Source organism: Macrosteles quadrilineatus, unplaced genomic scaffold (genome assembly GCF_028750875.1).
Source record: "Macrosteles quadrilineatus isolate MER2022 unplaced genomic scaffold, UCM_ALF_1.0 Scaffold_5__1_contigs__length_97177068, whole genome shotgun sequence".
NCBI lineage: Eukaryota > Metazoa > Arthropoda > Insecta > Hemiptera > Cicadellidae > Macrosteles > Macrosteles quadrilineatus.
In genome coordinates this window covers 79627069-80097259 of record NW_026542598.1, presented here as the reverse complement: position 1 = coordinate 80097259, position 470191 = coordinate 79627069, and the positions used below count along the sequence as shown (strand labels likewise).

Below are 470191 nucleotides of genomic sequence, written 5' to 3'. Positions count from 1 at the left end.
TTTAAATTAGCTATTTATCTTTATCTGGTTGATGGTTGATAAATTTGTATTTAAATTTAATTTACCAAAATACCTAACAATTTTATTCATATTAAAAATATGTCGAGTGGGTGGGGGGGAGGGGTAAAATATTCATATTATGCATACCGTTGATATTGTTATTTATATCTTTAAACCAACCCCCATGTTTTCCGGGTTATGAGTGATTCACGTCCTAAGACCTCTGACGATTCTGACGTTGGGGTATCGTCAATCGTCATTAGATTATTCGCGTATTGAAATGCTATTGATGAAATATGTCTAATCTGCCGAAAAACTACGGTAGGCCCGTCGTAGGCCTACGCTTTATACAGAAATTTAATTAGCTTAAAAAAATGTACTCAACACATACACATAAATCTGTAATTTTTTATCGACAATTGCCATATCCTTAGAGACATGATGATTGTATGATTATTTTAAGTTTCATTTGGCCCGTACAAAATGACGCAATTTTGACTTTTCATGCCAAATGCTACTTTCGCTCGCATTTACGATTAGTTTTTTTTTTTTTTTACCTTTTAACACATAACATTACGTATACTTAATGAAACGTACGGTTTAAAAGTGTTTCACGTTTACAATAATCTTAAATGTGATTGGTTAGATCTACTCAAAGAAACATATGAATTAGGTTGTAAATTACATCACCTCAACACGTTTTACATGTTTTTACTTCTTAAACTTTATTCCCCTAACAATATTAGGAAATGTAAATATATAAATCACTATTCCTTTTTTGTGTTTGCAGATTCGCGGTGCACGTCTGATTTAATGAAAAATAATTCATACATAACGATATTACAGTTTTATTTCTATCCCTAATAAAGTTTCTATTCCTCAGTAGCTACTGTACATATGCCTGTAGGTTCTACAAACGTAATAAGAATATGGTCAAGTTTGGTATCATTTTACTTATTTATTCATGGACTTTTTGCTCGTACAGATAAACATGTAAAATTCCGCCCCGCGCAAAAAAGTTAATAAGTGCATTGGGGGTGTGACTAGGTGACTTATTATGGAAACAGCTGCTCAAGAAGTGAGCGAGCAAGGGACGGTCCCGGCCCGGTCGCAGGTAGTCAAGGGTCTAGACGCCAAGTTAGTGTATACAGAGAATAATAACTCATATTATGGAATCGGAATATTAGAAACCTACATAAGAGGAAGAATGTATTAATGAACGAATAATATGTACTAAGATGGCCAGTTAATATGGTTTTAAAAAGGATTCATGTTTTTTGTCCTACTACTATCCATAAATCCCACATGAGAAAAATACAAGTCACACCCCCATAAACCATATACTTCAAATGTTTGTCATTACGAGAAACCTTGCGCAAAACTATCCATTATGCCATAAATTGCCCTTTAAGGTCGCAATTCCTTTCTAAAGGGAACACTTATATACCTAATGTTAAAAATACCTCAGCTGTACTTATTTGTTTGTTAATATTTTAATTTATTACCTAATTAAATTTAGGTGTTATTATTTGTTTGTATTACTGTATTATGTTTTGCTAATTTCTGTTTAACTTAACCAACCAATATTTTTATTAATACTTATGAAGTCAAACGGGGTTAAGCCCGTGTGTAACAGCTAGTTGTGTTAATATAGATTGTGTGGTTCATAATCATATACTCAAATCATAAAAAAGTAGAAGTACCTATTTGAAAATATTTGCATGAAAACAAATCAAATAACTATAACATAATGATAGGGTCTTCTACGTACGCACTGTGGCGTCAGAGGATGCGATAGCAGAAAGATTTCGCTTTTTAGTAAAAGCACAGAAAACATTCTACGCAAAAGTTTCCCAATCTCATCCATGTTTATTATAGGTAGCTACGGTTTTTGCCACTCGAGTGTTCTACCGTTGACTTTAAATCCTTAACGGTTCTACCATAAGCTTCACCGCTATTAGGTACTAGGCTTCACCGCAACATGTATATCCCTATTCGCATGCCCTCTCCTTAATGTTTAATCCTCCTAGGCTAGACTCTTAAGAAACCTCGACATTTTGATCACTTCAGATAAGAATCTTCATCACCCCCAGAGAAACGCTACAAACATGTTTTGGTAATATTCCCATGCTTCCCACGTCATTTAAAAATGTGCAATTTGAACTAAATTGCTATATACTGTATATATAAAAATAAAGGGCGATGTAGAGCGCTGATAATTGGATACAATTTATATAATAGCAACTGCCGGTTTTGTTTAGTAGATTTGTACATTTTGTGTATTTTATTTATATTTGTTTCTATCACATACTAGAAGAGATTGTAATTAAAAACGTAGTACAGTTATTTTATTACGTATTGCTAAAATGCCGTAATGCCGTATTGCTGTACCGTAAAATACTGTACTCTTCACCTTCAGCACCCCCTCGTCCTGAAACCACCCCCTCCCCTCCACCGATAACTGATCACACAAACCAAAGGTGATGATGACTCTCCTACTAGTTGGTATTATAGTACCTTTTACAATAAGGTTTCTATACACCTAGAAACTATCTTGTAAGATTTATTAATTGGTAAGATTGTCGCTAGATGTACAGAAAAAACTTACTGTACATGCTTGTTGGTACTAGTGTATTGTCTTAAAACCCATATTTAGTATTATTTTTAGTAATACTTCTTATGCTACAAAGTGTCAATTTATTACAGTAAAACAAATATAATCAACAACAATATTTTAAGAGTCCTTGGAGGCTAGCGGCCATCTTGGATAGTTTTAAACAGCTGCTGTAGAGTTAATGATCCAAAAATAGTTTTTCAAACACCAAAGTTATCATTTAAATATCCTCAATACTATGACATTAAAAATTGTCTTGTTTGTTTTGAATTGATTTTCAAGGGAGATCATGGAAGCAAACGGCCATATTAGATTTTCCCGCAATAAGAGCAATGTTAAATGCGTTATTTTTAAATAGCCACTGAAGAGTTATTTACCACCTCAAAATATGTTTTCAAATACCAAAGTGATTGTAATTTAAATATACAGCACCCTGTTAAATGGAAAATTTCCTAAATTGTTTTATGAATCAGAACGTCTAGGCTCCAAGGACTACTAGGCCAATGAAATGTAATGCCTGCAGTACACTATCGCCGAATGTAGGCGAACTAAGACGAACGCGATAGTGTACACGGTGTGCTCGTGTACATTTGGGGTAGTTCGCATCGCCAACATTCGTGTTCGGGTGCACTCGCTTTTTTGGCGGTTTCCCGTCGCGAATCAAAGGAGACGAACTAGGACGAATGCCGAGCGCAGACGGGCACGAACATAGCCAGTACACACTCGCTGTCATTCGTAGTCACGGACGCTCTCTTTATACAGTATTTACTGCAGCGGTTGTGTAGTTAGAGTTACTTTTAGTTCTTATTAATTGATTATTTACTACTAGATCTTATATGGATAAATTGTACAAAGTATGGAGTGTTCTAATGAGGAAACACTGTTATTTTTGGAACTATACCATAGTGAGCCTGTTCTGTGGCCGTGGGATAATTTTATTGCATATATACATATATAAAGTATCGCTTAAGAAAACAAACATTTTAATAAAAAAAAATTAAGCATCAATTTTACATTACTAAGCCACAGAGAAGTAAGAAACATAGGATACATTCAAGTGGTGTCTAACTCTAACAACGGAACGGATATCATAGAATTTCCTCTATAATTTTCTAGATTAGTCTTCGACGTTAGTTGTTTGGGGTTTGGTGCGAATATTTTGCCACGAATACGCAATATTGGGCTTAACACAGTTCGGCCGAAGTTAGCCGATAGTGTACTTGGTTAGTTCGGGATGGTTTGGGCTTCACATTCGTCAACATTCGCGGTCGCAATCTGACGCGAACATTCGGCGAAACATTCGAGCGAATGTTCGGCGATAGTGTACTGGTAGCTTAAAAGTGGAGCGTTTCGACTGTCTTATCTTCCGAGTGTAGCCGCGATGTCAAACTGTAAGTTGACTCGTCCCTATCATTGTTTGAAGCACGTCCAAGTATGCCGGTGTCAGAATTGGTGCTGTTGTCCGTTCAACGGTGAACCTCCGCCGCAACAGTGAAGCACACAACACACAGTCTTGACGGGACAGGCAGGACGACACATCTCCAATGTCCCCACAGATCAGCAGTAATCGCATATGTAACAATAATGACAAGTATTAAATACCCCCGCCGCAGCAAACCTGCCGACTAAGCGAATTTCCATTTGTCTGAATTGATTTTCAGTTAAATGTATTTTAATAACATTAGGTTTAACGAGTACCTAGGTTTGCTGCTACAAGGAAACTAATAAAGTGTGTTTTTGAGTAAAATATTGATAGCTTAGTACAAAATAAATAAATTTGCCAAGATTGATCAAAATATATCCATAAACAAGCAAACTACAACATTTGACAATATTCTCCATAAGAATAACATGGGAATTTTAAATTTAAAATTTTTTTAATTTTCTCCGTTACTAATAATCGAACAAAAATACTTTTGCATACTAAATTATTTGTTTTTTTAAGCTCTTTAAAAAGGTCTAAAGAGAAATCGGGAAATTTTGTGTTTTAAGGGTCAAAAGTGAGAAAAACCAATTTTTACCCCATAAAACCCCCCGTAAAGCCCCGTTCCCATGGTGCGATCGTGCTGGTTTGCGAACTCATTCAAGTTTATCCCGCTTTACACCTTTAAATCAAATTTCATCAAAATCGGACAAAAATTACTCAAGTTATCGCGTTCACGGACGTATATATATATATATATATCTTCTAATATATAAAATTCTCGTGTCACAGTGTTTGTCTGCAAACTCCTCCGGAACGACTTCACCGATCGTTATGAAATTTGGTGTGTAAATTCTGTAGGTATGCGAATCGGACGTAAACTATTTCCCGTTTCGAAATTCTTAAAAGGGCTCCGCCCCAGTGGCTCTGGAGTTTCCCATGTTAACCTTATGAGAAATGGAATTAATGAATCTTAACAGCTGTTTCAATTAAACAAGTTGGTTCTGTTCTATGATGTTCAATAACATTAAAGTTACAGGATTACCAACAGGGTGCAGCACTATTATTTCTTTTACATTTATGACAACAGCTAATTTGCAACCAAAAGGTGAGTGAGCGTAGCGAACGAACTTCAACCTGGAGGCGAGTTAGCGTAGCGAACGAGCTAACCTGAAGGCAAGTGAGCGCAGCGAACGAGCTCCAACCTAAAGGTGAGTGAGCGTAGCGAACGAGCTCCAACCCAAAGGTGAGTGAGCGTAGCGAACGAACTTCAACCAGGACGTGATTGAGCGATGCGAACGAGATCATCTTGAAAATTAAACGTAACGGTACTTTCTTTCCATCGGTCTGTCTTAGGGGAAACCTATAACTTAGGCGATACGAAGTTCGCCGGGTCAGCTAGTATATATATATATAAGTCTATATATATATATACATATATAAAAATTTGAACGAATGGTGTTTTTGGCCTCTGGGGACATCAAAATGAAAAAGTAAATCGGTCCCGGGTCTAGGTCTTACCGTGCCACCTACGGTAATAGCTACTTCCCTATAGGGAAATTCGCTAAAACAAATTATGTTATTGGTAAAATGTTATAAATGTTTTTCCTGCAAATGAAAATGTATTAATATCAAGTGCATTTCACTATTCTTCAGCTAGATTGCGGCTGCCGGCCGTTACCCTCATGGCAAGTGCTACTGTACTAAAAAGTTAATTGATATCATTAATAAGCTCAACAATATCCCTAGGCATTTTTTAACATTCCAGTAATCAATACAGTAACAAAAAATGTAGTTATTGAAGCACAAGTTCAGACAAAATACATACTGTAATAAGTTAGCCCTTAATTTTATTTTATGTGTCCATGTTCTGACGTTTAGTTTACTTTTTATTTTTAAAGCCGTAAGATGTTTTATTTCATAACAAGAGTAGAAAGTTATTAATTAAATATTTAAGATCACGTCTGAAGTGGAAGATTAATCGAGCACTTTAAATGGCAACATGAATAGATTAGCGATCACATAATTAAAACTTTAATTCTGTGGTCGCTGGTATGGACCCACTTTCATTGTGTTTTTAACATGTCAAACTCATCAAATGTTTCAGGCCATAACTTCAATTTAAAGTTATTATTTACTTTAGCAGTAGTAAACAATGTAATTATGAATTTTTGCAGGTAATAACTATGTAACGAAAACAGGTAATTTAACAGTATTGTAATGAAAATATTTTATTCTTATAGGAATACGTATAATAAATCTATAAAAAATCCAAATGTACTCGTTGGTATGGATTTATAATTGGTTCGGTTACAAATACTTGGTAATGAAATATTGCACTCATGAATAAAGCACATAGGCCTATACAACAACGCAGATCTCAATCGTCAAAGTAAGTTAATAGATTACCTAGTCTAGCAAACATCATACCGTACTATATAAGATTTAAATGTGGAAGTTTGTGTGTTTTTTTTTTTTAAGTTCAATCACGCAAGGACTGGTCAGATTGGGCTGAAATTTGGCATGATAATTGATCACATTCTATGGGGTAAAAATTGGTTTTTCTCATTTTTGACACTCGATATATAACTATTTCCCAATTTCTCCCTAACCCTTTTTGGATTATTAAACAAATAATTTCGTATTTTGAAGTGTAGATTTCCCATGTTAATCTTATTGAGAATAAGGAAACTGTTGTAGAGACTTGTTGTGAGACGACAATAGATAAAATCGGCTAAGAAATGGTGGAGGAGTTCAACCGACAACATTTCATGTAGCGTATTAATTATATAGATACTCCAATTTGACAGGTATTTTAGTAGGTATTAAGGGGACTTGTAAATTGAATAATTTACACTTTGGAGTCAAAAGTTAGCTTTCACTTTGGATGTTGCGGGTTATGTCTAATTGCACTTGGTTAATCTTTTTCATGTTTTGTTGAGGCGTGTGCTCCCGCTATCTCCGCGTCCCGCCACCTCCGAACCCAAATCTGTTCCTTATCCTCTGAATTCTTGAGTGACCCTTGTAATCCCCTGTCACCCTACTGTATTTCATTTTATTTTTAAATGCTGAATTTGTGTCACAAACGCTGAATGTTTACAGCTGTTACGTTAAGCAAATGGAGTTATAGCAAAAGCTTTAGTCTAGAAGGTTAGCGTCGGCTGCTAGACTTTTTTAAAATTAAAACGTAATTTCTAGAAAACTGAAACCCTAAACTAAAATTATGCCTTCGACATATCCTAGTTCTCAAAATTATCTTTCTTTCGACACAAAAATCGTGTGGTTGATTCAGTATCGTGAAATAAAAAAACCCTGTTACGTTTTAATATATACAAGCTATTGGCCCGTCATTCGTACGGGAATCGAGTAGTCAGTTAAAATTGTGTTTAATTCAGAACAGTTCGTTATGCATTTTAAATTCGATAATTTGAAACCCCTGAAACAGTTCTCGGGAGCAGAGCATTCGATTTGTATATACATCAATGGTCTTACTTATCTCTGTGGTCTACTCATATCAACTAATCTTACTTGTTTCCTATAACCAATGACAAAATCATAGACTAAATCAAATAACCTCATAGTTCTATAGAATATTTTACCATACAAATATTTTTCAAACAAAGAAATTATACTAACTGGATATTTTACTATCAATTCTTAAACAAAATAGTCAATATTGATTTTGAATTGAGTTTTGAAGATAAAAATTAGTACAGTTATTTTTAATGCGTATTTCAAAAAAATTCTTTCAAAATCCCTAACATGGGTACCCTTAAAACGGTCCCAGGGCTAAGCTAAGTTATCATGACATTATATAAATATAAAAACATCATTTCGCACCGTATTGTCATTGATTTGTGTTTCCGACATCCCTGCAAAACACGTTTGTGGCGTCCGCAGGCGTGCCAACCCACATCTATTACAAACCGAAACTTTTCCTGACGCAAATTCCTATAAACCATATAGATTTTGCCTTATAGCTTTGTAATTCACTGGGCTGCAGCAATCATATTTACCCTGAGTATTCTACACATTGTATATTACCATTAGAATACCTCAAAGTTGATGTGATGGGCTCAGGAAAAAGATTGTGCACTTTTCCTGATGCGAGTTCCTATCAACCATATACATTTTGCCATATAACTTCGTAATTTATTGGACTGCCGCAATCATACTCATACTGATTATTCTATACATTGTATATTAGCATTAGAATACCTCAAAGTTGATGTGATGGGCTTAGGAAAAAGATTGTGCACTTTTCCTGATGCGAGTTCCTATCAACCATATACATTTTGCCATATAACTTCGTAATTCACTGGACTGCCGCAATCATACTCATACTGATTATTCTAAACATTGTATATTACCATTAGAATACATCAAAGTTGATGTGATGGGCTTAGGAAAAAGATTGTGCACTTTTCCTGACGCAAATTCCTATCAACCATATAGATTTTGCCTTATAGCTTCGTAATTCACTGGACTGCCGCAATCATATTTACCCTGAGAATTCTACACGTTGTATATTACCATTAGAATACCTCAAAGTTGATGTGATGGGCTCAGGAAAAAGATTGTGCACTTTTCCTGATGCGAGTTCCTATCAACCATGTACATTTTGCCATATAACTTCGTAATTTATAGGACTGCCGCAATCATACTCATACTGATTATTCTAAACATTGTATATTACCATTAGAATACCTCAAAATTGTTGTGATGGGCTTAGGAAAAAAATTGTGCACTTTTCCTGACGCAAATTCCTAACAACCATATAGATTTTGCCTTACAGCTTCGTAATTCACTGGACTGCCTCAATCATATTTATACTGATTATTCTAAACATTGTATATTACCATTAGAATACCTCAAAATTGATGTGATGTTCTTAGGAAAAAGATTGTGCACTTTTCCTGACGCAAATTCCTATCAACCATATAGATTTTGCCTTATAGCTTCGTAATTCACTGGACTGCCGCAATCATATTTACCCTGAGAATTCTACACATTGTATATTACCATTAGAATACCTCAAAGTTGATGTGATGGGCTCAGGAAAAAGATTGTGCACTTTTCCTGATGCGAGTTCCTATCAACCATATACATTATGCCATATAACTTCGTAATTTATTGGACTGCCGCAATCATACTCATACTGATTATTCTAAACATTGTATATTACCATTAGAATACCTCAAAGTTGACGTGATGGGCTTAGGAAAAAGATTGTGCACTTTTCCTGACGCAAATTCCTATCAACCATATAGATTTTGCCTTATAGCTTCGTAATTCACTGGACTGCCGCAATCATACTCATACTGATTATTCTATACATTGTATATTAGCATTAGAATACATCAAAGTTGATGTGATGGGCTTAGGAAAAAGATTGTGCACTTTTCCTGATGCGAGTTCCTATCAACCATATACATTTTGCCATATAACTTCGTAATTTACTGGACTGCCGCAATCATACTCATACTGATTATTCTATACATTGTATATTAGCATTAGAATACCTCAAAGTTGATGTGATGGGCTTAGGAAAAAGATTGTGCACTTTTCCTGATGCGAGTTCCTATCAACCATATAGATTTTGCCTTATAGCTTCGTAATTCACTGGACTGCCGCAATCATACTCATACTGATGATTCTAAACATTGTATATAACCATTAGAATACATCAAAGTTGATGTGATGGGCTTAGGAAAAAGATTGTGCACTTTTCCTGATGCGAGTTCCTATCAACCATATACATTTTGCCATATAACTTCGTAATTCACTGGACTGCCGCAATCATACTCATACTGATTATTCTAAACATTGTATATTACCATTAGAATACCTCAAAGGTGATGTGAGGGCTTAGGAAAAAGATTGTGCACTTTTCCTGACGCAAATTCTTATCAACCATATAGATTTTGCCTTATAGCTTCGTAATTCACTGGACTGCCTCAATCATATTTATACTGAGTATTCTACATATTGTATATTACCGCTAGAATACATCAAAGTTGATGTGATGGGCTTAGGAAAATGATTGTGCACTTTTCCTGATCCGAGTTACTATCAACCATATACATTTTGCCATATAGCTTCGTAATTCACTGGACTGCCTCAATCATATGTATACTGAGTATTCTACACATTGTATATTACCATTAGAATACATCAAAGTTGATGTGATGGACTAAGGAAAAAGATTGTGCACTTTTTCCTGATGCGAGTTCCTATCAACCATATAGATTTTGCCTTATAGCTTCGTAATTCACTGGACTGCCGCAATCATACTCATACTGATTATTCTATACATTGTATATTAGCATTAGAATACCTCAAAGTTGATGTGATGGGCTTAGGAAAAAGATTGTGCACTTTTCCTGATGCGAGTTCCTATCAACCATATACATTTTGCCATATAACTTCGTAATTCACTGGACTGCCGCAATCATACTCATACTGATGATTCTAAACATTGTATATAACCATTAGAATACATCAAAGTTGATGTGATGGGCTTAGGAAAAAGATTGTGCACTTTTCCTGATGCGAGTTCCTATCAACCATATACATTTTGCCATATAACTTCGTAATTCACTGGACTGCCGCAATCATACTCATACTGATTATTCTAAACATTGTATATTACCATTAGAATACCTCAAAGGTGATGTGAGGGCTTAGGAAAAAGATTGTGCACTTTTCCTGACGCAAATTCTTATCAACCATATAGATTTTGCCTTATAGCTTCGTAATTCACTGGACTGCCTCAATCATATTTATACTGAGTATTCTACATATTGTATATTACCGCTAGAATACATCAAAGTTGATGTGATGGGCTTAGGAAAATGATTGTGCACTTTTCCTGATCCGAGTTACTATCAACCATATACATTTTGCCATATAGCTTCGTAATTCACTGGACTGCCTCAATCATATGTATACTGAGTATTCTACACATTGTATATTACCATTAGAATACATCAAAGTTGATGTGATGGACTAAGGAAAAAGATTGTGCACTTTTTCCTGATGCGAGTTCCTATCAACCTTATAGATTTTGCCATATAACTTCGTAATTCACTGGACTGCCTCAATCATATGTATACTGAGTATTCTACACATTGTATATTACCATTAGAATACATCAAAGTTGATGTGATGGACTAAGGAAAATGATTGTGCACTTTTTCCTGATGCGAGTTCCTATCAACCATATAGATTTTGCCTTATAGCTTCGTAATTCACTGGACTGCCGCAATCATACTCATACTGATTATTCTAAACATTGTATATTACCATTAGAATACCTCAAAGTTGATGTGATGGGCTTAGGAAAAAGATTGTGCACTTTTCCTGACGCAAATTCTTATCAACCATATAGATTTTGCCTTATAGCTTCGTAATTCACTGGACTGCCTCAATCATATTTATACTGAGTATTCTACACATTGTATATTACCATTAGAATACATCAAAGTTGATGTGATGGACTAAGGAAAAAGATTGTGCACTTTTTCCTGATGCGAGTTCCTATCAACCATATAGATTTTGCCTTATAGCTTCGTAATTCACTGGACTGCCTCAATCATATTTATACTGAGTATTCTACACATTGTACATTACCATTAGAATAACTCAAAGTTGATGTGATGGGCTTAGGAAAAAGATTGTGCACTTTTTCCTGATACGAGTTACTATCAACCATATAGATTTTGCCTTATGGCTTCGTAATTCACTGGACTGCCTCAATCATATTTATACTGAGTATTCTACACATTGTGTATTACCATTAGAATAGCTCAAAGTTGATGTGATGGGCTTGGGAAAAAGATTATGCACTTTTTATGTTCGGAGTTTTAATTGTTCGCGTTATGTTAAGCCTTAGCTACGTATAATGTACAGTATGGTCTCAAATATGCCTTTTAAAATACGTCAAATAATTAGTTTTAACTTGTATACACGTTTTATCAATGTATTATTGACATTATATAAATATAAAAACATCATTTCGCATCGTATTGTCATTGATTTGTGTTTCCGACATCCCTGCAAAACACGTTTGTGGCGTCCGCAGGCGTACCAACCCACATCTATTACAAACCGAAAAAGCGCCGATGAAAAGAGCCGCTAACTTCACGACGGTTGCCGCTTGCCGCGCTCCTCTGTGTCTGGCCCCTGGCTGTCTGCTATTCCAGCTGGAGCTGACCTTCAGTTTGAAGTCGTGTGTTTTCTTTTTGAGGTTAAGAATAATATAGACAAGAGTTATCTATAAGAAATACATGAGTATCGTTAGCCGGAGTTTGTTTAGTCTTCTTAGTAAGATGTAAGATCCCGTGAAGGGGCCGAAGTATAAGGCAAGGCTATGTAATTTGTTAAGGTTAAAATTAGGCTACGGTTTAGTTTAGAATTTCTTCCTATAAAAATATGGGGTTTTCAAATCAGTCCCTCTATTATTCATTGTCTACACCTGGGCCTAAACATTTTAGCTTGGATTAGGCAGGCCTAAGTCTTACGTCTTAACTTTAAATCTTTCGGATAATCGAATTGTCATTCCCTTTCCCTGAGTGTGTTTGTTAATAGGACTAAGTTAGTGCTCATGAGTGTTAAAACCTTGGTAAGTTCTGGTAGGGGCTGTTAATTTTGTGCAGGCTTAACTTAGGCCTAGTTAGAGTGTAAATTACTAAGTTACCGGTTGTGTATTACAGTGTGCTGTTGTTCAATGTAGGTTCTGAGCTAGCCTATGTGTGGATTCTTCACAATTTGTAGTTGATGTTGGTGTCGTCAGCGAACATTATGCAAGTTTCTTCTGGTGTTAGAATAGGCCTAATTTGGGAAGCCATTGATATATATCAAGAAGTAGAGGGGTCCGAGTAGGCTACAGATCCTTGAGGGATTTCTCGTTTAGTTAGTTGAGTGGGTGATCTAGTTTTGGTTTGTAATTTTATTAACTTAATCTGATAAATTATTTCGACCTGTTGCCTATCTTTGAAATAGTCTTTAATCCAATTTAGGTGTTTTCCTTTAGGCCTATATTAATTTGGTATAGTTTGCCAAACAGTATATCTCTATTTAAGCTGTCGATGGCTTTCTGGAGGTCTAAGAAGAGTCCTCATGCTGGTTGTTTATTTTCCCACAGGGTGGTAATCGCTTCGTGGAGTTCATATAAGTTAGTGCAGAGTTGATAGATTTGTTTTTTCTGAATCCGTGTTCATGAGGGAATGAGTTAGTATTTTTAGGTTGGTTAGGTGCTCCATGATTTGTGTATAGATTATTTTTTCAATGTATTTAGAAATGTTAAAAATGTTGGTTAAATTTAATAGAATTTAATTTATGTAATTCATGAGTTAATATTTACAATATATTCAAATCATTTTACAATTCTTGCATTTTATATCCGTATTTAACGATAGGCCTACTAGGCACTCATTGAACAAATCCAGCTGTCAAGTCTTTTATTCTTTACTAATTAATAGTGGTTTATACAGGGTGCGGCAAAAGTACAGGTGCGATAGGTCATCCGAGAGCGAGGTTGTCGCATCACAGTATTAAGAACCTCTTTGACAAATGTTAAAAACAATTTGTTACACCACAGTCTTGCACACATTTGGCAAATAAAAAAAAAACAATTTACTGAGTGTCAAGACAAATTGATGACAATTGTGTAAAAGATAGGTAGGTATTGAAGCAAAAATGCAGAGGGCAGCTCAAAAGCAATTTTATGTATTAAATGTCTTATTTTACTGTAATTGTTTTTGAATTTAACTTAGTTCATCAATGTAATTAGAGGAACTATACAAAATACCTTCATTTATTTATTTTTCAATTCAACAATTAGGCTATCGAGATAAGAAATTGAAGTCGACTAAGATTTAAACGCAGTGCAAATGAAAGTCATCTTTTTCAATTAGGCCTACACTTTATTTGTATCATCAATGTTTACAAAAAAAAATAAGAAAGTTGCTTTTGGGCTGTAATGCAGGGTTCTGCTGTACTAGAAACCTGTGCATCAGATCACGGTCCCCACCCCGAAAAATGTAAGTCTTTTTATTTCTTGTGAAGGCCAGCAGATGTTTGCAAATATTTTACATAATATCATTTATTTTTATATACTGATGTGAGACATCCCATCGATCTATATGGTCGCCAATTTGAACACAGTTGAATGAGCCATTTATAAAGTTCTATAGTGTCAAATAAGTTAGTATATTTCATCACTAGGGCCTAAAGTGACTCTTTTTGACCCGACCGAGGGTTGAAAAGACACTTTTATGGAACTATATTTTTGACACCACTTATTTCAACATTATACGAACAAACTATGTTACAAAACTAAAATAGTTTTAATTTAAAGATAGCTTTTCAAAACTACCCCTAACTGTTTTGCAATTTCACTTGTTTTAAGAAACAAGCAGCTGTTTAGGCCTAGTGATTAAGTAATTCAATAGTTTTTTTGTTCTATTACGATTGTGTTAGTGTACACTATACTATCGCTAAGTCAAACTATTTGAACCATAAAGCTGGGTTTTCCTGGGTTTTAAAGAATGAAAGTCAACCTTTCCTACTCAGTCTACATCGAGACTGTGTTTCTTTAAATTAAGTTAAACTTACAACTAACTTATCCAGTCCCTGTTGTAAAGAGAAAGTTAGGCCTATAGTTTTTAAAGTGATTAAGTTGCTCCTAATACAACTAACGTCTCACAGACACAACTACCTTAAAACCCTGTGTTGCATACCCTGTTTGTTGAAAAAATTACCTTGTATAAATTAAAAATTAAATTCATCACTAACTTAAGTTGTGTACTGTGTTCTTTGTGTCTACCACAGTTGTTCAAAAATGTTGCGGCCTACCCAACCCAACCCATTCCATCCATCCACAATCAAATTTCAAGCTAAAGCTTGCGTTTATATAGGACAGACTAAGTTAACTTGGTTAGTAATTACTGCGGAATGAGTAACAATAGTTACTAACTTGGTGTCTCGCATAATTTATTAATAATAGGGCCTATATTATAAATATTAATAATTAATAAATATTTAAACTAGCCTATAGACAAATAATTGTTTTTTTAATACCAAGTTAGCAATCCTTGGCCTAACTAAATTGGTTTTCTAGAAATACTTACTTGAATACTTGTACCTATTCTTAATCCTTGACTGACAATGTCAGATAGATTGCGTCATGTCTTTAAAAATTAATTATTTTTACAATGAAAATAAATGATTGATCAATCTTATGATTTGCCAAAAACGCAATTAGGCTTCACCACGTTTGACTTCAAAAGTATTAATTAAACGTAAACAGGTACAGTTTCTTAACTAGGCTATGCTAATATCAATTGAAACTATCGATTCGATTAGCAAACCTTAATGCGGTTTTTTCACAATCAGCAAGTTTGGTTTCTTAGGTTAGGTTATGATAGTTTTATTTTATAATAGATAGGCCTATATTTAAAAATATCGATTATTAATCAATATTTACAATTCGATAGTTTCAATCGATATTAGCATAGCTCAGTTAAGAAACTGTACCCAATAAAACTATTGATTGATTGGCTAAGTCAAGGCCCCACTAGAAAAAACCTTGGCTAAGTGTTAAAACCTAAATATAATATTTATTATATTATACATCATTTATGAAATAATGTATAGTTTTTAGGAAGGTTTCTCGTAATAACGAATATTTTAAGTAGGCCTAATGGTTTATGGGGTTGTGACGTAGTTTTCTCAAAAGTTCATGGGTACTTGGGATTTATACAATAATTTATAGAGATTCCTAAACTCAACATATACAATAACAAGAACATAACCTCAATTATTAACTACATGACACATGAGTTGCATGCAGTGCGGCCGAGCGGCAGACTATAGAACTAGAACTAGTCAGACAACAGGTCCAACTCCTATGGTGTCTAAATGGGAGGCCTTCTTTTAGGCAACCTTTCACCTAGGTACCATTTCACTTAAATCACATATCAAGTTGGTACCGACAACTCAACTCGGTCAGCTAGGTCCCGGCCCCTCCCTTCTGGGGGAAGGGCGTGGCTTCGCCGTGGTCACGTGTTTCGCGGTGCGGTCGCTTACCCTCTACACTTCTGAAAATTCCCGCGACTTCTTTGAATTACCTCTACTCCACCCAAATTTCAGCCTTCCTTCGTCTCGTTTCTTGTTCTGTTCTGCGTTTCTTCTTCTTCTTCTCTTCTAGATCTGCTGCTGCTGCTCTAGCTCGAGTTTGAGGTTGGATTTTGATTTTGGAGAATTTATTGTTTGTCAATTTCAATTGTCATACAAATTTGTATTTTAGGTGTGTATTTTCAATTTAGGCCTAAGTTACAACTACTACAGTTTAAAGAACCATTTTTGTCATCACAAAATGGGTGGAATGAGGTGGATATTGGGGACTGGGAGGACTGGAGTGATAGTGATAGTGATTCAGGAGTTGAGATTTTGGATTTTGGTGAGTTTTTTGAATTTTAAACCCATATGGAAGTGTATCATAATTGCTACCATGTTTCCTCTTTGGTCCCGTAATTTTAAATTGTTTGACCTCACTGATTGTAACTATATTCCTATCCTTTGTTCGTCTGATTCTATTTTCCTCAATGTCCATTGTTCAAGTGTACCCAAATTAGGACTAAATACGAGGGCTACTCTTCCTTTCATGTTGAAGTGCCAGAACCACAATAATGATAGTCACAATAAGTGCCCATAGTCTGTGGGGACTTTAACATTGAAATGGCCAAGATGGAGGAACAAATCTCAATTAATTTCACGAACCTACTACGATCACTTGACCTAAAATGTAGTAATAAATTCCCTACAAGAAACGATGCCTGTTTAGATAATATAAACTTATTAGTCAATTTTTCTCAAGATTTTTACAAAGTTTCAATTTTGCAAGGCGCTTTGGCCGATCATGATCCACTGCTTTTTAAATACCATAGACCTGCCTGCAAAAGCTCACAAAATGTAGGCCTATCTATTGAGCAGCCTAGTGTTCTTGTTAGGAAACAAAATAAACAAAATCTCAATCTTTTCCGTGAGGTACTGCAGAGCGAGTCATGGGAAGACATTACAGAAAATGAGAGTAGCCCAGTAACATTGTTTGATAGTTTTTTTGATAGGTTTGTTAACCTCTGGTACTATTGTTCTCCACCTGTTAAGAAAAAGCTTAGATCAGATAATAAGACTAATCTAGTGAAAAATAAAATCACCTATTATAGTGATAGTTTTTAAAAAAAGTAAGGAAAATTGATTCTGTAAAGGCTCAGGCAGCTTATAATATCTACAATAGCTTAAAAAAACAGTACAGGAAGGATTTAAACCTTGCTAAAAAATTAGCCTGTGCAAAATACATTAACAATTCAAAGAACAAATGCAAGGCCGCCTGGGACATAATAACACAGGAAAATACAACCACACGCACATCTCATGTTACTCTTGACCCTAACAAATTAAACACATACCTACTTTACAGATTCAGTTGAGGAACTGGCCAATCAAGTGGGCCAGACTCAAGACACACCAAGAGAACTACTGGAATCTACACAAAAATTGGGCGTCTCTAAATTTGAATGGATACCTATTACACCAAATGAGGTAACAAAAACAGTCTCAAAATTTTCAAATAATTCTAAATCTATGGATCACTTTTGGCTTTCAAACTACATAGGCCTAATCAAGAATATTATACACTACATATCTACACCCCTCTCCACCGTATTTAATAGTTGTCTCCGTAATGGCTATTTTCTTGACCAACTTAAAGTCTCAAAAGTAACTCCAATTTATAAAAAGGGTGACAAGAATCTATGTCAAAACTATCGCCCAATCTCGATAGTACCAATCTTATCTAAGGTTTTCGAAGCTCTCATGTTAAAACAGTTAAATAACTTTTTTGACTCTAATAACTTGATGACTGATTCTCAATTTGGGTTTAGAGCTGGCAGATCAACTATGATGGCAGTCTCTCACATTTCCAATTATATTATTAATGCTTTTGAAAATAAAAATACTGTTTCCATGCTACTTTTTGATTTAACAAAAGCTTTCGACTGCATCCCGTTTGACATCTTGCTGGCTAAACTCAAATTCTATGGACTTAGCAAAAACACAATAGAAATGCTTGAATCATATCTGACTAATAGGAAGCAATATGTTAGTGTGGAGGGTAAACACTCAACATTGACCACAATTAAAGCAGGAGTTCCACAGGGCTCGGTCCTAGGCCCTTTCCTTTTTATAATCGCAGTAAATGATCTTCCATGTAACACTCCTGTCGAATGTGTAATTTACGCAGAACAATTTAAAAAAATTACAATAGCGCTTTCGTTCTAATAGGAGTGTTTTAAACTGGTTTTCTGCAAATAAACTGATCTGTAATCAATCCAAGACCCAGAAAATTGATTTCTCACTCTCTATTAAACAATCAGACCACTCAGTAAAAATTCTTGGCTTCCACCTCAATAGTAAATTAAACTGGAAAACTCACATCACAAATTTGAGCAAAAAACTATCGAGAGTTTCATGTTTATTCTGGAAACTCAAGCCTTTTGTCGATATTGAATATCTCAAACTAGCCTATTTTGGGCTGTTTCAATCAATATGGAATCCAACTTTGGGGCCATTCCCCCCTTGTCCATGAGCTTCTACTAATACAAAAAGAAGTTATTTGCACAATGTTAGGGGCTGACCCTGCGGAGCACTGCAAACCACTTCATTTGAGTTTTTAGCATTTTATAACATAGCCTATACGTATTTGATACTCTCAGCAGCTGGAGTAGTGTGATTTTTTCTTTGATTATTGTGGCTTCACGTGACAGGTGGAGGTGGATGGCTATAACTTACAAGGTTACATGGTACACATTAAATTCATAATGATTTGCCTATTTCGGTAGACTGGCTTTTTCGTAGGCCTAAGCTTCATTGCTCTTTACAATTTCAAGAGATCTATTGTTCAAGGCGTCAATGGGCAACTAACCTAAGTTTATCGCCATTCTACCGCATTATAACCCACCCTACAGGGCCCGGATTTTGTAGGTAGCAAATGCGCAACAAACCTACCGCTAGGGCAACGGCCATCAAAACATTTTTATGTGTGATAATAAACCTTGTAGGTTAGTCTACAGTAACGTAGCCAGTATTTCAAAATAGGGGGGGTCGACCGACCGGGGAGTCCAGGTAAAGGGGGGGTCGACCGACCGGGGAGTCCAGGTAAAGGGGGGGGTCCGGGAAATTTTTTAAAAATTTAGACCCTAACGGTCTTTTTTAGCTCTCTTGGCATTGAAAATAATCAACCCCAAAGTCAATACAGTACAATTATATAATTCTACATTTAATTTAACAAAAAATATTATATTTAAGACCAGAAGGGGGGGGGGTCCGGACCCCCAGGACCCCCCCCCTGGCTACGTCACTGGTCTAAACTTAGTTGATACTACTAACAAAATAACTTAGCTATCTTAAAGACATCAAGTAATTAAGTAGGCCCATTTTATTGGTCGTTTAATAATCACTGATCACTATAGACTTCGTCTGAGACACATTAACTCACGGTATATAGGCTACTTGATCAATAGCGATATAGGCCTATTATCACAGTCACATTTTTATGCATAGCTTATCAAATAAATAGGCTCTATCACAGACGTTAAAATAAATAATAAGTATAGTTGTGCAGTTAAATAGATCAGGGGTAATAGTACTTGTTGTAATATGTAGTTATACTTCACCAAATCCATTTCAATGCATCAAGCAAAAGAGCTGTAACCCCATGATTAGCCTGGGCTAGTCTAATAATATTTTAAGACATTTTTATTTTATGATATTAAAAACATTAGGCTACACTAAGCTAATGAAATCTTCCCATAAACTTAGCCTACTCGGCTTTTAATTTTTGCATCGATTTTGACTGCCCTACCCGTCAATGAGGTTAAGGGTATAAGTTAGGCCTAACCTATACAAAATCCTGCCTTAATCTGAATGGGAAAACATTATTATTTGCAGATGATACAACGATGCTGTCCAGAATCTTTAGTATTATTACAGTTGTTCGGCATTTGGATCATTGCCGGCCAATCTTAAAGGATCTTAAGCTACGTTTCCATTCCTGCAAATTTGTGCCGGCACAAATCTCCAAATTTGTAGGAATGGAAACATCCTGGCTCAAGTCACGGCGCAAATCTCTCATCAATTGATTAAATGCACCTTCCAATGCTCTTTTAGCCAAAAAACTTCTTATCCTCTATCTAGGTAGTTTTCTTCTAAGTTCATTGTATGCACCAGCCATAAATAAAAAATCAGAGGCTGTTATGTCATCCATGGTGATTTGTAGAACACAATATAATCAAAATCATCCACCGAACCTCACCACATCACAATAAAAGAGAACACTGCCTTGTCTGCCAGTTGAAGTGGCGGGACTTGTGCCTGGAATGGAAACGGCATGACAAACTACGTGCGACATGTGCCTCAACTTGTGCCTGCGACTTGTAGGAATGGAAATGTAGCTTAAGGGTACTCACGGCGTAGTGCTTGATATCCTGACCCTAGAAAAGATTACGTGCAGGCAGTGGTGGATCTAGAACAGTCACAAGGGGGGGGGACCAGGGTGTCTGAGAGGTTCGGGGGTACCCCCTCCCTCCCCAAAAATTTGTTTAAACTAAGTCTTCAAAAATGGCAGTTTTATACCATTTCTTTGTCCTAAGTTAGTGTGACAAATTATTTTACGCAATTTGTATGCACTACTGTATTACATGCAGTCAAAAATATATGACATACCTATATTTCCAAACTGCGACTGCCCCCCCCCCTCTGGATCCGCCACTGGGGTGCAGGAGTACTATACCAGAAGAGCACAAAATATAGACTTTTCCTGCTGTCGTCTCAAACTTACCTAGAATAGCTATCCTCGTTCTACTATTAACTGCAACTCATTTGCAGGAGATGGATGCACCCTCCTTCAGAAGGCGCTGAAAGGAATACTAATTATAGGCCGCTGTACTCCGTAAAAGAACTTAAGGAAGAGCACCTAGTGAGATAAGTGTGTGTCTGCCATATCATCCGTTAAACAGCCAGGTTTTTGAAGGTATAGTTTATTGTAAATATTATATATAGACAGGGGCGGCGGAAGCAAATTTTTGTTAGGGGGTCAGAATTCTATGATGGAGGTCCACATCTGGGGGGCAAGGGGGGTCCGGGGGTCCTCCCCCGGGAAAATGTTGAAAAATAAAAGCCTTAAAACGTGTTTTTAGGCTACCTGAAGAACATTTTTCTTCAAGCAGTAACAAAGAAAATTTACAATTTAACAAAGACGCTAATATGTTCATTGTAAAAACATTATAATAAATAATACACATACATCTCAAACAAACATAAAATGAAGTACTGGTGCCCAGATTTTACTAAAGATGTCAGCAATGAGTTGCTGCAGACGACAGAGAAGAGTAAACAAGCTCTAGACCCTCGGGATTTATGTGTTTGCGTAATTTCGGCAGGCTCTGCCCCTCCCCCTCAAAACTGAATTAATAATAAGTTAAATTAAAATTGGCTGCTTGATTATAGTTAATCACAAAAGTAAGAAGATAGGGTATAACCAAGTAAATGTGTCCACTGGGGATAAATAATGGTTTACACAAAAAACATTACAAACATTGTATTGGCACAACATAAAATTACTAAGAAATACAAAACCTTTTTCATGAATTATTGCTAAAATAAGTAAAATCCCACACGAGAATCTCAAGATATTAGCCTACTACAAGTTTACTAGATTTTTAAACTTCTGCTGATGAAACTTCAGTAGGCCCTAACTTGAACTTCAGTCTTTGAAATTCCCGAAAACTGCACAGCGACTTTCAACTCTATTGACAAACATTCTTGCAATGTGCTTATCATCAATAGATTTAGCAATGTCCCTATGGACGGATAAGATGGCAAGATGGTTCAATCTCTTCTGCGTCATCGTGGAACTTTTGTCTTTGTACTTATCTTCAGTAACTGTTTTTAGGCCTACTTATACTTTTCTTCTTGGGCCGAAAAAATAAACGTATACAGTACGGAATGCTTTATATCTTTAAATTTTTTATATGAACCCCTGACCCTTGACCCCCCTGACTCTTCCTAAAATTTCAGGGGGGTCAACTGACCCCCCTGACCCCCTGGTTCCGCCGCCACTGTATATAGAGTTATTTATTAAATCACTTAATAATTTACTAGCTTCTGTGCCCGTGCTTCGCAACGGGAAGATGAACTATACCGCCTAATCCAAACAGTTGTTAAGTAGTCCGAATTTATGAACAAAAGCCACCAAATGTTGGCCTACTGTATAAAAACAATTATGACCAACATTGTAATTGCCCTACTGTTTACGTTAAAATATATCAATAACATAATATTCATTTTCATATTTGAGTTGTTTTGTCTCAAGATCAATGAACCAACTATAAAAGGTATAAAATAACCTCAGTACTGCCAGATTGATCCTGTTTAGTCCTTATGGATTACGGGTTTTAAGGACTTAAGTCCTCATCATGAGATCTTTTACAAGAACATTTAACACTGTAACTTCGAAAGGGTCATCAAGAGTTTAAATGCGAAACACGGACATATACTATTTACAGTCATAGACGTTTTATGAATAAAACGAGTAGGCTTACTGACAAAAACTTACAATGTCCAACCCCAACCTCGTGCGCACAGTTGCAGATGAGGGTCATGACTGCGATGCGGAAGATGGTTGGGCGGTGGACTTTGTACAGCTCGGCTCCTTGTTCATCAGCTGTTCTTGTTTTTTTATTAGAGTATCATACAGAGCGTTAGACTGTAAACTGATTTTGTCGCTTAATAATGTGTTAGCTTGAATTTTGATTGTTTTATAAATTTCAAATTCTTCTATAGCATCCATTCCTGTATATTGCTTTAAAATTCAAAATAAACTACGCCATGGCTCGGTCCCCAGGTACTTATTTCAATTCAGGAAATTAAAGCCTTTACAACTATTATTCAACAAAAACTTCTTTGCACTAACTTGATCAGGGAAATATAGGCCTAGACAAAATATAAAAGGTTTAATTTACCTGTTGCTGATCCTGTTAAAACTGTTAACAGGGGCAGGCCAAGACCATAAAGCACTTCATCCAAAAATAAAATTATTGCGCACCCCATACAGTTGTTTTCTTGAAGTTACAAGTTCAGGCGTCCGATAAAAGCCTGTAGCTTCCCAATTAGATCCTCCTCAGGAAGATATCTATTTCTTGCCACATTAACAAGAGTTATTCTTCTAGCAAGAAGAATAACTCTTGGTAATGTGGCAAGAGGTTAACATGTGTCTTTAACAAGCAATGAAAGCCCCTCAAAGATCGAGTTTGTGTCGCACGTTTGTAGGCGGAATAAACCAGTTAAAAACTTTTAGTTAAGGGTACCTATGGTAATTTATTGTAAAATAAGACCTTTTTATTTGAAACTACCAACTACACCAACCCGCATAATTTGGTACCCTTGAGTATTTTAAAATTGTGACTTTCTTTACCAAGATTAAAATGTTTGTTTCAGGAAGAAAGATGTAGCCCCAGCTCTGGACAAAAATATTATGGAGAAGGTTGGCCGCTGTACAGGGCAGCTATAGTTATTATTATATGTTGCCTTTTATTGTTATGTACTGTTTTTATACTTTACCAATAAACCTTATATTTAATCTAGAGCAGTTAATTTTGTTAAAATTCTTACCAGTAAACTTCTCTGTAATTTGTAAAGAAAACATGTAAAAATGATTATATAGTTTATTTTGATCTTCTAACTATTTTGACAGTTTTATAGATAAAATATTCTTCTTTTTAGATATATTTTTTGATTGTGATGAAATGAGGGAATAAAATACATAAAATACTTTATTAATAATTGATGTAAAAAGGAAAGATATTAAAACATTAACACTTCAAACTGTGAACATATTAGGACAACATAATAATCTAATCAAGCAGCTGATATTAAAAGACACATTAAAAAGATATTTGATTATACTGTATAGCACTAAGCAAAGCAGTACTATATAAAATCCTCAACATTCCCCCTTAATCAAACATCTTTTTTTTATTTAATCTGAGTCTTTAAGTCCCAAGTCTGTCACAAAGTTATTAAATTTTTCACGTGACAATGATTTGGTTAAAATATCAGCCGTCATATTTTCAGTTGGCAAATACTTAATTTAAATGCACTTCTTAACCATATTCTTGACCTTTAGCAACAAGACGTGCTTTGAACTTCTCACGATCACCATCTACATTTTTATTAGTTTTATAAACCCACTTGCGTTTAACCACATTTTCATTCTTCGGACGATCAACTAACTCCCAAACATTGTTCTTAATTAGAGAATTATACTCTTTGTCCATGTTATTCATCCATTCTTCTTTGAAATTGTTTTCAATTGCCTTATTGAAAGTTTGTGGTTCTGCGAAAACATCAACAGCTTGATATGAAACAAAGTCGTTCATCCATAATGGTTTTCTGCGATCACGTTCAGGTCTTTTATCTCCAATCAAAGAATTTCCTTCTTCCAAAACTTGCTGTTCTAGATAAGTATTTTCATTTACTGAAACTCCCTGTTCACTTTCACTGTTAGAATGAACAAGATTTTCTTCGTTGTCAACACATGTTATATCATTGTTTGGTTCTTCCACAAGTTCAGTTGTGCTACTGTTTATAACAGTGTATTCAACTTGTTGACTTTCATTTTTCAGGTCATCTTTCACATCAGAGGAATGACATTGGTCTTCTACAAAAAGTACATCACATGCTTTTATAATAGAATAAGGTTTCTTAGGATCAATTAGTCTGTAGCCTTTGGAATGTTCACAATACCCAACCATAATACAAGGCTTTGCTTTTGTGTCAAGTTTCTTTCCGTAACATTTGGGAATATGAACATAAGCTTTACAGCCAAAAACCCGTAAGTGACTTAGATCAACCTTTGAACCAGTCCAAACTTCCTCTGGTGTTGCATTCTTTAAAGCTGCTGTAGGACTACGATTCTTCAAATAGATAGCTGTGTTTATAGCTTCTCCCCAATATCGTTTTCCTAAACCTGAATCTTGAAGTAAACATCTTGTCTTTTCAACTAGTGTTTGGTTAACACGTTCACTTACACCATTTTGCTCTGGAGTGTGGGGTATAGTGGTCTCATGAATAATGCCATTTAAACGTAGAAAATCTGCAAATTGTTTGTTAACATACTCACTCTTGCCATTATCAGTTCTCAAGCGCTTAATTTTAAAGCCAGTTTGATTTTCAACTTCCATTTTGAAGTCTTTGAACTTACTTAAAACTTCATTTTTGTGTTTAAGTAAATAGCCAAAAGTTTTTCTCGAGAGATCATCGGTGAATGTTAAAAGATAAAGAGATCCACCCCAACTTTTAACTGACATAGGTCCACATAAGTCTGAATGAATTAGCTCAAGTAATGAAGTAGCTCTGATACTTTGACCTTTTGGAAAAGATTTTCTTGTTGTCTTACCTTCAATACATGCGGTACAAGTATTCTCCTTTTCTGATTTTGAATAATTTACTCCATTAACTAAACCATTTCTTAGTAAATCCATTCCTTTATGACTTAGATGACCTAATCTACGGTGCCACGTACCTTTGGTAGCAACTGTAAGAGCAGCTGATGAAATATCTTCTTCGAATTCAGAGTGACCATTCAACTTTGTTGGCTCAATTAAGTTTAGTTTATATACACCACCGTCATTCACAGCAGAAATGTCACTATTTCCCTCTATTCGACAGTCATTTTCTGAATAAATTCTGCACGAATCTTTGTCAAAAACTACTATTTTACCTTTTTCTGTAATTTTATTTACAGACAACAAATTAGTAGCAAGTTCTGGTATGTATAAAACATCCTTAACAGTAACTTTATTAGAATTTTCTATATAAAGTTCAATATCACCAACACATTTACTTGTAAGTTTTGCATTATTGGCCACTAGTACTTCCTTCTTTTCAAACTTACAATTTTTCACCATTTGATTACTCATATGAGTTGTACAACCTGAATCAATTACCCAATCATTATGATCAACTTTGGATTCATAAGATTTTATATTTTCAGTATGGAAAACGGTTGTAAGCAACACATTGTCATTTTCTTTGTGTTTCCCAACATAATTTGCCTTAGATTTGTGCTGAGAATTATTGCCAAGATTAGGACAGTTAGGCTTAATATGTCCAGGTTGGTTACAATGATGACAAATAATTTTCTTCTGTGGTCTAAACTTACCTTTTGAATCTTTCAACTTCTCAATTTTCTTGGCATAAGAATGTTTAATTGCCAAAGCTGATTCACTTCCAGTTGAAGTATTTTCAGACCTCCTAAAATCCTCTTGTAAGAGACGAGTCTTAACAAACTCACTTGAGACAGTTGTTTGAGTAACTTCAATACCCATAATAAGCGGTTCATATTCTGAAGGTAAACCACCCAGAAGTAGCATTGCAACTTCTTCATCACCAACAATGTGATTTATGTCAGCTAACTGTTGAACTAAGGACAAAGTTCCATTTACATAGTCTGCCATTGTGCTAAAATCTTCCAATTTAGTTCTAAGTAAACGTCTTAAAAGACTAAGTCTTCTAACCAAACTTTTGTTTTCAAAAGCATTCTGGAGATTATTCCAAGCTTCTTTAGCAGTGTTAGCATTCCTAACATAAGGATAACAAGTAGGCAAAACATTTAAACAAATTTTTGCAAGAGCCTTTTGATCTCTGTTTTTATCTTTAATTTCAGTATCATCAGATACACAATCCCAAAGTCCATCAATTATTAATGCCATTTTCATTGAAAACTTCCAATTGTTATAATTTGAAACACCCTCTAGACGTTCAACATTACTATTTCCTCCCATTATAATATTTGTCATACTAGACAATCCTGTATTACTTGAGGTAGGTGTAATAGTATGAGTTGTATTATTGTTTTCTTGTGTAGTTTCCATTTTAGGTCAAACAACATAAAAATTCATTTCAAGAAATTGGGTAACAAAATATTTTTCATAAGCCTAGAAATCTTACCAAACACAATCAGTCCAGAATTCTTCATTTTAATGTAGTTTTATACATATTCAAAATGAATTATATCAAACACGTTTTCTGGGCCCGTAACCTGATGAAATGAGGGAATAAAATACATAAAATACTTTATTAATAATTGATGTAAAAAGGAAAGATATTAAAACATTAACACTTCAAACTGTGAACATATTAGGACAACATAATAATCTAATCAAGCAGCTGATATTAAAAGACACATTAAAAAGATATTTGATTATTTTATTATAAAAAGATATTGATTATTTGATTATACTGTATAGCACTAAGCAAAGCAGTACTATATAAAATCCTCAACAGATTGTTCTTGTTCGTACAGGTCTCAGATAACTATACATAAAGATAAAATGATATTTATATTTATATTATATATGCGAGTGCCAATCTTAAGAAGCAAAGTTAATATATAGCTAGTAAAATAAAATAATGTTGGTGTTTAATGACTAATGAGTGTACTGTAAAAATGAAATAAGTAATTCAAAAGTTGAAACAAAAACTCTATTTAGCCAACCCAATAAAATCACTCAAGAATTTTCCTCTGAATAAATGTTTGAACTTCATAGTCTAGAGGTGTTAGGTTAATGTCTAGAGGTGTTAGGTTAATGAGACATAAGACTGCTTAAGGGTGTTGCTCAACGTGTAATGAACAAAATTAAATTAAGAAAAACAACAAAAGTAAAGAAAAAGAAAACTTTGAAAAGGCAAAGATCAACAATAATAAGATAAATAAATTTACAACGTTATAATTTACAAGAAAAGAAAATCAATTAAAAATTTAAAAGAATGAGTTACTGACAAACTATATGACTTGTTTGTTTTACAAAACTTTAGTTATATATTTTATTCTTTTTACATACTGTTTATTGTCCCAGAAGCACACGCACCGATACACACACTCCGAAACTCTCGATCTTCTTGGTCCAGTGGCCCGTGGTGAACTCCTCGATTTGTTTCTTCTGGTCCTCCAGCTCCGAGACTCCTCACCCCTCCATTTTCTTCATTAACCCTTCTCATTGGCTGATTGGGTGTTTGACTTATAGGTTAACGATGTTTCTTGGAAGTTAGCCCTACCGGTACCCTATCGCCTAGCTCACGTCAGCAGGGAAAGGAATTTGTAAATCGATACTCATGCTACTGTTCAACTCTCTTCACACCAACTGGTCGTCTATAGTCCTCGCCACCCTAAGTTGAGGCAGCCAAAGGCCGCACTAGGTATATGCCGTGCAGCCTTGGGCTGCCTCAACTTAGGGTGGCGAGGACTAAGTGTAATGTAAACAGAGTATCTGCTTAGATGAGCACCGTGGGTACAGGGTTAATCCCCTTTCTTACAATGTAAATCTATGTTGTAAACTTCTTGACATACGAGAACTACTTTAGGGACAATTTATACTAGGCGTATGCTCATTCTTCCCGTATTGGGGGCCTAAGACATTGAAAAAGGCTGTGCTGGTAAAAGCGACCAGAATACACACTAAGACCGAAGACCCTAGTTGTTGCCGCACATAAAAATTATACTGGATATATATAGCAGGTATGGAGACAAAAATCATGGATGCTCAAACAGTGTCTTGCACAGCAGATCATTTTGAGAATGCCAGAGGTCTTGGCACAGATGTGCTGAATGTCTGGCCCAAAGACCAAACCCACATGGCGAGTCAAATCTGGGTAATAGTCAATATCCAGAGAATTTTGTTAATGCCAACAATTTTTAACTTATTCTTGGTGGAATCAACCATTATCTTTGGTCAAGTCTTAGCTAAGACATCATTAAGAGACTGAGACGGTGGTGTCATCCTGTAATTCAGCTACTAGGAGGTCAGGAGTTGTGGATATTTATAGGCATGTACTGTGGATGTGATACTTCGTGGTTTGAATTAACGCCCTTACTGCGACTATCCGCATAATACTATCCTGATAATTAGACCAATTTTTTTATACCAAGGAAAAATGTGGTTCGGATTCTACTATAAACTGTAGGTCCCTATAGTTATCCATTAGCCCAAAGTATGGGCTATTAATTGACAGCTGTGTCTAAGGAATATGTCGGCCTTAGTCACTAACAAGGATACAAAATCGTGCCACTCATCCATCCTACACTCATCTCCATGCATACTGGTACTTGGCTTAAAATACCTGCTTTGTATGGTTGCCATTTCAAATTAAAGTATTAAGCCTAAGGCAAAATGACTCATAATCATAGAGGGAAGCAACTTTCCTCAAACAGATTTATATCGTCAGCGAACTAAGGGATCTTGATAACTCTCTTGATGTCTTTAAAGAATATGTACAACTAAAAATATCTGTAAATTTCTTTTGATGTTTTCATGATAAATATGCAATGCAATACAACAAAGTAACTTTTGAACATTAAAAATAGCTGTTAACAACAAATTTTTCGATAAAACTCTTTACAAAAATCTGAAGGGCAGGTCCAGAATTGATGGCCTCTCAAGTCCGTAAATTGCATCTGTGATGTTGTTTAGTAAGTTCAACGCTAAATGATTATCAGTTAACTTAACTTATCCAATCAATAGTGTTAACAATACTCAATGTTAATACTTATGAAGTCAAACGGAACGGGGTGAAGCCCGTGGATATAACAGCTAGCTGTCTAGTTGATATAAAACACGTTTTTGAAAATAATTCGATTGATGCTTTAAATGCAAATGTTAGGCATTTATTTTATGAGTTATTTAATTTTTCATACAACAGATCTATGGAACATAACAATAAATTATTCTCTTTAGCGCTCCTTTGGCGAAGCACGGGTATGGCGACTAAATATAGTACGCTCTATTTCGCAACGGGTACACAAGTTCAGAATACATTTAATTGTTTGATGTAATAATTAAGTCAATAGCCCAAAAGTAAACACATCCGATTTATTGTGCATCCTATGTTCAATTGTGTTTTGGATTTTGTCACATAACCTGAAAACCAGTTAAACGGTTACATGGAAATTGTGGGAAATTTCGCTCTACAAGTGCCTGCTGCATCCCTGCATTTATCCCACTGAGCTAGATTTATCCAACAGTGTTGTCATATTGAGGGAGTAACACTAAATTCAGGGGCGTAATCTCGCTGAATAAAATTAAAAGTCTGCAGCAACACCTATTTCAAATTTTAAAGACAGCTTTGTCTGGAGCTCCGTTTTTATATATTCTACTACTGTATTTAACTTATGGATTTTATTTTGTACCTTTCATATGTGTTATATTTAGCTAATAATCTTAACATATAAAAGTAAAAGCCCTCACTCAATGATTCATTACTAATCCAACTTCCAGACTAGCTAGAACGTTGAAATTTGGTGTACTGATTATTCAGGCATTAAATAGGAAAACTAAGTAGTTTTTATCCTGATCTGACTTTTGGGTTCCACCTAAGTGGTTCTGGAGTTTTCTTAACCTTATAAGTATCTATATTATTAAAAGACTTTGTTGGATTTTGTGTGCAGCAAATTGACCCATAAGTTTGAATGTTTATAGGCATATTGGGTATCTATATATTAAATATAGATACCCAATATATTTAATAGGCAAACACGAATTTTGTGACGAATCCGTTTTGAAGCTGCTATGCATCCGATCACCACGTAGATAAATGCTTTCCATTGACCTACCTTTATATTGATTGGCATATCACTGACAAATGATCACTATAATGTATCTCAAAACATATATAAGACCTAGAATAATAAAATTTTGCATTGGGACGACAATCCATATATATGGTGTAGATGTACAAATTTGGGGGTTTTGCAAAGTTCTAAATTCAAGGGTGGTTTAGGGGATTAAATCTATTTCAGAAGAAATTCGAGTATGCAAGATATTATATTTTGGTCTGTAACTTATAAGTTACAATGCTTGGATCTTAAATCTTATGGAAGATCGGTAGTGTAGAATTAAACTATCCACAACTTTTGTATTTCAAGAGTGTTTTTCTATCTCAAACTTATTTCGAGTAAAATAGGTTTACATTCAAAACTGTGAAAATTTGCTTGTTCCGCCACCTAAAAACTAGTCAGTGTCCGTACGTTTAATCATATGATTACCAATCTTTTATTTTATTAAATAGCATTATTTATTATATAATAATAATGCATAAATCAATAAAAGCTGTTAAAAACCTATCAAGTGTACTATCGCAAGTATAGCTACCGACATTATTACATTTTAGGAGCTTGCTCCCGTAAACATTTGAAATATTCTATTCTAAAGCTTCAATTCAGTATAGGTTGTTATCATTAACCGGAACTGCTACACAATTTGTTGTAAAACGGTGATAGTTTTCGTTAAACGTTAATAATAGAGTCAATCTTCTTATATTTGAAAATAAATTTAACCGATTTTCATGGTTGAGGTCTCAAATTGAAGGTGTGCACAGATTTCACTCTAAGCAATCGGCATATATATTGATCTACTGTATTACTCGTCCAAAAAACATATATTTCACTTTTTCGAATTCTTACTTCAATTTAAGATGCATTTCACCAGTTATAATTATACAATCCTACATATTTTGGTCTAAGAACCTTCAGTGAAATGCCGGCTTTCATTTAAGCTATTAATTAGTTATCCAAATCGGACGGACTACAAGCAATTGCAATGTGAACAACCAACATATAAATTATTTTTTTATAAGGGTTTTCTATGATTAAAAATCAATAGGTCCACTATTGTTTATGTTTTTTTCATGTTTTTGACGCAAAATAGTAAGTTAATTAAAGGTTTTAATTTGAGCTATTTATCGTTTGAATCAGTTAAGATCAAGATACTCAATACAAATTTATAAATTTGATTATTGCTCGAATATGATTTTCATTTCAACGTTGTAGAGTAGCATGGGCCCTCTAGTAATTATTAAATGTACAGAAGGGACAACAAAATTCAAGAATAATATCAAATCAAGAGCATGCCGAGTCAGTAACGGGGAACATCATATATACAGTATATCACTAAATAAAATAATGTTTTTGTGTTACTTTTAATCCTACTTTAGACTATCTGAAATACTTTTCAATAAAGTTAGAGAAAACTAACTGTACCATTGGAAAATTTGGCTTGGAGTATGATTATGAATGAAAGGAGATATGAATACTTTAGTATTTTTGGTAAAAACATCATTCAGTTGTTCCAGAGAGGGTAGTTCCGTTCCGTAGCGAAGTCAGTGACAACTTCAGCAGGCTTATAGTAAAGAATAAAAGACGAAAAAGTATGTCAGGCGATGCAAACGGCAACAGCTAGTTAATTAATAAAATCTGACCCGTTAATACTGTAGATTTAGTTACAAGAGAAAGTAGCCTAGCAGTGACCCAGGGGCATGGAGAGAAACAGGTTAGCAAGATGATGGACTTAATATCGTATTTTGTTATTTACAGTATTTCACCTATGAAAAGTTCTAACTAGATATTTTATACATATAATTTCCTTCGGCATTTATACTGCCTACTTTGTAGCCGTAAATATCGGAATTACCCACATTACCCTTGTATGGGAATGTTTATTGCTCCAGACTTTTGGGTTGGCAGCACTGTTCACCCCATAACAACTACTCCCTCCCCCAGAAACCTTGCAGCCAATGAGAGCAGTCGATGCCCCCACCACAAGAGCAAGAGGGCGTTCATTACCTCACCAAATTGAAAAGTAACCAACCTGACCGATTTCAATATCGGGCAGGTAGGTCCCTTCACCAGTTTGAAAGGTTACCTACTTGAAGGGATCCCGTCTAAATCAGAGGATCACACACTGCCTGTAAGGTCAAGTGATCTGGAGTGGACTACTAGATCTGGAATTTTACCTCCTGTCCTGAGTCTGACCTTGAGTTGAGTGTGGTTGAAGTTCTTTCTTTCTTCCAGTCAGTGGCAGTTAAAGTAACTGCTGCCACTGCTGCCTCCCCTGCCTCCTGCCTGCCCAACCCACGCCTGCCTCTGAGTTGACCCTGACCTGACCCAAACTAACTAACTAGAGTCAATTGAGTTTGTTTGTTTATTGAGTACGACACGACGGCCGTAAAGAAAGAAGTAACAAGAACGACTTACACTGAGATTTTCATTCTACACACCACACAAATAAATACAAATACAGAAACGAAACACGACTGGACTCGGACTGACCCAATTTCATGAATCAGGATTACAACAAGGTAACAATGATAGGTACAAAAAGAAACCTATTATTCTTATTTTAGATTTCATGATAAAGTTAGATCTAGTTAAGTTAACAATTAATATTTATGAAGCTCAAAAGCGTCAATTAACTACGCGCCTATTCATTAACGTACTTTTAATCATGATTACTTTTAGGTTAGGTTGCAATACTGTAGCACCTAAGAAGACATAGGCCTAATGGTTGGAGTTGTTATCTTTTGCATTCTAACAGGGCCGGATTTAGCATTTTTGCGCCCCTAGGCCCAAAACAATTTTCCGCCCCCTAGTCTGGTCACAGTTAGGCCTACTTTCCTTCAAATATATAAATATTCAAATATTTCGACTGGGACGGTGGCGTCGTCCTGTAATCCAGCTACTAGGAGGTCACGAATTGTGGATATTTAAAGGCATGCACTGTGGATGCGATCAGGGACATATTTCCGAATAGGCGGACTAGGCACCCGCCTAGGGCGGCAAATTTTAGGGGCGGCAAAATTTTGAGGGTAAACAAATAAAAAAACGAAATTTTAATCTAAAAAAAATTTTAGCAAATAATTTTGGGAACGGCAAAATAGCCATTTCAAATATTTTGATTAAGTATACAACTATTTCAGAACGCATCCAAGTTAAACAAACGTCAATAGTTTATTACACAGCTGTGTAGAGTTGTCCGTGCTGCCTGCCCTAATATAAAGAAGGAATAAATGGAAGAGTAATGTAATACAGTTAGGCCTACATTAATCAATAAAAGTAAAAAATAATTTTTTGTCATCACATGGACAGTAATTGGTTGTATACATTTACAAACTTATGACATGAGTTTCCAAGTCTACTCATTTCCTTAGTTCTCTTTCCAAAATAATGTATACTTATAATTAGGAATTAATATAAAAAACCAAAAATAAAAATAAACTTGTATCATGATTCATTTAGGTTCCATTAATTTTAGTTTTAATATTATAAAGTTGTTCCTCAACTTAAATTATTGGTCTGGCAGACACGCTCGCCGCGGGAGCGGGTCGCCGTGCCGGCCGCTATGTCTAGTGACAAACGTAGAAAACACTCCCTTCTGTTTACTTCATACACCACTACGCAGTGGCAGCACTAAAGCTGAAAGATTCTTTTGCTAGGTTAAAATCAAGAAGGAAAGTGTGAACTAAATACTTACCACTGTACCAAACTTAACTAATTTAAAATAGTATATTATTCTTTCAGTAAAAGTACGTAATTTTTCTTTGCGATTCATGTGTTTTTTGTAAGAAAAAAATTGTTTAAGAAAACATATTTCTTTCATTTCAAATCAAAGCCAATAGCAAGTCTCTCAAGTGGATCTGACTAATAGTGTTTAATGAAAAGCGTTATAAGAACCATTGTATACAGACGATTTTGTGTGCCGTTTAAAGCCGCAAAATGGGATTGTAAAAATACTGATTAGATAAAAAAAAATGGTGCATTCCGTGTAGGCCTATCCAAGTCAGAATGTTTTGCAAAAAAACCGCAAAAAAAACTTCCGTTAAAAGGGGTCGAAATAGTATATTTCGTACCTAGGGCCGAAAATGAGGTTTCGCCGGCTCGAGATAGTTTTTAGGTTCGAGACGAAGTCAACCTAAAACGATCGAGAGCTGCAAAACCATTTCGGTCCGTGGTACGAACGCCATTTTCCACCACACTATACCTTAATAGCACTATTCACCACAATAATGATGCACACTGATAGTCAACACAACTAGAACTTTAAGGTTATGTGAAGAAATAATTTGAGGAATCAGCAAAAATTAAAATAAATAGTTGCTAGGCAACGGTGAAAATAAAACAATTCTTCATAATGTAGTTGTTTTTCTAAACCACGTTAGCTAATCAATAAAAGGTTACATTACCTGCAGACTGCCTTGTGGGTTTTGTTAATCCAGTAGGATTACGTACGTTTCGGCAAATATATTGCCATCATCAGATCCCAGAACTTGAAGGTTAAAATCTTGATTTTTCGACACACATGGTCACGTCAAAGTTTAAAATAGAACACATACACAAAACGAACATTAAATACATGTAGGCCTACTATTAAAAAACCGAACAGGATGTAATATGATGCACGCATCTCTCTTGCCGAGTCTCGACTGGTAGTCGTCAGGTCCTGTGAACTGGACTCTGACCCCAAGGCATCCTGTATCATAAGTGTCGGTCTCTGTCCAGTTGTATTAAAGTTTCAAATAATAAATTTGATTCAAGTGTACTTTTATCATTGAGTACGTCCTGAGGGCGGGTTTTTGTGGCCTTATAAATTTCGTAATTTTCCAGAGTTGTCATAGTTGTTCCTTTACAGCAGATATGTAACGCTTTTAAATTGTTACCTAAATCAGTGTAATTATGATTTTCGTTCACAAGATGTTCTGCGAAATTTGACTTTTGTGACTTAGTAGCTCTGGGAAGATGTTCTTTAAACCTTTTTCCAAAGGATCGCCCTGTTTGACCTATGTAAATTTTATCGCAGTCATTACATGAAACTTGATAAATTCCGGTTTTCTCTTGTAATTCCTTAACATTTTTTCTAGTGTTTAACATTTTCCCTAATTTATTGCTTGTCCTAAATGCTAATACTTTGCCATGTTTTTTTATTTCATGTTTGAGAGACATAGGAAATGAGCTGCCGTATTCGACTGGGACATAATCGGAATTTTTCCTGTTAGCAATGTTTGTTTTTGACATATTATTAAGTTGTTTTTTTATTAAATTGTCGATAATGGCAGGGCTGTACCCATTGGCTATTGCGATGTGTTTTAGTATGTTTTTCTCTTCCTGATAAGCTTCTGGTTTTAACGGCACTTTTAACAAGCGATTCACGAAGCTATTGTAAGCTGCCATTTTGTGTGATAAGGGATGATGAGACGTTGCATGAATCGTTGTATCTGTAGTCGTGGGCTTTCTATAAATTTTAAACAAGAACTTGCCATTATCTTTTTTCAGGGTGATGTCGAGAAAATTTAGTTCATTATTTGTTTCTAATTCTGTGGTAAACTTTAATTTAGGATGAGCGTTGTTTGTGTAGTTATTGAATAGAGCCAACTGTCTTTGGCTTCCATGATATAAAAGGATTATGTCGTCGACATATCTAGCGAAAGATCGAGCCAAAGACAGTTGGCTCTATTCAATAACTACACAAACAACGCTCATCCTAAATTAAAGTTTACCACAGAATTAGAAACAAATAATGAACTAAATTTTCTCGACATCACCCTGAAAAAAGATAATGGCAAGTTCTTGTTTAAAATTTATAGAAAGCCCACGACTACAGATACAACGATTCATGCAACGTCTCATCATCCCTTATCACACAAAATGGCAGCTTACAATAGCTTCGTGAATCGCTTGTTAAAAGTGCCGTTAAAACCAGAAGCTTATCAGGAAGAGAAAAACATACTAAAACACATCGCAATAGCCAATGGGTACAGCCCTGCCATTATCGACAATTTAATAAAAAAACAACTTAATAATATGTCAAAAACAAACATTGCTAACAGGAAAAATTCCGATTATGTCCCAGTCGAATACGGCAGCTCATTTCCTATGTCTCTCAAACATGAAATAAAAAAACATGGCAAAGTATTAGCATTTAGGACAAGCAATAAATTAGGGAAAATGTTAAACACTAGAAAAAATGTTAAGGAATTACAAGAGAAAACCGGAATTTATCAAGTTTCATGTAATGACTGCGATAAAATTTACATAGGTCAAACAGGGCGATCCTTTGGAAAAAGGTTTAAAGAACATCTTCCCAGAGCTACTAAGTCACAAAAGTCAAATTTCGCAGAACATCTTGTGAACGAAAATCATAATTACACTGATTTAGGTAACAATTTAAAAGCGTTACATATCTGCTGTAAAGGAACAACTATGACAACTCTGGAAAATTACGAAATTTATAAGGCCACAAAAACCCGCCCTCAGGACGTACTCAATGATAAAAGTACACTTGAATCAAATTTATTATTTGAAACTTTAATACAACTGGACAGAGACCGACACTTATGATACAGGATGCCTTGGGGTCAGAGTCCAGTTCACAGGACCTGACGACTACCAGTCGAGACTCGGCAAGAGAGATGCGTGCATCATATTACATCCTGTTCGGTTTTTTAATAGTAGGCCTACATGTATTTAATGTTCGTTTTGTGTATGTGTTCTATTTTAAACTTTGACGTGACCATGTGTGTCGAAAAATCAAGATTTTAACCTTCAAGTTCTGGGATCTGATGATGGCAATATATTTGCCGAAACGTACGTAATCCTACTGGATTAACAAAACCCACAAGGCAGTCTGCAGGTAATGTAACCTTTTATTGATTAAAACAATTCTATTGCAATGCTATGGATACTGATTGTGTATTTAATGCATTCATGTTTAAAAAAGTAAGCGATCAGCTGATTTTGCGGCCCTAGGGATGTAAGAACCTACTCGGTCCCCAAATGACGATGACAGCTGGCATGGCCAGCAAAACGTAACTTTCAGCCACCAATTAACGCATGTAAAACAGCTAAAAACATCATAGTGTGGTGAAAAGTTATTAAATTTGTTGATGCAGCATGCAATATTACCGATTATTTTTCCACAAAACCAGCTGACAGGGCATGTATTGGCCATTGGGGTGATATTAGTGAGGTCGTGGAGTGCGTTGAAAAGCGGGAGGGGCGGCGGCAAACTTTGTTGCCTAGAGGCGGCAGATACTTAAATACGTCCCTGGATGCGATACTCCCTGGTGTGGATTAACGTCCGCACGAGAGAGTACTACGACTATCCGCAGTACTATCCTGATAATTAGACCAATTCGTATATACCAAGGCAAAAATGTGGTTCGGATTCCACTATAAACTGTAGGTCCCTTAGTTGCCATTAGCTGTATGGGCTATTAATTAACAGCTGTGTCTAAGGAATGTCAGCCTTAGTCACTAACAAGACTACAAGATCGCGCCACTCATCCTACACTCATCTCCATTCATACTTGGCTTAAAATACCTACTTTGTATGGTCGCCATTTCATAAGAAAGTATTAAAGTATTCAAACCTTTATTTAAAGCTATATCACGACCATAGGCTTAAGTTAATTGCTTGAATACCACTCTTCGTCGGAATCGTTGCATTGCAAGTTTTTTTAAAGAATTGACTTGTTTAGCATTAACAAAATGCCGTCTTAAACACTTTTAGCAAATTTATGCCTTTACTAAATGCTCACGTTTGTGGCCGTGGCCGCCGTGGGACTGAAACAAAACAATTCAACTCACCGAGCATTCATGAAAAAAAAAACATGGCCATTGATTCCAATTCAGGGTCAAAAACATGAACTCCATACAGTACGTGATACCATAGATTAAACGCCTTTAGTAGATTTGTCATCGTTTTGGATTAGCCTAGCTGAAAACAATTCTTTTTATTTAAGGAGAACGTTTTATCTAGGCCTATAGTTAAACCTAGTTTATCCAAAATAAAACAATCTAATCAATAAAAATAGGTCGTCTCCTGTTTATATCAAAAGAAATTAAAACCCACATCATAGAACTACCGGTAACCCTAAAATAATAGAAATAAAATTACGTGATAATTAACGTCAAGTGTCACCAACATAAACTAGACATTGACAAATTTTGAATTAACAATGTCATAAGAAGTCGACTTGAGTGAGTTATATTTAATCTATGGTTGTACTGCATCTAGGCTTTGACTATTCAATGATCTAGGTAATATTTCCAAAGCAAAACAGTGCAATATTCCGGCCAACCATACCGATCCTTAGGTCTGAGGAGAAAATTACAGCATTGAAGGTGCTTTGGAGGGTATTAAATTTTTCTAAAATCTAATGCAAACTGAAATTAATATTTTTTCATAAATTTTAAAGGTAAATTCATTGTTGTTTTGATATTCAACACAACGTATTATATATTTTTATTAGTTAATAACTTTTGTTTTGTGAAGTGAGGGTGGTAACAATGTCTACCACGCATGCGCCCCTAATCACTCTGATCAGTAGTGCCGAGTCCGAGCTAGAATAGTGGCAGTGCAGTGGCAATACGATGCGTACCGCTAGGGCGCTCGTCAACGTCAACATCCCTACAGCCTACTCCCACATAACCGGTGTTCGCTACTAATTTTGTAACGAAATTGATGCGTAGTTCTGAAAAATAAGTTTAAGTTTCCTAACAATTATTTCTTCTTATGAACCTCAGAATCACAACGCTTAAACAGGCAGTTTTTTGTTATCAACTAAGACTATTTATTTTCATTTTTAGATATGAAAAAATCCTCTCGGTCGTGCGCCCTCTGGGACCTTGCGCCCATGGATTTAAAAAATAACATTATGTAAATATTTTAGGGTATTGAGCTATGACAAGAGGCTGTGAAGGGAGTCACAACCTCAAACCTATAAAGTTCTAGATTACGTAATTAAGTGAGATTAAATGGACTAGCCTATTTACAAGCAAATATAATTGAAAAATTCATTAAAAGATACGTAGAAATGTGTAATTTGCAAATTTATGCAAAAATTTCTGGGAGGGGCCTAGGACCCCCCCTTTTTTGATGGGGGGTATTCCAGACCCCCCGGTAGGTCCGGCGCCACTGTCGCCCAGTGGAAATCCCTTAAAATTTGCTCTGCTTAAAATGCACCTAACAATAACCTTAAATATAGGATAACGAAAATAAAAATAAAGCTGTTACAAAAGAAGGCCATTTGGTAAGTGTCTGATCAATTTTCAAAGTTATTAATAAAAAATACTGTGCAAGGTGGCCCCTGTTGGGCCCCTATATGGGAAATTCGCTAAAAATCAAAACAAATGTAAGAAATTACAATCACATGTTTTATTTACAGCGTGTGGTGAATGTAGAGAAAAATTAAATTTGTCGTAGTTGATGTGAGCTACCAACAGATTGCTCTGATCTAAATAAATAATTTATTTTGAATACACAATGCTTTTTACCAATTCAAACTTCTGAAATGACTTATTATGAGCTATAGCAACTGTTATGACCCATATACTTTGTCAGCAACAAAAAATAAGGTAGAAAATAGAATTTTAGACACGCATTCTGTGACAGAACTATGTTTTCAATAAAAAAAATGGCGACAGCTGGTCCATATAGATGGGATGTCTACTTCAGTATCCAATAGTCAATTTCGAGTGGTCGAGTTTCGACCACTGGACGACCACTAGTATCCATAAACAAGCAAACCAAGCCCTACAAAATTGTTTTTGTATCTATAAGAATAACTTGGGAATTTTAAATTTAAACTTTTTTTAATTATCTCCGAAACCGTTAGGCGTACAACAACGCTCCAATATAAAAAATTATTTATTTTTTCAAGCTTTACAAAATGGTTTGGAAAGAAATTGTGAAATTTTGTGGTTTTAGGGGGGAAATGGGAATAACCAACTTTAACCCAATGAAACCCCCCATATACCCCTGTTCCCATAGTCCGATCATGCTGGTTCGCAAACTTGTTCGAATAAACGTAAATTTATACGTTTGTACCAAATATCATCAAAATCGGATAATTTTGCTCGAGTTATCGCGCTATTGCCATGATACCAACGGTAATAGCTTATTCCCTATATGGGGAATTCGCTAAAAAAAAAAACGAAAAAAGCAAACCATCGACAGAACTGATTTTGCTTCTTCTATATTTTGTATTGGTTTTTCATCATATCCTTGTGGTGATACTTAATGTTTAAAGCCTGTTTCTTAATCATATGTTTAATTTTGTATGTTAATTAATGTTTTCAAGTTTTTGTAAACAACATTTATTGTATCTTCTATCAAACACAAACGAAAGAGCTTGCTGATCAGTATACAGTTTGAATGAGGAATGATTTCCATTTTCTTTGGGCTTCAACGATTGCAGCGGCTTCCTTTTCAACTGCCGGATACAATTTCTCAGATTTATTTAAAGTCCTGGAGAAAAAAGCTATCAGTCTATTATTTTGACTTTAGGTTGCTGCCAGAGCTACATCTGAAGCGTCCGTTTCCACCACCAGCGGTTCTTGTCCATCTCTTGGAGTAATAAGTGCATTGGCTATGTCTAGCTTCAGATTTTCAAAGTCTCTAACCGCTTCATGTGACAATGGAAATGACCTAACTTGAGTCAGATTCCTTATCCTGTCTGAAAATCGATGGATCCATTTAGAATAATGGGCAAAAAATCCCAAAACTCGCTTTAATGCAATCTGACCTTTTGGTACTGGAAGGATGACCACTTTGGTTTCAACAAATCAATCAATTTATTAAATATTTGATCATCTATTGTTCTCAGTTGAACATGGTTTCTGAGTAATGTGAATTTGTAGTAGTCCTAATTGGGTTTGTTTTTAAATCGGGAATAGCCTGATTATCCACCATATCAGCAAAGTTATCACTTAAAACATTTGAAACAATATCAGGTTCACAATCTTCCCACTGTTAAAAGACCAGTAGCGTATAACTAATTTTTTCGTGCCCCTCTCCAAACTTAGTTTTTGAACCCCCTCATGGGATATTATTAGACCGCCGATACAACATAATCAAACGCCCTCCCCCCAGAGTTATTTTTGGACCACCGATACAATGAGTAAGTGGTATTTTTTTTTCCTTTTATAAGTATAGGCCTAGATACCTAGATAGATTTTACAAAACAAATTATTTTACCTAACCCGCCATGTTAAACTTCCCTATCCCAAGCGTGATGTATACAGCTTCCTTACTTCTCGAGTGATGTAAAGTTGAAAAAAACTCACTCGGTGATGTAATGAAACCCATTTAAATAACATTGAGTGGATAACTTAAAAAAATATACCTCTATGGAGCCAACGACGTTCAACGCTAGAAATCAGCTGCGTGTTTGAATTTTATTGTTATGCTTTGAAGAATTTTCCTAACCTAGCTTTTGTTTGTAAATGAACGTTACTGTTAGAAGATGAGTGAAATTGATAATGAAGCATATTGCTCGTAACCTCCTGAATATTGTCGGGTCAGGTAAAATCTTGTACGTTACACGTTACGCAAGAGCGTGTTTACATCACTTCGGTGAATTATGCAACTCGCCTTCGCTCGTTGCACAACATTCACCTGCGTGATGTAAAAACGCTCTTACTACACTTGTAATGTAAATAGCTATTACATCATACTACACAGAAACAGATACTTATCCATCCGTTTTGATAGGCTGAAAAATTGCCCTTTACTATGTCGAAACACGGAAAAGTAACATTATGTACTTTTACTATGCACTTAGTCAGCTGATGAAATTAACAGCTATCCCTACCTGCAACGGCCTGTTTTATTTTCTGAAACATAAAAATATTATAATTTATGTCCTAAATAAATTGTGTTGTGTTTAAAATTTACTAATTATTATGTGTATTATGATGTAAAGTATCGTACTTTACTCGCCCGGTAAGCTTTAATGTACCGACTACGCCTCCAGCAGGAACTGTTGTGCTCGCACGGTAAAACACCACTTACCGGGCTAGTAACATAATATACTACTATTACATTTAGGCCTACTGTATTTCCCACAAAATTATGACAAGAATTTTTTACTGTTGCAGACTTTCTAATAGATGATCTACAACATCGAGACACTCAGTTTATGAACTGTATACAACCTACTGAAATGTTAGCCATGACTTTGAGGTAAGCTTTAATTTCCTATCTGTAAAATATTTAAATAGGCTATATTTTTTTAGAGTTATTTTCATTTATAGTAGCCTACATTGTGCAGTGATGGGAGTAAAGTGAAATTCCACTTCTAATGAAGTAAATTCCACCTACTTCAGAATCAAAATGGGAAAAAATCAATACAACTTTAGAACAGTAAATGCTTTATCGGAGTCTGTTACAAATTGAATTTCATTCAAGCCAAGCACAAATTGTATATCCCTTCGAGTGTCCATAGTTTAGGCCTTAATGTCCGCCTATTTTTGGCGCATTTGCAAGGTTTTATTAAAACGGATCTGAGAAGCTTAAAACAATGTTAATTATACTGTTCTATATACCATTTTGTTTGGAAAATCATTGGCTTCAATATTATACATAAAACATAAGGAACATTTGTTTCAAAAAAATTTTTTAGGTAAAAAAAAATATTTTGGAAAATTAAAAAAAAAAATTAGTTCGCGCTCAATGAAATTGTATAAATTATAGGCCTATAAATATTTGAAAATAGCCACTTTGTTCTAAATTTTATGAGGATTACAAATATATAATAATATAAGGAAGTAGATTTGCAAATAAATAAGTTATGGGCAAAAAACAGATTTCAGTACATAGCGTTTAGCTAAGAATGCATAGCCTAACCATAGCTAGGAATCTGGCTGATAATTTACATCAATATCACTACCTACTTCTTCAGGATCATCAACCAGCCCTTCAAAATCACTTAAATCTTCTTATAATGCACCACGTATATCACTACTTTTGATTTTTAACACTAAAACAATGATAAACGTAATAAAACACATCAGTCATCGGTCCGAGGGTAACCTAGCTGCTTACAAATACGCACGTCAGCTGTCTGCTACAATTACGATCGGCTCGGAGAACATAAAGCGCTTAGAGACAGACCTCTGGAGAAAGTGTAGAATATAACGAAAAGAACGATACCTAACTCGATCCAGTTCAATCCGATTCAGTCAGTCATAGAGCCTTCGCCGTAAACGATGTTCGTGCGTCGAAAAATCGATGCGTGACACTACACAAAGTGTGTCGCGCGTCGATTTTTCGACGAGTGAAGCTCGGAGGGATATACAAAATAGGAAAAACAAAATAATCTATTCCAAAGTTTCCTGAAATCTTTATAGTGTGGGTCTTAATTATAGATTCAAGAAAGCTATACATTTTGAGTGACAAAACTATGTGGCTATTAAGAGTTTTACTTAAACAATGGAATTGTATTGAGGTATGGTTCTTATTTCTGGTATGATTATTATGACTATCTACTATCTTTATCACTACTCTCCAACAATTGTTTCAAATATTAATCTAAAGAAAATATTAAGTTTTGTGATTTATCTTAGTTTAGCAAAAGTTTATTACTATGAAACCAATTTTGTGCATTATTTAATGTTTCATCAGCCAATTTTACAAGCTCTTTATAGTTTTCACTCGTAGATAAAAAGGAAGAATCTTTGTGTACAGGATGATTTTACAATAAACATCAGAGGGTAGATTATTTATATAACAAATAAAGACAATAAGGAGGCCAAGGACTGTACCTTGTGGCACTCCCCATTCAACTTTAACTTCATCTGACCATCTTCCTCTTTTACAAACTGCTTGTTTCCGATGTTGTATTTAGCTTTTTAAAAAAGATAATGGGAACTTTTTCACCTAGACTTGATCAGATCTAGCCGCGCGCACAGAAACTATATCACAATGGTAACCTACATCTGTTCTTTGTTAAAAATTTCATGATTTAAATTAAATCTGTAAGGGAGAAAAACTGTTGCAAGAAGGTCTGAAGGCTTAAATTTAAGAAAGTTTTTAAAATGTAATAGCCTACATTTTGTACATATTTGATTACATTAATTTTAATTACATTTGTAAATCAGATTTTGGATTAGTATGATGATCTCGATCCAGTATACATTTTTGTAATGTTTTTAACTCATTGTTTATTTAACCTAAATAAAAAAATTAACCTAAATATTTACAATAAATTTACTTGTCTAATAAAATATGGTTGTTTTCAGAAATTGCAATACACTATCTCAGACCTGATGAAAAGGAACTTCAATTTGGCGCAGAGAAGCTAATTTAGACCATCTCAAATATAATAGATACCTAAAAAGGCTAGTAAGTTTCTATTACACTTATAAAACAAATGGAAGCCAACAATTCACTCTGTAAAATTACTTGTTAAATCATAATTCACATTTATGTCTTTAAGTGTAATAATATTTAAAACCAACACAATTACCGATTTTTTACTTAACAGTTAATACGATAAGAAATCTCATTTAAGACAAGCAAAAATAGTTTCTAAATTATGTTATAAAATCTCATATCGATAACAAATTTTAAGGACGAGACTATTCAAAGTTTAATTATACACCTTAACAAAAAACTAAATAAATATCATACAATAGGCCTGCATATCATTTAGTTATAATCTTGATTATAGTTAGTTAGTTGCTTGTTTCATAAGTTTCAAAAAGTCAGAAAGTGTAAAATAAAAAATGTCAAAGGTCATTACAAATCTTTCTTTTAAGTGTCTAATATGTAGAAAAATATTTTCAACTCAATGGAAAATGAAAAATCATATATATGTACATACAGGTGAGCGTCCCTTTAAATGTTTGACATGAGAGAAAACATTTATTCACCTACATAAAGTAAAGTGTCATTTGTTGACAAAAGATAAGTGTCCTTATAAGTGCACCATATGTGGTAAATCCTTCACAACCCAAAACTATATGATGAAACATACATTGGTTCACACCGGAGAAGGACCTCATAAGTGCACCATATGTGGAAAATCCTTCACAACCAATAGCAGTAAAAAGGTTCATGCATTGGATCACACCGGAGAAGTACCTTATAAGTGCACCATATGTGGAAAATCCTGCAAAACCAGTAGCATTATGAAGACACATACATTAACTCACACCGCAGAGCGATCTTTTAAGTGTAGTATTTGTGGAAAATCCTTCACAACCAGTAGCATTTTGAAGAGACATACATTGGCTCACGTCGGAGAGCGATCTTATAAGTGTACAATTTGTGGAAAAGCCTTCACAACCAAATGCTATATGAAAATTCATACATTGATTCATACGGGAGAGAGACCTCATAAGTGCTCTATATGTGGAAAATCCTTCACAACCAAAAACTATATGAGAAGACATACATTGCTTCACACGGCGGAGCGACGTCACAAGTGCACTATATGTAGAAAATCCTTCACAACCGATACTATTATGAAGCAACACACATTGATTCATACTAGAGAGGGATCTTATAAGTGCTCTATATGTGGTAAATGCTTCATAACCAAAAACCATATAAGGAAACATACATTGGTTCACACAGAAGAGGGACCTCATAAGTGCACTATATGTGGAAAATCCTTCCCAACCAAATACTATATGATCAAACATGCATTGGTGCACACGGAAGAGCAACCTCATAAGTGCACTATATGTGGAAAATCCTTCCCAACCAAATACTATATGATCAAACATGCATTGGTGCACACGGAAGAGCGACCTTATAAGTGCACTAAATGTGGAAAATCATTCACAACCAAATACTATATGATCAAACATGCATTGGTGCACACGTAAGAGCGACCTTATAAGTGCACTAAATGTGGAAAATCATTCACAACCAATGCTATAATGAAGCAACACACATTGGTTCACACCAAAGAGCGACCTTATAAGTGCAATATATGCGGAAAATCCTTCAAAACAAAAAATATAATGAAGGTTCATACATTTGTTCACAGCAAAGAGCGACCTCATAAGTGCACTATATGTGGAAAATCTTTCAAAACCAATGTCTATTTGAAGTCACATATGTTTGTTCACACGGAAGAGCGACCTCATCAGTGCACTATATGTGAAAAATCCTTCACAACCAATGCTATAATGAAGCAACACACATTGGTTCACACCAAAGAACGGCCTTATAAGTGCAATATATGTGGAAAATCCTTCACAACCAATGCTATAATGAAGCAACACACATTGGTTCACACCAAAGAACGGCCTTATAAGTGCAATATATGTGGAAAATCCTTCAAAACCAAAAAAATAAGGAAGGCTCATACATTAGTTCACAGCGGAGAGCGACCTCACAAGTGCACTATATGTGGAAAATCCTTCAAAACCGATATCTATTTGAAGTCACATATGTTAGTTCATACAAGAGAACGTCTGTAAATGCACTACATACGGGAATCATTTTTGCATACCATAGCTATATAAAGACATATTCATTAGTTCACACAGGGGAGGGACCACATATGTGTACTTCTGCTTGTAGTTGTGGAAAATCCTGCACAACCAATACTAAAATAAAGAAATATTCATCGGTTCACACAGGATAGAGAGCTCTTAAGAGTATTGGTGTCTAGGAAAAATTCCATAATCGTCACTTTCGTTTTTATTACTATGAAACCAATTTTGTGCATTATTTAATGTTTCATCAGCCAATTTTACAAGCTCTTTATAGTTTTCACTCGTAGATAAAAAGGAAGAATCTTTGTGTACAGGATGATTTTACAATAAACATCAGAGGGTAGATTATTTATATAACAAATAAAGACAAGAAGGAGGCCAAGGACTGTACCTAGTGGCACTCCCCATTAAACTTTAACTTCATCTGACCATCTTCCTCTTTTACAAACTGCTTGTTTCTTATGTTGTATTTAGCTTTTTTAAAAAAGATAATGGGAACTTTTTCACCTAGACTTGATCAGATCTAGCCGAACGCACAGACACTTTGGCACAATTGTAACCTACATCTGTTCTTTGTTAAAAATTTCATGATGTACTTTTGCTAGAAGGTCTAAAGGCTTAAGGCTTGAAAAGTTGTTAAAATGCAATACATTTTGTACATATTTGATTCAGTGGCGGATCCAGAAGGGGAGCGAAGGGGACAACCGCCCCCCCCCCCCTCGAGCATACATATATGTATATATTTTACTGCATGAAATACAATAGTTCATACTGTACACATTGCGTAAAATAATTCGTCACACTAACTTTGGAAAAAGAAATGGTATAAAACTGCCATTTTGGAGACTTAGTTTACACAAATTTTTCAGGGGGATACACCCGACCCTCAGACCCCCCGGTTCGCCCCTCTCCTTTGTGACTGTTCTACATCTGCTACTGATTTGATTACATAAATTTTAATTGAATTTATAAATCATATTTTCGAAAATTATAATGTTATTGATCCAATATACATTTTTGTAATGTTTTGAACTCACAAAAATTAACCTAAATATTTTCAATAAATGTACATATCTAATAAAATATGGGTGTTTTCAGAAATGGCAATAAACTTTCTCAGAAGTGTGAAAAGGAACGTCAATTCGGCGCAGAGAAGCTAATCTAGACCATCTCAAATATAATAGGTTACTAAAAAAACAGCTAGAAAGGCTAGTAAGTTTCTATTACACTTAAAAACAAATAGAAGTCAGCAATTCACTCTGTAAAATTATATGTTAAATCATAATTAACATTTATGTCTTTAAGTCTAATAATATTTAAAACCAACACAATGACAGATTATTTTACTGAACAGTTAATAAGATAAGAAATCTTATTTAAGACAAGCAAAAAATTTTCTAAATTATGTCATATCTCATATCAATAACAAATTTCGAGGAAGAGTCTATTCAAAGTTTAGTTATATACACCTTGACGTAACAGAAGAAATATCATACAATAGGCCTACATAGTATTTAGCTACAATCTTGATTATAGTTAGTTGCTTGTTTGATAAGTTACACAGAGTCTGAAAGTGCAAAGTAAAAAATGTCAAAGGTCATTAAAAATCATTCTTTTAAGTGCCTAATATGTAAAAAAATGTTTTCAAATAAATTGACATTGAAAAATCATATATATGTACATACAGGTGAACGTCCCTTCAAATGTTTTACATGTGAGGAAACATTTATTAACCGATATGAAGTAAAGTGTCATTTGTTGACCCATAATAAGTGTCCTTATAAGTGCACCATATGTGGTAAATCCTTCACAACCAAAAACTATATGATGAAACATACATTGGCTCACACCGGAGAGGGACCTCATAAGTGCACCATATGTGAAAAATCCTTCACAACCAGTAGCAATTTAAAGAAACATACATTGACTCACACCACAGAGCGATCTTATCAGTGCACTATATGTGAAAAATCCTTCACAACCAATTATAATATGAAAATTCATACATTGATTCACACGGGAAAGAGACCTTATAAGTGCACTATTTGTGGAAAATCCTTCAAAACCAAAATCAGTATGAGGAAACATACATTGGTTCACACGGAAGAGCGACCTCATAAGTGTACTACATGTGGAAAATCCTTCAAAACCAGTACTATAATGAAGAAACACACATTGGTGCACATCAAAGAGCGACCTTATAATTGCAATATCTGTGGAAAATCCTTCAAAACCAAAAATATAATGAAAGGTCATACATTGGCTCACACCACAGAGCGATCTTATAAGTGCACTATTTGTGGAAAATCCTTCACAACCAATTACTATATGAAAATTCATACGTTGATTCACACGGGAAAGAGACCTCATAAGTGCACTATATGTGGAAATTCCTTCAAAACCAATGATGTAATGAAGAAACACACGTTGGTTCATTCCGAAGAGCGACCTTATAAGTGCACTATATGTGGAAAATCCTTCACAACCAATAATGTAATGAAGAAACACACGTTGGTTCATACCGAAGAGCGACCTTATAAGTGCACTATATGTGGAAAATCCTTCAAAACCAAAATCAGTATGAGGCAACATACATTAGTTCACACGGAAGAGCGACCTCATAAGTGTACTATATGTGGAAAATCCTTCAAAACCAGTACTATAATGAAGGGACACACATTGGTTCACATGGAAGAGCGACCTTATAAGTGCACTATATGTGGAAAATCCTTCAAAACCAGAACAATAATGAAGGGACACACATTGATTCACATGAAAGAGCGACCTTATAAGTGCACTATATGTGGAAAATCCTTCAAAACAAGTACTATAATGAAGGGACACACATTGGTTCACATGGAAGAGCGACCTTATAAGTGCACTATATGTGGAAAATCCTTCAAAACCAAAAACCATTTGAAGACACATATGTTAGTTCATACCAGAGAACATCTGTAAGTGCACTATATGTGGTAAATCCTTCACAACCAAAAACTATATGAAAAGACATACATTGGTTCACAGCAGAGAGCGACCTCATAAGTGCACTATATGTGGAAAATCCTTCAAAACCAAAAACTATTTGAAGACACATACGTCATACCAGAGAACATCTGTAAATGCATTACATATGGGAATTATTTTTGCATACCAAAGCTATATGAAGACACATTCATTAGTTCAAACAGGGAAGGGACCTCATATGTGTACTTCTGCTTGTGGTTGTGGAAAATACTTTACAACCAATACTTCACACAGGATAGAGACCTCTTAAGAGTATTGGTGTCTAGGGAAAATTCCATCATCATCACTCTTGTCCTCATGTAATAATGAGGTGGTGCACAAAAGCATAGCAGCAATAATCATTTAAAGTGATGCATTGCTAAGATACAAATCTTCATTGTTCATTCCATGTTTTTATAAAACGGTTAGTTGTATATAGAACTGATTATTTTTTAGGATAATTATTTTATAATGTTTTAATATATGAAAACTGACAACTTTGATATAATATTAAAGAACTTTCCAGAGATTTTATCTTAAGTGTGTATTGATCTAAAAAGCCAGTTTTGTTAAGTTTTTGTAAATTTTTCCATTTCAATGTAAATTGTAAGAAATACATTATGTTTGGGCGTTAAAAATTATTCATACATGTAAACCCACTACATTGATTATGTGTGTCAGATAAACAATCTGATATATTAGTTTAAGTTTTTTTTTTTATTTGTTAGTTAAATATGTCTTGTGAAAATTAAAAATTAACTGCTTTTGTGTTTGATGTCATTCAGGTAATAGAAATAAAACCTATAAGTGATATTTGTCTCAACCCCAGACCATTTACCTAATTTTCTTTCATAGAAAATGTATGCTTAGCTCAACAAAGGCAGAAAATAATACAAAGAAGGACCTGTTATTTAAAAGACAGAGTTAACAAGATTACTTACGAGGGTCGTTTTTTTTTTAAGTATGGGCCGTTTTTGTTTTGTGTATAGCTCCTTAGTTCGCAAATGACACCATTTGCAGCCCTATAGCTGATGTTTATGCTTCAATGTGTGTTTAAAAAATGTTAAAATTATTGAATTGTACGAGATAAGGACAGTTATCACATGAAACATATCCGACGAAGCTCATCGCCAGACGACTGATGGTTATGGCCCTTATACAATGAGGGAGGGTAAAGTGCGGATATTGGTTACAAGGGAAAGATTGCTGGTTCATGCTGAAAGGATTGCTTCTTGGTTCATTAGTCAATTCAGTTACCGTTTGCCACCAAAGTTGATTGATATACATATTACATACCAAATTTAATGTCAGCTGTAACTCATTTTTGGAAGACATGGGTTTTGGCCCCCATAATCATTTGTCAGAGGGGTCATACTATCAATCTCACACAAAACAAAACCCACACAAAGACAAATTACATGAAATGATGAAAATCAGGTTTAGATTTATTACCTAACAGTGGTCAGAAGAGAACACAGGTGATGTTCTTCATCATTTTTTCATTGCTCGATGTAAGATTTTGGCCTATTAAAATCCCTGCAAACCATAAAGGGTATATGGAAGTAAACCGTAAACCATATAGTTCCTTCCATGTTATATTGTACTACATATAACACCTTAGTTAATAACTCATTGAAATGAAATGAAATATTCTTTAATGTCTTTTGTATTTTTACAATCTATCAAAAATGTCATGAAATAGCTAAAATTATAGATTACGTTAGGTTAACAGGTTAAATTATAGGTTAATGGAAACAATACTTAAAGCTAACTAAACAAAATGAGAAATACTTATTTTAGGCCTAAATATCCTTTATCACTACTCTCCAACAATTGTTTTGAATTTTAATCTAAAGAAAATATTAAATTTTGTGATTTATCTTAGTTTAGCAAAAATTCATTACTATGAAACCAATTTTGTGCATTATTTAATGTTTAATCAGCCAATTTTACAAGCTCTTTATAGTTTTCACTCGTAGATAAAAAGGAAGAATCTTTGTGTGCAGGATGATTTTACAATAAACATCAGAGGGTAGATTATTTATATAACAAATAAAGACAAGAAGGAGGCCAAGGACTGAACCTTGTTGCACTCCCCATTCAACTTTAACTTCATCTGACCATCTTCCTTTTATACAAACTGCTTGTTTCTGATTTTGTATGTATTTTTTTAAAAAAGATAATGGATAATCCGGGTAGGGGTGAATGAGTCACGCTTAGTAGCAAGACACAAATGTTTTCAAAAAAGAAATGGTATAAAACTGCAATTTTGGAGACTTAGTTTACACAAATTTTTCAGGGGTATACTCCCGACCCTCAAGACCCCCCGGTTTGCCCCCCCCCCTTGTGACAGTTCTAGATCCGCCACTGATTTGATTACATAAATTTTAATTGCATTTATAAATCATACTAGTGGCTTGTAGGGACATGTCCCTAAAAAGCTCAAATGTAAAACAACATATTGCAATTCCGGTATTTAAACAAACTCAGAATAACATTATCTATGTGTCAGAATAGGCATCCCTACACCATATCTTTTGTGTAAAAACCAGTTTGTTGCTCTTCTTTGTTTGCTTTTGTTGATGTCATTTTCAATAAATAATTTGAATCACTCCAGTGGTTTAACATGAAAAGGCAGCAGACATATCATTGTTTGTGAATAAATACTGGTTTACTAAGGTAGCTTTGGTCTTGTGGATAGTGAGGATAAATAAAAGCTTCCCTGTTTGGAATTTTAAAAATTAATTGGAGGTTCGCCATCAGATCAATTGAAGAGGCCTGCAATTTCATCTGCAGTAGGCTTATTAAAAGAACGACGATCCATATTTATCCTGTCTACAAACCTAAGTTCTAATTCACTGTCACCTTGTACAACCATTTCTTCCGAAGCTCTTTTGTAAATTTGTGCAAATGAATTTTCTAATAGAATTTCAGCTAGTTTTGACAATATTTCAGGTTTTAAGTCACTATTTTCTCGACTCCTTTGACGAATTTCTGTTGCTGTTGATGTGTCAATAATGTACAATTGGCCATACACGGGGTCTTCATCATGTTGAGGCAGCAAATCTGAAATTGAACGATAAATCTGTCCTTGAATTTTGAAACAGTATTGTCCTTTTCCTGGAATATCTTTCTTACTGGCTGAAGAAAAAGCAAAAGCCATCGCACTGTTGTATTGTCGAATGAATTTATACAGTTGTGGGCTCTATTTCTCTCGTCTACCATGGGTCTCCTTAAAAGGGGTTGTATTGTAACATATCTTGATTAAGTTCGTCATTATCTACTCTTGCTCTTCTACGCGCACTGTCATTCCTATGAACAGTTACCCGCCTTTGTGGTCTACCCCTGGCGTTCATATTAATTACAGTACTTATAATGAAAAGAATATATATCTAGCAGCCTACATACCAAAACATCTTGAATCCCTGGTGATTTTATAAGAGTATGATCGAATATGATTACTCTACGTTGTATATTCACTGCACTAAAAAAATATTTACTTACGAAGGAATGCAAATACACCATTTTAGAACCAATAACATTTATAGGTTTATAGGTTATTTTAGTTGTATATATTAACACAACCTTATCCTTAAAATGTGTAGAAATATAAAGAAAACAACATCATTTAAAATAAACTTGAACATATGATTTAAAAATAAAAACAAAACGGTAGTTAGATTTAATTTCGACTCTTTGATTATTTATACAGAATATTTATTCTATGTCGTTTATTCCTTTAACACGACAATAACGTAAAAGCATGAAAAAATGAAACTTGAGTATATGATTTAAATATAAACAAAGAATGCAGACGTTTTTCCGGTTAATCTTCAAGATTTCAGTTTTATTTTAGTATACATTTCATAGTTGACAGGCTAAAAGTAAACCAAATGCGTGTATTGATCACTGTTTTCAAGATATAGCACGATCATCTGTATTGAAGTAAACAGAAATCAGCAGTAAATGACTTCTAATGCTATTCTTATGGAGAACATTTTTTGTTATATCTAATTTTGTATCAATATTTGGGGAATTTCACTATTTTTCCCGCCGTAACGGGGTCGAGACCTTTAATTTGAGCCCTCTCCCGTCCTTCTACGACTTCCCAGTCGTCCACAATTTTGACGCAAAGAATCGGCTTACGTAATTAATATATAGGCCTACATAGATTTTGGATTATTATGATGTTCTCAAACCAGTATACATTTTTGTAATGTTTTGAACTCACTGTTTAACCTAAATATTTACAATAAATGTACATATCTAATAAAATAATAAAATATGGGTGTTTTCAGAAATGGCAATACACTTTCTCAGACGTGATGTAAAGGAACTTCAATTCGGCGCAGAGAAGCTAATTTAGAACATCTCAAATATAATTGGTTACTTATGAAACCGCTAAAAAGGCTAGTAAGATTTTACTACACTTAAAAAAAACAAATGGAAGCCAGCAATTCACTGTGTAAAATTACATGTTGGATCATAATTAACATTTATGTCTTTAAGTGTAATAATATTTAAAACCAACACAATGACAGATTATTTTACTTAAAATTTAATAAGATAAGAAATCTCATTTAAGACAAGCAAAAAATGTCTAAATTATGTCATAAAATCTCATATCAATAACAAAGTTTGAGGACGAGGCTATTCAAAGTTTAATTATATACACCTTGACATAAAAATAAATACGGTATCATACAACACCACACAGGAGTTATAATCCTGATTATAGTTAGTTAGGTGCTTGTTGGATAAGTTTCACAAAGTCAGAAAGGTCAAAGTAAAAAATGTCGCAGGTCATTAAAAATATTTCTTTTAAGTGTCCAATATGTAGAAAAATATTTTCAACTCAATGGAACATGAAAAATCATATATATGTACATACAGGTGAACGTCCCTTTAAATGTTTAACATGTGAGGAAACATTTATAAGCCTATATAAAGTAAAGTGTCATTTATTGACACATGATAATTGTCCTTATAAGTGTACAATATGTGGAAAATCCTTCTTAACCAGTAGCATTATGAAGACACATACACTGGCTCACACTGGAGAACGATCTCATAAGTGTACTATTTGTGGAAAATCCTTCACAACCAATTGCGACATGAAAAGGCATACATTGATTCACACAGGAAACAGACCTCATAAGTGCACTATATGTGGAAAATCCTTCACAACCAATACTATAATGAAGCAACATACATTGGTTCACACGGAAGAGCGACCTTATAAGTGCACTATATGTGGAAAATCCTTTACAAACAAATACTATATGAGACAACATATATTGGTTCACACGGAAGAGCGACCTTATAAGTGCACTGTATGTGGAAACTCATTCAAAACCAAAAAATATATACGAAAACATACATTGGTTCACACGGAAGAGCGACCTTCTTATAAGTGCACTATATGTGGAAAATCCTTTACAAACAAATACTATATGAGACAACATATATTGGTTCACACGGAAGAGCGACCTTATAAGTGCACTGTATGTGGAAACTCATTCAAAACCAAAAATATAATGAAGGCTCATACATTGGTTCACAGCAGAGAGCGACCTCATAAGTGCAATATATGTGGAAAATCCTTCAAAACTAAAAATATAATGATAGCTCATACAGGGGTTCACAGCGGAGAGCGACCTCATAAATGTACTATATGTGGAAAATCATTCAAAACAAAAAATATGATGAAGGTTCATACATTGGTTCACAGCGGAGAGCGACCTCATAAATGCACTATATGTGGAAAATCCTTCAAAACCAATAACTATTTGAAGTCACACACGTTAGTTCATACAAGAGTCTATAAATGACATTGCCATGAATATTAATGTTGTAGATCCCACAAAGAGGATTTTTTTATTGGCAAAATACAACATTCTTGATTGTTAAAGGCATGCATTGCTAAGATACAAATCTTCATTGTTCATTTCATGTTTTTATAAAACGGTTAGTTGTATATAAAACTGATTATTTTAGGATAATTATTCTATAATGGTTTAATATATGAAAACTGACAACTTTAATATAATGTTAAAGAACTTTCCTGAGATTTTATCTTAAGTGTGTGTTGATCCAAAAAGCCAGTTATTTTAAGTTTTTGTACATTTTTCCATTTCAATTTAAGTTTAAGAAATACATTATTTTTGGGCGATAAAAATTATTCATACATGTAAACCCACTACATTGATTATGTGTGTCGGATAAACAATCTGATATATTAGTTTTTTTTTTTTTTTTATTTGTTAGTTAAATATGTCTTGTGAAAATTAACTGCTTTTGTGTTAGATGTCATTCAGGTACTAGAAATAAAACGGTGTATATATTTTACCGCATGAAATACAGTAGTGCATACACATTATGTAAAATAATTTTTCCCACTAACTTTTGAAAAAGAACTGTAATTGTATAAAACTGCCATTTGGGAGACTTAGTTTACACAAATTTTTCAGGGGGATACACCTGACCCTCAGACCCCCTGGTTTGCCCCTCCCCCTTGTGACTGTTCTACATCTGCTACTGATTTGATTACATAAATTTTAATTGAATTTATAAATCATATTTTGGATTATTATGATGTTATCGATCCAGAATACATTTTTGATATGTTTTGAACTCACAAAAATTAACCTAAATATTTACAATAAATTTACATATCTAATAAAATATGGGTGTTTTCAGAAATGGCAATAAACTTTCTCAGATGTTTGAAAAGGAACTTCAATTCGGCGCAGAGAAGCTAATTTAGACCATCTCAAATATAATAGGTTACTTAAAAAACAGCTAAAAAGGCTAGTAAGTTTCTATTAAACTACACTTAAAAACAAATAGAAGTCAGCAATTCACTCTGTAAAATTATATATTAAATCATAATTAACATTTATGTCTTTTAAGTCTAATAATATTCAAAACCAACACAATGACAGATTATTTTACTGGACAGTTAATAGGATAAGAAATCTTATTTAAGACAAGCAAAAAATTTCTAAATTATGTCATATCTCATATCAATAACAAATTTCGAGGAAGAGTCTATTCAAAGTTTAGTTATATACACCTTGACGTAACAGAAGAAATAGCATACATTAGGCCTATATAGTATTTAGCTACAATCTTATTTAGTTTATAGAATTGTATTATTATCTAGATTATAGTTAGTTGCTTGTTTGATAAGTTACACAGAGTCAGAAAGTGCAAAGTAAAAAATGTCAAAGGTCATTGAAAATCATTCTTTTAAGTGTCTAATATGTAAAAAAATGTTTTCAAATAAATTGACATTGAAAAATCATATATATGTACATACAGGTGAACGTCCCTTCAAATGTTTGACATGTGAGGAAACATTTATTAACCGATATGAAGTAAAGTGTCATTTGTTGACCCATAATAAGTGTCCTTATAAGTGCACCATATGTGGTAAATCCTTCACAACCAAACACTATATGATGAAACATACATTGGCTCACACCGGAGAGGGACCTCATAAGTGCACCATATGTGAAAAATCCTTCACAACCAGTAGCAATTTGAAGAAACATACATTGACGCACACCACAGAGCATTCTTATCAGTGCACTATATGTGGAAAATTCTTCAGAACCAATTACAATATGAAAATTCATACATTGATTCACACGGAAAAGAGACCTCATACATGCTCTATATGTAGAAAATCGTTCAAAACCAAATTCAGTATGAGGAAACATACATTGATTCACACGGAAGAGCGACCTCATAAGTGTACTACATGTGGAAAGTCCTTCAAAACCAATGATGTAATGAAGAAACACACATTGGTGCACATCAAAGAGCGACCTTATTATTGCAATTTATGTGGAAAATCCTTCAAAACCAAAAATTTAATGAAAGGTCATACATTGGCTCACATCACAGTGCGATCTTATAAGTGCACTATATGTGGAAAATCCTTCACAACCAATTACTATTTGAAAATTCATACATTGATTCACACGGGAAAGAGACCTCACAAGTGCACTATATGTGGAAAATCCTTCACAACCAATTACTATATGAAAATTCATACATCGGTTCACACGGAAGAGCGACCTCATAAGTGCACTATATGTGGAGAATCCTTCACAACCAATGATGTAATGAAGAAACACACGTTGGTTCATACCGAAAAGCGACCTTATAAGTGCACTATATGTAGAAAATCCTTCAAAACCAAAATCAGTATGAGGCAACATACATTGGTTCACACGGAAGAGCGACCTCATAAGTGCACTATATGTGGAAAGTCCTTCAAAACCAATGATGTAATGAAGAAACACACATTGGTGCACATCAAAGAGCGACCTTATTATTGCAATTTATGTGGAAAATCCTTCAAAACCAAAAATGTAATGAAAGGTCATACATTGGCTCACATCACAGTGCGATCTTATAAGTGCACTATATGTGGAAAATCCTTCACAACCAATTACTATTTGAAAATTCATACGTTGATTCACACGGGAAAGAGACCTCACAAGTGCACTATATGTGGAAAATCCTTCACAACCAATTACTATATGAAAATTCATACATCGGTTCACACGGAAGAGCGACCTCATAAGTGCACTATATGTGGAAAATCCTTCACAACCAATGATGTAATGAAGAAACACACGTTGGTTCATACCGAAAAGCGACCTTATAAGTGCACTATATGTAGAAAATCCTTCAAAACCAAAATCAGTATGAGGCAACATACATTGGTTCACACGGAAGAGCGACCTCATAAGTGCACTATATGTGGAAAATCCTTCAAAACCAGTACTATAATGAAGGGACACACATTGGTTCACATGGAAGAGCGACCTTATAAGTGCACTATATGTGGAAAATCATTCAAAACCAAATACTATTTGAAGACACATATGTTAGTTCATACCAGAGAACATCTGTAAGTGGTAAATATGTGGTAAATCCTTTACAACCAAAAACTATATGAAAAGACATACATTGGTTCACAGCAGAGAGCGACCTCATAAGTGCGCTATATGTGGAAAATCCTTCAAAACCAAAACCTACTTGAAGACACATAAGTTACTTCATACCAGAGAACATCTGTAAATGCATTACATACGGGAATTATTTTTGCATACCAAAGCTATATGAAGACACATTCATTAGTTCAAACAGGGAAGGGACCTCATATGTGTACTTCTGCTTGTGGTTGTGGAAAATACTTCATAACCAATACTTCACATAGGATAGAGACCTCTTAAGAGTATTGGTGTCTAGGGAAAATTCCATTATCATCACTCTCGTCCTCATGAACCACATGCTCACGATGAAGGAAGAATGCATCCTGTGTCCTGTGCGAAAGGAATTTCCGCATTGCTCTTGCCATTCAGAATCAATCCCTTACAACCAATATTAAAAATTAAGAAATATACATCAGTTCACAAAGGATAGAGAGCTCTTAAAAATATTGGTGTCCAGGGAAAATTCCTCCATCATCACTCTTGTCCTCATATAATAATGAGGTGGTGCACAAAAGCGTAGCAGCAATAATCATTTAAAGTCATGCATTGCTAAGATACAAATCTTCATTGTTCATTCCATGTTTTTATAAAATGGTTAGTTGTATATAGAACTGTTTATTTTTTAGGATAATTATTCTGAACCTAATGTTTTAATATATGAAAACTGACAACTTTGATATCATGTTAAAGAACTTTCCAGAGATTTTATCTTAGTGTGTATTGATCTAAAAAGCCAGTTATGTTAAGTTTTTGTAAATTTTTCCATTTCAATGTAATTTCAAGAAATACATTATTTTTGGGTGTTAAAAATTATTAAACCCACTACGTTGATTATGTGTGTCATATAAACAATCTGATATGTTAGTTTAAGTTTTTTTATTTGTTAAATATGACTTGTGAAAATGAAAAATAAACTGCTTTTGTGTTTTATGTAATTCAGGTACTAGAAATAAAACCTAAACTGTAAGTAATAATTTCTTTGTCTCAACCCCACACCATTCACCTAATTTTCTTCGTATGCTTAGATCAACAAAGTCAGGAAATAATACAAAGGACCTGTTATTCAAAGACAGAGTTGAGACCACTTACGAAGGTTGTTTTTTTAAGTAAAGGCCGTTTTTGTGTATAGCTCCGTAGTTAGCAAATGACACCATTTGCAGCCCTATGGATGACATTTATGCTTCGCTGTGTGTTTTAAAAAATGTTTGAATTGTACGAGATAAGGACATTTATCACATGAAACATATCCGACAACGCTCATCGCCAGACGTGATAGTTATGGCCCTTATACAATGAGGGAGGGTTAAGTGTGGATATTGGTAACGAGGGAAAGATTGCTGGTTCATGCTGAAAGGATTGCTTCTTGGCTCATTAGTCAGTTTAGTTACCGTTTGCCACCAAAGTTGATTGATATACATATTATACCAAATTTTATGCCAGCTCTAACTCGTTTTTGTTTAGGAAGACATGGGTTTCAACCCCATAATCTGGAGGTCATGCTATCCATCACACACAAAACAAAACCCACACAAAGACAAATTACATGAAATAATGAAAACCAGGTTTAGATTTATTACCTAACATTGGTCAGAAGAGAACACAGGTGATGTTCTTCATCATTTTGTCGTTGCTGGATGTAAGATTTTGGCCTATTAAAATCCCTGCAAACCATAAAGGGTATATATGGAAGTAAACCGTAAACCATATAGTTCCTTCCATGTTATATTGTATTATAACACCTTAGTTATATATAACTCATTGAAATGAAATGAAATATTCTTTAATTCCTTTTAAATTTTTACAATCTATCAAAAATGTCATGAAACAGCTAAAATTATAGATTAGGGTAGGTTAACAGGTTAAATTATAGGTTAATGGAAACAATACTTAAAGCTAACTAAACAAAATGAGACATTTAGGCCTAAATATTACAACTGATTGATCTGCTTTTTAAAAACATCTTCCAAACTATAAAACGGGTTATTGATTAGCCAACAAATTGTTTCCTGAAATCTTTATAGTGTGGGACTTAATTATAGATTCAAGAAAGCTATACATTTTGAGTGACAAAACTATGTAGCTATTAAGAGTTTTACATAAACAATGGAATTGTATTGAGGTATGGTTCTTATTTCTGGTATGATTATTATGACTATCTACTATCTTTATCACTACTCTCCAACAATTGTTTTGAATATTAATCTAAAGAAAATATTAAATTTTGTGATTTATCTTAGTTTAGCAAAAGTTTATTACTATGAAACCAATTTTGTGCATTATTTAATGTTTCATCAGCCAATTTTACAAGCTCTTTATAGTTTTCACTCGTAGATAAAAAGGAAGAATCTTTGTGTACAGAATGATTTTACAATAAACATCAGAGGGTAGATTATTTATATAACAAATAAAGACAAGAAGGAGGCCAAGGACTGTACCTTTTGGCACTCTCCATTCAACTTTAACATCATCTGACCATCTTCCTATTTTACAAACTGCTTGTTTCCGATGTTGTATTTAGCTTTTTAAAAAAGATAATGGGAACTTTTTCCCTTGACTTGATCAGATCTAGCCGCACGCACAGAAACAATATCACAACGGTAACCTACATCTGTTCTTTGTTAAAAATTTCATGATTTAAATAAAATCTGTAAGGGAGAAAACTGTTGCAAGAAGGTCTGAAGGCTTAAATTTAAGAAAGTTTTAAAAATGTAATACATTTTGTACATATTTGATTACATCAATTTTAATTACATTTGTAAATCAGATTTTGTATTAGTATGATGATCTCGATCCAGTATACATTTTTGTAATGTTTTGAACTCATTGTTTATTTAACCTAAATAAAAAAATTAACATAAATATTTACAATAAATGTACTTGTCTAATAAAATATGGTTGTTTTCAGAAATTGCAATACACTATCTCAAACCTGATGAAAAGGAACTTCAATTTGGCGCAGAGAAGCTAATTTAGACCATCTCAAATATAATAGATACCTAAAAAGGCTAGTAAGTTTCTATTACACTTATAAAACAAATGGAAGCCAACAATTCACTCTGTAAAATTACTTGTTAAATCATAATTCACATTTATGTCTTTAAGTGTAATAATATTTAAAACCAACACAATTACCGATTTGTTACTTAACAGTTAATACGATAAGAAATCTCATTTAAGACAAGCAAAAATAGTTTCTAAATTATGTTATAAAATCTCATATCGATAACAAATTTTAAGGACGAGACTATTCAAAGTTTAATAATACACCTTAACAAAAAACTAAATAAATATCATACAATAGGCCTGCATATCATTTAGTTATAATCTTGATTATAGTTAGTCAGTTGCTTGTTTCATAAGTTTCAAAAAGTCAGAAAGTGTAAAGTCAAAAATGTCAAAGGTCATAACAAATCTTTCTTTTAAGTGTCTAATATGTAGAAAAATATTTTCAACTCAATGGAAAATGAAAAATCATATATATTTACATACAGGTGAGCGTCCCTTTAAATGTTTGACATGTGAGAAAACATTTATTCACCTACATAAAGTAAAGTGTCATTTGTTGACAAAAGATAAGTGTCCTTATAAGTGCACTATATGTGGTAAATCCTTCACAACCCAAAACTATATGATGAAACATACATTGGTTCACACCGGAGAAGGACCTCATAAGTGCACCATATGTGGAAAATCCTTCACAACCAGTAGCAGTAAGAAGATTCATGCATTGGATCACACCGGAGAAGTACCTTATAAGTGCACCATATGTGGAAAATCCTTCAAAACCAGTAGCATTATGAAGACACATACATTGGTTCACACCGCAGAGCGATCTTTTAAGTGTAGTATTTGTGGAAAATCCTTCACAACCAGTAGCATTTTGAAGAGACATACATTGGCTCACGTCGGAGAGCGATCTTATAAGTGTACAATTTGTGGAAAAGCCTTCACAACCAAATGCTATATGAAAATTCATACATTGATTCATACGGGAGAGAGACCTCATAAGTGCTCTATATGTGGAAAATCCTTCACAACCAAAAACTATATGATGAAACATACATTGGTTCACACGGCGGAGCGACGTCATAAGTGCACTATATGTGGTAAATCCTTCACAACCCAAAACTATATGATGAAACATACATTGGTTCACACCGGAGAAGGACCTCATAAGTGCACTATATGTGGAAAATCCTTCACAACTGATACTATTATGAAGCAACACACATTGATTCATACTAGAGAGGGATCTTATAAGTGCTCTATATGTGGTAAATGCTTCATAACCAAAAACCATATAAGGAAACATACATTGGTTCACACAGAAGAGGGACCTCATAAGTGCACTATATGTGGAAAATCCTTCACAACCAAATACTATATGATCAAACATGCATTGGTTCACACGGAAGAGCGACCTCATAAGTGCACTATATGTGGAAAATCCTTCACAACCAAATACTATATGATCAAACATGCATTGGTGCACACGGAAGAGCGACCTTATAAGTGCACTAAATGTGGAAAATCATTCACAACCAATGCTATAATGAAGCAACACACATTGGTTCACACCAAAGAGCGACCTTATAAGTGCAATATATGCGGAAAATCCTTCAAAACAAAAAATATAATGAAGGTTCATTCATTAGTTCACACGGAAGAGCGACCTCATCAGTGCACTGTATGTGGAAAATCTTTCAAAACCAATGTCCATTTGAAGTCACATATGTTTGTGCACACGGAAGAGCGACCTCATCAGTGCACTATATGTGAAAAATCCTTCACAACCAATGCTATAATGAAGCAACACACATTGGTTCACACCAAAGAACGGCCTTATAAGTGCAATATATGTGGAAAATCCTTCAAAACCAAAAAAATAATGAAGGCTCATACATTAGTTCACAGCGGAGAGCGACCTCATAAGTGCACCATATGTGGAAAATCCTTCAAAACCGATATCTATTTGAAGTCACATATGTTAGTTCATACAAGAGAACGTCTGTAAATGCACTACATAAGGGCAGGTTAAATAAAGAATTTGTCATTTGTCATTTACATACCGGAATCATTTTTGCATACCAAAACTATATGAAGACACATTCATTAGTTCACACAGGGGAGGGACCTCAATGTGTACTTTTGCTTGTGGTTGTAGGAAATCCTTCACAACCAATACTAAAATAAAGAAATATTCATCGATTGACACAGGATAGTGACCTCTTAAGAGTATTAGTGTCCAGGGGAAATTCCATCATCATCACTCTTGTCTTCATGTACCACAATGCTCACGATGAAGGAAGAATACCTCCTGTGTCCTGTGCAATAGGAATTTCCACATAGCTCTTGCCATTCAGAATCAATCCTTTACAACCGATACTAAAATAAAGAAATATTCATCGGTTCACACAAGATAGAGAGCTCTTAAGAGTATTGGTGTCTAGGGAAAATTCCATCATCATCACTCTCGTCTTCATGTTCCACAATGCTCACGATGAAGGAAGAATGCACCCTGTGTCCTGTGCAATAGGAATTTCCACATAGCTCTTGCCATTCATAATCAATCCTTTACAAACAATATTAGATATAAAGAAATATTCATTGGTTAACACAGGATAGTGACCTCTTAAGAGTATTGGTTTCACCAAAACATTTACAATATTAGTAAGATTGTCAGATTAGAATTTTTTGTTGTTCTTTTATTCTTTTATGGGTCAGAACATCCAGCTCCAAGGACTCTTAATGTATCTTTGCAAAACAAGTTATCCTTCTAAAAGTATTCTAGGAATTATTGTAAAAAATTACATTGCTTGACAGTTACAAGGATATATTTAGTTGGTGAAGTAACTAAAATTGGGATTACAATTTTTACAATAATGAGGTTGTGGTACACGAAAGCATAGCAGCAATAATCATTTAAAGTAATGCATTGCTAAGATACAAATCTTCATTGTTCATTCCATGTTTTTATAAAACGCTTAGTTGTATATAGGACTGATTATTTTTTAGGATAATTATTCTATAATGTTTTAATATACGACAACTGACAACTTATATATAATGTTAGAGATTTTTCCAGAGATTTTATCTTAAGTGTGTATTGATCTAAAAAGCCAGTTATGTTAAGTTTTTGTAAATTTTTCCATTTCAATGTAATTTTAAGAAATACATTATTTTTGGTGTTAAAACTATTCATACGCGTAAACCCACTACGTTGATTATGTGTGTCAAATAAACAATCTGATTATTATGTTAGTTTAGGTTTTTTTATTTGTTAGTTAAATATATGTCTTGTTAAAATTAAAAATTAACTGCTTTTGTGTTTGATGTCATTCAGGTACTAGAAATAAAACCTAAACTATAAGTGATGATGTCTTTGCCTCAACCCCAGACCATTTACCTAATTTTCTTTCTTAGAAAATGTATGCTTAGCTCAACTAAGGCAGAAAATAAAACAAAGAAGGACCTGTTATTTAAAAGACAGAGTTAACAAGATTACTTACGAGGGTGGTTTTTTTTTTTTTTAAGTAAACACCGTTTTTGTTTTTTGTATAGCTCCTTAGTTCGCAAATTACACCGTTTGCAGCCCTATAGCTGACGTTTATGCTTCACTGTGTGTTTAAAAAATGTTCAAATTATTGAATTGTACGAGATAAGGACATTAATCACATGAAACATATCCGACAACGCTCATCGCCAGACGACTGATGGTTATGGCCCTTATACAATGAGGGAGAGTAAAGTGCGGATATTGGTAAAGAGGGAAAGATTGCTGGTTCATGCTGAAAGGATTGCTTCTTGGCTCATTAGTCAGTTCAGTTACCGTTTGCCACCAAAGTTGATTGATATACATATTATACCAAATATTATGCCAGCTCTAACTCGTTTTTGTCTAGGAAGACATGGGTTTTGGCCCCCATAATCATTTGTCAGAGGGGTCATACTATCAATCTCACACAAAACAAAACCCACTCAAAGATATGATACAATACACGAAATAATGAAAACCAGGTTTGGATTTATTACCGAATAGCGGTCAGAAAAGAACACAGTAGAACCCCTCATATCCGGCCACCACGGGACCAAGCCCCTGGCCGGATAACGATTTGGCCGGATAAACCAACCTACTATGAAAATGACAATTCATACCTAATAATAATAGGTAATTAATATATGCAATCAAAAGTATCATTTAATTCTGTTCTGGGATCATTTTTAGAAAAATAAACATGTCTGTAAAAAGGAAATAAAATATTTGTAGGTTAAAGTCATTACTGTAAGTAATGAATGTACAAATATTATGATTCCAGGTGACAAAACATATTAAATGGAGGTAAAAATGACATTAAATTGTACTTAAAGATCATTAGGACTTAAATTGTACTTGCATTTCTACTCAACATTCTTAACCATTTTGTGAAATACAAAAATTAATGTACTCATACTGTACTCTACTAAACCCACTTTGGAAATAATCAGCCAACTGATCAGAGGTTAGGCCTACTAGCTCAACTGAGTATAGTGACTCAGCAAATAAATGTATAAACAAACAGATAAATAATGAGAACAATTTATTTTATCACTTGAGCAGTCACAAAGACTAGTGCTTGTATCTAAACGTCTGTAAGGTGTGAGAAAAAAATTTTGATATTGGCTTCCTGGAAGGGGCCGGATAAACAGAGGACCAATAAAACCAAGGCCGGATGGTTTAAAAAATCTTCCAAACTATAAAACGGGTTATTGAACAGCCAAAAATAGAATTGTTTCTTGAAATTCTTTATAGTGTGGGATTTAATTATGGATTCAAGAAAGCTATACATTTTAAGTGACAAAACTAAGTGGCTCTTCAGAGTTTTACTTAAACGATGGAATTCTATTGAGGTATTGTTCTTATTTCTGGTATTACAATTATTATGAATATCTACTACAGTCGAACCTCGTTAGTACGAACATCGTAAAATGAATTCCTCAATAAGACATCTTTTCTTTAATCCCCCTTGAAACTTTCATATAGGTCAATGCTAAAAACACCTCTATACAACATAGTAATTAAGTTAAAAACCTCCATAAGAGAATTTGTTTGTGACATGGGCTAGGACTGATCAACCTCTATACAAAGAATATTCTTAGCACAAAACCTCTACAAGACAAACATGACCTCTATAAGACAAATTTCTCATAATCTTAACCTCCATAGTACGTAGTTTTCAAAACAAACAGAAGCTTGTCTCAACATGAAACCCTCCTCCTTCCTCAGTCATTGTTTGCCACGTGCCTTTGAACTGTCCAGTGACCTTCCGGCTGGGTTTTCCCTTGTTTTAGAGTTGTGGGTGTCTTAAGTGTACAGTAATGGCAGGGAAAAAGTCAAAAATGGCACTATCAGTAGAGTTTAAGCATACAGTTTTGAAGCATGTGGAAGAAAACCCGTTGAAGAAGAAAATCACCATCGCTAAGGAGTTTAACATCCCTCCAACAACGTTCTTCATACTGTACCGTGCTGTATTTTGACTTCAGATTTATTTTTAATCTCTTATACAGTACATGGCTTTCCACAGTTTTGTTTGTTTTGATACTTAAGTGATTTTTACATAATCAAATATTTTTTAAATTGCAACAACCATGTTTTTCTTCCCTAATCCTACAGTGAAAAAACTTAAGTTCTGTAGGTCTAACAGTAACAATGATTCAAATTTTAGAGGTTTGCCATAGACAACTTAGTTTTATAGAGGTTATCTTGGAGCGAGGAGAAACCTCTATAAGAAGAATAACAGCAGTATTAAACCTCTATAAAACAACCCTCTTTATTAAGAATACCTCGATAGTATGAATTTTTTCCGTACCCCTTGAAATTTGTCTTATAGAGGTTCAACTGTACCCTTATCACTGCTCTCCAACAATTATTTTGAATTTTAATCTAAAGAAAATATTACATTTTGTGATTTTAGTTTAGCAAAAGTTCATTACTATGAAACCAAATTTGTGCATTATTTAGTGTTTCATCAGCCAATTTTTCAAGCTCTATAGTTTTCACTCGTAGATAAAAAAAAGAATCTTCGCGTACAGGATAATTTTACAATAAACATCAGAGGGTAGATTAACGTACCAATATATCAGATAAAGATAAGAAGGGGGCCAAGGACTGTACCTTGTGGCACTCCCCATTAAACTTTAACTTCATCTGACCATACAAACTTTCTTTTATACAAACTGCTTGTTTCCGATTTTGTATGTAGCTTTTTAAAAAAGATAATGGATAATCCGGGTACCCCCCTCCCTCTCCCGAAACCTTTACACCTAGACTCGATCAGATCTAGCCGCGCGCACAGAAACTATACCACAACGGTAACCTACATCTGTGATTGATTGATTGATTGATTCTGCAGGGGCTGACCTTGTCCTTATTGCACGTCAGCCACTGATGGGCTTTTTGCGCTCCCCACATGGTACTTCAGAGTCCTTCAAACCTGAGTTGCTTAATGAACTCCAGCATCCTGTCTATGAGCTCCTCCTGAGGAAGGTGTCTGCCCCTTGTCATTGCACCAAGAGTACTATCCCTTACCTCATTCAGAGCTGTGCAGTCGTAGAGTAGGTGATCAGCAGTCTCCTCTGATTGCCCACATTTCCTACACGCAGTGTCACCATTGTGGATCCTCAAGCGATGCAGGTGCAATTTCAGGAAGCCATGTCCAGTGACCATTCCTGTGATCTGTCTGAGTTGCCTCCTGTTTAAACGTAGAGCATTGGAGGCTACCGTCTGGGAAGGGGAGAAGAGGGTGAGCTTACTTACCCTATGGTGCTGAAGCCTAACCCATCTTTTCCTGTGTTCCTCCTGAGCCCATGCCATGACTGAGTGACATGCATGCCCACGAGAGATTCCACAGAAAGGCTGTGGTCCCACGAAGTCTGAGGCTGACGCGACATTTGCTAGTCTGTCAGCCACCTCATTCCCTTCTATCCCTGAGTGCCCAGGAACCCAACAGAGTGTTACCTTATTGAGCCTGCCCAGGTCGCATACCGCAGAAAGGCAGTCCCAGACCACCTTAGAATTGAATTCATAGGAGTCAAGCGCTTTGAGCGCAGCCTGGCTGTCTGTAAAAATGGAAATGTTGATGTCCCTGAAGCCTAGCCTAAGGTTTTCCCTGGCACATACCATTATTGCAGTCATTTCGGCCTGGAACACAGTTGGGTGAGTGCCCATAGGAAGACAAATGTCCACCCCGTTCTCCACTCCATGAATTTCAGCCCCAGTCCCACTTCTTACCTTTGAACCATCAGTATACCATTCAAGGTCGCCCTGTGGAAGAGGATTCCCACGGGACATCCACTCATCCCTGGATGGAAGAAGGACAGTGAATGGTCTGGCGAAAAAGAATTGAGTCGGCATGTGGTCCGAGGGCATGTCCATTAGCTCCCCTCTCACCTGCTGAGTGACCCGAGAGTGACCTCAGGATCCTCCAACATCCAACCAAAGGTTTTCACACTGGAGTCTGTAGGCAGTCCTCCTCGCAGTGACCTTGACATGCAGGTCATTCGGAGTGAGGTTGAGAAGGCAGTCCAGCGAGGCTCCCGGACAGCTGCTCATTGCGCCCGTGATGATGAGACAGGCGAGTCTTTGGACAGCAGCCAGATCTCTCACCGCCAACACAGAGTCCATCTTGGGCCACCACACAAGTGAGCCGTATGTCATGGCGGGCCTTACCATGGAGATAAATAGCCAGTGCATGAGCACCGGCTTGAGCCCCCAGGTTCCTCCCACCATCCGTCTGCAGGCCATGAGTGACCACTTACCTCGATCAATGACCTTTTGAAGTTGTGGCCCCCATTGCAGCTTTCGGTCCAATACCACACCCAGGTACTTTACCTGATTCTGCATTTCAAGCACTGTGTCTTACAGTCTCAGAGGTCCTATGCTATTTAGATCGCGCCTCCTCGTGAATGGGATAACCGCCATTTTGGAGGGGTTGATAGAAAGGCGTACCTCTGTGCACCATTGTCCAACTGGCATCAAGGCTGTGTTCACGAAGTCGGAGACCGTGTTGTTGAATTTACCCATAACCATAATCACAATGTCATCAGCGTATCCTTGAACGAATACACCACTGTCACTGAGAGATGTAACCTACATCTGTTCTTTGGTAAAAATTTCATGATTTAAATTAAATCTGTAAGGGAGAAAATCTATTGCTAGAAGGTCTAAAGGCTTAAAGTTAAGAAAGTTTTTAAAATGCAATACACTGTGTACATATTTGATTACATCAATTTTAATTACATTTGTAAATCAGATTTTGGATTATTATGATGTTCTCAATCCAGTATACATTTTTGTAATGTTTTGAACTCAATGTTTAACCTAAATATTTACAATAATGTACATGTCTAATAAAATTTGGGTGTTTTCAGAAATTGCAATACACTATCTCAGACCTGATGAAAAGGAACTTCAATTCGGCGCAGTGAAGCTAATTTAGACCATCTCAAATATAATAGATACCTAAAAAGGCTAGTAAGTTTCTATTACACTTATAAAACAAATGGAAACCAGCAATTCACTCTGTAAAATTACTTGTTAAATCATAATTAACATTTATGTCTTTAAGTGTAATAATATTTAAAACCAACACAATCACCGATTTTTTACTTAACAGTTAATACGATAAGAAATCTCATTTATGACAAGCAAAAATATTTTCTAAATTATGTTATAAAATATCTCATATCGATAACAAATTTTAAGGACGAGACTATTCAAAGTTTACGCCTTAACATAAAAATAAATAAATATCATACAATAGGCCTGCATATCATTTAGTTATAATCTTGATTATAGTTAGTTAGTTGCTTGTTTCATAAGATTCACAAAGTCAAAAAGTGTAAAGTAAAATATGTCAAAGGTCATTAAAAATCTTTCTTTTAAGTGTCTAATATGTAGGAAAATAATTTCAACTCAATGGAACATGAAAAATCATATATATGTACATACAGGTGAGCGTCCCTTTAAATGTTTGACATGTGAGAAAACTTTTATTAACCTACATAAAGTAAAGTGTCATTTGTTGACACATTATAAGTGTTCTTATAAGTGCACCATATGTGGTAAATCCTTCACAACCGATAATATAATGAAGCAACACACATTGGTTCATACTAGAGAGGGATCTTATAAGTGCACCATATGTGGTAAATGCTTCACAAGCAAATACTCTTTAAGGAATCATACATTGATTCACACAGAAGAGCGACCTCATAAGTGCACTACATGTGGAAAATCCTTCACAACCAAATACTATATGATCAAACATACATTAGTTCACACGGAAGAGCGACCTCATAAGTGCACTATATGTGGAAAATCCTTCACAACCAAATACTATATGATCAAACATACATCAGTTCACACGGAAGAGCGACATCAGTGCACTATTTGTGGAAAATCATTCACAACCAATGCTATAATGAAGCAACACACATTGGTTCACACCAAAGAGCGACCTTATAAGTGCAATATATGTGGAAAATCCTTCAAAACCAAAAATATAATGAAGGGTCATACATTAGTTCACAGCGAAGAGCGACCTCATAATTGCACTGTATGTGGAAAATCCTTCAAAAAAAATGTCTATTTGAAGTCACATATGTTAGTTCACACGAAAGAGCGACCTCATAAGTGCACTATATGTAAAAAATCCTTCAAAACCAAACCCAATTTGAAGATACATACGTTACTTCATACCAGAGAACACCTGTAAATGCATTACATACAGGAATTATATTTGCACTAGGTGAAACCCGTCGAAATCGACGGTTACTTTCAAGGCTTACGTTAATTCATCTAACTGCGATAAATTGGGTGAAATATACATATTTTGAGCATTTAACATTGTTTAAAGAGTAATAAGTGTAAAAAAAATAATGATATTAATTGCGTTAGTTGCCAAATTTGGTTGATCATTCAATGAATGAAATATTCCCCATACCGTACGTCATCGGAGTTATTATTAGTATGTTATCTGGTATCTCTTCCTTTGGAAGAACCTTTAAATAGTATTAAAATCGTATTGGTGGATCTTTTGTAGTTAAACACTTCTGTGATTTCATCAGTGTAATATTATTTTATTTGAAAAGAAAATATTTTTTGGGAAGACATATTCTATTTTCAAAGGGAGGTATGTCCGTTACAGTGTGAGTTTGATTTTCCTTTGTGACGTCGCGTCAGTTCATATCGTACTTCAGTGCCAATGAATGAACCCTCTAGCATAGTTTTGAGAAATTGATTGTGGGGTTACTGTTAAGGCTGGAATTCCTTGACATGGGGGATGTCAGTTAGTTGTCTCAGCCTTATCAATAACATAAAGTTGTCAATAAAATCTCTCTACGGAATGTTAGGTGTAGTGGAATACTTGAAGTGAAGTTGGATTTTATTTTTGAACTGTTAGGGGCCTCCTAGTTTATACGGCCTTGCGGCTTCATTGGCAACAAATAATCCAAATGACATAGCAATGGGACATTTCCAAAAAACAAAAATACTGTAAATTGGCTGTTACGTAAATATTGACGTTTACAAGCATTGTTAATCAACGTATCTTATAAAGGATTATGTGATCTAGTTTAAAAGGAATATGACCTTTCTGTCATGACAGTGGCTGCTTAAATTGTATTTTCTCTTTGTACCATATTTTACAGCCAAAATGTAGTGTTATTTTCAATAATGTTACCATCCCATACGCCCAGCCGTTCTCTCAAATTAGTGGGGACAAAGTTTCCAATTAAATATTTAGATTTCTAATCTTATGGGAGAAACTCCAACTTTGATGGCCTGTGGGGCAAAGCCCGAGGATTTTAATTGCAGGAATTGGTGAAAGGGGGCGTCTACACAAAAAATACTTTATTTTGACTCGTCGTTTGTACAAATCCGTCCATTATTAACGGAGGAGTAGTGTTTTGTAGAAATCGCCTTCACGTATTATATATAAGGATACCAAAGCTATATGAAGACACATTCATTAGTTCAAACAGGGAAGGGACCTCATATGTGTACTTCTGCTTGTGGTTGTGGAAAATACTTCACAACCAATACTTCACACAGGATAGAGAGTATTGGTGTCTAGGGAAAATTCCATCATCATCACTCTCGTCCTCATGTACCACATGCTCACGATGAAGGAAGAATGCAGCCTGTGTCCTGTGCAAAAGGAATTCCCGCATTGCTCTTGCCATTCAGAATCAGTTGTAACAATCCGATTGTGGGCCACCATTGGAGGTTGGACTGATCACCCAACCAATTACTTTCAACATTGTATTTTAGAATAGCGCTCATACAATGGCCATAATAACCCTCGGTCGATTGTAAGAATATTCAACGCCAAGAAGTCATGGAAAAAAAATCATGTTTGAGGCTAACAGACGGCCTAGGTTCCAATTGGATTCGGATGGAGTGAGTGGCTGGCGCAGTGAACGCCCGGCTAGAATTAGGTCCTTTCCATTTCTGATTATCGAAGATAGAACATCTTAAAGAAGCCCTGGGTACTGTATATTTGCATATTTGTTTGAGATTGATCAGGTAGACTTACTAAATACAGTAGGGTATTGGTGTTACGGCATCAGACATGAAAATCGGGTTAGGTAAAGTTTAACTCTCTGCCTTACTACCATAGCAACCACGAGAAGAGTTTTTCTCTCCGTTGTAAACTCTTATGAGAGATCTCCGAACAGAGTGGCGCCCCTAAACCGAGCTAGTACCAACAGACCCGGTTGCTATAGAAGTAAAAAGGTTAAAAGGAAGATATTTGTTAGTGAACCCGACCCATCTCCCTGAGCAAAGCCCTTAAGAGTATTGGTTTCACCAAAACATTTACAATATTAGTAAGATTGTGAGATTATAAATTTAACAAGTTGGTCTTCTAAAAGTATTCTAGGAATTATTGTAAAAAATTGCATTGCTTGACATTTTCATGGATTTATTTAGTTGGTGAAGTAACTAAAATTGGGATTACAATTTTTACAATAATGAGGTGGTGGTGCACGAAAGCATAGCAGCAATAATAATTTAAAGTGATGCATTGCTCAGATACAAATCTTCATTGTTCATTCAATGTTTTTATAAAATGCTTAGTTGTATATAGGACTGATTATTTTTCGGGATAATTATTCTATAATGTTTTAATATATGACAACTGACAACTTAAATATAATGTTAGAGAACTTTCCAGAGATTTTATCTTAAGTGTGTATTGATCTAAAAAGCCAGTTATGTAAATTTTTTTGAAAATTTTTCCATTTCAATGTAAATTTTAAGAAATACATTATTTTTGGTGTTAAAACTATTCATACGCGTAAACCCACTACGCTGATTATGTGTGTCAAATAAACAATCTGATTATTATGTTAGTTTAAGTTTTTTTTTATTTGTTAATTAAATATATGTCTTGTTAAAATTAAAAATTAACTGCTTCTGTGTTTGATGTCATTCAGGTACTAGAAATAAAACCCAAACTATAAGTGATGATGTCTTTGTCTCAACCCCAGACCATTTACCTAATTTTCTTTCTAGAAAATGTATGCTTAGGCAAACAAATACAATAAAGGCAATAAAAGACAAAGGCAGAAAATAATACAAAGAAGGACCTGTTATTTAAAAGACAGAGTTAACAAGATTACTTACGAAGGTCATTTTTTTTTTAAGTAAACGCCATTTTTGTTTTGTGTATAGCTCCTTAGTTTGAAAATGACACCATTTGCCGCCCTATAGCTGACGTTTATGCTTCACTGTGTGTTTAAAAAATGTTTAAATTATTGAATTGTACGAGATAAGGACATTTATCACATGAAACATATCCGGCAACGCTCATCGCCAGACGTGATGGTTATGGCCCTTATACAATGAGGGAGGGTAAAGTGCGGATATTGTTTACAAGGGAAAGATTGCTGGTTCATGCTGAAAGGATTGCTTCTTGGCTCATTAGTCAGTTCAGTTACCGTTTGCCACCAAAGTTGATTGATATACATATTATACCAAATTTTATGCCAGCTCTAACTCGTTTTTGTTTAGGAAGACATGGGTTTCGGCCCCATAATCTGGGGGTCATGCTATCCATCACACACAAAACAAAACCCACTCAAAGACAAATTACATGAAATAATGAAAACCAGGTTTAGATTTATTACCTAACAGTGGTCAGAAGAGAACACAGGTGATGTTCTTCATCATTTTGTCGTTGCTGGATGTAAGATTTTGGCCTATTAAAATCCCTGCAAACCATAAGGTTCCTTCCATGTGATATTGTACTATAACACCTTAGTTATTAACTCATTGAAATTAAATGAAATATTCCTCAATGTCTTTTGTATTTTTACAATCTATCAAAAATGTCATGAAATAGCTAAAATTATAGATTACGTTAGGTTAACAGGTTAAATTATAGGTTACTGGAAACAATACTTAAAGCTAACTAAACAAAATGAGAAATACTTATTTTAGGCCTAAATATCCTTTATCACTACTCTCCAACAATTGTTTTGAATATTAATCTAAAGAAAATATTAAATTTTGTGATTTATCTTAGTTTAGCATTCATTACTATGGAACCAATTTTGTGCATTATTTAATGTTTCATCAGCCAATTTTACAAGCTCTTTATAGTTTTCACTCGTAGATAAAAAGGAAGAATCTTTGTGTACGGAATGATTTTACAATAAACATCAGAGGGTAGATTATTTATATAACAAATGAAGACAAGAAGGAGGCCAAGGACTGTACCTTGTGGCACTCCCCATTCAACTTTAACTTCATCTGACCATCTTCCTTTTATACAAACTGCTTGTTTCTGATTATGTATGTAGTTTTTTAAAAAAGATAATGGATAATCCGGGTAGGGGTGAGTGAGTCACGCTTAGTAGCAAGACACAAATGTTTTCAAAAAAGAAATGGTATAAAACTACAATTTTGGAGATTTAGTTTACACAAATTTTTCAGGGGTATACTCCCGACCCCCAAGACCCCCCGGTTTGCCCCCCTTGTGACTGTTCTAGATCCGCCACTGATTTGATTACATAAATTTTAATTGCATTTATAAATCATACTAGTGGCTTGTAGGGACATGTCCCTAAAAAACTCAAATGTAAAACAACATATTGCAATTCCGGTATTTAAACAAACTCAGAATAACATTATCTATGTGTCAGAATAGGCATCCCTACACCATATCTTTTGTGTAAAAACCATTTTGTTGCTCTTCTTTGTTTGCTTTTGTTGATGTCATTTTCAATAAATAATTTGAATCACTCCAGTGGTTTAACATGAAAAGGCAGCAGACATATCATTGTTTGTGAATAAATACTGGTTTACTAAGGTAGCTTTGGTCTTGTGGATGGTGAGGATAAATAAAAGATTCCCTGTTTGGAATTTTAAAAATTAATTGGAGGTTCGCCTTCAGATCAATTGAAGACGCCTGCAATTTCATCTGCAGTAGTCTTATTAAAAGAACGACGATCCATATTTATCCTGTCTACAAACCTAAGTTCTAATTCACTGTCACCTTGTACAACCATTTCTTCCGAAGCTCTTTTGTAAATTTGTGCAAATGGATTTTCTAATAGAATTTCAGCTAGTTTTGACAATATTTCAGGTTTTAAGTCACTATTTTCTCGACGCCTTTGACGAATTTCTGTTGCTGTTGATGTGTCAATAATGTACAATTGGCCATACACGGGGTCTTCATCATGTTGAGGCAGCAAATCTGAAATTGAACGATAAATCTGTCCTTGAATTTTGAAACAGTATTGTCCTTTTCCTGGAATATCTTTCTTACTGGCTGAAGAAAAAGCAAAAGCCATCGCACTGTTGTATTATCGAATGAATTTATACAGTTGTGGGCTCTATTTCTCTCGTCTACCATGGGTCTCCTTAAAAGGGGTTGTATTGTAACATATCTTGATTAAGTTCGTCATTATCTACTCTTGCTCTTCTACGCGCACTGTCATTCCTATGAACAGTTACCCGCCTTTGTGGTCTACCCCTGGCGTTCATATTAATTACAGTACTTATAATGAAAAGAATATATATCTAGCAGCCTACATACCAAAACATCTTGAATCCCTGGTGATTTTATAAGAGTATGATCGAATATGATTACTCTACGTTGTATATTCACTGCACTAAAAAAATATTTACTTACGAAGGAATGCAAATACACCATTTTAGATCCAATAACATTTATAGGTTTATAGGTTATTTTAGTTGTATATATTAACACAACCTTATCCTTAAAATGTGTAGAAATATAAAGAAAACAACATCATTTAAAATAAACTTGAACATATGATTTAAAAATAAAAACAAAACGGAAGTTAAATTTAATTTCGACTCTTTGATTATTTATACAGAATATTTATTCTATGTCGTTTATTCCTTTAACACGACAATAATGTAAAAGCATGAAAAAATGAAACTTGAGTATATGATTTAAATATAAACAAAGAATGCAAACGTTTTTCCGGTTAATCTTCAAGATTTCAGTTTTATTTTAGTATACATTTCATAGTTGACAAGCTAAAAGTAAACCAAATGCGTGTATTGATCACTGTTTTCAAGATATAGCACGATCATCTGTATTGAAGTAAACAGAAATCAGCAGTAAATGACTTCTAATGCTATTCTTATGGAGAACATTTTTCGTTATATCTAGATTTGTATCAAGATTTGGGGAATTTCACTATTTTTCCCGCCGTAACGGGGTCGAGACCTTTAATTTGAGCCCTCTCCCGTCCTTCTACGACTCCCAGTCGTCCACAATTTTGACGTAAAGAATCGGCTTACGTAATTAATATATACATAGATTTTGGATTATTATGATGTTCTCAAACCAGTATACATGTTTGTAATGTTTTGAACTCACTGTTTAACCTAAATATTTACAATAAATGTACATATCTAATAAAATATGGGTGTTTTCAGAAATGGCAATACACTTTCTCAGACGTGATGTAAAGGAACTTCAATTCGGCGCAGAGAAGCTAATTTAGAACATCTCAAATATAATTGGTTACTTATGAAACCGCTAAAAAGGCTAGTAAGTTTTTACTACACTTAAAAAAAACAAATGGAAGCCAGCAATTCACTGTGTAAAATTACATGTTGGATCATAATTAACATTTATGTCTTTAAGTGTAATAATATTTAAAACCAACACAATGACAGATTATTTTACTTAAAATTTAATAAGATAAGAAATCTCATTTAAGACAAGCAAAAAAATGTCTAAATTATGTCATAAAATCTCATATAATTAACAAAGTTTGAGGAAGAGACTATTCAAAGTTTAATTATATACACCTTGACATAAAAATAAATACGGTATCATACAACACCACACAGGAGTTATAATCCTGATTATAGTTAGTTAGGTGCTTGTTGGACAAGTTTCACAAAGTCAGAAAGGTCAAAGTAAAAAATGTCGCAGGTCATTAAAAATATTTCTTTTAAGTGTCCAATATGTAGAAAAATATTTTCAACTCAATGGAACATGAAAAATCATATATATGTACATACAGGTGAGCGTCCCTTTAAATGTTTGACATGTGAGAAAACATTTATTCACCTATATAGAGCAAAGTGTCATTTGTTGACACATAATACGTGTCCTTATAAGTGCACTATATGCGGAAAATCCTTCAAAACAAAACACTGTATGAGGCAACATACATTTGTTCACACGGAAGAGCGACCTTATAAGTGCACTATATGTGGCAAATCCTTCAAAACCAAACACTATATGAACATACATACATTGGTTCACATGGAAGAGCGACCTTATAAGTGCACTATATGTGGAAAATCCTTCACAACTAACAACAGTATGAAAATACATACATTGATTCACACGGAAGAGCGACCTTATAAGTGCACTATATGTGGAAAATCCTTCAAAACCAAAATCTGTATGAGGCAACATACATTGTTTCACACGGAAGAGCAACCTTATACGTGCACTATATGTGGAAAATCCTTCAAAACGAAACACGGTATGAGGCAACATACATTGGTTCACACGGAAGAGCGACCTTATAAGTGCACTATATGTGGCAAATCCTTCAAAACCAAACACTATATGAACATACATACATTGGTTCACATGGAAGAGCGACCTTATAAGTGCACTATATGTGGAAAATCGTTCACAACTAACAACAGTATGAAAATACATACATTGATTCACACGGGAAAGAGACCTCATAAGTGCACTATATGTGGAAAATCCTTCACAACTAACTACAATATGAAAATTCATACATTGATTCACACCGGAGAGCGACCTTATAAGTGCACTATATGTGGAAAATCCTTAAAAACTGAAAAAATTATGAGAAAACATGCATTGGTTCACATGGAAGAGGGACCTTATAAGTGCACAACATGTGGAAAATCCTTCACAACCAATACTATAATGAAGGAACACACATTGTTACACACTGAAGAGCGACCTTATAAGTGCAATATATGTGGAAAATCCTTCACAACTAAAAATATAATGAAGGCTCATACATTGGTTCACAGCGGAGAGCGACCTCATAAGTGCACTATATGTGGAAAATCCTTCACAACCAAATACTATATGATCAAACATACATTGGTTCACACGGAAGAGCGACCTCATAAGTGCACTATATGTGGTAAATCCTTCACAACTAGAGGCAGTATGAAGGCACATACATTGGTTCACACTGAAGAGCGGCCTTGTAAGTGCAATATATGTGGAAAATCCTTCACAACCAAATACTATATGATCAAACATACATTGGTTCACAGCGGAGAGTGACCTCATAAGTGCAATATATGTGGAAAATCCTTCAAAACCAATAACTATTTGAAGTACATACGTTAGTTCACACAAGAGAACGTCTATAAATGCACTACGTACGGAAATTATTTTTGACTATTAAAGCTATATGAAGACACATTCTTTAGTTCACACAGTAGAGGGACCTCATGTGTACTTCTGATTGTAGTTGTGGCTTCACAACCAATACTAATTTCATATATGACTAATTTCATATATGTGTATGACCATTGATTAATCTTTATATTTGTGCTATAACTTATTTGTGAAGATTAAATGTCACATGTTTTTAATGATGAGTAAATAAATAGTTATTGAAATGTTGAAATTGAAAATGTTGCTGAAATTGACTTTGACTTTGATAATTGACAATTTAATATTGGTGCCGAAACTAAAAAAAAAGAACCATGTCTTACAGAAAATTTAATAGAGAAGTTAAACCTCCAAAAAGGTATACCCCTTACCCCTGATCAGAATGAAAATCATGATACTGACAAATTATCAAAGAATGTTTCTGAGAATGGAAACAATGACACTCAAGGAATAGCATTGAGACAAACCAGCATCACTTCTATTAGTTCAAGGAAGACAAAAAGTAAGTCTACAACATCAAGCAACAGGAGACAAATGGAAATAGATCTTGAAAAGTTGGAAGAAATACAAAAACTGGAATGAGAAATTGAAGAAAAGGAGCTGGAAAGACAAAAACTGATGGAGGAGAAGGATATGGAGCGACAACGGTTGGAGAAGGAAATGGAGCGACAAAGGCTGGAGAAGGAAATGGAGCGACAACGTCTGGAGAAGGAAATGGAGCGACAAAGGCTGGAGAAGGAAATGGAGCGACAACGGCTGAGAGACAAGAGGGAGCTAGAGCGACGTAAACAAATGCTGGAAATAAGGGCTTCTATGAAATCACTATCGGCAAATGGTAGTCAAGTCTGCGGATCTGAGGTAAGCATAAGTCAAAGCTTAATATCTCAGAGAGAGGAGAGAGAATCTGAGAGTAAAGTCGTAAAGTGGCTGAATGATAATGAACCGACAGTTCATCAGTGTTCATCAACCGCTATGACCACGGCTGCACAATTACTAGCAGATTCAGTCAAAAAAGCTATTCAACCAACCTCTTTTTGCCGCCAACAACTACCAAACTTTAGTGGTAGACCAGATGAGTGGCCTATGTTCTTTTCTGCATTTGAAAATACCGTAAAATTGTATTCTGATGATGACAATCTAGCTAGACTTAGAAACTGTCTTGAAGGCGAAGCCTTTAAAATGGTGAAACCTCTTTATGTTTCCAGTAAAAACTTGCATGCCATAATTAAAACGTTACAGATGCGTTTCGGTAAGCCCGAGTTTATCATTGAGTCTATGATGAACCAAACTAGAATGCTAGCCCCTGTAACTGAAGACGATATTGTTGGCCTCATCGAGTTTTCTACAACCATTCTTAACTTTACCTCTACAGCTGAGTCCCTTCATATGGAGTACTACATGACAAACCCTCAACTACTCAGTGAACTGTTAGGAAAATTGCCTTATCAAATGAAGTACCATTGGGCTCAGCATGTGAGCAGTACCTATGTGTTTAACTAGACCTAGCCTAAGTGATTTTTCAGATTGGTTAGAGAGACAATGTTCTATCATGAGTATCTATTTTCATCCAAACAAGGACGTCCCGACTAGAAAGAAAAATGACTTCAAACCTGTGTTGACCAACTCTTCAAAAGCAGCAGTTTCCGCTGTTGGCCCACTTACCTGCGAGTTCTGTGGTGGTAAGCACGAAAATGACAAATGCTCTATACTTCGGAAAGCTGATATTTCCGAAAGGTGGAAAATGGTAGGTGAGAAAAAGCTATGCTTTTCATGTTTCAAACGACATCAACTTAAATTTTGTAAATCTAAAAGAGCTTGTAGTATAAACGGTTGTAAGCTGTACCATCACCGTCTCTTACAAAACTCCAATCTTGAAAGACCTCCAATGAAAAGAAATGAGGGAGAGTTAAAAACTAGAGATGAAGTAATCGGTAATCGTTTTGAAGATAACATATCAAACTGAGTTTTGCTTCGTGTTTATCCTGTCACATTGTACGGTCCCAAGTCCCAGGTAGATACTTATGCCCTTTTAGACGACGGCTCGACTGTATCACTTCTGGATTCATCAATTGCCGATGAACTTGGTATCAAGGGTGAGATTGTTCCTTCGACAACATGTTGATCTAACAACACAAGACACGTTGAATCTCAATCAAAGAGAATAGATTTAAAAATAAAAGGATTTTACGAGGATGAAATATTTACATTGAAAGGGGTTAGAACTCAGTCCACTTTATAGTTACCACACCAACAAACAGACAGAGTCAAAATGAGGAAGAACTGGCCACACCTAGACTCGATCAACCAACCTCTTCCATTAGCGGGTGTCAGGCCCACTCTCTTGATAGGCCAAGACAACTGTAATCTTATTCTAATCCGTAAGATTATTGAAGGTCCTACTAACGCCCCAGTACTGTCATGGTGCCTTCTTGGTTGGACTCTACATGGGAAGTGTGCACAATTCAGAAATCGTGTGGATGAGAATTTTACCCTACTCTCATATGAAGAATCTTCACTTCATGACATGGTAAAGAAATCCTTTGAATTAGAGAAATATGGAGAAACTAGATCAAACAACCTGAAATTGTCCATAGAAGAAGAACGTGGAGTATCAATTCTTGAGGATTCCATAAAGAAAACAGGAGATCATTACGAAGTTGGTCTTTTATGGAAAGATGACGAATTTAATTTTCCTCCAAGTTATGACAATGCTCTGAGAAGATTAAATAATCTTGAAAAGAAAATGGAAAGAGATCTGGAATTTAAAGAAGCTTACACCACCAAGATTGGCGAATATATCGAAAAAGAATATATTACAAAACTCAGCCCTGAAAAAGCTGCTATCATAATAGGTCGAACATTCTATCTACCCCACTTTGGAGTATCGAACCCGAACAAACCTAACAAAATAAGATTGGTTTTCGATGCTGCTGCTAAATCTCACGGAGTTTCGTTCAATGATGCACTACTCAGCGGCCCTGACTATTTGAATCCATTGCCGTCTGTGCTGTTGAAATTCCGGTTAGGAAAATTTGCTATCGTGGGAGATATAAAGGAGATGTTTCACCAAGTAAATATGAGAGATGAGGATGTTGACTCACAAAGATTTCTGTGGCGAAAAGACAAAACCAAACCCCCAGATACCTACATAATGAAAGCGATGACCAAACCCCCAGATACCTACATAATGAAAGCGATGACCTTCGGAGCAACATGTTCACCAAGCTCTGCACTGTTTGTTGTAAACCACAATGCAAGATAGTTTCAATCTTTGTATCCTGAAGCTAGTAATTCCATACTGACTAAAGAATAATGGACGACCTGCTGAATTCGACTGACACAGAAGAGGAAGCTAAACGACGTGTTCAAGAAATAATTGAGATACATAGAGCTGGAGGATTCCAAATTTGTAACTGGATGTCTAATTCAAAACAAGTACTTTCGAAAATTCCTGAAAACCTGAAAGCCAGCCAAGCCAAACATTTGATGCCCGATACTCGACTTCCTACAGAACGAGTACTTGGATTATGGTGGGACGCTGAATCCGACTGCTTTGTGTTCCATCGCAATGTCGAAAAACTTGAATTTCTTGAATCTGAGTATCCGACAAAACGAGAGATTCTTAAAGCAGCTATGTCAATCTTCGATCCTCTAGGTCTGATTGCCCCTACCACAGTAAAAGGGAGACTACTGGTTCAGGATATATGGAGAACAAAACTAGGTTGGGATAATGTTGTGACACCTGAACTTAGTCTGAAGTGGAAAGCCTGGATGGACGAAGACAAACGAACTATTCCACCTGAAATTAACGACTTGGCAATAATCGTAGACGAAGACAATGCACGTAACACCTGGCCCCTTGGAAGAATATCTGCCCTATACCCCAGTCGAGATGGACAAGTAAGAGTTGTTGACATCACAACACCAAAAGGCACTTTTCGGCGTCCGATGACAAAAATTGCCATTCTAACTGAGGAGGGGAAAGATGTTAATGACTAATTTCATATATATTTATGACCATTGATTAATCTTTATATTTATGCTATAACATATTTGTGAAGATTAAATGTCACATGTTTTTAATAATGTTAAATGATAAGTAAATAAATAGTTATTGAAATGTTGTACTGAAATTGACTATTCTTTTATTTGACTTTGATAATTGACAATTTAATAAATACTAAAATATTTAAAGAAATATTCATCGGTTCACACAGAATAGTGACCTCTTAAGAGTATTGGTGTCAAGGGAAAATTCCATCATCATCACTCTCGTCCTCGTACCACAATGCTCACAATGAAGGAAGAATGCACCCTGTGTCCTGTGTAATAGGAATTTCCGCATACCTCTTGCCGTTCAGAATCAACCCTTTACAACCAATATTAAAAATGAAGAAATATTCATCGGTTCACACAGGATAGAGTGCTCTGAAGAGTATTGGTTTCTAGGAAAAATTCCATCACCATCACTCTCTTCTTCATGTACCACAATGCTGACGATGAAGGAAGAATGCATCCTGTGTCCTGTGCAATAGGAATTTCCACATAGCTTTTGCCGTTCAGAATCAATCCTTTACAACCAATATTAAAAATGAAGAAGAAGTATTCATGTGTTCACATGCGAGAGCTATCTCCTAAAAAGCAACAGCAATATGAAGTTGAATATGTGTGAAATTTCTTGGCCTACATTGGTTTATGACCGAGTACGATATTAGAATAATCTATATTTTAAAACCATTGATGCAATATACTTAAGAGTCCTTGGAGGCTAGTGGCCATCTTGGCAGTGGCGTATTGTCATAGTTGGGGCCTGGGGCGGCTTGGATGAGAGGGCCTTTTTTACATACATATATACATATATATATATAAGTAAAAAAATAAATACCATAGTACCCTGTTTAAAATAATTTTTAACAATGTAGGTACCATGGTGTTAATTGAAAAGTAACCCTAAACAGTGATTAGAACTAAAAAGAAATATATATGCTTTTAATGTATTTTGTATCACCCATTAAATTAGCTTACTTCAACTATTTTAAAAGTATAGTATGTGTTTGTAGGCCTAACCTATTTTTTTATTTGAGAAACATTTAATGCTAAATGAAATTTTCCTTTAAGCTTTTAACATTTTTTTGTTTTTATGAGTTGGAGATATGTAATGAGCACGAGCATATTCCTGTATTTATGTATTGTACTTAAATAAATAAAGTTATAAGAAATGAAATGAGCACAACAAGAAGTAACACAAATCGGGTTTTTTGCTGTCACTTATTTTAATTTTTTTATTTAGGAGATAGGCCTACTATTTTTGTATAAAATATATAATTTTATTATCTTTCTATTATACATTATATTTTGTACTATAATTGGTCCAAACTACTTCTGCGATCGGGACAAAAATGAACGATATTGTCCTCGGTGAAGACGAAATCGTGTTTGCGGGGTCGTAATCTCCGTCTCCCGCGGTCGCGTGGGTTATCTCCGAGACCGAGGAGAAATCGTTCTTATGTTTACGATGGAATAGTGAACATCTTTCGCAGACGTAGGGATATATTATACCATAGATAAAAGGAGTATTTCTACATGCCAAAGTTGTTAACATCTCCCGCTAACGTGCGGACAACATTATCGTACCCCGCGATCACGGCAAAATCGTGAACACGGAACATCTTTTGCGGTTGCGAGACGTTATTATCGTCATCCGCGGATCGCGATCGCTGGGTGGCGTGATTTTCGATCGCGCCATTTTTGAAGACGCTTGCGGCAGATTATTATAATTGGGAGAACAGATTATTATATTCTAACAGCAAAATTTATTTTCCAAGACAAAATACGTTTTTTGAGACCCAAGTGAGGCCCCTTCCTAGGCCAATGAGAGGCCTTCGGCAATCGCCGCACCGTGTCCGCCGTTGGGGGAATACGGCCCTGATTTGGGGGCCTATGTTGGTGTGGGGCCTGGGGCGGACCGCCCCCCCGTTGGTACGCTACTGCATCTTGGATAATTTCAAACAGATGCTGAAGAGTTATTTATCATCCAAAGATATTTGTTCAGACACCAAAGTGATTACAATTTAAATATCTAGTTTACTATAAGATTAGAAATATTCTTTGTAGTTTTAAAATTTTCTCCAAGGGAGTCCATGGAAGCTAACGGCCATCTCGGATTTGCCCACCATAAGAGCAATGTTAATTTAGTTAATTTCTAACAGCCGCTGAAGAGTTATTTACCATCCAAAAAATATTTTTTTAAACACCAGAATGATTGTAATTTAATAGTATACTAGCAGAGTACCCGTCCTTCGTATGGGGTTGGCATCAAGTATTAAATGCTTATTGCAGTTATACTCAAGCTTTGCGTTTGCAATGGAGGAGGACGCAGTTTGATAAAATTTGCTTCTTTAAATTTACGGTATACTAGATTATTACACATCTACAATAGCTTTGACTATTTAATACAACTAGACATTCCATCCGTTAAAGTTGTCGCCAGCTTTTTAATCAAATTTGTCTTAGTTGATGTGTGTGAGCCACCTACAGATTGCGCTGATATAAATTACTTATTTCTGCAGATTACACGATGATTTTTACCAAGTCAAACGAATCGAATGACTTATTATGAGCTATAGCAACTGTTAAGACCTAGCAACTATGTCAGTAACAAAAAATAAGGTACAAAATAGAGTTTTAGACACTAGAGCAATCTGTGACTGGCTCACACAACTACATTCGTTTTTAGTAAAAAAAACTGGCGACAGCTGATCCATATAGGCTAGATGGGACGTCTTCTTCTGTATCCAATAGTCAATGACCATAGCCATAATGTTCTACCAATTCTCCTAAACTATAGAGCAAAAATAAATTATTTAAAATTCTTAAAATATCACAAACCATTCATGAAATTAAAAACATAAACATAACTGTTAACAATCCTACTTTGATAGTTCTCATAGCGTATCCCAGTTTTTTGTTGCTGCTTAGTTCAAATTAGCTGTTTTCATAAATGCTACAAAAATAATAGTGCTACACCCTGTTGGTAAATCTTATAACTTTTTAATGCTTTTGCATATCATAGAACCAACTTTTTTAGTTGAAACAGCTGTCTAAATTCTTTAATTCCCATTAAATATGAATACCCATTAGGTTAACATGGGGAACTACAGAGCCGATGGGGTGGAGCCCTTGAAGATTTTTGAGATAAGAATATGTCTATATATTAATCGGGAATGTGAGCTCATCATCATGCCAAATTTCAGCCCAATCCGTCCAGTAGTTAATGCGTGATTGAACTTTAAACAAACAAACAAACTTTCACATGAGATTAGACATCTTCTTTGTAGTTCTTTTATGAGTAAGAACATATAGGCTCCAAGGACTCTTAATGTATCTTTCCAAAACAAGTTGGTCTCCTAAGAGTATTGTAGGAATTATTGTAAAAAATGGCATTGCATGACAGTTACATGGATTTATTTAGTTGGTGAAGTAACTAAAATTGGGATTACAATTTTTACAATGAGGTGGTGCACGAAAGCTTAGCAGCAATAATAATTTAAAGTGATGCATTGCTCAGATACAAATCTTCATTGTTCATTCAATGTTTTTATAAAACGCTTAGTTGTATATAGGACTGATTTTTTTTAAGGATAATTATTCTATAATGTTTTAATATATGACAACTGACAACTTAAATATAATGTTAGAGAACTTTCCAGAGATTTACTTAAGTGTGTATTGATCTAAAAAGCCAGTTATGTTAAGTTTTTGTAAATTATTCCATTTCAATGTAAATTTTAAGAAATACGTTTTTTTTTTGTTAAAACTATTCATACGCGTAAACCCACTACGTTGATTATGTGTGTCAAATAAACAATCTGATTATTATGTTAGTTTAAGTTTTTTTTATTTGTTAATTAAATATATGTCTTGTTAAAATTTAAAATTAACTGCTTTTGTGTTTGATGTCATTCAGGTACTAGAAATAAAACCTAAACTATAAGTGATAATGTCTTTGTATCAACCCCAGACCATTTACCTAATTTTTTTCCATAGAAAATGTATGCTTAGCTCAACAAAGGCAGAAAATAATACAAAGAAGGACCTGTTATTTAAAAGACAGAGTTAACAAGATTACATACAAGGCTCGTTTTTTTTTTTTAAGTAAACGCTGATTTTGTTTTGTGTTATAGCTCCTTAGTTCGCAAATGACACCATTTGCAGCCCTATAGCTGACGTTTATGCTTCACTGTGTGTTTAAAAAATGTTTAAATTATTGAATTGTACGAGATAAGGACATTTATCACATTAAACATATCCGACGACGCTCATCGCCAGACAACTGATGGTTATGGCCCTTATACAATGGGGGAGGGTAAGTGCGGATATTGGTTACAAGGGAAAGATTGCTGGTTCATGCTGAAAGGATTGCTTCTTGGCTCATTAGTCAGTTTAGTTACCGTTTGCCACCAAAGTTGATTGATATACATATTATACCAAATGTTATGCCAGCTGTAACTCGTTTTTGTTTAGGAAGACATGGGTTTCGGCCCCATAATCTGGGGGTCATGCTATCCATCACACACAAAACAAAACCCACAAAAAGACAAATTACATGAAATAATGAAAACCAGGTTTAGATTTATTACCTAACATTGGTCAGAAGAGAACACAGGTGATGTTCTTCATCATTTTGTCGTTGCTGGATGTAAGATTTTGGCCTATTAAAATCCCTGCAAACCATATAGTTCCTTCCATGTTATATTGTACTATAACACCTTAGTTAATAACTCATTGAAATTAAATGAAATATTCCTCAATGTCTTTTGTATTTTTACAATCTATCAAAAATGTCATGAAATAGCTAAAATTATAGATTACGTTAGGTTAACAGGTTAAATTATAGGTTAATGGAAACAATACTTAGCTAACTAAACAAAATGAGAAATACTTATTTTAGGCCTAAATATCCTTTATCACTACTCTCCAACAATTGTTTTGAATATTAATCTAAAGAAAATATTAAATTTTGTGATTTATCTTAGTTTAGCGTTCATTACTATGAAACCAATTTTGTGCATTATTTAATGTTTCATCAGCCAATTTTACAAGCTCTTTATAGTTTTCACTCGTAGATAAAAAGGAAGAATCTTTGTGTACAGAATGATTTTACAATAAACATCAGAGGGTAGATTATTTATATAACAAATAAAGACAAGAAGGAGGCCAAGGACTGTACCTTGTGGCACTCCCCATTCAACTTTAACTTCATCTGACCATCTTCCTTTTATACAAACTGCTTGTTTCTGATTATGTATGTAGTTTTTTAAAAAAGATAATGGATAATCCGGGTAGGGGTGAGTGAGTCACGCTTAGTAGCAAGACACAAATGTTTTCAAAAAAGAAATGGTATAAAACTGCAATTTTGGAGATTTAGTTTACACAAATTTTTCAGGGGTATACTCCCGACCCCCAAGACCCCCCGGTTTGCCCCCCTTGTGACTGTTCTAGATCCGCCACTGATTTGATTACATAAATTTTAATTGCATTTATAAATCATATTTTGGATTATAATGATGTTCTCAAACCAGTATACATTTTTGTAATGTTTTGAACTCACTGTTTAACCTAAATATTTACAATAAAAAATGTACATATCTAATAAAATATGGGTGTTTTCAGAAATGGCAATACACTTTCTCAGACGTGATGTAAAGGAACTTCAATTCGGCGCAGAGAAGCTAATTTAGAACATCTCAAATATAATAGGTTACTTAAGAAACCGCTAAAAAGGCTAGTAAGTTTTTACCACACTTAAAAAACAAAAGTAAGGAGAATACAAAGCAATAATAATATTTGCAAAAAGGAATGATTTAAGTATGAAAAAATAGCGAAAACCGGTAAAAAGTTGAAAGAAATTTACCAAATTTTGAAAGTAGGGAGTTTTTTGAACCCGAAAGAGTGCGATTTTCGGAAAACAGATGCGAGGGTTTTGTAGAAAATTTAATTCCTGTTCCTGGATATACTTTCAAATCTTTTCTAGCTCTTACTGTTTTCGAGCTAAATCCGTTTGAAAAAAACGTGTTTTATCGTTTTCAGAGGTCCGCCATTTTGGATTTTTGGGGGGGTTAAAATTTGAAAATGGGACTTTTGAAAATTTCACCATTAGCTTATGATCCCTTACTACAATACTACCAAATTACAAGTCTCTAGCACATTTCTAAACGATTCATATGACCATACCAAAGTCATTATATTTCAATCTTATTCTCCATAAGAATAACACGGGGCTCGTAAAAGTGGCAAAAAACCTTCAAATTTTGAGATTAAAATTAAGTTTTGGGGGTCAAGGAGTAAAGTTACGAAAAAACATGTAGTGAGTAAAATTTAAAGTAAAGTAAGGAGAATACAAAGCAATAACAATTTTTGAAAAAAGAAATTATTTAAGTATGAAAACATAGCGAAAACCGGTAAAAATTTGAAAGAAATTTACAAAATTTTGAAAGTAGGGCGTTTTTTGAAACTGAAGGAGTGCGATTTTCGGAAAACGTCAAAGAGGGTTTTGTAGAAAATTTAATTCCTGTTCCTGGATATACTTTCAAATCTTTTCTAGCTCTTACCGTTTTCGAGCTACATCCGGTTGAAACAAAGTGTTTTTTTTCGTTTTCAGAGGTCCGCCATTTTGGATTTTTGAGGGGGTTAAAATTTGAAAATGGGACTTTTGCAAATTCCACTGGTAATATAAGATCTCATACTACAATACTACGCAAATTTGAAGTCTCTAGCACGTTTCTAAGCGGTTCATATGAGAGTACCAAATTCGGTATTTTTCAATGTTTTTTCCCATAAGAATAACACGGGGGGGGGAAATTCGAAATTTCGGGGGGGTTAAAATTTGAAAATGGGACTTTTCGGATTTTTCCCGGGGGTTTGGGCACTAGACCTACGACCACCGAAAATTTCAAGTCTCTAGCTCATCTAGAAGTGGTCTAGAATTTGTATCCCTTAGTTACATATGTGGGATTATAGTATTTAGATATAACAAATAAAGACAAGAAGGAGGCCAAGGACTGTACCTTGTGGCACTCCCCATTCAACTTTAACTTCATCTGACCATCTTCCTTTTATACAAACTGCTTGTTTCTGATTATGTATGTAGTTTTTTAAAAAAGATAATGGATAATCCGGGTAGGGGTGAGTGAGTCACGCTTAGTAGCAAGACACAAATGTTTTCAAAAAAGAAATGGTATAAAACTGCAATTTTGGAGATTTAGTTTACACAAATTTTTCAGGGGTATACTCCCGACCCTCAAGACCCCCCCGGTTTGCCCCCCTTATGACTGTTCTAGATCCGCCACTGATTTGATTACATAAATTTTAATTGCATTTATAAATCATATTTTGGATTATAATGATGTTCTCAAACCAGTATACATTTTTGTAATGTTTTGAACTCACTGTTTAACCTAAATATTTACAATAAAAAATGTACATATCTAATAAAATATGGGTGTTTTCAGAAATGGCAATACACTTTCTCAGACGTGATGTAAAGGAACTTCAATTCGGCGCAGAGAAGCTAATTTAGAACATCTCAAATATAATAGGTTACTTATGAAACCGCTAAAAAGGCTAGTAAGTTTTTACCACACTTAAAAAACAAATGGAAGCCAGCATATCACTGTGTAAAATTACCTGTTGGATCATAATTAACATTTATGTCTTTAAGTGTAATAATATTTAAAACCAACACAATGACAGATTATTTTACGTAAAAGTTAATAAGATAAGAAATCTCATTTAAGACAAGCAAAAAAAATGTCTAAATTATGTCATAAAATCTCATATAATTAACAAAGTTTGAGGAAGAGACTATTCAAAGTTTAATTATATACACCTTGACATAAAAATAAATACGGTATCATACAACACCACACAGGAGTTATAATCCTGATTATAGTTAGTTAGGTGCTTGTTGGATAAGTTTCACAAAGTCAGAAAGGTCAAAGTAAAAAATGTCGCAGGTCATTAAAAATATTTCTTTTAAGTGTCCAATATGTAGAAAAATATTTTCAACTCAATGGAACATGAAAAATCATATATATGTACATACAGGTGAACGTCCCTTTAAATGTTTAACATGTGAGGAAACATTTATAAGCCTATATAAAGTAAAGTGTCATTTATTGACACATAAAAATTGTCCTTATAAGTGTACAATATGTGGAAAATCCTTCTTAACCAGTAGCATTATGAAGACACATACACTGGCTCACACTGGAGAACGATCTCATAAGTGTACTATTTGTGGAAAATCCTTCACAACCAATTGCGATATGAAAAGGCATACATTGATTCACACAGGAAACAGACCTCATAAGTGCACTATATGTGGAAAATCCTTCACAACCAATACTATAATGAAGCGACATACATTGGTTCACACGGAAGAGCGACCTTATAAGTGCACTATATGTGGAAAATCATTTACAAACAAATACTATATGAGACAACATATATCGGTTCACACGGAAGAGCGACCTTATAAGTGCACTGTATGTGGAAACTCCTTCAAAACCAAAATCTGTATGAGGCAACATACATTGGTTCACACAGAAGAGCGACCTTATAAGTGCACTACTTGTGGAAAATCCTTCACAACCAATCCTATAATGAAGCGACATACATTGGTTCACACGGAAGAGCGACCTTATAAGTGCACTATATGTGGAAAATCATTTAAAAACGAAAACTATATGAGGCAGCATACATTTATTCACACTGGAGAGCGACCTTATAAGTGCACTGTATGTGGAAAATCCTTCACAACCAAAAAATATATACGAAAACATACATTGGTTCACAGCGGAGAGCGACCTCATAAGTGCAATATATGTGGAAAATCCTTCACAACCAATACTATAATGAAGGAACACACATTGGTTCACTTCGAAGAGCGACCTTACAAGTGTAATATATGTGAAAAATCCTTCAAAACCAAAAATAAAATGAAAGAACACACATTGGTTCACAGCGGAGAGCGACCTCATAAGTGCAATATATGTGGAAAATCCTTCACAACCAATACTATAATGAAGGAACACACATTGGTTCACTTCGAAGAGCGACCTTACAAGTGTAATATATGTGAAAAATCCTTCAAAACCAAAAATAAAATGAAAGAACACACATTGGTTCACAGCGGAGAGCGACCTCATAAGTGCACTGTATGTGGAAAATCCTTCACAACCAAAAAATATATACGAAAACATACATTGGTTCACAGCGGAGAGCGACCTCATAAGTGCAATATATGTGGAAAATCCTTCACAACCAATACTATAATGAAGGAACACACATTGGTTCACTTCGAAGAGCGACCTTACAAGTGTAATATATGTGAAAAATCCTTCAAAACCAAAAATAAAATGAAAGAACACACATTGGTTCACAGCGGAGAGCGACCTCATAAGTGCACTTTATGTGGAAAATCCTTCAAAACCAAAAATATAATGAATGCTCATACATTGGTTCACAGCAGAGAGCGACCTCATAAGTGCAATATATGTGGAAAATCCTTCAAAACTAAAAATATAATGATAGCTCATACAGGGGTTCACAGCGGAGAGCGACCTCATAAATGTACTATATGTGGAAAATCATTCAAAACTAAAAATATAATGAAGGTTCATACATTGGTTCACAGCGGAGAGCGGCCTCATAAGTGCAATATATGTGGAAAATCCTTCAAAACTAAAAATATAATGATAGCTCATACAGTGGTTCACAGCGGAGAGCGACCTTATAAATGCACTATATGTGGAAAATCATTCAAAACCAAAAATATAATGAAGGTTCATACATTGGTTCACAGCGGAGAGCGACCTCATAAATGCAATATATGTGGAAAATCCTTCAAAACAAATAACTATTTGAAGTCACACACGTTAGTTCATACAAGAGTCTATAAATGACATTGCCATGAATATTAATGTTGTAGATCCCACAAAGAGGAATTTTTTATTGGCAAAATACAACATTCTTGATTGTTAAAGGCATGCATTGCCAAGATACAAATCTTCATTGTTCATTTCATGTTTTTATAAAACGGTTAGTTGTATATAAAACTGATTATTTTAGGATAATTATTCTATAATGGTTTAATATATGAAAACTGACAACTTTAATATAATGTTAAAGAACTTTCCTGAGATTTTATCTTAAGTGTGTGTTGATCCAAAAATCCAGTTATTTTAAGATTTTGTACATTTTTCCATTTCAATGTAAGTTTAAGAAATACATTATTTTTGGGCATTAAAAATTATTCATACATGTAAACCCACTACATTGATTATGTGTGTCAGATAAACAATCTGATATATTAGTTTAAGTTTTTTTTATTTGTTAGTTAAATATGTCTTGTGAAAATTAACTGCTTTTGTGTTAGATGTCATTCAGGTACTAGAAATAAAACGGTGTATATATTTTACCGCATGAAATACAGTAGTGCATACACATTATGTAAAATAATTTGTCCCATTAACTTTGGAAAAAGAAATGGTATAAAACTGCCATTTTGGAGACTTAGTTTACACAAATTTTTCAGGGGGATACACCTGACCCTCAGACCCCCTGGTTTGCCCCTCCCCCTTGTGACTGTTCTACATCTGCTACTGATTTGATTACATAAATTTTAATTGAATTTATAAATCATATTTTGGATTATTATGATGTTATCGATCCAGAATACATTTTTGATATGTTTTGAACTCACAAAAATTAACCTAAATATTTACAATAAATGTACATATCTAATAAAATATGGGTGTTTTCAGAAATGGCAATAAACTTTCTCAGATGTTTGAAAAGGAACTTCAATTCGGCGCAGAGAAGCTAATTTAGACCATCTCAAATATAATAGGTTACTTAAAAAACAGCTAAAAAGGCTAGTAAGTTTCTATTACACTACACTTAAAAACAAATGGAAGTCAGCAATTCACTCTGTAAAATTATATATTAAATCATAATTAACATTTATGTCTTTTAAGTCTAATAATATTTAAAACCAACACAATGACAGATTATTTTACTGAACAGTTAATAGGATAAGAAATCTTATTTAAGACAAGCAAAAAAATTTCTAAATTATGTCATATCTCGTATCAATAACAAATTTCGAGGAAGAGTCTAGTCTATTCAAAGTTTAGTTATATACACCTTGACGTAACAGAAGAAATATCATACATTAGGCCTACATAGTATTTAGCTACAATCTTGATTATAGTTAGTTGCTTGTTTGATAAGTTACACAGAGTCAGAAAGTGCAAAGTAAAAAATGTCAAAGGTCATTGAAAATCATTCTTTTAAGTGTCTAATATGTAAAAAAATGTTTTCAAATAAATTTACATTGAAAAATCATATATATGTACATACAGGTGAACGTCCCTTCAAATGTTTGACATGTGAGGAAACATTTATTAACCGATATGAAGTAAAGTGTCATTTGTTGACCCATAATAAGTGTCTTTATAAGTGCACCATATGTAGCAAATCCTTCACAACCAAACACTATATGATGAAACATACATTGGCTCACACCGGAGAGGGACCTCATAAGTGCACCATATGTGAAAAATCCTTCACAACCAGTAGCAATTTGAAGAAACATACATTGACTCACACCACAGAGCAATCTTATCAGTGCACTATATGTGGAAAATTCTCCACAACCAATTACAATATGAAAATTCATACATTGATTCACACAGAAAAGAGACCTCATACGTGCTCTATATGTGGAAAATCCTTCAAAACCAAAATCAGTATGAGGAAACATACATTGATTCACATGGAAGAGCGACCTCATAAGTGTACTACATGTGGAAAATCCTTCAAAACCATTGATGTTATGAAGAAACACACGTTGGTGCACATCAAAGAGCGACCTTATTATTGCAATTTATGTGGAAAATCCTTCAAAACCAAAAATATAATGAAAGGTCATACATTGGCTCACATCACAGAACGATCTTATAACTGCACTATATGTGGAAAATCCTTCACAACCAATTACTATATGAAAATTCATACATTGATTCACACGGGAAAGAGACCTCACAAGTGCACTATATGTGGAAATTCCTTCAAAACCGAAAACACAATGAGGCAACATACATTGGTTCACATGGAAGAGCGACCTCATAAGTGCACTATATGTGGAAAATCCTTCACAACCAATGATGTAATGAAGAAACACATGTTGGTTCATACCGAAGAGCGACCTTATAAATGCACTATATGTGGAAAATGCTTCAAAACCAAAATCAGTATGAGGCAACATACATTGGTTCACACGGAAGAGCGACCTCATAAGTGCACTATATGTGGAAAATCCTTCAAAACCAGTACTATAATGAAGGTACACACATTGGTTCACATGGAAGAGCGACCTTATAAGTGCACTATATGTGGAAAATCATTCAAAACCAAATACTATTTGAAGACACATATGTTAGTTCATACCAGAGAACATCTGTAAGTGCACTATATGTGGTAAATCCTTTACAACCAAAAACTATATGAAAAGACATACATTGGTTCACAGCAGAGAGCGACCTCATAAGTGCACTATATGTAAAAAATTCTTCAAAACCAAAACCTATTTGAAGACACATACGTTACTTCATACCACAGAGAACATCTGTAAATGCATTACATACGGGAATTATTTTTGCATACCAAAGCTATATGAAGACACATTCATTAGTTCAAACAGGGAAGGGACCTCATATGTGTACTTCTGCTTGTGGTTGTGGAAAATACTTCACAACCAATACTTCACACAGGATAGAGACCTCTTAAGAGTATTGGTGTCTAGGGAAAATTCCATCATCATCACTCTCGTCCTCATGTACCACATGCTCACGATGAAGGAAGAATACATCCTGTGTCCTGTGCAAAAGGAATTTCCGCATTGCTCTTGCCATTCAGAATCAATCCCTTACAACCAATATTAAAAATGAAAAAATATACATCGGTTCACACAGGATAGAGTGCTCTTAAGAATATTGATGTCCAGGGAAACTTCCTTCATCATCACTCTTGTCCTCATGTAATAATGAGGTGGTGCACAAAAGCGTAGCAGCAATAATCATTTAAAGTCATGCATTGCTAAGATACAAATCTTCATTGTTCATTCCATGTTTTTATAAAAACGGTTAGTTGTATATAGAACTGTTTATTTGTTAGGATAATTATTCTGAACCTAATGTTTTAATATATGAAAACTGACAACTTTGATATAATGTTAAAGAACTTTCCAGAGATTTTATCTTAGTGTGTATTGATCTAAAAAGCCAGTTATGTTAAGTTTTTGTAAATTTTTCCATTTCAATGTAATTTTAAGAAATACATTATTTTTGGGTGTTAAAAATTATTAAACCCACTACGTTGATTATGTGTGTCATATAAACAATCTGATATGTTAGTTTAAGTTTTTTTTATTTGTTAAATATGTCTTGTGAAAATGAAAAATTAACTGCTTTTGTGTTTTATGTAATTCAGGTACTAGAAATAAAACCTAAACTGTAAGTAATAATTTCTTTGTCTCAACCCCACACCATTCACCTAATTTTCTTCCATAGAAAATGTATGCTTAGATCAACAAAGTCAGGAAATAATACAAAGAAGGACCTGTTATTCAAAGACAGAGTTGAGACCACTTACAAGGGTTGTTTTTTTAAGTAAAGGCCGTTTTTGTGTATAGCTCCGTAGTTAGCAAATGACACCATTTGCAGCCCTATGGATGACATTTATGCTTCGCTGTGTGTTTTAAAAAATGTTTGAATTATTGAATTGTACGAGATAAGGACATTTATCACATTAAACATATCCGACGACGCTTATCGCCAGACGACTGATGGTTATGGCCCTTATACAATGAGGGAGGGTAAAGTGCGGATATTGTTTACAAGGGAAAGATTGCTGGTTCATGCTGAAAGGATTGCTTCTTGGCTCATTAGTAGTTCAGTTACCGTTTGCCACCAAAGTTGATTGATATAATACATATTATACAAAATTTTATGTCAGCTCTACCTTGGTTTGTATAGGAAGACATGGGTTTCAGCCCCCATAATCATTTGTCAGAGAGGTCATGCTATCCATCTCACACAAAACAAAACCCACACAGAGATACAATACCATACACAAAATAATGAAAATAAGGTTTAGATTTATTACTGAACAGCGGTCAGCAGAGAACATTCAACAACGACCGGTGACAGGGCACTACCGGTTCAGGTGGTGCTCTTCATCATTGAGTCGTTGCTGGATGTTAGATTTTGGCCTATTATCATCCCTGTAAAACCATAAAGGGTGTGTGTAGTTTCTTCCATGCTGTATTGTGTTGTAATACATTAGTTATAACCATGTTGAAATCAAATGAAATATTCTTTATTGTCTTTTGAATTTTTACAAATTATCAACAAAATCATGAAACAGCTAAAATTATAGCTTTGTCAGTTAATGAACACAATACTTATAGTCCTTCGTACGAGGTTAGTGTACAGTATAAGTATAAATTGCTTATGTGGACTGCGTTTGCAATGGGGGAGGACACGGTTTTGATACGATTTGGTTATTTATTTACCATAGCCAGCTCAAAATATCACGAATTATTTATTAAATTAAAAACATAAACTATCCTACTTTGACAGTTCTCATTCATATATAAATCCCAAAATCCCCATGAACTTTTGAGAAAACTACAAGTCACACCCCCATAAACCATGTTCGTCATGACGAGAAACCTTGCTCAAAACTATCCATTGTTTCATAAATTGCCCTTTAAGGTTGTAATTCCTTTCTAAAGTGAACTTTCCATAAACCCAATTTTAAAAATGCCTCAGCTGTACTTATTTGTTTGTTATTCTTTCAAGTTAATAATTACCTTAATAAATCAGGTGTGATTATTTGTTTGTATTACTGTATTGTGTTTTGTTTATTTCAGCTTAACTTAGTCAATAAATAGTTTTATTAGCTTAATGCTTATGAAGTCAAGCAGGAGCCCGTGGGTATCAGCTAGTTGTGTATAACAGCTTTTACACTCATCTCCATTCATACTTTGCTTAAAATACCTACTATGTATGGTCGCCATGTCATTGAACAGTATTAACAGTATAACAGTATTTGTTGCTGCATAAATTAGCTGTTGTCGCTCAGACGATGTCGCTCTTGTCATGCTTCTCTCAAAACTTGTGTAATTATGGTTTTCATTTCTTAGATGGTTGGCAAATATTGATTTCAAATCAGATTTTTTACTGGACGGGATGTGTTCTTTATATCTTATATGAAATGAACGGCTTTGTCCTCAATCACACATTAGAAGGAAATGGCGAAAAACAATGTCACAGTTTCATTTAGAGCAAACAACAAACTGAGCTCAATGTTGAATGAAAATAATAATAAACAAACAACCAGGAAGGAGGACAACACTGGGGTTTACAAGCTTCAGTGCGACGACTGAAAAATATTACATAGGCCAAACATCTCGTTCATTTCATATAAGATATAAAGAACACATCCCGTCCAGTAAAAAATCTGATTCAAAATCAACATTCGCCAACCATCTAATAAATGAAAACCATAATTACACAAGTTTTGAGAAGAATTTAAAAATACTACATCTCTGTCCAAGAAAAGGAAGCTTGTTAAACAGCATAGAAGAGTTTGAAATCTATAAAGCCATCAAGTCAGAACCCCAAAAAGTTTTAAATGAACAAACATCATTTAAATCGAACATAATATACGACGCAGCGATTCGAATCTACAATAATGAGAGGCAAAAATACCATCGGCATTGTTCTGATAACGGGAGGGGGCAGCAAGGTCAGCCACAACCCCAGTCATGACAAAACGTTTGCCCGTGCCGCGTCGTGTGTGGAACTAGTTTCAGATTTTTATGTTAAATCGTATTCGTCCGTCAATGTCTTGTATTTTATTTATTTAAATGTCAGTGTTTTGTGTGTTTGTAAAACTCGACGACCTCGCAAGAGTGACAAGAGCCTGATGATGAGGTTATAACCTCGAAACCGGTAACTCATTACTACAAATTAGGATCACAGACGGAAACAGGTAATCTTATACCATTTTACTGTTCGATTAGTTGATGTTATAGATAAATTAAGATAGGCTACTTAATAATAAGATGTTTACTATTAAATTAAAACGGAATGAAGATAATTAACCATTCTCACTAATTTATATATCTGGCCAGGGGGTAAAATTCCGGGGTAAAAATCCGGGGGTAAAATTCCGGGGGTTAAAATCCGGGCCGTACATTTTGAGCTGACCACATGAAGGGGGTTGAAGTCCGGGGGTAAAATTCCGGCCCGTACGCTCTAGGTTTTTATAATTTGATGTGTTCTGATTAAATTCACAACCGTGAAAATATGCGTTTAATTCCGCGTTTAATCCATCAAACTGATATCGCGAAACTCAGAAGTTCACGGCCGGAATTTTACGGTTTGTGATGTCACATTCTACCAGGGGGTAAAATTCCAGGGGGATAAAAATCCGCTACCCCTTTTTGGTATGAAATTTCACCCGATGTAAATAAACTTATTGACTTTCTGTTGTTGTTATCGGTGTAAGTAAGTTAACTTGTTCAAGAAAAGGGCCGCCTGCCATTCTCTTACATACTCTGCGGTGTTTAGGTTAGGTTAGTTTGGATGAGTTTAGGCAATTATAAGGACAAACAAATTGTCATTTACAAATTTTGACCTTTTTATAAATTGTCATGGATGTTATCTTGTTTTTACTATCATAAACTAAACTATGCTAAGCTGAACAAAACCACAGAAAACATATTACTATAACCCAGAATGCCAACCGCGTGGTAAAAAGCATTAAGTGTTTTGAGAGAGCTTTGCCTGTCAATCGTAGGCAGCAAAAAGCATTAAGTGTTTTGAGAGAGCTTTGACTGTCAATGGTAGGCAGCGCCATCAGCGTTGCCATGCACTTCTGGGTTATAGTAGTATGTTTTCTGTGACAAAACTAACCTAACCTAACCGCAGCAGAACTGTGTAAAACATTCTTCTTAAAACACATATCTATGGCTTAAAATGTTCATATTCATTCATAAAATTGATATTATATCACGTGAAAATGATATCTGATACAAAGTTAAATGTACATCAAAGTAATATTTCCCCCTGGTAAAATATCTTTGCAGAACTGTATCCACCAATAATTTTAATTCACGAAAGAATATCCTTTTTCAGAGGCTACATGCAGAAGATATTAGTTTTAGAATGTTATCGAACCAAGAGGAAAATTGTTTCATTTGCAACTGTGTTGTTGTGGGCAAAAGTATAAATTTAAGTGAAGAGACTACTGTATACAGTAATACATCTTTTCCATCAATGCTTACACACTATCTTGGAGATGCATTCATGGTGGTTGTCTTAGAAGATGATAAAATCTGCCTTCGCTGCACTAAACTTATCAACCAAACAGACAAACTTGAACAAGATTTATTGAAAGTACAGAGCATCGTAAGAAGGTTTCTAAATGAGAAATATGACCTTAATGAAGAGTTAGATCATTTCTCCCATGGTAAAGGTAGGTGAATTAATTAAATTGTAGTCCCTTGAGAGTTGGTTGGTTAGTGAAACTGTAGTCCAGAGCAAGCAAAATTTACTAAAAAGCTAGACTTTTCGGAGATGTTAAAAACTAAAATAGACTAAAAAATAAGCACAAAAAACCAATTTAAAAAAATGAAAATTAACATGGGCCTTGTGGGTTGCCATGCTGGTGACAAAATAATAACAAAAGATAAACAGAAAATCAAAACAAATTAAGAAATTCCAATCAAATGTTTTATTTACAGCTTGGGGTAAAAATACATAAGTCTAAAAAATACATGACATATTTTTGGTTGAGTTTTCGACTATTGGACGACCTCTATAGTTTTCAATAAAATCTTAGGAGATGAAGTTTAAAATTATACACAGCAACAAACAACCTAGAGAGATCAACCTTGATTTGTTTTTTGTGTTTGCATGTGTGTAACTTATATGAGATAATGTTTGTTTTTTGAATGCGTTGCAAGTAACACTGTATCTGGTAGTCCTGCGTTGTACAAGATTAATAACTGTTCAATAAAATGCAAAAATATCACTGTACACACTATTCTCAAATAAATATTTTATGTGAATATGTTTTTAATGTACTAACACTTATTATAGTTATTCTCTTAAAGCTACAGCTATAAATTACTGTAAAAATGTTTTTCTACCTTAAGGTTGTGTTTAAGAGCTACTACAAATAAATATTGTTTGTACTTGTAGCACTATAGTCCATTAACAACAACAAACCAAATCACATCATTTGTCCGAGTTTGCTAAAAATTACAAAACATTAGGAAAATCATTTGTTTTGAAATCATTCGGTTTGATAAATAACTAATAATATTTAGATAAATTAACTGTCCAAGTTTATAAAAAATATCAGTTGTCCGCGGTTGGCTTGAATAATTATAATAATTGGTTAAAGCCACTCACCAAGCTTTCATTTGTCCGAAGTTTTAATTGATTTTTAAAAATTTGAAATATCATTTTTCAGAGTTTTCAACTGTACGAGTATCATTAGCACCAAAAGTGACACCCCCGCCGAGACGCTAGTACAGTCCACGCAAGAAGTAATCAGACCGACACCGCACTCACCGTCGAACGGACGGTGGCGCCAAAGCGGCATTTCTTCAAGTTCAGAAAATACTTCAAGCAACTTTAGTTTCTCCCTTTATTATCGGGTTAGGTTTAAGGTTACATTCCATCTTCCGCCCGGCTACCTGGATACCTGGGGTAGCGTATTCGACGGCGTGCGTGGTGTCGGCTTCATAACTTCTTGCACAGACTGTAACATTTTTTTAAAATAATAAACCTCGGACACATGAAAGCTCGGACAGTTGCTTTAACCAAGTATTATTATTATTTAAACCAACCTCGGACAACTGATATTTTAATGTGCACACTGTACTAGCGCCTCGGCGACGGTGTCTCTTTTAGCGCTGATGTTGCTCGTACAGTTGAAAGTTCGTACAAATGATATATCAACATTTTTTAAAATAATAAACCTCGGACACATGAAAGCTCGGACAGTTGCTTTAACCAATTATTATTATTATTTAAACCAACCTCGGACAACTGATATTTTAATAAACTCGGACAAATGAAAACTCGGACAGTTGATTTATCTAAATATTATAAGTTACTTATCAATCCTCGGACAACTGATTTTCCTAATATATTGTAATTTTTAACAAACTCTGACAAATGAACCTCATAGTCCATGAGCCAATTGATATTTTGGTACCACCTGGGGTGGCAAGTGCTATCAATGTTTTCTTGTATAGTTTTATGTGTAGATTAAGAATATATGTGATAGCAATGCATAAGTAGTAGCTTTATGTACAAAAAAATAGGTTTTATATAACGAAATTGAATTTTTTCTAAACAAATTTAATTATGTCTCATGTCTCATATATTTGTAAGAAGGTATCAGTCAAAAAAGTTTATGTAAAAAAGTAGGTTTTTATAAAAAAAATTGAATTTTTTCTCAAAAAAATTGAATTTTGTTTCATATTCAAATATGCTTTGTTTTAGATATTGGACAATAGAACAACATTTACATGAAACATTTTTTCACTGGAACGCTTTTTAAAAATCTATTTGCCACAAACATGTTGTTCAAACAAAAGTTATGATATTTTCAAATTTAAAAAAATGATTTCTTTAAGAAAAAGCTTCTACATAGATAATGCTATAATGTAAGTTTATTATCTACATACAAAACTTAATAAAAAAAACATACAAGAAAAACTTTGATAGCACGTGCCGCCACTTTGACTGGGACCATTTTACAAATTTATCAGAAAATTTAAATTTTTTGAAAAAAAATTCATTTTTAAAATATAAAAACCAATTTTTTTACGTAAAGCTACTACTTATGCATTACTATCACACATAATCTTGATCTACACATAAAACTATACGAGAAAAACATTGATAGCACGTGCCACCTTGACTGGTACCTTCCTACAAATATATGAAACAAAATTAAATTTTTTTTATAAAAACCTACTTTTTTTACATAAAGCTACTACTTATGTATTGCTATCACATATATTCTTGATCTACACATAAAACTATACAAGAAAAACATTGATAGCACGTGCCACCTTTACTGGTACCTTCTTACAAATGAGACAAAATTCATTTTTTTTTGAAAAAATTCAATTTTATTATATAAAACCTATTATTTTACATAAAGCTACTACATATGCTTTGCTATCACATATATTCTTAATCTACACATAAAACTATACAAGAAAAACATTGATAGCACGTGCCACCTTGACTAGTAGTACCTTCCTACAAATATATGAAACAAATTTAAATTTTTTGAGAGAAAATTCAATTTTTTTTTATAAAAACCTACTTTTTTACATAAAGCTACTACTTATACATTGCTATTACATATATTCTTGATCTACACATAAAACTATACAAGAAAAACATCGTCTGCATTTGCCACCCCAGGCGGTACCAATTAAGGTAATTTTTAGGTTTGGCTCATGGACTATCACCCCAACAAACTGAAGAAGAAAAGAGCAGAAAAATGAAAAGACCACATTACTTACCCGAAGGATAAAAGAACTGTTTAGCCTCAAAAGCATGACCCATTATTTTATTCATGAGTAGCAAATGAAAATTTTCGCTTCACTACTGTGAAATGACCTGTTTTGTTATATGTTTATCACCTGCGAAAATTCATCATTACATTGTTTACTAGGGAAAAAGAACATTTGCTATGCAAAAGTAATGTTTACTATCTTTTTTTGATTTTGCCAAAGTAAACAGACAATGATTTGTTAATGTTTTGTTAACTGTTTCAATTTGCAATAACAAAAACTGTACAATCAATATTAACTTTAAATTGAAGGTATAACATAACAAATTCTATGAGTTTTGAAATGTTCCTAACTGTAACAAATAAATATACAATGTCTGTTTTAGTTAAGAAAATAATTATCTATGTGTGTAGCGAAAAGTAACGTTTAAAACATGAGTGAAAGTGGGTCTATATACATATTCTCGACCATATTTAAAGTGCCCGATAAATCTTGCACTCATGGTGCGCAACATATTATGGTCTTAAATATGTATTGTTTCACTCTCTGTTATGAAATATAATATTGTAAATTGTGTAACCAACTTGTTTCTACATTTCTTTAACGTTAATGGTCTTTACAGATACCCAAGAATCATATGCTAACATCTACAATGAAGATAGTTTAATAGTAAGTAGTAGTGCTTACAATCTTTGACTATGAATACAACTTCAGTATCAAATAGTCATAATGTTACAATATAATACACATGTACAAAGATTTTAAAGACAAATAAGTATTCTGTAGTTTACTTTTTAGCAGTTTATCTCCCAACATTTTGTGTGGGGAAAGCCTTCCTTTCGGTTGGGGAAGGGGAGATTTGATACCCTTAAAATCCCTGTTACAAAATACCTGTTTGCCCTATCTGGGAAATTTTCCTGTCTTCTTTCTGTCAGCTTTTACTCTGAGATATCTATACTATTAGTGGAGTCAAAAACCAGTTCATTGGTGCAGCATTTTTAAAAGCATGAAAATCTAACTACAAGGCATGTTTTTTAAGTAAGTACCGTTTTTTAAATCTATTTGAAATCCTGTGCCAGAAATTCGGCAACAATCAGTCGTGTTTACATCCGGTTTCGAGAATTCAAAATGGTGCCGCCAATTGAGACTGCCGCTGACTGTGAAGAACGTGCTGTAATTATATTTTACAAGTGCTAAAGGTATGAAAGCCATTGTAATTCATTGAAAGATTAGTGAAGTGTATGGCGAGAACATTATGAGTAAAGGAAACTCATCTTATAACCATGAGATCGTAAACCGTCTGTTCTCTCTCACTTTTTCATCGACTTTACTCTTAAAAATTCAGTAATGACAGAGAGCCACCTAGTGCGTTGCTCATCATGAACGTTGACGGCCCCGCGTGTTTAAATGCTCTTACGCAATTTTGTATCATCACGTCGCGCATAATGTTCTTGCCATGCACTTCACTAATCTATCAATGAATTTCAATGGTTTTACACCATTAGCACTTAAAAATCTAATTACAGCGCGACTCTGAAATCTAGTTTCAGAGTCGGCGGCAGTCTCAATTGGCGGCACCATTTTGAATGCTCGAAACCGGATGTAAACACGACGGATTGTTGCAGAGCTTCTGGCGCAGGCTTTCCAATAGATGCACATACACAGCACAAATGTCCAAAATGCCAATTACAGTGCTGGAACAGAGAAATATAAAAACAGTACTTACTAAAAAAAAAAAAAAAAAAAAAAACATGACTCGTATAAATAATAACTGGCCACTATCAAATGTTAATTATTACAGAAATTTAAAATCACATTTTATAGATTTAGGTCTTCTAAATTTTAATTATGTTTGTTTCAGAACCCTCCTAAAATTAATATCAAGTATGCTCACAACAAAATTTACAAACCTGAACATATTAATCAAAATGAATCATTGAATTTGTATGATACCTCTGAAGTTAAAATAAAGACTGAAACGTTATCAAACTGTGAACAGTGTCCAACCAGCAGTGATACCCAAAATGTGGGAAGTTGTGAAAAAAATATTTATAACCTTCCACAGGTATTACCCAAATTTATCAATAATTTAGACAGTAAACATGAAGTTGTGGCATCTAGTCAAAATGTATTTGATATGAAGGATCAGGAATTTCAACACTCCAGTTTTAAAGAAGTAAAGACAGAAAATCTCTCAACAGAGCAAAGGGAAAACAGTATTCAAACATCGTTTTCTTCTCATATAACACCCACGGCTTCTTTCGAGGGAACAAAACTTCAAATTCGCTCTAATTGTCAAATAGTTGAAAATAAACCAGTAATTGACTCCTCTCTTAATTCTTCTGTTTTTGTTGAGGGTTTGATAGATTCCTTCAGGAACAACGATGTATGTAATATTGAGACTTTAACCAATGCTTCTGAAAAAATATCTCAAGCTGATTTGCCAAGTATTACAGTAGAAAAGAGACTGCTAGGAAGAAACAAAGTTAAAACTTTACCTCTCAAAAGAAAAAATCATGAACTTAAGCAAGAAAAAAGCAAAATTAATAAATTGCGACCGATTTTACCCAAACTCTCTGTCATAAATGATATCAAACCTTCCTTCTACATAATTCAACAGCCAGATATAACAGTTAGTAATAAAATATTTCATGAACTTCCAAACTTTACAGCTATTAAACCTGAGAATTCTGATCTCACAAGCTTTTCTCAAGTTCAGTTGTCAAACAATGAAGAACAACTAGGTTTTGATCAAAATTATTGTGTAGCAAACGAAAAGTACAATGAATTTGAAATCCTCTCTTCAGATAATATCCCTTTTGATTGGGACACAGATTTAATCACCTTTAAAACATCAAAACCCAAGAAAGAGCACTCGGAAGTAACACATCATTGTCGTTTCTGTCCGAAATCGTTTAAAAGAAATAAAACTCTGAAAGATCATGAAGCCGTTCACACAGAATATTATGGCCACTACAAAATTTGTGGCCAAGGGTTTTCAACGCAGCCAAAATTAGAACAGCATAAGAAAATGCATAAAAAAGAGGCATTTGTTTGTGAAATCTGTGGTAAAAAATACCACTCAAGAGGTACATTCTGGATACATAGAAAGTGGCATGAAAATCCATTTCCATACAAGTGTGACGACTGTGGTAAACCTTTCAAGCACTCGTCTAATTTGTCAGTTCATCGCAGAAAACATAGGGGAGATAGACCTTACAAATGTACTTATTGTCCCCGCACATTTGATGTTCCTCAAACTCTCAAACGCCACATTATTCTTCACACCAAACAGTATCCCTATAAATGTGCTGGTTGTAACCTCGGGTTTGCGTCCCGAGACAAGTACACTCAGCATTTGGCAAAAAAACATGAAATACACTTAGAAAAAACCGTTATTGATCCTAAAGACTATAAAGTAGCTGTATATAATACTGAGAAAGAAAATACTGGTAATGTAGCGGAGTCTGAGAAAACTATTGATTGTGGTGATCATGCAATCCAAGTGGACAGTTCCAATTCCATTACACTCCTAGATCCTATTGACTGTCAAATGGAGGTATCTACATCAGAGCTGAGTAATGATATATTTTCCACTAGTTGGTTCACATGAGGGGATTGCATTGTTAATGTTTACATGAAATGATAATTATAAATATTTGTTTAGGTCTCATAGAGAGAAAGGAAGCTTGTCATAGCTAAAAAAGGTGTATCATGTGTTAATGCCCGAGATACTTACTCCTGTTTATAATTGACAAAGCTCCAAATTATTCATTGGTACCGGTAGCAAATTAATGTAGAGGCTATATTAAAATGTAGGTATTAAGTTACATATGAAATCCAAGATAGAAAAATGATTGATGTATGGCTAAAACATTCAGAAGTTAAAAATGTTTTGAAACTATTTACACAGTTTTGTATTTGAATTTACTTTTTTAGGAATCCAGAGACTTGATTTGTTCATTAAAGAAATGTTCAGTATGATACAAAAAAAATTTAGTTGTATTCATAAGAAAGTAATTTTATATCAATTGTGTTATACCATTGAGTATACACGTATAAGAGGGGTCAGATAATGCTTGTTACCAATTTTGCTTAAGTAGTTTGGGCCCCTGACGCTTGGGCCGCGGTAGGCGGTCGGTAATGCATTGTGCCTATGGGAACATTTCAATCATTTAGTATTAAAAACATATTATAAAACAACAAAACTTCGATCTAACAAACAAATTTCACCAACAAAAACGACATTTTACAACCTTACAAACGCAATATTAAACAAACGAAGTAGCGTAGTTCGGGCTGCTGACACTAATCTACACTGCTGTTCAGGTAACGGTAGCCCAGATTGAGTGACTAATATAGTACGTGTATACTCAATGATTATACTGACTCAACCACCCACCACATTGTGACATAATGATAGTGTTTACTATTCTGTTTTTCCTTTTATATAAGTAATATTGTATTAAGTATGTTTTATAGTATTTTTTTTTTAAATATACATGAAACTTTTTCCAAATATGTCTTACTGTTCTACTTATTCCAATTTTAAAACCTGCAAATTTCTAGAGTTAGCGTAGCGAACGAGCTAACCTGAAGGCAAGTGAGCGCAGCGAACGAGCTCCAACCTAAAGGTGAGTGAGCGTAGCGAACGAGCTTCAACCTTAAGTTGAGTGAGCGTAGCGAACGAGCTTCAACCTTAAGTTGAGTGAGCGTAGCGAACAAACTTCAACCAGGACGTGATTGAGCTATGCGAACGAGATAATCTTGAAAATTAAGAAGTTAAACAGCTAGTTTTATTATAAAATTTAAAGATTTATTTAACTTAACAACTTGATTTTAGTTGTTTAAGCCTATACGGAACTGAATCTGCACCCAAACGGTGTTTAGTCAAAAAATACAACTTCAAACATTTTATTTTCATTCCAATAGGTATTTTTAAATCAGAAATTAAAATGTATATTTGATAAAATGATTCTGACGAAAATTGGACTTATGGGTCTAGAATGAGGTAATTTTGTCACATGTTGGTACAAACATAGAGACTGAACCCATTGACACACAAGCCTGACATACATGCAAATGTGCATTATAATACAGTACATATTTTCTAGCCCCTGAGCTGGTTCTATAACTAAATTGTAATATTACCTTCGTCAGCCAGCTCCTGTATACAAATATGACGGCCGTTTCACCATCACTGTGCCATCATCGCACATATGTTCAGCAAAAAGGCGTTGCTATAACACAAAAACATTTTCACATGAAACACACACATAGTCAAAACGGGTTAAAAAAAAAACAGGCCTGTTGAGGAACGTACATTTCCGCACTCGAGCAAGTAGCTGACTTAGCTACGTCCTCAACAGGCCTGATTTTTAAAACCCCGTTTTGACCATGTGTGTTTTTCGTGTGAAAATGTTTTTGTGTTATAACAACGCCCTTTGAGTGAACATAATATATCTGATGATGGCACAGTGATGCTGAAACGGCCGTTAACATTTCTTACAATACAGAAGCAGGTAAAGGAAAAAGGTAATATTTCAATATAAATTTAGAAAATGTGCAATTAAATTATATCCTACTTAAAAATATGATCGTAATTTAATCCAAAATATCAACATTTGTAATCAAATCAACATTTTGAATCATGATTGATTCGTAGCAAACGGATTGATGTTTAACTTAATAATAACAACTTACGTCAATCATGGGTGCCTGGACAAGTCAGTGCCGCCGCAGTCCCGAGCCCGTTCAGCCGTGCGCACGGTGATAGTATTTTAAATGTTTTCGTATTCGTCAATGTCGTGTTTTGTGTTTTTATGTTTACGTGGTCTGACTATGTTTCACAATGTAAATTATTTGACGCGGTTGCTACACCAACAATGCAACCAAGTACGTAACAATCTAGTGAAAAAGCGGAGCAGAAGATGACCTAAAGGTCGAAACGTGCGTCCTCCATAAACATACTGGATTGATTGACGTAAGTTGTTATTATTAAACATTTTGAAGTCAAATTAAAAATACTTAGAAACAATTTTGTTTATTTTTCTGATAGTAACAACGATTTACTTTTTACAATTTTTCCAAGTTAATACGTTGTTTTTTTGGAATGGTGTTTTTGTATTTTTATTTTTGCAAATCACCTTCCACATAGGCTGGCCCGCACCAATCACTGTGCTAAAAGCGACAGTGACGGCATTCACAGCAACTTGGGGAGCTACTGAGCTCATCCCTACAGTTATCTTAACCATAATTAATTAGGCCTACAGCAGCTAAAGAATTTTAAAACTACTTTTTGAGATAGTAGGTAAATTATCAGAAATGTATAATTAAAAATAAATTTTTATTGTTAGTAAAACACATACAATAATTTATTTAGTGGAATAAGCAAGTGTTTTTGCTTTAAAGTCATTAGTTTAAAAATAATAATAAAATAAACATTATTAACACATTTACACACAACAGCTTTAACAGACAATACAGACGGGCTGGGAAATAAATAGTGAGGGCTGAGTAAATTTGCATCAAAAAGTGAATGATGTTACAAATTTCTTGTAAATTTGTTTACATTTATTATAGTAAAAAAATTTAATGTTGATACTTCCATAAGGCTCTTAATGGTTGTACATTTTGTGCAAGTTAAAAAAAACAAAATGAATGATGTCGTCCTCACTATTAATTCCCTATGGCCCTGATTAAAGGTACAAGAATGCGAGGGTGAATACAAATCACAACAATAAATGGCAAGTTTTAGTTAATCGACATGAAAAACCGTATTGTAAAAAAATCCAGATCTATATTTTGATAACATACCTTCATACAATGGCAGGTCAAATCTATACCGTATAGCCATGTTACAAAAGACAAACAAGAATGTGCTAATTAACAACTTATTAAAATATTACCATACAGTTTTGGGTAGTTACACAACTAACTTAAGTACAAAACTTAGTAAAATTAGTTAAAACAGATTAAAATTCCGCATTTGAACAAGTTTGTTTGTAGGAGGTATTAATTAATTAATTAATTATGTCCATAACACATCGATAACACTTACAATAAAATAATAAAACATTCTAACATGCGAGTTGTACACAAATAGTAGAGTGATAAAAAGAGATTCTTATAATGTAACAATTTGCAATAGCAAAGTTTGTGTAGCTTAGATACAAATATTTAATATGATAAAAAAATATTAACCTTAAATATTAAAACTGAACAATATAGAAATCTGCATTTAAAATATAACTTTTACATCAAAAATATACAATGGCACTTGTAAACATTTAAGGTAACACAGCAAAGGCACTACGTTATTAAATCAGGCAATATTACCCATAATGAAAGAACACGTTTACAGTATCAAAGACAATACTAACTTTTTACCCCTAAGGACATTTAGTGCTTGATATCTCAAAGTTACTTAAGGAAGGAAATGTTTAAAAATAGATCGTATCAATTAAAGGGGTGTCTGAGATGAGGAAAAGGCTCCTAAAAACAGATATTCACGTCATTAGACAATGGTGTTAAATTAATCCAACCACAATTAATTTTTTAGATGGCTGTACAAAATAACAAAGCGACGGTGGGGAAAAGATTCTTGTGAACGAAACTGAAGCGCATTCCGCTCGCCACTCAAATTGACCCAATCTATTCTCATACTCTTAACAAATTTTCCAATTTTAAAATTAAAATTATAGCGGAAACTCTTATTATTAAAATTGCCGCATAGAATTGCAGTATTTAGTAATAGACTGTCAATATCAAATCCTTTTTCATTAGGAAAATATGTTTTTAGACTTTAGATTGATCAAATGTCTTCAGATTGAACCAAACCACAGAATTGTATAAACTTAATCAAAAGTAGGTTTATATTTTTATAAGTTAGATTGTGATTTGTTATTTTTAACTACAGTAGGCCTACTTGAAAATCCACCTATATTTTATACAACAGATAATGTAATTCCTATCATAAAAATACACATCACTGATATAATATTGTGCGAATGTAAGCATTAAGACACTGTTTACATTATTAGATAACAATAAATCATTATAAAATATGGAATTACCTGTGGCAGGTTAGGTTAGTCATTAGTAAATGAGAAACCCAATACATTAAGACTGCAGACGGTTTATAGCTACTGACTTGACTTACTAAGAAAAAATCATTAGTCTTCTTAGATATTCTAAGCAGCTGCTTAATTGACAACATATATATCTGCGTAAAATGTAAAATTGTTACTTAAAAACTTTAAATACTAAGCTGCCTCAGTAGAAATTACGTTATTTTTTTTGTTCCGAAGAGCTGCCAAATTTACTTACATTAAAAATAAGCTATATTAGAGTCCAACAAAACAAACGATTGGTAGTAAAAGGTATTAACAGTTGCTGTGCCTAACATTACATATAAGAGCTGCCTTGGTAAATTATCGATTGACAAGAGTGTAAAAACTATGTTAGTGACAAATATTCTGATGAGCTGCCAGAGTAGAGTTAACTAACAGAATGCAATTTGACTTTTATGTGAAGAGCTGATGGTAGGCTGTAACGGTAGAGTTAACGTTGGTATCGTCCGAGGTAGGTGTTACAGTTAGGGCAAGAGTGGATGACGTTCATGCACGAATCAATGCAGCAGGGAATCAAACAACATCCACAGATAAATCTGGAAAAATGAATCAATATACAATTATTATGTGTTTTGCTTTTGCTTTTTAGTGGTTTAAACAATTGAATATCTTTACTACAGAAACATTCAGTGGTAGCAACAGTCGATTACAAACTGAATACATTGTTATTGAGTTTTTGTTATGATAGGATATAATCTGAAGTTATTGAACTTGTGCCATCACAAAGTGTATATACAAACACACATCATTTTTGTTTCTCCTGAAAAATAAATTGTCGCATATGTGTTATTCTTGGAAACAATTTATACACATATGTAACAATTGGAATTTGTAGAAACATATGATGTTGCATAATATGTTAAATATTTGACATTGTGTATCCTTCATCGGGGATTGTTCAGACTAAAATGAAACATTTATTTTTCCAAATACTAACCCAAAAAGAGCGATGAGTGTTCCTGAAATGTAAGCAATCAAGCCAGGCTCAGTCTTAGTTTTAGTGGTGATCTCTGAGTAGCAATGTGGACAGATCATGTGAGTCGGCTGACTACCGACTGGCACTACCGTCGTCATGATTACAGGGCCTTGCGCTTGCGTCTCCATGAATCCACGGTGCTTCACTGGAACAATACAGATCATTGTAAAAGTGTAATTGTAATACATTTGACCCTCAACAGTTCAATACTTGATTAACACATTCAATAATCTACACGATGGATTATGCGATATCTGTAGAATGTTTGGTTTGCCAACGACATCAAGTCCATACTTAAATCTTAGGTCCAGGATGATGAATTCTGAAACTTAATGTGAGAATGTATATTATACAACAACATTTGTTAAGCCTAAGCGATATTTAAATCAAGACTAAAAGAAAATTATCTGTAAATATCCCAAAAGCTTCATAGGTACAAGCACAATAGTGACCAAGTCCGAATTTAAAATTAAATTATTAAGACTAAAATAGAGATGGACATTCCAAGGCAGTGAGCTACTTATATGACTGATCAAGCTCAGATCAGGGTAATAAGCATCAAATTTGCAAATTGAGGATCTAAAAAAAATTACATGGCTTACATTTACAAAACTGTAGCGGCATGGACAACCTCTCAATGAAATTAAACCCCACCGAGCAAGGCTTGATCCCCTGATACTAACATTTTAACTTTTGTACAAGTATGTAACACAAGATATGTAATACAATTCAAATGACTGTATACAAAAACAACTTCCTCAACACATACCAGGCTGGGACGGGGTGAAAGGGCTGGACGGAGGTACACCCCCGACTGCCTGTGAGTAACTGGGTGGTGCTGCCGGTGGGGGCCCATGGTAGGCGGGGATAGTTCCTGCACTTTTTCCAGCCATTGTTTTCCTTTTTATCTGTGAAAGAGCTACCAACTTTAATTACAGCTCAAGGTGGCTCATCAGGTTTTAAAAAAATTATATCTTTCCACCTTAAAGAACAAATGTAGGTAGCCTAAGCTAACTATAGTATGATGGTAAGCTACTAATCCACATCTTTAAATCAAAGGTTTTTAAACTTTTACTTCACTTTTTGCATCAGGTTTATTCTAAGGAATCTATCTATGCCCTAGCCAATATCAAAATGGCTTTTCTTTCTTCTTTGTGTTGAATCACAGAATAAATTGAACTGGCCTAATTATAACATATTAGTTCTGTATCATAAATGAAAATGAAATGAAAATCGGTTTATTTTCCAGACTATTGAATATTACAGTGTATATTTACATGAGTTATGGAAAATATAGGCACCTCTCTAGGTAGAATCTTTGGTGAGGTTGCCATCACTTTATTGTACAAATTTAAAATTAAAGTTCATCCAGTGCAAAACTAAATTTTTAACACAAAGGATATAAATTTCAAATACAGTAATAAAATAACAAATAAGCACACTTGCGAGCGTCAGAAATAAAACAATAATACTAAACCTTATACAAAAATTAGAGAGATCATTTAACAAGATCTTTTATATAATCTATATAAAATCCAATGAATGTTTGTTTGTATGTATGTATGTATGTTTGTATTTATGTTTGTTTGTTTGTCCTTTATGGACTCCGAAACCGCTTGACAGATTGTAATGAAACTTTCAGGCATTATTAAGCATTGTTCAAGGATGGTTTGTGTGAAGTTTGGTGTAAATCCGTCAAAAGGGCTCCGTCCCAGTGGCTCTGGAGTTTCTCATGTTAACCTTATGAGTACTAATTTTTTAATGGAATTAAAGAATCATAACAGCTGGTTCAACTAAACAATTTGATTCTGTGGTGTTCAATAGCATTAAAAAGTTAATAGGTTTACCAGCAGGGTGCAGCACTATTATTTTTTTAATTTATGACAACAGCTAATTTGCAACCATAGGGTGAGTGAGCATAGCGAACGAACTTCAACTGGAGGCGAGTTAGCGTATCTAAATGCCAAAAACGGTGAGAGCCCTGAGGGCTTAGGTCACATGTTGGCCTGACTTGAAGTAATGTGACAAACAATTCCAGGTCTGTGTCCAACAGAGTAGAGGGGGTTTTTTAGTGAGAAGTCTGTGATAGTTTCAGGAGTCTCACACTACAGGCTGGCTACCTGTGTGCGTAAAAGCATTTTCCCTCCTCTCCCTTAAAAAAAATCTATATTGTGTCTTGATTTTTTCTGACCAGTCAATTCATTTGCAACCTCCCACTCCAGTTTTGAATTGCCATTACATTTGCTAAACAAATTGCAATAGTAATTCTTTTTTGTTTTTTTAATTTCAATATTAATTTTATTTTTGAACAAAATATAATAGGTTAATAGCTTCCTATCAGTAGATTGTTTTAATGTTTTCTTATAAATAATCTCTTTTCTTTTGATCTTACTACACAGTGATGAATTTATCCATGGTTTTAAAAACTTATATTTACATTTCTTAAGTCTTACTTCTTTGCATAAGTTAATGCAATGATTTAAAATGTCAATAAAAATATAAAATTCAATTGAAGCATTGTTCTGACTAAGAACGAGTGACCAGCCAACCGTGACTAACCTCTCATTTAGCTTATGAGTAAGTTGATAAGCGTGCCGAGGTCAATCAAGTCAAAGGTCAAATATAGTGAGACATTATTTATTCCACTGACTCGCTATTTATTCTGGAGTTATCCATGGCTTTTCAGAGGGAGCTTTACCACTTGTTTGTGTTTAATGGGCATAATGGATCTCAAAAGTAAATCTGGCTATAACTTGAACTTGCCTTAAATCACTTACAAATTTAGACAGGGACGATTGAAAATAAAAAAATTGGAGGTTGCATGTGCATATGATCGCAGTAAACTTCTGATAATCCCTCGCGGCCGTGTAGACATCGTACTCGTTTCCTGCAACTGTGGCAAAATTCTGACTATTTTCCACGGTCGTGTAGACATAATTATCGTCTTCCATGATTGCGGCAATATGAACATATCCCACGGTCGTGAGGAGATTATCATCGTCTACCGCGAATGAGTCAAAATTCTGATCTTTTCCCGCAATTGTGTAGACATTATCATTGTCTTGCGCTATCGCGGTCAAAATCTGATCACCCCTTGCGGCTGTGAAGACATCATTACAACAGGGTTCCCACAAAAATATCTTAAGTTAATTCCCTGACTTTCCCTGGCCGTTTTCTGTTAATTTACCTGACCATGGTGTATTTTAGGTATTGTCAGTTTTCTAATATTTGGATATAAGTTAAGTATTCATTGCTTTTAAAACATATTTTTTTTTTTTATTTAATACAGCCTCCACCATCCTCATAGCTGCCCTTACAACTCCTTCTTTCAAATTTCCCACATAGGGAATTTAAGCCATTACTGCAGGTCTCATGATAGGACCTAGACCCGGGACCGATTTGCTTTTTTGTTTTGGCGAATTTGTGTATTTCACACTAAGCTATTGAGATTTCAATAATAAACACGGTACTTTCCTATTAAGAGGAAAACATTCATTATTATCAATGATTTTTTTCGATACATAAAAATTTTACTTTTTGATCCAATATTGATATTAACGGATTAAAACATAACAGATGATAACTACGATAACTTATTGTTCAGTATCAACATGAACAATAAAAAATATTGAAATAAAACTGTTCTAAACTATCCTTACATAACTAACCAAACTTGCTGTAGCCTAAACTTACTATTTCAAAATCCCGTTTGATATTACCCTAATGTCTTTTCTGTTATCAAACAGAATTTTGAACTAGGCCTAGTACAGCAAGTTTGGTTAGTTATGTTAGGTTAGTTTAGAACAGTTTTATTTCTTAATCCTACATATTATTTTTGCCTAAGTTAAACAAGAATAGGTTTGTAAATTTGTTTGCAGAAGGAATATCGATCGTACAGGAAATAAAAATATCGGTAGGCCTATATTGAATAAAATCATCGATAATAATGAATGTTTCCTTTAACAGGAAAGTACCATAAACACTCCTTGGTACTTTCCTGTTAAAGGGAACATTCATTATTATCGATGGTTTAATTCTCGATATATCGATATTAACAAATTGAAACATATCAGCTGACAACTACGATAAATATTGTTCAGTATCAACAAACAATAATAAAATAAAACTCTTCTAAAAAATAACCTAACAGAACTAACCAAACTTGCTGTAACATTTGAAAATTCCGTGTTTAACTTGCCTTTTCTGTTATCAAACGGAGTTTTTAAATGGTACAGCAAGTTTGGTTGGTTATGTTAGGTTAGCTTAGAACAGTTTCATTTCTTAATCCATATAATAGACTGTTTTAGCCTAAACAAGATCAGTTAGTTAGTTGTTGTCAATTTGTAATGGATCGGAAAACAAAAATATCGATATATCGAAAAAATCATCGATAATAATGAATGTTCCCTTTAACAGGAAAGTACCCACTCCTTACTACATTCCCTGTAGCAGCAACCTAAAAGTCGTTTACTTATTAAATTTATGTTATTAATGTTATTAAAGTTAATTAATGTTGATATAATGTTAATTAATGTTATTTGAATAAGAAATAAATCTGGTAAATTTTAAGGGAATATTTTAGTAAAAATCCAGCCAGGTGAGCTAAATGGAAATTCACTTAGACTGCAGGATTGCATTGGCAGGGGTATTTATTAATAGGCTACAATAGGCCTACTATATGAAAAATTAAACTACTTACACCTCAAAATAAAACCGAAAATTGGTAATAAAATTACATAACTATAGATTTTCAGAAATTTAGTAATCTTTTCAGCAACTATCTCATTTAAACATAGGTAACTTATCATCCAGGAAATTAACGGGATCTTTAAAAGTTTTTAGGACATTTCTCTGACTTAACATTATTTTAAAGGTTTTCCCCTGACTTAAGGCCTTTTTTAAAAACTTTCCTTGACCCTATACCTGTTTCCCTGACTTTCCAGGACTGTGGGCACCCTTCATTATATCGTCCCCCGCGGTCGTTTGGACTTAGTAATTGCCTCCCGCGATTGTCGCAAAATGGTATCATCTCCCGCAATCATGTGGAGATCATCGTCTTCATCGAATGAGGCAAAATTCTAATCTTTTCCCATGGTCATGTGGGCATTATCATCGACTTGCGCGATTGCGGGATGATTCTGATGCGGCCGTGAATAAATCATTATCATCAAATTATAAATCAATGTATCGGGGTCCTGTGGACATTGCAATCGTCTCCCACGATTGCGGCAAAATGTTCCGCAGTTGTGTGGAGATCGAGATAATCTTCGTCTTCCAAGATCGCAGCAATATTCGGATCATCCCTCGCGGCCATGTGTGTGTAGACATATTATCTTCTCCCACGGTCATGGAAACGTCACTGTTGTCATGCGGGATCATGGTAAATTAAAAATTCAAGGTAGAAATACAAAATTCACGCATAATCCCCGGCTCAAAAAAAATCACGCATAATTACCTCATTTCTTGTTTTTCCAGTCAATAGACACCCTGTTTTATATATTGCAAAGGGACGCTACTATTAGTTGTGCCTAGGGCGCTAGCAGTGTCAAATACCCCCGCCGCAGCAAACCTGCAGACTAAGCGAATTTCCATTTGCCTGATTGGATTTACACTAAAATGTCTACTTAAAAATTTAACATTTATTTCCTATTTAAATAGAATTAGTTTGACAGGTACTTAGGTTTGCTGCATCAGGGAGGGTAAAACTGCTTTTTTTATGTTAATAGTTAGTAAGAAATAAAAACATTTTCCAAATTTGATCAAAATATGTTTATAAACAAGCAAACTACAACAGTTTACTTGTTCTCCATAAGAATAACATGGGAATTTAAAATTTACATTTTTTTGGAATTTTCTCCATAACCATTAGGCGCATAGTAACACTTTAATATACTAAATTATTTGTTTTTTTAAGCTTTACAAAATGGTTTGGAAAGAAATTGCTAAATTTTATGTTTTTTGGGTCAAAAATGGGAAACACCTATTTTCACCCCATAAAACCCCCCGTAAACCCCCGTTCCCATACCCCCGTTCCGATCATGCTGGTTCGCGAACTCGTTCAAGTTTATCCCGCCTTACACCTTCAAACCAAATTTTATCAAAATCGGACAAAAATTACTCAAGTTATCGTGCGGATGGACACATATATATATATAGATATATAAAAATTTTAACGAATGGTGTTTTTGGCCTCTGGGGACATCAAAATGAAAAAGTAAATAGGTCCCGGGTCTAGGTCTTACCATGAGACCTACGGTATAGCTACTTCCCTATAGGGAAATTCGCTAAAACGGGCCTGAATTTAGATACCTGATTCTGACTTTTCCACCACACTACACAGTGAGGCTAAGCTGCTTATTTCTGTAGCCTACTCTTTATAGACAAAATGGACCGGCAAGTCAGCTGAAGTACAGAAAACGGACGTTGTGTGAATCTTAGAATCTTAGAGAGGCATTATGATAGGCCTAGCAAATATTTTAGAATGATAAGTCAACAGAAATTAGTTGCTAGTCTATAAGTTAATTTGAATTATACTACTGTATTTTGTGTTCCTTTTTTTTAAATCCAGTACTGTAGTTTTAGATAGTTGCTAGTCTATAAGTTAATTTGAATTATACTACTGTATTTTGTGTTCCTTTTTTTAAATCCAGTACTGTAGTTTAGATAATATTTGTATATTACCCTAACTTACATATAGGCTAGCGTACCGGTAAATATCATTTAACTTATATTATAATTTAAATATTTAAAAAAACGAAAAACAAAACGTAGGCACATTGATGCATTTTTAACTTGGTCTTGGTGGTTAATTAAACGTGGTTAACACCAATAGATGAGCAGCAAAGTATAAATATAAAAAGGAACTTATGACATTGTTCAGCCAGTACGTCTTAAACAGTGTTGTACACATAAAGAAAAACTTAAATGATTTTAGCTCAAGGGGTGACCTTCATAGTTGCAATACTCGTAACCGTAGCCAACTTGACCTCCCATCCCATCGGCTCAGTAAGACTGCAAACAGTTTCCCCACTATGGTCATAAAGCTGTATAATAGTCTGTGTTGAGATCAGAGGCCTGCCAGTGAAAGCGTTCGTAGTGCACATCGCACATGTCTAGGGAGTTGAAGACTAGGCTCCTTTACTCCATCAGGGAATTTTTTGAAACCCCTGACTCAGTTTGGACATCATGATCCACCGCCTTGTATATAGTGTATATAGACAAAGTTTTAAAGTTTTAATTTTTTCATTTAACACAATCTATCCAGCTATGGCTGGGCAACGATGAAGAACCGGTAAAGGTAAAGGTAACCACCACAATTTCAAAGATTTATAACTTACGCCAGCTACACTTTACTTTACATCCTACACTCATTCGAATGAAAATATCGATCGATATTTCGTGATTATTCGATTGTTTCATTCGATATATCATTTGGTTAGTTCGGTAAGGTTAACCTAACCAAACGATATGTCGAATTAAACAATTGAGTAATCGATATTTTCATTCGAATGAGTGTAGGACGTAAAGTTAAGTGCAGCCCTTACGCCAACTAATGGCCTAAATAAATATAGGCCTAAATGTCTCACTTTGAACAAGTGGGTGAGGTCAGTCTGTATGGTATTTTTCCTGGAATCCTATGTCACTATATGTTGTTATACTACCTTATGGTTAAAATATCATTTTTAAAGTTACAGTACATTTGATAGCATAAAGGCAGAAGTCAAAATAATGTTTACCTTTATTCAAGGACGAATCTCTGGGTAGCCTAGAATTAGGACGCTTTAAATTCCCTCCTCAGGGACCTCAAAGATGAAACCGAATTCAACACTTTTAAGGACTTAAATAGATAAATAAAAACGTTTTATGTTCTAAGATATTTCCTGCAATAACATACAGAAATGCAAAAGAAAATATTAAATATTACTGCGACCGTAAGAGCATAGGAGATGTAGCTGCCATGTAGATGTAATGTAAACTAGGTTAAATTTTTGACATTACGAGAATTTGGTTGGACATAAATAGCGTTGGTTGTTTACTTCAAAGCTACCAACCGAACTAATTTGACCAACCAAAAAACACTCCCAGGTACATGGATCTTGGATCTATAACATTACCATTGATTATCTCCCTGCTTGTGTGATGTACAACAGATTGTGGGGGACAGCTCACTTACTCTACAGATCATAGACTATACGAGCTTTTTAAATAATATTGAAGGTTCACTTGCACTACAGGCTCGTATACTATACGAGCCTATCGAAAATAAAAAATAAATGAAGAGGGTTCACTTACTCTACGAATCATTGTGCCTATGAGCCTCGTGTATTATATTTAAAAATACAGTAGGAAGGTTCGCTTACTCTACAGATCATAGTGACTATGAGCCAAGCTTACGAATTATTTGATAATTTAGGAATCGGCTCGTATAGTATACGAGCCAAAATAATGAATAATATAAATTATAGGAATAGGCTCGTATACTATACGAGCCTGCAGAAAAATATTAGATGGCTCACTTACTCTACAGTTCATTGGCACTATGATCCGTAGAGTAAGTGAACCCTCTTCAAAATATTAGATGGCTCACTTACTCTACGGCTCATTTGGCTACTCGTTGCGCGGTTTGCGTTCGTGAAACTTTAGGCGCTATGCCCGGATTCGACTGCTGCGACTGCCTACATAAGTGTATTGCATCACCTCAATTATTTATTAAAACGAAATAAATATGTATGCACAAGTAAATTTATTACATTTTTGGACTGAATACTTTAAAAATGGAGGGAGCATGACTTTTATCATAGACTAACCAACCAACACAAGTAGACTTCTCATCCCATTGTAAATTTTGAAGCACGTTTTTCGTGTCTAGTTCATGTAAGTGACACAAAGGCGCTAGTGCCGACGAAACTTTGTTTCTATTATTTTAGGGTTAATTTCTTGATTTGTGCTTTACTGTTTGGTTATATAACTAGGGGACAAGTTATTGTTTATGATTAGATCGTATTATTTGGTTAAACGAGGTTTTAAATGGCTGTAATAACGGGAAACAAATTGTAAACAAAACACGACCTCTACAGAAAAACGGACAGAACTAACAATAAAATTGGCTTCAGCTGTTCCATAAGGATGGGAAATCTACTAAGGGAGTATGTTTTATCTATGCTTTTATGTTTAATTAAATTAAACGTTATAGAATAAAACATATTTTGACTAATATCAGGTTATATAATACACACTTGTATGATCCAGATACAGAGCTACAGACAAAACCTGTGGTCCGATTTAGATTAAATTTCGTATCTGGATTTATCCACGAGTCACTAATTTTTTTAAGCACGGGTTGAGAAATAATGGCAAAAATTTATAAAAACAGTTCACCAGTTTAGAATATTTCTCAGTTACTGTGAGTTGCAAAAACGTGTATACAGAAGCATTTGTGTACACAGAAAATATAGAGGACTATATGTATACAGAAGATATATTAAAATACAATACGCACACAACTATCAACGTTTACATATGTAAAATTAATGAATTTGTTGTATTGAGTATTTTTAACATTATGACGAAGCCTTAACAAAACATATTTTTTTTTAAGGAGTTCTAGGGTGTTGAACTATATTGTATTTATCTTTTGTGGAAGATTCTGTCCACGATTTATGATTGCTAACAATTTCATACAAAGATTTAAGTCTCTGTACGTGAAGACTAAAAACACGAAACAAACTTTAAAGTGATAGAAAAGATTTGATCAGGATCTGGCGTTTGATACCTTTTGGGAATAAATATAGCCTCTACTTCAAAGGTATACATGGTGAGGTAGCCTCTGGAAGTCCATCTTCAGGTTAACAAAAAAGTCAATAGGTCATCTAACCAATTTGGTTAGATGACCTATTGACGTTTTCTGAAGATGGACTTATTTTCAAGTCCGAAACTATAGTAGTGTGATACTGAAGAAGGATCACTTGACGAAGCCAGGTAACTTAAACCATTTAGCTTAAAGTTATACAAGTTGGTTTCACACCAACATTTCATGCACATATGAAATCTATATAATTAATACGCGAACACGAAGTTTGTCGGTTGAATCCTCCACCATTTCTTAACCGATTTTATCCACTGACGTCTCATTGGAAAGAGCGTGTTGCGTAGATTTGCAAACTGGCCTAAATTTTTTGAAAAAGTCCCTTGGCCTCTGCCACAGTGGCTTTTTAAGTTCCCATGTTATCCTTTCGAAGAACATAATATTGTTTACATCAGCTGTTTAATTTAATTGTGTTCTTTGTTTTTCAATTCAACGAAACGCATTGGTTACATTAACTGATTTTGTGGAAATTAAATATCTATCTATATATTAATTACGAAAGCCGATTCTTTGCGTCAAAATTGTGGGCGACTGGGTAGTCGTAGAACGACGGGAGAGGGTTCAAATTAAAGGTCTCGATCCCGGAAAAATAGTGAAATTCCCCAAATTTTAACACAAAATTAGATAAAACCTTTGACTTAGTCAATAATATAACGTAAAATGTTCTCCATAAGAATAGCATTAGAAGCCATTTGTCTGTTGATTTTTGTTTACCTCAATACAGCTGATCGTGATTCATCTAAGCCAGTAAGCAATATTACATTTGGATTTAACTCATTTGCCAGTAAATTCTGCAATGTACTCTATACTATATAAAACCAGGGATGACGTTACCTACAATTGAGACTTTTGTCGTTATGTCTTAGAATGTTGAAATTAATTTTACTGTGCAATTTGCAAATTTGTGTATTTGTATGTAAATTAGCCAAGCGCATGAAATTTAGTAGAATCGTGGGAGATGGTTAAAATCAAAGTAAATGGAAGTAGAATGGCTGAAACATTTAAGATTTGGTTTCTTTAAACATATGTTCACGAAGTTTACAAAATTATTTTACTTTGATTACATTTCTTGGGGTAGCGGATTTCTACCCCCGGATATTTACCCCCATGAAAAAACGCCTACGTCATTTTGACGTCACGAGGGGCGGGGCTTATACACGTTCGAGAAACAGTCCGCGACTGGAAATCTACCCCCGGACATCTACCCCCGGACATCTACCCCCAGACATCTACCCCCGGACATCTACCCCCAGAAATCTACCCCCATTGGTCAGCTCTACCGCGTATCGGCCAATATTCATTGTGTTGTATAATTGATTATATAAATTGCTTTACCTTCTTATATCCAGTAGTAAACATGCGATATGTCGATGTCTGTTTTAACATTATCCATATTTATAATTCAATAAGTTGTAACAGTCCTTTTCAACCCGACCTACTTCACTGATTTTTACGATTGAGGTGTCTTTTAAAAGCTTAAGATCAAGTCAGCACAAAATGGTAATTAAAAGGATATTTCGATTATGGCTTCAAAATGTTGACCCCTAAGCCTTTGATTTATTCCTAGAAGGTGCTTCCAATGGTTGACCAACTTTTACACTATACAGTAACAGTTTAAAAGTGAAATGTGAGGAGTACTCATCAGATAAATTTTTAAGTCAGAGGTTGTGAAAACATGAATGATCGTCTGCAACTGTAAACAGGAGATGAAAAAGTTATGAAAATAATATAATATTGCGCACTTTTCACATGGTCAAGTGTTACATCGTACTGAACCATTGTTTTTACACACATTTCTTAAAGGATAAAGTGAATAAACTGTGGTGACCTTCCGGTTTATTCAATGTAGGCCTAGTAGGAATAATTGTTTAGTAAAACAAAACTCAGTTGTAAACTGTTAAATTGAGAAAGAGGATCAATAAAAGTCAGGTGTATAATGGTAAATTTTTCATATCATCTAGTAAAAAAAAATAGTTTCTAAGATTTAAATGCGTACTAAGAAAGGATTTAAAGTATTTTCTCTTAAATACCTAAAATAAGACAATTCAGTTGTAAACTGTTAAATTGAGAAAGAGGATCAATAAAAAGTCAGGTGTATAATGGTAAATTTTTCATATCACCTAGTAGTAAAAAAAATTAGTTTTTTAAGATTTTAGATGCATACTAAGAAAGGATTTTAAAGTATTTTCTCTTAAATACCTAAAATAAGACAATTATTCAAATTCAAAATAATGGCCACATTCAATTTTTTAAGCATAGCCTAACATCTTTTAATCGCCTAAATACCCCCATTGCAGCACATTCGCATATTCAGAGCATGTATAAAGTCTTATTGGAAAATCCTGCCTTAAAACAAAACTTGTCAACTTATGTCCATAAATAAGTGTTCAAAAGATTCATTCATAAGAATACCAAATAGGAAGTGAATAAGCAGGTTTCCTGTTAGTAAAATGTTAAAATGAGGCATTTTAAGGTAGTATACAGAACAGAATTAGGTTAAACCCGTCGACACTGACGGTTACTTTCAAGGCTTATGCTAATTCATTTTATAACTGCGATAAATAGATTGAAGTAATACAAATTTTGAGCATTTAGCTCTTTAGCTTTTTTGATGAGTAATAAGTGTAAAAGCAATAATGACTATTGCGTTAGTTACAAAATATGGTTGATCATTCAATGAATAAAATATTTCCCATACCGTACGTCATAACAGTTATTATTAAAATGTTAACCGGTTTCTCTTCTTTTGGAAGAACCTTTAAATAGTATTAAAATCGTATTGGTCAATCTTTTGTGATAAACACTTCCGATCCGCGCTCATGCATGCGCTGTTAGCTGTTACTGTATGTGAAAGTTTGTCAACCATTTAAATCACTGTCTGGAAATGAATCAAATGCTTAATGGTCACACTTTTGAAGCCCTTTATCAACATATGGTTTTAAATACCATTTTGCGTTGAGCTGAATCTTAAGATTTAAAATTATACCTCAATCATAAATATCAGTGAAGTAGTTCGGGTGAAAAAGGGCTGTTACAGCTTATTTTATTAGGAAGATAGATAATGTTAAACAAGGCAATGACATATCACATGCTTAATACTAGATATTAGAGGGTAATGATTAACCGAAGAGACGTTGATTTACATAAAACAATTAATAAAATCAATTACAACAATGAATATTGGCCGATACGTGGCAGAGCTGACCACTGGGGGTAGATTTCCGGGGGTAGATGTCCGGGGGTAGATGTCCGGGGGTAGATGTCTGGGGGTAGATGTCCGGGGGTAGATTTCCAGTCGCGGGCTGTTTCTCGACCATGTATAAGCCCCGCCCCTCGTGACGTCAAAATGACGTAGGCGTTTTTTCATGGGGGTAAATATCCGGGGGTAGAAATCCGGCGACCCCATTTCTTCACATTAGTAGGTTATTGTTGTGCTGAAGGAATGTTTAACATGAAATAGCCCCATTGACTAAATAATCAACGATGCAAGATTAGTTAGAAAACTTCTGTTTTGTTTTTATTTCAAAACATATGTTGAAAATTTATTCAAAACTTTTGTTTTAAATTTCATAACATTTAATTTGACACGTAATTGTAGTGTTTAATCTATGATTTTATCGAGTGGAATAACCTTAAGGGGATCCAGGCTTCAGAAAATACATTTTTTAAATTTTTTATGTTTATCATTTTTTTAAGATATTTATTATATCAAATGGGCCTAAAAACTGTTATTTTATTTGTTGTAGCCACTCTATGTACCACAGTACCATTTTATGTATTTTTATGTATCATAACGTAACACATTTTTATTTTTGATATAACTCATAAAATAGTTGATCAATTTTGTTCAACTAGGTGTCTTTTTGTAGCTATGTACACTTACTGAAATCCTGGGTATTACTTTGTTTGTAGGATAATTAGTTTTTATTTTATAAAGGTTGAAAAACAAAAAAAAATTCTTATACTATATTTCAAATAAAATTTTTTTTATTATTTTAACTATTTGACTTATATTAATAATTATACCCAAAAGTTTGTAAATACTATAAAGAACATCTGGTAAAAATTTCAACATGATAGGACAAAAATTGGCTGAGATATATCAAATTTTCTGTTACAAAACACTAAAAACCACAACTTTCGGGGAATCGCGATCGAAGTCCTAGAAAATACTAAGACGCGCGCATGTAGTATCTGGGGAAAATATATTTTTTGTTATGAAAAACGTGTAGGATACCTATAAAACTTATATTTTCTTGTACATAAATAACCAAATAACAATAAAATACTATAAAAAAAAGAAGTGAATTTTGGCAATTTTTTCACTTTCTGAAGCCTGGATCCCCTTAACAGTTACTCTAGAGAATAACCTGGGAATAAAATTTGAAATAGGTTTGTACAGGCAATACATATATTCCTTTCATTAATTACTATAACAAATTCCAATGGGCGGAAAAATAAAATTGTTTGGAGTAGATTTTAACCAGGTACCTATCTACTGTCTGTTGCTCCAAGGAAAAAAGGTTAAAATAATATAGCCCAACATGCATTGTATATATATACAATCTATATAGATAGTAAAGATAGAATATATAACAGTAAACCCTGGAGGTAGTTTCCGATTCTTTATGTTTCACTAACCAAAAATATGTACCTATATCAATGCTGATGAATTTGTTTTCTTGATTGGTTTCATTAACATGATAATGGAACCCTAACCAATGGCAAGTAATCAGTCGATGATTCGCTTTTTTAACTGTAGGCTAAATAAATAATATAAACGGTAAAATGTTTTCAAACAAAATTTACATCCATTGAATGAAAAATAATATACTATTAACATGACTATAGCTGATATGGCTTAGCTGTCGGCTATCTGTACATTGCATCATAACATCAGACAGCGCTGTGTTATTAACTTAAAAATTATAACGGATTAACAAATAAATACTTTACTATGGTCTTAACAAACTATGAACCCATTGAACGTTTAAATTGGCCTATTTTAAAGAGTGTATAAAATCAACCACAGCTTTAGGAGGAATACCACCACATAAGCTGACACAGAGAGTAGTTTATATTTTATGTTGATCAGAAACGAAACTATAATCAACTATAACTTATAGGGCAGCCTTTACACTAATTCAGTTGTGCCTTTACAAAAGGAGTAGAGCTATAATATTAGAAATAATAACTGGGCCAGGGTACTAATATGAGTACATGTAGTATTGTAGCACTGTATCGATTCTGACACATAGATAATTTTATTCTGAGTTTGTTTAAATATTACAATAGTTTGTTTTACATTTGAGCTTTTTAGGGACTTATGTCCCTACAAGCCACTAGTTTATCAATATAAAGCCCAAAGTACACATGAACTTTTGTGAAAACTACAAGTCATACCCCCATAAACCATATACTTAAAATGTTCGTCATGACGAGAAAACTAGCGCAAAACTATCCATTATTTCATAAACTGCCCTTAAAGGTCGTAATTGCTTTCCAAGGAAACATAGGAAAGTCATAGAACGCCACCAAGTAGCAGAAATCGAGATTTTTTAAAAATATTATCGTTATCATCCTATATAAAAGAAGAACACCTACAATACGAAGATTCCCACAAACAATGAACAAGGATGTTATCGGAAGTGCTACTATTTTGTAGGAAACACGGACTTAACTTTATGATGATTTGCAAAGGAAACCCCTCTAAGGCTGAATTAAACTGGTACGGCAAGGACATTATATATGTTTTCATAAAAGTCAAGTGATTTTAAAATAATATGACTACATCCAAGAAACCTTATTAAAACTTGCATTGAAGGATTCGCATTATTCACATTCAAGGGAAACAAAAACCCATCTGAACAACAGTAGGCCTTACAATTCTGCATATTTTCAGGTAAATATAACTTACGTTGTAACAGTAACTAGCCAAATTAATGCCAATTGAGGCAAATAAAATTGTGACAGAGAGGTTATGCAGAAAATCAGGCAGTTCTTAAGTACCTATTGTAAACAAAATTGTATCTCTATAAAAAAATTACTGAAATTTGTACTGGTGACAATGGGTAGTACCATGCTGACTACGTTATCATTGACGAAGATCAACATGGACTACCTATGTGGCTATAAGTGGGAAATATTTGTAGAATACACTATAAAAACCAGATCAGCTTTTGAAAAATGGTAAAATATTTACAAGAAATGTTTAGGCTATTATATGGAAATGTTAGGTACGTTCCATCTATGAGTTTAGTCTTTTAAACTCATCGGAAATTATTACTTTTATTCGTTTTTAAATAAGTTAATAATTGTTTTTAAATAACTACTTTACTTCTTTGCAATTGCTTGATTTAGAGCAACATGTACACTAGTCGTTAATTATACTAGCACATTTTTGACGTGAGATAATAGCACGTTTGAAAAACAATGCTAATGACATCAATACACACAGTAGGAATTTATTCGATAAGAAAACTCCTTAAACGATCTATTTTTAGCCTTTAAATACTACCCTGTGTACGCCACTATCTGCCCTGTATTTTGCTCATTTTCTTTACGCTGCCTCTACCCTAATCACTAATTCAACTGAACAAAGGAAAAATATGTGTGTTATAACATTTTGGATCTATGGTATTGCGTTTTAAACCATAATAAAAGCTAAAATACAATTTAAAAGTGTTACTGAGAGAAAGTCACGTGACCCTGTAATTTTTCTACCTTTTTTCTATCCCACCAACACATCTTACGCTAGTTCTAGCCCGTAACAGTTGAACACAATATTTCAGGCAAGTCCTAGATCGTACTAAGAAATAATGTACAGACAAAACTCTATTTTTATTTATATAGAAGATGTCTCGTGTTCACATAATCTCTCAGTGAACTGATAATTTGTCACTTAGTAATGCTATCATACTTCATTTAAATATTGATATCAGTAAACCAAACTATGAACATCGGTTTTTATATGTAATTGTTTTGGCAGAGCTTTGCTACTGCTAAAAAAAGAAGTTTCCCTACTTCTATTTATTTCAAACTAATTAATAAAACAAATAATAAATAAACATGCCTTTATTTATCAAGCCGTTCTCTCAAATTAGTTGAGACAAAGTTTGACATTAAACATTTCGAATCCTCCATGTTAAACTTGGTGTGTAATAATATCAAATGTTAATAAAAATATCTTATGGTACTCCTTATATACTGTATAATACGTGAAGGTGATTTCTACGAAACACCACTCCTCCGTTAATAATGGATGGATTTTTAAAAACGATGTGTCAAAATGAATCGACATCATTCAGTTAGTCTATATAACTTTAAGTACTCGGACTACTTTTACCATCGGCACAGAAAACATACTACTATCTGATTGGACCGTTAATACCCTCTAGCATTGCGAAACGGCACACGGAAGATTTCTCAGGTGCCGTTTGACGTCACTAACTGCTGACGTCACTTTGAGGGAACACCAATACCGCAACGATACGGATTGGGCCATCGGCCTCGGTGGTGCAGTGGATAGCGTTGCGGTCTAATAATCCGAATGTGCCGGGTTCGAATCCCGCCGACGGCACTAACTTTTTATCAACAATTTTTTCATATCAGCAAGTTTGGTTGGTTTGGTTAGGTTATGACAGTTTAATTTTATAATTAAAGAATTATAAAATTGAATTTTAGGCAATTATAATTTTATTTTATGAACAAAACTATTTTTTAGATTAGTAAACCTTTATTCGATTTTTCCATTATCAGCACGTTTGGTTAGGTTATGACAGTTTAATTTAATAATAGAAAATTATAAAATTGTCTGTTTCTTCAGACGCAGCAGTTAGTGACGTCAGCAGTTAGTGACGTCAAACGGCACCTGAGAAATCTTCCGTGTGCCCCACCGCTAACATTGAACCAAAGTATGCCCAACTTTATGTATACGACTTAAACACAGCTGTTACTTACAGAATGGGCCACAATCCGTGAAATGCGAACAACTGCAGATGCTTGATCTAAGTGAATCTATATATTAATAGGCAAGCAGAAATCTATATATAAAGCCAAAAGTACCCATGAACTTTTGAGAAAACTACAAGTCACACCCCCATAAACCATAAACATAAAATGTTCGTCATGACGAGAAAAACCTTGCGCAAAACTATCCATTATTTCATAAATCACCCTTTAAGATCGTAATTTCTTTCCAAAGGGAACTTTCCTTATACATAATGTTAAAAAAAACCTCAGCTGTCCTTATTTGTATGTTATTCTTTCAATGTATTTCCTTATTAAAATCAGGTGTAATTATTTGTTTGTATTTCTGTATTCTGTTTTGTTTATTCAAGTTTAACTTAACCAATCAATAATTTTATTAATACTTATGAATTAAAACGGGGTGGGTGAAGCCCGTGGGTAACAGCTAGTATGCTTTAAAACCTTTTATCTCAGCTTATGTGCATCGCAGGGAAAATCTACGCATACTGTTAGAAAGATAGTTTCCTGTGGATGTGCAGAATGCCTTTATAAATTAAAATACAAAAATAAGCACAAAATTATAAGTGCTTCGCTCAATAATATAAATGGGGTATTTGCATTTTTGTGACGCTTAACATCACGCACACTGCGCCTCTGCGATGAAATCAAGCAGTAGTGAGTATACAGACACAGCAAAAAACCGCCAACCGGGCGCTCGAAGGCTTGTACAATAGGAAACAATGCCATTGTTTGCGCTTCCGTTGGTAACGCAAATATTTAGAGCTCGATATACTAGGAGCAGCACACTACTATAGCAGGGTTTATTGAAATCGTATTGGTGGATCTTTTGCAGTTAAACACTTTACCTGCTCTGGTTTAAAAAAAAAATGCTAAATTTTTATAATTTTTTAGTAGTGATTTCTATATGTCCGCTATTTTACCAGTGTAAAGCAGATTAATCTATGATTTTATATAAGAAAAAATATCTGTTTGTTGAGAAGGCACGTTGTAACTTCAAAGGGATGTATATCCGTTTTTGATTTTTCCTTCGTCTTGTCGCGTCAGTTCATATCGTACATATGTACTTCTGTGCAAATGAATAACCCTCTATCATAGTTTTGAGAAATTGGTTGTGGGGTTACTGTTAAAGCTAAAATTCATTGACATGGGGGATGTCAGTTAGTTGTCTCAGCCTTATACATAGGCTACATAAAGTTGTCAATTAATCTCTCTACGTAATGTTAGGGGCTTACTCGTTTATATGGTCATGTGGCTTCTTTTGCAACAAATGATGCAAATAAAATAGCAATGTGGCATTTCCAAAAAGCAAAATAAATACTGTAAATTGTTTGTTACGTAAATATTAATTTGTCTGTATACGTAACAAGCCAAATTAATGCCAATCTATCTATCAAATATGACAATATGTATAATTTTACACTACTTTTTAATGAAACAGTATGTATTTCTTGTAATTTCAAGAAATACATAATGGTAATTTGTAGGAAATGTTATTCTCTTTCAGAATATCACGCTCCACTTTGGTCGATTTCCTCGCCATTTCAAAGTTATTTGCAAAAACGTTAAGCAACCTCCAAATGTATAGTAGTGAGAAAATACTGAATTAAAGATGTTGTTCTTAAGCTTTGTACAATTAAATCTACAGTTCTACTGAACCGATTTTATTAATTAATAGGTCATTGGATAACCTAATTTGTGAATACACTGTATTTGCGCGAGCGTTTCAGGGCAGGAATTGGACTAGCCTACTGCGCATGCGCAAACCGTAAAATTGAGCTGATCTCAAATGAACGACTCTCACACAATTGAAGCAAAAGAGTTGTTTACTGTTGTTCTGTCATCGACATCTGTTTGCCCGGTTGCCCCAGCGATTGAAGAACTGTCTAGGCTGTGTGGTAAAAGGCACTTACAAAATAAGTTACCAAGCGGTGTAACTTTCATATTAGAAACCCTTGGGTGAGTTGTATAAAGGCCTAATCTTTAGGTTAAAGGTTGACACATTTAAACCTATAGCCTGTAAACCATTAACTGTTTGGAAAAAAGTCTATGCCGTAGACTAAATATGGTCCTTAAGCCAATTAAATGTGTAGGCTAACTAACTAACATTAAAATAACTTGGCTAGGCTTTGCATTACCCTGGCGTAGGGCAAGGCTAGGTTCCGCTATCGATAGATAGGCCTACACTATAGTACCCTACTAGGTTACTATATTATATTGGGTCTCTCATTCTTTGGCAGTTTCCTGTTAAAGGGAACATTCACTATTATCGATGATTACTTTTCGATATAAGCTTATCAATATTTTTGTTTTAACTTACTTCACAATCCGTAACTTATTCCTTCTGTTATCTTCAAACGCATTTAAATTATCTACTAATTAAGAAGTAGGCCGGACCTTGTTTAGGTTAACATTTATTGCCTATTTTATTGGATTATAAAATCAAACTAAGCTAAACTAGAAACTATAACATAACTAACCAAACTTGCTGTATAGGCTATGTTACCGTTTCAAAATTCCGTTTAATAACAGAAAAGGCATGGGGAATGGCTGTTCAACGGACAGAAAAATAACATTTCGATATTTGAAATTAAATTATATATAATAATGAATGTTCCCTTTAACAGGAAAGTAGGCTACCCATTCTTTACATTATACCTAGCCTTTATAAAGGCTACTCATACACACATATAGGCTCTAACTTAATAACTTAGAATGCTGTAACCTTTTGAAAGAGGCATTTCCTCGTGCTGTTGTAATAGTCAGAATATTAAAACATCGTTTGTTTAATTTAAATGGCGGTTTGTTTGAAATTATTTAGAGTAACATGGCCATGAGAAACATGCTATTTGAAACTCCAACGACAGAAAAATAAACGTTAAGTTTAAAAACTATTAAATTGTAGGCTAGTTATTTGTAGCGCCCAAAACCTGTTGTGCCGTTACCTACTTTTAGGAATAAACAATCTGCCCTCTACCACAGAAAACGTACTACTATAACCCAGAATGCCAACCGCATGGTAAAAAGCATTAAGTGTTTAGAGAAAGCTTTGCCAGTCAATCGTAGGCAGCGCCACCAACGCTGGTGGCGCTGCCTACGATTGACAGGCAAAGCTCTCTCAAAACACTTAATGCTTTTTACCATGCGGTTGGCATTCTGGGTTATAGTAGTATGTTTTCTGTGCCTCTACTTAGTGATGTAAAAATCACTATAGGCCTACAGGTTGTTATGGTCTTTATTATTATAAAGATCAAAATAACTAGGCCTACAATTCTTTCTTTAGTTGGGGTAATTTTGATGTAACAATACATTCACAGTCTTCATTTTATGCTAGAATGTTCTACTATAAACAATGTAGGCTATTAGGAACTGCAGTAAAGTCCTTTAGAGAACCTGCAATATCAGTACCTTCAATATATATTGGGTGAAATATCAGTTTGTTATACAAATCGTACTTTATATTATTCCCTGCGATATAAATTCCGATTTTTGTTTTGAGTATTAAAGGTATCGTGATATAAATATTTAAAGCCATAGAGTCTTTTCAAATAGACTTTCACACTGTGCTGTGGTAGTTAAACAAGGTTAGTTCAGTTTGGTTTAGTTTATGTTAATAAAAACCAGGTAACACCTAAATAAATACAAATTGTTCCAATAGCATCATCATTGGGTTGGGTTAGTGTTTTCTATCAAAACTTATTGTCAAAAGCGCCAAATTATACCTAGTCGTGTCTTTTCATGAGTAACTTAGCTTATAGAAAAAAGCTAAAAATTTTGTTAATGATACCTTGTTTGTTTATAAACAATAGGCCTACCACTTTCAAAAGAACCTGCACAGAACCATGGCTGTCTCGCGCACGTAGAGGTGAAGGGTGATGGTGGGGAAGGGCCTGGAGCAGTGGTGGGGATAAGTCGTTGGGGCGAGGTGTCTTTCCCCCCACTCTGACTCTCCTGCATGCACGACTCAAACAGGTGCGTGGTTTTTTTCTATGTGGTAGGCCTATAAGCTAACATAACCTAAACGCCGCAATGGTCTGTAAAAGATTGGCGGGTGGTCCTCTTTTTAAAAAGACCCATAGCCTAACAGATTAATAAGCAGGCCTATTTCTTAATCAATTTATTTTATATAAATTTGAAGCTATTGTCAGTAGGCCTATTAATTTATAGAAATTGAAAATTTGATAGGATAGAATAATACATTAAGGTTTCTCTGCAGAACTTTACCCCATAACATTGCTGTTGCAGTGCAATGTAATTTTCAGAATCAGTCTTCTTCACTTTGTATTTAGGCTAAGTAAAATTGATTTTCCTTGCTGCATATTAGGGAACATTATTACCATGTTTAATAGCCATGATAAGGTACAGTAGACTCCCTCTTATTCGGACACCTTTTAACCTGACATCGGTTAAACCAGACAACACTCGGTGGAAATTACATCTCTTTAACCGGGCAATTTTTATCAGCACATCGGTTTAACCGGACTAGGTCGGCAGGAAGTGGGAGGTAAGCGTTACTGAAACGACTGTTCTTGTGTTAAGGATATGAGAACAGTGATTACTAGTCTAAATAAAATGCTCTACTACATTTTAGTCAAATACTGTATATACAGTATGCATTTAAACGGTCAGTTTTTATGAGTTTGTGGGACATCAGTTAACCAGAAAATCCATTATCCGCACTGACCTCGCCCATGTAGCACAGATGGTTGGGCCAACGTTGGTAAATTGTGGAGCCACACAGTTGGCCAACGGTAGAAATGTCACCTCTTTAAACTGTTTTCCAGCCAACCATTGTCCAACCGTTTTATTTCACACAAAATAATAAAGATTTAGTACGAAAAGCATAATTATTAGTTGAGTAAATTGATTAAATAGTTCATAAAAACAAATTTTGAAAAAAACTAGAACAAAATTTTTTTGGCCCAGACGGGTCTCGAACCCGGGTCCTTCGACTTATGAGCCTCTTACTTTACCACTGAGCTATCTGTGATTGCTGATATAGAGAGTTTTCAAGTGGTGAAAGAGTAGCCGACAGTTGCAATGGTCGCAATACTTCAAACATTTTTGATACTACACAGTATAATATGATTCTGTTAATCTGTTAAGGCATCATAAGAAGTTTTTTTTTTGGAGTTAGAGAGGATACTGGTATTTGAATGATTAATTAATTACCGTTAGATTGTTAATGCTATTATAATTGCCTGTTATATGATTAATTACTCTGTCCCCTTAAATTGTTGCAAATAAGTTAAAGAATATTAATTTAAAAAATATTTGCATTATTAAAATTATTAAAATTCATTGTTGTTGCGCCGGAACTGTAATATATAAAATATCTGGTTTTACAATACCTTTATCAGTTCCAAAAACTTTTGGAAACTTTTGGAACTGATAAAGGTATTGTAAAACCAGATATTTTATTATAATTATGTTGTGAAAGCTAGACCCAGAGAATGAAAGTCGTGTAAACTCAACTATGGACCATTGTTGGTCCAACAAAAGTATCTTTTGTTGGTCCAACGGAGTGAAAAACTGTTGGACAACGGTTGGCTTGATGTATGATACCCAGCAATGCATATTAATGTATTTCATTAACAATGAACCAATGTTGGTCCACAGTTGTAAATATTGGTTGGCCCAACTACGAGATATACAGTTGGACAACGGTTGGTTGGTTGTGGAAGCTCCAACCAACCATCGACCAACTGTCCCACAGTTGGCCAACGTTGGCCCAACCATCTGTGCTACATGGGCGGTCCCGAGAGTCTGGATAAGAGGGAGTCCATTGTACTGTATATTTTACTATGTTATAGTTACACGAATAAAAAAATAACAGCCAAAACTTCATGCATTAACCCCATAGTACCACATACAATATGTTTACTGGTGTGAACTACGCTGTAGGCTTCACATTGAATGTGTTGCCCAAGTTTATTAAATTAAACCTAAAACACAGTTTTTTTGTTACAGAGTCATTGATTGAGGTGCTGGTGAACTGATTGAAGACTTAAACATGTTTTGTTATTAGTGTGAGGTGTAATAGTACGGACTGTTGTGATAAATTACCACTGTTTATGATTTACTTTATATGTTTTTAAAATAAATGTTCTACATAAACTATTAAAATTGAATGATCATTTAATGCCACTATTTCCAGCTGTAATAATTTTTTTATACTTCTTTTATTTTTTACTTTGTTTCTAAACATAAGTTCTGATGTAATCAATATTTGCATAATATGAAGGCCCCACTAGAAAAAACAGGCCATGCTGCAGCACGGGCAGCGCAACACTACGTCACAGTGGTGGATAGTTGTACTAAAATCTTACAAACAGCCAGCTTGTTTATTTACCTAAAACGTATGGGGATGGTGATGGCAATGAATTTATCAATGAAATCCATCCACTAGTGTGACGTCATGAATCCTGCAGCATGGCCTTTATGCACTTTAATATAAAATAGTAAACACAACAGCTTTTTATATACCATTGTTATTATTTATTGGTGTTTTTGTATTGCAATCGTTAAGTTGCATGCGTCGTTGCAGATGCATTGGTCTGTTTAAATGTATAAAGGAACTAAAATAAAATCTGAAAATTCCAGACTAACATAAAGATTATTCAAACAAAGGAGGTTGAAATGTAAAAGTATGTAAAAAATTCCTAAAACTCTTATTTTAAATTTGGTAAGTTTAATTTGATACCAAATATCAAGTGTTGACCTTATTTCCTATATTTTCTCTGGATGGTATTTCAATTTATTTTATAATTGCAATGATTCTGCTCCTCAAATTCCAGGGCATGGACTGCAATCAATATCTGCCAACATCAAATTCAAGAAAATCTAAAAATTTGTTAACTCACTTGTATATACCGTATAACATTTAAATACAACATGAAAAATAATAGGATTTCCTGGAATTTTCCAAAATGTTTGAGATCATTCTCAACATCCCAGGCAATTTCCTTGAATATACTCAGATCACTCAACAAAAATATTCTAAGAAAATTTTTATATAGCCTAGAAATCTGGAGAACATTCTCAGAATATTCTGGAAAAGTAATCTGGAATATTAATGGTATATTCTGAACATATTAAGTTTAAATTATTAATTTTGCCAAGTACCACAAAATAACTTGAAAAATACAAAAAACTATGATTTTAGGGTAACAAATGGGAAAACTCAATTTTTAGTCCATTCCCATAGTCAGTATTAAAGTACCGAATATGCACTTAAAATGGACGATAGGGATGCAACGGATGATGGGGTGACAGAGACGACTGACTCAAGTCGTCAATCAATCGTCATTCTTCGCGGAGGTAGCTAACAGCAGAACGAGCAGAACCACTAGCAGAACTGAAACTGAACTGAACTAGTAAGTTATGACTCATGAGTCGACTCGTTGAAGACCAAATACAACTGAGTTGGTTCTTTCTGGCGCATGCGCAGTAGGCTAGTCCAATTCCTGCCCTGAAACGCTCGCTGTATTTGCAAATAATTATGAAAGTACTGTTGAGGTTGCAAGCAAGATAGTTTGGATATAAATCGATGATAAAGAACTCAATTTTTTGAACAATTTGTGTTGGTCGTGATTTAGCTGTGTGCTTTAATGAAATGGGAGTGGTATTTCAATGAAGGTTCTTAGGTCAAAACAAATAGAATAACGTAGTTAGAATTAATTAAATATATTTAAAACTAAATTCCATATCCAAGATATAATGCAATTTATACTTTATGATTGAGCGATACAGTATCTTGAACTTAATTGATTAAAACTATCAATATCTCAAGTGAAAGCTTTTGAAGTATTTTAAGACATACCTTATTATATTATATTATATTATATTATATTAAGGTATAAAATAACTTAAATAAAAATAGAGTTACGTATCATTGATTGCAGATAGGTAATTATCGTTGATTCGTGATTCAGCAGTGTGCTTTAGGTAGTCCGATCTCAATAAACAATACAGTAGCTCAAATAAATCTGCGGTACGTCCTTAGTTGGCCAAAATTATGAAAATCGGTCGGGTAGAAGAGCTAACCCGACTCGGAAAAGAAAAACCAATTATTTTTATAGATGGTAATAATTGGTTTACCAGTATCTATAATCTAATCATACGAAACATGTGTTAATAATTCAACAGCTTATTGTTATCTAATTAATTTTTCTTTGATTAAATTTTCTACATTCTAAACATTCTAATGTTATGTGCTTAAACTGTACCATCTATATAATTAATACGCTACATGAAACTTTGTCGGTTGAACTCCTCCGCCATTTCTTAACCGATTTTATCCATTGACGTCTCATTGAAAAGATCGTGTCGCGTAGATTTGCAAACTGGCCTTACATTTTTTTAAAAGACCCTTGGGCTCTGCCCCAGTGGCTTTGAAAGTTCCCATGTTATCCTTATGAAGAACATAATTGTTTACATTTTGATCAGCTGTATAATTTAATTGCTGTTATTTATTTTTCAATTCAATGAAACGCATTGAGTTCATTTATTTACTATTTGAGTCTGTGTAAACATAACCCATAAGACGGATCGTGTTAGTATGGTTGTATGTTGTTGTATTAATAGTCAAAGGTTGTATCTTAAATTTGTGTATTTATCGTTGTTTTTTTGTGTGTCGCTATGAAGGATCGGGTTAGCATGATTGTAACTAAAACTTTTGCATTTATCGTTGTTTTGTGTAGCTATAATTTGTTTATTTGTTGTTTTTTATCTTTTAAATGCCACCGACGCGACGACAACGAAACATAGACAGGAGGCGTAATCGTGATAACGACCGCAGCTACAGAACAGTGGCGCGTAAAAGGCTTAACTCATCACAGTCAGCACCTGACCCTGGACAATCTCAACTATTAGGTTACAAATGCGCCCCAAAACGACTTTTCGTTCTCAATTGATCCCCTATCAATGACCTGTGTTGCCTGTACAGCGAGGCATTTTGAGAAGGAGAAAACCGGCCGTAATGCTTTAGGTTTATCAATAACAAAGATAAACATGGACAACCTTATATGGCTATTTACACAGAAAATATTAGTATGTTTTCTGTGCTATAAGTCAAGAAATGATTGTCGAAAACATTAAAAAGCAACTCCAGGGTATGAAATATGATGCAATATTTACAGGAAACGTTGATAAATGTTATATAAATCGTGAATAGCTTTTTTGTTACACGTTGATAATCTTTGAGTTGACTCTTTTAAACTCATTTTAAATATGACTGTTATTCGTTTTGAAATAACTCCTGTATTACTTTGCAATTGCTCGAATTCGAGCAACATGTGCACTAGTTAATATTAGTGAGTAAAGTGGTGTATGGATTTCATAACCATTATTTTACTAGAGACCGTTGTGTTTAACCATAACGGGCACTGTTGCTAGTAGATCTATAAAGCAGTTCCTTTGCTTCCTTCATTAGATATAAAATATGGACTAACAAGATTGGGTAACATTTAATTGCGAAGCATTCGTTTTGGCTTGAAACTGTCAGATATTGTATTTGCGAAGGTTCATATGTATTCCTATACAGTAATAGTTTTCCCAGCATATCTGGAAAAGTGCACACTAAATATGGAAACCAACTCCTGTTCTGAATTTAAGAAATTTCTACTAAGATTCCCGTACGTAGAATGGGCACCAGCTACCTAATTCCAAATCAACTAATTATTATTTATTATTTAATTATCGTCTTCAAATTAAGTGATGGTTGCTCTTAAAATAATAAATTTAACATAAGCAAATCCATATATCTATACTTATTTAATACGCAAGCAGGTTTTTTGTGACAATTACTCCTCAGAAACTACTGAACCGATTGACATGTTTTTGGTGTCATTGGAAAGACCGTAACGTGAAGTTGTGCAGGAAACTTTCTTTTAGGGAAATAATTAGAGAGTGAGGCCCTGGAGCCCTTTAAAGTTTCGTATTTCTCCATAAGATTAACATGGTAATAAACACAAAAAACCACCATGCTCATGTAGGGTGTGTTTTGTTGACATTGTTATGCAACTCCAACTGTTGTCAGAAATTAAAAGTGAGAAAAAGAAAATATGTGAATTGAAAACAGTCAATAAGTTTGCTAATTTAACAGTTTACTACAAACATTTACTGACTTTGTTGAAATGAAATATCTAGAGTCGATTTGCAAACTATGTAAACATAGGAAAGTAGTAAAACACCACCAAGGAGTAGAAATAGAAATAATGTTTTTTTTTCGTTTATAATCGTTATTATAGACAACCTAATGCGGCTATGAGTAAGTCTATTTGTAGAAAACTCTAAAAAACAAGATCATCTTTTGAAAAATGATAAGATATTTACAAGAAATGTTGATTATATCGACCTGTTATGTACATATTGAGTATTTCCATAATCTTTGAGTCGAATCTTTTAAAGTCATCAGAAATTATGAATGTTATTCGTTTTAAAATAACGCCTGTAATACTTAGCAATTGCTCGAATTCGAGCAAGAGGGACACTAGTACTTATTTAATACGCAAGCAGGATTTTTGTGACAATTACTCCTCCGAAACTACTGAACCGATTGACATGTTTTTGGTCTCATTGGAAAGAGCGTAACGTGAAGTTGTGCAGGAGACTTTCATTTTAGGGGAATAATACCTTTTTATTGTTATCTTGCAAATACTGTCATGACATCCACTTAACCCATAAGGCCCATGTTAAATTTCTAAAAGTTTAAATTCACATAGGGAAAACCCCCGTGGTCCGATTTGTTCCATTTCAGATTTATACCTTCCCGTGGTTGGGTACTATGACTGTGCTAAATTTCATGCAGATCGCTTCAGCCGTTCATGAGGAGTATTTGTAAAACTAAAGCAGGAGTGTAGTATAAGAGCTTCGCTCCGTTCAAAAAGGTAAACAAAAGTTGTAACATGTGTTTACAAATAAATCATCTAAACTAGCACATTGCAAAATAGAGAACAAAAGGGAAGAACAATCGGATTGATACCGTTGAGCATTATTTGCTACAAAATGTATAACCAATAAGGATTATGCACCATTGGCTTTTGATGTTACAAGTAGACATTTTTCATTTACGTGAACCAGACGTACAATTTACTTTGAATACTGCACATAGGGATTCCAAATTATGCGAACCAAATATATCATTAACTTTGGATACAGCAATTAGACATTACATTAACGTGAACCAGATGCATTATTGACTTTAGATACTGGAAGTATAGATATCCCATTTACAAGAAACAGAGACATTGACTTTGATACTACAAGTAGACATCCGATTTACGTGAACCAAATGTATCATTAACTTTGGATAGGTACTGCAAGTAGACATTCCATTAACTTGAACCAGACGTGCCATTGACTTTAGATACTGCAAGTAGACATGTAATTTATGAGAACCAGATGAACCATCGACTTTAAATACTGCAAGTAGACATTTCATTTTCGTGAACCAAATGTGCCATTGACATTAGATACTTCAAGTAGACATTTAATTTATTAGAACCGGATAGACCATTGACTTCGGATACTGTAAGAAGACATCCCCTTTACATATAACACATTTGGGTTCTGCAAGTAGACATTCCATTATTTATGTGAATCATACGTACCATTGACTTAGGATTCGTTAAGGAGACATCTCATTACGTGAACCAAATGTACCATTGACTTTGGATACTGCAAGTAGACATTCCATTATTTATGTGAATCATACGTACCATTGACTTAGGATTCGTTAAGGAGACATCTCATTACGTGAACCAAATGTACCATTGACTTTGGATACTGCAAGTAGACATTCCATTTACTTGAACCAAAATGTGTCATTTGCATTGGATACATCAATAGACATTTAATTTATAAAAACAGAAAGACCATTGGATTTAGATAGGTAGGTACTGCAAGTATACATCTCATTAACGTGAACCAATTGTACCATTGACTTGGGATACTGCAAGTAGACTAGACATCCCGTTTACGTGATATAAATGCACCATTGACACTGGATACTGCAAAGAGACATCTCATTTACGTTAACCAAAAGGAGCATTGACTTTGGATACTGTAAGTATACTTCCCATTTACGTATAACAAATGTAGCATTACCTTTGGGTTCTGCAAGTAGACATTCCATTGTTTATGTGAACCAAACGTACCACTGAATAAGAGGATTCAACCAGGAGATGTCTCAATTACGTGAACTAGATTTAGCATTGACTTTGGATACAGCAAGTAGACATTCCATTTACATATAACAGACGTAGCATTGACTTAAAAAATTATTAATATACTTGCTCCGCTCAATATTGCAAGCATACAACTGCATTGCACACCTAGTATATATAGATGATGATGATGATGATATTTTGTTCTGCATCATCTGATGTTTTGCAATATAACGATCAATTACGAAATCTTTGGAAAATCTGAATACTACAATAACTCTTAAAATAATTTCTTATCGAATTATCTTATATCTATTGTACGTGTTGGTACAATAGATATAATTGTACTGAGATATAATTACCAGGATTACTATATATTTAGCTAAGTAAATTCCCTCACCTCATCACATCAGTAAGCCTCTCTATGAGTGATTTTGATCTTTTTAAACCATGGATCTTTCATATAACGTAACACACTAAAGAAATTTACACAGTTAGTTCTTGAGGGTGTAAAACTCTCTAGCCTCTACTCCTCTGTAGAGGTAAAAGAAACTTACGAAAACCTTGACCAAACAAAATTTACTTCAAAGGGGGGAATGTAACTAGGGTAGAGTACTCACTAGGTGGAGGACCTCTAGGATCGTGGAATAAGTGAACACCAGTTCCAGTATAATAATTATGATTTAATAAAAATAACTAAATGTGCACACATAAAATAAGTACATAAAATGAAGATAATTGTTATACAGTGATATTATTATTATTCAGAATAGAAAAATTACAAATAAAATTGAAATAATATAAATGACTATTTAGAGCCTATTTTGTTTTTATACTCTGTTTCTTGTATAAGGATATTTAAAGAAAATTTCCCTTAACACTTAAATTGTATTATAAAATTCTTTATACAAAATGATAAGAAATAAAATATTTCCCTTGAGACTTAAATGTTATTAGTTATATGAATCGTAAACACTTAAAACATTCTAAGCTAAATTAAACCCAATATTTACATACAAGTTAGTTCATCCCTCTGATAATATATATTAACTAAACATACATTTAAAATACGTGCTAACGTGGTTAACACCCTAATTTTCAATTATTTACTCATATTTGAAATTGCCTCTATTATTATATACACGTCTATATTAATAGTCTAACTAACAGGTTTATTTATTTGGATTCGTTTTGAATCCTGTTTTATTCAAACTTCAAAATTGCTCTTGTTTAGGTTGACCCCTTTTAGTTTAATTGAGGGATGAAGTTTATATGAATTTTAAAGTAACTCTACTTCGTCTGCCCTATTTTTATATATTTACTTTATCTTTCTTATAGTTTATTTATTTCATTTATATATAGATTTTGTTATATCTTATGGAGTTTCTCCTTAACATTTAAGTTGTGCACGCTACCAATTGAGTGAAGATATTTGGACATACCACAAGACGAGGCAGTTGGGCAACGATTGGAAGGTTCCCCGGGGCGTTCCTTTGGTCACAGAAAACGTACTACTATGACCTACTACTACGTACCTATAACCCTATGGTTATAGTAGTACGTTTTCTGTGCTTTGGTGCGGGCGTAGACTCCGGGGTTGTTCGCTCGAGACTCAAGGGTTGATCCAAGCGTAGTCCTTCCTCTCGTCGTCGGTCGCTCGTCCTATGGGCCGTCCTCTTCGGGTTGCTTTGGTCCTTGGTAGCGTGGTAGTGTAGTGGTGCCTTTGGTCTTGAAGAATAGCCGTGGTTGTGTCCTCGTGATCTTGAGTCTGGTCGGGATCTTAATAGGTGCTTCAAACTACCCTGTTAAGTCACTGTCCCTACTCGATCCGGGACTCCCGACGGTTTCTTCTTTGAAGTGCTACTTCTTGAGACCTCTCCAAGACTGATTAACACTTTTCTTCCCCAAGACCTCCTTTCCCCTCCTGGATTATCGGTTCTTCCCCCCGATGTCTTCGGGAAACGCCTACCCTCCAATCATCGGTGGAATATCTTCGATCATCGTCCTCATTGGCTTCTCCCCTCATGACCAGCCTCCAGATGGCGTGGTGCTGACCGTAAGTAAAATTATTTCTTTATGCATGTAAAATTTCTCGGAATCGATGGGAACAATATTGTTTCTCGTCGATTGTTCCCATCGGTTACAATTTCTTCTACGATGCATTCCAGATCGAAATTCAATCTATGCCTGGCTTGTTCTCAGCCAGGTCTTTGCCCATGAGAACGTGACTTGAACTTGAGATCTTGCGATCATCTTTACTTTTCATTCCTATGAGGGGTCAGCGAACGTTTTGTATTGTTCATGAGTATGTAAAGAAAATGATTTAATAATTTAAATTTTTAATTTCCATATGTTTATAAGGGCATTTAACAACCGCGCAATTAATAAGTAGGTACTGTAAACCATATTACTGTAAAAGGCCGGTCTTTGTCACAAAAACATACTTCTTTGTATAAGGATTGTTATGTAAATGCAGTTGTCATCGTAATTTACAATTATTGATCTGTCTAAGTGTTATTTTTTCAATAAATGTAAATATCTTGTTTGGTAAACAAAGGACGTAATTGAATCTGTAAGTTAAGACAAGTATGCGAAAACTACAGTTTTCCATTAGCTCAAGCCTAAATTATATTGTATGTAATGTAGCTTGTTATATTTCGTTATTTTTGTCACGTAAAAACATTTAAATTCTGTATGATGTATAAACATAAAAAAATTTAACAACAAATTCATTTGAAAGTAAAGTTTAGACATTGGTACGGTCGACATTGGTACATTATCATTGGCGAAAATGCACATGCACATTAACATTAATGCGGCTATGTTCAGTTCAGTTCAAAAATCTTTATTCACATAAAAAACATTTTTTTATACAAATATTCAACCATGTGTTGTAAAACACGTGTGGTTGAAAAACTTAACACTGTCTTGAGTAGGTTCATTTTATTTTAACTGTCTTTTTTCTGTTTAACTTTAAATTCACTGTCACTGATACCTTATATCTAATTAGATTTTTCTCAAACACTTATGGTTCATCCCTTCACTGGCTATTCACTCTTACATACTATTTTATATTTACAAATCGTTTAACGGTATATGCTACATTCGATAATTAATTATTTCACTTTGTTTGATTGAGTTATTCTTTATCAATTCCTTTAATTTATTTTTATATAATTCAATTTTCAAATCCTGCATATTTTTGAGTACTCTAAAATTAAAGTTAAAACATTTTACTACTTTATGGTAACACTGTAACCTGCTTGTGTCTTTCATAACAGGTGGTATCATAAGCATACCCTCAGTATAGTTTCTCGTACTCCTATTAATAACAACTGTTTGAAATAAACTAGTAAACTTTTTATCCTACTAATATTATAAATGAGAAAGTTTGGATGTATGGATGTATGGATGGATGTATGGATGTATGTTTGTGACAAGTGAACGCGAAAAATACTGGTCGGATTGGGCTGAAATTTGGCATGATGATAGCTCACATTCCCGATTAACATATAGGCATATTCTTAGTTCAAAAATCCTTTCGGGCTCCGCCCCAGTGGCTCTGGAGTTTCCCATGTTAACCTTATGAGAAATGGAATTATTGAATCTTAACAGCTGTTTCAATTAAACAAGTTGGTTCTGTTCTATGATGTTCAATGGCATTAAAGTTACAAGGATTACCAACAGGGTGCAGCACTATTATTTCTTTTACATTTATGACAACAGCTAATTTGCAACCAAAAGGTGAGTGAGAGTAGCGAACGAAATTCAACCTGGAGGCGAGTTAGCGTAGCGAACGAGCTAACCTGAAGGCAAGTGAGTGCAGCGAACGAGCTCCAACCTAAAGGTGAGTGAGCGTAGCGAACAAACTTCAACCAGGACGTGATTGAGCCATGCGAACGAGATAATCTTGAAAATTAAGAAGTTAAACGGGACAGAGCCCGCGGGTTACAGCTATTTGAATATAAATATATCTTCTCTAGCTGCATTACGTCCAAGTACTGAAACAGTGGTGCAGCTGAGTCAAATTTCTTTACACCACAAATAGTTTTTAATGTAAGCTTTTGCATTATTACAATTGGTTTAAGTATTGTTGAAAACGTCCCTCCCCAATGAATTAAACCATACTTAAGAGTAGATTCAAACCAGGATAAATAGCGTTCTAAGAAGTTTAGGAGTAATAAACTGTCTCAAATGAAAGAAATTATAGTTAATTTTTCTACGTTTTTTACATAGTTGATTAACATGTGTATGCCATTTTAAATCTGAATCTATATGAAGGCCAAGATACTTGACCGAATCAACAAAATTTATTTTTGTACAGCAACAATCACGAAAACAAGTAACTAAATGACAACGTAGATCGATCTCTTCTTTCAACGACTCTGTCAAATGAGGTTTGTAAGTAAATATCATTGCATTAGATTTAGAAGTATTGACGATTAATTTGTTTCTTATCACCCAATTTGATATTACGTCCAAATCATTATTAATTTTCATCCTCAGTAAATCATAATTGTTAGCACTGCATACTAAAGATGTATCATCAGCAAAAGCATATATCTTCGATTTTAAATCCATTGATAACATGTCATTAATATAAATTGTGAATAAAATTGGTCCAAGCACTCCCCCTTAAGGGACGCCAAGCCTTTGAGAACATACATCTGAGTAAACGTTTTTTATTTTAACCATCCGTTTTCTTTCATTTAAAAAAGTCTCAAACCACTTAAAACTATTTCCCTGAATTCCATATAACTTTAGTTTATGTAATAATATGTCTTGATTAACTAAGTGAAATGCCTTAGTAAAGTCAAGATAAACTCCTATTGTTGGTTTACGCTCATCAACATGATTAACTATCTCGCTTATATGTCTTTCAACTGCTAGGTCAGTATTTTTACCTTTCATGAACCCAAATTGATTATTTGAAAATAAATTGTTATCTGAAAAATATTTAACTAATTGGCTTTTCACACAAGTTTCTAACAGCTTAGCAAAGGTATTTAAAAGTGATCGGTCGGTAATTATTCATTTGCAATGGATCAGCTGCCTTATATACTGGAACAATGAGTGCTGTTTTTAGACTAGAAGGAAAGTAACCTAGCTTTATACATAAATTAAAAATGTGACGTAATATTGGGACAAAAATCTTAACATTTTCTTTTATAGTATTTATGGAAATACCATCAAAGCCAACAGACTGTTTATTTGGTTTGCTTAAGATTAAACTTTCTAATTCTACCTCAGTAATTTCAGATAAACGTAACCTTGAGCTGCACGCTAGACCGATATCCGGCATGGCGGGGAATCCCGGCCCATACAATTCTCTAATCAGCTTATCCGGCATACCAGTAAAATTGTTATTGAATGAGTCAGCAACTATTTTTTCATTACCCTCAACCTGTACAATTTCATCATCTATATTAATCGATGTTAGTTCATTTTTTGACTTTCTCAAAATAGATTTGCATATATTCCAATAAGACTTTGATGCAGCCCTTTACTGCTTCAATTTTAGATGAGTAATAATTAATTTTTTCCCGTCTTTTCAAATTAGAACATTCTCTAGAGAGTTCTTTATATCTATTAAACAAATGTATGTCATAGTGCTTTTTCAATCGAGAGTGAAGTCTGTTTTTTTCATTTATCTTTTTAATTAGTGTGTCCGATATCCATGGAGTTCGATGCCTATTTTTACTGTTAATAGGCCTTAAAAAACTTGATTGCTCAATACATTTATTATAAATATCGTAAAAAACTGTTAGAGATTTATCAACATCCTCACAATCAAACACTGGCATCCAGCTCACTTCAGCCAACCTTCTTTTTAAAATTGAATGATCTACAGCCTTGACAAACTCCTCTTTCAAAGCACTATCACAACTTGTTACGCAATTTACATTAACTCCAGCATGATCAGTAAAGTCATAGTTTTCTAAATTACTATGAAAAATTAAATTAGTCTTACTTCTGATGAATACATGGTCTAAACACTTTACCCAATTTTCTCTCCCCCAAGTTGGCTCATTTATAAACGACTCAAAACCAAATGAGTTCATTATACTTAAATAATCAATGACACTGTTATTTTGTTCTAAAATGCATAAATTTATATCTCCTAACATAATAGCTGTGTTTTTACAATTACTCAAAATACGTTGCAAATCATTGCGGAAAAAATAAAAATCATATTTATAGTTTCTATACAAAGCTATTAAGTCAATTTCAAAAGGTTTATCATTTATGGTAAAAACTAATGTCAGTTTAATTAATTCAACTTCACGTGACTGAAAGCGTTCATAATTTAAAGTTAAATGATTAGAAATATAAATTACCACTCCACCAGTCTATGTGTATAAGTTGAGACACGTTTGTAGAAAACACTAAAAAGGCAATCTTCTAAACAATTTTAAAATATTTACAACTTTAATTATATAGAAATGTCCATAACACAGTAAGTAATTCCATTAGTTGCATAAGCTTTTACGTGAGTCTTTTTAATTAATTGAAAATTAAGTCTGTAATAACTCTTAAAATAGCTCCTGTACCGGTACTTGATAATTGCTTGATTTCTAGCAACGAGTACACAAGTTAAAAATTCAACAATGCATTAACATAACAAGCTCTCTTTCACGCTGCAAGACTAGTAAACGGCAGAAGTAAGGCAGAACGGCAGAACTGCGGTATTGGTTTACCATACACGCCTGCAACGATGCGCTGCAAACCGCGCGACGAGTAGCTAAATGAACCGTAGAGTAAGTGAGCCTTCTAATATTTGTAGAGGGTTCACTTACTCTACAGATCATTGTGCCAATGAACTGTAGAGTAAGTGAGCCGTCTTCTATTTGTGTAATAGTTATCATGAAATAGGCTCGTATAGTATACGAGCCTACTCCTGTAATTTATTTAAATTCAGTATTTTGGCTCGTATACTATACGAGCTTATTCCTGAATTATTCAAGAATTCATACGCTTGGCTCATAGGCACAATGATCTGTAGAGTAAGTGAACCCTCTTAATTTATTTGATATTTTTGATCGGCTCGTATAGTATACGAGCCTGTAGTGCAAGTGAACCTTCAATATTATTTACGAAGCTCGTATAGACTATGATTTGTAGAGTAAGTGAGCCATGTGTTTTAAGAATTACATATTTGGAGGCTCATTGTGTCAATGATTCGTAGAGTAAGTGAACCCTAACCCAGATTGTGTTACTTATGTATATTTCGTTTATGTAAATATTACCATACATTTATTCAAACACTCCCAAATTGTGTAAATAAATAAAACACTAATGTGGGTCATAAGCTTCACTCCCAATTTGTTCAATCCAACAATAATAATTACAGAAAGACACCTTTAATTAATTGTTTATTGAAGGTGATCTGATCAACTAAATACAATTAGTTCCGCACTAAAAAAACTTAGTTCCGTTTGGTGTCAAGGCAACACTAAACACTTTTATTTATTTTCATTGTAGTTTTTATATGCCTACTTTTTTAACAGCATCCCTTTGCATCTTGGTCTATGCCTTCTATCCCTGCGCCTGCATCATTGGACCTGCATATTGCATATCTGCATACATTGATATATACAGCAGACATCCCTATGGTCCCCAACGTCACAGTTGCTACGTTTGCTGATGACACCGCACTGTTGTCGAGTCATGTGGACCCTCAAGTCGCTTACATAAATCTACAAGCTGCCTTCACTGAACTCCAGTATTGGCTTAAAAAGTGGAGGATAAAAGTCAACGAAAACAAGTCCAAACATTGTTTTTACTCTGAGAACAGGGTACAATCCTCCTGTAACCATTAATAATGTAGCCTTAACAGAGGCAGACAGTGTAAAATATTTAGGTCTAACTCTTGACAAAAAATTAAATTGGAAATCTCATATCTGGTGCAAGAGACAGCAAATGGAATTAAAACTTCGTAAACTCAATTGGCTACTAGGTACGAATTCAAAATTATCATTGACTAACAAAATTTTACTGTATAAAGTTATGATCAAACCAATTTGGACATACGGAATTCAACTTTGGGGGACCTCGAGCAAATCCAACATCGAAATTCTTGAACGATTTCAGGCTAAGGCACTGAGAAGAATTATTGGCGCACCCTGGTTCGTATCCAACACTACAATTAGGAATGACTTCAAAATTAAATCAGTGAAAGAAGAAATTACAGGCCTTAGCAAAAATTATCAAGAAAAATTAGAATATCATCCGAACAGTCTTGCTGTTAATCTGCTGGACAATAGTCAGTGCATTACCAGGTTAAAAAGTGTTGTGCATGTGCTGGACCTAAGCTACAGATTTCTGTAAATGTTTAAATGACTGATCAAATTTTTGGCAAGACTTGTTGATGAACAGGTGCTTGCTTCCTGACATTGTTTGATATATGTTTTACTTATTGTTCTCATATTTGAAGTTTGAACAGATTGTAAAATAAATTCTGATAAAAAAAAAAAAATCATTGGACCGTCTAGATGTATACCGTAGCGGGTCTGTACGGGAGGGATAAAAGAGGCAACGATGACATCATAGTTTAGTTCAAAATTCCTCCGTCATTAGCGTTAGTAGAGAGCACAGCGCGTAATTTTATTTCACTATTAGGGGAGTATGTTTTATCTATGCTATTAGTTAGTTATAAAATTAAGAAAAAATTAATCTTATAGTTTCTCAATTGTTAAATTTAACTGTCATAACCTAACCAAACTTGCTGATAATGAAAAAATCGAGTGAAGGTTTACTAATCGAAAAAATAGTTTTGTCCATAAAATAAAATCATAAATAATTTTTAATTGTAAAATTAAAATGTCATAACCTAACCAAACCAACCAAACTTGCTATAATGAAAAAAATTGTTGGCAAAAAGTTAGTGCTACCATTGGGATTCGAACCCGGCACCTTCAGATTATCAGCCCGACAAGCTATCCACTACACTACCGAGGCCGTTGGTTCAATACCGTATCGTTGCGGTAAAGGTGTTCCCTCAAGAGAAGAGATCTGACAGCTGACGTCATCGAAGGCTCTTCTATACCTCCCTTGAGTAAATACCATACCGTAGATATGCTGCTGCTGGGCTGCTGCACAAAACTGGAAAAGAAATATAGGTTGGCTTCACCATCAGCTTGCCATCTGACACTGGCAGTACTTCGAATTGTGTTCCAGCATCTCTCTAGGAGGGCTATTTATTTAAGAATATAGATAAGATTTATTTGAATATTCGTCCAGTTACAGTTCTGCTGCAGTTTTTGTATTTTCCTTCCACCATTGGGTGGCCTATAAGCAAAAAGAGGTTAAACTCGGGCCAGCCTTATATATTGGCCTTTGGCCACCCTTAGGTGGATTTGAATCCTATATTCCATCCCATATATATGTGGGAAGAAATTTTGTTTTTTTAAACAATATTAGTTCTCATATACTCCATCAAAATATTATATAAATAAGATTGGCCAGTCCTTTGTTCAAAAATGAAGGCGTTCACTTCTAGTTTTTGCTGGATCAAGGTTTATATTTTTTTAGATCTAAAATATTCTGTGATGCAGCTGGGTAACTATGTTTTTACCCACATCTATATTTTTGATCGTTCTAGAAAGCGGAGCAGCTGATACACTATGTGTTTCCTTTTGCTGTGTCAGGAAACTCCCCCTTATCTCAGATTTCTTCTTCTCTTAAATCTGCATTCTTCGTGTATCCCCCGGAATCTATTTCTTTTCCAAAAACGCCTTGAAAAGATTCTAATATTGATAAAATTCCATTCCACAATTTTCTTTTTATCAGATTTAAATAGGCATTGTATATAGTCAACACCACAAAGAAAAGGAGTATGGTATAGAAGAAACGTCAATGGTACACTTACAGTAATAATGCTTTGGTGTCTAGAGCAAAGTCCCACACCACCCCCTTGCAATCATGTAGGCTACTACAATGCTCACACCGTGGAAAAAGAACCTATGCCCTGGGCGATAGGAATAGTTTATTCACAGTGCTCGCCTTTCGGACTCTTCCTTGCTCGGCACAAGTATATTTCCAGCACAACATACACCAGAGCTGAAAGTGCATGGTCTTCCCATAAGCGTGTATCCTCTGCATATCTCACTTCTCTGTGCTACACCAATTTTGTGAAAAAGGCTTGGTATTAAATTTAACAATCTATATATTAATTTGAAACTGTTTTTCTTTGTCACAGCTATTTTGAGAGAACGGCTGGGCGTAGAAACTCGGTAGGGTGTCTAAAGAAATGTCTTGGTCTGTAGATGAGCCATCAAAAGAGAAACATGGTGAATTCCCTTGGGGCTCTGCCCCCGTGGCCTTTAAATTCCCATCCCATGTTATTCTTATGGAGGAAAACGGGGTTTTTGTCATAGCTAATTTGAGAGAACGGCTGGACGTAGAAACTTGGAAGAGGTCTCTAAAGAAAGGTCTTGGTCTGTAGGTGAGCCATCAAAAGAGGAAAAAGGTAAATTCCCTTGGGGCTCTGCCCCAGAAGCCTTTAAAGTTGCCTCTTCAGATTTGTTTAAATTACGACCATATGCATAATTATACACTACTTTTTAATGCAACAGCTGTTATATTGTGATTTATTGAATTTGTCAAAATGAAGTACAGTATTTTTTTGCAATGGATTTTTCTGATTTTAAAATTGATTTTCTTCTGCATTGTGTCATGTTTTGCAATATAATGTTCTATTACCAAATCAGTGGAAAATCCTAATATCACAGTAACTTTTAAAATTATTTCTTATGGAGTTAACTTATATCTTTTGTATGGGTTGGTTTCTGTTTTTTTTTTACCACTTCTTGGAAATCTATATATTAATTTGAAACTGTTTTTCTTTGTCACAGCTATTTTGAGAGAACGGCTGGGCGTAGAAACTCGGTAGAGGTGTCTAAAGAAATGTCTTGGTCTGTAGATGAGCCATCAAAAGAGAAACATGGTGAATTCCCTTGGGGCTCTGCCCCCGTGGCCTTTAAATTCCCATCCCATGTTATTCTTATGGAGGAAAACGGGGTTTTTGTCATAGCTAATTTGAGAGAACGGCTGGACGTAGAAACTTGGAAGAGGTCTCTAAAGAAAGGTCTTGGTCTGTAGGTGAGCCATCAAAAGAGGAAAAAGGTAAATTCCCTTGGGGCTCTGCCCCAGAAGCCTTTAAAGTTGCCTCTTCAGATTTGTTTAAATTACGACCATATGCATAATTATACACTACTTTTTAATGCAACAGCTGTTATATTGTGATTTATTGAATTTGTCAAAATGAAGTACAGTATTTTTTTGCAATGGATTTTTCTGATTTTAAAATTGATTTTCTTCTGCATTGTGTCATGTTTTGCAATATAATGTTCTATTACCAAATCAGTGGAAAATCCTAATATCACAGTAACTTTTAAAATTATTTCTTATGGAGTTAACTTATATCTTTTGTATGGGTTGGTTTCTGTTTTTTTTTACCACTTCTTGGAGATTGTACGTAGTTGATATTCTTTGGCATATTGCATCTGTTAGACGAAACTTGGGTTGGTGTAATTATTACAATGGAAAAAAGCGAGAAATCCTGGACAATTTGATATAGGCTAAAAATAAAACTGAATTAACACTGTGCTACATTTCTTGAGCAATCATTGAAATAACCGATTTGCAAACAATGGAAACATAGAAAAAGTCATAGAACACAACCAAGTAGAAGAAATAGAAATAATGTTTTTTTACAATAAAAACACTATAAAAACAAGATCAGCTTTTTGAAAAAAGATAAGATATTTACAAAAGATTTTGATTATATCTAACTGTTGTGTAGATCGTGAGTATTTCCATAATCTTTAAGTCGCCTGTAATGCTTCGCAATTGCTCGAATTCGAGCAACAGGTACACTAGTAAGAGATGAATCCTAAGATTCTTATAGCTTAGAAGCAAAAGAATGTTGTATAATAAACACACCTTTCTTTTGCTTCTAAGCTAGAAGATATTAGGATTCATCTCTACATTATTGTTAAATTTAAGTAGCTTAGAATTATATTAATTAGCGTGCCTATACCAGTTTAAAAGTTACAAATTGTGGCACTATACATGTATACAATTTGAATCACAGTCTCCAGGAATCACAAGCCAGTACAAGTTTAGTGATTATATTTACAAACATATTTACATCAGAGATTAAATATTAAAAGTGCATACAAAAATAGAAGGAAAAACTATAGTTAAAATGTCGGCTCTTCTGCTGGCAAAACTAATCCTAAAACGTGTTGTAGTTTTCTCTGCAGCTTAGCTGAAACACATTTCATGTAACAATTAATTCTAATTATTCTAATAGCTACTTGGCAATAAAAAGAAGCTGAAACATTATATATCTTAGCATTGACTATATTCTTAGTTTTTCACCCAACTTTAAAAGACTTTAGTTCAATTTCGTAGGACCAAGACTAAAGTTTTATCACTTATAATAATTCTTACCGTAACTAACAGGGAAGTAAAAATTGTGTGTTAATTTGTTACTTCTTTGTGAGGGTTTATATTATCGTATTTATTTATAAATTGGTTTAAATACCTGCTGCTTTGTAATCAATTTTTTTTACAGCAGGTAAAAAACCAATTTATATATTCAACATAATATGGAGGCTAACATCAAAAATGTTTATATTTAGGTACGGTACTTGTTACTAGAAGATTAGGCCAGTATAGGTTTGATTTTGTTAATGATTGGAACCAGAGAACACAGGCTTACCTATTATAGTATAATACAGTGGGATGAGGTTTTTTTTCAATAGAAAACTCATATGTACGCTCATAACATTAAAATATTTCATGGTCACTGTCTACTCTTTTGTACTGAATATAGAATATGAGTACTATTTGGCATTAAATGTAAAGCAAATTCTAAAATGTTTATACCGAAACAATAGTTTGGTTTGTTCTTTAATGATATCAATATTCAACAAAATAAGGAAAGTTAAGATTTTTTTTTAAGTAGTTTTTTATGGTATGGACAGAATATCTATTTCTCTTGTGTTGTAGATATATTTTAATGACTTCAAGTATAGGTACTATCACTTTTTATATATTTGAAATTTTTAAAAGTTGGTTGATAGGAAGGGCCAGACTCAAAGTTCAGGGGTGTAACTATATAGCTTATTGTGCATTCGCATTCATACTAATATTAATTTTTCTCTCCCTAAACAGGGCCAAACCATTTTCTTTCTCTTATCTTGAAATCAGTTGACCTGACTCTGTTTTCTCAGCAGATTAATAGACGTAAAATTGACTATAAATGGATCATATTTTATAAGTATGCATTGGGTTTTTTGTTTGTTTTGTAATATTTTTACAACTTACCAAGGCTAGAAAATCGTAATTTTCTGAAGATAAATATGTAATATATGACGCTCGATGAGGAAACACAGACCAGGAAGATGAGAATAATTCTTAGCGGACCCGTGACTAACGAAGTGACAAACAGATGAATTGAGAGCATTGCCATAAGAACTGGGATTGCTGTTGGAACCTGCACAAACGGAAATTTAAAACTTTAAGCTTTAAATGAAATACAAAGTTTGTACTACACAATCAATAATTATGGATTAACTAGAAGAGTACCCGTTCTTCGTATGGGGTTGGCGTGAGTATAAAATGCGTATACTCGTGCTTTAAGTTTGCAATGCGGGAGGATAAGGTTTGAGAAAATTTTTTTCTTTATATTTACGGTATGCTATAGTATTACACATCTACCATAGCCATACTGTTCTACCACTGCACCGATTGAAAAAAGTAAACTATCAAACATTTGTACAACATAAATTAAATATTAAATTAAAAACAAAAACAACACCTACTTTGACAGTTCTCAGCGTATCACAGCTTTTTGATGCTGCACTTCAAATTAGCTGTTATCATAATTGTAAAAAAATAATTGTTGGTAAACCTTATAATCTTTTAATGCTATTGAATAACCAACTTGTTTCGTTGAATCAGCTGGTGAAATTATTTAATTCCTGTTAAGTAATGTGATTAGGCTACCCTTAAGGTTAACATAGAAAACTCCAGAGCCACTGGGGCGGAGCCTGAAAGGATTTTTGAGATAAGAATATGCTCGGAAATGTGAGGCATCATCATGCAAAATTTCAGCTCAATCTGACCAGTAGTTAAAGCGTGATTGAACTTCAAACAAACAAACACACAGAAATGTAATATTTAATGTAGGTATTGCAAAGTGTTTTATGTGTTTTAAGTGTTTTTATTCTAGTACATCAATGGTGGAAGTTCTAAAAATAACAAGTTCTACTTCTTCAGGAAAAGACTAAATACAATAAAAAAATCAATATAAATAAATATAATTACCCGGAATGGACGAGGTGCATTTGGTAGTTGTTTTCTCAGTACCAAAACACAAGCCATAGCCATGCCGTAGGAGAGCCAGATGAAGAATGCATAAGTGTCTATGAGAGCGTTAGCATTACCTCCGACTACAAAGTAGAACAGGAGGGCAAGTAAAACCTGCAATATTTGTGAGCTTTTGATAATTTCAGGAGAATTCCTCATATCATAGAACCCAGCACTTAGAAATCAGAAGTGTTTAATACTGTACATACAGATAAACTTTATAGTTTTAAAGTAACTACTTTCCAACCATCGAAACTTTTGACTTTTCCAAGGATTGACACGGTAACTTTTTGGCTACAGCATTAGGCGAGAACTATTACCTTTTAGCTACCCGAATGCTATAGCTACCTGAAATATAACCGCTGGGGCCGGCGTTTGGCGAGACTTGTGGATGCAGCACATAAAATCCATCATGTGCCCTTCTCGAGCTGCCACATAGCCTAGTCTGAAACAAGTATATGTGTCGATTTGCTTATTTCTTTAAACAAAATTGGGTTGGTGGATATGGAGAATGTAACAATGCTACATTCAATATGGACTCCATTCATCAACTCCAACTGTGACTATGATTTAAAAAATAAAAATGTATCTTAAAGACTTGAGAAGTAATTGGCCCAATTACGACGACACTGCTGCTATTGGTAAAATTGATACTGCACAGAGAAATTTTTTTGTTTCTATAAAATATGCCAAGAGACAACAATCTATTATATATTACTTATTTAATACGCAAGCAGGATTTTTGTGACAATTACTCCTCCGAAACTACTGAACCGAATGACATGTTTTTGGTCTCATTGGAAAGAGCGTAACGTGAAGTTGTGCAGGAAACTTTCTTTTTAGGGAAATAATTAGAGAGTGAGGCCCTGGGGCCCTTTAAATTTTCGTATTTCTTCATAAGATTAACATGGGAAACAAAAATTGTAATGAAACTCCAGCTGTTGTCAGAAATAAAAAGTGAGAAGAAGAACATATGTTGATTGTAAACAGTCAATAAGTTTGCTAATTTAATAGTTTGCTACAAACATTTACTGACTTGGTTGAAAATGAAATGTTTACTATTTGAATTTGGGTTGGCGTAAATATTAGAATGGGAAAAAGCGAGAGAGCCTGGATAAATTTAAATCTTAAAAAGAAAACTGAATTAACACCTGTGCTGCATTTCTTAGTAATCATTGAAAGAGACGATTTGCAAACTATGGAAACATATGAAAGTCATAGAACACCACCAAGGAGAAGAAATAGAAATGTTTTTTTTTTAGAATTTATAATCGTTATTATGGGCAACCTAATGGGGCTTTGAGTAAGGCTATTCGTAGAAAATACTAAAAACAAGATCAGCTTTTGAAAAATGATGAGATATTTACAAGAAATTTTGATTATCGATCTTTCTAAATACTCATTATGTACCTACATCATGAGTATTTCCAAAATCTTTGAGTCGAATCTTTTAAAGTCATCAGAAATTATGACTGTTATTCATTTTAATACTTAGCAATTGCTCGAATTCGAGCAACAGGGACACTAGTTATAATTATTTCTCTAACTTAGCATTGTTTTCATTCTAATAAATTAATGATGAATAACAGGTATACTTGTAGATATTCCCAGTAAAAATCATAACAAATTCTGTTTTACATTATAAGTATTAATATTACCAGTATCTAGTCAATGATATCACATAAGTATATTTCATGTAATCAGTTTGTTACTCTTTGTTTCTAAACATCAGAGGTCTGAAGCCACTTCCTGGAGACTCCAGAAATGAACTTGGCAACCCATGTTGTACTGAAATGTTTATCCAAATAAATCTCATTGTTAAACTGACTTGAAGTATTATTTATGTTGCATGAATATCAGACAAATACACATCATATAAAGGCTCTACCAAGGAACCTAATAAATCTACAACCCTTAGAGCTCAGATGCTAAAGAAACCATAATCATTAACCAAACTTCCTTTTACAACAAAAACGGCTGAAAAGCTACACAAGCTATACAAGTGTGCATTCAAGATATGAGACTCAAGCTTAAAACTACTACGCTTTTACTTTTGGTTGACCAATTGTTAGCTTTGGTACACCCTCTTAATCATTGACTGAGTAGTCTCATTATAAAGAATACATCATTGATGGCTAGGTCAGGCCTAGTGTACAACAAAATGAGGAGTTCACTTGTCTATGACAGAACTTTATGGGAGATGATCAGGAGAAATTGATGGAATGTGTGGAGTCTTTGTTAGTTCCAACCAGGCATTTTGTTTCTTTTTGTTTATTTGCTGTGTGTGTATCCACTAAAAACTAATTTTAAAATCTCCCATCTATTCAGTTCCATCTGTAAACAGCTAAATTATTTCTTGTATGAGTGTAACATAGCTTAAAAATATGATTATAAGATGTAAATTTGTAGAACATCTTACCGAGAAGCGTAGAATATTCCAGACATGATGCTTGTCAGAAGAGCTAGGCAAATTATAACAGCTGATATTGCTCCTCCGGCTACACCAAACAGTTTGATTGCAAATTGCTGTAAACCAATTGTAAAAACTTCAACAAATACAATACTAAACACGTCAAATGTAAAATATTTTACACGTTTTCCAGTATCAATATTTTTTAAAGAGAAAACTTATCTTTATATTTTCTAATCACTCAGTTGCTATCTTTATATTTTGCAGTTTATTCATTTTCTTATATTACACATATACTATTTACGTACTGCTATAACTGTGGAGCCGTTAGCAACTTCATCTGGAGTAAGAACTGTCAAGAATGTCACATTTAGCAGAACATATGTCAATGTAGTTATTGTAAGACCAATCAGAATACTCCTCATTATATTCCTGAAACATAGGAGAATTTAGTTTAGTATTTAACAGCTAGTTAGTTGAGTCAGTGGCATAGCAAAAGGGGGTGGGGTAACAATATGATGAAGAGTAAAATTTCATAGAGGATAGAAACTTTTTAAACCAGCATTAAAATTAGGTTAAGTTTGGGAATTGCCTAAGTTTTCTGTGGCCGAAATCACTCTCTGTCGCTATAGCCAGGGGAAAATTTCAAAAAAGCTACCCCCTCCCTTTTTAGAACTCCCGCTGAAGGGTGGCAAATAACATCAGGTCTGGGTACCAAGAGTCCAAAATGTCTGAGCAGGATTGATAATGTGTTCTAAATGAGGTTTCTTGTAATAAAGAGTCCTTGCTAGTATTCCTGAGCGAAACAGAAACAAACTTTTTGAGACTGGAAAAGTCATCTAATATTTTTTTCTTGGAAAGGATTTTTGTACAAACTGAATCAGCCATTTGATGATGGGCTATTGAATAGATTGAAGATATTCGTAAGAATTAGAAAGGAAAAACACCCTTTAGACTAGATAAATCTTTCATAATCATTTTTACTTACTTTTCTGGGTTTTTCATTTCCTCGGTTATATTTGTGATAAAACACCTGGAAAAACATTCAGAGAGAATTAGCTAGTGAAGAATGAATAGCTGGTTATGGTATTATTGTAACATAAAACATGTTGGAAAACACATTTTTTACTTCAAATCAGTGGAGTAGTTGTAAATTTTCTAGTGCCGGAACGCTTACTATTGTCTCGGAAAAAACACACGTGTCGCCTATTATATATTTGAATTTTTTTTAAAGCAGAATGGGAACACCGTTCCCATGTTTTCCCAGCCTACTACACCACTGCTTCAATTATACTTCTAAATAAACGGTAATCTATAGTAATCTACATACTTTTCTCCCATTGTCAACAATCCTCATCATGGGTAAGCAATAGGAGTAATTAAATAACTTCTTAATTAGCATAATGCGTGTTAATTTGACAAAAGTAAATAAATATATGTCTTATAACATTTGAAACATATATTTTTATTTGTACTTTTTTAACAATACGGTAAATGTATATGAAAGATGATAGTGGTGGTCGATTTCGATTGGACCCTAATCATCAGACCCAATAGGGGAATGTTTGGCTAATTTCGGTACAAAATCTCAAAAATTATAAAATTCTTGAAAAATAGTCCTAGAAATAGTATAATAATATTCCGTTTGTGAATTAAATTGCATAGCTGCAACAGTTTATTAACGGTATTTTAAAATCTGAGACATAGCAGTAAAAACTAACTTGAATTATTACAAACTTCATTCACAGAATTGTTGGTTTCAAATAGATTAAGTAATTAAACTGTGCTTTTCACCATATGTGATGTGGAAAGCGAAAAGGGACCTCTTGTCGGCGATGCAAAATTTTCAGTACGGCTGATACAATTAAGTAGGGTAATTAAGGTCGAAAATATCAAAATTCAGTTTATTATCGATTGTTATACCTCATTTATCATAGAACAGGACGGCATCGGTTAAAATATCGAATTGAAGACGTAAAAGGTAAAAATAAATCATTTAGTTAGCCTCTGCACGGTCTGAGAAAAGACCTCTTGTCGCTCAATGGTATTTCGCCATAACGACAAAAGGTCCCATTTATAATATTCACTTTATAAACAGACTTTAGCCCAAAAAATGAATTGTCCTGCATTCTAGACAAAATTTAGAGAACTACAACAAAGTTCAGAGTATGGGGAACAAAATAACTCAAAAATTTTGCAATCCCGACAAGAGGTACCTTTTCTTATCTTATGGAGAAATAACATAGGGCCGACAAGAGGTCCCTTTTCTGAAATGCGATTTTTACGATATGCTTCAATAAAAGAATTATTTAAATGAAAACTACCAGGAGTTAAGGCAAAAATTGGTTTTGCCTCCAAAGAGGACATTATAAGCTTTCTTTTGATACCAAAATCGTTTCTTAAATAAAAAAAAACACTGTTTTTATGCGTGTTTGAAATTTTCAAAATGGTTTTTCTCAAAACGACTCTTTTAAAAAAAAAATGTCAAAGTCCTATAATTTTAACAAAAAAAATCATAGATACATGGGACTTGCACTAAGTGATTAGGAATTTAATAAGGAATTCAAATATATAAATAACTCAAAATCGAAAATTCCCGACAAGAAGCCCCTATTCGCTTTCCACATCACAAATTCTGTATCCAGTACCACTATATCTAAAACATCTTATATTTCATTACTATTTCCATATTTTAGCGATTATTTTGCTAATTTTTTTTTATATGTTCAGTCCCTATTATTTAGGACTATTAAGACTACAGGATTTTTAGGTATATATTTTACATCTAACTTTCCTACCCTCCATCATAAGTGTAAAGTCCAAAATACACTGCTTGAGTGATAGCTGTTACAGAATAGTTTGTTCCTTCAAATCCTGGGTCGAACTTCAGGGATCGCCCTGAAAACAAAATATTTAAAAAAATTCTTATCATCAATTAATTAAGGTTGTTTTACCATCTCACACTCATTGTATTAGATAAAGAGATAAGTGATTTATTGAAAACAAACAAATTATAGAGATGGGAGACTATTCAGAATAATTGAGGGTTGTGTTCAATTCTCTGCCCAGCCACAACACATGGGTTTGAACCACTTTCCCTACAACCGCAGCGTAACCGCGGTTCCAACCGCTGCCATATGTACGGTCCTAGGCGGCCTTCATGTGTACAGGACCTAAGCGTTTAAGTGCTACTTTGTAGACGTCAACATCAAGAAAAAGATGTTAAACATTGCAAAGTAGTGGCAGTAGTCAGTTCAGGTAGTTCAGGCCACCAACTAACCTTCTGCTGGATTGACATTGTGTCCCTCAATATCTGTCATAAAAATTGTTCTGTCACTGGTTGTACTTATTACTAAAATGAAATAAATCTTATCTTACTAATATTATAAATGTGAAAGATTGTGTGTTTGTTTGTTTGTTTGTTTGTTTGTTTGTCTGTTTGTTTGTTTGTGTGTTTGAAGTTCAATCACGCATAAACCACTTGACGGATTGGGCTGAAATTTGGCATGATGATAGCTCATATTCCCGATTAACATATAGGCATATTCTTATCACAAAAATCCTTTCGGGCTCCGCCCCAGTGGATCTGTAGTTCCCCATGTTAACCTTATGAGTATTCATATTTAAAGAGAATTAAAGAATTTAGTCAGCTGTTTCAACTAAAAAAGTTGGTTCTATGATATGGAAAAGCATTAAAAAGTTATAAGATTTACTAACAGGGTGCAGCACTATAATTTTTTTGCATTTATGTAAACAGCTAATTTGAGCTAAGCAGCAACAAAAAACTGTGATACGCAATGAGAACTGTCAAAGTAGGATTGTTTACAGTTATGTTTATGTTTTTAATGTCATAAATAATTTGTGAATTTTAGCGAATTTTTAATAATTTATTTTTCTTTATTGTTTATGTTAAGTGGTAGAACATTATGGCTATGGTAGATGTGTAGTACCATAGTATACCGTAAATTTAAAGATGCAAATTTTTATCAAACTGTGTCCTCCCCCATTGCAAACGTAAAGCTTGAAAATAACTGCAAGCATTTTAAGCTTACCGGTATATGACAACCCCGTACGAAGGACGGGTACTCAGCTAGTAATATATAAAACTTTACCTGAGACAAGCAAGTAAATTCCACATCCAATGAAGAACACTATTGCTGCCATCTTAATGTATGACAGCACATCCTGAGATTTCACATAAATCTTGACACTGTAGCAGTTCAAAGCACCGATTATTACTGAGCAAAACATATTATTAATGTATTTAAAAACTGAAATTATTATTTTATTTACACTATCCATAAAAAGGGTGGTTATACAACCGATTGTGGAAAATCAAACCAATAAATGATCACAAAATATTATGGCTTAAAAAGAGACAGAACCTAGGCCTATTACTTACAGTAAAGAATCCTTTATGATACCTTTAAGAAATTCGTTCCTAGTCTTTTACTAAGTTACTTTTTTTGTCCTAGGACACTAGTCTCTAGTTTAGGGATCGTTTTTTACATTACTTCATAGTTTAAGAGTTAACTCTTTGATCTGTGCTTCAGGCTAGACCTATAAGGTTTATCACTTGGATAAAATCCATTTGTGATTTGGCAAGATTTGAACACCGCAGAGACCAAAGTCCCGCACTCTACCACAAGTTCGTGATTCAGCAGGATTTGAACATGGGACCTCCGGGAACAAAGCCCTGCACTGTACAACTAGACCAGCTCGCTCCTCTACTATGTAACTGGAACACGATGGAAACTTCTTGAAATCTTTCCAAATCAACCAAAAAGTTCTTTTAAAACTCATGTACATTTTAAACTGGTTTTTGGTGAATTCCTCTGCATCAATTGATTTATGTCAGCCCACTCTACCGGAGACTCAACTCAACTATGATTATTTTAATGATGAAACTGCGGCTACAGCCTTATATGAGAATATATAGCTGTACCATAATCGTAGCTATAAGCATAGATAAAACATACTCCCTTAGTAGATTTCTCATCCTTATGGAACAGCTGAAGACAATTTTATTGTTAGTTCATGTACGGTTTATGTAGAGGTCGTGTTTTGTTTACAATTTGTTTCCCGTTATTACAGCCATTTAAAACCTCGTTTAACCAAATAATACAATCTAATCATAAACAATAACTTGTCCCCTAGTTATATAACCAAACAGTAAAGCACAAATCAAGAAATTAACCCTAAAATAATGGAAACAAAGTTTCATCGACACTAGCGCCTTTGTGTCACGTACATGAACTAGACACGAAAAACGTGCTTCAAAATTTACAATGGGATGAGAAGTCTACTTGTGTTGGTTAGTCTATGCTATAAGTAACAAAACTAACTACTGTAATAAAATACTTACTCAGTATAGCAGCTCCTAATATAACTTTTTCAACTTCTCCGTTTTCAACGGCAAAGATACTTTGGACGATCACCCACGTGTATTCAGAGAAGAGGAGTGCCCCTAAGGCAACGGAGCAGGGGAGAATGATGACGTACATCATCCAGAAAAACGTGAAAGCCGGAAGGCCACCAAAAAAAGGATGCCTTTTGTTGAAAGTGGTATGCAAATAGATGTAGATACTTCCAGATTTCGGTACCACTGTACTGAGCTCTCCAAATGGAAGACATGCTGGAATTAGTAAATATTTATTTAGTAGAGCCAAAGCAAAGATCAAGCTTGAATACAAGCTTTTGTATAAATACAATTCATTTTTTTTAAAGTAATTTACATCATTGCACTCTGTTGTTGGCTCGATTAAACTATTTCCATTTTTTTTTATTGCTAAATTGTCTACATCATTAAAGGGATGTTTAATTCTATTGATACGGTAATGAAAGAGTGTATCATACTAAAACTAAGTACTTTGTTTACTGGGTAGCTCATTAGTTATAGTGCTCGCCTTGTAATCAAAAGGTCGCCGGTTCAATCCTGAGAAAAGTGTGTAGCATTTTGATGGTTTGAAACTAAACCCAGCTGTTCTGATCATTGGGCTTTAAATAAATGATCCTGAGACAGCTGATCTTAGTCACTAACAAAGCTACACAGATCATCTCACATTTCTACACTCATATTTGGGTTAAAATACCACATCGGTGGTGTCCCCATCTCAAATGAATGTGAAAATTAGATAAAAGCTATAATTAGAAATAATTTCTAAAGCTACGCATTATAAACAATTTTGGTGTGTGAATTAAAGAATGCTAAATCATGATTAAAAATATAGTTCATCACCATGGTGGAAGGAAAAAAACCATAGGTGTGCTATACATGCTGACCTCACCCATCAGATTGCAAACAAAAAAATCACCTGATTGTATTGCCATTCATAGGTATATATTTGTTTTGATTTGATTGTTATTTATCATCATACTAATATTATAAATGTGAAAGTTTGTGTGTTTGTTTGTTTATTTGTTTGTTTGTTTGTTTGTTTGAAGTTCAATCACGCATTAACTACTGGTCGGATTGTGTTGAAATTTGGTATGATGATAGCTCACATTCCCGATTAACATATAGACATATTCTTACCTCAAAAATCCTTTCGGGCTCCGCCCCAGCGGCTCTAGAGATTCCCATGTTAACCTTATGAGTATTTCATATTTAAAAGGAATTAAATAATTTTACCAGCTGTTTCAACTACACAATTTGTTTCTATGATATTCAATAGCATTAAAAGGTTATATGGTTTACCAACAGGGTGCAGCACCGTTAGTTCTTCATACATTTATGACAACAGCTAATTTGAACCAAGCAGCAAAAAAAACCTGAGTGTGAGAACTTTACTTATTTTTATTGTTTAGGTGAAGTGGTAGAACATTATGGCTATGGTAGATGTTCTATATACTATAGTATACCGTAGATTATAGTAAACCAAATTTTCTCTAAACGTATCCTCTCTCATTGCAAATGCAAAGCACGAGTATTTAAGTACAATAAGCATTGTATACCAACCCCGTACGAAGGACGGGTACTCAGCTAGTTGTTTATATAATTTTTTCTAAATGGCGAAATTGGTGTTTGCAATCTGGGTGACGTCAGCACATATGGACCTGCATGTTTTTTCCTTCCACCATGGTTCATCCCACACTGAAGAATGTCTTTTCAGCCTCTGCTTCATTTCCTTCTTAAGCTTGAGTTTGTCACTAAATGAGCCACTTTTAATGATGAAATGTCCGTAGATAAATTAATTTTTGTAGGACTCTTATGAGTTTCACTGCAAATTTGTCAAAATATAGGTAAAACTTACCAAGAAATGAAATAAATCCACATAATGCCCAGATTAAAAGTGTCATTCCAACTGAACCAGACTGTGCTAGAACTGTACCTGGCGTGACAAAAATTCCAGTACCTAAAGAAAACAATTAGTTAATTTTCAGAAAATTTGCATATAGAAAAATATTTTAAAAAAGTTGGTGTTATGGTTGGCCCTACTGCCTATTCTCATTCTAGTTTTATATTATCATGTGTTTTTTTTTTATTGTTTACTTCTTGTTGATTTGTACTAATTAAACACTTTTTACTTAAAACCAATGTATTGTGATAAATTCTTATTTTCATCGGTTTAATATACAGTTTATTAACAGTTTTAGTTTTAGAAAATGGGAATTCAACACTAGATTGAGGATAGATGTTGGGTCTAATGTTTTAATGGTAATATAAAATTTAATATTTTTTAAAATTTGGAGTTAACCCTCAAGTACACACTCGCGGACTGACAGTCCGCGTATACTTCTTACTGGAAACGCTCTTTTGTGAACCCAATAAAGTTCATATAGCATCAAAATTTCAAACAATCCAACTATAGGTAAACAAATAAAGATAAATTTCAAAATAATTACAAATTGAAAATGTCCTGTTGAAAACCAATCAGTCAATCACTGGCCTGTTCTTCATCCTCTTGAAACATGACGCGCCTAAATTTACACTGACGATGGTCAAAACACCACCATTGTCCTTGGAAAGGTAGTGGGGGAAGGTAGATGGGGCGTCATGTCATTCGCTCGTGGATTCACTTATTTCAGGTAAAAATGGGAAATTTTAATGAGTTTCAAGGTTACTTGCGGTTTAAACCCCGTTCACAAAATTTAGGTGGTTTGAGGGTAAGCGATTCCATCCCCTCTACCTCACCTTAACTTTGAAACAACATCTGACAGCTGATCAGTAAAGTGATTGTATTCATTAACCAAAAAAGGAAACCTCCCCTTTACCAATTAATATTGTGATTAGTTTAGTAGTTAAGTGTGTTTTGTTGAAAAAATTTCAAGAATACCAATTCGTGTTTTATTCACATCTTTATTAGATCTACAAGCATCAAAATTGAAGGACAAAATACAATAACCTAATTGATCATTGGAAAGCTATGTACATACCTTAGGATTTTCATTTTATATCCGACAATTAAATTTATTGACAGAATTAAGGACGTGTTCTACAACTTCTACGATAATTCAGTTTTAGAATGGAACTATGCTATATGTTGTTAAATCTCTGCTAGCCCAAATATGTATTTGAAAAGATATGTTAATAGATTAATAATTAGTTCTTACCTATAACAAAGCTCAGCATAAAGTTTACTGCACTTGCAAGTCCAACTTCTCGCTTAAGCCCAACATTGTCAGATCCACAGCTAATTCCTTTTTCTGCCTTTTCCATTTTTAATCAGTTTTTTTATCTATGGAAAAAATATAACTTTAAACTATTTGAATAATCATTTTTACATTAAACTAGTTGCTTAGCCCAAGCTACACCAAGAAGAGGACACAGAAAAATAATATGGTTTTCTACATTATAAAACAGTAAGATACACATTTACTATTCAATTTTGCCACTTGGCTTTTACATAGTAAAGCATACTTATTTATTTATAAATTTGTATTCATCATAGATCTGCTGAAGACAACTTTGAAGTTTTGTGTTTTCCGTAGAGGGTTTTTCGTTCCTAATCATTTAATTGTCTCTTCTTATTTGAAAGCTTAAAAGCAAGTTTAAAAACATGCTTTGCAGTATCAATCATGATGTTTTTACAATGTGGAAAACCAAATGCAGCCAAATTAGAAAACTAATTGAAATGTTTCAATAAATAGTTATTTGTGCAACTAGTGAGAAAAGTGAGCAATTGACTCACTCGAGAGAAATCCTTACTCACGAGCCGTAGGCGAGTGAGGAATGGTTTATCGAGTGAGGCAATTGTACTTTGAACTCGAGTTGCACATTATACTTTTCCTACAGTTACCATAAAACAAATAAATTGGTGAAGAAACATAACCTATTTTTACACAGAAGTGAACTTTTAACGTAACATTTAATTTGAAGTGACAAATACAACAGTACAACAGCTGACCAGCTGATTTACAGCCAGTGCTGCCAACGTATTTCGCGCGCATACGACGTTGCCTGCATGTTACGCGCTCACTATTTCGTGCCTTCACGTTGCAAATCTGGAGTGAGACAAAGTAATTAGAGTGAGACAAAGTTAACATTGTCTCACTGATGAGCGAATTGGCCACTTTGCTTTCTCAAATCAGTGAGAGAACATGTACATTATTAGGTAACTGTAGGAAAAAAATCATACCTTGTCACAAGAAAATAATACAGTCAATTTTCATTTTGCAATGTAGAATATAATTGTAATATTAGAACCAAAAGGTTAACTCAGGGAAAAATAAAAAAAAACAATTACAAAATAAAAACAAAAGTAACGGCTTATGCATATTCAATATTTCATAACTTATGTGATTAAATGCAATCCTTTAATTAAGGGTACCTATGGAAGGCGTATAATAATTTATAAATAAAAAAAATCTTTTAAAAATTACTACGTATCTAGACCCAAATGGCAAAATTGTATACATTAGTTTTATGATGAGAAACATATTTTTTGATTGCTGAGTTGGTATACATTTTGGACCTCTTAAAAGATTATTGAAATTTAAAAAACCCAGATTGCTACTTCTAAGTAATTAAATGATTGGTCCCAGGCTCTTAAGGATAACTCCAAGCCCTAAGATAATATATATATATTTAATGATTACAGTTTTTATCTCACATACAAAATTTTAAATTATGGAGTGAAATAAATCAAATGTTTTGACGGTACCGTACCCAAAACTATTTTTTGCTCTAAGTATATCAGTTCGTGAACCATGAACGTGATACATCTTACAGAACATGTTGATTTTTATTCTTACGTACCTATTGACAGATTATTTATACGAAACTAAACAACTTTGAGAGCGTACAACACAACTACAAGCTAACTAACACACGCTAAGTTAACTAAGGATTGATTGATCATATTATTATCTTCAGACAATTCTGTAGATATGAATGATTTATACATGGATCACGGTACTACACGGTTTGATCATTAAGAGACTAATACTCCCTGATTTCTATTATCTTTGGTATTGAAATATCTGTTATCTTTTTGATATTGTCATGCTCTTCAGCTAATTAATAATCCTCTTCAACTCAGCTGAGTTGAAATTGCTGTGACACACTTTGCTATAGGGAAATTTTGCCAAAATTATATTGAAGTTATGTTTTGAAACATAAAACTTATTTGTTGGGGACGTACGGTAAATTCGAACTGTCTATTTGTTCAGTCACAGAGAAAATAAGGTACAGAGGAAACTCGTTCATGAGCATCCGTGCGCTTTCAGGTCTAGTACGTTGTGTTGAAAATATACTTGTGTTGAGCAAGGAAAGAACCTGAGTAACAATCAGTGTGCACAGGGCACAGGGTTTTCCTTCACCGTGAGCGTTTTAGTTCATGAGAGCGAAAGGGGTGGTGTTAGACTTTGCCCTAGACACCAGCGACTAGTGCTAGACACCACTTGTGTAATATTGGGTGATTCCTCCGTTATTCTCTTTAGTTCAGTTAACTTTCAACTCATTGATAATTAATCTTCCCAAGAAATTTTTCTGATATAAATATGATACATCTTTTTGAACTCAAAATGTTAGCGTCTCAGACTTTGGTACAAGGGTGACGTAGGTTTGATTCCCGGCACATCCACAAAACATTTAATGGATTTGGTCCACTTTCCTTTACAAGTATTTGAATTCACTTTATGAAAAAAATCTGTGTACGTAAAAAAAAATTTTAAGCAGTTTGTCATTGTAACTGATACTGAAAAATGTACTGAATGTTAATTTATCCATGTTATGTTTAAATTTTAAGCTTAAAAACCCAAAGAACATACAAGTTTGAATAGAAAGTTTTCGAAAATTTCAAATTTTTTAAAGTTAATTCATTAAATGTGCACACTATATCACACTGAATCACTTACCTTCAGATCAAATACCTCTTATCACTTGTTTACTTAAAAATGTTCTAGTGGTCAATAAACTCGAGTGTGCTGTTAAAGTATTAACTATCACTTGAAATTAGGATCAGGATCACGTTAAAAAATAAAAATATCTAACCTACAGTATTTTACAAAACTGTTATTTACCAAAATAGAATTTCCAAATCGGATTTTCATAAACAATTATTTAAAAATTTTACTTTTTGGACGGCTTTAAAAAGGGGTTGGATACAAAATTGAACTACTGTACGAGATGCACGTGTACAATTGACGGTATGGAGAAGATAAGTTCATCTGGTTACGATATCATTGTAACACAATGAAAACTCACGATTTAAAATCTTTCCCCGAATCAAATGATTCGATTGAGAGGTTTTCCATCAATTTAACCAGGATGGGCATTGAGTTTTATATGTCCATACCATTGGACCTCTGGTATGTTCATGATGAACATTTCATCGGACACCTACGTGTCACAACAGTACCTCTTATTAAATTGGTGTCATTTTATAAACCAAAAACTATTTTGTTTTCAACGTTAAATTTTGAAGAGTGACTGCAACTTTGTTAAATATTATAGATTTAATTAAGTTGACTAAATTTGTATAATATACATTATGTTTAATGAGACCAGCCAAAAACAGCTTTTTGTTACCAGTTACACTTTTTACTTACTTTTAATTAAAGGTGCTTTACTTTGAATAGTTTTGCCTTTTTAATAAGTGATAGTCCATTGATTGGTTTAACTTTATATAGTGTTTTTGACAAAGAAGACACAGTTTTAAGCTGGGGAACTGAAGAAACTGCTTATACTATTTATGACATCATCAACAGCTCTACAAGGGTCAGGAACAAACTGTCTGATGGGGCAGTCACCTTGGATTCTGGGAATTTGTTTATCAATTTCTTCGTTATGATAAAGTTTTCCAGTTGGCTTTCTTATTTCAACTCCTTGATCTTCTTTTTTGTGTTCCTCTGTAATTGTTGATCCCCAATCTTCAGTTTCTTTTTTCGCTTCTTTAATTTTTGCTCCCTCAACATCAGTTTCTTTGCTTTCATCTGTAATTTTTGGCCCCTCAACTTCAGTTTCTTTGCTTTCATCTGTAATTTTTGGCCCGCCAACTTTACTTTTGTTTCTTTCCTCTTTCATTTCTGGTCCCCCAACTTCAGTCTCTTTTCTTTCCTCTATTATCTGAGGTCTCGCCCCACTTGTTTTCCTCCCAGGTTCCTCCCTAGTTATCTCGTCAGCTATCGGTTGAGTTCCAACAAACGATGATTCCTCTGATACATTTCCAGCTGGTCCAGTAATCCTAACATCTCCAGAAGGGTTTACATAGAACTGAAAGACAGCCTCAAACTGCACATCAGACCCTTCTTTGGTCTTGGCAGAAAACACACTTTTCTGTTCTATTGTTGGTGTCTTCTGTGTAGACATGTTTGTACCTATAATATAGAATACTACACTTTAATTGAAACTCTTAAATTCACATTAAATAAGTTAAGATTCGTTTAATGGAATCTATGACGATGTGTTTTGTTTTGTGGTGCATAAAATGGAACACAACTTCAAAGTCAGAATTTCTAGGACATAGACATTCTGACCTGGAAGATATGTTCCATTTTCTGCACCTCAAAACACATCCTAAGTTAATTTGAAAACCCATCGTGGTGGAATTTGACAAGTGTAGTTTTACCTTGGTTACCTATGCTATTTTAGTCAAATTTTGTTGTATGGTTACTTTTTTGCAGTGGGGAATATATTTTTCCACTTTAAACCTTATTTATTAGCCTGAATGTTGTGCCAAAAATACATTAATAAAAATTTAGTTTTTACATTCATCTGTGGGTAGGCATATATATTTATTTTTATATCAAAAGGATCACATTACTTTTTGCTCTTGTATTTTTTTAAGTTTAGTACTTTTAATTGTAAGTATTTCAACAAAACACTTTACTCACATGAAAATAGTGTAATCTGGCAATGACTACTGTAACATATGTAGCTGTTTAAGGAAGTGACAAAAATTTGGTGTAACTTGTAGCCTTGATTCATGAAAATTTGTTTTGTTACTGTGGATACACATTAAAAATAAAAAATAAAATACCAGAGTTGTATAATCCTAGTTTAACCCTCCAGTACACACGCTTTGTAAAGATAACCAAAATAAGTGAATTGGCGAGTTGATCACATGACGTGCCATCTACCTTCCCCCACTACCTTTCCAAGGACAATTGCGGTGTATTGACCATCTTGATCTTAGCCTTAGCGTCAGTTGGTCCTGAACTACGAGGGTGTAAAGTTAGGCCCGTCAAAAGAGGGTGCAGAACAGACCAGCGATCAACTGATGGTTTTCAAAAGGACATTTTCAATTTGAAATATTTGTAACTAGCAGAACACCCGTCCTTCGTACGGGGTTTGCGTATAAGTATAAAATGCTTATTGCAGTTAAAATCGTGCTTTGCGTTTGCAATGGGAGAGGACACGGTTTCAGAAAATTTAGTTCTTTTAATAAAAAAAAGTAAATTATCAAATATTCGCACACAGTATCAAAAAATCATACTAATATTATAAATGTGAAAGTTTGTTTGTATGTTTGTTTGTTTGTTTGTTTGAAGTTCAATCACGCATTAACTACAGGTCGGATTGGGCTGAAATTTGGTATGATGATAGCTCACATTCCCGATTTAACATATAGGCATATTCTTATCTGAAAAATCCTTTCGGGCTCCGCCCCAGTGGCTCTGGAGTTTCCCATGTTAACCTTATGAGTATTCACATTTAAAAGGAATTATAGCATTTTGTAAGCTGTTTAAACTACACAAGTTGGTACTATGATATTCAATATCATTAAATAGTTATAAAGTTTACCATCAAGGTGCAGCACTGTTATTTTCTTTTTGCATTTATGATAACAGCTAATTTGGACCAAGCAGCAACAAAAAGCTGTGATACATAATGAGAACAGTCAAAGTAGGATTGTTTACAGTTAAGTTTATGTTTTTAATTTATAAATAATTTATTGATATTGTGTGCGAATATTCTATAATTTATTTATAAATTAAAAACATACTAGTGTTCAAATGGGTTGCTCGTAAAATAAATAAATAAACTCTAAACTTATGTTTCAATCATGATGTTGACAGTATTTTTGTTTACTATCAACAAAACAACAGGATGGTGCCATCTTGATCTTGATCTTCCTGCCTCTAAATTTGACAAGACAACAACAAAACAACTCCCCTGTCCCCTCCCACCAACCAACCGTAACCGATCGCACGGACACGGCCAACCTAACAACACGAATCACTGAAAACCAGCAAAAACAGTGGTGCGTTTTAAAAACACAGAGTGGTTTAAAACTCCAGTTATTTTTAGCCCAGTGGTTGTTTTCTTGGTCATATATTTGTTAAAACTTCTGTGAATAATGCCCTAATACATGTTCAATTAATTGCATTAATTACATGTAATGTACAAATAATTGTTGGAAGAAAAATCTCATATTTCTTTATCTCTTTAAAAACAATCTAGTTCGCGGTTGCATGGTTGAAAAGAAGCAAAGCGGGCCTTTTCGCTAAAACAGATGAAGATAAAACTATCTAGTTTAAAATTAAATGAAAATAGTACTGTAACAGCATTCAGTAAGGTGCCGGTACAATATTTAATAATATTTACTATCTTTACCATAAATTAAGAGGAAGAACATTCAGTTGATGGTTCTCAACTCCCTGATTTCTTAACATGTATTTATGAGAGTCTTTATCTTAGAAAGTGTTGGAAATAGTTATTTGTGCAACTCAACTAGTGAGCAAAGTGAGCAATTGACTCACTCGAGTTGCACATTATATTTTTCCTACAGTTACAATAAAACAAATAAATTAGTAAAGAAACGTGACAATTTTACACACAAGTGAACTTTTAATATGAGATTTAATGATCAACTCGATCAACAACAATACAACAGCTGTCCAGCTGATTTACAGCCAGTGCTGCCAAGGTATTTCGCGCGCATAAGACCTTGTCTGCATGTTACGCGCTCACTATTTCGTGCCTTCACGTTGCAAATCTGGAGTGAGACAAAGTAATTAGAGTGAGACAATGTTAACATTGTAACATTGTTAACATTGTCTCTACGATGAGCGAATTGGCCATTTTGCTTCCTCAACTCAGTGAGAGAACATGTACATTGTTAGGTAACTGTAGGAAAACACTTTTTTAAGTTTATTCAAAGTCAATGATTTAGTCCACAGCTAACCGAAATAAATTAAATTAAATAATCATACAAATCATACGCTACTTTAATAATATTCTACACTTTCTCGAAAATTACATATTTTATAACGGTTTATGTTATGTTATATTTGTATTAACTTTTTTTATGATCATGAAGTGTCATGATTCAATTTCATTAATATACATAATAAACATATAGCGATAATCGATAATCTACTCACTATCCTGATTCCTGAGCTTGGCAACATTGATTTTAGCGGTTATGTTTTGAACTTCCCGCTCCTTGCTCTTTCACAACACCTGCCTAGTGCTTGTTTTTGACGACTGTCTGATTGTGACTGTAAAACGTGTTTTGTCATAACTATATTTTTCATTTTATTATTTATTTACTAGATTATTATTTAAAAATGTCTTTGGATCCGTTGGATGACCTAACTAACAAACTCTCCAACACTAAAGTTACTGGAGAAGGTGTCAGTTTTGTTGGGAAATCTTTAAAGCTTAACAACGCTGACGATGGTAAGTCACTAACTTTTGTTAGACTAAGTTAACACAATTAATTTTGAACTAATTTTGTACTTCGACGTATATAGATCAAACAGTTGTAAAACTACTAAGTTATTGGTTGTAGTTTAACATTTTTATTTGGGTCGTGAAGACTAAATAACATTAAAAAATAGACTTAAGTTAGTCCTATTTCTCCTTTTAACCTCAATTTATTGTTCTAACCTTTGTGTCTGGGCCCATGCCTTTTAAGAAAGAAATCTAACCATGAACCCGCTCATCTTCTCCATAATCACTTCTTATCGCTGATAACCAATAGAGTGTTTGGCATAATATGTGATTTTCTTCTAAGCTAGCCCTAATTACTTAAGTTAGTCATTGCCTAGCTCATGTCACCTCGGAAAAGAATTTTGAAATGATACTCTTAGGGCTACTGATCAACTCCGTCAACATTAACTGGTAGATTAGGTCTAATTGTAACCTGAACCAATAGTTTTTCTGTTTGCACTGCTGATAACCGTGGGATTATGGTTAATATCTTTCTTTCAGTCTATTCATAGGACATCTTTCATGCAGTTGTCAAATAACTTAATACCCTATCCTATGTTCTGTTATTAGGATAGAATGTGTGTTTCTTCATTAAATGTCAAGGCCCTTTTATTAGCTGACTGAACATTAAAGCCTGGTTTACATTGGTCGAGTGGTAGAGTGATTAGAACAGTGGCGGATCCAGGGTGGGGGCCATTGCCCTCCCTCAGGCAAAAACACATTGTGTAAATTTTAAATTGTAAATTTTACATTGCGTAAAATTACTTAATTTGCCACACTAACTTTGGACAAAGTAATTGTATAACACTGCCATTTTGGAGACTTAGTTTACACCAATTTTTTGGGGAGGGGACACCCCCAACCCCCCCAGATCCCCCGGTTCACCCCCCCCCCCCTGTGTCTGTTCTAGATCTGCCGACTGGATTAGAAAAGCGAGTTAGTACTCTACCACTACCGTAAACTTGACCAGTGTAGATTTAAAGTTTGTTGAGTTGTATCGTGATGCAGGATGTTTGTGGAATCTCACAAGACCTGTACTTACAAAAACAAACAAATGTGAAATATAGCAATCGACGACCTTGTAAAAGATGTGGTTCAGGAAGGGTTTGGTGTATAATAAGCGAAGCAGAAAATTATAAACATGATATCTAAATACAGCCATGTTGACTATTGGATACAGAAGTTGTATCAATACGGTAGTCAAAGATACAACCAAGAGCTAATTTTCTTCCACTTCCACCAATTCATCAACCTTTTCTACTGTAGCCTACTAACAAATCTACACCCTTTTCAAGCATCTTTGAAAAATGACACCTAGATTACAGAGTATTTTAAGTACGGTACCGTATAATTTATACAACTGTACAATCATCAAAACTTATGACAATAGGCCTAGTCAACTCTGCCAAATTACATTTAAACGGACTAACTTATATTCTAAATCGTGATAAGTAAGCTTGGCCGAGTAACTGGACCGAGCCAAATCGACCAAGCCTACTCGACCAATGTAACCCAGGATAATAGGGCCTAATGATCTTTAAAGTAAATCTTAGCCTATCTTATGGACAGTAATGTATTGAAATCAGCCTAATCCTTTTCAATAAACTAGCCTGGGTGATATCCAGAGGCTATAATTGGTGAACTAGAGATTTAGGGTATAGGCTATCCTGTAATAAATACATGGGCTGGTCCAACCTTAGTATTTTAAAAATTCCTTCATCAATAAACCTGAGATTTACTTTTGTTTTACGCCTATTTAACTCATCTTAAGATTGAGTTTTTAAACTTGGTCAACTGATGCTGACGGTCCTGGTGCAGGTCAAAGCCAGACGGAACCATCGGCATCACGTGATAGGCCTGGCCTATCAATAAGTAATGTTTGTTATTTTGTATTTATTTTTTGTCGTGTAAGTGACAGCAATCATATTATTGTTTTTGTTGACAATGCCGCACTAACTGTGAAACATGTAGGTAATTAAACCTGATTACTAAACAACACGTAGGGTTGGATTAATCACCTTGATTCTATGAATGTTAAGGCATGAAAAAAGTGACAATGCTGTTCAGTTTTTGAATATTTTGAAAAAAAACTATTTTCTTAAAAGATTCAGGTAAAGTTTGGCTATGTGCAGTTTGTAAGCTAAGTAATGTAGCCCAAGTAGTCTTGTACTCTGTTGGATTGACTTACCTCATAGAGAAACTTAAAACAAACTGTTTTCGATCTTAACCAATTCATCTTTTTTTTATTTTCAGCCAAAGTCGTGACTGATGCCATTGCAGCTTGTCAAAATTTAGAATACTTAAATCTAGAAGGTAATACTCTTGGAGTGGATGCAGCAAAAGCAATCGGAACAGCTCTTGGGACTCATCCGGAATTGAAACGGGCATTATGGAAGGATATGTTCACTGGTCGAATGAAAGATGAAATACCTCAAGCTTTGGTATGTCTATACATTTTTCCTTTTCTAATAAGCTAGCAATATTGTAAAGAGTAACTTTTAGGTTACCTGGTAAGTTAAAATTACAATATTTTAAAGAAATTTAACTAACATACAACACTTAACTCGTTTGAAATTTGTTATTAACACCCTATAGGCTAATAGGCCACACTTGCAGAAAAAACTAATAGCCTATTGGTTAATTTTATGATTTTATCCAGTTTTGCATATTCATAAAACCTAACCTTAGCCATTGGGTAGGAAACAGAAAGTTTGAAAAGATGTATGCGGACAAAACAAATAAAAATCATTTTGGATACCTACATTTTTGCTTTAAAATATATATCTATCAAGTAGGAGTATTTAACTAAACTACGAGGAGATTCTAAACTTTTATTTTCATATATAGGCTAAACGAACTTCGTAGCAGTAACAGATCAATATAACTGCTACTGGTATTATAATTTGAACTCAACGATGGTTTAGTTCACACATGTTGTAAGTCCATTTTTTCGATTTTGAGTTTTTGGTATCTCCTGAATCATTGGGTGATTCTCTTTCGTTCTGCACAAACGTAGTATGTAAAAAAAAAAAAAAATCATGAAGCTCTCTAAAACTAAAATTTGAATGTTGTATGTCCATCCAAGCCATTTTTATTAGTTCACAAATGATGTGTTTGTTATTTAATGCACACATGTTTTAAGTGAAGTGCATTTACTGTGAAATGTCCATTTGCTTGAAAAGTACTAAACATAATGTAATGCACAAATGTTGCAAGTCCACATATATGCAACATGTGTGCAATATCAATCTGGGTTCATCAATTTGAATTTAATGTCACATGTATGTCCAGTAATTGAATTTTAGTCTACTTATATCACAATAGCCTAATACAATTTATCTTTGAAATTCAAATGATATGTTTTCAAACATGAAATTAAATCTGTTGTATTTTCAAAAGTTTGAGTGGTTAAGGCTGTTAAAGGTTCTTCAGCTCACCTTTTGGCTTATCGTATGGTAAATTGATATTGTTCTCTAGTGTAAAAATACTACGTTAGTGCCTGGATGGGCAAGATGGCAGGAACGCAAAATCAGCACCAAATTGAACTCCGGTTGCTGAACAGGAGCATGTTAAGCACCATATAGATAGTTTCCCTATACTACTATGGAGTCACATTGCCGCAATGATTAAAAAAGGTGATATCAGTCAAGTGATTTAATCATAACCAAGATGTATAGGCTCTATAAAAAAAATATTGCCATAAAAAAAAATCACCTACAGGAATTCCTCTTATTTAGGCCTAATTTTATTCTAAATCTCCTTATTTTTCTGAACAAAACAAGTATAAATATGGCTGGGTTATCAACAGTGGATTAGGCACTACGAATTGTCAAAAACAACTCTGTAAAATGGCCAAAATTGCCAGGCCACCGAACAATTTAGCAAATCAGGTCAGGACAGTCCTAGGGTTAAAAGAATGCCTATTTTGAATATTTTGTGATACGCAATTATACAGTAGTTTTTACAAATGGTGATTCTAGCGATACCTGGGTAGTGGGCTGGATATGGCCAATGTTCGGCTAGTAGAGTTGGACCTCAGTGACAATGCTTTTGGCCCCATTGGAATGGAGGGGTTGGCATCACTACTGCGCAGCTCTTCCTGCCACTCCCTCCAAGAGTTACGACTCAATAACAACGGACTTGGAATCACAGGAGCTAAGGTATGTATAGTTCGAAATTATGAAAGTAGGCCTACATTTTTTAATCAGTTAAGTTGACTGGGGAAATAGATTCTTCATGAGTTCTTGTCAAAATAGATGCAGTTTGCTAACGTTTCCTAATCCTGACTGTGTTTGTTTGAACTGAGATCTTGATTTAATTGTTTTTATTTTATTTCATTTCAGAAAATTTACCATACAGTAGACTCCCTCTTATCCGGCCACTTTTTAACCGGACATCGGTTTGACCTGACTACACTCGGTTGAAGTGACATTTCTTTATCTGGATAATTTTTATCAGCACATCAGTTTAACCGGACTAGATTGGTAGGAAGTGGGCGGTACTGAAACGACTGATCTCGTGGGAATGATTTGAGACCAGTGATTACGTGTCTAAATACAATGCTCTCCTAATTTTAAATCAAATACTACTGTATAGAGTATGCATTTAAACAGTCCGTTTTAACGAGATTTTGGTGACGTCGGTTTAACCAGAAAAACCGTTATCCGGACTGGCCTTGATCCCGAGGAGTCCGGATAAGAGGGAGTCTACTGTATAGGAAATAAGCAATTTCCTTAGGTCTTATGGTAAGTCCTGGATCCAGGACCAATTTACTTTTTCATTTTGAGGTCCCCTGAGGCCAAAAACACAATCCGTTCACATTCATATAGGCCCCTACGGTTCCGGTATAGGCTATTTACTTATATATAGGCCTATCCATTAGCACAATAAATCGAGCAAAACTGATATGACTTTGTTGAAATTTGGTAAACCAGCAGGATCGGACTATGGGAACGGGGGTTTTATGGATAAAAATGGGGTTTTCCCATTTTTACTCTAAAATCATTCAATTTTTGCAATATCTTTCCAAACCATTTTGTAGAGCTCTTAAAAACAAATCATTTAGTATATTGAAGCGTTGTATGCCCTATCGTTATGGAAAAAATTCCATAAAGTGTAAGTTAAAAAAACTGTTTATGGTATTCTTATGGAGAATAAACTGCTATAGCTTGCTTGTCCATGGACATATTTTAATGAAATGTTTTAATACTAAGCTACCAATACCAATTTAAAAGCTATCATAAAAAAAAACACACACACCTTATTGTCTAAATAGCCTACTCATGAATTAATAATATTTAACTTAAATTGGAAATAAATCTGACAATTTTAAGGGAATAATTTTTGTGCCAAGTAGATGGAAATTCACTCAGTCTGCAGGTTTGCTGTGGCAGGAGTATTATATTTTTATTAGGTTTAAGGATACTAACAACTTTATGTTGGTTCTGTTAGTTACAGATCCTGCTGTTGCATATTTAATTTTCGAGATATACTATTTCCACTTTTCACACTCCTTCCAAAAATTCATTTTTAAAGAGTCTTATGTTTACAGTTGCTGTCCAAAGCACTCATGGATTGTTACGAGAGCAGCAAAGCCGAAGGGAAGCCTCTCCCTTTGAGGGTTTTTATTGCTGGAAGAAATCGGCTTGAAAATGAAGGTGTGACTGCTTTAGCCAAAGTTTTCAAGGTAGGTTACGGTAACCGAAAGTATAGAATTCTTGTGTTCGTAAATCTTATTGTAATGATTTTATTTGATTTTAGTTCCTCTTTGAGGCTCTCCTTTCATCCTTACCAGGCACACTGCTGTATGCCCACAAAAAAACCTCTCCCCTCACCTAGCAACAAAGTACTACATCTGGATTCAATATGATCATCAGCATCAATATTTTTGTCTTCCCATTTAATTTCTCTTATTAAATTTGTTAAATATTCTCCTTAAGGAGAAAGTATTCTATATAGTCAACATTTTGGTTGGAAATATCTGTTTTGGGTCCCCATAAACATAAAATAGTAAATTTCAAACAGATTTCTTTGATTGTGTAAAGTACTATAGACTATACCTGTGGTCAGATTTTGATAAATTTTTGCATGTGCCCTCACATGTTGCTTGTTTTTATGCACATCTAGAGTTTTTATTCAAAATGTTGATTTCAATTGTGATTTTTATGTATAACCCCCTAAAATAACAGAAAACCTGTTATTTTACCCCCTCCAGTTACTCAGTATAATGGTTTTAATTTCTGCTCATGAAACGAGGCCTAGTAGGAAAATCAGTCTCAATGTCATGTCTATGCGAGATCAGTTTGCTGATACCTTATTCTCTACCTTTTGTTTCGTGTAGGTGATCGGGACTCTAGAGGAGATACAGATCCCGCAGAATGGCATTTACCACGTGGGCATACGAGAGCTGAGCGAGGCCCTCAAGAGCAATCCAGGGCTGCAAGTGTTGAACCTCAACGACAACACGCTCGGCCCCAAGGGCGCTACGGCACTTGCATCAGCACTGTCCAGTCTGCAACTGCTGAGGGACATAAATCTGGGCGACTGTCTGCTGAAGACTGCCGGTGCACTCAGCATTGCTGACGGACTGCGGGAGAAACACGCCAACTTGGTGGTACGGTCACACCAGATAAGTAACCTGGCTATGCACAGGGTTCTAATAGAAACAAGAAAAGATTACTAATAACTCATTGAACCAAGTATAGACATTTAGGCAAAACGCTGTGTGTAGTAGGTTACACCCTCTCTTAACTTAGCCTCCTAGGACGTCGGACGGCACAGGACACTAGATAACCTGAAAGATCGATTGATCAGGAGTCTGTGAAGAGAGGGTTTATTGTTCATAGGTAGTAAAAAGTTTGTATCAAGTATTTATTGACAAAACTAAAATCAAGGTATGTGTGTAAAGTTGGGACTTGTTAAAATTTAACTTTACTTGAGTTTCTTCTTCAAAAACAAAATCACTAATTAACTAGGCGGATAGAGTTTAAACATGGTGTTTTATTTTTATTTTGTGGACAATGTGAATTTATTGGTTTGTTTAAGCACTGTAGTACAATGTGTTCTATTGTTAGATGTGTTTGAGTCAGGATTCAATCAATTAAATGGCATGTTTCACTGTTTTTGAATTGGTTTGCTTTGATATTCATAAAAGTTGAGTTAGATGTTCCTTTTTTGGCATTTTAATAATTAATGGCATTTTATTTTCAGGAGCTTAAGTTGGATCACAATGAAATCAAAAAGGACGGTGGTTTAGCAATAGCAAAAGCAATGGAAAACAAGACAAAACTTAAAGTTCTAAATCTGAACGGCAACCAGTTTGGAGAGACAGGTGTCTTTGCAATCAAGGATCAAGTCAGAAAAAACAAAAAACCCGATGTTTTGGATAGCTTTAGGTTAGTGTTAATATGATTTCCAGTTACTTTCCACTATTTATAAGCAGAGTGTCTACTGTCTACCTGTCTACAGCTCCTTGGTATTCCCAATCTCTAGGAAAAGATTTTAATTTGTTCTTGTCCTGTATTTCAGTGAAGACGAAGATGAAGATGAAGAGGAAGAAGAAGACAATGAGAATTCTGATGAGGAGGAAGAAGAAGAAAATGAAGAAGATAGTTATGTAGAAGAAAACCAAAAAGAACAAAACAACAAAAGCGAAAAAGAACTTACAAACGGTATCAAAAAGGAGCTGACAAGCCAAAGTAGTCTATCATCAGTTGAGACAGAGATGTTGAATTTGTTGAAAAATGTAAGTAGTCAGTTTATAGTTCAAACTTTTAAAACGTACAATTTAATTGTAAAAAAGTCACTGTTCAAGATGAGCTGCAAGTAATCAAGTGTTATTAAGAAATGTACTTCTTTTAAAATTTAAACACTGTAAGGATGCGGTACTGTACGACTACAGACTACAGTACTGTCACACCACGCACTTATTCCACTGTCTTGTTGCAGTGTTAGGTTATTGAGTTATTGAGTGTGTAGGAATATCAAGTGGTGGATTATCACGAGTCAACAGTATTTTTGTTGGATTTTCTATCATTTAACTACAATCACTATAGTAAAAGCTCAATGTCATAAAGTCTTCAATATTTTGAAGGTTGTTTTCAATGTAAATCAAATCAAGTAACAGGTGAAAAATAAGAATATTTTTAATGTGTTAACCCAATGAGTTACAATAACATTTTTTTAGTTATAACTAGGAATTCTTGGTTTTTAAATTTGATGTCTGTTATAAAATGTGTCTGTTTTTCTTTTTAAACACTAAGTCAAGTGGTTTTTGGTAAGTCGGTGGCTCAGTTGGTAGCGTCACGGACTTCGGGCCCAAAGCAGCGATGTCGTGGGTTCGGATCCTGGTCACTGCCGCAAACATTTTATCAGTTCAGTTCACCTTCGTACTGTCTTGGCTCACCCTTTGCTTTGTTGGATACGTTCCACGCATAGATCTGTAGTCTATGTGGACGGGCAAATACAGGGTTAAAAGAAACTGCCAACCTCTTAAAAAAAAGGTTTATTGTAAATTCCAAAATTTCCTTCCGTCTTTAGTTTGGAGTTAATATTTTGTATTCCTATTGCATCAATTTATTTTTATGGTAATGAGAGTTTTGTCTGGATTTCAGGTCACGGCAGCTGATTTCCTTCAAAGTCCAAGCCCGGTGATGTTTTTAGCTCTTAGAGCCAACAAATCGCAACAGATTATGGATGAAATCCAGGTAAGTTTGGTAATGATAGACTGGTCAAACTAACACAATGGCGAGAATGTTTCTCTTTTGATTCAATGGTTAATTAGTTTGTCAAAAATGACGCTTAAAATTTATTTTTCCTACAGTCACCTAACAATGTACACGTTCTCTCACTGATTTGAGAAAGCAAAGTGGCCAATTCACTCATCAGTGAGACAATGTTAACATTGTCTCACTGTAATTACTTTGTCTCACTCCAGATTTGCAACGTGAAGGCACGAAATAGTGAGCGCATAACATGCAGGCAACGTCGTATGCGCGCGAAATACATTGGCAGCACTGGCTGTAAATCAGCTGGTCAGCTGTTGTACTGTTGTATTTGTCACTTCACATTAAATGTTATATTAAAAGTTCACTTCTGTGTAAAAATAGGTTATGTTTCTTCACAAATTTATTTGTTTTATGGTAACTGTAGGAAAAGTATAATGTGCAACTCGAGTTCAAAGTACAATTGCCTCACTCGAGAAACCATTCCTCACTCGCCTACGGCTCGTGAGTAAGGATTTCTCTCGAGTGAGTCAATTGCTCACTTTTCTCACTAGTTGCACAAATAACTATTTTATATTTGAAATTTTGTTATAAGATTGGAACCTTCCCTGTTGTCTTTTATTGTATGGCACCAAGAAAATAATTTTAGGTAAAGGGATCAGGATGTGGCTATATGAGATTGTGAATAATCTTCTTTCATTTTTTGTACCAAACACTTACGCAGAAATGGTTTAGTAGTTGTGTAGACCGGGCAAAGCACAGCAGATCTCCTGCAGAATGTTGAAGTCTAGACAATTAGGTGGACAATTTACTACTGTAGAAACAAATACATAAAGTAAACCAAAGGTGTTAACTAAACCAACTGAGCCAGATGATTGTGGAATGAAGGTGAATATCTTGTTAAGGTTTGTAATTGAGTTAATTCTTTTACCAGGATATAGGATCATTAATGAAAATCACAACAACTAACGACATGGGTTCAGTTTCAAACCATATTTCTCAGATGTAAAAATGAATCTTCTAAATAATTGGCAAGCACTGGAATCACTCAGCTTCTCATCTATTAAGTTAATGTTAACACTTTTTTATTAACCCTTCAGGACTGCCACCACTATGGTAGGTTTTCTCCGAATTGTGCCTAACCACCCTTCGTTTTTGCCCTTTGCTGTTCAGCATTAGTGTTGGTGCTAGTCATGATTAAATCAAATTCATTATATCGTCATAAAATAGAATGCAAAAGTACCTAGGGGCTATTAACTGAAATTTTAGGTCCATGTTAATGTACTAGTAGTTCTCTTAATTGTTCACAACCTTAAATAGGCCTAGTATCAACCTTTCATATTTTTCTGTTGAAAATGATAAATTGAACTCTGTCACACACACACTACAATCGAAAACAGCTGTAAAAGTCAAATAAAATCTATTTATCTTTATTAATTGTGTACAGTAAATCTGTATATAGCGTCACAAGATTATAAAAAACAGAATAATTAAATAAAACTAAACTCTAAAATACTAAAACTCAACAGAACAAGATTTTTCTTAATTTGTTAGGCGAAATAAAAAATCTTGATAGAGTAGGGAGCTCGTTTTGTCGATGCCTTCCTCCACTTTACAGGGTTCAGGAAGCCCTTAAAAAGATTGTGTCCTATAATGGATCATGTGCTGTATACAGAAATATTTCACTGATTCGTTGTCAGATGCCACCACCTAACGAGTTGCATTATGACGAGCGGGTCTTTTAAACTAGCTTTTTACACCTGACAAGGAAGGCTTGTCAAAGAGCAAAATCAAAGAAAACCGACTGCTGTATTATGTTTCTGGATATTGAGAAAGCGTACGACAATATCGGCCATAACCACTTATCCTCAGTCTTGCAGGAGCTACCTATTCCTAGGAAACTGATTGAAATAATAATTAAACTCCAAATAGGCAATGTTACAAAAGTTGAAACTCATAGAGGGAAAACAAAGGACATCAAAATACAAAGGGGTGTAATGCAGGGATCTCCATTGTCACCCACTTTGTATAACCTATGTATTGACCATATCCTCTCTGAAATGTCACAACATGCCGTAAGTGAGGAGCTAGGGTATAAGCTATGCAAGGACATGCCTTCTCTAAGTATTCTAGGATTCGCTGACGATACCATTTTAATTGGTAAGAATAGAGAAAGTGCTCTTGTATTATTCGATTCGATTTGTGACTTCTTCAGAGAAATTGGATTAACTATAAATATATCAAAAACTAAAATTATTAACATTGAAAAAGGTAGATTACAAGAGGAAAACTTCCAAATATGTTCAAAAGAAATAAAATCTATAACATTTAATGAAAAAATTAAATACTTAGGAGTAAATTTTTCTGAAAGCATAGTATTTGACTCTGAAAAAACAATTAGTTCATTGATAAACAAAATTGAAAAATTAACATGTTCTCCTTTTTTAAGGTCTGAACAAAAAATGTATGTATTGAATCATAATATTTGGCCATCTTTAATATATCCTTTTCAAACCGCACCAATTAAGAAAATTACAATGAAATTCTTTGACGATGTTGATAAAGTGATAAGACAAAGGAAAGGAGGAAGGAGGGTTATTTGAGGTTAACAAAGGAAATCTTAGATCTTCCAAATGATATGCCAAATTCTATGTTTTATACAAGTACTAAAAACAAAGGGATTGGGTTATGTAAATCAATGTGGGAATCATCAATCCAACATATAAACATATGTCGCATATTAAAACAAACGGGAAACCCCTACTTACTTAATATTCGTCAATTTGACGAAGAAATTAGGTTTTGTCTGGAAAAATTGAATTTAAGTATTGAATTTTTCGAATCAAAACCCAAGATACTGCGAGAAACCTTACGAGACTTAGAGTATCAAAATTGGTGTAAACTTCCATACAAAGGGAATGGGGTGGTTCTTTTCAAAGAATGTAACAAGATCAATAAAAATTTGGCTAGAGGTTGTGGCCTCACAGAAGCTGAGTTCAAACAATACTTGAAAATGGTCGGAGACGTTATTCCTCTTAGAAGTCTTCATGGGAGATCCAGGGACGGGAACCAGTGCAGGCATTGTCCTGTATCTGAGAAATTTACTCTTGAAACTCTTGCCCACGTCCTTGGAAAGTGCCCATTTAGTAGTCTTTTACGAAATACCCGCCACCATACCATCAGAAAAATCATTGCTGATCAATTCAGAAAGAAAAGTTACGAGGTCTATGAAGAGGTCACGGCTATAGAAGAAGAGGGCTCTGTGAGGCGGAGTGACATCATTGTTATAGACAAGGAGAAAGATTTCGGTCTCATTATAGACCCAACAGTTCGTCTTGAGACAAATGAAAATCAGCCACAGGAAGTCCATGAAGAAAAAGTAAATATTTACAAGAAAACTATCCCATATTATTCAGAGAAATATAAAATATCAAAATTCGAAGTATATGGACTACTCATTGGATCAAGAGGAACAATTCCTCAACAAGTTGAGAAATTTTGGAAGAAATTCAAGTTGGAAAATCAAGTGTTATATTTAATATCTTTAACAGCCATAAAATTTTCTATTAATATTATAAGAAACCACCTATATAACAACTATCATAATTAGGTTTAATCAAACTTGCAAAATTTAATGTAATATTATTCTTTGTTCTACAGCAGACTACAATGTGTAGTAAGATTTCAATTTTTAAAATAAATTTGAATTTATATTATATAATTAATACGATTGACTAGACATTTAAACGAACATTTGATGTAGGTCGGGACAGTGGACGGATACCTGGAAAGGTTCGTGGGTGCTGTGATGAAGGTGTCAAGTCTGTGTACGGAGCCTACAGTGGCGGAGGAGGCAGGTCTGGTGTGTAACACACTGTACAAGGAACTGTTCAGCTGGGCTCAGGCTCACAACCAGCTGTCTCTGGTCAACAACAGTCTGCTGGTTCATGTAGGACTGCTCAAGGTAGGCTATAAAAACAGGATGACGGAATAGAGGTGTTACCGGTGTTCTACATACAGTAGAATTCCAATTATCTGAATCGATTGGGACTGGTCCCAATTCGGATAGTAAAAAAATCAAATGATTGGATTTTTACCGACATATATATTTTTTAAAGAAAAATTGGCCGAATCATGCTGAGGTTTTACTATTGCAAGGGTAGAACGTGTCTGCGACGATTTCGCAATCGGAAAATTTATGCTTTTGTCGATTGCGGAGTATGATTATGATTTTCTTTCACCACAGGAGATGATGGTGTCAACACGACCGTGGGATATTTACCATTTTGCCTTGATCGCGAAAAACGATGACTATGTTATCATGACCGCGGGAGACGATGATGGTGTCAACACGACCGTGGTATATATTAATCATTTTGCTGTGATCATGAAAAACTATGATATTTCTGTGACCACAGGAGATGATGACGATGTCCACACGATTGCGAGATAGATTTTGGATTTTTCCACGAACACGGCTTCTGCCTTCTTTAATAATAATTTTTATTACTGTGGTTTTAACATTTTAAATTTTTTCTGTAAGCAATTCGGATAGTTGGAGTTAGGATAATTGGAATTCTACTATATTGGGTAATTAAAATGAGAAGTAAAGAAGTTTTAAATACCAACAAGAAATATAAAATACCTATAAGCTGTCTCTTTGCTAGTGTATTTACATAACAATAAGAGAATTTCTTTTGTGCCTTTTGTGATCTATGGACATTTTCGGTACTTGACTGTCCACACAAAAGGTTGGATGGATAGCCAAAAAGATTAAAAGATTTAATAATCAAGACCCAATATAGTGTAAGTATTTGGGCATTACTTTTACCCCTTATCACCATCCAAATGGCCAATATTTTCACAAAGTTGGCCTTTTATCTCAAGCCGTGTTTTTATTCTCTTTCAATTGCAATAAATGTTCAGTATCCAGTAAATCAATCCAGTACATTGAAAGAACATTTTTTACCTTGCGTCGGTTACGGGAGGTAGTTGTAATCTCCTTGTGTACTCCTCTTTTAAAAATTGGATAAATCCTCCCACAATTCACCTGCTTCTTCTAAATTTGGAATATTTTTTCCAGGGTGAAGACAAAAAGTGGAGGGCCAGCTACAATCTGACAGCTTGCAGAATAGCTTTAGACTCTGCAATGAGTCAAAACTATTTCCCTCAAGAATCTAAAGACACCATTCGGTATTTCTTGGAGAAAAAGCCGCAAGTCATCGTCAACAAGACATTATTGTGACCTTCGCTGTGGTAGACTGTGATTTGTACATTTTAAGGGTCAGTTTTACTTTCTTAAACTTCTGTGTAATACTGAATACAGGGAATATAGTAAAAGGATGTAGCCTGGTCCAATTTATGAATTAACAAGCTTTTAACTTATTTTACAATTTTTCCACTGATCAAGTGTAAATCTGATTACCTGTGAAAATATTCTGTTCCTTAATTATTGTTAAGATTAATTGATTTGGCAACTACTGTCTCTATTCAGATCTCATATGTTATTTTAGATAGTGTAAGTTGTGCTCTCTTGAGGTTTTCTTGTAACTTGACAAAATTAACTTTCACATTTTTTTTCCAAATGCTGCAATTTGTTAACAAGTATCAACTCAACTCACATTGTGTTTTCGTTTAATCAAATTGCTTTTTATTGTTAAATGACAGTGGTTATAATTAAAATAACATCACAATCTACATATTACAGCCAAGTGTGAATTATTAGCATATTTGACAAAATGTACAAAGTACAACTACTTAATGAACAACTTATTAAAAGAGTGTTCATTTGATTCAATCAAACTTGTAAGTATTTTTACTAATGTAAAGAGAATCATTCCAATTACACCCTACTTTACCACCACTCCACTATTATAGTATCACTGTTAATTTGCTATTTATTTCAATGTTAAGTTTTGAATAACGACTTTGAATTTGTTAATTTTAATTGTTCTTTAATTGATGTGACCATTTGGATTACCAAGATTAAATATTTTGTGAAAATATGATTGGGTCAATACCCCTTGCCTTCTACGTCCTCTATATTTGACAACCAAAGGTTTATGTGTATAATTCAATAGCGTCAAATTTATGCAGATTAACCTATTCACCATATGTGTTGTGAAGACTGCTAGTCCAAAACATAAATAAATCCTAACTAAGCAACGTCTATACATGTCTATACGCACTTGATCTCTACACTACATTTTCACAAGCCGTGACTTCCTATCTCTCTAGAAAAAATAAATGGGGAACTCTGTTGAGAAGTTAAATTTCACCTCAGCAGTAGAAAACATGGGTAAAGAAACTAAGGAGGCTTTTCGAAGGAATTTTAAATTAAGAATGTGCAGTATCACAGTCCGATCCCTGTAAACTGCATAAAGATTATCATGCCTCTTTGAAACTGTTTTTACTTCTTGTTGAGCAAATTGCCCACAGGCTAGACTAAATTCTAAAAGTCATGATGGGAGCCTCAAAGCCTTTCACTCACGATGGATTAGATGTGATATCCGGGCCACTTTAATAAAGAGGTTTTGGGTTTGTTGGGGGCGCGAGGAAGAGATAGATTCCCAACAAGGTATGTGGAGAGGGTCTATAACCATAGGTATCTCTCGGGCCCATAGAGCATCACATGCAAACCGCGGGCCTGGTGATACTGCTACAAGTTCACATCGGGAAGGGAGCAGGTGCGGTTGACATATTCTTGGAGTTTGCCAAACAGAAAACATGTTATAAGTTAGGCAGTAACTTCTATAAAAGTATTGCCCATTTTATGAAAAAAAAACTGGTGATCTGCCCAATATTTTAGTCAGACTTTTGATGTACTGTTACAGAGGTTGGTGTTTTAATAGCAGTCTTTCATCAGCTTATTCTATGATGTTTGTCTATGCTGATTACACCCCTCAGGGGTAGTTGTCTGTCAACGAAATGGGAGGCCTCAACTAGGCTGGCGACCCTGAGTTACCCTAGCAATCCCCAAACCCCACTTCTTCTTTGATCTGGTTTCTGTGACCAGCATACTTCTTCTTTTGCTGGCTCTCCTTTATTGTTTGCTTTCCTATTGAAGAACTCTTCTTCCTTTCCCCTTTCTTTCACTTCTTTTTTATCTTAACCTCACTGGTGTCAAGCAACCTATGCCGAAGAGGTGAATTCCACCAGGCAACTTTGAGCCTCCTGGAATAGAATAAACTAGCCTTATCCGGGTCTCTGCCTGGGCACAGCCTTCAGCCTCGCTTAGCAGTTTACTGGTGGGTGGGAACGTTTAGATTCTAGAAAACCTAAACCCAACCTCGCATTGCTACCTAACTCTGCATTGCCAACAATGCCAACACTTCAGAGGTTAGCTCATCTAGAGCTTGCTCTGTGGTCTTTACCCCAATCTCAAATGGTGCAGATGGAAAAAAACCTCAAAGACCAGAGGAGAGAGAAGAATACCAGGCCCATCTGTCCGGATGGGAGTGGCCACTGGCCAAGCACCCTAGAGTTGCAACGTCACTCCACTTGGCTAATTAAGGACCAACCAGGTTCAACATGTAAGTGTGATGAGGGTCAAGACGTAGGGGTATTCCAGGACTCCGGTAATTATTAATGACAACCTGGAGTGTCGATTTTGACATTCTCTTGGGATATCAGCTAAAAGAAGTACATCAATTAAAGGTAGACACTCTGAGAATTTATAACAAGAAATATCCACGCCTCAGCTCCAATTCGGAAAGAGCGGCATTTATGAAGTCCCGAATGAATGAAAATCCTGAGCATTTTTCCTCCTCCACGGCCTTGTCCACCGTACGAAAAATCTGATCCCACCAGCTAAGCTTGCTGTCCACCATAACCCCAATTAAGGTACATGGCAGAACCATCGATCTCTATTATTACTACCCGATGGGCAGATAAGCGTCTAGACTGCCAGTGCAACTCCGAGGAACGAGGATCAGATCGGAAAACCCCCCACCACCGCTCCGTGCCGATGGCGTGACGTCAACCATTACCGCAACGATACGGAACTGAGTCATGAGCCTTGGTGGTGTAGTGGATAGCATGTCGGGCTAATAATCGGAAGGTGCCGGGTTCGATTCCCACTGATTGCAGTAACTTTTTGTCAACAATTTTTTTCATATCAGTAAGTTTGGTTGGTTTGGTTAGGTTATGACAGTTTAATTTTATAATTTAAAAATTATAAAATTGAATTTGAGACATTTATTTTATAATTTTATTTTTAGAACAGAACTATATTTTCGATTAGGCTTCATCCGAGTTTTTCATTATCGGCAAGTTTGGTTAGGTTATGACAGTTTAATTATATTTAATTTAAATTTAACCTACAAATGATAAGTTTTGACCACACAACAGTGATAGAGATAACAATTTTAGCGCCTCTGATCCTCGTTCCTCGGAGTTGCACTGGCAGTCTAGACGCTAGTGATGGGCAGAACGAACGGTCTGGAATTCGGTGGCCCCTAACCTCAACGACACGATGGTGTCAATCCGTTTTTTTGTGTGAAAACAGCTTCTTAGTATTACCATAGAAAAAACATGTTTTTTATCTATGGTATTACCTAAGAGGATTAAACATTAATTACCAGTCGTAGATTGATACGATACGATACGATACTAACACACTACAATGCGTACCATACTTTTAAGACGAAGATGAGTGTTGAATGAATGATATAAGAACTTTGCTACTAAGATCTGGAAATCTGGATGGAATGATTGATTAACTATTTTACACTGAAGTAGATAGAGGGGCAATTAATTGATGATAACTGATTGAAGAAAGAAATAGGAAAGAACACGTGTGATCGATCAAATTATGTAGCTGTGGTAATAGTGTTATTATTAAATTTACCTTTGTGAAGAACCACGGCCCCCTTTAACTTTATTATAATTTAATCATATATGAGTTAAAAGTGGCCGTGGTGAAGAGGCATCTTTTTTATGTCTGTTATTCCAGTTTTATTGTAAGATACATTAAGTAGATTAACTTACATTATACTGAAGGGTTTTACCTATTGAATATCTCCAGCAGCTCATTGGATAAAGCAAGGCAACACTAAATAAACATAAACTAAAGCCACTGGGTAGAAAAGACTGAATGTGCATAATGTCATTACACATTCAAAGGAAAGACATAATCAGTTTATATTATCTCCCCCTGAGAGATATATAATGAGTGAATACTTTAATGCCAACCCCGTACGAACAAAATACTCTGCTAGTCATAGATAAAACCAAAACATACTCCCTTAGGAATAGGATTATTATTAAATTATATTTGTCTATGATATTATAGAATGCTTTCAGTAAAGTAAATCAACAGCACAATGTTGTCAAATATAAAAGTTTACTCTATGCACCTTTGCAGCTGTTGTGCTATGTAGCAGAACGCAGAGATGATAGGAGAATCAAAATAACAAAAAAAGTAAAAATTATTCATGAGTGAGTGAGTGTGTGGCAGTGCTGCCACTTTTAGGGTAATTACCCTTTTTTAGGGTAATTTACTGGTCTTAGGGTAAAGTTTAGGGTAATGGTAGATTTAGGGTAATTTTAGGGTAAAACTAAAAGTTAGCATAACAATGGAAATTTTACTAAAAAAATGAAATAAACTTCAAAATTTGGCAAAAAACGTTCATTAAATACTATAGCCAAACCATCATATTCGATTCAAATCGGTTTAAATCGATTGCTATCATGAATTTTTTATAATAAGTTAGGGCCTATCCCCAGACAGCACACTTTATCCCAGGGACATCCCATAGTAGTCCCATATGTCCTGAGAATGTCTCGGGATATGTGCGCTATCCTCAGGATATCCCGCAAAATCCCGGGACGAGTACGAAATCCACAGGATATCCTACAATATACCGTAATGTCCCGGGATTTGTAAGTTAACCTCAGGATATCCTGTAAAGTCCCGGGATATGTACGAATGCCATGGGATATCCCAGAATGTCCCATGACATCCCGGGACATGTACAAAATCCACTGGATATCCTGTAATGTCCCGTAATGTCCCGGTAACAAACTGAAGAAAAAAAATACTACCACTGATGAAATGTACAGTTTATCTAAATTTAAATGTTCAACAAGGCCAATATATAATAATTTTTTTTTTTCACTTGTGCTTTCAGAAACTTGGTTTCCATCTTCAGGCTGTGTTTACACTAGTACAAAAAGTAAATATTTACTCAATAAATTAATTTTAAACAAAGTTAAAACAGACGATTTAAAGAATATTGGAAAAATAAAAAATAATATTAGAAAAATTAATCTTTTGAATTTTGGATATGTTACAGTGTTGTTCTTGATGTAATTATTTTCAGTAATTCCGAATTTATAATTGGGCCGTCTTCATTATTTAACAAATAATTTTGGTCTGTTTTTTTTTCTAAAAATAAGATTCCCACGCATTAAGATGTTGAGGTTTTATAATTTATTTGAAAAGTTTAAGGTTTCCCAGATTGAAAATATGTCTTGTTAATACTATGGCTAGCAAGGGTTGACTTTACTTTACTGACATATTACTACCACTGAGTTCAGGAAAACTAGAGTTCTATCATAGTTGTGTGGAATGTGAATTTAATTCTAACTTTAAATTAATAAAACAACAAAAAACTAATTTTAATCATATAACAATCAATTATTACAGTGTTAATCTAATGGTGATTAAATAATCTATATTCAAATACCAGTATCCTCTCCAACTACCAGAAAAACAATTCAACTACTTGAGGCCTAAACAGATAAACAGAATCATATATAGCCTATACTGTAGTATCAAAAATATTTTAAGTATTGCGACCATTGCAACTGTCGGCTACTCTTTAACCACTTGAAAACACCCATAATCAACAAGCGCAGATAGCTCAGGAGGTAAGGTAAGAGGCTCACAAGGCGAAGGTACCAGGTTCGAAACCCGTCTGGGCCAAAAACTTTTTTCTCGTTTTTTTCTTCAAAATTTGTGTTTATTAACTATTTAATCAATTTACTAAACTTATAATTAAGCTTTTCATACTAAATCTATATTATTTTGTGTTTTTTATGTTCAGGCCCAGACCACACTTTATCCCAGGGACATCCCATAGTAGTCCCATATGTCCTGAGAATGTCCTGAAGACTACCCTGGGATGACCTCGGATGTCCCACGGATATGCGTGTGAGCTTATCCGTAGGACATCCCCGGGCGGGGACATTAGGCATTCCTGTGGATATCCTGTGATATCCCAAGTTGACCATAGGACCACTATGGGATATCTTGCATATCCTGTCGCAATATCCGTGGGATGTCCTGAGGAGAAAGTGTGCTGTCTGGGTCCTAATCGATCTTATTAATAGTTGGGAATTATCTGTTTTAGAATGTATTCGATTCTATAACACGTTATAGGCCTAATAATATATTAAATATTATTCATTACTGGGTTTGATATTTAATTATGTGGCTGAATTGAATTAAACTGGATTATTTTACAAATTGTGTCAAGAAATTACTACTACTATGTATAGATTAAAGCTTTGGTGGTACCGTACTGTATTTTAAAGATATGATTGTCCAAAACCAGTAGTAATGGGTCGATACAGTAAAAAAATGCGATAGTTCTTGATTCGATATTTTTCGCTATACGATAGTCGATAGAGCTGATCAATATCAACATTTTGTTCTTCTTTCGGGTGGTTTTTTAGAATCGAGTATAATTTTACGTAAATTGATTGATATTGGAATTTTATTTAGTATAATTAACCACCTTATGTAGGATTTATATGATTTTAACAATGTTTTATAGCATTAAACGCAAATATTAACATTTAGGGTAATTTTTAGGGTAACTCAAAGTAGATTTAGGGTAATTTAGGGTAATTTTAGCCCGCCTTTAGGGTAAAATCGCAGCAACGCGGTGGCAACACTGGTGTGTGGTCGTTCTTGTTCTTGTTGTTATATTATCGGTGTCAAATAAGTTCTTGTGCATTTCTAGTGGATATTCAAAGTTTTTGCTTAATTGACTATTGCTCAGAAATGTCATAGTAAATACCCACTTCTGAGTTTAGTGATCCAAGGAATCCTAGCATTTCTCACAGCGTCGCCAATTGAAACCAGCCTTCCATTGCCAGTTTCATCTTGTTTTAGTGTTTGCTTTTTGGTAAGTTATTGAAAAACTTTTGCCTAAGGGCTAAAAGTATGTATTAAATAACAACCCCTAATAGGGATTAAGCCTAACTCATTCAGCCATTTTCTGGTCGGTTTCTCCATGTCTAGTAGTTGTATAGGCCTCTACTAATCATCCTAACCTCTCAACAGGTTTGGTTTTGAGTAACGAGCATAAATAGGCCGACATGACTAATCCAATTAAACGCTTGGTCTTCCAAAAAACATTTTCTTCACGCAATGGCGCGATGAATTAAGTAAAATTTTATGTCGACTTAAAAAGGTACCGGTTTACAATCGATCGACATTTTCATTCGGTTGTTCTTGGTAACAGATACGGAAGTCTACTCCCACAGAGAACCACAAGCCTGCAGTGATGCCTTTTTGTGATGTCGCATGTTTGCAACGCTCGGTCTATAGCAAAGGCTACAGCCTAGTTAAAATTATTATATTTTTCTTGAAATATCCCAAACGCCGCATAGGCTACAAGTGACCGTTCATTTTTGTTATTGTTTTTAGGTAAAAGTAAGTCGGCCTCGGCCTAAAAAAAAATTTTTTCATAAACAGTTTCTAGGTAATTTAACAAATAGGCTATAAAAGCTACCTAGGCCTACATAACTTAGGATAATGACGGTTTGCTACAATGGTAAATTTTCATGAAATAAATGAATCCATATACATAATCCCAAAGTAGGTACCCATGAACTTTTGAGAAAACTACAAGCCACACCTTCTAAACCATATAGGCTAGGTACATAAAATGTTCACCATAACGAGAAACCTTGCACAAATCTATCCATTATTTCTTTAAGTAATAGCCCTTTCCTCTCTAAACTACGCCACAAACTCCGATAGCTGTACACCACACGCCAGCAAAGAAAGAGGCAGACAAATTTTCATTACGCGAGTCGCGAGAAACAATGACGTCATCATCTTCATCCAGAGAGGCTCCCTTCAGCGGCTTTCAATAACTCCATAGCGAAAAAAACATTTTGTTTGTTGGTTTTGCCTTAAATATTTTAACATGATCTTATTAGGAAAAAATAAGTTCATCCCTTGATTATAAGACTAGGCCTAATAACTTAAGTAAAACATAATATCCTAAAATGAACCCTAAAATAACAGAAACAAAATTTCATCAACACTAGTGCTCAGTCTCACCAACATGAACTAGAAGTAGCCTACATACAAAACAAGCTTTTACAATGTGATGTAGAAGTCTACTTGTGTTGGCGAGTCTAGGGTTACTTTAAATACCGTATGTAGGCCTACTGTATTTTACTTAGGTAGGCTATAAAAAAACCGGTCTACATATACCAACCAACCTTTATAATAAAATTGGATCTGTGTTACCGGTATGGTCCTAAAAGACTAGGCTAATGTTTAAAATGTTAAATGTTAAGTTACCTGCAGAAAATGCATATTTCCATTTACCCAGTAGTATTTCCACTCAAATTGAGTTAATCCTACCCTTGGCTACTTCGACCTGTTGATCTTTTGTTGCACCCCTCAGCTCAGTCTCACAGGCTTGTGTCATAACCTAGAAGTTGTGCGACGTTTTCTCATACTCTTCGAATGCACCTAGTGCCCCAGAACCCAAGTGGTTTTTACTTGGTTCTGCATTTTTACGGTAGTGTTTTAAAACCTCTTTACTTGTTGTGTCTCTAGTCACACAAGACCCCAGTGCCTTTGAGGCGACTTGGCTGTTTGAGAGTATCAGGCCTATATTCCCTTTCCTCAGGTTATTGTCCAGGATGGATTTTAGCACAGCACTCAATCGTCAGGACCTGCGATTGAAAGACTGCCGCAGTCCCAGGACTAAGGAGATTGGTTTTGTTACCATACACCCTCATCCCCAAACTCCCATCCTTTAAGCAGGAAACCCACTGGTCCGACACTCTCCGACACGTCACCTTCCGTCAAGGCTCCGACACCTTCCGACAAAATTACTTTGCATTATTTTAAACGGACTGTAACCCACTAGTACGACACGACACCTTCCGATCCGACACGTCACGACAACATTGCTCTCTGGGGCATTCTTGTCGGATGTCGGATCCGTCATTTCTCCACTCTGCGTGCACCAGGCCTAGATTTACTGTCTAGCTTTGTGTGTGATCACAATATGTGGAACAGATATGGAACATGTGATCACAAGAGTGTGATGTTTTTGTACAATTATTGGTTACGGAGAAAATGCAAAGAATTTTTTTTTTATTCCCATGTTATTCTTATGGAGAATTTTATAAAATATTGTAAGTTTGCTTTCTGATGGGTATATTTTGATCACAATTGGTAAATTTCTTTATTTTATACTAAGTTATTAATACTTACTAAAAACCACACTTTTTTACCCTCCCTGTAGCGATCCTAGGTACTCATAAAACCTAATGTTAATAAATACACTTAATTGAAAATCAATTCAGGTAAATAAAAATTTGCTTAGTCGGCAGGTTTGCTGCGACGGGGGTATTATTGTTTACGTTTTGTACTGTACTTTTTGCTAATTTCCCTGTAGTACAGTAAATGTTATCGGAATTATCAAGGTGGGTCTAGGAAGGTCCTTGACCATTGTAATCTCTCATACGAACAGTGATCGTCATAAATGTTATGGACTTTTTTCATTATTTGCTCCCTAACTACTGCTTGTGAACAGTATGTGATCACATGTTTCATCGTAACTGGCACTTTAGAGTGGTGGTGTATTTCTCGTCGGAGCCTGTCGGACCAATGGGTTAATGCCTTAAAATTGCGGAAGGCGTCGGAAGGTGTTGGAGACTTGACGGAAGGTGTCGTGTCGGAGAGCGTCGGACTAGTGGGTTTCCTGCTTTAGACTTCTAGCCTATCTGTATAGAATACAAGGTATGCCCAACACATATTGTGACCACGCCGCTGCCAGTCGTTCCTTACTTCTTAGCAACTTTGTAGGGAGTCTCAAAGTCATACTCTTCGGTCATTTTTTCACTTGCACTGTTAGTTCTATATCCATACTCGGTAAACCCCTTATGTACTGGTGTCCAATCCCTCGCTGAACCTTTAACTCGCCTCTGCTACTCATCTTGAGGGCTGTGATGGCCGCACGTTTCTTGACTTCCTGCCCCAGCAGAAGCATTTCCAGGATTGCTTCCAGTGCAGTTGTCAGCAGGAGTTCATGGTCCCACAGACCCCAGAGCCAGCCAATCTTTGCAGCAGTTTCAGTTTTCCGAAATCCACTCTGCTCTGTCTTTGCCTATAACACTAGGGCTGTGTATGTGACCATGGGCTTGATAATGGTCTGTTGGTCTTATAAGTCCAATATAGGCTACTTGATGGGGGCTAAGCCCCCATTTCTTACCAAATGTTCTTCTTAAGTTAATAGCTTATAATGAAGTACTGTAAATACATTTCCATATGTTATCTAAATATAGGTAGGCTTATACATAGACCTAAACAAGCAAATTTTAACAGTTTAACATCCAAAAGAATAACAACTTTTTTTTAAACTTATCTAAGGCATAATTTCTTTTTTGACATTTCTCTGTAAATATACTTAGTGTAAAAAACGCTTCAATTTATACAAATTTACTTGTTTTTATAGGGCCTATCTACAAAACTAGTTCAGAGAGAAATTGCAGAATTTTAATTTTGGGGATGCAAATGGAAAAATCAATTTTTTCCCCTAAAAAACCTCGTTCCTATCCGATCAAGCTGGTTATTGAACTCCGTATGAATAATTTATAAATAAAAAACTTTTTTCAAAACAAAACGTTTTTTAACGCACTCAAAAGTAGAAAATACTTAAATTAATTGATATATTTACATTCTTTCAAAATGTAAACATGGAACATTTGAAAGCCCATGGGGCGTAGCCCAAGGAAAATATGAAAATTAAATGATATAATATTGCATTGTCATCCATTTGTGAGCTATGTTTTAAATTTCAAGTCTCTAGCACATCGGGAACTTCGTTTGAAATTGATATAAAAATTAGTAGGAAAGCGAGCTAATAGAAACAAGCCCATGGGGCGTAGCCCAAGGGAAATATGAAAATTAAATGATTAATATTGCATTGTCATCCATTTGTGAGCTACGTTTCAAGTCTCTAGCTCATCGGGAAGTATCAAAATTTGCAAGAAAGCGAGTTAATAAAAACAAGCCCATGGGGCCCATGGGCAATATGAAAATCAAATTAAATAATATTGCATTGTCTTCCATTTGTGAGCTATGTTTCAAGTTTAAAGTCTCTAGCTCATCGGGAAGTTAGTATAAAATTGATTGCAAAATTTGTACTGGACAAGAAAGCGAGCTAATAAAAACGTTTTAATAATAAATGAAGAACACGTGGTGTATCAAATTCAACTCAATTGGCTACGATTATGTGACACATTCTATTTTTATTAACTTTTTTTGAATTCTTATCCAACTCACAATCCGCACCCTATTGTAAGTTTACGTTGGTGTCCAGCAACATGAAATGCAAAATGAGGAGCCGACAAATGGGATTCTGGCGGGTTCGTCAAAGGATTCGTCGCGCACGGGCAGCTGACGATCCCAGAATTACGGGTATTATTCTTGAAACAGGCCCCGTTCGTCACTGACCCTTCGACCACAAGGTACTGTATTGTTCCTATCGTTGAACCGTATGAGCATTTCAAACTACAGAGTGTTTAAACTACATAGAATTAGAATGTTGACAACTTTTTTCGGGAAGCCATTTTGCCATTTTACTTTTTTCAGTCAAGGCTGAAATAGGTCTCAAGTACGGAAACAGGCAGTAGGTTTTTGCACCCGATAAAACGTTTTTTTTATTAAAACAATTGAAAAACACTCTATAGATGGGATAGTACCATGCACAAGTTTGTTTATCAATAGTGCATCTTCTATAGCCTTATATTTAGGAAGTCCTAACAGCCAAGGGAAGAAAACAAATCAAAAATAGTTCGGTCGCTGTGTTTCAAAATATTATTTATACAATTCTTTGTGTAAGCTCAAATCCCTTGCTTATTACTTCAGTTGGCCGAAAGCTCAATTAAACCTTCTTCAGGGCAATCTTTTAAAATCTTCTCTACTATAACTACTTCACAGAGCTCGTAGACTAGCGTAGTAGATGGCGGGAAAGTACGCATTCAGATGGTTAGCCTCCTTTTTACACGCAAATCGTAGCGTGTCGTGTTAATGATACTAATTAACTACAAGATGCGTGTCCTGCGCATGTGCGTGTGAAGAGCAAATGTTTATGTGCCGATGAGTGTTTGTAAACCGTCCAGGAAAATGCGCCATTACTGTACTCTGTAAATAATACATTATGAATGTGAAGGTAAAATTTTGGTGAAGTATTCGTATAAGTTATTGTTATACGTTTTTGCACCGATTTGGGAATGTTCATCTCTTGGAAATTTAAGTGGGGGAGGTTCCTGTCGATTACCTGTGAAAGCCGAAACTCAAGACTTTGTTATAGTGAACGACTCTACGTACATTACCGGTTTTGGTTACTACGACGCTACTACGCTTCTCGGTCCTCCTAGGAAACAGGCGGAGGTCCTCCGAAATAAACAACTAGAGGAAAGATGGCAGCGGGCCAGAGGAGAAGCGCTAGGTGTCGGAGCCAGCCGTCCTCGTCGTTGCAGGGGTGATCCCAATCTTCTTGCTTTTGAACGGAAACGGATCTTTGATTGGAACGGTGCTTTGAGTCGTACCACAAGTAACGTTCCTTTATCTGTGGTCGTACCGAAGCCTGAGAACGCACTATGGAAGACTGGTTGTACGTCGCCTGGAGGGGGATGAACGAGGGGACGGGGAGACGTTTCCAAGAGGGTTTCCATTGCCTGGACCGATGGGTTTAGTTGATGAGAGTTGGAGGGTCTACACACAAGGTTAAAATACATATTAGACCCTGATGGTGCATAGGGCGTTTCCTAATCGTAAAAATACGGTTCTTCTACATCTCGAAACATATTTTAAATGCTTCTAAAGTTTCTATGAAAATTCAATGTTTAATTCCACATTGCAATAAAAAGGACTCGGTGTCACAGTGGACAGCGTTCTCGGACCTTGTTGCTATGCATTTTCTAATATCGTATGTTAAGAAGACATTTCCTAACAAATACCGATACATCGTAAGTTTAAAGTGTGCTAAGAACAAAATTTATTTTGTATTATTGTTGTGGATTAGTAGGGAATGAAAAAGAGAATCTGTATCATTGCTCCCGGTATATTTTAGTTCCAGTTCAATTAAGTCTAGATAAATGATGTGGATATTTCTAACAATTAAAAACATAAGGAACCTAATATGATACCGCTTCAGTGAGAAGGATTCGCAATTTATTTTCAATAAAAAATATCAAAATAACACATTTTGCCGACATTGGCAGGTGCGGGGTTTTAAGCTGAAATATGACAACCCCTAGGCCAACTTTATTTTACAAATGTAGCCTACATTATAAAAGATATGCGTTGTAAAATAATACCATTGCGTTTTGGATTCTTGAGTCGACATTTCATCTTATGGACCAGCTGTTTAATCGACACTTTTTTTTAAATTCAACATAGTTGAAAGAACCACTCACAGGGTATATACTACCAGTATGCTCATAATAAAAAGTATTATTTTATTTATCACGTACCTCAGACTGCAGTTCTATGTTGGCTTAGTTAAAAAGCTTAGTGTATTTTTCTGAAATCTGTAGTTTATAGACATTTGCGGACTTTGTCGATGACGCTCAATTGAACTACATTCAATGTTTCCTAATACAGTAGTACATACAACTACCCCCCAAATTAAAACGTTTTACATCAATATATGCATGTATTTAGGTCCATTACCGCCGATTTCCATTCGAGTCCCGTCAGCCGCAACGTATATGAAAGTTTACAAATTGAAGCGTTTACTTTCACTTAATTAAATTATATCGCTAGAGAAGTGGGTGTTAGGTACGCGCTGAGAGATGAAATGCATCTAATTACCTAAGTAATTCTAAGCACTAGACTATCGGGGCGCATTCCGCGCGAGAGGTCCAGTAATTGCTCTGGATCTGGCGGGAAGGCGGTGGCGGGGTGGCGAGAAACAGCTGATCAGTGATCAGTGCGTCGTCGCCGCTTGTCGTCTGCTGTCGCGGAGTGTCCTATCGGCTGCACCGGTGAAGCGATCATTTTCAACTTATGTGACCGGTAAAATCTTTGGTGTGACCAGGATCAACTAGGAACTACCTAGAGACGTTTTCGCGATACGTAGTGTGAGTGTAATTTTTTTTTTGTAGGACGTCCAGCCTTTTTAGAAGCGCATTATGGTAAACGCTGCGACGCAAATAACAAATTACTTGTGGTGTAGTTATTGAAAATGTTCGTAGGCGATGGTTGTCCTTGTTGACAAGGAGTTCACTGTTTTTGGAGGGGAACCGCCGAGATCACCAAGGTAAATTCAACTTTGTAACGTTTCGTATTTTGTTTCCCAGATGTTTTAACTGAAACAGTTAGTATTGTTCATTTGTCCAACATGTTTACATGACAGACAACTGCATACCCTAGAGTATTTTTAACTTTAAACGTGGATTTTTTAAATTTTATTACTATTGCAGTAACTATAGTTAACATCAAGAAACTTCGATAACCATGGGACAATTTACTGTAAATTAACATACTTTATTGTTTGACATAATTGCATAGTAACCTAATCAGCTATTAGTGATCATGAGCAAACTTACAAAGGACTTAAATCAGCCAACAATCATAACCTAATCAGCTAATCGTGATCATGAGCAAACTTACAAAAGGCTTAACTCAGCCAACAATCATCTTTCATTTATGTGGGTTTAAAATACGCCTTTTATAAAATACACAAAGAAGTGGCCAAACTCTAATATTTATACTAACTCATTGAATTACATCTTTGAATAATGGTCTAATGCTAATAACAAATCTATTTTGATTTAAATTCTAGAATCGAACGTTCATGGATTATCTGGCGAATTATAGACTGAATACTATATTAAAAGCTTCCAAGGATAAAGATCTTCTAATGAAAAGATGACTCAGTATTTTTACAAAATTTGTTAGTTGAGATCCTATTTCAGAACACCTTTTAGGACAACATTTGTTTAAGCAATGTCTAAACAAAACATTTTTAATACTGTACGAAAAAAACTAAATAAATATTTGTTCAAAGGTAGGCTATAATTGCACGTGAGTTTTAAACTAAAATCATTTCCACCCAACGTTAAAATCGCCACCCTTTTGTCAACGATGACAATAACTACTGTTGTCACAAAAAACAATTACCCTTTGTTGAACATGGAATGTTGCTTTTTAATTAAGATTTCAAACCGCGATGAAACATTAACAAACTATGGTTGTTTTTATTTGTGATTTCACTAGAAACTGTACGAATTTAATATTTTAACAAACAAGTTGTTTTCTTTCTTATCTGACTTAAGCCCTGTAACTGTACTTTCGATGTTCATGTTGCCAGTGTGGATTTATTAAAATTTGTCAGAAGACGAGATTTGATGTTATTAGCATATTAGTTGCCACGCAAACTGATCATGATCATAACAGACTCGTAGTGTTTAAAAATCCGAGAATTGTTAGCTATTTTAGAAGTGGTGAAAGATATTTTTTAATTGCCTTCGTTGGGTTGAAGATTAAACGAGAGACATTAGTCCGACAGCCGCCGGATGTAAAAACACCCGTCTACCGGACCTGCTGACCGGGTGTGCCGTTAATACACTGGCCAGGTAGTGGTCAGAGCCTTGGGCCCGGGAGTCACGGGTACTAATCCGACCAATCACAAATAACAGATTGCGATAGGGGATTCGAAACTTCTTCACGCGGTGCACACGTGTTTTTTGTCCCACCTTCACACACTATTACGCTAGGTTCTAGCCCGGAACTGTGTTACACATTACTTCAGGCTAATTCTAGAGAATGGCGGCATTATCACATGGATGACATCCATTGGTGGTTGGCGGGATTTTAACCCGGGACCTCGGGCTCTGAAGCCCCGCGCTCTACCACTAGACCAGCTCACTCCCCTATGCGGTTCACCAGTAATGTAACGAAGTATAGTTCACTTAGCGAAAACTGCGGTGTGTTGTCTTTTCTACTTCAATATTTACACTTAAACAGTTTGCTTTTTGTGTGTACAGTATTTTGAAATGATTAGGTATACTGTACAGGATGAGTTTCAATTGACTCGGGTGATCTATGTATCGTTGTTAGTGAGATTAACAATTTTTTTAGCCAACATTATTTTATTGAAAGTCCAATGATCAAGCTGCTCCGGTTCCAAATTTAAAAGGTTACCTTTTCTCAGGATTTCCCCGACAACTTTCTGTCAACAAGGCGAGCAATGTATTCACCCACCTCTAGCATTGGTGATCATAATCGTTGCAAATGCAAATTTGAAATTGGAACTCGGAGTCCATCTTGGTTTCTTAGTTTATGTGGAATGTATGTCATGATGATACTGTATGTGTAGCTGCTTGCTGACGAAAAACAGACTGATTCTTTAGCCAGTACATATACCATTTATGAAAAACTCGATAGCCACAAAGCTCAAGCAAGTCATCAGAAAGCTTTGGACAAAAAGGCAGCAGCGAGATAAATGTGGCAACGCCGCGGTACCGGCCTACTGAAACAGCTGTTGCACTAATTCATAATGGAGCCTCTGCGCAGTGTTTATGTTTACACGTTTGTTATTGCTGTATCACCATGTCAATAGGCCGGCCGGTGCGACGTTGCCACACACCAACGCCGCGGCCTTAGAGGAGACTATGGTTTTGTCCATTGTCTGTAAATCTATACATCACACAATCAAAACCTGAGTGTAGAGACATCAGTGTAGCTTTGTTATTACTATAATTTAAGATGGTGCCACCTAGGGGGGAGTGATGGATGTGTGTGGAATGGTGTGAGATAATCTGTGTAGTTTTGTTACTAAGATCAGCTGTTCCATTAGCCAGGATAGTTGATTTAAAAGACCAGCGAGTTGTAGTTAAGACCATTGAAAGTCCAATAGCTATGCACAGCTGGGTCCCGTGACCCTTATTAGCAGGAACCATCAAAAAGCTAGAATCAATTTAGCTAAACAGTTTCCATCAGAATCTTTTGCTTTTGAATCGTCAGACTTGTATCACTGTTGACTGGACGCATGCCAGAGACTAATGATCTGATAGAGAACATGTTGGCAGTGACTAGGAAATGCAGCAGAAGAACAGCCATTGCATAAAGTGCAACCACGCGCTAGACTGGCAGCTGTTAGAGAAAATTGATAAGCAGCTGGCATTTGTGAGCTTGACCGGTGAATGTATGAACTTGATCTCACTTCGCCAAGCTCTCTCTTTGCATTTCCGGCGTTGAACGTGTGTTGATTGATGATGTCTTCAGTCGGGGAGAACATTGACTTTAGAAACTGCAAGTAAAGTTTATCCTATTGAAATAGAAGGTAGCCTTCCACGGTTAACATGCGGTCGACTCTTGGTCTTCGAGACGAACGGGTCGTTGAACTAACGAGAATATTGGATGTTTTGGATGGATTGCTGCAAAGTGTATGAAACGACTGTTAATATTTTCTATTTTCGTCTCTTTGTTGTTGTTGTATTCTTATTATCCTATTGTAACATATGAAGTTTTATTTTGATTTGAGTTTGATGTTCGGTATGTGCAGAGAACTCGTTGGTGTTGTCTAAATGTTTCTCTTCTATTTTGGAGTAGATTTTACAATTATTTTGTGGTTTACTCTTTGGCTCTTATATCAGAGAACTCAATAGTTTCCTTGTCATGCCACTTGATACTTGGTTTTAAAATTTAGTGGAACTTCGATGAACGAATCGTAAATTTAAAACACTTTAAATACACCGGATGAAAATATACCTGAAACTGTCTTCAGGGTTATCAGAACGCATGTGGATTTATAAGATCGCTGTGATTTCTTTGTACGATAACATGTAACTTTGATACTCACTGAGATCTTTCAAGTTCTACAACACTTAAAGGTTCATCGTAGTAGTTTTCAGTCAAATGATACATTTTCAAGCAAAACGCGTTTTTCTCAGAAACAACATGGCAATCGACAAACAACGCGCGACTTCGATTTATTTCAACAAGCAGACAGCTTCCCGATCTGTAATTAAAGATTGTCCCAAGGTAACAAGACAGGTAAGAATAACGAGTAGTCTGGAGAATGGTAGAAGAGTTACCCGCGGAAATGACCGCCGAGGGAATTAATTAAGCGGGAATATAACGGAGCACCGATCAACTTATCCGCGGCGCGGGTAATGGGCAAGTAAATATCACGCTGTAGGCGGTCGCCTCGTCGCGTCATCGCGTTCTTAATATGTTGATGGACGTGGGTCGATTTTGCATGAAGATAAGTTGAAAAGTACTTTGATGTAAAACGGGGTTCGTTTGTGAAATTCCTTAGAGAAGTAAGGTTTGACGCTCGTCCTTTATGAGGTAAAGTTTATAAGTGCTGCGAGTGAAATTATGTTTTTTATTCAAAGGTAAACTCAAATAGTGGAATCTGGACAGAATTGTTGCCGTGAACACGCGTTTTTGTTAAATAAATCAGCTATCTTGGAAGATATAGCCTACTAATTTCTTACTGTCTTCGCAATCCATAGGTAATGCTGCACTACGTCTGTTTCGGATACTAAATCGTTTGGTGCGTCGTAGTACACACTAAACTAAATGGTAGTTTTTTACATTTAACCCGTTATGTCTACATTTGAATTGAGTTAACCGTTGAGGTTCAATGACGATGAAGGAATCTCCAGAAAGGATGTACAGTATTACCTCTGGATTAGTAATTTTTGTAGTCAATGTTTTACTTTATTTAAGAATTTTCACCCCTGGAACTATCTGCTCTTTTTTAAATCATGGTTTATTCTTGGTTGGTTCTGTAGTAATCTCCATTGTTATGCGGTACTCAAATTGTTAAAAGTTGTTACTGTTCTTTTTTTACGTCAGTACCTATCACTTTTTAAATTGTGTAACTTATTTGTATTACAAAAAAATAATGTATTTTTACTTTGTCTATTACATTTTGTGAAAATATTTACTGACGATAAGATTCTGATTCTGTTTGCGAAGACTGTAAGAAACTAATTTAGACCTGCTGTACCTATTTACAGGCAATCTGCGAGATTCTGCCAGACTTAAACAATAATATTTTGGAAGAATCTACCCGAGAAACTAAACTCCGCTGTATTCAAATAAATGTTAAAGAATGGCAAAACAAATGCATATAAGTCATCTTAAGCATAGTACAAGACCAATTAAAAAAATCTAATGTACCAGCGGTATAATATATCATAAACTGTATAAACACAATTTTATCTATTTAATACATTACGATATAACCTTTATTTTATCTGCGTCACTCTTAAAGGTATTGTAAACCTTGAGAGTTAATGGAATAGGTCCAGTAGGCCAGTGTTGCACAATAGGAATAGGAGAGAATGAAAGAAAATTGGTTTGCGTCGTACCGTCCTTCTTTATTGGATAGTCTCTGGCCTTCTTCTATTTATTGGAACTTGTCAATTCCATCGATAGCTGTTGCTCACGTTGTATCGTTCAATGTTATTTGATTTTGGATCCGCTCAACAATATTTATTACAACTTCATTTGATATTATCGCATCTAAATGTAACCTTTATATTTACTTCAGGTGTGCTACAAATTGTGACATAACTAAAGAAAATGCGTAATCATATAGAGGTAAAACAATTTTTAATTTTTTTGCTCTCGAAACTCTTGAATTTTTTAAAATATAAAATCCTTAAGTTTGATTTGGCAATCAAACCTTTAATTACATAAAATCCGTTTAAATTATAGTTTAGACACTTTTTATGAGTTTTAAGTATGTTAAAAACTATGCCTTTCTAGCCTTTCCCTTGCCAAAGCGAACCTGTGATAATTACAACCTGAAATATTTAAATTTAGTTGAATTTTTGTAAGAATTAAGTAAGTTGTTAACATTAAAACCCTAATTTTCTTGGGAAAAAGTAATATTTGCCAACAGATCTAGACAGCAAATTACACAGTTTTTAGAGTCCATACTTTTAGCATAGCTCTGTTTTTTTGGACGAAAGGAGCCAATCTAGAAGAGAAAATCAGGGAGTTTCAGGACACCCTAAAGTAGTTTAGGAAAGTTATTTATGCCAACAGTTAGTTAATCTTGATGGACAAACAACCGGGAACCTTACCACAACCTCAAGTTAACTCTTTGACGGTAGTTTGCCGAGGTTCCACCTAACCAGCAGCTGAGTAACTGCGTCCGTCTTGTGTTTAATTAAAAAAACTTTTGTTGTCTCAAGTTATAGTAAGTTAGTGTTGTATAAAAACTTAATTTGGTTTAATTAAATACAATCACAAGCAGGCATTTTTACTTCTTGTATTTCTATATATTTCGTATTGCTTTGTGTTTTCTTTCAGTAATGCAAAACGTAATTTTTCAGTAAGGGAATCTGGTTTTTTTGTTGGGTAACTTCATTATTTCATATCCCATTGACGAATGGCATCTGGGTCTGGAAACGACCTTGCGTGAATCGAACCAGCGACCTTCAGATTTGAAGGCGAGCACTATAACTATTCGGCTACCCAGACATACTACCTAGGAAGCAATTCCATGCTATCTTAAATAACCAGTATTTATTTAAGGCTAAACATTATTTATTATTTATTTGGAATATTATTATCTTGGAAAATGCACAGTTTACAGAAAAGCTCTGATAAACTCACAAAGCAGAGCGGCGAATACTGTGCGGCAAAGCTGTGAATGAGGCGTCGGTTTTTGCCATTTACTGTAATGGATCCATTTAGCTACTGTGCCTGCCACTCTTGAAAACTGTAGGTTTACTTTTACCTCGTTGTGCAGTCTATAGTTTTCATCTTTTTTATACATTCCATAGCCATGGTAAAACCTAGACTATTTAAAGACCTGTCGTTTAAGTTTTATAAGATAGGTATTTAGAGTAAAAATAGATTTTGGTGACATTTAGTATAGTCTTTAAAACCTTCGTTTTTTCCAATGAGTTGCGATCGAACTATTGTGTGGTTTTTATACGGATTTTGAGGGTAAAATTAGGGTTTCCCATTCTTGGTTCCTGATCATAAATGTTTTACTTCTTAAAAGTTATGTGAATCTTGAAACTAAATTACCTATATGTTTTAAAGCCTTCGTTCTTCAACGCTTAATGGCCACGAAAAAATCCCAAACCGTGCATGTAAACCCATGTTATATTTATGGAGAATCAATACACTGATGTAGTTTGCTTGTTTATGCATATATTTCGACCAAATTTGAGAAATTGATTTATTTCATAGGAAGGTATTGCATCCATCCTCATTACTCCTCACTACATTCCTTGTATCATCTAACTGAAGTAGTGATTGAACACAGTGCTAGGAAATGTTTTGGTAAAAATCAAATTATACATATGGGAGTCCGCGTACTATTTTTTTTAGTAGTCAGCAGGTTTGCCCTGACAGGGATTTTAATATTTCCAATTCTGACATCTCAACGAGAAGACACAGCTAAAGCACAGTTAGAAATCATCCTGTTATAATTAGGCTACCTCTGTGATATAGTTGAGTGACTATGGGAATTCAATCGGGATTTTAGTATTGTGCTACTGTTTATTATCGTCATCATCATCCTGCTTTTCTCTGTAGAGTTTACTCACCTGGGGAAACTTTTTTTTATGGGTTAACCTGCAGCAAAGAGATGGGCTTCGAACCATTTTGTTCAAGGTGTTATAACGCTATTTAACCCTATTGGTGATTTGCTGTATTTGACCCCGGAACTCCCAAGATATAATGTCCTGCGCTCTAACCACGACTACTCGCTTATACAAATTTATTAGACATTAGTGACAGTGGAATAGGCTTCACATCAAGATGTTTATGTATTGTGTGACATTAGTTTTAATATTAATCTAACTTGTTATCAAATTGACATTTGTGGTAAGTTTTTTACTTTCTTTAATTGTGTCAGTCGTTACAAATGGGTAGTAAACAGTCCGACGCGAATGAAATTATAATTGTTTATATTATGGCTTCGTTATGTCCGACTGAGCGGATCCGCTTTCTAGAAAATCTTAATTGGATATTTGAACAGGACAATTCTTTCTATATTACTTAGAATATCCAACAACTACAACGATGAGTTTATAGAGTATTAAATAATGTGAAAATGGATTTTTATATATTTGGTAATTCCTCATATCTGATTCTGATTTCGTACTGATCCTGCACATATAAACCAATGCCCAGCCAGTGCGCGACACACAATGAGATTGTGAGTTTGCCAAGATGGAGACAATAATTCACTTCACCCCCTGGGGCCACGTGCCCCGCTCTAGATTCACCAAGGGGATGTTAAAACACAGTGCAATTGCATTTTATTGTCGAGCTATCATTGTTTTGCTCAACAATAAAACCCATCTATATTATTAACCACTAGGTGAAACCCGTCGAAATCGACGGTTACTTTAAAGGCTTACGCTAACTAATCTAACTGCGATAAATTGAGTGAAATTACACATATTTTGAGCATTTAGCATTGTTTGAATATTAATAAGTGTAAAAACAATAATGCCATTAATTGCGTTAGTTAGTAAATATTGTTGATCATTCCACGAATAAAATATTTCCCATACTGTACGTCATCGGAGTTGTGAGTATGCTATCTGGTATCTCTTCCTTTGGAAGAACCTTTAAATACCTAGTATTAAAATCGTATTGGTGGATATTTTGTAGTTAAACACTCCCGTGATTTCATCAGTGTTATGCGAATTAATCTATGATTTTATTTTAAAACAATCTGTTTGTTATGAAGACACGTTCTAACTTCAAAGGGAGGTACATCCATTACAGTGCAAGTTTGATTTTTCCTTCGTCACGTCGCGTCAGTTCATATCGTACTTCTGTGCCAATGAATAACCCTCTAGCACAGTTTTAAGAAATTGGTTGTGGGGTTACTGTTTAACCTGCCATTCCTTGACATGGGGGATGTCAGTAAGTTGTCTCAGCCTTATCAGTTACATCAAGTTGTCAATATAATCATATAATCTCTCTACGGAATGTTAGGTGTAGTTGAATATACTTGAAGTGAAGTTGGCTTTTATTCTTGAACTGTTAGGGGCCTCCTCATTTATATGCTAAAAATAATGTAAATTGGCTGTTACGTAAATATTGATGTTTACATGCATTGTTAATCAACGTATCTTATAAATGATGATGTGATCTAGTTAAAGAGGAATATGATCTTTCTGTCAGTGTCATGACAATAGCTGCTTCGATAGTATTTACTCATTGGGCCATTTTTATAGCCAAAATGTCGTGTTATTTTCAATAATGTTACCAACCCAGTGGGCCATGGTCCGTAATATAGGCCACTGTAAAAAATTTGTCAAGATAGGTACCATTTTAGGCAAGGTTTCTGTGTTTGGATGTTATTAGAAACGGCAAGAGCACAATAAGATTCTTCTGCAAATGAATTTTATGTTGGAGAAATATAAGCCGAATTATAAAAATGTCACAATGCGAGTTTGAGCATTTTGTAACTATATTATATGGGTAAGTTACATAGATTTTTTAGGCTGCTGCTCAGTGTACTTTAAGAATATGTGTTTTAGAGATCAATTAAATGGTTTTTGTTGCAGAGTAGCGCTAGTCAACATGTACAAACCTTTTTGTTAGTCTAATAACATTCAAAGGCTCTCTAAGGGTTCAAGTTCTTATTTCTATACATATATATATATATGTTTTCACTAAGCTGAATGAATACATCGAAGTAACCTATCTGAAAACCTATCTGAACCTATCTGCAGTATATTGCAGTTTTCCAGCTTAATGACTTTCTAAATCATGCACATATTTCTACATAAATATTGTAAAATGTTTTATCCAGTTGCTGTTAACCACTATTAAATTAACAAAATATGGACACGGCTCAAATGGGCACCGTGCCCTTCTGCACTTGTATTATTTTGTATTGTATTACACAATCGAAGATTTTTCCAATGATTGAAAGCATGTATGACATTAATCTTATGAAACTATGATGATCTGTCTAGAATAATATGATAAAATATAGGGAAAATAAGGTGTTAAAAAGGCATACACCAACACGTAAAATAGATATAAGATGATCAATAAGAAATAATTGTAAGAGTTATTGTGATAAAAGGATTTTCCACTGATTTCATAAAAGAACTTTATATTGCAAAACATGACATGATACAAAAGAAAATCAATTTTAAAATAAGAAAATAACATTGCAAATACTTCTTTTGGACAACTCAGTAACTCCCAATAAATGTGTGTTGTTTAAAATACAATTTTAAAATTACCAGCTGTTTTATTAAAAAGTATTATCCATCTGACCAAAATGTAATCAAATCTGTGGAGGGATCTTTAAAGGCTTCTGGGGCAGAGCCCTAAGCTAATTTACTTAGTTTTTCTTTTGATAACTCATCTACAGACCAAGACCTTTCTTTGGACACCTCTACCAAGTTTCTACGCCCATCCGTTCTCTCAAATTAGAGGAGGCAAAGTTTCCAATTAAATATTTTGATTCCACCATGTTAATCTTATGGGAAAAAACCCAACTTTGATGGAAGATCCTGCCCAAACTAATAAAGATATCAAAAAACGAAAAACACTTTGCAAAACTACAGATCAGGGCAATTCTTTTGACACTTTAATCATCAAAATCGGTCAAAAAATGAGGGAGGAGTTCTGTTCACAAAAATCGGCTTAGCGTATTATATATATAGAAGATTGTGGTATTAAATTACTCAAGTGGTGTTACATCGCCCGCCTGATAGTCAGAAGGTTGCCAGTTCGATCCTAAGTAGTCGACACTGACCTGAGTTAAAAATGAAAATTATACAAGCAGTCTTTAATTTTTTAGGTTTAGCCCTTGCTAGTTGAATAGCTGATATTAGTCGGTAAGAAAACCACAAGGATCGTTTCACTGCATTAAATACTTGCTTTCACATGTTCAGCTTAATACGTACACCTAAGTGGCATTGCTGTATCAACAGAAAAATTAAAGCTCCTTTTTACAATAAGTTTGGCTTGTATGCAAGAAAACTTTGCTAATAGCTTGATTATTCGGAATGTTCAAAACAACTATGTTCATCTTAAAGCTTTTTAAGATAGTTACAGTTTTAGTAAGAATGTATTAATGATATTAAATCGTGAACCTAATTTAGTTTGTGATATATTTTAATAAAAATTACAAATTTACCTATGTCAATCACACATCAGAATAAGAAGGGTGATTTTTAAAGATGTAGTTTAGTTATAATCAAAATACAAACTGTTTTTGTTGCGTAAACTTAAATAATAATTTCAATAAGTTTTTGGAGAATATGTGAAAATTACTATTGGTCACAACGGTGGTTGCAAATTCTTATACAGGGGGGTTTCGTGAACAAGGCCCTCGGTAAAAAGTAGTCCTTGATAACAAGTGTAATTTAAAAATAGCCTTGAATTCACACTACCCTTAATTTACATGTACATATATCGATAGAAGTCAACTTAAATGGCAAGTCATATTTGATAACCCCTGAGAGACTTGTTTTTAATGTTCTATGTGATAGATTCATACGGAAGTATATATAACACTCACTAAAGCTAGGAAATCAGAATTTATAAGCAAAAACGAAGTGTGTGTTATCGATAAAAGCCTGGGTGAGATGAATATTTGATGCAGTGCGTTACACCTCCTTTTAGCAGTAATATATGATTCACAGATAACTCGAGAGTTGAGTGGTTCAATAAGTCACCTAGGTGTGCTGTACTGCTGTACATTTGTGTGGGATTCAATGTATTCTACTTAGAAATAAATTCTGCCTCGGAGTTGTTCATCCTACGTGCATTTCCTGCCGAGCCTTCTTGGAATAAATAGTTAAGTAGACAATGGTTAGACTTAGCAGATTAAGGAAAACTCTGCTATCTGAGAAATAAATATAAGTGTGATATCTTAGACTAAGCAACAAGGGACTAAGGGAGTATGTTTTATCTATAGTAATAGCCACATTGTTTTCCATAAACATTTTTGGGTTTAATTGGATTGTGTTTTTTTATTTTCAGGTGAGTTGACACCTTACACTATTGCCTTCCGGAGTTCGTAAGTAATAGTATATTAGTATATTTCGTACCTAGGGCCGAAAATTAGGCTTTGCCGGCTCGAGATGGTTTTTAAGCTCAAGAAAAAGACGAAAACTTAAAACGATCGAGAGCTGCAAAACCAACAACGTTTTTGACTTTCTCAGTTTTTTTATCTCAACAGCTTTTCTGTATTTGACGAATTCTTCTGGGGATTAGATAGGTAATGAGCTAAAAATATATATAGAACAAGATATTTCGTATTTTTTTGTTTCCAACAGCTCGTCTTTATTTAAAAAAACTGAAAAGTACTATGAATGAAATTGAAAAGTACTAGGCCTAACAAAATAATAATTTTCAATGTTTTCGTTCCTAACCGAATAGTATTTTTGAGAATGATATGGTATTTTAGCTGAAGCTTAGGTCTGTTATTGAAAATATTGAATAAAAACCTTACGATTGTTTCGTTATCCACTGCTTGTCTTCATTGTTGTTGTCACTTTAAGACTGTGAATGAGAATTCGGAGGTATTTGCTGACAAATTTGGGTATTTGAAAAGTTCGTTCTCAACTTCTCTTCTTTACTAAAATATTCTGTTTGAGAATGAGAACATTTTTGAGCCGAAGCGGAGCAGCGTTGTACGGTCCACGGTTTACGACCATTTTACAACCTGCCTCCTTATAGAACCCGTAAAATAGCCGGTCCCGTAGTCCGCCATATCTCCAGATATCTCAACTTGTAAAATACGAGAACCCCATTGAGGTTTAAGTGTCAGCTCGTAGACGCGGAAGAAGCTGTTCGCGTAAATTGTTAAGATTATTGCCAAGGAATTTTCGGATTTTACACAAATTTTCTGTATAACGGACAGTAAGTTACGGTGTTGATTGTAGCTATGGATTTTAGATTGGAGGGTTGACGTTCCATCTATGTCGATCAGCTGTTGTTAATGTCGCTGTATTTTTGGTTAGCGATTGTTGTGGAGGAAGACGAACGCAACTGTAAATGTCAGTTTGAATTGATTTAACGTCTATAAACTGGCTAGTCAAACAACATGTGTGCTAAGAACTATACTAAACTCGGTAGGAGACAGGTAGTTTAGAATAAAAATACTTGACAACCAAATTCGAAATGAAACTTTTTGTATAAACATATTTGCAAATATTTATGACTTTTTACCCTAATAACATGAAAGTGTCTAAATTTTGTTTGAACCCATCGTGTAGAGCTTAAAAACATATAAATTTTATGAAGCATTATTGTAAAATTAAAGGTCATGGAAAAAAATAAAAATTGGCATTTTTAATTTGTAAAGGAAAAGTAAAATGTTGTAGTTTGCTTGTTTTTTGGAAATGTTTTGATCCAATTTGGGAAATTACTAATATTTACCTAATATATACCTACTACACGGAAAACAAGTTTTTCTCTTTTTAGCACCAAACCTAAGTAGGCTACTCATAAAATCTAATATACAAGCCTAGACTTTAGCACTCAAACGTCCTTACACTGATTTATAGAAAACATTATTGTACACGACTTGCTAACGAAATTAAATTGCACAGCCAACTGTATTATTATTATTTTTTTTGTATAAGCCAACTGCTGTGATTGGCTTGTTATGGTTATTTTTTGTTCACATTCGGCAAATAGATTATTTCACAACTAAACTTTTAGCATTTTGGCAAAAATACTATTTATTGGTTTCCCTGTAGCAGCGACAAGTACTCGTTGAAATTTGGAACAAACTTGATATTGGAAATATTTCAATTTTAATCGAATCAGGCCAATGGTAATTCGCCTAGTCTGTAGGTTTGCGGCGACGGGGTATTAATGTCTAGCACGTTCCACATGCAGGAAACTTGTAAACAGAGGAAGCATTGTAATCAGGCTGTACCACACAATTAGTGTTACCCCGGTAGTTGTGACGTTATACAGTGATGTTACCTGTGTGTAACACTAGACAATGGCGCATCGTGGCTGTGAGGTAATATTGTTACATCTAGCGAGAGAAACGGTTACGACGACAATACATTAACAGCTGGCTTTGTTGTAGCATTGCCTTATTGAAACCAATAATAGATTTGTCGTCCTCTTGTATTGGCTGAATGCAATTTTATTACTTATGTCTGGTTATTAAAGAGGCCGTATCATCAGCATGAAGCATACATAAAAACTATCGTTAGATTTTACTATAGTATGAGAAGTATATTTGTATTCAAAATTATTGTTGATACAGAATGGTCCAGCTGTAGCTAATTTGTGTAGGAAAATATAATATCACAGTAGTTGATGAATGAACCACTTACAAATTACGATATAGCCTACAGAAGTATACAATTTGGGTTTCTCTTAGTTTTTGTTACTGTGTTGGTTTTAACATAAAAGATTCTTTAGATTTATGAGCAGCCCTTTCAGTTTTGATTGGTTAAAAGGTTGAGGTAGTAGACAGAAATCAGAAATTACATTTTTTATGGAACTGAGTTGAACCGTTCCGTGCCTAGGTCGAACAAAAAATAATAACAAAATGAATTATGGATAGTTTTAGTATTTTCAGTTATGACCTGACAATGAATATTCCTGCTGAAAATGTCATTCGATCGTTTCAGTGGTGATTGCTTATGTCAAATGTGAAAATGTCAGTTTTAGTTTTTCACTTCGAGCAATGTTCGACTACAAGCTATCTCTTCAATACTGATCTGACGCCTTTGACAACATATTTTACACCGACCTAGGCCAACGCCCCGCCTCCAAGTGTCACCTCTAGGCAGTTATCCACTAGCTGCGCTCGTCATCCAACATGCAGCCATGCAGGCGATTATATCGGTAAACTGTCACACGTCAGCTGAGACCGACCTATTACCGACCGGCGATAACGGACGATGCATCAGATCAGACCAGATATAAATATACGCTTAGGCATAGATATAAATATAATATTCAAACATATTTAGGATAGTTTGAGAGGCACGATTAGATGACATTTTCTATTATATTCTATGTGTTCATGAATTTACGTTTTCTTCATCTATGTCTATCCAATTCCATCTATTCAACATTTTATATGTACCAATACGAATTCAATCTTCAATTTTCATCAAATCATCTTTTGTTATTCAATCAGTTCAATCTTTTTTATCTTTTCTACACATCTATTTTATACGTTCTCTTCCAATCTATTGTATTTGATCTATTCTTTTGTGTACATTCTATTCTATTACGATACATTGACACAGCAATTTTTAAATAAATTAAACACAGTGTATTTAATGTTATTTAGTTATTTTCAGTTATTTAGTGTTTTAGGAACATGATCCTCCATATTTTACAATGTTTATTAGTTTATTTTACATTTACAGAAATACACGTTTACGTTAAAAATACAGTTACAATACGAGGCAAGCACTACAGAATCGAACGTATATATTTTTCAAACACCCGATTAAATACATTTTTGCCTAGAGTCTGGGTTTTTCCTTAAACTATAACAAGGAGATGCATCTAATCCAAAATGTATTTCTAGACTACCGAGAAAATCAAATTGAACCTACAATTACATTATTGTGCAGTTAACGTAGAACAAAATGACCGTCTAGTCTTGCTGGCATCTTTTAAAAATAGAATGCATTTTTTCAATTAAGCAAATAATATTTGAAATATTAGGCACGTTACGTGTGATTTAGTGATCGGTAAGCCAAACCTCAAGTGCCTTGACATGGATAAATAAATATTATTTGAAATCTACCAAGTAATAATAATGTAACACCATGCTTCGTCATACAGCATAGGAGAAGAGTGGATCATTTTAATTTCTATGGAGTCAGATTAATTTTAAAATTACCTTACGACGTGCATACATGTATATTTGTCTTCAGCTAATCCATAAGGATTCCAAGGAAAGCATGTTTTTCGCTATGTAATTCTTTTAAAATTAAGACATAAAACATTTGAACAAAAAACTCGCCTTTAGGCGCCCAAATGATGAAAGATGGCTAAATTACACCTAAACCGTGGATAAACCCAGTCGAGTCTCCTGCAGTTGTAAATATGACGAGTTATTAGCGTATTCGTGCCAAAAGTCTGGAACAAGATACGAAACGACTTATTAACCCAGCTCGCCCGCTGATTGGTTATTTATTATTGCCAAAGTAGATCAGCTGTTTTGCACAACTAATCAACCAGCTGGTGAAATAAGATCATCGCTGTGGGGAGTTGGTCACACGATCGCCTGCAACTGACTTCAAATCATATGTTATTGGGTGGAAGTAGAAACCAAACATCAAGGAGCTCAATGCATTAAGTAGAACCACGGGGGAGACATGACACTGCCAATAAAATGAACTAAATAGATGGATTTAATTCAAAGTGTGTTAGTTTTTTTATTTTAAAAAAATATCGTTAAAATAACTACTTTGGAAAATATTAAGATGTAAGATGTACTATTTCGTTTGTACAAATCCATTTCAGCCCTGTACATATTTTGATGTGAAGACATCACCAATATACCTTCAGTGAATGTAGTTTTCTAATGCTAATGTTTCAAACACCTAACACATATTTATGTACGTCTAACACAAAAACAGGCTAGAGTACAGATTGAGACTTTCTGACTTTTAAACTGTACCGAAGGAACGATTAACGACGTAATATAGACTTTCGTTCTTATAAAACTTTGGAACAACCATTTTGTTCATTTGTAAAAATAATGACGTGGCATTTTTGTTAGGTATTATTTAGTTACAAATGGCAATGTTTAAAAACTATCCTGCAAAAAGAGGACTAAAAACCATCCCGGTTTGGGTAATTACCCTACTCCATCTTTATATAAGTTCTTACTGAAAGTCTTTGCTTCAATAAAGTAAATCGAAACTTGTTTGACATGAAACACTTAAAACTTGTCTTCAGACTAAACAGGAAGAAAGCCTCCAACCGAAGTCAAAGCTGTAATCAATCGGTTACAAATTACATCCGAACAATGAATCTTAATATCGAAAGTTTTTAAAATTCCTTCACGCCAAACGCCGCTTCTGCAATAAAGGAGCTCATCGTCCGAATAATGAGAATGAGAATCAAGTATCGATAAAATCTCGACGCGTACAGACTGCTCATGCCGTTTTAATTGCTCTTTGTCGCAGATCATACTGTTATTAAATTGCGTAGTTTATTATTATCCTCTCATGTATCTAAAATGGATTTACAGTGTCTTATTTACACAACGTAAAATTGATTTATAAAAATCAATAATCGTAAAACTCTAAAACCTGTAAGCATTTATATAGTACATTTTATTTTGATTGCAAAATTTGAACTATCTGTTATTTATGGTACAAATAAAATGAAGTGGAATTATAAGGCAAGTGATAGTATCTATAAAGACAGCGTATTGTTAACTAGCTTCTTCGATGTCACCCACATATTCACGTACTATCACAGTAGCAAGAAATAAGGTAGGAAAGATTTTTAGACTGCATCCCTCTCTGCGAGTGGCTTCTTAAACTATTTTCAGTTTGGAAAAGACATTGGCTACCGCAGATTCATGCAGACGAGATGTCTACTTAACTTTCCTAAACTCCGTGGCACTACTTTAATAAAAAAATACCACGACTGCTAAAAAAGCCCAATATTTAAATCGCTGAGTATTGGTTGGATATTGAATGTAATCGTTGAATATAATCCTAAACAAACACAGAAATTGGTGTTTTTCTCCTTGAATTATCATTTATTTATTTGTACAGGACAAATGCATGGCTTCTGTGTGACAACTAAGTTGAGTCCAGTATGTTAGTAGTAAAAAACAATATAACACAAACAGAATAACAGGATTAAGGCATAAGAAAGATATCCTCAAAATAATTGATTTATATTTATAACTAGCCTACTAAGTAACAAAACAATAGACTCAATAGACGACAACACGATAAACTACTCCTTATATAACGTTTAGGGGAGAAATGAAAAATAAGGGAAATACAAGTACAGTAGTAACACAAATTTGTGTATGTGTTAGTCATCATTTCTGTACACCCTGAGTATTCAGTAGTTTAGTTTTCAGCACGCATGTTGTTTGACCAGCCAGTTTACAGGCGTTAAATCAATCCAGCAGACATTTATATGTTTTGTCCAAGTTTTGTCTTCCTGCACTATAATCGCGTGTCAACATTAAAGCGGTTATTTTTACCCAGTTCCAGCGGAGTAATCGCCGGTTGCAACTGGTTCTGGAACTCGGAACTGGTTCCCCTCCCTTGTAATCTGTGCAATTAAAGTTATTGACCTTTCATCGTCACATTTACCGCGTTCTGTGCCGTTCCCAATCGTGTTAATTATATTTGTTGAATGTTTGACTGTATAGGTACATCCGAAATGTATTCATCTCTGTGAATAAGTGTCCTAATTTAACAGCTACGTCGTTTGATTATTTCAGACACATCTTTTAGACGCAGAATATTGGATTGAACCTTACAAAAAAGCGTGAAACTGTCAAGATAATGTGCTTACCTTTACCTTTTACCTCTTCTATCTTTGCCACGATCCTCAGACCGGGGAGTCAAAATGACTCCTTCTTCATCCTCTTGGCAGCCTTTCAGCTAGCCCAATGTAGGTGTGTGTAAGTGGGTTCTTGTATGTATTCCTTTGTTGAGTAGAATGGTTTGTTTATAAGTATGTTGGGGTTTTGCTGAACTTGTTTAGTCTGTGTTGTGGCAAGTTTATGTTGTTTTTGTGTCTGGTGTTGTGATTATGATATTTTGAACAGAGTGTTGGATTGGATTTTTTGGCTGGGATATATTGTGATAAAGCAGTAGGATTTTGAGCTTAGCTTACAAAGAACACATCTATGATTGCTTTTCAAATTTCTAGAATTTTTTAGGGTATAACTTTTCAACACTACATTTTAAGAGTAAAACAGGTGTTGTAATGGAACCAGTTTTGTTTAGCATTTGAAGAATCGTCGAGCAATGCAGTCGTATTGCAAACTGCATCCAGATTTACACAACTTGTTTAGTTCGTTAGAAACAAATTTTCCCTCGCTTCGTTAGTGCTGCGGGTAGTATAAATTTATGAATTGTTTGTTTTGCAGTGAATATAAGCGCCGATATGTTAAAGTGGACTTGTATGCTATTCATGAAGTGCATCAGAATGGAAATGGGTGCAGTTTAGTTGATTTACGCGCAAGAAAATCCGCTTTGAATATTTCAGGTATTGAAATTGCGTTTACTTAAGGAAATCTTTGATATATTTATAATTTATGGGGTCATTTAGCTCTCGATCCTTTTACAGTGGAACAGGTTTAGTCTAACTGTTCTTTCATGGTGCTTGAACCATTGATAAATGAAATTTTTACGTTGTAAGTTGTAGATCAGTCAAACGAGTACAAAATACACAATTAATAAAATACGAAAGATAAAAATGTGATAGAACTGAATTATGAAGTAGATAGTGCAGTATGTGCATTGATAGGCACCTATACGGAATAAATACCTATACCACAACACAAGGCTATTAAGAGATTTTCTTTCTTCAAGTAGGCCTGACAAAGCCAAATGCAATACATAAGTGGCATTAGGAACATCGCTCCTCTTGGATACCCCTTGCCTTTTTGGGATATAACATCCTTAATAAGGATGTCTCTCATAATTTGAGGGATATTATGTAGGCCTATATGTTTTCCCTCTTCGTTATTCTCGTAATCTTATTGCAACTACCAGTTAATTCTTCCATCCCAACTAGAACTACTCCTCTGTAGCGGATGACCCTAATCATATTCTTCAGAGCCCTAATATCCATCTTTCGATGTTGGCACACAAATAACAAGAAACAATAAAAATAGTCCTTACAAACTTAACAATTGGTATTATTCCAACTTTTTTTTAAACTTTGGGCTTGCATAAGATACTAATAGATGAGTGAACGAAGTGAACGAATCTATGTATCGTGTATAGCGGAGTCGGAGAAAAGTTGTCCGCTTGTCTGTGAGTGAGTCTGTGTGTTCGCACCAAAAACCCAAGAACCGTCGCACTTATAGCGTTCAAATTTTGCACAACTAATTATGACACCAGTGGGAAGACCTCATTAAAATTCTAGACGATTCCGCTCAGTAGTAATTATAAAACCGTTAAAAAACATTTTTAAATTTGTCCCATAAGAATAACATTAGGAGCTACCTTCTTCTTCTCTTTATTTGTTTACGTTTTGCGACCAACAATTTTGTTGTCTACTTAAGACAGAGAGAACGACATTTACTCTAAGCTCTTTCATTCATGGAGTAAACAGTTTGGCTTCTATGATTATATATCATTATAATTTCACAGGTTTCAGAATAATGTTGTTTAAGTTAATTAAATTTCACAACTTTCTGAATAATAAATTGAACTTTACAATATTAATCGGCAGTTATATGCCGTTTATGTTCAGTATTAAAATTCACCTTTAAACTAAAAAAAATATATAATATAAAAATATAATAAATATAATAATAATATAAATATAATAATATATATATATAAATATATATGTATATATTTAGAACAAAGCAGCTTTTTACATTATTCAATTTAATGTTGGCATTGAATATTAAATATTCAAAGATGTTAGTAATACTAAAATGCTATGCGAAGGGGGGGGGGGAACAGGTCCACCTCGTAGAGAGTGGTAAAGGAAGCGGAAAGGTGAGCAGTGCGGAGTGTGGAAATACTTTGTGACTGTTAAATTAATATATCTGTAATACTTAAATGCTATGGAAAGAGAGGGAAACAGGTCTACGATGTAGGAAGTAGTAGTGAAGGAAGTAGTCAAGGCGAACGCTTCGGAGTGTGGAAAGCCTTAGTGACAGTTAGAATAATGTATCTGCAATTCTAAATATGCTATGGGAAGGGAGAGAAACAGGTCCACGACGTATGAAGTGGTGAAGGAAGTAGTCAAGGCGAAAAGTCCGGAGTGTGGGAACCCTTTGTGACAACTATATTAATGGATCTGCAATAATAAAATGCTAAAGGAAGGGAGGGAAACAGGTCCACGACGTAGGAAGTGGTGAAGGAAGTAGTCAAGGCGAGCAGTCCAGAGTGTGGGAACCCTTTGTGACAGTTAGATTAATGGATCTGCAATAATAAAATGCTAAAGGAAGGGAGGGAAACAGGTCCACGACGTAGGAAGTGGTGAAGGAAGTAGTCAAGGCGAGCAGTCCGGAGTGTGGGAACCCGTTGTGACAGTTAGATTAATGGATCTGTAATAAAAAATTATAAAGGAAGGGAGGGAAACAGGTCCACGACGTAGGAAGTGGCGAGGGAAGTAGTCAAGGCGAGCAGTCCAGAGTGTGGGAACCCTTTGTGACATTTAGATTAATGTATTTGCAATAATAAAATGCTAAAGGAAGGGAGGGAAACAGGTCCACGACGTAGGAAGTGGTGAAGGAAGTAGTCAAGGCGAGCAGTCTGGAGTGTGGGAACCCTTTGTGACAGTTAGATTAATGAATCTGCAATAATAAAATGCTAAAGGAAGGGAGGGAAACAGGTCCACGACGTAGAAAGTGGTGAAGGAAGTAGTGAAAACGAGCAGTCCGGAGGGTGGAAACCCTTTGTGACAGTTAGATTAATGGATCTGTAATAAAAAAAATGCTAAAGGAAGGGAGGGAAACAGGTCCACGACGTAGGAAGTAGTGAAGGAAGTAGTCAAGGCGAGCAGTCCGGAGTGTGGGAACCCGTTGTGACAGTTAGATTAATGGATCTGTAATAAAAAAAATGCTAAAGGAAGGGAGGGAAACAGGTCCACGACGTAAGAAGTGGTGAAGGAAGTAGTCAAGGCGAGCAGTTCGGTATGTGGGAACCCATTGTGACAATTAGATTAATGTATCTGCAATAATAAAATGCTAAAGGAAGGGAGGGAGACAGTTAGATTAATGGATCTGTAATAAAAAAATCTAAAGGAAGGGAGGGAAACAGGTCCACGACGTATTAAGTGGTGAAGGAAGTAGTCAAGGCGAGCAGTCCGGAGTGTGGAAACCCGTTGTGACAGTTAGATTAATGGATCTGTAATAAAATAATTCTAAAGGAAGGGAGGGAAACAGGTCCACGACGTAGGAAGTGGCGAAGGAAGTAGTCAAGGCGAGCAGTCCAGAGTGTGGGAACCCTTTGTGACAGTTAGATTAATGTATTTGCAATAATAAAATGCTAAAGGAAGGGAGGGAAACAGGTCCACGACGTAGGAAGTGGAGAAGGAAGTAGACAAAGCGAGCAGTCCGGAGTGTGGGAACTCTTTGTAACAGTTAGATTAATGTATCTGCAATAATAAAATGCTAAAGGAAAGGAGGGAAACAGGTCCACGACGTAGGAAGTAGTGAAGGAAGTAGTCAAGGCGAGCGGTCCGGAGGGTGGAAACCCTTTGTGACAGTTAGATTAATGGATCTGTAATAAAAAAAATGCTAAAGGAAGGGAGGGAAACAGGTCCACGACGTAGGAAGTAGTGAAAGAAGTAGTCAAGCGAGCAGTCCGGAATGTAGGAACCCGTTGTGAGAGTTAGATTAATGGATCTGTATTAAAAAAAAAATGCTAAAGGAAGGGAGGGAAACAGGTCCACGACGTAGGAAGTGGTGAAGGAAGTAGTCAAGGCGAGCAGTCCGGAATGTGGGAACCCTTTGTGACAACTAGATTAATGTATCTGCAATAATAATATGCTAAAGGAAGGGAGGGAGACAGTTAGATTAATGGATCAGTAATAAAAAATTCTAAAGGAAGGGAGGGAAACAGGTCCACGACGTATTAAGTGGTGAAGGAAGTAGTCAAGGAGAGCAGTCCGGAGTGTGGAAACCCTTTGTGACAGTTAGATTAATGTATATGCAATAATAAAATGCTAAAGAAAGGGAGGGAAACAGGTCCATGACGGAGGAAGTGGTGAAGGAAGTAGTCAAGGCGAGCAGTCCGGAGGTTGGAAACCCGGTGTGACAGTTAGATTAATGGATCTGTAATAAAAAAATGCTAAAGGAAGGGAGGGAAACAGGTCCAAGACGTAGGAAGTGGTGAAGGAAGTAGTCAAGGCAAGCAGTCCGGAATGTGGGAACCCTTTGTGACAATTAGATTAATGGATCTGCAATAAAAAAATTCTAAATGAAGGGAGGGAAACAGGTCCACGACGTAGGAAGTGGTGATGGAAATAGTTGAGGCGAGCAGTCCGGAGTGTGGGGACCCTTTGTGACAGTTAGGTTAATGTACCTGCAGTACTAAAATGTCATAGGAAGGGAGGGAAACATGTTTACGACGTAGGAAGTGGTGATGGAAGTAGTTGAGGCGAGCAGTCCGGAGTGTGGGGACCCTTTGTGACAGTTAGGTTAATGTACCTGCAATACTAAAATGCCATAGGAAGGGAGGGAAACATGTTTACGACGCAGGAAGTGGCGATGGAAGTAGATGAGGCGAGCAGTCCGGAATGTGGGAACCCTTTGTGACAGTTAGGTTTTTGTACTTGCAGTACTAAAATTCTATAGGAAGGGAGGGAAACATGTTTACGACGAAGGAAGTGGTGATGGAAGTAGTTGAGGCGAGCAGTCTGGAGTGTGGGGACCCTTTGTGACAGTTAGGTTAATGTACCTGCAATACTTAAATGCCATAGGAAGGGAAGGAAACATGTTTACGACGTAGGAAGTGGTGATGGAAGTAGTTGAGGCCAGTGGTGCGGAGTGTGGGGACCCTTTGTGGCAGTTAGGTTAATGTACCTGCAATACTAAAATGCCATGGGAAGGGAGGGAAACATGTTAACGACGTAGGAAGTGGTGGTGTAAGTAGTTGAGGCGAGCAGTCTGGAGTGTGGGAACCCTTCATTAGTTAGATAAACATATAGGATTGGATTTTTAATCATTTTTAGATGATATAATTACGATATCGTTTTAAATCATCATTGTAAGCCATACGATATTTTTTAGGAGATTCCTTACATCGTGCTTTGGCAATTAGGTTAAGTTAGATTAGTTCCGTTTGGCTTAGTTTTATGATAGGCCTCATAACAAATATGGAAATAGGCTTCATTTAATCAAAAGACATGTTGTACAGGAACGATGGATTTACCTCCTATCGATAACTGTTGGAAATCTATTACGTATATTACCAATGACTTTGGTAAATTAATGGATGAGTTGATTGTTGTTGGGATTGTTGTTGACTAAGATTTGGTTGATTTGCCCATACAAATAATATTGTGTTCACCAGTGACACCGGTAAGTAGGCTAGGTGTGGGTGGACTCTTTCATTACTGCGCTCATGTTCACTCATCCCGTTACGCGCAGAATAAGCGTACTACTAGTTAATTGTAAAAAGTACTTCACTGGTAACTCTGTGCCACAATCCACATATCAAATATACCGGAAATAACTAGTTTTTTCATAAATTCTATCCATTTCCAGAATGTAAAAACGTCTACCTTAAATCCAAACCTAGTAGATGTTTGACACAAGTGTTAAGTGTAAAGACTTGTACAAATATCCAAATAGTGACGATCCCTAGGCTTCTTCAGCTGCAATCTCGTCGAGTGATGGATGGAGGCCATTAGACGGTTTTAACATGCAAATTTTAGAAATTGCAATCTATCCCTGTTTTCACGTTGAGTGAAGGCAGATTGGGTTTGATAGGTAAAGATGACGTTGGCGGCTGTTTTTCGTTTAGATTAGACAGGTACTAATGGGCGTAATTTGTAAAGGCTGTTGCCCAGTCAGTGACCACTTTGCAGGCGTGTGGCTGGCGGGGTTTTGCGGTGCCGATGGAGTTTTGGAGGGAAAACATGTGATTGGATGAATTAACGGGGAATTTCGTGTTTAACATTTTTTGAGTTTGTGCCATACTTTGAATTACCAGAAATAATATTATCTTTATCAAATTGATACAGTTTGCCTCAGCGTACTCAATTCTATAATGTGGGTTTTTAAAGTTTGATTATTTAATACTATTTATTGTATAAAGTCTTTGTGAACGATGTGTATTAGTCATAATATTAATTTCAACCATTCTGGGTTTTACAATTTCTTAAATCCATAAAGATTTTTGCAATAGATAGTAGGTTGACATATTGTCGCCTATACTAGGTTGCTTACTTTTATACTGAATATTGAACAAACGAATTCGCAGTAAAATTAATTAATTTTATATTCAATATAATTTCATAAATTTCTTTGCTTAAATATTTATATTTGGTTTTGTGTATGGCACAGTTTTTTACAAATCAGAAAAAAACATTATTCTCTTCTGTATCCTCGCCCAATGTGAAGAACGGACAGATTAAGAGGAGTTTAGCTGGTCGAATGTTAGAGTGCTGGACTTTGTTCACTGAAGTCCATGGTTCAAATACCGCCAATAACCAATTTCATCTAAGTGATAATTACGTAACCCTAGGCCTAACCTGAAGTAATATGTGTAATCCGCACCAGGCTTTAGCCTACATTCTAGGATGTGAATGTGTAAAAAAACACGTTAAACTACCAGTAATCATGTGTAAATAGAACCGCCTACGTCTAGGTGAAGAATTACACCGTCACATTCATTGGGCTTGTAAATAAACCGGTGTAAAACAAGCCTCGGTGTAATGTTATTCGAGTGTTTTTGCTAATCGTACAGAGAGTTTGGTATAGATTGCAACAAGAACAAACCTGCAGTTAACGAAGCAAGCTGTTGAGTGTCCTTTTGATTTACTACTGTGGATGCACGGTGTGTGTACAGCAGCACTGTGGTCGGCTTGGGTTGTGGAAATACGTACGAAAATGAATATTTTATGGTAGAATGAATAAACAAACATTTTTTTGCATTGATTTACTTGCATTAAATAATAGTATTTTAATTTATGGAAAGAAAATAGAGTGAATAGTTGGAATATTTTCATTTATTTTTCATTTACCTGTTACAATGCTATAAACAATTGTAAACTTGTACAGACATCTAAAAAATTGGAAAAATTTATTTAATACAGAGAACAAGTATAATCGTAGCTTTTAACTCCCATTATAATGTTTTGTTCATCTTTTGCTTACTGATCAAGTGTCTTTGTGCTTTTGGCCATTTTATTTGTTAACTAATTTAAGAAGAGAGTGTAGTATTTTTCAATTGACATAACATGTAATTTGTCGATAACATATTTTTTATCTTTTCAATGTTACTAGCTTATGAGGGTAGAAAATTAGTTACGGACTACTACTCCTTCAATAACCTAGGATAGTTCATAACATATCCTCCATTCTTAGTGGAGTTAAATGTACCATTTGAAAATAACACGTACATAAAACGAAGAGCAAACAATATTGTCTGTCGATGTTTAAATAATGTACTTATAATGTATTTTTACATTTTTTATGTACCTTACTCACAGTTCCCTGCCGAATAATCGCCTACGCAAGGCGACGACGTTCACCGTTAACGTGTTATAGTTTCATCAAAATCTCGTGATGATTTTAATATTTCATCACCGCTTCTAATTATTGGCTGCAAGCGATTGATTGAAAACACGATCGCACTTAATAGCTGGTATACTTTGTTCACCCGAAAAAGTTAAGTGGTTGACTCGGCCAACTTTAAAGTGCTCAACATTTTTGTCTAAAATTTCTTATTAACTGTACAACTTTTCTATCTTAAGTATTCGCGATGTAGGAGTTGTAAGTTTTTTATCCTAGGAATTGTATTTGATTTGATTAAATTTATTCGTTAGCGACTCATTTTAAAGGAAGGTTCATTATTAAATTTATATTTTTTAATGGAAAATACTCCAAACTCAGCCACTTTGTAAATCCACAATCACATTTTTATAGTAAATTTAAAATAAAATATTTTGTACAAAAAAATAGTTGTGACAATATATTGTTGACTTGGTTGGAAGTTAAACACGAAGAAAACACACGTTTTTTTAATTTTTGTAATCATAAAAAATAGTGAGAGAATATTAAAAATAATACAAACACATATTGTTTTAGGGTCAAGTGTGTTTGAGATAGAATAGAGTTTTGCAACTGTTTGGATTACATTTTCAATAATTTTCTAGTGGAACCTCGATAAGGAGACCGTCGATAACAATTCACCCTTTATAACAAGGAGTAATTTTCAAATCCCCTTGAATTTATTTCACCCCAAATCACATGTTATTGCAAGCCTCAATAAGGAGTCAACCTTGATAACAAGTCTCATTTAATAATCCCATGAGAGTCTTGTTATCAAGGTTCTACTGTATAAATAATTAAAATGTACTAAGTGAATGATGTACATTGTATTGCAAACTAAGTTACTTAACCGATTACAAAGTTGGAAACATTACAAAATACGGCGTACTAAAAGGATTGGCTCCATTAAATATTAAGGGTTGACAAATAAGGTCCATGGAGGAGTTCCATTCAGAGTACAATTTGATTACACGTCTAGAGCGGCGAGGCGGGATTTTATTACATTACTAGGACTGGAGCAAACTTTATTACTGTATCCGTTTCTGTATAGTCCTGTCAATCGCATTCTAAAATTATGTTTCACTCTAATGTTGGTTACAATAATATTTCCAAAAGTTGTCAAAATTACCAGTGATATTACATGTGTGATGGTGTTTCCTTTCAATTTCTTCATACTAACTTCCTTAAAAATTTCGGTGAAGTTTTTTTTATTCACTACATTCATAAACACACACATGACGTACTACACACGTGTCTTTTACTCTACACAAAAAACCACTACATATTACCACTACATGTATTTTTTTATTCAAATACATTTTTCAACTGGTGGTGATAGGCATGTAATTTATGAGCATTAAGATAATATTTCATACTTTTTAATGAGATTCGCTTAATATCATAGACTATTTTTTTTTAGAACACGATATTTTTTGTATTACAATTAATGCTTTAGAATGTAATCTAAAAATTTATTTTTTATAGACTATTCATAGATTCAATGATAGATTTCAGTAGCCATTCAAAGTAATGTCTAGCTAAATCAAACTAATATCTATACAGTATGCTTCTTAAATTTCCAATTTTTAAATTATTGATTACTTTGAAATTTTATAATTTTATCTATTTATTGTTTAACGTCAATTTGAATGAGTTAATGAAATGTATTACAGTTTTTTTAGTTTCAGAAGTAATATAATTTTTTTAATCTTGAATTAATTTTAAACAAACCACGACTTTTCAGTTTCAGTCTCCCTCTGGTGGGGAAGGGGTTGAATTACGACGATATTGTCTGCACCCCCAGGGGTCTGTTGGTTAACCACTGTATTGCTGTTACAATGGCTTTTTTACTTCCTCTCACTCCAGGGATTGGTTGTTCTCGTTTAGTTGGGGTTTTCCTATTGGTCAAGTACAAAACGTATTATTATTTGTAATGTAATTTTTGTAAGTAATACAATTTGGCTAAAAATCGAAATTATCACTATTTAATCTTATAGAACTGCAAAAAATATCAGTTTACTACACAAAAATAGGGAAAACGCAGAACGATTTCAAAATAGGAAGACAATCGTTAAAACTAATTTGAGAATTACGGTAGTCGTATTGGGAGATGAGATTCGAAAAGTAATTAAATTTGTAAATTACATTTATGGTTTTTTACTAATAATAGTGTACTTGATAAACATTATAAATTATAGTATAGTTGTGATCTTTGAGATTTAGAGGTAGTTTTTATTGTCGGAAATGTGTACAAGGTGTATATTACGGGTGTTTTCCTGAGACCAACACATTCAATCAACGACTGATTTAAACTAACCTTTAATTTTTTACTGTACAATTTTAAACTATGAATAATATATTTCTTGAAGTTTATCAATATCAATATGTACAATACTGTATAAAATAACTGTATGCTTTCAGTTAACAAGTTGGTTTACAAACTTTGTTTTATATCAACTAACTAGTTAGGCCTAGTATAAGTATTAATATATATTATATATTGTTCTTAGTATATATTTAAGTATTAAAGTATATATGTAGGCAATAATCGTAAACAAACAATCAAAATACAGTTGAACCTCGATAACAACTCTCTCAAGGGGATGATGAAAGACTTATTTATCAAGGTTGACTTCTTATTTACGTTATAACATGTTATAATAGGGGTGGTATAAAATTCAATTATATTTAAAAATGGCCCTAATTATCAAGGGTTACTTGTTATCGAGGGTCTTATTGTTGAGGTTCCACTGTATAACGTTAGTTTCCAAAACGCTGACCTTCAAGTCCTGTGGATCAGCTGTATGGAAATGAAGTGGTTATCACATAGCGATGGTGCGAGAAATGGCTTTGTTGATTACATCTCCGAACTGCAGAGCGCCATGTGGTCGATGTGAAATCTCCCCGATCTTCTCAATTTTAGGCTGAAATTATGCTGAGTAGATTTCAGGTGGATATTTAATCTTTGCACCCTAGGTCGAACGTTTATGGTGTAAGTTCAAAGTATATTTGGTTAAGGATATGACTAGACTGTTCACAGCAGGAATGTTTACACTACGGTTTCTGCTCCGAGCAATGGCTCCGAGACGCAAATGTTGAAATCAAAATTTTTTTGCTGTAGCTGAAAAATAAATTTCATTAGTTTTATTCATTTACGCGGAACGGGAAGAGAACAACGCTAAACAGAATAATTATTATGTTCCATAGATCTATTTAGATACACTTTTTTATCCACTTTGTATTAACTGGCTACTCCGTTTCCAAAACATTATTTTTGAGGAAGTAAACCATAAAACACAAAAGATAAACAAATAGGAAAAAAAGGGCAATAAGTTAATGGATTATGCTCTTAATTATTAAATTAAAAACAAACATAACTGTAAAAAATCCTACAGCATTATTTTATTTTATCTTATTTTATTTTATTTATATACGGCAAACACCATTTTACATTGTACATTGCAATTTTTTACAGATGGCAAAAAAAGATGACGTAATAATACATGCGTGTGACCAGCTATCTACTACACTTAGAATTAACGACACAAAATTGAGAGAAAAAAATATGATAAATATCACAGCAAGTGGCAATAAAGACTAGTTAACATGCAGGAACAATGATAACAATAAATATTAACGAAGTAGAGACTAACAATAAGCAAACCCAAAATTATGAAACACTACAAAATAAATACATAGTTTGGAGGCAAAAACAGCAAATTTACAGAAGAGAAAAAAGTGCAAAAGGTACGGGAAACTCTGAAGAAAAATTAAAAACTTAACAATACAGGTAACAACCATTAATATTAATAAATATGAAAAAGTAAGGCACAGAAGTGAGGGGAGTCGATTATTGCATCCTACGTGTTATTAAATTACATGAAAGTACAAATAATACATAACATAACACTTGAAATAATATATTTACACTTATACTGTTTACGTACAAGACGGTAAACACATATGAAAGATGGTAAGTGGTGATCAATTTCGATTGGACACACCGATCATCATCAGACCCAATAGTCGAATGACATGAAACCCGATGGCGTCCCTTATATGCTATTGGCTCCTGAGAGTACCTGCCAATGAGTTTCTATAAGTACAACATTGGTACTTCCACTTATTTATTCACTTTACTTATTGGTACTTCCAGGAGCCAATAGCATATAAGGGACGCCATTGGGTTTCATGTCATTCGACTATTGGGTCTGATGATGATCGGTGTGTCCAATCAAAATTGATCACCACTTACCATCGTGTAATGTATTAACCGTCTTATGAGTAAACAGTATAAGCGTAAATATATTATGTAAAGTGTAATTTGACGTATTTTTGTACTTTAATTTATTTTATTTACGAAATTCATCAATTGAAATCCTGTTATTTTTTTGGCACATTGATTTACACTACCGGTACTCTACTGTTACACTACCTAGCTATGCTGGATATGTTCCGCACACAGGTCTCCGTAATCTATGTGGACGGGTAAATGCTAAGCGAGAGAGACCGCCATCCTAGCGTTTAAAAACGTATTTGCAAGTAATTTGAGTGATATAGTTAAAAAACTATTATATCCAGATAGTTTAAACATAAGTTACCACATAACATACATAAGTATCACAGTGAAAAGATAACAAATAGGGAATTTAAAACTTTGATTACGATTTCTCTTACGTTTACATTGTTATGTATTTTTTTAACTGTTGTTGTTAATCTTTTTGTAACTTTTAAAACTGCATACAATCAGCAAGATGTTCTGCAATCTAAGTTGTAAATTTGGTAATTTAAAATTATAATACTAAAAGGTGTGGTCTCGTAGGTGGAGGCAATTTGGGTAATATATTGCAGGAAACAGACTAAACGGTTGAACCAACATTTGCTTTGAATAACGGGCCACTGGTGGTCCTGTTCTAGTTAACTGTAGTATTAAAAATTCATCTCCAAAACTGTAGTAATGTTTCTCAATTTGTAATAACATCTGACTATAACAGAGTTAGAGTTTACACCGGCATCTTTAAGTTGTATTAAATTAAATGGACGTAGTTTAGTTAGTTAAATTACTAATAGTTTGCTGTTGCAAACTACTGATTTCTGCCAAATACCCCAACTAAAACTAAACCGTTGGGGAAACTTACTGCAAAACATAGTATCTTTCATCCAACATTAGAACAGGAACAAATATAAAGGAAGAATATATAATACAGACTTTGGGAGTTGCTGATTTAATTAAGCTATTTTTTAATAAGAAATTGGCTAAAGCTGACTAATATGAATGGGATGTCTACTTAGTATTCTAAGGCTATGGCATTACTGAATAAAAAAGTTTACTATCATATTTACTGGGTTTTGTCAATTATATTCCTAATCAATATACATATATTTCAGTTATTAACAAAAGCAGGGAGCTAATATCACTCCGATTACATGAGAGTTTACAATGCATGAATATTTTAATGAGTTTTTGTAATATTCCTTTTAAACAAGTGAGGAACTAAGACTTTCATGACCCACTCCCTTCTTAATCGCAACCACTGTCAAGATAAATATGGATAACTAAAATACTATCCTTTTATTGCATGGGGCAGGAAAACAATTCTGTGGATGAGGTTTTGTATTCTATAAGTATGAAGGCAATCTAAAAAAGGTCCCTCGTAATACTGATATATTTAAAAGTATACAACTAGTCAATGGCTCTGAAAAAGGAAATTATTTTAGGGGTGAGACAACTAAAAAGATACACAAGAGACACTTTGTTGAGAAAATGGGTGAGGAACATGAAAGAGACAAGAGCGCTCAAGAGATAGGGTCAATGTAGTCAAGAGACGCGTTTGACTCCCACAATGCATTGCAAGGAGTTCATTAACAACTCTTCCCTGCCACCTTGTCACAATTGTGTGTGTAACTTGGATGTCAAAAGTAGTTTTCTTTCAGAAATATATTTTTTAAATTTGGTATATTAAGAGACCGTGAAGTTTGCTTTAAAATACCTTCTACAGTATTCCCAAAGTCAACTTTAGCTACTTGTAATGATTAGCTAACGCTTACCGTAAGCCATAATAAAAATAAAACCGTTTCGCAAATAAAACATGTTGATGATGTAAAAAGTCAATTTAATCTTGTACTTGTAGTACAAGTAGGTTCTATTTATATTTCGAAACTACTAGCTTCTATCAAAACACCTAAATGGGTATGTACCGGATTCCCCTATCTTCAAAAAGTGCGGGTATTGCTATCCAAATTGAGATGGCTCTTCAAAGGTGTCTTGAAATTGTTGGACTCATTAAAGGCAGAGTTTTTTGTAAGTAAATGTACCTTTTCAAAATGTAGGGAGGTATTCTACATGCAACCAGGCTACTCACACTTTGGCTACCATATAGAGGTGTTATTAGTTACTAGAGAGCTGTATTTTGTCTATTAGAGGCAATTTTTAAAAGGTTGTTTAGATTTTTTATATTTGTTACAATAATTACAATAATCAAATAATTTCCCGTCAGTTCAATACACTCACTAAGTTGTTCCTTGAGGTCTTCGACCATGTCCGAACCAATCGTATTGTATTGCTGCGAGGTGTTAGTTTCAACTATCCCGTTGCTACCGGACCGGTTACTGATCCGGTTGGCATCATGTGACATCATAAACTGTAGGGTGGAGTGGAAGGTGTAATGTAGTTACGGAGATAAGATGTCGGGGACGGTGCCGGTCCGGTGCCCGTGGGACGTCGTCCGTCAACTCCGTCAACTTGTTTGGCCGTTCATCATGTGGTGATCGGCGTAACCGGTGTCGAATTGTCGTTAGTCAATTTATTCGGCCGGTAGTTCATCGATTGACGATATCTATCGTGTGCTATCTGACATCGTATGTAAACTTATTTGGTGAGCAGCTCAACGTGTCATAACGAAGGATTATCGATGCCCTTCAATCAGTTTGACCGGTATTTCATCGTGTCACGGTAAAAGTCCAACACCGTAAGTACGTTCGTCCATTAATTTGACCGGTAGTTTATCGTGTCACGGTAAAAGTCCGGCTCCGTTGTATTTTTACTGTGGTCTCACATTTTACGATATCTATCAGGTGCCGTCCGATATCGTACGAGAACTTATTTGGTAGCAAACTCAACATCTCACGACAAAAGGTTACAGATGTACTTCAATCAGTTCGACCGGTATTTTATCGTGTCACGGTAAAAGTCCGACTCCGTTGTATATTGACTGTGGTCTCACATTTTACAATATCTATCCGGTGGCGTCCGATATCGTACGATAACTTAATTGGTGGGAAACTCACGACGAAAGGTTACGGATGTACTTCAATCAGTTCGACCGGTATTTCATCGTGTCACGATAAAAGTCCAACGCCGTGGGATGTCCGTCGATTCATTTTTCCTACAGTTCATCATTAGATGATGTACCCTATATCCAGTGCCGTGGGTCGTCTGTCAACATGTTTGGGCAGTAGATAGTTGTATATCGTGTAGTATAAGAGCCGGCTCATAGTTTATTGCCATGCGGGCAGGTGTAACTCTATTGAGCTGTGCTGGAGGCTCTAGGAAAATATATGGCTGGATCGTAGATTATTCTTGTGAAGATAATTATTGTGCTTGTTTTGCCAAGATCGGTATCGAAGATTGGCTCGTTAACGATCGAGTTTTGCTAAGTTTTGAATCGCTTTAACAAACTTGTCATTGATCCATTGACAGATATGGTGGTTTATAGTTCAAAGTTTACAACTTTTGTAGAAATACATACGCAACAACTACTTCATGGCATAAGTGGGGTTTTCTACTATAAGAGTTCATCAAAACCTAAATTAATCTGGTTATAATTGTGTTCCACTTGCTGATCGTTTAAATAAATAGTTCACGTTTAAAAGAACAAACTACTGTAAAATAGTGAGTTTCGAAAATATTTAATGGATAATTTATATAAATAAAATCGCGATTGAGCATACATTTGAATGCACACATACACATGCATGTGGTGCGTAAATCACTACGTTTTGAGAACGAATTCACTATGGAATGTACCAAATGTTCACTGAACAATACATAAACAGTTAGTAGTTAAGGTCTTAGTAACGTTGGAATTTTATATTTGATTTGTTTCGCCAGTCATTAAGCCTTATACAGTTGCATGCATAATATTTTGCAGTAAAGGAAATGATTATTTACGTCGTACAATGCTGCTACAGTAAGAAATCTTCCTCTTGACAACAAAGTCATAAACCACATCGGGCGCCGTAGTTGTGCAGTCAGGGCGCCGTAGTGGGAAGTAGAGCGGCGCGTCAATATTCATAAAACGTTAGCGCTGGTTTGTGGCAGTGATTAGCGGAGGCGGTGAACAGTAGGCAGTGTTCCGACACAACGATCTAATTAATTACCTGCTAAGGGCATTGCCGGACAATAGCCTCCGTCCAGTGAAGATCATATCCTTACGAACTCTCTGGCGGACATTAGCCTCCGTCCAGTGAAGATCATATCCTTACAAACTCTCTGGCGAACAATAGCCTCCGTCCAGTGAAGATCATATACTTACAAACTCTCTGTCGGACAATAGCCTCCGTCCAGTGAAGATCATATCCTTACAAACTCCTGGCGCACAATAGCCTCTGTCCAGTGAAGATCATATCCTTACAAACTCTCTGGCGGACAATAGCCTCCGTCCAGTGAAGATCATATCCTTACAAACTCCTGGCGGACAATAGCCTCCGTCCAGTGAAGATCATATCCTTACAAACTCTCTGGCGGACAATAGCCTCCGTCCAGTGAAGATCATATCCTTACAAACTCTCTGGCGGACAATAGCCTCCGTCCAGTGAAGATCATATCCTTACAAACTCTCTGGTGGACTATAGCCTTCGTCCAGTGAAGATCATATCCTTACAAACTCTCTGGCGGACAATAGCCTCCGTCCAGTGAAGATCATATCCTTACAAACTCTCTGGTGGACAATAGCCTCCGTCCAGTGAAGATCATATCCTTACAAACTCTCTGCCGGACAATAGCCTCTCCAGTGAAGATCATATCCTTACAAACTCTCTGGCGGACAATAGCCTCCGTCCAGTGAAGATCATATCCTTACAAACTCTCTGCCGGACAATAGCCTCTCCAGTGAAGATCATATCCTTACAAACTCTCTGCCGGACAATAGCCTCCGTCCAGTGAAGATCATATCCTTACAAACTCTCTGCCGGACAATAGCCTCTCCAGTGAAGATCATATCCTTACAAACTCTCTGGCGGACAATAGCCTCCGTCCAGTGAAGATCATATCCTTACAAACTCTCTGGTGGACAATAGCCTCCGTCCAGTGAAGATCATATCCTTACAAACTCTCTGCCGGACAATAGCCTCTCCAGTGAAGATCATATCCTTACAAACTCTCTGGCGGACAATAGCCTCCGTCCAGTGAAGATCATATCCTTACAAACTCTCTGCCGGACAATAGCCTCTCCAGTGAAGATCATATCCTTACAAACTCTCTGGTAGACAATAGCCTCCGTCCAGTGAAGATCATATCCTTACAAACTCTCTGCCGGACAATAGCCTCTCCAGTGAAGATCATATCCTTACAAACTCTCTGCCGGACAATAGCCTCTCCAGTGAAGATCATATCCTTACAAACTCTCTGGCGGACAATAGCCTCCGTCCAGTGAAGATCATATCCTTACAAACTCTCTGCCGGACAATAGCCTCTCCAGTGAAGATCATATCCTTACAAACTCGGTGAAAATGAGTTCCAGGATGGAATATCCTCAAGGTTCGGAATAGTTAACATAAGCAGGTAAAGCTTACATTATTGTTTCGTACTCAAGAGTACCTCATTAGGTCCACCTACGCCAGACTGTGTAGTCCCTCTATGTTTAAATCGTCTGTCCACTTCTTGGATGTAGAAACACTGATATCGACCTCAACTTCGAGGGACACACAGCTTAATGTTTGTGGACGTGAGAAGCATGATTTTTTTGTATCTACTAAGGATTAAATGGTTGTAACACAGATAAAACCAATATTAAGAATAAGTTATTATCATAATAAAAAAAATATAACAGAATAAAATAACACTAGTGGAGTATTGTAACGCATAAGGTGTGCATTTAGAACACTAGAAGTGATAAAAAACTGTATAAACATGCGTTTAAAGAAGGAAATAGTAAATATTGTAGGTATTACATTAAAGCCTTATTAATCGAGACTAACTAGGGTTGCGCGTATTAATGGAAATCGGGATGAATTATGATTATACTCACTCATTACAAAGGAGGATATCACCAAAGTTTTTCGATGCCGTTTAGGTTAAAGTTGAATGTTTAGTGATACTTTTTCTAAACATTAAAATGCAGACTCTTTGATTGTCTAGTGTGTTGCTTACCTTTTCCTAAACGCTCTATGTTCATTTCAAGTAGTCATTTATGTTTTACTTACATCGTTTTCTTGTTTCAGGTAAGTGAAATTCGCATCGAATCAATCCCAGTTTTCCAATGTGTAAGTAAGATAAGCTGTGTGTAATTGAATTTGGTTAATTTTGTGTGTTCGCATCATATTCCTCAACAAAAGTGAATTTTATAATGTGAAAAACATTTAGGTAAATAATTTATAACCGACCCCTAAAATGGCAATTTTTAACAATTGAAAAGAATTTAAGGTCGGGATTTGGCGAGGGTGGAATAGCTTCTGAAATTTTTTCCACGGAAAAGTTTTCAGATTGAACATTTTTTAGGTCGATTTATAACTCAATTAAATTTGGGATTGACACATTTTGGATGCAACCCAACGTCATATTAATTCCCTGTGTATTCCACACCGGACAATAACGCTCGGTGGCATTGCGGTAACAATGTTATTGTATAGTTTAAAACCAATAAACTCCACTCACACAGGTGGTGGTGTTTTATTTGTGTGATCGAATCGACTAGATAGGGAAATTTGATTGTTCATAGAAAAAATGCGGTGTGAGCTGAATTGTTTGTGAAACTTATCAATCGTAGATTTTTTGTCTGAGTTCGTTTATTTTAGTAGTTGTGAGGTTTCAGTGCGTTACTACTGTATATTTATTTTGTTAGTGCATTGCAACTGATTTTGAACAAAAAATATAAACTTGGTAGAATGTTTAAAGGAAATTTATCACAACGGAAGTCTATTCAATTGGCTACAGTATATCTATTTGGAAATACAAATAAAATACATTACACCTTCATTAAAACCTTTCTGATGCAGTAAAGGTGCGTGAAAAAGGCTGGTGTATCAGTGACATAATTTTCCATGGTTATACTTTTGAAACAGCCCTTTCATGCTGTCATTCCTAATACATTCATTATATCATTCTAATACAATTGTCCTGCTTCAAAATTTCCAGAACGCTCTTTGGGCACACACAATACTTTGAATTCGAAGAAAATTCAGCATACGACGAAGTCATTTAGTTCGATCCTTGTCTATTGTAACGAGTTTTTACGCATCTCTGTTGCCAAGGGCTGCGGAAATGAACAATTCTTGAACACATTTTTCACTTTGCACGCTTCGCCCTGCTATAGTCGCCCCAGTGAGGAAGTGCAATTCACGCTTTCTTGTCGTAGCGAGACGACACGCGGTTCTACCAAGGACTGAGACAGACGTGGGCTACCGGACGTCCCACGCTTTGCAGGGTGCAACTCTTCCGTAAGCAGATGGCGTGCTATGAGTTTCCAAAGGCACTCATCTTTTATAGAAAAGTGAAAGTATGATGAAAAACCCTCACGCGAATAAAGTAGGAATAATTGAAATTTCGAATAAGTAACACTAGTGTACGTGGGACAGTATAGTATGTGAACTATTAATTGACTTTGTAGGGTGTAAGAAAACATATCGTCCTTTTAGAAATATGAATATTTTTCTAGTGTGAGTTACATGCTAGTAAATTTGAGTAAGCTACGACTAAACGTACCTCTCTTTAGTTTAAGGCATATTTTATGACTTGTTTAACTCTTAGGCTGTACTAAGAAATGACCCCGCCGCAGAAAATCGGTAGGCTGCGAATTTGTATTTATCCGGTTGGGGTTACACTGAAATTTTCCCTATTCCATATTCATTTCCTATTTGATTAAAATTAGTTTTATTTTAATGAGTACATAGATTAGCTGCTGCAAGGAAGGTAATAAAGTGAGGTTCATATTGAAATAATAATAAATAATTGGTAAACTAAAAAACGAAATCTTCATAAACCAGGCAAAATCAACCTTAATGTTACGTCAGCTTAGCATAAGGATAATACATTCATAAGGGAGTTCTTTTACGTATATGAGACATCCTATTTCTAGATAGAGTATATCCTTATTAAAGGTAACTGAACATTGTTGCTGTTTTCAGCAAATGACAGTGTGCTTCGTAATAGCTACTTTCTTACCAACTGCAACATTTCATCCAAGCTAAACCAAAGAGAATATTTATTGTATACTGCATCATTTTATTTGTCAAATAAATTATCTTTGTATAAAAAACTTGTGTATATAGAATATTTTAAGTAGCCTATATGTTTGAGTTGTGTTAAACCGTGTTCTATTTGACAATACTGGTTCATATAGATGGGATGCCTATTTCAATAAACTAAAATCAGTTAACTTCTTGGAAATACCATTAACACACGCATCGTAAATGAATGTGTTTCTCTACGAATTGAAATGTAACCCGTTAGATGAGGAATCGCAGGCTTCCGGCGATCGTTAAATATCGGGAGCAGCTTTATGCAAATTCATCAATTGATCATTAGCTGGCCGAAATTCGCTAACAACCCTATCAGCGACCGCGTGGACAGCAAGCTGGGCCACATTCGCGACGGGCCCGCGGAACGTTGGGGGTCTTGTAACTGGAATTAGTACAACAGGTTCTCTATGATAATCGGTACTTAGGTTAGGCTTACAAAGTAGGTCGTTAGGTTTTATGTGAGTTTTACAGGTTTTTAGTATCCATTAATATCGTGGAAGATTTTGGAAGTAAAGTTTTAGTTTGTAAAAAGTTTGTGTATGGGGTTTCTGATGATGAATAGTGATTATTATCACTATCGTTTGAGATGGGAGACGCCACCTATGTGCGTATTTTTACCCCAATATGAGTGAAGGATGAGTGTAGAATGAAGTGTGATGCTTTGTGTAGCTTTACTGGCCTAGACCGGTGTCATTCGTCAGAACCATTTTTTTAAGCCATCAAGTACAGTTAGGTCAGCTTTAAACCCTCCAAAAGTACTTTTGGAACGAATTACTGACCTTTTGATTACTAGGCGAGCGCTATTTACTGAACTACCCAACCCAGCTATGTTGTACAGATGATAATTTCAAAACCATGACCATTTACATCCAACATTCAAATAACATTTTAGATGAGTAACACACCAATCCGACTGCTCAGTATGGAGTACCCCAAGGCTGTGTGCTTGGCCCGCACATCTTCTGCACATTGCAGTCCACTTGAAATTTCTCCACTGCGGCCTTGCAGTGAGAGTATACGCTATGGATCAAGGTCCATGACAATTTTAATCAAAAACTCAAATGACATTTTTTCAAGAGTAACACACCAATACGACTGCTCAGTATGGAGTACCCCAAGGCTGTGTGCTCGGTCCGCACCTATTTCCTGCACATTGCAGTCCACTACCACTTGCACATTTCTCCACGACGACCTTGCAGTGAGAGTATACGGTATGGGTTATCAGAGTCAATGCCCTTTTGCATATTCAAATACACGGAATGACATCTTTTAAAGAGTAACACACCAATACGACTGCTCAGTATGGAGTACCCCAAGGCTCTGTGCTCGGCCCGCACATCTCCTGCACATTGCAGTCCACTTGCACATTTCTCCACGGCGACCTTGCAGTGAGAGTATACGGTATGGTTTATCAAGGTCAGTAGCGTCCCCCTCCCCCTGGTATGGTACCGTCACCGTGGAGACGCTGTCAGTTCGCTGTCTTCAGTCGGTGACCGCGTGTTGAGGTGTGTGACCGTTGGTGTTCAGGTACCGTTTGTTTACTGTGTCTCCCATAGTTCCCAGCGTCTCTGTGGTACCGGTTACTGGTTGTTGTGTGAGTATTCGTTTGATGTGGTATTTGGTGCAGTTGATTTTGGTTTGATATATATTTTAATTGCTTATGTAGGTAAAATTTAGTCAATTTTGACATTGTTTTAGAGTTTAATTGTGAACGTTGGTCAAATTGAACGAACTTTTCCATTGCTGAAAATAGGTTATAAGTTTTAATTGATTGATTTAAAATTTGATCTTATTTCGACTTGGTTGGTTGGGTTATAGGATATTAATGTTAAATATGTATCAGGAAGCTTGGTTTGTGGGATTCTTCAGTTTCTGTGATAAATCATGTTTTACACCCTATCATGTTTAACGATTTATCAATTTTGCATTTAAAATGATAAATTTCAACTTTAAGTTACACTTTGATAGTATGTTTTTTCCTAATTATTTATTTAAGCCAAATAACATTATACTTGTTTTGACATTGTTCGATTTTAATAATTTCAAGGTGTACCTGAATGCTCTTTGAAAATTGTTTAAGAATATGTGTGGTAGATTTTACCTTACGTGCGCTTCTACATCATTTACATTACCATCATAAATAGTAACCGGTTTCATATACTTTAAAAGCTTAGTAACGTTACTAAACTTACTATAGTAACGCCAAGGTTGAATCGAGTCTTATGTTCACAACTTTACTAAAATCACTAAAAATAAGGCACACAAATTATATAACTAAACGGTTCAAAGTAACAATACTAACTCTTCCTCAGGTGAAAATGGTGCATTATAGAAATCCTACATATAAATAACTCCATGATTGTCATAGGTACCGAATTTCTCATTGAAGTTTGTATCCAGTTTATTGTATTATGACCTATTTTATCTAGCATGATTAATTCTAAATCTTAGAACATCACCAATCAAGGTCAATAGAAGTTTTGCTGATTAAGCTAAAGATCCCTTAAATAGTGTACCTACTGTATAGTAATTTACAAATATCTATCTATATATATAATACGTGAAGCCGTATTTTGTTAACGCAACTCCTCTCTTATTTGTAGACCAATTTCAACGTTTAAGGTGTCAAAAGATTCGTCTCAATATGTAGTTTTGCAATAAGGTTTTAGAATTTTAAAATTTCTCCTCTTATGGGCGTAAGACCCTTTCAAAGGCCGGGTTTTCCCCATAAGAAATACATAGGACAAATTTAAAAACAAAAACAGCTGTTTATAAAAAAGAAACTCATTAGCTTTTTGGGAGTAAATATCAATGTTTGCTATATTGAGTAGTTTAAGACCAAGTTACTGAGACTGTCAGACAACACACTAAAATAACTTAACCAACTTTCAATGATGTTGCTGCTTTAGCCTATTCAAAGCAGAATAGGCTGTCCAGTTGGTAACCCGGAGTTTGTGGGTTAAAAATGGAGCACATGAAATTATTGATATCACCCCACTTTTTGGGATTCTATACGAAAAATGGTTTGAAACTTTAGTTAAAAAATTATTTTGTATGATTTACATTTTGGAATGAATGGGCCAAGTAGTTTATTTAGACATGTGAACAATTTCAGATTGTTTAAATCGAATTTGTAAAATTTAAACTAAAACTGATGTGACCTGACCTAACAAATATCCACTATCGGATATTGCACATCTACTCAACGTAAGCTGAGCTTTTTAAAAAATCAGATCACTGATTGAAATTGTGGGGGTTCTAGGAAGGTTATGTAGAAATCAGTCTGCTAGTGTGTTCGTACGAAGTGAACCCCCTAGGTGTCCTCCTGATTGCGAACAGTCCTGATTGCGAATAGTCCAGACTGCGAACATGTTTGGGTCTACGAGGTGGAGGGGGTCGTCCGTGGGGTGGGGAGGATTCCTGATTGCAAAAACAATTTTGAGTGGTTAGGGTTTTCAACCCTTTCATATAACCCTTTCATAAACCCTTAACAGAATGATTTAGCCTAAATCACAACTTAAGACTGGTAATATACATAATGGAAAGGATGAATGTTCTTGAAGACACATATCTTTATGAGACGTAGTATAATTAGGTGGTAAAGCCCCTTATTAACAGACAGATTCTTCCAGACTCACAAATTCGTTCTGATAATAGGTATTTAAATTGGCTGTTTATTTAAAATTAATTATAATATGTTTGACTTGAACAAGCAACTACTAAACAATCTCAGAGTAAAGGAAATAAAACAATCATTTCATATGAACTAGGGTACCTGTTGCTCGAAATCGAGCAACTGTCAAGTGCAGGTATTATAGGTACAGAAGTTATTTTAAAACTACAGTAATAACAGTAATAATTTTCGATGAGTTTAAAAGACCCGACTAAATGCTTATGTGACTAATTGTAATACCCACGCTATTAAATAGCTCTTTGATATAATAAAGGCTTCTTGTATTTTAGAATTTTTTGGACCCGGCCTTATTTTTTAGTGTTTTCTACAAATGTTTCCCGACTTAAAGCTTTTAACCAGTAAACATTTCTTGCATGTATTTATTTGTTCGGACTTTAGGTAGGTTTACTTTATCACTGTGACAACATCTGTTGTATATTCTTCATGTTTTTAAGTTGCTTAGCATAACTGACAAAAATGATTCATCTCCCCAAGTGAGTGTGTACCTGGATTCCTTACTGTGAGACCAGGCCTCTCCTCTACTCTTCTTATTCGTATAAGATTTCCTATTAATTGTCTCCTCCTCCTGTTTTCAACATTTCTCCTTTAAACTCAAGAAATTGTCTGTTCTTCCAACAAAACTGATTGACTGTTTAGATTTGTCTATTACCTCATAAATATTACAAACATCAATATTTACTCCCAAAAAGCTGGTGAGTTTCTTTTTATATACAGTTGTTTTTGTTTTTAAATTTGCTTTCAATGTAATTCTTATGGGGAAGATGCGACCTTTGATAGCGTCTCGTGCCCTTAAGGGTAAGAGTTTTTTAAGTTCTAAAACGTTTATGCAATACTACAAATTGAGACGAATTATTTGACACCTCAAACGTTAAAATCGGTCCAGAAATAACGGAGGAGTTTTGTTCACAAAAATAGCCTCACATATTAATATAAGAGAAACTGACTATAATTAGCCGAAATATCATGCATTTGCCAATATCACATTCCAAACTCAATCATTACCTAAAAAAACATCGTCAACGAGCAATTTAAATAGCAACTAAAATAAATACCATACTTACATACATCTTACATCCGAAATAACATGTATATGCATTACACATTACAACATAAATCATTCAATCACATTCCCAACTCAACAAGCAATTAAATCTCACGTTCAACAACAGCTACTAAACCATCTTTACAGATTCAAAAATATTTGTTCGCAGTCTGGACGACTCATGTTCAGGTAGTCCACAGCATTTTTGAGGTGTTCGCAGTCTGGACGATTTTACCCTTGTTCGCAATCTGGACTGTTCGCAATCAGGACACAACCAAACCCTATCCTCGCTCCTAGCCTGCAGGCCTACACGCACCATTCATCTCCGACCCTCTTCCTAGGTTCACACGGTTCTAGTTCGGAGAGTGGCCGCGGTCGAGTGTTTTGTTGTGTGATATTTAAATTGGGCCACCTATTTGTACGTCGGGAAGAATTCGATTTACCGCTCCCCTTCTCGATAACCCTTCAGCCCACGGGTTTTGTGCGTCCACGATTATTTTTGTACTGCTTGACCTTTTGTGATACGAAGTTTTTGCTGTGTAATGTTGGCAATAATGTCTCATTATGTACTGACATTGTATTTAATATACAGTACTCCTTTCGATTTCTTATTTTAAAGATAGTGTACAGTGGCACACATACACCCGTAGTCAGACTTTTATGAAATTTGGTACCAAACTATGGTATGTATCTTCAGGTGCGTTTTTGAAAATTTTATCTATAATGGTGATTTTTCCCATATAAGATCCAATGAGATAAAAAAACAGCTCGAACGATTTTGATTAACATTTATTATAGTTATTTGAATTGTTAACAAAACAATACAACCCCAATTGCTGTAAAAGTTACGGTTAAAAAGTTATTGCAAATGTGTGATTTACCCTACTAAGTAGCATAGTTACTCCCACCGCTTTCCCATGTTAAGGGTTGTTCACAAGCTGATTAGAGAAAGTATGTGTCACATTGCTGATAGTATTTTTTAAAATAATAAATTGACGAATTAGGAAAATCTCTTTATAAACTGTTCAATATCGTCTACTACATTAATCACTTAAGGGTGAAGAGAAAACAGAGTAAAAGTACTAAAAAAACACAGTTTTGCACCGTAATACCACATTTATTTAAGGTACTTTTTCAAGGTACGTTTTTGTGTAAGTTTTTGGATACGTAGAGTTTATATTCACTAACATGCTTATCCCTCAATACATGGATCTAATGTCATTGACAGTTTTAAAGAAATGCTGGAAACACTTCTTGCTGCTCAATTTCGAACAATTTACAAATTTCAATCGCAAGCAAAACTGTGTTTTAACGTTTATCCAGCTGACAACATCCTGATCCAGTTCGAAGGACCAAAACAGAGGTGACGTAGATGGAATGAAAGTAGTCGACAAATAGATCAGGCTACAGATGAGTGAAAACAAGAATAGCCAGGACAAAGTGGATGTGTAAACAGAGGAATGTGGTTGTAGTGACCTAGCTGTAAAAGTGTTGCTGGACTGTCAAGTGATGCCAGAAGTCGGGATGACACGGGTGCGAGTATTTTGATGGTTGCCCGGACATCTTTTGGAGGTTGAGAAAAAACCGGGTGAAACCAGGTGTTTAGGACTTGTTTGTCGAGTATTCAATCTAACTGGATGTTTTTTTGCTGGGTATGGGGAACATAAACGTCAGTATGTGAAAATTAAACGTCAGGGTTAAACATAGTAATTTAGTACAGAATATCGGGAGTAGGTGTAACTCTGCTTCCATAGTCAGATAATACCCCCGCCGCAGCAAACCTGCAGACTAAGCGAATTTCCATAAAAATAACATTGGAGTTTTTAATTAACTAATTATTATAAATTTTCTCCAAAACTTTCATTTTAGAATTTTGCATCCGGATTACTTTGAATATATTAAATTGGTGTAAATACCTGCTTCGTGGTAATCCTATTGTTGCTAGTGTTGCTACTAGTTTCGACTTTCTACATAGTCATCTTCAGGCGAAGGCGTCAAGGGTGTCAAATGGTGGTCACTTCATATGAAGGTCGTCATTACACATAAAGTACATAATTAAGTAATGTCCGTGTTCGTGTTGGTGTTTTTATGTACTTTATGTTTAATGACGACCTTCATATGAAGTGACCACCATTTGACATCTTTGACGCCTTTGCCTGAAGAAAGATGACTTTGTAGAAAGTCGAAACTAGTTGCAACACTAGCAACAATAGGATTACCACGAAGCAGGTATTTACACCAATTTAATATTCTCCAAAACCAATAACCGTACAAAACACTCCAAGATACTAAATGATTTGATTTGTTAAGTTCTTCAAAATTGTTTGGGTAGAAATTAGGAAATTTAATGTTTTAAGGGTCAAAAATAAGAAAATCATTTTTACCCCATAAAACCCCTTTCCCATGGTCCGAGCACACTGGTTCGCGAACTTGTTTGAATAAATGTACCCGTTTGTACCAAATCTTATCGAAATCAGATCATTTTCGCTCGAGTTATCGTGCTAACGGATAGTGATTTGAACGGAATGTGTTTTGGCCTCTGGGGACATTAAAAGTTTCTTAAATCGGTCCTGGGTCCGAGACCTGCGGTAATAGCTTATTCTCCATATGGGAAATTCGCTAAAAGGATATATTGATCTAGCCTCAGTGGTTTCTCACAAATATTCATAATTTGTATCATTGAAAAACGGAAATTTTCACGATTTCTCACACGTCCGGGTGGTTCGGAATCTACATTACGGTACGGTGCGGACGTTGCGGCTCGGTACGCATCCTTCCTCAACTAATGTGGGGCAAATATCTGCCGTCCTCGAGTATCGCAACCGCATGTTTCTCCGCTGCTATTGCAATTTTGCACAACGTTCTAGCCAATCTTCCAATTAACCTTGTTATTCAAGCTGTGCAGTTTCTGTTCGCTGTTTGTCACTGGTTAATTAGTGGCAGCTTTGACTGGGCATTTGTTGGATTCTTTCGATTTTTGTGTTGACACTCGCATCAATCGAATACAAGTATGCGGATCAGCTAAGGTAGTTTTTTGTGTTTTAGTCAATTAAAAGTTTTCTTGACGAAGTCTTGGTTAGTTTATATTCAGGTTTTGGGGAATTCGTCACACTTGATGGTTTTCAATGTGTATTTTTTGTGGTAGAATTCGCGATCTTAAGCTTGTAATTCGACATTATTGTTGATAAAACTTCATTGATATATATAGTTGAATTCGTGAGTACAGTTATTCATCGGTTATGTATGATCATTATCATTATATTGACACAGGATGCTTCGTTGTTCAATATATATAAGGTGTAGAATGAAGAATGTAATGCATTGTGTAACTTTGTTACTGACAAAGATCAGCTGTTTATTCATCCAGGATTGGTTTTAAACACCCAGAGCAGAATTGGGTTTACTTTAGAACCATCAAAGAGCTACTGACTTTTTTACTCAAAATTGAACCGGCAACCTTTTGATTGTTGGATAATCAATATAAGTACTCATGCCTCTGTAATTCTTTTACAAACGCTATTTTTGAGCAGTAATTAAAGTATGTAGTGGAAATATCATTTAAGCGATAAATTTAAGGCTTAGGGCACCTCAGTCAAGATTATTTCTCTCATCGAAAATCGAGGGTGAAAAGTGTTGAGCAAAAATTGGAAAAATGAGGTGAAGCTCAGAAACTCCTTGTGCAAAATGATAGATTTGAAAAGATTGCTCCATATTTTGTCAACAGAAGTTGAAGGTCACTACCCAATGACATCAAATTCGTTAACAATGGTTGATTGACGAACTGGGATAACAAACGTTGCCATAAAATACACGAAAATCTATTAATTTGCTAACGAATTTACGGACGGAAAAAACACTCGCGAATTTATGGGTGACCAAGGATTAGCATATTTATAACGAACGATCTTCAGAGTTGTGCTGATTCGGTTATTTATCGTCCGAAGCTTAACACGTAACTTGCCGCTGGCAAGAGGAAATAAAGTAGCGATATTAAAGCACCATAACACTACATCAAGTCTACAGAGCGATGAGACGTCTTGATTTGGGTCTCCTGTTGGCGTTCGAGGAATATGTAAATTATTTAGGGATTGAAATATGATCCATCGTGTTGTCAAGATTTAAATTGTAAAAATTTTAGGAATTGAAGAAGTATCGAGATTTGTTGAATGACAAATACTGGGGCTGAGTAGTTGAAGTGCTCGGATGGAAATTAGGTCGCTGGTTCGATCCTGAGAAAAGTCATTCTTTGATCATTGGGCTAGTAATGAATGGCCCTTACTAAAGACACATATGATTTTAGTAACACGTCTGTTAGCTGAGGACCTCCTACACTCTACGCTCAGGCTTAAAAAGATCAAGTAGCCTACGCTTGGTTTGCGTTTCCCATCTCATAATAGAGATACAGTTAGATTCATAGAAAATAACGATTTTCTTTCAGTTAAGGTTTTATTAAAATCCATTATAGTTTGTAGTTGTAGTTTGGAACTTTTTCCGGTGAAATTTTGCTGACAAATCTTTCAGGAGTTGATGACTGATGAACTTAAGAGTTAGAGTATAGCCATGACGTCATAAAGCTTTGTAGAGAATCAAAGAATACTTTCATTGTTTGTACAATGTCTTTGGTATTTCGGATAAAATTCCATGACTATCCTCATTGAAGTAACACTTATTCATTTAATTCTTCTAACAGTAGTTTTTCGGTTTAATTACTTACTTTTGGAATGCAATTGTTAAAATAAGTAAGTGACTTAGGACCGTATACTCTTTTTGGAACTGTTTTCTTCAGACCAGATTGATCTGAAGTACTCTGCTTATCAACCTCTCAATATTGTAACTCAACATTTATTTTGATATACATTATTCAGGTATAAATTATTTAGCCATGACTTTGAAACCTTCCGCTTGAACTCAATTAATTCCAAAACGTTCAACACCGAACAACTTCTATACGCGAAGGTGGTTGGAAATAGCCTCGATCAGGATTGTAAAACACAACACGGGCAGATTTGTGACGTTCCAATCGTGACAATAAATATGTCTCGATAGTTTAATTGTCTATAACTAGCAAGGTGAGTGAAGAGTTGAAAGATTGATGGCGGCAAAAAGTAAAAAGTGGACCAAGTCGCTGCTGACGCGAGTGCGGACGTCCGCTACGGCGTGACTGCGGACGGCTGGTGGGGGTTGAATAGTTGAATGATTGCGTTGGTAACTGTGGTATATAGTTAATCGACCTAGATTGTTTTACATACACTGATCATGTATTGTTTGGATATTAACAATTTTCCACTGGTTAACTGTAAGAGTATTTCAGTATTCACAACTCAATATAAACAGTTTGTTAGTGTTGAGTTTATAATGTTATTTACATTATTCAAGTATGATTTGTTCCCTTTTAAAGCATTACTTGTACAGTAATAGGTTCATGTTAGTCTCTGTCGAGATTGGCTTGTTAAAAGTGAATCCAGAATGAGGAAAACTGTTTTCACAGCATCATACTATTTCAGTCGTTCAGTTGACAAAATTATTTTAGCAAGTGTCCACTATAGGGCAGAAGCTATTTCATCGTATCTAGTTACATATTTGACATGTTCATGGTTGTACAGTATACGTATTGTAAACCTTAATTATACCTCTTACATAAAAATTATTAGGACTCCCAAGATGTATTTACTTATAAAGTTTATTCTTATGAAGTTCAATCCATAAACCATTCTGGAACCGTTAGAAATAAAGTTAGCTGTTTCAAATAGGTGGGGATCTTTAAATCTATTTTTGGTTACAAGTTGAAATTAAACCTTACTTGTGTTATAGAGAATAGAATAAAATTATGATGGTTGAATTAGATCTTTGTAAGAGTATTTATAAAGGGATGACATTTTTAAAACCTTAATACGTGAACTAAATGCAGGAAGAGATATGCATAATAATATTCCGAGAATTAAAAAAAAATCCTAAAACCAGCGACTCGCAATGTGCTTTTTAAAACTGAACATGAATGTCGACTATGACAAGTGTAGAATAGATTGAGATGACGTGCTTGACATTAATATTTGTTTGTAATTAACATAGTAATAATTTTTTGTCAGGGTAATTTATTACAAGTTCTGTTTAGTATTTCAAACTTTATTTCTTGGCAATTCCACTGCACACACATACTCCATAATCCTGTCCAATGCCTGCCTTTCATGAGCACCAAAAACAAGCTGATGATATTCTACTCTAGCTAGAAGAGGATTGAGTTCACCCCACTTGATTTCAGTATGTAGGGTGAGTCATAACCTCATTTTTCTCTCTCCTTTTTTCCATTTTAATTTTTGCCAATTTTCTACTTTTCAACCCGCATTATAAAACAAGTTCATTGAACCATAAAACAAACACACTCTGGAAATAATTATTTTGTCCACGTTTCACACTGACAAGCGTATAATAATATTTTACCCCGTTTTAAGCCCGGACACCGCCTTGGCTAAAAATCTGCCAGGGCTAAACTGAAACTCTCAAATTTACCGTCGACAAGGTAATAACTGTTTAAACTCTTGCTAAGTTATGTACCCGTCCCAAGGCATGATTAGCCCAGTACAATGGGTAATAAATACAACCAGAACTCTGCAGTACAGTGACGCCAACGTTTTCCTGCAGACTGGAATGTCACTGGAATAGTCCTGGAGGGGTGCAGGATAATTATCAATCCGTCCTGCTTTCCTGCAATTGCAGATGTTGATTTAGAAACGTTGTAGATGCAGTTTGTGGAGAAATTGGATTGTGGCAATTAATATTGCAATTTGTATTTCTGTTGTGCACATGAATATTTGATAACCAAGCCACGATGGAAGGACATTACTTCTAAGTAAACCTAGTCGGTTCTTAAAGATGTGCATGGCGATGAATGTATGTCCAAAATTAAAAATTCAATAGCAGGATATGAGTATGTTTTATCTATGGTTCTATGTTCTAAAAGTAGGACAGGTGTTTTGTTTGTTTATCTCTACCTCCTGGCGGGGAAATGCCTTTCATGAACTGGTGAAACGTTTAACTTCAATCTCATCATTTGCGAAAAAAAATATTAGAAATTTGTTTAAACATTTTAGTTTTGTTCAGAATTTTTTATAAAAACTTCTATGTTTTATCATTATAACATATTTTGATTGCTCGTCCTGATACAAAACATATATTTTGCTTCCAAATCATCAGAACATACAACAATACGTATATCCCTTCATTCTAAGACTTTTTACTCCTCTGCAACAACCGTCAGATCTTAACATATAACAAAACTTGAGCATAGCCAATATCAGATAATAATAAAAATGTCCTTATCCCTTATTAGGCACCTTAATGTTTACTAAATGTCGAAGAGAAGAGCATTTCGTTGGCCATATTTCTTCAGATGTAGGCCTACGTGAATGAAAGGAAACATTCTGAGAACTTGAGCAGACAACCCGGTATAAAACTGCAAGACATTCTTTGGAAGCGGTACTTGTACTGCATTTAGGTGGTATTTCGGGTCCAACAGCTGCTTGGCTCGTGCAGAATGTTCATTCCAAGTCCTCAATTGCCGTGATACGATCAGCTGGACATAAATCAGCAGCAGATTTATCGACCAGGAGATGGTGGTGTGAATCGTGTGGTTCCCAGCGTTGTTACTGGTCATTTGTACCTCGTCTATGGGAACAGTTAGACGGTTAGCTTTCATGTTTCTTGATCAAGAACGTGCGGTTAAAAGACTGTAGGTGTCACCCCATCTATTCAAATGAGGGTAGTTTTGTAAACGCAAGCCGTTCTAGGCGAGTTTTGTGGGAGTAGGAGGTGGTGGCATATAAAGGTAGGGTGATGGACCAATGCTCCCAACCTATCCTAACATAACTTAATCAAATCCAACCTAAACTCATCCATAGTCTCCGTGCCTTGCTAACATAACGGGAGAAATTTGATTGTAACGTGCTGACATATTCACGCTGCACATCCGTCTGGATTACGATTTGGTATAGTCAATGCTAAAACTTTGCTAAGTGACCTTACGATTCAATGTCCGTGTCAATAGACTTCCTGTGTTTGAATTGGCGAACGACTAAAGCTGGATAGCTGAGTGGATATAATACTCGTCTGAGTGTCTAGAGGTAGGTGGTAAAAAAAATAATTCCCTTTTTTGATGGTTCAAAACTGGACCCAGCCATCATTGATTTGACTTTTGAAACGGCCCTGGCTAATGAAACAGCTGGTCTAAGTCAGTTACAAAGCTATACAAGGCATCTTACTCGATTCTACACTTCATCCTTCGCTCATCTTTTGGATTAATACTAATTTAGATGGTGTCCCCATTTCAATAAGAAATATGTCCCGTTATAGTAGAAATAAACGTAAATCCTAATGCCCCAATTAACTTCATTGCACTGTTAAGATGTTACTAACTAATATTGTATGACACTCATTGTTGAAGATTTGAACGATGTGTTTGAAGGACTCTTAGGTGAATGACTGACGTTGCATGTTGGAACAAATTTACTCAGGACTCATCTGACTTTTGTCCTAACCTACACTGTCCTTCATTACACTATGGTTGTGTTACTAACTGACATCAAAGTCTGACACTCAGTGTTGAAGTTTTGAGCGATGTGTTTGAGTTGGTGATAAGGACTCTTAGGTGAATGACTGATGTTGCGTGTTGGAAGGCATTAACTCAGGACTCATCCTATTGTTGACCTAACCTACGCTGTCCTTCATTACACTATTGTAGTGTTACTAACTGATATCAATGTATGACACTCATTGTTGAAGTTTTGAACGATGTGTTTGAGTTGGTGATAAGGGAAGGGTGAATGACTGATGTTGCGTGTTGGAAGCTATTAACTCAGGACTCATCCTACTGTTGACCTAACCCACACTGCCCTTCCTTACACTATTGTACTGTTACTAACTAATATCAATCTAACTGATATCAATGTATGACACTCATTGTTGAAGTTTTGAACGATGTGTTTGAGTTGGTGATAAGGGAAGGGTGAATGACTGATGTTGCGTGTTGGAAGCTATTAACTCAGGACTCATCCTACTGTTGACCTAACCCACACTGCCCTTCCTTACACTATTGTACTGTTACTAACTAATATCAATCTAACTGATATCAATGTATGACACTCATTGTTGAAGTTTTGAACGATGTGTTTGAGTTGGTGATAAGGGAAGGGTGAATGACTGATGTTGCGTGTTGGAAGCTATTAACTCAGGACTCATCCTACTGTTGACCTAACCCACACTGCCCTTCCTTACACTATTGTACTGTTACTAACTAATATCAATCTAACTGATATCAATGTATGACACTCATTGTTGAAGTTTTGAACGATGTGTTTGAGTTGGTGATAAGGGAAGGGTGAATGACTGATGTTGCGTGTAGGAAGGTATATTAACTCAGGACTCATCCTATTGTTGACCTAACCTACACTGCCCTTCATTACACTGTTGTAGTGTTACTAACTGATATCAATGTATGACACACAGTGTTGAAGTTTTGAACGATGTGTTTGAGTTGGTGATAAGGGAAGGGTGAATGACTGATGTTGCGTGTTGGAAGGTATTAACTAAGGACTCATCCTACTGTTGACCTAACCTACACTGTCCTTCATTACACTATTGCAGTGTTACTTACTGATATCAATGTATGACACACAGTGTTGAAGTTTTGAACGATGTGTTTGAGTTGGTGATAAGGGAAGGGTGAATGACTGATGTTGCGTGTTGGAAGGCATTAACTCAGGACTCATCCTACTGTTGACCTAACCTACACTGTCCTTCATTACACTATTGTAGTGTAACTACCTTATATCAAAGTATGACACTCAATGTTGAAGTTTTGAACGATGTGTTTGAGTTGGTGATAAGGGAAGGGTGAATGACTGATGTTGCGTGTAGGAAGGTATATTAACTCAGGACTCATCCTATTGTTGACCTAACCTACACTGTCCTTCATTACACTATTGTAGTTTTACTAACTGATATCGATGTATGACACACAGTGTTGAAGTTTTGAACGATGTGTTTGAGTTGGTGATAAGGGAAGGGTGAATGACTGATGTTGCGTGTAGGAAGGTATATTAACTCAGGACTCATCCTATTGTTGACCTAACCTACACTGTCCTACATTACACTATTGTAGTTTTACTAACTGATATCGATTTATGACACACAGTGTTGAAGTTTTGAACGATGTGTTTGAGTTGGTGATAAGGGAAGGGTGAATGACTGATGTTGCGTGTAGGAAGGCATTTACTTAGGACTCGTCCTACTTTTGACCTAACCTACACTGCCCTTCATTACACTGTTGTAGTGTTACTAACTGGTATCAATGTATGACACACAGTGTGTAAGTTTTGAACAATGTGTTTGAGTTGGTGATAAGGGTAAGGTGAATGACTGATGTTGCGTGTTGGAAGGTATTAACTTAGGACTCGTCCTACTGTTGACCTAACCTACACTGTCCTTCATTACACTATTGTAGTGTTACTAACTGATATCAATGTATGACACTCATTGTTGAAGTTTTGAACGATGTGTTTGAGTTGGTGATAAGGGTAAGGTGAATGACTGATGTTGCGTGTTGGAAGGTATTAACTTAGGACTCATCCTACTGTTGACCTAACCTACGCTGCACTCCACCGTACCATTGTGGTGATTTTAGCTGTAAATTTGTGTTTTATTCTGGACATAAAACCCTTTCACCCGCCAAGCATATAATTTGACCCCCGGCCGGTCCCTCCCATATTTCGTTCCGCGCACAGAAGCCGCTAAAGCCCGCGGTGATATGCTGAAGCGTGGATACAGGTGTCAGAAATGCTGCAAAATGTTGGGACGAAAGCGGAATTGCATTCATTGTGTACGATAACTTTTAAGATTTCCCTCCATTAAAATTGGTCTGTTCTTGGTTAAAATATTTATCCATGGGACTTAGATAGGTTTTTTTTAGTTTGGAAAAATTTAATTGTTAGTTTTAAAATTACATGTAACTTAAATGGTTTTTATGAAAAGAAAATACAGTGCTGATTTAATTGTGGTTTTTAGAAATCTTATTAGAGACGATAAGGTGAATGACCTAAGGTGCGTGATTATGTATTGAAATTAGACTTGTTCTTTCGGCTCTAACAACATTGTCCTGGTTCTGATATAATCCTGCTGCTTTCCTTTTATTTCAATATGCTGTGAAATAAGTATTCATCAATCCTTAACAGATAAAGTTCATGTCTAGTGACATTTTCCAATTTATTCAAAACCATATGATTACAGATTGTATTTCAGTCGAAAGTTTCGTTTTAGTATTACTAAATAATAATTTTTGTACTGTAAAACCAGTGCTGCGATATGAAGACTCAGATCAATTTTTAAAAACGTATTTTTCTTAATATTTTACTAGTTACTAGCTATTTACTTTGTTTATGTTATACAATTTAACATTTGTATGCGAAAGTTTGTGAGATAGGTACACAAATGTAAAGTTATAGCTGCAATTATCTTTGTAATTTTTGATTTTTATTCAATTGAAAACTCCAGTTTTAATACATGTTAGGAATTTAACCGAATACATACGGACTTTTGATTGACAGAGGTGAATAATGTATTGGTTTGGAAAGGGTCCTAAAGACCCTCTGTCACCTCTGTTAGGATTTTAGAGAGCTGGACTACTGATCGGAAAGTCCGAACTCATATATCCTGATGCTCTCGATATCTCTAAGCAAGCCATATCGGTACTGTAGTTAGTCTTGAACAAAAGACTTACTGAACGAGAAAAAAAGCCTTAGTGGAGAGTTTATCTTTCTTTGTATTTGAGATTTCCTCTACTATATACATAAAATCATAAAGTATGAGATAAAATACTAATAACCTCGGTGAGGTTATTTGGTGACTTGTCAGAGAGATAGAATTTATAACACCTTTCTAGACCACGGTTTTTTAGCAATTATTTCATTTGTTTGTTTACCCATTGAAATCACAGCTTCTTCGATGGCCTCTTTATCCTGCACCTATTCACAAAACCAGAAAAGCGTCATTTGTTCTCCTCTGTCGCATCATCAAACTTTTGTGGAGTCTGTGTTGGCATCCAGCAACCAGTAACACAGTAGTGCGTAGGGCAAGTAAGTGTGTCATCAAGGTGCCGACGCTACAATGGCACGATACACATCACACTCTGTACACATACTGGATTGACAACTCCATTCTGCACTACTGGACCTGGACCCGGGACCTTGCCACTCTTGCTTTCTCCGGACAGTGCAATGATTCACTGAACAACTCTCGCTAGCTGTCGTCGTCTGTCATCAGGGCAAGTCGACCTTGATACGGAGAGCGAAGCAGTTTTTGCTTTTCCCAAAATGTATCACAAGAGAGGAATTTTTGTGTGTGTGGCATTTTGTTCAATTATTGTATTACTCTCAAAACAGCTGATTTCTAAAATTTTACTCAAGTCAGTACTTTGCTAATTCTGAATGATTGAATGTTTATCTCACTGCGATGTTTTCCTGTATCATTGATCCTTGTTTTCAGCGTTTATGTTTTCTGTTAGTTAAAATTTTATTGTTTTGAAGTTTTCATCTAAATTGTGCAGAGAGCGAAGCCGCTTTTGCCTTTCCAAAAATGTATCACTTGAGAGGAATTTTTGTATGTGTCTCATTTTGTTCAATTAATTGTACTACTCTCAAAACAGCTGATTTCTAAAATCTTACTTAAGGCATTACTTTGCTAATTCTGAATGATTGAATGTTTTTCTCACTGCGATGTTTTCATCCATCATTGAAGATAATCCTTGTTTTCAGGGTTTACGTTTTCTGTTAGTTAAAATTTTAATGTTTTGAAGTTTTCATCTAATTTGTGCAGAAATGTTATCCTTATCAAGCCTATACCGTTCATTAGTGTAGCCTACATAGTTTTAAACTTAGTTGGACATTTTCTTGATAATATGCTATGATAACGTGGCAAAAATAAAATAGTGAAACAAAACGGTCCAAGGCAATCTTCCAAGGCTTACTTTGATCGCCTTTATCTTAAACCTGCTTCGAATCCCCGGGAGAATATGAGAGAAAATGGTTATCTGAACTCGGTTCCCGCCTTTTCATCTCGTGCAATGTTTGTTGAGTTTTCCCTGGGCCATTCATATGATAAGAGTTTGACTTATTGTCGTATAAAAACAACGTATCATGACTAAATTTTAAAACTGCTTATTCGATTAATAAATTGTATATCTCAGGATTTGTCTACTTAAAAATTAAACTTGGGATAACTTTCTGTATACCTAGGCCTACTTAAATTACTTTTATTTGAAATCTGTTTTTTGGCACATTTAAGGCCATTCCTGATACACTGATTACTGGACCTTTGAGATACAGTACTAATGTAATTTAGCAATGTTAACTAAATTTTCTTACCACTAACTAAAATGGTTAGTTCTTTAAAGGTAGATTTTAGGGAAATATTTAAATTATTGCAGATGATTAAGATGGCGTGTGCAATTTTTCATATGATAACTGACACAACATAATAATTATATTTATTTTTAAAGACATAGAATTCTAGTAAAATGTTTGAAAATATACATGATTCTTAAGCTATTTAAAATTGGTTGAATTCCAAAATTTATATCCTCTCGCTTCGCATAAAGGTAGTACTGAAATGCATAATAAGGCGATTCCGACGGTTGAAGTGCAGCATTTATTGTGCATGGCTGACATTTCTGTGGTTTAATATGCTCTCACCCACCCATATTAGTGTCCTTTACTACTCGTCCATCACCTCATAATTTAGTTTGGCGAATAACTCGAAATATCATGAGTTATTACTTATTGACATTTTTTATTAATGATATTGTGGTATAGACGTGTGATGTTGTACAGTTGCTAACAAATTACCATGTACTTCATTTAAGGAATATCTACTTGCGGATTTGTATTATATTATGATTATAAATGAATAGTGACGCAAATATGGAGAAACAATTTGTCATCAGAGATTTTGCGCTTTTGTGTCATAAATATACTGTTCAAACAACGCAAAAGAAATTCCAGCGACGCTAAAAAGGATAATCCTATAATTCAAGAGCTCTGTGCAAAAGTAATTCCTGTTCCTTAGATTTACTATATTTTATTGTTTCCTAACAATAATAGATAATACCTAATCTTGGTAACTTGGCAAAATAATGGTATTTATATAAGTACAACAAAACTCACCTAAAGATTTGTTATCGTTTTTGATAATATGAAAATAACTTTAAGGCACATTTGTATTCGGTACATAGAGCATCTTTACTTATTCGTTTCTAATCGTTTACTAGGCCATACTAATGAAGCCACAAAAACGATCTGGTTTTCAATTGTTGCTTACCATAAACTATTGCGTTTACACTAGGGTTATAACTGTAGGGCAAATTACCATATAATTTATTGCCATTTAATAAAAAAAAATTATTGGCTTCACAGAACTCAAAATGTGACTGGGTTTGAATCACACCAGCTTTAGATTTTATAACAGCATTGGAAGGTTATATTATGTTTAAATTACAGAATATAAAAACTACATCTCTACTCATCCACGTTTTTTGGAATCATTTAAGTTTTTGTAAACCCCTTTTAGGCCAAAATGTTAACATGTACAATATTGGCCCGAATAAAACCTGTTCCATTATTATTAGGTTATTCACATTGATCCAAACTTAATTGTAAGGTTTGATTGTGGTATCTTAGTCAATAGACTAGATACCAGACACAAACAACATTTAAAATTAAGTAGTTATTTCTCAAACTTTACTCTTAAACATAAACTTTATTTAAGTTGTTATTGTAGGCCATCTAGACATTTCTAGATGGCCAATTTACGTTTAGTCTTCTTAAAGCGCAAGCTTGTTAAAATGTACCATAAAATAAGCACTAAAACAATAACGTTATGAAAAGCATAACAAATCACGCATCGGATCTATAGAAGAATTTTATACTCAATGAATCCAAAAACAGTAACCGAAATCATCTGAAATCCACAATTTCCCTTGGTTTCAAAATAAAAATAAGTACTTTTCGAATCAAAATGTGCATTTCAACACCTCTTCAAGTCGAGGAGAGACAGTTTCGCGAGGAGCGAGACACGGCGAGAGCGAGAGCGATGAGACGAAATCAAAAGTGGTACTTGATGTGGAACACCGGTCTCTCGGTCTCTGGAGGCGTCTTCTTCTCTCCGTTACTTGTCTTTGGGTCGTATTGAGATTTGAATTATATACTTTCTAACTCTTTCCATCTGAATCGTGAGAGTAGCGGTTGTGTACTTCTACATTAGTTTGTAGTTTGTTAATCTTTAACTAAAATGTCATTAATAACACATAACAAGTTTTCAATGCGTGGTCTTTTGGTTGAAATTAATTATAACCCCACATGTAATAAGCTTAAACTACTTTACTGTTTACCTAAATTTCTTATAAATAGCTTGATTCATCGTTACCTTGTTGCATATCCCTTTTAGTGAATTTACCAATTAGGGAATAAGCTATTACAGTAGTTCTCATGGTAAGACCTGGACCAGGGACCGATTTACTTTTTCGTTTTGAGGTCCCCAGAGTCTAAAACACAATTTGTTCACATTCATATATAGTGTATATTTGTGTGACAAACACAATAACTCGAGCAAAAATTATCCGATTTCAATGAAAATTTGTACAAACTTGTATACCTGTGTTTATTCGAACGAGTTCGCGAAACCATCGGGTTAATTTAATTCGTGATCGGACCATGGGAAGGGAGTTTTATGTTTAAAAACCTTCTCTAGAGCGAGGCAAACATTTTTAATCAATATAAGCTCGCTCGAGCGTCACCAATATAAAACATGCATAAACCTAGTTTTTGATTTTATGACAGGACCAGTCTACTTGAACTTACAACATAGTTGTTTGTGTTATGTAAACGTTAGGCTGTAATCGTGTCTTAAATTAAAAATTTTCTCATTATTCCATTCGCAATAGAACTCTATTTGCAGTATTTGACACAAATAGTTATAAGAACGCAATGATATCCGTAAGAGAAAAAACTCATAGATTATCGTAACAAATAAATAATATACAACTCAACCAAATGTAAAATTCGTCGTTCGTCCACATTATTGTAATCTGTTGACAGTCGCATGCACCACTTCAGTTGAGGGATGTTCCAACCGTGTCTGGATATAATGGGTTCTCTCAGTGTAAAAATACCCACCCTCAGATACTCAGGGGAAATCATCCATACGATGCAGCCAACAGAGACCTTGTCTGTGTTCTAGTGTACTAGACTTTAATATGGGCAGTGTTCATTGAATTGAATGATATATCATCTGCTGTATTCCAAAGTCAATGATTGGACATAAACAACAATTGATGAACAACAGCTTCTCCAAACCAACCCGTAGTAAACCAAACAATTTAGTAAGATGCATAAAATGGGTTTTTTACTACTAGTCCTGAAAGTGACTCATTTCGGGACAAGGTTTACGAACGGGCAAAACCGAGAGCGAAAATTACTATGAAGCTCCGAAATGGATCTTTTGTGACGAGAAGTGAACGATACTTTTCATTAGAATACAAATATTCCCACGGAGCTTTTTGGTTTTAAATAATCCAATACCATTCCATAGTCTAATAATTCTATACACAAATGTCATAGTGAACCGAAAAATCGAAAAATATTTTTCAAAACTTCGTTTGCCTGGGTAAGGATACAATTTGTTTCGATATGAAATCGTTATGTGTAGGAAATGTACGCTTTTCTGATAGCTTGGCTATTTTTCGTATATTAAGTGATGAAAAGTTCGTAACGATGGAAAAACCCGAGTAAATAGAAGTTATCGTCACATTATTTGTTGTTCCTTTGAATATTTTCTGTTGGACAGGAGTTATGATCTTGTAATGGTGAGAAAAAGTCTTATCTACGAGCATGAACGACTTTTTCTGTCTGATAGATATAAACTCTACCCTATCGTCTTGAGGGTGTAGATCAGAGTGTCAGACCGTTCACAAAATCCCCATAGCATATGTGTTTGTGTCTAATCTCTTCAAACGGACTCGGATCACACAAATGTTCAAAGCAACTTTCTTAGTGATTATGACACAGTACAATTGTGATGCCAGACGGTCTGCTATGAGCACGGCTTATTTGCTATGTAGCCACGATGTAGTGTTGTATGTAGCATGTAGCCATCTGATTACCACCTCATTACAGAGGTGCGGGCGCTCATCAGAGTCACGCGAGTGTTTCCTTTACTAACAAAGATTTCTGCAACAGTTGCAAACAACCGTTGACTTTAGACATAGAATTATATATTACTTATATCATTGAAGAAGCACATTGAGAAGGATTTAGTATCAAAAATTATTTCGTTAGTCATTGAATTGGGTTAAAGGAATTATAAAAGCGTTTATTCTCAGATAGAATGTGTGGTAAAAACTGTTATTTCACAGAACTATTTTGGTTCAAGAAAATAACCTCAAATAAACGGCATCATTAATCTGACACATATACACACTCCCATTAGTTTGTCAACAACCCTTATGATGAGTAAGCGGTGGGAGTAACTGTGATTTTTTAAATGGCGAAAATCACAAAAGCTGCAATAACTTGTGGGCAGCAATAGGGGTTGTAGATTTTTTTTATGAAAAAGGAAATCTCACACTAAATATTAATCAAAATCGTTCAAGCTGTTTTAAAAATATGATTGTCTGTTATTTTAATGAGGAAATCACCATTGAAGATAGATTTTTTAATTGATAGAAATGTCTGGAGATACCATAAAGTACTACCCATATACCAAATTTCATCAAAATCAGATTACAGGTGTGGTCTGTAGCTTTGTAAACACCTACACGCTCTTACAGACACTCACAAACAAACACATACACCTACATCACTTTGAAAACCAACTTTTTTGGGGTTCAGGGGAACCCAAAACAAATACATCCACCTAAAACTCAAACCACAAAATTTTGACGAATACACTTTCTCCATTATACCTTTACTTGTACTGGGGGGGAAACGAAAAATGAACCTGAAAGAACTAGCTTCAAAATTGTGTTTAGCCGATACATAAAGATGATAAATGTATGAGGAAGTACACTATCTTCGATTCATACTACTGGCAGGGAACTTTGGAGAGAACCTCATCCTCAGAACACTTGTAGGTCCTGGACAGACGAGGTGTTACAGTGTTGGCTTGTCGCCAGACTGAAAGGTTATCTCTGAGGGGCTAGAGATGTATTTTAAACTTCAATTATCATGTGTTCAGTAAACACCCTTCCGAACGTCCTTTTGTGAAGGTGTGTAGCTGGTGTTATAATATTCATCATATGCTTCTAATATGGTCTCATAATGTTGGTCTTAAAGTAATATTCAAGATCGGTTGACATTTCTGGATGCAGTTTCAGTTACACATAATTTTCAGTAATAAATTTGATTGATGTGTGAGGATTTTGTCAATTTTGGTGATAGTTGTCTCTCTAACATCATCAATGAAAGTATGGTTTATTGAGGGGTTGCTACATTTTTTGTTTAATATTTTTTTGTTGGTTATGTAAGTTGATGTTTTATTTTTTTTATTTTGTAGTAAATCTTCTATCACTGTAGATAACACAATTGATGCGTCGTGTTGAGAACTGCTATCTAACCAGGCTAAATATGAGTGAGAGTTCTATATTAAGTCAAAATGACTACAACAATTTTGGAGCCAATAAGAAAAAGACGGATCTGCCATCGTTCTATACACCAAACACAATCAAACCAGCACAATCTGTGATTTCGAGCTTTAGTATCGCATTCTTGTCAGATGTAAGGTTTTGTCCTAATAGAAAAACTGTTTGGATTCCGGATTTCAGACCCCAAAAGTTTGTGACGCAATTATATTATTACCAATAACTAATAGAAGTCCACTTAACTTGTATGAACGGCAAATCCTTCTTTTATATTCTGATTGTTTGCATTATTGCTATTATTTAGCTCTTAGGATCATTTTGTTGAGTAATAAATCCAAATTGCAGCGCTTAGAGCGGAGCTGCAGAGCGACCACACCGATGCGTGTTATGGATTATGTTTATCATAGCTCATTACAATCACTTGTAATGTCTGGTATTATACATTTAGTTAAGTTTTATAGCAATTTCCATGTTGAATAGACCCTCCACTAGTAAAGGTTACTTTGCCTACTGTTAGTAGTTTCAGTGGGGGAGCGAGATGTTTTAGTGGTTAGAGCGCGGGATTTCAGTCCCTGAGGTCCCGGGTTTAAATCCCGCCAAGTCACCGATGGACTTTGTCTAAGTGATAATGCCACAACTCCTAGGTATAGACTGAAGTAATGTGAAAAAAATCCGGGCTCTTGCCTAGCGTCTTAGGACAAAAAAAGGGAAAAAAAAGAAAAATTAGTTCCAGTATTAATTATCTTTTCTGTAGAGTAATCAGACAGAAACAACTACAATCAATATTCCGAAACTAAAGTAAAATCCATGAATGCCTTAGTTAATTTAAAGATGGTACTTGGGTACAGTTCAGTAATGAACCTACGATGTGCTATATTATCACAGGAAATATAGTTCGATATCGTATCGGATATACATTTCACGTGATCTAATATTGATTGTATGTATTCAATATGATCATTTTAAGCCATAATGTATTTTCAAGATGACTTTCGAACTGTGATGCGGCAGATAAGTTAGTTTAATTCAGTTTGGCTTAGTTTAGTTAACGATAAGAACAAAACAATTAAAGTTTCTCTAAACAAAAGTTGATCTGTTGTACAATTTGTTTAAGAGATAAATTTACAGAGAAGTCAATTAGTATTCGTGTCCTCTGTTTTATTTAGTTTTTTGAATGGTACCTAGTTTGTCTTTGCTGTATGTTAAATTTAACTGAACTAAACCAACATAACCTAAACGCCACACCGCAATGTAAAAGAGTTGCGAGCGGTCCTCTTCATGAAAATACCCCACAGCAGAACCTCAATATTTACATAAAAAAATTATACCATATGAAATATTTTAAACGATATTTATTTCCAATCACAATTTCGTCCGATAATATATCGTAGGTTCTCTGCGGAACTTTTTCCGGATATTGTTAGTATAAAATTGAAAGACGTAGTATATAAACTGCTTTATCGCAAGATTAAACATGAAGCCATTTTCCGTCTGAGGTAAAGCTGAAATGTTAAAGGAAAGCTCAAAGCTGGGTCAACGAAGCGGTAAATTGCAGCAGTTGGCAAAACTGTCTCGAAGTCTACATAACTAATACATTTATGTTGTACACCTTTGAAGAATCTGAGTTTTGCACTGATTTAACATCTTTAAGTAATGTGTTTTGAGTTGTACTGTATAGTTGTTAGCCATTAGTTATAGAGTGAGATATTCCATTTATGTAGTCTAGTAGTCTAGTTGTAGGGCATTAGTGTTAAAATATAACGTTTAATGGGCCCATTCACAGAAGTGAGCTAATGTAAATTTTTATTTGAATTTTTGATTCTAGAATATTTTACGTTAAAGATGCTATAGTTCAAAACGAGAACTCGCCCCGTGGTCGAAAACTCGACCAAAAGTATGTATTGTGCAAACTTCTATATTTTCATCCCACGCTGTAAATAAAACATGTGATTGGAATTTTTTCCATTTATTTTGATTGTCTGTTTATATTTTGTTGTTATTTCGTCACCAACATGGCAACCCATAAGAAGTTCATTTTATTTTTATTTTTTAATTCATTTTTCTAGCTTATTTTTGAGCCTATTTAAATTTTAAAGGGATTCTGCACATCTACAGAAAAATATCTTTCATTTGGTACCAACAGCATGTAATTCGATCCAGTAGTACGGCCAGGCTAGCTATCATAAAGTTTGCAATTTTTTTTAGTATATATATGATAATTTGTCCTCTCTGTTTGGCATACTTTAGAAGTTGGTGTTAGTTTTGAAACTTTGACCTCAGAGCACCTTATCGGAATTCTAATCAAACAACGCTTATTTTTATGATAGCATATAAGAATGTGCAGTTCTACTTACAGTCAAGAGTACAATTTAAATACTGCTGTGTACATATATTATAAGTCTTAGTGTTTCTAGATTTTTTTTTTAAAGGAAATAAAATTACAATTAAAATGTCAATTGAGAGGTCATATAAGACAACTAATGAAAAGTTGACGTATGCCAGTGAAACTCCCTCCACACAATGGTTTCTAGTTTTCACCCTAATAGTCTTCATTAATGCATCAATATATATTCTAGAGGGATCTGTCAGAAATAGCAGAAGTGAGATGAGTCTTGGAGAATTGTAGAGAGTGCGATATAAAGAGAAAACTCGCGAGACTGGGATGCCTTACGTTTCATATCTCGACTGTTGACAATCCTCTGTCGTCGTCATGTGACAAGTTTCAGTTTCTACTACATAAAACTACTTAATTCGTTTTTTACGGACATTATTTACGTCGTAATCCTGTCAGCTAACTTGTTATGGTTCTGTGACTGGTTGTACCATTGGCTATTGGATTCCGAAGTATCAATGGTCAAAGGTTACACAACTTTGTAATTGCCATGCAAGTTTGTTTATTAAATTACCTTTTTATGTTTTCATGTGCCTTTTCGAAATATTATTTACTAATAGCGGTGTCCGTGAGATGGATGCCACAATGTCTTTTCCTTTAAATAATTAAATAAATTTGTAGACAACCTCTCGAAAAACTACTTTACTAACGAAAGTTTCCTCAAGTTTTAAGGAAATTTATTCTTGCATCGTCATCTTGTTTGCTAACTGCAGGATCAGTGAACGGCCAATCAGAGATTGGGAAGGTGGAAATCTAGATCGGGACTGTCATAAAAGTTAATCAAACGGCTTTAGTAGTTTGACCCTCCTTTTTGTAATCAACCGTATTAATATTAATGAAAAATTCTACAAATATTTTAATAGGGGGTTTTCCAGGGATTTTAAAAAAAGTGAAAAACATAGCAATAAACTTGAACTTATAGACTATGCCTTCGCAAAACTGTTTCACCCATACAATTGCGAATGAAAAAGTTCTAGATTATAACTTTTTTTAAACTCAATCACATTCCTTTAAGTATTACATATAAGTATATACGCATGTAAGCATAACAACACAACAATGCTTTTGATTGATTTTTAGTATAGTAGATCCCGTCCTTAATAAATATTTATGTTCACGAATATTCGACCCAATCTTTAAATACTCTTTTTGGGAAGATATTACATTTTTCTGTTATCAAGTACATATTTCACTTCAACAGTGCGACTAAGTAGGGGTCAAACAACATGTTTCGTGTACTCAGGCATTTGTATGTTCAGGTGAAACGTGGGACATGAATCTATGTACCTTACAAACGTTTAAATAATCAGTCTAGGGACTGCATATTGAGTTTTATTTACATTTGTGTTTCTTTATCGTCAACTTGCTGGGCAGCAAACTTGGTGGAACGTTATTCGTAAAGAAATAACTGCCGTATCAATAGATGCACCCTTGCGGCCATGTCTGAGCTCCGAAATAGAACCTGTCAAGCCGTAATAAATTACCTCATAAATGATCAAACGAGAGCAATAAATTACTCAGTTGTGTCTGTTTTAATAACTATTTTTATAAGTTAATAACTAGGCAGTGACGTTTAGTGGTTTGAGTTAGGTTAGGTTGTGCTCAACATTCAACAGAATATAAATTAAATATCCTTTATTTATAAAGTACAGTTTTGTGCACTGAATGGTGTCAACTAATCGATCTTTAATTAATACTAGTGCACTTGTTGCTCGAATTCGTATATTACAGGCGTTATGTCAAAACTAATAACAGTCACAATTTCCGATGACTTAAAAGATTCAACTCAAAGATAATGTAATCAATCACTCCACACCAGTTATCGAAACTGAAAACAAACTTACTTTGAAAACGAACGCTCTTGGGTGTATCATGTGTTTACTATGAACAGCTGTAATTAATACAAATTATTCGTCTGTTAAAGTAAACAAAACCTTTTCTTCATAAGAAATACATAGGGATTTTGATGGCCTGTGGGGCAAAGCCCGAGGACTTTTGTTACAGGAATTGGTGAAAGGGGGCGTCTCGCTAACTAAACTATATTTTTGGTGTATTTCTGATAAGTGCAATATCGCAAACATCTTTGTTACTCAATGCAAATCATGAGTTTGAAAAGTCAAAAAGTTGTGCAAACATTACGCAAAATGTTAAGAACACTGTAAATATTGTGGTTTAGTCAGAGGGTGAAAGTGGAGAATGAATTATATCTTAGGGTAACATGTAACCACAAACCCTCTCCCAGCGGTGTTTCTCTTATTCTCCCTTTGTTTTACCTCCTCAAATATTTATTTCCAACTGACATTTGCCTTTGCCTTTACCGTTTGGTATATGTAATAAAATAAATTCATAGGAGACTTTTTGACTGTTCATTTTTTCATTGGTCTTTATTTTAGCGGATTGTAAAATACAAATTTATCGCTGTGAAATGGCAAAAGAATTCACTTTAATGTATAGAAGAAATAAACACTGTAATATTAAACACGATTACAACTGTTCCCAAGAACTCGTGAGCGAAGTCATATTTTTTCACGCTAATCCTCCTTTGACGATTCTCAAGAAAAAAAAACAAATTACTCAGGACTATTTATGGTCCTATGACTAAGAACATACTTGTAATAGCCCCCCACCGTTTGCATATTTCCTGACATAATGGCTGATCCGAAGACTAACTAACTGGAGCCAGTGACAATGTTATACCTTTGACGCCAATTTCGAATTCTTTTTGCTAATTCCAGTACGGAAAACTACTTATTGTTGTATTTAATAGAATATCGCACAGTTAAAAACTTAAAGAACGAATATAACTTTTATAATAGCACACTCGATGAAGTGAATCATCTGAATTTTCTTTGAGTACAAACTCGGCTGCAGCTGCTTTGCTCCAAACATGATTTCATACGCGTTTTATAACGTCTCCTCAAATATTAAGGAGGTAAATGTCCGGCTTCAATTTACTGAGCCTTTCAGTCGTGTTTCAAGTGCAAGGTAGTTAAGCCGGTTTTGTCCAGCAGACGAAATGTGCATTTTTTATGAGCCCCTGAGGCAATTTAAGTCTCTAAGTGTTTGGCCTTACACCTAGAGGTCAGGTTGAACGATTACTTTCTAAATACAACCAAAGAGTGGAGAAAAATATCCTTACAACGTCATTAACATAACCCATACATAAAAAACAGAAGGATTTATGAGCATGTGTAGTGTACTTGTACCATTCGAAGTCAATGGTAATGTCCATAAAAAATCACGAAAGTAATAACACAATCGGGCGGACATTAATTTCGCCAACTGAGTCAGGTAGTCGGGTATTCCTGAATTGCGCCAACTACTCCAGGGAGCCACCTGATACGTTCCTAAGTGAAGTGATTGCCCTCTTTGACTGTATTCTTTGAGTAGGTTAGGTTAGGTTTAATTAGGTTGGGATAGGTTAGGTTAGGTTAGGATGACACGTAAACAAGGACATTCCTTCTGTCGGGAACTCACCCCTACCTGGCTTCGGCTAGGCACAACTAAGGAACATTTTTTGGGACCCTTTGAGGGCTTGGTGCAATTAAGGAACTCTTTTACAATGGACAATGGGATAATGCCGTGACCATATAGGCCTGACCATCGTCTTACACTTTTTCAGGTCATAATTATTAGCGGCCTAGGTCGCGAAGGAAGGACTTAACATCTAAATTCAATGGCAACTAGCCATCCAGAAACAATCTGACACTCGTCTGTCTTTTCAACGCTGGTAGATTGTACGTCGTCAGCTGATGAGTAATGTTAGGTCTAACGATGTGTCCATTATTCCACCTGTTACAGACGATGGCCTTTCTGCTAGATTGTTTGATGAATGAGTAGGTAGTGAGACAATGAGTTGTGAAGGGATATGAGTGATTTGTGGTCATTGACTGCAGTCTTTTTGTTGTGATTTTATTTTCTAACAATGGGGTCAGCATAAGTTGAATCTATATAGAATATATATTGTGTAACAAGTTTTCGTGTGAGCTGGCAGTAGGTCTAATTGCCCGGTACCATATAGGGCGGAGTGGGACCGGAGGTAATTAGTAATTACAATGAGTAATTACAATTAGTTTTTTTTTATGGGTAATGAGTAATTACAATTAGTTTTTTTTTTAATGGGTAATGAGTATTTACAATTAGTTTTTTTTTTGTTAATGAGTATTTACAATTAGTTGTTTTGTTAATGAGTATTTACAATTAGTTTTTTTTAAGGTAATGAGTAATTGCAGTGTTTTTAGGTAATTAATATCTATTCTGCCTCACACATGCCTCCGCCACCGCCTCAACCTCCGCCTCTGCCTCCGCCTCCGCCTCCGCCTCCGCCTCCACCTCCGCCTCCACCTCCGCCTCCACCTCCGAGGTGGTAATGATTAATTACAATTTGTTTTTTTTTCGACAATGTGTAATTACCAATTAATACACATGGCGTAAGTGGCGGAGGGTACCCCTCACCACCAGTGTTGTGAACTTCTCACAAAGATAAAAGGGGATGCTTCCACAATCCCTCCCTTCGCCAACCTCGCCACATGTTTTAACATAATTTATGATGTCTAGACACGTGGAGTAGTGCGTAGGAATCAACAGAGAGGGTTCATCGCAGACACTATTACATCACTGTCTTAGCTAAGCTGAGATAGTATGGAATAGTTATAATTATTGGTTTGTTTGTTTGTTTTTTTTTGTTTTTTATATTATTTATTTACAAAAATCTAAACTTATATAGTATACAAATAATCTTAAAACTAAGGAATTAGGTTTCATTTAATACAATTTCCGCTTCAGCCCGTTGTTGCAGCAGACATTCCACTGTGACCAGCTTTGCCATTAATTTATTTAGATGTGCCCATTCCTCGGGGCACCTCGGTTGAGCACACCATTTACAATTCAACTCCCACGAATCATCATCATGCTGGTTCTTGAGCTCCTCAGTTGTCATCTCTTGAAATTTTTTATTCATATCTTCAGCTTCCAACGCATTGGCGATATGAATTAGCTCCTGCTCACTAATACCTCGAAGCTGATTCTCGAGGTATTCTGCCTCAATTGTATTGGCAATATCAATTAACTCCTGGTCGGTAAATAATGGTTCCTGGTCCGACATGTTGATCGAGCAGTGGTGATACTTTCTTGGCTAAAGGATGAATGAATAGTGAGATACGTTTGGATCAGCTCCAACCGAGACGTCCCAACGCTACCTATTGAGCAACTCTTGAACTAACAGTGAGGATTTAGTCAACCACTACAGACCACATATGTTGATATGACGAAGACAGTGGAGATACAACGTCGGAGGGACCACCAGCGCAGGTGTTGACTGTAACCACCTGTTAAGATAATATTTCATGTATGAGGGGAGTAACCCCGTCTGACACTCCCTAAGCATTGTTTGATGCGCATCATATCATACACATCTCTAATAATCAGCAATAAATATGTTTACGCATAATTTGCAAATACCAATTATTGTATTGTAAATGCGTGGTTGACAATTAATAATTTTTCAGTTAAAACATAATACAATGAGTATGCGTTACACGTATTTAGTGTTTATAAGTAACGAATAAGTACTATATGTAAGAAGGCTTATGAATAATTTATAAGGTTATTACTGCACCGGTATATTTAACTTGATTCAAATCATTGGGTTTATTTTTTAAACTCAATTATTTAAATCATACTCACAATGCCAATGTACATAATTTTCTATATACACATCACTTCTAACTATGTAATGATTCAAGTTATTTTTGTTTTCAATTTAATTTGTTCTGTAATAATTAATTATCGATTAGTACAAATGGCGTAAGTCCCCGTCCTTATTTTTTTTTTTTAAGTATTATCATGTATTAAAACGTGACAGGGTTTTTTTTATTTCACGATTCTAAATCAACCACTTTACGGATTTTCATCATTTTTTGTGTTGAAAGAAAGATCATTTTTTTTTACTAGAAAATGTTGAAACCATAATTTTAGTTTAGGGGTTCAGTTTGTTTTGTACATCAAGTTTTAATTTTCAAAAAGTCTAGCAGCCGACGCTAACATTCTAGACAATCTTTTGGTATAATACAATTTGTTTAACTTAACAGTTGTAAACATTCAGCGTTTTCGACACAAATTCAGTATTTGATTGAAAATGAACGGACATACGTAGAATTAACTTATTTATACTATGTGTAATGCTATAATCATCGATACGTTCATTTATTCGGTAAGATGATGAGAGTTTATTTAAATATACATAGTAAAATACTAGATGTTCTAACTTTTTTTAGCAGTCTTTAAAATATTTAGCTTGTTTTAGTGCAATATAATTTGTTATAACTAACAGCTGGTTGATTACAAAAATATTCAATAGAACTATGTGTGATTTTGTATTAATTATAGGAAACTAGCAGAGTACCCGTCCTTCGTACGGGGTTGGCATATAAGTATAAAATGCTTATTGCAGTTAAACTCAAGCTTTGCGTTTGCAATGAGGGAGGACACAGTTTGACAAAATTTGATTCTTTAAATTTACAGTATTCTATAGTATTACACATCTACCATAGCCATAATGTTCTACCACTTCACCTAAACAATAGAGAAAAATAAATATTAAAAAATTCGCAAGATATCACAAATTATTCATTAAATTAAAAACATAAACATAACTTCCTACTTTGACAGTTAGTTTTCATTGTGTATTACAGTTTTTTTTTTTTTTTTTTTTTTGCTGCTTAGTTCAAATTAGCTGTTTTTATAAATGCAAAAAATATATAGTGCTGCACTCTGTTTGTAAATCTTATAAACTTTTAATGCTTTTGCATATCATAGAATCAACTTTTTAGTTGAAACAGCTGACTAAATTCTTTAATTTCCTTTAAATATGAATACTCATAAGGATAATAACATGACGAACTACAGAGCCACTGGGGCGGAGCTGAAAAGATTTTTGAGATAAGAATATGCCTATATGTTAATCGGGAATGTGAACTATCATCATGCCAAATTTCAGCCCAATCCGTCCAGTAGATAATGCGTGATTGAACCTCAAACAAACAAACACACAAACTTTCACATTTATAATATTAGTAAGATAAGTGAGATTCTATAACCATTGCTGTATACGAATCGAAGCTCACGAATCTTCAAAAGAAAGCTTATGACAATTATTTTACTACTACTCGACCTTTTGAGGAAATTATGGGAAAATAACAGTGAAAAAATGTTTTAATTCATATTGGCAGCTTTTTATTTACTATAAATTTTGAGCTGCTTAAACTATGCTTGAATTGGGAACAGAAATATTGATATAATTATATATAGTTTTAATGGACTATTCGATTCCCGTACACACTATTCGACGGTCCAACATCTCGTAATTATTATTTTGGAACTAACAGTGAGGTTATTTGGTAAATCACTACTTTCGGGCCAACAGTATTGATGTCACCATAATGTTTTTTTTCGGTAATGAGTAATTAACGGTAATCTGTTTTCATGGTTACCTTCCTATCAGATGTGATTAAATGATGACATCTAGACCACGCATAAATATGGATATACCACAGGTCTCCCTCTTTTCAAGAATCAAGAATCAAGAATTGTTATTTCCATAAAATGCAGTTACATTACTGGAAAACGTCAGTACAACTACAGCTCAAATAAAAACTAAAATAAAACAATGGTACAAGGTTTCTTACCAATATTGGGTTGTTTACTTCCCGCACACTTCGTCAAACGTGACTTATAGACTGCATCTGTTGACACACATATGTAGGGACTAGAGCTGATAAATAGCTAACAGCACCTGCTACAAACAATTCATTCTCCATCACTCATTTCATCCCCACCAGATCTCGAATGTGAACCCCCAAAACTTCCAAACTGTTTAGTCCGCAACTGTTACTGAGCAAGACAACATCAGCAATGTCGTTCACTTTTGAATTGAGATTTACCGAGGAAGACGACTTGTCGAATTTGAGTATGCTGGAAGAATTTGATTCAACATACGAGTCATGCTGGTTCCAGCATGGCTTTTTGAATCGGAGGATTTCCAGGTATATGAGACCGACGGAAAGGAGGATTGAGGTACTCTGGTACCTAATTGCCGAGGCAATTATTAGTGGCAGGGGTTATTTTATGAGAATCCGTCTGTTTGACCAGGTCTTTGAGGATTTGGAATTCGGAACGACATATGGAGAAGAAGATATGCTTAATTAGTAAAGTTCTTTACGAAAAAGAAATAAACCACATCCTTCCCCCTTCTTCTCCAATAATCGGCCTTTTTCAAGGCCACACAAGCTTTAGTGAGTTAAGTGCACCATAACAATCAAAATAGATGGTGCAATATAGTGCTATTTAGTTTTCGAGTTGGACCACCCACGTAGCTAGGTGGTGACGTCACCTTGTGAATACGTTATATCGTAGTAGTTGTTGATTTATCCGCAACAACACGCTCATTGGTCGAATCATCTATGGAATACAAGGTCTATATAATGCACCCATACTTGTTTAAATCTGACAAATCAACTTAACTTCGTATGAGTTAGCTCCTTTGGAAAACATTTTTGTCTACAAGTTATAAATTGGTCATTTATTAGATTCTGTTGTGTCGTTATACACCGACAAAAACCGAAGACTTTGGTTTGCAATACGAAAATTAAAAAGAACTTTTTCTAAACTAATATGATTTGTTTATTCTTAAACTATTCGTCTGTAAAAACATGAAGAAATAAGGGTTCACTTACATAATCCGTTACCAAAGACATCAGTGTCGAGTATAATTATTTATCTCATACGGCAACACCCTGTCGTAGATATCCATTACTTTAAAAAGATATAAAAAATCATCGCGGTCAATTGTATCATTGTTTGAAAGATTGGTATATCAATCGCATACTCCTCAGTGTTGTTTGCATACACATTCCTTTCACAGGGTAGGTAGACAATAAGAAGCGATTGTTGTATAATAACTTTATTCCTGAAAGACGAATATATACAAATAAGAATCCTTGTCCCTGGAACACTGTAGAGCTTAAAAGTGCGATGAAGGAAAGAGACAGTTGATATAAACGCTATATTAGAACTAAGGATCGCATAATTTGGGAAGAATACAGGGTGTTAAGAAATAGAATCAAACGTCAAATCAGGGATGCTAGAAATAGATATTTCGTGAATAAATTTGACTCTGAATCAACTAGCAAAAGTTTGTGGAAGATAGTGGAAAGTCAGGGAGCGGGTAAAGAGCCTAAAGATATATCCGATCCTGTGGTAGACTTAGAAGAATTGAACACGTATTTTTGTGGTATAGAAAACAATGTTAACCTTGAACTTATTCAATATTATAACTTACTGAGAGATAATGATAATTTATTTGGCTTTAACGAGATTGCTGTCGATTCTATTTCAAAGGTTATTAGTAATATTAAATCTAATTCCGTGGGTAGTGACGGTATTCACATTAAATTGATTAGAATTGTGTTTGATGAAATTAAACAACTACTATGTCATGTGTTTAATTTTTCTCAAACTAATTGTGTGTATCCAAGTCAATGGAAAAAGTCTTTATCCTACCATTACCTAAAGAGTCAAGAATTTTTAAACATTACAGACCTATCACCTATTTAATATATTATGTGTGTTAGGTAAAATAATTGATAAAGTTGTGTTTCAGCAAATCTCTAGTTATATTTGTGATAGTAATAAGTTGTACAAATACCAATCAGGCTATAGTTTGGTTCATTGTCAGAATGGAAGTGTAATCTCATTGGTGGACCCCAGTTCTCTACCTTGTCTGCAATGTTATTTTCTCTACACATCATTAAAATTTGTGATTAATTGGTTTTTACTAAATCTATGCTCTACGCAGATGATTTGCAATTGTATTTACATGCTCCTATTAAAAATATTAATAATGCTATTGATATGTTAAACACTGATTTGGACACTTAATTAAAGTGGTGCAATGGTCATGGCCTAAAACTAAATATAAATAAATATAATTTGAGGTACTAGCAGGCTATTGAACACAATAGATTTGGAAGTAGTCCCTAAAGTAATGATAGATAACAATGCTTTAGAGTATCAAACAACTTTTAAAAACTTGGGTTTAAGAATGATGAACAGCTTATCATGGTCCGAACAATCTAGTTACATACACAGAAAGGTATATCAGTGTTTATACCAGTTAAAGCGCACGTGCTTCAATCCCTCTGAAAAGTTAAGAAAAACTTTTATTTTAACATTGGTTTTTCCCATTTTTCGATTGTACTAGTGTAGCTTTTTGTGATATCAGTAATGCTCTGTTAACTAAACTTCAGAGAGCTAGTACAAAACGCTTGTATTAGATTTATTTTTAGATTACAATTACATGAACACGTGACAGAATATTATAAAAGATTAAATGTCCTGAAGGTTAAAGAGCGATTAGAATATAATACTCTCGTCTTAGCTCATAAAACAATTAAAAGACACGAACCAATGTATTTATTTGAGAATCATAGATTTATGAGGAATGTTCATCTTAGACGGACACGTTTTGGTGATAATATTTTACAATTTCCTAGACACAAGACAGTCATATATACTAATTCTTTCCGTGTTCAATCAATACGTTTGTTAAATTCCCTCAATGATGAAGTAAAAAATAGTATTAGTGCCAAGATTTTCGCAAAAAGACTCAAAGCTAAACTCTTAGAAAGATATAGTTTGTAAGATGTTCAATATAAATATGTTTATAATAAGAATCGTGACAATTTGTTTTCCTTTTTTTGTAGGCCTATATAGTATACTAAACATTGTTGGGTTTCTTTTTATTTCACTGTCCAATTGTATAAAATAGTGTTGTTGTATTATAGCTACAACATATCATTAAACAACTTGTGAATTAAAAAAAAAAATCGGCATTGTAATAAATATTTTATTGAGTGTAACCACAACAATGTATTGTGATGTGCTTTTCGTGCCTGTTGTGATGGAAGATTGGACCATCGAGGTCTAAATCACAGCAGGTGATATAAAGAAATGTCAAATGTCAAAATGTCTCTCTCTCTCTCCCTCCCTCCCCCCTCTTTCTCTTTCTCTCTAATAGTAATATCTGAAGAGTGAATTTTGAATACGTAAAAAAATATTTAATTTGTTGACTTTTTTATGCGGCTGCCGGCGGTGGCCTTGCGCGATAATACAACGCGTTACGCGTGAGGGTAACGCATTACGCGAAAAAGTAACGCGAAAAAGTAACGCGAAAGAGTGACGCGAAATGCTTAACGATTAAGACTTCCGCGACACGCGCACGCGCGTAGGAGTAACGCAAAAGTGTATGTAAGACTTCCGCGAAATGCATTTCACAAGCCCTCTATTTTGCTGTCCCACACATCAATCACCTTGTCTAGACGACGTTAATCTCTTGACACAGGTGGCAAGGGTAGCGAGGGAAGGGGCGATGTAGACACCCCTTATCTCCTTGTGAGTTCCACATCACTGTGAATTCCGGATTAAAATTTATTTTGAAGTTTTTTTATTACCATTTATTTTACTACATAATCTTAAAACGCTTAAGACTTCCACGAAACGCACCCGCGCGTAGGAGTAACGCTAATGTGTATGTAAGACTTCCGCGAAACGCACCCGCGCGTAGGAGTAACGCTAATGTGTATGTAAGACTTCCGCGAAACGCATCTGCGCGTAAGAGTAACGCGAAATGCGTAAGAGTAACGCGTTACGCGAAATCCTTCAGAGAATCGAGCCCGCGCGTTTTAATGTATGACTTCCGCGAAACGCTTCACGCGAAAGAGTAACGCGAAAGAGTAACGCATTACCCTCACGCGTAACGCGTTGTATTATCGCGCAAGGCCACCGCCGGCAGCCGCATAAAAAAGTCAACAAATTAAATATTTTTTTACGTATTCAAAATTCACTCTTCAGATATTACTATTAGAGAGAAAGAGAAAGAGGGGGGAGGGAGGGAGAGAGAGAGAGACATTTTGACATTTGACATTTCTTTATATCACCTGCTGTGATTTAGACCTCGATGGTCCAATCTTCCATCACAACAGGCACGAAAAGCACATCACAATACATTGTTGTGGTTACACTCAATAAAATATTTATTACAATGCCGATTTTTTTTTTTAATTCACAAGTTGTTTAATGATATGTTGTAGCTATAATACAACAACACTATTTTATACAATTGGACAGTGAAATAAAAAGAAACCCAACAATGTTTAGTATACTATATAGGCCTACAAAAAAAGGAAAACAAATTGTCACGATTCTTATTATAAACATATTTATATTGAACATCTTACAAACTATATCTTTCTAAGAGTTTAGCTTTGAGTCTTTTTGCGAAAATCTTGGCACTAATACTATTTTTTACTTCATCATTGAGGGAATTTAACAAACGTATTGATTGAACACGGAAAGAATTAGTATATATGACTGTCTTGTGTCTAGGAAATTGTAAAATATTATCACCAAAACGTGTCCGTCTAAGATGAACATTCCTCATAAATCTATGATTCTCAAATAAATACATTGGTTCGTGTCTTTTAATTGTTTTATGAGCTAAGACGAGAGTATTATATTCTAATCGCTCTTTAACCTTCAGGACATTTAATCTTTTATAATATTCTGTCACGTGTTCATGTAATTGTAATCTAAAAATAAATCTAATACAAGCGTTTTGTACTAGCTCTCTGAAGTTTAGTTAACAGAGCATTACTGATATCACAAAAAGCTACACTAGTACAATCGAAAAATGGGAAAAACCAATGTTAAAATAAAAGTTTTTCTTAACTTTTCAGAGGGATTGAAGCACGTGCGCTTTAACTGGTATAAACACTGATATACCTTTCTGTGTATGTAACTAGATTGTTCGGACCATGATAAGCTGTTCATCATTCTTAAACCCAAGTTTTTAAAAGTTGTTTGATACTCTAAAGCATTGTTATCTATCATTACTTTAGGGACTACTTCCAAATCTATTGTGTTCAATAGCCTGCTAGTACCTCAAATTATATTTATTTATATTTAGTTTTAGGCCATGACCATTGCACCACTTTAATTAAGTGTCCAAATCAGTGTTTAACATATCAATAGCATTATTAATATTTTTAATAGGAGCATGTAAATACAATTGCAAATCATCTGCGTAGAGCATAGATTTAGTAAAAACCAATTAATCACAAATTTTAATGATGTGTAGAGAAAATAACATTGCAGACAAGGTAGAGAACTGGGGTCCACCAATGAGATTACACTTCCATTCTGACAATGAACCAAACTATAGCCTGATTGGTATTTGTACAACTTATTACTATCACAAATATAACTAGAGATTTGCTGAAACACAACTTTATCAATTATTTTACCTAACACACATAATATATTAAATAGGTGATAGGTCTGTAATGTTTAAAAATTCTTGACTCTTTAGGTAATGGTAGGATAAAGACTTTTTCCATTGACTTGGATACACACAATTAGTTTGAGAAAAATTAAACACATGACATAGTAGTTGTTTAATTTCATCAAACACAATTCTAATCAATTTAATGTGAATACCGTCACTACCCACGGAATTAGATTTAATATTACTAATAACCTTTGAAATAGAATCGACAGCAATCTCGTTAAAGCCAAATAAATTATCATTATCTCTCAGTAAGTTATAATATTGAATAAGTTCAAGGTTAACATTGTTTTCTATACCACAAAAATACGTGTTCAATTCTTCTAAGTCTACCACAGGATCGGATATATCTTTAGGCTCTTTACCCGCTCCCTGACTTTCCACTATCTTCCACAAACTTTTGCTAGTTGATTCAGAGTCAAATTTATTCACGAAATATCTATTTCTAGCATCCCTGATTTGACGTTTGATTCTATTTCTTAACACCCTGTATTCTTCCCAAATTATGCGATCCTTAGTTCTAATATAGCGTTTATATCAACTGTCTCTTTCCTTCATCGCACTTTTAAGCTCTACAGTGTTCCAGGGACAAGGATTCTTATTTGTATATATTCGTCTTTCAGGAATAAAGTTATTATACAACAATCGCTTCTTATTGTCTACCTACCCTGTGAAAGGAATGTGTATGCAAACAACACTGAGGAGTATGCGATTGATATACCAATCTTTCAAACAATGATACAATTGACCGCGATGATTTTTTATATCTTTTTAAAGTAATGGATATCTACGACAGGGTGTTGCCGTATGAGATAAATAATTATACTCGACACTGATGTCTTTGGTAACGGATTATGTAAGTGAACCCTTATTTCTTCATGTTTTTACAGACGAATAGTTTAAGAATAAACAAATCATATTAGTTTAGAAAAAGTTCTTTTTAATTTTCGTATTGCAAACCAAAGTCTTCGGTTTTTGTCGGTGTATAACGACACAACAGAATCTAATAAATGACCAATTTATAACTTGTAGACAAAAATGTTTTCCAAAGGAGCTAACTCATACGAAGTTAAGTTGATTTGTCAGATTTAAACAAGTATGGGTGCATTATATAGACCTTGTATTCCATAGATGATTCGACCAATGAGCGTGTTGTTGCGGATAAATCAACAACTACTACGATATAACGTATTCACAAGGTGACGTCACCACCTAGCTACGTGGGTGGTCCAACTCGAAAACTAAATAGCACTATATTGCACCATCTATTTTGATTGTTATGGTGCACTTAACTCACTAAAGCTTGTGTGGCCTTGAAAAAGGCCGATTATTGGAGAAGAAGGGGGAAGGATGTGGTTTATTTCTTTTTCGTAAAGAACTTTACTAATTAAGCATATCTTCTTCTCCATATGTCGTTCCGAATTCCAAATCCTCAAAGACCTGGTCAAACAGACGGATTCTCATAAAATAACCCCTGCCACTAATAATTGCCTCGGCAATTAGGTACCAGAGTACCTCAATCCTCCTTTCCGTCGGTCTCATATACCTGGAAATCCTCCGATTCAAAAAGCCATGCTGGAACCAGCATGACTCGTATGTTGAATCAAATTCTTCCAGCATACTCAAATTCGACAAGTCGTCTTCCTCGGTAAATCTCAATTCAAAAGTGAACGACATTGCTGATGTTGTCTTGCTCAGTAACAGTTGCGGACTAAACAGTTTGGAAGTTTTGGGGGTTCACATTCGAGATCTGGTGGGGATGAAATGAGTGATGGAGAATGAATTGTTTGTAGCAGGTGCTGTTAGCTATTTATCAGCTCTAGTCCCTACATATGTGTGTCAACAGATGCAGTCTATAAGTCACGTTTGACGAAGTGTGCGGGAAGTAAACAACCCAATATTGGTAAGAAACCTTGTACCATTGTTTTATTTTAGTTTTTATTTGAGCTGTAGTTGTACTGACGTTTTCCAGTAATGTAACTGCATTTTATGGAAATAACAATTCTTGATTCTTGATTCTTGAAAAGAGGGAGACCTGTGGTATATCCATATTTATGCGTGGTCTAGATGTCATCATTTAATCACATCTGATAGGAAGGTAACCATGAAAACAGATTACCGTTAATTACTCATTACCGAAAAAAAACATTATGGTGACATCAATACTGTTGGCCCGAAAGTAGTGATTTACCAAATAACCTCACTGTTAGTTCCAAAATAATAATTACGAGATGTTGGACCGTCGAATAGTGTGTACGGGAATCGAATAGTCCATTAAAACTATATATAATTATATCAATATTTCTGTTCCCAATTCAAGCATAGTTTAAGCAGCTCAAAATTTATAGTAAATAAAAAGCTGCCAATATGAATTAAAACATTTTTTCACTGTTATTTTCCCATAATTTCCTCAAAAGGTCGAGTAGTAGTAAAATAATTGTCATAAGCTTTCTTTTGAAGATTCGTGAGCTTCGATTCGTATACAGCAATGGTTATAGAATCTCACTTATCTTACTAATATTATAAATGTGAAAGTTTGTGTGTTTGTTTGTTTGAGGTTCAATCACGCATTATCTACTGGACGGATTGGGCTGAAATTTGGCATGATGATAGTTCACATTCCCGATTAACATATAGGCATATTCTTATCTCAAAAATCTTTTCAGCTCCGCCCCAGTGGCTCTGTAGTTCGTCATGTTATTATCCTTATGAGTATTCATATTTAAAGGAAATTAAAGAATTTAGTCAGCTGTTTCAACTAAAAAGTTGATTCTATGATATGCAAAAGCATTAAAAGTTTATAAGATTTACAAACAGAGTGCAGCACTATATATTTTTTGCATTTATAAAAACAGCTAATTTGAACTAAGCAGCAAAAAAAAAAAAAAAAAAAAACTGTAATACACAATGAAAACTAACTGTCAAAGTAGGAAGTTATGTTTATGTTTTTAATTTAATGAATAATTTGTGATATCTTGCGAATTTTTTAATATTTATTTTTCTCTATTGTTTAGGTGAAGTGGTAGAACATTATGGCTATGGTAGATGTGTAATACTATAGAATACTGTAAATTTAAAGAATCAAATTTTGTCAAACTGTGTCCTCCCTCATTGCAAACGCAAAGCTTGAGTTTAACTGCAATAAGCATTTTATACTTATATGCCAACCCCGTACGAAGGACGGGTACTCTGCTAGTTTCCTATAATTAATACAAAATCACACATAGTTCTATTGAATATTTTTGTAATCAACCAGCTGTTAGTTATAACAAATTATATTGCACTAAAACAAGCTAAATATTTTAAAGACTGCTAAAAAAAGTTAGAACATCTAGTATTTTACTATGTATATTTAAATAAACTCTCATCATCTTACCGAATAAATGAACGTATCGATGATTATAGCATTACACATAGTATAAATAAGTTAATTCTACGTATGTCCGTTCATTTTCAATCAAATACTGAATTTGTGTCGAAAACGCTGAATGTTTACAACTGTTAAGTTAAACAAATTGTATTATACCAAAAGATTGTCTAGAATGTTAGCGTCGGCTGCTAGACTTTTTGAAAATTAAAACTTGATGTACAAAACAAACTGAACCCCTAAACTAAAATTATGGTTTCAACATTTTCTAGTAAAAAAAAATGATCTTTCTTTCAACACAAAAAATGATGAAAATCCGTAAAGTGGTTGATTTAGAATCGTGAAATAAAAAAAACCCTGTCACGTTTTAATACATGATAATACTTAAAAAAAAAAAATAAGGACGGGGACTTACGCCATTTGTACTAATCGATAATTAATTATTACAGAACAAATTAAATTGAAAACAAAAATAACTTGAATCATTACATAGTTAGAAGTGATGTGTATATAGAAAATTATGTACATTGGCATTGTGAGTATGATTTAAATAATTGAGTTTAAAAAATAAACCCAATGATTTGAATCAAGTTAAATATACCGGTGCAGTAATAACCTTATAAATTATTCATAAGCCTTCTTACATATAGTACTTATTCGTTACTTATAAACACTAAATACGTGTAACGCATACTCATTGTATTATGTTTTAACTGAAAAATTATTAATTGTCAACCACGCATTTACAATACAATAATTGGTATTTGCAAATTATGCGTAAACATATTTATTGCTGATTATTAGAGATGTGTATGATATGATGCGCATCAAACAATGCTTAGGGAGTGTCAGACGGGGTTACTCCCCTCATACATGAAATATTATCTTAACAGGTGGTTACAGTCAACACCTGCGCTGGTGGTCCCTCCGACGTTGTATCTCCACTGTCTTCGTCATATCAACATATGTGGTCTGTAGTGGTTGACTAAATCCTCACTGTTAGTTCAAGAGTTGCTCAATAGGTAGCGTTGGGACGTCTCGGTTGGAGCTGATCCAAACGTATCTCACTATTCATTCATCCTTTAGCCAAGAAAGTATCACCACTGCTCGATCAACATGTCGGACCAGGAACCATTATTTACCGACCAGGAGTTAATTGATATTGCCAATACAATTGAGGCAGAATACCTCGAGAATCAGCTTCGAGGTATTAGTGAGCAGGAGCTAATTCATATCGCCAATGCGTTGGAAGCTGAAGATATGAATAAAAAATTTCAAGAGATGACAACTGAGGAGCTCAAGAACCAGCATGATGATGATTCGTGGGAGTTGAATTGTAAATGGTGTGCTCAACCGAGGTGCCCCGAGGAATGGGCACATCTAAATAAATTAATGGCAAAGCTGGTCACAGTGGAATGTCTGCTGCAACAACGGGCTGAAGCGGAAATTGTATTAAATGAAACCTAATTCCTTAGTTTTAAGATTATTTGTATACTATATAAGTTTAGATTTTTGTAAATAAATAATATAAAAAACAAAAAAAAACAAACAAACAAACCAATAATTATAACTATTCCATACTATCTCAGCTTAGCTAAGACAGTGATGTAATAGTGTCTGCGATGAACCCTCTCTGTTGATTCCTACGCACTACTCCACGTGTCTAGACATCATAAATTATGTTAAAACATGTGGCGAGGTTGGCGAAGGGAGGGATTGTGGAAGCATCCCCTTTTATCTTTGTGAGAAGTTCACAACACTGGTGGTGAGGGGTACCCTCCGCCACTTACGCCATGTGTATTAATTGGTAATTACACATTGTCGAAAAAAAAACAAATTGTAATTAATCATTACCACCTCGGAGGTGGAGGCGGAGGTGGAGGCGGAGGTGGAGGCGGAGGCGGAGGCGGAGGCGGAGGCAGAGGCGGAGGTTGAGGCGGTGGCGGAGGCATGTGTGAGGCAGAATAGATATTAATTACCTAAAAACACTGCAATTACTCATTACCTTAAAAAAAACTAATTGTAAATACTCATTAACAAAACAACTAATTGTAAATACTCATTAACAAAAAAAAAACTAATTGTAAATACTCATTACCCATTAAAAAAAAACTAATTGTAATTACTCATTACCCATAAAAAAAAACTAATTGTAATTACTCATTGTAATTACTAATTACCTCCGGTCCCACTCCGCCCTATATGGTACCGGGCAATTAGACCTACTGCTGGCATTGTTGGATACAATGAACTTAGATATATTTGAAAATAGTGTGTTATATTATGTTTAATGATCAATGGAGATGTTTTAATATGATTACAACCGAATATTAGTAGTACTGTATACTACAACTTAAAAGCAGGCGTTGCTAGTAAATGCGATAGTTTTAATTTGCACCCTTTCACCTATTTTATAAATCTTCAATCTTCTTAAATTGTGATTTGTACAACGACCCTCCCTCCAGACCCGAAACTTTAAATGGATTTTTTCGCCTACTATTATTTAAACCTGTACATAACATTTTGGGGTCGGTGGTAAATTTTAACTTTAAATTTGGGGTCTAGATTTAATTGAATTGTGCCGTAAAAACGACATAATTTTGAGGCTTATTGCATGTAACGTTTGTATTCAATTAAGAGTTGCAGGTTACGTCGTATTTGATTGTTGAATCATGTAAAAACTACTTTTGATCAAATGAATGCTTTGCAAACCAACTATGGTAATCAAGTTTCAAAAGGCCAAATTAGATTCAATCAATCCGTATTTGTGTAACGTGATTATATTGTTTGATCTATATACACTCGAGTTTTTATCTATTTACTAATGTTACTGTAATTTTAGTGCTTTTTTGTCAATTTATTTTTCATCTGAAAATCGTGACAGTGGTAGAGATGGTTTGTAGCTTTACTATGGTACCTACTTAATAAATTATTATTACACAATAAGCACTTTTTGTTGGTATTCGTCCAAAACCAGGTTCATAACCTAATTAAGTTTTGTTTTAAGTTGATTGCATTTCAATTAAATATATTTGCGAACGTAACTTTATTTGTTTTGTATTATTTTCCACAAACTGATATGGTAAAACTATAAAATTACTTTTTTACGTGAAGTAGTGAAACTGTTTTAAGTTATCTATCGAATAGACGGTTTATTTCCCTCATACAGTATTTAATTTCAGCTAAGTTTATGCAAGCAAAGTTAAATTAAATCCACCCAGAAATCACCTCAGCTAAAGACTTTTTTCGTTCCAAACATTCCAAGCCTCTTAATTGACCATTGACCATAACCCTTATTACACAAGTTAATTTTTATTCATCACCCATCAACTTCACTGATAGCTCATTAACCGAAACACATGTAAGCCGGGCATTTAATTAGTTGAGTTAAACAGTAAAAATATCTCCATAACTCGGTGCACTTAACCCAGTTCGCCAGCATTATAACAGCACTGCTCGCTTGGGGCTGTGGATCTGCCGTGATGGCGAACGGAGCCTGTTTGAACCAATCCCAGACAAATTCTGATTACACCATTACATCTCAGATGTCTGCAGTCCCGGTGTGATGGGGTTCGCAACTCTTTTTTTCGGATCGTCAAAGGGAGCGACGATAAAAATTTAATTAGGTTTCCCCGTTGATAGTTTTTAAATGTTTGTTTTTACGGTTAATTGATCTATGAGTTTGTGTGACGGTGACTCATTGAAGGTAACTTTTGAAATGTGCAATTGATAGAAAAAAATCACGAATAAAAATTTTCCTCTGACTGTATATTACCGTCTGAGTCATCCAGAAGTGTGACCTCATTGATTGATATACATTGTGACTCCTAATAACAAAAATTGGAATAGGTCAAACAGATCATAATAAAACAAAAATTTAAGATAAAATGTTCTCAACTCCTTTTTCGATGACGATTTTAAATCGTACACCTCCAAAAATTTAAAATGACGGATATCTTACTAACGAAACGATTTTGTAAAAATAATCGTTCTTGATTTTCGTTTTACCAATGAAACATATTCCAAGATCTCTTTAGGCCTACCTTTTTATGAGGACACCCAGTATTTTGTAGTACTATGTTTTGTTGGAGACACAGAACTCTTATAATGCCTCAGCCTAACACTGAGGAGGCGTTCTCTGTTTTTTAAGGGAAAATGTTTGACAGCAATCTCCAACCAAGCGGTTGACGCCGAAAACCATCATGGATTCTAAAGAACTCCTCAGGAGGTACTAACCTTGTTTCTGGTGTAGACCTAGGGTGCGTGGTGGACACCAAAGACCACAAATACTCATTTTCTTAGTTTATAACCCTTGTTCTTTGTTGCAGACTGAGGGTGCGGTACGTGATGCCGTCCGCACACCTGACACTGCGCGAGGAGGACGTGGTGAAGCTGTGTCTGGAGTTCCTGCACAACCGGGACCTCCACATCTCGCAGCTGTCCCTGGAGCGGGAGACGGGCGTTATCAATGGCGCCTTCTCCGACGACGTGTTGTTCTTGCGGCAGCTGGTGTTGGACGGACAGTGGGACGATGTGCTGGAGTTCATACAGCCGCTGGAAGCCATTCCTGCCTTTGACATGAAAAGGTATTTGCAGCAGATTATTTCAATATTGAGGATTTTTAGTGGTAAACATTTAGCCAAGTCACTTAATACTAACAAAACAGCATCCAGCCCTTTCAACTAAACTCTATATATGTATATAGAACTGTATAGCTTTTAGTACTGCATAAGACCTCTGTAAATAGTTGTAATGATGACTTAGCCAATACAAATTGTACAATATTTTGTTAATTCTGGCTTAATAAACGATTTGATTTGATTTGATTTGATTCACAAACATGTACAAGACCAAACGAAAAGTCCAAAGAGTACACAATTCCAAACTAAATAATGATGGCTTTGTTGGTCCTCACAATAGTTGTATAGTTTGATTGAATCTCGAGTAGTAAGGCGATTTTAGGGAACTAAAAGATAATTTCAAAATATTGGGTTGTATCAGGGTTTTAATCTTGTAAAGGATTGTAGGGGTTCTTCAAGGTTTAATCAAAGTTTTAGTTTCTAGTTTCTAGTTTTTAGTGCTAGTATATTTCAATACTTAAAAGTGTCGAGTAGTAGAAGAGGTATAAAGTAGTTGAATTGATTGGAGATATGTATTTTCGTAGGTATCAAATGTAGTTTTGTGTTTTACAGCAGAGTATATTTTAACTGCGAGTTTATATTTGACAAATTCTAAGAGGTTTTAAACGTTGTTTTCAGGTTTCGTTTCCTCGTGCTGCGACACAAGTACGTGGAACTGCTGTGTATCAAGACTGAAGCGAGTTGTAGCGGCAACACGGTGGACAGTGCGGTCGAGGAGGTGGTCAAAGTCCTCAACGAGCTGGAGAGGGTCGCTCCCACCAAGGAAGACTACTCGAACCTCTGTCTTCTGCTGACCCTCCCCAGACTCACGGACCACCTACACTACAAGGACTGGAACCCCAGCAACGCGAGAGTCAAGTGTTTCCGCGACGTGTTCCCTCTAGTCGAAAAGTTCCTCCCCGGCGAGAAAAAGTCCGAACGCGGCTCCTCATTGTGCACGACCGCCAAAAACGACCGTCTAGTCCAACTCGTCATCAAAGGAATCCTCTACGAATCGTGCGTTTCCTACTGTCAAGCCAAAGCCACCGGTTCGAAAGAATCACAAAATCACGAAATGAACTTCTCTAGACTGTTAGACGGCTCGGTTGGATTCAGTGATTCTGATCTCAGCTTGTTATCTTGGCTACAGAGCATTCCCCATGACACATTTTCTGTACCTTTCGAACAACGAACGCTGAACGTAGACGTGGAGAGGTTGGAGCGGCCCTCGTTGGAGACGTCGTGGACGGAACACATGCTGGTTACTCCGATCAAACCCAAGACCTTCCCACACTCTGCGATGCCATTCACAAGGCCCAGGTCTGCGGCGGACATCATGTCTCGGTCTTTACTCCCTACTCTGGAAGGCAGCCCCTCAGTCAACCGGATGAACAAGGCTGCGTTGATGGCTCTCTCTACCGGTGACATCCTTCAAGACTCTCCCATGTCGAGGTCTTCCTTCGCAAGTTTTCACCTGACTGGTCACAAGAACAACAAACTGATGAACACGTCGGTTGATCGTTTGTTCGACAACGACGGTGAGGTGTTTCTCAGTAGTAGTTACACGGAGTTTCAACTACCTTCTATTTCCGAGCAGCACAGCACGCCCGTCGCGGCCACGGGCACCACCAGGTCGAGAAGAGATCGCTCAGGATCTCCTGCGGACAAGAGAGCCCAAGGCGGAGTACCCTCGAACGCGTCGACCCCCGAACACCGGTCATCCGCGTCCACCTCCACGACGGCTCGATCTTCGCGTAGGGACTCTCTCAGTGATAAACCGATCTCGACATGTACCACGCTTATCGCGGGTGATAGTTTCGACGGCGACCTTCTCAAGGAGTACCAGAAATACAAGCAGAGGTTCAACGACGGCAGTCTTAGCAGAGAAGATGTGAAGCATGTAGACAACAGGCTGCAGGAAGAAAGGTAGGTGGACTTCGTTTAATGTACAGTAAATTAGATGTCAATACACAGTTGATAGTCCAAAAGGGAAGATCATTTCGTTATCACCTCGTTGAGGCAGTTGCAAATATCGTTCTTGTAACTAACCCTTCAATAAAGTCGGCATAATTTGATAAACACTCGCCTAAACAAAGTCAGATGACCAACTAAATCCAGAGTTTTATTACTAATTAAGTGGTCTATAATTGTTATGCTGCCTGACTTATAGTACTTTCTTGCAGCTTCTAGTAGTGGTCGTATAGTAATAATTAATTGAGCGGAACTCATTGAGATCGGGCCTTAAAAAAACTATGTAATCTCATCACGCAATAACGGCCGAACATATGTTTGCTAAACTTACCAAGGTTATTTATAGCAGTAGGAATATTTTAACAAACAAATTTCAATTTGTAATGCCTGTCCAAACTAAACTAAATAATTACTTGGGACCGCGTAACTTCTAATCTTCTTTGTGCGTTACATTATTTCATGACTGTAGCGGTGACATTGAATATTGTATGGAAGTAGAAACTGCTCCTGATTATACTTCCACTCATAGCCCACAGTTAATTTTTTGCCCAGTTTATGCATTTGCCTTATTAGTGACGATAAATATTATACGTCGTCACATGGTATCTTAGACTCACTAGAAGATTCAATTGAGGATGTAATCTCGCAACAAGTAGGAGTGGTGAACTGTTATACAAACAAACTTTAGTCGCTGAACAACGTCCGTGTTGGAGTGCCTCAAGGCTCGCCACTTGAGCCTCAGCTATTTCTACCGTAATCATACACATCTCAGTCTAGACCACGCTCAGTCTTTGCCATTATCCTGCGGTTGTTAGTCGGTTTATATACTTAGCGTTGGTCTCCTACAGGTCTATTTGTTTTTCCACTCAGTTAGAAATCATTTAAAAATTTGGTCTTGATTGCAAGTGATTGATAGGTGGTAGGGAAATATTCTTCCCGACATTGATACTAGTGTCTATAATCCATACTATACTTCAATAGCGCGTTCTTTGATGACAATATAAGTTTGTATAATCTCTTTGAAACCACTAAGTTGTATAGCAGGTGAACTATTAATTCTCACTCATATTTGGGTTGAAATACTCACCTAGGTGGCGTCCCCATCACGGAAAAATTTTTAATTGATAATCCGTAACAGTTTAAACGCAAATTTTGCAAGTGCGCAAGCTTAAAACCAGCAACACCTAAAGCGCCTTATTGTCAAAACAATATAAAAATCATCTGTTACGTGGCGGTAATTTAACTTAACTCCAACTGAACCCATAGAATTTTCCTTAAAATTTTAATTTCTGCTGCATTAACCTCTCTTGATAAATCTTGAAGTTCTCCTCTGAGTTTACAGACTATATTTGGTTAAGTAATTTTCGGATTTTGTCACAGTTTATGTCCGCGTTACCCGCCAAAATATTGACCGCTATAGAAACGTCTTGGCTCCACTCAGCTCCCCGTTACGTTATGTCTCGTCGTTCCGCGCCGTTTTTCTCCATCCGCTGTCCATTTCATGAATCTGACTACTACTGCTTCCGCAATTCGGCTCTTTGTGCATCTTCGGCATCCTAATTGAACGCTTCCCCTAGGAGTGCGGCGACCCTTGACTTTGTGAGGATCTGCTGAATATCCTCTGGGGAAAATGGATGTACTCTTGAATGTGACTATAGGAAGTCAGGGACGGGAAGATAAGTTAATTACAGTGAAAGTGGCTGATTCCTTTTCCTAGTGGTTTGAAATACTGTTTTAGAGCACCCAAAATCAAAATATAAAATCCTAGATTTAGTCTTAAGAATCAACATTGGAGGCTAGGGGAAACTCAAGGCTTTGTAATCGGTTTCAACTCAAAAGCGTACGTAAAAATTTACATATGCAAATGCGTTTTTGTTTTGAAGCGTTCTATTTTGGATAAACTAATCTACGATACTTAACATTTTTCGTTTAGTTTTACGCTTAATAAGTGCTTGACACTAGTGTTTGTTTACCAATCCTATCATATTTAAGGAGGCCAATGCAAATTAATTCTGATGTCATTTAACCGAAATAGAATATGCATGAGAATCTGATTGGACGAAATTCCAAATTAGAAGCTCTGCGTGAGTCCAGACAGCTATTGAGAGAAGTTTGGGAAAACTTGCGCTTAGTTCGGAGAATTGACAGAGAAAGTGATAAAGGACACTCTCTCGTGAAAGAAGAGCGACTTGGCGTTTACCGTAGATATATTAGATCGAAAGTAGGCCAGTTGTGCCGAAGCACACGGGTTTTGGACATTTATTAATGTGGACACGTTATCATTATTGCTTTTAATATTCATACAGATTGTCTTCAGAATTGCTTACTTATGCTGGATGCATTTCATATCCACAAGTGTTTTTGATCTGGTGTATTATCATTCAACTGAGTGGTAGAAATCGTATTCTCATAATTAAGTCGGATTTCTATCGTTAACGCCTACTTTTAACAGGTCAAAAAGGACTTCTTTACTGTAGCATATGTTATGATTTATCAATTACGTTTTATGATAATCGTAACTTTAGAGAGAAGATTTTATTTTTACAGTAGATTCTGTGAATTATACTTTATTGCAATATTGGCTTTAACTGGTTCATTGATGAGAAGTCTTCAGGAGACGGAAACAGTAGAATCCAATGTCATTGGTTCTTTATTAATAGCCGCGCAATGTTGTAGAATATCACATGTTTTTAAGCAACTAGGGAGTCTTACTTTAATGTTTAGATCGACGACAGTTTGTTAAATAAATAATTCAAATTAATTCAGATAGAGAAATTTAATTTTGGATAATGGTCTCGACAATAACGGAAAACATCCAATACTCCATTGGCTATGCTCATGAATCCTTTGTTTTGAATTAACGTAATAGATTTTCTATGTCTGACCGGTGTTGAAAAGTATCTCATATAACCGAGTCCCTCGAAGTTCACGAAATTATATTCGCAAATCACAGTTTGTTGACCCGTTACCACGTGATTCTCGCAATTAATACTCGGGATTTAAACAGCGGCGGCGGTGGTAATGGTAATTGTGATGGTAATGCTGGGTGCGTGTGAGGGAATCAGGGTGTGTCCAGGTACCACTGGCCGGTAATTGGGTGCAGTAGAGGTTGCTGGTCTCGGTCCAGTTCGGAGGTTCTGGTTACCTTCGTCCGAAACATGAAGTATGATAGCTCTACGATGATGGTCTTACTGGCTGGACATTGTTGTTTGGGTTTGCCATTGATGGAGGAAAATTTAGTTTATTTAGAGGTTGTAGGTCTCCGTCCAGTTCGGAAGATCTGGTTACCTTCGTCCGAAACATGAAGTATGATAGCTCTACAATGATGGTCTTACTGGCTGGACAATGTTCTTTGGGTTTGCCATTGACGGAGGAAAATTTAGTTTATTTAGAGGTTGTAGGTCTCTGTCCAGGTCGGAAGTTCTGGTTATCTTCGTCCGAAACATGAGCTGTGATCATAGCAATGATGGTCTTACTGGCTGGGCAATGTTGTTTGGGTTTGCTATTCACGGAGGGAAGTTTAGATTATTAAGAGTCATAGTTGAGGTTGTAGGTCTCTGTCCCGGTCGGAAGTCCTGGATACTTTTGTCATAAGTTGTGATGATTATGACGTTATGATGATTATGATGTTGTCTATGAAGATCGTATTGGCTGGGCAATGTTGGGTTTTTTTATTGACGGAGAGGAATTTAGATGATTTTGTGATTGATTTTGATGGTGGTAGTCGATTTTGTGTGTCTCTGTCCAGTTCAGAAGTTCTGGTTCGTCCGGAACATGAGGTTTGAGACTTGACGATGACGGGTTTTCTAGGCTGGTCAGTCCTCCAAGAGTTTAATTCAGAAATCCAGTTAATAATAAAAAATAAAAATAAAAATAGTCAGTAAAGCTTGCTATGATACACCACAGTCTGCAACGACTACATACTTAAAAATAGTTTTCACAGTCACAGTAAGAAATTTGTAAAATCACAAAACTCTCAAACCTTCAAAATCATTCTCTATGCTAAAAAAATACATTCTTTCGGGTTCTTCCGGCAGTCGGAGTTTGTTCCTTCCTCTTTCTTAGCTTCAATAGTTAGCGTGGATAAATGTGCATACATTCCTCTGAAACTGATCATAATCAAATTAGCTTGCCAGTCTTAAGTGAGTTTTTACTGTCGGCTCACTTTTAGTCTGGAAAGTCTCACTGATCTGAGTGGTTATAGTGATCATAGTACAGTAATCAAAAGGTCACTGGCTCGATCCTAAGAAAATTCATACTCTTTTTTATGGTTCGAAACTGGACTCATGTCTTGTTGAAAACTAAGCATTTAGAAAATGGTGTTAGTCTAACAGTTTTTCAAAGATTCTTTTGTATTAATCAAGAGTTCGCATCCTCGTAGATCTATTGCGTGATGGTATAACTGACATTCAATATTTTGTTAACCTTCCTTAAAGCTAACTAGTTTAATAGACACATGTGCCCCGTTTCTGTATTTTTTAAGCAGCTTTTTAAACAATTTCTCCAGAAAAACACCATTTAAAAAAATGCTGAAATGTAGCACTAAGATAACATACGTACACCGGATTACTATGATTAATCCTCTACCCGTTTCAACATCGACCCAGAATTCTGTCCCCCTTATATCTTTATGTGTCTAAATGACACTTATGAAACGTAACTAAGCATTTAAAATCGATAGTTTAGTGTAGTGTAATTTTTTTCTCGAAACATTTTAAGTATTATAAAGCGTTCTCAGCTCATGCACTGTTGAAGATACTAGGTATCAGATAAGTTGAATGGACAGCTATCCAAGTATAATGGGAACATATTCCTGGTGTACATTGTACATACAGTGATACAGTATTGATTGCACATTGTAACTGCAATGTCGTGGTATCTGCTAGTCTCTGGAGGCTTACACGTAGCTGATGGCGATTGCGATTAGCCTACGTGCTCATTACTGGATGCGATAGCGCAATCGCGCAACCGGTCTGAGTTGCATGCGATTATCGGTAAATGTGCTCAAATCGGCTGAATCGACAACTTAACTTGTGACACGTCAAAGTTCGCTAGGAACATAAAATTTCCAGAATGATAATGATGTGAGCTTTCTTTACCTGTGGTGTGGGACCCCAAAAATAACTGCAGACTCAATTCTTTAGAGCTTCGCTAGAAAGATATCTACAGTATGAACAAGACAGTTTGAAAATTTGTTTAGTTTTTTAGCTTGGCAATAAGCCATTCGGAAGAATAAAATTAACTTTTTGATTTTTATAAAAGTTGAATGTAAACAATTAAATGTTATACGAAATCATAGATCTCAATAAAACCTCATTCTATTAAGCTCAGCATGAGTGATCGTGGCGTGAGGGATGGTTCCGTTTATAATGATAACTGCTACTTTTGTTATGATTGTTATTTTATTTACCTATAAATACAGGGTTTTTCCAAATTGTCTAGACATATTTTCGTTCTAATATCTCAAGCTGTTTCAATATGGCGGCTATTTAACATCTTTAATGCCAAATTTCATGAAAACCATAAATAATAAGACCGGTTCGACCCTGAAAAGCCGGCAGCTGTTTGATAGTTTTAAATTAGGCCTAACTGTTCTTGATTGTGCTTTTACATCAGTTCCAAATATCAGCAAGTCCAATTTGTAACTATGCTTCACCAAATAATATTAAGAAAATTGTTTTTCAGATCAAAAGATAGAGATTTTAAATCCAAATCAATTGAGACCTTGTTTGTTAAAATCGGATGACAAACAACCGAGTTATCATTTTTTTCCAACACTCGGTTACGTAATTTAATAGGACTACCATACTGCTGTGTAAAATAATAAATAATAAACAATATGGAAGTCCTATTAAATTATGTAACCAAATGTTGAAGAAAACTGATAACTCGGTTGTTTGTCATCCGATTTTAACAAACAAGGTATCATTTGATTTGTATTAAAATTCTCCATCTTTCTGATTTGAAAAACAATTTTCTTAATATTTGGTGTAGCATAGTTACAAATTGAGATTAGCTGATATTTGGTACTGATGTAAAAGCACAATCAAGAACAGTTAGGCCCAATTTAAAACTATCAAAAAGCTACTGACTTTTCAGGATCGAACCAGCGACCTGTTACCAGGCGAGCACTATAACCACTCAGTTACCCAGCTTTACAAGGGAGTAAACATACATTTTGCGCACGATTTTAAACCAAGTGTAAAATGCACCCAGATATTTCTCTCTCCAGCGTGGGATACCTGGTGCAGGTGCAGTGGTGCAACTAGGAGATATGAGAGAGTTATTGTCCGTTTGTCGATTATTTTCTCGTCCTGCAACTTCCATTACTAGCGGTCTCGTACATTGGCAATACCTGCTATCATTCATAGTGGAGCGTGCAGGTTGTAATGGAGGATTTACAACCTGCAGGGTTTGAGATAGATCGTGTAGAAAGATGTTGAGTGGTTGTATCGTCCGCCTCACTATCAGAGATTCTTCGGTTCGACACTGGAAAGTCAGTATATGTTTGTTAGTTCAAAACCATACCCAGATTTCCTAGGTCACTGGTTGTTTGAAATGAACCTAAAAGAAACAGCTGATCTTAGACAACAATAAAGATATACGGTTAATCAAACTCCTTGCTACACTTGTCTTACCCTTTTGTCATATTATGCATAAAATTACCTTCAATTGGATAAAATAAAATGAATTTGAATAAAATTAATTTGGGTAGCATAAAAGTACCTAATTCTATTGGGTACATAAAAGTACCTACGTTGCAGTTTAATAAAGCAATTAAGCTAAATAAATGATTAAGGACAAGATACAAATTAATGTAATAGTGATGCCCAGGGAATGTATATATGTGTAATAAGTTTTGTTAACTTCGAAATCGTTGGATTATGGTTTTGTTTTAACCTTATTGCCATTTTGTTAGTGAAATTTCAAACGCCTTTTTAGCTAAATGATTAATCTTTCAATTTTTTTTTTCTAAAGATCTAAAGGAAAAAGAAAATTTTTGTATTTTGCATGTTTGTATATTTTAGATAAAATTTGGAAGATTTATTTTTTCATACTAAGCTTTTAGTATATTAAAGAAATAGTTATCGCCTTCGTGTTCCAGCAAGCTTAATAAATCTAATGTTATGATAATAGGAAGTAAATGAAATATTTACAGAAATATTATAGTGAAAAAATCCAATCAGGAAAAATTAAATTTTGCTTAGTTTGCTGGTTTTGTTGACGCGGGGGCTATATTGTGTTGCTATGGAAATTTAAGTGACATAAAAGATGGTGTAGTTGACAGTAAGATGTCCTTTATCTTTGGTATAGGCCTAGTCAAAATGCCAATGCGTTTGGAAGATTTAATTTAATTTAATTCTGTGGACTCTGCAAGTAGCTCAATTATTGACGTTCATTTTAATTCTAAAACCAGCTATGGATTAAACACGGGAATAGAATATCTACTTTTTTGACACCTTTAGCCTTGGTTGCAACTTTTTGCCGCAAATATCTTCTGCTCCACTATCCACATCCAGATTAACTGTAACTCGAGTTTTTACGGAGTTGCGACTTCTTGCTACTTAGTCAATACAAGCTTTCAGTTCCGAGTCAGATTAGGCATCGGGTTTGCTGTGAAGATTAAAAGCGAGTGCAGTTAATGCATAACGGATTCCGTCTATAGCACAAGAACTGTTAACGGTTATCAAATGACGGCAACTATCTTGTTAGGAGCATAATTTATGCTAACATAGTTATTAGTTTCCTAAAACGTAGTCCGTCTTGCCGTCAGTTCGTTTTAATTATGCGTGTTTAAGCTAATTCCTTATATTGCGAATAAGATATTACTGTAGGTCTGATAGTAAGACCTAAACTCGGGACCTATATGGATTTGAACGGATGGGGTTTTTAGCCTCTGGGGATATCAAAACGAAAAAGCTAATCGGTCCCGGGTCCCAGTTTCCTAGACCTTCAGTAATAGTTATATTCCCTATTGGGAAAATTTAAATTCCTATTTTTTCTTATTGAGTATTAAACTGTTGACGTATGCTTTTTTAGAAATAGGAAATAACTATTGTTCGATACTAAGCTATTCCGTTTCAACGCACTTTATTACATGCCCTGTAACCTAAAGTTGATCCTAAAGTTTCTGTTTACCTAATGTATTTATTAAAAGTAAAGGTATTTAAATAAGAAACTAATATGGTAATTTTAGGAAAATATTGTAGTAAAAATCCAATTAGGTTGTAAATTTGCTTGGTCTGAAAATTACTTTACTTTAAAGTACTGACACCACTTAGTGAATTTAGAAGGGAATGTAAATAGTTCATATACCATTGGAGGTACAGTGTTATACCTAAGAAAGGTCTTAAGTGGGATTAGAGACTCTTACTTCTTATCTAACTTAACTTCAAAGTTGTTTGATTATGTGCATCATACAATGAGACAATGCATTCCAAGGGCATTATGAAGTGCAATTCAGAGGAACTCGTTGTTAAAGATCCGAATTATTCTGATTCCTCAATCAAAGTTTAATAATATTTTATAATACATTCAAATCTGGCACTCTGCTTCTGTGAGAAATGTATTGTCATTATATTATTTCATCGTTATTTTAATGTCATTGTGGTCAGTTTTGCGTGATTGTTTAATTTGGTAATGCACATGTATCATCTAGTTAACTAGTATATTGAGACACTAATAACTCAGTTTTTGTTAGTAAGCTAAATTTTCTAGTAGTATTGGTAACGGATATAATCAAGTAATTTTGCAATATTATCTATGTAGAAACTTGAAGCTATTAAGTTACTGGTAATAATTAGCATTGCATATACAAAACTTAGGTATCCGTTCGTTGCAATGTTAGTTGCTCATAATAAAGACATAACATGCAATAGGCTTGCATAAGATGCAACCATAGCATGCAATATGCAATAGTTGCGCCTTACTTTGACGACATGCAACTTCGACACTTCCGAGTAGTTTAGCTGCTTCTGCTCTTTCCGTGACATTTCATTCAGACTATCTTCACCTGGGATGATGATTGTTTGTCAAATCTAAAACAATTTTTACTAGGTTTTAAAATTTATATTATAAAGGGTTTTCTGATTGACTAATACGAATGTAATTTAAAATATTAAATAGTAAAAGTTATATCAAGATTAGTTTTGCTACTTTGACATGAAGTATAAAAGAAATGAGTTTAGAAAGGATGTAACAGTGAAGTATCCTGAGCTTAATAATAATTAATCAAATGTTATGTATGTGCTGTGGTTCCATAAATTCATACCAGTTTACATTTTATCTGTATTTTTTACTTCCCAATAAGCAACATACAGGATTTTCTTAATATCATTAACCAACCGCACACACATGGTGAATATTACATTGTAAACGAGTAGCTCGTTTTCAAATAGTCTACCTTTTGAACTTTTCTGAAGATTAGAAAATTGAATTAATTTATCCTCATTCCGTTGTATATAAAAGGAAGGTAACATAGGTAATAAAACATTAAAATACTCTGAAACGGGTTAAACCACAGACAAGTGACCATTAATGGTCTTCGGTCTGTGGTTTAATTCACTTCTCTGTTGCGCCCTCAATTCGCAGCCAGCAACACAGCTACATGGATGTACATGGATTGTCTAGGCAGCTTTCTGCAGGCGTGTCTGTTGCTGTAGCAATTCTCAGTACAATTCTCTGTAGCTACTACGATAATACTATTGTCTACGGTATATTGTCAATAGTATTGCTACTCAACCTAAAAAATCTTACTAATATTATAAACTAGCTGTACCCGCGGGCTTTGCCCCGTTTAACTTCTTAATTTTCAAGATGAGCTCGTTCGCATGGCTCAATCACACGTCCTGGTTGAAGTTCGTTCGCTACGCTCACTCACTTTTGGGTTGTAGCTCGTTCGCTGCGTTCACTTGCCTTCAGGTTAGCTCGTTCGCTACGCTAACTCGCCTCCAGGTTGAAGTTCGTTCGCTACACTCACTCACCTATTGGTTACAAATTAGCTGTTGTCATAAATAAAAAAAAATAATAGTGCTGCACCCTGTTGGTAATCCTTGTAACTTTAATGCTATTGCAAATCATAGAACAGAACCAACTTGTTTAATTGAAACAGCTGTTAAGAGTCATTAATTCCATTTAAATATGAGTACTCATAAGGTTAACATGGGAAACTCCAGAGCCACTGGGGCGGAGCCCGAGAGTCCGATCAGAATAAAAACAACTTAGTTTTCCTATTTAATGCCTAAAGAATCAGTGTACCAAATTTCAGCCTCCTAGGTAAATGGGAAGTGGGAGAATTAGTGATGAGTGAGTGAGTCAGTGAGTCAGTCAGTCAGTCAGTCAGAGAGGGCTTTGCCTTTTATATATAATATTATAATATATTATTATAGATAATATATTATTATATAATATATTATAGATGTGAAAGTTTGTGTGTTTGTTTGTTTGTTTGTTTGTTTGTTTGTGTGTTTGAAGTACAATCACGCATAAACCACTGGACGGATTGGGCTGAAATTTGGCATGATGATAGCTTACATTCCCGATTAACATATAAGCATATTCTTATCTCAAAAATCCTTTCGGGCTCCGCCCCAGTGGCTCTGTAATTCCCCATGTTAACCTTATGAGTATTCATATTTAAAGGGAATTAAAGAATTTAGTCAGCTGTTCCAACTAAAAAAGTTGGTTCTATGATAAGGAAAAGCATTAAAAAGTTATAAGATTTACCAACAGGGTGCAGCACTATATTTTTTTTTGCATTTATGAAAACAGCTAATTTGAACTAAGCAGCAACAAAAAACTGTGATTCGCAATGAGAACTGTCAAAGTAGGATTGTTTACAGTTATGATTATGTTTTTCATTTCATGAATAATTTGTGATATTTTGCGAATTGTTGATAATTTATTTTCTCTATTGTTTAGGTGAAGTGGTAGAACATTATGGCTATGGTAGATGTGTAATACTATAGAATACTGTAAATTTAAAAAAGCAAATTTTATCAAACTGTGTCCTCTCTTATTGCAAACGCAAAGCTTGAGTATAACTGCAATAAGCATTTTATACTTATATTCCAACCCCGTACGAAGGACGGGTACTCTGCTAGTATTTTATATAGGGGTTTTTTTTTAATTCGAACTTGTTATAAAATATATTATTAAATAGTCGAAAAATATATTATAAATACTCATTTTGCATAAATATTTAATTGCATTTTTTATATTGGTACTATAGCCATCAAATATTGCTTCTTAAATTTTTTAAACTTGCATTTAACACATTTAGAAAACACTGGAAAAACAATAGGTTTAAATCTATTTACGGTAGTCACAATATTAAAATTTGCAAATTTAACAACCAATAAATACAACTGCTTATTATATAAACTTTTAATTAGTTAATAATTTACCTACTGTTAGTTGTCAATTTGTTAGTTCGTCCGAATGTTGTCACAAACTAAAAACGGACATCCTCTATAACGCGTTTTCATGGAATTTGATTTGCGATTTGCGTTCAACAACCGATTTTCTCAATACTGTACTGTATGTAAAAATTAAGAATAATACAATAAACCTTTCTCAATTTATTACACCGTGTGATGACCAATCCAATTAATTGCGTTTAGCCATCTTAAATAACTAGTGTAAATTATAGTATGTAAATTATCCCAGATTCTGAGAAAACTACTTTTATAAGGATTGTGAAATGTTTTTAGTGTCGGGATTTGTCCAGATAAGCTCATCGACCACTTAGCCAGATTGGGTTGTCGTCTAGACTCCTTGTTTTTCAGTTGCTAAACTTTTTAGGTTTTCTAAACTGTTACAAAAGATAATTTGTTTTAAACTAGTACAGTATTACATTCGAGACTCCATACATCTGGAATCTCATATTACATTATATTACATGTATATTACATTATATAGAATGTTACAATATATTACATTCCATACATATGCGATTATCTATTGATACGATGTACAATCTACGCTAGATATATACAAATTGCTGAATATGAGTGTATTAGGTCGGCCCCGTGTTGTGATGTTAATGTTTGCATGTATACCAGTATGTTACTAGCGATGGCGATGCGCACTTTGCAAGGCAAATCACTCATAAATACTGCATGTGCTTGTAATATTCCAGTGACTAACTAGCCCCACGCCGCTGCCTTTGTTATTTTACCGCTCAACAACGAGATATTGGCCAATTTATCTACGTTTTAACAGTTCGATGTATATTTTTTGCCTTAATTATGTTAGTAATGATAGTATTCGAAAAAAATTAAGAAATTGTGACTTTTTTATCCACTAATAGGGTGAGAATATAGGTAGAATATAGGGTAGAATATATTACATGTCATTCAACTTGATAATGGTAATTTGTGTATTCATTTCGTGTCTTATTCTCTGACATCATATTAGTAGATCAAAATAAAAAAAATAAATGGGTAAATTCCTCATCCCACGTCTCACTATAAGTCGGCCATTGACTATACACAGAATAGACTTCCATGTAATGCAACCATTCATTTGAAGCAAAAAAGAAAAAAAAAACGTGGTGCAATCCGTTGAGATGGTCACCAAATAATGACAATATTCTGTGTCAAGTGATAAAATCATCTTTTTGCTATGATACTGCATTAGTTTTAATTAATATTTAACCCAATATACTGTACTAGCGAGATGGTGTTGAACTTCATATATTTTCTTGTCTTCAAATTTTTATTTCACATGGGAAGTCTAGTTTGTGTATAGTCAATGGTCTGGCCAGGTTCAGAACACTGTATCTACAGAAGTCACGAGTGCCTTGCCACAGAAAAGAGTGAACCACTCCCCAATGTTTCAATCTCACTCTAAAGATAGTTCCACTCTTTTTTCTGTGGCATCTACTAACTCTTAAGATTGCCAGGTGAATGCTAAACCACAGATCCCCAATTCATGTACCACAGTTTATTTTGCTGTACAACCATTGTTATACTAACCGTTTTCTGGGAGTTCAACCACATTTCTCGATAAAAGGTCTGTTAATCTTGTTGGAAATAACGGCCGCATATATCACTACTAATAGTACATTAGATTAGGTTGATAACTAGTTAGGTTCTGGCAGTCGTAGAATCTACCGCCAACTACAGAGGAATGAATGGTTTTCATAGAACGATGCAACAGCTAAATAACAGGGCTAGGGTAAGTGGGTAATTGATTGGTAGTTCCGACGAAAGGTGATTCTCTACGATCTTTACTATAGTAGTTATTTATTCCCTACTGATTATGCTTTTACCTCATTTTTGAACTTGTAGTCGACTTCTCCTTCGTGATCGTGAGTTGCTGATCTTTGATTTATGAATATCCGAAAGAGTCTTGTTTATTTTTTGTTAAAGGCATTTTTTAGAGATTTTGAATTGAACCCACCTGTAACTTGTTAGTTTGAATTGTGATAATTGTTGTTCAAAGAATAAGCTTGTCTATGTCAGTTACCTGTACTTGCCAAATACAATATTTACTTATCTCTATCCTACAGTTTCCCATCTTTAACTATTTCCCAAGTAAGGTTAGTTGATTGAAGCTTCGCTATCCACAACAACAAACAACCTTCCAGTTGATGGAAGTAACTTTTCTCCTATGATTAGTTGGATATTATTATGGGATTCTTTTGAAATTTAGGATAGGCTCCTAATATCCGACCCAACTGCATAAGTATGTACGAAACGTTACTTCCTTGGAATCTATAGGCATTTTAGTCAACGGTTTAAGGGCTTAAACCGATCAAATAAGGGCGGACCAAATATCAGCCTTGTGGGAGTGGAGACTTTTTAAATCGTAGAGCACATTCAACGAGTCCTTCCATTAAGAATTGTACAGTCTGTATAACTTTAGTGAGGTCTTAATAGCTTACCTTTGGATTTTAGGACACCAAATTTCTAAAAATTGCAATGGTATTTTCGTTTGATTTTTTTTTACTTACGTGGATAGCTCAGATGAATATCAACTTAACGTACCGTGTTTTGGAGGTTCCAACAATATTAGTTCTTATATATATCTCCACTTTTTAAGCCGAATGTGAAAATATATCGCGATGAAGACCGGATTCTTCTGTAGCCAAATAGCAAGACCAGAAGTTTAGTTAGTTGGCAGGTATGGGCGATGCCGGTAGTAACATCCTATGATGATCTATGCAGGATAAGTCTAGACCTAGTCGCAGTCTTGCCACGGTTGGCGTGTTCTAGCATGTCGTGTCTTGTTCAACTAGCTCCTGTCTGATCATATTGTAAATCATCACTCGCCATCTGCATTGCTGCTGTTTGTGAACTCTCTACTGTTCAGTAAAATAAATTTAAGAGTACCGTATATTAATTTACGATAATCTATAGATTTACTTAGTATTTGAGAAGGAAGGAAATTGAGATTAGTAAGCGTTAGTAACTAATCTCCCAACCTTACATATCCTAATTTTAAAATGGAGTAATTAATGGTTATAGGGCTTGTCTGACAATCTGAAGGTCGCAGATTTGATAAAAATATCTGCATCTTTTCAATGGTTTGAAACTGGACTCTGATATTCTTCATCAATAATTTTTAATTGTACTGTATTGACTACAACAGTAGTTTAACTTAATCAGCAACTGACTACAACTTTTGCAGCTCTACACGAGTTATGTCACTCCCACACTTATTCACATTTGGTTAAAAACACCCCTTTGATTTTTAAGTGGGTCAAAAGGCATGTGGTACGTGCTAGCGCTTTTGAACTGCTTCGAAATTGTCCAGGATGTGCTCGGATATTAGCAAAGGTAATGGATGGCCCTGGTGTAAAAAACAGCTGATCTTGGTCAGGAAGAAATCTATCATCTGATCCATTCAACCTCATTTTTCAGTCGTTTTCGTCTTCAAGCACTCTGAACCGGTGTGTCGCTGCGGTTGGAGTCTGTTCTAATCTAGTCATTGTTGTCAAATCTTTGCCTCCGTCAAATATCTCATTTGACAGGCACACAATTTCCTCAAGTGGAAAAAACTACGCAAAGCCAGTCACTGCGCAACTGCGCTAGTAAACAGTATACTTCTGATTGGACGGTAGGTCGTTAAACACAGTGACTAGGGCAACAGAGAAGTTATTGTGTTGCACATGATTCAGGTTTGCCATTAGACCTCAGCAGAAATACCTTGGTGTAATGGTGGTAACAATGTTGGTCGAGAGCCAACCATCCAACAACTCAGGCATGGTGAGATTTGTGAGGTTAGAATTTGATTTTTCAAGAACAGCATTATCTTATCAGCATTATCAGTATCTTGAGGGTCTTTATATCATCTTTCAATCTCACGTTGTTCCTCAAGGGATATTTGTGTTTAAAGCTATTATATTATTATGAACGTTGCTATGCTAGTAAATTATATCAATCAATGTCATAATTTTACTTTATCTTAACACTTATTATGTGGCAAATAAACAATCATGTTACAAAAGTTAGGATTATTAAGCGTAAATAAAAATTGCTAAATGGACAGTTAATAGTGCTGCAACTGTCTGCAGCATCCTACAACTAGAATTGGAGTTACAAGCTTATCCAACCACCTTATGTTAGGCCTAATATTTATAATCGTCGTTGTACAACAACCCAATAACAATCCAACAAAAATAAACACCATGCCCAATGAAATCCAGGTGATGCAGCTAAAATAGCTACTATCTTTAATTGAAAGTCTATGATTCGTTGATTGAATGTAGCCTTTATGTCATAGAAAAATAGCTGACCATCTGAAGAAAAACCTACGCTGTCACACCATAACACATAATTTAGGACAAAGATTACTACAATCAATGCAACGACGACTTGTTGCTAAAGATCACCTGATTCTTCAACCAGTATCCTTCGACCTTCCCAATGATCATTAGACCAAGTCAACCGTAATGTTTCACTTATGAAACTGTAGTTTACACTGATTGCAGGATGGAATTCAATTAACTAGCAGAGTTGTTCCCGCCATATTGGTAATAGTAATCAACTAGCTGCGGCTTTGGCGGGAGTACAAAGATTAACAGGTATCGCATACTGAGTTACGGCCTCAGCTGATGAAGTAAGGCGGTGGTGAAATAAAACACCTGTTTATTGCGATTGGTTGTGAGGACGCGGCTTGTATATCAATTAGGGGCTGAGGTTTGCTGGATTTGTTTCTTCCTGGCAAGTCGTTTTTAAGGAGATTAGTGTTTGAAAAAAAACACGTGTTGATCAATGTAAAAAGCTAGGGTGTGATTAAATGGACCGAACTTTACTTAAAGAACATTTGAAAAGTCCCTTGAGCAGGTAAGTTCGCAAAGAAGGTTAGCAGTGGTCAGTGGATAAACTTTTGAGGATTTTATGTTTATTTGAAAATGGTGATGGGACTATGCTAGGAGATTCGGAAAGACGGGATGTGTGTTTTAAATAAGATACGATATTTGTTGGGAAATGTTTCGAAAATGTCTTTAAACAATTTAAGTGGCTAAGAAGGTGTTAGAAACACATTTTGAGGACTGTTCCGGCTCGCTTGGGGAAGATAAGAAAATCTCTTAAAATAGTCCAGTGTCCATGAAGGTAGGCGGTGGCAAAAGAAATGTTATGTTTTCTTCTGAGTAAATAGAGACTAAGCAAAAAGGGGTGTGATAATGAAAACTGTTTTAGGTGTATATTTTATTTTGGAAATGGAACCTAACTTCGATAGTACAAGATTGGACGATTCCAATCAGGAACATGTCAAAGATTGTATGGAATCTCGTAATTTGATGTCTTCTGTTTTTCAATGTTTCTGACATAGATTATGGTATGGTTATTTCAATTGATAACCAAGGCCTGCTAGTAGAAAACTTCAATTCTTATCATTATTTATACGAATTTAAGCATCTTAAGAGGTCGGCAAAGACGATGGGCACCTTTTGATATCCATAAAATTAATGGAAAGCTAAATATTTATTTTGTAATTAAAGACCAAAATAATTGCTATGCGAATTAATTGCCGTCACAGTCAATATAAAGTGTATTTAATATAAGAGGAGGTATATTAAAACGGAGACAGAGTAGTTTGTTTTCCTCAGAGCACGTACAAAAGGTAATATATTGTTTTGTAATAACACAAAGTGAAAGTAGAAGAGCAGAACTAAATTGGACAGCGAAGTGACGTTGGGGTCGCGTCATATTTTATTGCAATAGTAAAATATAGCGTTGCCGTTGTTCACTTACCGTACTTTTCTTACAAATATGTCCAAACTTTATACAAAGTACGCAATATTTCAACGTTTAACTACAACAAAAAACAGTATCTTAATTGGTAAAATCACTGTTGAGTTTTTTTACAGTGAAAATCAAATGTGATCAGTTTCTATGATTGTTTCAACTCAATTTTATTTCAGTTTGTATTGTGAACAAGAATGAAATCCTAGCATTCAAAGAGTATATTATCATACTTATTAGTTATAGCATTAGAGTCTCTTTAATCTATGGCTATAGATTCACCAAGAATTTCACACTACATACTACAGTAAGTGTATCAATGGGAATACTGAAGTAGAATGAAGTCGCTCACACGACCACTAAGTAACTGCCATCTCGATAGGATATATAAACTAATAACTACACTAAGGGTAACCAGTTGCATTGCTTCTTTACCAATGTCGCATTGCTTCTTTACCAATGCTACATTGCACCATAAATCGCATTTATTCGTGATGGGATATAAATTCAAAACAACATCACAGTAGTTAGATTCAGATACGTTTGTTACTTATGAGTTAATGCCTTAGGCAGCGAAGTGCGACTACAAAGAGGAGAGCTGAAGACAATACTTCATCATGTTTTACAACGTTTAATTAAACGTTACAAGAAGGTTCGCAATTAGAATGAGTAAAGAGACAGCGTATAGGGTATAGGGCAAGGCAATTTGCAACATAATAGATAATAGTGACATATGACATGGGTTGTTTCCACTCGACTGCATCCCGTACTACGATCGGTTAGATCCCTCTTTATCCCACAGTTAGCAATTAATTCCAAAGTTTGCAATTAGAATTAGAGAAGATCTGAGTTTGTTAGGGACATTTGGTCGAGATACTCCTACTCGACGGGAAATATATGTGCGTGTTAAATCCCGCTTTTCCCACAGTTTGAAAAATATCCCTGTCTAACACAAGACTCACAGTATGAAACAATTTGCAACATAATGTGATGTATGACATGCGCTGTATGTACTTGACGGAAAATATCTCAAACTTCGTCGTGTTAAATCCCATATTATTTCACAATTACCCGTCTAATATCCCGCTTAATCACAAAGATTGCAATAAGAATGGGAGACTAAAAAGGGTGGGGGGACTAAGGGGGGTTGGTTTCCTGGCGCGATCGTGACATTTCAGGGGATGATGTTTTACCGAAAATCTTCTAGGACTTTGGCCCTTTTCAGTCTACTAATGATGACTATTTAAAGAAAGAAACGGAGTCCTGAAAGAGGTGTTTAGTACAACAACAATACACTGAATACAACTTACTATTTTACTTCAATAAAGATTCAGTTATAATAATCAACCTAGCTCACGCCGCTGTTCTTACAGACGAGTCGTGGTGATTGTTGTAGCTGGTTAACTTAGTTAATGGTCAATTAGAAGTTTCTGTTTGAATCTTGAGAAAGCCCACATAAGCTTATCAATCATCTTGTGCATGGACGATTCTTTCTAAAGAGACTCCTTAGTACTACAGTTACACTTATCTAACTCCATTCTACATCTTGCTTTATTCAGCTTCAAATACTCATATGCATCCTTCACTGTCATAAAGCAATGATAAATGGTACAAAATTAGTGTTACCTCTTCTACAGTGACAATACTACAAAGTACAAGGCGCGGCGATTTGCAACATAGTAACAGAACGTCAGTTCTAGTGACAAATGACAAGTTTGCCAGACAATGAGTACCGAGCCGGCGTTGGCATTTTAATGATGGCGAAGAACAACAATAATGGCTTTCTTCTAATTTTGATTGGATCTTTCTTTTTCGTGGACGTGCGACCATCCGGGATCAATTGATTCGATGAAGTGGCATGCAGTGAATTCGAATTTGTGATTTAAGGCTACTCTACTTGAAGACAAGATTTTTGTTAGCCTGTGAAGACTAATAGAAGTACATCCGTAACTAAACATAGTCCTCTATTAACGGTATTGAAAATTATTATCTTTGTATAGATAGTTATAGTATCTATCATCCGTTAAAAATGATGGTCGTTCTCAATGTATACTTGTCCGTTTGCATATATTTTGAACAGAATACTAGGTGGATTGAAAAAAAATTAGTACCTTATACTTAGTTTTTCTGAGTTGGTCAATTATCTGAAGATACTTATATTTTGTGAAGTAAATCAAATATTATGTTCGTTATGGATTTGTTTAAAGTAAAAACGAAATCCAGTATCCAAGCCTATTTCCAATACGAAAAATGAATGTTAGTTTTATATTGAAAACAGTATTTGAACTTCAATAGTAACAGAGCTACTTGTACTGTTAGGCTATACCAAGTATCTATTATGCATTTTTATATACATACGTTTAAGTTATATCTTTTTCAAAATACGAAAAAACTGATGACTCACCTCCACACGGTGTAAATTTCTCTCTAAATGGCAGTAAATTTCCGTACATGTAAGAAAGGCTTTTTGAAGAAACAAATTTCTCTTCAATTGTGTCTTCTGTAAATTTACTGTGTTAAAAAATAAACCGATTTGCATTTTAATTTAGTTCGACCATAGCTGAGACCCTAACTCATTCTGTTATAACCCAATGTGTGTATACTTCAGATATGGTAGCCCTTGGCCAATTAGTTGTATAAAAACCGCGCAAGCTTCAGTTCTCCGACACTGGTTCATCTGCTTTTTACTCTCATCCATCTATCTGCCAGCCTCTAATAGCTCACATAATGATTACCCGCTTGGATGACTTGGGCTCTAGTAGGCTCTTGTAGAAGAAATGTGACGTTTAAAAACTACTGGGATCGTGGATGGACGGAACATAAATCACATAGGCTTGAACAAAAAGTAGTTCTGCTCAGGTTTTAAATCAATCGTGAAAAGCTTTGATATCAATTTACGTTTGTTGGTATTGACTACCTGTAGTGGAAACGTGTTTCAATTACATACCCTAGTGTATTGTGTTCTTCACTATTTGAATATATGTGAAATACTACCATTTTTGCCATAATAATAGTTGCTTAGCTTATTTAATTGCCTTATGAAGTAGGCATTGAAACATAGATGAGATCTGTGTGATTTAATTTCATGAATGTATTGAGTCAACATAAAGTATTTTTGTGATTTAAACCAACACCTTTGAAATTGTCGCGTAATCATGATAGATGAACAGGGCAACTCCCTAGTATTGTCAGATGGTCTAACAGTTCATGTCAAGAAATAAGATAATCGTGTTGTTGGCTTGACATTTCCTCCCTTTGTTTGATGATTGAGAAAGTTAGAAATGGTTAGTAAAAACGTATGATTGTAAGTTTAAACAATGTTCCAGAATAAAATGTAACCTTTTAATCCACAGGTTCTTGATATAAGTGAGGCAAGAAATCGACGTACAATTATTCTATTGTATCGATAGATTTTGCTTTGGAATTTAAAAAATAAAAGAAGTTGTGTTAAAGGAAGAAATGGGGGGGGGTTGAATAAACCCCTGAAAAATAAATAAATGTTAGACCGAAAACGAGTGAAGACAATGTAGTCGGCTGAACTGACGTGGATAGACGCAGCAGTTGATGAACTGAAGAGTGAGTGGCCTTTGAAGTTTATAAATTTGCTCTGAAAACGTTTTGTGATGTGTCACAAAGTGTTAGCTTTGGTGTAAGGTTATATCTCTAGAGTAACTCACTGTGGCAGTGTTTCATAGTTGTTCTTTAACTTATACTGTATACAAATTTTAAGGCAGAATTCCGCATTCATTAAAACAGGAGACGGATTTGTTCTTTAAGTTGTTCTTTACAACGCACACTACAAAATAATAAGTGTTTTATACAGTAGCAGGTGACTCGTTCACTTATCACTGATATACTTTTTCACTGAGTTGTTCATGACTACTACTCCTCAAACAATGACATCTTTTGATAATTAGCATGTGGCTAGTTAACTGCTTTATAGAACTGTTCACCGAGTTGTTCATGATCACTCCTCACACAATGACAGCTGATTGTCTTGTAGAAGGTGTCTCGTTCACTTCTTCAGTGATAGAACTGTTCACTGAGTTGTTCATCATCACTACTCCTCACACAATCACAGGTTAATGTCTTGTAGTAGGTGACTAGTTCACTTCTACAGTGATAGATCTGTTCACCAAGTTGTTCATGATCACTCCTCACACAATGACAGCTGATTGTCTTGTAGAAGGTGTCTCCTCGTTCACTTCTGTTCACTGAGTTGTTCATCATCACTACTCCTCACACAATGACAGCTGATTGTGTCCTAGTAGGTGACTAGTTCACTTCTACAGTGTTAGATCTGTTCTATGAGTTGTTCATGATCACTACTTCTCGCACAATTACATCTGATTGTGTCCTAGGAGGTGACTAGTTCACTTCTTCAGTGATAGAACTGTTCACAGAGTTGTTCATGATCACTCCTCACACAATGACAGTTAATTGTCTCGTAAAAGGTGACTCGTTCACTTCTTCAGTGATAGATCTGTTCACAGAGTTGTTCATGATCACTCCTCACACAATGCCAGCTGAATGTCTCGTAGTAGGTGACTAGTTCACTTCTACAGTGTTAGAGCTGTTCACAGAGCTGTTCATGATCACTCCTCACACAATGACAGCTTATGTCACGTATTAGGTGACTCGTTCACAGAGTTGTTCATGATCACTCCTCACACAATGACAGCTGATTGTCTCGTAACAGGTGACTCGTTCACTTCTTCAGTGATAGAACTGTTCACAGAGTTGTTCATTATCACTCCTCACACAATGACAGCTTATGTCTCGTATTAGGTGACTCGTTCACAGAGTTGTTCATATCACTCCTCACACAATGACAGCTGATTGTCTCGTAACAGGTGACTCGTTCACTTCTTCAGTGATAGAACTGTTCACAGAGTTGTTCATTATCACTCCTCACACAATGACAGCTTATGTCTCGTATTAGGTGACTCGTTCACAGAGTTGTTCATATCACTCCTCACACAATGACAGCTTATGTCCCGTATTAGGTGACTCGTTCACAGAGTTGCTCATATCACTCCTCACCCAATGACAGCTGATTGTCTCGTAGCAGGTGTCTGGTTCGCTACGCTCGGTTGGTTCAGTCCCTGTCTCCCGCGCCGCGGTGCTCGTTGGTCGTCGCTTGATGCTCCGACAGTTGTGTGTTATCATTGGTGCTGTGCGCTCTCCTAGTGCCTCGGTCCGGCGCGGTATTCTAGCGTTGTGTTTGTGATTAAAGTGATCTGTTAAAATTGTGTTCTAGTTTGTTGAGAATTAAGTATTAACTCTGCTGCTACTGGATCGACCTCGGGTATTTCGTAACGAATTGTTTGAAGTTTTTTATTATTGCATTTTATTTACAACGTAACAATTTTTTTTATTATTACTCAATTTACATATACTATACGTGTTGATACTGATAGGTGACGAATTTATGAAATGTTTTAACGTATTAACTATGCTTTTACTTGTTGATAGAAATATTGAGTAATCTGCTTGGATGAAGCATTTGATTTAAGTCTTCTTGGTGGTAGACACTTAATCGAATGATTAATTGTGGTTTTCAAAATGCCAATTTGCTCAGATTAATTAAATGCGAAAAGTATAATATATTTATTGCTGTTACATAATTTTTTACAACTTTAGACACATTATTTTCTCATTCCAAGAAGTAAAATTCGAATTATCTTTCCGTCCTTTTCGTTTGTAGTTAAAAATAAATGGGGCAATTGTTCTAAGACGTCCAGTAATTTTAACGACGATATACTGAATGAAAACCCCTCAATGGTCCAGACCATATTAATACTGACTGGCTTAGCTCAATTTATACAATGATTAGACAGCAGTTTTTTTTTAACACATTTAAGTATCTTCACCGTAACTTAAGCTTATTTGTTACACATCATACAGGGCTTTCGTAGAGCACAGTTTTCCAATTCAGAATTCACAAACTAAATTTTTCCATCACATCAAGTTTATGAATCTGTAAATCTTATCAATCAATGCTTGGAGCGCGTCTATTTCTAGTAGCTCCCAGATTTAGTCTCAATTACGTACTGGACAGTGGACATTCATAAAACTAAACTGTAACACAAAAAATCACAGGTCCTAATATTTTGTTACTTTTCCCTCCAAAAGTCAGTTCCCGCCGTTGCGGCGCGTCGTTGGTCGTGACGTGTATTTATCAATGCCACACTTTCTGCCGCGGTCCAGCACGCCGCGCCAGCAACGTCCACCGCAGATTGTCAGCTGCTCGGGGTACAATTATGGCTGAGTTTCACTAAAATTGAGTCACCGAGTTCGTTCAAAACTCATCGAGTTGTCATTTCCTTTTACAATCGCTCTCGGAACACTAACGTTGCTAATTTGCTATTTCCGGAAAATCCCGTTTCATTTTGGGTAGTTCGGAGTGCAATATTTCGAAATTGAGGTGGATTAAATAATGAAATACAAGTGAAATTTTGTTTTTAAACATCAAGCTTGGCAATTATAAACTAGTAAGGCCTTGTCAATTCTTGATATACACCTGAAAACGTGAAATTAGACTTAAATTTAGATTTTCTTATCAGTACTGTAAAGATGAAATATTGTGTTGTACCGGCTCACCAAATGATGTACTTGTAACTTCAATGCACAGACCTGAGCTCAGACATATATATGTGTGTACAGGCACAGGCAAATTCAAAGTTAAATGAGACCCTACCTCTTACTACTTTAATACCGACCAGAGTAGGTGGCCAAAATCAAATAACGTGCAAAGACATTTGAAGACCAAAATTCAACATTCTTTTGCAGTTTTGTTGTACATTTTCGATTGTAAATGGCATCTGCCGACATTTCACACCTCAATATCTTTCCAATTTTGCCCTTTATAGGATGTTTAAGTGTGATCTATAGATTACGTTAAACGCGGCATAAACCTCGCGGTGAGCGGGTAAAAGGTTTACCAATGCACTGTCAAGAATGACTAAGAGCGCTCGTGGAAGTTCTGCATCATCGATGCACTTCTGCTCTCAGGATCTCGGCTCCCTTGAACTTTGAAAGTGAACGTTCAGACTCCGTTATTGCGTAAAACTTCTCGCCGCCAATTGTCCGTCGTACATTATCTTGCACTTAGTGCACTACCGGCAAGTAGTTATGTAGTGTGTAGTGCTCGAGAGCGTAAGATAGTTGACCTGCTTAGTGGAAGAGGTATGTAACGATGTAAAGGTGTTATTGTCATTTGTGTGTCTAATAAACATAACCATCATAATGGTCCATAGTTGAGAGAGTTCTTTTGAACAACGAAAGTGCTCGTTCCCCTAAAGTAAAACTTTTTCTGATTTTTATTGCCAAAATTTAAACCCGACAATTTGAGACGGAAGTACATTTGTAGTGGTGGGGTGAAGAGTGTCAGATAGGTGACCTAGTGTCCATGCGGAAGAAGTATCTAATAAAGTAAAGGTGCTATTGTCAGTTATGGATCTAAATATTATTTACCACTAGCAGAGTACCCGTCCTTCGTACGGGGTTGGCATATAAGTATCAAATGCTTATAGCAGTTATGAGTGAGGACATGGTTTAAGAAATTTAGGTTCTTTTTGAAGTTTGTTCGCTACGCTCACTCACCTTTAGGTTGGAGCTCGTTCGCTGCGCTCACTTTCCTTCAGGTTAGCTCGTTCGCTACGCTCACTTGCCTTCAGGTTAGCTCGTTCACTACGCTCACTCGCCTCCAGGTTGAAGTTCGTTCGCTACGCTCACTCACCTTTTGCTGTTGTCATAAATGTAAAAGAAATAATAGTGCTAGTGCTGCACCCTGTTGGTAATCCTTGTAACTTTAATGCTATTGAACATCACAGAACAGAACCAACTTGTTTAATTGAAACAGCTGTTAAGATTCAATAATTTCATTTCTCATAAGGTTAACATGGGAAACTCCAGAGCCACTGGGGCGGAGCCCGAAAGGATTTTTGGGATAAAAATATGCCTATATGTTAATCGGGAATGTGAGCTATCATCATGCCAAATTTCAGCCCGATCCGACCAGTAGTTTTCGCGTTTACTTTTCCCATACACACACACAGACACCACCTCTTTTTTATAATAGTATAGATCAGGTCTAGATGAGGGAGTTTACTTGTATAAAACGATACCTGTTGTTTCCCAAATGGTCTATTTGGTTTTCTGATTTAATGAAATCTGTACCCCGGTTTGGGACAAAAGTTTCGACCTATGTCCACTAGGCCAGCCGTTTACCTACATCACAAATTTTACAACAATCCGAAAAGTGTAACTGTTATTGCTAATTAACTTATCTAGTGTTTTAAATAGGATACAAAACAAAGAACTACGTGATAAGGGATACACGATACGGTTTGGTCAGGCATTATTTCGTACATTGTAAATGACATGGATAACTTTCCTGATCCTTGCTATGTTCAAGAACCTTCCTGTGGTAGATACAATGTTTAAACGGGAATCAGAACACTGCATTTTCATTGTTATGCCTCTGGAGTCATCGTCATAATGTTTAGATGAATATAGTCTTCCTTGGAATAAAAGTTTATGGTTATGTTGCTGTCATCTACGAGTGTAACAACTTTGAACGTTGAAGAGGTTGCATAAATTTTACTGTGATATTAGTCTCAGTGTGATTATTACTAGCTCCATTTCCCATGGGATATTTGCTACTGACGTATCGGGCTTACACCATCGCTAGAGACTGATAATATTTCCCATGGTACATAATTGAATCGTGTTGTTTGTGACTTTGACAAGTTGATTAACAAATTGATCGATTGTGGGATTATTCACATCAGCCATGCTGTAACATATTACTGTAGAAAACAATGGTTCAATGTGTTGAAATGTATTATAGTGCGAACTTTGACTGTGAGGTATAGTGCAATATTGACATATTTTCGGAGTGCTGTTAATACATATTGTATCCATTTCAAGATAATTGTCTCCTTCTTTGCTTCAACAACAACGTCTAGTCTTTGTAACAGATCAATTACTAAGCTCGTTCTTGCCCTTTCTTTTTCGATTCCAATCCTTTTCTAGATACCTATATTGTTTACAAACGACAAATTTATGAATTTTAAAAACTGTAAACTGGCATCGTATTGCCTTTCTTGAAACCCGACGAAATAATAATTTTCATCGAAACACAAAAATGTCATCGTCAATTTTTTCAGGGCCTCAAACACATATTTTTCTGGGAGCTCCCTCTTAAACTCAAACGTTAAGTAGCTCTGTCGTGAGTACCGGCTTAGCTTAACCTCAGTTCATGCAACGTCTATTAAATTCCCAGAGTTAGTGGCCAGACCATATGGTCACCCACTTGTAAAAGTTCAAACCTGTGAAGTGCTATGTAATGTCCAGACATTCGCAGATTACCATATTTAGCTTCTTTGTCACCAGTAAAATGTCTTGCGTGTTAACTAAATGCAAAAGTTCGAGGGATTTGAAGTTCCCGACCCTTACTGTACCTTCCGGCAGACTTTGCATCTTAACTAATCACCAAACACATATTGAACACAATATTTGAAGCCATCGAAATGAAATGGCTCGCGATGAACAACTTTTCAATTGCTTTGAACACTTAATTTCCCAATTTAGTTTTTTTTATTCTTTCCGTCCAGCTCAACCAATAAGTGAGATTACCTTTCTTACTCGCCCTTCTTTTAAGCATTTCGTTCACTTTAGGGACCGTCTTCCGGCACACGGCAGTTGAGTTGAGTTGAGCCTTCCGAGAATCGTCGCAGCAAGCGCCCTTTCAGGGTGTCTACCAACCGGGAAATCCGGGAAAACCGGGAATTGTACTTAAATTTTTACTGGCCATGAAATGTACGGGAATTGTCCTTAAATGCCAGACTATGTCCTTAAATCTTTAATGGGCCATAATTTTATTGATCACTAGTTGGTTAGGAGCACATAAAAGGTTTATCAGATGTTTGTTTACATTTTCATAATTTATTACTAGAGTAATTATGCAATAAAAATCCCATTAACAATCTCAAACTCATTAATATTTTATCACGACAATCAAGTGTCAAGTCAAGTACTTCCAAGAACTGTTGACTCAGCAGCTAGCTCATAAAAGTTGTATCACTTTTATTTCTTTACAACTTCTTTTTTTATTACTAGAGCAATTATTATTAGATCCCAAACCTAATATCGTGAAAATAATAGCTTTATAATGGCTGTTAAATTTCACTTCTTACTTGTACTTTCGGCTTGAAGATTCAATTTGCCGCGTAGTGCCATAAAACTGTTAATGGTTTCATATTAAACATGTAAATAATCTACAGTCTTATTTTGTAAGTTAACCCCTTTTTTATGGACATTTTTATTTTATCTTTCAATTGACAAAACCGCAAGCATTGTTGATTGCATTGTTGTTTGCATTAATGTTTTATTACTGTGTAGGCCTGCTTGGTTTCAAATTATGTCATTGCATTTTCTGTATCTTTGTCTTATATTGTTGGCTATTCAGGTTTCAATGTTTTTTGTTTCCCATATATTTATTTATTGAGTTGTATGCTTTAAGCAATCAAAAAATTATGAACTAGAATGATGGTAGGGACTTTGCTGCTATTATAACCTCATTGTTTGTTACTCAGTTTATATAGGCCCTCCTAAATAATTAGGTTTAGGCCTGGGTATTTTGATTCTTGAAAGAGCTGTAAAATATATTAAGAAAATGTAATTGAGCCTAAGATAAACAACTAATGATTGCTATGTGTCGATATTAACTTTGCAAATGAAAATACAATAATCTTACTCTGTGCTAATTGCTTATTAATAGCCGCTTACCATACCTTGATTTTGTACTAAGAATTGAGTAACAATATGCATTAAAGATTTTTTTTCAAAAGTAATCAAGAACCTAACGTGCCAGGGGGAATCATGCCAAATTAATCGGCCTGGATCGGATAAGCTATGTTATGAAGTTTACGTGACGGATGGAGATATTTGTCGCTATCGCAGGAGACAATGATTGCGTTTCTCTGTTACACTATAAAAGCTTTACCTAAAGTATAGGTAGGCCTATGTTTGTTTACTTTCAATAAATTTCTATTTTGTAATGTTTAACTCTTATCTATTATTATTTACTTTTCTCTCTGGTACAACTATAGTGAACAACAAGATTAATACAGTTTGACAAATCAGGAAAATTATTCGGTAGGCCTAATGACACCGACAAAGGTTACGGTAAAGTGTCCTTAAATGTACGGGAATTGTCCATGAATTTTTTATCCAGAATGTAGTAGACAACGTAGAACATAGCCTTACTTTTCGACGTACATTAAAATAGTGGTTAACGCAAAATCTTTTCCGTGCAATGTTTTCGTAAGTCCTAATACTCAGAGAAGGAACACTGTTAAGCTGGGTTTTCCTAGACGCGGAGTCGGCCAGCGGAGAGCGGACAACGGAGAGCGGACTCAGCTTGTCTTAGGTAATTTAATGTTACTGTTTTCCTAGCAGCGGAGCGGAATGCCATGTTAATTTCAATTCCGCTCTCCGTTGTCCGCTCTCCGCTGGCCGACTCCGCGTCTAGGAAAACCCAGCTTTAAATAATAAACGATTTTATTTTTTTGGTGGCATTGGTAAAGACACTCTATCTTGTGACAGAGATATAAGTTAGAGATATAACTCGTTTTCACAATCCATAGTTTTTCAATTTGTTAATAAGCAAGAAACTTCATCAAGGCTATCAGGATATGTATTTAGTTTGTAAACTTATAGCCTACTACTTCCAAATTGAGATCGTGTAAACATTTTAAATTTAATTTGTCATAATAGTTTAATTACAATATATTTCTCGTACTTTAGCAAATATTCTATATTCCAAATGATAATATTTACCCTCAAACATAAAAAAGTAAAACGTTGGTTCGATTTACTATGAAAAATAAACTGTATAAAAACAGCAGTTCGATAGCTTAAACTTCCTTTATATTTCCTGCAAAACAACTCAATAAGGTCGGTAAACAGAAACTGAGTTCCGATCGAGTTTCAAGTGCAATCACAAGCTGGAAACAAAACTAAACCGAAGTTTCAACTCTTCTAACTTGTTGGGTTTTATTGGAGTCTGAGACTGCCATTGAAATAATGTAGTTGGCAAGATTTGCCGGTCTTTTCGTTCTCTTTCATGGCTTCTTATGAGTTTGATAAATTAGTTGTGACGAAGGAACAATTTAACAAGTTGTATATAAAGTTCGGTGTTTAATAGTTCGATATAGAGGGCATTTATTTGTTGGGTTGGAAAAACTGGAAATTTATCCAGTGTGATATATGCCATGTCGAGTATTTTACAAGATTATGTTATTGATTCAGTTTTAAAGGCCTGTATAAAGTCAAAATGTTAGCACAATAATAATAAAAAAAGTTAAAGAACCATAACAATTGTTTATATATTTTTACTAACTACTCTTTTGGTAAAATGTTTATGTTTTGGTTGTCTACGTACGTTTTCACCCAGTTTCGTTTAAAGGATCATAAAAATACAAGTTAACATTTGTGATTTAGGTGTTTTTATTGATATTTATGGAGCAAAATATTATAAAATGGAGGACATTAGTTGTTTCCCATAGTACAGCTTGTATTGCTTGTAACATGTTTTGACGGCTTACAATTGAGTTTTCCCTCGATTTCGTCAATGATTTTGAATGTTTAAATGTGAATATTGGGTAAACAATCAGTTGTCTGGGTAGCCGAGTGGTTAGTGTTCGCCTTCAAATGTGATGGTCGCCGATTCTGCAACCAGTGGGGTCGACATAGATGATATTTTTTTTTCGGACTACAAATTAAAGATGCTTTCTAACATATCAGTGTTACAGGGAAAAGATAAGTTTTTGGGCCGTTCGTTTACAAAAAGGCAAAAAATTCCACTTGCGTATGAGAACAACGTTATGAAAGAATCATATATTATTTGAACCATAGAAATATGAGGTATTGTAGAGGAAGTAGACAATGAATAATGCAATAATGTTACTCTACAGACAACCTAGCTTTCGTTCTTGTTCTTCCTCTCTTTTCTTCTTTATCCTCTCACTCCTTCAAGCACGACTAGTCGTGATTCTCGATCAGTGAACGGTCTTGGAGGTTATGTAAGAAACGATCGGTTCCTGTTTCTTTAGAATTTACTACATGTTTGTTTATGTATATGCTATACGTTATGGGATTGCATCAGTAGTTACGAGGAACAAAAAACGTTTTTAGAACAAATAAGTTGCATTGACGATAAACTTTTTATCCTTAACGACGAGCTTCATTGCACCACGAACCCATGCATTGCAGGGGGGTTAAATTTAACTTTGCAACATTTAAGAGTTAAGGAACTTATCCACAGCATGTATGCTATATTAAATAGTTGTACAATTAATCACGTTAAACGTTTTGCGTCTAGCACATTGAAAATCTCTTTAACCAATAGGCTTTGAGAAATAATAAAAATATACTCAATTGTTAGTAATTTGATTTCAATTTATTGGCGTAAAGTTATTGAAAGTTTAAAGAAAAACTCAATGTCAAAGTAAAAATATCATAAATTTCGCAAAAAAAAAACCAAAAAAAAAAAACAGACATGTTCCATATTATGATCTCTGTACAAAAATATTTACTAAATTATTTATTTTCTTAAATTATTAAAAGCTGTAAAAAAGCAATTTTATATAAAATCTTTTTAAAGTAAGCGAAATTATCCCCCACAAAGGAGAATTTACTCCTGTGAGTGGGAGAGAGTCGATATATTTTTAGTTTTTGAAATGATAAAAAAAAAATTGAACGGGTTAAAAGTTGAAAGTTGCGCTGGATGACTAAGTGATTAGTGCCCCCTTACCCCCACCCCTCACCCTACCACCCCCCAAAGATAACCTGCTGCTTCCCAACTCGGATGAAAGTATAAATCATATTGGCAATGTAGAGGATGCGTCGTTTCCATGGTCCTTTCTCTTGGCTGGTTCACGAGCATAATCAGATATGATAAGTTTTCCTGAACGTATATTGTCTTACCACGAGTTTAAGATAGGTTCTATTTGGGAAAACTTATTCTGAAGACACTTAATAATCATTAACATTGTTTACTGTAATATAGAGATGTACACTTGGTGCGTATTTGAAGATGAGCGTAGAATAGAGGTGAACCAAGGCCCCGCTAGAAAAAGTTTTTAGCGGGGCCTTGGTAGAACTGTGTATCTTAGCTACCAAGATCAGCTGTTTCTTTTATCCACGACCAGATATTGAAGCCCAATTGACTACTACAACCTATCAACTAACCATCTTTATGATATTACTTTCATTCGTTTTGTCGTAACTTATTAAACATGCTATCCGTGTCCTTCCAACTGAGCATTCGCTCGGTTGGTCGCACGTTGCTGGTAGACAGCTGTCATGTTCCCCGACAGCTCTGTTAGTTAGGAATGTCGATGGTCAGCTGCATACTGCATACTGCAGAACTGCATCTGTAGAGCGCTGCAGCGCTCAAGGCCGCCGATGCAATTCATGTAATTGATGCTATAAATTACCGACTTCCACAATCTTCCATTGTGCTTACCATCTCTACCGGAAGGTCTCCAGCTAGGTTTCATAACTGCTGCCCGACTTCGCTTTGAGTATAGTGTCCAGACGTCCAGACGGGATGAAATTTCCCCTTTTGGAAGAAATTTCATTATTTATTACCTATAAAAGGTTTTAACAAGTTATAGTGTAATTCGAAAAAATAGAGTTGTGGGCACGTAACGGATTTTGACCAGCTACTTACGTGGGACATTGGACACGGGAAGATATGTTTTGTGTGTGTGCGTCCGTAATCTCGTAAATAGAGTAATTTTCATCCAACTTTGATGATATTTTGTATGAATGTGATAGGCTGGATACACTTAAATGAGTTTGCGAATTATCAAGATGCAGTCGTTGGATTGGGGTGTTATCGGGTTTGATTTTTTTTCTAAAATCGCTTTCTTGAATATTTACTACTAAAATATAATAATACCTAGTTTTCAATTGAAACTATTGTGTACAGTTTAAAATAGAAAATATTTTTGTATATTGAAGCGTTTTCGTAGGTTGGTGAATAAGGGTTACGAAGAAAATTACGAAACTGTACATTTTAAATTCCCATGTTATTCTTATGGAGCAAAAGTAAGTTCTTGTAAGTAAGCTTAGTTATGAATATTTTGATCCAATTTGGCAAATTTATTTATTTTATATTATACTACTAGCTGTGTACCCGTTCTACGCACGGGGATCTTATAATATTCAGTTGAAACCTTCTTATATAAAGAACAGCAGTTGGTTTGCATATTTTAAGATATGCTGGCCAAACTATTATACATAGCTTCATTTTATGTTGTTTTTTGTTGTTCCGGATCGGTATGACAATCAATAAAAGGTTAAATTACCTCTGTGTCTGCCGGTCGATCCTATAACGGTAGGCTTACTTTTATTTTTACTATCTGATCTCGTTTGCATGGCTCAATCACGTCCTGGTTGAAGTTCGTTCGCTACGCTCACTCACCTGTATGTTGGAGCTCGTTCGCTGCGCTCACTTTCCTTCAGGTTAGCTCGTTCGCTACGCTCACTTGCCTTCAGGTTAGCTCGTTCGCTACGCTCACTCGCCTCCAGGTTGCAAATTAGCTGTTGTCATAAATGTAAAAGAAATAATAGTGCTAGTGCTGCACCCTGTTGGTAATCCTTGTAACTTTAATGCTATTGAACATCACAGAACAGAACCAACTTGTTTAATTGAAACAGCTGTTAAGATTCAATAATTTCATTTCTCATAAGGTTAACATGGGCTTCCAGAAATTCCACGTCAAAAATCGACAAAAACTTGATTTTCAAGGGTTTACTGTTAAATATCTAACTGTCTCATATTCGATGAAATACGTCTAAAACCATCTCATGTATGTATAGTATTTGGAAAATAAGTTTCAGGCGGGACAGTGCTATAGTTATTGAGGAGTAGTTGTAATAAAGTGCGTATTTTAGCGTTACCAAGAGAATGACAGATAGACAGACAGACAGACAGACAGACAGACAGACAGAAATTGAGATAAGGTTTGATTCGGTTTCTCTGACCTATGAAATGTAAAAATAACCAAAAAGTTCATTATTCTAAGCAATGTACAGACAAAACTCTAATTTTATTTATATAGATTAACGTTTTACAAAAAACATTTTACCTTCCCCGTAGCAGCAAACCTAAGAAATCGTTAAGCTAATATTATTTAAATAGGGTATACATTTTACATTTTTAAGAAGATGAAAATACAATCAGACGTAAATGTAAATTTTCTTATTCTGCAGTTTTGCTGCGGCGGGGTATTTTTTATTAAGGTTCGTTGAATATCGCACTGTATTTCATTAGTTGCTGCTTGGTTTAAAACTAAATTTGAAGTAATGTCTAGAAGTGTATCGCTATTTTCAATGCTTATTTCACGACTAAAGTATTTACACCTGGTTTACCAACAGTTTCATAATTATGGATGTTGTTGAGTGATTTATGTCACATGCCTCATGTTGCCAATGGTATGTAACATGTATGTGTAAGGTTAATTTGTAGTTCAAAATCGTTTAAAATGTCTTTATACTTATAGTCTTACCTGTGCTTTGCAACTAGTTGTGAACATTGGCAAAACTGTGTCTTAAGTCACTAAAAACTCCGCTGTTTTTTTTTTTTTTTTTTTTTTGTTAAGGTTTATTGTCTTCGAATTTTGCATCCTCACCGAAAATATAGGAACTAGGTTTTTACAAATTGATTTATTTCAGCTGTAGAGAAATTAAATTTACATTCAACACGTTCAATTTACATAGTTTATTTCAGTTATGTAAAATAAACAATAATTTGCAAATGAATAAACAAAATAAAATGTAATATATTGGGACTCTCCAATACCATTGACTATATAACACTAGTGTTATATAGTCAATGCCAATACTTTACTACGAAAACCAATCCAAAAATAATCCTCTTGAACTTAACATGGTAACTTTGAATTTTGGGAGGGGGGAAGGGAGCTTAAGGGCACTTTAAGATCAGAAAATAAGGCAAAACTTCCCCTGGATATTTAAAATAATAAGGGGGTTGAATACACTTGTACATTTTGGCACATATTGGAAGTGTTCTTAAGTGTAGCATAACTTGTTTGCTATGGAATAAAATGTGTAAAGACTCATGAAATTATATTTTATTAGTTTTGATTCATCGTTTAAACCTTACTTATTCGTGAAATGTATTTTTTTTTTATCGATTGTGTTATTATTTCTTAGGTCAGGGGTTTTCCGAAAACACGATGCTATTTTATAAGACAGTTACGTCCAGCCATTGACGTACTCATTGTTGCTCTATTGTTCGGCCTCTTTTGTAGTGCTGTTTACTAATTGCCTTATTGTTGCCTTTGTTTACAGTTGCGACGTCGAGGTAGGTCGGGCCTCGTTGGGCATGACAAACAATGATATTGTACCATTACTAAACTTGTTTTTGTTACTTTTTATTTACGTTTACGTATGATGCTACTTTCAAAAACTGTAACTTGAAAGGAATGTGATTTGGATATACAAAGAGAACTGAAATTTCCTAGTAATTTATTGTGGATTTTTTACCTCCACCCAGGTAAATATGTTTTAAATATTTAAAATGGCTCTAAATAGTGTAGTTATCCTTCTAATGTCTTGTAACTTTTTTAGCTTAACGTGTGCTCGTAAGTTAAACACTTACATTTAGCGTGCTAGTTAGTTTTATCTCATAGTTATCGGAGTTTATGGTCGATTTGACTAAAAGAAGAGCTTTACTTCTTTTACGATTAGAGGTCTTGGAGATGAAAAAGTAGGTTGCACCTTGTTTATCGTATGTCAGTACTCTCCATGTAAGCTCCAGGAAGTGTTTCTTCGAAGTATCCTGTTTTCTGACGTCTTTCATAATTAACTTTCGTGTGGGATGCTTTCGCCAACCTCTTATAAAATATTTTAAACACAAATGCACGTAGAAACCACGTTCGATCGCTTTTCCACATGAGTGCTGCATATATGTTTACTTACTGCGTTAAAAATTAGGTAACCTGCCGTCATCTACAAGATAAAGCTATTGTCGTAACAATGTTAGGTCACAGTTTGATAAGCCTCGTAGTCAATGTCACCTTTTGTTCGTGGCGTACCTCAAGGCCCAGCACATGCGCTATTGTTAGGTGGAATCCTGATCCCTTCACATTTCAGTATTTGAAGTTGGACGATAGTCTTGGTCTAAACTTATACTTTTGCGATGGAGGGTCATACATGTTGCAACCCATTCGAGGGTGCTACGAGGGTGCTATAGGTCAGCTCCCTTGAAAAACTTAACGTTGTCCGATTTGCAATCAGGTAAATACCCCTTCAAATGTCTAATTTGATCTCTAGGAGTCCCTAGTGTCGATAGAAGCAGTTAAGAAAATCTAAATGATTTCAAATCCGCGATCACCTGATCGTGTTTAAACTGGCAAACTCGTGTTCGAGGATCATTGAGGAACAATATAGGCTGTTGAGTCAAACAATGTGTTGCTAATTTCGTAATAAGCTTTAAAATCCGTTTGCAAATCGTCAAGTTTCACCCTTGGATTACCAAATACCGATTCAAAATGTCGAGAAAAACAATAAATTTTCCGATCAGTAAACAGGGCAAAATTTCTTTCTCCAAGTGTTGAGATCGACATAAACATAAACAAATTACGTCACTGGCCCGAAAGTAAACATTATTTTATTAATATTTAAATTTAACTGTCAAACCAGCTGTTACAGTGTATAGTGATATTCGTACCATTGACGTAATTTGTTTACGTTTGTGGTCCATACCGTTTCTGTTCTATTGTTCGTGAATATACTGGTAGAAGTAGTAGAGTCCGCTGGTGAAACACTAGGATTGTAAGCACGGCGACCACCTGACGATCTCTTGACAGTTGCCAGTCATCCCTGCAGTAACGGTATCTCGGACCCAAGGACCGTCAACTGTCGTCTTAAACCTCGGTCATCCGTAGTCTGCGTCCTTGGATTGTTATATCAGTATCAGTACGATAATGTAACGGTGTTTTGTCTTGGTTATGTATTGGCTGATTATTAATTTAAGTACAAATAAAGGATTTTAGGATCGCAAACCGTAGTCACCGTACTTAGTCTGTTTATGCACGAACGTAGCGCGCACGCACACATACTTATAAACTTAAATAATGCTGAAGAACACCAAAGCCTTATAACAGCCTCAATGTCATCATCAACACCCACTGACCAAAAGCTGCCTTGCTCTTACGCTTGCAGTTTCCTAATGCATTTCCACTAGTATTTTCGAACGACTGTATGGTACACATATAGAGTTTAGGAAGACACGCCGTGATAACGCTTCAAGAAACATTGCTACCTTATTTGTCGTCAGGTTTAATATGAACAAAGTTATAGATTTACCCAACAATAAAGTGGAATGAGATATGTTTGAAACATAATTTTTACAGATCACTTAGTAAATTCAGTGAGTGTGTGCAACATAGTGAGTCGGTAGATTTTCATGCCGTGTGTTTGAAATCAGTGAAGTGTACTGTAATGTCACGAGAGCAGAGACTGCCCAAACGACCGCAGTACTCACTGTGTAACCACCAGAGTCGTGCAATACACGCTGAGGCGAGGACTCAGGCTATGAGACAACTGAGGTACGTATGTTAGATGTTGTGTGATGAACTCAGTGAAGTGTAATGTCACGAGAGCAGAGACTGCCCAAACGACCGCAGTACTCACTGTGTAACCACCAGAGTCGTGCAATACACGCTGAGGCGAGGACTCAGGCTATGAGACAACTGAGGTACGTATGTTAGATGTTGTGTGATGAACTCAGTGAAGTGTAATGTCACGAGAGCAGAGACTGCCCAAACGACCGCAGTACTCGCTGTGTAACCACCAGAGTCGTGCAATACACGCTGAGGCGAGGACTCAGGCTATGAGACAACTGAGGTACGTATGTTAGATGTTGTGTGATGAACTCATAGTACAGTGCAATTAGCTTAAAAAAAGAGCAAACCGGGACATCCAAAAAAAAAAGTTTCAAACCAGTGCCAAATTGTTGAATACACTTCCCTCAATATATAAAAAAAAGTTACACTGATTTCAGTGTCGGGTTTGGGGGGGAGGGGGTGAAAATGGGGTGAAAATAGGACTTTTTTTACTTTTTCGCAAATACCTCAAAAACGGTGCGTTTTTCTTAAAATATAATGAATTACAAGAATAATCTACATTAAATTTCGAACAAAATGATACCATACAATACCTATCTACTATGAACGGTTCAGGTAATATTGAGGGGTAAATGTGATTTTTTTCTTAAAATTCTAAAAAAGTTGTTTTTTAAATGGAGGAAACCCATGGACACCTATAAAAAAAGTTTCTAATGAGTGCCAAATTGTTCAATAAACCTCCCTTGATATGTACAGGGTGGTCCACCGGAAACGGACACTTTTGAATCACATGTTTCTCTGCAACTGTCAGAGTGAGAAACTCGGATTTAAGGTCATTCAGCTCCCCATCCAATGCTATTTAGTCGCCATCATCCCACTGTGGATGAAAGATCATTGCATGTTGGCATATGATGTTTTTTTTTTTTTAAGTGGTGAGTAAACTGTGAAACTCAACGATGTTTTAGACATTACTTTTGTATTTGTTGTCATGGTGAACTTCCGAATCAGAATACAATTTTAAGGTGGGCTTCTTATTTAGAAATAAAGAGTCAGTTATGCAATCAGAAACACCTGGCATCCAGTTTAGTGTGCTGTAAAAAAATGAGGGATTTATGGGCCACCATTCTTTGAAGAAAAGAACTCCAGTCACCGTTAATTATTCTGCACAATAAGAGACGTTTTCATTCCCGAACTTAAAGGGTAGAAAATCTGCATCAAGAACATATAGTTTCAACAAGATGGGGCAACTGCTTACACGGCCAATACGTGTGGCTGGGTGTGTGGTTTCATGGTTTGGTGATGTTGTGTGGCTACCGTTTTCACCGGACTTGTCAATGAATGACTTTTTGGTGTGGAGTCACATGAAGACAGGTTTTTAAGAAGAAAAGAACAAGTACTCTGGAAAAATTGAAGGCAACAATCGGGAGCCAAATTGAACGAATTAATGGATAGTTTACTGAACAAAGTGTAACATTTTCGAGCAAGCTTGAAAATGTATATCCGTTTCAATGGCCGCAATTTGAGCGAGTTGGATTTTCAAAACTTAAAATAAGGTATTTTATTTAGTAAATGGCATAACTTTTCCTTAATTTTTATGTCAATAAAACTTTTCTATGCTTAAAATTTTAAGAGCAATAGCTTATTTAAATCCATCCGTTTCCCATGGACCACCCTGTATAAAAAGGTTACACGGATTTGAGTGTCGGATTTGGGAAGGAGGGTTAAAAGAAAAGGGGGGGTGGATGGGACTTTTTTTTTACTTTTTTGCAAATACCTCAAAAACGGTGCGTTTTTCTCTAAATATAACAAATTACAAATATAATCTACATTAAATTTCGAACAAAATGATACCATACAATACCTATCTACAATGAACGGTAGTAGGGTTTTTTTGCCGATCCTGCGGGATTGAGCGGCTTGAGCGGCAGTGAGCGGCTGACGTCACACGACGCCGCCCTCGCCCCCGACGCCACCCCCACCCCGACGCCGCCCACCCCCGACGCCGCCTCCACCCCCGACGCCACCCCCACCCCCGACGCTAACCCCTACCACCATCGGGCAGGTTCAAGGTCATCCTTTGTTGTCTGGAACCACCCTACGCATCGTGGGAGGTCTCCAAGCCAACCCTCCCCCGCAGCTGCTCCCCAACACCTGCGCTCCAAGCGCCCCCCCCCCGCTCCTCCCTTGTATTCTTTGTTCTCCGCATAGCGCACACTTATTTACCACCAATAGGATGTTAGCTTATTTTGACCAATCAGAGAGCAGTATTTCACATATTTCAAATATTTTAACTGTTTTACGCACCAGACTGTTTGAAAGATCAACCCAAACTGAAAAAGTGGTGGGAATAGTGAAGTAATAGACGTACATTATGAAAATAGCGTACATATGACACAAAATAAAAAGAAAAGTGTATTTTTTTTCAAATCCAATAGTTTACAATACAATACTTACTAATACTTACTTACTAATATTACTTACTTAATAGTTTACTTAACAATAGTTAAGTTTATTTTACTTTGCGGACTATAAAGAGAGAAGATGCTACTCACATTTAGATAGTATTCGTTTTAGACTAAGAATAGAACAGACTGAAACATTATTACGTTAACATATTCTGCTAAGGTTACAACATATAATAGAGTGTTAAAATGTAAACCACGAGTTATGTGGGAGGTCTCCAAGCCAACCCTCCCTACACCATCACTCACTGTCAGCCGCAGCTGCTCCCCAACACCTGCGCTCCAAGCGCCCCCCCCCCGCTCCTCCCTTGTATTCTTTGTTCTCCGCATAGCGCACACTTATTTACCACCAATAGGATGTTAGCTTATTTTGACCAATCAGAGAGCAGTATTTCACATATTTCAAATATTTTAACTGTTTTACGCACCAGACTGTTTGAAAGATCAACCCAAACTGAAAAAGTGGTGGGAATAGTGAAGTAATAGACGTACATTATGAAAATAGCGTACAAATGACACAAAATAAAAAGAAAAGTGTATTTTTTTTTCAAATCCAATAGTTTACAATACAATACTTACTAATACTTACTTACTAATATTACTTACTTAATAGTTTACTTAACAATAGTTAAGTTTATTTTACTTTGCGGACTATAAAGAGAGAAGATGCTACTCACATTTAGATAGTATTCGTTTTAGACTAAGAATAGAACAGACTGAAACATTATTACGTTAACATATTCTGCTAAGGTTACAACATATAATAGAGTGTTAAAATGTAAACCACGAGTTATGTGGGAGGTCTCCAAGCCAACCCTTGCTCCTCCCGCTCACTCACGATCCTCCCGCTTACTCACGCTACCCTCACCCGCCCCAACACCACCCCCCACTCACACCCCGACACCCCCACCCCCCAACGCCTCACCACTATGCCCCCACCCCATTCTCCCGCCTTCGCGAAGGTTCAGGGTCATCCTTTGTTGTCTGGAACCTGCCTACGCATCGAGGGAGGTCTCCAAGCCAACCCTCACTACACACCAACACTCACTGCCTTAGCTCACTGTCAGCTACAGTCGCTCCCCAACAACAGTGCTCCAAGCGAAAGTGTTTCGCTATTTAAATGCTGTTTAATATTCGAACCATGACACGTAAAATTAACTTTTAGCGTAATTTAAATAAAAAGTATTACAAAAATTATTGTATAGTTTTTTTTTTCAATCCATACAACTAATGAGAAAGCAATAACAGGATTAATCATTACGATTTGGCAGGTCACCAAGAATCGATTTTACTGCCCAGCAAATTTACTATTTCCACGATTAAATTGTAGATTCCTTGGGAGAGTAATTAAGGTGTGAAATACAAACATTATCGTTATTATATCACTTTTTCTTCAAAAAAAAAAAATTATCATTTAATGCCTACATGACCCGTAATGAGTATAAATTTATCTATTTTCCACTAAATAAACTGTCACTCTTGTTCAAGAAATTTAAGAATTTGGATATGTGCCTATACTTCAAGTTAGTAAATAAGATAAGTTACGTTAAAAACTTCAAGTTTTTATGGTTTAATTTAAATTGTTGTCTTACTTAAGTTGTTTTAAAAGATAAGTAGGTTTGATAATACACATCTATTTTGTATAGGTATGAGTACAAAAATATATTGATTCTAGTTTTGGCTTAGACTATACTCAAAAATTTCACTAAAATTAAAAGTCGTATAATTTAGCTGATAACGTTACATAATACTATAAAACTAATATTTTTACAGAACTATTATCTGACATTTTCTCACTTGAGGAACGTCAATTGTCTAGGCAACGCACATTCAGAATAATATACGGGCTTTGTTGGTTGATAGTTCAACAGTTAAAAAGTAGATTACGTAACTGAATAATTTCACCACGGAGATAATATTTGTTAAAACGAAACTATTGTCCCTGTTGAGTTTTGCTTGTCTTCAAAAAGGTGTTATTGAATGATTAACTTTGTTAGATTTCTTGAAAAAATAGTTAGCTGTTTTGAAAAAACATTTAATTGAATTAATTTCAGACAAAGATATCACCAATATTTTAGTTATGTTTTATTATACGTCATAAGGAAAACGTTACAAAATTAAATCTCACTTATGGACAATGTAATATAAAATATAATTTTGTTAGGTAATTTTAGGTAACATTATAAACTTATCCCTAGTTATGATACATGGATTTATTAATGTCATACCTATAGTTTTATCAACGTAGAAACAATTGAAAATTCTAAAAACAAATAAATACGGGTAAATTGTTTGGGAGTGCAATTTTAACGTTTGTTAATCAAACCAGTATTGCAAAGTTGGTCACACATGTGTTATTTATTTTTCTCCTAAACTTAGTAAAAAAAAAAAAAAAAAAAACAATAAACAATTCTAAATGTATACCAACTCCTTTGCACTATAGTCGAAGCATTTGTATGTAATTTTGTTAACTCCTTTTTACAATTTTCGTCTTTTACAGAAAATAGTATTCATTTATATTTAATGGGTTTTACGGTTTGTCTTAGGAAAACAAAGATCAATATAACTTAAATATGAAAAGCTAGATCTCCACTCTTTTCTTCGTGTTTAATTAGCTTGTTTGGGCGTATATTGGATTATACTTTTACCAACTCATATTGCAATAGTAAAGTGATTAGGCATAGCTATCACATTAGTTTTAAATATTATGCCATGTTTATGTAAATACAACCATGATGGTAGGCTAATGTTGCTTAAAGGGTTATTACAGACACTTTTCATCACACATGTAAAACACTCTACCCAACGTTTCAGCATCTAAAAACTCATCTCGTACACAAATGAGAAAAAACTTAACACATTGTAACATTGTAACTTAACATATTGTACAACTAACAATACACAAACTCCAACCTAAGTTGGAATACACTTCAGAGAACATTCAAGTATAGGCTATCCACTGTATAGCAGTCAAGTCATGATCCTAAATGCAAAATACAACAAATCAAAACACAACAAAATCTAAAATGTAATAAAAGAAAAAAATAAGATATGTGGTTTCAGCTGTTAGCCTATGATAAATACATAATACAATAAAGTTAAAATAAAGTTATATAATAACTAAAAAGTGAGAAATAGTGACAAGTTCTCACACAATATCTTTCGTCAAAGTTTGGCAATTTTTGGTGTAGGTTTTGCCTTTTTTGAGCTGTCATTGGTTGGAGGAATAAAAATAACTTTAGATGAACGGGATTTTATTTCTTCCACGGTCAACGTTCAATTAAATATGCATTCTCATATACAGTCAATTTAAATATAATTTCAAAATATAATTGCTTTATTTTTCTTGAAAAACAATCTTTCTTTTATTTTCATTATAATTTTTCTATATTTTAAGAAATATATGGGGTTTTGTAGAACTATTTAGTTTTAATTATTGAAAAGTCAAGTAACATTACTGTGCGCAAAACCTATACAAACAATTGATTGCAAAGAAGATGCTTTGTTCTCACCCACAGTTTATTTATCTTTCATATTGTCCCACTTAGGTTCGTATTTTAACTAAATATGAATGTAGAATGAAGTATTCACCTTTCCAAGTCGATGTCAGTACTGATCACGATACCGTTACAATCGACACGTAACTAGTCTAAACCTTGTTAATAATTTTAAAATAAACTAACTACAATTCCTTCTATAAAAAAAAAAAATAATAATTAAAAATTTATTTAAAAAAACTTGTATTCGGTTTAAAAAATATTCTTTCCAAGCTAGAGATGTCTGATATGTCTAAAATAGGTCAAATTGTTATGAAGTTTATGTGCAGTTTTATTTTATTGAATGCTACAGAGAGTAAAATGATGATTTAGTTCAGAACGCGTTTTATACTCAGATTTATAAGTTCCGCTCGAGCTTTAATAGTTTATGAAGCAATATAGCATTTAATAAGTTTATACCATAGCATACCGTGAATTTAAAGAACCAAATTCTATCAAACTGTGTCCACTCCCATTGAAAACACAAAGCTTGAGTATAACTGCAATACGCATTTTACACCTATATGCCAACCGCGTACAAAGGACGGATACTCTGCTATTAAATAAATAAATAAAGCAAATAACTCAAAACAACATTCGATAACTTCCATTCACATAATAGTGCAGCTTGATTATCAGCATACTTGTAATTCCTTAGCATCCAGAACCTAGAAATTTTCAAATATATTTCCATCCCTGTTTTATTTATCAGTTAACTAAACCTGTAAAAACATGAAGAAATAAGGGTTCACTAACTTAATCCGTTACCAAAGACACCACTGTCGAGTATAATTATTTATCTCATACGGCAACACCCAGTCGTAAATATCCATTACTTTCAAAAGATATAAGAAATCATCGCGGCCAATTGTATCATTGTTTGAAAGATTGGTATATCAACCGCATACTCCTCAGTGTTGTTTGCATACACATTCCTTTCACAGGGTAGGTAGACAATAAGAAGCGATTGTTGTATAATAAATTTATTCCTGAAAGACGAATATATACAAATAAGAATCCTTGTCCCTGGATCAAGTGTGTTAGGTAAAATATTTGATAAACTTGTGTTTCAGCAAATCTCTAGTTATATTTGTGATATTAATAAGTTGTATAAATACCGATCAGGCTATAGTTTTAACTATAGCACCCAGACTGCATTGGTGTCAATAACTGATGATGTAAGAAGAGCAATGGACAGTCGTGAAGTTACTATGATGGTTTTGTTAGATTTTTCTCGTGCTTTTGATAGTGTCCATCATAAAATGTTACTGGCATTTATGAGATCTTTTTCTTTTAGTGATAGCGTTGTTAGTTGGTTCGAATCATATTTATCAGATAGACAACAAAGAGTTAGAACTAGTAAAGGTTCATTGTCAGAATGGAAGTGCAATCCCATTGGCTCTACCACCTTGTCTGCAATGTTATTTTCTCTATACATCATTAAAATTTGCGATTCATTGGTTTTTACTAAATCTATTCTCTGCGCAGATGATTTTCAATTGTATTTACATGCTCCTGTTAAAAATATTAATAATGCTATTGATATGTTAAACACTGATTTGGACACTTAATTAGAGTGTTGCAATGGTCATGACCTAAAACTAAATATAAATAAATAAATATAATTTTAGGTACTAGCAGACTATTGAACACAATAGATTTGGAAGTGGTCCCTAAAGTAATGATAGATAACAATGCTTTAGAGTATCAAACTACTTTTAAAAACTTAGGTTTAAGAATGATGAACAGCTTATCATGGTCCGAACAAGCTAGTTACATACACAGAAAGGTATATCAGTGTTTATACCAGTTAAAGCGCATGTGCTTCAATCCCTCTGAAAAGTGAAGAAAAACTTTAATTTTAACATTGGTTTTTTCCCATTTTTGATTATGATAGTGTAGCTTTTTGTGATATCAGTAATGCTCTGTTAACTAAACTTTAGAGAGCACAAAACGCTTGTATTAGATTTTTTTAGATTACAATTACATGAACACGTGACAGAATATTGTAAAAGATTAAATGTCCCGAAGGTTAAAGAGCGATTAGAATATAATACTCTCGTCTTAGCTCATAAAACAATTAAAAGACACGAACCAATGTATTTATTTGAGAATTATAGATTTATGAGGAATGTTCATCTTAGACAGACACGTTTTGGTGATAATATTTTACATTTTACTAGACACAAGACAGTCATATATACTAATTCTTTCCATGTTCAATCAATACGTTTGTTAAATTCCCTCAATGATGAAGTTAAAAAGTAGTATTAGTGACAAGATTTTCGCAAAAAGACTCAAAGCTAAACTCTTAGAAAAATATAGTTTGTAAGATGTTCAATATAAACATGTTTATAATAAGAATCCTGACAATTTGTTTTCTTTTTTTTTGTATCTATATATAGTATACTAAACATAGTTGGGTTTCTTTTTCTTTTACAGTCCAATTGTATAAAATAGTGTGTTTGTATTATAGCTACAACATTTCATTAAACAACTTGTGAATAAAAAAAAAATCGGCATTGTAATAAATATTTTATTGAGTGTAACCACAACAATGTATTGTAATGTGTTTTTTGTGCCTGTTGTGATGGAAGATTGGACCATCGAGGTCTAAATCAAAGCAGGTGAAATAAAGAAATGTCAATTGTCAAAATGTCTCTCTCTCTCTCTCTCTCTCTCTCTCTCTCTCTCTCCCCCTCTCTTTCTCTCTCTCTAATAGTAATATATGAAGAGTGAATTTTGATATTCACTCTTTTCATTTCTTATCGTCATACTTTCATTACAACATTTTAGCCAAGAATTAAATAGTATCCTGTTTTATTATAATTAATTTTAATCACAACGTAAAAAATATTTAATTTTTTGAAATTTTTTATGCGGCTGCCGGTGGTGGCATTGCGCGATAAGACAACGCGTTACGGTGGTTAGGGTGGTTCCAGACAACAAAGGATGACCTTGAACCTGCCCGATGGTGGTAGGGGTTAGCGTCGGGGGTGGGGGTGGCGTCGGGGGTGGAGGCGGCGTCGGGGGTGGGCGGCGTCGGGGTGGGGGTGGCGTCGGGGGCGAGGGCGGCGTCGTGTGACGTCAGCCGCTCACTGCCGCTCAAGCCGCTCAATCCCGCAGGATCGGCAAAAAAACCCTACTAACGGTTCAGGTAATATTGAGGGGTAAATGTGATTTTTTTCTTAAAATTCTAAAAAAAGTTGTTTTTTAAATGGAGCAAACCCATGGACACCCATAAAAAAAGTTTCTAATGAGTGCCAAATTGTTCAATTAACCTCCCTTAATATGTATAAAAAAGTTACACGGATTTGAGTGTCGGATTTGGGAAGGAGGGTTAAAAGAAAAGAGGGAGAATGGGACTTTTTTTGCTATTTTCCAAATATCTCGAAAACGGTGCGTTTTTCTTAAAATATAATGAATTACAAAAATAATCTATATTAAATTTCAAACAAGATGATGCCATACAATACCTATCTACCATGAACGTGTTAGGAGATATTGAGGGGTAAATGTGATTTTTCTTTTTAATTCTAAAAAGTTGTTTTTTAAATGCAGGAAAACCATGGATACCCATAAAAAAGTTTTTGTTCTTTGCATTTTCTCTATTAACTTACTCGTTTATGAGCTACAGGATGCGGAATGTACACAACAAGCCTTTTTCCATAAGAGTAACATGCTGTAACTTAACTCCTAAACGAGTAGCTTTTAAGAGAAAATGTCAAAATTAAAAATGTTTTTAAATTGGATTTATATACTAAAACAATCATAAACTACAGGGTGTTCCATAAGAAATAACAAAGTTGTCGGCCATATTGGAAAATGGCGAACATATTTTTAATATTGGGAACCATTCCAAATCATCTAAAAAAATAAAGGGGAGTGTCCCATAAGAAGTCAACTAACTGTATAACCCATGATAAAAAAGTTAGCTATTGGTTCACTTTAGGTGAGACATCCTGTATACAGGGAGTCCTGTAAGTAAACAGCCAAACCCCAGGAAATGGTTCTATGGGTGAAAATAAAAAGAAAATCAAGAGTATTTTTTTCCAAAATCGCTTCGTTAACCAGATATTTGCCATTTTGTTTTTTTTCACAAAAACATTATTTCATCTCTGAATTTTTTAACCGATCATTAACAAACTTGGTATGTATGTTGAGGTAAAATAGACCCACGTTAGAAAAAAAATATCTTAATCCAATACAAATTTTAAAATGGCGGCCATTTAATTTTTTAAAATTGAAATTGCTAGAAATGGCTAATTTTATGAAAAAATGTCTGTAACACTTTTATTTAGCTTTTAAAATAATAAAAAATAAATAAATATTACGATTTTTATTTGTAAAATGAGGCAACCCTGAATAGCGTAGCCTTAATCACAATAATTTTACAACTAAAAATCGTTGTAACTTCAGTTATTTTTTATTCCATCTTCTTAAGAATTCAAACGGTAGAAAGTTCACCGTGTTCCCGTATCTAGGTAGGTTTGTCTTTTTTAGGTAGGTAAGTCATATTTATTTATATTGTAGTTATATTTGTGGTAAAATGGAAAATAAAAAGTGTTACTTAACAAAATTTACAAAATTACTTATGAATAAAATTCCCAACCCCGTTTTCACACCCTCCTACCCAAGACCGGCACGAAAATCAGTGTAACTTTTTTACACATGTTAAGGGAGGGTTATGAAACAATTTGGCACTTGTTAGAAACTTTTTTTATGGGTGTCCATGGGTTTCCTCCATTTAAAAAACAACTTTTTTAGAATTTTAAGAAACAAATCACATTTACCCCTCAATATTACCTGAACCGTTCATAGTAGATAGGTATTGTATGGTATCTTTTTGTTCAAAATTTAACGTAGATTATATTTGTAATTTGTTATATTTAGAGAAAAAAATCACAGTTTTTGAGGTTGTAACGTCTCAATGACTTAAATCTGAATTTCATTTAATAGTATTTATTTTATTTTGTATTTTTATCAAAGTTTCTCAGGGATGGGTTCTTTGCCACGTGACTGATTTTATCCTAACTGCAGAATGTGTGAAATGTGAGATATAATGTTAAGTTATACAGAGCCACTATGTGTAAGTGTTATTTGGTCGCAGCACTCTTAAAATAAGGTGCCAGACAACTACCAAATGTGCGTGAGTGTTGAGTGTTAAAGCCGCAGCACCAGCGGTCTGCCGGGGCCTGACAAATGCTTTGTGTGTAGGCCTATTCTAATTTCTATCCTACTTACTTGTCTAATTCAAATTACCTTATTAATATTTCAAATGAGTACACAATTGGGACTGACCTTATTCCTTGTTTTTATTTTCTTTTACAAATACAAATTTGATTACTATTGATTATTGTTTTATTTGCGCCTGGCAAATGGTTTAAACCCGCAGCGCTGACTGTCAACTCGTGAAGTGTACTGAAGACTGGCCCGTGGACTGCTGTATTTATACCCGATTTGGTTGCTATGGTGACCATGGAATGTTCTAGAACTTTAAACCCAGATGTTTCCACCAAAAGTTATCTTCCTTTTCCGGCAGCCTGACGTCATCGCTGCCCGCTTGATCGTCGTTGATCCAACAGCTGCTGTCGGCTGGAGCTCGAGCTGTCAGAGAAGCTATTGTAGACTAATAAACAAACATTCAAACAAATGTAATACTGTAAATAAATATGTTTTAATTATTTAGTTAGTTGTTATATTTACATGTCTATCCCTTTGTGTGTGAAATAAAATGGTTATGCTAATTTATAACTAAGAATGTGTTGCTGAAATATTTACAATGGATAACCTAACCTAAATACGGTAAGTGGTTAAGCTAACCTAGGTACGGTAAGTGGGTAGAAATATTATTGGTTACACCTATTTACAAAATAAACTATTAGAAACATTATTTCATTAGTAATTTAAAGAACATTAAGAAATATTTAAACTATGAAAAATGTGAGATAGGCCTACTTTTATTACAATTGATCTAACAAAAACCTAACCTAGCCTAGGCATAACATAGCCTAAAACGGTTACCGGTAAGTTAAATTGAAACATTACATTGTCCCCTAATTTGAAAAATAAAAAAAAATATTTACATATATACAAAACATTAGACAATACATAGTCCTTTTTTTTTATTTTGAAAATTACTCCTCTATTTCCATATAATTTGGTCTTAAGTCCAAAATGTCTTCGTCATCATCTTCGTCAATTTTTATCAATTTATACTCATTGATTTGTGGCTCAAGCCAGTGCATTAAATTCACATTTAGAATAATTTTCGAAGAAGTGTTTGCTAGCACTCTATCATTTCTTCCTTTGAAATTATGTATTCCTTCTTCCTCTCCTTTCATAATTTCTGGTTCTTCTTCTATTTCCTTTATTCTCCTCCTTTTCCATTTGCTCTTCTCCTCTTCTTCCTTTCTTTTCTTCTCTTCTCCTGTCTTCAGTTCTTCATTTTTTCTATGTTCTTCTTCTAACATCCTCAATTCTGGCTGGGCTGTTTTTATCTCTTCATTTTCTATGATTTCTGAATATTGTTCCAATTCTAACTTCCACCGTAATGTTTCTTCTAATTGCTTTGTCTCTTCTCTATCTTCTTCATCTATATGACTAATTTTGTTGATTTCTTCAGAAATTTCTTCTCTACTTAATAGATTGTCTTCCTTCTCATCCATACTTGGGGTGAAATCTTCTTTTTGTAATATATTGCACCTTATGCTTTGAATGGGATTATTGTTGAATTTAATGCTTTCTTTTCCTATAGTAGCATAGTTTTGATTTAAATTTATAACCATGTTCAGTTCTTTCATCGTATCGATTCCAATTATTATTTCCTTAATCAAGTTTGGTATAATCAAACATTGGATTTGTGTACTTATTGAGCCTATTTTTGCATTTATTAAGATAATACTCTTAACTCGCTGGGACTTCTGATTCACTGCTGTAGTTATTATAGTATTTGTTAATGGAAATTCTTCATATTTTCCTAAATTGTGTTTATTTTTTTAAAAACCATTCCCTTTGCATACAAGTAACAGTGCTTCCAGTGTCTAATATACACACTGTACTTACTTTTTCAAAATTAATGTCAATTTCTGGTACATGATACATGTGTTTAGTTTCTTCAACATTATTGATGTTGTCATTTAGTAAGAATTCTTTGTCGACATAAATATTATTTATAGGCCTAATATTTTCTAATTCATTTTGCACTGAAAATTTATTAAGTGTCTTGTCCGGTGATGTCAAAATTTCCCTTAGGCCTGCATTATTTCCAGTGCTATCTAGTTTAAATATTTTTGTTTAGGTTCTTCTCGGTTACTATCCCCTGGTTTTTGATTGCGATCATAGCTGTTTCTATTTTCATAATTATTTTGGAAATGATCCCTCCTATTTTCATTTTTCTTTTCAAAATAGTGTCTGTCCCCTGATGGCCTGTGATTAAATGAACCTCGTTGATCCATGTTTCTTCCTGATGGTCTGTGACTGTATGAACTTCTTCGTTCTACATTCCTTTCTGCCTCGTTCCGTATAGATTCGTTAATTTCTATCGTATCTTCTCTACTTAATAGTTCCTCCATTTGATGTATTGAAACTATGTTTTGCACTCTGGAGGCCTGTTGAATTGTTTCGTCAAAATGTCGAACAAGGCGACGAACTATTTCCCTCTCTGTGAATTTTGGTGTCATATTTTGCAACAGTATTACTCTGTCGATGAAATACTCTGTTCTTGTCAGTCCCCTCCTTGGTATGTATTTTTCTAAGTCTAATTTAGTTTTAATCCCATCTTGAATCTCCTCATTCCAATATTTGTTCATAAAATATTTTTCAAAGTCTTCAATATCGTGTACTGAAGTCCTAACTAGATCCCACCATCGTGCTGCAGTTCCTTCCAAGCATATATCTAAGATTTCTTCTAAATTCAGTGATTGTTCATCCTGTGAAAGCCTTCGTTCATTTTCCCTGTTATAATAGTTTTTCAGCCTAGAAAGGAATTGATTTGGGTTTTTTGATTTTCCATTGAATTTTGGTAAGTCTTTAGCTATGGTGCTAGGACATGTGATATGTAGGCCTACTGGTTTCCCACTATTCCCAGCTTTTAACTTTGCCTCAAATTCCTTATTGATTCTTTCCTGATTCTCTTGAATCATTGCGATTCTTTCCTCAATATGGCTGTGTATTTCTTCCCTTAATTCTGTTATTTTTGTATCAAATTTGGATTCGATTTGTCTTATTTCGATGGTCAGATCCTTCCGAACTTTTTCTATTTCTTGTTTAGTTTGCTTAAATTGTGACAATACTTGTTCTTTAAACTCTTCAAGTGTCTGTAATATAGGCCTAATTATTGGTCGGTCCATGTTTGTGTGCTGTGTTCTACTGGGACTTGTTACGTTACTATGATTTAGATTGTCGCCAGACGCTAAATTTTGATTGTCGATACTGTATAAGTCATCTCCGGGATTGTCATTATTAGGACTTAATAATTCTTCCATATTGATTTCGTCTAATTGCCGGCTCATATTTAAGTGTGCTTCTTGTGCTCTAAGTGTAGGTGTTATATATTTTCGTAAATTATATCTCTGCATTAAAATAATCTATAACCGTGATAAAATCAAGCCACCTAGTTGGGTGCCAATTTGTAACGTCTCAATGACTTAAATCTGAATTTCATTTAATTGTATTTATTTTATTTTGTATTTTTATCAAAGTTTCTCAGGGATGGGTTCTTTGCCACGTGACTGATTTTATCCTAACTGCAGAATGTGTGAAATGTGAGATATAATGTTAAGTTATACAGAGCCACTATGTGTAAGTGTTATTTGGTCGCAGCACTCTTAAAATAAGGTGCCAGACAACTACCAAATGTGCGTGAGTGTTGAGTGTTAAAGCCGCAGCACCAGCGGTCTGCCGGGGCCTGACAAATGCTTTGTGTGTAGGCCTATTCTAATTTCTATCCTACTTACTTGTCTAATTCAAATTACCTTATTAATATTTCAAATGAGTACACAATTGGGACTGACCTTATTCCTTGTTTTTATTTTCTTTTACAAATACAAATTTGATTACTATTGATTATTGTTTTATTTGCGCCTGGCAAATGGTTTAAACCCGCAGCGCTGACTGTCAACTCGTGAAGTGTACTGAAGACTGGCCCGTGGACTGCTGTATTTATACCCGATTTGGTTGCTATGGTGACCATGGAATGTTCTAGAACTTTAAACCCAGATGTTTCCACCAAAAGTTATCTTCCTTTTCCGGCAGCCTGACGTCATCGCTGCCCGCTTGATCGTCGTTGATCCAACAGCTGCTGTCGGCTGGAGCTCGAGCTGTCAGAGAAGCTATTGTAGACTAATAAACAAACATTCAAACAAATGTAATACTGTAAATAAATATGTTTTAATTATTTAGTTAGTTGTTATATTTACATGTCTATCCCTTTGTGTGTGAAATAAAATGGTTATGCTAATTTATAACTAAGAATGTGTTGCTGAAATATTTACAATGGATAACCTAACCTAAATACGGTAAGTGGTTAAGCTAACCTAGGTACGGTAAGTGGGTAGAAATATTATTGGTTACACCTATTTACAAAATAAACTATTAGAAACATTATTTCATTAGTAATTTAAAGAACATTAAGAAATATTTAAACTATGAAAAATGTGAGATAGGCCTACTTTTATTACAATTGATCTAACAAAAACCTAACCTAGCCTAGGCATAACATAGCCTAAAACGGTTACCGGTAAGTTAAATTGAAACATTACAAGGTATTTGCAAAAAAGTAAAAAAAGTCCCATCCACCCCCCCCCCTCCCCTTTTCTTTTAACCCTCCTTCCCAAATCCGACACTCAAATCCGTGTAACTTTTTTATACATATTAAGGGAGGTTTATTGAACAATTTAGCACTCATTAGAAACTTTTTTTATGGGTGTCCATGGGTTTCCTCCATTTAAAAAACAACATTTTTAGAATTTAAAAAAAAATTCACATTTACCCCTCAATATTACCTGAACCGTTCATAGTAGATAGGTATTGTATGGTATCATTTTGTTCGAAATTTAATGTAGATTATTTTTGTTATTCATTATGTTCTAAGAAAAACGCACCGTTTTTGAGGTATTTGCGAAAAAGTAAAAAAAGTCCTATTTTCACCCCATTTTCACCCCCTCCCCCCCAAACCCGACACTCAAATCAGTGTAACTTTTTTTTACGTATTGAGGGAAGTGTACTCAACAATTTGGCACTGGTTTTAAACTTTTTTTTTGGATGTCCCGGTTTCGGTCTAATTGCACCGTACTATCAGTGAAGTGTAATGTCACGAGAGCAGAGACTGCCCAAACGACCGCAGTACTCGCTGTGTAACCACCAGAGTCGTGCAATACACGCTGAGGCGAGGACACAGGCTATGAGACAACTGAGGTACGTATGTTAGATGTTGTGTGATGAACTCAGTGAAGTGTAATGTCACGAGAGCAGAGACTGCCCAAACGACCGCAGTACTCGCTGTGTAACCACCAGAGTCGTGCAATACACGCTGAGGCGAGGACACAGGCTATGAGACAACTGAGGTACGTATGTTAGATGTTGTGTGATGAACTCAGTGAAGTGTAATGTCACGAGAGCAGAGACTGCCCAAACGACCGCAGTACTCGCTGTGTAACCACCAGAGTCGTGCAATACACGCTGAGGCGAGGACTCAGGCTATGAGACAACTGAGGTACGTATGTTAGATGTTGTGTGATGAACTCAGTGAAGTGTAATGTCACGAGAGCAGAGACTGCCCAAACGACCGCAGTACTCGCTGTGTAACCACCAGAGTCGCGCAATACACGCTGAGGCGAGGACTCAGGCTATGAGACAACTGAGGTACGTATGTTAGATGTTGTGTGATGAACTCAGTGAAGTGTCATGTTACGAGAGCAGAGACTGCCCAAACGACCGCAGTACTCACTGTGTAACCACCAGAGTCGTGCAATACACGCTGAGGCGAGGACTCAGGCTATGAGACAACTGAGGTACGTATGTTAGATGTTGTGTGATGAACTCAGTGAAGTGTAATGTCACGAGAGCAGAGACTGCCCAAACGACCGCAGTACTCGCTGTGTAACCACCAGAGTCGCGCAATACACGCTGAGGCGAGGACTCAGGCTATGAGACAACTGAGGTACGTATGTTAGATGTTGTGTGATGAACTCAGTGTACTGTAATGTCACGAGAGCAGAGACTGCCCAAACGACCGCAGTACTCGCTGTGTAACCACCAGAGTCGCGCAATACACGCTGAGGCGAGGACACAGGCTATGAGACAACTGAGGTACGTATGTTAGATGTTGTGTGATGAACTCAGTGAAGTGTAATGTCACGAGAGCAGAGACTGCCCAAACGACCGCAGTACTCACTGTGTAACCACCAGAGTCGTGCAATACACGCTGAGGCGAGGACACAGGCTATGAGACAACTGAGGTACGTATGTTAGATGTTGTGTGATGAACTCAGTGAAGTGTCATGTCACGAGAGCAGAGACTGCCCAAACGACCGCAGTACTCGCTGTGTAACCACCAGAGTCGTGCAATACACGCTGAGGCGAGGACTCAGGCTATGAGACAACTAAGGTATGTATGTTAGATGTTGTGTGATGAACTCAGTGAAGTGTCATGTCACGAGAGCAGAGACTGCCCAAACGACCGCAGTACTCGCTGTGTAACCACCAGAGTCGCGCAATACACGCTGAGGCGAGGACTCAGGCTATGAGACAACTGAGGTACGTATGTTAGATGTTGTGTGATGAACTCAGTGAAGTGTAATGTCACGAGAGCAGAGACTGCCCAAACGACCGCAGTACTCACTGTGTAACCACCAGAGTCGTGCAATACACGCTGAGGCGAGGACTCAGGCTATGAGACAACTGAGGTACGTATGTTAGATGTTGTGTGATGAACTCAGTGAAGTGTAATGTCACGAGAGCAGAGACTGCCCAAACGACCGCAGTACTCACTGTGTAACCACCAGAGTCGTGCAATACACGCTGAGGCGAGGACTCAGGCTATGAGACAACTAAGGTATGTATGTTAGATGTTGTGTGATGAACTCAGTGAAGTGTCATGTCACGAGAGCAGAGACTGCCCAAACGACCGCAGTACTCGCTGTGTAACCACCAGAGTCGCGCAATACACGCTGAGGCGAGGACTCAGGCTATGAGACAACTGAGGTACGTATGTTAGATGTTGTGTGATGAACTCAGTGTACTGTCATGTCACGAGAGCAGAGACTGCCCAAACGACCGCAGTACTCACTGTGTAACCACCAGAGTCGTGCAATACACGCTGAGGCGAGGACTCAGGCTATGAGACAACTGAGGTACGTATGTTAGATGTTGTGTGATGAACTCAGTGAAGTGTAATGTCACGAGAGCAGAGACTGCCCAAACGACCGCAGTACTCGCTGTGTAACCACCAGAGTCGCGCAATACACGCTGAGGCGAGGACTCAGGCTATGAGACAACTGAGGTACGTATGTTAGATGTTGTGTGATGAACTCAGTGAAGTGTAATGTCACGAGAGCAGAGACTGCCCAAACGACCGCAGTACTCGCTGTGTAACCACCAGAGTCGCGCAATACACGCTGAGGCGAGGACTCAGGCTATGAGACAACTGAGGTACGTATGTTAGATGTTGTGTGATGAACTCAGTGAAGTGTAATGTCACGAGAGCAGAGACTGCCCAAACGACCGCAGTACTCACTGTGTAACCACCAGAGTCGCGCAATACACGCTGAGGCGAGGACTCAGGCTATGAGACAACTGAGGTACGTATGTTAGATGTTGTGTGATGAACTCAGTGAAGTGTCATGTCACGAGAGCAGAGACTGCCCAAACGACCGCAGTACTCACTGTGTAACCACCAGAGTCGCGCAATACACGCTGAGGCGAGGACTCAGGCTATGAGACAACTGAGGTACGTATGTTAGATGTTGTGTGATGAACTCAGTGAAGTGTAATGTCACGAGAGCAGAGACTGCCCAAACGACCGCAGTACTCACTGTGTAACCACCAGAGTCGCGCAATACACGCTGAGGCGAGGACTCAGGCTATGAGACAACTGAGGTACGTATGTTAGATGTTGTGTGATGAACTCAGTGAAGTGTCATGTCACGAGAGCAGAGACTGCCCAAACGACCGCAGTACTCGCTGTGTAACCACCAGAGTCGCGCAATACACGCTGAGGCGAGGACTCAGGCTATGAGACAACTGAGGTACGTATGTTAGATGTTGTGTGATGAACTCAGTGAAGTGTAATGTCACGAGAGCAGAGACTGCCCAAACGACCGCAGTACTCGCTGTGTAACCACCAGAGTCGTGCAATACACGCTGAGGCGAGGACTCAGGCTATGAGACAACTAAGGTATGTATGTTAGATGTTGTGTGATGAACTCAGTGAAGTGTAATGTCACGAGAGCAGAGACTGCCCAAACGACCGCAGTACTCGCTGTGTAACCACCAGAGTCGCGCAATACACGCTGAGGCGAGGACTCAGGCTATGAGACAACTAGGGTATGTATCTGTAATAGTATATTACGTTACTAGTCCTGAAAATAAATGTTTACTGGACGAGTGTGGTCGTTCCCGTGCGAGACGAAGTCGAGTACGGGATTACCATACGAGTCCGGTACACACATTTTGGACGAGTTACGTACGATAGTTTACGCCATACTACTTAATTCGTACAAATCCTTATATATTTCCACCAACTAAAGGACTAAACATCACCAGTCATAACCTCTAAGATAGGTTATGTTTTTGTTTATAACCAATCATTACCACGCAAATACAGTATAATCAGCTGATTGGTGTCCGGTAAAACTCATTGCAGAACAGTATTACGCAATGGAACCCCATTTGAATAAGCTAGCGGCAAACAGATGTTTTCTGGACTAAATCCTTGCGTGGGAAGTTCGTCAAAATAATGTAGTGTGGCGTAAACATATTTTGTGCTGTTATATAAAGAATATTAAACAAAACATTGCTTTACTCATGTGTTACAAAGGTTCTCCGTACACAAAGTCTTCAACGAGATAGTAACAACCACAACGAAAGGAATTTTTCAATCTGAATCCAGCACAGTGGCAATTATTTCTTTGACCACTATGTTAGCCAGTTTTGGTTACTATTTGACGAGTATTGTCGTTGTAATAGCCGAAAATAATGTGGGGGGAAATAGACGTTCTCGCTAAGTATTATAAATCGCTCCCTCCGTTTACATTTCTAAGGTACAAAATGTTTGCAATGTCTTCGATAGCGTTGTCTGCATGCGGTTATTCATCAGGTTCGTTTAAGGTAGTGTGACCAACCAGTGAAATTTGATATGCAAATCGCTGTGCGACTGATTTTATCTTAGATTCGGACTAAGGACAACGATGAACTGTAAAGTCCTAACCATGCCGATCCATGGGCAAACTTTTTTATTTAAAAAATGTCAGCATAATTTTTACCGATCAATATCAAACGTGACCACAAATATTGTGTTTGTAGCTTTATCATGTTCTGGAACTGAAATTAATTAGGCCTAACAATACAAAACGTACTTCCGAAGCAATAAAATACTACTAATTGCTTCTTGCTTAACTAAGAATTCGTTAGTTAGTACCGTATTTCTCTGGAATAAACTTGGGAGTTGTTGATAGTTCAAAAACGTTTGGTCTGTAAACGTCCTATTTACTCCATACAAGTTTAGTTTTATTTGCATACAATGTGACCAATAACCTAAACCCAATTTTAACAAACTTTCATGAATGAAAAAAAAGAAAATCCATTACACTAACTTAAAATATCTCTTTTCAGGCCATTGTTGTTTTCCTATCATCCTCTCGTGGTAGTATAATTCAAAAAATATGCCTGCCTTTGCGTTCAAACGAATTGTCAGTTCACAGTATGTCTAATAGTTGTGCTTGTACCAGATCATACCAAGGTCGTTTGAGTCATCTACATGAATATTGATCGGTCTGACATTGCATCACCGTGGAACTTTTTGTAACTGAAACAGAATTTCAAATTAGTTTTTATTTGTTTCTCCTATCTTAAAACAGTAGGCGGAAACCTACGTTGAGATAATTAAATCATGAACTTCCGGAGGGACCGTATACGTACTTTGTCACTGTTGCTTGATTTTATTTTCCTAACATGTAAATTTATATTATATGTGAATTTATTTTAGTCAACTAATCATGAACATTGAATATTTACAATCTATTTGGATTAATTTCAAGAAAATAGGTTTACGTTTTTTTCTTCATAAGTATGTGTAATTTACGAATTCACGAATATTTATATTTGTACAATAATTTAATTTCGTCTTTAGCGTACGTAATGGGAAATTTTATTTAAAAGTTTTTGATTTGAAATAAGATACTCGCTGTCAAAACAGTACTGTACTGAAATTGTCTTGATAGTATGTTTAGGTTGACTAAGGTTTAATACTATTTCAATGTGAAGAACGTTTCTTAGAATTTCGGCCGAATAAATAGTGAAGTATTTAATGTATCTTCTTTTGAGACTTTCTCAAAAATCGAAAAACGTTAACTTACATTTTAAGGTAAATACAATCCGGCACTATTTTAACCAACTATAAGCTTTATTTTAATTAATTTCTTTTATGGTTATCTATGTATAATTTGTACAATGACCTAGTTCGATAGCTTCTGAGAATTTTAGTATTTTTATAATCTTTCAAATAATGTAAAATTTAACCATTTTACTGCGATGTCAATACAAAGCTTGTACCTTAGTGAAACGCCTGCAAGCTTAAAATGCAATCATCTCTCCTATGTGTGTCGCGGTTTGTATCTAGAGTTTGGAGGACGCGAAGTGTGTTTTTGAATGAATTTTAAAACCGTTTAACCATGGCAAACCTTAATCTTTTTAATCTCTTTGATTACTGTCCTCTTTAAGGTTTCACATCTTATAAATAATATCTTATAAATCGCTTATAGTACAGCATTAAAAACATAATTTTCTAAGTATTTATACTAAATTATATAATTTATGATTTTCTATATGCAATTTTTTCTAAAGCTATTATTATTTTACTCATTTTTGGAATTCTTTATTGGAAAAATCCACAATTTATTTTGATTATGCTTAAAGTGTTTATATCACCTGATTTTAAAATATCCTGGCAATAGTTTCAGACTCGTTGAGTCCATCTTCAGGTGTGACAAAAACATTAGTCATCTATCCAAGTTAGGCAAATCTATCCGAGCCACTGCAAAACAAACATACCTCGAACACACGACGATATACAAAAACGAGTTAACATTAATAATACTGGTCGATACAATTACGGGAGAAATTTGATTAATACGTTGAAATTGATTGATTAATACTTAATATTTGCATTAATACCTTCATTGGCTGTTTTAATGTCGTACAGATTTGTTTAAAGCTATATTCTAATTGTTTCTTGTATGTTGCAGCATGAGGCCGCCTCAGAACGGCAACGGTGTACCAGTAAGGCCGGCGGCCAACGCTAGGCCTATGACCAACGGAGATGCCCACTACGATACAGTCAAGGTAGGTCTACAACCATTGCTCATCTTTATACACCAATAAGACAACGTATGAATGCCTAATGGTTAAATCTTGTAACCTATCGATTGTTTTTTACAACCAAAGAGTAAGTGAGACGTAGCAAAACTAGTAAAATACAGGAATACTAGAAAAATACCGGTATTGATCATAACCAAATGAACTTGGATCGAAAGAAAACTTAACCATATGTTAATTAATGCTATTAGTATAGGGGCTTTTTACGGGCCAAAAACGTCATTTGTTTATGTTCAGGATCCGTACCGTTATTTTTCTAGTAGTGGTAAAATACTAAAATTGATAAAAACGTAATCAATAGAGCTTATTTTTTTCTTCTCCATATATCGGCTCTACACAATTTTTAATTTGTTGTTCTATCCGTCAATTGTTTGAGCGTTACTATTTATCTGTTTTTGTTTCACTGAATTTGGAACATTTTTAGGAATTAAAATTATGTTTATAAGTATTCATTCTCCTTTAGCAACTTTACTATCACTCAAGATTTTTCCAAAAAGCGCAGAGCCATTGTTTAATCTGAAGCCTCTGGAAGTGTGTTTCGCGTTAGTGACTTTTGAGTTGGCTGATTTTGACTAAATATAAATATTTCTTATTTTAGGCTAGATTTTACGATATATTGTACTTTACTTTTTTCTTGTTGTACCAGAGAACAAGCAAGAGTTCATTGTTTTTTGACAATAATATTGAGGTACTTCGCTATACATATTTATGACAGAGCCACCTAAAAATGAAGTTATTCTAATCGAATTGATGTCAAATCTATAATCACTCCCGTACTAATTTCTAATAATATAACTTCAAATTTCTCCTAGTAATATCCAGTGTCTATACTTATACAGTGCATAATCACTAAAATCATAAAGCAAAATCAGCTGTTCCGCTATCGCTAATAGAACAAGGTCGATTAAAAAGAGGAATTTGTTTTTGTCCTTTACTCTTTGCAAGTAGGCCTAGTGTTAAATACAACAGCTGTTTGTGTAGCATGTTCGCCTTCTCGATATTCAGCTGAGTATTCCACGACACGACCATCGTTGTAAACTCAGGCTCAGTTTATCGTTCATTTCCTCCTCCTCCCTCTCACTATGATGTTCAGTGTTGACTCGCGATATCTCAAACCAACACACCCTACAAGTTAGACCTTGCCATTTTCTAATATTTTCCCTAGTTGTATTCAAATTTTACAATCTATTCACCTTTTCCATTTTAAAATCGTAATAGTGTAAAGCTTTGGTATTGCTTAAAATGGTATATCAGTAACTATAAAAATAGTGTAACAAGAGTCCACGAAAGAAATGCAAAACAACTTGTATTTTTTAAAGAACGTTGTCGTTTGGGATTTGTAATTTTTCTCCAAGTCACCCTTTGTGGAAAATGTTAATGTCAGCGCCTGTTTTCCTTTCTCCATAAATTTTAATTTACCTTTGAAATATTGCAACGTGTTTATGTTTTAAATATGAACATTTGATTGTGCAACCAATGCGTTAAACAAGTGCAGAAAATTAATAAAATGCGGTAAAGTTTTAAATAGTTAAAATGTAATCAAACAGTAAAACTCCTATATACTAATAATTCCATTATTAACGTAAAGTCAAATTAATTTTATAAAGTATTGCTATCATCTTTAGCTATTTTCAGTGACTTTTCTAAACACTAAAATAGATTATGGTCGAAAATGACGGTTATTAAAATCGATCAGAAAATCGGTCATGCTGCGACCTGAATGAGCGCCTCTTGCCTTCATTGAAAGTGCAGGCGTTCACAGGAAGTGGTCCAGCTGCACTCTGCTCAGATATAACATTAAAATTGTTAACTAGTACAACATAAATTAATTTAATGCCTTTTAAGACTGTTAGAATAATATATGACGGTAAATATACCTCAGAATGTTCATTTGAATAATTTTACACCATGGCATATTCATACACGTTCATACACATTCTATAATGCAATTAAAAATTAAAATAAAATCTAAACCGGTCTATTAAAATAATTAACTATTAATTAAATTAAACTTATACAGTTCAGCCAAAACTCTGTACTTTACTAGTTGAACATGTCAAAAAGAATCAGCTTACTGGCACGTTATCAATGAAACGCACATCAATGAAACAACATCCTTCAGACGTCGATTCAATTATAAGTTGAGAAGTCTTATTAGCGAATTTCTCATATGGGGGAATAGCGCGATAACTCGAGCAAATTTGAAATTTGAAATTTGGTACAAACGTGTAAACCTACGTTTATTCGAACGAGTTCGTTAACCAGCATAATCGGACCATGGGAACAGGGGTTTATGGGGTAAAAATGGGGTTTTCTAATTTTTTACCCTAAAAACAAAACATTTTGCAGTTTCTTTCTTAACAATTTTGTAGAGCTTAAAAAAAGAAATAATTTAGTAAAATGTTATCAGACAAGTTGAAATTCGCTTGGTCAGCAGGTTTGCTGTGGCGGGGGTATTTTACTATTCCACGTTAAAGGCAATTTGAATACAACCAATCCGGTTGTCAACATTCAGTACTAAATTAGAGTCCTAAATTAGTTCCTGTCCTCTCATCTGAATACTTATTACCCGATCCACGCTGTAACTACGTGATTTATTGTTTTGTTTGCTAATAATGCTATTAATATTTTCCTGAGTCATCACGTCCACCCGGAGATTTGACCTTGACTTTGGCTTGATAACAATGAGCCATCATCCATCAGTCGCCCACCGAGGTACAACTGGTCGTGATCTCAGCTACAACCTACGGCACGGCAACCTTGATTGCGTGATCATATTATACACCGATGTTTTGATTCGACTTTGAAACGTTTTGGATTTATAAACTAAATCTTTGTCTTCGGGAGTTCTTCAAGGAAGTGATTTTTGTGCAAATCAGTTTGCGGTTGGAGTATCAATATGGTCTTGGACGCTAAAGTTAAAATCTTGAAAATTTTTATTGGAGACTGGAATTTAATCATACCTTTGCTTTTTGATTGTGCATCAAGTAGACATTACATTTTTAAGTTGTAGCTAGAGTATTTTTTTGTACAAAATGTGATGAATCGCACTTCTTCATGGTGCTGATTAACTGATTATTGATTGCTCTCGTACGCGCACCGACTTTTTACCTAGTCACACCAGAAGGAAACATTATTGTAAACTATATTATTTTTCTTCTAAAACCAATCACTGTGTTGAGGATTTTTAAGGGAAAATACAACTTTGACTTTACCATACACTGCAAAAGGCTCATTTAGGTGTTCTCATTTAATAGAAAAATGGCTCTTGCTGGTCCATAGACTTAAATATTGGATTTTTAACATCGTGTATTACGTTACAGCCCATAATGTTAAGCGAATGAGCATAGTTGTACCTGCTTTCGACCCTTAGAAAACTAAATTGAGGAATATTTTCCTTGTATTTCATAGAGAACTTCCTCTCTCAGTATATATGTAACATCTATATTATTTTTTTAATGCTATTTTTCACGATTAATGCTTTGAATATATTAAAAATTATACACTGTCTTTTAATAATGATGTCAATATAGCATATGTCTTTCAATCCGTTTTTAGAGTCGGTTAACATTTTAGTTTTTAAAATCAAAAACATAATTTTAGTTAACATTTGTAGGTTTGTATATCGTAAATTATCTTACAAAGTAGGCAACTACACTATACGTTTATTTAACAGCGACACAATTAACATTAGGTGTGCGAGTTGCAACACTATGTTCGTGTTAACATGGTCGTTTATCGTCGTAGTTACGGGTAATCAAGTTAGCAAACAAAAGTTAGTCAATTTGCTACAGCTGTTGGTGTGAGTTGTTGATTTGGGATAGAGGGAAAACAACGAAAACTAATGTTAGAGGTGTACATCAACTAGAGGATAAATTAAATGACTAAGGCCCGATTCATATTTTTACCTAGTCCGTGGACATGTCGCTCGTGTGAACCGGTGTGATTCTGTGGTCCGCTACCCAGTCGTGCTTACCTAGTGCTTACCTAGTCCAAGCCTAGTCTGCTAGGTATGTCGTTCGTGTGAACCGGGCCTAAGGAAGAATTTTATTTTTCAATTTCTACTACTAGCTTAAATATCTCTCTATTAGTTTATTTTGTTCCAAAATTTTAATTGCCAATAAAATGCTTATGTTACGTAAACCGGTTAAAAATTATAGTAATACCGATTACAAAATCCCTTTAGAGTATCAACCTTTTGAATATAACCTACACAATGTCGTGAAGTAGAAATGTTTTCCATAAATGTTGTAACCAAGTTTGGAATAAGATAAATTTATTTAAGGAGGGCAGTTTCTTCTGATGTACAATACATGTCATGTTCTTTTAAACACAATTTATGATGCTGCCAATATGTAAGAGCAGCTCATTGTAAACTACGAGTATGTCCTCATCAGAATGAAAATTTGAAATATCAGGAAATGAATTTACTACATTCTTGAGAGACTTGTCCAAATACCATTTTTTGTTTTGTTTTTTTTTATGAGAAGAATTGGATACTTAGTCCGATTTATAGTATCTAAAGTTACGCAATTTAAAACCATTCCACCCATCTATTCCCATCAGCCAAACAAGAAATAGGGTTCTTTTTTCATTTGATCAGTTTATTAGTATATTCACTTATACAAAATCGTACCTTTTGCTACATTTTATTTTTATTTCGCTATTTTATGTTCATCCTTTTATCTTTCATATGTTAACAAATATTAATAAAACCTTAAAGTTTTATTTATGAATCTAAGTTAATTTAGGTTCTTTGGGCGCTTTTAAAAATAATATAGTTTCCAACTAGTTCGATATAACTTATTGCTGTAAAACTATGAAAATTTGAATGTTTGAATTCTTCTGGGATTTGATATTCATGGCTTGCTGGGCATAATTTAACCCCAAAACAAGTCAATGACGACATCACAATATTACAGTAGAACCTCAATAACATGTATAATTTTCAATTGAATTTTTTTGATCCCTAGAATCACTTGTTATTGCAAACCTCGATAAGAAGTCAACCATGATAACAAGCCTTACTTATTCTCACGAAAGTCTTGTTATCGAGGTTCTACTGTGTAAACGACCGACTGAATTTGTAGTAGGTAGTCAACGTTTAAAAGTTAACACAGTAAACTGCTAAACATTGTCTTCTGGGCCAAACTGAAACTTAACCTGACTTGTGACAAGCCGTCAAGCCGCTATTTGATAACAATCAGCTGTTGTGATGCAAGTCGTAGCCATTGTGTCCTACCTCCACCGCTGAGGATGATGGGATAGGTCCGCCTTGTGTAGGCAGGCACAGCCTGTTTCGCCATATCCAGAGATGCCTATTACCTCCACACCGGTCCTAATACAGGATCGCCCTCCGTCCGACCTCTATGCTACTTCTGTGTTTAGAACTCCTAGATTTATATGAGGATTTGTCAAACGTTTTGGTTACGGTTGTGGCTGTAGGTTAGTCACTTGCAATAGTTTAGCTTAATTGAATGTTGTTTATGCTTTTGGTGGTTCAAACGAAGATTTATGATTTCGTAGTTAGTGTATTTGGGTTGTTGTTTAGAAAATGGATAGATTTTTTTATTTTGGAGGGGAAGAGGTGTAAGAAAATGGTTGAAACGCCTTTAAAAAAAATCCTAACTCCTGGATTCTCAACCCCTAACTTTTCCTGACATTATCAAGACTAGATTTATGATAGGATTTGCCAAAGTTATCGGTTATGGTTGAAATAGTTGTGGTTCGTGACGAGATTATTTCGAGTGTTATTGGTTTGAGGTTTAAATGTTTCAACAAAGCTTTTTGTAATAACTCCTGACTTCACTATGGGTATATATGTAAATTGTTTATCCACTGGATGAGAAGGTTTTGTGTGCTGAAAGGTTGAAAATAACTAATTGAAGCCCCTTAAATAATTCATACGAGCTCCTGGATTCTTGAAATTGAACTTTTCCTGGGGATCATTCTTAGATTTATAAGATTTATCAAAATTTATGAGCTTTGTGTGAAAAGGTTAAGATTGATGACTTGCAATAATTTCGATGAGAAGACTAGTTTTATGTGATTTGGGTAAATTCCCTTGGCAATTGAGAGAAGAGTTTGTGTGGGGAAAGGGTGAAAAAGAATTTTCAGAAGCACCTTATAAAAGTCCTTACTGACTCCTCAAAGAATTGTCTTGAACATTTTCTGACAGGATCGTTTCTAAATTAATTTATGAGATTTTGCCAAACTCATCGGTTGTAAAAAATCTTTGTGATTAGTGATTTTAGCGAATTTCCCATATAGGGAATAAGCTATTACCGTAGTACTCACGGTAAGACCTGGACCCGGGACAGATTTTTTTTTTCGTTTTGAGGTCCCTAGAGGCCAAAAACACCATCCGTTCAAATTCATATATATATATATATATATATATTTATATATACAGGGTGTCCATAAAAAACGTTTCAGGACTTTGGGAAATGAATCCCCATACTAAAAGGAAGAAAAAAGTTTACGGGAAGGTATGTCCGAAAATGCATATTAACCCAGATATCCGCCATTTTGTTTTTTATACAAAAATATTTTTATCTGTAAAGTTTTTTATTCGACGATTATGAAATTTGGTATACATGTTAATATACACAAGACCTATAATAGACAAAATAATAAAGTTGTTCCGATTGTAAATTTCAAAATGGCGGCCGTTTGAATTTTTCTAACTTAAATAACTCAAAAACGGCTAATTCTATGAAAAAATGTCAAGAATACTTTTCTTTAGCATTTTTAATTTCCTATCAAACAAAACCAAGATCAAAAAGATTGAACAAAAGATAACTGAAATATAACGTTTTTTGTGTAAAAATAAGGCAAAAATTAAGGGTTCCTCTACTAACTTTGCCTTATTTTTACACAAAAAACGTTATATTTCAGTTATCTTTTGTCCGATCTTTTTGATCTTGGTATCGTTTGATAGGAAATTAAAAATGCTAAAAAAAGTATTCTTGACAGTTTTTCATAGAATTAGCCGTTTTTGAGTTATTTAAGTTAGAAAAATTCAAACGGCTGCCATTTTGAAATTTACAATCGGAACAACTTTATTATTTTTTCTATTATAGGTCTTGTGTATATTAACATGTATACCAAATTTCATAATCGTCGAATAAAAAACTTTACAGATAAAAATATTTTTGTATAAAAAACAAAATGGCGGATATCTGGGTTAATATACATTTTCGGACATACCTTCCCATAAACTTTTTTCTTCCTTTTAGTATGGGGATTCATTTCCCAAAGTCCTGAAACGTTTTTTATGGACACCCTGTATATATATATGTGTGTCCGTTAGCGCGATAACTCGAGCAAAAATGATCCGATTTTGATGAAATTTGGTACAAACGTGTAAACCTACGTTTATTCGAACGAGTTCGCGAACCAGCATGATCGGACCATGGGAACGGGGGCTTATGGGGGCTTTTATGGAGTAGAAATGGGTTTTTCCCATTTTTGACCCAAAAAACATAAAAGTTTGCAATTTCTTTTGAAACTATTTTGTAGAGCTTAAAAAACAAATAATTTGTATATTGAAGCGTTATAATGCGCCAATTGGTTACGGAGAAAATTCCAAAAAATTGAAAATTTAAAATTCCCATGTTATTCTTATGGAGAATAAGTAAACTGTTGTAGTTTGCTTGTTTATAAACATATTTTGCCCAAATTTGGAAAATGTTTTTATTTCTTACTAACTATTAACATTTTACATAAAAAACACTTTTACCCTCCCTGTTGCAGCAAACCTAAGTATGTTTTAAACTGATTCTATTTAAATAGGGAATAAATGTGATATTTTTAAGGAGACATTTTAGTGTAAATCCATTCAGGGCAATGGAAATTCGCTTAGTCTGCAGGTTTGCTGCGGCGGGGGTATTATTTTTTATGCAGTTAATTTCTGAGTATACACTCGCGTGGGAAGCCACGGCTGTATAAGGTAGTTTTAAATATTTTTTTTATCATTTTAGTGTACATATCATATATATTTCATACATTTAATTGTGTGTTGTGTTTACGATGTTTTAAATAAAACTAAAATGTACATCATGAAAATCAACCTGTAGGACTGCTATAAGATAACCAGGTCAGCATTAAAATATTTCCCCAAAAGTATTTCTCCAAGTCTTGTAAAGAATTCACAGACATTGTAAGAAGCAAAGTTGAAAACTTCTCGTTAATACGAATCATGGTATTTTAATCACTTTCAGTCCACTTCTTCATCTTTTTATAACAAACCCGCTAATGTGCGTTCAGTAAAAAGGCTCTAATCAGTGTAATTTGTTTTCTAAGCAGCTGGAAGAAATGTCCGTTTCTAGTTTTATCATAGCTTATGTGCTGACGATGTGAAAGCTAATAGAACTACTCGGAGTGCACGCCATTAACTTTGCAGTAATCTGCTCGCAGTAAAATGTTATTTTCTGCATTAACCGTTCTCTAGAAGTCTAGGCATGATAATTATATGAAGTATATTAAGAGTAACGCCTTAACTTACAATAATGACATCACGTTTAGGTTTAAAATCTTTAAATCAATTTTAATCGATTTGTGCTTTCATTTCTTTTACTATTTTATCCAACTCCGAATGGTCAAATGTATTCCTAAACTTTTACGAGTTTCTTTAACATTTAGTGTACTATATTTAAAACATTTTGGAACACTGTGGTCTTACACTCCCGAAACTAATCAAGACTATTCAATCTTTTTATGAAATTCGTAAATTTGCGTTTGTTTGATTTGTATTTTACTAACAATTTTACAATTGTGATGAACTTAACCAAATAAATAAAAATGAGAATGTCGGGGTTATTAGATACAAGTTTGATCAACACAGTAACTATACGTAATCGATTGTTTTAATAGGACGAAATTTGAGTTTTCTAACACTTATTACATTCGCATACCTCAACAAGTAAAATTCCAAGCAAGATGGGTGTTTGTTTTCAGACACAAGTTTGTTAACGGCTTTTTTTTTCTAAGCTAGCATAAGAAAACAGAATTTAGTAGTTTTCATTCAGACTGAGAATCTTAAATTAATTATTTTTTTCATCTACATTTTTTGCATGTAATTCTTTTGGACTACTTACGAGAGGTCATACACCGCCAAAATATCGTTTCCTATTGTTGTTGACCTTAGGAAGCCTTTGTGGTTGTAAATATTGAGATTCAAGGTGTTATATAAACATAGGTGATTGATAATGTTGGCTTCACATTAACATGCATATTGCTGTGTGGGTTGTTCACACCTAGCATGCAACACCCGCGTATATACGTCATAGACCTTGGTTGATTGTTGCCGTATCATGTTACGAGAAGAGATGTAGTTTATTTAAGGTAATTCTTCGAATACACATTTTAACTGTATATATTCTACTAGCTGTAAACTTCATATGTGAGCTCGTTCGCATGGCTCAATCACGTCCTGGTTGAAGTTCGTTCGCTACGCTCACTCACCTTTAGGTTGGAGCTCGTTCGCTGCGCTCACACGTCCTGGTTGAAGTTCGTTCGCTACGCTCACTCACCTTTAGGTTAGAGCTCGTTCGCTGCGCTCACTTGCCTTCAGGTTAGCTCGTTCGCTACGCTAACTCGCCTCCGGGTTTAAGTTCGTTCGCTACGCTCACTCACCTTTTGGTTGCAAATTAGCTGTTGTCATAAATTAAAAATACCCCCGCCGCAGCAAACCTGCAGACTAAGCGAATTTCCATTTGACTGATTGGATTTACACTGATATGTCTACTTAAAATATATAACATTTATTCTCTATTTAAATAGAATTAGTTTAACTAGTACTTAGGTTTGCTGCATCAGGGAGGGTAAAACTGTTTTTTTTTTTTTTTTTTTTTTTGTAAAACGTTAATAGTTAGTAAGAAATAAAAACATTTTCCAAATTTGATCAAAATATGTTAATAAACAAGCAAACTACAACAATTTACTTATTCTCCATAAGAATAACATGGGAATTTTAAATTTACAATTTTTTGGAATTTTCTCCGTAACCATTAGGCGCATAATAACGCTTCAGTATACTAAATTATTTGTTTTTTTAAGCTCTACAAAATGGTTTGGAAAGAAATTGCTAAATTTTATGTTTTTTGGGTCAAAAATGGGAAAAACCTATTTTTACCCCATAAAACCCCCCGTAAACCCCCGTTCCCATGGTCCGATCATGCTGGATCGCGAACTCGTTCGAATAAATGTAGGTTTACACGTTTGTACCAAATTTCATCAAAATCGGATCATTTTTGCTCGAGTTATCGTGCTAACGGACACACACATATATATATATATATATAAATATATATATATATATATATGAATTTGAACGGATGGTGTTTTTGGCCTCTAGGGACCTGAAAATGAAAAAAAAATCGGTCCCGCGTCCAGGTCTTACCATGAGTACTACGGTAATAGCTTATTCCCTATATGGGAAATTCGCTAAAAATAATAGTGCTGCACTCTGTTGGTAATCCTTGTAACTTTAATGCTATTGAACATCACAGAACAGAACCAACTTGTTTAATTGAAACAGCTGTTATGATTCATTAATTCCATTTAAATATGAGTACTCATTAGGTTAACATGGAAAACTCCAGAGCCACTGGGGTGGAGCCCGAGAGTCCGATCAGGAAAAAACCACTTAGTTTTCCTATTTAATGCCTAAAGAATCAGTGTACCAAATTTCAGCCCCCTAGGTAAGTGGGAATTAGGAGAATTAGTGATGAGTGAGTGAGTGAGTCAGTCAGTTAGTCAGTCAGTGAGGGCTTTGCCTTTTATATATATAGATAAGTCCTCATTATTCTGTGAGCTATGGACTCAGAATCACTTAGGCGATTCAATCTACCTCTTGATACGTTTTTAATTTTTTTTCAACTGGATTTACGATATTTTGTTGCCACTTTTTGGATTGTTGCTTCCTTTCGGTTTGTTTCTGAATATACGGAGTGATAATAAGAAGGTTGCTGGTTCAAGTATGAGACAAGGCCTTTAATGCTTTTGCTCGAAACTAGACGTAGGCGTAGATGCACTTAACTTTTGGTATTATAATAAATATTTCTGGCTAAATAAACTAAAGATTTTAGTCCGTAACAAAGCTACACATTCATCCACTCATCTTTCGACTCTAAATCCGCATTTAGGTGACGTTGCTATATCACAAATAAAACCATTGACGACTGGATACTGAAGTCCGTTGTTAATCAATAGTGAAAGATAAAACTATTCCTAAAGCATTCCTAATCTTCTTGTAAACACTCAGCATCAAATGTACAAAACAAAACGTTCTTACATACATTCTAAGCGAATATTACAGACATTTTCCATCATGATCAGTGAAAACGAAGCTTTTTCACCACGTTTTTGGGATCTGCAACCTAATCCCGTCCTCAAGTGAGTAGGTAAATTTTCGATTCCAAATCCCAAATTGTCGTAAAAATTTGTTTTGTTTCCAATCGTGATAAAAAATCCTCTTCAATCTCTTATATGACATGACGTAAACTCTTCACTTACAATGAACATGATACAAAACATTTCTCCAGTAACAGCTGAGCTGCTACACCTCGCTGTGGCCTTGAGCTTGAACCTGGGTGTAACCAGTTTCCCTACCCTAATAAACAGCGAAAGCCGTCCTATGTGGGCAATATTGCGAATACTGCGGCCTCACGCTGCGATAACACATCCTTGTACAGCAAACTGTAGAGATGTATGGTGTTGCTACGTACTACAGTATCTGACACTACGGGTGTCTGAAATGTACACTGTACATTGATATAATGTACAGTGTGAGCGATGTTATTATGTTGGCCAAGCTGGATGATCTACATTATACCATATTATACTTAAAAGTTGTCATGCAATCAATGTTAGGTCGTTCATTTCGAATACTGAAAGTAGACTCCAAAGTGTCCAAGTGTTGTGAAATCCAAAGCCTTATTCTGTTTTTTATGTAGGAAGTTGAGTGTGCTCATGATAGTTCCCTCATACCTTTTGTGATAATTCACATTTGATTGATGTAGGCCCTACGTATTTATTCTACAATTGAATTTTTCATGTGTAAAGTTGGTCAAGTAAAGTAAGAATGTGGCTTCAACGATTCACCAATCTTGTATTACATATCAAGTATGCATTTATTTTCATGTTTTAAATTTTAGCCAGTACATAATTTGAAAGATCAAAGTTAATCGCGCTAACGTCAAAATGCTTATTTAAATAATCATTTACTTCCTTATAAATACTTACCTACCTACTGCCATGGCCATTTGTCCATTGGTGACCAGTCGGTACTTGGCCTCATCAACCGAGCGCCTCCATCTGTCTCTGCCCTCAGCATCTTCTTCAATTCCCCAAAAGTCCCATGTCTTGCTGGACCTGATCCCACCATCTGGTAATCGGTCCCCTGAGTCTTCTTCCTGTCACCGTTCCCTGCAGGAGGTTTTTTAGGTTTGATTCTTCGCTCTTTCTTAGTACGAGTCCAGCTATAAATATCAACCTATTTTTTAAATTAAACCAAAATGAGAGCGTATTATTGTTTACTAAGCCATCTTTAAGTCTTCATTAACTACCATAGTGTTAAAAATTATTTTAAAAAGTATAACAAAGTGCATTTTATATGATGTTTTGTAATAGCTTTAGTTGAATCGGGAATTTATCTTTAATATACAAAGTCAATGTTGATAACTTGGAGTATATTCAAGCTCTGTCGGCTCTTTAAACTGTCCGAGCCGGTCCGAGCAATGTCTGCAATGTAAAGTTGTGTAGTTAAGGATGAAAGCACTCGGTTTCTCACGTTTCTCCTGGCAATTTAATCTCTTTACTATTAGGTTTTTATGGGTTTTTTAAACGTATTTAAATTAGTTTTAACACTTTTATGCCTGAAACTAGAGCAAGAGATGTTGTTCTCACCTTCTAAAATGTAATTAAGGTAAAAAAAACTTTAAAAAAGTTGGTCTAGCCGAACATTGATGGTTTGGTTGTTTGTTTACGTTGTCTTAAATACTTGCTGATTAGGAATTAAATATTTTTCAAATGATCTTTAGTAACTTTAGGTACAATTTCTGGGGTTTGGCTGAAAGTAGGTTCATTAACGAATTGTAAAATAATTAGTTTATTGTGTTTCGTGTCCGATGGCTTTTGAATGCGCTTATATGGAAGATATTCGTTCTCCTATTTTAGAGCAAATCCTACAGTGCGTTCTTGACTCAAGTACAATCAATTGTTCATAAATCAATCGTTTTATTCGGTTTTAGTAGATTCAAAAGTTGGTTACAAAATCGAGGATTAAATTGTGAACATTTACACCTACACACTGTACCGGACAGAAACGCAGTACTGTACCTTAAAGGTTTCGGCTTAAAATCTGCTAGATTTGTCTTCAGGATGAAAAATCTGAAAGGAAGTATTTTTAAACGGTGTAAGATATTTCCAGTGCATAAATACTTGCTAATGAATCAATTAAATATATAAAAAAAATTGAAACTCCCAAGCACAAATTAAGGATTGATGATCATCATAGTCTCGCTACATACATACATTTATAAATATACGTGTACTAGTTTATATATTTAGTTTTGCATTTATTACCATGTATATTTGGATGCAAAGTTAACTATTGTAAATGCCAAGTTATCTGCTTGTATCCAGTATTTCAGTAAATGGTAGCTCCATTCGTAACTTTATCATAGTTCACCTGTGTGTTTTGGGAGGACCCGTGTGTGTTTATTTAGTGTGTGTTTATCGTAGGTGTGTGGTTTACAGCCTTGCACGGGTCTGATAATTGGTAGAACACCTTGATAACACAGGAGCGGTAGATTGGTGACTCCCACATGCATTACTCCACGGAGGAGAGAAATGATTACTCTTCTACGAAGCGGTTATAACTTTCCAGCTAGTACCAGTGTGGTCGTCAGTACATTGGGTAACGGTTGGCTGGTAAATTTGTGAAAGGTTGTAATAGCAAGGTTTTAATTGTGTTTAGTATGTTTGTTGACTATAATGTTTTCTTCAGTGACTTCAAAACCTAATCTCAATTTACAACACATATGATTTCAAAGCTCCTGTGACGTCAGCGCCGCGTGAATATTTACCCAACGTTAGCTATTTTGGCGTAAGCTATTCTTGCAAAAGAGCGGGTGCTTCAGAGCCTGAGTTCCCGGGCTCAAATCCCGCCAATCACCAATGGATTTTATCTATGTGATAATGCCGACCCTCTAGGACTAGCCTGAAGCAATGTTAAAACAGTTCAGGGCCAAAACTTAGCGTCCTAGGATTTGAAAGTGGGACATAAAAAATGCTTTGTAAGAAACTATAGTACCTTGCTTTTTTTAGTAAATTTCAAACACACGTGCATCGATTTGCGTATGGTGTTTTGCAAAAAACACTAGACAATAAAACCATTCTTTACTATAATAGAAACTACATCACGTTTTAAGTTAGGCTTAAGTTAGGCTACGTTTTTGCGTATACAATCCCAAGAGCAACCTCGGATATCTTTCAGTGGAAAACAAAGCACCGGTAAACCGAAATGCAATAAAAAATTATTATTTGTACAACCTCAAAAATATTACAGTTACAATTTAATTGATTGATTAAAAATTTCACGTAAGCGAAATACGGTTTAATTAAATTGTGTGAGAAGATATCACACTGCTCATTAAATATTTGCAAGCATAGATATTGTTTTTATTATTTTTTCATTAGTAGATATAGTTATTTTAACTCAGAAAATATTTTCCTTTCGTTCGATATTCTTAAAAAAAGCCTACTTGATACGACTAGAAATACAATACTAGTTCATACTACTTGATACTAGAATACTCGATAGTTATTTTCTTGAAAAACTCCAGAACATATAGTATTAGAAGTAAAAAAGTTCTCTGAAGAATATAAGTTATGTCACCAATGATGTATAAGTTATGTATTGTGATTCCTGTACTAGAACATTTCATGAATTGCAATAACACTTGAATACCTTTTACATCAATTGCGAATGCCATATGTAGGTAGACCACTACTAGAGAATTTAATGAAGTACTTTGAAATCAGGAAGGATGGTTTTGATTAAAAGTGTTCATTCACACATCAAGTGATAGTTTCAACACAATTGGAATTACTAAATACAATTTACAAGAAAGAAGATAACATTTACTGACCGCTGATTGATTGTTGAACCGTAGCGATCTTTTGACAGTGAAGAATGAATTGTGCTGCCACCAATTACTAGCTAAAACATCCAGTGTGACCTTTTATCATCCCAGTAATACCAGGCTAATCCTACGTAGTCTTATTTTCTAGAATTATACATATATAATAAGCTCCTCCATGTCTTATTTTCATCGCTTCGTTTATAAGAGCCATCTTCCTCTATTAAGCTTAAAATGACAATTATCATTGTTAACCATCTTCCCAGTTAACCAGTCTTATTTTTTGCTGATATTCGAATTTACGTAAGTTTATGCTAGTTGAGAATACGACCATGCAGCCATAATGTCGTCATATAACAAGTAATCTTGACAACTGTAGGCCGGTGACAATCCTATACGTATCACAACTGGCTATTGGCCACATGATATGCTGCCTTCTGTAGAGTGGAAGTCAAATAGAGGTTATATCAAGTCAATATAATGGGTTTACTTGTTGGTGTCATGGTGTAGTAGATATCGTAGACCACCCATGCACAGGTTTTGTATCGCCTATGCTACCTTCAGAGGGACTGAAAAAGATGTTCACACCTCTAATGTAAAAATAATAAAAAATCTCTAAAAATATGTTGTTTAGGTGACAAGATTAATCCATCTTAACAACACATTGGAAGACCTGATTTTAAACATCACCAAAGGAGGTTAAGATAATGTGACAACAAGTTACCTTTAAAATATTTCAGTGAATCAGGAATTTCTTTTGGAGCAAGTGACTCTGAACAAAATTAAGGAGTGTATTGTTCTGATGGAGAATACTTTAGCAAAGCTATTTTGGTTAGTTTAATTGTAATGGAGGCTTTCTCCAGCTTAGGATAGTTGTGATGCCGAAAGAAATCGGAAAAGCAGTTAAGATTTGTAAAATCGGTGATTCCATACTTGTTCATACAAGTATTGCAGTAGTTTGAAGTACTTATGATTCAAAATTCAAACTTCGCAAGAAGGAGCTATGTTTTGTGGGAGGGCTTAAGCTATTGACTGCCTTAAAAAAGTATCACTCTCTAAGATTGGGGTGTTTGGGTGCCTAGAAATAGATGCCAATGTGGGCACATCATGTAGGAGGTCCACTCACCAGCATTAGTTTGATCAAAACAGGTGACGCAACCACTCTAGGCGATTTGTGGGTATTGTCCAAATGTATTAAGTCATTTAGGTTAAACAGGACATTAAAATGCACCTTTTTGGACTCATGTTAGTCGCTGGTCACATTTTAAATCACTGTTGGGTGATAAAATAAATCCTTGGGCTGTTTGTTGTTAATTTATTTACTTTACGTGGGTGTAGCTAATGGTGTCGTAGTAGCTCAGAGAATTTTGCTTGTATTATTTATGCTAGAGAGAATAAATTTGATAACTTTTGTTTGCCTTTGGTAATTCCTAAGTATGTACCGGACAAAATTATGGCTTAAAAACACAGCGTCTCTCGTATTATGGTATACAGTATTGCTATGTTATGAGACCAACTTGCTAGGCTGCCCGAGTTAGTATAGATCAGTATTTCTGCGCTGTATCCTACTACCAGAGTAATCCATTCTGCTGCAACAAAAAAATATGTTTTAGATATTTCGCGTATTCCTTTTTCGTTCTCATTCACTCTAAATCTGCCTTCACTTGATTTCACAAGTTTTTGCCGTTGATCTCATCTTTGTTTTTATGAATTGTCCTACTTTTATCATCCTCGTCTCTTCTGAAAACTTCCACTCCATATAATCCTTAAAAATTGGCATGCATGCACTATACCCGGAAAGGTTGTTACTCAGTGGAATTTTCAAATAAGGCAATCTTCAAACGCTTTCGAGAAAGCGGTTCAAACCCATTACAATTTTGTGGCTGTGTCGGGAATTGAACCCGTCTCTCCCGCACCTAAGTCCGGAACGCCAACCACTAGGCCAGCAACACACCCAACATAGTTGTCTTATCTGTACTTTCCTTGAAGTTGGGAGGCTCTTTTCCCTTGTCCAATTGATGAACTACTCAACAATCGCAGTTCTTGATATTGCCCTGCCATCCACAATATTGCCCAATTGCATATAGTCACACTTGCTATTATAATAAGCAATCATCGTTCTCTGACCATGTCCCAGGCATAGTTGCAGCCGAGCTATCTGCAGATATAACGACGCACAGGTGTAGCTTCAGTACTATCTCCGCGCCACATCTACCTCTAGCCCAATCAACCTAGTCGCAAGTATTTATTGCCCATTCACCCAACTTGTCTCATTACTGTGGCATTGGTATGTGATAATTGTCTGGGGGTCGAGTGTGTACAATGATGCAGTTTGTGTGAATATAAACAGGGGTTTATTGGTGATTTTCTTCACACGTCAATTATTTATGCTTTCAAATTTGATTTACAATCAAATAAAAATATTATACTCGTGAGTACGTGTAAAATGAACATTAGTTTGGAACTGGCAGAAGGAGAGAGTTCTATTGGGTATCCTTTGGTTCCAGGGGGGGCTTTACAAGAAAATTATTGAACAAAGGGTGGTTCCTAACGGACTCACCCTTTTAGGGTTCTGTTCTATTAGGGCTTAGTTAGCTTCAATATAATATTATATTATTTATAACTTAGGTACTGATAACTATAGTTTAAAGTTAATACATTGAAAATTTGTAATTTGAAGGAAAATTCAACGATGATTAATTGTGCATGCTAATATAGTGATAATGGGTTAATATTGATATATTAACCCATAATTATTTTACCTTAACTTATGCTACAATGCTCTAATTTGTATGTAAATTTCGACATTCCTTAGAGTCCTATGCACAGTTATAGATGGGATTTAACTCCAGACGAAAATCTTTTACGATAATAAAACCCGTTTTTATTTATATAAATAAAATGCAAATTATAAGTAATTTCTTTGGATAAGTGAGTTCAATGCAAATTTGACAACAGCATTAGATGACTTTCGTTTCAAATTTCTTGAATGCGTTAAACCGAGGACACTTTTTACAAGAATCCTGTTTGGCGAAAACCAGTCTTAATCGTCAGAAAACAAATCAAAAATAAAAATTTTTCCCAAATTTGCGTATGCAAAACGCTAAGAATTCCAAAAAGTTAACTATTCATGACTAAATAAAAGTTAAGTTATTTTGCTACGTCTTCTTAAAAAAAATTTTTTATCAGGTTATTCATACACACTACCACTACTATTATTTTGTGATATTTTTAAAATCATAACTTAACATCCACAAATTACCTAGGCTTTGGTGCGTTTTCATCTGTCAATAGTTAGATACATTTCAGCTCGGAATTTCAGTTTTTGTTGACGTAAATATCGTGGATTGACGAAGTAGGCAGTTTGTGGACTTTACGTGCTACATATGCTACTGACGCAACAAGCCTGTTCTACGTGATGTGAAGACTGATGTGTCTGCCACATATGTCAGGCCTACGTGCTGAACGGCGGGTCATGAAGTAAATAAATACTACATACTGCACGTGGAAAATTGAGATCATACGATCCACAGTAAAATATTTCTGGATTGCGTTGGAATAGTTTTTACATTGCGGTGATTATGTGAGATTAGAAATTTTCCTTACTGTAATGGTAAAATCGTCTTTGAGTATTTATCCTAGCTTATTTTACGTACGATTATTCGTAACATGTAAACTTGTTTCTAAATCCTTCCTGACTTTCAAAATATTTTTTAATTTTTTTTATTAAAAGTTTTAGAATATTTTAGATATAGTGAAGCACTGTTGACACTGATATTGAATACAAACTTATCTTCATTAATTGTAGCTGTCAACCTGATGTTGTCGGTCCATGGTCGTAGAAAGGTTAGTACTGTTCGAAAAACATTGAGGCACCAATTTTTGCCAAACCAGCTGTATTACATTCGAAATTCTGTATATTTGGTAGATCATAATCTTAAAAAGATATCATGTGGAGCAATAGATTGTAACTGCAAGTTTGCATAACTATTCAAATACTCGATTTACCTCGAGTTTTTTTTTTTTTTTTCAATGCTTTAGAAGCCATTTGAAAATGCTGGCCTGGTACCCAATGAAAGTCCTTGTAAAAAGTTGACACAATTTTCTCAACAAATAATAACTGACCTGCCATGTCGGATTAAAAGTGAAACTTGCTTGATATCGGGGTCGGGAAAGCTACACAGTATCTTTTATAAAATCTAGATATTGCGCTTGGAGGCGGGCCCATTAGCGGCGCGGGCCCCGTGGGCCGAGGCCCTTTTTGGGATCTTCCCTCGCCGACATTATCATAAATTTGCAAAATCTCGCGATATCCCAGTGGTGAAATTAGAAAATAACATCGACCATTCAGAGTTTCTTTCGCAGAGTGAATTGTGGTGAAATTGTTATTTTGTGGGATTTTTAGTTTATCGGGTTCCTTGTTTGTGATTATGAAGTTATTGGATTTTAGTATCCAAATTTTGACTTACCGAACTGGTGTGGAATTTTATTAGAATATTGAAATGTATTATTTATTAAAACATCCTATATCAGTCCTTATGCGAGAAATGTACGTCAATAAATCATCCTATTGGTCCTTTTGGGCTATTTGGCAATAAAGTGTCTCGCCTTAAATTTCAGCTAGGTCTTGACTTTGGATGTTGGATGTCTTAGTCAGTAATAACGCTACTTCACTCCATGCTACACCCATTCTTCACTCAAACTCAGATTAAAATACTCCTCCGCTATGTAATGATATATTCTGGTGTTAAATGGTACATTATAAACTTTCTTTATGATTGTTTTAATGCAATTTAAAACCTTTGTACAGTTTATTTCTTAAACAATAACTGCACACTATATTCTAGTTGGCGACAGTCACACTACGGTGGTAAACAAACAGTAGGCAGAGCTCCAAGGTCACTCTGTGTTATCTGTCGCAGTGTGAGTGTATCGCGACGGTGGCGGGGGGCTCTGCCCTCCTGACTCACTCAGTTTGCAGTCAGGCGGCGAGCCGCGAGGTCACCATGAGCGCTGCGGCAGTGAATCGTCTAGAGGAGTTGTTCCGTGACGTCCGGGTAGGTCCGGAGCCCGTCCGTAGAGTGTCGGTGGTGACGACGACAGTCGACAAGAAATGCGACGTCCACGGAGGATTCTCCGCACTTCGCCGAGGATCCTTAGCTCCACCACCCAGAAGGGACAGCATCCTGAAGAACAGCGTTGGTCCTCGCCGGGAGAGTATGCCTGCGCTGAACACCATCCATGGTAAACGTAGAGAGAGTATAAGCTTCAGAAGAGATTCCACACTTCCTGCCAGAAGAGATTCTATGCCGGCGTTGAACCATCTACCCAACGTCAGTTTGTTCCGGAGGGACTCCCTAATTCTGGGAGCCCCTACCCGTGGCAGTATGGATCCTGTTAGTTTTGCATCTACTCTACGAAAAGACTCGCTTGGAGTTTCTGTTGGGTCAATGAGGAAGGACGGGACTTGGAAGAACGACACTAGACCGATTTCCGCGTTCGGGTCTACTTTACGTCGTGATTCTTTGGCTTCTTCTGTTGGATCGTTGAGGAGAGACTCTATTTCGTCTTCTAGACGTGACTCTATCTCGTCCTCTCGTCGAGACTCGGTCAGTTCTAGCGGGTCGCTCCGGAGGGACTCGTTGTCCAAGAGACGGTTCTCGACGGATTCTTTGGACGCGTTACGTAGGAACTCCTGGGATCCTGGTCGTAGGAACTCTTCCAGCAGCTCGGGAGGTCATGACGACCCTATTTGGGAGGAAAACATCATCAAGGTAATGTGAAGTGAATAAATACCATAGACAAAGAATCTGTGTATGTTACTGTAGTGGAATTAACAATTACCAATTAATCAAATAATAGGGTACAAGAATCTTTAGATTTAGGCTAATGAAGCTCAATAATTTCTTTGGCAACATAACTTCTTTACTGAGGTGTTATAAATGTAATGTCAAGTGACAACATTTTGAACTAATTTCCATACTTTAATTGCGGTTATGTTCCTATCAATCCAAGTAGTAGGTTAAGGTTTAGTCTCGTTCAGTAAAATAATTTGCACTGCGCGAATACTTAAACTGTAGTAATTGAAGTAGACATCTCTTCTCTAGCGTTACTTTCTTTACTGAGACATGATTGCACATTATTTTCTCAATCGCGCGTCCAGTGTATTCTCCCATAGCAAGTTTGCACATAATTGCCACTGACTTTCGCTGCATCACATTGTGTGTGCAGTGGGAAATGTTTTACCTCACTGTAATTGCCCATTAGAATTATTACTAATAACTATGATTTAAACGCTCTCCCTGTAGTAATTTACTGATGTTGCATAGCTGTGATGGTTGTTAATAATGGATAAAGAGAATAGCTAATTATGTGAGTTAAAGTGTTCATTTTAAGAAGAACTGATAAATAAATGCATGTTCTAGTTTATTTCTCACCCTAATCAGTGGGGTGTAAGTGACCGAAAAACTTTCGTTTACCATGTCCTGTCCAATTTTACAGATTTATAAAAGTGTTCTTCGTTCATATAATTGAAAATCCAGCTGAAATGTGTTTACGGCTATTTTATCGAACAATTTGATTATATCGTAGTTTAAACTATACTCTCTATATTTTCGCAAAAAAAAAAAAACAAAATTCACGTTGGTTGTGCTTTAAAGGTTCCTATAATCATTTTTTAATCTTCCTAATCTATAGTAATTCTGCCGATGAAACTCCACTTAGCATTTCAAATTGACATACCGTACATTCCGATTGGAGTTATTGAGTATAAAAGAGATCTGATCGATAATATGAGAAAGTGTTGTGCTGGTAGGAATTCAAGATCGAAATGTATGCTGTTTAATACGTGCCAATTGCCTTGCAGTACCGCAAATTATTTCCCAAGGAGTTATTGAGTATAAATGAGATTTATCTGATCGGAAAGATGAGAACGTTTTAGCGGCGGTGAGAAAATTTTAGATCGAAATGTATGTGATTCAAGACGTGCCAATGATAAGTGAGCGGTGCCCAACTTGCCGCTTCAACTTTGACCCCGGTAATTCAAGTAACGGGGCCTCGCTGGTCCGCGCGGCGCCGGCCACGGACCAAGGCAAGTGTCTGGGGTTGACCCGCGATTAGTTTCAACTAGTTGTCTGTTGAATATCAGCTGTTACTGTGGTTATCTGGTTAAACGTATCACGGCTTGGCCATCAGTTTTGCTTGTATAAATTTAACCACCATGTAAGATTGACAGAACACGATTCGTTTAACTGACCGTCTTTAGACCCTCCCACCCGGCAGAGTTAATTTACCACAACAGAATAGATAGACAACAGTCTTGAACGAATAAAACGTGATTAATTTAATTCTTGATTATTTCCATCTTTTCGTTACAAGTATTGCTCAAGGAGCCTTTTTTATATGTTTTTATGCTCAATCTTGGATGTTCTCTTCACAAATTAACCCAAATCCATATTTCAGACATATAAACAATTTTATGATTCGTTCCCACAAAACGGTATTTCCACAAGATTAATATAGGGAAGAGAGTAGTTACATACGGATGTAAGAAATTCAATGCATAGAACACAATCGTATATTAGGTAAACATTTGTGATGATTATTTTGGTAGAAAGCTCTGTAGTCAGTACAGTGTACAATAATTGTGAGAATTATTTTGGTAAGAAGTGCTGTAGCCAGTACAATATAAATTTGTGACGATTATTTTAGTAGGAAGTGCAGTTGCAGTAGCCAGTACAGTATACATTTGTGATGATTATTGTGGTAAGAAGTACAGAGCCAGTACAGTATACATTTGTGGTGATTATTTTTGTAGGAAGTGCTCCAGCCAGTACAGTATACATTTTCGATGATTATGGTATAGGAAATGCAGTAGTCAGTACAGTATACACTTGTGGTGATTGCTGTAGTAGGAAGTGCAGAAGCCAGTACAGTATACATTTGTGATGATTATTGTGGTAGGAAATAGAGTAGCCAGTACAGTATACATTTGCGATGATTATGGTTGTAGGAAGTGCTCCAGCCAGTACAGTATAAATTTTCGATGATTATGGTATAGGAAATGCAGTAGTCAGTACAGTATACATTTGTACTGATTTTTTTTTTTAGTAAGTGCAGCAGCCGGCTGTCACAACGGCTGCCACAACAGCGTAGGTACATTTGTGATGATTGTTGTGGTAGGAAGTGCAGTACCCAGTACAGTAGGCCTATACACTTGTGATGATTATAGTGGTACAGTAGGAAGTGCTGCAGGCAATACTGTATACAGTAGTTGTTTATTGTAGGCTCGCCATATTAGGCCGCTCCGTCCAAGGTCATGCAGTATGACTCAGGCTGGGAAGTGGGATTCGCATTCTTGCAACTTCATCTGTGACAAGCTTTGCCTCCTTGAGTGACTAGGAACAGGTGGGACAGAAACGCGTTTGACAAAACTGTGTATAAAAATACATAATTTATCCCACCACAAGTAGAAAGTTTGATAGCGACAGTGATGTAAAAGAATTACACGGTGCCGAAGGTGGCAGGTTGAGGTGAACTTTCCATTTCCAAGTTGAGTAACTGATTGTCGTCAACCCAGGTCATCCGCAAAGTGGGTTTATGTAGAATAAACTGTAGAGGTGCTAAAAAGAGAGGGAAAGTCATGGCTAACCTTGTACAAGTCCAGTGTTGTCAATTCATCATGGGTTTTCATGAGGGAGTCTTGCCTTGGAAAATAGCCATGGAGTTGACAATATGCAATAATATTTATTTGGTGATTCAAAATTGCACGGAAATATCTCGGGTCATGATTCTAAATCGTAATGGTTATGGAAACCTTTCTAACGCTCGTTAAGTCTTTTTAGTGGGATGTTTCAGATCTTCAGGTTGTTCACAAATATTTTAGGCCTTTAAGGATTTGGGCCGATTTTCTTTTAAGCGTTTATTGATCTCTACGTAAAAATGCCACTAGCGTTGATATTAAAAACGAAATATTTTTACCTGATAGTGTGGATTATGTGATAATCAATTAATTAACCATAATGTTTAAAATTACTTTGATTAAGTAAACAGTAGGCTTCCATGGCTGAAGACTGTTGAATCATGGTCTTCAAAGACTCATTTGGAGAGGACGGCGTTGTTGAATTTGGGAAAACATTGTTAGCGTTTTGGGTGCGTCTCAGCCCCGAAGGAAACGCAAAACGTGGAATTTATCACCTTAATATGTGGGATATCTTTTTTAATTGTAAGTGAACAATTAATTAATCTGTATATTGTTTGCAAACACTTCCTACGTACCCAGCTTTTTGTCGTTTATTTATCGTGGTTCACGGAGCATTTAAAACCAGCATCTGTTACCACTTTTACCGTGTGTGAGCACGTTGGTGAGCACTTAGCAATGTATTCACATGTTTTATCGTGAGTAATATACCAACTATCCATGTGTTTATATTGTGTGAACAGCATGTACAAAAACTGGTCAAGGTGTTATTATTGACTGTGAACACGCACCAAATATCCAGTTTTTCATTGTGTGCTGAAAAACTTTACTTCTCTTTTTTAGTGTGTGGACAGTTCCCAGCTGTTTTAGCGTGTGTAAATACTTACCAACCATCCATCTTTACATTTCGTGAACTCGTACCAACTACCCAGCTGTTTATTGAGTGTGAGCACCCACCAACTAGATGAATCATGTATGAACTCTTACCGCCACCTGTTTCCATCACATGTTGAAATTTTCAACTCAGCTGTTTTACTTTGTGTAAACATTCTCCGACTAACCATTTTGTTTATCGTGTGAGAACACCTAACACCCTACCAGCTGTTTTACTATGTGTTAACCATCAACCACCCAGCTACCAGCGGGTGTGCTGGTCGTATCCAGGCCAGCTGGTCGTTGGTCGTCGCGGAGAGGGAAAGCACGACCCTTGACCTTCGCACATGCGGCTCTCACACATTTGATGGTTTTAGAAACTGATCACCTGTCAACCCCTGTCTGATGTCACGTAGAAATCGACTCTTGGAATATTTTCACTAGCTATATTTTAACTGTTTCACGACAGTTCCGTTTCTAGTCATTCTTCGCCGGGAGCAAAGTTCAGAACTTTAAACGTTTTGGACGTTAGGTCCCTTGTCCAGTCTGTCATTTTAGAAACTTCGCTAAATAAAGTATTCGGCCTAATGTGTGACACAGTACTTTCAAATAAGTTTTTTGGGACACTAACGCTCAATTAAACACGTAATGAACATAAAAATAGGATTGAATTAAGAACTTTCTGGTATAATCTATAGTTAATTATTTTACTCAAACAAAAACTTATCGTTTTATTAGGTGGGTACATTTTTCAAAAGCTCAATAATTAATAACTACTCGGACCAGTTTTTTGTACTCCGTTCTCAATATTTGGGTGGGTTGAGGGGAAGTTTCCCCACAACTTTTTTTCTGCTTAATGTATGTTGCAGCTGATTGACGTATTGACAAATTTCAGCCGTTGAGCTATGTTTAAATAGTAGGATCTAGACGTGGATAGGATAGATTTCTTCCCCTAAAACAGCCTAAATTTTGTGAACTGAGTCAAGGGTCAAGTCCACCACGAAGCCTGCAATAAATGTATTAGTAGAACAACAATGGTCTTTTAGTTATCTTTTAGCTTAGCTAAAGTACTGCTAACTTTATTTAATATTCCAATCTCTAAAGATGGGTAAAATATTAATTGCTCTCTTACTCTACCCCCATGGTCAATATCATGAATGTATTTGGCCAAAACGAAATGCCTCTGCGTCTTCTTTATCAGCTCTAACCCCTCATGTCTGTCGTTCTTCATCATTCTATCTCTTCTTTGGGTTTCGGGATTTCGTTCCATTTGTTTTGTCAGTTAGTTTCATCTTCCCTATAGGTCCGGTCCATTATGGACGTCTAGTATTTGCCTCGGCAATCATTCTGGTATTAACAAAAACAGATCAGTGCCCTATAATCTTTGAACATTACGATTTATTGATAAAAATGGTAAAGTTTGTATACTACTATTTTTGTTAGTTTTGAGGTCTTTGATAACATTTCACAGTTTTAACAGCTGATATTCAATAATATTTACTGTATATTAATTTGTATTTTTTTTCAGGTGAGACGATTGGTTGATAACTCTTGTTGGCACACGTTACTGTAAGTAAATAAATAAAAAAGTTTACAATTTTGTTTTAAGAAATGACAATTTTATCATAGATTGTGGTAAATAATGATTATGATCAATTTAAATCTTTTTTTAAAGTAACCATTAACTTATTAAAGACAAAGACATCAACATGTTGTTAAATTCTATTGCAATATATTGGATCAGATATCGATAACCTGTTTGCAATTCTAAGTAAACGCGACCTTGCAATCATACAATTCACTATGCTAATTTTATGAGCTGTGAACAAATGTTTGTCCTTGTAAATAAGTAAATTGTGCAAATGTTGTTGAAGACAAGTAAAATTAACAGAACTTATGTCTCCTACAGAACTTTTGTGTGCAGTTTTGTTTTAATTTCATTTAATGAAGTATACCAATGTATGAATGTATAATTGTATACAGAAGGTGTTTCTGTATGTATGTTTTCCCAGGTGATCACAAAAACTACTGTAGTCTAACATTTTAAACAACGGTAGATCTTTAACTCACCCAACTCACAAACGAATGATTGTCGTTAATATTCGGTTTTCGAGCCGGTCTAGTAGTAGTAGGCCTCAGTCACCGAGGTTCCGAGTTCAAATCACAACAATCATCAATACAATTTAGCTTAGTGAATGCCACGACCCTCTTATAGTTGAACAGTTCTGGGCCAAGCCTAGCCTACTAGTATGTAAAGGTAACCGCGTGTATTTCAAATATTCTATACAATTTTAGGATAATTTGATGGAAAATAAATCTTTCACCCACGATACCAACTGGCTTGCACCTTACGAACAATAGCTGTGTTGTTAGGATAGGCTGCAGGCAAAGCAGTCTTTGAATGCAAATCTACCAGAGAAATAGTCTAGCCATTGTTTGGTTTGAGCCCGACGGTCATCACGACATCGACGAGAAAGGCAGAATCAGATTTAGATTCGGGAAAACTTAAGAACTGTAACACCAAAAGCTTTGACAGCTGCTGTATGCTGTCTGTTGTTACACATTACCATTACTAGTACACTATGTTCTCAAATCAATATGTTTTACTTTTTTCCCCTCTAATACATGATACTATACTATCCATTCCTTCGCTCATATTCGTACCTAGGTGGTGTCACAATTTCAATTGATAATGATAGTAATTATAACGACCTATAAGGGGGAATAAGGTATAACGTTGTATGCCTACACAGACAAAGTAATGTCGTTTCTTCGTCATGATTCTGATTAATTTAGACCAAAATTGTGAGCTGATGATGACACCCTCATACCCTTTCTGATTGCCTAAGAACCCTTTCTCTATCAGACTTTGGTCCATGGGGGAAATTTCCACAACATAATTCAAGGCATAAAGTAGATTTGGTTTTTTCCTGGGATAAATTTTGAATCTTAAACTATGACGGACACTTTTGTTGGTATGTACTTGGTCTAGATTGTTCCTAGGCCATATGTTAAACTGTATATTTTTTTCTGGTTGACGTTATACTAACGGGATATAACACTTCTGATTCTCCAGATGGTCAAGCCACGATCTCTGATCCTAATGTGACACAACCGTTACATTACACAGGCGGCGCCAAATGTGTAAACGTCGGACTTGGCGACAACACCTCCACAAACACGACTGGTTCACTCTTTGACACTTCGAAATTCATCCGCTGATTTCTTTCAGAAGAAAATAGTCCCGATTAGTAAAATTGTCATTGACTAGCTATTGCATTTATAGCGTTTTCCATCAGGTTCAATTATATATATTTTCACTTCTATTGTAGAACCTCGATAACAAGACTCGCCTAGGGATTATTACAAAATGCTTGTTATCAAGTTTGACTTCTTATCGAGGTTTGCAGTAACATGTGATTGGGGGTAAAAAAATTTAATGGGATTTGAAAATGGCACTTGTTTTTTAGGGTGACTTGTTATTGAGGATCATGTTAACAAGGGTCCACTGTATATAACTTGTTATCAGAAAAATCAAAATAAGTGTGTAAGTTATTATTAATTTGAATGTGAATAATTATTATAGTGTGGTTGGGTGATTTTTTCCATTTAAATAACGGTAACGGCTGTTTAAATAACGTCAATCGAAATATCAAAATAAGAAGATCCCCATTTTGGTAGTAGATTTTGAAGGTTATGTAGATTATGTACGGAATTTCCGTGTTCAAGCTAATAAGCCAGAAAAGTACAATATATGGTTCATCACTCAAGCTTCACTTATTTTCAGGCCTTGCTCGGTAATTTAGGCTTGTGTTGAAATGTGTAGCTAAATGCCTCAGTGATGAAATCTACAATTTTAAAACAAAACGTACAAGTGGTTAAACTTTGTTGTTTTTGGAAAAAAGTATACTAAATGATTTCAAGACACTATAATGCATTACTATGTTTTAAAAGTATTGAGCAGTGAAACAATGTTCTATACCTTAACCTAAAACGAACCTATAGCATAACTTAAGCATGAACAACCTGGTTTTTTTCAACATCCTGATTAACAATCAAGATATCTGTTAACAACCAGAAAACCAGAGCCACTTCTTGCTCATCTTGTATTCAATTTATGGTTTTAAATTAGGAAAGTTTTCATTGATGCTAGAACCAGTAGCGGTTTGTCATTTGGATTTTTATTAATGACTTAAAAACGGGACGACATTAGAAAGTAATACAACCATTGGGTCGTCTGCTGTCGCAACTAACAAAGTACCACAGGAGAGGTCTGACTAAAACTATATTTCATAGTTTTAGTCACATCACATTTTCCGTATACTGTACCCTTCGCATGAAGCAATGATTGTTTTTATGTTGCAACACCCTTTCCTCAATATGTTGATATTTCCCTTATTTAAATAAAATGCTCAAGGTACGTGCTTACAACGTCCCCAGATGATGAAACTCACTAAATGTATACTTGGGACCTAGACCCTTTTACAGTAATGAAATACTCCCTCTGCAGAAAACCTGTGGACTAAAATAATGTTATGGTTTTTTAAAGGAACCGGCCAACCCCTCATCTTGTTATCGGTCATTTATCTTCCACTTTTGGTAAGATAGCCAAATTAATTAATAGACTAATGAAAACCCCCCCCCCTCCCGCCACCCCATATTGTTGGTTAGCGAACTCATGGAAGTTTACCCAGCCCATTCATGCAGTATTGGATCCCAATTTTTCCATGGATCGATGTATGTTGAAATTTGAAACGAATACCTACTGTTCTTCCATCTGAGACCATCAAATAAGTCCCAAGTCTTCTTGGCGTTACTGTGTCCCTTTCCCATGAGGAGGAATTCACTGGCAAGTGTAAATATTTTACTCTTCTAAAATACGCAGTTTGCTATTAAAATATCGAATGATATGTTTAGTAAGTGTAAACACGTTCTTTTGCGCACTCCATTCCATTCAATTGTTATGTAATTTAACTATATAGCCTTTGTAATCAATTAAATCCATGAAATATGACAATAGTCCAATTATATTTTGCGAAATGCGACTTCTCTAACTCTTTGACCGTAGGATTGCCGAAGGTTTATCTGCAGTCTAACAATATACGGTTTTGGGTCTAATTTGCATTTTAATATCACCTTCTGCCACAGACATTCAAACTCCGCCCTTCCGCTACAAACGGTCACTCTGTTAACCATTACCATATAAATGGCGTCACAGTAAGTTTGGCTAAATAGCTGTCCGTTTAGGATATTTAAAGGAAATGGTTTTGCCTGTGTATTACACGAATTATGTTAGAATTATTCTTTTAAATTGTGTTTAACTTGTAATGGCGCTTAGGAAGTTGGATAAGAATGTTTATTGGTTAGGTGATTCTTAAGAGTTATCACTTAAAAGTTCTAAGACGGTGGCGTACTCATTTTAAGATGATTTCGATTGCAGTGTGGTTGCAGTATGTCTGTTACTGACTTGTATTCGTTTTAATCTCCATCCCAGGCTATTTTTGTAGCCTACTACGATGATCTAGGATAGCAGATTCACGGCTACTGATTTAATATGAATACCGATACAAAAATCTCCCACTAACCTAATTATTAGCATATTCAAGGTGTTTCGAAATATGGTTATTTAAATGTTACTTTCTGTAAATGTGTACAGTACCTCAGGTTGAAAAAATAAGTTTTTTTCAAGCTACTTCAGAAACATTAAGCATCAACGTTGGTTACAGCAAATTACGTATTTTTTTATAAGCAATACAGTAGTATTATTATAGGATAAATAATGTAGCTTGGATTTGTAATTTAAGTATTTAAAACACAATCGTAAAAACATTAAAATCTTTTGAGATCTAGGTCTAGGATTGACTCCATAATATTCTCTCTTAGCAATCTTGGGAACGTTTATTATCTTTGTTTAGACCATTTATCTAATTTGGATCTTCAATTTTTTTCATGATGGAAAGACAAACAGACATGGAATGTCCTTGTAAAAACACTTTTTTAGGAATTTCCAAAAAGAAATATCACTGACTTAAATTTCTCTACAATTGTACTGAATAGTTTTAATGAAATAATTAGTATCATTAACACGGAACACCAATCATTGGAACAGTACATTGGTATTGTAAATAATTAGATTAGTAATCATTATTTTGACTACCTGAGATAGTCAGGGTTTCTGTTTTGTAGTGAAAATAAATAATTAGTACGGTAGAGTTATTCTAGTGACGACTGTTAATCAGATTCTCCATCATTTGTTAACTAGAATTTTATCTCGGTAAGATTATCAGTTCAACTAATGGGTCCAAATCGTCTCGACTGCTCGCTGTACTCCGACTATGAATCAACGTGTTGACATCAATATTGACGGGGTCATGACCCGCTTCTGTGTCAGTCTCGTCTTGCATTCCTTTCTCCATCTCTCTTCAGCCACACGCACACGCTAACATACGTCATACGTCCGTGATCACACATAAACAACACACCACACAAAGAGTCATATACCATCGAGCTAGAGGGTTCTCTGGTAATTATCCAGTGAGGAATTCGCACAGTCAGAGATATGTAATGTGACCGGCGCTTCAGCAAAACACGTGTCAATGAAACCTTTCGTTCTTGGAGCTGTTTTCCTCTTTAATTAGCATAATTAACCCCCAGGGTGTTTCTATACTACTCGGCCTTGTGATTACACAGGCAATTGGAGAAACCAGTTGTTATTCGCAGATCGGAATCTTCGATCGAAATTAGTTGCTTGGCAATTAGCAAATTTGTAGACTGATTAAGGAGTCGCACGGCGGATCCCATGATTTGCCGGTTGTAACCGCTTTGCATGCGAGGGACTTTTTATGGGAGGTCAGCGACTTATAATAATAGAGTGAGTGCAGTGCTTCTCTATGCTAAAGGTGGGTTAACAAGCTTACTGCTCTCCTCCTCCGGAGTCATTAAGATTAGGGCAAGGCCCCACTAGAAAAACAGGCCATGCTGCCGCGCTGGCAGCGCAACACTACGTCACATTGGTGGATAGTTTTACTGAAATCTTACGGTACCGTAAAAATCTGACAAACAGCCAGTTTTATTTACCTTAGGATATGACAGTAAATCTATCCACAAGTGTGACGTCATGGATCCTGCAGGATGGCCTATTTTTCCAGTGGGGGGCCTTGATTAGGGGAGGAGTCACCTTATTCTTCAGGTGTTATGGGTTGTAGTGTATTCCATTGAACATGTATTCTCCTATAAATTCGTTCAGGTATTAAGGGCATTCCATAAGATTAATTGAAAGTTGGATGGAGAATATTTTAATAAAGAGTGTGAATTTTCCTATTTCACGAAGTTTAATGTCACCGGAAGAAAATATTTGTAATTGCTTACAGCTAATCCAAAACAATGAAATCCTATGCAAGTATGTTTGGTTTCTTCCAAGCTCTGTCCTCTATCTCTACCCTTACCTCAATCTCTATAGTCTACACTATGCGACTACCCTTCTACACAGCTGGTATTTCCATTATCGTTTTTATATCATGACGCCATTGACAGTGATGCATGTACTGTGTCGAGTTTATTGAATCACGGTAGATCGTGACAGACTCGTCATGTATTCGTGACGTCACGATGTATTAAACAGGGCCACCGACTACGACCTCACACAACACGGAGTGAAACATTTCAGATCGGAATGGAACCTAAACAATAGCTCTTGAAAAACAACTATTTAAGACCAGATAAGAAAATATTTCCTTGTCTGTTATAATATTGAGCAATAAAACAATTTCCAAAAACATTATTACACAGTAGTCTTCCAAAATACCTTGTCATTGGCTAACCATACTAGAAAGTGAATGAAACTGAGGTGGATGCTAGCTGTCCGCCACTCATTGTGACACCAACAGATATTCACCTAATTTGACATTTTGCAGCAGTTGTAATTTATACATAGCAGTGATCTACACAATGAATGTGACCGGTAGTTATAAGTCTTCCCCTGGTCAGTTGTGGGTGTAGACGGAGGTGCTTGTCCATTCTACTGACAATCTTGTTGATTATGATTCACGACGATTTCGTCGCCCCGCCCTACTATAGTATCTGGGAGTGAACCCTGCATTGTTGACGAAAATGTCTTGACACTTGATTGGCAATTATTTGAGGGTTTCCTGAAGGAAATCAATTAATGATGAATGTATAATGGAGTGAGAAGTCTTGTGTAGCTTTGGTACGACCAGCGGCTCTCTTTAGCCAGGAACAGATTCATTGAGGATTCTAATTAAAGGTAAATGATCAAGGACAGCATATTTGTAAGTTAGTGAAAGAAGAAATTCGTTGCTTATTTTTTACTTGGCTCGACTTATGCTTAGACTAACCAACACAAGTAGGCTTCTCATCTAATTGCAAATTTTGAAGTTTGTTTTTCGTGTCTAGTCCGCATGTGCGTTGACACTGATCGCTAATGTCGACATTATTTTGTTTCTAATATAATTTTATGGCTTCTGCTTTGCTGTTTGGTTACATGGGAGACGAGTTATTGTTTATGATCAGATCGATTTATTTGGTCAAATTAGGTTTTAAATGACTGAAATTACAAGAAACAAATTAAACAAAACAAACGACTTGTACAGTGCACCTACAGAACTAACAATAGAATTGTCTTCAGCTGATCCATAAGGATGGGAAATATACTAAGGGAGTATGTTTTATCTATGAAAACCTAACAGAAAATGGAAAAATAAACTACAGTAGCTAGGTTTTCATAATAAATTAAAGTTTTACGGTTTAATATTATATACCAACTGATCACTGGTTGTTTTTCGATTACTAGGAACCCGTTTAGTTATGTTTCCCGTGCAAGTACAGTCTGTTTTTACCAAACTGGCCCTAAGGTATACAGCCAGCAGCAGTCTTGTGAGTGTCGTGAGAAACTGTGTGTACTTGTGACCTTTGCAGTAGCAGGTCATCGCGATACATCGGCGGTAGCTACCAGAGGCTTTCTAGCTCTAGAATGTTGGTAAAATGTACCACTCCACCGCGGCGGTTCTCGTAGATTCCTTGACGTTCTTGCGCATCAACTTTGTCACACTTTTACAGTCATTTGTTTTTTTAATCAGTCCTCGGAGGCTAGCGGTCATCTAGGAAAATTTCACACTGCTGCTGAAGAGTTAAATATCTTACACAGATATTTTTTCTAACAACAAAGTGATTAAAATTTGTATATTTAGTAAACTGTGAGATTAGAATTGTTCTTCGTGGTTTTGAATTGTTCTTCAAGGCAAGAAAAAGCTAATTTATTCATTGAAATGAAAAAAAAATGAAAAATACTTTATTCCATCAAAAAACACAAACACAATAATTGTTACATAGCGTTGTACAGATGGATTATTCCCCACATAGGCACAGCCTGTGTGTGGGGAATGAGCTTTACCAGTAGTCAAACATACAATGATACAATTAAATAGAAAAATTAATTAATAACTAAAATTATTATTTTACAAACTTTTGGAATAAGGAGAAAGATTGCACATTGAGCTAACACAAATGAAATTTAAAAAAACTATTGGAACCACAAAAGGAAGTAAAGACGAAAACAAAACTACACATACGTAACAACCGCGTACGTATCAACTGAGACTCGGTTGATTCATGGAAGCTAACGGCCATCTTGGATTTGCCCGCCATAAGAGCAATGTTAATTTGGCTAGTTTCAAACAGCCGCTGAAGATGTATTTACCATCTCATAATATTTGTTCAGACACCAGAGTGGATGTAATTTAAATATCTAGTAAACTATGAGATCAAAATCTTTCTTTATAGTTTTTTAATTCCACTTCCTAGAAAATATTTAAAAACTAAAAGTGACAAATTTTAATTTTAAGACAAAATTGTAATCGTATTTAATTTTGGTTTTAAATAAACTCGCTTTAACGTACTGCATTCTTTATAACTGGATAAACGGGAATTTCAAGCTAGTTATCGTTGTACTGGTGACGTTTTGAAATGTTGAGGATATAGGAATGTATCTCTTTATTCGTCGCACGTACACAAGACAGCTGGCAAACTTCGTCTGATCAGCTGATTGGATCTGCGGGACTCGAGTAGAGGGAATAAAAAGAGATATTGATTGATATAATTAAATTACTGTTACATTTAGAACTGGCACGATGTCATTACTTCGAGATATTTATGCACACCTAAATGCGTATTTTAAGCTGAATTTGAAAGCATGGAGTGTATAATGAAGTGTGATGGTCTGTGTAGCTTTGTCAATGTCCAAGATCAGCTGTTTTTCCAGTATTATGTATTTGAAGCCTGATCAGGACAACTGGGTTCAGTTTAGAATCTTCGAAAAGCTAAGGACTTTTCACCGGATCGAATCGTCAACTTTAGATTTTTCAGGCGAGCGCCAACCACTCTGCTACCCGATCAGTTAGTTCCATAGACATATACACAGTCAACATACTCCTGTAAAAATTAGATCCCTCGCCTTTATGGATCAGCTGAGAATATATTTTTAATGTATGTTTCTTCGTTTATATAGTGGGAGTTCCAAGTCTACTGTTTATTTCTTAGCTGTAAAACTACGTTAGAACTATTTAACTAATACAGTTTTATAGTTGTAAACTTTTGTTTTCCCTCTTATAATTATAACCAAAATGTAAAGCCCACATTTACAATATAATCTACTAAAATATTATGAACACTTACTTGCCATTTTGAACTATTTCTTGTGTGTCCCGCATATATTTTACTGTAATCGAACATACCTACGGAAATATTCTATCTCGATAGATCTATTCTTTAAATTACCATTTTTTTTAGTAAAATAACAAAATAAATATCAAAACGCACCCTATCCCAGTTATTAACATTTTTAAAACCCTTCTGATGATCTATATGGATAAGTCTACGCTATAATTAGTTGTATGCAGCTGATCAATAAGGATTTTAAATCTTCAAGAGAGTATATTCCATGCCAAGTTTTGTTGATCGGTTATTTACCTGCGGGTAACGATTTAGAAAAATTGAAGTACAAAATTAATTGGTTTCGGAAAAATTACAACTTTTAAAATCTCTTTAGAGGTAATTGATTTTCAGCTTGGAAAATATATGTGGATCTTAATGCCAGACTGAAAATAAATAGTGTTAACCACCTGACACGGTGGGGTGTACACTGTACAAGTAGAGTCTGCAGAGGTGAAAGCCACCTGCACGGCGATGACCTTTGCTGCAGAGAAGGGGTTAATGGAATATCAAATAATGGCGATATTCTAATGGCTGCCGCTGCTTTGTCCGAGAATGGCACAGTTTGCCGCGGGCGCGGGTAAATGTCATTCAGTACACGACCACCGTCACTCTAGGACTTTCTTTAATTAGTCGCTTTTGTTTATTCTATAGGTTAATTGAGTTTAAGAGACTTTCCAATGTGGTTTTAGTTGGGGTTAATGGTGGTCATCGCTTTGGTAGGTAATAAACTTATTTTGTTTGTTTATACCTTAGTTGTTTGTATGTGATTAGATTTACAGTGAAGGGAAATTATGTGGTAGTTCCCGAGGATTAAACCACTGACCTTCCAATTTTAAGGTGAGGTCTATTACTTAAAATCTTGACAGGCATACTACATATTTTCTTTACAACAGGTACCTAAAATATCACAGACAGTTGTTCAAGGGAACTGGGAGTCACCCTGTATGATAAAAACACCCCCGCCCACTGTCAAGGTAGCCCTAGTGACGCTAATTTGCTTATTGAAAAAAGTCTTACTGGCGAAACTGCCAGAAGGTTTCTTAAGTAACTATCTAGTTACTTGCCATTTTAGTTTTCAATTTCCATTTGACATTTACATACAAGATACAAGTACAACTACAGTTGAGAATATATCGTCCTTATGAGAAGAATTCAATTGCATTCGATCCAGGGAAAGTACAGAGGCTTTTTGATTACCCAAAACGACCCAACTGTCCTTAAATATTTATTCACATTATAAATGGTCCTGGCAAATAATAACAGTAGATAACCAGGAACAAATCGTAAATCTCATTCAACACCTATTATTTACTCACCCTCTCCTCAAAGTACCTTCCCTTCTTTCTAAACTTTGTCTTACCTAATTTACCTAGGTACATGATGATACTTTACCTTACTATAAAATCTCTTCTGACAGATACACGATATTTCGTAACTCGGACGATGCGCAGTGAACGCCAGGTTGGGCTAGGACAGGCACTGGGTGGGCGGCACATAGTGGGCGGCCGCGCCTTGAACTTACCTTCACTGAGCCGCCAGCCGCCCAATACATTGTTAAATACTTACCTGTTACAGGCCAGAGATTACAGGCTAGTGACGTCATCAACAATCATTATCAGTCCATTTACATATTCATAAACACTACTAGTTATAGTTTGGAGCCTGTTTCCGTGTGGTGTTGATCGGCGGGCCTGCCTAAATTGGGGTGTCAAATTTGATGTGATTAATTCATTATGTTTGAATATTTTATCTTGTTAAGTGATTTGGTTATTTGTGTTGGCTGCTTTGGTATAGCTTAACCTGACATAATAAATTATGCGAGCTGGTCTAATGGTAGAGTGGGGGGCTTTAGTGCTCGAGGTCTGGGGTTCGAACCCTGCCAATGGACCAATGGATTTTTTCTATGAATGTCGCAACCCACTATGAATAGTCTAAGTAATGTGTAATAAAGTTCCGGACTAGAACTATCGTCCTAGGATGTGAAGGTGAGAGTTTAAACAAAGCTGACATGATACAAAGTGACGGTACTAAGTGATAATGACATAATCTGATTTGGTATTTTTGGTCTATGAGAACAAGGTTTAAGGTGAGGTAAAATTTACAATACAGATTTTGGAGGAACGTCAATCATTCTATTTTCTTTAACAAATCGTATTCTATGGAGTACAAAGTAAAATCTTAATGTTTGCATTTTTTTATTTAAATTATTTTAGGGGGCACAAACTTAAAATGTAAAGAAAATTCCGTGGCGTTCATGATTTCCAAATTGTAATCTGGTCCTATTCAATTTTTCTTCAGAATGAATAATTAGGTAATTTTATCCCCAGCAATATTCATAATTAATTATATAACACAACTATTATTTATCAGATGTACATCATGGAACAGTTTATCTAACCTTAAGAGTGCAATCTAAATTGAGGCCATGTTTTATGAGCCATTATAATCGGCGAAGCTCCCTTTATGATGTTAAATAGCTTCATTCAACATAATGGGTTAAGAGGCTATAATGTACCGTAGGTAAATTACAACGCTTGCGATAGCGATACTACGTGTGTGTGTAAGATGGATGGAAGTTCAGGCGCACTAGAGGTTTAAAATGTTTGAGATGTCCCTTGGAAAATAATAAATAAGAGAATCCAAATGGCACATACAGTCAGGCCCGTTTGTGTGTTTTCTTCTTGCATTACGTTAGGATTATAGTAAAGTGGTTCCATGTATAACTATTTCTATGTAAAAATATGTTCCGATCGAACACTAAACTCTGGCAACAGCTGATCCACATAGATTAAAAATGTCTACATCAATATACAAAGTCGATACAGTATGGTTGTATGATACAGTTCCATTCGAGCATGGATTGATTTTATTATTTTTAACGTTTATCGCGTAGATGCAGAAGGTTAATGTGTTAATCTATATGCAATGCTATTTCAGGAAGCGTCGATCAAGTCGTTCTCAATAGTGTCGACGTGCATCAGCGGTTTTATGCATTGTTGTCATCCGCAAATGACTTTGTTGGGCTCAAAATTTTTGTAATCTCCTAGGATGTTAAATTTTCAACAATGTAGTCAATACCAGCACCAGTAACTACTGCATCTACATACCAACCATCCATGACGTCAGCGATAGAAACGCCTGATGCTTACCGTTAATAAGTTTTATCGTGACTATAACTCCATGATGTGTCCAGCTGTTTGGAGTGCGTGTCGCCCAATACGTCGCCAATAAACCGCCAAAAAAGGTCACGTGACCCTGGAACTTGTGACCTCATTCCTCGGACGCGTGTAAATGAGTCACGATAGAGATCCGACTGCCAAATACCAGCTTCTGTGTAGGCAATGTGGCAATACACAAGCAGGGGGGAGCGAGCTGGCGTAGTGGCTAGAGCGCGGGACTTCGGTCCGTGAGGTCCCGGGTTCGATCCCCGCCAAGTCACCAATGGATTTTATCTAAGTGATAATGCCGCAACCCCTAGGTCTAGCCTGAAGTAATGTGAAAAACAATCCCAGGCTCGTGCCTAGCGTCATAGGGCAAAAAAAAAAAAAAAAACAAAAAAAAATACACAAGCAGGCCTTAATCCGATTTTGGTTGCGCCGGCGCCGCAGTAGTGTAGGATCTCGGGGGATGCGGAATACTACCCCCCAGAAAACTACCCCCCAGGTGAAACGTGACGCCACGAAATCTGCCTACAACCAATATGGGAGCCGTGTCCGCGACTAGAATACCACCCCCTAGCAAAATGTGATGCTATGTTGTAATTTTGTTTCGAGTAATTCCGTTTGATAACAAAAGGCATGTGGGGAATATCAAACAGAATTTTGAAATGTTACAGCAAGGTTAGTTGGTTAGGTTAGGTTAGTTTAGAACAGTTTGAGAACGAAACTTGAGTGTGTGAGACTGAAAAACTGCCCGCCGATCTCTGACGGCAACATGATGTAGGAACCTGTAGGGGTAGTTGTCCGGCGACCCAGATTTCGTGCCAAAAGTCGGGGTTTTAAAGAATGTTTTGACTATGCTGCTTAGCTATATTGTAACACGTCTGTGGTTTAACGCTACACTGTGTCCATCTAGAAAAAAATGATGATTGGAAATGTATATTTCATAACGTATGGAAACAATTTAAGATCATACTGAGAAAGCAAGAGATCGATATTCAATTGTTTGCGGAGATATACAACCAGCCATACTTAGAATACAATATATGGCCGCATAAGTTGTCAAGTTGTCATTTTTTGTTTTGATAAATGGTTATAACGTATTACTACTTTTGTAGTTAAGCGATAAAAATCTAGAGAGTTTTCGTACTCCCCGGGGTTTGTTTACCAAAACCTATATGCAGTCATGCAAATAAGGTCTTTTGCTTTCAACAACAGAAAAAGGAATGAGTATTTATTTCCTTGCCTGTGCTTCAACACAAAAATACTTTTTTGGAGGAACCTCTTTTAATAAAACCCTACTAGAACAGTGTTTGCAAACAGACTAACCACCTGTCCTAAAATTGGCTGTGGCGCCAATCTGGTGGAACCACCTCCAAATCCTCTTTTTATTTACACGATCAATTATACAAATCGGTTTAATTCCAAGTTGATCGACTGCTTTCGCGGGCTTTCTCCGATGCGTGTGAGCGAGCCGGGCGATTATAGTAATCAGTATGTTCACCTTATGGCCACCAGTAGTGCGCGATAAACGTGCGAACTGCATTGTTAGGTTCCAGGGATTAATGATAGGATATGTTCTTGTGTATGATGTGAGAAAATAACTGTAGACGTCCGGAATGTGTTGGCATATGCTCAGGTCCTGAATTCTGGAAGGTTATTTGTTTTTTCTCGGAATATAATTTAGGGTCATAAGGTTTGACTTATGATTTACTGAACATTCACCGAAATTTTCTCATTAAGTTTGGTATAGAAAGTGGGTTTATTGGGTTTGAGCGAATATTTCAAGCTTGGCGGAGAAGTTTGGAACAAGTAAGAATATCTGCATTGTAAGGTATTAATACAACATTAAACTTAGTCACCACTTACGATGGGGTAAAATCAGACCTATTTTAACCCATCTGTGAATGATAGAGTGATAATGATTAGCATCACCAATCGTGATGTTTTTTTTAGCTTTTCTTACTACTTGCTTAGGTCAGGTGAATCTGAAAGCTAAATTAACATGTCCTTGGGGTATGAGGGCTGTTGGCATACATACTGTATACAGACTAGACACAATATTCTCCCTATAAGGTCACGTGAAAGCAACCGAAGTTACACAACCTGTCGTCAATCAAAAGAGCAAATGTCAGCTGCTTAACTACTTAATCCCTCTACATGACATGACAGTTAAACCATTACAATCAATGGTTAAACTCACTTTCATGTTAAACTTAAGGTATAATAAGTCCACAACACTCCCATCAGTCAGTCCCATCAGGATGACGGCTTCTAAAATTGGTCTAGCGAGTACGGTTGACTCAAGATTCGACACCAATGAAACCAAGACGGTGACAGAAAGTTACCTATAAATTACGAAAAGTTAACATACGATGCCTTATTGTTACCATACTGTTGGGAGTTAGTTTACTGTAGGAACTGTTTTGATTATTTTACGGCAGTACTGTAAATCTTCTGGTAATCTTAAGTGGTAACGCTCTTAAGGTGTTGTGTCATTGATACTGATCCCATAGTCAAAATCTACACCTCACAATTCCCAAATATAGCTTCGTCACATGATTCGGGTCAAGGGAATCACAACAAAACCAAAACAAAGTTGCGCCACTTATGAATCGCTGGCAAAGGTCCTGGGCAAGTTGCTGTGGAAGGGAATGACAGCGGTTGAGAGTCGCACGACCTTGTTAGTGCCTTCTGGCAACTTAAAACAATCAAAAAAATTTTATTGTAACTGCGTGTTAAGTGTAAGTGTTTATAAATTATGAAAAACTTACTGTCTTGCTTTAGGTACACCCCTTGGTTAGAATTTGTTTAAAAACTATACTATTTTTTGCATGTTTGTTTTTCAATTATGATCTTTTGGGAGATGGTTGCGTCTTTGAGTCACAGAAGAAAGAAATAGACATATTCTGTCTATTTATTATCGTCTTACTGTATTCTGTGGTTGAAAATACATACCACCACAACGGTTGCCAAAGACGTTCCAGACGCGATGCTGAACCAGGGTTGCCCACCCGTCCCAATTATGCCGGGACAGTCTCGATTTTGGTTCCTTATGCCCGTATGATAATCCGGGAGGAAGGGGGCAATGTACTGATTTTTCCCTGACCTAAGGTGGCAACCCTGTGCTGAACCCATATTCGGCGCAAGCTTAAACTCAATAAGCTATTCTGTTACATTTTTAGTCTGCCCTGTAGCATCCTGATACAATTTCCTGTTATTTATGGTTGCTAATGAAGAACTGTGATTAACTGGTATGTAGAGATTTTAAATTTACCTTTTGTAAGGAAATGTATGTAATAGTAAGCTTGCCTACAATATGTATATGATGGCAGTATAAATATCGTAAACCCAATGTTATGTATGAGATGTTAGCATTACAACTGCATCATGCCTAGTGACCCGATTTCCAAGGTGAGATACGAGAGACAGCATCTTCCATGTAATATTCATAGTGAGCAGACCCGAATAACAAGTGCGCCCTCTCAACGTTCCTTCTTGGCCAAGATTCGCGTATTAACTTTTCATGTCTCTATTAAATGACTACACCTTTTACGATGAATTCACGTCTTTTAGATTGTCAACTGCTACATATTGGCATCGTTATGGTGGAAACTATATTGTTATGGATATTGTAGATGCAAACCGAGCATTTGTAGTTTGGAGGATTAGGTCCGAATATCTTCCAAAAGGAATCGTTACAGATCAAAATACATGGAATTTCTCCATTTTCAACAAACTAAAAACAATTAAGGGGGGACTGTATAGATCAATGGTAGTATTTATGCTGTGTTGTCTTCGTCGAATGATGTTTGTGCACAAATAGTCTGCAGACTATGACAGTTCTACGGTAGTAAAATATCTAATACGTGGTCAAAAATAATGCAGTATTTAAAAGCCACGAGTAGACATACTGTATTTTAATTTTCTATTACAAGTCACTATAACCATTGATTATTGATACAACCTCAGTATCAAATAGTTAATGCTATAACCTAGTAGTTTTAGTGTTTAGTGGAAGACAGTAATAGACACTACATCTATATCATAGTTTATATTCAATGCTTCTAATAGACACTACTAAGTGTATTCAAAAAAGATACTTCATTTCGCAACTGACTTCATTCTTCAAAACTTCTAAAACGGGTTTTACTTGTGTGACCTTTGAATATTGATTGATTTAGTCATACAAAGCTTCTATTTAATAATATCAATGATCTGTCAATAACGACATTCAATTGAATTATTTATTTATTTTTATTCGTTACAGCAAATGTAAAGAATGAATTCAACATCATCGTGGAAAGTTAATTATGTAGAAAACATTTCATATTTTAATTAAACGTTTCCAATGAATTCACCTACATAATCCAGTGATTGGAGAGTTTCTGATTTCAGGTGGTTTTGACCCGTCCAATTGCGTTTGCACAACAGTTTACAATCAGTTTAATCACGTTCGCTAATAACTGTTTCTGTTTCAGGTAATTGGATGTTTCAATCAGCAATGTAGCCTCGAACTGTGAGTAATTATGTTTGATCAATATCAATTACCTCCAGGGATATCTGCTTTATAGCGTTTCACTTTTCGAAAATATTGTCCCTTGTCGTATACTTGCAGACCGAGTTTCGATATTCGTAAAGATTATTATTTGTTTAAAATGTTTACTTTTAGCAAGCTTACTATGTAGTCCAGGCAAATTAGATCAAATATAGTGAGTGCTCCCCAAAAAATCGTCTAAAGCTGGAAAGTGTTTTAATACCTTTTGGGGGTCCCAAATAAGAGTCCTGTGAGTTTGCGACGGATTCTGACGTCTGCTTAAGTTTTGGGAGTCAAAAAACCATGAAAATTTTGCACTTTTTTCAGTTTTTCGCTTATAACTCCTAAATAACGAATCATACGGAAAATGTTGTCTGAAGGTCTCTTTTAGTGCATTAAATTCTGCGTCGATTGATGTTAAAAACGTCAAAATCGGCCGAGCCGTTTAGCCGCTGTAGCTTTTTAAAGTTAGGTCATTTTCATCAACATGGCCAAAAAGTTGATTATTTGACCAGTTTTCGGCTTACAACTCCAATCGACGCTTGCTATACAAAAATGCACCTGCAGTTAGTTTGGAAAACACAACATTCTGCGTAATATTTTTTTTACTAATCAATAATGGCAATTGATTGCTACCTACTTTGTATGGTCGCCATTTCATTGAAAAAAATTGTAATATAAAATATTAATTTTAGTGAAATTTTCCAACTTTAACTTTAATATGTTTTTTCAATGAAATGGCGACAATACAAAGTAGGTAGCAATCAATTACAATTATTGATTGGTAAAAAAACATATTACGCAGAATTTTGTGTTTTCCAAACTAACTACAGGTGCATTTTTGTATAGCAAGTGTCGATTAGGAGTTGTAAGCCGAAAACTGGTCAAATAATCAACTTTTTGGCCATGTTGATGAAAATGATTTAACTTTAAAAAGCTACAGTGGCTAAACGGCTCGGCCGATTTTAACGCATTTAACACCAATCGACGCAGAATTTAATGTACTAAAAGACACCTTTGAACAACATTTTCCGTAGGATTCGTTTCTTATGAGTTAAAAGCGAAAAACTGAAAAAAGTGCAAAATAATCATAGTTTTTCGACTCCCAAAACTTAAGCAGACGTCAGAATCCGTCGCAAACTCACAAGACTCTTATTTGGGACCCCCAAAAGGTATTAAAACACTTTCCAGCTTTAGACGATTTTTTGGGGAGCATATGTCTAATTTGCCTGGACTAATGCACATTTGAGGGAATTTAGAGTTTATTTAACATTGATCTAATGATTTCCATATTATGAATCATCATGTTTGTAGCTTTACAATCAAATTGTATTTTTAAATTAGTATTAATGATAAAGTTATTGGATGGACTATGTACCATACTTTGATCATACTAAATTTTGTGTTTGGATTTAGTTCTTATAGCAAATTAAAGTAGGCCTAATGTTGATCATAACACACAAAAAAATATTTTTTTTTAATTTAGCTAAATTAAGCTAATACTGAATTGCGTAAATTAGATAACTTAAAAGAGTCACTGCGAAATTATCAACAAATCTATAAAAAAACTTTTAGATTATTATTGATTTAATATTGAGGAAGGGCTTTTGATCATGGTAAGCGACGGTGCGTCTTAATTTTTAAGCCAGCCGTTTCTGCATTATTAATTCTTGATGTTAATTATAAACATTTATCCCCCAATTTAATCTTGTCCAAACAAGGAAACTTTCAATTAACTGTTGACAAGCTGGTGAAAGTAGAATCGCATGGACTGAAAGTAGCGAAAAGTGGCTCGATTTGATATTCCTGAAACTTGTCGTTCAGTCCCGGAAGTACAGGATCTTGACGTTATTGCTGCCGGGTAATAAGGATAATTGGTTCTTAGCTAAGGACACTTTCGACGTAGTTTGCTCGCTGTACTGTCCAATCCTCTTACATCAAGTTTGTCCCTGCGAACCGCTGTCGATAAATAGTAGATACAGAAGCTGGATAGTTTGGTTATCATAGTGTTAAACCGAATATCCTGAAGGTTCGATTATGAGAAAAGTGGCTTTTTAATGATGAGAAAATGAAACAAACTGTCCTTGATAATTGGGATTAATAGGTCATTACTAAAGAAACTATTAATTTTAGTCAGCATTTGCACTTACACAGATCATCCCACTATCTTCTACCCTAACCTTGTATTCATAGGTAATAATACACTCTTTATGCATCACATTCATTGCTGTCACAAAATTTATGTTAATTAAAAACGTCATTGTGTCTTTTTTCTCTAATATATCAACATTGCTTTGACAGAACGGTGAATTGTTCTAGTAGCTTCATCAGCAAAAATGTTTATCAATGGGACATTTATGGAGCAATAGATTTGGCGTCTAGTGGTCTAGCGCAGACGTTCGGTCTCTAAGGTCCCGGGTTCATATCCCACTGATCATCAATGACTTTTATCCATAGGGCAATGCCGTGACACTCTAGTCCTAGCATAAGTTAAAATGTAAAACGGTTCCGGACTAGAACCTAGTGCCCTACGATGTGAAGGTGGTAATAAAAAATGGAGCAGTAGTAAAACCTTCAGGGGTTTCATAGTTTCTAAAATTCTTAGTATTTTCTTCTATTGGCTCAAAATTGTCTCCAGCGGTTTGTCAGGGCATTCAGCGATTTAGTACTAAACACCAGCAGTTCGGTAGATCGGTAGAGTTACCAGCAGCTCAGAAGCGTTACCAGCAGCTCAGTAGAATTACCAGCAGCTCAGTAGCGTTACCAGCGGCTCAGTTGCGTCTCTGGTGGCTCAGAAGTCTCCATCGTTTAACACATCAAGCAGCTCTTAACACCAGCAGATCGGTAGAACTACCAGCGGGCTCAATTGAATTGGGCGCTCTCGCCTCAGTTTCCCGCCACTCACTTGTCAGTGGCGAGTTCTGCTTGTCACCGCAATTACACCAAACAGCCACGTTTGTAGCGCATAATTACATGAACGTTTACCGACGATTGTCTAACAGGCTAATTTAACGCCAACCACGTCATTTCTGCACGCAGCCGCATAAATATCCAAGTAGTTGCGTTACCGCTAACTGCGTTACTATACTGGCTGTTGAGGTTGTTGGATCTTTTTCCACTGTTTGTAGACATACATGATGATTGTTTGTACAGATAAAGTCATTCTATCGGTTTTAGGAACTGTTTAAAAAAATCTACATGGGTTGACTTTCATGTCTTATTTATCTTATTACTCTAGCCAAAACCCGGCAAAAAGGTACCTTGGGGGTCCAAAACTAAGATTAAGAAGAGGAATAGCTCTATTTTTGATTAACGATTCGTATATTATAACCTAAATATATTTACGTATTCATTACTGAGTGTTGTATTTACGTAATCAGCAAATTGAGCCCCGTTTAATTTTGCTGCTAGGGTAATTATACTTTTCTTAAGGTACATTAAATTTTGCAACCTAATGCCACAGGAGAAATTTTTTATTGAAATAATTTCGTGTTTCGGTTGATTAAAAAACTATTGAGAATATGGTAAAATAATAGAAACGGTTGGAAATTAAACTTAGCTCTTTAATTTCGGAATATGAATGAAGGTTGAGTGGAAAAATAAAATATTCTATTACGGTCGAGGGATTCTAGTTTCTCAAGAGATTTGAAAAATCCGCAAAGATAAAAGTCGACTGAATCATTCAGTGATCCACCGCTTGAATAATGTATAGACGAGAGTGCAACTGAATGGGCCTTCCATGAATCATCACAGGTGCTTTACACTGATTATTTTAGAATGGAGACGTTATTTAAAAATAGTTTACACACTCTACCTAGTTTATTGCAAGATGTACAACTTTATGTGTTCGCTTCGCACCTTCAAAAGGAATCAAAATAATTAGGTCAACGTTAACTGTTGATAACACAAATTTTATTATGCCACGTATAAATTTTAATAGGTCATACTTATCTCCCATATATTCAATACATCTCACATCTAAAATAAAGTCATGTTCGTAACCCCTACTTTCTTGAATGATTGACACTATTTATGTAATGTGACAATGCCATCTGCAGTAAGTCAGTCGCACTTTTCCTTTATTTTCCAAACAGATCTTCATGGTACCAAAATTCCTACAACGAAAAAATTTCCTATCCAACTCTCCACACTCCTGACCCAGTGATACATGTCAAGGAGATGCTTTACTATACAGTCAATTTTGTACCTTCTTTAATTTCCCAATTTTATCCCCCATGAAGTCAATAATTCCCACTCCAGGGATAAAACCTTACGCCGCACCGCATCTCAAACACCAAGTGATGTTTTACATGAAAAGAATATCGTTTGTACAGTAGTAGAGTTATACGTCTACCCGACCCTAATTTCCCAATTTAGGTTTTCCATGCAAAGAAGATCATCTCTATTCGTACCTCTCTCTGACCCTGTTTTTACAATTTGATCCCACTGGTAGATTTTTATCCCTCCACGCATTTGACCAATGAGGTTTTCTATGAAAAGAAGAACCTCTATATTCGTCTGTTTTCCCAATTGTATCCACCTGTTAGCTTTTTATCCCTCCGTACCTTTTACCAATTTGAGGTTTTCCAAGGAAACGAAGATCCTCTATATTCGTACCTCTACCTGTCCCTCTTTTCCCAATTTGATCCCACTGGTAGGTTTTTTATCCCTTCACACCCTTGACACATTGGGGTTTTCCTTGAAAAGAATATCCTCCATATTTGTACCTCTCCCTGACCCTGTTTTCCCAATTTTATCCTTCGAGTAGTAGGTTTATCCCTCCACACCCCTGACCAATTAAGATTTTCCATGCAAAGAAGATCATCTATATTCGTACCTCTCACTGACCCTTTTCCAATTTGATCCCACTGGTAGGTTTTTATCTCTCCACACCCCTGGCCAATTAAGATTTTCCATGCAAAGAAGATCATCTATATTCGTACCTCTCACTGACCCTGTTTTTCCAATTTGATCCCACTGGTAGGTTTTTATCCCTCCACACCCCTGACCAATTAAGATTTTCCATGCAAAGAAGATCATCTATATTCGTACCTCTCACTGACCCTTTTCCAATTTGATCCCACTGGTAGGTTTTTTTTATCCCTCCACACCCCTGACTAATTAAAATTGTCCATGCAAAGAAGATCCTCTATATTCGTACCTCTCCCTGACCCTGTTTTTCCAATTTAATCCCACTGGTAAATTTTTTATCCCTCTACACCCTTTACCAATTGAGGGTTTTCCATGAAAAGGAAATCCTCTATATTCGTACCTCTCCCTGACCCTGATTTCCCAATTTTATCCCTCAAGCAGTAGGTTTATCCCTGCACACCCCTGACCCAGCGACTCGTGTATTACGTGACAATGAGGTTCGCCATGGTCGATTACGTGAGGCGGTTACGTCGGTCCGGAAGTTGTAGTACAGAGTAGAAAGTCAACCGGAAAATGTCGGCGACCAGTCCGCGTGTAGTCGGCGCCGTGTCGTGAAGCGTGTGTCGTGTCTGTGTATGTGTTGACGTGTTTTGTGTATTTGACCTTTGCATTGAGTGTTTTTTTTTTTATTTAACTGATTTTAATCGAATTTTTTAAGGTATTTTCTGTATTAGTGTTTACTAGTACACTGTGGTATTTTAGGAGTTCGATTACTCCATCATTAAGCTATCTAAACATTAATTTTTCATCCAAATCACTAAACACCTGTTAAAATATAATAAATTGCATTCGCTAATAATTTCATAATCCAGTTGTAGTAAAAATGGGGTTTTCACACATACACTAGCTTCTTGCCCGCAGCTAGTTTCTTAAAAATTAACTTTTTTACTAATAAAGATAAATAATTGTGTGCGTAATTATCTTTTTTTTTATATTGCTACAAAAAGCACACGTGAAATTTCATTGCCTAACATTATTTATATGTTTATGCTAATAGATCTACTTATCAATCGTAAACTTGCCTACTAACATATGCAATACAAATGTATTGTTTTTATTTATATTGCTAAATCCACGATGAGTAATACTTAGAACCTTGCTAGTTATGTTTAATTTAATCTAATTTTTTTGTAATAATAGTTAGTACATTATACTTTTTGTAAATTTAACCAAACAGAGCTGGGGTTTCCCCAACGAATTGGAGTTCCAATCAGTAAAAAAATGTCACTCAACAAGATTAAAGTTTATATTCTTAAATTATATAGGCCTAAATGTTATTGTTTAATGTTATTTTGACCAAAACAAATGCTTATCGTTAGGTGTCCAGCTATTAGATTAATTCAGAAGTTTCTTAATAAGTTTAAACATATTAATTTGGGTATATCAATTGATAATAAAATCGATTAATACCGGAAGTTTCGCTTGCCGTAACCACAAATTTAATAAAGTGCAGTTATCATAAACTTTTTAAATATTCATTCGTCCTTGTGACGTTGTGTTTTCAATTACATTTTGAACGATTGGTACAAACCTATAAGCGATGAGGATAGATCAGCTTCCAGCACCAGATGAAGAAAATGTTTCAAGATGCGTGTGCAATTTGAGAATAGCAGAACTGGTGAGTCTAGTGCAACAAAACATGTATTATGTTTTAGAACACTTGATATTTTGTGGGCGTTATTTGTTTAAACTAGGCTAAATCAGTTTCCTTAGATTTGAAGAACAATAATGTCTTTTGTGAAATATTAATTTTGAAAATCAGAAAAAACAAAGTGTAGTTTAGAATAGTCAGTTTTATTATTGAGAATGCATATTCAATATAGTGTAAGAGTTGTTATTGTATATGGGAAATAAATAGAATAAAATACATAATCATGAGAAACTCAAAATTGTCCAACATGAAGAACGAGGAATACACACTAAACCTTTCGACTTTTTATGATTTTTAGATAAAAATATTATTAGATACCTAAAAATGCTTTGGTTTAAAGATGGCATATTTTGTTACTCGGAAAACAAAATTCTGGGTCGTCTAAGGGGAAATCTTGATTTTGTTGCAATAAATTGCGTGCCTATGTATAGTGAAGCACATTCTTATTTACTTAGCAGCCTTTTAATATTCATATTTACAACTAATCCTTTAAACCATAATCATGTAATCATCCAAAGAAATTCGATAGTGCAAAACATGTTTTTAACCGTTCATTATGCATTTTTCGTACATATTCAAGCGCTCTACGCAAAAAATCGATAATTATGATGTTTAAACCCCCAAAAATATCAAATGGATTGGAATAATTTTAAAGGATACTTCAAACTAAAGTATATCTTAGTTGGTATATAGTTTACATGCGCTGACATGTTCCGACCAAGAATATGTTACTGTCAAGTAAATTATGGTAATGTTATACACTCTGTTCTTCTTCCCCTCACTCATGTCTTGTCTTGTTTTCTTTGTATTCTTAATAATATACTTCCTCCAAGGGAACTGTGACGTTCGTCTGATTTTGTTTGACAGATTTTCTTCCGCACTGTGATGATTTATAAGGATTGGTTGAACATTTATTGTGTGATATCACAACGTAGAAAATGTGGTAAAGTAAATTTTTTGTTTGTTGTGAATCAAATACGGGTTCAAAATTTGTATCTAATGTAGTATTATTAATTTTTCCAAGCTGTTCTAATTGGGTAAAATCGCGAATTATCTATGACAGATATTACGTACTAACAATTTATTTTCCAAACAGTATATCGACTAATTTTTATATACATTTAAAAATATGTATCTGTATTCTCTCGTATGGAGTAAGTACGATGTATAAAAAGTAGTAAAGTTCATTCGACTAGCAATAGTAACATAAATTAGTTTGAAATTGTAGTCGACTTATGTTTTTGGCGAATTTCCCAAAAAGGGAATAAGCTATTCCGAAAGGTCTCAAGTTCAGACTTGTACCCGGGACCGATTTGTTTTTTCGTTTTGAGGTCCCCAGAGGCCAAAAACATAATCCGTTCAAATTCATATATATTATATATATATATATATTTATTTATATTTATTTATTTATATTTGTGTCCGTTAGCGCGATAATTCGAGCAAAAATTATCCGATTTTGATGAAATTTGGTACAAACGTGTAAACCTACGTTTATTCGAACGAGTTCGCGAACCAGCATAATCGGCTTATTGGAACGGGGGTTTATGAGATAAAAATATATTTTTCCCATTTTTGACCCTAAAAACACAAAATTTCATAATTTCTCTCCAACCCATTTTGTAGAGCTTAAAAAATAATAATTCTGTATATTGCAGCGTTGTTGTGTGCCCAACGCGGTTACGGAGATGATTTAAAAAATTGTAAATTTAAAATTCCCATGTTATTCTTATGGAGAATAAATAACTGTTGTAGATATATTTAAACCAAATTTGGAAATTTTGTTTATTTAATACTAAGCTATCGACATACAATAAACAAACACATCTCAATATCTTCCCTGTAGCAGCAAAACTAGGTACTCACTAAAATTAATGTTAACCAAATAGGAAATAAATCTGACAATTTTTATGGAATATTTTAGTAGAAATCCAGCCAGGTAAATGGAAATCGCTTAGTCTGCAGATTTTCTGCGACGAGGGTGTTTAGTAGTCGAAACAGTCAATGATTTTGATAATTTGACTAAGGTTAGTTGAGTAAGCGTAAACATAAACGTCGCTTTACAGTAAACAAAAGAGAATACGCTCCTGTCGAGTATATTCCCGCCAATGTGCAGTGATATAGAACAGCTGTTTGGAACTCCCGGACGAGTCATACAGTGACTCATTGTGACACAGTTCTCGTCTCCCGCCACTCCCTAGGGAACATGTATCATCGTTACGGGATATCAGAGTTGACAACGTAGGTTTATCCAGCCTCTACTACTCCGTAACATACCTATCTTTTGGATGACTTTTGGATAGTAGACTTGACATTCCATCCATATGGACCAGCTGCAGTCAATTATTCGTTACTTACAAACTCCTAGGTGATTGACCCACTTAAAGAGTGTGGTAGTTTGAAAATTTTTCTGAAATTTTTTCGATACTTAGGATAATTAATGTAAAATGAAAGATGCCATATTTGACCTTGAGTTGTCATCGGTTTAGCTTGGTTAGAAATTGAGTACTATGGAAATCATCCATCAACAGCAGTTAACTCTAACAATGGATTACTTCACCCACTAAAACACTATTTATAAAACTAGCTTCAACTTTAATGTTAATGAAAGTAGGGCTAACTAACCGAAAATGATTTGTAAATTTAGTTATTTCGTCGAGTCCATCTGGCGTTAAGATTTGGCTCCTGGGATAGAATGATGAACTAACATTTTTATTTGAAGCCATAATGATAAATTTCTAAACCTAAATCTACCTTGATGGTTTAAACATGTCGCAGAATAATAGCATTCCAGTTGATTTTTATGTTTGGAAGTTGTGTTACAGAATTTTTTGTGATAGCATCTTCGTTGTACTGCCACAAAACCAGTTATTTTCAATACACATGCATTGCGGGGATAAATTAAGACTTTTCTCTAAATTAATAGCATTTATGTATGGACATGTTATTGGTGTTTAATTTATCCGTTGATAAAGACGCTGATTTTAAACGTTGAAGATGGTCCAGATTGACAAATGCATTACCATCGTATCGTTGTAACATTTTGTTTGTGTTTACCATCGTGTTATATCGTATAATTGACTAAAAAAAGGTATCCTAATTCATCGAAATATCGATATTTTGACGTATGTAAAAATGTGCAATCTATTATATTATTAAAGTGATACAATCAAATTTTATGTAAACGGTTAAGGCCATTTACCAAATAAAAATATAGGCATATTTCACATCAAAATGAAGCTTAGAGTGTGTAGATTTGCCGAAAAGTATTGATATGGACGAATTTTCTAAGGGCGCTGCCCCACAGGCTGATTTTCAAAGGACTACGCCTGGCATGCTTCCAAAGTTTACATGATTTAATTTAATTTATTTAATGAAACAGCTGGTCAGTACAATGAACTGGTGTTTGTTTATTTACTCGAAAAAGATGTTTGTGATGCTTTATGTAGATTTAGTAGGGTTATGTTTGGTTTTAAAGAAAGGTTGTATACGTTTTGTAAAGTATTGCTCAAAGTTTCATTTTGTAATTTATATAGTAAGCTACATGTAAAGAGGCTTGACTAAAGTTGAAGAATAAATGGTAAAACATGTCATTCGTGAAGCATCAATATGAAGCAATATGGTACGTTGTCATGTTCTTTTGGATCTATTAACATAAAAAGTAGGGGTTTGAAAGTAAGTAGGTTTATACTTTTTAATATAATACATTTTCAAACTACGTAAATCATAGAGTTGCCGTACTTTAAAACACACATCAGAATTACTTTAATAGCGCTCTAGGTCACATTTTCTTCCCGTTGCAAAGCACGGGTATACCAGCTTGTACAGTAGTAAAATATGAATTGTGATGACATCGGAGAAACAATATTACATTAAACCAAACAACGGTAACGGTACGTTTAAAGCAGCTGAACTAAAAGCATAAAAGCTAGAAGGAAACTATCTTTTGAGCTAACCAAACCAAGGCAAACCATTTCTGCATTTTAAGTTGTGAAGTATATTTCTTAAAAATATTGTTGTTGATTACTCTATGTCGATTGCTCTATGGGATTTGTTTATTAACAGCTGAAAGCTTGTTCAACTGTGGTCCACTAATTAGTGCCCGGCGACTCTCGACGCAACACAGCTTTCACCGCAGTACACAAGTAGTCCCAGGTCTGCAGGCGAACAGTACTGAACACTGGCGCTGTTTAGTTCCCATTTAGCCGCTAGATACAATCTGAACAAAGCAGTTTTGTGTGTTAATCTTTTCTTAAAATGTCTATAGTTTACTTAAGAATTAGCATGTTAATTTCTACTAATTAACTACAATGAATATTTATTTGTTAAACCTTCTAGAGTGGGTGTTTGTTGACGGTTGCAGAAGTGGTTAGCAATGTTGTTTTATTACTACCTTTAATTTTTTTAAGTACATTTTTAACTTAACTTATTCATTGTACATCTTTGATTAAGTTTTGATAAAACTCGTACTATACCTATACTATTATTACTATACGCTAGTCAATGGTATAGTGCGTGATGTAGCTGCGCGCCGTGCTTGTAAAGAACGCAATATGGCAGGTGTTTGGCATGTTGCCTGGTCGAGCGCAGTGAAGGCGCTCTAAAATGGATACCAGTCTATCTGTACACTAATAAGACTTTGAATTCTAACATAGTAGTTTAACTTGATTATAGTTTTTATTATTCAAACTGAGAACCTTTCTATTTGTTAACTCAAAATTAATTCTTGACATTTTTCTTCTATTGTTCGTTAGAAAGCTGCAAAGCCTATAAGCTATAACCTGACCTGCACAATGGTACTTAAAACCGGGGATCATATTGGAAATTTGCTACATAACTCTTTCAATAACTCAAAAAATTCCTTCGGAATTCGTTTAAAACTTTTAAAAACCTATATCCATTTGAAGGAGTCTTTGATTGAGTTGCCGTTTCTTTGTTATATTTACTCATCAATCGTCACTTGGACCATCTTAGATACGTAGACTATTAATATTAGAAAACTCGAAAACATATTTTCGGATTTAATTGTCAAACAACTCAAATATTTTAGAATTTTTAGGGCAGATATGTAGAAAACTATCATCAGGGGCATATTTTTAATCATACGAAGTAAAATTACAATTCAAAATCAATGTTAAGTTTAAGATTTTATTTCGATAACTAATTAACTGAACACAGGAAATAAATTGTAATTTAGAAAAGCGGTATCTTTATATTTTTAAAATATTAAGTGATTGGCTTACACGTGTATTTTACAGACGTACGATCAGTGGGTTTGTTTTGTAGAAGAGTTTTACTAATTCGATGTTAAATATACTTTATTTTAAACAAACTACGGTTGTACAGTAAAAGAGAAGTGTTATTTACCGTAGTGTCCACGGCTCGCGCCGTTCTTCCGCAGGACGCAATATAGCTACACGTGTATCACAACTTGCCGGACTCAAGATGAAGGCGTTCCATTATACTTGTATCGGTCTGAATGGTGAACACACAACTCTTAACTTTTAATGAGTTTGTTTTAATATTTCCATTTTATTTAGTTATAATTTACTTTTGTATAATTTAATTTAACAAATTTACATTTGCGTATTGGTATAGTTGTTTATAGTTTGAGTATTTTGCTCCGGGAGAATTTGTAGCTCTTTTAGGCGAAACTTTATAATGAACTCCAATGCAACCGAAATTATTAGAATGGTAAATATACATACAGGCGATTGTTGTTTTATAAATTAGTAACCTGACAATTGACAAAATACATACATAACCTATTAAACGTGTTCTCAATCTCAATACTGCGTTAATACAATACATAAACCGGGCAGAAAAATGTTAAACTACCTTCATTTGGCCTATAAATCTTTATTAAAGTACTGTACTGTTGGAATAATATGGAACAGCGATCTTAGTAGAATATAAGCAGGTTCAGACTGATAGTATTGTAAATGAAATGAAATGAAATGAAAAATTCTTTATTTTAACAGGCAAAGTTAGGGCCACATGGCCCTCTCTTACACTTAACCTGACAAACTTAAATATAAATAAATAAAAATACAATGAAATTTCTTAATCTAATATAAATATACATATTTAACACAATAAGCAAAAATTCAATTTATTTAACTAATTTACAAATAAAAAAAAAAATAGTAATTATTATAAATGGAATATACAAAAGAAAACACACACACACACACGCATACGCACCAGCAATCGCGCAAAGACGCAGAAGCCCTTAGGACACGCCAGCCGAGACCATTTGCTCAAAGTAGAGATTTTTTAGTGCCGCCACAAACTGGGAACGTTTATCAAGGGATTTAATGTGTAGGGGCAGGCTGTTCCAAAGACGGCAAGCGGTAACAACAAAAGCCCTGTCATAAGCGGTGGTCACATGATGAGGTATACGCAATGTAATCGAAGAAGAACGAGAAATTCGTGAACTACCCTCAGACACAAATTTAAAATCTGATGTAAAATATTTCGGGGAGCCTGATTTCAAAATTAAAAAGACTAATGACAAAATTTTGATGGATCTTTGATAATTTAGTTTCAAGATGTTTGCCTCAAGGTAGTATGGCGTGATATGCTCCTCGCGCCGCAGACCATAGACAAATCTCAAAGCGTAATTCTGAGACCGCTGGAGCATGTCCGCCTGAATCACAGTCATGTCATTGATCAATGAGTTGCAGTAACTGAAGTGGGGCAGTACAAGTGATTTGATCAAATGAAGTTTTGTGTGTTGTGGCAAAAAGTTCTGCAATCTTTTAAGTGAATGTATGGAGGCAAAAACCTTTTTTCGTGTGTCCGTAACTGCTGTGTCCCAAGTAAGTGACGAGTTGAAAGATATGCCAAGATTCTTTACTTTGTCGTAGTAGGGAAGTGCTTTGCCACTCACTGTGATTGGGTTTATTGAGTCTAAGTCAATTGAAGGGCGAAGTCGAGGGTGGCAGATTACAATCGGTTTTGTCTTTTCGTGATTTAGTCTCAGTCCGTGATTCTCAGTCCAAGTAACTATTCGGTTGACATCTTCATTGATCCTTCTGACACAGTCATTTTCGTTGTTTGCAGTAAAATAGTCATAGATTTGTAAGTCGTCAGCGTACATGTGGTGTTTACAGTTGGTCAAGGTCGAGTTTATGTCGTTGACGTACAGTACAAAGAGCAGTGGTCCGAGGATTGATCCTTGGGGAACACCGCATGTAACAGTCATCCAGTCTGATCTTGTGTCACCAACCTCCACACATTGCTGCCTATCTGACAGATAAGATCTCAGCCATTTAAGAGAATTCTGGGAAAACCCTATTGCCCTTAATTTCTGCACCAGCAAGTCATGATTAACACAGTCAAATGCTTTGGAAAAATCAAACAGAGTTAGAATCGTTCCTTGTCGACGCTCCATAGCAAGTCTAATGTCTTCAGTCACTCGAAGGAGTGCTGTTTCTGTACTGTGCGCTGATCTGAAACCAGATTGATAGTCAGATAGAATGTTATTTTCAGTGATGAATTCAGTGATTTGACAGTGAACGATCCTTTCTAGGCCTTTAGATAGAGCGGGCAAAATACTTATCGGCCTGAAATCCCCAACCAGGGTTGGTGCAGAGATCTTTTTTAGGGGACGGACAATGGCAGACTTCCAAAATGAAGGGAAAGAACAGTGCCTCAAAGATGCATTAAAAATGAACGTGATAGTAGGAAGGATTGCGTAGAGGATGTCTTTGATAAAGCGGATAGGTATCCCATCAGAACCGACAGCATTGCTTCGGATTCTACGAATAGCCATCAAAACATCAGACTGAATAACTGGTTTGAAATTAAACTCGGGATATCCCAGGTGCGGGGTTGGAGAGTTGACTAATTCATTCAAGTAACTATTGACTTTGTGCTGATTGGTATTTTGACTGACAGAAGAAAAGTAAACGTTTAACTCATTTAGAGGGATGTGTACTGGTTGAGAATCAAATTGTTTCCCAAGCCCAAGACTTTTAACTTTACGCCATAAAACTCTCGATGGTTGTTTTTGATTTTCAAAAAGTGAATGAATGTATCTGAGTTTGGAGTTTCGCAAAAGCTGTTTAACTCGATTTCGAAGATTACAATATTGTTGTTTTAGTTCGATATTGTTGGAGTGCCTAGCTCTTCTACCTAAGCTATCACGTTTAGCCATCAAACCTTTGATTTCAGTGGTCATCCATGGAACAGGTCTTCTTTTTGTTACGCGCTTTGTTAAGATGGGAGCATGTTTGTCAAAGAGATTTAATATGGAAGAATTTAGCTCATGAACCATTTCATCGACGGAATTTAAATTTTGAATGAAGTGCCACGGAGTTTGTTGAACGTCTAACATGAATTGTGCCACATTCATATTTTTAAGATCCCGATATTTAATAAGCTTTGCTTTGGGCTTAGGAGATTTGATTGAGTACACACAGAAAATAAGGTCATGTTTGGATATTGAAGGGACTGGAAGCTGCCCATGGTGAATGATATCTTGATGATTGGACACTACGATTAGATCTAGGAGGGTATCAGAATTGGCAACATGATGTGTGGGATCGAGTGGAAGTACAGTTAGGTTACATGATTCAAACAAAGTAGTCAGCTGTCTGTGTTCAAAGTTATGAGTCGACGATAGTAAGTCAGTGTTGAAATCACCCATGATCAAAACATGACTGTATCTGAACATTTCATTAAGCAAGGCATTTTCAAAATTGAGCAGATGCCCTGATCTTGGTGGGCGGTAGCACACTCCTAGTAACAGCGCATCTGCTCCAGATAAACTAATCTCAATTAATAGGAATTCTGGCCCAGCCGAGTACTCCGATGGTGAAGAAAAAATAGTTTTGAACTTTAAATCCTCCCTGATATACACCGCAACGCCACCGCCCTGTTTACCAATCCTATCATTTCGCTGCAGCACATATCCAGGGAGAGACACCTCATTTGAATGAATACTCGGCTTAAGCCAGGATTCAGAAATGCTAATTAAATCAAAGTTTCCAGGGTAAAAGATTTCTCTAACCTCATCAATGTGAGCACGCAAAGACTGGGCATTGATGTGCGCCGCTTTCAGGTGTTTAGGATATGGAGATAAGGAGCGAGAGAGACAATCAGCGGTGGACAATGTAGGGTGTAGGATGGGGGAGGGGGGAGAGATAAGCGGGTCGCGGGGACGCGGAAAGGTCGCCCCCGGAAACATCACCCCCCTACGTCATATTGACGTCAGAGACCGGGGGGTGATGTTTCCGGCCGCGGACACTGAATTTCAGTTGCAGCATGCACTCGTCGATATGACGAGTTATTTTTGAGTTTGCGTATTAATTAGATAATTATATTCACTTATCATATACAATTACCAGATTTTCTAATTAGAATTGATGCTAACTGGATACGTTAACCCCGATCGTTTTCAAAATGCACACCCCGGAAAGGTCCCCCCCTGCCATGATCTCCCCCGGTATACCTGCTGTAGGGCTTGGGCTCGTGACTTGAGCCAGCTATTGTTCACAAGGGTAGAGACTGTCCCATATTACCACCGCTCGACTGAACTCGCAAGAATGGGAAGGATTTGGTATTATTACGCAAATGTTGTGGATATTAAGATAAATACAAATTAACACTTTGATATTGTGCTTTCTCTAGACATTTCCCCTTAATTTTATACATCAAATGATGTATAAATTACATATAGTTTTTTCCGTCAACGTATAAAATGTATTTGAAAAACGTGGAAATGAAATAAAATGTTTATAGTAATAGTGACAATTAAGTAAGGAATCAACTCGTATTAAAATGAGCATGCTTCAACCACTCAACATCATAATACAGTCAGTACACACTTGACAAACATATTTTCACATTTCCTAATTCTTAAATTGTAAACATTGAGCAATAAATGCTGTATATAATTTTTATACATTTAAATAATTGTCTGGATTTTATGGTAAAATAAATGCATTGAGAATATTCCTGATTTGAAAAAACAACATTCCTGATTTGCAATTGGTGAAGGACTCTTTCTCGTACAAAGAATTTAGAAAGTAAATATTGGTTAGTTTCTTCGGCAATAAACAGGAAAAAGCTCACACTGTTTACGTTTGCGTTGACAGAGAAGCAAGCAACAGTGTCACATTCACTTTATTTCATGATTTCACACTGCTGATATTAAATAACTAAATTGACATTGAAGTAGTACAGTTATTCCATGAACGGTCGCCCATTGTTTTGAAAGTTACACATTTAAATCTACCTGTAGTTCGCAGAATATTAATACGTATAACTTAAAAGTTTGCAAGAGAACATAATCCTAAGTATAGTATCCACTATTCTCAGAGTATTGATTTATGGAATTCGTCTGTAATTTGCAGACTATTAATTCGTAGAGTACAACTGTATTTATAGCGGGAAGTATCTTTTGTAAAATAGCTTAGACTACCCAACTTCAGGTATCCGTCAAAAGAATACCTGAGCCAAATACGTTTGTTTAACATAGTCAAGGAAAAGTTTAGTTAGTTATTTACTAAAGTCAGTTTCATCTTTTTACCATAATTCGTACATTAACATAATTCATAATTATCAGTGTTATCTAGCCTATGTACTTAATTAATTTGGAAGGGGTTAATTTGTGAACAGAACGCCTCATTGAGTTTTAAACAGATTTTGAAAATGTTAATGTAATTTGTAAAAAGTATACTCTGAAGTTGCACTAACAATAAAATCAGCTCAAAATATGGTAGGGGATTTTCCCCAGTGTTTTCTAGAGACCTGCTACACCGGTTTACATTTTTATAACCCTCGAAATTTTGGTATATCGATATAGACTACACACATTCTACAAACATGACATAACTTTCATGGCATAAACTTATAGGCCTACTTACACAGATTTGATTTCAGACAAATCTTGATTTTACCCTAGGGTAGAAGTATTAGAGATGTATAGTTCAAATCTACAGATTTCCTGAATACGAAGATCCGTTACGGTAGGAAAAAACAACATTTAAAATTGAAACAGTATACTTGAAACTACTTGAAACTAAAATTGAAACTACTTGTAACATAAAAACGTCAATGACAGTTTGAAACCAGCTGTTAGTTAAAACAGCACTGAAACGACTTTAAATTAACAGCGTCGGCTGCTAGACTAAAAAAATTAAACTTAAAAAAATGAAATCATGGCATTGACATTCCCTTCCTTAGAAAATTATATTTATTTCAACACAAAAATCACGAAATCGCGAAAGTGGTTAATTCAGATTCCTGAAATGAAAAAAAAAACTCTGTCACGTTTAAAAATATAATATATCACAATTAATTGCACACTCTAGTGGAAATCGTATTAATTGTATTAAATCTTCCATAAATTACAAGAAACAGTGACTCATCCATTTTCCCCGATTCCGAATATTTGTGCGCAATCTTGGCGACTTATGTTCAGTCTCCAGCATTTTGGAGGTGTTCGCAATTCAGACACACCCGTTCCCATAGTCCGATTATGCTGGTTCACGAACTCGTTCTAATAAACTTAGGCTTACACGTTTGTAACGTATCTCATCAAACTCGCAGCGTTGTTGCCCGAGTTACCGCGCTCACGGTCACATATACAGGGTGTATTTATAAAGTCCCGCATAGGCTTAATATTTTCAAAACGGCAATAGATAAATCAATAAGATTTGGTACATAAACACCACACCTAAAAACAACGTTTTAAAGAATGTCAGTTTTCTGTCATAAAATGGGGACATCCCGCAAGGAGTCAGAAGGAAATCTTAAATAAGAGCATAGGTTGATATTTACAGATAACCGTAGGCATATTCTACAACTTAGTAAAACGTTATTTTTTGTATTAAAGCCATTTTAAATGATTTTTCTTTTTGCTTTCTTTATTTGTTGTGCTCTTGGTCTTTAATGTTTACCAGGTTTTTAATGATTTATTTGTTGCCAAAAACAATTTAAGAAAATATTAAATTATTTACTTACATTATTTTTTACGTAGTTAAAATGACTAAATATTTGATTTGATAATTTGAAATATTATCAACATATTTTTCAACCTTTTCCCATATAAGAAGATGTCCAAACACTACCAAATAGGTAAAGGTACTACAGTAGCAAAATGTGTATTTATAAAAAGAAATAAAAATAAGAATAAGAATAAGAAACACACAAATTTAAAGTGCGTAACACAAAAAATTTATCTTTATGCTTTTTTCTTCTTTTTGTGCTCTTGATTTTGATTTTGATATATTTTATTGTTTCAAATTATATTGTAAATGAAGTTTGTACCGGTACTGTATAAATTCCTTGACACTTTGTAGAATATTAAATTGTTATTCAGTTATATTTTTGTATTTTCTTTCCATAATTAAAATTTATAGGCCTAATAGACGATTTAGTACTTATTGTGTGTATTTATTTCTCAATTTAAGTACCTGTCTTTCAAACTTTGTTACAAAATCCTAAATTTGTGTTAGCGAATTTCCCCTATAAGTAATAAGCTATTACCGTAGTACTCATGGTAAGACCTGGACCCGGGACCGATTTACTTTTTCGTTTTGAGGTCCCTAGATGCCAAAAACACCATCCGTTCAAATTCATAAATTTGATGAAATTTGGTACAAGCGTGTAAACCTACGTTTATTCAAACGAGTTCGCGAACCAGCTTGATCGAACCAAGGGAACGGGGGTTTACGGGGTAAAAATTGGGTTTTCCCATTTTTGACACTAAAAACTTAAAATTTAGCAATTTCTTTATAAACCATTTTGTAGAGCTTATAAAACAAATAATTTAGTATATTGAAGCGTTAATTATGCAAACTGGTGTAAATACCTGCTTCTTGTAATCCAAATTGTTGCTGTTATGACGCAACTAGTTTCGACTTATCACGAAGTCATCTTCGGGCGTCCAGGGGATGTCAAATCACTTCATCACCCCTGGACGCCCGAAGATGACTTCGTGATAAGTCGAAACTAGTTGCGTCATAACAGCAACAATTTGGATTACAAGAAGCAGGTATTTACACCAATTTTTATATTCAACATAATCCGGAGGCTAACATCAACAGTTAATTATGCGCCTAATGGTTACGGAGAAAATTCCAAAAATCTTTAAATTTAAAATTTCCATGTTATACTTAGAATAAGTAAACTGTTGTAGTTTGCTTGTTTATATACATATTTTAATCAAATTTGGAAAATGCATTCATTTCATACTAAACTATTATCATTTTACAAAAAAAAAACACCTTTTTACCCTCCCTGTTGCAGCAAACCTAAGTACTCGTTAAACTTTGATGGTTCAAAACTGGACCCAGCTGTTCCTGATCATTGGGCTTTAAATAAATGGTCCTGGCTAATGAAACAGCTGATCTTAGTCAGTAACAAAGCTACACAGATCATCTCACACCATTCTACACTCATATTTGGGTTAAAATACGCACCTAGGTGGCGTCCCCATATCAATTGATATTGATACTGATATATATTGAACTAATGTTATTTAAATAGGGAATAAATGTGATATTTTTACAGAGACATTTTAGCGTAAATCCAATCAGGCAAGTGGAAATTCGCTTAGTCTGCAGGTTTGCTGTGTCGGGGGTATTTTTAATTATAATTGGCACTTTGTGATACATTAATTGGAGTATATACGAATGTTACTATCGTTTAAGCGATGTAATACAAGTTTACAGCTCAACATTTCAAATTTTGATTACATATTAAAAATTTGAACTCACGTATATTTTCCCCTTAGTAATTATGAAACATAATTTTGCAAACTTCAGTAGCAAAAAGGTTTTCTAAACATATACTTCTTATAACAAAACTAATTTATTGGTACATCAACACCGATTGCAAGTCCTCTTCTCGATTTAAAGTGATTCTGATATTTTGATTATACTTTCATTATATTTTGACTCTATTCCAGTGATATGAAACTAGCCTAGGCTGTTTCTGAATAAAGGTACTTTTTGGCATAACCTTTAGAATAGTATCATTTACATATTTGTAATTACTAACAATTAATTATTTCTATAAGTTTAAGGGATTAATCCCCTAAAAGATATTATTATGTTTATTCTTATTTAATAATCTGTTTCTAATTTTCAAATTATTAATTAAATCGGGGCCAAACCTAAAGCAATTCGATTCATTTTTAATACATTTAGAAATTATTCTATTTTTAACAAATGTGTTGCTTAACAATTACCATAGGGTGTAAGGTAAGTTTACTGATGTTGATAAGTATAAATACCATTTAATGCAACAGAAAAAATGTATACTTTACGCATTATCGTTGGTTATGAATTAAGTATAAAAGAATCATTTTTTAAAGTCAATCTTTGCTCGCATTATTTAGTTGTCTTAGAAGTTCATACACCTCTAAATCTACTGATTGATATTCCACCACAGCGTCTGCAATTTTCTTCTGTGGAAAAGCTGTTGTCCAAGCGACAATAATAATGAACGAGCGGCCGACCCTCAGAACAAAGGACTGAGGAGGACGGGCAGCAGGTAGGCTGCCGAGCAGCCCAGCCCTACTAGGGGTAGCGTTTCAGGGGGGGACGATTCCGGGGTGTACATAGGGGATGCCTTGCCGGGGAAGACCTTTCCGTTTCTACTTGTTTGAATTAAAATTAATAACATAATTAGTTCATATCAACTAGATTTTGATAAATTACTTGTCAAGCCCTTGGGGGGGAACGATTCCGGTCGCGGACATAGATTTTATACCAGCTGGTTGTCTGGTTTCGTGACGTCACGTTTAGCCTGGGGGGTGATGTTTCCGGGGGCGACCATTCCGGCGACCCCGGGTCGCTGTGGCGAGCACTATGCGGCTGTGGACTCGCTATCCCGGGTCCACAGGTCGCGACGTCACGACAGGCGCACCCAAGACCACTGCACAAGCTACGATCACTGATACACACTCACACACATTCATACATACATACATACTGAAATCAAAGAAAATCCCTGTAAAAACAAAATAACACGCTTGTGTGGCTCCGCTAAAAAATAAACAGAAAAATATGACTTTGTGTAAAATATAATAGAATATACAGACTCAAAACTAAATAACAGATAATTCAACAATTAAATTTAACTATACTTTGAATTCAATTTCCATATAAATCAAATATTCTCCAGTATACGCACCAAATATGTATATATATATATTTTAATTACTATTAAATGCATTTCCGTTTTTCTGTAAGTTTATGAGAAAATAATACATTATTGATAGATAATTTAACTGTGCAAAATAATATCCTCATCACTAAAATAATAAATATAAATAAATTAGCAATAAATTACGAATATAAACCAAACATTGACTTTTAACTTTAGTTCATTAACATAACAAATAAAGTAGCCTACATAGTACTAAATACTGTCTGATTCAGAATATTAAAAAAGGAAAAAAATATATATATATACATTTATACCCATGTTGCAGTTAAACAAAAATCATGCAATTTCTAAGGTGATTTAGGTATCCAATAATTGTGTAAAATATTCTTTACATTTGAATATTGAGATAAAATGATTGTACCTATACATTTAAAAATTACGACAAAATAATAATGATAAAAAAATATTAGTGATTAAATATAAATAGCTGTGGGAAAGAATAGGCATGACAAAACATAAATGGTTAAAAGAAAAATACTGGCGAATAAATCAAAATAGAACCTTAACTGTCACTTGAAGTAGAGTTTTTTGTATACATTGGTGTGGCTTTAAGCTGAACATGTTTGTGATGTTAACGAATTTTTTGGTGTGATATTGTTGATTGAAACTAGTTTGAGGACCGTTCCCCTCAAACATGAGGACTCATGCATAGTGTGGAAAACGTGAGAGAGTGTATAGTGGGTAAGGTTGCATAAATATGAAATTATCACATTGGCTGATGAATTATGAACACAATTTTCGAGTTGAGCTTTGTCAACGTTTTCCATAAAAGATATGTAAGTTTTTAATCTTTTACACCCAAAAGTTAACCATCGTTTCCGGTTCAGGAAAAGCAGTTTACAAAATACACGCTTCCTTAGTGAATTATCTTATTCCATTGACTTTGGATGCTCACGTAACCGCTCATCTACATAGACTAGCTGTAGATATTATTTTATATAAATCCAAACAAGTTGTTCCACAAATGTCATTTTCAAAAATACCATTTATTTTATATCATATGACCCTTAAATACATGCTTTTTTTAAACGTCGTTAAGAAGTCAACCTTGATCAATTAGATCATCCTCATGAGAGACTATTTATTGATGTTCTGCTGTACGCATTTAGAGTCAAATTGTCACAACTTTGACTTTGGTGATGGATCAACTCCGTTGAATCAATGCTGAAACGTTAAGCTTAATAAGGATGAGTGTATGTAAGAGCGTTCTAAAAAAGTGTATTTAATAATTATTTGACTATTAGATATTGCAGTTGACATGCCATCTTTATGGACCAGCAGACGTCAATTTGTTATTTAAAAAAACATATTTGTTTAAGCCAGTCAAAGAATGCGCTAGTGTCTAAAATTCTATTTTATGCCTTATTTTTTGTTGCTGATCAAGTCGATGAGTCATAACAAATGCTATTGCTCACAATTTGTAATTCTATTAGTTTGACTTGGAATAACAGTCCGTACATTGGACATAAATCACTAATTTAGATCAGCACAACCTAATGGTGGCTCACATAAACTACGACGATTTTGTATTTAAAAAAACTGGCAACAACTTTAACATGGGGGTGGAATGTCTCGTTTTATCAATAATCAAAGGTTTAATCCAATATGTACGGAACCAAGAACGTAATTCTTTTACTATCCAAACTATTGGCACTCCACCAACCGTCACGGTTAACTCTTCGATCTCTATTATTATTACGAATAATAGAGATCGATGGGTTAACTCCATTGTTTAATAAATCAGCTGGTACATTTACAGCTGGAGTGCAAGAGCGCGCAGACTGCGGAAAGTGGACCGATCGTTTACACATTCACTGCACATTCGCTGCATTGACTTTCACGATCGGTCAACGAGAACAATGCAGTTGGTCGACTTTCCGTTTTATTACAATGTCACCTCAAACACGTGTTCGGTAACCGTTGTTGACGTGCTTAATGGAGTCAGGTCATTGGGAAACTTGTGCAAACGTGTTTGTTTGTATTTGATGGAAAACGTTAACATAAATGTTCATAAGTTGTTGATATTGTTTTAGGGTTAGTTTAACTGAATAGTTGAGCTATAAACCTTTTACTTTAATTAGAAGTATACATCCACTCCATGTTAAATCTGAAGGAAGTTTTAGAATAAAAAATATCGTTGTTAAATCGAGAAAATTGTGTGTCCTTGCTGATCTTTGATTTATCTAGAAGAGTGGGGCCAGAGCTCAATTTGCGCATTTTCAAATGGTTCATAATTTATCTCCAAGGCCACAGAGAAGTAAGGAACCTAGGCGTAACGAATAATACAATACCCTTTTACCTTTCAAAGATTTAGTCGAAAATATTAAAATCTAGGAAAGAATCTATAAGTTTAAAAGCACTCTTCAGAAATTAAAACAAATGCTAGAGGGAGAAGACCTAACGTTAACTGCCGTTTAATTACCGTTCTTTACTCCGCTAGATACTGTGATAGCTTTAAAGTGACACCTTAATCGTATTAAAACTGGTTAAGTAGGACTGATGAAAAGGGGTGTAACAGAACACCCCCTAAATAAGTATTTAGATGAGCTATTTCATCATCATAGTTTTCCAAAATTCAAAAGCAATGTCTGTTGTGTACAACATTGCCTTCAAAGATTATTCTACTTCGGACTCTAGTTTATCACTTTGTCTATAATAGTTTTATGTCGCCTCTCAACTGACACCGTTGGGTTTCATGGCTATCACTTTGCAACCAGCCACCTTTTACCGAGTTGTCTAGTGGCAGTTTAGTGTTTATTTCCTAGTTTAGCGACCATCGTTGTAGCAACTTGCTCAGTCTCAGTCCTCCAGACAGAATGTATTATAGCCTAATGAGGAGAATGGGAAATGTGTATATTGTGTTTAAATTTTACGCTATGTAAGAGAGTTATAAAGCGGAAGAATTGGGTCGATTTGTTGGAATGGATGTGATTTGTAGTTTCTGCAGTTTTTTCCGACATTGAATGGAGGACGTTGTTAATTACTGTATTTATGAAACAGTAATATACACAACTATGTATGCTCATAATACAAGTATATGTTTTTGATTCATTGATGTTTTGTCTCTAAAAGAACCTAAGGATGTCGCTGTTAATGTTTTTTTTTTTTTGCAGTACACTTCTCAAAACAAGAATTATTAATACATACAAAGAACCTTTTCACCATATCTTCTGGCCTTAGCTAGTACATAAAAAATCCTACGAGGATCACAACCCTCCTAATAATTAAAATTGTGTTGATTTTAGAGAGTAAAACCATTGATTTGGATACTGTTAGTCAATATGTATGGAATAAAAGAACTTTTACTCCACATCTTGACTGAAAGTAGCTTCCCGTCCTATTAAAAACTCTTAAGCTCATTTGTATTCGTGTTTCGTTACAGGTTAAGCTTGAGTGCGTTGATGTCGACGCAATCAAAACTTTCCGATTTTAGGCTAAATTCAAACTGCGTGCGCTCTACTCTTTGCTCTTCGCTAATAACAAACAGTTCACAAATAAATCGGTAATTTGTTCGTGAATCATATCACTGGTCAAATTAGGAAAAATAAATAGTAAACACTGAAACCCAATATCCACACACCGAACATAAATATTGTAACCTCAAAACTGCCTTGGCTGATTTACGGGAAACTATATATTTTCTTTTGATATCTACTGGCACGATAACAGCTGTTGTCCAGCTGTTATTCTTGTATTGTAATTGGCAGCCGACAAAATATCGTCGCCCCCGCGTTGCTCGCAGTCAGCTGATCATTATTGATGGCCGGGCGAGGTGTCGGTCGTGTCGTTGCCAAATTAATGACTTATGTTTACACGGTGATCAATACAGTTGGACCGGTACAACTGACTTATTGATGAATTGGCATTGTGTTTCGGCTGCCGTCAGTTTGAAAAAATATGTATTTTATTTTGGGGGCATTTCCCCCCCTTGTAAGTAAAAAGGGGGTGTCGTAGGAGGCGGCGATGGTTCCATCGGTTTCCTTGCCCAAAAAATAGGGGGTATACATGGGTTTGTACTGCATTACCGACAAAATAGCAGAAATACCCGGAAAAGAGAAAATCCCTGTCAAAAAATCCCACTCCCCAGAGCCATACACCTACGCCCGTTATGTTAAGACTTTCAAACGTTGTCTGCGTTAGTTTTGGGTATTAGCAAATCTTTAAATTCAACACAATTAAAAGATTTTTTCGATCCTGACAAAGTTATCTACATGATTTTTACTCTTAGTAGCGAGCTGTCTTGTGGTAGAGCGTGGAAGTTCGGTCCCAGAGGTATCGGATTCAAATTCAGCCAAATCACCAATGTATTTTGTCCAAGTAATAATGTTGCAACCCCTAGGTTGTGTGAACCTGAAGTAATGTTGAAAAAATACCAGGATCGTGCCTATCGTCCTAGGATAAAAATGGTCTTCATTTCTCTTTGACGAAACGATTAATATGTACATACACGTGACATAAAAAAGACACATTACAGGAAACAGTACAATCATTTCTAACACAATATTACATAAACATATAAAGAAAGATACGGCGAGGGTGCTATTGGTATTCAAATAATGACACCTTACCCCAAGCCCGCGTGCATTTTTCCCCTTGTGTTCTATATGCATCTTGTCTAAAACTGCCGACACTAAATAGCATCTTAGATATTATTTAAATTGCGTCTTACTATCACCAAGTTGGACACCTTCCGGGATTTTGTTTGAAATGCCAAAACTAGCATGGGAATGTAGCCGTGTCCTTCAGTGTATCCAAAGGTAAAATTAACCTGTAATGCATAAATAATTAGATAACATAAAGATTATGAAGTGAGTAAAGCCTTGCAATCAAAAAATAATATTCACTAGACACACACTTAGTGATTACGAATGTACGTCGGTCCCAAAGATAACAATTCTACAGAAAATAACCTATTCAAGTAACTTAACGAGAGCTAAAATTCCCTTTGTCATTACTAAAGTACCTCGATAATGTATTTATTTATTCAAACAGTTAAAGCAACAAAAGTTCTGCACCATAAGACAATTCTTTAATTTCACCAAATACCATGACCACCAGAATCAAATTTAGTTAGCAGACGTCAACTTAACACTCTCTCGACTAACTGTAGGTTGTCTCAGCAAAGATATAAAACTTATATATATATTGAATAATATAGCGAAGGTACGCTTTACCTAACGATACCGGTGCAGAGATGTAGTAACACTTCGGCCCAGTAACATTTCGGCCAAACTCAAATTTCTTAGAAAAACAGTATCACTTCGTCCCACTCGCTTTTACAGATGATTAAATAAGCTAATGGAGTAACATTTCGGCCCGACGAAAAATTGACAAGGGTTGAGGAACGCAGTTTAGGTAGTAAGAGGTACATGACCTGTATACTTTGCAACCACCCTCTGGTGGAATGTCGCCCAACCGTCACCCCTTGCATCCTCTGACCTCACATGACGGAGAATCGGTGGAATCATACCTAACCTAACCTAACCTAACCTGTCAAATATTTTGTTGGGACGAAGTGTTACTAGTGGGCAGGTAGAGAGTTGGACCGTAGGCCACATCTGAGGGTTTCGGGCCGAAATGTTACTGGGCCGAAGTGTTACTTGGGCCGAAGTGTTACGACACGGGTGCAGAGACCAGCGATTAACATATAAATAGGAGCGAGTCTCTCGAAGAAACATTTTAATAGCCACGGCTTGTTTCGCTTCATAGAAACATGTTTACTTTGCCAACCTTTTCCCGGGTTGTGAATTTTACATTAGCAATCTCGCTGAGTACAGGTGGCTTATATAGAACTATTTTTACCCTTTTTGTTAGGTAACACTTGTAAAATATACTCATACTGTACACTAGACTAAAAGTTGAGTTTGCTTGCTTGAAAAACTTATTATCTTTTAAAAGTTTCAATGTAGCCTATTTACTCTTTAAAGCTTGGATCTATGTGAGTAAAAATACATTTATAATTCATTGCGTAGAATGTAAACGTTTACGTTAGTTTTACATTTTAAAGCCAAAGCCGATACTAGTCTTATCAAAATATGCGTTTGTCTGGCAATTACGTTGTATTCTTTTGGTAAACTTTAGCAAGAATTTTTAATGCTTTACTTTAGTGTACATTCATAAAATTATGGAAATTGGCAGTTTTTACATTGACCTAGCATAACTTGTTTTTAAATAAAAAATAAACGCAAAGATCTAGTTTTATGAAGCATTGGATGTATTTTCTAAGGTTTTTTGTAACAATAAAATATAATCAGCTTTGGTCTAATTTATTAACAAATTAAAAAACAAATATATTTTTACAAAAATGGATTGAGTGAGCCATACATTGCTATTTTGTGTTTTAAATTAGTGTTACAGTATTACATTGATATTCAAATAAATATTAGTGTTTATAAGCTTATATAAGCTAAAAACTGTCTTCTTCAATAAATTATATCCTTCTCCTACTGCATAAATAATGTATGAAATATAGATCAACTGTTTAGTCAAAAGATTTATCTTGCAAATGGTCACTGAAATACGAAAAACAAATGCATGAAAAATACGTAAAATTCTATACACTACGGATATTTGAGCGGTGTTAGCTCTCAGTTTCGAAAGCAATGGCGACTATTGATAAATTATTGCCCACCCAATACATGCGAGCACGTTGTACTGTATCACCGTTAGCCCGGCGTGAGGCCGGCTTGATGGCCAGTCGCTTATAATATGGACTAGTTTTTGTCGCCGCTTAATTCGCTGAGTCCATCAACTATAACATCTTGACCTCCTTCGAGGTTATTGCTTACAATTTATTGAAACTGTTAGTAGGTTTTCCTGTAAGAATCAAAGATACATGGTTCCTGTAGAATAAAATACCGTCGTAGTGGCAAATCTGCTTAAGAGCCAAATTTTCAGTAGTGTAATTGGAAAAAAGCATTTTTAAATAAATTTTTAATTTTTCCTCCTTTACATAGTATATGGAGAAAGTATTGTTGTTTACGTCAAGATGTTCGAGTTAGAGTTTTGGGTGGAAAGCCAAAAAGTAGTTTTCGAAGTGATGTATTTGTGTGTGTGGATGTGTACAGAGCTACAGACTACACCTGTGGCCGACTGATGAAATATTTTATATGTGTGTATATTATTAATCCATTGTATATCCTAACGGTTTTTTTTCATAGGGATTTTACCATAAAACCCATAAAATAAAATAAAAATCGGATTTAAAAAAACCGCTAGAACGTTTTTGACAACAATTAGTATGTTAGTTCATTTTAACAGTAAACAAAATTGTACAAAACCTAATGTTATAACACAAGTTGTTGCAATTTTTTAGTTTAACCCATCATATTAAACTTACTCCCACCGCTTACCCATAATAAGGGGTTTTGACAAGATAATGTGAGAAAGTATTTGTCAATATGCTGATACCGTTTATTTAGTCTACTATTTAGTTTTATTTAGTGGGGGGGGGGTTTGATCCCACTAAATTCATTCTTAACCTTCTGATTTAATATACATGTCTACTTAATGTTATACGTATATTTATATTAATTCATTTCTTTACTTTTCAGGTAAGAAGTGCAGAATTGTCAACGCAATCCTTAGTGGCGTGTAAGTAATTAAGTATCTAAAATAAGCTTGTATCAAAACATTGTGCTGTTTCGGTTTCAACAAGACCTATGTTTTTAAATTGTTGTTCATATAATTTCTTTATACTTTCCGTTAGTTTTCTCTGCTAATGTGCAAGTGTATCCAATTTCATGTTTAGGATTATGTTTCGTGTGATTATTTTTACCACCCACATCTAAGTTGACTTGTTTGTGGACAGAAAGTTGTCGGATAGGCTTACAGTGTCATTTTACAACTGCAATTAATAAAAAATTATGTAGTACTAGCAGAGTACCCGTCCTTCGTACGGGGTTGGCATATAAGTTTAAATTGCTTATTGCATTTATACTCAAGCTTTGCGTTTGCAATGGGGGAGGACAAAGTTTGTTAAAATTTGCTTCTTTAAATTGACGGTATACTATGGTATTACACATCTACCATAGCCATAATGTTCTACCTCTTCACCTAAACAATAAAGAAAAATTAAAGTATTACAAATTTTAAAAATCACAAATTATTCATGACATTATAAAAACACTAGCTGTAACCCGCGGGCTTTGCCCCGTTTCACTTCTTAATTTTCAAGATGATCTCGTTCGCATGGCTCAATCATGTCCTGGTTGAAGTTCGTTCGCTACGCTCACTCACCTTTAGGTTGGAGCTCGTTCGCTACGCTCACTCATCTTTAGGTTGGAGCTCTTTCGCTGCGTTCACTTGCCTTCAGGTTAGCTCGTTCGCTACGCTCACTCGCCTTGAGGTTGAAGTTCGTTCGCTACGCTCACTCACCTTTTGGTTACAAATTAGCTGTTGTCATAAATGTAAAAGAAATAATGGTGCTGCACCCTGTTGGTAATCCTTGTAACTTTAATGCTATTGAACATCATTGAACAGAACCAACTTGTTTAATTGAAACAGCTGTTAAGATTCATTAATTCCATTTAAATATAAGTACTCATAAGATTAACATGGGAAATTCCGGAGCCACTGGGGCGGAGCCCGAGAGTCCGATCAGAATAAAAACCACTTAGTTTTCCTATTTAATGCCTAAAGAATCAGTGTACCAAATTTCAGCCTCCTAGGTAAATGGGAAGTGGGAGAATTAGTGATGAGTGAGTGAGTGAGTGAGTGAGTCAGTCAGTGAGGGCTTTGCCTTTTATATATATAGATAGATAATCATAACTGTAAACAATCCTACTTTGACAGTTCTCATTGCGTATCACAGTTGTTTGTTGCTGCTTAGTTCAAATTAGCTGTTTACATAAATGCAAAAAAAATATAGTGCTGCACCCTGTTGGTAAATCTTATAACTTTTTAATGCTTTTGTATATCATAGAACCAACTTTTATAGTTGAAACAGCTGACAAAATTCTTTAATTCCCTTTAAATATGAATACTCATAAGGCTAACATGGGGAACTACAGAGCCACTGGGGCGGAGCCCGAAGGGATTTTTGAGATAAGAATATGCCTATATGTTAATCGGGAATGTGAGCTATCATCATGCCAAATTTCAGCCCAATCCATCCAGTGGTTTATGCGTGATTGACCTTCAAACAAACAAACAAACAAACAAACACACAAACTTTCACATTTATAATATTAGTAAGATTTCGTGGATATAGGAGTATTTTTATGAACGAGACTGATCATATTTTTATGAGCAAACATGTCACAAATTTTGCTAGTATAGGCTTTAAGCAGTTTATTTAGTACATTTATTTTGCTTTCGTACACCTATCCGTATAGCTATTTCGCTAAGATCGGCTGGTTATTTAGGATTCCAGGACTGTTTAATTGCCTAATGGGTAGGGGTAGTTTGGACATGGACGTCTGGGTACCAGTTTTGAACCATTAAGAGTCCTTGAGCCTAGACTATCTCTTAAAACAATTGCAAAAGTAGGAAGACAACTTGTAATCCTACAGTGCACTAGATATTTAAATTACAATCACTTTGGCATTAAAAAAAAAAAATTTTTGGGATGGTAAATAACCCTTCAAAATCTGTTTGAAATAATCCAAGATGGCCGCTAGCCTCCAAGGACTCTTAAAAGCTAATGACTTTTCTCAGGATCGAACTAGTGACCTTCTGGTTGTGAGGTTAGCTCTGTAGATTCTTGCAGCATTTAAAATCACCGGTGTAGTGGACATGGTACAGTCCCGTGTTCCTTGATATATTCCTATGCTGCATGTTCAGCACACACTTTTCTTGTCTCACAGACTGGTTCAAACGTCTCCTGTAAAGACTGGTTCACTTGTATCCTATCTCGCTCACCTACTAACCTCTCACTGCTGCATTCTCCTCGTTCAGTTTGCCAATATTTTATTCCTTATCATTATTATTGTATCTTTTTATTCGTGTGTGTTGATGCGAACAGAATTTTAATTGTACTGTATTGCAAAATAAGTTAGCAGATCATACAAAAAAACATTAAATTGCCAAGAATTGATTCGTCAGAAAATGAAAAATAATTACCAGAGTTTTTTAAAGACAAACCCGTTATGTAAGTTTTATAGAAAATAAAATACCGAAAAATTCAGAGACATTGATTTCAATTCATTGCACCCTGTACAAACATTAAGGGATTTTTATTTACTAAACAGTGGTCAAAGAAACAAAAATGTAACGAATATGTTTTTCAATATTATTGTTCAACAATACTAGTCAGTCATTTAACAAGGTTGCTTGTTCAATCCAGAGAATCGTCAGTAGTTTTGTGATGATTTGATGTTGAACCAGCAGTACTCTACCATTGATAGGGTCCTAGCTAGAAGTAGTTGGTCTTGGTCAATAAAAAAGTTACATAATGCATTTCACTCATCTTTATAGTCACATTATCATAATTAGGTCGAAATGCGTCCTAGGACAGTCCCCAAAAAAAAAAAAAAACAATGCTCTTTGCTGTCAAATATCGGTCTTCGGTAGATGGCCACGTCGCCAACGTCTTTGAACCAGTGAAAACGTCAGCATTTTTGGATGCATTGCAGCTGCCGTCAGGACAATTCAAGCTACAATTCTGATGTTCTTTCCTGCCATAAAACATCAACCGCACATTCCCCGTGCTTCTGCAACAGTTAACTTGCTGACCTCCCTGTATGGCTCTCCATGCTTTAATTCCTGGTGAAAGAGCATCATGCCCAGATGGATCTTGTCTTCCCATTATGTCCCGGCTTTGTGTGATACATTGGCCTCGCCGCGGGGAAACGCACTTTCCATCTGTAGTTTGCGTTTATCCATGCTTTAGCGTCAACAGACAGCCACTTAGTTGCATCCTTTCCAATCTTTGTTTCGCGATAGATATCTTTGTGGAAGGAATTTCACTAGAAAATCCAATGAGGGGTCTTATACTCTTATCTGAGGTGTTTGAATTACTAAAGTGTTTATTTTAGAAATTTGAAAAGTCAATTCCACATTTTGATAGCGGTCGGCAACTTGCAGTTATTGAAAGGGACACTTTTAGATAAAACATAATTAAACCTCATTCGAAAAATAAGTAAGAAGCCAATCTATTTTCACGCTATGTGCCCTGTTAATGTTAACTATGTCTGAGACGTCTGAAGGTGTTAAAAGGCATATTCTAAAGCAATCGTTTTCTGTGACACCTGAAAACTCTCGAAAATTTAAGCTCCGTAGGCTCAGTTTTTAAGCAGTAAAGAAATCAAATTGAAAAAGTACCAAACCTAAAACACAGAATCCGCAATATGTTTCTACAACGATGAAAATTATCAAATTTATTGTAGAAAGAGCAATTAGTATATACAAATTCTTATAATACTTGGGGATTCCTAAACATGATAGTGTATACGACCGAGAAACCACGAGAAACACAACAGCCTCCTTGGACTGAAAATGTTCAACAAAAAACTGACTCTTTTTAAATGACAGAAAATGGAAGATAGAAAAAAATAATTGGATAGCTTGAACAAGTGATGAGAAGGCAACAAGATAGTCTCCCTTAAAAAATAAACTTGATGATGATGATGATGATGATGATGATGATGATGATGATGATGATGGGGGAAAAGGAGATAAAAAGGAGAACCTTGAAGAGAGTGAATCGATGAAAGAGCGAGCGATGTGGAAGATAAGTGAAATGGTAGATGGATGAAAAGTAACTGAGGAATGATAGCTTATCCCTCCTCAGGATCAAAAGGAACAGGCTCTTATGAAGGAAGATGATTCTGTTACAGCCAGTAGTACACCAACGCATCTCTTGTCATCTGGCACCGAAGCGCTGGCTGGAATCATCGGAATAATTTCACTATTTATATTTTCCCCATTTACTTTCCTTCTATTTTCCCAGGTTCCTTTGCATTTGTCCTCTTGCATTTGTCCTCTTCAAAATCGTGCTTCTAACATCCTACTCTTTTAGACAAAGAAGACAATTTGATTCCCGATATCTTACTACTTAAAAACATCGCATTTTGCCATGGCTTTTCTCGTACACTACTTCATTTCACTCCTTTCTTCCTATAGAACCTGCAATTAATCAGTTATGGTGTGATCTCTCTCCTTTCAGTGAAAATTATGAATGTTTGGATTGTCACTCTTGATTACACTTGCACACAATACGATGTAAGTCTATCCATAGATCCACAACTCACAACTACAAAATCGTTACCGCACGACTGCAGTGTTTTGCCGTCATTTGCCGACAGAGCGACTCTAATCGCTGTATTTACTTTTTCTCATTACCACACTGGAGTCAGGAAAGCGAACGGCTTTCCTATATTAAGACATTGAACTTTCTTGCAGAGTCGGATCGGTATTGCTGGTTTTGCCGCGCTATTCCATCAACTTACAGAAATGGAAAGTTGTCCAGCAATCAGTCTGTATTTAGAAATCGGTTTGTTTACGTTGTCTTTAATGTATCGTGGTTTATTTACGCGGAAGTTGTATCTGAAGTATAGTTTAAATTGAATTTGTCTTAATCGGGTTTAAATGTACAATAAATTAATTACGACCCTTTTTTGAGGTTAATGGCGATATTTACATCGGTTGACGGTTTATAATGTTTAATTACAAATAAAATTTATATTTTTATTTTCTCCTTGGGAGCTTTGAATCGCTTGTGCTTGCAAATTAAATTTGACTCGAAACTCCATACTGCAATATCTTTCGAATGAATGATGAGACTAACCTTCTCTAGCTAAATATCTCTGTATAATACCTATGAATACAAACATTATAAGGTCGATATGCATTGATAATATACAGTATCTATAAAAATAAAACGTTTTTGGTACATAGAGAATAAATACGGCATGAGGTAGCAAACTTATTTGCAATATGCAGAACGAATCCAAATTTCCAATTTAATGTTGAGAAATTCATAGTGGCGAGAAAAATGGGATTTCCACTGGTACAATTTTTATTTTTGTCAAAATGTGGTACTTTTATCTCCGTAGAGTGGTAACACTGAAGCGTGGGCTGCGGGTCGGGTGTGATGTTTCAAAATTGTGCAGTCAGTGAACCAGACGATCACAGTTTCTCGCTTCGTTATGCTTAACGCTTCAGTTTTTGGAGCGTTTAAACAGAACTGAATATTTCCCTGTTTGCGTGGAAACAAAATATATGTTGTTCATAAATGTCAAAATAATATATTTTTTTAATACAAACTAAGTTTGCACTGGACCTAAGGAATATAAAGCAAGAGCTGAGTTAGTTTTACTTGAATACCTTTTCTCTTGTATCATTTATCCTTCACGTAGGCTAACTATAAAAATGTTGTGTTAAAACCTAGATCGTATCTGGCATCATTGACTTTGGATTCTGTTACAAATCTGATTTGCGCTTGTCGTCTGGTTTGTTCCGAGGGTGTTCTTGCCAACTTAATATTTCACTCTTAATTTCTATAAAAGTTACTATGCACTCTTTACATTAATGTAACAAGCCAATCAGTGGTTGACACAAAGTACATAAATAAATAAAATTATGACAAAAGTATACGACATCGACTCCTTTCTGAAAATTTACCGTACCGTACATAATGGTTTATGATGAATAGAAGTTTATATATCGTTTATAGAATAAATACCCGGTATAAAAATATTTGATGGTTTGGGTTTCATTTGTTTTTGTGTAATTGAATCGATCGTGGTCATGTAGTCTTGTAGAATATTACCAATGTTACATAGTTTTTTCCTTCTTTTCCAAATCAATAGTTAAGTTACAATTTCGTGTAGAAATACAATTTCACTTAAATAATCATATTTTCATGATGTAAAATCTTTTTCGACACAAAGTTTACCAAACAACTTCTTAAACCCGTGTTAACGTAACCGGTAAAGAATACTATAAGTATTCAGGAGAAACTTCTCATAAAGTTACTTCACTTATATCTTGTCGTATCTGATGACCCGGGTTTCCTGGTCTCTGATTCGCTAACTTACGACATATTACCAAGTACAGTATTACGTAATATGTAAGCTACAAATACTGTGTAAAGGTCAGTTGGATGGTTGACATTCTCTTTCGCTACACTTGAATTTATTCCCCCTCACATCTCTTCAATCCTTTATGTAATAAGAGACAACTGCCAGAATAGAAATATGGTATCTCTCTTGACTTATGATTAAGTCTTTCAGCGTCTTGTGGTTTAGAGGTTAGGATTGAAAATCCTGGTAATATAACATTAAGGGATATATTTTTGTCTCATCGTTTTTTCACGCCTTTACAATACGTTTTTACAATCAGTTGTAATTTGAAAACCAATTTTAATGTTTATTTGGACAATTTTCTTGATGTAAGCTCGTTTTTCTTGGAAGTTTAGTTTTATTTTCTCCGCTCCTAACACTTTATAGTGTTTTAAGTTTTTTTCTTGTTTCTGTAAAAGTTTTCATGTGTACGATCTAAAATGGACCTAAGTGGATGTATTTAACACTATTTAGTGACCCAAAAATGTTCTAGATTTAGTTAACTATGTTAAATTGAATAGTTATTATTAGCTGATCAAATCTATGAAACATTTTCCCTTGTAGTTTTTTTTCTTGTCGACTAAAGGAATGGAATCAAGTTAATATATGATCATTTTCAAGATAATGAATGTCTTTGGTTTATTTTATCCTTTTTTAGGTAAAAATGTAAAAATTACCACTTCTAAACTTGCCGATTCATTTATAACCAACATAATTTCCTCTGATGTCGCTATAACAAAAAAAATTAGAATTTAGCTTAAAATATTAAAAAAAAACATACATTTAACGTTAGTGCTCTCAAGAGATTACGCCCCTGAAAAGGCTCCAGTTTACAATAGGATGAGAAATCAACTTTCATTCTCAAAACCAATAATCCTTACAACAATGTGACATTACATTGCATGACGAAACCCGACGTGATGCTATTAAATGTGACACTCGGAAAGTGTACAAGTACATCAGCTGTTGGGCGAAAGCAGGAAGATATTGTGCAGTATATTACTGGCGTTTATAACTCCGCTTTATACGAGCTGCGCTGACGTGTCTGACGCTTCCTACTCGGAGAAACTAACGCTATATAACGCGTGACAGGGTGATGTGGAATAGCGTTATGTGCGTTACGTAGACTGTTTATGACGTGACAGACTGTTGTCTTTAGTGCGAGATACGATTGTAATGTTTATGGATTGTAGTGGCTTAATAAACACTACTTTTTTGTTGTTTTCATGTATAGCGATAGTTTCGATTATAGTTGGTAAGCTGAGTAGTTATAGTGCACCCCTGACAATGCCAAGGTTGCCGGTTTGATCCTGGAAAAAGTCAGAAGCTTTGTAATCTTTCGAAACTCTACACAGTCCAGTCACACTGGGCATTAAAAATAATCTTGGCTAAAGGAACGGTTGATCTTAGTCACTAACAATGCTACACAAGGCATCTCACTCTATTCCTCACCCTTCACTCATATTTACACATACTTCCATTTGTGTTATCACCGCAATTGGTAATATGCTGTTGTATAAAATTGCACTAACAAGTAAAATAGATCATAATATATAAATAGTAACTGTTTCACCAATAATACACAAACTCTTTTATACATTTTTGAAAGAAGCCCATAATTTTACCATCCACAAATACAGTTAAATATCACTCTACACCCCTATAATTTGAAAAGCTAAACTGGACACTACAATACATACTGCAAACAGAAGCGTCCAGTATATAATTTGTTGCAAATCATCACGGAAGAGGAACTGATGCTTGCCACAGTTGTAACATCATAAATATTAAACTCCAGATTGCATCAGTGCAAGTCTTTCTAGGAATGTTTGGAGTATCAACTTTCATCAGACGAGACCTCAGTCACGGGAAAGAACGTTGAGACGGCGACGGACACGTCAAACTGTCGTTTGTCGCGTTTTCGCCACGAATTTCTAACGATAATTATATGTTGAGCATTTTATGGTTTTGATCTGAAGATTATTCTAAGTTTTAAGGTCGAGTACAAAATCACAAAAGCACTTCAGTTTAGTTCCAACTGTTTGAACGAGTAAAGCAGTTGATAAATCTTAACACATTCATGTATAGTTAAACGCTTGGTTTTGTAGAGGCTGTAGGGAATGAAGTACACTTTCTTCAACTCAGCCAATGCGATTTAAATTTTTAATACATGCTTCAATTTGTTACCTGTGGAAGTCAAATTATCCCAAGAATAATCTCTAAAACTTAAACTATGCCTGCGGACATTCAGTTACGGTTTCAAATTTAACCTGATCCCTGTTTTTCTGGGGCTAGATACTCAGTCCTAGCACAAATTAGGCATACAAATTGGTCGAAGAGTAAATTTGTCTTTCCAGTATTTGCCTGGGAAATGTTATCCAACTATTGCAACGCAAGTACACTTCGTAAAGCGTTTATGCATTTTAGATGAGTCGTTATTTGGTTTGGTTGGGTTAGGTTAGCAGTAACGAAGTTTTGCCTGTTTTTTAAGCGCTAGACAACCGTTACCAGGAACAAGCTGAACATCCCATCCTGATCCCTCACTGGAACTTACAGTCCAGTCTCTGCAAAAAAATTTAATCAGATGTCATGACAATTTTAAACTGAAACCGGACGTTGGTCACAAGTCAAACTACGTGTAACTCATATAAAAATCATACTCCCATAAGTTTTGAGCCAGAGTCTACTATTATGTGATTTCATATTATCCGTAATTTTCTGATCGTCCACGGTTGCAGTCATTTTTACACTACACTCTGGGAATGTCTTCATCCGCCTCCACTTGTTCAACAGTTATGTAAATTGCCGCCAAGGTGCGAAGAAGGCGCTACTAACAGTTACGGGGCAGATCCACTAGTAGTTTGGATGCAAAGACCTGGGTGACCCAGTTATGATGATCTCTGAGCAGCGAGTGCGAAACAAGTCAGACGGGTCAAAACTGGTCACTTCGCCCTCAGCAACGGTGCCGTTCTGTGCGTAATGAGTGCTGTTATAGTGTTGTGGACACGATTCTGTACTTCGGGGAGTTTATGTACCTTTAAAAGACGAGGGTTGTATCTTTGGTCGTGCATTAATTGTGTCAAAGAGTTCCTTAATTGCGCCAAGCCCTCAAAGGATCCTAAAAATGGTCTTTGGTGCCCTAAGCCCAAGTCAGGTAGGGGTGAGTTGCCGGCAGAAGGAATAACCTTGTTTACGTGTCATCCTAACTTAACATGAAGTTACCTAACCTAACTTAACCTAACCTAACATAGCCTACTCAATTTGACAGTCAAAGAGGGCTGCCACTTGCGACCCAGTTAATTAACTTATCAGGCTCCCTGGAGTAGTTGGTACAATTAAGGAATACCCGACTACCTGACTCAGGTCAGTTGGCACAATTAATTAATGCCCGCCCGTATTTTTCTGTGTCCAAAGACTATGGTGTCATTTTGTAGCATAATCGTAATGCAAAAGTTCCTACAGTTTTGGTTCATTAACGTCAAAATGACCACCTTAGAACACAATTCTGCACTGTATGGACCTATAAAAGACCGGAAAGTGTTCCAACGCTGTGGTGTCGTTTGAGAGCTTTTAGAGTTTTAGCTCGAAGTGGACCTATAATACCTTTATGAACACAGTTTAGCACTTGGGTGGATTTAAGGACCTGTAAAAGACGATCAGGATGAGAAGTAATATCTAGACTGGAGTTTGCCTCGCAACAGTGTATTTCGAAGGAAACCTAAACTTGAGCTAACTTATGCACCATGGGAGAAATCCCGCTCTTCAGCCTGCAAAACAAGATGAAGAGATGATCTTGACTGGTGTGTGCCTCGCAACTATCGTGTTGTTTGAAATATAAATAAAACATAAACCTAATTGACCTTATGGACCCTTATGAAGCCTATAAGGTCCTAAGTCTCACAGCTCGTTTGTTGTTTGATAGAAGCATCACTTTATGAACTAAATGACCATTCAACTCATTGAGAAAAGTGTAAAAGACCTCCAAAAAGACTATGTGGGTGCGATATCTAGGTTGCACAAAGTATTTTCCTCGCGGCCATGCAGTTTGAAAGGAGAATAAACTTTGAGAAACTGCGCCTGTTTAGGCAGTTTAGACTATTAACTTCCAAATGAATGCTTTTACAACCACAATACCCTGAATATGGGGAAAATTATCTCCTGTAAGATACGATGTGGGTGAGATGGTGTAGATCAGATTATGTGCTTGCAGCTATGGTGTTGTTTGGTAGAGATCTAAGCCTAAGAAAGCTGTGTCTTTCTGCGGTTTAGGACATTGCCTCCTAAATGAGTCTGAATCAACCAAACTCAAGAAAGATCAGTCACTCTTCCGAAATTACAACCAGACCAAGTGTTTAAGAGATTTTCATTGACCAAATAGGCAAATAGGAACCAAGATGCTACTATAGTGAATCCTTAAGACTGACTAGCTAAAAAATACTGACGCTGTGACTAAAGGACTTGCCAACACAGTGGCTATACCTATCAATGACGTCAGATTGTGAAGATCATATGCTTGACAATATCAGCTGTTATTGTTGACCACGACAGCACTAACCCGTCCAATCAGTCACTTTGTACAGGTTTTGTCAGTCTTGATCGGTCTAGTCGGTTCAGTGGGTCAGCAGTGCTCTATTCATATTATATAACACAAATGTCACGGTTTTTGTTGTTCGCAACGATTTGGATTTGGAACGAGCGGTTTTCCAGAAAAAACGAGGTCTTCCACCATAGGTGAATATGTGTCCGGACATGGTTTACTTACTATCAATAGACTGAGATCACGCGGAATTTGCCTTCTTCCGAATGGTCGTTTGTGTTGGATTTTCCCCAGAAGTGTACTTGGCCCTATTATTTAGTATTGAATGGTTACAATCTGAATGTATAGTAGGTTATTTTATTTAGATACATTTTTATTAAGACTCAGTCATATAATTATTTTACGTTATAGGTTGACAAGGTGCGTAGCCACAGTATTTGTTTCTTGGTAATGTTTGGTCAAAGATATATTACTCACCAAACCGTTGATTAGGTTGAGATCAACCTAAAATTTGAATCCCGATTAGCATGCACATTGCAAACTCACTTATTGACTTAATTGTTTAATTTTTGATGCTATACTTTACAACTCATTTGTTTACTGTGCTGAAAATGCAATTTTAAAGCATTCTAAATCCAAATCGCACAAATTTACGACATTCAACACCTATATCGTAGAAAATCCAAAGTCGAATGTACTAATGTAAGTTTACATCATGCCTTTTAAGTTTTAACTTAACATTATTAGCTTCACATTTAGCTTTTATCTTGCCTGTGTTCAACTAAACCTACCTGTGTACAAAATCAATGACTTTACTTTAAATAGAACATTGTAGCAATAGTCAACAAAAAAATATCCATATGTTATACATAATTGGCTGTCAATAGCAATGTATACATTTTGATTTTATCAACAATAATCACAGTTATGTGTGTTTTTATAATATTGGTCTACAAACCAATGCATAAAATAATCAATAACTGTCAAAATTATCGACTCCCGACCAATGAACCCTATGATAACCCAAAAGATCCTCAGCGTCAAAAGAGGCCTCAACAGCAAAAGAGACCTCAACGGCCGGTGTGACAGAAGGCGCGCGCTAAGAAACACACACAAGACTGTTAAATTTCGTGATAATTCTTAATTAGTTTAGTGCTTTAGGAAGTGAAACGTTAATGGCAAGGCAATGAAAGCATGAAGAATGCACGGTGATTGTATAATGTTGTATATAGTTGTATAATGTTGACCAGTGGTGATAGTCATGGTAGTGTAGTACGGAACGCGATGTGTGAACAGTTGTACACGTATGTGGTTAAACAATTGTTGGTGTCGAAATTTAAAACTACAGGAGCCAAATGGAGGAGTTTACCGTCCGAAAAGGTAAGGTAACCATCTATGAAAATATAGGAAGATTTTGTGCTCAGTGATAATTTTTGTTATGGTTGAAATTTCTGTAGAATAATCGAACTCTTATTAGAATTTGCTGTGTTTTTGCAGTCTTCAATCAGCGTTCTTTGTTAAAGTTCGTTTATCTTTTTAGTGTTTAGTACATTGATGATAGTCAATTTGAAGATCTGTCAAATGACAATGTGAAGGTCTGTAGTCTTTGAAGGATTCTATCCTTAGAAGTCCTTGAAGGCTAGCGGCCATCTTGGGTAGTCTGAAGAGTGAATTATTATCTCAAAATAGTTTTTCAAATACCAAAGTAATTGTTTTGAAATATTTAGTGCACTGTGAGATTAGAATTTTCTTTGTAGTTTTTTAACCGTTCTATGAGAACGTCTTGGCTTCAAGGACTCTGATTAGTGACAAAAACGCTATCATGTGTAAAGAATGTATACACTTTGAGCTGACGAAGTTTAACCTATTTTGTGTATGCCCACTGGAGGTTTCATGACATTTAGTACAGCCTGCAAAATTAAAGAAGAAAGAAAGCACTCTAAAGCAGTTTTAACAATATTTTTAGGTTTAGTATTTCTGATTTTTAAATAAAATACATAAAAATATAGCAAAAAGGAAAAGCATTGTGTAAGGAAGTGCCTTAATCAATTTAATCAATTTCAAAGGGCATTGTATTGGCAATTGCCCATCTTTCTTTTTCTAAATATTTTGTGTAAGGTTACGAGGCCCTCCAATTTATGAGCATTTGACTTAGCTCCATTGTGCATTGACCGAACACTTAATCTCAGTGATAGCGTCTTGGAATGATATACCATGGTAGTTCAAGTTCGAGACCGTCACCTGCATATTTTACCCCTGAGGTCACTATTAGTTTGCCTATGTGGATCATACCGTAATCATATTGTACTGTCTCTAGATTACCGCACATCATAATTCTTTGGGGATGGGCAGTTAAAGTTAAAAATTGTGTCCTTGATTTGATGCTTTAGCGATTAATTCGATACATATATCGGACTAGTTGTCCATTGTACTCGCTGTACGTGATTGCAGACCAGGTACAGGTGAAGGCCGTGTCTGCGGAGATGACTTTCGCCAGTAGCGGCAACAGCAAGTACCCAGGGAGTGGAGTGGGGAGTGTGGCACGACCAGTCGCGTGGCTGTCTCCGTGTAGTGCGGTGGTGTCTAGTGTGAGTGTCTAGTGTCTAGCAGTGTCTAGTGCAATGTTACGCCGGCCTTGGCCACCCCTGTACCGTCACTACGGCGAGCTGCGCGAGTACTACACCCCCCACAGAGACAAGGGTAGAGACTACTATCTCCTAGCACCTCTATACAGAGATGCGTTACCACCGCCTCCGCCGCCGCCCCCGTTGAACCTCCCCCGACGACATCTTCTGCCGCCCCCGGGATGCGCCTGCCCTTGTCAGACGCGAGTCAGGTCACGGTCCCTGGACCATGTGGATAACATCGTCCGAAGTGATGAGGAGAGCGATTACCAGACGAGGAGGCGACACCCGGGCAAAGAGAATTACATGAAGAGGAGGTCGATGGAGAATCTACTGGAGCAGAGGCCTGCCAGGCGGCGGGGACCGAGGCCTGTACGTATGGGAAGTAGATGTTGGGATGTTTATAACGTTAAACTTGTGGCCTAGAGATATTCACATATGTCCTTACAACGTTTAAACCCCTTTATGGGACCGACGTAGATATCGGAGAGAGAGTTTGTAATATAAATTATAGTCTACTTACCTGGCAGTCCGGAGATTTGCTGATATGTCCTAGCAAAGCTGCAAATCTCCTTTAAGGACTATATTTTTAATATGAATTTTAAAAGTTTCCTGATGGAAAGGTTGAATAACTGAAAGGTTTTAGTGGTTGCTTGATAATCAGAAGATTTCAGAAGGTCGTTCGTTTAACCTGAGAAAGTCAGAATCTATTGGATGGTTCGAAAGTGAACCCTGTCTATGAACATTGGGCTTCCAATAAATTATCCTGGCTAAGAAACAACTGTTCTTGTTTACAAAGCTACAAAACCATCTCATTCTGTTATTCACGCATCCTTAATTGTAGCTCATAAAACGCACCCAAACGTTCTTCGTTGTTGTCGTTGTCATCAATCAAATCGGCATTAAAAATATTTTTAAAATATTTGTTCAACACTTAAAAAACTTTAAGTGTATAGCCTTCAAGTAACGTAATTAAAGTCCAACGGATTCTTGGGAGGTTCAGATAAATATTGAAAATAATCCGTTTAAAATAGAAAATGTTCTCAATAAGTATATAACTATTTATCAGATATGAGACGTGTAAATAGTGAACAACTCGTAAATACCATGTTTTGTGTATAGAAAAAAGTATGTTTTTTTATATTAACATACATGTGGGATTGGCATCTCCTTAATTATTTCACAAAAAGTCTTCTGTAACAAGGGTAGAAGATAATTTTGTATTCCTATATTGTCAGTGATGACTAATTTTAACACAAATACACATAAGACTTTCGTCAAACCATAAATGATCATGGTCGTTGTTACATAACGAACATGTGTTACAAAATTAATACATTTCAGGTTAAAAAAAAACTTCATGTAATAACTGTTTTGTTAAACATTGTAATGTGGTTTTACAGTACTTCTTTAAATTATTTCATGAGTGATTGGAATAAAATACTAACCAATAGAAAACTGCAGTGTAAGATCGTGCCATTAACTTTAGTGTTAATTAGGATACATATATTCACGTCCGCAGTGTCAATTCAATATATAACACACACACAAATTGCAGTCACAATATAAATTGTGACTGCAATGAAAGCGCAAATCCGTGAGTCCAATCACCACTGAGTGTTAATTTGCACAGTTAAATCATTAGCAGAAGTGTCCATAAAACTGTCCAGGTATTCGCTAATTGTGTAGTGTTTATGTGTTCAACCTTTATGAAGTTACTCATGTTATGCGGTGTCATAAACATTTGATGTGCTCTACATTTCAACTTGTGGAGCGATCAATATTTGCTAAATTGTTGGACAAGAACTTAAAAGTAGAAAGTAACCACCACCGTATTTTTTTGTGAAATTATAACCAACTTATTAACTTCTATGCGCAGTTATATACATAGGTTCAGGCCTACCAACTAACACAATTATTCTGTGTATTTATAAAATACTTTCTACAGGAAAAAACGTATATTATACTGTTATTTGAGATAATAATTTTATTATCATCAGTATGTTTGAACTTGTTTGAGTTCTGGTTCATGCTTTGACTACCGCCACGGACAAAACTTACTTCCTTATTCACTTATATCGGGGTCGATACTACGATTTGTGGTTCATATTGCTATAACTCTTAAGTATTATCATTGACTATGGTATCATCCTATTATTATTTTATACTCCTATAATTATGAGCACTGTATGCTTGTATGTATGTTTGCTTTCTTGCAAAGAGATCTCGAAAACGGCTTCGACGATTTCCTTCAAATGTTGTAAGTAATTTATTTCTGTCCTAGAAACATGTTTCATGCTGGTAAATTTTTAACAATTAGCCTTATGGGTTACTACTTTTGCAACGAAATAACAACGAAAATCGTAAATATCAACAAAATAAAATAAATAAATATAAAAGCTGATTATAAACAACCCTTAAACCAAAGAGGTTTTTAATTTATGACTGGAGTACAGTGAGATGCTATCCTTACAACTGGAGTTAGCGCGTAATAATAGTAATAGTAAACCGGCGACACCGTTGATTTTATTGGGTTGGAAAGCCAAGCAACGCTCGGTCCTCCTAGTACTGTAATACTATATAACAAACAATAGTTGACAAAAATAATCCTTATATTTAGTTAAATACAAATGTTAGTTAACAATATATAAATAGTTATTAACATCAAACTTCCTGGTGGATGCATAAACCGAGCAGAAACTTAAATATTGTCGGCAAATCAATAAAGATGACGGAGGAACTATGTATGTATAATCCATGATATTACTTGAAATGTTTAGACACCTGACTTAATAACGTAAACACCAGCTGTTCAACTTAAGTATACACCAGTCGCAAATTACTAGAACAGCTGACTACAGCTGAAGACCCTAGGGTGGTGCTCCGCATTTCATCAACAATTACTTCAGCTGATCCGACCAACAGATAGAGCAGACTTGTAATTTCGAGCTATTCGAATGCAGTTATTCCGCCATAGAACTCGCTTGGCGAGTGCCAGAAAGAACGGTTGACGGCTTTATTGCTGGGAATTGTCTTTTTGATTGTTAAGAAGTTCATGCGGAAGCTAAATTTAATTAATTGAATTACAAGGGTAGTATATTTTGCTCTTCTATCCGTCGAAATTTTTATTTATTGCATTAATACAGGGTGTATAGTAAGTAATTACGTATTACGTGACAACTTCACTGAGACAGTGACATTATTTTGATCGTGTTTTTTTTTTTTTTTTAGCTGAATATGACTGTAGTGTTTGTTCAGGACCGTTTTTGTCCGAAGACTAAAAACAGATGGATTCAATTGGAAACTACTGACTTTTCTAGTGAACTGATCAGAGAATGATCAAGCAAAGTTTTTTTCGTATTTTGACATAACTTGTAGAGTTTGTAGAATAACTCCTCTTAGGCATATTCTTTTTAAGATGCAGTTTACCTTTGCTCAAGCTCAGTTTAAACTAACATAAAATCATGAAACGATCTTTGTCATTATCTGTAAAGACAACTTATTTGGCACTTAATACTTCATACAGTAGTTTAGCTGTTTGAATAGAGTGTTCACGTGTACGGCATTGGAAGTAAAGGCTTGAAGCCATCGGTAGCCTCTCTGCGTAGTTCGGTTGCTTTCTATCTGCATAATCGTCGTGTCAGTTCAGTTTGAATTCATTAGATCAGTTAATAAGGGAAATAAAACTGTGCCGCCTCCCAGGCCAAAACTTTCGCCTCTGATCGACTTGGTGATTTCGCTTGGAAACTGAGTCACCGTTTGATAGGCCTAGTGCTGGCGTCATGTTTCGTTCCACCCTTAGAGAATGTATCAGAATCAAAATGACGTTCGTGAAAACAGATTTCAGGATGAACAAATGTACATGTTCCAACATCCTGAAATTCTAGATTAATCAGAATTACCTTACTTTTTATCAACTATACCAGGATTAAATTTAACTTGTGTACGGTGTGAGAATGAGACTTTTTCTTTGGAGTCTCGGGTTTAAATCCCGCCATTCTCAACGGTCTATGTAACTTTGATAATCGTGTTTTCAGAGCCGACCTCCTAATAGGCCATCTTAGCAGGAAAGAGGGTAGTTGCTCAATCAAGAATAGTTTTATTTCTATCAAGGAACTTCTTCCTGTAACAAGTCAAAAATTAATCTTTTACATCTTATTCAAGCTTCTCTAAGGGGCTTGCTGAGTTAATCATACACGTTGTATGTGTTTTTAAATACATAATAACCGATTTACCTCTAAGTACATTCCAAACAAAATTCCACAACTCCCATCAATAGTTGAAGCATAATATGTTCGAATAAAATAGTTAATACCAGCTATTATCCTATAGGACGGCCGCTTAGAAAACGACCTCCTCCAGCATTGGTTTAGCATTAGCGCGCAGGTCGTTTTTTAAGCGGCCGAACTATAGCCAGTTTGCGACGGCGATCAATGTAGAGATGTGGAAAATTAATCGCAGAACTAGTTCCCAATCAGAGTTTCTCCTTCAAATTGTAACGCCCTGGAGTGAGCACGCACAGGCAACGGTCTGTGATGGGCTGCTGGAGAACCGGAGAACTGAATCACTGGAGGCTCCAGAGTGATTGGAGTGATGACAATCATTCCAGTGACACATGGACCTGCCAAATTCGAACTGGTCCGATCTTATCTGTTCCGGTTGCATTTTCACCGCTACCATTATCTTTGTTGAGTTATGTTTATCTTTGCCCCGTATTTAGCATTGCAGGTTTTGGACCGTTTCTCTCCCCACCTGACCGGCGTAAACGGTGCTCGTAAATAAACTTTCTTCGTGCTTTCTTTCTACCTTCGAATGCGCAGAGCAAGTGCTGGTCTTGTCACAAAACGTTTGTTTGGATAGCGAGTTTACTTACTACCAGTGTTAGTAGAACTACTGTATCCAGTTTTGTAATTGTTGAAATTCAAAACTGAATGGTGCGTTGAATTCTGCACAAGTATTTGAAGCACGTTTTAAAATATTATGCAATACTACAGCTTTAAGTTCAGTAACTTGATAGAATCAGTAATAATGTTCGATTACTCATCAAGGATTACTTCAAGTTCTGTGTATGGTTTAGGCATTTACCTATACGTTTATTAACTTTGAATAGTACAACTTCTCATTCTACTGGAAAATTTTAAGTCTTTTTTATCGGTGTTTCATGTTGGAGAGTTCAGTGTCTACTGAGGTTGAATAGTGCTTCACTTTTTGGTTAAAAGCACTTGACAAACAAACTTTAACAAATAGACTTTTTATATCCAATTAAAATAATTTTTAAGTAACAATAAACACACCGTAAACAACAAAATGGTCTCTTCCCTCACCTTAGACCTTCCCTCGACTAATTGTTTTGATCAGACTCAATTGCAGTCTTCAAAAGAGTTTTGTTTGCGGTTGGCTAAAAAAACTATAGAAAAGTTATGTTAGAGTCGGGACCACGTAAGTTTGCAGTTGGTGGCAGCCAATCACAAGAAGAGGCTAGTGCAACGTTGCCACATCGCACTAATAAAATTTACTAAACAATATTTTCAAATCAGCTGGTATTATTAGATTTGGCAACACCGCACGGTTCTCATTGGTTCATTTAAACCCATATAGTAAATAGGCTCCTCCCTCAACTGCAAACTTATGTGGTCCCGACTCTAGATGATAACATTGGAGTTAGTATTTAGAACGCTTATTTAGTCAACACACGGTTTGGCTTGAGTTTTAAAAAATTATACTATCACGCCTTCATACTCTGTGCTACGACGTGGCACGGGACCAGGCTATCCAAGGCAAGTCGGCACTCTTTCATTGGACCAGGAAGTACCATGTCTGCCTAATGATGACGAACACACAATAATGGACAGTCCAGTCCAGGAGAGGATTAGGGATATCCTGTAATCCTGGAGATCCTGCTATCCTGAGGAAGATATCCTGCTGAGGTCAGTACGACCGCTGCTGCCGCTAGCAAGGCCGGTTGTTCTTGTTGTGCAGACTTTACCATCGCTCTACAATGGTAATTGTGTAGCGCAGAGCGTCATGCCGACTTAACTAATTGAATTCTGCAACAGGTTTCGGCCGTTAAAATTGTTAATAAACCGGTTGAACTTCATTAGTTCGTGCCGTTAGTGTAGCAAGTGACATTGTCGGTTTACGCGTCTGTTCAACTTTCTAAGCTTCAAGTTTCTCTTTGCGTGTGGACGAATACATTCAATGCTTGAAAGGGTCGTAGTTGGAAATACGGGTTGGAGATTTTGGTATGTTGATTATAAAAAGTGTTGAATGTTAATATCATGCGAGCCTTCTGAGACTATAACACCTTTAGATTGAATACAAAGCAAATATTTTCGATAAATAATTGTTGTCCTTTGGCTGTATTTACAGTTACGTTTACGTGTGTTACTGCTAATAACATGCATTTAAAGTTACGAAATATATATATATTTACTGTATAAACATTCTTAACGAACACACGAACAATATTTAGCTCATTTCGCAAGAAGTAAACCCAATGTAAGTTGAGTAAAAACATAAATAATAAGTTGCCTTTTTAACAATGGAGTTTTCAACCAAAGGCACATTTCATCCTTTCGATGTACACGATTATGGCTTTTCTTGCTTTCCCTTGATAACAATTGCCGATTATCAATTTAGAAACATTGATTCAAAGTTCCTTGTGTAAAAACTATCAACAAAAACGTAGAAAGTAAAAAATCTGATTTTCTAATCGTTCCTAAATTCTTTCCCAATCGTTTCTAATCGTTCTAAACGTGTAAGGCTGAGCATGTTATTTGTGAAGTTTAAAAGTTTCCTCTGTGGTTTGGCATCTAGAGGCGAGAGCTTCAGCTACCGATCTCTCAGTATCGGTATCGGTTCCATCGCGGGGTCGTCGGGTTAATGTCGCGGTCAATATCGAACACGTACCATGGATAACCGGTCCACATCAGCGCTACCGCTACTTGATAACAGCGACGCGACGTGCAGATGTGCACGTGCAGTGTTGTCTCGTTGCATCCAAAGCATCGTAATTCTCAAGGTCATTGAATTTTTTCCTGAAATATATCCATGCGAGTTGAAGGAGAGTTTGGGATTGAAGGATGTGTTTAGCAACCATCCGTTCATATGTAAAACATTTGATAATTTATTCCTTGGGGTTATCATACGTCCTGAATTGATGTTGGCCACAAGTTGCTAGTTTCGCAATTTTATAGGCCTAATCATCTGCTAAGGAAGGTGACGTCATCAAAACATCGTTTAGCAAAGTTCACGCATTCTGTATTGTTTCTACCCTACAGTACTTGTTTCTTTTGCTTTCAAAACAAGCTATATTTGTCAAATGTACTTCTCAATAACTTCTCATAAAAGCACAAACTCCGTGGGAATGCTTTTGTCCGGACTGTGTTTCAAGAAACTATGACAATCCTACATACTCCTCTTTTAAATGTTGATTGTACGGATGTCTTGACATTTTGGTAAACCTAAGACTAAGCTATTTTTTTTTTTTTTATTGAGAAATAACTTACTGTTGGCATATGAGATTCCGATATTTTTTTAGTCTTCACAACAGATTATTAACCGTGACACAATTTTTCGATTTTGCATTGGTTTACAGACACACCTTTTTCCAAGGTTTCAGCGAATTGATCGTTTAGCAACAGATGATATTTTCACCGGTCATCATCTCGCAGTCTGCGAGAAAGTGACAGTTTCCCGTGCTTTCCTCGGCCCTGATGTCCACGCCGTATCGCATATCGCGAGATATCCGATCAGCTGTGACCAACCGGTTACATTGTAACAACAATATTCATATTAGAAACCAACCGTAAATTGTCTGCCAAAGTATCGATATCTAGACATTAAATTATCTCCAGTAGAGTATACGAAACAAGTTTTAAGAGGGAAAATGTTAGTTTTTTTGATAATTCTTTCCTAAATATTTTCATCCTGTTATTATATCTAAGGAATTCAGCCAAAGCCTTTTCGGACTGTTATAAATCTTCTAATCCAGCTTTAGAATAAATTATGTAAATTGAACATTCAATGTTGTGTTTTCATCTCGAATTCCTGCATCGTATTCCACCAGTTTTACACTAATTGGGATCAATGGATTATGTAGACGTATTCTAGGCGACGGCCTCTCTCCTAGAGTAACTATTACCATTGTATCCGTTCCAATTAATGTATCTTTAACTACCGGAGTTATAATTTCTAGCAGGGAAGTATAGACGATTGCGTTTATCCGGTAGAGAGCGTCCTGGATGTTGAGCTAAGAATGAGTTTATGATCAAGTGAACATTTAGTGATTTTACTAGTAAGTTCTGCAAGTCAACTTTAAAGGAGCAGTTATATGGTTTAGCATTTTTAGGCCTATTCCCTTTAGTAACCAAATAGTTAAGCAAAAAATATTACTCGTCTTGAAGTAATCCTTTGCCTTGAGGTAAATTCGTTTTATCCAAACGGTCCTGTTATTTTCTAAAAAATTAAATACAGTTGTTCTTTATTAATTATTTATTTCTCCATAGTTCGAAATATGAATCATTTGTTGCATCGATTGTTAGATTGTCCTTATCATTCTTTCGTCAGCTAATCTTGGTTTTTTAACCCTTCTTTCATTGATCTCCATATATGATGCATAGTGTATTCGATTATTAATGAGCAATAATGATACCAAATCGTGTTTTCAAACCATAAATTTCCTACGGATTGATAATTGATCTGTTAGCTACTATGTACTTATGTTTTATTTTAGGACCGTATACATCACCAATTTCCACGGTTGATATTTTAAAACTAATTAACAGTCTTGGTTGATTTCGTTTTTATAAGGTTAAACTGACCAGAAGTGAATCAGCTATACAATATTTCTCATTTCATTCTACACTCTTCATTCAAACCAGACTATACGCAACCCATCGCTGTCCAAAGCGGCCGAAAAGCATTCTTCGCTGTCCAAAGTGGCCGAAAAGCAGCCGTATCTGCCCAAATCGGCCGAAAAGCGTTCTTCGCTGTCCAAAGCGACCGAAAAGCATTCTTCGCTGTCTAAAGCGACCGAAAAGCATTCTTCGCTGGCCGAAAAGTATTCTTCAATATCCAAAGCGGCCGAAAAACGTTCTTCGCTGTCCAAAGCGGCCGAAAAACATCCTACGCTGCCCAAATCGGCCGAAAAGCGTTCTTCGCTGTCCAAAGCGGCTGAAAAGCATTCTTCGCTGTCTAAAGCGACCGAAAAGCATTCTTCGCTGGCCGAAAAGTATTCTTCAATATCCAAAGCGGCCGAAAAACGTTCTTCGCTGTCCAAAGCGGCAGAAAAACATTCTTCGTTGTCCAAAGCGGCCGAAAAACATTCTTCGTTGTCCAAAGCGACCGAAAAACATTCTTCGCTATCCAAAGCAGCCGAAAAACATTCTTCGCTATCCAAAGTGGCCGAAAAGCATTCTTCGCTGTCCACAATCACTCCTAGTGAGATATAGGTGAGCCAGTTGCCCCAAAAGCAGCCACAATCGGCAGAAAGTGAGTTCGGGTGTGGTCAGTTGGTCAGCGGTCGCTGCACGTGTTGCGATGATACTTTCTCAGTCCGGGGAACTTTCACACATGTCTCGCCACGGCCTTCCAAATAGCAAATCATCTGTTATAATAACAGGTGAAACATATAGGGCTACATTGAGGCGCGAAATCGAGGCAATAACCTAAGGGGACTCCGAAACAGCCATTGCCCCTTGCAATGTATGGGTTATATTTGACTCATGTAATGATTTTATAGGAATGCGTTAGGGTTTAGAGGTTATGAATTGAAACGAAAGTCGTTTAGACATTAGTGAATGATGTACTTTGTCGCGAATGAAAACATATAAGTCATTGGTAAGAATTCAGGGATCAAGATCATGAAATAAGAAACTCATTCATCACGAGTGTGTTATGAGTTAAGAATACTAGGCTGTGTTATTAGTGGGAATTACCAGAAAGTGATACTGGTGAAAGATACAAGGGAATTAATTATAAAATTAAGGATATGAGACTGTGAAATAAGTGAAGGATAAAAGACGATATAGAAATGAAGGGTATGGATATGAAGGATTTTGTCTTGTATTAAAGTGAAGGATATAAGACAGCGTTAAAAGTGAAGAATACAGTACATCAATTTGAGTAAGGATACGATACAGGACATAGGTGAAGGTTATAGGAACGTTTTGGGATTTAAGGATAAAATATTTTGTCACAATTGAAGGATATAAGCCATCAATACGGAAGAAGCATACAGGCCATTAAAAAGAGTTAAGGGTAAGAGCCAGGATTGAGTTAATGGAGTTTAGGATACGATGTTTAACACAATCGAAGACTACAAGACAGCAATACAGAAGAAGGATGCAGAAGATTTAGATAACTGAATGATAAGAACAAGGACATTATTGGAGGGAATACAAATGTATAGTTAGATAAGCATCTAACACAGTTATTCGTATGAAGGATAAAATACGTTGATATGAATGAAGTATGAGAGGCACGATTGGATGAAGGATATGCAGTTGTTTTGTAAAATAAGGATACTATGTGATTCAAGTGAAAGACATCAGTTCAAAGTATGAGTACACGACTTTTAAAATGAAGGATACAAGAATGTGTTGTGAATGAAGGATACAAGACTGTAATGTGAATGAAGGATACAAGACTGAGCGGAGTTGCTGAGAAGTAGGTCCGAGACTATGTATACTCATGAGAACCGAGACGTTCTCATTTCTATTGATGGGTATTGCATATGAAAGCTGATGCGAACCATTCAATTTCACCCTACTTCCGAAGGGTCGATACATTGTGCTAGGTTAAACTACTTTGTTGCTATTTTTTATTTAAAATAAATTATGTCAGTGGAGATCCAAAGCACATCTACGATAATTCACGAAGGTGGGTTTTCTTGTGGCGGTTTTAAATGGTTGTATTTAACAGAACTATTAACATTGTGTACAAAATAGGTAAGAATTGTAATGGTATTTAATTTTGTTCAACGTGTATGGACACGAAATCAAAGATGGAAAAGACGATTGAGAACGTTCGTTGTTCGTTACGTTCCAATCCAGAGAGCTGAAACCCTACTGGACTGAGGCTGTTTTAGGACTTAGTCCTCTTCAGCCAGGGAAAGGATAGCTGCAGCAGCAGAGACGTGTAAATAACGAGAGATTGTGTAATAACGAAGCGCTATTCTGCCACCGCTGCCGGTTGTGGTTGGGTTGAGTGGTATTTGTTTTATTGAGGATAGTTCTACGGTTGGATTGTGGTTTTCGGAAAGGGAGGTTTGGTTTTGGTTGGGTCGGGTTTTGCGGGTTTACAAATTATCATGAGTTGTGGGGGATGGGTTTCACTGAATTTTTAATCCTCTTCCCCAAACCCCACAAAGACCATTGCAACCCGCCCAACTACCAATTGAGAACCCATTTCTATTTGTATATCTTGTAAACTGACCAATGACCCCATAAAGTCCCATTAGTAGATATTTGACTGTACCATACCTAATTAAAAAATCAATTCCCTATTCCCCTCTATGTTCAGTGCAGGTCGATCTGAATTCATTCAACCAAACACAAACAACGATGATAAATATTTCCACCGAAACAAATTACAACCCGAAATGACAGTTCGCGCAGTAGCTGTATCGGGAGTTGTGTAAATCTGACCGAATCAATTTTATTCACCTTAACGATCTGTTTATGTCCCTCCAGACAATTACAAGACAGTTATGCCTTGTTACCCGCGAGCTCTGGGGATTAGAGCGGTCGTTGCTGCCCACGCAATCCGATCCTTCCCAGGTTGTAAAATGTTTATTGACTCTCGTTCTCACGTTGTTTGTGACTTGAAGGTGTTAATGATGGCTTGAAATTGAGTGGTTGTTGTTGGTAAGTTGAATTATTTCAATTTTGGTTTGGCTTTGGTGGGTTTAAGTTTTACATGTTAACTGCATCGACGTTTATGTGACCTAATGTATTTTCTGTATAAGTGTTTAAAGAGGTTATTTGTGAGTAATACACTGACCTTAGCCACTGAAAGTAGACTTCTAATCCTTTTGTCTACATATTTATTTTATGATATTCCATTTTTGTGGTTGTTTTACAGCTACAGCGTATGCTCTATGTCTACAGGTATAATAGAGGGCTAAGAAATAATGAATAAATAAATCTATTACTGTATTAGGTTTAGTTGTCTTATAGTTAGTAAGGTAAAAAAAGAAATATACTTGAACATCCCGAAATGATATATTTGATGAAAACAAACTTTAAAATGGTTTTGAGCTGATTTACATCTGCAATGGAGCTTATTTTAACCTACAAATAATGTGAACATGTTTTAAAAAATGGGTAAGATTGATATATTATTTTTTTTGTGATTGCAGTTTATGAAAACTCATTCACTTGATATGACAGATGTAACCTATTTATTGCAAAATTTCCGCCCCATTTCGATATCACTATCCTTAACACGAATTATTTTACCATGACTGTCAATACCAAAAACATTTTAGCGTGTTTAATGCAGTGAAATGCATTATCTAATCTGTGATTAAATAGATGCCAAAATGTACATACAAATTTCGCTAACAAATTCAGTTGAGTTGAGCTAATGTTTAATGAAGGTATCACCTTATAAAGACAACTTCGTTTTGTACAACTCTTACGCCAACAGCAACGTGGAACAGATTAGTTTAATTTTCAGCTTGACTTTGCAAAGAGCCTTTAGGTTACAGCAGCCAAAATTCTGCCAAACAATTTATGCAATAATTTATATTACGAAAATAAAAAAGAATACACCGTTTATACACTTCGATGGACGTGGTTTCGGTTTAATTCATCTACACTGAGAAAGTGTTGTTCGAACGCGACGTTTGCCACATTGCCACATCCACACGAGTGCAATATCAGACGCGCCGTTATATTCGCATCTCGATAAAAACACAACAACCTGAATTCTCGCACCCGTTTGTGAGAAACTTGACATCCGGTTGATGTGTTTTCCTCATGATAATGGAGCTTATTATCTGGAAATATCATCGATTAAAATGTGTGTCATCGTTTCAAGCTAAAGGTTAAAGGTGTGAAATGCCTCAAACCCACGTTGTATTTGGAGTTATTGCGTTATATATTGGGTTCCGAATAATCCAGACAATCAATAGTTATCTGGTGAACGGAGTGGTTCATCCACTCAATGGTTGGATGATGGTTTCATCCTTCGGCTTGAAGGGCTTGCCTTCAAATCTGAAGGTTACTGGTTCCAAGCTAGCTAATGTGTCCCAGAAGCTAATGTGAACTGTCAATAAATGATGCTGTCTACAAAAGGTCAACTTTGGATAGTAAGACCAAGTTTGGGCCATTCCCGTACAAAGCTTGATAATGGCGCAGAATGTAACGAATAAATCCAGAGATGGAATTCTTGCAACTAAGATTCGTAATTGTACGATGAAATGTAAGAGGAATATTTCGGTGCTTGACTTGCACCGTTTGAATCAGGTTTGCAAACAGTTCAATGAAATACGACGAATAAGTGGTTAAACGGGTCCCGAGTAACTCAACATCGTTTTGTTACTGACAGGAATGATACATGTGGGTAGGACCGCTAGCGGGGAAGGAACGTTTGGGTAACGTTTGGTTGTAGAACCAGAACCTCGTCAGCATGGAACTATGGTACACAACTTCTTAGTTATTGGTAAATTCATAGCGTTTTTTAAAGAGGAGGCCTCTTTTAACCTTGCATTTGCCCGTCCACATAGACTAAGCGCCTGTGCGTGGATCGTTTACAGCAAAGCAAGGAGTGAGCCGGTACAGTACAAAGGTGAACTGTACTGATAAATTTTAGTGGCAGTGGCCAGGATCCGAACCCACGACATCGCTGCCTTGGGCCCGAAGTCCGCGACGCTACCGACTGAGCCACCGACTCACATAAACCAAAAGACCAAAAGTGTTGTAGCTTAAAACACTTGTTGCTCCTCAGCATCCCAGTAACAAAAAGAACACTTCGTGCAAAAAACTTGAAGCTGCACGTTTCTGTTACCCAATAAATCAATCAATCATTCAATTGTTTAAGCCATAAATTAGTGATGGTGAAAACCATAAATTAGTACCCACCTCCCAAATTTCGTCAAAATCGGGCCACAGGTAGCCACTGTAACTCTGTACACATGGCTATAGTCACTCATAGACATCAATTCGAAAATCACAAAGGTTCATGGGGACCAAAACGGACACTTCCACCCTATAAACTCTAACTCGAAGATTTTGCCGAAACCAATACTTTCCCCATATACTATGTATTGAGAAGGTAAAAAGCTACTGACCTTTCTCAGGATGAAACTGGTTTACCTTCTGTTTATAAAAGTCAAGCAGTATAAAAGATGAAACATTAATGAAGATTTTCCATTAGCCAATGATTTTCCGTTAGACCATAGCAGCTTGTGATATTTCACTTATAGCAACACAAACTCAAAATTATCAGGGATCGCTTCCGTAATTTAAAATTACGTTGTACTGCAAGATTATTGATTTTTGATTTTTGGAAGACCGACGATCGTAGTTTCTTCATAGCACCTCGGTTACCCGGGGCTGTTGTTGCTATCGGCTTGTCAGAGTGTGGGAGAAATTACACGCTCTGTCACTCGTGACGAACACACACTGGTCCACCGAGCGTGGCATTGCGAGGCTAAACTAGCCTTGAAAGACAAGGGGTCGAAGAATTTTGGGCATAAACAGTCTTGCTCCAATAAGATGTATCAGTTCATGTGTAATGTTTGCTTGAATGTTCAGATATTGCTGTTGACAATTTGAAAATATATTGGAGTTTGTTTTGAATCCTTACGCCGCCGTTGACTCTTAAGACTTTTTGTAAATGAACGTCTTATTCGAAGTTAATATTTTCATTTTATCGTTTCACTGATTTATACCAAGTTCAATGACAAAGTATATGGATAGCAGAGTAGTAGTGCTTATTTTGAATAAAGTTGTTCGTTCTTTGGTTCCGTTACAAGCAGGGTTGGTGCTTTTCATTGGGATAAACTTGAACAAAAGGCTTGTTTGGTTTGAGTGGTTAGATGGATTTGGTCATATTGATCATGCTTTTTAAGGAAAGTTGACGTTATATGAGTTTGGCACGTTTCCTTACAAAAGGCTTCCAAGAAACACAAACTAAATGATAACTAGGTCTTAAGATTTCTTTGCACATGTCATCCACCAATAGGAGTGTGAAAATTAAATAGACCTGTTATGTTTTGCCATTCAATCAAAAGAAAGAGACGGCCGTAATACAGTTAGGTAATCAGAGCTAGTAAAGTGACCAGACTTGTGGATTGTTTGGTCAATTACATCTGAGTGGACAACGCTTTCCCCACATAATTCATTAGCGATTACAGTGCTATACTTTCATCGGCAATTGGCACCGGTATCTAGGCCGGCGCTGCGGTGTCTTCTTGTCCTCTTGTCGTCTTGTCCGCTGTCCTCCAGCGGCTTGTTCTTCCACTTCGCTCCGCTTCGCACTTGTACTCGTCCATTAACTTTCTTCCGCGTGTCCGTCGAGTGGTCGAGTGATTCCCCCAGTTTACACGTCACGTCCATGGAGAATCGCTGGAGCGCGTGAGGGAATTCTCGCGTAATGTGTGACAAGTTCTTGTATTATAAGACTAGGTTCTTGTGTATACGCTGTACATCTTAGTGTTATAGCTGCTGCATAAAAACAGAAGGACCTTGATCATTGGGCATCTGTCGCATGTTTAAAGCTTGTTGCGTTCTGTTGGTTATATTCAAGAGGTCCGTTCTATCCAAAGTTTTTGATTGTCTAAAAAGTCTACCTTATGCTTGAGGTACGCTTTGTTCAAGAGTCCTTTTTTGCGTTCTGTTCTATCTCTATTCAAGAAATCCGCTCTATCTAAAGTTTTTGCTAGTCAAGAGATTGCTCTTTACGCTATAGGTAGTAGGCTTATGATTTTCTGAAGAGTTATTTTTATCAAGGTGTCTGTATTATTCAATAGTTCCGTTCTATATTGCCATTAAACCAAATTTGTTATTTTATAAGCTACCCATTGGAGTTGTTTCTTCTTTGAAAAATGTAATTGACTAATTAAAACTCGACCTTCCTTCACGTCTAAGTGTCCGTGCTGAGATTTCTAAATTACTTTAATTTTCTTTTGGATACACACAGTAAATCATCAACATGTGAAATCTTTACTCAGTTGCAAAGCACGATTTTCAGACTGTAAATAATATGATTCTGATATAACGGACAAGTTTAATTGGCTAGAAGCTCGTGATCCCGTACTCTCAATCGGAACGACCACGACTGCCTCGGCGATACTTGAGGTGACAAACTACCGGTTCTGATTAATAGAACGGCCTCGGCTACTCACTTGCACGTGTTCGTACTTCCATGCAGTCTCGCAGTATCCGGTAGTGATGGGAAACCGACCAACCAATCGTTTTAAAAAGTAGTCGGTTATATCAGTCAATACTGAATACATTTTGACGTTACCGGCTTGAACACTAAAAGAGAGGTTTGTAAAGTTACATGCAACCGCGCAGTACACGGTCGGGTGGAATACACAGTAGTGGCGGAATAACCGACTGACCAATCATCATAAATGTAGTCGGCTAGAGTAGTCGAATACTCGAAGGAATGATTCTTTATGTGAATAATGACTGAAATATTAATAGAGTGGTTGGTAAAGTCTCGTGGTACTCGGTAGTGATAGGATAACCGACTGACCAGTCATTTTAAAGTATTCGGTTAGTTAATTCGAATTGTTAACAGAATAAACTGAAATTTCAAGACTAGAATATTAAGAGTAAGGATGACAAATTGTTATGAAGCCTCGCAGTGGAGCGCCCGGCAGAGATGAGATAACCAATAATATTGACCAGTAAATTTAAAGGGGAGACTGTCAGAGGGTCCCAGGCTCAAAATGTACCTAAAAACCCTTTGCCTGCTTTGGTTAGCGTTTCCAGAGGGTCCCCGGATTAATGAGGGGTTGACCTGGGACCCACAACCAATTTAAAGTGCAGTAATCACTAATGATATTATACTATAATTAGGCAATTTATTTGTTGTTTAAATATGTGAAGTATTTAATAATAAACTTAAACTAGGAGTGAATAATTCTAGAAACTAATGATCAGACTAAATCTGTGTCGGCGATTAGCTAGTTCTGTATGTGCAAACCAATGTTAGTCGATAAACTCAAATCAAGACGCTGCACTACTATTTCACGGTAATACTTATTACTCAATTCACCCGATTTCCAAAGAAAAAGGCACCGAATAAACAGTTTTTGTTTAAAAATAGAACTTGCTGGTTATATTAAGTCCGATATTCTCATGATTAGTGCTCGGGCGCTCAGCTAGCGTGGACCATGGAACTACCGGGCTTCATGACATATCAATACGCCTTGCGTAAACGGAAGCCTGCCTGCTTTGATGCAACGTAGTAATTAGAAAGCGCGCGTTTATCTCAGGTTCCGCTTGTGCAAGGGTGGCATGTCAGCTGACTGACGAGGTCTGTGATAGGAAGTTATTAAGATAATTTATATGTAGTTTGCTTTTAACATGTGGTTGTTGATTCTGTCTCAAGTGTATGGATAGATTTTAACTCGTATCGAAACATACCAAGTCAAAGTTTATCATAGGTGTATAAAGTCTTAGATTCATCTAATACGTTTTTATCAGATGCGATTTCTCTGTACTAGGGAATTCCCTCTATAATCCACAAGAAATTTAATGTCCCACCTTCACATCCTAGGACGCTAGGTTTTAGAACGGAACCTTTACACATAACTTCAGGCTAGTCCTACATGGTCGCGGCATTAGAATGTAGAAAAAATCCATTGGTGATTGGCGGGATTTGAACCTGGGACCTCGGGCGTCTAGTTCTACCACTAGACCAGCTCGCTCCACACAAGAAATCTATTAGTACAATGATTACACTACGGAAAATCAATTATTACTAAACTTGTCCAGTAGTATGCAACGTTAATTATTTTACTTTCACGGTTTTGTATTTTAGATATAGTTTTCAGTGACGAACTAGGTTACATCTTTACATTCAAAAAGCAAACATAACCTAAATGACATTTTATATATAACTAAAACATGTAAATATGTATGTTATGATAATTATGGTGGAAAAATCTTGTGTGTATGACGAGCACAAACAGTCATTGCCGCTCTTGAAATGTATGGTGAAGTTATAGCTGATGTACTTTGTACTCTTATACAAATACCAGAACCTCGATGGTTCGATACTTTGTGGACTTAAGGGATGTCGAACTATCGAAATGTTGAACTATGGGGAGTAAATGGAGTTTAATACAGTATACGGGAAAGTAAAAACACAAGTCTTCTATGGAAATAACCCAAATTTATTATACTAAAAAGCTTAACAATTTCACTGTTCATTAATCTCAAGTCAACAATAAATGACTAATTAATGTTCAAGTCAGCTTACATCACAATAGTAACCATAAATATCACTTGACAAAATAGCTCAGCCCGTGTACAAGGAGTGTCGAACTATCGAAGGTTTACTGTAGCTAATACGAGATTGTTTACAAGTGTTGATTTTTAAACCAGGTAGAAAATCGCGAGTCCACTTTCCACAGCGCTATATAAAGATGAGAGCGGTGCCATATACGCTACGCTATACCACGCCGCGCCAAAGCATGGGACCGCGGCGGAATTGGCGGGAAAGTAGCGCGCTCTGATGAATGACCAATTACGACGGTGCCATTTAACGGTTCCAATAGCTTACTTTGGTCGTTCCTTTTGATCGCTTAATCCTCGAAAACCTACAAGGTAAATGCCACCGCGATGATCGTAAAACGGCATAGAACATGCGTCCATCGTTGGGGCTATACAAGGCATACGGGCGTTAAAGGTTTATATATATAAAGGAGAATATATATGCATGATTTACTTTTACACGTAATATTTCCCTATTTCGCATTCGGTTTAGGGTAGCGTAAAATACCTTGTCGCTTGGATCCGTCTACCGCTTTGAACATCTTAGCCAAGAATTTAGTTTTTTTTTTCATGCAAACTTCTAATTATACTACAGCCTATGAATTTGCATGTGATGCAATGTCAGGGAAGACTTCATCGCCGAGCAGCTTGTGAAGTTTTTCAACCGATGGCGTTTTAAGCCGGTTTAAACATACATACGCTACCGGAACACACATTGCACATTGATTGAATGTTTTACTTTTTCGTGTTTTAACTATCTGATGACTAATTTCAAGCTTTATTTTACTACATTTTTGTAGCCCATATGGTACTTTGGTATTATACCGATCACACCGATAAATCTACTTCCAAATTAGACTTAAATTAGTTTAAATAACAAAATCTTCCTAACCTAACTTAAAACAGTCCACCCAGTTAGGTTGGGTCAGGTTATAATTATTAGGTGTGGTTGGTATCATAGCAAAGTGTCGACTATAGTGTGTAGGGCGAAATATTGGATAACATCAACTATGAGTACCTTTAATAAAACTCGTTTTTTAATTATCTCAAATGTAAAACTGTAAAAAAATCAAAATAGAACATTCAGCTTTTTGCACTCAAATAATTTTGGAAATGAACCAAAATAACCCCTTGGCGATGGAAACTCTGCAAGATAATGAGCTCATGTCAGGCAGATAACTGGTCCAAACCACTGGTGGCGTGTAAATTTGGCTATCATTAAAATTGACTGAGGCCACATGGACAGTTTTGACCGGTCCGTGGTCATTTCAGGATGATGACAGGTTGCTGAACATCAGCAGCAGGTTTCTGTCAACAGTAATGTGGTTCATGGTATCCACTGAGTCTTTGGAACCAATTTAATTTCATATACGCGTTATATGCATTTCCCTACTTGCACGAGCCAAAAAGAAAAGTACATTTCCTCGTTTTACATAATTATGTTGAGTAAATTATCGAAATGGCTTTAAAGTAAGATTTTCAAAAACGCTTCAAGATGGCATCCTGACACCAAACCACTAACCGAGACTGCAAATGAAGATAAGGGATCGCTCACGCGTAACCCAATATGGTGGGGGACTTTTGCGACCAAACCATCGTGGTGGTGCATCACTTCTTAGGCTACATTACATGAGTTTATTGTATACTAATAATCGTAATTATCTTTTGATTCATGTAAAAGTTCAAAAACCCGTTTGCTCTGTATCGACACAATATCAGAAAACGAGATGAAGTAGAGAATGTAAATTAATTAGAGTCCGATAAGGAATGTTGCTACTGTGATTTACCTTCTTGGTTGAAAATAATCAACTTGTTGATCCAAAAAGAAACAAAAACTAACCTAGGAAAACTACCTTTGATCGTTAATTTAGTTGAAGTACTTAGTAACGTATTCACGATTTACTTAACACTCAGACAGCCTTAAAAATAAGAGAAGCTTAGGAAACTTTGCATTTATCATCCCACTTCGATACATTCCCATTTCGTTTTCGACCCACCGCGAGGACACTGTGATATTCACCCGCCAAAACGGTCTCGTTCACCCGCCAAAACGCGTCGCTCATGACACAGTTCTCTGCCTGCCTATCGCGTGATGCTGCTCAATTAATAACTGCCTCTCATAACCTCTAGTTACTAGTTACCATCTCTGTACTTTCCCACTTTCGCTGGCACTCATTAGTCTGGCCCGAAAATATCCTAGCAAGATCTGTGGCAAGATATTACTTGCAATTTGGAACACGGGTGTGGTTGTTTTATGCACTGTAATGCGTAAACGTGACTGTTGTTTTCTAACAAGTATTTGTTCCATCGGATGTAAAAAAATGCCATGTAAACACTTAAGGGCCACTTTGTATTTTAAATGATGGAATGAGCTTCAATATCTGGTAGCTGGTGATAAAGATAGCTTTATCAATAGTTCCTGGTGTACTTGGTCCTTCGTCTGAGTTTCGGCTTTGTTCCTCAAGACATTAAAGATGGTGGTATTAAAACCTCGTCTGAGTTTGTTACTTTTACAAAAAAAAATCTGTGTGTAAATTCGTAGCAAACGCATAACCATAATTATTTAAAGAAGCTTAACAATTCCAAATGTTCAGTTCAAAATTTTATTTCTAGGATTGAGCTAGAGTATTGTACAACAAAAGTGACTACAGGGTGGGTTACTGTTAATTCTTTTGTTTAGCTTGTACTGGTCAGTCAGTAGTTCACTTCTTCACCTCGACCTTTGCTCTGTTACAGTTACCTTATATCTCACATGCCACCGCCTCCCATATCTCATTAGCATATCCGACCAGTTACCCTAATGAGTATCTGCTGCAGAAGTCACTGTAGCAAAAAGCAACAACTTGATTTATCGCTTGATTTCACATCTGTTTTCCTGCTTTCCTAAACCCAAAACGTTTTGTGGTAACCGGTGGCCTGTGTTGATTAGTTTTGGGGTATTTGAAGATCAAATAAAATAAAGTTAATTTTTTTTAAAGGAATGTTAAAAAAAATCAATCATTGTGCATAGTGAAACTGTGAATTCCACAAAGTAATATAATTAGAGTAAATATCTAGTGGTACAAAAGAGGTATCGCCTTGTCTACTTTTACAAATTCATTACAGATTCAATGAGATAGTGGAAATCTAGCAAAAATACAATGAAAATTTGATAAATTATTTTCATTTTTTTTTGTAATAGCAATGACAGGTAGGCCTACAGTTTCAGCTTACCAATGATTTCTAATCTGAGGATGATTTATACATGTGAAATCTTTCCTTATTGATAACTGATAAAAAAACTGGATGGAATTTACTAAAAATGTTTAACTCAATGATACTCTTAATTTTTTGATCTGCTATATAACTTATTATCTTTTCCCTTAAAGCTTTGAACTTATACTAAATATTGACACCAACTACAATGTTAATATTCCGAAGCATTTAATTTACGGCATCAGTGGCAATGTGTTGGAAATTTCTTCCAATTTCACCAGTCGTAACAGTAAGGATTGTCGACCGACCTTCTATGCTATGTTTTTTGCATTCATTTCTTAAGCAGTCTGTGCTTGTTGCAGGGAGTCCCGTCATCAGTAGACCAACAGAACGGCAGTGGTCGACCGAGGTTTGTAGCTGTCACTTCTCTAGAGGATGTCCAGGCTGTTCGCTGTGCAGAGTTCCACCCTAGCGGCACCCTCTACGCCGTCGGGTCAAACTCTAAAACCCTCCGGATATGCGCATACCCCAAGCTCTCAGATCTCAGGTACAAATCTTTTTGGTGTCAATTTTAAGTACAGGTTCTAACCATTATCTATACTAATTTTTTCTGTTGATTCAACGTCTTATTTTGGCACTCTGTTAACTCACAAGCTTGTAACGCACCATATAAAAGATTATAAACAAAAAAAATTCAAAACATGTACAGCACGTGATCTGGCAGAGTTAACTGAACTTGCCAGCAAGTTCGGTTTGGGTTTTATTAGTATTATTGTAAAAAACTTAAATAAAAAAAAAATGATATTAAAAAATTAAATTTTAATTATCTATATGACAGCAATTGATGGAAGGTACTACTCCAAACAAAACTTTATCATAAATTTATTTATTCATAAGTGCATGAAATTGCCTTTAAACCAAAAGCTACATTCTATAACACATTATATAAGATGATGATGAGTTTTGACAGTATAAAAACTAAAGAACAGGGCAGTGTCACACCATAAAAGCTATCAGAAATTTTAATGGAGCTCTAGGGTAAAACTAGAATACTTTTAATAACTAAAACTAACTAAACTAAACTGGAACTTTACTAGCTAAAATCATCTTCGTTTTCTTTTATGATTCAACCATTAAACCATTATTTTTCCTATTAATTACAGGTACTGTATAAATCTTGATCTTAATGCAAATAACTCTGCCAAATCCCAGAAAACACCAACAACTGTATTACCATAGACTAAACACAACTAGACTTCTCACCATCCCATTGTTAATTTTTAAGCACGTTTTTCGTGTCTACGTCTACTTAGTGTCCTCTGACACCGATCGCTAGTGTCGACAATATTTTGATTCTATTATTTTAGGGTCCAGTTAATAATTTGTGCTTTACTGTTTGGTTACATAACTAGGGGACGAGTTATTGTTTATGATTAGATCGTTTTATTTGGACAAACAAGGTTTTAAATGACTGAAATGACAAGAAACAAATTGCAAACAAAACCTCTACAGTGCACTGGACAGAACTAACAATAAAATCTTCATCAGATGATCCATAAGGATGAGAAATCTACTAAGGGAGTATGTTTTATCTATGGTATTACTAACACCAAATATTAGCAACTCATTGCCAACTCTTTTATGAACTGTTTTCACTCTAAAAGCATTCAATGGCTCAAAATGAGCTGGTTTCACCTGCTGTGGAACATTTACATTTTATAATGTTACAGTAAAGCGATCAGTATCGATGGAGTGACCACAGCAGAGAAAGTGCGAAAGTGTCGGCTCAGATGATCATCGACACTTTCACTCATCTTGTTCCGTATCATTACACATTCAGATCATCTCGGTTGTCAGTTTCATGTGTTTCGGTCACTCTCTTGAATGTGTAGCACAATGCACCGTGTTTTAGTTTAGATCAACTTCATTTATATGACACCAACATACACGATGCTTAGGTAGAGATGAAAGAGTGTTTAAGAAGGAATGAGTCACGATAGTTTTGTTACCAAAAGATTACCAGGTTCTTTAATCAGAACCATTTATTTAAGCCCAGATCAAGGACAGCTGGGTTCAGTGTTGAGCTGAAGCTTATCACATTGTTCAGAACTGTGCCAACAACCTTCTGATGATTTGATTATTCATTTATTTATTTTACAACAATGCTACAAAACCGCTTACATTGTAGCATTAAGCCTGCAAAATAATGTTGACAAGAGTACCTAATGAAATCAAAATCAAATCAAATCAAAATACAATATAAATATAGCTAGGGAAAAATGTCCTTCTACACTGGTGGTAGTCTTCAAACAATTTCACTCAAATGATAAAAAATATAAGAATGTCAATATAATAATTAAATGGATTACAACCTCTATTTTACTAAATAAAGTAATATTGATGGCTATAAATGAACAATATTGCAAACATAATAAAAAAATTAATTATCACTATATCCACTCAGCTACCCAGCTCAATATATAATTGCAATTTCTGTTTCCGGTTGAGTTTATTGAATTTTTGAGAGAGTACTATTGAGAAGAGCTGAATTGTAATATTATTGATCATAGTGAATGAATTTCAACTTAAACAATCATTTGTCACAGACACAATGTGCCAGTGGACTAATTGATGCTAACTAACAAAATGTGATAGACAAGACCAGGTTTTAGTCGTCCCTAATAAATACATAAAAAATACCAACGGTTTTGATAACCACAAATAAACTATATTGATGTAAAAGATCAGTAGTATGAAGTTCTATGGCACAAACATACCAACTAAAGAATTTTTAAAGAAACATATTATTACAGTGCAACTTTTTCACATTTTCCTCATTCGTTCCACCTGTTCTCTTACACCATTTCCAGCAGACCATAACTTACACTTGTCATACACCACTGTTATCTCAGTCTGGTGTTAAGTACAATTTGTGGTGAGATGAGGAAAGTAGTCCACTAAGTGGTTTGGTGTTGGTGCAATGCTTAATAGACCAGAGCTAATGTGTCTTCTTTCTGTTACCTTCACCTCTCAACTCCACTCACTATTTATTTTGGGGAACAAATTTTATTGTCTTTTAGTGTGTGGCCTTTTAAATTTTTTTTTTTATGAACGGCCTTTAGTAAATTGAGTACAAAAGAGGTAATCATATACAAACCTGATGTAAAATCTAAGAGTATTTTTACAAAAATTTAAATTACAAAAACCTTAGAATGAAATTTTTGACCGTTTCGTTTTATAAAATTGTTTACATCAGTACTTAGTTTACCTTAACATGTTATCCAAATGTAATGTACCAATTTACCTTGTTTGGATCACATGACATGGTGAATTAGGTACTGTTAAATTAGTCATTCGAGTAAACCAGGAGCTCCGACACAGTTAAAAAATTGTTTAATTAGTTAAAACTTTTCTACTTCAGTTGAGTGGTTACAGTATTGCTAGCCTAGTAGCTGCTAAACCGCTATAACTTAGGAAAACTCACATTAAATGAGATGAACACAAACGTCATCTATAACTGACTGATTATATTGCTTGCTTAGTACTCAAAAATGCAACCGGTTCAATATGATTTATGGTCAAAACTGGCCTTTATGTCATTGATAAACGATCCCGTGTAAGGAATGTCAGCTGATTTTAGTCAGTAATAAAGAAAAACAGATCATCTCCCTTCATGTACCATTGACTTGATCATGGTATAGGCTACTGATGTAGACATCCCATCAAGACCAGCAGTAGTGAGTTTTATTTGAGTAGAAGATTATTGAATGAGCTACTCACAGAGTTCAGTGTAGTCAAAAATAGCTTACAATAGTTATTCAAAAGAAATAAGTAATTGACATCAGTGAAATCAGCTCATATTGTTGGTGGTTTAATTCAATTATGTACATGTTCATGCTAAATCTGGCTGTATAGCTCTAACATGGGGAATGATATGATTTGTTAGACTAAATTATATTGTTTGTGTTGCAGGGAGGACCACACCACCTACCAGCCGACTGTGTTGTTCAAGAGGACGAGACACCACAAAGGCTCCATCTACTGCATGGCCTGGACCCCCGTGGGAGACCTGATGGCTACCGGCAGCAACGACAAGACTGTCAAACTGATGAAGTTCAACCCAGAGACTTCAAACTTGGAAGGTTGGTATAACTGTTGGACTTGACCGTCCCTCTGAGTTATGTCATAAAAAGATTCCCTATTTACCTTGGAATATTTTTCAAATTTCTAAATTGTTGCATTTTTTCATTTAGTTTTGATTGCATTCATATTTCAACACGATAATCCGGTGGGCCCTTCCATCCTTTAAACCACACATAATCAAACTTAATATGGATTGCAAGTAGACAGAAATCAAACTCGTATTTGTAAAAAGCACTACACTCGTCAGTTCAAAGCCTTAGCTGACTAAGCCATCAAGTCACCGTCGGTTAGCCGGGCGAGTATCATTATTAGCACACGTCAACACTATTGCTCACAGATTAAACCAATTTAGTGCCAGTGTGTTACCAGCACAGTTTACCTTGCTCAAAAATTCATTATTGATGGACAGGGTTGAATAAAGGCCTCTAATATAGTATCCACATGCACACAATAACCATCAATGTCCCTGATGGTTCCTTCAATGTAATAAACGTTATCAATATTTGTCTTTTCACTTTCTGTCACCTTTCAGCCTATCCTGCTAAAGTTGATTCTATTTTGTAATTAGAAAACATATTTGAACTTTAAAATCACGGTAGGTGTTTGTTTACAACTTGCAAAAACAGCTATAACTTGGGAGAACTCGCATAAACGAGATAAACTCAAGTGTCATCCACAATCACTGACTCTTTTTTGCTCAGGTCAAGAGATAGAGTTGACGATGCACGACGGCACCGTAAGAGACGTGTGTTTCCTAGAGGACACCAGCAACAAGTCTAGTCTACTGATCAGTGGAGGTGCCGGAGACTGTAAGATCTACATCACAGACTGCGCGACTGGTCAGCCGTACCAGGCTCTTAGCGGACACTCTGGTGAGATACTCATTTACCCCAAAGAATTTATATATTTTAATTCTAATAGTATTTGTTTATCGATTACACTAAAATGCTCTTGATAAAGTGGGTTAAAATTCTTAAACTTGCGAAGAAATGTCCGAGGAAAAGATATTAGATGCTAACCACTACCTAGGCTAAATTCTATACCAACATGGTAGCATAATAGAGCTCAGAGTGGAACAGCATGTTTTTCACACAAAAGAGATTTTCGTATACACTGATTTTTAAACATCTTTGACTTATGAAACATTACGTCTTCACATCCCTCTCGCACTTTTTTTATTTTTTATCTACTCCAGTGCCTCATCTACTTATGTCGACTTTTTGTTAGATAGCATCATTAATTCATCATTAGAAAGCCGAGTGACAAATGGCATATGTGTCTTGTAAATTTTAAGACACAAACGTTATCATACTAAAAACAATGGTTTAGTGGTGAAGGTCCTGGGTACAGGGCCTGACGTAAGTGTATACTTCAAACTTCAGTTTTCTTCATACTAGGTGTAAGAGTTGAATGGCTTTGCGCAGACGATAGTCTAGTCACCTAACCTTGTTTGAATCTCATGGTTGTTCAGGCCATGTGTTGACGCTGTACAACTGGGGAGGTGCTATGTTTGTCAGTGGCTCGCAGGATCGCACAGTCAGATTCTGGGATCTCCGGACTCGAGGCTGCGTCAATGTCATCACTCCCGCCACCTCTCCCTCGTCAAGGGTAAGTGATGTGAGTCAAAATCGTTGGTGAAATAAGGTAGTTGGTTTAACACAATCATTCGGTTACAATGTAGGTATCTTTCAAGCACCGTACAACAATTGTATGTTACGGAATCCCAATTGGATGTTATTGGAATGGGTTTTCTTTAAGCTTGCTCTTTCTGCTAGACATATTTAAACATGTAATTCTTATCAGCCTTTAATCAATTAAAGTTGATGAATGCACTCAGTACTTTCAAGTTTTACACCACTACTTGGTCACACACTCCATCAATTATCATGTAATTGCAAGATTCATTTATCATTTATCTACAACAAGTGCACAGATTTTGGTGGGTTTATAACTAATCACACTTATGTTTAGTAAAAAGTGTGAAAACCATTTTAAAATAAGTAAAATCTAAGCAAGTAGAATTCTGCAACTAAGACTTTTGCTAAAAGTATACATCCTATTTCCATATAAAGTTTTATAATTATAGCCAATTTTATAATTTAAATCCTCACATTTCAAACGAGCCACCCACCAACAGAGCTTGCTTATGTAAATTTTTATTTATTTCAAACAATTTACAACCGGCCAAACTGAAATTATAACTTATTGTAAAAGGCAGCATATTTTAGTCACATCAGCTATCATAGTATTAAAAACAAAGGGAGGACATTGAACATTTAGAGTATAGAAGTTAATTCTGTGAGGCTATTGTTCTATTGTTCTATTGTTCCCTGGTTAGGATTGAGGGGCAACCCTCTTTCCGAAGGGTTGCTCCGGCCTACGGAATTGGTCCCGGGTTAAGGGCAACTGGGTACCGGGTAATCGTTGGGGAGTTTCGGCTCCTTCGACAAAGAATAAAAGAATAAAAAAAGGCTATTGTTCTTTTAGAATAAAAATATTGGCTACAGCTGGTCCATGTCTACAGTATACAAAAGTCAATAAAAGACTCACTGTGATGTTATGTTGCAGCAAGGGTCACCCGTTGCAGCTGTTTGTGTTGAACCGAGTGGTCGTCTGCTAGTGTCAGGCCATGAAGACTCCAGCTGTGTTCTGTACGATGTGCGAGGCGGTAGAACACTCCAGTGTTTCAAGCCTCACACATCCGATGTGCGTTCCATACGGTTCTCACCCAGTGCGTACTACTTGTTGACGGCCGGATACGACAACAAGCTGGTCCTCACTGACCTGCAAGGTACGTCTGAATTTATAGTAAAGCGGCAAATTACTCAGGGTGTTGACCAGTCATTGGAGTCATTGAAAAGTTACTGAATTCAGTAAAGGGCCTTACAAGTCAAGTTTTTACCAGAAGGAAGTAAGTCACTAATTTTCTATGTGATCATGAGAGGAACTTAAAAAATCACTGATTTTATTAGGGAGTCATTGAAATCAATGAATAGTCTCTTTCTTTATTTAATAACATTTTAATTCAGAGATTTTTATCTGGGCCACAGAAATTGGATAGATTTGTTGAAAATTATGGAATAACAAATAACAATGAAAAGCTAAGTGTAAATGTTTTAACTTAATCAAAAATGTATATTACAGTGTATTTAAACACCATTATAATTTACCTAGACATTGACTTATAGTTTCCCTATAATAATACATAAACTCAAAAAATTCCGATTGAAAAATAATCACTTATCCAACGAATAGGTATAGAATTCCTCTTAAAGTTATGATGTTTTAAAATAAATAGGTTTCTTAAAGGTGGAACTTTATTAGTGGGAAAACATATTTATTTGGCTGATAACATTTTTTTTCTGCAGGTGATCTGACGACAGCTCTGCCGAGCGTGGTCGTAGCCCAGCACCAAGACAAGGTCATCTCCGGACGCTGGCATCCGACAGAGTTCTCCTTCCTCAGCACCTCGGCAGACAAGACGGCAACACTCTGGGCCTTGCCTCCCGTCTAGACCGATATTTTATCCTATTTTAATATCATTAACAACTTACCAATTTGTTGTAACTGTATATTTACCTCCGTTCTTATAACCAGTTTATGTAGTTAAACAAGTTATTTATCAAAACTTTATACAGTTTGTTGAAAATGTTAATATTGTTAATTTTTTGTTAGGTTGTAATATTCTTTACGGAACTGCTAGCACGTATTGTTCCGTTTGTATAATTGGTTACGAGGTTTTTGTACAGTGACACATGTGATAGGCTTTGGTAGAACACCTCCTAACGATTTGTAACATTTGTGTAATATACCGGTTATTAGGCTTGCTGTATAAACGCTTTCATCAGTCGCGATACAGTTTGTATAAGAGACAGAACTAAACCAAAGTGTTTTTATATAAGTCTGAAATCTGTTTGAGGGAACCAAAAAATTGGTCTATTTTTATAGATTAACTCTGCGTCTGTATTTTCTATACTTGTAAATACTGTTATTTATGTTTGAATTCTTGCAAAACGGGGTATTTTTAAAATTCCTCAAAGACAATGTTATTCTTTTATGATTTGCAATATTTTATAATGTTTAAGAAAGTTTTTTTTGTTATTTTTCTATATTTTATATCATCATTTTCTGGTAATTTTCCTTTTATCCTTGTAAATCTATGATTTCAATAAAAAAGTAGCTTATTTGAACTCCGAGTTTTGGTTTTTTTTTATTGGATAAGCAGACACAATCACCCATTTTGTAACCTGACAATTTAGTATTATTGTTGAGAGTTAACATTGAGTAGGCTATGTAACTTTAACAGATTTATTTCACGTAATGCAAACAAAAATACAAAAGATTAACCTATAAAAACAGTAACAGCATCCTTAAGATCAACTATTAGCAAAATCCTTAATGTTTAAAGTTGAAACTAAAAAGACCTTCCATGACTAGAGCAATAGAAGTTTTTTACTCACGTAGATATATTACCATAAAGATGTAAATCTCTATTTGTATCTTCGGTATAGATGGACTTAGGCGGGGTCTTTTATCATAATAGTTGATCCGTCTAACTAAACCATCTATTTACAATATTTCAAGAACGTAACTTCCCGCACAAAGCAGCTCCGTTACCAAAGATTAAGGTAAATTCTTGGTAGGATTTGGGACCACTCTAAAGTCAATATTCAATGTTTTTATTTACTTGTATTGGTTGAATAATTGAGTGAAATCATTGAAATTTTGAAAATATTATATAATTAACATCTATACTTTTGAAGGTATAGGATCTGTTTATTGTTTGTAACCTAGTTAACTAGTTAACTTGTATACTTTGAGTCAAAAGAGTTTTCATCGACAGGTTGTTGTGTATTTTAACTTTTTCTGGTAGTTTAGTTTGAGGTTATGATTATCAAAACAATGACAGGTTGTGTAACTTTCTAAATAGCTTTGTAAGGCTGACGTGATGTAGAATAGGTTTCGCCTTTTGATACGCAATATATAAATGCAATGTTGGAATTGGTTTTAGTTCTGTATTGCAGTGGTTCACAGTTTTGCAAAATGTGCATTGTTTTATATCTAATGAAATATGTAGGCATAGTATATTGTTGTTAACTGAATAACTTTATCGGTGTCATAAATTGTTTGAATTGTAACAATTCCTTAACCCTTAAGTAACAAGTAGTCTAGCGAGTATTAGATTAACTTCATTTTCTTGTTTCATTATTCTTTTAATCATGCAAATGTGAGTTTTGGTTAGTGAATACATAGATTTTTCCAATTAAAATGTTTTATTGTCTAACATCATTTAACCTTTGTTAAAAGTTATTCTGTGCGTTAATTAATATTTATATAAATGTTTAAGCTAACTATTGATATTTGTTGTGACATTTATTTTGGACTTAGGTTATAAATCAGATGAAATTCCAAACAATTAGAATTTGCTTAATACTCGCCTATGTTTCATAGAATATTACTCATTGCTTTAGGATGTAATTGATATTAAATTAAGTTTCAAATCTACTTTTTTCCCAGAATCACCGCCAATGATATTGTCCTTAGTTATAATCTTTGACATATTTAATGCTTTAATTTCCAACATTTCACGTACCTGAGGGCGTTTTTAGGAGCTCTGTGTGCTTTGCTACAAAATCAATTTATAAACTAAACTATTTTTATGCACATTGTTGTAAACCTTTTTTTATTACTATAATCTCAAATCTTGCTTATACTCAATGTTTATTGTTTTGTATTAGCATATTGATATTAATGTTAAATGATTAAATATAATACATAATTGTGTGTTTGATTATCCTGATCTTGCTTAACTAAAATATTATGGTATAATTTTTAGAATGTATTGATCAATCAAACTAAATCTAACTAAAATTTTAATGTTGAAAAATATTTATTTTTGGTGCAAAAAGACTGGTATGGTTAGTTTCTGCAGAGCCCTGGAAAAGAGCGCAAAAGTAACCTCAACAGCGTTACTGTAAAAAAATTACACACCAGGCTATCCAAAGAATCAGAATGGAATCATGTGCTTTCCATCGGTAAAATCAATCACCAATCTTACT

General features: G+C 35.3%; 10 protein-coding genes and 1 long non-coding RNA gene across 32 annotated transcripts; 8 read left to right on the top strand and 3 right to left on the bottom strand.

Moving 5' to 3' along the window:
• Positions 1–16282: 16282 nt before the first annotated feature.
• On the top strand, positions 16283–23740 carry LOC128994365 (uncharacterized). Of its 4 annotated transcripts, none has more exons than XM_054418895.1 (4): positions 16283–16500; positions 17521–17642; positions 20985–21086; positions 23595–23740. In XM_054418895.1, the coding sequence occupies exons 1-3, from the start codon at positions 16417–16419 to the stop codon at positions 21082–21084; spliced, it is 306 nt and encodes a 101-aa protein (XP_054274870.1). In that variant the 5' UTR covers positions 16283–16416; the 3' UTR covers positions 21085–21086; positions 23595–23740. The 4 variants fall into 4 exon arrangements, 2 of the variants coding, with proteins under 2 accessions (XP_054274870.1, XP_054274869.1); XM_054418894.1 differs by having other exon boundaries at positions 20985–21129; XR_008490887.1 differs by lacking the exon at positions 17521–17642 and having other exon boundaries at positions 16283–16347; positions 20985–21129.
• A 9252-nt stretch (positions 23741–32992) lies between these two features.
• LOC128994344 (sex-determining transformer protein 1-like) lies at positions 32993–109329 on the top strand. Of its 15 annotated transcripts, XM_054418847.1 has the most exons (13): positions 32993–33287; positions 42862–42946; positions 45004–45106; positions 54516–54630; positions 56917–57030; positions 62134–62236; positions 78184–78298; positions 89831–89945; positions 91669–91783; positions 94984–95097; positions 101428–101767; positions 105460–105506; positions 106699–109329. In XM_054418847.1, the coding sequence occupies exons 11-13, from the start codon at positions 101458–101460 to the stop codon at positions 108448–108450; spliced, it is 2109 nt and encodes a 702-aa protein (XP_054274822.1). In that variant the 5' UTR covers positions 32993–33287; positions 42862–42946; positions 45004–45106; positions 54516–54630; positions 56917–57030; positions 62134–62236; positions 78184–78298; positions 89831–89945; positions 91669–91783; positions 94984–95097; positions 101428–101457; the 3' UTR covers positions 108451–109329. The 15 variants fall into 15 exon arrangements, with proteins under 15 accessions (XP_054274822.1, XP_054274823.1, XP_054274816.1 ...); XM_054418848.1 differs by lacking the exon at positions 94984–95097 and having other exon boundaries at positions 91669–91779; XM_054418841.1 differs by lacking the exons at positions 89831–89945; positions 91669–91783; positions 94984–95097 and adding exons at positions 48313–48426; positions 70635–70737.
• Positions 48536–50868, top strand: LOC128994353 (zinc finger protein 493-like). The gene has a single exon (XM_054418873.1). The coding sequence runs from the start codon at positions 48802–48804 to the stop codon at positions 50170–50172; it is 1371 nt and encodes a 456-aa protein (XP_054274848.1). The 5' UTR covers positions 48536–48801; the 3' UTR covers positions 50173–50868.
• LOC128994348 (oocyte zinc finger protein XlCOF6-like) lies at positions 57048–60005 on the top strand. The gene has a single exon (XM_054418854.1). The coding sequence runs from the start codon at positions 57441–57443 to the stop codon at positions 59145–59147; it is 1707 nt and encodes a 568-aa protein (XP_054274829.1). The 5' UTR covers positions 57048–57440; the 3' UTR covers positions 59148–60005.
• LOC128994354 (zinc finger protein 99-like) lies at positions 78309–80050 on the top strand. The gene has a single exon (XM_054418874.1). The coding sequence runs from the start codon at positions 78680–78682 to the stop codon at positions 80042–80044; it is 1365 nt and encodes a 454-aa protein (XP_054274849.1). The 5' UTR covers positions 78309–78679; the 3' UTR covers positions 80045–80050.
• A 1837-nt stretch (positions 109330–111166) lies between the features above and the next one.
• Positions 111167–121915, bottom strand: LOC128995317 (LITAF domain-containing protein-like). Its single transcript, XM_054420300.1, has 4 exons — positions 121682–121915; positions 114715–114853; positions 113907–114090; positions 111167–113505 (listed from the first exon to the last, which is right to left on the bottom strand). The coding sequence occupies exons 2-4, from the start codon at positions 114836–114838 to the stop codon at positions 113400–113402; spliced, it is 414 nt and encodes a 137-aa protein (XP_054276275.1). The 5' UTR covers positions 114839–114853; positions 121682–121915; the 3' UTR covers positions 111167–113399.
• An 11743-nt stretch (positions 121916–133658) lies between these two features.
• LOC128995252 (uncharacterized) lies at positions 133659–137908 on the top strand. Its single transcript, XR_008490964.1, has 3 exons — positions 133659–133755; positions 135606–135768; positions 137767–137908. It is a non-coding gene; the product is annotated as an uncharacterized LOC128995252 (long non-coding RNA).
• An 18170-nt stretch (positions 137909–156078) lies between these two features.
• LOC128994964 (b(0,+)-type amino acid transporter 1-like) lies at positions 156079–171101 on the bottom strand. 2 transcript variants are annotated; one of them, XM_054419821.1, is made up of 13 exons: positions 170951–171101; positions 169306–169430; positions 168006–168107; positions 166118–166387; positions 164865–164990; positions 163551–163650; positions 161741–161785; positions 161061–161184; positions 160762–160868; positions 158691–158787; positions 158301–158456; positions 157299–157467; positions 156079–156234 (listed from the first exon to the last, which is right to left on the bottom strand). In XM_054419821.1, exons 2-13 carry the CDS (start codon positions 169409–169411, stop codon positions 156167–156169), a joined length of 1470 nt encoding a protein of 489 aa, XP_054275796.1. In that variant the 5' UTR covers positions 169412–169430; positions 170951–171101; the 3' UTR covers positions 156079–156166. The 2 variants fall into 2 exon arrangements, with proteins under 2 accessions (XP_054275796.1, XP_054275797.1); XM_054419822.1 differs by lacking the exon at positions 170951–171101 and having other exon boundaries at positions 169306–169440.
• Positions 171102–172760: 1659 nt separating this feature from the next.
• LOC128995353 (uncharacterized) lies at positions 172761–174116 on the bottom strand. The gene is made up of 2 exons (XM_054420340.1): positions 174028–174116; positions 172761–173511 (listed from the first exon to the last, which is right to left on the bottom strand). Exon 2 carries the CDS (start codon positions 173501–173503, stop codon positions 172850–172852), a length of 654 nt encoding a protein of 217 aa, XP_054276315.1. The 5' UTR covers positions 173504–173511; positions 174028–174116; the 3' UTR covers positions 172761–172849.
• Positions 174117–176618: 2502 nt separating this feature from the next.
• On the top strand, positions 176619–191571 carry LOC128995263 (ran GTPase-activating protein 1). Its single transcript, XM_054420222.1, has 10 exons — positions 176619–176818; positions 179105–179292; positions 180832–181011; positions 182403–182537; positions 183192–183464; positions 184061–184245; positions 184379–184595; positions 185464–185556; positions 189338–189538; positions 190658–191571. Exons 1-10 carry the CDS (start codon positions 176707–176709, stop codon positions 190817–190819), a joined length of 1746 nt encoding a protein of 581 aa, XP_054276197.1. The 5' UTR covers positions 176619–176706; the 3' UTR covers positions 190820–191571.
• A 5912-nt stretch (positions 191572–197483) lies between these two features.
• On the top strand, positions 197484–469911 carry LOC128996006 (WD repeat-containing protein 47). Of its 4 annotated transcripts, none has more exons than XM_054421114.1 (10): positions 197484–197708; positions 290546–290803; positions 291476–292762; positions 352134–352230; positions 460352–460536; positions 463962–464131; positions 464834–465004; positions 465604–465749; positions 466701–466923; positions 467501–469911. In XM_054421114.1, exons 2-10 carry the CDS (start codon positions 290565–290567, stop codon positions 467644–467646), a joined length of 2664 nt encoding a protein of 887 aa, XP_054277089.1. In that variant the 5' UTR covers positions 197484–197708; positions 290546–290564; the 3' UTR covers positions 467647–469911. The 4 variants fall into 4 exon arrangements, with proteins under 4 accessions (XP_054277089.1, XP_054277087.1, XP_054277088.1 ...); XM_054421112.1 differs by lacking the exon at positions 197484–197708 and adding an exon at positions 204943–205103; XM_054421113.1 differs by lacking the exon at positions 197484–197708 and adding an exon at positions 204945–205103 and having other exon boundaries at positions 465604–465740.
• The last annotated feature ends 280 nt before the right edge of the window (positions 469912–470191 follow it).

Excerpts from the sequence above, each read along its gene's own strand:
- LOC128995317 (XM_054420300.1), bottom strand. The coding sequence starts at position 114,838 with ATGGCTGGAAAAAGTGCAGGAACTATCCCCGCCTACCATGGGCCCCCA. Across the intron at positions 114,091-114,714 it reads TTTCACCCCGTCCCAGCCTG|TGAAGCACCGTGGATTCATG; the intron begins GTATGTGTTGAG and ends GTATTGTTCCAG. Across the intron at positions 113,506-113,906 it reads ACACTCATCGCTCTTTTTGG|ATTTATCTGTGGATGTTGTT; the intron begins GTTAGTATTTGG and ends TCATTTTTCCAG.
- LOC128994365 (XM_054418895.1), top strand. The coding sequence starts at position 16,417 with ATGGGTGGAATGAGGTGGATATTGGGGACTGGGAGGACTGGAGTGATA. Across the intron at positions 16,501-17,520 it reads AGTTGAGATTTTGGATTTTG|ATTCAGTTGAGGAACTGGCC; the intron begins GTGAGTTTTTTG and ends CCTACTTTACAG. Across the intron at positions 17,643-20,984 it reads TACCTATTACACCAAATGAG|GAGATGGATGCACCCTCCTT; the intron begins GTAACAAAAACA and ends ACTCATTTGCAG.
- LOC128996006 (XM_054421112.1), top strand. The coding sequence starts at position 205,042 with ATGGTTGTCCTTGTTGACAAGGAGTTCACTGTTTTTGGAGGGGAACCG. Across the intron at positions 205,104-290,545 it reads GAACCGCCGAGATCACCAAG|ACTGAGGGTGCGGTACGTGA; the intron begins GTAAATTCAACT and ends TCTTTGTTGCAG. Across the intron at positions 352,231-460,351 it reads CCCACTACGATACAGTCAAG|GGAGTCCCGTCATCAGTAGA; the intron begins GTAGGTCTACAA and ends TGCTTGTTGCAG.
- LOC128994354 (XM_054418874.1), top strand. The coding sequence starts at position 78,680 with ATGTCGCAGGTCATTAAAAATATTTCTTTTAAGTGTCCAATATGTAGA.
- LOC128994964 (XM_054419821.1), bottom strand. The coding sequence starts at position 169,411 with ATGGAAAAGGCAGAAAAAGGAATTAGCTGTGGATCTGACAATGTTGGG. Across the intron at positions 164,991-166,117 it reads ATTAGGAGCTGCTATACTGA|TAATAATCGGTGCTTTGAAC; the intron begins GTAAGTATTTTA and ends TGTTTTGCTCAG. Across the intron at positions 163,651-164,864 it reads AATTTACTTGCTTGTCTCAG|GGCGATCCCTGAAGTTCGAC; the intron begins GTAAAGTTTTAT and ends TTTTGTTTTCAG.
- LOC128995263 (XM_054420222.1), top strand. The coding sequence starts at position 176,707 with ATGTCTTTGGATCCGTTGGATGACCTAACTAACAAACTCTCCAACACT. Across the intron at positions 181,012-182,402 it reads TTGGAATCACAGGAGCTAAG|TTGCTGTCCAAAGCACTCAT; the intron begins GTATGTATAGTT and ends TTATGTTTACAG. Across the intron at positions 189,539-190,657 it reads TTCATGTAGGACTGCTCAAG|GGTGAAGACAAAAAGTGGAG; the intron begins GTAGGCTATAAA and ends TATTTTTTCCAG.
- LOC128994353 (XM_054418873.1), top strand. The coding sequence starts at position 48,802 with ATGTCAAAGGTCATTAAAAATCATTCTTTTAAGTGCCTAATATGTAAA.
- LOC128995353 (XM_054420340.1), bottom strand. The coding sequence starts at position 173,503 with ATGTCTACACAGAAGACACCAACAATAGAACAGAAAAGTGTGTTTTCT.
- LOC128994348 (XM_054418854.1), top strand. The coding sequence starts at position 57,441 with ATGTCAAAGGTCATTGAAAATCATTCTTTTAAGTGTCTAATATGTAAA.
- LOC128994344 (XM_054418843.1), top strand. The coding sequence starts at position 78,278 with ATGAAACCGCTAAAAAGGCTA. Across the intron at positions 78,299-101,427 it reads TGAAACCGCTAAAAAGGCTA|AGGCTACATGCAGAAGATAT; the intron begins GTAAGTTTTTAC and ends ATCCTTTTTCAG. Across the intron at positions 101,768-105,459 it reads TCATTTCTCCCATGGTAAAG|ATACCCAAGAATCATATGCT; the intron begins GTAGGTGAATTA and ends TGGTCTTTACAG.